This window comes from Prionailurus bengalensis, chromosome B4 (assembly GCF_016509475.1).
Source record: "Prionailurus bengalensis isolate Pbe53 chromosome B4, Fcat_Pben_1.1_paternal_pri, whole genome shotgun sequence".
Classification (NCBI taxonomy): Eukaryota; Metazoa; Chordata; class Mammalia; order Carnivora; family Felidae; genus Prionailurus; species Prionailurus bengalensis.
The window spans coordinates 89,482,453-90,059,168 of NC_057358.1; the positions used below are offsets into that span (position 1 = coordinate 89,482,453).

The following is a 576,716-nucleotide window of genomic DNA, read 5'->3' on the forward strand; positions in this document are numbered from 1 at the left end:
ACCATGAGATCATGACCTGAACCGAAGTCGGACGCTTAACCGACCAAGCCATCCAGGCGTCCCAATACTTTTAAGAAAATAAAATTCATATTAGGATAAAATTCTATGGGAGAAGTAGAATGGAGTTGAAGGAGCAAAAAGAGTGATATAATATTACAAAGCTTGTTAAGATATTTTCAAATAGGGAAAATGGTAGCTATCAAGCCTCTGTTGTAGCAAGATTTCACTGGATACATTTAAAAGAACAATTAACATTTTCATTTGAAATGTCAACAGCTACAATACATAATAAAATGAATCTTTTGAGACTATTTACATGTAATGATTATTTCGGATTTTTTTTTTAAATTCATTAAGGCGTCCTGGTTTTTCAAAATTGATAGAAAAGTACACAAGTAAAACAAGTTTGAAGAGTATTCACTGCCTCCCTGCTTAAGCGCTCTCAACTCCTGGCCTGCAGGGGGCGTTGCAGCCAGCTCACCTCACCACTGGCACAAGCCCAGCAGGCCCCGTGTTTGTCAAGGCTGGCTGCTGTATCCCCATCCTTAGCATAGTTGATGTTTAATGGTTGTTAAATGGATGGAAGTTGAATACTAGAAAGGAGCCATTCATGCCCTCTGATTCTTCTTTAGGGATTCCTCTAACACTGGCCTAGCCTGGAGTGGCTGAGGCCAGGATGGCTCTGGGTCAAGAGGTGTCCGCACTGCCATATCCTGTCACACCAAAAGTGAAAAAAATGCCAAACAGCCTACTAGATACATATGGCACTCCTTGGCTGTAGTTGGCTAAATGTCTCGTGTGCTCATGAAATGGCTGGGCTTAACCGCGGTCACCCATTAGTATCAATACTGAATATTTCCCCTCCTTCCTCAGTGCCTAAAAAAGACTAACTAGGGGGCGCCTGGGTGGCTCAGTCGGTTAAGCGTCCGACTTCGGCCAGGTCACAATCTCGCGGTCCGTGAGTTCGAGCCCCGCATCAGGCTCTGGGCTGATGGCTCGGAGCCTGGAGCCTGTTTCCGATTCTGTGTCTCCCTCTCTCTCTGCCCCTCCCCCATTCAAGCTCTGTCTCTCTCTGTCCCAAAAATAAATAATAAAACGTTGAAAAAAAAAAAAGACTAACTAGTTGTAAAAACAATCGAAATGAGGGGCACCTGGGTGGCTCAGTCGGTTAAGCATCCAACTCGATTTTGGTTCAGGTCATGACCTCACGGTTTGTGAGATTGAGCCCCATGTTGGGCTCTGAGCTGACAGTGTGGAACCTTCTTGGGATTCTCTCTCTGCCCCCCCCTCTCTGCCCCTCTCTCTGCCTTTCTGTGCTCTCTCTCACTCGCTTGCTCTCTCTCAAAATAAATGGATACACTCAAAAAAAAATTGAGGGGTGCCTGTGTGGCTCAGTCAGTTGAGCTTCTGACTCTTGGTTTTGGTTCAGGTCATGATCTCACGGTTTGTGGGTTTGAGCCCTGCATTGGGATCAGTGCTGTCAGTGTGGAGCCTGCTTGGGATTCTCTCTCTCTCCCTCTCTCTCTGGCCCTCCCCCACTTGTATGTTCTCTCTCTCTCAAATAAACTTTAAAAATTAAAAAAAAAAATAGATTTAATAAATTTTTAAAAACCTGAAGTTAATACTTTCAAATGCTTTCAAAACTGGGTCAGAGACCACAGGGGTATGCCCTGGCTTCCTGAGGCATGGGAAAAAGTGACTAAGTGGAATTAGTGAGAAAGATATTAGAAACTAAGGGAGAAACTAAGGGAGGAAGGGAAAAAGCAGAGGCAAATCATCAACGGTAATTAAGAGATAAGAAAATTAACCATGAGGAAGAAATAAAGGAAGATCATAACATTTACATAAGTGTCTTGTGATAAGGGGAAAGATGGCTGCCTTGTTTCAAATTAGGCAAAAGGCAGAAATCCTCATAAATTCTTACACATTTCTTTTAAAACTCCCCAGTGTCTGTAGAAGATCCTAAACAACAAACTCATTATTTTTTTTAAGATTTTATTTTTTTTAAGTAATCTCTACACCCAACGTGGGGCCCGAACTCACAACCCCAAGATCAAGAGTCTCGTGTTCCACCAACTCAGCCAACCAGGTGCCCCTAACTCATTATTTGAACAAGTGGCAAGAGGGGCACCTGGCTGGCTGAGTCGGTGGAACACGAGACTCTTGATCTTGGGGTTGTGAGTTCGGGCCCCACGTTGGGTGTAGAGATTACTTAAAAAAATAAAATCTTGCCTTGCCTTTCAGAGGTACACAGCAGCAAGATGGCAGAGCAAATTTCCGAGAAGAGGAAGTTCATCGCTGATGGCGTCTTCGAAGCTGAACTGAACGAGTTTCTCACTCAGGAGCTGGCTCAAGGCGGCTCGTCCAGGGTTGAGGTCCAAGTTACACCAACCAGGACAGAAATCAGTATCTTGGCTATCAGGGCACGGAATGATCTGGGTGAGACAGGCTGGCAGATCCAAGAGTTGATCCCTGTAGTTCAGCAGAGGTTTGGTTTCCCCGAGGGCAGCATAGAGCTTTATGCTGAGAAGGTGGCCACAGGAGGTCTGTGTGCTATTGCCCAGGCAGTCTCTACGTTATAAACTCCTAGGAGGCCTCACCGTGTGGAGCGCCTTCTATAGTGTCTTGTGGTTCATCATGGAGAGTAGGGCCAAAGGCTGTGAGCTTGTGGTGTCTGGGAAAGTCCAAGGACAAAGGGCTAAATCCATGAAGTTTGTGGATGGCCTGATGACTCACAGTGAGGACCCTGTTAACTAGTACATGGACACTGCTGTGTGACATATGCTGCTCAGACAGGGCGTGCTGGGCGTCAAAGTGAAGAGCATGCTTCCGTCAGACCCAAGTGGTAAGTCTGACCAAGTGGTAAGAATTCCCTGCCAGATCATGTGAGCATTGTGGAACCCAAATGTGACATACTCCCCAGCAACCCCATCTCGGGACAGGAGGGTGGGAAGTCAGAACTCCCTGCCATGCCTCAGCCAGTACCCACAATGTTAACAGGGTCCCCGTGGCAGCTGCATCTGGAGTTTGGATTTTGCTCTGTAAAGACCTTTAATAAAATCTTTGAAAAAGAAAACCAGAATAAAATAAAATCTTAAAAAAATTAAGATAAAAACTGGCAAAAGAATCAAGCCCTTCCTATAGGAACTGTTCTTTAATATAACCAAATAGACGTAAAGTTTATTCTCATAGAAGTATTCCTCCTAACAAATGAAAAAGGAATGACATAATTAGAATATCACTGTTTTGTAACCTCTAGTGATATAATTGATCCAGGTAATGCCACATATTAGCTACCTCCAAATAAAATACACAATAGTCACTACAAAAAAAGAAAGAAAGAAGAAAGAGAGAAAGGAAAAAGAAAAATCTGATCAAACCTCTTGATCTAACTTCCAACATAAAGAAAAAAAAAAAAAAAAGAAAAGCATGATCACTGATAGCTTAAGGATACCATCAGCAAAGTCCTGACTGTAAAAACTTCATAGGTATGAAATAAACTAAACACTTCAGTCAAGAGGTGGAGATTGTCAGATTGCAGAGCAGAGTTGGCTATTTCTCTCTGTAATCCGTATTCTCTCTTTATTTCTTACTGTAGACACTTTAAAAATAAAGATACAAATAGAGGATAGGAAAAGACATACCATATGAACAGTCAGCAGAAACAAACTGGAAGGGTCATAAAAATATCAGGCAAAATGTACTTCAAAGCAAGGAGTAGTGATGGAGATAAAGTAGGAAACTTCACACTGATAAATGGTCAATATGTGAGAAAGAAAAATTGTGAATGTATATGGGCCTAATAAGGGCTTCAATATACAAAAGGCAAAATGCTACAGAAATAAAGGGAGACCTCTACAATCACAGTTAGATTTTAACACACCTCTCTTGGTAATTAAAAGAGCACCTAGATCCCCCCCTCCCCTGAAAATATCAGAACATAGAACTGAATGATGCTATCAACCAAGCATAAGAATTTGGAAACAAAGAACCACCTTATCCCTAAAATAAGGAGAGAGGGGAGGGTGAGTTGGTTAGGCATTTATCTGCCTCCTCTTCTAAGCGAGTTCTTTAAGTACCGTTCAGACATAATGACTAAGCACACTTATGCCACAGATCTGAAGAGAAAGACGAGAACAGGAGAGGTACTGAGTTTAAGGAAAGAATGGTCCGTCTTTTATTTATACAGCTTTCAAACCCAAGTAAGCTCCAAAGCCTTTTTTACATGCATGATGTCATTCCATTCTTATATATCCTTTGAAAAAGGCAGCCCATATGTTCTTATCCCCATTTTACAGATAAGGAAGTAAGCCCAGAGGCTGACAAGCAAAAAAAAGACAGAAAAAACAAAAGCCAAGTTTGCTGCTCGATCAAAAGGTGGATGCATTTTACAGATCATATGAGTGACTCTACGGGAGTGCGGTGAGTTACCAACCGTTTTCTTTCTTGTAAGTGAATTTTCTACAATGTGTTGAAATATACAAAGCAATATCGGGAGTATTGAATCCTTAGTTAAGAAGCTGTGCAGTAGTCCCCCTTATCTGCAAGAAGTACGCTGAAGACACCCAACAGACACCTGAAACTGTATACAGTACCAACCTCTGTATATACTATGGTTTTCTCTATACATACATACTTATGATAAAGTTTAATTTACAAGTTGGCGCAGTAAGAAATTAACACCAGTAATAAAATAGAGCAGTTATAACATTGTACTGTAATGCAAGTTATGTGAATGTGGGCTCTGTCTCTAAAAATCTGATTGTGCTGTCCTCACCCTTCTCTGATGATGGGAGATGATACGATACTGACGCCATGAGATAAAGTGAGGTGAATGACACAGGCTTTGTGAGGTAGCAGTAGGCTGCTACTGACTTCCTGATGATTCGTCAGGAGGAGGAATTGGCTTTCAGCTTCCAGACCTCGGGTGACCATGGATAAATGAGACCGAGGTAAGCAAAGCTGTTTATAAGGGGCAATGGCTATATTTTCACACACTCCCTAAAACCCTGAAATGATATAGTCAGATACCAGGTTGGACCCAAGAGGACAAAGCTGTGAATGTTCAGCCTGTGTCCAAACAACATCGAAAAATGAACACTCCTTGATGGGCTTGTTGGCAAACTCAGTAAGTGTTGACCACACTCCTGGTTATGCATAAAAACTGATCGAGTTGTGGTTTAGAAACAATTTCTCTTAATTTTTTTTAATGTTTATTTATTTTTGAGCAGGGGGGAGGGGCAGAGAGAGAGGGAGACACAGAATCCGAAGCAGGCTCCAGGCTCTGAGCTGTCAGCAGAGAGCCCGACGTGGGGCTCAAACTCACGGACCGCGAGATCATGACCTGAGCCCAAGTCGGCCGCTTAACCGACTGAGCCACCCAGGCACCCCAGAAACAATTTCCAAGTAAACAGTCCTCAGAGAATATGCGGATTTACTCTTCCCTATACCAAAACACAGACTTTACAGATCATCTCATTACTGATTTAAGAGGACAAGTCTCAGTAGAATCACTTTGTTTCTTGGCTTGAACCAAAATATGTTTAAAAATAAATAAACATTTCAAATACATAGGAAATATACATTTCCCAGGCAAGGACTGGTTATTTAAATATCATATTGTCTGTTTTATTTACACTCTTCTCCAAGTTCCACTGAAGCATATTTCTTTAGGTACATGGGGATCATTTCATTAAGGCTAATGGTGATTGTTTTCTAGAAAAAAAAAAAATATGTGAACACCAAGGAATATTTTTCACTTTCCCGGAAAAATACAAAAGGGAAGAAAAGTGATTTGAATTTTTAGTTCTAATTCTTTCCAGTTTTTTATAAAAGTTCAGTGTTGTTCGGATTTTTATATGACCAGAGTGAATAAAGTGCAGGAGTCAATCGCTGCTTTCTATTTAAAGCAAACTGGCTTTTTATAAATCATAGGACTTTTATTTTGAAAAAAGCAAAAGAAAAGAAAGAAAAAAGAGAAGAAAAAAGAAAAGAAAGAAAAGAGAAGGAAAGGAAAAGGAAAAGGAAAAGGAAAGGAAATGGGCCAGTAGGTCCTTCCACCAGGTAGTCCCAACCAAGGTGGGCTGGCCTCCTGGCACAGACTGGGAGCGGCTCTGCCCATGTTGCCAGCTTGCCTGCTGTGGCGGCCCAGTAAAACCGTGGCTCCGTGCCATCATGAGAAACAGGACTGATCTGATTATGTCACACACAAGTTTTGAAGGAACTATCAGATAGTAACAACTCAATTACTCTTTGTGGCTTATTTTTATTCGTAATCAATAATCTAGAAGTGAAGTCCTCCACGGCCCATTATACATTTAGGGGTCCATCTACTACCCCAGGAACACCTGCAGAAGGAAAGTGTGAAGGCAGCATGTGTTAAGAGACATCACCGCTTCTAAAAATAATTTGGAGGAGACAGGCATGAAACTCAAGTTCTGATGTGCTTAAGTACTCATCTGATTATTCAACTATGAAGAGGTCTTTGGCACACACAACTGATTTTTAGCAAGCACAAGGTATCAAGACCAACATTTTGACATTATAAAAGCAGGCTGAGTTGCATGAATGTCTAAAAGTGGACGAAAAACTAAGACTACATGCTTTTCCAGCCAAAGAGGAAGCAGAGAGTGGAGTCAAACATGAACGTGCCTTTAGCAGAAAGGTGATAAACAGAAAGCCAAGCACATAATATACTGAAGAATGAAGAAACCCCACGTAATGGCTTCTGCTAACTTTCAAACAGAATGAAAAATTCAAACTTTTCAAGGGTAAGAAGAAATGCAGTTGTGTATAGATCACCCCCAAAAAAGAGCCCATGACTATTAAAGTTTCTGCGGATCTTCTGAACTGTTAAACACCTGATGTTATGGGACCACTCTGGTTCACCTTTAATTTCAATAACTGATGGCTATTTTTCACCAAGACACTAGCTTTGGCATCCAAAATACTAATTTGTTGATGAGAATCATAAAATAATTTTATGTTAACTTTGCTAATTTATGAGATAGAAAACGTACAGTCCTTGATTCTGAAAAGGCCATTTAATATCTTATCCCAATTACTCATCCCGGAAGGAAGGGAAAGGAGAAAGCATTTGGAATTGCATTAAAACAGAAAGTTTAGAACAACATAAAACATGTGGAAAGAAAAATCAAAGGCTAATAAATATTCAGTCTACGTGAAATACAGGAAAATAGGAGAAAGTACTGAAAGTACTTCGCTGTACCACGGTTATACACAGTAGTCATGATCACTTCCTAGATTACTCTTTGGATACTTAATTCAATTGGCCTTAATTGCTTATAAAGTGTGCGACACAATTAGGGAGGATCTGTCTCTAATTTAGCTCTGGGAGAAGCATGAATGGATGGAAACTCTAATCATAGACCACAGTAGATCATTAGAGCAATTAAGAACACAATTTCCAGTCTTGAAAACCTTTCACACAAATCACCTGCTAGCCTTTGGAGCCAGGTTTCAGACTTGCAAAAACTTTGGGGTTCTTAAGGGCAAGTGAGAGCTCATTGAGGAAGGAAATAAAGTGGGAGTCTCTTTCAGATTTCTTTGACTCAAAGATGACAACAATGGTAAAGTGAGGTTCTGGGCGGGTTAGGAAGTAGGTGCTCTGAACTTTGTCATCATAGAAGTGGACCACTTTCTCCAAGCTGTTCAGGTCGGACATGCGGTCTGTCATGATCATGATGACATTGGGCCAGTGCATGACGGGCCTGTCGCTGGGCAGAGACACCACAGCTGGATACTGGTCCACACCCTTAGGGGCCTCTCTGTAGGAATGGGGGTGGTGATAGCCGTGACCCTGAAAGCTCTCAGAACCTCGGTTGTCAAAGATTAAGGACACATTGGCAGCATCATACTTCCTGATGAAGCTGGAAATCTTCCCAAAGAAGTCTGGGTTGGCTTTTGCAGTCAACGTTTTCATTTCTGAAGGAGTCGTTTGTCGGCTCAATGCCTCGTGAAAGTAAAAGCTAAACTTGGCAAGAAGCATGTTTTTGAGTTTCATTAGCCAAAGGAAAAGGTGTGGGGGCTGAACGGCCTTCTGAGACTGCCCTCCAAACAGATGTTTCTTGGTCTCCCGCTGCTTTTCAAAGATCTGGCCCCAAGTCTGCAGCTTGGTGTGAGCACTGTGCAAGTTCACCAGAGACGGGAGGAACTTCCACTCGGAGACCTGAGCCTGGGCCTTCAGGAGATGACTCAGGACGTCGACTTCCAGCTGGAAACTGCTTTCCAAAGGACTGAGGATGGGGTGGTGAAATCTGAAGGGGAAGGGAAATTAATAGAAATAAGTGGAAATGTTACTCCACATTGACATTTTCTACCCTCAAAACAACACACTGTGGCCAGACAAGTAACATTATGTTTGGGGGCAGGGGAAGGAAAGGTTGAAGGGCTGCATGCCGATTTATTTGAAAAGTTGTTCTGACGTAACTTCACCGTTTCAGAGTTATGTCAGCATCATATCCTCCTGTGGAAATAGCCTGACATTTAAACAGAACATGAGAGTCATGGTTCCCTTCCTTTCAAATACAAAGAAATGAAATTAGCTGTACTTCTTTCCTAACCTATTTTATTCATTCTGGGAATTATATAACTCACATAAATATCAAAACAAGGCATCCTCTTTTTCAGGATGTAGTCCTAAAGAAGCACAGGTAAAAAGAAAAACAAAGTCACTAAAACATATCTTAAATGTGTACGTAACACATATAAACTTACTTAATGTGCATAGTAACTCCACAAGGTATTATGGTAACTCCATAGTAACTCCAGAAGGTAAGCTCTTATTCAATCCTATCCCCGAATTTCCTTCATATTTAATGTTTATTTACTTTTGAGAGAGAGAGCACGAGCAGGGGAGCGGCAGAGAGAAAGGGAGACGGAGAATCCGAAGCAGGCTCCACACCGTCAGCCCAGAGCTCAATATAGGGTTCGAACTCACAAACCATGAGATCACGACCTGAGCTAAAATCAAGAGTCGGATGCTTAGCCGACTGAGCCTCCCAGGCGCCCCTCCTTCATATTTTAGTCACAGTTAAAAACAAAGTAGTAGCTAAATTAAAAAAAATCTAATACTTCAATATTTACTTGTTTTAAATTGGATCACTACTCACTAAATTAACTTTACGACTCATGGACTGCTACCTGTTTGTAAAACATTTTTTCTACTCCGTTTGTTAACAGTAATATTGTGCAGTGGGAGGAGAGAGGAGTGGGAGTATGTCTCCTTCAGGAACAGGGGGAAAAAGCGAAGTGTGAAGAGCCTGAGGCAAGTGAGAACATGACCCTTTCCCTTCGATACCTATTTCTGATGCTTCAGGTTTCCTATTCAGAGTCATTTCCTCGGAAAGGTCTTCTCCGTTCACGCCCACACTAGTCAGCCAATTTACTCTTCTTGTTTCTTAATACCTGTCTTCCACGTTAGTAGCTTCATTGCATAATTTGCCAGGCAAACTGGGACACATGGTCACCTTTGCTTTGAGCTCCTCCCTGAGGACAAGTCAACACTGCCTACTTCCTACACTCCTTTATCTCTAAAACACATGGCACAGAGCAGAGATTCAGTAAACATGGTAAACCAACTATGTGAAGATTTGAATCTTACTTTCTGCCTCATTGATTCTGTTGTTTGTGATCTAAATAAAATTCTGTAACAATGGCAAGGAAGGTCCTCTCTGTATGGACCATGTAGAGCTTTCTTGCTCAGTCTTCTTCTGAAACATGCCCAGGGGGTGATTAGTGTCTCTCTGGCCTGATGCTCTCTCCTCCAGGAGCCAACGCCAAGCCCTTATACTCTTCCTAAAGGTCTAAAGCAACTGCAAGTGACCCTGATTTCAAATATGTGGGCAAGATCTAGCATTTACTGAGCATATCCTATGCCCCAGGCACCATGGGAGATGATTTACAGGCCTGAACCCACATAAGTTAATTGCTTCACTGTCAACAAGGCAGAGGCTTCTCATATGGCTCTCTTGGCCCCCATTGAAGAGGCAAATGCTGGTTATCAATTAAAAAGTGAAGGAAAAAAATCATCACAAATAGACCTAGAGTTTTAAAAAATCCATTTAAACATTAATTAGAGGGATTATTAAAAATTAATTAGAGAGTCCATATTAGGTTGGATATTTTAAGATAGAAACTGATGTGATAAGTAGGATGTAGTTATTCACATGACCACACATTATTTTTTTTTTCTATCGCCAGTATTTTCCCTTCAATATCCTTCAAGAGAAGGAAGCTAAAACATGGGTAGTGGAAGGTTTTAGTCTAATAATACATTCAAAGAATCAGAAAGATGGGGTGCCTGGGTGGCTTAGTCAGTTAAGCATCCAACTGTTGATCTTAGCTCACTCAGGTCATGATCTTGCAGTCCGTGGGTTCAAGCCACATGTCAGGCTCTGCGCTGACAGCGTGGAGCCTGCGTGGGATTCTGTCTCTCTGCCCCTTCCCAGCTTGTGCTCTCTCTCAAAAGAAATAAATAAACTTAAAAAAGCGGGGGGGGGGGGGGGGGTCGGGGAATCAGAGAGAGAAACCAGATTTCAAATCCCCAGCTCATATACTTAATTAGTAATTAATTAACTAATTTGCACTCTCCAAAGATTACATGCTTGAAGTAAACATTAAGAAAGTCTAATACACATGCACACACACAACCCCACTATAGCACGTCTCAAAACTTTTGAAGTGTAAGAAATGTTCCTACCACCTTAGCCTTTAGGCCCTTTGACACTTAATGACCATAAAACATCACAAGATTCTATAATCATGGGTATCAAGAAAATTTGCCAAGGAACTCAGAACATAGTAAAGACTGTCAATAATAGGAAAACGGTATGAGATTGAAGAAAATTCTACCACAAATAACAATACTCCATTTTTCTGCCTCATTGGAAATCATCATTTATATCCAACGGTCTCTCTGAAAGAACATGAATTCTCTGTACTAATCTTCAGAAAGAATTCTGAACAAGCTCTTCCACAAACATAAACTAAAACTGTTTATATGTTCAACATTTATTAGGATGAATGTGAATTTCGAAGCTATTTTTCATCCTAAAGAAGAGCCAAAAATTCATGTTAATGTTATTCTGCCAAGACTTTGAGATTAGCATTATGATGTATCATTTCCCCATTTCCATTCTTGTTCTGTGCCTCATGCCTATTTACAACTCACACTATAGGGGGATCTGTTAAATTGTTGTAATCCAAAATATATACCTCAGCTATGGCAGCGAGGTTGGAAGAGTCTGAATACAGAATAAATTGACAACTATTTGCAAAGAACATCTGCTCTAAAAAAAGCCAAAAAAGAGAGAGAGAAAGGGAGTGGGGACAGAGAGAAAGCGGGTAAGAGAGAACTCTCTCCTTTACAAATCCACATCAAGGAATTCCTTCCAAAAGAAGTATGCAAGTCCCATGCATGTGAGGAGTCAGATGAAAATGATTAAAAACAATCTGTAGCACAGTGTGAACGTACTGAATGCCACAGAACTACATACATTTTAAAATGGTAAATTTCAAGGGCACCTGCGTGGCTCAGTCAGTTAAGCGTCTTTGGCTTGGGTCGTGATCTCATGGTTTGTGGGTTCGAACCCCACGTCAGGCTCTGTGTTGACAGCTCAGAGCCTGGAGCCTGCTTCAGATTCTGTGTCTCCCTCTCTCTGCACCCCCCCCCCCCGCCTTCTCACACTTCCTCTCCCTCTCTCTCAAAAATAAATATTAAAAAAATTTTTTTAATTAAAAAAAATGGTAAATTTTATAGTATGTATATTTTACCATAATGAACAAAAATCTATCGTTTCTTCTCATTTAAAACTTTTACTAGTGGGGGTCCTGGGTGGCTCAGTTAGTTGAGCATCCAACTCTTGAGTTCGCCTCAGGTCATGATTTCATAGTTGTGAGATCGAGTCCTGCATCAGGCTCTGCACTAAGCACGAAGCTTGCTTAAGATTCTCTCTCTCTCTCTCTCTCTGTCTCCCTCTGTTCCTCCCCCCCACCGCGTTCTATCTCAAATTAAACAAAAAATTAAAAAAAAAAAACAAACTTCTACTAGTTTTTAGATACAAATACATTGAAGATATCAAGATGCATTAGCCAAAAGTCTGCCTTATAGGACTTTCCATGGTAGAAGGAGGTACTTATAAATCGATACAAGTAGGAAGTAATACATCTCTTATGAGAGATACAAAATAAAATGAGATTTTAGAAAAAGCAATTTCTTTTGGTTGAAAGATTATGCAGCCCATAAGGGAGACAGAATTTGAATTGAGCCATGAAGCTTAAAGAGCAGGTAGGATTTAGCCAGGTAAAGGTGAGGGCTTTCATTTCTGGCCCCATTCTTTTATTTATTTTTTTTTTTTTTAAGTTTTTTAGAGAGAGAGGGAGAGAGAGAGAGAGAGAGAGAGAGAGAGAGAGAGAATTCCAGGCTCTGCACTGTCAGCGTGGAGCTCCATATGGGGTCAAACTCACAAACCATGAGATCACGACCTGAGCCCAAACCAAGAGTCAGATGCTCAACCGACTGAGCCACCCAAGTGCCCCTCTGGCCCCATTCTTAATCGCCTCCAATTCCACAACCTCTGCAAGTCTTCCCGCCAGAGGCAGAGTGCACGTTCCCATCCCTGGATTATGGCCTGGGCCACGTGACTTGCTTTGGTCAAAGGAAACACGTGTTAACAGATGTGATGCAAGCAAAGGCTTCAAATGAGCTTGGCTGGGCTTGTTCTTTTGCACTTGGGCCATAGCCACCGTGTAGCTGCCTCCCCACTAACCTCGGGCTCAGAATGAACGAGTACATGTGGAGCAGACTAAGCCCAAAGCTGACAGTAATAAGGCAAGCCCAGTGAGACCAACAGTGTTAAGCAGAGCCACCCTGCTAAGCCGGGCCTGTCGGGCCAACTTCCAGTAGGCTCACAAGCCTGTAAGTGTGAATTTTAGGATGGTCTGTTATACAGAACGATTGTGGCAATAGCAACTGATACATGATGCAGTGTGACAGGGTTCAGAACATACTACCCCAAGATATGGCATCTTGGTATACTATTTTAAGCTGAATAAATTTGAGGAATATGTGCAGGAAACACTTCCTGACCCTCCCCTGAAGCAGGTCATAAAACCCTCAAGTGAGAGGTGCCCTCCCCCTACCCTAAGCAAAGGAGCATCCTTACCTCCAAAGACCAGGGACACAGAGAGGAATCTGAAAGAACAGGCGTTGCTGGTTGCCCCAGCCTTCTACTCTTGGCTCCTTCCCTTTTTTGTCCCAGCACATCTCCCAACAACTCTTACATCTTCAAATGTACTCAGCTGAATCTTGTTTTATAACAAAATGTACCATGAAAACACAGGTTTCACAGCTTCCTTGGGTCTTCGTTATTTTATGAAGGCTCCCTGCCACGTAAAACTTACATTAAATACACTGGTATGTTTTCCTCATGTTAATTTGTCTTTTGTAAAGGGCCCCCTGCTGAGAATTTAGAAGGGTAGAAGGAACCGATATGTTCTTCCCCTCGGAGTTCAAGGACATTCCAGGCAAAACAAATAAGGGACCAGGGTAGGAAATAGCAAATACTTACCAGGAATACATTAGATTATGGATGTTTTTTGGCTTCTGCTTAAAATCCTCAAAGAATTCTCGTTGAAGCTTCTTCCTTTTTACTAAAAGTTTGGGGACAATTTAAGGCATTTGATGGGACATATATGAATTTGAAAAGAGAGACTGGGGCAAGATCACAGAAGGCCAGTAGTCCTCACTGTTAAAATCAAGGCGTGGGTGGCGCAGTCGGTTAAGCGTCCGACTTCAGCCAGGTCACGATCTCTCGGTCTGTGAGTTCGAGCCCCGCGTCGGGCTCTGGGCTGATGGCTCGGAGCCTGGAACCTGTTTCCGATTCTGTGTCTCCCTCTCTCTCTGCCCCTCCCCCATTCATGCTCTGTCTCTCTCTGTCCCAAAAATAAATAAACGTTGAAAAAAGAAATTAAAAAAAAAAAAAAAATCAAGGCGTGTTGAATGCCTAGGGTAGAATGTGTCCCACAGAAACTGCACTGTGGTTCTGTTAATGAAATTTGCAGTGAGTGAAAAGTCAGCTTGTTGAATGATACACACACAACCAACAGTTAATTTCACTTATCATCACGAATCTTTTTTTGAAGGAAAAAGGGTGCAAGGCCTAAATAAATCACAGTTCTGCCCTTGGTGAGAATCCTGTCATCTGAAGCATTCAGATAAAAAAAAAATGTGCTCCCTAAAATGTAAACAAAAATTTTATGTAATTCAATTAAAAAAAATGTTCTCTGGGGCACCTGGCTGGTTCTGTTGGTAGAGTATGTGACTCTTGATCTTGGGGTTATGAGTTCGAGCCCCATGTTGTGTGTAGAGGTTACTTAAAAGGAAACTCTTCAAAAAAAAAAAGTTCCTTAAAATCTAACTGTAAAATCATAATTAAAGGATGTAAGTCACTTAATGATATATTACTACTGCCACAGGAGGGATTTTTTTAAAGCAGTCTAGAATGCATAAATAATTGCTTACTTCTTTGAAAGAATTACTTCTTAAAATTATACTCTTGATTTAGGAGAGTAAATATTTTGCAGTTATAGCCTATCTTCTAGTTTTATTTTAACTATGAAATAGAAAAATTAGCCAGAATCTTCTTTTATGTGCACTGTATAACACAGGTAAGTAAATTCAAAATGAATTCCACAGAATCAAAAAGTATTCCACTGATGCTTCCTTGGGAAAAAAACAAAACAAGTTCTACCTCGCCTCAAAAGTATTCAAGGGATAGTAGTGATGAGGAAGCTTGGGGCAAGCTGAGGGCAAAATATAGGCTGACACACACTGCCCCCCTCCCCCCCCCGCCCACCCCAGGGTGGAATATGTATGATATTCCCCAGACACTCCTGGCTGTCCAAGAACAAAGGAAAGGGGTTGAAGTGTTTGCCATAGTGATGTGGGAAACTAAGGCAAATGAAAAGTTAAATTCCCTTACTGCCTCTGGTCCATTGACAAGTCCTTGAGACCAGCAGAGTGACCTCCCTTTAGGAGCTCAGCTGCCTCAAGGATGACACTGTGCTGGGGGCAAAAGAGAACCTTAGTTTAACATTATCCCAACCTCGAGGATCCTGTAAGTCAACTTCCTTTATCTCAACTGCCTCAAGATATATGCTGGCAATCATACTCCAAGCTTATTAACCCCCATATATATATCTGAAAGGTCTCATGACTGAGGTTTTATTAAATAGTAATAAATGGCATTTCCCTAGCAACAGCCAGCCCCTCAAGGTCCTGGAAAACGAGTTACCCGTCACCATCCCAATGAAGCTCTTCCTGCCCATGGGTCCTCTCCACATGCTTTAATAACATCATCTTTTGCATCAAAGACATCTTCAAGAATTCTTTCTGGGTCATTGGCTCCGGACCCCATGAACCCACATTACCACCCCAAAACTTCATCAGTAGACATCCTGATCCTGCATGAGCTAAATTCATATTTTTCCTTCTAAAGGGCACACAAATAAAAACTCATATGATTCATGTTAATTATTCAACTTGAAATGCAGCATCATAACTGACTGTGATGCTGAAGGAATAATTTACACTTGCTTAATACTGTAATAAGTTCACCAAAAAAGGAAACCTTTAACACTTTTCTACTCTGAACACAACCGACTTCCAAAGAAAAGAAACAAAATATCCTTCTCGTTTGTCTCTGAAAGTAGACTGGACCTTGCAATAAGTCACACAGGATCTGCATCTCAATTCAGGGCCAGAGGTTTAGACTCTGTGATATACATCATGCTTGTTAATTTTTTAATACAAAAGCATTTCATCATTGGAAAGATAAAAGATTCACACAATATTTTATAAGCGTTCTGACATGAATCAGATATATTGGGACAAATAAACATTCCCTGAAAGATAAACTGGGTCTTTTGGGAAAAGGATTAACTCTTTCAATACAACAGAACACCAAAACATGAATTATTTCTCTAGAACAATGGAACCATGAAAGAAATGTGTTTTGTGTGGCACAGATGCCAAATCAAAAGGTCTACAGAAAAATGGATATTATCCTGGCAAAGGGCAAAGCATGCTAAACTTATACCTAGAATAATTCTACTTCCCTCCCAAAATCACCATATTATACAGAATTTCAACTTTGCAGAATTTCTTAACCAAGGAATTTATGTTGTTCAAATGTAACCCAAGGCTTCTAAATGAGATAATTTTCAGGCTAGGATGTATCTATAATCAGTAACTCCCTACTAATTAGATAAAGGCAGCACGGATGGAAGATGGAGACTGTGGATGAAAACACCTTGACCCTAAGTGACACTGCAACCCAGATCCATCAGATTCCATCTGTGTCCACTCAGAAAGATGAGGGGTACAGCCAAGTACTGCCCTAAGAGCTTCAAGAATGAAAGCTGGACTTTTGCAGGAGATGGAAGAAATTCTCAAAGCTCTGGGAAGTGGAATGTTTCAAAGAAGGTTCAAAGAGCACAAATCTTGGGGCACCTGGGTGGCTCGGTCAGTTGAGTCCTCTCCAACTCTTGATTTGGGCTCTAGTCACGATCTCATGGTTGGTGAGTTTGAGCCCCACATCGGGCTCTGTGCTGACAGTGCAGAGCCAGCTTAGGATTCTCTCTCTCCCTCTCTCTCTCTGCCCCTTCCCCCCACCTCTCTAAATAAATAAATAAATAAATAAATAAATAAATAAATAAATACTTTTTGAAAAGATGATAGATCACAAATCTAATAAAATAAAAATGAAAATAGGTAAATAGTAATAACCACTCCTAGGAGACAGACAGACAGACAGACACACACACACACACACACACACACTCTGTTAAGGTTCAGTACTAGTATATCCCAGTGTTGGCAACTTTCTCTGGTTTATCCAAACAATTTTTTCATGTAGGCTATTTTCAGTATCACAGGGAACTTTTAAAACATAGGTTTCTGGGCAACGAGTCCAAAATCATTAAATCTTACCTTCTTGCGGTAAGTAGTGGGGAGGCCCAGGTATGGTTTGTTTTCTTAAACTTCCCAAATGGTTCAGCAAACCACTTTCACATTAGCATTTGGGAATCGCCGCGTGAGATCTCTTCCCCTTGAGAATCATTATCTCCAACTGTACTTATGTTTTTGGATTTCAAAAAACTATTTTATTTAAAAAAGTACAAATCAGGTTTTAGGAAGAAATAAAGTATTTCCAAACAGAAAATTTGTTAACATGTAAAATTTGTTTAAAAAAAGAGAATGTGTATTTTTATATGCATGGACTGTCTCTCTAGAAGGGTAGGAAGAACTTGCTGACAACATTCATTGCCTTTTAGGAAAAGAATTAGATGAAGGACAGGGGCACATTTCACTATGTATTCTTTTGTACTTTATAAATTTTGAGCCATATTAATGTATTGCCTACTAAAAACAAAAATTTTAAATGTCAAAAAACAGAAAATACATGACGATAAAAAATAACTAGAAGACATTTTGGAGATAATTGGAGAGATCTGAATATGGACTATTTATTGCAGATGGTAGAAAATCAGTGCTGAATTTCCTGGGAAAACTATGCTACAGTTTTGTATAGTTCTCAGAAAATACAATCTGAGTATTTGGGGTTAAAGTGTCATGATGATATAACTTCCAAACAATGCGGGGGGGGGGGGGGGGATGGTAAATAAAATTTTATAGAGAGAGATATAAAACAAACATGGTGATGTTTTAATAATATGAGTCCAGGGAAAATATATTTGTGTGTTCATTGCATGGTTTTGTGTTTTTTTTTTAAGTTTATTTATTTATTTTGAGGGAGAGCAAGGGAGGGGCAGAGAGGGAGAGAGAGAGAGATGGGGGGTGGGGGGGAGAATCCCAAGCAGGGTCCACACTGTCAGCATGGCTGACATGGGGCTCAAACTCATGATGCTATGAAATCATTGTTTTTTGTTTTGTTTTTTTAATAATAGCTTTGCTATTTAATTCATATACAAAAAAAATACATTTGTTAAAATTTTTTTTTAACATTTATTCATGTTTAAGAGACAGAGAAAGAGCACAAGTGGGGGAAGACAGGGGGACAGGGAGACACAGAATCCAAAGCAGGCTCCAGGCTCTAAGCTGTCAGCACAGAGCCCGATGTGGCGCTCAAACCCACGAACTGTGAGATCATGTCCTGATCCGAAGTCGGATGCTTAACCGACTGAGTCGCCCAGCCATCCCAAAATATACTCTTTTAAGGTATAGGATTCAATGGTTTAATCAGAGTTGTGCAACCATCACCACTATCTAATTTTAGAAGAGTCTCATGGCCCCCCAAAAGGGAACTCAATATCCATTAGCAGTCACTCCCCATTCTCACCTTCCCGTCTGACCCCTGACAACCATTTTCTGTGTCTATAAATTTGTAAGCTACATTCTGTGTCTATGACTTTGCCTATTCTGGACATTTCCTATAAGCAGAGCGATACACTATGTGATCTTTTGTGACTGGTTTCTTTCACATAGCATAATTACTCAAGATTCATCCATGTCGTAGCATGTATCAGTACTCCATTCCTTTCTACAGTTGAATAATAATACACAATGCTTCTCAAATTCCTTGGGTATTGCTTTTTGGGTAGGAAGTGAGCAATACATTACATGTAGCCAGGCTCTTTTTTTTTTTTTTTTTTTTAAGTAGCAATTGCCTTCAAAGACAGGTTTTCCAGCTGATCAATGTCTTTAAAAAAAAAAAAATTAAGTTGGCTACAAATAGCTTTTTGACTATCAAAAAAGTTCAAGTATGCCTTCCTCAAAAGTACAGATGCCTGTCTCCACTAAGGAAGTTAAAAACAAAACCAAAATTATGCCACAGGCACTGAAAGCAATTATAAAGGAGTTTCCAACACATGTTAAGTAATGGTTACATCGGAGGAATGAGTGGATGACTCACCAAGGTGATTACTTTGAAAGGGACATTTATTTGAATAATGGTTTGTTAAGAAGTCACATTATTTTATACACAATTTGCTCGTGTGAACTCTTTTATAAGCAGCAAAATCAGTTATAATACATCTTTTAAGGATTTCTCCACTCTTGGTCTTTGGCCATTGTTTGGAGAAGTATCCACCCGGCATGGCGTTTAATGACGCCTAAAGAAGGCACCTAAGGTACACCTGGTGCTTAATTAATACGTATAAAATGTAAAACGACTACTTCTCCGCTTCACGGCTGTTTAACGACGGGGGGTTTCACGAGTGTGGGGGAAAGACCTCGTCTGATGGGAGGGAGACGCTGCCACGCCTGTCCCTCCCTCCCTCCTCACCTACACTCACCTGGAGCTGTACTTCTTGAGGATGGTGTCCAAGAGGCCAACGAGCTCTTCAGCATTGATGAACTTCTGCGGGCTGAGGGTGTACATCTTCTCGTAGAAGTCCGCGATCTCCATCCGGGCCTGAACGAAGAAGCAGAGCTGCTCTGACAGGTGGGAAAGCAGTTCTTCCACGTGAGGGGCGGTCCCACCTAGTGCCCCGCGGCCAGTCACCACCTTCTTCAGCTCGTTGTGCAGGGAAGTGTAGATGGTGCGGATGGAATCCTTCCTGCTGAAGAAGGACTGGCCCCCTGGTAGGCAAAAGACATTAGCATATGACAAGTAAGGAAGAGAAAGCAGGGCAAAAGCCCTCCCAGCATCCACACGGAAAGGAGTGGAGCCTACTGAGCTCAGTAAGTTATCATCAGCCGCCAATTCAAATATTTTGCGACTCGTGATTTCACCGAGGAAGAAGAAAGAATGCCTGGTACAACTCATTAGTGTGGCAATGCATCTGCGTATGATTTCCTTACCCGTGTACCGATTCTCCCTCACCCCGGTTCAATGAGGATTCACATTTATTTCAGAGGATAATTGACCTAGTAAGTGACATCAACCTGGATCTAAACAGCCCTCCTTCCACATAAATATATTTAAAACAAAAAAGAATACCCGATCGGAAAACACTGTTGTTATTCCTGATAAATCAGGAAATTTTATTTCTGCATTAGAGTTGCATTTTCCTTTGCCTTAGCTTTTAAGCCATACCAGAAAATGGAAAATACACATATGTGTATCTCCCTTACACAAGAACACAGACTACTGGGGCCCCAGAGGAAAAAAAGAAAACCTTTAGTCCTTTTGTTAAAATAATCTCTATGCCCGGGGTGCCTGGGTGGCTCAGTCGGTTGACCGTCCAACTTTGGCTCGAGTCATGATCTCATGGTCCGTGAGTGCGAGCCCCGCATTGGGCTCTGTGCTGACAGCTCAGAGCCTGGAGCCTGCTTCAGATTCTGTGTCTCCTTCTCTCTCTCCCCCTACCCCGCTCATGCTCTGTCTCTCTCTGTCTCAAAAGTAAATAAACATTAAAAATTAAAAAAAAACTCTATGCCCAACATGGGGCTTGAACTCATGACCCCGAGATCAAGAGTCACACACTGAGCCAGCCAGGTGCCCTGAAATCTTTAGTACTCTTGACAAGGTTGACACTATAGGTTATAACAAAATAAGCACCATGCTGTGAATTATTAAGAGCAGGAAGCAATTATAAATAACTGCTGGTGTAATTCAGGGGTTCCAAAGCAAATCAGAAAGAAAAAAAAAAAAGACCAAATACATCCTTTTCAATAGTTAAAAAGAATCAAGTGGCACAGACAGCATTTCCTTACTTCTGTATTAATGCATGATGAGCTCTATTTCTAATAATTATAGAGCCAGCTTCAGCTTCATAGATGTTTTCTTAAGCAATTCTGCACCCCACTAAAGGGTCACAGGTAAGACATTAGGAAAATGAAAAGAAATAGGGCAAGTTTAAAACACTAATTCTCAGGAATATATAAAACCCTCAGAAATGGGTGACAGTTTACATTTTCTATTGATACACACAAAATAGTTTAATGAAGAAATTTATCACTATTCTAAACATATCAATTAGGAGTGAAAATTATGTATCAAGGGATTTGTAAACTATCCCCTTAATAAATGAAACATCTCACAATGCTGTTTTTAGTTTAGGGCCCCATTTATGTTTCAAGAAATGAATCTTACATCCCTTCCTACTACTGTGACCACCTTGTCCCAGTTTTTCCATGACTTTCCAAGTCTTGGCACTCAAGGTCTGGCTTCTCGGAAAACCCTTAGTCCCATGTCCTGGGAACCCCGTCAGCCCTGGGCAAACCCAGAAGTTTTGTCACCTTCCTACTATTCCATAAACTACTAATACTTAAAAATGTTTTCTTCAATATACTGCCTAAACAAACTGACTAGCATTCAAATCATTCCTCCTGCTAACAGCGGCAAAAACTATGCGGTACAGGTGGATTGACCCCAGCACTAACATCCCACACAGGACTGTACCCTGAAGGGTTTGCCTTCCTTCCTTGCCTGTATTCAGTCTAACTTGGCAGATTTTGTGATGCGACAGTATGGAATAAATAGACCTCTGTGTCCAAGTTCAGGAAAAAAATCTCCTAGCTGAGGAAGGCAATAGAGTACCAAGCAAAATCCCTGGGCTGACTCAGTCAGTGGAGTGTGTGACTCTTGATCTCAGGATTGTGAGTCCAAGTCCCATGTAGGGTGTACAGATTACTTAAAAACAAAATCTTTTTAAAAAAAAAATCTAAAAGTTCTGGAAGTCTGACTTAGTTCCAACTTTCAGCTTCCGAATTTATAAGCTGTGTGATGTGCAAATGACTTAGCCACTCTGAGCCTTCATTGTTTTTTAACACGCAGCTAGTAACAGAGTTGCTAAGAAGACAAAATGAAATAACATTTGGTATGTAATGTGCCTGGAGCAAAGCACATATTCCACAACCATAATCCCCTTCCCTTCCATTCATACCTGATATAAGAAAACTGTAACCACTATCTAAGTGAGCTTCTAAAACTCTATGGTAAATTGGGAGCTTCACGTACTGTAAAAAAGAATAGCATCTATTTGAAAGATAGCTAGGTGATTTCAACTGTACTCACCTCCGCTGTTAAACAGCGTGGCCTTGGTGAAAAAGGGATACCTTCCTTTGTCAGATTACCCTTATTTGAGGGAGTGGAAACACCACATAAATACAAAAATACTGTGAATATCTTATCAATAAACACCATCACTAATATGTAAAACCAAGGGACACTATAAGGAAGGGAGAGACCACCAATGCATTTCTTTTAAACAGGTCTCTGTTCTCCAATCTCTCCGGAGCACAATCCTATTGTTGACTATCCTGGTAAGGAATATCCAATGGGGACGGGCCTTCCTTCATACTGGGAAACAAGGAATCAGAGACATCAGACACCTTCCTCTTTTCAATTTTTTGAGTTTACAAAATACAGTTATTTTGAATTATTTCTAGAAGGCTCTATGTATTGAATCCTCATTATTTCTCAAGATTTCAGTGGTCCATCTCACATGATAAAATTTCACATAACAAATATATTAAAGGAGTATGTAAAATATCTAATTGAGTATTTTGTTCCACAGCTTCTTGTTAATGGTAATTTGTAAACATCAGTTCTCAAGTTAAGGCATTTTCTACCATGCTAAATTCCAACAGCCAGAGGTTGAGGAAACCCTCTCGTAATGAAACCAAAGGGAGAAAAGTATGACCTAAAATCCTCCAAAGGCATTGAGATGGCATATTTTAAGCCATCCCCAAACAGGTATATTCTCCCCTCAAAGGAAAGAGAAAGCTCCAGGATAAGAAAGGACTCCACCCAAAGTTTTTCAGAACTGAGCCAATACAGGAACAGAAGGCTCCCTGTCAGGCCTGTCCTTTGCCTATAGTGTTTGCTGACATGTGCATGAATAAACAGGATTCTCTGCTAAGGTCTCTGATGAACACTAGTCGTGAGAGTGAAGTCAGAAAGACTCACTTTTTTGAACCATGTTTTAAATGTTTAAAAATACACATAAAACTTTTTGTTTTGCTTTTTAAAGAAAACCATACAAACATTCTAATTAGCAAAGTATTTGAAAAACATGGGAATGTCTAAGTGGCAACACAAAAATTTTCCCCCAAGGTTTTAAGAAAATGGAGTCAACAGAATAATCACAAAATCATATTGTAAGCACATTATCACAAACACTCTCAGTATCAAAAAACCGTAAGATATCTGCAAAGTTAAAATTTTAAATCGGGAGCCTACAATTACTACACATGGGTATAAGTTATGAGGCATTGAGGTTAAACATGCCATTTTCAGAACATTTACTCAGAAGTGACAGATCACCTGGGAGTCTGAACCATGCCAGGGCACGTTTCATAGTGTAAATGGCTCCTGGGTCAGTTTCAAGGTGCAGCCTTCAGGTTCATGCATGCAAGCTGGGCGTCCGTGCAGAACTAGTCACTTTACATAATAAGGGCCATTGCAAAGAACCAAGTCAGGGACAGTGATGGTCTCACACATGCTCTTACACACAGGCAGCTAGTTCTGTTTACCAAAAACCAACCAGACACATACAACTTAAACTAGAATAACAGATTTTTTAAGCTGGGGTCCATAAATAGGCTTTAGGAAATCCACTGAACCCTCTCAGATTATATGCAAAATTGTATTACACATATATTTTTCATATACAAGTTCATGGGTTTTATCAAATTCTCATACATGAGCTTTAAAAAGAATCATGGCACTGGGGTCAATTACCATTCTTCATGAAGTGGGGGAATCTAAAAATAACGAAAACTGCCAGAAAATTACCCACTTTCAATTTTACAGCCAGAATCCTCTGCATTTCTAAATACAGTTGACCTTTGAACAGAGCTGGGGGTGACAGAGGAGGGTGTTGGGGTGCCGACCTCCCCCAACACAGTTGAAAATCCAAGTATACCTTTTGACTCCCCAAAAACTTAATTACTAATAGGTTATTATTGACTGGAGGCCTTACTGATAACATAAACAGTAGATTAACACATTTTGTATATTTGTACATCTATTTGTACGTATATATATTGTATATATATATACAGTATTATGTATTGTATTATAATAAACTAGAGAAGCGACAATGTTAAGAAAATCATAAAGGATGAGAAAATACATTTACTGTACTGTATTTATGGGAAAAATCCGTGTATTAGTGGACCCAGGCAGTTCAAGCCCCTAATGCTCAAGGGTCAACTGTATATACAAGGTAGATTTAAAGTAGAATACATATGCCATTTTTTTATAAATCACATGGATAAGAACACAATCTGACACTTCAAAAGCAGGTATTCCAGTTTGAGATCTGTCAACTACCTACACCAGTGAGCACAAACAATCTGGCAATCTGTAGAAAGGGGAATAATAATACTGCAACATCAACTGCAAATTTGTGAGAAGTACCACTGTAAAAAGGGGTGGAAAAAACACACAAGGTGAATCTATCTGACCAGTTTTTGCCAATACGTCAACATACTAAATAACAAGTCATTACCTGAACAGCTAAGGCAGAAGTTAAGATCTGAGAAAGCCCTACCCCTTGGGTGTTTACTGACAGCAGTATGTACATGGCCACTTTCAGGAAATGTAAGGAAACTAGGGGTTAACAATCAAAATGGAATCTGCACTCAATTTTACCTTTCTATTCTACATTGTATATACGTGTTCTTCACTCATACCCAACCCTGTGCTTTCTGATAATGAAAGGGTGTAAACATAGGCCACAATACTAACACAACTTTGAAAGCTCTGGGACTTATAGTATTTATTGCTGATAATTGTAAGCCGTAATATTTTGTATGCATAGCCTTTGGCTTTCACATACTTTATGTCCTCCTGATCTACTCATACTAATTGTTTCTGTAGTGAAAATCAGTTGCTCTTGCATCTTATTTTCAGGGGCAAGATTTATGACGGAGTAAGAGTGTTTACCATTTCCCCCGTAAGTCCCCTCTTGCTAGTGTTAGGCATATTTCTTGCCTTTCCTGTCCAGTATTCATTTCCTCATTCATTAAATATTTATTGAGAGCCTAGGAAGAGGGGGTAGGACTCCATCTGCAACTCGCAGGGGCCTTAAACTTAAGAGGCCGGATAAAAGTGTTCATTAATTATAACTAGGTTGTGTTGGCAAGTTTTGCTCCTCTGGCCACAGTGTCACTGATCAGAAGAGTGAAGACATACAGTTTGCTTAACTTCTCATTTACGGCACCAATCCATGCACTGAGCAAAATGGATACACCCATCGGTTTGTGGCACAGCCCTGCAAAGAGCATCCACCCGGGTGGCCAATCTAACAGCAGCAGAGGCCAGTGGGCGGGGTTTGTGGAAGCCGAGGGAAGGAAGGGAACGGTGGGAGAATTGGGAGTGCCAAGTTGAGCCTGAGGCTAGAAGTGACAGAGACAGGGAACCCAAGCCACTGCCGATCGGGGAATAGACCCCCTTTCCTTCCTCCTCAAAGGGCACGGGGGGCGGGGCGGAGGTACCTAGTTTTTGCCCCAGGTAGGTGAGGCTGTGATAGACCTTCTCGGCCGCGGCCAGGTGGGCCAAGGCCGCCAGCAGCGACAGCCAGCTGCCCCCCGCGCTCTTGTTGGCCTCTCGCTCCTTGTCCACATTGTCCTTGGCCTTGTCGTAAGAGAAGATACCCAGGTGAGAGAAGAACGTCTCCAGCACCGCCTGTTCCACCGGGACCGGGGCGGCCAGCGGGATAGACTCCCCCATGCGAGCTGCGATCCAGCTCCACCCACGTGGCTCTCCTCTCCCTCGCACTTCCGGGTTCTCAGGGAACGTGCGCACAAGCGTGCGTGCGCGCGAACGCCGCAAGCGGCGAGCTCGTGAGCGCGCTGCCGCCTGGACCGCGCTTGGGCCTTAGAGAGGACACCAGTAAGGGCCAAGGAAGGAGGGAAGTGGCCCGTCTTCAGCTCCTGAGCAACTTCGGCGCTTCGGCTCCCGTACTGCTGACTATTCGGATCTTTAGGGCAGAACACGAGACGGTCAACTCGCTGCTCCGCGGACCTGACTGCGTTCTGAGGTGAGCTGAGAGGCCCCTCCCTGTGAGAGTGCGTCAGTGCTGGTGACGTCACGCTGACTTGACGTCCGTAGTTCTTGGTCTTAACATCTGGCCTGGGCTCGCCTGGGGCCTGAGGGCGGAGCGCGAAGATGAGGTTAGTGGCTCGAACTGTGCTCTCTCACAAGGAGTCAGTTCTCATGCCTTTTAAACCAACGCAAGTACGTGGCTTATAGTACCTGATACCGGTAAAGGTTTGTATCTTATCCCCCTGTTTCATTTTCACCCAGTCGCACACTTTGCAATAATTCGCACCTGTATCCTGCACAAGGCATCTCAGGTTCGCGCGAAGGGAACAGCTTCCGAGCAGAGCTCTGCAGCTTGCCCATGCTACCCAATCTACGTTAGGCTTCCTTCAAAAGGTCTTCCAGGAAGGATAAATTTTTTTTTAATTTTTTTTAACGTTTATTCATTTTTGAGACAGAGAGAGACAGAGCATGAATGGGGGAAGGTCAGAGAGAGAGGGAGACACAGAATCTGAAACAGGCTCCAGGCTCTGAGCTGTCAGCACAGTGCCTGACGCGGGGCTGGAACTCCCGGACGGGGAGATCATGACCTGAGCCGAAGTCGGACGCCCAACCGACTGAGCCACCCAGGCGCCCCCAGGAAGGATAAATTAATGAAACTTCTGTTGAAGGTTCTGAACTGATGCCCTGTTGCATTCAGATTAATTGCAAATTCCTTGACATTTAAGAAACACCGTAAACCCACGGGCGCCTGGGTGGCTTAGTCTGCTGGACATCCCACGTCAGCTCACGTCATGATCACCCGGTTGTGGGCTGGAGCCCCGCTCAGGTTCTGTGCTGACAGCTCAGAGCCTGGAGCCTGCTTCAGATTCTCTGTCTCCCTGTCTCTCTACCCTCACCCTCTCTCTCTCTGCCCTTACCCTGCTCTCGCACTCTCCCTCTCTCTCTGTCTCAAAAATAAATAAACATTTAAAAAAAATAAAAGAAACACCATAAACCCAGCTTATAGGTATGTCCACTACTCTGAAATTATGCCCACTACTTGCTGAGTTAGTTTTTTCCTTTCTTCCTTGTACATGATTATTTTACACTAGTCACACTGTTGAATCACGTGTATTCATATGCCTCTTTGACCTAAGTGGTGAACTCCCCAAGTCAGAATCTAACGTTCACTCACCTTTATAATTGTTTCATAATGGATAGTACAGTGATATTTGTTGAAATGAGGGAATTGTCTGTTTTCATTTTTTTTTTTTTGTCAAACTAGATCTGTTTTGCTATCACCATCTTTTCATGCAAATCCAACAGTTTAGTTTTAATGAATATATAGTGCACCTGTTCCCTGCTCTCAAGAATATAGTTGGATACAATCAGCCATGTTAACTGCGATACAAGGCAGAATTTTATGTGTTATAAAGGTGAAAAAGGAGGCAGCAGTCATATCTTTTGGGAAGAATCAGGGAAGCTTCCAGGAGGAGAATGTGATGGTTCTTGATGAATGAGTAGAAGTTAGTAATCAAAAAAACCAACAGACAGTGAAAGAGGGTCATGAAGCTCACAAACATACCCAAGTAATATAAGAATTCCTAAGATAATAAAGGTGGCATCATAAATCAGTAGGGGAAAGGAAAACTTAATTGATAGTGAAGGAGACATGATTGTGACGGGAAAAAAAAAAAAGCACAAAACAAAAACTCCTGTGTCCGGCAACAAAAAATAACAGGGGCACCTGGGTGGCTCAATCGGTTAAGCGTCCCACTTCAGCTGAGGTCATGATCTCATGGTTTGTGGGTTCAAGCCCCGCATTGGGCTCTTTGCTGTCAACGCTGAACCCCTTTGGATCCTCTGTCTTCCTCACTCTCTGCCCCTCCCCCACTCATGCACACGCTCTTTCAAAAATAAATAAAACATCAAAAAAATAACTACAGAGGTACCTGAGTGGCTCAGTCAGTTGAGCATCTGACTCTTGGTTTCCACCCAGGTCATGATCTCGTGGTTTGTGTGTGTGAGTCTACACTGGGCTCCGTGCTGGCAGTGTGGACCTGCTTTGTTTCCTCTCTGCCTCCTCTCTCTCTTGTGTGCCCTCTCTCTCAAAAATGAATAAACTTAAGAAAATAATAACTACATGTGTAAAAAACAAAACCATAAAAAAACTAGAATACAAATGCAAGTGAAGATGTAATTGACTTAGGGATAGGAAAGAGCCTTTTAATTATAGAAGAATTGGAGGAAATTACAAAGGAAGAGATTGACTTGACAATAAAAATGTTAAGAAAACACAATGCCAACATTGTAACATATGTCAGACAAAAATTTAATATGCTCAACATTTTAAGATGTAGTAATCATAGAAATGCAGTTTGAACTATTCAATTTTCTCCATCAGGTTTTTTTTTTTGTTTTTTTTGTTTTTTAATTCTTAAGTGCTGATAATCATGCAGTGAGTTTGTTTCTACATTGCAGATGGGAATGTAACTTGGTATGACCTTCTGGAAAACATTTGGCAGTATACATTAAGGTTAAATGAGAATATATGTACAGTGTCTAGGACAGTGTGTGATAAGCTCATGCTTAATAGGTGTTAGTAATATCTATCATTATTTTTACTGTTGTTATCAATAGCATCATCATACCTTTTCATCAGCAAAGCACCTAGTATAATACCTTGAACTTAATGGATATTTGCTGAACATTTGATTGGCTAATTCTCCTTGTGTCATAAGAATTTTATAGGAAAAGATAGTCAATGACATGTCAACCTGTTAAAACATTAAAATTATAAAGCAAGAAGTTACCTTGAATGATCGTATGGTTCAGCCTATAAACAGGATACTTTGTACAGTAGTGATAAATGTTTGTTATTGATGGTACGTTAGCTATCTTTTGCTGCATATCAAATAACCCCAAACTACACCTTCAGGGCACTGGGCTGGCTAAGTTGGTAGAGCATGTGACTTTTGATGTTGGGGTGGTGAGTTCAAGCCCCACGTTGGGGTAGAGTTTACTTTTTAAAAAAAGTATTTGGAGAGCCTGGCTGGCTCAGTCAGTAGAGCATGCAACTCTCCATCTCAAGGTTGTGAGTGTAAGCCCCTGTTGGGCATAGAGATTACTTTAAGAGAAAAAAAAAAAAACAAACCAGGGGTGCCTGGGTTGGGCACGTGGCTCATGATTTTGGCTCAGGTCGTGGTCTCATTGTTCATGGGTTCGAGCCTTGCACCAGACTCCACATGGAGCTTGCTTGGGATTCTCTTTCTCCCTCTTTCTCTGCCCCTCCCCCAGCCTGTCTCTCTCTCTCTCTCAAAATAAATACACTTAAAAATAATAAAACAAACCCAAAATGTTGTGGCTTAAAACAGTAAAAGTCCTGTATTATCTCTCCCAATTTCTGAGTCAGGAACTCAGGAACGGTTCAGCTGGGCATTTCTGTTTCAGTCTCAGACTCAGAAGGTTGAAGTCAGATGTTGTTGGCTAGGGCTGTGGTCATCTGAAGATTTATTTGGAGCTGGAGAATCCACTTCCAAGGTGATTCTCTCACATGTCTCAGAAGTTGGCTTCGTCTGTTGGCCACAGGGGCTTTTCCGCAGGATAGCTTGAGTGTTCTCACAGCGTGGCAACTGGCTTATTCCGGAGGAAATGATGATCTAAAAGACCAAAGCAGAAGCTGCAGTGCCTTTTATGACATAGCCTTGACCATGTTCAGGGCCAGCCTTGATTGAATTTGGGCAGGAGAGTAATGAAGTGCATGAATGCTAGGAAAGAAGGATCAGTAGAGGCTACCCCGGAGGCTGGCTCCCACAGGTGAGGATGACATTTTCAGCTGGAGAATTGTTTATCTTCTTAAAAATGTCTCAGGATGGAAGCCGTTAAAAGTGCTTCTTTGTAGTATTGCTCAAGAAGTTGTTTCTTAATTTCAGCCATGATCTCTCCTATTAAGTCTAGAAAAACAGTTGTGTTCAAGACTATTGATTTAATACTGCTCTTTACAGCTTGAAAATTTCCCTACTGACAGTACCAGTGACAAAACCATTTTAGTGACAACAACCCTTTTGGGGGGCAAAAGACCATTAAGAACAGGCAAGGTGATGATTCATTCATTTAGTCAAGCACCCATTTTTGTCACTGATTTGATACAGTGGACTGTGTTTTATGTGTGGCCAATAGACACATAAAGTAACATACACCAGGGCACCTAGGTGGCTCAGTCAGTTAAGCATCTGATTCTTGGTTTCAGCTCAGGTCATGATCTCAGGTTTGTGAGATCGAACCCTGAATCAGGCTCTGTGCTAACAGCACGGAGCCTGTTTGGGATTCTCTCTCTCTCTCTCTCTCTCTCTCTCTCTGCCCCTCCCTCTCTCATGCTCGCATTCTCTTTTTCTTTCAAAATAAATAAATAAAATACATTAAAAAAATAAAGTAACATATACCAAAAATAATTTTACAACTTAATGATTATGCCAGTTAATTATCACTCAAGTTTTAAATTTTTTTTTTTTCAACATTTATTTATTTTTGGGACAGAGAGAGACAGAGCATGAACGGGGGAGGGGCAGAGAGAGAGGGACACACAGAATCGGAAACAGGCTCCAGGCTCTGAGCCATCGGCCCAGAGCCCGACGCGGGGCTCGAACTCACGGACCGCGAGATCGTGACCTGGCTGAAGTTGGACGCTTAACCGACTGCGCCACCCAGGCGCCCCTCACTCAAGTTTTAAATCATTTGGACTCACTTCACTTTTGCTGTTCTATTTTATTGACATAATATTGACATAATAATAAAACTCATTGATTTAGCACTTACCGTGTGCCAGGTGCTTTACATATCACTAATATTCCAACAAACCTTCAAAGGTGTAGTTATCACCATTTTATTGTGGAGTAATTAAGTAATGTGTCCAAAGTACACAGCCAGTAAGTTGCAAGGCTGAAGTGCAAGCCAAAATCTGTGTCTCTTTCCTTTCTCAAGCATGGCTGCTGTTAGGCAGTTATCCCCATACGCATAAGCCTCCCACCTGAGATGTAAGAGACTTCCACATTGTTATTCAGGCATTCTCAAATTGTTTCTGTAGGTGTCTCCCGTACTATATTGACAATATGGTTGAAAGATATGATTTCAGGGGCATCTCGTGGCTCAATCGGTTAAGCGTCTGACTCTTGATTTCTGCTCAGGTTATGATCTTGTGATTCATGTGTTCAAGCCCTGCCTCGAGGTCTGGGTTGATGGCATGGAGTCTGTTTGGGATTCTTTGTCTCCCTTTTTCTCTGCCCCTCCCCTGCTCACGCTCATGTGTGCATGCGCATGCACTTTCTCTCTCTCTCTCTCTCTCAAAAATAAGTAAACGTTTTTTTTTAAAGGAAAAAAGATATGATTTGAGAAGTCTTTTTTGGCTTACCAAGAGGAACCAGATATTTCATATAGAACAACCTCTCATTTTCTTTTCAGATTATTTACTAAAAAATTTCAGACAATTAGCGATACATTATATAGCTCTTTAGCATCTAACTTTCAACTAAATTACCTTCTCTGTTGTATTTAAAAAAAAAGTCTGACCAGGGGCGCCTGGCTGGCTCAGTCGGTAGAGCATGTGACTGACTCTTGATCTTGGGATCATGAGTTCAGGCCCCATGCTGGGTGTAGAGTATACTTAAAAAAAGAAAAGAAAAAAACACTTTTTTTTTTTTACACTTAATTAACTCTTCCCATTTTGTTTTTCTACACTTCTAAATATAATGTGATTTTGAAATCAAGATTAGGAGATTATACAGAGTGATGAATTGAGGGAACTCATCCAAGCTTAAAGAGAGAAAGAATAGTTGAGATCTGTTCTCTTTTTTTTTTTTTTTTTTAATTTTTTTAACGTTTATTTATTTTTGAGACAGAGAGAGACAGAGCATGAACAGGGGAGGGGCAGAGAGAGAGGGAGACACAGAATCTGAAACAGGCTCCAGGCTCTGAGCTGTCAGCACAGAGCCCGACGCGGGGCTCGAACTCACGGACCGCGAGATCATGACCTGAGCCGAAGTCAGACGCTTAACTGACCGAGCCACCCAGGCGCCCCTGAGATCTGTTCTCTAAATAACCATTGATTAATATTGGTATAGAACTGCATTGTCCAATATTTGGTAGCCACTAGCAATATGTGGCTATTTACATTTAAATGAATTGAAACTAAATAAAATTTGAAATTTGGTTCTTCATTTGCACTAGCCACATTTCAAATGCTCAGTAGCCAACCATGGCTAGTGGCTGTTGGATGACACTGATACCAAAATTTGTATTATTACAAAAAAGTTCTATGGGACAATGCTAGGAAGAAGCGATATCAGAAGAAGGAATTTCACGGATAAAACAAAATAAGCCAAAATGAACAGCAAAGTGTATTATTATTTTAATCCTACTTCATACTTTTTTTCTTGACAATATTCGCATTTATGCTTTCTCTTCATAGTGTTTTATATGTATATACTTCTTTTTAAAAAAAAATTTTTTTTTAACCTTTATTTATTTTTGAGACAGAGAGAGACAGAGAATGAACGGGGGAGGGTCAGAGAGAGGGAGACACAGAATCTGAAACAGGCTTCAGGCTCTGAGCTGTCAGCACAGAGCCCGACGCGGGGCTCGAACTCACGGACCGTGAGATCATGACCTGAGCCGAAGTCGGATGCTTGACTGACTGAGCCACCCAGGCGCCCCTATATGTATATACTTCTAAATAAGAAATAAGTACAACTAAACTTATGGAATACTTAATAAATTCCAGGAATTGTGCAAAGTGCTTTACATGAATTAAGTCATTTTTAATTCTTACGGCAATACTCTGTTGTGGAAAATTTGGAAACTATTTAAAAAAGAGAGAAAGCCGAGCTCAATCCCCAAACCCGGAGATAATCAGGGTTCACATTTCTAGTGGATGCTGTGTGGTATGCTGCCCAGATCCCAAGCTGTAGCTGCCAGGGGTGTCGGCTGCTAATGACTCACGGTGGCTTCTCTCCAAAATTGCCTTCTGTGAAGGAAACCGCCTCATCCTGGGTTACAGTCTGTCCCTGGGGGCGACTCAGATCCAAGGACTGGTCGTTTGTGAGGTACAAGGCAGAGTCCCTCAATTGTAACAATCTGGGACATTCAGCTTTAGAATTCCCCATGGGACCCGCCAGTTAAAGCCTCTGTGGCAAGTGCCCTGCGGGTCACCTCCCTCTGCCCCGTCCTGCCTCCCTCAGAGGTGCTGTTCCTGAAAGCACTCTGGAGTAAAATCAAGCACCTGCATGCACCTCCCTGCCTCAGTCTGTTTCCTAGAAAACCCAACCTAAGTCAGCATTTTCAGAACGTGAGTTCCGGGTTTTTTGGATATAACTGTTCAAGTTTTTTAAATCTGTCAAAACTTTTTTCACCCCAACAAATTTGATGATTTCTTATCGAGTGTTTTGTATGTTCGTTTATTAGTTGATAACATTTCTAGGAATAATTTTGCATGTACTTAAGTATGTTTCGGTACCACAGTTTTTAACAGTCTCCTGGGATTCATCTGGCACATCATACTCCGTTAGTCTTGTATTCTCAGATGTTTTGGTATTTCCTGGTTTTCACTGTGGCAGACCCTAGAACTCAACAGACCAACACCCATTCCCAGTTTTCCTCTTACTTGCCTGCCTATAGGATAGGAAAACCAAATATTCCCAAATGTTCTGTTTTCTTCACCTTACCGAAGATTACTGAGGTTGAGGGAGAAATTCCAGGAAAGGGAGGCATACGTGTATTGCCTTCCAAATAAAATGAGACAGTCAAAACTGGTATTTGTTGTCTATTCAGCAAATTTGTTGTCTATTTGTATTTCTGCTTTGTGAGCCGGGGGAAGTCTAGAGCTGTAGTAGCCATCTTTCATCCCTGAAGGGAAAGTCAAGAAAATTCAAGGCTTTTGACTTTGAGAAAATTCAGCATTTAAACCAATGCCAGCAATGACCTATCTCTGGATTTCGTGTCATGAGGAGAAAGATAACTTTTTTTTAAGCTACTTGTGTTTGGATTTTCTGTAATTTACAGCTAAAATCATTTATAAATGTCACTGATCCTGGAGTGCATGGGTGGCCCAGTCAGTTGAGCATCTGACTCTTGATTTCAGCTCAGGTCATGATCTCAGCCAGGGTCATGAGATCGAGCCCCGCATGGGTCTCTGTGTTCAGTGTGGATGGAGCCTGCTTAAGATTCTCTCTCTCTCTCTCTCTCTCTCTCTCTCTGTCTCTGTCTCTTTCTCTTTCCCTTTCTCCCTCTGCCCCTCTCCTCTGCTCATACGCTCTCTCTCCAAAATTAAAAAAAAGTCAACTGTTCTTGACATTTGTGATTAGAGGTAATGCAGTGATGAACATTGTATGTAAAAACCTGAATAGCAACAACTTAACATAAAAATCAGGGAGGAAGAGAATTAGGATCCTGCGTTTACAACATTTCTTCTTCTTGACCCTATGCAGCTCTGTGCTTAACCTTCCCACTTTCTTTTTCTTGTGGAGACCAGAGAAATAGCACACATAAGTCTTCTCAAATTTTTCCAAAAAACAATAGTAGTTGGAAGGGGAACTAGGCCTTTTATACATGAGAAACTTATCTCTCCAAAGAGGATATTTTGGCAAATGCACCATGCCATGGTGTCATATCCACTAATACAGAATCAGCAGGGCTTTTTGGAGCATGTACTGTGTGAACTGGGATGCATTTTAGATTGTCAAGAAGTAACTCTCCATATATTTGACTGGAAATCATTAGTATCTCCAGAGTTAGGATATTTTATTCTCTCAGAATGAACATGGAGAATCATAGAAGCTGAACTGAACTACCATTTGAAGTAAAAAGAGCAGTGTTAAATTGCAAACTAGATAACGAAATTGTATTTGAGTTTGATCCCAGCTTTCTAGTGACAGGTACTTGACAACGTGAAACCCGAATCTGGTAAGTCTACCTCCATGACTGCTTCTTACTCACCTGGTCTTGAGACTGTTTCTAATACTGCAGCCCCAGAAACCCTCAGGTTGTCTGGTTCTGGTTCAAAGTGAAGGCATGGGGATGCTTTTTGATAGCATAGTGAGAGTGTCTTAAGTTAGAGATGTTCTGGCTCATTCCTCCTAGTGTCTTTAGGTTGGGAGATAGCTCCAGATCTGGCCAGACTGCTTGCCAGTTTGCTCCAGACTACACTGCCATTCACGGGCACAGACTAAAACTGAACTGGCATGAGTGATAAAGTGAAAAAGCAGCCTAAAAAAATCATATATCTGATAGGAGCTTAATACCTAGATTATATAAAGAACTCCTATAGCACAGCAACAAAAAACATATATCCCAATTTTATTTTTTCCTTTTATTTTTATTTATTTTTAATTTTAGGTAGGACCCATGCCCAATGTGGGGCTTGAACTCATGACTCTGAGATCAAGAGTTGCATGCTCTACTGACTGAGCCAGCCAGGTACCCCCATATATCCCAACTTTAAAATGGGCAAAGAAGATATACAAATGATCAACAAGTATATGAAACAATGCTTGACATCACATCATTAATCATTAGGGAAGTGCAAATCAGAACCACTATGAAATGTCACCTCATACTCATTAGGATAGCTATAATCAAAACACCAGAAAATAGTAAGTGTCAACAAGGATGGGGAGAAATTGGAACCCTTTTGCACTATTGGTAGGAATGTAAAGTAGTACAGCTGCTATGGAAAACAGTGTGGGGGTTCCTCAAAAAAGTTAAAAATTAGAGGGGCACCTGGGTGGCTCAGTCGGTTAAGCGTCCAACTTCAGCTCAGGTCATGGTCTCATGGTTCATGAGTTCAAGCCCTGCATCGATCGGGCTCTGTGCTGACAGCTCAGAGCCTGGAGCCTGCTTCAGATTCTATGTCTCCCTCTCTCTCTACCACTCCCCTGCTCGCTCGCTCTCTCTCTCTCTCTCTCTCTCTCCCTCAAAAAATAAAAAAACATTAAAAAATATTTTTTTAAGTTAAAAATTAGAATTACCATATGATCCAGCAATCCCACTTCTGGGTGTATATCCAAAAGAATTGAAAGCAAGATCTTGAAGAGATATTTACATACCTATGTTTATAACAGCATTATTCACAATAGCCAAGAAGTGGGAGCAACCCAAATGTCATAAACAGAGGAATGGATAAACAAAATGTGGCACAGACATACAACGGAATATTATTCAGCCTTACAATGGAAATAAGGAAATCCTGTCATATGCTACAGCATGGATTTTGAGGACATTATGTTAGGCGAAATGAGCTAGTCACAAAAAATTAAATACTGTATGATTCCATTTATATGAGGTATCAAGAGTAGTTAAATTTATAGAGATAGAGAGTAGAATGGTGGTTGCCAGAGACAAGAGGGGAGAGGGAGAGGGAATGAGGAATTACTATTTAAGAAGTGTAAGGTTTCAGTTTTGCCAAAATGAAAATGTTCTGGAGATCGCTGCAGTGTGAATATACTTAGCCCTGGAGAAGGGAAGGGGGAGGAAGGCGAGGTGAAGATCATAAGTGCCCACAACGCTTAAAATATTTACTGTCTGGGCCCTTTACAGAAGTTTACTAACCCCACAAACCGTATTATTCATGGCCCATTTCACAGTTTTTGTATTTTCTTGGTGTATTAGGTGCAAGAAGTAGGAACCACTCACACCATTTTGAGCAAAAAGGGATTTAATATAGGGAGTCAGGAGTTTAGCAAATCATTGGCCAGGGTGTTTGGGTCACCGGGGGTCTCCAGGAGTGATTCCTAGCACAAGACTGCTATTCTGTCCTACTGGGAGAGCCGATATCTCTGCAACTATCAGAGAGGTGGCCGTCAGTGGACTCCATGGGTACTGTAGAGTTCAAAGACCTGTCACTGTAGCTGTGATCTGAGGATCAGGAAGCACTGCTTCCCCTGGGACGACCTCTCAACACCCACAGAGTTGGCACCTGAACACTGAACTAATGCTGAGGAAAGCCCAGTGGGTGCACAGATGAAATAAACAGGTGTTCTGTTGCAGCAGCAACAAAGCGAATGACTCCAGCCCCAGATCCACCTTCCAAGTGCTTCTGACTGGCAAAAGCAGAACCCTAACTGCAGGGAGATGAGGGGAAACGTGGTTTTTCCTTCTTTAGCCCCTGCAGGATCAGAAGGCACACTAGGGGTTTGGAGTGGATGCCGAGAGCCAGCCGAGGGCACCCACCACAGCTGGTCTGTGGCTTCAGGCTCTTTCCAACCCTTCTCACTTTGGCCAACTCCTTATCCTTTTATCTGAGAAACCTCCTCTGATGCTCCCTTCCCGACCTCCTCCCTTCCTAGATAGGATGTCCTTCCGTGAGCTCCCATAGCTCTAAGCTCTGGCTCAGCCATGTACGTACCACTCCGTATGATAACAGCCTGGTTCCTTCCTCCACTAGATTGCAGGCTCCTTGAAAGCACAAACTCAGTCTTATTAACATGTAGGTAATTGGTGTATATTTGTTGAGAATAATAGTTACCATAATATAACATCAGAAATAGCGTCTCTTCTCCTGTTTTTGTTGTTCCGTACTCTTGTGTGCTGGTATCTGTACACAGTGCATGCTCAGTAAATATTAACTTCCTGGTCGGAGCAAAGAGAAACTCCACCAATGCTCTATATGTGTGTATTCTAATTTGACTCTGTATTCTTACATAGGTTAGTAATACTGTGGAACAGCTAATGTTTGAACAGTTTCAACGTATGTGTACATGTACATACGCTGGTGAGTATATATATAATCCCCGCAACTATTCTATTAGGTAGATGCTAATAGCGTCTACTATTTTTATTCCTATTTTATAGATGAAGAAACTGGGGCTTAGATAGGTAAATATGTTATCTATAGTCACACCTAGTGACAGAGCTGAGACTCACATCAGGGTCTAATATCAAAATCTGTACTTTTAGCCACGATGACGATGATGTTGATTGTGATGACAGCTGTGGTTCCAGACATTGTGCTCGACATTTTACATGTGTTTTCTTAAGCAATATATTTCCTTGCAAAGAATTGATGCTTAATGGTTGTTACATGTGGTAAGGTAGATAAACCTCTTGATTATCTGTGGACTCTGCTGCTAATTCACTGTGTGACTTCAGGCAAACTACTAACCCTTCTGAGCTCTTATTTCCTTCTCTGCAAATCAGTGAATGATTTTTAAAATATTTCTAGTTCTAAAATTCCAGAACTCTGTGAAGCAATTCTACTTTGTTTTTCATTCCATAATTTTTACTTCTTAGCCTCTGAATTCTAAGTAGGATTCCTATAGGATCTCGATTTTATTTCAGTGTTTGCTCATATCTTCATGGTACCTTGTCTGGTGCTCAGCACAGTTTGTAACAGCCTCATAGAGGTATAGATGGAGATTTCTGTAAATCTCCATCTATATAAATCAATTTATATAAATTGAGATCCATCCAAGGGGAAATACCCATCTTCACAAGAAGCCATACTTATTGTTATATGTTACCTTCCTTTGGAGATGACATTCAAATATAGCTTAGGGCTACCTTAGAGATAATCATCCCTCTGCACCCTTGGAAGCTTTTCTGTAGTCTGAGATAAGATTCTTATCCTTAAGGCAAAGTTGTGGTCACTGCCTAAGCATCTACTTTTGTGACTGAATAAAGAAAGGTTTCTTTTATGAAAATTGTGCTGGGTACTCGTAAAAGGGTCCTTGGTCTGTGGATAATGCCAGATACAGTAGGGAGTTTTCTACAGGGAACCTGTTTTTATTCTTCCCGCTATCTTTTACAGTACAGTCAGAAACTCACAAATCATTCAGTAGCTTTTCTGAATCTTTGAGAAATTATTTATTAGAAAATGAGTTAAAAAAGAACTAGAATTCTCCCCCAATAAATAAACCAATAAATGGCTTATGTGCAATTCAAAATGATTCTGAAGCCTTGACTTTACATTTTTATTTCAGACAGCCTCAAGAAAAATAGTACCTTAAATACAGATCAAATGAGAGAGTTAAGCCAAAATGCATGTGAACAGGGAAAGAAAATAACTTTTAAAAGAGCTATTCTTAGCTGCTATTTTGCATACTAGGGGAATGGCAACATTTGCCTGGATGGGGGGAAAGGAGCCTTTGTTTGAGAAGGAAAAAAAAAAGTTGGCATTTTGGGGTAGTGTGTATGGGTGGGGGGGGGGTTGACAACGTAAGTTGCCTTGAATAATAGAACCTCCAAGATTGGACTTGAAGAACTTAAAAAAGAGATGAGAAGGAAGTCTGAGCAAAATGGCAGCACCCTGAGAAGAAAATACAGTGAGAAATTCCCCATGTTGAAAATGGCCAAAGAACTTTTAGGTACTTATATTTCTTTCCTTGTGCTGTATTATACTACCTCCTTTCTTGTTCCCGGACTTCCATTAACTGTCCATTATAAGCAACCACTTATAGGGGTGCCTGGGTGGCTCGGTTGGCTAAGCATCTGACTTCAGCTCAGGTCATGATCTCACAGTTTGTGAGTTTGAGCCCCACTTCCAGGGAGCACGACCACCGCTTTGGGTGAACCCCGCTTCTCTCTCCTCTCTCTATCTCTGTCCCTTGTGGGATTCTCTGTCTCTGCCCCTTGTTCACTTGCCCCCCCCCAAAAATAATAATAATAAATGACCACTTATATATAATGGTACTTGGGGAATAAATGAAGAGGGGACAGTGGTCACAGATGAAGCGGGGCACAGGGAAGATAGAAACCACAAGACAGACCAAAGCAAGAAGTTAGAATAAGACATGATCCAGAATTGTTTCTTAACTTTGGGGAATATACCTGTATATTAACAGATTGGATGAATTTAGAAGCCTGGGGCGCTTGAGGTCACTCCGAACAACACATGAAGGGTTAAAGTCTGATCTAAAGCAGCAGGAAAACTCCCAGACTCTGCAGGGTCAACACAGTGGATCTACATACTCTTGGTTCACTTTTCTTCCAGGACTCAAATGTAGAGAATCCATAGAGAAAATTGGAGACCAACATTAAGAACCGTTCATTTGACTGGAGAAACGACATATTTAAAAACAACAGCAGGGGCGCCTGGGTGGCGCAGTCGGTTAAGCGTCCGACTTCAGCCAGGTCACGATCTCGCAGTCCGTGAGTTCGAGCCCCGAGTCAGGCTCTGGGCTGATGGCTCAGAGCCTGGAGCCTGTTTCAGATTCTGTGTCTCCCTCTCTCTCTGCCCCTCCCCCGTTCATGCTCTGTCTCTCTCTGTCCCAAAAATAAATAAATGTTGAAAAAAAAAATTTAAAATAAATAAATAAATAAATAAAAACAACAGCAACAACCAGAACTCTCTAACCAGTTCATATGTGGGTCTGTGCATTTCTTAGTAACTGTCACCATGGTAGCAAGGCAGTTTGACAAGGGCACCTTCTTAGCATAGTACATACAAAGGGGAGAGATCACAGCTAATCATGTACTGTCTTGTACCTTCTTTATTTAGTTGTGCTCATCCCGTATTCCTGACTATTAGCCTCTGACACTTCTCTCCCTAATGGCATCAAGCACAATGCTAGGAATATATTAGGCACTCAAACATGTACACTGATTGACTAAATTAAATAAATGGTGTTTCTACTATGCCTTCCTTTCCAGTCTATAGGGAATGTCACCCGGCAGAAATCTGATCTTAAAAATGGCTCCTACGTTTGTCTGGGGGATCAAAAGTAGGCCATTTTCTTGATTGGGCTGGCCCAGTGTGGATTTCAGGTTGAGGGGGTGAAGGGACAGTGATTAGGTTCTCGGAGATACTGTATTACTGAAAGACTAACACGTGAGTGGTAAGTAGAAAAGTGTAGGTAGAAAAGTGAGGCTATTCGAGGCCTGGAAGCTTTGTGTAAGGACTTGCACGCAGCACTTTTTCCTGGGTGCAAACACAACTGTGGCAGCCGTTTCTGTGGTGTTTGATATTAGGACTGAGTTAAAGCCCTGAGGACAGGGCATTCCACCGATTCTGGCTTCAAACCGGGAAAGCTTTTTAAGCCCCTAGCCCCGCCTTATACCCAATTCACACTCAGCCTGGGAAGTCTCCTTATTATAGTCCCTTGAATTAATGGTAATCTTTTACTAGAGCCTTTTCCCTAATACATTTTCACATTTCATTTTAATTGTCATCTATGTAATTGCTCTACATTTTCTGTTTTTTAACATTTTGTTATTTCACATTTTCTTTTAAAAGTGTTTAAACGTGGACACACCTCCTTATTTTAATAACGAGCATGCCCATGTTTGCTACTTTAAAATCCGAGTTCCTGGGCACCTGGGTGACTTAGTTGGTTAAGCGTCCGACTTCGGCTCAGGTCATGATCTCACAATTCGTGGGTTCAAGCCCCGCGTCAGGCTTTGTGCGGACAGCTCAGAGCCTGGAGCCTGCTTTGGTTTCTGTGTCTCCCTCTCTCTCTCCCCTCCCCAACTCGTGCTCTGTGTCTGTCTCTCAAAAATAAACATTAAAAAAATTAAAAATAAAAAAATAATAAAATCTGAGTTCCTGCATTTTCAGTAGCTCTTCAAACTGTGCCACCTTCGCCATATGGATAGATATTCTAATCATGTTCAAGACTGAAATCAGCTGCAATAATTTGTCTTTGGAATTCTTTCTTTTTTTTTTTTTTTAATTTTTTTTCAACGTTTATTTATCCTTGGGACAGAGAGAGACAGAGCATGAACGGGGGAGGGGCAGAGAGAGAGGGACACACAGAATCGGAAACAGGCTCCAGGCTCTGAGCCATCAGCCCAGAGCCCGACTCGGGGCTCGAACTCACGGACCGCGAGATCGTGACCTGGCTGAAGTCAGACACTTAACCGACTGCGCCACCCAGGCGCCCCTGGAATTCTTTCTTTTTAAAGCAGGTTTTTTTTTTTATGTTTTTGTTTTTATTTATTTTGAAAGAGAGTGCGAGCAGGGCAAGGGCACAGAGAGAGGAAGAGAGAGAACCCCAAGCACTGTCAGCACAGAGCCCGATGCAGTGCTCAAAATCATGAAATGTAAGATCATGACCTGAGTAGAAATCAAGAGTCAGATACTTAACCAACTGAGCCACCCAGGTGCCCCTGTCTTTGGAATTCTTTAGCAGTAGCTGTTGATAAAGCCCAAATGTGACCAGTTTGGTGGGTCAGCCACTGAGACATGATCATCATAATGCTATCACCCTCCCTGGGACCAACTTTGCAGGACCAGCCTGTTGTGGAAAGGGCTGTATCAGTCACTATTCCCAGAGAGGAACAGGTTAAATCCTTCCAAACCTGCTGAGGAATTTGCCCTAGTTCTTTGAAACTAGCCTGTAACTTGAAAGTATAATTGGTTGCAAATGTGTTTCTTTCTTCCTCAAAATTACTTTTGAACCCTGTGAGACAGAGAGAAAGGCATTTCTCTTTGCATAGATTCAGACCACCACTGTTGATAAACTGATCTAATTCTGTATGAAATTTGGGGAGCATACAAGTAATGTGACTTCATTTTATCAAAGGAATGTTTAGACCTCTAGTTGTGAAAGTCAATGAATACACAATTGATGTGGTTATAGCATTCAGGTCTCCTCTGTCGATTTTTTTACCTCTGAGTTTAGCACAAGTGCTCAGTGAATGTTTGTTAAATGAGTGAGTGAATGAAAAGCTCGTCACAGTGTGACTCCTACCTACTTTTTAAAAAATACTTATTTATTTTGAGAGAGAGAGATAGACAGCACTCACACGTGCAAACTGGAGAGGGGCAGAAAGAGAGGGGGAGAGAGAATCCCAAGCAGGTTCCGCACTGTGAGCACAGAGCCCATCGTGAGGCTCAAACCCATGAACCGCAAGATCGTGATACGAGCTGAAATCAAGAGTCGGACACTTAACTGACTAAGCCCCCCAGGTACTCCCTACCTACTTTTCCAACTGTATTTCCTACAGTCTTTCTTCCCAAAAAAATATACAGTAGTTTACACTCTGGCAAAACAGCTGTTCCGTTTCCCAAAAACCTCTCCTGCTTTTCCACTTTGGTACTTCTGTTGCCATACCACTGCCTAGAATGTTCTTCTCTTACTTCCCAGACCAGGAAAATGTGACTGTTTTCTCATCTCAAATGCCATGTCCTTCATGAAAATTTTACTGATTATTTCAATAACACATAAGCCTTTTCTCCTTATGGCTCACAAAACTTTACCTCGTGGTCATTTATTATCAACCATCTTATGTTATAATTATTTTTGTGGTTGATTTATTCCCCTTTCTATAAAGTTAGCTTCTCAAAGATAGGCACTGGGTCTTATTAAACTTTACAGTGATTAGCACACGCTTGATACTCAATAGCTACTAGTTGCTGAAATAATTTTAGTAATTAATTTTGCTATTACTGTACTACAACTCCAGCAAATTTTATCATTTTTCTAAATAAAACAAAAATGTTCTCATATATTAACACTATTGGAGCCCCAGAATTAGATCAGAACTGTATCTTTGTCAACATTTTCTTTCTAGTTAATTCTGCGGGTTGGATATTGAAGCATTAAGACTCTCACTTTGTGTTTTAATTTTGTTAATGTTTATTTTTAAGAGAGAGAGAGAGCACTCGTGCAAGTGGGGGAGGGGCAGAGAGCTAGGGAGACAGAATCTGAAGCAGGCTGCAGTCTCTGAGCTGTCAGCACAGAGCCTGATGCGGGGCTCAAACTCACAAACCGTGAGAGCTGAAGTTGGATGCTTAACCCACGGAACCACCCAGGCTCATTGTGTTTTAAATGATCATGGACTTACTTGGTTCTTTTAGTGACATCATTAGCATTATTAAAAGTCATATCTTGTTCTCCTCAAAGAAGATCTTTTGAGTATTTTTTCCTGAACTATGTATGTATTGTTAAATTCTTAACTCCGGTGATCATTCATTCCTTCGTTCTTGCCTGCATTACTAAAAAGCTGCAGTTCCGTCCGTTCATCAATTTGCATATGAGGCAAAGGGTTTCAGAGAGACTCTTGGGGCTGTGCTTTTTGCATAATGTTAAACATTTCTTTCTACTGATCACCTATTCTTGACACATAATGATAAAAACAAAGATTCTCTTCCAATTTTTTTTTTAAATTAGCTATCACCACCTGCAAGGCATAAAGAGAAAGGAAATGGAGCATAAATTATCCCAGAATTGAGCCTGGAAGTCATTTGAGGAACTTCCCTCTTGAAAGCAGAAAGCCTGCTCTATGTTTTATTTCCTAAAATGTCTAGCTCTCCTGAAGAAGGTAATAACTCATTTGGGAAATTCTAAGGATTTAAGACAAAAGATACAAAGAGGTGGATAAGATTGTCCTTTACAGAATTTGGGACAGTATTAATTCTGACCAGTGCCTGGGTAGCAGTCCTGGAATACAACTTTCCAAGTCTCTTAAAAGCATTACTCATAGTGGCACCTGGGTGGCTCAGTCAGTTAAGCGTCCAGCTTTAGCTCAGGTCGTGATCTCGCAGTCCGTGAGTTCAAGCCCCGCATCGGGCTCTGTGCTGACAGCTCAGAGCCTGGAGCCTGCTTCAGATTCTGTGTCTCCCTCTCTTTGCCCTTCTCCCACTCACATTCTGTCTCTCTCTCTCAAAAATAAGTAAACATTAAAAAAAAAAAAAGCATTATTCCTAAAATAAGTACTTCTTCCAGTCAAACCCTTACTAGTTTTTATTTTACTATTTTATTATTTATTTTTAAGGTTGTTTTTGTTTTTTTTTTTTTTTTTTTTTTTAGTTATCTCTACACCCAACATGGTGCCCAGATTTACAACCCCAAGATCAAGAGTTGCATGCTTCACCAACTGATCCAGCTAGGTGCCCCCCCCCTACTTTTTAAAAGTTTATTTGTTTGTTTGTTTGTTTGTTTGTTTGTTTGTTTTGAGAGAGAAACAGAGCAAGTGGGAGAGGGGTAGAGAGAAAGGGAGAGACAGAATCCCAAGCAGGCTCCCTACTGTCAGTGAAGAGCCTGATGCAGGGCTTGAACTCACAAACTGCGAGATCATGACCTGAGCCTAAACCAAGACTCAGAAGCTTAACTGACTGAGCCACCAGGTGCCCCTAGGTACCCTGTAAAAAAACTTTTTTTTTAAGTAAGAAGAAGAAACATTTAGATTAAATGTTTTCATCACCCCCTCACATTACCTCTCCAAAGAGGTAATGAGATGAAGTTTTGTTTTTCAACCATGGGAAGTTGAGGAATTTCAGCTAACTAGCCTGCTGGTCTAAGTAAGAGAAGAGAGATGGACAAAATGATTGCTTCCCTGAGAAGCTTGGCTGGGACCAAGTGAAGGTCTTCACAGCCTGGTGTCTATACAAGACGCCGATACTGGAAATAACATGAGTCTGGGTATATCTGAGCATGTGGACTGAGCTCCCGGATTTAATTACAAACCACTGAGTCGAAGGGAGTTCATCATTGTTTGTATCACACATCTATAACACATGTAGATCTGCTCCCCAGCAAGCCCCAACAACAAAAGCCTATCTGACTAGTCATCCTCCTGCTCTTCTAAATTGAATTTTCCAGATTTAAGTAGCTGAATCTGAAGTAAGCTTCTGAAAGGAACCAGTTTATCTGGTATCTGTAGCAGAGGTTGGCAAAATTCCACATTCAGGACCGAGTAGCCTGGAGCCTGTTACGTTTTTTCTTTAACAGCTTTATTGAGATATAATTCATGTGCCATACAGTTCCCCCGTTTAAAGTGTACAATTCATTGGTTTTTAATATATTTTCTGAGTTGTGCTACCATCACCACAATTAATTTTATAACATTTTCATCACACCCCCAACAATCCCATACCCATAAGCAGTCATTTCCCCTGTCTCCCCTAACTGTAATTAATCACTAATCTACTTTTTGTCTTCATATATTTGCCTATTCTGACATCCCATGCAAATGAAATCATACAGTATTTGGTCTTTTATGCCTGGTTTCTTCCACTTAGCATGTTTTCAGGATTCATCCATGTTGGAGCACATCAATACTTCATTTCTCTTTATTGCCAAATAATTTACTATATGGATGTTTCCGCATTTTGGTTATGAATAATGCTGCCATGAGCATTTGTACACAGTATTTTGCATGGATATATATTTTCATTTCTCTTCGGCGTATATATACCTAGAAGTAGAATTGCCGGATCATATGGTGACTCTATCTTTAACCATTTGAGGAACTGCCAGACTGCTTTCCAAGGCGGCTGTGATATTTCACATTTTTGCCAGTAGTGTGTGAGGGTTCCAATTTTGCCAAGAATTGCTATTATGTATCTTTTTTTATAATAGCTACCTAGGGGGTGAGAAGTGGCATCTCGTTGTGGTTTTGTTTTGCATTACTCTAATCTGCAGCCAATTTTTATATAGTCTAAAACTAAGAATGGTTTGTACATTTTTTAAATGTTGAGAAAAACACTTCATGATACATGAAAATTTTCTGAAATTTAAATTTCGGTCTCTATAAATAAAGTTTTATTGGAATATAGCCAAACCCATTCATTATGTATTGTCTGTGGCTGCTTTTCTCACTACGCCGAAGTAATTACAACAGAGACCATATGGCCTGCAAAGCCTAAAATATTTACTGTCTGACCATTCACAGAGAAAGTTTCCCAACCCTGGTCTACAATATAGTTGGATTCGACTACAAAGGATCTGGGGTAGGAAGGAGGAAGTATGACTGCCTGGTAAGAATAGATTCCTTCTTTCTTTCCTTCCTTCCTCTTTCTTTCTTCCTTTCTTCTTCCTTTCGTAGGCTCCACGCCCAATGTGGGGCTCAAACTCATGACCCTGAGATTAGGAGTCATATGCTCTACCAACTGAGCTAGCCAGGAGCCCAGGATTTTTCTTCCTTAATAAAAATAGAACGCAAGCTGGCAGAATAAGGAAACACATCAGGATATTATGGAACTTAGGTAGACCACCATATTTTTATCTGAATCATTATTATAACATTCTTCCAAATCTGGGCTCTCCTCATCGTACAGATTTCTCCCAGAGTTCTATTCCTAATCTGCCACTCTGATCATATATTGTTCATCAGAAACCTCTAGGGGTTTCCCACATCCACAGACTCTTAGGACCATTTAACCAGGGTCTGGCATGATCTGATAGCATCTTAATGTTCCAACCTTGTCTTCCAGCACTTTGAACCAGACCACCCAGCCTGAATTTCAGGATTCTGTGCTCATTCTTATTTTTCTTCTACGTAGAATGCTTTTTCTCTTCTCCAAATCCCAAACACACTTTATTATTGTTATTGTGAAATGTTTCAAGTATACAGAGAGGTAAAGAGAATGATATAGGAATATCTATGCACTCACCAACCACCAAGCTTTGTCAAGTCTTATCATTTTCCATGTTCTGTGGTGTTAAAAAAATATCGTAGAGCTAGTTATTTTTAAAGCCTCCTCAAATACAAAATCTTATAAGTAGGCCTCCTTGAGACCTTCTTCCTGTGATCTCCTGTGATTTCCTGTAACACTTTCTATGTACCTCCATCATTGACCTGTTCTGTCCTTATAAAATATTTTGAATATTCCTCACTATTATCATTCTCATGGAGGGGTACAAAGATTATTTATTTTAGGTAGTCTAACGAAAAGACATTTAAAAAAATTTTAACTGTGGGTTTCTTTTTTAATGTTTATTTTTGAGAGAGAGAAAGAGACAGAGTGAGAGTGGGGAGGGGCAAAGAGAGAGGGAGACACAGAATCTGAAGCAGGCTCCAGTCTCTGAACTGTCAGCACAGAGCCCGATGCCGGACTTGAACCCACAGACTGACTCTGAGATCATGACCTGAGCCGAAGTCGAGTGCTTAACTAACTGAGCCACCCAGGCACCTCCAAAATTGTGTTTATTTAAAAATGTACACTAGATGGGCACCTGGGTGGCTCAGTCAGTTGAGTGTCTGACTCTTGATTTCAGCTCAGGTCATGATCTCACGGTCATGGGATCGAACCCTGTGTGGGGCTCTGTGTTTGGGCACGGAGCCTGCTCGGGATTCTCTCCCTTCCTCTCCCTCTGCCCCTCCCCTGCTTGCACTCACTCTCTCTCTCAAAAAGTAAAAATGAAAAAAAAAAATTATAAAAAATAATAAAATAAAAATGTACATTAGAAATGTATGTACATACTAGTGTTTAAAATACATATATCTAGATCACCAACTCTGTGATTTCCCAGATATCCTTTAGGACATGGCTAAAGTAGGTAGAGATAGTAGAAAATTATTGAGTAAATAAAAATATAGATGATATGGCAAAAATTTTGAAGACTGTATTCAAATAATTTAGCTTAGAAAACTTAGCTTGTTAGAACAGGGACTTAGTTTTGTTTATTTTTGTATGCTCTAAGTACCCAACTAACCCAGAAAAGATGCTTACTGAATTGAATTTATTTCTCTCTGGGGCAAGATCCTTGAAAATCATAGGGAACCTCTTAAACCTTCTGACAGACCACTTAAGACATTTCCCCCACATTGAATGCCCCTGGCACATATGCCAGAGACAGATGGTGCTTTTTTCCCTCTCTCCCCATCCTGTCCATTATGACAAGTTGCCCCAGTTGGGGCTTGATTAAGTATGAAATAATGCCGGTGATAGTCATGTTCTGAAGGCATGAGGACTCCAGCTTGCCAGGATGCTCTCATCAGCGTTGCTTCAACAGAACGATCTCAGCAAATTTCAGTTTGTGGACCATTTTGGTTCTTGGATCTGGTCCACCACACACACACACACACACACACACACACACACACTCAGCATACTTTATGTTTTAGAGAAGTGTTTCTTGGTCTCCTTAAAATTCACTATTTTGTGGCATTTCTTTCTTCCTTTCTTCCTCCCTCCCTCCCTTCCTCTGTCACTTCCTCCCTCCCTTCCTTTGTAGGCTTCACGCCCAGCACAGAACCCAGCATGGGATTTGAACTCACGCCCCTGAGATTGAGACCTGAGCTGAAGTCAAGAGTCAGACACTTAACCAACTGAGCCACCTAGGCACTCCTGGCATTTTTTCATTATTGTTAATACTGAACCATCTGAAGTCACGTTGGCAACTGAATTTGGTCTTGAGACTTGGCAGTGAGGAATCATTTTGTATAGCAAACCCAATGCACAATGTTAGCCAAATTATGTCATACGGTTACAAAACTCCTGTCCTATCTTCCAGCTTTTCTGAGTAAATGTGACTCTTTCAGAAGTTTCACTCCTCCTACCCTAAAATGACCTTATATGCTCTCAGATATCAGAGGATCCTAAGTGTGATGAAATCCTTTATTTCCTTTCTTATAGCCTGCTTAAATTTTAAGATGGTGTTTTGGGAGAGTGGGAAGCAGGGGGAACTCCTGAGACCTCTGAGTCACAAAAGGAGATCAGAACATGTCTAAAGTTTGATTTAACCCTCAAAGCTTCACTCATATTGGGCTAAATAAGCCTCTGGGAGAAGCCTATGAAACTTCTGTGTATGGCTTTAACAAGTGTTTTCTTTCCTAATTCCTACTGCTAAGGCACAGGTCTTTGCTGATCTTAAAACTCCATGACAGGACTAGCTTATAAGCAGGTTTTTTAATGTTACACTTTATCATCCAAATGAAGACACTTTTATAAATGAAACAGGGGTACTGGGAAGACAAAGGCATAAACCACCAAGCCTCTTATCTATAACAGATCCTTTCAAACTGGGGACTGGTTTTTGGTTTTTTTTTTTTCTTCCCAGGGGAGGGGACTAGTTTTCAACTTGAAAGTCTATGAGGTTTCTCAGAGAGTTTGAAGTTTTGTTTTCATTTCAGTGACATGGCTGTGTTTGCATTATGCTAATCCATTGTTTGTCCCGAGTGGGAAAATTTTAATTGTCCCTGGTCAAAAAGAGAACAGAATCAGACTTCACTTCCAGATAGGGAAATGTTCAAGCCAAGCCAAGTCAGGGGACAGCATGGCCTGTAAAAAAAGACATGTAGTAGTTCTGAAAGAGAAAAGTGTGATAGCAGGATACTGAACTCAAGAGCCTATGTTGTATATTGTACCACATTCATTTTGCAAGAGGAGATGGAGTTTCAGCAAAATGTCATACGTTACATTAAAAATATTAATTTGTATTTAATTTTATAAACGTTTCAATCCTAAATTTGTGTTGGTTCAGTGTCCTGCCTCTGCTCAGGTCATGATCTTGCTGTTCGTGAGTTCGAGCCCCACGTCGGGCTTTTTGCTGACAGCTAAGAGCCTGGAGCCTGCTTCAGATTCTGTGTCTCCCTCTGTCTCTGCCCCTCCCCTGCTTGCGCTGTTTCTCTCTCTCAAAAATAAACATTAAAAAATAAATAAATAAATAAATAAATAAATAAATTTGTGTTGACTTAATAAGAGCATAAGGAGCTTTCTTACACCTGTATTTATGTAGTACATATTAAAGAAGCATGACAACAAAAAATAATTTAATTTTGAAGGTCCACAGGAATTGTAAAAGTTTAAGAGTCCATTCTCCTGCTTAGAGCAGTTTTAGTATTAGATCTTTTTCTTCCTAACCCAACTATGCCCTCTGGTGGTTAGTTGCTGATAGAAGCAAAATACTCCCTTTATAAAATGTGTCCTTTTCAGATTCATTTGTAGATCAGCTGTGCAGCCGACAAAATAATTTCCCTGTAGAAACGGTGTTGTAAACAATAGCAGTTACTGCCGGATAGCCCACAAAAACCCACAGTGGTTCTAGGTCACTTGATCCTCAACCTCCTTTGACCTCCTCCACTGCCTTCCTCACTGGCCAAACAAACAGATCACCATATCCCCAGTCACTGTCAACACCACTACTACTCTGTCCCCATACCTTTCCGGAGTAGAAAGAGGGAGGAAGTGAGTTAGTGCTTCTGTCAACTCCAAAATCTTATAGAAATAACTTGTGCCCTGAAACCCCTCCCCCTCCTGGGGCCTTCAGAGGAATGGGCCACCTAGAAGGAAACTTAGAGGTCCTCTTTGCTTCTTTCCAAATCTTGGGGTAAATAATCTTGCTTCCTTTTCTTTTGTCCTGCCCAGAGCTCCTCTTAGTTTTTCAGGGTTAGAGTCATCTTCCAAGTAGAAGGCAACAAGGAAGGAAAAGCAGACTAGAAAAAAGTGGAAAGAAAAGAAAATGCTTTGACCCAAGGTTTCCCCAAACCCAGAAGTCAGAAGTCTCTGATATCTAACCAGTAAACCTTCAAACACCTGGTCTCCTCCGTGCTTGACAACTTTCCCTTACCAGTCCCTTCTGGAAGAGGAAGGGTTGAGGGAACACTCAGTCTCATGGTACCTGGTGTGTATCATACCAGGAGCATTTAAGCAGTCAGCTGTTATTTGTACTTTGTGATTCCGAGGGCCTCTCCCTGGTGAGGGATAGGGACGATGTGGACCCTGCTGTGTCTAGGCAGATACAAATCCCATTTTCAAGCAACTAGAAGAGGAACGCCTGGGTGGCCCAGGAGATTAAGTATCCGACTTCAGCTCAGTTCATGATCTCACAGTTTGTGGGTTTGAGCCCCAAGTCGTGCTCTGTGCTGGCAGCTCGGAGCCTTGAGCCTGCTTCAGATTCTGTGTCTTCTCCTCTCTCTCTCTCTCTGCCCCTCCCCTGCTTATGCTCTCTTTTTCTCTCTCTCAAAAATAAATAAACATTAAAAAAAATTTTTTTAAAGATAAAGGAACTAGCAGAACTCTTCAGAAGATTATTGAATCCATTTACAGTGACAAAAGGGAAAATTTATATGATTTTAACAAAGTAGGAAAAAATAGCAAAAACATACAGACAAGTGAAACACTTCAGCTAGTTAGAGTACCTGACTGTGGTACATTACTTAATTTGGAATTGCCCTAACATTGACATAATGTGTAAGTTTATTTAAAATAAATGAAAATGTTGATTGTTTTATCTATTGCTATTTAGTAAACCACTCAGTGGGGAGTAGGAGAGACTTAGAAGCTGGCCAGCAGGGAAACTGCTGATGGCTGTGAAAGGTTTTTTATTCATACCAGCAGCATCACACTGTGATATAAATTTTTTTCTATCATTCTTCTAGGTAAGGAAAGGAAAAGAAAGCGGGAAACACTGGAAAAATAAACGAGTTCTTTCCTGTGAAGGTGAGCTTGATTATTTTTCTGTTGAATTTTGGTAAAATAGCAAGGATTAGATTAATTAATGATTGATAACAAATGAAGATTAGTGAGAACGGGTAGGGTACTTAATACTACGTAAATATTTGTATTTAAGTTTTTATCTGCATCATGTATCCTATTTGAAAATAAAGTTTCTGTAAAGTACAAAAACAAAAATAAAATACTTTGGGTGTGAAAAAATAAATTAAAAAAAAACCCCAAAGAATCTAAAACTCAGAAGCTTAAAACAACCCTTTATTTAAAAACAAAACAAAGTTGAGCTCATAGAAACAGAGTAGAAAGTGCTTGCCAGGGGCTAGGGAACAGGGGAGAATAGGGAGAGGGAGAGAACTATCTCTCCAAATTTTCAAGGGTACAAACTTTTATTTTATTTATTTTTTGATTTTTTTAAATGTATATTTTTGAGAGAGAGAGAGATAGTGTGAGTGGGGGAGGAGCAGAGAGAGAGGGAGACACAGAATCTAAAGCAGGCTCCAGGCTCTGAGCTGTCAGCACAGAGCCCAACTCAGGACTCAAACCCATGAACCCTGAGATCATGACCTGAGCTGAAGTCAGATGCTTAACTGACTGAGCCACTCAGGTGCCCCAAGGGCACAAATTTTTAGTTGTAAGATGAAGAAAGTGTGAGAATCTAATGTATAACATGGTGACTATAGTTGATAATACTGTATTGTATAAATGAAACTTGCTAGGAAAGTAGAACTTAAATATTCTCATTTAAAAAGGTGAATATGGCAGGGGGGGGGGAGGGGGGGTGGGCGGCGCCTGGGTGGCTCAGTTGGTTAAGCCGCCGACTTCGGCTCGGGTCATGATCTCGCTGTTTGTGGGTTTGAGCCCCATATTGGGCTCTGTGCTGACAGCTCAGAGCCTGGAGCCTGCTTCAGATTCTGTCTCCCTCTCACTCTGCCCCTCCCCTGCTTGTGCTCTGTCTCTCTTTGTCTCTCAAAAATGAATAAATGTAAAAAAAAAAAAAAAAAAGGTGAATATGGGGGCGCCTGGGTGGTTCAGTTGGTTAAACATCCAACTTCGGCTCAGGTCATGATCTCACAGTTCGTGGATTTTAGCCTTGCATCAGGCTCTGTGCTGACAGCCTGGAGCCTTCTGATTCTGTGTCTCCCTCTCTCTGCCCCTCCCTCGCTTGCATGCTGTCTCTCTCTCTCTCTCTCTCTCTCTCTCTCTCAAAAATAAATAAACATAAAAAAATTTAAAAAACAAAAGGTGAATATGTGAGAAGATGGGTGGGTGGGGAGAAATCCTTTCACAGTGTATAGGCACGTGAAATCATCACATGGTACGCTTGTAAATATCTTACAGTTTTCTCAGTTATACTCTTACTATAAAACTGGGAAAAAATCCAGTCTTTTATTGTATCTCACAATTCTGTAGATTGGCCGGGTGGTTCTCGTACAGGCCTGCCTTGGGGTCTCTCAGGATTTTGATGGGAGGTGAGCACTGGGGCTGGTGCTGTTGCCTCTCTTGGCCTCCTTTGCCCATTCTCTGAGTCCTTTCCTTCACACTCTGTGCCGGGCACCATTCCAGTTGCTGGGTTATCATACTGAATAGGACAAATGAAGGCCAGACCCTCAAACAGCTTACATTCTTAAATTCTGACATTGCAAAAATACCCAGGAAACAAATCCATTATGATGTGATGTAGGTGGGTAGGAGGCTACTTTGGAGTAATCAGAGAAGCCCTATTTGAAGTAACACTTGAAGATCTGGGGGACAATGTTTTGCTAGTGCAAGTTTCCAGGGCTTGAAGGGACTTGGGGATTTAAAGCAATGCGCAAAGTCCAGTGTGTTTGGGGAGAAGTAAGTGAGGAGACCAATTGGGTTAGGTCACAGAATTAGTCAGAGGCCAGGTCATGAAGGGCCCTGAAAGCCATTAAGGACTTTGGATTTCATCCTGGGTAATAGGAAGTTTTTAAATCATAAATGTATTAATTCTCTTGTTGAAAAGATCACTCTTGCCTTAGAGAAAGGGGTCAAGGGTGAAAACAAGGAGACTAAATAAATAGGCTGTTGCAGTAGGTGCTGGAGGCTTGGACAGGGTAAAAGCTGTAATTCTGGGAAGTCAGTAGATTCCAAATATATTTTGAAGGCATCTCTAGTAAGCACTGCTGATAGGTTGCATTGGGTGAGTGAAAAGAAAGAAGAAAACAGAGGTTCTCAGGTTTCTCTTTTGAGCAGTGGGATGAATGAAATACCATTCACTGAGAAGACTGTAGAAGAACATTTTTTATTTGGGATGATGCAAGAAGCAAATATAAAATTTTATTTGAACATGTTGAAGTATGTTATGCTTCCTCAATAATTTGTAATTGAACTAGATGGTTTGAGGTTTACCCAAACTGCAAAAATAAGCCAGGTTAAAACAAAGTGTCCTGCTATCTGGGAAATTAGAATAAATGGTAAATATTTAAAGTATAAGTTCATCAAGCAAGTTAGTATTTCCGTTAGGATAATAGCTACAATTTGTTAAAGGGTTTTTGTTTGAACCATATGAAATTATGGATATCGACAATTTTGAACTTGAAATGGCAATATCATATGGTTCATCCCAGTACATAGTAGCCACAGAATTATTTCTTTATATATGAATGAATAAATATTCACAAAAACCCTTAAGGTAGGCTTTTTGTTATCTTACAGTTGAAAAAATGGAAATTCTGAAAGAGGTTAACCTGCCACAGGGATGGTGACAAGAAAGTAGGCAAGGAGGAATGAAAACAAGGTCTTTCTGACCTAGCATCTGAACTTTAAGCCACAAAGTCATACGACCAAGATCTCTAGCCAAGGAGTCCTGCTGCTTCCAAACGAGAAAAGCTTCAGACCTCATACACAGATATGCAGATACAAGAGTGCTTGGTCTGATTGGATGGAGAATTGCCAACTGTCTCTCTTCTGGAGAGACCCAAGTCCAAGGGACCTTACAAGCCAGCACTGCATTTTACAAGTAGATACACTGAACAAAAAGAAATCAGATAGTCAATACTATTAAAAGTTTCTCAAAAATTCCCATCAATTTCTTCAAAAATTTCCATATTCCCTTCTATAATCATCACTGAACTTCTCTATGCTACAAAAATATTAACTATAAAACAAGTGAGTCTAACCTCAGATAAAGAATATATAATGTCACAGGTTGGAGCTTATCACTAGTCAACAAGCTTTGACCACTTTTATCAAATGCCTCAGAGCACATTTATTACTGTACTCTCAAGCATTCTTATACACTATTAGAAGTGATACTGCCCATGAGTGAGATTCAATATGGAAACATGTAAAATGTGTTATCAATTATAGGGTCTTCAAGCTTCTCCCTCTTTACATAGTTTCTAGGTTATCTAGATTTCATTAAAGTGAACACTACATGTGGATCAATTAGGAACTCTATAAATACAGTATATCAGTTTGATCCGTTAGTGCTTAGTTGTGTAAGACAAAGGCTGACAAAAGTTTCCATAACTAAAAAGCTTTCTGTCTACCCTTGGGAAGAGTATTTCCCACATAGGTCTTATATTAGCAGCGTCAATTAGAGCCAACTATTCCTGGTGGTAAGCAATAGAAATAGTCACTTGTCAATTAAATCACACTCCTACCAATGAAAAATTGAATTTTTTATTTAATAAGCACGTGAATCTGGGGCCCCTGGGTGGCTCAGTCAGTGAAGCATCTGACTCTCGATCTTGGCTCAGGTCATGATCTCTCAGTTTGTGAGTTGGAGTCCTGCATTGGGCTCTGCACAAGCAAAGCCTGCTTGGGAATCTCTCTCTTCCTCTCTCCCTGTCCCTCCCCCATCTGCATTTCCGCGCTCACTCCCTCTCTCTCTCAAAATAAATAAATAAACATTTAAAAAATAAGTAAATCTGTTCTTCAATACTATATTGATCAGGGGTCTCTGAGTAGAGGAGCTAGTATAGTAGCTACTCCCCACATTGGTGCAAAAAAAATAATAAAGTCAGTACTTATTTTTTTTTAACGTTTATTTATTTTTGAGACAGAGAAAGACAGAGCATGAATGGGGGAGGGTCAGAGAGAGAGGGAGACACAGAATCTGAAACAGGCCCCAGGCTCTGAGCTGTCAGCACAGAGCCCGACACGGGGCTCGAACTCACAGACTGTGAGATCATGGCCCGAGCTGAAGTCGGACGCTCAACCAACTGAGCCACCCAGGCGCCCCAGTACTTATTTTTTTAAGGGCCAGTACTTATTAGTCTATAAGTTCTCAGCCAGCTTCAATGTTATTTTAGTAATAATAATGGTAATAATAATAATAAATACTATGTACCGAATCCTTACTACATGCCACATACCATGATATGTGCATTACAAACATCTTTGCATTAAAATCTCCTAACAATCCAGTGGGATAGGTTGTATTATCTTTGTTTTGACTGAAGCTTAGAGATGTTAAGTAACTTCCCAATGTCCAAAACTGCTGCAGAGCTAAGATTTAAACTCAACCATTTTGGCCTCAAAACCCATGCTCTTCCCCCTATTATATGTGTGTGTGTGCATGTGTAACGGTAGAGCTGATTACTGTGAGTTTACTCTTAGTGCAGGTGATAAATGGCAATGCCTGTGTTATAAAAGTGGTCAAAGAGTCTAGAATTTTGAGCCCAGCCTGAAAACTAGCTTTATGTGCTTGCTTTTTTGGTGATCCTTTGTATTTGTAAAAAGTTATATATGTGATTTTCATATTCAAAATGTTTCTACAATTAGACTTCCTAAAAGTAATTATTTTGTAGTTGAAGTCAATATTTAATTGGTCAAATGTGTCTGATTACTTACAGAGATGGATTATTTAGTGATTTTCTTGGCTTTGGGATTAATGCAAAAAACACAGTAGGAAAGAATTGTGGAAAGATAACCGTTTAAAGTATGTATTAATTTTGGGGTTGCCCTCCCACATTGTGCACACGCATAGACAAATGTCATAAGAAAATCAAGATGACAAATTATTCAGCCATTAGCTTTCAAAAATGCCACTGACATAGTCCTACATGGAGAGATTCAGATGCATTCTGACAGAGCTTTGGCTCCCAGAGATTAAGTATACTCTTAGAGAAAAGAGAACAGTGAGTGGGAGAAAGGAGCCCTTCAGGCACCTGTCTAAGACATGCAGGAGAGAATCCCAGGCCCTCTCAGGAGCCAGCACTGCTGTTAGCCCAGAGCTGGGGCACTGTGTAGAAGCTGAGGCAGAGCTGACCATCCTCTTGTTGTCATAATGTGGGTTCCACCCTTCACCAGGGGTCAGTCAACCCACTGTCCATCATTAGTCCAGTTTGAAGTATTGCTTGCATTTATCCCAAGAATCTTTTCAGCTTCTTCTGACTGACTGTCTTTTGGGAGCAATCCCTCATCTAAAAGCTCAGGACATTCATAAACACCATTCTGCCCCGCTCCCCCCCCCCTCCCCATCTCCACCTCCAGATTAGAAACTAGAAGTCTTGTAGTCTTTGATGGATGATAGTGGAGGAGCCTTGGATGCTTTGTGGGGTGATGCTGGTGACAGCTGAAAGAGAAACATTCGGTCCAAAGAAAGCAGGATTATTTGGAATCAATGTGAAATCACCCATTGAGCTGGATAGCAGAGAAATGCACTACCCCATCACAGAGTGTTAAGACACATGTTGTCACAGGCAGAGAATGTTTAGAGCTGGATAAGAGCTTGGAGAACATCTTGTCTCACCCTTCCACATAGCAGAGGAAGCCCAGAAAGGAGACCTGCCTTGTTTAAGGTCAAATAGCTGGTTAATGGCTCAGCCACAACCAATAATAAGATGTCTTCAGTGAGTTTAATTCTCTCTCTAATGCACAGCACAGAAAAATCTGGCTTGCGGGCTCTTTTTGGGGGTTTTTCTCAGATCCTCTTTCAAGGCATGATAAGTCAAAATAGAGAACCCACTTCCTAAGTTCTTAGAATTCCAAATTCAACAGCTCACGGTGACACCAAAGTTGAGTTTTTGTTGGATTAGTTTATTACCATAAGATAAAGTGAAGGGGCGCCTGGGTGGCGCAGTCGGTTAAGCGTCCGACTTCAGCCAGGTCACGATCTCGCGGTCCGTGAGTTCGAGCCCCGCGTCAGGCTCTGGGCTGATGGCTCAGAGCCTGGAGCCTGTTTCCGATTCTGTGTCTCCCTCTCTCTGCCCCTCCCCCGTTCATGCGCTGTCTCTCTCTGTCCCAAAAATAAATAAACGTTGAAAAAAAAATTAAAAAAAAAAAAAAAAAAAAAAAAAAAGATAAAGTGAAGACATTTTTTTAAATGGCTGGGAGAGCCATAACTGCTTAAAGACAATTTCTCTTTCACAGAGACTCTATGAGAGTCTCACACTAGCCCATGAGTGCCTGAAACTGAGCACCCGAATGCATTTAATTGTGAAGAAAGCCCAAGCTTCCTTCCCCATGGTAAATGAAGAACTGACCTTTCTTCTAGCTGTGCCTGTGTTCTTCTGCTCTTTCTCTGGTGAGTACTTACTTCACTGGGATTTTTACAGGTAGACAGGCAGGGGTGTCTACCTATTGCTCAGCATTTCTCTCATGACCACCTTGCAATTTCCAGTCCCCACATGGTTTATCTTTGGGTATTTCAGTGGGTTCACACCACTCTCCATTGTCACACCAACAAACTCATCAGGTTGCACTTTCTACATTTACTCTCCACAGGCCTCTGTTTTCTTTATAGTTTTTTATTTTTAGAAACTTCTTTTGAGAGGAACACTCATTTTTTAGCATCACTTTACGTATGTCATCGTATTTAAAGTTGATTTTTTTGTGGCAGATAAACGACTGTTTAAAGACTTCTCTTACGGGTATTGATGGAACCTTTAAATAAAATCTGTTTGTAAGACACAGGGATAGCCAGATATTAAATAAGTCAAAATTTTAAGTCTTCTCGTAAATATTAGGTTGACTCCTGATTAACATTTGAGATTCTTATTAACGTTCCACACATTGTTTCTGTTCAACCAATTTCAGAACTTCATGAAAAAGTTGAGTGGTGGGTTGGGTAATAGGATACCACAATGGGAGCCTTTTTTCCAAGGCTGGCATGTGAATAAAGTACCTGCAAGTCATGAAAAGAAACAAAATGGCTTTAAAAGCAAGAATTTTCACATTGCTTGCAGCAGTATGCACATACTCACTGGGTGTAGGGCTGTTGGAGATGGGGGTCTAAACCTAAGACTCAGCCAGTATCCGCAGCGGTCTGATCTCCCCTGTTTGTGACCTAGAACATCTCTGCTATGTGTGCCTTTCAGCTGACTGAGACACTTCACTTCATTCAGCAAAGGAAGTGAATTTCATTTACAATGTGTCCATTCTGAAGGCATTACTAGGGAAGCCAGGACTGTCCTCACCACAGTGTGTGCTGAGCATCTTGCTTCTGGTTTCCTCAGACAACACACAGGAAGTTGAAACGAAAGGGTCAAGTTGTGGTGACCTGGAGGCCCCAGTCAGGAGGGAAGAATAGGATTCATCCCCATGGCCTCTGTGAAAGTTTGGGAAAAGCCAAGGGAAGAAAGAGAAGGAGAAAACCTTTAGCCCTCCCCTGATGGCTTAAAAGATAGGTTCTCAACCCTGGGTGCACATTAGAATCATCTGGGGGAGTCTTTGTTGTTGTTGTTGTTGTTGTTGTTGTTGTTGTTGTTGTTTTTCAATGTCAAAACCCAGGATCCACTGCAGACAAAATAAACAGAAGTTCTGCATGTGACACCTGAGTGTCAGTACTTTTTCAGTTACTCTGGTGATTCTAATGCATCCAAATTGAAAATCACTACTTTACAACAAGGATCACAAACCTAAATGCCCACAGGTAACCGATTAGGACGAGGGTCGATTAGGACCAGGGTCGGCTAAGAGTAGAGAGGAGGCAAGTAGCACACTAACGAAGTACGCCAGAGGGCAGCTGCTGCTGAGCTCCGGCCAACTCTTGTCATGCAGGAATGTGACGCCATTTTGGCAGATTTTTAAATGTGCATAACTAATCATTTAAAATTGGGTTGTGTGATACATGCTACAACATGCATGCACCTCGAAAACATTACGCTAAGTGAAAGAAGCCAGACACAAAAGGCCATATATTGTATGATTCTGTTGATATGGAATGTCCAGGATAGACAAATCCACAAAGAGAGAAAGCAGGTTAGTGGTCACCAGGGGTGGGGGGAGGGGAGCATGGGTTGTGACTGCTTAAAGGGTACCAAGTTTCTTTGGAGGTGATGAAAATATTCTGCAAGTAGATAGTGGGAATGGTTGCACAACATTGTGAAATGTATTGAAAGCCACTGAATTACACACTTCAAAATGGTGAATTTCATGCTATACCTTAAAAAATAACTGAGAGGGCACCTGGGTGGCTCAGCAGGTTAAGCTTCTGACTTCGCTCAGCTCATGATCTCATGGTTTGTGAGTTGGAGCCGGGCACCAGGCCCTGCGCTGACAGCCCAGAGCATGGAGTCTGCTTCGGATTCTCTCTCCCTCTCTCTCTGCCCCTCCCCCACTTGTGTTCTGTCTGTCTCTCAAAAATAAGTAAACGTTAAGAAAAAAATTAAGCTTTGTGGACCAATTCAGACAGGCCAAAGAAAACCGTTTTATAGAAGCCAGAGTGGGACCTGTGGTGTAAAACCACATGGAGGAAAACCAGGGTCCACAAATTGGGCTGAAAATTTTTAAAAAGCCAATCTAACATAATGTATGCCTCCACATCCTTTCATGTCTGCAACCAAACTGGTAGCAAAGCTGTGCCTGCTGCACCCTTTTCATCTTAAGTCAGACACAAGCTGGGTTTTTTCCTTGATAGGTGCTAATGCAGAGCTGAGCGGCTGCCAGCCTATAAATAGAAGTAGGAACCCCTGAGGCGCAGAACAAGCTGGCTGATGAAACCAGCGCTTTTATTCCTCTCCCTTACTGTTTTGTTACTGAGCAAGAGAGGGGTAAAGGAAACAGACAATAATAACCACACTCATTAATTGTTTCTCCTTTATCAATTGCTTTTTTCCCAATGCACCGTTAAATTCACACTCCCTAATTTATCATCCCCTTCAGTAGGGTTTGTTACTCTTAATTACTCACAGCATGTTAAAATCATTACTACTTCCTCAAGGCGCTCACTGGCTGCAACAAAGACAATGAGGGAGACTCAGCTCTTCAAAGAGACTTTGAGGTTTCCTTAGTCTCTGCTAGCCTGGGAATACACTTCCACTGGCAGTGGTTTAAGAGCTCCCCCAAATCCTACTTTACCACGGATCAAAGTGAAATATTACTAAAAACAAAAATAGAATTGTCCTCATCACTTCCATCTTCTAAATATCGGGCCATGTTGCAGAAAGAAGATGAGATTCAGATTTTCCTTACCTGAATTCTTCTCTGTAGTCATTCCTAATATACTCAGCTAAAGTCTGGCTGTACTGCAGGCAGCTCTTGAGGATGTAAAACTGCTGATACAGCAGAACGGCTTGGCTGGGACTTAGCAGCTGAAATGAAGCTCCAAGCCCCTTTACCACCTGTTTCACAATACTGGCCAGGAACGTGATCTAAACAAGAAAAAAACAGTGACAATGTAGACTGCATGCCACCCATAAGGCACCTGTTTCAGCTGGGGCCTCACCTATACAAGTAGGCTGAAGTCCTCACCGCCCTTACCCCAATACTGCACTGTTTCTCACTGAAATGGTACTCAGAGAACGTCAGACCGTAGACCAGTTGGGTTTACCGATCGCCCCCCTCAAGCAGGATCAGAATAAATGCTGACCATCAAGGAAATTTGGTTCTAATCTAAAAGGAGAACATTGGAAGCAGGAATGGGGACAGGAGAGGAGCTTGGAAAGGCCTGTGGCTTCCTCCAGGAGAGAAGATAGTCTCTCTTCTCTTCTGTTGTGAAGAACAAATGGCCCACAGAAATGAATTTCCTGTAACTTTCAAAGAGGGTTCCTCCAAGGCTGTAGTTCTCAAAATTTAGTATGCATAAAAACAACCTAGGCAGCTCACTAGACATGTGGAATCCTAAGGCCCGCCTCAAGGTTATTTACCATAAACAATTCCCATGGCTTTGTTCCACAGACAACACATTGACAAACACCAAGTGAGAAACCCAGGAAAACCAGGCTTGACACAAACAAGTGATGTTGATGTCACTGTTAGCTGGGGTTTTCTTTTTTTTTTTTTAATTTTTTTTTTAACGTTTACTTTTGAGACAGAGACAGAACATGAATGGGGGGAGGGTCAGAGAGAGAGGGAGACACAGAATCAGAAGCAGGCTCCAGGTTCTGAGCTGTCAGCACAGAGCCCGACGCGGGGCTCGAACTCACGGACCACGAGACCACGACCTGAGCCGAAGTCAGACGCTTAACTGACTGAGCCACCCAGGCGCCCCTAGCTGGGGTTTTCATTGAGACTATGTCTGCGATCATTTCTGACGGGGCATTGAAAATGGAAATAGTAGCAATAATGTGAACTTCTTGAATTCCTGCTTCTCACACACACACACAAAAGTCATTTACAACCGAACCAAGGAGGCCTGGCTGGCTCAGTTGGTAGAGCATGTGACTCTTGATCTCGGGATCATGAGTTCAAGCCCCATGTTGGGTGTAGAGATTACTTAAACACACACACCCCCCAAAGGGGCACTTGGGTGGCTCAGTTAGTTAAGCTACTATAAGAACAGAAAGGAACACTAGTGTCCTTTCAAGCTCTAATGAGCAGGTCCCTTTGCATGCCCATTAAATTAGTAGCAATAAAGGTATTGCCTTTTCTATTGATGCTGCTCATCATGGGCTCAAACCCATGAACCTTGAGCCAAGCCAAAGTGGGACGCTTGGCTGACTGAGACAGCCAGGCTCTTCTAACTTTATTTTTTAAATTTATTTTGAGAGAGAGAGAGAGAACAAATAGGGGAGGGGCAGAGAGAGAGGGAGACAGAGAACCCCAAGCAGGCTCTGCACTGTCAGCGCAGAGCCTGACACAGGGCTCCATGTCACAACTGTGAAATCATGACCTGACCTGAAATTAAGATTCAGAGGCTTAACTGACTGAGCCCCCCAGGGGCCCCATGCCATCTCTTTACTATGAGAGATTTATTTTTTTTTTGTTTTAATCTACTTCTGTGATCTTTATTTTTTAAATATAATTTATTGCCAGATTGGCTTACCTATAACACCTAGTGCTCATCCCAACAAGTGCCCTTCTCAGTGCCCATCACCCATTTTCCCTCTCACCCACCCTCAGTTTGTTCTCCGTATTTTAGAGTCTCTTGTGGTTTGCCTGCCTCCCTCCCTCTCTGTTTTTAACAATTTTTCCCCTTCCCTTCACCCATGGGCTTCTGCTAAGTTTCTGAAGATCCACATATGAGTGAAAAATATGATATCTGTCCTTCTCTAATTGACTTATTTCACTCAGCATAATACCTTCCAGTTCCATCCACGTTGCAGCAAATGGCATGATTTCATTCTTCCTCATTGCCAAGTAGTATTCCATTGTATATATAAACCGCATCTTCTTTATCCATTCATCAGTTGATGGACATTTAGGCTCTTTCCATAATTTGGCTATTGTTGAAAGTGCTGCTATAAACTTGGGGTACAAGTGCGCCTATGCATCAGCATTCCTGTATCCCTTGGGTAAATTCATAGCAGTGCTATTGCTGGGTCATAAGGTAGATCTATTTTTAATTTTTTGAGGAACCTCCACACTGTTTTCCAGAGCAGCTGCACCAGTGTGCATTCCCACCAACAGTGCAAGAGGGTTCCCGTTTCTCCACATCCTCTCCAGCATCTATAGTCTCCTGATTTGTTCATCCTAGCCACTCCGACTGACGTGAGGTGGTATCTCAGTGTGGTTTTGATTTGTATTATGAGAAATTTAAAGCAAAGCATGACATAACCAGATTTTTTAAAATAGATCCCTCCAACCAGTCTGGTGGGAAGGTAGGACAGACTATGTAGATGTGATTGTACTACCAAGGAGAGAGTCAGTGGTACTGGACAAGGATGGTGGCTGACAGGACAGAGTGCCCCAGTGATCCCAAGTGTTAATTCATACTCGCCAACTCATACTTGCTGTTTAAGACAAATGTTCATTTTTTCACTTACATATACAGCCAATATTTTATTGTGTTCTGTTTTCTACAGGATATATTTTAGGTTTTTCATGAAATAAAGATCATATTTAAGATACCATTTTAGGGGCAACTAGGTGGTTCAGTTGGTTAGGCGTCCAACTCTTGATCTTGGCTCAGGTCATGATCTCACGGTGGTGGGATTGAGCCCCTGCTTGGGATTTTCTGTCTCCCTCTCACTCTGCCCCTCCCCTGCTCATGCCTGCACGTGTACGCTTTCTCTCAAAATAAATACATATTTTTAAAACTTAAAAATACAAGATATAATTTCAGTCCTGTAAGCACTCAGGCCCCAAATATTAAAAAACGCTTTACCTTAATTAAATAATAAAATCATCAGATTTACATTTTGCTTCTATTTCATAATTGTGACTACTTATAGAGAAAATTGTGTTTTATTAATTAAGCACTGGAGCACCGGTATAACTAACTGTGAGTGGTGCTTTCGTTTTTGCTTCTCGGTACTTACGAAGGGAGGACGACTTTGTAGGAAGGACATCATCCAGCTAATAGCAAACTCTTCTGGTCCCAATCCAAGATTTCCCTAAAAGACTCACAGAAATAAACAAGTCATATTCATGAAGTTTGAGTTGTACATGATATTCATTCTCAAATACATTTTATCTTGATTGATGAAATCAGTATTTAGGAAAATAAGCTGATGAATACTTAAGAGCAAAAGTAGTATCATTTAAGTCAGACAATTTTGGAGACCATCTCTAATACAAGCATATTAAAGATATATTGTTAATCATTTGATATATAATCACAGAAATATAATAGTCATATGATATATATAACAATCATACAATATAATATGTATAATAATATATATCGTACCTGCTGAAAGACAAGAAATATCTCATATAAAAGTGCCGTAGCTGTATCTGTATATTCCTTGATAAGGTTCTGTAACTAGAATTTTAAATAATAGTCAATGCAATATCACTGGCAGAGCCAGAAAATGGTAATTTCCCCTGGTTACCTTTAGATACTTATAAAAGAATTTTTGATTAACAGAAAATATAATTAGTGTGGTCATTTTTCCTATTATGCTTGGTTCAGTCATTCTCAAAAAAAAAACGCTCTCATAAAAAGACTACTTGGAGTGCCTGGGTGGCTCAACCTTGATTGAGCCAAGTCTTGAATTTTGGCTCAGGTCATGATCCCAGAATTGTGGTTCTGCACTGAGCATGGAGCCTGCTTAAGATATTCTCTCTCTCTCTCTCTCTCTCTCTCTCTCTCTCTCTCTCTCTCTCCCTCCCTCCCTCCCTCCCTCCCTCCCTCCCTCTCCTTCCTCCCCCCCACCCCACCCCTCTCCCCTACTCATGCTCATTCTCTTTTTCTCTCACTGTGTTTCTAAAATTAAAAAGTATATATTTTTTAAAGTTTTTTTTTAATATAATTTATTGTCAAAAAAGACTACACATTAGAGAATTTCTAAGAAAGTGGGTCAGGGAAAGAAGATACAATGGCCCACAGAATACTAACACCCAAAAAACTGCACACTTGATTTGCAAAATCATTCAGATCAACAACCCTACATCCTTTCGAGTATTGAAAATATGCCCCCTAGAATTAAGGTGGGAGATTCTCTGGGAAATTTAGCCTTATGCGCAACGTGAACTACAACTCCCTCTGTAAAATGGGTATATATAGGGCTTAGAGACTTTTGTTTTTGCTCTCAAGAACTCCAGTTAGTGAGGCTGTCTTTTAGCACTTGGTGCATGAGAACTGTGTGGGCATGCTATAGGCCAACACATTTTCCCTGACAGTATTCTTTGCAAGAACGAGCTCCAGTTTGAAATTTCACACTGTTAGACCTTGGAACCAAAATGTATATGGTCTTCACGAATAGCCTGCGTGCAAAAGATCACCAAGTTCAAAATCAGGAAACTCAAACCTATCTATTCTGCCCACTAGATATTTTTATATGGAAATGCCAGGGTGGGGGAGAGGGGAAAGTGGGTGATGGGCATTGAGGAGGGCACCTGTTGGGATGAGCACTGGGTGTTGTATGGAAACCAATTTGACAATAAATTATATTTAATATAAAAAAATGCCAATGGCAATCCAGTCAACTAATCCCAAACCAAGCTCATTATTTCCCCCCCTTTAAAAAATTTTTTTTAAATGTTTATTTTTAAGAAAAAGAGAGACAGAGCACGACCAGGGAGGGGCAGAGAGAGAGGGACACACAGAATCCAAAGCAGGCTCCAGGCTCTGAGCTGTCAGCACAGAGCCCAACACGGGGCTCGAACCACAAACCTCAGGCTCATGACCTGAGCCAAAGACAGACAGGTAACTGACTGAACCACCCAGGTGCCCTTCATTATTTCCCCTTTGAACCTACTCTTCTTGCTGTAATTCTTATTTGGCACCCTGGCCAGAATCTAAAATTCATCTAATCCTCACAGTTTATTTTCACGTCAACCTATGAGTGCAATTTCCTAAAAATTACTGGAATCTATCCTCTTTACAGCTACCATCCCTTTTCTTCATTAATTTATTCGACAAATATGCATCAGACCCTATACTAAGTGTTGGGGATACAATGGGTAGCAACAGGGACATGGGTAATACCTCATGGAAGGTAGTGGAGAACAAACAATAATCTAACAATCAAATAAATAAATAAATGCATAGTTGCTAACTGAGACAAGGGCTGTGAAAGAAGAGAATAGGAAGTTAGGAGAGCTCTAAAAAGAAGCCTGGTCTCATTTCAGGGGTCAAGGATAGCTTCCCTCTGTCCTATTATCGTTCCTCACCTGGACTCCTGCACTAACTTCTTAGCCCTGCCTGAGTCTTGCTTCTATCCCACTCTTTAATCCCTGATCCTCTCACTCCACTGTTAAAGGTGGTATTATAGACACTCCATTATAGACTTATAATATTCAGACATATGAATATTATATTCATGTTATATTTAATTAACATTTGTCTCTCTAACCAGACTATAAACCAATAAGGGCACATGTTGTATCTGTTTTGCTTCTTGTTTGTACCCCCACAGGCTAGCACACTGTTTAGCTCATAACAGATTTTCAACAAATATTTATTGAGTGAATGAATACATGTAAGAGTTTTCTAAAACAAAACTATATGTTTAAGAACTATCAGGGGCGCCTGGGTGGCTCAGTCGGTTAAGCGTCCGACTTCAGCTCAGGTCATGATCTCACGGTCCGTGAGTTCGAGCCCCGCGTCGGGCTCTGTGCTGACAGCTCAGAGCCTGGAGCCTGCTTCAGATTCTGTGTCTCCCTCTCTCTCTGACCCTCCCCCATTCATGCTCTGTCTCTCTCTGTCTCAAAAATAAATAAACATTAAAAAAAATTTTTTTTAAAAAGAACTATCAAATCATGTCCCATCCTTTTTTTTTTTTTTAAGTTTATTTGAGAGAGTGGGAGAGAGAACATGAGTGAGGGAGGGACCGAGAGAGAGAGAGAGAGAGAGAGAGAGAGAGAGAGAGAATCCCAAACAGGAACCACACTGTCAGTACAGAGCCTGACATGGGGCTCGATCCCACAAACCATGAGATCATGACCAGAGCTGAAATCAAGAGTCAGACACTCAACTGACTGAGTCACCCAGGCACCCCTATGTCCCATCCTTTAAAAAAAATTATGTGTTGTTCTGCTTGAAATAAACTAGTAATAAACTGATTTATTCTCTCAGGATATGTGCTTTCTAGGTAGTTTGATATTTCTAATGTTTTAGTAAAACTTTAGAAAAACAAGTAATTCTCACTGAGTTTGCACTACTTAGATAGCTAAGGAGATGATAAACTAAAGCAAGAGAGTTAACCCTAAAATCTCTTAACGAGAGTGCTTTTTTACCATTAGACCCTACTATGGAATTAACATATACATAAATATTTTGTATAGAGACAAATAAGCAGATTTATCTAATACATGCTTAATACTAATTATTTTCCTTAGTATACATACTTAAAACATCTAAAATGGATGTATTAATATTGATAGACTAGCTATCTAAGTTTTGAGGTTAATGGTAAAATATTTACGCTGAATTATATTTATATCCTCTACCATGTCATGGTCTACATTAGAAGACAGAAATCCAGAGCACCCCTATATATTATATTTAGTCTACCCCCAAATTCTTATCTTATCACCTTACCTCAGCATCAAAAGACATCTCAACTAAAGTTGAATCAGCCACCAACTGGATATCAAACACAGGACAAGATTTTGGAATCTGAGGTTCACTAATTAATATTACCAAAAGATTAAATAATGCTCCCCTAAAAAAAATAAAAGGCAATTAATAAATAAAGTTTGAAAAGAAAAATAGTAAAGCCAAGTTTGCAGACACTGAATATAATTACATTTAAAAGTATAAAGCATTAAGGCACCTGGGTGACTTAGTTAAGTGTTTGACTTCGGCTCTGGTCATTATCTCATGGTTTGTGGGTTCGAGCCCCACATCAGACTCTGCACTGGTGGTGTAGAGCCTGCTAAGGATTCTCTCTCTCTCTCTCTCTCTCTCTCTCTGCCCCTTCCCCATATTTATGCTCTCTCTCTCTCAAAATAAATAAACTTTAAAAAAAAAACATGTGTATGTGACACATGCATATCATTTTTTTTAAAAAGTATAAAACATTGCAGACCATTCTCTGACTGAACTTTTGGAGCCTTGGACATGCAGACAATTAAGTAGTGATAAAAAATTTAATTCAAAATATAATTTCTTTGTCTTTTGGCTCAAAGCAAGTACAGGTCTAGAAGTTCCCAAAGCTTAGGAAGCTTAGTAAGTCTGGACTTAAGGGAAATTTGGGTGAGTTCAGTTGAGTCAGTATTTCCCAAAGGGCTTCCCCCTCCCTCCCCCCCACCAAAGGACTTTTTATGGCCTATTAATTCCAGGAAATATTATAGTAAAAAAAATTAGATTATTTGTTTGAAAGAGGCATAGTAAATACTTGGTTAAACCAAATTCATTGCATATCTTTACTACTGGACTTCTCAGAGGCTTTAATAGGCTCACGTGCATTGTATATCTCTGAGACAAAGAAACCACCATATGAAACACTTCTTAAAATGCGTGTTTGAACACAGATTTTTTTGACTCTAGAACCCTTTATAAAATTTTTGGGTTGAAATACAGTTAACATATTAGCTTCAGGTGTACAACATAATGATTCAGCAATTATATGCACCATCAAATGCTCACCACCATAAGTATAGTTACCAACTGTCACCATACAAAGTTACTATAATATGATTAACTATGTTCCCTATGCCATACTTTTCATCCCCATGACTTATTTATTTTATAGCCGGAAATTTGTACCTCTTAATCCCCTTCACCTATTTTACCCATCCCCCCTTCCATCCCGCAACCACTAGTTTCTTCTCTGTATTTACAACTCAGTTTCTCTTTTTGTTGTTATTTGTGTTTGTTCATTTGTTTTGTTTTAAAGTTTCCACATGTAAGTGAAATCATATGGTATTTGTCTTTGTCTGACTTATTTTACTTAGGATAATGCCCTCTAAGTCTATCCATATTGTTACAAATGGCAAGATTTCATTCTTTTTAAGGCTGAGTAGTATTCCAGTATAATATATATGTATATATATAACCTCTTCTTTATTCACACACCTACTGATGGATCTTTAGGTTGGTTCCATATCTTGGTATTGTAAATAATGCTGCAGTAATTATAGTGCATATATCTTTTCGGATTATTGTTTTCATTTTCTTTGGATAAATACCAAGAAGTAGAATTACTGGATCATATGGTACTTATATTTTTAGGTTTTTGAGGAACCTCCATACTGTTTTCCAGAGTAGCTACACCAGTTTATATTCCCGAAAACAGTGCATGAGGATAGAATTATTTTTTTAACAAAGCATTTCAAAGGCTTACTATTCCACTGAAGACTGTTAGTTAATAAAACTAGTATTAAACTTTAAGTCTTTTGCTTTCCAAAGTGGTGTACTATCCATTAATCTACACTAATAACTCACTTAAATTGTTACTACACATTTGAATAATACACACTATTATTTGAAAATAAAAGGGCAGAAAAAAAAAATCACAATCCAAAGCAAGGATTCTGAGGAGATAGGTTTGGTAACACCATCTTCATGTGTGTCATGCAATCCATATATGGTTAAAAAGGAGCTGAAGGCAGGCTATTAGGAAAATCACTTGCGTAACTGAAGACAGTGCCAGAGTAGCTTTGACAGACGGGAATAGTAAAAGAATTTACAGCTAGGACTATATAAAAATCCTCTATAACCATAAGCATTCTCTTTGTAATGGAATAAAGGAGACTAAAAAAATCCCTGCTTGGTAATATTTGAGGCTTCATAATCTTTTTTTGGTCTTAAATTAAAAAAAAAAAAATTTAGCTTTTATTCATTTTTGAGAGACGGAGCATGAGTAGGAGAGGGGCAGAGAGAGAGGGAGACACAGAATCCGAAGCAGGCTGGGCTCAAACTCACAAACTGTGAGATGACAACCTGAGCAGAAGTCTGATCTTAACCAACTGAGCCACCCAGGGGCCCTGAGGCTTCTTAGCCTTTTTACAATCACTTAAATCATTACCATGATTACAAGTTCATGATTAACCAAAATTTTAATAAAATAGGATTCGCTTCCTTTCTCCAACTCAAAGAGCAAGTCAGTTCTCATATCTACAAAAGAAGAATCTTGTCAGCACACTTCTCAAAAAAGTAGGATGTGTCCTACAGGATATTTGCTAATATTTTATTCAGGCTGTTTTAAAATAGCCCATCTTACTTTTAGAAGATCCTTCCAAAATCAACAAAACATTCCATTTAGAAGCTTTTCTTGATATTAAGTTTGAAATGGCATTCCATTTTCTATTACATTTAATTGAAGTCCTTTATTTTCAGCAGTATCTTCTTTTAAAAGTATCATATATCCAGGGCTAAGGGAAGAAACTCAAATTCTGGGTCACTTGCTGTGATAATATATGAATTCAACCATGACAGTATTAAAATATGAAAGGATTATGGCACATTTTGAGAAGAAATACACAGAACTGAGTTGAACTAATAAAATCTCTACTTAAGGAACAAATTAAGAGGAAAATGCGGAAATGATTAAATGCTTTTTTATTTGCTCAAATGGAGTTTAATTTGGAATCTACTCCTTCTGCCAACACTATTTAAAATCCACTAGGTCAATAATAGAAAAAATTTTAATCTATATGGTAGTTTCATCCCCAGAATAAAGACGACTTACGGGATTGACATTACAGTCTTAAAAAATGGTGCCAACAGTTGTGATACTTTTATTGTTTAGATTGTTATTATTTCCAGTGTAAGAATTTTGAATGCATTGTAATATATTTTTATACGGACTTTGAAAGGCAAACTCATGGTCTCATAAGGCAGTCTATGTTACTGTGGTAGGCAGAATTCTAATATGGCTTCCAAGATATCTTACCCCCTTTTATATATACCCTAAATAATCCTTTTCCCTTAAGTGTGGGCAGGACCTGTGAATATATTAAGCTATTACTCCTGTGATTATGTTATGTTCGATGAGAAAGGTGAAGGGATTTTGCATACATAATTAAGGTTCCTAATTTGTTGACTTTTGAGTTAATGAAAGGGAGATTATCCTGGGTGAGCCTGATTATCGAGCTGAGCCCTTTAAAGAGTGCTTAGGCCTTCCCTGAGCTCAGAGATAGTCTCCTGCCAAGAAGCAAACCATCATGAGTTTACAGCTATAAAGAAATTAATTCGGCCAACAGAAACCCAAATGAGTTTGGGAGATAACCCCAAGCCTCAGATGAGACAGCAGCCCCAGCCAATGCCTTGACCACTGCCTTGTGAAAACCAGAGCACATGATCCAACTGAGCTCTGCCCAGATTTCCTGATCCACAGAAACTGTAGGATAAGTAATTTATAGAGTTTTAAGTCACTGAGTTTGCAGTAATTTGTTACAGGGTAATAGAAAACTAATGCAGTTATATTAAACATTTACTGTGCTAATTAATGCTATGGGTAACACGACTGGACCCTATGCATATCTAAAAGTTAGTATTACAACCAGACTGTATTATAGCAATATATGTGCACCAATGTACATGAAAATAATTAGTCGTATCAGGAAAGAGACTTGCTGTAGTAAGGCTGATGTGTCCAAACCAAATTAAGAAAGAACAATTAAAACAACACTTTGCAGCAGAGGTTAGTAAGAGTGGTTTTTCAACTTGGACAGAGAAAGGTAAGGACCAAAAAGTGTATAAAAAGGGTAACATGATTCTGCAATAATTCAGTGTGACAAAAGACAGAAATGTAAGAAATAATCTTGGATCTCTGTCCTGGAGATTGGGGAAATGGCAGTTCTATCAACTACATAAAGAAGTATAGAGACGCTTGGGTAGCTCAGTCAGTTAAGTGGCCAAGTGGTTCAGGTCATGATCTCAGAGTTCATGAGTTTAAGCCCCACACTGGGCTCTGTGCTTATAGTGCAGAGCCTGCTGGGATTCTTTCTCTCTCCCTCTGTCTCTGCCCCTTCCCTACTTGTACTCTCTCTCTCCGTCAAAATGAATAAATAAACTTCAAAAAAAAAAAAAAAGTATACATAGGGGGCACCTGACTGACTCAATCAGTAAAGCATGGGACTCTTGATCTTGGGGTTGAAAGTTCGAGCCCCATGTTGGATGTAGAGATTACTTAAAAAAATATATATATAGAAAAAATAATAGAGTGTGTCTTACTTGTTCACTGTAAAGCAGGGTCAACAAACTATGGCCTATAGGCCAAATAACCCAGAGCCTATTTCTATAAATAGAAATTCTATAAATTTCCTTTATTGGAACAGAGCTATGCCCATTCATTTATATATTGTCTGTGACTGTTTTTCTGCTACAGTGGCTAAGTTGAGTATTTACAACAGAGACTATATGGCCTGAAAAGCCAAAAATGATTACTCTATGGCCCTCTACAGAAATGTTTGACCACCCTGGTATACAGTATAGTATGCCCATAGTCCTTGGCACATAGCAAGTTGCTTAAGAAATGTTAATGAATAGGGGCGCCTGGGTGGCTCAGTCGGTTAAGCGTCCGACTTCAGCTCAGGTTGTGATCTCGCGGTCCATGGGTTCGAGCCCCGTGTCAGGCTCTGTGCTGACTGCTCAGAGCCTGGAACCTGTTTCAGATTCTGTGTCTCCCTCTCTCTTTGACCCTCCCCCGTTCATGCTCTGTCTCTCTGTCTCAAAAATAAATAAATGTTAAAAAAAATTTTTTTAAAGAAATGTTAATGAATATAATCATTAAAATTAATTTATAAAGTTCTCTAATAAATAGCCAGAACAAAATTACTAGGAATTCTTATTCTTCTCCCTGGTTCAAATGTTTTAGGGCCCATGCTCTCATTTTTCGTCTACTTTCTACTAGAGAAAATTTAGAACAGTTGATGAGGGTGGAAAAAAATTAAGATTTTAGTCAGAACATTGGCCTAGCATGTAATTCATAATCTATAAATCATATAAAAAGGTCAAGCAGATAATATGCAAAATATGCAAACATGTACTTTCTGGGGCAAAGAATGCTGTTGTCCCCCTGTTTTACATTCTTTCATTCTTTCTTTTAATAATAGGTATCCCTATCACCATCCAAAGTTGAGCTAGGTACATAGCCATGTAACTACAGACACATCCAAGCTCTCTTGCAGCTATATATGGGCCTATGCCTAAAGTTCTCATCTGCAGAATGTGAGCAGAAACATCATATACGCCTTGTTTAAAAAGGAAATGTGCAGGGCTCCTGGGTGGCTCAGTCAGTTAAGCCTCCAACTCTTGACTTCGGCTCAGGTCATGATCTCACCGTTCATGGGATCAAGCCCTGCATTGGGCTCTGCACTGACAGCATGGAGCCTGCTTGGGATTCTCTCCCCCCCTGTTTGCCCCTCTCCACTGTGCGTGCGCTCTCTCAAAATAAATAGATAAACTTACACCATAAGCATTTTTATTTTTAAAAAGGAAATTTGCTTGCCTTCTACTTCTCTTCCTCCATTCCATAGGATTTAATGAAGTCTTAGAGGTCAGCCAGCTTCAATCATGAAGACAAACACAGTGTAATAAAAAAAGTCAGAGCAGGGCACCTGGGTGGCTTAGTTGGTTGAGCGTCTGACTTCAGCTCAGATCGTGATCTCACAGCTCGTGAGTTCAAGCCCACATCAGCCTCTGTGCTGACAGCTCAGAGCTTGGAGCTTGCTTCAGATTCTGTGTCTCCTCTCTCTCTGCCCCTCCCCTTCTTGCTCTCTGTCTCACTCTCTCTCTCAAAAATAATAAACATTAAAAAAAAAAAAAAAAAAAAAGATGTCCAAGCAACAAAAGGGAAGGAACCTAGGTCTCTGGCTGATCTCATAGAGGAAAGCATGACTATGTACTCTGGACTAGTATGTGAAAAGATGTAAATTTCTATCTTCTGCGGACCACATATTTTAGCATATCTTTATTATAGCAGCTTACCCTATGTTAATAAACCCCCAACATCATTCACTTCAAAGTCACACAATTATATATTAGATGAAGCTACTATAACTCCTGCATTTGCAATATAGTCTTTCTGTTGTGTGGGTATAAGGGCACTCTATAAAATTCTAGTAGAGAAGCCCTGGCTTTAAATGTATGATGGGGCATTTGGTCTCTTTCAAGTTCAGCAGACAATGACAAAATATAAAATTATGCCAAAAAAAAAATCTTTGTGCCCTTAATAATCCAGAGAGACAGAGAATGCTCACTATGTGCCAGTTGATCTGTTCATCACAGAAGGAAGTGGAAAGACAAGAGTTTCATATACTTACAAGGGGATTGACTAGAAGAGTAAAAGAGCTATCAGTTTTGGAAGACACTCAATAGAGTACTTAATGGGTTGCAACTACAAGGTCCCAATGTCTTCTTCTAAAAAACCTTACTTCTTAGCTGCCAATGTCTTTAGGCGTGATGACTCAGTTTCTGTTTCTCTGAACATCAGTCCCAGAGTCTGCATAATTTCAATGCATGCCCTAGAAAACAAAGAGGAAAAAAAGCACGGAAATGGCATGATTGCATTACAAGTCCAGAATTTCACAAAATCAGTAATCCTTGATAGAATTGCCCTCAGGTAATTTATATAGAAAAAAAGTACGAGAAGGAAATTCTGTATATCAGATTGTCAGCGTTGGTTGACCACTCTGTGATTGCTATATAGTAAACACTCAGAAATATTTGTTGAATGAATCAATAGCTGAATGTCAGGATTAAGTTATTTTCATATTGTTTTTTTATCCTTAAAATTTTTTTCTGATCATCACACACTACTTTAAAATTATTTTTAATAATTTTAACTTTTTCAGGTAGGTAATATTTGGCTCAAAATTTCAAAGGTAAAAAAGGGAAGACAGTGAAAGGTGTCTTTCCTCCAGACACCCATTTTTTTTTTCCTTTGGGACAACCAATATTCTAGTTTCTTGTATAGCCTTTCTTTAAAAAGTAGAACATAATGGGGGCACCTGCCTGGGTGGCTCAGTTGGTTAATCATCCGACTTTTGATTTTGGCTCAGGTCATGATCTCATGGTTCATGGGTTCGAACCCTGAGTCAGGCTCCACACTGAGAGTGAGGAGCCTGCCTGGGAATCTCCCTCTCCCTCTCTCTCTCTGCCCCTCCCCTACTTGTGCTCTCTCTCTCCCAAAATAAATAAATAAACTTTAAAAAAAGTAGAACAAAATGAATGCTATTTTAAAAAATTTATGTGAAGCAAAACTTGCAGCGCCATTTATCATTAATATGGTACGTATATTGTCCAGTGCCTTCCATTCATCTTTAACACCCTAGGGGGAAAAGAATCTATGATTATCCAGTTAATACTTACAGCAGCTCATCAGCCCTTTGGCTTCTATTTTGAAGTGTGCTCTTATCCCTAGACTCTGGCAAGTACTCATGAAGTTTGTTCACTAGGAAATAGAAAAGGTCACTGGTCTGTGAAAGCAAGCAGGAAAGAAGATGGTAAATAAGGTATCAGATGGTAAAACTCTATCTTTACATAATAAAAATATGAAGAAATTATTCTCTGGGGACGAAGTGAATTAAAATATCTCTCATTAATATTAGCATAATCCGAACTGAAAACACTTTTACTTACCACCGGGAAACAGACCACTGTTCTGGTGAACAGAGCCAGAACTAAAGCCTAGGGGTGATGCTGAGAGATGCTTAATAGGCTTGGCTCTCCTGTTAATATTGAAGGCCCTCTAGAAGTAGGTGTTTAATCTCAGGCAAGTTATTTACTTACCTGGGAATAATATATTAAATGGAGGCTACTCTAATTCCTGTCTTTCCAAAGTAATTTGGCCTTTGTGAGGATACAATGAAATAAGGGCTAGAAAAACACTTTTAAAAATGTTTGCTAACCTGGGGCGCCTGGGTGGCTCAGTCGGTTAAGCGTCCGACTTCGGCTCAGATCATGATCTCACGGTTCATAGGTTCGAGCCCTGCATCAGGCTCTGTGCTGACAGCTCAGAGCCTGGAGCCTGCTTTGGATTCTGTGTCTCCCTTGCTCTCTGCCCTTCCCCTCCTTATGCTCTGTCTCTCTCTGTCTCTCAAAAATAAATAAATGTAAAATAAATAAATATATATATTTACTAACCTAAAAGCAAACTCACAGCATTGGTGTAGCCTAATGAAGATGGTGGAGAATGATACTAATAATTCTGTTAATACAGTATATTTCCATCTCTGCCAAAATAAACACAGACTTAAGAGTGCAGGAACCAAATTTTTTGTGCTTTTATGCCATCTCTTGAGATAAATCGAGCATGAAGTAAGCACTGGCCCATGAAATCAGGCAAGTTGGTACTAATTAGAAATATAATGTAATTGCTTCTCTTTTCCGTCCCTCTCTTGTTCGTTTTCTTCCCCAGGACTTTTATTTACTAGTGACAAATTAGACTCTTTGTTTAGACAGGTATTATGGGTGCCTGTATATAGGTGATCTGGAATGAGAAGAGGCTGAGGATGGCAGGTGGAGAGAGGGACCAGAGGAGAAGGAGCAGGATGCATAGCAGACCCTCTCAGAAGGGCTGCTGTTTACTCACTGCCCTGGTAAATTAGCACGGTTGGTGGCTCTGCACACGAACTCTGGTGCCTAGTTCTTTCAGTTCATATCCCAGCTCTGCCATGGGTCAGCTTTGTCATATGTGGCAAATTACATACACACTGTATGACTCAGGTTATGTCTAAGATGGAGTTAATGTCACCTGATGGGGCTGAAATAAGATAGTATGTGTAGGGGCTTCTGGGTGGCTCAGTCGGTTAAGCATCTGACTTCGGCTCAGGTCATGATCTCACACTCCGTGAGTTCAAGCCCCACATTGGCCTCTGTGCTGACAGCTCAGAGCCTGGGGCCTGCTTCGGATTCTGTGTCTGCCTCTCTCTCTGCCCCTCTCCAGCTCGTGCTCTGTCTCTCTCTCCCTCAAAAATAAATAAAAACATCTTTTAAAAGAGAAAGAAATAGAATTACCATATGATTCAGCAATCCCACTAATGGGTATACTCCCAAAAGAACTGAAAGAGTCTCAAAGAGGTATTTACACACCCATATTCATAATGGTAATGTTCACAGTAGCTTAAACATGGAAGCAACCCAAGTATCCATCAATGGAGAATGGATAAGCAAAATGTGTTATATACATAAATGGAATATTACTCAGCCTTAAAAAGAAGCAAATTCTGACATATGCTACAACATTGATGATCCTAGAAGACATGATAAGTAAAATAAGCCAGTCACAAAAAGACAAATACTGGATGGTTCCACTTACATGAAATATTCAGAGAAGTTAAATTCATAGAAGTAGAAAGAAGAATGGTATTGCCAGAGGCTGCATGAAGTGGGGGAATGAGGAGTTATTGTTTGATGAGTATAGTTTCAGTTTTGCAAGATGAAAAGAGTTCTGGAGAGGCTCCAACAGTATACAGAACCTACTTAAAATCACTGGACCATACATTTAAAAATGGCTAAGATAGGGACACCTGAGTGGCTCAGTCCGTTAAGCATCTGACTTCAGCTCAGGTCATGATCTCACGGTTCGTGGGTTCGAGCCCCGCATCGGGCTCTTTGCTGATAGCTGAGTCTAAAGCCTGCTTCAGATTCTGTGTCTCCTCTCTCTGCCCCTCCCCTGCTTGTGCTCTCTCCCTCTCTCTCTCTCAAAAATGAACATTAAATTTTTTTTCTTTTAATGGTTAAGATGGCAAATTCTATGTTTATCTGTATGTTACCACAATAAAAAATAATGTTGAGAAAAAAAAACTTCATGGAGAAAAAATAAAGGGTTAGGAAGGAACATGAACAGAGAATTCTTTCATTCACTCATTCATTGATTAAACACATAACTACGGATTATCAGCTATGTAGCAGGAACTGTACTAGGTAATGAGATAATATCTTGAGGAAAGCAGACAAACAAACATGGTGTCCATAATCCTAAAACTTACAGTTTAGTCGACCTATGAAAAAATGTTCTCATAATTTAAAATTTACTTGTAAGAAAATTGTTTAAAAAAAAAAGATTACCTTAAAGAAAATTATACCCCATACAGTTGATTTCAAAAGGGGACATTGTGTGTGTGTGTGTGTGTGTGTGTGTGTGTGTATTTATAGTATATAATATATTTATATAAAATTACATATATTTGTAAAATTTTATTTATATGAAACTATTATATGTATGATTTTTTATCATCTTACTCAGGAACCAAAAGTTCGAGATGCCTCTAATCTCCCCACGCCAGTGTGGGTTCCTGAGGAAGTTTCACACAACCTTATGTTCACCAGGGAGCCCAGCACAAAGTTGCAAAACCACTGCTTAAGCTTAAAGCCATAATAACTTTAAAGAAAAAAGCTCCTAAAAGAAGATAAAAATGTTGACTTTTATTAGTTATATATGTTAACTTTGTATAAATGAATGTAAGATTGTGGTTGTGGATTAGAGAGAACATAAGGCTACCAGGTCTTGGAAGCATGGTGGGGAGGAGAACGAGGTACCCCACTAAGTGTGGGGAGACCACAAATAGGGAGACTGCCCATATAACTTATTTCCCTCTCTCTTCATTTTGGCCTCTCATTTTTGACAACTGAGTTAGAAGACCTATTTTAATCCATCTAAGGACATTACATTAAAGAAGGGCTGCAGTATTTTCTTTTTTTTAAATGTGTATCTGTTTATTTTTGAGAGAGAGATAGAGACAGACAGAGAGGGAGACAGAGAATCCCAAGCAGGCTCTGCGCTGTCAGCACAGAGCCCAGTGCAGGGTCCAAACTCACGAACTGTGAGATCATGACCCGAGCCGAGATCAAGAGTTGAGCACTTAACTAAGCCACCCAGGCACCCCTGCAGTATTTTCAGTTAAGCAACAGAACATGAATGCTTTATTCCTAGATTTTTGATCAGGTTAATTTTTCACAAGACAATAAACTTTCAGTTCAATATGAATTGATTATGGGACCTGGTATACACATGGCACACGTTAGACCTTAGGGTGAATACGAAGATGATGAGTAAGACACATGCCTGTCCTGAAGAAGCTTATAGCATACAAGGGTAAATTTAAAAATTTGCCAAAAACTGTAGTAAAAAGGAGACTTTCTGAGCTAATTCTTGAGGGTAGGAACTGTGTCTTACTCATGCTCACATTTCTAATGCCTATTCCCATTCCTGGCCTAGAGCAGGCATGTAATAAATATTTGTTGAATTGTTAGAAGGTGCTGAGATACCATAGAACTGCATTGTCCAACACAGTAGCCACTGGTCACATGGCACTACTTAAATTTAAATCGATTAAAATGGTGGGGCGCCTGGGTGGCTCAGTCGGTTAAGTATCCAACTCTTGATTTCAGTTCAGGTCATGATCTTACAGTTCGTGAGTTCAAACCCTGCGTCAGGCTTTGCACTAACAATATGGAGCCTGCTTGGGATTCCCCCCCCCCCTTTGCCCCTCCCCCACTCACAATCCCCCCCCTTCTTGAAAATAAATAAACATTCTTTTAAATTTCACTTCCCTAGTCACTGGCCACATTCATTGTGGCTAGTGGCTACTTTATTGAACAGCATAGATTAAAGAACATCAAAGAAAGTTCTATGGTACAGGACTGCCAAAACAGATGAGAAAGAGGAGGGTTCCAAAGTTCCCCATAGAGGATGACAGGAAAGGCAGAAGAACGGCATTTGAGCTGAGCCTTGAAGAATGGATGGGTAGGATTTTAACAGGAGAAAATGGAAGAAAGAGTAGCCTAGAGATAACGGCAGGGGAAACGAGGAGGGGCTGGAAGGACAAGGTGTTCAAGTCACCCCACGAGGCTGGAGCTTTTAGAGGAAAGAGATGAAAGCAAGGAAGTGTGGGGTTGAGTGGGTTAGGCCCAGCCTCATTCTCTTTCTTTGTATCTTTCTTTGGCTCCACAGCCAAGGCCATCTGCATCAGGCACATTGGAAGATTGGATATGCTTAAGAAGCCTCGAGGCCAACGCTCTGATATTCAACATCAACACCCTTCTTGCTAGTCTAACCTGTAAGTGGTACCTCAGTTCTCCTACCTAGACATCTGCTTTAAATCCAGTCCCCCGATTGTGTCTGGTTTATCTAAGTGGACATCTGTGAGCCCCGTGTGAAGTCCTTGGCTAGTCCTCTCCCAGCTGCTAGGTTTACTCTGGACAATCTTTATATCCTTGCCACCTCCCCTACCTCATTCCATGAAGACTCTATTGCCAGACCCTAAACAAGCAGATCTTCCTGGTGTCAAATGTTTTTGCAGACATTTGGGTATAACCTACGCATGTGCCGGAATGTCCTGATCTCTTTTGCACACTCTCTGTGTAGAGGTCACTCTCTCTGCCGGTGCTCTGTGCCTTCCCTGGGAGCATCTACAGCTGGGTTCGTTTGCCCAGTGCCTGCCCTATATAGATGTTGGCCCTTCCTGAAAACCCACCTTGCATGGGCCATGCCTGTCCAAATTTGGAATCTGTGACAGAAGTCCTTAGTGGAGAGCCTTAAATGCTAAAGCCAACGTGTTTGTACTTCAAAGGGAGAGCCACAAGAAGTTTTTGAGTGCGCAAGGACACAAAATCAGAGTTACAGATTAAACTAATACCACATGTGGGATGGACTGGAGAGTTATACGTGGGTGTGATATAATATCAGTTTCCTTAGCCTTTTCACATTAACTCCATTTCCATGTTCATAGTCACCTTGTGTGGTCATTTCGATGCCTGTCCCTATATTCTCTACAATCCTCTTTAGTTTTGGAGTCAAGACCCGGATGTTATATTCCTAACAGGGTGTATCCGGTTTAAGCATTTACGTAGCACAGTATCATTGTTGCCTGTCTCAGTGTTGGGGAACATTTGACATAATATTCTATGCAGCTGATACACCCTCTAATTAGGGTAATTAACCATTTCAGTTTGCTTGGGACTATCCTAGCTTTTGCACTCAAAGTCCCATATCCTGGGAACTTCTTCAGTCCTAGGCAAGCTGTGACAGTTGGTCACCCAAGTGTGGGCAAACCTGGGTGGTTGGTCGTTCTACATGTGAAGCCCTTCGAATCTAAGACCAGGACTGTCTTGTATGGCTGGGGAGCTGTGCACTTTACAGCTGCTCAATAAAATGTTGGCAACTCTGAAACCACTGGCCAGAATTAGGATACAACATATAGCCATCAAGAGGAGCTCAACCCGAGGCAGGGCTCACCCCTCGTTAGCACCATATCAGTACTCGCCAGGGCTTCTGAACACCTGCCTGTGAAACTGAAGTGAAAGTGCGTAAGTCTTACAGAGTAAGTCTGTAACTTGCTGAGTGAGAGCTAGGTTGATTTGACTCCCCAAGAGTCACCTTTTTAAAAAAGTCCTACGTTCACAAGTAACTTGTTTTAATTGTACTTATATTGTAGGGTTACCTGAAGGTAAAACTTCTTAAAATCTACTTTCTCATCTCACTCTCTGTACCCATACATCTTGCATTCCAGAAGCTCCCCCTCCAACACACACATATACATGTGGTTGCCAAACCAACCCACATAAGGTACTTTTTGCTACCATTCTCCTTCCCCGTCTCTCCTCCGACACACACATATACATTATCGATTACGTCACAAGATTTCAAATACTGAGTCATGATTGCATTAAATTTCCATCAACATTTTAAAATACAGCCTCCGAATACAAGACAACATTTATTTGTATTTTACTACATGCTCAAATATCCTGCATTCGATAAATAGCTGGAACAAGTTTCAAAGATTAAAAATAAAACAAAACACCTACTTTCCAGAAAAGCCTTTTCAGAATGAAGTTTTTCTGGGCTGCTACTTTAAGTTCTGTAATTAGACAAACTATCTTCCTCAACGTATTGTCTTTAAGGAAAAGTTCAGATTTAAGTTGACCGAAGTGCTTAATTTTCTCCTCAGATCTACAGAAACACAAGAAAAAAATTTCCATGTAAAAAATGGTAAACGGCAGTTGAAGAATATCAACAATTATTGACAGGTTTGTAAAACTTTGTTTCTAATGGAATTTTAATATAGTTTTGTGCTTCTAGTTTTATTACTCATTAGTAATGGACCTTGCTTTCCCCAGATTGAGCTATTCATAACTCTCCAGGCATACTTTTGCCCGTGCCCCTTTACTCAAGCTGTATCCACGTCAGCAATGCTCTCAGTGTCCCTAGGAAACTTCTGTCTCTCTTTCATAGTCTAGCTTGCAGTTTGCTACATACCATCTACCATACTGCCTGAGCCAAATGGAGTATTATTTGCTTAATATTTTTTCTTTAAATCAACTCCCTTTGTGTGTGTGTGTGTGTGTGTGTGTGTCTGTGTGTCTGTGTGTGTGTGTGTGTGTGTGTGTGTGTGGAGAGAGAGAGAGAGAGAGAGAGAGAGAGATTATTCACAAAGAAAACTTTGTATCACTACTTTACAAGGAGAACCAGTGTCATGTGCCATAAATAGCAGGTAACTGTAAAAACATCAGGGAAGCAACACAGATTCTACATTGATGCGCCACATTCCCAGCCTGAGGCCTGCTCTCTCTCTGACAAAAAGGCAGATGAACATGTCTCAGAGAGCTCCCGCTTTGGTCACCAAGCCCAGAGGTTCTCCCTAATAAGACTGGACTAGTTGGAAAAGCAATCACTGTTCCACTGTGGAATTCAAAGTTGTTTCCTGCCATGTCAGAGTACCACATGCATTCATCTCTTGTCACTGACCTGCGTACGTTCGATACTTCAGGAAAAGCTGGCTTTGCTGAAGAGAGTAACGCCTCCCCCTTAAAGCCTTCCCTAATTCCAGCATGAATGAGGACCCTCTCCTATAGCACTTTTCCCACACGTCTTATATATTATATATGGTATATATATAATATATATACCATATATATATAACACACATATATATATTATACATAACACACATATACATATTATATATGTTACATATTATACATATGTATTATTTATAATATATAATGTGTATTATATATGTTATATGTTATATATGTGTGTTATATACATATGTGTTATATGTGTTATATATTAATATATATTAATATAATCATATTTAATTGTATAATATAATTATATTTATTTAATTATATAATATAATTATATTTAATTATATAATATAATTAATATATATTATATATATTATATATCTTTTGCCCCATTGTTGTGATCGTGTACTTGTCCTGGGCACTTTTCATGGACTATCTCATGCAGTCCCACGAAGGAGGTATGGCTGGGAATTAATGTTACATTTATGGGATGTTAGAAAGGTTAAGTAGCCTGTCCAAGTTCAAACAACTAGTGATTCAGAAGAGCAGGGTGCAAAGTAGTAGTAGAAGAGATGTTTCATATTCTGTGTAGGTCAGTGGAAACTTCCTAAAATTTCTGACTTGAAGTCAAAATATTTTTAAAAAATCTTTTTTAACATTTTTAGTCACTTGTTGAGAGACAGAGAGAAACAGAGCGCAAGCAGGGGAGGGGCAGATAGAGGGGGAGACACAGAATCCAAAGCAGGCTTCAGGCTCTGAGCTGTCAGCACAGAGCCCGATGTGGGGCTCCAACCCATGAACTGTGAGATCATGACCTGAGCTGAATTTGGATGCTTAACTGACCCAGCCACCCAGGAACCCCAAAGTAAAAATATTTTTACCACCTACTCCAACCTTAATACCAGCCATTTATCCCAATACTACTGCACGGAATCTTGGCTCTTGCCTACTACCTCCCCTTCTATTTAAAGACACTATGATTTTCTCTTCTATCCAATCACTGAGCCTCTCTTAGTAACAAAAACAGGAAGACTTCCTGAAAAACAGTCTCTTTTCCAGTGGAGAGTCTGCAAGAGAAATGATCAAGAATTCAGGGATAGAAGTCAGAGGCAGAAGAACATGATTATAAATATGGGGTTCAGATTACAGATCTGCCTCTCTTCACCTGAGTAATTACCATGGGCAAGTTACCTACTCTCTGTGTGCCTCAGTTTCCCATCTGTAAAATAGGGATGATGATAATACCTACCTCATCATTTTGATACTTCGGTTACTACATGTGCTTAGCACACGGTAAATATTTAATAAATAGTTTGTAAATAAAATACGAACGAGCTTTGAGATCCCACTTCCCTATGCATCCACTTCTAACTACAATCCCATTTCATTTAAAAAATACTATAAAATCCCTCTGTTCTCTGAGAACTCCAAAAACAGCAGAAATGTAGTTTTCACAAACAAGTGAGCTTAGAAAACCACAAGCTCAGAAAGCATACCAGCAGAATTACTTTCCAATTGACTTTCCTATTTTTCCCATTAGTCAACAATTTGCTGAGATTCACATAGGGACAGTTTTTTTTTTTCCTTTGGCACCTATGATAATAGACTGAAATACCAAACTTACAAAAAATTTTTTTTTCATAAGAAAAAACACACTAATCTCTTCATACTAAAAATCAATTCATATGTAAATTGAGGTCTCATATACATCATAAATACAGGTTAGATTCAGGAGTCTATATTTCTGTAGAGACATTGATATAATCACAGTTTCTCTGCCCAGAATATTTGTTTTTACATAGATGATGATAAACTTTACTTGGCTAATTTAAATAATAAAAAGTCTAGCACCAGAAGACTCCATTATTCAATTTAGGAATAAGGGGAAATGTTACATTAATTTTAACAGATATTCTATATATTTTTTTTTTTAATTTTTTTTTAACGTTTATTTATTTTTGAGACAGAGAGAGACAGAGCATGAACGGGGGAGGGTCAGAGAGAGGGAGACACAGAATCTGAAACAGGTTCCAGGCTCTGAGCTGTCAGCACAGAGCCTGACATGGGGCTTGAACTCATGGACCATGAGATCATGACCTGAGCTGAAGTCGGCCGCTTAACCGACTGAGCCACCCAGGCGCCCCATCAGATATTCTATATTTTCATCAGCTAGAAAATATAAACTCACTCAAATAATGTAGCAAGAAGGATTCTTGATCTAATGATAAGCTCTATTTTTCCCATATGTTTTCATTTTTGGAGGGGATATTCTACATAAATAATACATTTTTATAATGATTTACAGCTGGAAAAGGCTTTTCATACATTATCTCAGAAGCACTGTGTATATGTTCACAATAGTCCCTATACACCCATGATGTTACAGGACTCACATTTGTGACAGAGTTCTAATTTGAAACCCAAAGAATGTTTACTCCTTTTAAACTGAAGGTGCCTTGCAGGCAGAGACCTGTCTTATATATCTTGTACATAGACCACATTCTTCATAGTGCATTTTAAATCACTGCATTTTAAATGTGTTGCCTTCGGGAATTAACTTTGTAAGAAATATGCTTTTCATGAGTCAAGAGAGTGGTAGAACTCAACTCTCTTTCTGGCCTTCAAGGATAAATTTCAAGCCACACATATACAGAGAGATAAAGCCTATTTTATTATCCAGTTAGTTTTAAAACCACTTTAAATAAAGCACTAAAATTAAAACTGATACTTTTTTGCAGTAAACATATGAAAACAGATAGAAATTCTAAGCTGTCTGTATTACCATCTTTTAAAAACTAAATCACAAACATCCTTACTTTACCCCTACATACCTCAGAACATACCTCAAAATAAACATTTTCTTACAAAATCATCATTGTCACATCTGTCAAAATTATCAATAATTCTTTGCTATGGGCTAATACCCAGTCCACATTCAGATGACCTCCATTGTCTTAAAAATGTCTTTTTAGGGGCGCCTGGGTGGCTCAGTCAGTTAAGCGTCGGACTCTTGATTTTGGCTCAGGTCATGGTCTCACAGTCATGGTTTCAAGCCCCATGGTGGGCTCCGTGCTGGCAGTGCAGAGCCTGCTTGGGATTCTGTCTCTCTCTCTCTCTTTCTGTCCCTCCCTTGTTCTCTATCTCTCAAAATAAATAAATAAACTAAAAAACTTATTTAAAAAATGTCTTTTATTTTTGGTTTGTTGAAATCAAGATAAATAAGATACTTGTTATATTTGCTTATTATGTTTCTTAAGCCTTCTTAAAACTTTTATTATAGAAATTTTTAAGCATACACAAAAATGGATAAAATTGTATAAGAAACCCCATCTATCACCTAGATTCAATAATTTTTAACATTTTGCCAGTCTTGTTTTATCTATTCCCTTAAACACGTATACACACACCTTACCTGTTTTAAAACTGAAATAAAATATATATAACATAAAATTTACCATTGTAACCATTTTTAGGTATACAAATTAAGTGCATTCACAGTGTTGTGTAACCATCACTACTACCCATTTCCAGAACTTCTTCATTTTCCCAAACAGAAACTCTGTACTAATGAACAGTAGGTCCCCATCCCTCTCCCCTCAGCTCCTAGTAACCTCTCTTTTATTTTCTGTTTCTATGAATTTGCCTATTCTCAATGCCTCCTATAAGTAAGTGGAATCATACAATATTTGTCCTTTTATGTGTGTATTCTTTCACTTAGCATAATTTCTTCAAGGTTCATCCATCTTGCCACATGTGTCAGGACCGCATTCCTTTTGAAAGCTAATATACCCACACTTTAAATCAGATTCATGTTTAATTGTTTTAACAATTTATTCATTCATTCCATAAAGGCAGCCTACTGTGTGCCAATGACCAAGGTACAGTCTTGGCCCTTAAGGGGCATAGTACATAATAGGGCAGCACATAATCAAATAAGCAATCATAAGATAGGCTGTTGAGTCCTAAAAGATGGTAAGCACAGAATGTTCTAGAGGGGCCCCTCCTAATATAGTTCTGAGAAATGATTTTTAGAGAAAGGGATAGCAAGCTAAGTCTTGATGAGTTGAAGTTATTCATGAAGGAGAAGAAGAATAGAGAGTAGGGTTCCAGGATAGAGGAAAAAACAAACAAACAAAAAAACCACGGAGCTTTCTGAGAACTGTGAGATCATTTGGATCAGGAGGTTAGGGCAGTAGTTGAGGGGACACAACAGTTGAAGATGGAAAGATGAAAAGACACATCAGAAAGATCTTTATAAGCTGCTGTAAAGTTTAGACCTTTTTCTAAAGGCAATGGAGAGCCATTCAAAGACTTTAAGGGAGGGAGTTACATGATCAGATTTGTGCTTCCGAAAGATTTCTTTGTTGTTATGGAGAATGGTTTAGAGAGTGAAGGCAGAAGCCAGTTAGGAAAATACTGTAGGAGCTCAGAACAAAGGTAATTGGGCTGAGTATGTGACAGTCAAAGAAGTAGATGTTATCCAGATATATTAGAGAAAAGCAATAAATCATGTGGTGAATGGCTGGGTGTGGGGGGGGTGGGGTGTAGGGGAAAGAGAAGATAAGGATGACTTCCAGGACTCTGGCTTAGGTGATCTGGGGATAACAACATCAGGCCCTGTGTTAGGGAACACAAGAGGAAGGTCCGGTCCCAGAAGGAAGATGCTGAGTTCTGTTTCAAATATACTGACTTTAAAGTTCTTGTAAGACCTACAAGAGGTGATGGCCAGTGGGCAATTATGTTTGCAGACCTAAAATTCAGGGCAGAGAGTTGAAGTAGAGGTGTAAATGTGTTGGTCATCAACACCTGGAGTTACGAGAGGCAGAGATGAGGGAAGAGTCCCCCACGCAACTCTAGCATATCATCACTCCTTACCTATATGGCTTTTGACTTCCGATAGGACTGAGCTCACCAGCACGTAGGGGATCTTGTAAAAGAGTAGCTTTCTAAAAGAGGAAAAAAGTGGGAATAGTTAGAATCTTTGTTTACTGAAAATCAATTTCTCCTACTTTTAGTCAATACTGTATATCTATTCCTTAATCCATGCTATAGTACGTGATTTGTTTATGTAAATAATACCACAGAGTATTTGTTTCCTTATATAGTTTTTAATAATTTTAAACATGACACTTGCTCATTATAAAATGAAATTATCTATCAAAATCAAACAGTACAAAAATGCATAAACAAAAGATAAAAGTTCCATGTCTCTCCCTAATCCTCCCATCCCACTAGTCAAAGTACCTTACTATATACTTGATACTAATATAACACTGTATGCTAATTATACTGAAATTAAAAACAGTGACAACAAAGTACCTTACTATATTATTATCAGTTTGGTTTATATCCTTTCAGGTATATAAAAACATACTAATTATAACATACATCTATAGGGGCGCCTGGGTGGCTCGGTTCATTAAGCGTCTGACTCTTGATCTCAGCTCAGGTCATGATCTCAAGGTTCGTGGGATCAAGCCCGGAGGCAGGCTCTGAGGCAGACAGCGCAGAGCCTGCTTGGAATTCTCTCTCCCTCCCTCTCTCTCTGCCCCTCCTGCACTAGTGTGCATTCAAACACACATGCACCCTCTTTCTCTCCCAAAGTAAATAAACTTAACAAAAGACATACATCTTATACATATTAGATGATATCTTTTTATAATATATATTTAGTACTGGCTAAATTACATCACATATGTTAATCTGGAACTTTTTTTTCACTTAATATATGGTAGACAATTTTCCATTTCTGTATATATATGTTTACTTCAATCTTTTTAATGATTACCTAGTATTTCATAGCATAGATTATACAATAGTTTTCTTAACTATTCCCCTATTAATAGGGTTATTTTTTTCCCTCAAATCTTTAGTGTTGCCATTTTCCATTCATTCTGGGTCTTGAAAATAAGTTGGTATGTAGTGTTCAGCAAGTCCTCTAAATAATCTTTTATTTTATGTTAAGGCTTAACAGACAGGTCCGAAAGAATTTCTGAAACGTTGCTGATTTACAACTCCAAACAAACTTACCCCTTTCTTATTCCTTAATATCAGAGCAGGATGGTGAGTGGGTGGGGGAAGTATGTGCTTTTTCTCACTACTTTTGTTTTTTATTTATTTTTAAAAAATGTTTATTTATTTTTATTTTTGAGAGAGAGAGCATGAGCAAAGGAGCTGAACCATGACCTGAGCTGAAATCAAAGAGTCAGACGCTTAACCAATGAGCCACCCAGGCGCCCCACTACTTTTGTTTTTTTAAAGAAATCTCTATACTCAGTGTGGGGTTCAAACTCAGGACCCTGAGAACAAGAGTCAAATGTTCTACCAACTGAGCCAGCCAGACACCCCTGTTCTTAACTACTTTTGTCATTGTTTTAAGTTAAGGGGAAAAAAAAGCTGTCTTTTTTTCCTCTCTAAATGTTAATGGTTACTTTAAATCTAGAATTTTAATTTGGGGATATTCCTTAGTTATTTAGCTTTCTAGCACCTATCTTCACAACATGTAAATGACAAACAATTGCCATGTATTGTTTCTGTAGAATTTGAGATGCTAAAGAACTCAGATGTAATTATTTTTGGTGAAAGTTACAGATAAAATGGATCACTGAAGGAGACTTGGCTCTTTGGAAACCCTTAAAATCAGAATGAGTGCTGATTTCTCACTGGATAGTTTAGGTTTATTTTCCCCGAAAATACAGAGAGAGTTAACATGTCCATTCCTTTTTCCCAGTAGCATTTCCCTACTTCAATGTGAATAATCATTCTAGATCTCAAAGCACAAGAGATCAGTTAGCCAAGATACGTCTGACTGATTTAAGAGATTATTGTTTTTTAATTTCCTAAAACTTATAGAAGTATCACCAAGAATAACATGATGAAAGAAACAGTGTCACAAAAGTCATAACTTTCTAAATATTTATATTGAATTAATGTCTCATTTTTACTAGAATGAATGCTAACCTGATTGATTCATCATATGTATGAAATATTTGCTTGCCCATTTTCCATCTTTCAAGAGATAGAACATTATTTTTTTAATGTTAAGTGTATTTATTTGAGAGAGAGAGTGCACGCAAGCAGGGGAGGGGCAGAGAGAAAGGAAGAGAGAAAATCCCAAGCAGGCTTCACACTGTCAATGCAAAGCCCGACAGTGGGCTCTAATCCACAAACTGCAAGATCATGACCTGAGCCAAAGTCAAAAGTCGAACGCCCAACCAACCGAGCCACCCAGGCACCCTAAGGGATGGAACATTTTTAATAATAGCATCTTTTAGGGGCACCTGGGTGGCTTAGTCGGTTAAGCATTCAACTTCAGCTCAGGTCATAATCTCACCGTTTGTCAGTTTGAGCCCTGCATAGGACTTTGTTTTTTTGTTTTTAGTTTTATTTTGTATTTTGTTTTTAATTTATATCCAAGTTAGTTAGCACATAGTGCAACAGTGATTTCAGGAGTAGATTCCTTAGTGCCCCTTACCCATTTAGCCCATCCCCCCTCCCAAAACCCCTCCAGTAACCCTCAGTTTGTTCTCCATATTTATGAGTCTCTTCTGTTTTGTCCCCCTCCCTGTTTTTATATTATTTTTGCTTCCCTTCCCTTGTGTTCATCTGTTTTGTATATTAAAGTCCTCATATGAGTGAAGTCATATGATATTTTCTTTCTCTGACTAATTTCACTTAGCATAATACCCTCTAGTCCATCCACGTAGTTGCACATGGTGAGATTTCATTCTTTTTGATTGCCGAGTAATCATCTTCTTTATCCATTCATAAATTCATCCATCATGGATCCATTCATCCATCAATGGACATTTGGGCTCTTTCCATACTTTGGCTATTATTGACAGTGCTGCTATAATCATTGGGGTGCATGTCTCCCTTCGAAACAGCACACCTGTATCCTGTGGATAAATGCCTAGTAGTGCAATTGCTGGGTCATAGGGTAGTTCTATTTTTAGTTTTTTGAGGAACTTCCATGCTGTTTTCCAGAGTGGCTGCACCAGCTTGCATTCCCACCTGCATAGGACTTTGTGCTGACAGCTCAGAGCCTGGAGCCTGCTTCGGATTCTGTGTCTCCCTCTCTCTCTGCCCCTCCCCAGCTAGTGCTCTGTCTCTCTCTTTTTCTCAAAAATAAATAAATATCAAAAAAAATTTTTTTTTTAATGATAGCATCTACCAACTCAAAGATAACCCCCCTCCACTGACATTTATTTCAATGGTCATAGAAAAAAAATTAAATCTTGGCTCCACAGTAATTGTGCAAACTTGCATACATCATTTAATTTCTCAGTGCCTTAATTTCATCATCTATGGAATGAGAATAACAGTTCTACCTCCTAGGGTTGTGTGCAGATTAAATGAATTAATATATGAAAGCATCAAAGCAGATCCTACCTGTTAATACATGTCCATTATTGTTACTGCTTTTACTATCAGAAGGGCTATGAGTTTGCCTGTCTGACTTGCCCCAATCATGTCTCTGCTGCAGAATTAAAAAGGAGTACTAAAACCCGGAGTTAGTCAATTCAGGGAAACATAAATGGTCATTTTGAAACATTTAGATAGATCAAAATTTGGTTTTTCTGTTAGAACATATGTGGCCTCCTATTAATAGATCAGAGTTTCCCCCTCTATTTAAGATTTGTTTAGGGGCGCCTGGGTGGCTCAGTCGGTTAAGCGTCCGACTTCAGCCAGGTCACGATCTTGCGGTCTGTGAGTTCGAGCCCCGCGTCAGGCTCTGGGCTGATGGCTCAGAGCCTGGAGCCTGCTTCCGATTCTGTGTCTCCCTCTCTCTCTGCCCCTCCCCCGTTCATGCTCTGTCTCTCTCTGTCCCAAAAATAAATAAACGTTGAAAAAAAATTAAAAAAAAAAAAGATTTGTTTAAATTCTTAATTTGGAGAAAGCTGTTTAAAAATTTAGGAGCGCCTGGCTGACTCAGTTGCTGGAGCATGTGACTCTTGATCTTAGGGTTGTAAGTTGAAGCCCCACATTGGGTATAGAAATTGTTTAAAAATAAAATATTAAAAAAATAATAAAAGTAAGAATTTAAGGAGAAATTTTGAGCATTTAACATGTAATTTAAAAATTGACCATTCTGAACCATGCTATGAGAAAAAACTTGAGCTGTTCTGCAGTCTTTCAGTTTTTAGCCATTTATCAAACCCCTTGCTTCCTTAGCTTCTTCTGAATGAAAAGAGCCTGTCATATTTTTTAATATTATTGTGTTATAAGGTCAATAGTAAAAATTATATATCACTGAATATAACTGAAAAGGATCATGTTATTCCTGTAATAAATTACTTATTTTTAAACTGACCCTTGTGTAATACAAAGATTACACATGAGAGTTCTGACTCTGTCCCTAAACCTACTACATAATCTTGAGTAAGTCACCTAAAATATTCATTTTTCTCATTTCTAAAATAAGGTAAAATTCTAAGTACCTTATTTTGGAGGAAATCACTCCAAAATTATCTGCTCCTATGACAATGACCCTGATTAACCTCTTTTCAATAGCTCAGCTAAGAAATACAGAGACATATTGACAGTGTTGAACTTTATCTGAGCTCTGTGCTCTCTAAAAGCAGCAATGGTTGAGAAAACATCCCAGCTAACTGAAAAAGACCACCCTGCTCACAAATATTCCAAGATAAGACCTTGTCCATCCTTCTCCATGATTGCCAGGAGACTCCCTTGTTTACCTGCCTCTGTAAAACCCCTGGTCCATCCCTGTTTCTTTAAGACACTCATTAATAAGCATTTTCCATCTTGCAATAGCCTGAACAGAATCATGTCCTTAATTGTCCAGTGTGTTTGTCTTTCATAATATTATTAAATTCCAAAGCTAAATTTTGGAAAGCAGGAAAGGCATGTTGGCTTTAAAAATTACTCCAGCCAAAGTTACCTTATGAGGACACTTACTATAATATAATTGGTCCACGAACTTTTTAAGTGCAGAAATATCGATGAGGTTGTAGAAATAATGTACAAATGAAGTTCCAATGCCTTTTTCTCTAGGTTTGGGTTGCTCTGTAAAGGGGAAGCCAGGGAGGAATTTCCTGAGTAAAACTCATTTCCGTTCCCATTGCCCTTTAAAGGGACTTCACTTAGAGAACCGTTGTGATCTGACAGTGCCTTGGGTTCTTTCGTGTTGGTTGTGCAAGATGGCAAGGTGACAACCTTTCCCGTAGCTGATGTGGATTGACAGCTCCTCCTGGAGGGGGTGGGTAAGGGTCGAAAGGCACTTTGGCCATGAAGAGATGGCTCCTTGAGGTCTGAAGGAAGACAGAAGGTTGAGTCTGTGGATGGTGTGCTGACCTCTTGGTGGTACCTGTCAGGTAGAATGTAGCAGTAAACATAATATTCAGAACTTAACAGTAAGGGACAAAGGGAATCTGGTGGCCCAATTGCAGCAGTTTAAGACTTTGAAAGTAAGTAAATATTTTCACATAAAAGGAATACTTTTTTTTTTTTTTTAATTTTAGAAAGAGAGAGAGAGGAAGGGAGAGGGGCAGAGGGAGAGAGAGAATTTTAGGCAGGCTCCATGCTCAGCATGGAGCTCAACACAAGGCTTCATCCCATGACTCTGGGATCATGATCTGAGTTGAAATCAAGATTACGCTCAACCAAATGAGCCACCTAGGTGCCCCAAAAGGAATGCTTATTAAGAGAAGGGAGTGATTTAACCTCACTTGCTTACCCATTGGCCTAGTGGAGGTAGGGTATACTTCATTATACTTTTCTGCTTTCAGAAATAAAACTGTACCCAATGTCATTTAAAGAAGCACTTTCTATATCTAAAGTATTGTGCCTGTCCTTCGCCAAACCCCAACATTTCCAATGTAAGAACTTTTCATTCTGCTTTTGAAACCTGACTCTTCTTTCATTGGGCAATTCTGGTAGATCCTATGAAGAAAAAATTATTCACATGGAGATATTAAGTGAGATTTCTTTTTTTTTTTTTTTGAAGTGAGATTTCTTTTTTTTTTTTTTTTAATTTTTTTTTTCAACGTTTATTTATTTTTGGGACAGAGAGAGACAGAGCATGAACGGGGGAGGGGCAGAGAGAGAGGGAGACACAGAATCGGAAACTGGCTCCAGGCTCTGAGCCATCAGCCCAGAGCCTGACGCGGGGCTCGAACTCACAGACTGCAAGATCGTGACCTGGCCGAAGCCGGACGCCCAACCGACTGCGCTACCCAGGCGCCCCTGAAGTGAGATTTCTTAAGTTTTTTTTTTTTTCTGATTCACGTCTTGCTAATACTCTGATTTTTCCAGTGTCATTCCAATAGTGTCAGCACATTTTTCAGAATCAATCCTGAGTTCCACCCTCACCGTGCCCATTCTCCACCTTACCATGACCATTCCTCTACTCTGCTGCATGAGGAAGCAAGTGGTAGAGGCTAAGAAGTTGTAGGATATGATGAGATCTAAGTTCCGATCGTGGCTCTGCCCCTCAGGGATAATGTGACTTGGGTTGACCTAAGCTTCAATGTCCCAATTTTAAAATAGGAACCTATAATAGCACCAATCTCAAAAATTTTTTGTGAGGATCAAATAAGAAAATACATGCAATGTGTTTGTAACACTGGAAACACTCAGTAGGTGCTTAGCTATTAATATTACCCTATATGGCCTTGAATTACTGGTTTATCATTTTATGCTAAAATATATTGTCTCCCTTATTAGATTGGAACCTTCATGAAAGTGGAAAGCCACTTTGTTTTTATTAGTCCTTAAATTAACTTTAAATAGGTATAAAATTCATTTATTATCTGTACAAGATTATGAACTGTGTTGAGTTCCAGCCCACAGCTCAGTGTTGCAGGTACATGTGCACACACCCATATAAAGTGGTCATTCCAATTTATTCATCCAAGTTCCATCCCACTTAAACAGCCACCCCTTGCCAAACCCTTAGGCTTAAAAATAAAACCCTTAAAAAAATAGGGGTGCCTGGGTGGCTCAGTCAGTTGAGCATCTGACTCTTAATTTCAGCTCAGGCCATGATCCCAGGGTCATGGGATCCAGCTCCGTGTTGGGTCCGTGCTGAGCATGGAGCCTGCTTGAGATTCTCTCTCTCTCTCTCTCTCTCTCTCTCTCTCTCTCTCTGCCCTTCTCCCCTACTCACATGCTCTAAAAAAAAAAAAAAAAAAAAAAAAAAAAAAAAAAAAGATAAATAAAACCAACAAGCAAATTCATATATAGAATGAACAAAGCAATTCTGCCCCTGAGTATCTATCCCAGGGAAGTTTTCAGACAAGTCCATAAAGGAGGAGGGAAAAGGAAGAGGAAGAGAGTGATGGGGGAGAAGAATGAATATTGATTCCACCCCAATGCTCAATAAATGGATCTTTATGTTTTTATAAATGTGTAATTGAGCAATGAATCTTTGTTAATAATGATAAGCTGTGAGCAAATTATGTGCACAAGAATATATCTATTTAATGTTTTCAGAGCCAATTTTGAGAATGATGAAGACATAAAGACTTATAAAAACCCTTATTTCTGGAGGCCTTGATCAAATCCTTTCTCTTGAGTTTCTAAACGTTCTGGATTCATATACTTACCCATATAGTATATTTACATAGACAAGGGACTGGTCCTCCAATAGAATTATAACAACCTACTGTGCAAGAAATTCTTAGAAAACTACTAAGATGGTACCTTGTGCCAAATTATTGTACAACAGCATTTTTATTTTTTAAATACAGTAGCATTGGGGTGCCTTGGTGGCTCAGTCAGTTAAGTGTCCAACTCTTGATTTCAGCTCAGGTCATGATTCCAGGATCATGGGCTCTGCACTGAGCATGGAGCCTGCTTAAGGTTCTCTCTTCCTCTGCCCCTCTGCCCTTCTCCCCCACCACCCCCCCCCCTCAGAATACATACATACATACATATAGTAGTGTTATTAGTGACAGTTGGAAAGAAGAAAGCTATTCTGTCCCAAAGCTTGATCAAGCATTCTGAGGATGCTGAATAAATTATTGCTCAGTGGCTGACATACTGGTAATTAGCAATAACAAAAGAGCTAAGTCTTAATAAGGGCTAAGCGTCACACACAGTTTAAGCACTTTACAGGTACATGATTTAGACCTCACATATCATCCCTGTGAGCAGGGTACTATCAGGAGCTCCATCCTACTCGTGAGGAGTGAAGTCTGGGAAGGTTAAATCACCGAAGGCACAGTCCAGATTTGAGGTCCAGTGTAGCTGCAGAACTTGCACGTTTATGTGCTAGACAGAGAGAAATTGCACAACTCCCTTTCTCTATTTTCTATCAAGAAGTGTTGCTTCTTAGAGAAAAATATAAGGTTCATGTTCTTGGGTTTTATCCCCTGTTCTGTTTTGCTAGTGGCGTAGCACATTCTCATTTCATTGGATTGTCAGGTCTACTTCTTTTTTTACATTTATTTATTTTTGAGAGACAAACAGAACACAAGTGGGGGAGGGGCAGAGAGAGAAGGAGACACAGAATCCGAAGCAGGCTTCAGGTTCTGTGCCCAATGTGGGGCTCAAACTCAAAAACCATGAGCTCATGACCTGAGTCGAAGTTGGACACTTATCCGACTGAGCCACCCAGGTGCCCCTCTACTTCTGTTTATTAAACAGATCAGTTTCTCCAAAAGCTCATCCTTTCGCTTGCCATGGACTGTGGTTAGAAACTCTCCTTTTAAATTTCCAATAGCCAAATATCAGTAGAAGCTATAGATAGATATAAATTCAGATCAGAATCCACCCTAGGGGGTATGGGCAAAGCAGACCTAATCTGAGGGCTAAGCATTGGCACAATTTCTTTTTCCTCATGGATTATTCAAGGTGAACTCAATTAAATTTATATAAATCTTCCTCTGAGCTGGCACTGTAAAAGTGTTCTATTGATCTCAGCCTTCCTCTCTGTTTCTTTACACTCGCAAGCAATATGCAGTCTTTTTTTCCCCCCTGCAGCTTTAGGGAACTCTTAAGTAGGTCACAGTACTCTGTTTCTACTTGAAATATCTCCTTGGGTTTTCTCCTGTAAAATGCATATGAGAACACGGAACTATCCACTAATGAAGAGCTACACTAAAGACAGAGAAACCTAAATACTGAATCTCATTATCAGAGATCACTAATCTGTTTTCCATCCCTTAGGTGTTAAAACACCTGTTGTTTACTATTGCCCTAAAAAGCAATCATACTTATGTAAGTCTGATGTCCCAAGGTAACTGCATCCTTCTTATGACCTGCAGCTTCTCATAATTAGGCCTAAAACTTTACACCTCAGAGGTGTTTCAAAGCTCTGCACATGATAACATTCTTTAGTCCTCTAATTACTGTTTTTTATCCCAGCCTGCTCTTTGTTTATGCTTTTGACTCCTGTGCTTAATCATGGAGATGATAGTGCTAGAAAACTATGGGATGGATAGCAGACCTAGCTCCCTCCTCAGCCCCTTTATTTGGAAACTACTCCTTCCCTCCACACATGGAGCACACAGAAGCTGTTGTGCTTTTAAAGACTGACCTCTTGGCTGTGGTGGCCATTTTTCATCAGTGAGTCATTTATTCAAGCTAGGCATCAGCGACCTTCCCAGGATTTTTAAATTTTATGCAAGAAGGTGTGTGAGTTAGCCTTTATCTGGTGATGGGAGCTGTGACATGTGAATTTAAGACAGGCAAAATGTGAATTTAATAACTTTGTTTATTGTGCCTCAAAAGACATGGTATTCAGTGAGAAAAAACTGAGGCTGATCCACCTACATCAGACGATACAAAGTTCTGTGCCCACTCAAGCCCCCAGTTCCAGCTGTGCCTCAATCTCAAACCATTCCTACATTCTGCTGTTTGGCTTCTGACCTTTGCTGACTTTGCTCACTACTGAACATCTAAAATTGAATACAGGGGCACCTGAGTGGCTCAGTAGGTTAAGTGTCCAGCTCTTGTTTTGGCTCAGGTCATGATCTCACCGTTCACGAGACTGAGCCCCACATGGGGCTCTGCACTGACATCGTGGAGCCTGCTTAAGATTCTCTCTCTTCCTCTCTCTCTCTGTGCCTCCCCCCCCCCTCAAAATAAATAACTTAAAAAAAAAAGTGAAGGGGCGCCTGGGTGGCTCATTCGGTTGAGCATCTGACTTCAGCTCAGGTCATGATTTAACTATTCATGAGTTTGAGCCCCACATCGGGTTTGCCATTGTCAGCGTGGAGCCCGCTTTGGATCCTCTGTCCCCCTCTCTCTCTGACCCTCTCCCGCTTGCACTCTCTCAAAAATAAATAAACATTGTTTTAAAAAGTGAAAACCTTTATAAAAAATAATAATAATAATTAAAATTGAATACAGAGCCCAGTAATTAAAGCACAGATTAGAGTGGTAGGTAGACAAATCTACATTTGTCTCTGTATTTATGTCTATTTCTATATACATCTGTTGAATGAGTGTTGAACTATATGAGTGGTCCCAGTTATTCCAATAAAATCCCCTTTTAACCTAAGCTGGATTTCTGTTACTTCTAATAGACTAATAGAGTTCCGACCCCCACAATAAACTAAGACAACTACTGCAAACATTAATTAGAAGCTTCTTTTGTCAGGATCTCAGTTTGCGAGTTGAGCCCCACCTCAGGCTCTCCACTGGCAGTGTAGAGCCTGCTTGGGATTCTCTGTCTCCCTCTCTGCCTCTCTCCTGCCCCTCTCTCAAAACAAATAAACTTAGAAAGAAAGAAAAGAAGGAAGGAAGGAAGGAAGGAAGGAAGGAAGGAAGGAAGGAAGGAAAGAAAGAAAGAAAGAAAGAAAGAAAGAAAGAAAGAAAGAAAGAAAGAAAGAAAGAAAGAAAGAAAGAAAAAGAAAAGGAAAGAAACCTATTTTTCTAAATTCGAGGAAAATAATGAGACTCTCAGAGTGGTGTAGAAAAACTGGGGCATTCGTATGCCAAAGTGTGGAATGAAGAATATTGAGTCCGAGAGCATGTGGGTGGCTATCAGTGGCATTGCCTTTCCCTCAGTATTTCTAGTTATGAAAGTCATGTTAGGAATTTCACTTAGTACCATGAGACAGCAGAGAGATCCCTCCTCCCAGAACTAATTAAAGTCACAGCACTTAGGGCAATGCATCAACCCCTTCAAAACATGCTTTGTTATTACATGGATTTAGATGAGATCATGCTTCCCCAAGCCTATATAATGCAAGGCAGGCTAGGTCGTAAAGAACACGATTAATCATTCAACAAATATTAAGCAGCTACTATATGCCACACACTAGGCCAAGCACTGGAAATATACAGTGTGCAAGAATACCTAGGTCCCTGTCCTCATGAGGCTCACATTCTAGTGGGAGGACAGACAATAAACAATTGATAGGTAATTGTTTATAAAAGTGCTATGAAACAAAGGGAGTACTCTGATAAACCTGTGTGCATCTGTTGGAGGGTAGTATACCTCATTTTTTATGTTTGTTTATTTTTGAGAGAGAGAGAGAACAGGGGAAGGGCAGAGAGATACAGAATCCCAAGCAGGTTCCATCCTGTCAGTGCAGAGCCTGATGCAGGGCTTGAACTCACAAATCCTGAGATCATGACCCAAGCCGAAACCAAGAGTCGGAAGCTTAACCAACTGACCCACCCAGGCACCCCATGGAGGGTAATATACTTCAGACAGGTGATCAGGCAAGACCTTGTTGAGATGTGGACATTCAAGCTAAGACCTGAAGGATGAGAAAGAGTGAGCCACAGGAAAAGCAGTGTTAAGAGGGGAAATAAAGTGTAAAGGCCCTCCGGTGGAAAAAGCTTGAGGTGCTCTAGACAGTGTGATAAGCAAGGGGTAAAGTGACTTGAGATGAAGCTGGAGACATAAGCAAACGCCAGGGCGTGCTGGGCTGTTCAGACATGTGAAAAGTTTTATTTTTGGGGCAAAGAGACATTTGCAAAAAGATCATTTTGGCTTTAAGGTGAGTAATGGATTCAGACAGGGGTGGAGAGGTACTGTCTTAGCTTGTTTGGGTCTACTTTCAAAGCAGTTAGGCCACAGACTGGGTAGCTTATAAACAACAGAAAATGTATTGCTTACAGTTTTGGAGGCTGGCAAGTCCAAGATCAGGGTGCTAGTGTGGTTTTGCCTTATGCTAAAGACACTCTTCCTGGTTCCCAGCCAGTTCCTTTTTGCTGTGTCTTTACCTGGTGGCAGGGACTAGTGAGCTCTCTGGAGCCTCTTTCTCAAGAGCGCTAATCTCATTCATGAGGCCTCCACCCTCAAGATTAAAGCACCCCACCCCCCACCCCCCTGCCCCAAGGCCCATCTACCAATACCGTCACCTTTGGGGGTTAGGATTTCAACACAGGAATTTGGGAGGGACACAAACATTCCAACCACAGCAGGTACGGACAGTGGAGATGGGGGAGAGTGGAGAGAGGTGTTGCAAATCCAGGTGAGAGGAGAGTTGCTTGTATCAGAGGACTGGCAGTGAAAACAGAAGTTGAGGGATTATAGACATGTCCTGGGTACAGAACGCAGGAATCTCAGTAATTCAGGAGTACATTGACTGTTTAGCCCAAGATTTCCTAAACCATGGTGGCTAGCTAACAGCATCATCTCGGGAGCTACCAAAAACAGACTGCTGAGTCCCATCCCTAAAGCTTAGGACTCAGTAGTCTGGGGTGGAGGCCAGAAGTCTGAACTTTCCATGAACCCTTGAGAGATTCTGACTTGAGGCCAGACTTGAAAAAACCATAGATTTTTGCTCTTACTCCAGGTGAGCTTTCGTCCCACACCCTGCTCTGCGCTATCTCCTCACGTGGCCCAGCCAGCACGCGTTAAGAGTGTATACTCATCTCGGGGCGCCTGGGTGGCACAGTTGGTTACGGGCCCCACTCTTGATTTCGGCACGGGTCATGATCTCAAGGTTCGTGAGTTCAAGCCCCACATCGGGCTCTGTGCTGACAGTGCGGAACCTGCTTGGGATTCTCTCCCCCACTCTCTCTCTCTCTCTCTCTCTCTCTCTCTCTCTCAATAATAAATAAACGTAAGAAAAAAAAATAAAAGAGGGTGTACTCATCTCAAAGCAGCAACAACACCAGGAAGCAGCAATGAGCATCCCAGATTCTGGCTCCCTGAGTGGCAAGTTCAAGCCCAGTAGCCCATCTAACTTCAAACAGCAGGGGTAGTTAGGGAAATGAGCTCTCCTATTGAACTGACTCTCTAGCTAACCTGTTTTGGACAGTTAGCTTTGTTGAAAAAGCTGCCTGAAAGGGTGTGGTTTTACCTTCCTGTAAAAGGCAGAATAGTAGGCCTTTGCAAGTCTGATAATTGAGGTCCTTCTGAGCTTCATGGTTTCTTCATTATTATAGTCTAGAATTGGAGTTGTAAGTTGAATTGGCCTTAAAACAGCAGGCTCCCAAAGGCAGAGGCCAAGGGGAAAGCGGGCTTTGCTGCCCTTCATTCCCTAAGATTTTCAATAGCTTCCCAGCCAACCACCAAAAATAAATTCATATACCACATAAAACCAAAGGAAGAAAAGTTTCTTAACCACCCCCATCTTCTGCTGCATTCTTTGATGGAATCTCTTTTATGAAAATTCTGGAGCTATCCCTGGCTCCAGGAAGGATTTGAAACCAATCCAGATCCCCTTCCATATATACTAGTGTAAAGATTAAAATTCTGCTAGTTGTTTGTTTTGTTTTTTTTTTTTTTTTCTGTTCCAGGCCAGGATGGAATAACAGGGACTAGATATGCCCTCTCACCTAAAAAAAAGAACGAAAAAGAAAGAAAGAGAGAAAGAAAGAAAGAAAGAGAAAAAAAGTACAAAAAAATAAAAACAGCTCTTAAGACCCTGGACACTGGACATGATCTTATGGTTCTTGAGTTCGAGCCCCACATCGGACTCTGTGATGGTAGCTCAGAGCCTGGAGCCTGCTTCAGGTTCTGTGTCTCCCTCTCTCTCTGCCCCTCCCCCATTGTGCTCGCTCTCTCTCCGCTCTCTCTCTCTCTCTCTCAAAAATAAATAAATATTTTTAAAAAAGAAATGTTGTTAAAAAGACACTAGACACTGGACAACAAAGACAGTCATCTCTGAGAGGTAGGAAAACAAACAAGGTGAGACCTAACAACTGCTCCAGCTTCCTGCCTTGACAAAGTTTCCAGGCCACAGTGCAGCCAGGGAGCAACAGATGTTGATTATGGTGATACATATGATAAAATGTATCACACTGTATACTTCATTGCACTTTACTGTGTGTCAATGTAACCTCAATAAAACAAAATACTACTAATAAAGCTTCTCTCCTTGAGCTTCTGGTTTCCATGCCTACTAAAATGGAAGTCCCACTGAAAGGGGAACCATTTTATTTTATTTTTTTAAGCTTAGTTATTTATTTTGACAGAGAGAGACACCACATGTGTGCACGAGCAGGAGAGGGGTGGAGAGAAAAGGAAACAGAATCCAAAGCAGGCTCCTAACTGTCAGTACAGAGCCCAAGGTGAGGCTATTACTCACGAACCCTGAGATCATGACCTGAGCTGAAGTCCAACACTGAACCCACAGAACCAACTGAGCCACCCAGGTGCCCCTGAGGAGGAACCATCTTAGATTTGTATTATTACATTATCACACTGGAGTGTCAATGAAAACCCATGCACAGAATTTCTAGGGAGAGCAAGGATGCTTACTAGGGAAGGTGAGATAGAGGAATGCAGAGAGAAGGGAGAAAGAGGTTGGGGGAAATGCAAACAAGCTTTGCCAATAGATGGAATTAGCAGGGGTGGTTCCAGTGGAAATGTGTGGTTGCCACAGTGCACAGAGTGTTACAGGCACTTGGTGGACAAGAGCCTGGGACGCTCCAATCCCACCTGCTCCACAATGGGCAGGTGTTCTGCATGACAACGAGGGGTCCCACAGGAAATGCCGGACAGCACCTTACTGAGAAACCCTGGTGGAGGGATTCAGTGGTTCAAGCTCTTTGGCCCCTCCCCGACTCCCAGCATTACAAAGGGGTCTCAGAGTGCTTTCTGAGCTAAGGTTTGCAATGCAGAACAGAACACTTACTGGTCAGTCCTGTCTTAGCCAGTTAAGTTTTCCTGATGTTCCAGCTTCAAATATAATCAGAACCTCCAAAGCCTTGAGAACACTGACAGGAACACAAGAGATCATTTCTGAAGGTAACTCCTTAAACTTTTTTTTTTTAATTTTTTTTACGTTTATTTATTTTTGAGACAGAGAGAGACAAAGCATGAATGGGGGACGGTCAGAGAAAGGGAGACACAGAATCTGAAACAGGCTTCAGGCTCTGAGCTGTCAGCACAGAGCCCGACGCGGGGCTCAAACTCACGGACCGCGAGATCATGACCTGAGCCGAAGTCGGCTGCTCAACCAACTGAGCCACCCAGGCGCCCCTCCTTAAACTTTAAAAACCTTTAAGAGAGCTAGTTACTGTAGCCAAGTTTCCACCAGTTTTCTTGTCCAGAATAGTTGGTCATAAAGTTAAAATTCTGCAAATTGGTGATGTGTTCTTAGTAATAAATAAACAAATACATCAGTCGATCAACCAATATGTATCTATGCATCCATCTTCCTAAGCCAAGTTTTTATTCGTGTGAGAAAGGAAGTTACAATAATGAAATTCGGGTTTAGAAGAGATTTTGTAGGTCATCTTGTTTAATAAGAGAAGGTTACTGAAAGAAAGTGCAGTGGAAAAACACCCCCCTCCCCTCAATAACCTAAGTTAATGCACTGTATGGAAAAGCACAGCTTTGCGGACACTTCCCAATTAGGGCTTCATGTTTCCTTTATAGTATTTTGCAGTGTTTTCCTAACTTGGATATTTCCCCCATGCCATGAACTTTCAGGTCCCCAACCCACACTCATTTTCTCCATGCCAGTATCTCTCCTGACTTGCAGCTCTTCGGATCCTGTGCTCCCCTCCTCCTCCTAACGTCTAGATACTAAAGGTGTGCAACAGAATCATACTTCAGGTTCTGCAGCTTATGGAGCTCCCTTTTACTTATTTGTTTATATGTTTGTTTGTTTGTTTGTAATTTATTTTTTTTTCTTTAAGCTCTATGGCCAGTGTGGTGCTTGAACTCACGACCCTGAGATCAGTGTGTTCTACTGACTGAGTGAGCCAGGAGCCCCAGGACATCCTTTTTAAATTTACATCCGGAGGCACCTGGATGCCTCAGTCGGTTGAGCATCTGACTGTTGATTCCGGCTCAGGTCTTGATCCCAGAGTCCTAGGATTGAGCCCCACATCGGGTCAGCTCTAAGCGTGGAGCCTGGTTGAGATATTCTCTCTCTCTCTCTCTCTCTCTCTCTCTCTCTCTCTCTCACACACACACACACACACACACACACTCAGTCCCTCTCCCCTGCTTGCACTCTCTCTCACTTTCTAAAATATAAATTAATTAATTGATTAATTTATATCCAGCCTTCTCTCCTGCCTTCCAGGCTAAAATTTTTTACTGCCAGATGAACTTCACCAGCTGAGGCCTACTAGGACCTCAAGCTTAACCTGTCTAAACCAGTACTTGGGCTTGAACCCTCCTGTCATCCTTATTTCTCTGAAAGACATCACCTTACAGTAACCCTGGCTTGAAACCACAGTGGCTTCTCTGTCTCTGTCTCTTATGTTCAGTTGCCGGTCTTGTAGAGTTTGCCTCTGAAATGTGTCTTCCATCCATCCTTTTTTCTTTATTCCCTTTACCACTAGTCCAGTTCAGGTTCTGATTACTTCCCACCAACCTCTGATTTTTCCTTCTTCAAATGGATTACAGCACAACTGATGATTTGTCAATAGTTTCCTCATAATCTACGAAATGACACATAAAGTGTTCACTTGGACTTTTAAGATTCTCCATAGCATGGGCCCAGTTTTACTTTTTAACCTTATACCTGGTATTCCTGTTCTGTTTTATTTTTTTAATTTTTTTTACTATTTTATTTTATTCTATTCTATTCTATTCTATTTTATTTTATTTTATTTTATTTTTTATGTAATCCCTACACCCAATGTGGGGCTTGAACTCACAAATCCGAGATCAAGAGGTGAATGCTCTACTGACAGAGCCAGCCAGGCTCCCCCCCCTCCATTCTATTTTTAAATTCTTTTTTTTTAACGTTTATTTATTTTTGAGACAGAGAGAGACAGAGCATGAATGGGGGAGGGTCAGAGAGAGGGAGACACAGAATCTGAAACAGGCTCCAGGCTCTGAGCTGTCAGCACAGAGCCCGACGTGGGGCTCGAACTCACAGACCGTGAGATTATGACCTGAGCTGAAGTCGGCCGCTTAACCGACTGAGCCACCCAGGCGCCCCCCCCCCCCCATTCTATTTTTAAATCACTGTGGACTGCTTACCTTTCCTAAAACATGTTCTACTTTTCCTGCCTCTATCTTCCTTTTTTTGTTGTCTTTTGTTTTTTATCCCTTCCAGCTGCAAGATCTCCCTCTCCGTGTGCACTGAAAATTCACCATCACTCTGGCATTTTGACTTCTCCCCACAACTGAATATTACCTTTCCCCTCTTTATTTTTTTTTTAATGTTTATTTATTTTGAGAGGGGAGGAGGTGCCGAGAGAGAGAGACACAGGGTCTGAAGTGAGCTCTGTGCTAACAATAGAGAGCCCGATGTGGGACTCGAACTCACTGAAGACACTTAATATGTGTACTCTGTGTTATCTATGTTTATGCAAATGTCACACATTCTGGTTGAAATCAGCTTCTCAAAGATAGGAACTATGCCTTACTCATCGTTCTATCCTTTACAGGGCCTAACATCATGCCCTACACAGAACAAGAGATTATGAATGTATTTGAATTTAATTTTAATAAATTATTTATTTATATTGTAAAATCTATATATTTCATTGACATAAGAAATGTTATACTTTACTATCTAAACTAACTGGATTTGAATTTAGAAGAACATTCTCTCCAAATATCTTCTTCATTATTATATATATGAAATAAAACTTGGTCCAAAGCCATTAGTAGAGAAAAAGCATTAAAATGAGCAAATTGAAATATAAAATAAGTTTTAGTCAGCAAATTAAAAACATGCTCTGAACAAAATCTCACCTGAGAGAGGATTCATTCAAACTTCGGCAAACTTCTTTGCCTCTCCAAAAGACAGGGCCATTAATCTCTTCTTCAACTAAAAAGAAAGAAAAAAGAAAGAAATAGAAAAAAATCATTTAATACTTTACATAATTTGATTTTATGAAGAAGATATAGTTACATGTACTGAACTGATGATTGCTCATAAATCCCCACAAAAACTTGCAAGTCCCATATTATAAGCTGGGCAGGGGTACCTGGGTGGCTCAGTCATTTGAGCATCTGACTTCGGCTCAGGTCATGATCTCTTGGTTTGTGAGATTGAGTCCCGCATCTGGCTTTGTGCTGACAGCTCAGAGCCTGGAGCCTGCTTCGGATTCTGTGTCCCCCTCTCTCTCTGCCCCTCACCTGCTCACACTCTGTCTCTCTCTCTCTCAAAAATAAACATACATTAAAAAATAAAACAAACAGGCCAAATGATAAGCTGGGCAGCCTGATGGAACAAAAGGAACTTTGGCTTTGATGTTAAAACATGTACTCAACTTCAGACCCTTGTAAAACATTACAATTTACAAGACTTTACCAGTTACTTTATCATTTTGGACCCAGTATCTTACTTTATAAAAATGAAGATGAAAGGCGCCTGGGTGGCTTTGTCGGTTGAGTGTCCAACTCTTGATTTCTGCTTGGGTTGTTATCCCAGAATTGTGGGATTGACCCCATGTTGGGCTTGGTGCTGAGCCTGGAGCCTGCTTAAGATTCTCCCTCTCTCTCCCTCTGCCCCTCTCCCCCACTGGCAGTCTCTATCTCTTTCTCAAAAATTAATTAATTAAGAAAGATAATTCTGTGATCGAAAATAAGATAATGTGTATAAAAGTGACTCGTGGTGCCTGGCAGAGTAGTTACACAATAAACATTAATTTAAAGTAAAAATCAGAGAACAGATCATAACTTGCATCAAGAAAATTATCATGTCCTCCCAATTATGTAAGTGTATTTTGTTTTCTTGCTTAGAGGAACAAATAATAACAGTATGTAATAAGTGTTTGGAACAAGAACCCAATGGACCTTTCCACAGGCCATTTCAAGAGGTCAGTACTAGCCTTACTTTCTAGGCTCCAAGGGAACCTCGGTGTGGCCCCGTCGAACCATCTCCCCATCCCTGCAGGGATGCGCACGCCATACAGAGAGCCAGGGAGGGAAAATCGAGAAAGCCCTGCTCCCACAGAGAATTCCTTTCGGGATTTCGCTGGCTGTCAGCTGCTTCCTTTCTCGGTTTGCTTGCTTCTCTGTCCTCTTCCCTCCCTTTTAATTTTTGTCAGTTTATTTTTCTTTTGAGGTAAAATTTACATAATATGAAACCAAAATCTTAAGTGTGCTTTCACTGAGTTTGACCCCATTCCTTTTGAACACTTTGAACACTTTGCACAATTCTCTGTTACTGTCATGGATCTGAGAGGAGCCAAGGCCCCTTCATGCCTGGGAGAAAGAACCCTCTCACCTCAGAGGGCCAAAGGTGATGCTGGATGGGGTCTTTAAAAAGATAGCTAGAGGGGCGCCTGCGTGGGTCAGTCGGTTGGGCAGCTGACTTTGGCTCAGGTCATGATCTCGTGGTCCGTGAGTTCGAGCCCCATGTCGGGCTCTGTGCTGACAGCTCAGAGCCTGGAGCCTGTTTCAGATTCTGTGTCTCCCTCTCTCTGACCCTCCCCCATTCATGCTCTGTCTCTCTCTGTCTCAAAAATAAATAAAGGTTAAAAAAAATTTTAATTTTGAGAGAGAGACAGAGCATGAGCAGGGGAGGGGCAGAGAGAGAGAGAGAGAGAGAGAGAGAGAGAGAGAGAGGGAGACACAGAATCTGAAGGAGGCTCCAAGGTCTGAGCTGTCAGTACAAAGCCCAATGCAGGGCTCGAACCCATGAACGATGAGATCATGACCTGAGCCGAAGTCAGACACTTAACCAACTGAGCCACCCAGGCGCCCCTAAAAATACAATCTTTAAAAAAAAAGTAGGAAACTGCAGCTGCAGGGGGGGACTATGGGAAGGACCAAACTGTAGTGGTCATCTGTCATGTGGTCTTCTCAGAGCCTTCTTTTCTTTGAGGAACTGTCCTCTTCCACAGTATGGATGCCCATCCCTTAAATAATTTTTTTAATTATTTAGTTGTGAGAGGGAGAGAGAGAGAGAGAGAGAGAGAGAGCGCACGAGTGGATGAGGGGCAGAGAGAGAGACAGAATCCGAAGCAGGCTCCAGGCCCTGAGCTGTCAGCACAGAGCCCAATGAGGGGCTCAAACTCATGAACCTTGAGATCATGACCTGAGCCGAAGTCGGACGTTCAACCCAGGCGCCTGGGTGCCCATCTTTTAAAAAAAGGACTGCTGCTTCTGATGAAGTAAGTGATGATTCAGCTCTAGGGTCCCTCATTTGTATGAGTTCCTTCCAAAGTCTTAGGAGAAGCCCTGACCATGTGTGCCAATGGTTAAATGTCTTTATAAAATCTGCAAAGGGAAGACATGTTAACCACAGTCATTCAAGACCACAGGCTCTTCCCACTTCAGTTTTCCTTCTGTCTCACTTCTTCTCTTGGGAGTATCCACAAACGCTCTATGTTTGTGATTTCTTCTGCCTATCTATCTTGGGAGTGCTGCAGTCATTCTATTTGGTGTTTTAACTCTTTTTCTTAAAGAAGGCTCTGCATGTTATATGAGCTTCAGTCCCCACAAAATCTGGATCCACCCCTATCCAAGCCATACCTGACTGGTCTAGGGGTGGGCTCTGATCCAAGTTAGGCTGATCAATGTCTCCCTCTAGACTTGTGACATTTGGATGTGAGAGGCTGAACTAGGAGTCTTTGAAACTAGCTGCATCCAGAAGAAAGTCTCTCACAGGCTGTTCAGGCTCAGGAACAGGCCTCTGGGTTTCTGGTCTTCCACTATTGGGTCCTTCTGTTCCCCTCTTGATTCCTTAGGAGACTCCAAAATCAATCAGTTTTTCCTACTTGTAAGTGAATAATTTTTACTAATTACGTAGACTCCAAAATGAGTCAGTTTTTTCTACTTGCAAGTGAAAAACCTCTACATAAGTCTAAGACCCCAGTCATCATAGACACTTCTAATAGTAGGCATTTCACAAACTTGGGTACTAAATGTGATACAAATAATGCCTTTGGTCATTGCTGGAATTAGGTAGAACATATTAGCGCTTGTGGTGCAGAGGTCAAACAGGTTTGAGCCCCTTGCTTCAGGACCACACATTACAGACTGTGTGGGAGGTGTACCACAGGGGTCCTGGGGATATAGCAGTACCTCCTGCAGGCATCAAACAGCTAGGAGGAGAGCTGGAAAGAAACAGAGCACAGCACTGTCAGCATACTGGAAGGGGCAAGAAATCACTGAGGCTTTTCTATTAGGAAGTTCATATTCCCTAAACAATGAACGTAAGTTGTCTCTTAAACATCATTTCATCCAAGTTCACTAACCAACCTTGAACTTTCTCTTTTTTGTGTGACGTCATCAAAAGGTTATGACCAAAAATGACTTTAGTGCCTATGTCCCTGCCTCTTTATGTTAGCTTTAAATTTCATTTGTAACAATGGTGTGGAGAATCTCAGGATCAGCTGTGATCTCCACTGAGAAATGAAGTACAGCTATGGTCTCTGTGTCTGCATCAGATAGGAGTTCTGATCTCCTGGATGCCAGTGGCCAGAGTCTGGCAGGTACAAGGCCATAATGACAAGAGAGCCTGAATACAGATAACAGACGAGACCTATCCTCTGTCTGTTCCAGTATGTTCTCTAATGTGCACACAGCAGTTTACAGTCTTCTTCAGTAGCCTAAGTATGAAGTTTTTCCACCATTTAGCACAGTGGATATCTGATGGCATGTTCAGTAGTGCTGGTCAGCTGAGGAACATTTTTTAAAGTTTATTTTTATTATTTGAGAGAGAGAGAGAGCGAGCACACAAGCAGGGGAGGGGCAGAGAGAAGGAGAGAAAGAATCCCAAGCAGACTCTGCACCATCAGTGCAGAGCCCAATGCAGGGCTTGAACTCACAAACTGTGAGATCATGACCTGAGCCGAGATCAAATCAGACGATTAACCGACTGAGCCACCCAGCCGCCCCTGAGGAATATTTTTTAGAAAGGATGCTACAAACACACACACACACACACACACACACACACACACACACACAAAACCACAACAGTGCTTTCTTACCTGCAAGATGTCCAGTTATATTTATCAAAACCCTATTCCTATGAGGAAGACTGCCAAGCCTACGTTAAAACTATCCACTAAGCCTGAGAGACTCATCAATGCCTTGTCGCTTTAGTTTTTCCCATCTCATTGGTTTTAGAAAATATATAGGTTTTGGGTATAAAACAAAATCTCATATATTTATATAAAACCTAGGTTCAGTTTATGTTTCATCAAATTATGTTTCATTCTGGTTTGAGGATTAGTCTACTTCATGCTATGCCAGTGTTTCAAAATATACCCTAAAGCCATTAAGGTCTTTTCTATGCTTTAGGAACCGCAGTGACCATTTCTATAGCTACTAGACAGCTGTGGCTATTAAAATTAAAATTAAATTGAAATTCAGTTAGCACTACTCACATCTCAAGTGCTCAGTGGCTCAGGTGGCTCTTGGCTACTGTATTAGACATAATTCTACATACAGAACATCTCCCTCATTGCAGAAAGTTCTACTGGAAAGTGCTGTTCAAGAATGTACCTGAAACTAAAGGGCTAATAACCCAATTCATTCTAGAGCTTTAGCAGCTAGTGAGTGCCCCACAGTTGCTCTACTCCCATCAGCATTGTTCATTTAGAGTTAAACAACCATCCTCTTCGAGCTACACATAAAAAGTACAATTTAAAGTGCTACCTATGACCCATGTAAGGACGCATAGAGAAAAGCCTCTTTTTCTATATATCTCCAGAAAAGTAGGGCCTAATTAGGAATCCTGTTGCAAATGCAATGAATAAACTAAGTATCTTTACTACAAATGATTTGCACTTTTGAGTTTCCTTTGTTAAGATAATCCAGTTGGTTTGAGTGTAAGCTCCTTTGCCACATGACACAAATATTCCCTAGGCTTTCGCCCTAGAGGTTTGCAGTAAGTTCTAATAATTATCTTTATTCAGATGCTCAGTAGTTAATGTGTGCTACTTCTCTAGCCATGATATCATCATGATTAACACTAATGGCTACAGTAATGACTGTTTTCAAGTAGATGGTCAGACAGGTTTGAGCCTCTCTCTTGCTTCAGGACCACATATTACAGACTGTCTGGGAGATGAATCATGAGGGTCCTGGGTATGTAGTCATACCCAACCCAGGGAACAAGCAGCTTGGCAGAGAACAGGAATCAGAGCACATTACTGTTGGCATGCTGGAAGGGGGGACGTTTTTTATTCTCTAAGGTGTGCTGTGTATGACTCCTTGTGACAGTGGCAGTTTTGTGTTTTCAAAACTCATTGTATAAAGTGTTAGATGGAACCTTTAGAGAATAAAGTAAGGAAGGGGGAGTGGGGGAAAGTTATAAGTTTATGAACCAGCCATGCACATGAACACAAGCTAATTTTTTTTTTAATGGTTTTGTTTCTTTTTTCAACTTTTTTTGGGGGGGGGGGGGACAGAGAGAGACAGAGCATGAACGGGGGAGGGGCAGAGAGAGAGGGACACACAGAATCGGAAACAGGCTCCAGGCTCTGAGCCATCAGCCCAGAACCCAACGCGGGGCTCGAACTCACGGACCGCGAGATCGTGACCTGGCTGAAGTCGGACGCTTAACCGACTGCGCCACCCAGGCGCCCCACAAGCTAAGTTTTTAAAAAAGTTTTCACTGCTTTTAGCATCATTTGCGAAGTTCCTAAGAACTTAAATTTTATAAAACTTTTACCTGTCATCAGCTTCTCTAATGTGTGTTTTTATCTTCTTATACATGTTGGGGGAAAAAAAATCCAAGAATAATTATGCTCACGGACAAGGATAAATATGCATTTAAGGCAACCAACGCCAGTTAGGTTCCCTAATTAGTGTGACAAGAGACCTGGTGAGCAACCAGGGATTTAATAAGACTAATTACAACTCCTACAAATAGTTGCCATGCCATAGAGTGTCAGTGTGGAAAGGTGCTTATCCATGAGAGTGTACAAACACTGGACAGTTTTCTCACACTTTGTAGTTATTCAATACTCTAAGAATTCTGAGTCTGACTTGGAGTGAAGTCTAGTGAAGAATGAATTGGCTCGTGTGGGCTGGTCTGGCTACTCTGGCTAGAGGCCAGAAGTGGAAGGACTTATCCAGGAGCCCTGTCAGACTTCCTTCTGCCCCTCTTCTCCGCTAAGGATGCCATCTTAACAGCTGACTGCTTTCCTGCTGTGTGCCCTGCCTTGCCCACGTCATTTCATGTAATACAACAACCCTGTGAAGCTAGTGATAGAGACCAGGAAACTGGAGCTCACAAAGGTTGTAACTTGTAGACGGTCACACAGCTGGGAAAGGTGGGAGCCAGGATTCAAATGTGGGTTTGGCCGGTCCAAAGCCCATCCTCCTCTTCTCTGCCAATTATGGGGATTAATAGCTTAAAGGGCTCCTTAGGTACATACACATTTCATATACATATATAAATAAGACCATGAAATAAGCAGTGTAATGCTGAACTATATGTTCTATTTTCATCTATTCATCCTTAGGTTTTTAAAACATATTCATCAGAAACATTAACATAAAGCCCAAAATGTGAAGCATAAAAGCAAGTAAGCTCTAGTTGAGCTGGATGAGCGCCAGGAGCCCTGACTCCTCATCCTCCCCTTCTCTCTCCATCCCACTGTGAAATTTCTAGATCTCCTTGGGCACAGTGGGAAAATCATCTGCATCAGATGCTGAGCTCCCTGAAAACAAAATTAAAGATGGCCTTTCATCTTTCTGTCTAGGTGTGAAGCATACATAGCTCTTGGGTGAAAAGGTTCCCAACAAATACTTCTGAATGAAGATTGAATGCTGTTAATAACCATAATAAACCATATTTTTCAAGGTAGGACCCTGTGGCTTCCCTTGCTTGTGGGAGCCAAGATTCAAAGAGATGACATCAGGAGTTTTCCTAAAGCCAGGTTCACAGTATTTCTGGTTAGTTTCTACATATCTTCATGTATGGCAAGCTTTGCCCAGGCACTATGGTGCCAAGAATGGATGGGTCAGCTCACTAATCATCATGGAATTGCAAAGCAAAACCACAGTGAGGGGCACCTGGGTGGCTCAGCTGGTTCAGCATCCGACCCCTGCTCAGGTCATGAGCCCTCATTGGGCTTTGCGCTGACAGTGCAGAGCCTGCTTCAGATTCTCTGTCTCCCCCTCTCTCTGCCCCTCCCTGACCATCTCTCTCTCTGTCTCTCTCTCTTTCTCAAAGACAAATTTAAACAAAACAAAACAAAAAAAACCCACAAGATACCACCTCACAACTGTTAGGATAGTTAACCTCAAAAAGTCAAAAGATAACAAGTATTGGTGAGGATGTAGAGAAAAGGGAACATTTGTGCACTGTTGGTGAGAATGTAAATTTGTGCGGCCACTGTGGAAAACAGTACGGAGGTTCTTCAAAAACCTAAAATAGGACTACCATATGATCCAGCATTCCCACTGTCGGGTTTATATCCGAAGCAAATAAAGTCATTATCTCAGATACTTGTACTCTCATATTCATAGCAGCATTATTTACAGTAACCGAGACATGGAAGTAACCTAAGTGTCCAGGAATACATGAATGGATAAATAAAATTGGGAGGGGGGGTGGAGCAGACATCCTTACGCACACATTTGAACTTTAAAAGAAGAAAAAAAATCCTGGCGTTCCTGGCTGGCTCAGTCAGTAGAGCATCTGATTCTTGATATTGGGGTCATGAGTTTGAGCCACATGTTAGGTGTAGAGGGTACTTAAGAAATAAATAAATTAAATAAAATATAAAAACCAGGAAATCCTGCCATTTGAGACAACATGGATGAACCTGGAGGACATCATGCTAAGTGAAATAAACCAGCACAAAAAGACAAACTCATAGTAACAGGTAGTAAGACAGTAGTTACCGGGGGCTGGGAGTTAGGGAAAAAAGGTAGATGTTAGTCAAAAGATAGATGTTCATTATAAAATAAATAAGTTCTGGAGACCAAAATGCACAACATGGTGAACAAAGTTAACAATAATATGGTGTTTACTTGAAATTTGCAAAGGAAATAGATCTCAAATGTGTTCTCACCACACACGTACAAAATGACAACTATGAGAGATGATTAGCCTGATTGTGGTAATCATTTCAAATGTACTCCTATATCAAAACATCACATTAGACACCTTATATATAATTGTAATTTGTCAGTCATACCTCAGTAAAGCTGGGGAGGAAAAAAAGAACATTCTTTTTTGTCTCATAATGAAATACATCTTTTCTTGTGTCACTTTAAGAAATATATTACATACCTTTTTTGTTGTTAGAAGCGGCAATGAAATGGAAATGAGATGGATGAAATGGAAATGAGAATTTCTTGACACCTTTTGATTTTTCACACTCTTTTTTCAAAACAGTTGAAGAATAGATGATACGAATATGTTGGTTGGTTTCTCTGTCTGGTGGACTCAGAAATTGTGGGTAATCATCAATCTGGGAAAAAAAAAAATTGAACTGACTGAGGACAAATACAACTTTATCCTGTGATAATAAATCCCCTAAAGCTTAGGGCAAATTTAAACTCCATTCTTTCTTTTTTTTTTTTCCTCCTGGAATATCTTTTCTCTTTGTCAGGTTTCTCAATTCTTCCCCTATTTGTTTTAGTCTTTACTAAAAATATGCTCAGCAGCAGAACTCAAGTAACTATTTACACTATAGGATTGCGAAATAAATAGAAACTGTGTTTTTGTGTGTTAAAATATATCCCTCCCCATTTTCATTTTGAAAATAGATTTTTTAAAAGATCTTAAAAATGTAAAATTAATAGGTTTAACCTAGGATTTTTCTATGTAGTACACAATGTCCATTTGTGGGGAACAGTGTACAAAGATTCTGTGAATACAAACATCTAAGTGTGAATTATTGGAAGTTTCCTGCTCCTAAATAGCTTTCTCTTCTCTCCAAAGTACTCCATTTTCTATTCTTTTTTAAGAAATTCTATTCTTGGTTAAAAAGAGAAAAGTTCTCAATAAATACTTAGGATTTTTAGATCGTCTCTACTTCCCTTTTTATGACAGGTAGGCAGCAATAGCATCTGACTGAGAAGCTAAGCGTAGAGCCAGAGAATCACCAGAGGCATATTTAAAACCTTTAATCCAAGCATCAGGGGGAATACCTCTATAGACTTTTTTTTTTAATTTTTTTTTAATGTTTATTTATTTTTGAGAGACAGAGACAGAGCATGAGTAGGGAAGGGGCAGAGAGACAGAGACACAGAATCCAAAGCAGGATCCAGGCTCTGAGCTGTAAGCACAGAGCCCGACGAGAGGCTCAAACTCGTGAACTGCAAGATCATGACCTGAGCTGAAGCCTGACACTTAAATGGACTGAGCCACTGAGGTGCCCCTCCTCTATAGACGTTTCGCAAGCACTTACAATTTGTATAAAATGTTTCCTGTGATCATTCAATTTCATCATTCTCTTTTCACAAATATAGGAAGGAAATATCAAATAATGGCAATAATTTAAAAATCTAATTCAGAGGAATTAAAGATAGGAAGATAAATTAATGAAAAGCTATCAAGATCTACTCGAATTTAACTTTTGAAATTATTTTCAAATATATAGAGTAATTCAAACCAAGGTAACGAAGCATAGTCCAGTAGAGGTGTTCAAAGGATCTGCTTTCGTTAATAATAAAAGTTTATATAATTAGTGGGGTGCCTGGCTGGCTCAATAGGTTAAGCGCACTACTCTTGATTTTTGGCTCAGGTCATGGTGAGCTCAAGCCCGTTGTCAGGCTCTGCACTGACAATGTAGAACCTGCTTGGGATTCTCTCTCCCTCTCTCTCTGCCCCTACTTCCCTCCCACTCTCTCTCTCTCTCAAAAATTTTTTTAAGTTTATAATTAGTAAAGGATCCTCTTCTGAGCAATATTTTTCAGAAACACCTTAAGCTATTTGAGACCTTCAAAGATATACTGATAATGTTAGAATCCTGGGGCGCCTGAGTGGCTCAATCAGTTAAGCATCCGCCTCTGGCTCAGGTTATTATCTCACAATTCATGGGTTCAAGCCCTGCACTGGGCTCTGTGCTGAAAGCTCAGAGCCTGGAACCTGCTTCAGATTCTGTGTCCCCGTCTCTCTCTGCCTCTCCCCCACTTGTGCTCTGTCTCTGTCTCTCAAAAATAAATAAAAATTTAAAAAAAAAAATTTTTATTAGAATCCTATTATACATATGGCTAAGATTTTGTTTTGTGTAACTCTGTATTATATTTGTCTCTTGCCTTTGCCAGGAAAAATTATGAAAGGCTTTGAAATGGGCAAAAAAGATGATCTAGCTGTTCTCCATCATTTATTGTCTTTGAGCTGTTTTAAAACACTGTAAATTGTAGGAGTGCCTGGCCAGCTCAGTCAGTAGAGCATGTGACTCTTAATCTTTGGGTTGTAAGTTTGAGCCCCATGTTGGGTCTAGAGGTTACTTTGAAAAAAAAAAACAACAACAACACGCTAAGTTGTAGAAAACTGGTAATAGTGCAAATTATTCTAGTTCATACTGATACAAGTTGATTGTGTCCAGTAAAATGCAACTGATTACCACCCTTTGATAAAAAGAACAGTTGTTATGTATCTGAAACAGTGAAATTGTGTTTCTATGTTTACATATAGTTTCTTGTGAAATTATATGCTCTTTATCTAGGTGTTTGCAATTCAGAAAAGCCTTTACCTCTGATTACATTGGTGGGTTACATTTTCCTCTTTCCAGAGGGTATTAATAAATTAATTAAACAGACTTCTGTTTTGATGACCTATAGAGATAAGCACTTATATAAGAATAAAAGTTCTATAATTCCCCCCAAAATAAGAAAATTTAACATCTAATACTTTATTTTTTACTTTTTTAAGATTTTTTTTAATGTTTATTTACTTTGAGAGAGGGAGCACACACATGCAAGCACAAGCGGGGGAGGGGCAGAGAGAGAGAAAGAGAGAGAGAGAGAGAGAGAGAGAGAGAGAGAGAGAGAGAGAGAATCCCAAGCAGGCTCTGTGCTTTCTGTGCAGAACTCAACTCCGGGCTCGATCTCACAGACAGGGAGATCATGTCCTGAGCCCAAATCAAGAATCGGATGCTTAACCAACCGACTGAGCCACCCAGGAGCCCCCTGTTTTTCAATTTATATTTTTTAAGATTTTATTTTTAAGTAAACGTGGGGCTGGAACTCATAACACTGAGATCAAGAGCTGCACACTCTGAGGCGCCTGGCGGCTCAGTCGGTTAAGTGTCCGACTTTTGGTTTTGGCTGAGGTCATGATCTCACAGTTCATGAGCTTGAGCCCCGTGTCAGGCTCTGTGCTGACAGTATGGAGCCTGCTTGGGATTCTCTCTGTCTCCCTCTGTCTCAAAATAAATAAATAAACATTAAAAAAAAGAAGAAGGACACTCATTTAACCAGGTATGGCAATCCATTTTAAGGGCCAAATGCTTGGCTGTACTTATGGAACCAGTCCTTACACGCCCTCCCAGGAAAACTAGCCCAGAGACCTGGCTTACAGGTATTAGGAAGACCACTTCCTAGCAAGACAGGCAATCAACAAATTTTCGGGACCTCAAAATTCACTCAAACTTATAGGTACTACAAGAGAAATCTGGTGGAGCTTCTTGGGCCTGATTTCCTAGCCTAGGAAAAGCAAGTAATAAAGGCTTTTAAAAGTCGAACCTGACATTCATAAAAACTTCTAGACAAAAGTTTTTACAAAGTATTTTTAAGGAGGCCTATCTGGTAAATTAACACTCTTGCTGTACCTATGTAAATAATCAGGTCAACCTGAAGAGTCTTATTTTGTGAGTGAGTGATCTTTTCTTTGAGATTATTATGATGGGTGATGTGGGACAGATTGTCAGGGAAAACTGTGAAAGACTTTCAAATGGGGAAGGGGGATCAGTAGGTATTCAGTTTAGCTCACCTATGCAGGCTATCTATGCCTTTCATTGTCTTTGAGGTTATGGTACAATGCTGTAATTCATAGAAAACTTTTCTGTGTGTTTTTTTAAAACAAATAGAAACTTAAAATTTCTAACTGATACAGCTGTCAACTTTTGTCCTATTTTTTCCCTTTATGCTTAGAAATGTCTTCTGTACCCTGAAATCAAATACTCACCTATGTTTTATACTTTCCTTTATGGTTTTCTCTCTTACAGTTAGCTTTCCAGTCCTTCTGGAGTCTAGAGAGAAGAGTGTTCCTTAAGACATACGTTGGTCTAACTGGTGTGATTCCAAGTGTATTTAATATTAATCTGGTAATAATTAGGCTTCAAGTAGAGACTGAGTATAAATAAATATGTAATTATGTCTGCCTCAAATTGCTTATTAGAAGTTTGGGGAGGAGAAAAAGTACCTATAATAATTTGAATAATAATAGCACAGTTTATGGAACATGGCAAATATATAGTACTATATATATGAGGTAGTTATTATAAACCCCATTTTGCAGTGAGAAAACGAACATTCAGAGGATGTTAAGTTTACAAAACTGGTAAAAGGTGGAACTAGAATTACGAGATAAGGCAGTTGGTTTCCAAGGCCAATGTTATAAAAACGACTAAACTTTAAGACCACAGCCCTAACTAGTGGTCAGAGGTAGGGATTTTGTCAGGGAAAAATAAAAGTGTTTCTATTCTAAAAGCAGGACTGGAGGGGCTTCTGGCTGGCTCAGTCTGTGGAGCCAGTGAATCTGGATCTCAGGGTCATCTCCATGTTGGGCATGAAGCCTACTTAAAATTTAAAAAAATGTTTAAAAAAATTAAAATTAGGGGCACCTGGGTGGCTCCGTCAGTTAAACGTCCAACTCTTGATAATGGCTCAGGTCATGATCTCTCAGTCATGAGATCCAGCCCCAAGTCGGGGCCCTGGGCTGACAATGTGGAGCCTGCATGGGCTCTCTCTCCCTCTGCCCCTCCTCTGCCCACAAATGCTCACTTGCTCGCTCTCTCTCTCTCTCTTTCTCAAAATAAATAAATAAATTTTTAAAAATGTTTTTAGAAAATTAAAAAAAAAAAAAAACAGGGCTGGAATCCAAACAGTAATCAAACAGCTGGATTCATTATTGTGTAGGAGTTTCAGTCAAATTTTGCTAATTCTTTCACTTGAGACTGAAGTAGGGCCAGATCTCTTTTTTATTTAGTTGCTATAGTCACTGAGTTTGGTTAGCTTTGTCATTCAAGAACATAATACCTGGGGCGCCTGGGTGGCCCAGTCCGTTGAGCATCTGACTTAGTTCAGGTCATGATCTCATGGTTCCTTAGTTTGAGCACCCCATCAGGGTCTGTGCTGACAGCTCAGAGCCTGGAACCTGCTTTAAATTGAGCCTCCCTCTCTCTCTGTCCCTCCCCCACTCATGCTCTGTCTCTCTCTCAAAACTAAATAAACATTTGAAAAAAAAATTTTTTTAACATTTTTTTGGAAGCACCTGGGTGGCTCAGTTGGTTGAGCATCCGACCTTTGGCTCAGGTCATGATCTCACGGTTTGTGAGTTTGAGCCCTGCATCAGGCTCTGTGCTGGCAGCTCAGAGCCTGGAGCCTGCTGTGGATTCTCTCTCTCTCTCTCTACCCCCCTCTACCCCTCTCCCACTAGTGCTCTGTCTCTCAAAAATAAATAAATGTAAAAACAATTTTTTTATTTTTTTTTTTAACATTTATTTTTGAGAGACAGAGTATGAGTGGTGGAGGAGTGGAGAGAGAGGGAGACACAGAATCTGAAGCAGCTCTAGGCTCTGAGCTGTCAGCACAGAGCCCGATGCTGGGCTCAAACTCACAAACTGCGAGATCATGACCTAAGCCGAAGTCGGATGCTTAACTGACTGAGCCACCCAGGCGCCCCAAGAGGTTCCTGTTCTTTATCTGCTCATAGTACTACTCTAATGCTTCTAAATCCCAACAGTGTGTTTACCCATTCTTCTGCTGATGGACATTTACGTTGTTTTTGTTTTTGTTTTAATTTTTTAATGTTTATTTATTTGAGACAGACAGAGCATGAGTGGGGGAGGGGCAGAGAGAGAGGGAGACACAGAATCAGAAGCAAGCTCCAGGCTCTGAGCTATCAGCACAGAGCCCAATGATGGGCTCAAACTCACAAATTGTGAGATCATGACCTGAGCAGAAATCAAGAGTCAGACGCTTAACCAACTGAGCCACCTACATACCCCTAAAAAAAGTATTTAAAAAAAGAACATAATACCTTCCTTAAATACCCTGTGGTGGCATTTATTCGTGTAAATATTTTCTGTATTCATTGGCATGGAAAGACATCCATGACATGCTGTAAAGTAAAAATAAGATTACAGACTGATATGTGGAACGTGGTTCCATATGTGTTAGTGCACAGAACACGGTTTGGAATGTTACGTGGTTAACTGTGGTTATCTCTGGGTGGTGAGATTTGTTCAAAGATAAACTGAAGCAATGTTAAAAATTTTAAGAGTCTATTTGGGCAAAAACCGATTCAAATCAGGCAGCATCCAATCTAGCAGATAGAAAGGTACTCCAAGGGGCTGTACAAAATGAAAAGACTTTTAAGCAGAAGGGAGTGGGAACAAGGAAGTTATACTTGGCAAAAATGTTAGTTATTGCAAAGTTACTTTCCTTTAGGAGATAGTAAGGGTCTACCAGGCAGATTACCAACTAGTGCTCATCAGGAGGTTTCTGATTCACTGGTTTAAGATTCCATTTCTGGGAGAGATGAAAATGGAATTAGGTTAAGTCTCCATTTGGGGCCTGTCTTTTAACATTATAAGTACAATGAGTACATAATTTAGTTTTACCTATTTTAATTCTAAGAATCATCTACATGTTATGACAAAGACAGTTGTTTCACTGATTTGTAAACTATTTCAGCTGGTAGCCCTAGCATCTCATAGTCCTAAAGCACAAATGTGTCACTCTGTCACCAAAGAACTAAAGGGGGGTGGACAGTGAGGACAACATCTAGCATGATGCATGAAGGCAGTCTACGGCAACATGACTTTTAAAAAGACATTTCTGTGCACACTGTGAGGCCTCCCACTATAAGGGAGGTGGTAAATGATTATAGTGATGACTGCCACACAGTCAAGGGGACACATCATATTCTATAAAAGGGTGGATGACATCGGATAAACGGACAGTAACGGTGAACAGTGGTAGTGCCATAATGATCTATCACTTTCCACTTGCTCCATTCTCTTATTCGTTCATCTAACAGTCACAATCTCAGTTGCAAATAAAGAGATTATAGTATAAAGTGTATATATGCACATATATATGTATATATACTATAAAGAGATTATGGTATGACTACAATACTGTAGATAGAACAAACTCTTACAGAAACATTTAATTCAACTTGGACTTGAATTACAAGGACAACGTTAGAGTAAGGAAGGTCGTTTCTCACTCTCTGTTTTTTGCATTTAAATTAAAAAAAAAAAAATCAGTCTTTTTTAAAGACCACAGCATGTTTGTGAAGCATGAGAGGACCACCCAGGAGCTAAGCAAGGCTAATTTACACATCCGTGGGAGGTAAAAAGTTTTCTGACTAGGAGGCTTCTCCACTGTCAGGCAAGGAGACTTGGTCCAAAGAATATGCCTTCAGTGCCTGAAGGGAGAAAATAAAGCTCTTCAGTGGGACACAGTTGAACTCAATCCTATGTTAGCAATTTATTTTAGACCTAGTGTTATCTGAAAAGCAAATTTTTGCATTTACACCAGAGACGTCATTAGGAAATTCAAAGCCAGAGTTTCTAGTTTGCCCCAAAGCAAGAAAAGATATAGATAGGTAGGTAGATGATAGATGTCATGCTCCTACAGAACTACTTTGTTTAAAATTTTCTAACTTTAGGGGTGCCTGGCTGCTCAGTCAGTAGAACATGTGACTCTTGATCTCCAGGTCCATGAGTTTGAGCCCCATGTTGAGGTACAGTTTACTTTTATGAAAAAATTAAAATTTTCTAACTTTATGTCTTAGAAATAAGCTTTAGTAGCTTATTTTAAGTAAGCTTAAATACTTTAAATGGTTTAAAATAAGCTAAGTAGTAATAATTTAAATCTTATTTGTAAACAAATATTTAGCTTATTTACGTGGGAAATAAGTGAACATTATTCATTGTATCATATAGCATTGAATTTATGTTTTTAGGACTATTTATCAAAGTTGAAAGAAGTGCTTTTACCCCGACACCTTTTAATACAGATAATAATATCTGAATATTGGGGTGCCTGGGTGGCTCAGTTGGGTGAGCGTCCGACTTTGGCTCAGGTCATGATCTTGCAGCTTGTGAGTTCAAGCCCTACATCAGGCTCTGTGCTGACAACTCAGAGCCTGGAGCCTGCTTCAGATTCTGTCTCCCCCTTTCTCTGCCCCTTCCATGCTCATGCTCTGTCTCTCTCTGTTTCTCAATAATAAATAAATGTTAAAAAAAATTTTTTTTAAGTTTAAAAAAAATATCTGAATATCTCCATGAAAATAATTTTAGAACTGCAAATCAGAAAACAGGAAATTTTTTCTCTTTTTTCTTTTTTTGTTTTTTTTTAGTTTATTTTTTTAACTTACATCCAAGTTAGCATATAGTGCAACAATGATTTCAGTAGATTCCTTAATGCCCCTTACCCATTTAGCCCATTCCCCCTCCAGTAACCCTCTGTTTGTTCTCCATATTTAAGAGTCTCTTATGTTTTGTCCCCCTCCCTGTTTTTACATTATTTTTGCTTCCCTTCCCTTATGTTCATCTGTTTTGTCTCTTAAAGTCCTCATATGAGTGAAGTCATATGATATTTGTCTTTCTCTGAATGACTAATTTCACTTAGCATAATACCCTCTAGTTCCATCCACATAGTTGCAAATGGCAAGATTTCATTCTTTTTGATTGCCAAGTAATACTCCAGTGTGTGTGTGTGTGTGTGTGTGTGTGTGTGTGTGTACACACACACGACATCTTAATCCATCCATCCATTGATGGATGTTTGGGCTCTTTCAATACTTCGGCTATTGTTGATAGTGCTGCTATAAACATTGGGGTGCATGTGCCCCTTGTGAAACAGCATACCTGTATCCCTTGGATAAATACCTAGTAATGCAATTAATTGCTGGGTCTCTCTTTTTTATGTTTTTTATTTATTTTTGAGAGAGAGAGAGAGACAGAGAGACAGAGCATGAACGGGGATGGGCAGAGAGAGAGGGAGACACAGAATCCAAAGCAGGCTCCAGGCTCTGAGCTGTCAGCAGAGAGCCTGATGCAGGGCTCAAACCCACGAACTGTGAGATCATGACCTGAGTTGAAGTCAGATGCTGAACTGACTGAGCCACCCAGGTGCCCCAGAATAGACTTTTTTCTATAATTTGCTGACATACAAAGTCTCATATACAATTAAATCAAACTATTTACATTTATTTGACAAATCACCTCTTTTAAATACAATTGCATGAAATTACTGTTGACCCAGTGCTATACTTATACTTCTCCACTAGTATAAACTGTACCTTTAGCTTATCTTTTCTCATTAGAAACTGAGGTTGGCAAGTTGGAGTTATTTGTAGATGGCCTCCTAAATTCTTCCAGTCAATATTATAAAAACTCTAAGACCATCGTAAGTTGTAGCACTTTCTTTTTTATCTTTAAAAAAAAAAAATTTTTTTTTAGTTTATTTTCAGAAAGAGAGTGAACACATGCAGGGGAGGGGCAGAGAGAAGAGACAGAATCCCAAGCCAGCTCCACATCATTAGCACAGAGCCCAATGTAGGGCTGAAACTCATGAACCGCAAGATCACGACCTGAGCTGAGATCAAGAGCTGGACGCTTAACCAACTGAGCCACCCAGGCACCCCTTTTTCCTTTTTTTTTTATGTTTATTAATTTATTTTGAGAGAGAGAATGAGAGAGAGAGAGAGCATGCAGGGAGAGGGGCAGAGAGAAGGGGAGAGAGGAAACCCAAGCAGGCTCTGCACTGTCAGCACAGAGCCTGATGCGGGGCTCGATCCCACGAACTGAGAGATCATGATCTGAGCCAAAATCAAGAGTCAGATGCATAACAGACTGCGCCACCAGGCACCCCTCTAGCACTTTCTAATGCCTGACCTGACTTTTTGTGCCCCTGAGAAAGTTTCCTACTATATAACCACCATCACTATTACTTGGAGCCATGTGGTACTCCAACTGTAAGATTTGGGCCTTGGGAAACATCTTTTAAAAATATCTTAGGAGATAATCAACAAGCCTTGGAATATTCTGACAGCCTGATACAAGTGTATATTGGGTCATCCTGTATCAGTTTGAGCAGATAAATTTATTCTGACAGTGTAATCTGTAGTAAACACCTAGTTTTTCTGGGGGTGAGGGTAAGTAGGTGGAAGGGGGGCTGGAGTCTGAGTAGCTGAGGTCACTCATGTAGGCTCTGCATGTGCATGTGTCCATCTGCAATACAAATTCTGTACACCAAGGCTCAGTTGAACTTGGTAGTACGATGCACATATTGCTGGGAAGATTAAGTACATCCGTGGTACTCTGATGGGAGAGGACACCTGGAAGCATGCACTAGGTTCTCCTGGATTTTATCTCATGCACCACTTTTCCCTTTGTTGAATTTAATCTGAATCTTCTCCTTATCATCAACCATTTGAATCTTGTGAGTCCTTCTGCTGAATCATCAAGCATGAAGGGCAGTCTTGGAGACCTCTTACACAGTAGGACGATCTTACCCAGCCATAAGGCCATTGGCTGAGACTACTGGTTCTGCCTCCTTTGGGCACTACCAGTTTTGCCCTTTCCCCAAGCTAAGAGTCAGAGAGGGCCAGCCCACCTTCATTCTTCCCCTTCAAAGGATTCATAAGGATTCTGATCCTTGTGGCCAGATCCTCTCCAGAGTAAAGATGGGGGAAGAGGAAGAATTCAGTGTTCAAACAGTGTCACATAGAATACAGTAAAGCTAACATTTATTGAGCACTCATTATGTGTTCTTTTAAGTACTTTATACTTAGGATTTCACTGAATCCTCAGAGACCTGCTCAGGGTTGCACTGCTAGTATGTGGCAGACCAGATTCAAAGTGAAACCTGTGCTCTTGACTTATACAAAATGACACACAAAGAATGAAACATGCATATGCCGAGAAACTAACTGCACTGTGGGTCAGAAAATAAGATTGTTTCTTTCTATTAGGAGGCAAAACAGTGTCACCATGACGTGGATTTTTGTATTCTCACTGTGAGACACCAAGAAGAAAGACTTTATTTACAAACATGATTCCTGTCATAACAAATGTCACACAACCCTCAAAAATTCCAAATTTCTTAATTACTGAATTGACCCATTTTGCTCAAGTGGCTCTCATTTCTTACGCATTCTGATGAATTGTCCACCTGCAGAGTTCCTATCAAAAGCCTGACATCAAAGAGGGATTAAAACATGAAAGAGAATCTCAGGTTCAGAAAGCCTGAGAAAAAATGAACTTATCATAAAATAATGTACAAAGATCAGGATTAAAATCACTTAAAAGCAAATTTCTGAGCAGAAGATACTAAAGTATCTGAAAGGAGGGGCACCTGTGTGGCTCAGTTAGGAGCATGTGACTCTTGATCTCGGGGTCATGTGTTCAAGCCCCATGTTGGGTGTGGGGATAATTTAAATAAATATTTTTTTTAAAAAGTACAGACTGAGGTCAAAAAATAAATAAATAGAAAATAAAGTGTCCCCCCAAAGCCATTAGGCAGACAGCGAACTAATTAGTATATACTGTTCTAATTAAATTCTTATAGATCAATTCGTTATTTTGTGCCCTAATTTTTTTTTAAGTTTATTTAATTTGAGAGAAAGAGAGAGAATGCAGGAGGGGCAGAGAGAGAGGCAGAGGAATCCTAAGCAGGCTCTGTACTGTCAGCACAGAGCCCAGTATGGGCTCGAACCCACGAAACTGCGAGATCATGACCTGAGCCCAAATCAAGAGTTGGTCTCAGGGGCACCTGGGTGGCTCAGTTGGTTAAGTGAGTTGGCTCCAGACTGACGTGTGGAGTCTGCTTGGGATTCTCTCTCTCTTTCTCTCCCTCTCTCTCTGCCCCACCCCTACTTGTGCTGTTTCTGTCCCTCTCAAAATAAATAAATAAACTTAAAAAAAAAAAAAGTCAGATGCTAAACTGAGCCACCCAGGTGCCCTTCTCCTGTCTAGTTTAAAAGATAATTGTATAAAGCTGTAATTATAAATCTGTGTTGATGGACACTTAATGTAGAAACTGTAATGTGTATGATAATAACAGCACAAAGGAGTGGGGAGGGAACAGACTTGTATTTTTGTATACTATTGAAATTGATAATGATCTGAGCTACATTGTTATAAAGTAGGATGTACATTGTACATCCCCAGGGCAAACATTGATTTAAAAACTCCAAAATACATGGTATAAAAGAAGTCACAAGAGAATTCAAATTGGATACTAGCAAATACCTATTTGACACAAAGGAAGGCAGTAATAGGGAGGAAATAGGGGGAAAAAGACATATGAAAACAAATAGCAATAGAACAGATGTAAACCCTGCCTTATCAGTAATTATACTACTGTGAATGGATTAGACACTCCATTCGAAGTCAGGGATTGAAAGGATAGATTTTAAAAACATGATTTGACTAATGATTCACTTGTACTATAACAAGAGACTCACTTTAGAGTCAAAAACACAAATAGGTTGAAAGTAAAGGGATGGGAAAGATATACTGTGCAAACAGCAAGCAAAAGACAGCTGAAATGGTGATAGTACTCTTAGACAAAATAAGAGTGCAAAAAAAAATTTTACTAGAGGGGAACCTGGCTGTCTTAGTTGTAAAACATGCAACACTGGATCTCAGGGTTGTGAGCTCGAGTCCCATGTTGGGCATGGGGTTTACTTAATAAAAACATATATATATATTTTAAAAATAAAATATATATATAAAATAAATATATATATTTTAAAATATATATATTTAAAATATATATATATATATTTTTTATATATATATTTAAAATATTTTATTTAAATATTTTATATTTTAAATATATATATATTTTAAATATATATTTTTTAAATTGTACAAGAGACAATTTATAATGATAATAGTTCAATCCATCAAGAAGTTATGACAATTATAAGCATATATGTACCTAAGAATAGAACCCCAAAATACATGAAGCAAAAACTGAAAGAATTGAAGAGAGAAATAAACTCAACCATAACAGCTGGAAACTTCAATACCCTACCTAAAAATTAGAGCAGAAATTAGTGAAATGGTGAATAGAAAAACAATAAGGAAAATCAACCAAGCCAAAAATTGATTCTTTGAAAATCAACATAACTGACAATCCTTTAACAAGATTGACCAAGAAAAAAAAGAGAGAAGACTCAATCTATACCTAAAATCAGGTATAAAAGGAGATAGTATCAACCTTACAGAAATAAAAAGTATAAGGGAATCCTATGAACAACTGAATACCAACAAATTAAAATGCCTGGATAAAACAGACTAATTCCTAGAAAGACAGGAACCACCAAAACTAACTCAAGAGAAGTAGAAAATATGAGTTGACCGTTAACAGCAATATGAATAGAACTATGAGAGATTGAATTAGTAACAAAAAAACTTCCCACAAAGAAAGGTACAGTAATACATGGTCTCCTTGGTGAATTCTACCAAATGTTTAAAGAATTAACACCAATCCCTCACAAACTCTTCCAAAAAGTAGAAGAGGACCAAACACTTCCTGTATTATTCTGATACCAAAACCAGACAAAGACATCATAAGAAAACTACAGACCAATAATATTTCTTGTAAATATAGATGTAAAAGTCCTCAACAAAATGCTTACAAACCAAATCCACAGAAATGTATTTAAAAAAGATTAAAAGGCACTGGAGTTGAGAGTTATAGATCTAACAGAAGACCTTAGCACAAGCATTTACCCATTCAGTTATCTCCCTTGTTCAAGAAAATTCTAAATAAAGTATCACTGAGAGAAATGATGACACTTAACTTTCATGATGTCGTTTTTTCCCCCCCCTATTTAGAAAATACAGGTTTAAGAGATTATTATTATTAGAATTGCTCTAATCCCTTCATTTACCATCTGGCCTATTCCATATTCAGTAGGAAAGGTAGGGTTTTTGTTTGTTTGTTTAATTTACAAAGTTAGTAGTTTCTCTATTTAAAAAGTGATGGCGAAAAGGAACAGGAACTTTATTATGATAAGACCTGATTAAAATATGTATTCTCGAGGAAAACAGCCCCAGGAAGAAATAATCAGCAAATCCAGAGGAGACATTCTACAAAAAAAAAAAAAAAAAAAAAAAAAAAAAAAAAAAAGGGCCATCTCTTCAACATGTAAAAACAAGGCAAGGAGGGGTGGTGATACTGTTAGTGTAAAAAGGGGTCCAGGAGACAGAACAACCCACACATTTGACCAGCACAAAAAGACAAAAAGATGTGACTATTGATGGGAAGTAATAGGAAATAAACAGCACCAGCTAGGAGTATTGTTGTCAAAACACTGCCCCTGGATCTTCCCCAGTTTAAAGCAACTATAGTGGATGAAGGACATGCCCAAGGATTCCAGATCCAGATTGTGGAAAATTCTCCAGAATAAGTGACCTCATTTCTCCAGCAAATAACTGACAGAAAAATGAAAGAGGAAGGAAGAACTGTCATAAATTAAAAGGGATTTAAGAGACAGATAACCAAACACAATTTGGTGGGGACCATTATTTGAATCCTAATTCAAACAAACCCACTATGGAGAGAGCCAAAGCATAAGAGACTCTTAAAAACTGAGAACAAACTGAGGGTTGATGGGGGTGGGAGGGAGGAGAGGGTGGATGATGGGTATTGAAGAGGGTATCTTTTGGGATGAGCACTGGGGGTTGTATGGAAACCAATCTGACAATAAATTTCATATATTAAAAAAAAAAACCCACTATAAAGAGACATTTTTTTAAGGGGTACCTGGCTGGCTCAGTCAGTTGATCTTGGGGTTGTAAATTCAAACCCCATGTTGGGTGTAAACATTACTTAAAAATAAAATCTTTAAAAAAAAAAAAAAGACATAAACCAGAGGAGAAGTCAAAAGGGAAAATCTGAAGGTAGACACCACGTACTGGACCACAATTTGGAGATCATTTTATTTCATGGGACATTAAGTAGTGGAAGTAAGTCCCCAAAAGAGCTAAATTGTGAGATATCTTTCAACTTCCATGGTCTTTGATGACCTAACTTCCTCTCTGACAGCAAGCTCTAACTCTCCCGTCTCTGTCTCCAAAAACTGGAGGAAAGCAAGTAATAAATTAATTCACTCAAATTTCAATTTAATGAATTACTTGTTCCAAGAGGATTTCAGAGCAAATCTGAAGGAGGGCCAGTGGTAGGATTAAAGGTACTGATGAGATAGCCTATCAATGTATGGAGATATCTTGAATGGATTTCCCTCAAATTAAACCACATTAGCAATTACCTATGTCAGGCTGTACACAAACTTATTCCTTAGTAGAAGCTATTTTTACATTTAACATTTGGCAAATTCTTCCACTGACATAATTAAAAAACTCACTGCAGCCTCCACCAGGTGGGTTTTTGTGTGTTTTTTTTTTTTTTTTCCATTATACTCTACCTGGGCTTTAGTGTATCAATCCCTAAGGACATCTAAGTAGATGAGCTTTTTTTGGGATCTATGAATATTGTTGGCAAGAATGATCCACCCACATATGCCAAAAAGAATTACCAGTTTGGAGAATTGGGCACAGCCCCATAATACTGGAGACTCCCTAGACTATTTCAGTGTTAGGCTTGAAAAATCATTGTCTCTGAGACAAGAGCCACAGCTAAGACTAAAAGGAAAAAAGCTTTCAAGGCTCGACCCTGTGAAGAGGATACGACATCCATCTGTGTCTTTGCAACCAGACCTGTCCTTGAATGGCGTCAGAAACAGCAATGACACCAGTGTGAGCTTTGAAGGACAATAATCTTGAATACAGAGGGGTGGTATGAGGAATGAAAAAGGTGTTTTATTTATAACTTCATCCTCTCCTTCCTGACAGCCAATGCCCAGGAGCCAGGTAATCTGCAAACTGAGGTGACCATGTTGTCTCTATTGCAAAACCTAAAAACTTCTAAAGCAATTTGGAATTTGGATGTAAGTGATGAATCACTGAATTCTGAAACAAATGTAGCACTGTATGTTAACTACAATTTAAAAAGAATTAAAGGAAGAAAGAAAGAAAGAAGGAAAGAAAGAAGGAAAAGGAAGGAATTTGGAAAGCAGGAATTTGTAGAAAGTCAGTTGTTACTGTGTGCATAATGGTTCAAGAATGCTGGCTGTAAGGTCAAAAGACCTGAATTTACATTCCAGCTCCAATGTTTTCTGAATATGACCTTGTGCAAATATTTCCCCTTTGGGGCGCCTGGGTGGCTCAGTCGGTTAAGTGTCCGACTTCGGCTCAGGTCATGATCTCGCGGTCCGTGAGTTCAAGCCCCGCGTCGGGCTCTGTGCTGACAGCTCAGAGCCTGGAGCCTGTTTCAGATTCTGTGCCTCCCTCTTTCTCTGACCCTCCCCTGTTCATGCTGTCTCTCTGTCTCAAAAATAAATAAACGTTAAAAAAAAATTAAAAAAAAAATATATATATATATATTTCCCCTTTGTCTGCCTCCATTTTATCATCCAGGGGGGGAAAAAAGACAATATCATCTTCCTCATAGAGTTAATAAGATTAAATAAGATTTAAAGTGTTTGACACAAGGCTAACACATTAGTGCATAGCCAATAGATATCTATTACAGTTAATGACCTTTGATTCTTCCTAAGAACCTCAGTAATGCAATACTGGATAGATTCATGGCCTACTCAGCATGGTATTTGTCTCTGATGATGGCAGCATGGGGCATTTGGGGAGAGAAGAGAATGCTCTTTTGTGTTACCTCAAATGAATAAGGCTTTATGTGAAAATATCTCTAACTTCTTTGACCACCTCTAAGAATAATACATCACTCATGAATGTATCTACATCGTTTGGGGCCATATTTATATGTGCAACTGATTACTGATTTCTCTTACTTTTATTAAAATACTACTTTTAGGGGCGCCTGGGTGGCTCAGTCGGTTAAGCGGCCGACTTCGGCTCAGGTCACGATCTCGCGGTCCGTGAGTTGGAACCCCGTGTCGGGCTCTGTGCTGATGGCTCAGAGCCTGGAGCCTGTTTCAGATTCTGTGTCTCCCTCTCTCTGACCCTCCCCCGTTCATGCTCTGTCTCTCTCTGTCTCAAAAATAAATAAACGTTAAAAAAAAAATTTTTTTTTAAATACTACTTTTAAAATGCAAAGGGAGATCCCTTATTTTTTGTTTTTCAATTGAAGTAAAGGTGATAGTACTTCTTTCTTGTTTCTGAAAATTTTGTGAACAATTCTATGTTTATCTTATCCCTTCGTCTTGTTTTCATAGTCTCGATTCAGATTTCTTCTTTCAGCTTTAATTTCAGAGAATAAACGCACCCTAAGCTTTTGGCAGTTGAGCATCTAGTTTCTAATTTATCCAGTTCAATTCATCATGGATACTTCTGAGTTGCTACTGCAAAGTGCAAAACTCAAAGATGCAAAATGTAAGATGGAGTTGCTCTTTTCAAAAAGCTTAGAGTCTTCTGGATATTCAGTGAAAACTTACTATTATTTTTTTAATGACCTGCTATGACCGAGGCAGGTATAGCTTAGAGAATCAAAGCTTAGAGAATCAAAGCATGGATGCCACAGGCTGACTCCGAGAGTGCAAATTCTGGTTCTGCCACTTAGAGGATGACCTTGGGCAAGTTGCCTAAGTTCTCTGTACTTCAGGTTCTTTATCGGTAAAGCTAGATACAATATTATCTGGGGTTGTTGTAAAGATAAAGAAGTTCCAGGGTAAGTACTTAGAACAGAGGCTGAGTGGCATATAGTAAGCACTCAATAAAATGTCAGCAATTTGAGGTAGACATTAGAGCTGTTCAAATACTCCTTTTCTCTCTTTCAGACACGTGGAATGCATATATGGTAGGATCACGTTTTCCTGCCCCCTTTTAAGATAGGCATGGGCCATGTGCCTGACTCTAGCTACTAAATGTGAGAAATTACATGTGTCACTTCTGGGTAGAAGCTTAAAAATAAGTACATAATTTTCCAAGTTAATTTCCCTCTGCCTGGTGATTAAGCAAGCATATGCTGAGATGGAGTCCCTGATACTAAGATGGGTGACTAAGTGTCACATATCTTGTGACTGAAACGAAGCTAACCCACAGTGGACAAGTAACTTGGATGAGATCGACTTTATGTTGTGTTAAAGCACTAAGACCTTGGGGTTGTTTGTTAGTGCAGTTAACCTAGGCTATCCCGACCAAGACACTATCATTCTAGGCACTGGGGGGTACATCAGTGAATCAAACTGACAAAATGCACACCCTCATGAAGTTTCTCAGGACTTGAATGCAGGGGTGCCTGCCTGGCTCATTCAGTAGAACACGCAGATCTTGGTCTCAGGGTCATGAGTTCAAGCCCCATGTTTGGCATAGACGTTATATTAAAACAAACAAACCAAGAACAAGACTCGAATGCAAAATCCAAACTATTTTGTGCAAACTATTAAGAAACCAGAGGTGGCCCTCAGTTGCTTAAGTGTCCAACTCTTGATTTTGGTTCAGGTCATGATCTCACAGTTCATAAATTCGAGCCCCATGTTGGGCTCTGCTGCTTGGGATTCTCTCTCCCTCTCTCTCTCTGCCCCTCCCCTGCTCGTGCTCTCTCTCTTTCTCTCAAAATAAATCAACTTAAAAAAAAAAAGATGGATTAGAGTTTACCACCTCTTTCTTCCTTCCACAGTGAGACTTTTGAAAGGCTGCAAATGAATCAAAAAAAAAAAAAAAGCTAGAGAAGAAAAGAAGCATCCATAATATAGTCTCATCTTCCATAACTCTTACTGCCAAAGTGCACGACTCAGGTAAACAACACAGAGATCATCTCATACAAGCACAAAGGAAGCATGAAAAAAGCTGAACCTGAGCATCAGGAGACCCTCTGAGACTTTGCCCTGGCTGTTCCGCTAACTGCCTATGTGTGATGAGTTGTCAAGTCTCCAGGGTCCCTCAACACTTGGAATAAGGAAATAGGATCTTTCCCTCTGAGAGGTAAACTTATGATGTATCTGAGCATCCATTTACTCTTCCAGTTCTTCCCATTGACAGATAGTTTTTGACCATCTTCTATGTGTCAGGCAACATAATGCACAGTGACCCAGGGATGAACAAGACAGACAAGGTCTCATGGAGCTTGCATTTACTATGGGGGATGGACAATAATCAGTCATCAAACAGATTAATCTTATAATGCCAGTAATGTTAAGTGCTTTGAAACAAACAGATGTGGTAAGTGTGATGGGGAGTGGTACTCTAGATTGAAGGGTCATCAGAGGCATCCCTGTGGAGGTGAAACTGAATTTGGAAACATGACTGGCAAGAAGGAACCAACTCTCCGAAGATCTGGAGGAAGTGTTCCAGATAGGATGGCACGTGCAAAGTCCCTGAGGCAAGAAGGAAGAGCAAAAAGAGCTCAGGGAAGAGTTGGAGATGAGTCAGAGATAGAGGGGTCATATCATGGAGGCTTTTATAGGCAATACAAAGAAGAAGAGTGATATAACTTAACTCACACTTCATGTTTAAAAAGATCATCCCAACTGCTAGATGAAGAGGAATGAGTTTGGAGGTAATTTCAATAGTTGAGGTAAGGGACTGCACAAGTGGCAGAAGTAAAAAAGGTAAGAAAGGTCCTGGCCGGATATATTTTGGAAGAGAAGTGACAAGGATCAGAACATACTATCCCAAAATATGGCACCTTGGTATACTGAATATTTTGAGCTGAAGGAATTTGAGAAAACAGCAGATGCAGGAAACTCTCTCTGATCTTTTTCCACCCTGCTCTCTTGAAGCAGGTCATAAGACCCTCATGGGAGAGGTGCCCTCCCTATACCCAGAGAAGGACACTGAGAGAAAGAAATCCAAACAAACAGACCTTGCCAGTTTTCCCTAGGTTATTATCCTTAGTCATACCCCCTTTTTTGTGCTATCCCATTTTTTTTCTTTATCCTAATATTAAACACACACAGGGGCGCCTGGGTGGCGCAGTCGGTTGGGCGTCCGACTTCAGCCAGGTCACGATCTCGCGGTCCAGGAGTTCGAGCCCCGCATCAGGCTCTGGGCTGATGGCTCGGAGCCTGGAGCCTGTTTCCGATTCTGTGTCTCCCTCTCTCTCTGCCCCTCCCCCGTTCATGCTCTGTCTCTCTCTGTCCCAAAAATAAAAACGTTGAAAAAAAAAAAATATTAAACACACACAGATTCACCTGTCTCTTCAGGTCTTTGTTACCTTTATAGAGGCTCCCATATCATGTAAAATTTATATGAAATAAATGTGTAGGCATTTCTCCTGTTAATCTGTCTTTGTCAGTTTAATTTTCAGACTCAGCCAGGGACCCTGAGAGGGTCAAGGGAAGCTTTTTCCTCCTCTACACAAATCAAGAGGGTATAGTGATTGTTGGATGTAGGGAGTGAAAGAAAGAATTAAGGCTGGTAGATGATGTTATTTCCTAAAATAAGGAAAGCCAAGGAAGGAACAAATTTAGGGGTAGAGATCAGGAATTCTGTTTTTGAATACATTAAAGTCGACATACCTACTGGACAGATTTTTCAAGAAGAATAAACAAGACAGTATATTTAAACACCTAATACAGGGGCGCCTGGGTGGCTCAGTCGGTTAAGCATCCAACTTTGGCTCAGGTCATGATTTCACGATTAGTGAGTTTGAGCCCAACGTTAGGTTCTGAGCCTAACAGCTCAGAGCCTGGAGCCTGCTTCAGATTCTGTGTCTCCCTCTCTGTCTGCCCCTCCCCCCCCCCCTCTCTCTCTCTCTCTCTCTCTCTCTCTCTAAATAATAAACAAAATTTTAAACACCTAATGTATAATCAATGCTCAAAAAGTTATTTTCTTTCCAAATTTATTAAATCTTCTAAAGTCAAGTGCCCTAATATGAAAAGAGAAGATAATATCTATGTTACAGACTCATAGTGAACCTAACAGACTTAATATATGTGAATAAAGATTATCAATAATAACACGTATGTGGCTGTTACCTGCGCCAAGTACTGTTTTAAGTGAGTTACATTTATTTAATTTAATCCTCTCAAAAACAATCTAAGGTATCACCTCACGCCAGTCAGAGTGACCAAAATGAACAAATCAGGAGACTATAGATGCTGGAGAGGATGTGGAGAAATGGGAACCCTCTTGCACTGTTGGTGGGAATGCAAACTGGTACAGCCACTCTGGAAAACAGTGTGGAGGTTCCTCAAAAAATTAAAAATAGACCTACCCTATGACCCAGCAATAGCACTGCTAGGAATTTACCCAAGGGATACAGGAGTGCTGATGCAGAGGGGCACTTGTACCCCAATGTTTATAACAGCACTCTCAACAATAGCTAAATTGTGGAAAGAGCCTAAATGTCCATCAACTGACGAATGGATAAAGAAATTGTGGTTTATATACACAAGGAGTACTACGTGGCAATGAGAAAGAACGAAATATGGCCTTTTGTAGCAACATGGATGGAACTGGAGAGTGTGATGCTAAGTGAAATAAGCCATACAGAGAAAGACAGATACCATATGGTTTCACTCTTATGTGGATCCTGAGAAACTTAACAGAAACCCATGGGGGAGGGGAAGGAAAAAAAAAAAGAGGTTAGAGTGGGAGAGAACCAAAGCATAAGAGACTCTTAAAAACAACAAACTGAGGGTTGATGGGGGGTGGGAGGGAGGGTAGGGTAGGTGATGGGTATTGAATGAGCACTGGGTGTTGTATGGAAACCAATTTGACAATAAATTTCATATATTAAAAAAAAAAACAATCTAAGGAAGGCACAGAGTAGATGTTAAATAACTGGACCATGTCTATACAGGTAGACAGCAAAACCTGAATAAAAATAAAAATGTATTATTAGGGGCATCTGGGTGGCTCAGTCGGTTAAGCATCCAACTTTTTTTTTAATGTTTATTTATTTTTAAGAGAGAGAGAGAGAGAGAGAGAGGCAGACAGAGAGAGGGAGACATAGAAGTGAAACAGGCTCCAGGCTCTGAACTATCAGCACAGAGTCCGATGCAGGGCTCGAACTCATGAACTGCAAGATCATGACCTGAAGTCAGATGCTTAACCGACTGAGCCACCTAGACGCCCAAGCATCCAACTCTTGATTTTGGCTCAGGACATATCTCACGGTTCTTGGGATCGAGCCCCGCATCAGCCTCTGTGCAGACAACACCAAGCCTGCTTGGGATTCTCCCTCTCTCTCTCTCTCAATAAATAAATAAACATTTAAAATATATATATATTATGAAATGCCCAATGTATATTGCAGATCATCAAATCAGAAACAGAAGAAACAGATTATGTTGAATATTTAACAAATATGTATTGACCATCTGGTCTATCTAGGAGACAGAAAGAAATACAGCAATGAAGAAAACAGACCAAAAGGCCTGCCCTCATCAGCACAGAGGAGGAAAAACAGCTCAGAGAAAGAATGACTTGGGCTTAGCCTAGAAGATGTGTTGGCTGTGAATGTACTAGTGGGGAAAGCAGGGATTAGTTGGCAAACTACTGCGGCCCCTACGGCACAGCCTGTGACCTGTTTCTTTTCAAGCTAAGAATGTTACATTTTTTTAAAGTAAACTCTATGCCCAACGTGAGGCTCAAACTCACTACCCCAAGATCAAGAGTAGCATGCTCTACTCACTGGAACCAGCCAGGCGCCCCTGTTTTTACATGTTTTAAAAGGAGAGAGAGAAGGAGGAGAGGAAGAGGAGAATTATAAATATGATGATCTGAACAACTTTGAAGGAGGAGAAAATGTTCAAGACAAGCAAGCAGGCCAGGCTGTAAAAGGTGCGTTTGTGGCCCGTTGAGGAAGCCACACGGAGCCTGGGACGACTGGAGAGCCATATTCACTGGGAAGGGTGGTGAAAAGACGAAGACAGGCGAGAGACTACAGGCAAGGCTGCTGGAGTTGACGGATTTTTTTTTCTCTGTAGGTGATGGGATGGCCTTGATGGAGAGTGAATTCATAGGAAATTCACTTCTGGAAAGTTGCTTGAAAAATATGTGCTTAATCTTGGAAGAGCTTGAAGAAGTGTTTTGATGCCCACAACAAGAGCAGAACTGTAGAATATCTTCCAAAAGCAACTTTTGAAAGAGTGGGGGAGGGGCAGAGAGCGAGGGAGACAGAATCTGAAGCAGGCTCCGGGCTCTTAGCTGTCAGCACAGAGCCCAACGCGGGGCTCGAACTCACGAACCTTGAGATCATGACCTGGGCCGAAGTCAGATGCTTAACTGACTGAGCTACCCAGGCGCCCCCAAAAGGAACTTTTAAAGAAAACGTCAGCCTTTTTATAAAAGCTCCACCCAAGCAACCTTAGAAACTCTCTTTTAGGACATGGACCATATCAAACACTTGAGATCTCCGGGTGGATTTTAAGCACATGTTTGCTGGAAGGGAAATCTCATTTGTATCCAATCCAAGTTCTGGTGTAACTTTTTGCTGCTGTTACCCTCAAAATTTTTTAATGTCTATTTATTTATTTCTGAGAGAGAAGAGAGAGGCCGTGGGGGGAGGAGCAGAGAGAGACAGAGAATCCCAAGTAGGCTCCATGCTATCAGCTTAGAGCCTGATGCAGGGCTCAAACTCACAGACCGTGAGATCATAATCTGAGCTGAAATCAAGCACAACTGAATGAGCTGCTCATGTGCCCCTCCATTTTTTTTCTTTAGGAGAGAAAATGGAATTTTATTTGCAATTTTTTTTCTGAGGTGTAACTGTAACATGAGACATGAACTAAATAAGGAATCTGACTGAACATGGGAAGAAGGCTGGGGCCCAGAGGCATAAAGGACTGGTTTGCTTGGGACTTTACTGCTGTGACAGCTAGAACAAAGGCAGAATGGAAACCTGAGCCAATTGAAAGTTAAATAACAAGAAGACAAACTTTTACAGTAAAATGAGAAAACCTTTGAGAATGGAAAAGGATGTCTAAAGAGTTGGCCCTAGAGGACAGCACCCTAGTTAAAAAAAAAAAAAAAAAAAAAAAGATTAAACAGTTTATCTTTTAAGGAAGGAGAAACCAGTTCTAAGAAACAAAGGTGCCTGGCACCGAAATCATGTGATTTAAGAAACTACTGACTTAGCACGGATAGGAGATGACTATATGAGATATAACACAGAAACCAGGAAAATTCTCTATATTATGGTATTAAGTTCGGGCTTAATGTTCATAGAGGGACGATTAGTCAGCTACATCTGTGGCCAGTAATTGGTGCTAGAGAAAGCAACTGTGTGACTGACACCCATTTTTCATACACCCTGTGAAGCTGTGCAAGCCACTGAACTATAATAACCCTAGAATTATCTTATAAAACCTCAGAAGAAGGGATCGTGAAGGCATTTGTACTTGGCATGATTATATTTCTCACTGAAACAATACTTTTAAAAAATGATTACCCGTTTTTAAAAAATATTAAGAGGAAAACAATTCTGTATTCATTTGCTGTTGTAACATATTACCATAAACTCTGTGGCATTAAACACCACAGATTTATTCTCTCATAGTTCTAGGGGTCAGAGGTCCAAAATGGGTCTCACTGGGCTAAACTCAAGGTGTTGGGAGGACGGCATTCCTTCTGGAGGCTCTAGGAGAAAACCTGTTTCCAGGCCCTTTCCAGCTTCTAGAGGCTGTCCACATTCCTTGTCTCCTGGCTCCTTCCTCCTTCAGAACCACTAGTCTCTTTGCTGCAGTGCTCTGCCTGCCTCTTTCTGCCCCCCTTTTCCACTTTGAAGGATTTGTGATTACATTGGGCCCACTCAGATAATCCAAAATAATCTCCCTATTTTATTTGTTTGTGTAGGCTTCTTCTTTTTTTTTTTTTTTTTTTTTTTGCTTTTTATTGGACACGTTTGGTTTTTTTTTTTTAATATCCTTATTTATTTATTTATGTATAGAGAGAAAGAACAAGTGGGGGAGGGGCAGAGAGAGGGGGCACCAGAGGATCCGAAGCAGGCCCTGCACTGACAGCAGAGAGCCCCATGCGGGGCTTGAACTCCCAAGCCCTGAGATCATGACCGGAGCTGAAGCCAGATGCTCAACTGGCTGAGCCACCCAGCTGCCCCAGTCTCCCTATTTGAAAGTCATCTGATAGCAAGCAACCTTAATTGCATCTGCAACTTTTAACTCCTCTTTGCCATGTAATGTAACATATTCACAGGTTCCAGCGATATTCTGCCTACCACAACTTTAACCGCAGTTAAACTATATCGTGCAAGATGGACCTTCAATCTGTCAGCAGTGCTAAAATCATAGATCTATTCAGCACCTTTATAGACATTACACATTCTTCTATAAGCCTGAAAGGTAAATTATGTACATAAAGCATGACCAAATAAATTGGTATGCCTTTTTGTAGGATTCTTGGCTTGGAGGCCTAGGGAACTTTATTGCACTTTTCAGATTCTAACAGCTCAAAAAGAAAGATTTATAGCAACTACTGAAATATATATACTGTATTTCTTGTTGGGGAGAGTCACAATATCCTAAAATCATTACATTTTGTCAAAACAATAAATGTTTACACTGCAGACAGTATTCAAAGCTGAGCATTTAATGTTTTGAAGACATTTGGTAAAGGAAATTAATGTTTTAAATTTTAGTTCAAGAGAATGAAAATAGTGGTAGTAAGGAAGAAGGCAGTTTTGCTTCAAACTTTTACTCAAAAAAAAAAAAAAGCAAATAAATTTGCACAGTGATATTAGCCCACAGGGCTATTTTACAAAGAAAAAAAAGAAAGCTTTTTTTTTTTTCTCAGTTAATTTTATCCTTTTTTTACAGATGTGTTCCAAACAAACTAGGATTGTCTTTGCAAAACAGCCCCATTAAGAGTTCACCAACTTCTCCCTTGGGTGATGCAGAGACTCAGACAAGGGGGGGGGGGGGGAACTAGGCTAGACACTTGTCCCCAGTGGAAAAAAGAACACACCTGGAGAGCAGCTGAGATAAAGGGAGCCAAGGGGGGAAAAACAGTAATTGGAGAGGAGACTGCTTACAATCTTTTGCTGATTTATAAGGTATATCTATTCCTGGAGGGAAGGGATACAGTAGCAGAACACTAAAACTGGGACAAGGGGTGGCTGTGCCAGATTGTATCTTCTGCGAGAAGTTTTCCCAGCATGGCCTGGGCCCAGCTTGGATCAAGTGACCTGTGTGAGATTGCCGGGCATCCTGTGCACATCTCTTTCTTTCATTCATTCATTCATTCACTCATCCATTCACTTATTCATACTGAGCACCTAACACGCTCTAAGCACTGCTGGTAAAATAATAATAATAATAATAATAAGGCATAAAGTATTTAGCACACTGCATTTATTCGCATTGGTTTTGGCTTTTTATCTCTCCCACAACAGTTTCTAGGAAGGGGCCCTATTTCCTTTGTGCATCCTCAGTGTCTAGAACAAGTGCCTGGCACAGGCTAGATGCTTAATGAAAAAAAAAAATGACTTTGAAGCGTATTTTTGATAGGGGGTTATGTTCTCAAACCTGTATCCCTATTTGGGGGTACAAGGGCTGACCGGTACACACGATGAGAATGGGCAGGGCATTTTTATTCGGAGTCCATACAGCAATCCACCGTTTTCCTGTGTGGCTGCTAGTCCCGAAGTAAGTTAAAGAAAAGTACGGGAGTCCAGAGGGGGATAGGGAAGGTCTGCCTTCCCCTCCTCTTCCTGCGTGCGGCAGGCCTGGAACCTGGGGGGGAGGTACCCAAGAAGGGATTCCCGCGAGCCCGCCTGCCCGCCCGCGCTCCTCACCAGGTCAATGGCCACGACGTCCCGCAGCGCCACTGCTCGCCGTATGGACTTGGGCGGGTTCTCGGTCAGGTAGATGAGCCGATCGCTGAGGACCACGTACTTGAAGGTGTGCTTCTCCGAGTCGGACACCACGATGCACGGCTCGTAGGCGCGGATGGCGTCGTAGACCTCGGGCGGCAGCCGCCTCCGCAGGAACGCGTCCAGGCGGCTATTCGTGTGCGCAGGGAAGCCGGCCCTTGCGGAGCCGGCCATGTGCGGCGGCCGCGGCCCGGCCGAAAGCGGGGGTTTGGCGGACGCCTGTGCAGGGCCCCGCCTCCGCGCCGCCTGCGGTGGAACCCGCGCGCGCCACAAAGCCGCCCGCCCTGCCGCGGCCACCTACCCCGGGCGCAGTGCGCGGGGCCCCCAACTTCGGGGCGCGACCCCGGGGCCTGGCTCCCGGGAGCACCCTCCCCGACCCCGCCTCCCGCCCATCCTCGTGCCAACCTCAGACAACAATGGACCGGGCGAGACGCTGGTCCTTCAGGTGAATCATCATCACGCATCCCCGGGGGCTGCGGGGCGGGTATTTAGCGGCTCTCTTCGCCCTCTGCTCACAGCAGCCCGAACCCCCCCCCCCCTCCCCACCGCCTGCCCCAGTTCTGGGGGACCGCGCGGTTCCTAACAGACTGTGCTGATGACGGAATCCACAAGTTTAAACTGCTCTTCCGTTAGAAACGAGAGGAAATTTACCGATTTATTTTTTTAACAGGCAGAACACCCCTAGGATGCTCTTAAGAGCAACCACACGGATTTAGCATTTGCTTATAACATTGCCTGATACAGTCCTCTAGTGTTTCATGAGTATAAACACACACCTTTTCTGTCCAACTAATTGAAAGCTCTCTCTCTGAAGTAAATCCTGTACGTTAATTTGGCACGCCAGAGCCTAATGGGGATGCTTGTGTTCCCCGTGTCCAGAGACAAAGCCCCGTAGACCGGCGGAGCCCGGTCTGTGTAGGATAAATGAATGGGTGAGGCCTGCATTTAAGGAAATGGAACACGAGGGGTTGAGGAATGCTGATTGCCCAGCCCTGAAGCCGCATGACAGTAAAAGTACTGAGTCGTTTTTACAGATCACTTATCGGTTTAGGTTAGTGAGATGAGAAGGGCATAGCAGACACCTGCCTCTCATAACCCTAGGTAGTAACTTTCATTTTAATTTCAAGTTCTGGGGAAGTCATTCTCTCTCCCTGCCCATTAACCCAAAGAAATGATACACATTTATGTGTATTTTTGTTCCAGCCACCAACAACTCAGAATCAAATTGTATATTCTTTATTGCAGTTCATGTTCTCCTCCTCGTATTTTACTGTTGTATACTATATGCTGTAAGCAACTTCATGTCTTTTTTTGAAAAAGTATAAACGAATTAAAATACACAGATATTGTGGACTAAATCACTGCAAAAAAGGAACGGAGGAGAAATGGTTGGGTGGCTAACCAAGTCTGAGGTTAGCAGCAAAACAAAACACTATTTCTTTTATTGGAGAGGTTGTGTTTAGTGCCTAAGGAGAGAAGTGCCACCTGCTGACAAAATCATAAATGACCTAGCTAGCGTTCCAGGTTTTCTTAGAATCTGTTCGTACATCTGTCGGAACCTTCATAACTTCATAGCTGGGTAAAAAGGGAGCCCCAGAAGCATGGCTGTTTCATCTAAAATAAAGACCATTCCCTATCTAAACCACTCTGAACAATTTGTCGCCTCAAACCAACAGAAGGCAAAGGCCTTTTACCTTTGCCAAATAGTTGCCTCACAAGACTGTTCAGAGGCAAATGACCACATGGCAAGTGAAATGTGAGGCCCAAGTAGGGGAAAAGGCCTCACTGCCAGCTGCTGTTTGGTGTTTGTCAGGCTTCTGCTGCAACCTCAGGACTAACAGAAACAGTGACTGCACCCGAACTAGAAAAGACAGCATACCTGATCTATCTGCCGAGATACCCATCATAAATGCACTTGTGGTGACAAGGACTCTTAGACTTAACAGACATGAAGGTAAGCACATGAAGAAGGGATTCTGACAAAAGGATCAAGGGTTAAGGTGACCTCAGTGGAACTTTTGAGTTGGTTGTACACAGAAAAGGCAGTATCATGGTTTCCAGGCACTTAGTGTTCTATACTGTTGCCAAGGTAACGACAAAGTTCAGATTGCAGGAAACGGGGTTAAGATAGGGGAAAGATCACTAGTTTTGGAGTCGGGAGAACTGGATTACAGCACGAACCCCGTTGCTCAGTATCAGTGAGATTTCTGCAAAGTCTCTTAACCTTTTTTGGACCTCAGTTTTATCATCCATAAAATGAAACTATCAATACTTGCCTGGCCAACCACTAAGTTGGTGTCGGGATCAAATGCAATGAATTATGAATTCTAAAAGCACTATAGACATGTTTTCATATTTGTATTGCCTTATCTTTTGGTAAGCTTTATGTGGATAATTAACAAAAATACATCCGAGATAGGCAATTACTCTTTATCTTCTAAGTCCATCTAAACTCAAAAAGCATTTAATACAGTTCCGCTGCAATCAAGCGCTTAGTAGATGTTTCTTGATGAATCTTTCAAAAGTAATGGAACATTACTTACCCAGAACTAATCCCCAGAGGCACTCTTCTTAACCAGAAGAACTTTCACCAGAACAGAGTAGCCTTAGGTTGAGGGATGGTCAATTCAATTAGTGTGAAAGGACAGTAGTTATGAGCACAAGACTGTAGAGCCAGATGACCTGGGTTCCATTTTCATCTCTCACATTCAGTAGCTAAATGATCTTGGACAAGTTACTTTAATTTCTTGGTGCCTTAATTTCCCCATCTGTGAAAAGAGGGTAATAGTACCAACCCCATAGGATTAATATAAGGATGTTTCTAAAGTACTTTATAACAGGTACCTGGAACAGAGTAAACACTATACAAGTGTTTTAAAAATGAACTGAGGGGCGCCTGCGTGGCTCAGTTGGTTGAGCGTCCAGCTTTGTCTCCAGTCATGATCTCATGGTTCATGAGTTTGAGCCTGGCATCGGGCTCTGCTGTGAGCATGAAGCCCGCTTCGGATCCCCTGTATCCCTCCCTCGGTCCCTCCCCCACTCATGCAAGCATGCTAGCTCTCTGTCAAAAGTAAATAAACTTAAAAAAATAAATAAATTGAACTAGTGTGTCATTTCTTGGTATATATATGGTCATTTGGTTCCCCATGTACAAAATAATACCAAATTCTTCTCTGTTGTATGCTAGCCTAACTTTTTAAACTTTAAGGCTCAAGATAAAAAAATCTAATCTACATATATACACAGACAAAAGAATGTCATTTTTTTTTAGTTGTGTTTTTGGTGGATAAGTGATCAGTGGGCCATAGGTCATAAGAATCCTGTAAGGAGGGGCGCCTTGGTGGCTCAGTCGGTTAAGCCGCCGACTTTGGCCCAGGTCATGATCTCGCGGTCCGTAAGTTCGAGCCCCGTGTCGAGCTCTGTGCTGACAGCTCGGAGCCTGGAGCCTGTTTCCGGTTCTGTGTCTCCCTCTCTCTCTGACCCTCTCCTGTTCACGCTCTGTCTCTCTCTGTCTCAAAAATAAATAAACGTTAAAAAAAAAAATTTTTTTTTTAAAAATCCTGTAAGGATTTCAGACTAGAAATACATTTCGATCTAGGGAATCCCAGGTGTTCCCATCTCCAAGTTTCAAACTAAAGACAGTATGCATAGAAAGATACTCGAAATCTGTAGTAGGAAAATAAAACCTGAATTTTTGAAGGTGTCATTTAGGAATCTCTGGGTGTTTCTACTCGGTATCAGTGGATACTGACCGTTTAAATATCTGTTAACAATTAGCAATCAACTGACATGGAGGAGAGATGTCATTATAATGAAGCCTAAGGGACTCTACAGTGCTTTGGATTAAAAATTAAAAAACTTTCTTTTACTAAATAATGCTTCAATGTTCTCTTCTGCCTCAGGCTTCCTGCTACACACCCACTTCCTCTAAAAGAAACCAATGATTGCACTAGGACCAGTAAAGACAGCTTACCTGACCTATTTTCCAACTTCTTTCCCTGCCAGGAAACCCATCATGAATGAATGAGCTTTTGATGACAATGGCACTGGGTTTAACAAGCATCGGGATGAAGCAGATGAAGAACAGAATTTGACACAGAACACTGTGGTTAGCAGCTAACAATCGTATTATTTTTTATTCAGCTCAATACATTTCACAGATATTTACTGAGAAATTACTATCCATACACAGAATCAAGATAAGACTTTTCCGTCTTCAAGAATTGACTCATAGGTAAGACAACCACACAATTTTAATACAAAACAAAACATATTAAAATATATTCATGACAAAAGACGTTAAGAAAAAGCAACATCAGAGAAATTAAACAAACCTGGTTGAAAAAATCTGGAAATATTTCATAAGGGACAGCATTCAATAAATGTTCAAAGACTGAATGAAACAATTTCATTTTTCCTTTTGTTAGAGTCAGGTTGGTTGTTTTTTTTTTTTTTTAATGTTTTTCTGATTATGAAAATACTATCTGGTCATTGTGGAGGATTTTTAAAACTACAAAAATGTACAAGGAAGAAAAAAAATCCTCTGCAATCTCACCACCTAGCAATAACTTTCTTGTACATATGAAGAGGGGGGGGTTGAATCCCAGCTCTGCTACCTTTTATGTACTTCAGTTTCCTCATCTATAAAATAGGGATAATGACAGTACCTACCTCATAGAGTTGTTGTGAGGGTTAACATATGAACACTTAAAACTGTTTTAGGCACAGGGGCACCTGGGTGGTTCAGTCAGCTAAGCATCCAACTCTGGATCTGGGCTCAGGTCATGATCTCATCGTTCATGAGATGGAGCCCTGAGTCTCCACTGACAGCTCGGAGACTGCTTGGGATTCTGTCTCTCCCTTCCCTTGCTCACAAGCACTCTCTCTTCCTCTCAAGATAAATAAACTTAAAAAACAAAACAAAACCTGTTTCTGCCACATAATAAATGCTCCAAAATGTTGGCAATTAATTTGTGAAAACACTGCCAAATGCAAGCATACGTGCTTTAAATTTGTTTAATGCAAGCATACATGCTTTAAGTTAAAATAATGATGGTGTTATTTATCAACATTTAAAAATATATATTTATTTTTGAGAGAGAGAGAGTGCAAGCAGGGGAGAGGCAGAGAGAGAGAGGGAGACAGAATCCCAAGCAGGCTCTTTGCTGTTAGCTCAGAGCCCTATGTGTGGCTGGAACTCACGAACTGTGAGATCATGACCTAAGCCAAAATCAAGGGTCAGTTGCTTGATTGACTGAGCCACCCAGGTGCCCCTATTTATCAACATTTTGATAACTGGCATTTTATGTTAGTCTGAAATGAGAACACTAGACTATAAAGTGGTCAGACTTAGGGACACCTGAGTGGCTCAGTCGGTTAAGCATCCTACTTCAGCTCAGGTCATCAGCTCAGGTCATGATCTCCTGGTCTGTGAGTTCAAGCCCCACATCAGGTTCTGTGGTGACAGCTCAGAGCCCAGAGCCTACTTCAGATTCTGTGTCCCTCCTCTCTTTCTGTCCCTCCCCCTTCCCCATTTGTGCTTTGTCTCTCTCACAAAATAAATACTAAAAAAAATTGTTTTAAAGTTGTCAGATTTAATAACCCTTTTGGGTCCTCCTCAATTAGATTCCACCAAATGCTTCTTTTTTTTTTTTAATTTTTATTTTTAAGTAATCTCTACACCCTATGTGGGGCTTCAAGTCGCATGCTCTACCAGCTGAACCAGCCAGCCTGCCTCCCTAGAGGTGCTTCTTTATTGGTTTCAAAATAATGTGAGTTTTCAAAATTGAAAGATTCCTTAAATCCTAGATTATTGAACTACCATAAAGGGTCAATATTACTAGATAAACTTTAGATAAGCTGTAGATAATAGGTAAGTGGAATAAACCAAACATATTAAAGATTTTGGAGCCACTTGGACTAGGATTAGTATCGGGTCCCCATAGTCCATAGTTGACCAACACCGGTAATATAACGATCTATGCAATAATCTACTTACTGAGTTTTAACTACAGGCTGGCATTATCCTATGTGCTAAACTCCAGATATACGCTGAACTAGGACAGGAATCCTTGTAGGACATTTTAAAGTTACAAACGCGATGCAACAGCGATAGAAAATATTGTATATATGAGTGGTGTAGCGTCTTGCACCTAGTGGGTCACTAAATAAATGTAGCTGTTGTTACGTTAATTTTATTATACATCTGTTCTGAATTTCCCCTCCCAAATTGTCACTTCAGTCTGAGTGACTATTGCCTAGTCTGTATTCTGTAGTGAATAATCAACAATGAAACCTACATAGTGAGCACTTATGGTGTGCAAAAGCATATATTAACTGAATACTCACAAGAACCCTTTGAGGTATTATTACTGTCCCCATTTTACAAATGATAAACTGAAACACAGAAAAATGTCAAGTGCCTGAAACTGAGGTCAACAAGTGTGTGGGGTGGAGAGGTTGGGGTTGTGGCTGGGATTCAAATCTAGGCAGCTGGAACCAATACTGCCTCCGAATAAACGAAGTAACTACCAGAAAAGTAACCTACGAGCAGAACTCCCTAAGAATGCTCTCCTTTTCACGAATGACAATGTATTAGTACGTTTCAAGTGGAATTTAAGAATTTTCAGCGCCCCTGAGAGGATCCCCACGCTCCTAGACGCTAAACACGTGGGACCATGGAAGAGCAATTAAACTGAATCACATGTGGTTTGGATCCCGTCATCTGGATCTCAGGAGCGCCGCACTCGAATCCACCAGCTAACCTGAGGAGGCCTTTACGGAGCGTGCTAAGCGCGCCCTACCCTGCGGCCAGGACCACCAGGATTCAGCGGCGCGGGAGGGACTCGCGCCGGACACCCCATCCCGGCATGCACCACAGGCCCGGCGAGCGCCCGGAAGCGCCGCCTGCCCCGTGCATGCCGGGAGTTGTAGGCTCCCGGCCCGGGCCCGCGGGCTGCCGTCTGCACTCTCCATGAGGCTGCTGGAGCTGGCCCGCGCGGCGCCGACGCGGGGAGCGCGCTTCGCGCTGACTCAGCGGCGACGGAGGCGGCGGCGGCGTTAGCCGGCCCCTCGCGCTCTTTCCCTTCCTGGGGCGCCGACCCCGCCCGCCTGCTTGCTAGGTTGCCGGTCCGGCGCCACGCAAGAGAAGGCGTCAGGGGACGCGGAGCGGCGCGCGGCCCCAGCCAGCTCTGTCTCCGGCATTAGCGCTGCGGCCGTGGCGGAGGACGACGGCGACAAGGACGAGGGCCGCTCTCCCCGCTCCCTGCGTGCGGCGTCGCTCCGCTCCGCTGACCAGCCCTCGGGAGTGCAGGCGGGGAGGCGGGATGGAGTGATAGGGAAGGTGACTCGGAGCTTGGGGGCGGCGGGACCCGGATCCACCTCGGTCCGCTCGGGAATGCGGGGAAGTTGCCTGGGCGGACTGGCCCGGGGAGCCCCCACGCCGGGGTTGGGGTGCGGGCCGGGGGCCGTCCAGGGAGGTGCGCCCCAAGGCTGGGCGGACTGGGTGGGGGTGGGTACGAACCGCGGCCGTCGCCGCGGAGCGCGTCCCGAGTGCGTGGCCGCCCGTTGCCCGGTGTTTCATCACCCGAGTTGCCACGAGGCTCCTTTCGGGGAGGGACGGGGTGGGGGAGGAGGGGGCAAGGCCGGCCGAGGAGGGTCGGCTTCATCTGTGGCCCGTGATGTGCTAAAGGTGGCCAGCCTCATTTGTAATAGCGTGTCCTACCAGTTTCAACTGCGGAGACCTCAAACTTGCTTCGCTGCCCACCCCCCAGCCCCAGGACAAAAAGGAGAAAAGTAGTATTTCTGTGTAGTAATTTTGCCAGCACAGACACGCCATTTCTTCTCTTCCCTTCACAGTTCTGCAGGAGTAGACAAGCGTGATGTTTCCCTATAACCAGAAGAAACAAGTACTTTTTGAAAGTGCTAATTAGTTGTTACTGGGGGAAGTTACGTTTTATTAAAGCGACTTGTCAGTGTCGTGGTAAAAGACTGGAAAGATTCAGTCCTGGTCTTTGAACAGTCTTTAGTAGGCGTGGAGGAACTTTCCCAGATTGTTTGATTTTTTTTTTTTTTAATGGCTATCAAGGAAAAGTTAGGGCTCAGTATTTTAAGTATGTTGCTTGCTTCCCTCCACAACATTTGCTAGATGCGTAATTGATATGTTTATCGCATTGTAACAAATGTGTAAGCCTGCACGTCCGTGGCTTGTTAGAACATTAAGTGTTCATGCACAACCTTTAATTGAGGGAATGGTTACCTTTTCGCACAGGTTGTAACTTTTCAGTTCTTGGCACACACATATAGGTAATTTACCATTTTATGCTTATTTATGTTCCACTGCATATTGATTTTTATCCAAGTGCCTCTCTGTGGGGGATTCTTTCTGTACCGACAACGGTAACAAGTTTATGTTTCCTTAGGTTATTTACTGGCCAGTTTTTTTAAGACCAGTGCTGTTTCACTTGATAGAACTAAAGCGACCCAGCTTAAGCAGTTTTCCCTAAATTCAAGATGATTTTATAGGACTTTTTAATACGGAATTCACAGAAACTCACATTTTCTGAGTATGCAGTTTTCCAAGGAATCATTAAATTTTCTTTTCATTTTTGCAGGGGTGAGGGAAGAAAACCTGTGTTTTCCAATCTGTTCAAATGCCCATTTTTTAGTATATGATAAATCTAGACTACTCCAAGTAGTCCCCTTCCTGTAGCAAGCTCTGAATTCTAAATAACCTGTTGAGGGCCCACTATGTGCCAGGCATGCTTTACATGTATTATCTCATTGAAGTCTTAACAGCTTTATGAGGTAGATGGTCTCTTTCCCACTTCATAGAAAGAGCTGTCTTTTTCAGATTTCCTAGTTGTCCATGTGGCCCCAGTTTGAAAATTACTAGATTGGGGTACAAATCCAGGTATTTCCAAACCCAAAGCCTATGTTCTATGTCTTAGAGGCATAATGGTGAATATTTGAGACAGTTCTTTTCCCTTCAAGATTATGGAGAGAAAACAAGGAGGCAGTGACAACATATCAGCACTTAAGAGGGGCGTTTAATCCAGTTTAGGAGAATTGGACAATAGGGATCAAAGAAGTTTTCTGGAAAGAGGTGACATCTAAGCTGAGTTTTGAAGGACAGGCAGGGGTTAACAAAGTAACAAGAAAAGAGCAGTGAGTGCAAAGATGAAAGGCCAAATACCACTGGCCTTGCTGGGTTCAGCTGAAGAATAGTCATTCAAAAGTGTGTGCACCTTAATCCTGAGGGGGGGGGGGGGGGCTACACTGCCTTGCTGTAGTCTGCAAGTATCTAGAAATAAGAAAGGGCTGGACTTTACTCTCCAAGAGCTCTCAGCACATAACCCGATTTATCATTTGTTTCAGGCAGGCCCTGAGGAAGACAGAAAAGCATATTGTAGTTGGGGTCCTCTAACCTAGATCAGATCCTGGCCTCACCACTCCCAAAAAGGCTGTGCACCCCCATCCCAGGCCTTTAGTCTCTTGGCTTCTTTAGGCTCTGATCTTCTCTTTGGTTTATGATAATTAAAACACCCCCCCCCCCCAAAAAAAAAACAAAACCCTACAGCCTTTTTATGTGAGCAGTAGTCCTGGTTTTTCTACCTCATAGGTATTGAGAGGATAAATGTGATTTTCACATTATTTAGAATTTGTTCCTTGTTTCCTCAACTGTACATTGTATCAAAAACCAAGTAGCCTTTTGGGACTTAATCATGTTCTTATTTGAGAACGTTAGACCATATTGTGAAAAAGTGCATTGCTTTCCAGAGACTAAATATTCTTAAGACTAGTCAGTATTAAGTTCTTTATCAATTTTTATAGCTACTATTAAAAAATGTTTTGTGAAATAACATTTCTAAAAGTGGCTGTCAAGAGAGTCTGTTGTTTAAAAGTTAAATGCCTGGCTTTTCACTCCTCCACTTCTCTTTCATTTGACTTCTCTTGAAGTACTTGGTAGACACTCCAGTAAGGATATTGAACTCTGAGGTCACTATTTAGCCATTCTGAGTTCTGTACTTTTTTTAAGGTTTGTGATATTGACAAATGGAAAGGGGCAAATTAGTATAATAAGATCATCTAGGCTTGTCATTTTTTGGTGTAGTCACACAGTTGTACTTTTAAGTACTGGAGGTAATATGTGCTCGCTTCGGCAGCACATATATTAAGTACTGGAGGTAATAATATTGCATAAATTAGATACTTCTGTTTAGAGATGAGTTACTTCCTATATTCATGATCTTAAAGAAAAATTTGAGAACATCAATGACATGCTAGATTTTTAGAAATTACACATTTGTGGAGTATTTAGTATTTCTTCTAAGACAGGCTCCTTTAGTTGTAATTCTGGATAGTTTTCAAAAGTTCTTTTAACATTTAAACTTCTTTGCATAATGTTATCCACTTGTGATATTCTGGATAAGCATTAATTTTGTTTATCAAATGTTTTCTTTCAACTTTTTGTGTGTGTTTGTGTGCAGATGTTTGTGGATTCTTCTGTGGGATCAGAGGGCACGCCTATTGTAATCAGAAAACTCCAAGAATAGCAGCAGGGATGGATGAACAGGCTCTTTTAGGGCTAAATCCAAATGCTGATTCAGACTTCAGACAAAGGGTAAGTTAAGTCAGCTTAATCATTTTTTAAAGGTTACAATAGATTTGCATTAGAGGACTTGAATTTAAAAAAAAAATACATCTGATGATGAAGATTTCATTTGAGTAGAAATGAATGGAGACAGATTTGATGTACTTGAATATATTCTGAATATACAAACAGTGAGCATTGTGATTTGTGTTTTAAAAGTTGGTTTAACAAGTATTGAAATCCCATGTGTGATTCAAGGCAGCTCTTTATGTCACATCAGTCATTGTTTCTATTTAGTTAAAAGTTGTAATGCAAAGACTGTTCGAAGAACTTTCCATAGTGACAGGCATGCATATTTTATCTTTCTGTTGCCTGGCTTGGTCTGATGTTAATGATACTTAACATCCTTGTTATTTAGTCCAGGCAGACGTGCAAATTAGCACTTAGAATATGCCATGTCTTAGGTTACATAAAATGGTCAGATGACAAGGAATCCATGGGGCGCTGGGATATTTGGACAATTAAACATAATGTAGGCTACACCTGTAATCATGGCTATAGCTGAATGATAAAAGAAGAATCTAAAGAGCAAGCCTATAATTACATTTGTTAAAGATGTGGGTGTTTTGAAGTATAGGGTAAGTGGAAGGAGAATCATTTTCTCTTTCCACTTCTCATAGCAAAGGACATTTTTTTACAAATGAGCTAAATGAGGTTAACAATCTCACTAAATAGTATTGCAGTTTTTGTTGTGCTTTTAAGCAGAATTTTCTTCGTAGTAAAAAAAAAAAAATCTCAAGTAGTTTCTAATACGATTTCATGCCTCTGCTGTTGAATAAGTAACAAGCCCTCCACATTGAGGGCAATAACAGGAATTGAGATTTAAATATCTGGCTAGTTACAAGATACCTAACAAACTAGTTAGGACATCAAAAGACATTTAAAATCATGTTTTCTCTGTGTAGACAAATTTCTTTCCACAGGAGTTTAAGCTGCCTTACCTTCAAACCCTTAGTCACATAGTTGAAGTATCATAGATGTTTACCTTGGTATTGTATGGCTATGATTAAAAGCCTTTTAGTATTTGTTATTATAGTCTTTTGTGTTATTTTTTTTTATGATCCCTTTTGGAAATTATTCATTTTTTATTAAATACCACAATCCAACAGATTAAAAAAATTGTTTTAAATGCTTATTTATATTTGAGAGAAAGAGAGATGGAGTGTGAGTGGGGGAGGGGTGGAGAGAAACAGAGACAGAATCCTCAGCAGGCATCAGGCTCTGAGCTGTCAGCAGAGCCTGAAGCAGGGCTCAAACCCACAAACTGAGAGGTCATGACCTGAGCCGAAGTCAGATGCTTAACAGACCAAACCACCCAGGTACCCTCTCCCAACACATTTTTTAAATGTGTAATTATTGTATTTTTTGGAGAAGTAAACCTAATGCATTGTTAGTAGTTTTAATATAAAGTTCTGCTTTTATCATTAAAATTGAGTTCCATCAGTCATAGGCATATATTAAGCATCCAAATTCAGGCTTAATTTGATCTCCTTAAGCCATCCTGAGTAATGGAATTAATTAGGATAAAAAAGAAGGAATCTTAAAGAAAGTGACTTCTAATAGTTCTGATGCTGGAAATGAGTAGTTGGGACACAAATTCAGTTTGATTGTAAGATAACTGTGTGCCAACCCCATTTCTTAGTTGTCTGGCTATAGTTCTGTTTTTCTACAGGGGCAGTAGCTGAAGTGCCTCTGTTGCCACTTAGAAGCAGCAATCTAGAGCATTAGAAAAAAGGTATGAAATAAAAGAAATAGGTGATAAAAGCTTTGACTTGTTCATCATTGCCACAAATTTTTATTTTAAAATGTTGGTAATGCATGGATTCAGAGTTAAAAGACTTCAGTTAAAAACTGGAAACTTTCAAGTTATTTTCACTTTTTTAATGGAATCTCTGTCTTTGGCTTAAAACTTACTAGTTGAAGAAACTGGTAGGTCAGTGATATACTGAATCCCCCCCCCCCTTTTTTTTTTGGTAAGTGATACATTAGGTGGTAATGAAACATACATGATTGACTTCCACCTTGTCCTTAAATGGGACAATAAATGTTCCTAAAGGAAACACAACGTTTCATGGAATATTGTTAGACAACAACTGAACTAGATTCTTTGCAGCAGCCTGGGTTCTTCTGGTCTTAATTTTCAAAGAGAGCCATTATTTATACTTGTGGGAGCAGCCAGTGAGACCACATATGAAAACCCATTCCCTAATCCCTCACTGATACAATTATAATAAAAGAATATCACTTAAATATGGTAGCTTTTTGGCTTCTTTTTTAAACCTCTAACCTAAAGGAAAAATTTTACATCTTGATTGTGTGTATGTGTGTGTGTACAGACATATATGAATAAATATATTTTTTATTTATTTATTAAAAAAAATTTTTTTTTAACATTTATTCATTTTTGAGAGACAGAGACAACATGCATGGGGGATGGGCAGAGAGAGAGGGAGACATAGAATCTAAAGCAGGCTCCAGGCTCCGAGCTGTCAGCACAGAGCCCGACGTGGAGCTTGAACCCACGAGCTGCGAGACCATGACCTGAGCCGAAGTCGGATGTTTAACCGACTAAGCCACCCAGGTGCCCCAAGTAAATACATTTTTTACATGTGTATACTGTGTGTATGTATATATATGTGTACATATATACACATTTTATATATGTGTGTATATATATACATACACACGGTATACACATGTACACACGTATATATACACACACGTACTCATATATAACAAAACAATTTATGCAACATTATATGTGCAGTGTACTGATATTCTGTCATTTTTTTTATTGCTGATCAAGACCTATACAATTTATTTCATCACTATTGGAGCACAAACCATAGCTTTAAAAATATTTACTAATTAAGATTAGGTTCCTCTAATACGTAATGTTCTTTCTACGTCATTTCAAGGTTTATATCAGTCATTTCAAGGTTTATATCAGCTTTAAAATTATCTAGCACTGTTTTTGTGTTATTTTCTTGGCTGTTTGAGGTACTTTTCACAGCTCGCTCGGATTACTATTTGTCCATTGTCCTACATGACATCTGTATCTGTCATTGATGCCAGTTGAAACAGGCTAATGGAAGAGTGGCAGAAGTCCTTCCCATTTTCCCAGCAATCTAGTAAGGAGCACACGGACTTGGTGCTTCATCCATCTTGACTATACTTTTGAACAAAGCCCTGAATTCCCAAGCAGAGAAATACAAAACATTTCCTAAAGCTTTTCAATTGTTAGTACCTTTCCAAAATTCATATCATGTAATTGGACTTTAATTTTGTAATCACCTCTTTAATAGCATATTTGCTATTAAATAGGAAAAATGCCCTTTATGTACCATTTTATAATTACATATACCTCAGGAACACAGCACTTGACAAAGCACTTGTGGTTTTTCTCTTAATGCTCCTAATTATTCACGGAGGTCTGCAGGGCATTTTTGTGTTGTCTTCTTTGCTGTAAGGAAACCGGAGTGTCTAACTAATAGAATTTGCTTTTTACGTAACTTTTTTTCTAGGAATGATCACTAAGTCGCACATACTTAGAAGCCAGTATTTTAGCTTTTTTTTTTTTTTTTTTTTTTTTTAGGTGGACTGATTTATTTTTGGTTTGCTACTCATAGAATATTTTAGTATCAGTAAGGCACTGAGACTGACCATTCCACATGTGTTTTCGGCTTTGTAATCTTACAGGCCCTGGCCTATTTTGAGCAGTTAAAGATTTCCCCAGATGCCTGGCAAGTGTGTGCTGAAGCTCTGGCCCAAAGGACATACAGGTAATTAAAACAAAATTTGCATGACTTAAAGGAATTTAAATTTCTGTGAACCTGCTAGGACTCTTAAATTTACCTGTATTTGGAAAACGTTTCTATAAAAACATTTTATGGCTTGTGTTTTGGAAAACCGTTCAGTGTAGAAATGAGAAAAATAGTAAACTAATAATTTGGCCATTCCAGCATGGACTTTTCAGTAAGTCTGTCTTTTGCCGTATGCTTTGCACTCTATAGCAGATCCCAGCAGGAATACAGTGCAGTAAGAACTTCCTTATGATGGTTTTCTAAAAGGTTGGCAGAGGAGGTAGTCATAAATTGTATGTATCTTAAGTTTTTTTTTTTTTTTAACGTTTTATTTATTTTTGAGACAGAGACAGAGCATGAACGGGGGAGGGTCAGAGAGAGAGGGAGACACAGAATTGGAAGCAGGCTCCAGGCTCTGAGCCATCAGCCCAGAGCCCGACACGGGGCTTGAACTCACGGACTGCGAGATCGTGACCTGAGCCAAAGTCGGCCGCCCAACCGACTTTCCCCTTTTTTTAATTTTTTTTTTTTTTTAACGTTTTATTTATTTTTGAGACAGAGACAGAGCATGAACGGGGGAGGGTTAAGTTTTTATTTTAATTTAAAGTATACAAAAAATTTAGAGTGTATACACATTCACTTACCAGCTTCTTTATATTAAATCAAGCTCTTTCCTTTATGTATATGCCACTAGCATTTGCTTCATCATTCTTACATTGATCACACCTATAATGCATCCTCTACAGTTTCCACTTTGGATCTCTAGTGGATTGAAGAAGTTAGATGTTTTAGTTACTTAGCCCCACCTCTCCAAGTCTTCTAGTTATCTAGCCCACATCGAATATGCAGAAGGATTTTCCCTTTATAATAAAATTTCTTTAATTTTTCTTTTTGTTTGTTTATTCACTTAGAGACAGCACAAGTGGGGGACAGGTGGAGAGAGAATCCCAAGCAGGCTGTCTGCACCATCAGCTCAAAACCTGACCTGGGGCTCAGATTCACAAACAGTGAGATGATGACCTGAGCCAGTCAGTCACTTAACTGACTGAGCTAGCCAGGTGCCCCCTTTTTAAAAAAATTATTTTAGGGGTGCCTGAGTGGCTCAGTCAGTTGAGTGTCCCAGTTCTTGATTTTGGCTCAGGTTGTGATCCCAGGATTGGGGGATTGAGTCCTGTGTCGGGCTCTGTGCCAAATGTGGAGCCTGCTTCAGATTCATTTTCTTTCTTTCTCTCTCCGTCTCTCTCTCTCCCTCCACCTCCCTCCCTCTCTCCCTGTCTCCCCCTCTCCCTCCCCCCCTTTCTCTCTTTCCCTCCCTCCCTCTTCTCCTCTCCCCCCAACCCCCTGCTCCTCCCCCTGGCTTGGCATACGCTCTCTCTCTAAAATAAATTTTAAAAACTTAAAAAGGAAAAAAAAATATATTAAGAATTTTTATTTTAATTCCAGTTAATTAACATGCAGTGTTATATTGTTTCCAGGTGTATAATATAGTGATCACCCTGTGCTCATCATGACAAGGGCCCTCCTTAATCCCCATCACCTATTTAACCCATTCCCTTAGCCACCTCCCCTCTGGTAATCATCAGTTTGTTCTCTATAATTAAGAGTCTTTTTCTTGATTTATGTATCTTGCTTTTATTTTTTCCCCTTTGTTCATTTGTTTCTTAAATTCCACATATGAGTGAAATCACAGAGTATTTCTCTTTCTGTGACTGACTGACTTCACTTAGCATTATACACACTAGCTCCATCCATGTCGTTACAAATGGCAAGATTTCTTTGCTTTTTTATGGCTGGATAATATTCCATTGTGTATATATACCACCTTTTCTTTATGCATTCATCTCTCAGTGGACACTTGGGCTGCTTCCAAGTCTTGGCTATTGTAAATAGTGCTGCTATAAACACAGGGGTGCATGTATCCCTTTGAATTAGCGTCCTAAGGTTTTTCCTTTTTGTAGTGTGACTTCCTGTGAAGTCTTTTTAAAGTGTTCAGCTTAATTTTTACAAAAATAGGAACTTTGATGCTCATTTCATTAGTTTATATAATGGTTAACTAAGTTACTTAACTGAAAAAGGCATACAATTGACATAGTAAGGCGTAGGGAAACACAGGTGACTTAGGGTAAGCAGACAACTTGCTGGTGGCAATATGCCCCTGGGTGTTAGTGATGACTTCTAGCTGGCATAGTCGACATGTTGTGGCTGTGAGTTGCCACCGTTGACGGTTGGAACCAAGTACTCCACGTTAGAGTTTATTTCGAGAACATCTGTATGCCTTAGAGGATATAAGATCTGGCTTTTAAAAGGATTTCTGTAGTATATTTTTCAGTGGAAACCTAGGTCTTTTATAGTTCAGTTAAGGCTTCAGTGTCATCCATGGTAAGGATAGAAACCTTAAGTTCTCAGAAGAGGTGGTAATTAAACCTAACTTAATTAAAAGATTGTTTCAACTTCTTGTGTGTGAAATTATTTTGTTTAGTTAATTCATGTAGTCTAAATTAAGATACTGCCTATTCTTGTATTTACCAGTTAGCTTTAGATATGAAAAATTGTTCAATGATTAAGGCTGGCCCAGACAAACTACACTAGATGAACAGATTGCTGTTACTGCTGGTATTTTTGGTTTAGTTTAGTTTATTTATTTATTTTGAGAGAGAGAGAGTTGAGAGCAGGGGTGGGACAGAGAGAGGGAGAGAGAATCCCAAGCAGGCTCCACACTGCCACCGCAGAGCCCTATGGGAGACTCGAACTCACGAACCGAACCGCAAGATTATTTGACCTGAGCTGAAACCCACTTGAACACTTAAATCGACTGAGCCACCTAGGCACCCCTGTTGTTCTCTAAACGGATTTTGTTAGAGATTGTAGTTGACTCACTGCAGCTCTGCATCACCCCTAGAGAGACCCTTGAGAGTAGAAAATTGGTAGATAACTGATTTTTGCTCCCTTCTTACAAGGGCAGGGTATCTGTAACTTGGTTTTCTGCATGAAATTTTGAGGCTGAACTACCAGTCCGAGTGGCACTGCTTGTTTTGGATTTGGTGCAATGCAGCTGTCTAGGGTTGAATTTTAAGTATGATTTCAGTTACTAATCTCTGTTTGAATCAGTCTGGGTATTTGACCATTTGTTATTCTACCCCTATTCTAGCCTTTCTGTTGTAAAGTGTAGGAGTTGTTACAGGAATCCAAACATCTAGAATTTAGGGGGAATGCCTTCTGTTTGCAAAGCAGTATACTTAAGCTGCATCTTAATTTTTGTCATCATTGTATCAGATTTAATGGAAATATTCATCATTGTATAATATTGAAGTTCTAAACAAATGGATATCAGTGTAATATATGAGATCAAGAGGTAGAAAGGAAGCCAAAGGTCTCCTTGGAGAAACTTTTCAGATGTTTCACTAGTATTTTACTTTTGATTTGTTTTCTCTAAATTCTGTTCTAACCTGGTTTTCCTTTTTTCTTTTTCAGTGATGATCACATAAAGTTTTTCTGCTTTCAAGTACTGGAACATCAAGTTAAATACAAGTAAGGCTTTTCTCACTGTTTTGACTCTGAAATTTGTGAGGAGAGACCATTTTCTAATTTAGTTTTTTTCTGGGAAAATCATAAGCTGTAGGTTGACAGTGCATAAGTCACATCCAGTTTATAGATGTGTTTTGATTTATCCCAAAGTGTTTTAAAAATACTGACTTCATTGGTTACAATAAAAAAATCCAGACATTTCACACAACAAATTAGATTTCAAGCTTCTCTGGAAAAATCAGAAGATCTAGCAACAGCAAACCTGTTTTCTACATGATAACTCTGTTAGAGGTTAGTGGCAGAGTGGCCACTTGCATTTAGAAACCTGCCTCAAGCAGAAAACAGTGAATCGCTGCTCAGAGGACCCTTAGTTTGCCTGTCGATTTATTTTGTAAGTCACAGACCTCAAAACATAGCCATATTTCCATTTGAAAAATTCCACAGCTACCATTGTATTTTCACGTGAGCTGAACCTTAAACTAAGATCAGTGGTTGATATGCTACCTACCAGGCCCACCTGGTCTTTTCTTTAAAGCCGTGATGAGAAGCATTATCAATTTATTTTAGGAAGTTTTAAGTAATTGAGTGTTACATAGATTTTTCCCTTTCAAATATATGGGGCTGTTTCTTTTTAAACCACAGACACCAAATACAGGCGTTACTATTTTTCTTCTCTATTTTGGACAGATACTCAGAACTAACTACAGTTCAGCAACAACTAATTAGGGAGACGCTCATCTCTTGGCTTCAAGCTCAGGTAAACTAGTAATTTTATTCCGTACCTCATATTGCCAGATACTTAAATTTTTAGTTTTGTAAGAGTTTAGAATTTTACCTCAGAAATGTTGGACATTTATCCTCCATTTGATCCCATAGCTCTTTTAGAAAGTGCTGATTTCAAAGATCATGGGTATAAGAAAGCCTCGCAATAATTTAAAATTATGTCAATAACTGAAACTGTCATGCTTTCCATGACACATTGTTGAAACTTGGTTTTAAAATAGTTTGTTGTTGTTTAACTACTTGACAGAAACAGATACTTTGTTTACTTTTAAACATGAGCCCTCCTGGACAGCCTCTTTACAAAGGGTGGGGGGATCTTAGAGTTTTTTGTTCATGTTGTGTTCTTTTTTGTTAATTTTAACTAATCTTAACATGTAAAGTAGTAGTTATGTAGGTGGAATTTTTATTTTCCTTAAAGAGCAAACAGCTAGAAGAAAAGCAGTTAGTAAAAGGAATAAGTAGTAAAACTCTTACATGTGAAACTTTTCTCTAAAAGTGTGAGAAAGAGAAGTAACCATCTTTGACTGTTTTCCACCTGGATAATCACTTAAATACTTTGGTAATTTTTAAGCATATTTGTTGCATAGCTAATCTAGATTGTGTAGAGGTTTGGTGAGTTTTTGCCTATCAATGATAAATAGGAAAACAGTATGAGAGTTTCCAGTTTACATTTAATTTCAAGGACAATTTCTCTGTTTGTCAGATGCTGAATCCCCAACCAGAGAAGACGTTTATACGAAATAAAGCAGCCCAAGTCTTCGCCTTGCTTTTTGTTACAGAATATCTCACTAGATGGCCCAAGTTTTTTTTTGACATTCTCTCAGTAGTGGACCTAAATCCAAGGGGAGTAGATCTGTACCTCCGAATCCTCATGGCAATTGATTCAGAGTTGGTGGATCGTGATGTGGTGCATACATCAGAGGCAAGTAACTTCCCATTAATTGTTAGTTGATTTTTTTTAAGTTTATCCATTTTGAAAGAGAGCATGCGTGAGAGAATCCAGTTCGTGAGCACAAGAGGGGCAGACGGAGAGAGAAAGAATCCCATGCAGGCTCTGTGCTGAGCCCAATGCAGGGCTCAGTCCCAAGACTGTGAGATCATGACCTGAGCTGAAATCAAGAGTTGGATGCTCAACCAACTGAGCCACCCAAGTGCCTGTAATTGTTAGTTTTTAATGAAGATTTTGTAGGAGGTGATGGGCACATAATAAAAAAACAGTGGGATGTCTCTTTTATTCAGAGACACATTGTCTTTTTTTTTTTTTTAATTAAAAAAAAATATTTTTTTTAACGTTTATTTTTGAGACAGAGTGCAAGCAGGGGAAGGGCAGAGAGAGAGGGAGACACAGAATCTGAACCGGGCTCCAGGCTCTGAGCTGTCAGTACAGAGCCTGACATAGGGCTCAAACCCATGGACTGTAAGATCATGACCTGAGCTGAAGTCAGATGCTTAACACACTGAGCCACCCAGGCATCCCTGGAGACACGTTTTCTTTTCTTTTTCTTTCTTTCTTCTTTTTTTTTTTTTCCAGTTATTTATTTTTGTAATCTCTACATTCAAGATGGGGCTCAAACATCCCCAAGATCAAGAGTTGTATGCTCTTCCAACTGAGCCAGCCAGGTATCCCCAAATTTTTGCAATGATTATAAATTCACCCATTTTTAATTTTGTTCTACAAAGGAACTTGAACTGGCCTTTCCCCCCAAGTGTATGTTGAAATTAGAGTATTACTTTAGAGGGTTGTTTGGGTTTTTTTTTTTGGTTTTTGTTTTTTTGGTGGTTTTTGGGTTTTTTTGTTCATTTGTTTCGTAATGAGGCAAGTACTTTCTCCAATGAAGTACACAAATTGGTTCTCAGGAATTTTTGAAGCAATGCGGTCTGTATTTACTCCTGCTATATAGTTAGTGAGGAGGTATCGTTGCTTATCAATCTGTGCCCTTTCTTCTGTATTCTCAATTACACAGCCCATCACCTTAGTCTTTATTTCTTCATTATCTGATATAACTTTTCTCCTTATTCTTTCACTTTTTTTATATATATATTTTTTCAACGTTTATTTATTTTTTGGGGGACAGAGAGAGACAGAGCATGAACGGGGGAGGGGCAGAGAGAGAGGGAGACATAGAATCAGAAACAGGCTCCAGGCTCCGAGGCATCAGCCCAGAGCCTGACGCGGGGCTCGAACTCCCGGACCGCGAGATCGTAACCTGGCTGAAGTCGGACGCTTAACCGACTGCGCCACCCAGGCGCCCCGAGCATCTGACTCTTGATTTCAGCTCAGGTCATGGTCCCAGGGTCATAGGATCAAACCCCCCATCAGACTCCATGCTGAGCACTAAGCATGGAGCCTGCTTGAGATTCATATTCTCTCTCTCTCTCTCTCTCTCTCCCTCTCCCTCCCTCCCTCCCTCCCTCTGCCCCTCTCCCCCGGGGCGCTCTATCTCTCTCTAAAATAAAAAGAAGCTTTTTTTTTTTTTTTCAACGTTTATTCATTTTTGGGACAGAGAGAGACAGAGCATGAACGGGGGAGGGGCAGAGAGAGAGGGAGACACAGAATCGGAAACAGGCTCCAGGCTCCGAGCCATCAGCCCAGAGCCTGATGCGGGGCTCGAACTCACAGACCGCGAGATCGTGACCTGGCTGAAGTTGGACGCTTAACCCACTGCGCCACCCAGGCGCCCCTTCTTTCACTTTTTTTAATGGTTTATTTATTTTGAGAGCACGTGGGCAGGGAAGGGCAGAGAGAGAAGAGAGAATCCAAACAGGCTCCGTGATGTCAGTGCAGAGCTTGACACAGGTCTTGATCTCACAAAAAAAAAACCGCAACGTCATGACCTGAGCCAAAATCAAGAGTAAGATGCTTAACTGATTGAGCTACCCAGGCACCGCACTTTCTCCTTATTCTTTTTTTTTTTTTTTTTTTTTTAATGTTTACTTATTTTTGAGAGAGAAGCAGTCCAGGCTCTGAGCTCTTAGCACAGAGCCAACATGGGGCTTGAACTCATGAACTGTGAGATCACTACCTGAGCCAATGTTGGACACTTAACTGACTGAGCCACCCAGGCACCCTTCACCTTCTTCTTAAGGGACACAACAGGAATTGCTTGATTCAGGAGTATCTGGGTGGATCAGTCAGTTAAATGTCCGACTTTGGCTCAGGTCATTATCTCACGGTTTGTGAGTTTGAGCCCTATATTGGGCTCTGCACTATAGTGCAGATCCTCTGTGTCCCTCTCTCTCTGCCCCTCTCTATCTCAAAAATAAATAAACATTAAAAAAAATTGCTTGATTCAAATGTGTAAAATAATTTAAAGTCATATGTCAGAGATACTTAAAACTGTAAAGGTTATTATCATGCATTTAAATTATTACCATTCCTGCAGAATGTATAAAGATGTTGATTCACTATGTTGTATACCTGAAACTAATGTAATATTGTAAGTCAACTGTACTCAAAAAAATTTTAATTAAAAACAAATTTCCACTCTCTTACGTAGGTTAAATAATCATGTTTGTATAATATTGACAAGTACCTTTTATCATATGCTTTAGATTTCTAAGTAATGCTTATTTATAGTTGGGTTTTTTTTTATTAAAAAAAATTTTTTTAATGTTTACTTGTGAGAGAGAGAGAGAGAGTAACAGAACATGAGCAGGGGAGGGGCAGAGAGAGAGGGAGTCACAGAATCCAAAGCAGGCTCCAGGCCCTGAGCTGTCAGCACAGAGCCCAATGCAGGGCTCGAACTCACAAGCCATGAGATCATGACCTGAGCCAAAGTTGATTTAACTGACTGAGCCACCCTGGCGCCCCTATGGTTTGTGTCTAATAAGAAATCTGGCGCTGTGGAATGCAACAGAAAAAGGATATTAAAAGAATCACAGGATATGATTTTAGAGTTGAGAAATAGAAAACAGTGGCAGGGAATGTGTTAACAAGTCTGGAAGTTTAGTAGTGAGGAAATTTGTGTAACTATTCAGATGTCAAAAATTATTTTGTGTGGTAATCTACTCGATGCATAAGATGTTTTATTTTGTTTTTTAGGAGGCTCGTAGGAATACTCTAATAAAAGATACCATGAGGGAGCAGTGCATTCCAAACTTAGTGGAATCATGGTACCAAATCTTACAAAATTATCAGTATACTAATTCAGAAGTGACATGTCAGTGCCTTGAGGTAGTTGGGGCTTATGTCTCTTGGATAGACTTATCCCTTATAGCCAATGATAGGTAAGTATACATATATTATCAGGATTTAAGTCTACAAAATACAGTGTGTAAAACTCATGTGTTTGAAAACGTTGTAACAGTTTTATTCTGTTGCCAGGTTTATAAATATGCTGCTAGGTCATATGTCAATAGAAGTTCTACGGGAAGAAGCATGTGACTGTTTATTTGAAATTGTAAATAAAGGAATGGATCCTGTTGATAAAATGAAACTAGTAGAATCTTTGTGTCAAGTATTACAGTCTGCTGGGTTTTTCAGCATTGACCAGGTCGGTAAATTTATGTATTAAGTTTTCAAAATTGTTAGAACAAAGTAGGACAGGTATTAATTTAAATACGCTTTCTTTTTTCCTTTTTTCCCCAATGTTGTAAACTCTCCTTGAGATTATCAATAAGGAAACACTGTATTCAGAAAGCCATAATGTTCGCTCTAGCATTTGCCTTGGACAGTAAATTATGTTGTTATATTTAATAATTATATATATGATAATACATATTATGATATATATAATATATATTATGTCTACATAATATATATAATAATACATATATAATATACACATATATTTATGTATCTATAATATATATGTATAGGTATATATGTGTGTGTGTGTGTATATATATATATATATATATATATATAATTATACCAGTTCTTAAAGTCGAAGACCTGGGATGGTACCTGCAGTTGTGCATTTTTAACAAACTCCCAGTTGAATCTGATACCATCAGTCTGTCCTTTAAATAGCAACGAACTATCCTATATACATGGCAGTGTGTTTTGACCAAAACTATACCCCGTTATAAATGTTACATTTTCACCATACTTTTGATTGTTATTCATTTGAGCTATGTACGTGGTAGCCCCATAAGAGTGAGGGCTCTGAGTGTGGTAAATAAGTAATTTAGAAACAGAATATGGAAGGGTTTTGTTTTTAAGATTTTTTTTTTTATGTTTATTTTTGAAAGAGTGCAAGTGGGAGGGGCGGAGAGAGGGAGGCAGAGGAAACAAAGCAGGCTCTGTGCTGACAGCAGAGAGCCCAATGTGGGGCTCAAACTCACAAACCGTGAGATCCTGACCTGAGCCGAAGTTGGATGCTCAACTGACTGACCCAGCCAGGCGCCCCATGAAGGTTTCTCTTTTGCCTGTGACAGTGGTAAAAAATTAAGAAATCTTTGAATTGCTGGTATGTCAGTAGTACAGCTCTCCCGTTATCCTTGCCGACAGAAGAATAGTAGTGTTTTCTTACATTGCTAACAATTGTCTTATTTATTCTGCGGTAAAAGACCTAAAATGATGAAACTAAAATCTCTAAAGAATCATCATAAGAATAATTAATGCAAATAATGTGAAGTTTAAGTTCTGACTCTTAACACTGGTATGACCTTAGGCAGGTGGTTATAATGGCAGTTCTATCTTCCTGTAGCATAGTTGAGGCTCACATAGTTTCAGAAAGGACTGTTACAGACTGTTATACTGTAGTGTGACATTAACTGTTATAGCATATTTACTAAATCAAACAATTTAGAAGGTTTTGAAACCACAGATTTCTTTTTTTAAGCTTTTATAACGGCAGTAGAAGCACATAACCGTTGGAAAGAATTGCTTGGAAGAGTACCAATGGCCAGTAACAGTAGAAGAATTCAAATTCTAATGAGTTTCCAGTCCAGGTAGTAGAATAGTTAAATTTCTGTTAAGTTTAAAATCGGTTGTAGAATTGTCACTTGATTCATACTAAAGTTGATAGAGTTTTTCTTCTTACTCTTAGGTGGGAGGTTTTAAATTGAGGTCTCTTTTGATTGCTTGTAGGAAGAAGATGTTGACTTCCTGGCCAGATTTTCTAAACTGGTAAATGGAATGGGACAGTCCTTGATAGTTAGTTGGACTAAATTAATTAAGAATGGGGATATCAAGAATGCTCAAGAGGCACTACAAGCTATTGAAACAAAAGTGGCCCTGATGCTGCAGCTACTAATTCATGAAGATGATGACATCTCTTCTAATATTATTGGATTTTGTTATGATTATCTTCATATTTTGAAACAGGTAAGTCCTTGTTTTAATCTTTTTGTCCAGTACATAATATAGAAGAGCCACAGAGAATTGAAAAATACAGGAAAAAAGAAAATACCTGTCATTCTAGCTAGCTACATTTACTGTTAAATATTAATGTCTTCCCATCTTCTTTTTTTTTCCAACTTCTTAGCCAGAAAACAAGAATGGCCAAAATCTAAAATTTGCTAGATTTTAACAAGCTCCAGAATTAGCTGTAGGTTTACGTTATTTTTTCATTTTGAATCTGTGTATGTTTGTTTTTAAGTAGGCTCCATGCCAAGCGTGGAGCCCAACTCAGGGCTTGAACTCAAGAACCTGAGATCAAAACCCAAGCAGAGCTAAGAGTCGGATACTTTAATCAACTGAGCCACCCAGGTGCCCCTGTGCTTGGTTTTAAATATAGTAGAAATTTTGTTAAATAAACATCATTCGTTATTTTAACTAAATATACATTATTTCTTATAAATAATTTTTTACAATTAAAAATCTCTCCTTACAGAGTTGTTTCCAATAAGGACTTAAAATGTAGACAGTAATAGTCTCCATGTTAGGGCTTGTAGCCATTTATTTATTTTTGTTCATTTTTTTTCTTTTAATATTTATTTTTGAGAGAGAGAAAGCGTGCATGCAAGCGTGGGGAGGGGCAGAGAGAGAGGGAGTCAGAATCTGAAGCAGGCTTCAGGCTCTGACAGCACAGGGCCCAACGTGGGACTCAAATTCACAAACTGTGTGATCATGACCAGAGTGGAAGTTGGAGGCTTAACCAACTGAGCCACCCAGGCGCCCCTGTTTATTTTTGAGAGAGAGAGAGTAGAGGAGGGGTAGAGAGAGGGAGAGAATCCCAAGCAGGCTCCGTGCTGTCAGCACAGAGCCCTACAACATGGGGCTTGCTCCCACAAACCATGAGTTTATGGCCTGAGCTGAAATCAAGAGTTAGACGCCCAACCTACTGGGCCACCCAGGTGCCCTGAGAAGTTGCTGATTTTTTTGTTGTTGTTTTAAAGCGTTTTTTTATTTTATTTATTTTGAGAGAGCACAAGCAGGGGAGGGGTAGAGAGAGAGGGAGAGAGAGAGAATCCCAAGCAGCTTCCACACTATCAGTGGGCTTGAACTCATGAACCAAACTGTGAGATCATGACCTGAGCTGAAATCAAGAATCGAACACTTAACTAACTGAGCCACCCAGCTCCTCAAGAAGTTAGTAATTTTTAAAAGGCTGCAGGCCCTGGGGTGCCTAGTGGCTCAGTGATTAAGCATACAACTCTTTATTTTGGTTCAGGATGTGATCTCATGGTTCCTGAGATTGAGCCCCACATCTCTGCACTAACAATGCAGAGCCTGCTTGGGATTCTCTCTCTGCCCCTCTCTCTGTCCCTCTCACTCAAAATAAATAAGTAAATTTTTTTTTTTTTCAATCACACAGCAGGGCAGATTTATTAAAAACAAATTAATAACTTCTCATTATGTCATTAGATGAGAAAACCATTGCTATTTTATTTACATTTGATTAGTTGAATCAAGTCCAGCTTAAAATGATTTTTTTCCAAACTGAGTTTAGCTTCTGTATTATTGTTGAAAACATAACACATGTCTGCATACATACCTTAAGAAATTTCAAGTAACAGAAAGACATGAAGAAAGTTAAAATGACTATTGGTGATTCCACTGTATGTCTCTTAATGGATTTCTAGCATTTTTTCTTTTTTTTTTTTGCCTTGTTTGAAAATAAGGGAAGACCATACTTTACTGTCCTGTAAACCTCTTGGCTGAATACATTATAAATAATCCTTAGAGTTGAAATTCATCTATGTGTCAAGTTATTTACTAGAAATGGACTTGCTAGATTTTAGGTTAGGTGCATTTTAAATACAGAAAGGTACTACCAAACTGCCCTCCACAAAAGTTGTGTGCATGTTTTAAAAGGTCTTAATTGATGAAAAAAACATTTTGATGAGTACGACTTTAGGAAACCTAATAAATTATTGCTTGCTTTTTTTTTTAACAGCTTACAGTGCTCTCGGATCAGCAAAAAGCTAATGTAGAGGTAATTGACTTATTTTTGCTTCTTATAAAGTGATACCAGAATTTGTGACTGCAGTCTGTCTTGAAATATAACAACTTCAAAATATGTCAAAGGAAACTGACCCAAGATATTTATTCTTAATTTTAGGCAATCATGTTGGCCGTTATGAAAAAACTGACTTACGATGAAGAATATAACTTTGAAAATGAGGTAAGAATTTTCGTTGGGAAGAAATCAGTTTTATTTACTTACCTCAAATTAACATTTTCAGTTTTTGCTTAGAGTTCTTTATTTTTTTTTTTTAATTTTTTTTTTTCAACGTTTATTTATTTTTTGGGGGGGACAGAGAGAGACAGAGCATGAACGGGGGAGGGGCAGAGAGAGGGAGACACAGAATCGGAAACAGGCTCCAGGCTCTGAGCCATCAGCCCAGAGCCCGACGCGGGGCTCGAACTCACGGACCGCGAGATCGCGACCTGGCTGAAGTCGGACGCTTAACTGACTGCGCCACCCAGGCGTCCCTAGAGTTCTTTAAATAAAACAAATATTTTAACACTCTTGCTTGTATTGACCTCCACCTTAGGTGAAATTAATAGAAGCCTCATAATCCTTCATAATACCCTCAAAAAATGCCTGTTTGGTATTTTATCCCTTTTTAAAACACTTATTGTAGCATTGAACTTCGTAAAATATTAACAATACAATTGCTGATCATATCTCACTTTGTATTTAATAGAAGTGATGAGTTGAGACCTTGTCAGTGGACCTCAGATCATAAGTGTCTATGGGAAAGTGGGAATGAAGCACTTAACTCTCTGGACTTCTTGTAGCTACAAGTTTTGTCCAGGGTTGCCAATGAGTTATTTTACACACAAGGATCATCAAGTGCTTTCTATCAACTCAAGCGTGGTTTATACTATTTTGCAATGTGCTAAGTGTTCAATTCCCCATCTGAGGCTTTCAAAAACTTTGGACTATAAAAAGGTAATGGTGATGATAATGAACAAATTGCACACTTTAGTACAAAACTTGTTATATACAATATCTTTATAAGATATTACAAGATACAAGGAGTATGAATAAGGTGGTGAAGCTTTCGTGAAGCCCATTGTGAATCCATTCTGCCTCTAGGTTCTTGTCCTTAACCTCCTCCCTATACTGTTTCTGGCTCTAGGTTTTTGAGGGCTAGGGCTGTGTTCAGAAATGTTTGTTGTGAGCAGGGGAGGAAAGGCTACTAAACGTAGTAATTTTTCCTACGTAAATAAATGTTAATGAAAAAAGTACATATTAAATTTACAAGTGCAGAAAACTATGAGAATGAACCATTTACATGAATTTTAAGGTCTTTTAAGTTTTAAAATGAGAATTTAAAAATCTGTCTTAGGGTGAAGATGAAGCCATGTTTGTAGAATACAGAAAACAACTGAAGTTGTTGTTGGACAGGCTTGCTCAAGTTTCACCGGAGCTACTGCTGGCTTCTGTTCGCAGAGTTTTTAGTTCCACACTGCAGTAAGTGTGTGCCTGTTTTTGTAAGTGGTCTACCTCTTCCCTTTTACCCGTGATGATGGTCTACAATGCATAATTCGTGTAATTTATTAATCTTTGTTACTTACCAAGGTCTTATGTTGTATGTGAAGCAATGCATTTGACTCCAATTATCTTTTTTTTAATCCCTGTATAGGTAACCTGCAGTGTTATATTAGTTTCAGGTGTACATTATAGTGATTCAGCTTTACACATTACTCGGTGCTCCTCACCATGAGTGCACTCTTAATCCCTTTCACCTATTTCATCCCCTCCCCTTCCCCCCTCTGGTAACCATCAGTTTATTCTCTAGTTCTCTTTTGTTTATTTGGTTTGTCTTTCTCTCTTTTTATCTCTCTTTTTCCTGTGTCTGTTTTGTTTCTTAAATTCAACATACGAGTGAAGTCATCGGGCATTTGTCTTTCTCTGGCTTATTTCACTTAGCATTATCCTCTCTAGCCCTGTCCTTGTTGTTGTTGTCTCCATTTATGATGATCCTTGTGGGGAAACACCACTTTTGGAACATAAACAGCGAAATGTATCACGAGTCATTTCTAATTTTGTGATGTAATTTTGTTGCCTGTTAAAATTAACCATTACTATGATTTCTTAAAGAGGCTTTTGTTGGTGTTCTATAGAATGTTTATATGCAGATGTCATGTACATGTTCTCTCTTGGTAGGAATTGGCAGACTACACGTTTTATGGAGGTTGAAGTAGCAATAAGACTGCTGTATATGTTGGCAGAAGCTCTTCCAGTATCTCATGGTGCTCACTTCTCAGGTGATGTTTCAAAAGCTAGTGCTTTGCAGGATATGATGCGAACTGTAAGTATACTACAGATCATTTATTTTGAACATAATTTTCTGTTTTCACTGCAAGCTAATGGGAGTTCCTTAATTAGCATCTGTTAATACTGGGGTATTTTGATGTTACAATGAATTAAGGACAGATGTCTTAACTTTTTTCTGCTCCAGTTGGTAACGTCAGGAGTTAGTTCCTATCAGCATACATCTGTGACATTGGAGTTCTTCGAAACTGTTGTTAGATATGAAAAGTTTTTCACAGTTGAACCTCAACACATTCCATGTGTCCTAGTAAGTATATATTTTATCCTCAGTTTCTGGGTTTTTTTTCCAGGTATTTCTGCTAATGAGCAGATAGTAGTCTACTTTTATAAATTTTCTTGGAGCCAGAAGCTCTCAGAAACTCTTGAATACACTGAAACCGACCCCTCCTCTATTTCTTTAAAATAGACAGTTTCTGGCTTAATCAGTCATCTAAAACAAGTCCTCCAGGGCCTATTGGTGTCCTCAAGAATTATTTGTTAAATATACCAGGTTCCTGCCCTCTGGGAGCTAAGAAGTAAAATTTGATGGGAACAAACATGTATTGTGACAATAACAATAAAAGCCGTAAGTGAGTGCAGAAGTAGTGAAAGTGTCTCCGTTTCCTTAGATGGCCTTCTTAGATCATAGGGGTCTGCGGCATTCTAGTGCCAAAGTGCGGAGCCGAGCTGCTTACCTGTTTTCCAGATTTGTCAAGTCTCTAAAGTAAGTACGAAATATCAGCTGTTATGTGTCCTTTTTAAGATTATTAAATATGACCTATAAATTATTTTCTAAAAACCTATTGTAGATTTGTTTGTCTAAGGCTTTTTTTTTTTTTTAATGAAATGTTCTTTTTTGGTATCATAATGTTAGGACTTCATTTACTATTCATTAGCCCCCGGTACTTTGCAAATAAAGCATACCTTTATATAGAACAGCTGTCATCATTAACGGCATTAGTTATTTAATTTTTTTTTTTTAATGTTCATTATTCACTTGTGTGTGTGTGTGTGTGAGAGAGAGAGAGAGAGAGAGAGAGAGAGAGAGCACATGAGCAAGGGAGGGAGAGAGACGGAGGGAGACACAGAATCCAAAGCAGGTTCTAGGCTCTGAGCTGTCAGCACAGAGCCTGATGTGGGGCTCAAACTCATGAGCTGTGAGATCATGACCTGAGCTGAAGTCAGATGTAATGGCATTAGTTAGTTATTTAGCCAACAGTTTTATTGGTGTTATAACTGTACGCCTTCTTTGAAATTCTAAAGAATATATTTCTTATTCTTAGAAATAAATTTTTTAACCTAATCTGTTTTTTTTGGGGGGGGGGTATGAAAACTCATTCTAAGGCTTATAAGGTTGTAATTTTAAAAAATCATAGCTAGTCTTAATGGTTACATTAACGTAGAACGGAACTTTTTTTTTGTTTAGTTCTGCCCTTTATAAAGGGGGATTTGGTATTTTGAGCACTATTTACATAATTGTGATTTTTTTCTTTTGCCTTTTTTCAGTAAACAAATGAATCCTTTCATTGAGGATATTCTGAATAGGATACAAGATTTATTAGAGCTTTCTCCACCTGTAAGTATCTATCTTTCCAAATTACAGATTCTCTCCAAATATCATTGAAGCCATACGTGCCTTTAGCCTTTAATGCTAATGCCTTGTAGGCAGTTTTCTTAATGAAGGGTCAGGGTGGCAGAGAGGAAGAGGGTGTGTGCAAGGGTTAATTACTTCTGTTTACCAAAATTCTGTTGGGATTAGTAAACATCATACTAGAATTAATAAAATAGTGATAGAAAATAATCAGGAGTTGACTGATAAATTTGGCAGAATGAGGTATGGTCTGTTCTCACTGTTAAATCTTGGAAGTATCTTATGGAGAAGGAAAAATTTAATTTCTAAATTTTTTCTTATTTAGTTTATGATCATATTAGCCATTCTAAGTGACTGCTACCAGTAGAGTGACTTTTTTTGAGTAATTTAAGGCTTTGGCTAAAAATGTTTAAATGCTGGTTGATATTTTGGTATTCATTTCATCAGAAAGATTTAAATTGAGATACTTTGTAAGTATATTTTGACCTCTACATGTTTTTGTACACTGACGTTGACCCATTTTTTTCATTTTGATAAAAGTTCCTACTAAAGCTTCCACTTGAGAAGTGTTAGACATAAAATAATACTTTTGTTCTTTTCATTGAATATCAAAACTTAGGGTTCAGTGGTTACATAATTTCACTGAATGAAAGATTACTAATGAATTATATGCTTAAATTGTCTTGGCATATTACAAAACCCTATACATGAAAGAACTTCACCTAATTAATGCCAGTTTTCCCTGGCAGCTTTACAGTGACCTTATAAGACCTAGGCATTCAGAAAGTTTTATGTAGCAATATCATCTTATACATATTAGAAATCTTTGATTTTTTATACTGTTTGTATAAACAAGGGCTTAAACTATAGCTGCAATCCCTTTTTAGTATATAAAAACACTTTGTTTAGAGGCTTTTACTGAATGTTGTCTGCTTAATAGGGTCATGAGTACCCATTTTTAAGTACCGTTAATTAACTCATTTATTTTTTATTTTAAATATTTATTTTTGAGAGAGAGAACATGAGGTGGGGAGGTTGGGTAAGGGAGACCGAAGACCTGAAGTGGGCTGTGCACTAACAGCAGTGAGCCTGATTCAGGGCTCAAACTCACCAACTGTGAGGTCGTGACCTGAGTCGAAGTTGGATGCTCAACCAGCTGAGCCACCCGGGTGCCCCAGGACCTGATATCCATATAGCTGCTTTATCTTGGTGTTTTTAACCCCTAAAGCAGTGATTAGTCCTAGTGGTACTTAAATGCTTTAGCTACTTCTATATGGGGACATGCTTCTTTTAATAAATGAGGTACTCTTTTATATAAAATCACCACATAATTTGTTCTAAAACTAGATTTTTATGTAAATATTTTTAAGTTTATTTATTTTGAGAGAGAGAGAGAGTGCAAGCAGGGGAGAGGCAGAGAGAGAGGGAGACTCTCAAGCAGTCTGCACTGTCAGTGCAGAGCCCAGCACAGGGCTATGATTCATGAAACTGTGGGATCATGACCTGAGCCGAAATCAAGAGTCGGACTCTCAACCAACTGAGTCACCCGGGCACACTTTTTATGTGATTTTTCTTAGGTTTATTTATTTTGGGAGAGACAGAGACAGGGAGAGGGGCAGAAAGAGAGGGAAACAGAGAATCCCAAGCAGGCCCTGCACTGTCAGTGTGGAGCCCCATGCGGGGCTCAATCTCACGAAACTGTGAGATCAAGACCTGAGCTGAGATCAACAGTCTGATGCTTAACCAACCGACTGAGCCACCCAGGTGCCCCATGTGATTTTTTAACAGGGAGCTTTAGTGTTGGATCTAGAGTGCACTCTGGTATTTTCACCCTCCTTTTGATCCCTCCCAAAGTAAAAAGTAATAAAAATCATAAACGTAATGTAAAAAAATAATAAAAGTCATTAATAAGAATTGACCAGTGTATGGGATATTTACCTATGCTTGAATGAGAACTATTTCTTCCATATGCAGTCTTATTTTCATACATTCTAAAGTAACAACTGGTGTGTGTGTGTATGTGTGTGTGTGGTGTGTTTATTGTGTGGTTTTTATTGTTATTCAATTCTTAAATACTCCTCAAAATATTTACCTGTGTGATCTTTGTATTAACATTCAGAGCACCTTTACACATCTCATTCGCCTCGTAACAGTTTTACAAATAAGATTGTTCTCAAAAGTGAACAAGTTAGAAGGTAACTAATAATTTATATGACAGTTTATTGTTTTATCAAGGATAGAATTAGACCTTTGATCTTTTGACCTCAAATTCCATTCTCTTTCCATTATGTGGTACTGGGAGAAAATTTGTTTTTGGTAAGTACTTGATCTACTTTTTAATAATGAGTTGATGTGATAGATTGTATCTCCTGTCCCTATCACACTAATTGTACTTAAATGAGGGGAACTGAACAACGATAAACACCAGTAGGATTAAATTTCTTTCTAGGAGAATGGTTACCAGTCTTTGTTGAGCAGCGATGATCAACTCTTTATTTATGAGACAGCTGGAGTGCTGATTGTTAACAGTGAATATCCTGCCGAACGGAAACAAGCATTAATGAGAAATCTGTTGACCCCACTAATGGAGAAGTTTAAAATTCTGTTAGAAAAGTTGATGCTGGCACAAGATGAAGAAAGGCAGGCATCACTAGCAGACTGTCTCAACCATGCCGTTGGATTTGCCAGGTGAGTGTGATTGCAGTTAAGATTGTAAAGTGAGTATGCATACACAGAACACACATCAAGAACCATTTACTTGGATCTTTTAGCACTGGGTGCACACGCACACACACACAAAATAATTGGGCACACATATCCATGTTTTGAAAACTGGATTGTCCAGAAAATTATCTAAACCTTTCTTCTCTATATCCAATAAATTAGAAGATTTAACTGAAGAAGGGACTAGGTCACATAACATTTTGCATTTCTGGTTTGATAACTATCCAAATCCTTGATCATCTGACTTCTTTGGTATAAGTTGATTGTATATTTAGGGGCATTAACTGAAGAGTTTATATACTAATGACATGTGGAGACATCTTGGATCAGTTTAGGTACTTAAACCAACTTGAGCCACTCAGGCACCCCTGGATCAGTCTTGGTTCTTTAAAGATGAAGTCTTGAGGTTTCTTTCTAGCTCTTGGATTGTGTCCTGAAGACCACCCCAACTGCCTTTTTTTTCCTCTTTGCCCATACATTTTATTGGCAGACAATAACGCATGAAAGCTGGATGGAGTGGTTGCTAATGGGAAATTGCTCTATAGAATACTTCAGTGTAAAAGCTAATGTTAGGATATATAAATAACTTGAATTCTAAAGACTGTTTTCTAAATTTAAGTCAGTAGTTTGCAGATTGTCTAATATAGCCCAGTCATAGTAAGTGTATTTTTTTTTCTCTTTTCTGCTTGCTTTATCAGGATTTTAGTAAAACATTTAAGTAGATTTTCATTAGAAGGCTTGTATTAATGACCTGTCATTCGTTTAACCTGAGCCTATTCTGGAATGGTAGCTAGAAGCGATAGTATGCAAATAACTGTATTAGCCGAAGATGGAAGCAGTTGTGACATAGAAAATAGATAATTGGCAGGGCACCTGGGCAGTTCAGTCAGTTGAGTGTCCAGCTCTTGATTTCTGCTCAGGTCATGATCTCATGGTTTGTGAGTTCGAGCCCGCATTGGGCTCTGTGCTGACGGCATAGAGCCTGCTTGGGATTCTCTCTCTTCCTCTTTGTCTGCCCTTCCCCTGCTTGCTTGCCTGCTCACTTGCTCTCAAAATAAATGAATAAAATTAAAAAAAAAAAAAAAAAAAAGAATTGGCTTCTTAGTTCTGTCAGTTGTGTGATTTATTGTGTTTTGTTTTTTTTTTAAATAATATTTATTTTTGAGAGAAGCACAGCGTGAGTGGGGGAGGAGCAGAGAGAGAGGAAGACACAGAATCCAAAGCAGGGTCCAGGCTCTGAGCTGTCAGCACAGAGCCTGATGCAGGGCTCGAACCCACAAACTGCGAGATCATGCCCTGAGCTGAAGTTGACCCTCAACTGACTGAGCCACCTAGGCGCCCCAATTGTGCATTATTTTTAATTACTCCATAAAACTTCCAAAGAATAAAGCTAAAACTAGTTGCTTGATTTTGCTTATGTAGTCGAACCAGCAAAGCTTTCAGCAACAAGCAGACTGTGAAACAATGTGGCTGTTCCGAAGTTTATCTGGACTGTTTACAGACATTCTTGCCAGCACTCAGTTGCCCCTTACAAAAGGATATTCTCAGAAGTGGAGTTCGGACTTTCCTTCATCGAATGATTATTTGCCTAGAGGAAGAAGTTCTTCCATTCATCCCGTCTGCCTCAGAACACATGCTCAAAGATTGTGAAGCAAAAGACCTCCAGGAGTTCATTCCTCTTATCAACCAGATTACAGCCAAGTTTAAGGTACCACAGACCTTCAGAGCTCAGAGAATCACCTGACTTACAAATTAGACGTATTTTGGCATTTGCCCCTTGGCTTATTTTTTAAGTATAAGTCACTTGAGGGCATGGACCATAGGTCTTGTGGTCAACCCCTGTCTAGCACACTGCCTGACACATAGGACATCCTTAATAAATGTTTTAGTAAAAACATTTTTTCTGCTCTTTGCAAAAGAAAACTATTAGTCTGCTCTTTTAGAAGAGCAAATAAAAATGACATTGAGTACTAACGGTCTAGGGGTAAATGAAAAGGATTGTAACTTGGGTACCCAAGCAGGAGTTTGAAATTAATTCAGTGTACTAAAGTCACTTTTATTGTACAAGGAGATTTAAGGCAAATATAAGCCGCGTAATAAAATTTACTAACAGTGCTTTCTGTGTTCAAAATCTGTTCTAAGCCTTTTTTTGTACATTCATTCAATCCTAACAGCCCTAGAGATAACTGTATTTTATATATGAGGAAATTGAGACAAAGATGTTAAGGAGTTTGCCAAAAAGCATGTAAAGCCTTGAAAGCCCAATCATATAAATTCTGCTAAAAATTTAGCAAAAGAGAATTCGTTTCTTGAGAATTTAAATTTGAATATATTCCATGGCGATACTTGATGGTGAAATACGTCTGAGTCCCTATTATTTTAACCTGAATCTTGGGCTGTAGGCAATGAGCTAGCAATTTTGAAGATTTCAATAATGCACATGTTCAATGTAGATTTTTGTTTTGACATTGGTATTTGCTAACAAAATTATGTAAATATATTAAATTCTGGATAAAGACTATGTAAAACATGTTTTTTCTGTTTCATATAAATTATCTTACTCATTTCTGAAGTAGTAACAGTTTTTTTTATCTTCAGATACAGGTATCTCCTTTTTTACAGCAAATGTTCATGCCTCTGCTTCATGCAATTTTTGAAGTGTTGCTCCGACCAGCAGAAGAAAATGACCAGTCTGCTGCTTTAGAGAAGCAAATGTTGCGAAGGAGTTACTTTGCTTTCCTACAGACAGTCACAGGCAGCGGGATGAGCGAAGTCATAGCAAATCAAGGTGGGGGTGCCGATACTGTCTGCTTGAGGCCTTGTCACAGTTGCAGTTGCACGTCTGTAGGAGTAAGAGCTCATTGAAGTGAACACCAAACTTCTAAGGTGGTTGTATGTTCGCACCTGGGTTGACAGTTCATTATCATCAAGGTGAAAATCTATTTCATGCAGAGGACCTTAAAATTAATTTGTATTCAGTTCCCTTTTTCCTAGGGCAGTATTTTTTTTTTTAATATTTGTAGTTTCAATTATTTTTTTAAGTTTATGTATTTTGAGAGAGACAGACAGTATGAGCGGGGGAGGGCAGAGAGAGGAGGAAGAGAGAATCCAAAGCAGGCTCCACGCTGTCAGCACAGACCCTGACACGGGGCTCAAACCCCCAAAACAGCGAGATCATGACCTGAGCTGAAACCAAGAGTCAGATGCTTAACTGACTGAGCCACCCAGGAGCCCCCTAGGGCAGTTTTCTTTAATTGGTTCTTTAGTAGTATAAATAGCATGGTGGCACCTTACCAGCATTGACCTGACAATTGAGTCTCACTGGCCAGCTTGCCATCTTGAAATTAAAAATAAATGGGACTGTATGGATCAACATAGAGAATTTTGCTACGTAAGAAATCCAGAGGTCAGGATAACAAGAGAATAATTACTTTTTAATGTTTTATGCTTAAAATTTAGCCAAGTTAATAAAAATTGAGGGATCTTACCAATTCTGTAAATGCTTTTGTCTTGTTACACTATATGAAGTGAAAGCTTCAGGTTGCTTTTCTAGGTCTTTTAAAAATTAAACTCAAGTTTTTATTTTGCTTCAGGTGCAGAAAATGTAGAACGAGTTCTGGTTACTGTTATCCAAGGAGCAGTCGAATATCCGGATCCAATTGCCCAGAAAACGTGTTTTATCATCCTCTCCAAGTTGGTAGAACTCTGGGGTAAGATGATTAAAGCAAAACAAAACACTTCATTCCACAGCTTGTTTCCTAAGACTCTTAGAGATGAAGTGGAACCCCAGCTATAACATGGACGAGAGCTGGGAGTTGATTTTCCCCTCATGATAGTTGACTTTCTTTTTATGCAAGATGAACATTTGACTTTTCTCGACAGGAGGTAAAGATGGACCAGTGGGATTTGCTGATTTTGTTTATAAGCACATTGTCCCTGCATGTTTCCTAGCACCTTTAAAACAGACCTTTGACCTGGCAGATGCACAAACAGTATTGGTAAGCACCTCGGAATCTTTGTTCACCTTGTGTACATCTCATGTATTCTAATTCACAGTTTACTTAATGCCAGATTGACTATATTAGTCTCATTGGCCCACCCCCACCGTTTTTTAAATTTCAAATTAGGATTCACTTTTAAAAGGTTGATCTCTTCTGGATCTTTTGTGGGTTCTTACTGAATCCTGATACTGAAGTTTAGAATATAAAATCCAGCTCCTTCAACTTTAACAGTCCTTTTTCAAGGACTGTGAAAGGATACATTATATAAACATTGTTTAAAGCTTGGTTAAGTTATACTTTTCCACTGCTTTCATTCTAAACCTTGCTCTTAATGGTATTTTCCTAACCATTAAAAGTAACTTTCTCTTGCTCAAGTAATAGTTTCCCTAGCTCTTACTTTCAAAATACTTAATTTCAAGCAGTGCCCTTTAACCATTTCCCCAAAACCTAGTAAAAGCTAGTTTTTGTCATTTGATTTACTGCATTAAGACAGCATTTTTGTATTTTTTCCCTTTTTCTCTCCAACCCACTTACTCCACATGCTGGTCACTTTCCTTCCTCTGTCTCTTGTTTGGAAGTAATTGTTAATGAGCAGTGGCCAGGGAAATAAAAAGACAAGTGGGATCACTAACCAAAAATTGACTGTATTAAAATTCTCAACCTTGTTGTTCATAGGCTTTGTCTGAATGTGCGGTGACATTGAAAACAATTCATCTCAAACGGGTAAGCTTTGTACTCCACGCCCCTTCGTTTTAATCTTACACATAGATTTGTTAACATTTTGGGTTTTTTTTTTTTTTTTTTTTTTTAGAAAAGCACAAGCGGGAGAGGGGCAGGGGAGAGAGAGAGAATCTCAAGCAGACCCCACGCTTAGTGCTGAGCCCAACATAGGGCTTGATTCCACAACGCTGGCATCATGACCTGAGCCTAAATCAAGAGTTGGACACGAGCCCCCCAGGCACTCTGCCAAGCACTATTCAAAAGCTTTATATTTCTTAACTCATCCACTCCTCACAATAACTTCCATTTTTCATATGGGAAAACTGAGGCTCAGAGAGGTTAAGTAACCTCAAGTTGCTAGAAATTTGCCAGAGTCGGACTTCAAACCAAAGCAGTCTGACTCCAGACTCTCTGTTCTTAATCACAATGCCATATTGTGTTTGAAGTATACATGTGTTGTTCTAATTCATTTTTATGCATTATTTTAATATCAAGGAAGAAAATAATTGAGTTCTAATTATCTTAATTTTTAGGGCCCAGAATGTGTTCAGTATCTTCAACAAGAATACCTGCCTTCCTTGCAAGTAGCTCCAGAGATAATTCAGGTAAGAGTTGTCCCAGCAGATTCCTTTTAATTTAATTAAAGAAATATGACTGTGTAGTTCAATTTATATTTGGATTCAAGAAAGTCAAGCTGCATTCAACTTGATGTTTTACTGTATACAGGATAGTAAGAGTTGAAACTTCGGGGGTATGTGAAACTGAATGGGAAAAAATTGTATTTTTATTTTCACTAAACTTTAACCAGAAATTTAATTTCCTACCATGGTGTAGGTGACAAATCATAATGCCATTCCCATTGCCTGTGACTTTGTCCCTGGTAGAAATCACAGATGTTTTCGTTTCACATTAGTTGTTCCAGGAATCTCAAAATACTGTGTACGCTCCAAGATTTTGAAATTTTAAGTTAACACCCCTAGACCTTGTTGTCTCAGTCAGCATCTCTTACTGTTCCACCACATATCAAAAATATTTTTGAGGGGCGCCTGGGTGGCGCAGTCGGTTAAGCGTCCGACTTCAGCCAGGTCACGATCTCGCGGTCCGGGAGTTCGAGCCCCGCGTCAGGCTCTGGGCTGATGGCTCAGAGCCTGGAGCCTGTTTCCAATTCTGTGTCTCCCTCTCTCTCTGCCCCTCCCCGTTCATGCTCTGTCTCTCTCTGTCCCAAAAATAAATAAAAAACGTTGGAAAAAAAATATTTTTGATAACCAGAAGTCATTATAATTAGTTTCCTTTCTAATCCCATGTGTTATAAATGTATATATATTTTAAATGTTTTTAATGTTTATTTATTTTTGAGAGAGAGAAAGAGAGGCAGAACGTGAGCAGTGGACGGGCAGAGAGAGGGAGACACAGAATCTGAAGCAGACTGCAGGCTCTGAGGTGTCAGCACAGAGCCCGATGCGGAGTTTGAACTCACAGACCGTGAGATCATGACCTGAGCTGAAGTCAGACGCTTAACCAACTGAGACACCCAGTATTTTAAAAAAACATTCTAGGGGTGCCTGGATGGCTCAGTCGGCTAAGTGTCCGACTCTTGATTTTAACCCAGGTCATGATCTCCTGGTTCCTGGGTTCGAGCCCCACATCGGGCTCCATGCTGACTGTGGAGCCTGCTTGAGATTCTCTCTCTCTGCCCCTCACCCCCGCTCAAAATGAATTAAAAACAAGAACACAATGCTTTAAAAAAAAAAAAAAAAACTAAAAGTCCAGTGGGCTCCCCAGACTGCCAAAGGGCACCCTAGCACACAAACCTGTTCTGAAGATTTGTGCTGGGGGGTTCATTGTACATGTGCCAAGCTTATCAATGCTTAATTTTTAAAATCTGAAACTGTATTTTGAAGTAAGCATCTGGAATGCAGTCTTACATTTTTATATATTACAAAGTAATTTTTATAATGGTATTCAGTTATTTTCTTGGCATGTAGTTACCCCAACTTACCTAGTAGCACATAGATCTAATTGAGGTATCAGAGTTTTGATTACAACCAGAGTTAGACTCTCTTGAAGGGATTCTAAGAATTGTTCCTTCAGCAACAGTGTTTTTTAAAAGTTTTAGGGGCGCTTGGGTGGTTCAGTTGGTTGAGTGTCCGACTTCGGCTCAGGTCCGATCTCGAGGTCCGTGAGTTCAAGCCCCGCATCGGGCTCTGTGCAGACAGCTCAGAGCCTGGAGCCTGCTTCAGAATCTGTGTCTCCCTCTCTCTCTGACCCTCCCCCATTCATGCTCTGTCTCTCTCTGTCTCAAAAATAAATAAATGTTTAAAAAAAGTTTTTTTTTAAGTTTTTATCATGCTGTTTTATGAAAGGCATTGAAAAAATTGAATGAAAAATAGGAAAGATCTCACATAAGAGTAATCATTAATGAATTTATGGTCTCATTTCATAACATGCTATCTTTAACTTCAGAGGTATTAATGAATTTTCTTAGCTATAACTTGTTATATAAGTATAAGGTAATGTTTTAATGAAAGCAGTGACCTTGCACATCAAAAATAGAAATATACCAGGTTAAGTAAAGGAAAACTATATTTCTGTCTAATAATTTGATCATAGAAGATAAACCTCCCCAGTTTTCCTTTTTTTTTCATATGTCTCATGACAACACTTTTTCAGAATTCTGTTAGAGCGCCTTAACTCTTTTTCTTTTGGTCTAGCTCTGCTCAGTTACTGCTCTTACTGGGTGAGAACAGACCCAGCAATGCAGTTTTTGTCCCACTCTCCCTTCTCAGGCGTGAGTCAATCTTGTGGGAGAACCATGTTCTCAAAAGTGAAAGCAGTCTCTGAAAAGTATCACATTTGAAACGCCATAGAACCTTTTTTGCTGAGGACCTGTTGAGTTATCCGACTACTGTAGATTTGAAGCACCTTATGACAGATGACTAGATGAGTAAAATGTGGCATTTACATACAATTGAATACTATTCAGTCGTAAAGGAAGGAAATCCTGTCACATGCTACAATCTTGAGGGAGCCTTGAGAACATTCTGCTAAACGAAATAAGCCAGTCACAAAAAGATAAATACTGCATAATTTCACTTACATGAAGTACCTAAAGTAGTCCAACTCTCAGAAACAGAAAGTAGAATGGTGGTGGCCAGGGGCTTGGTAGGGAAAGAAAGGGGGAGTTGATGTCCAGTGAGTATAGAATTTCAATTCTGCAAGATGAAAAGTTCCAGAGATCTGCTGCACAACAGTGTGCAGAGGGTTAATGCTAATGTATAGCATTATGGTGGTTAAGATGCTCAGTTATATGGATTTTTTTAATCACAGTTTAAAAAAGAAAACTGTGGATTTGATTTACAGTGAATTTAATACAACTACATTCATTCTCTCTCTCTCTCCCCTCCCATCTGGGCCCCCCAGGAGTTTTGTCAAGCGCTTCAGCAGCCTGATGCTAAAGTTTTTAAAAATTACTTAAAGGTAGGTATTTGGAAAACTTACACATATTCATATCATAAAGTAATATTTTAGAGCTGAGAGAATATATATTACAGGATACTGTGTCATACCGTAGTCTTACCAGTTATTACTTGTTTGGGGATTTCTTTGTTCTGAAACCGACTTCCAAGAATTTGCGGTTTTGGATGTTAATACATCAGAGTTTTCTATAAAGTCCCTTTCAACTAAGCTCTTAGAAAAGATCATAAAAAGTGAGGTAAGCACACTGTGTATATGCTTGAACGCACTATGAAAATGCCAGTTTCCTTTTATAGTGTGTGATGTAATTAGATAGGAGCTACAGGATTGGGACAAGTCATGTTTAAGAACATGTGCCCCCAGGGTGCCTGGGTGGCCCAGTTGGTTAGTGTCCAACTCCTGACTTCAGTTCAGGTCATGATCTCACATTTCATGAGTTCGAATCCAGCATTGGGCTCTGCGCTGATAGCATGGAGCCTGCTTGGGATGCGCACTCTCTGTCTGTCTCTCTCTCTCTCGTTCTCTCGTTCTCTCTCTCTCTCTCAAAATAAATATATTATAAAAAAAAAAAGAACGTGTGACCCTATTGAAATGAAAGAAAGGAACTAAAAATATAAAAACAGAAGTAAGAATTACTTGGTGTATCTTATTTTGAAACTTCTGAGTTGTAGAACAAACAGAACAAACTCTCTGATTTGGCAGTCAAGGCTCTTTTTACATTCATAAAATGAGTGAATTTTTTAAAAAACGCGCCAAGTTGGCAAGAAGTACCAAATGCTTATTTGGCATTCATATTGACAATTTAAATTTGTAAGGCAGAACTGTCTTGCTGTCACCCAGGTAGTCATTCAGTACTGCATCATGACTTTTCACGTAACAGGTACTGTGCTAACTGCTGCAGATATCTGTACGAGTGACTTCTCTTGCCTATAAAGAGCTTGTGCTCTGGAAATAAAATTCCAGTGTGACAGGATGAAGACGTGTTCTTTATTTTTATTACCTTCATTCAGAAAATTGGAGGGCAGAACATGCTAAATATGTTAGTAGCAAGTGACTTAGGACTAAAACAAATTGTAACTGGCTATTAAAGGTATCCGTAAGCAGATGCAGGTACAGTGTGGCAGGCTTGTGCTCCAAAAATACTAATTCATGCAGCATTTATACAAAGTCTGCTCCCAAGCCCAACATCTCTTCAGTGCTAGCATTATCTCTGGGAGAGCACTATCCTTGTTGGGAAAAGTGGATTCCTTCTTGTGTGCCTACTCTCTTTAGGTGTGATTGATCCTTATATCTTATAGATTCTCTCTTCCTCACTCTCACTTTGTCTCCCCTGCTGCTACTCCAGTATGTGTTTGTTACCTCACACTGATTCTGTGTCTCCCTCTCTCTCTGCCCCTCCCCCGTTCATGCTCTGTCTCTCTCTGTCCCAAAAATAAATAAACGTTGAAAAAAAAAAGAAACACTGAATAGTCCTCTGAAATCCATTCCCCTCATTCTTCATAAACCATATAGTTGACTACAAAACACGTTCGTGTTTCTTAGTTTGACATTCAGGCCTTTTTGTTTTCTTATATTTTGTTTTCTTATATTCTGACCTCAGACTGTCTTTCTAGTTTCTCTTGCAGGAGTGGTCTTTGCTGTTCTTCAACAGTTCTGCCTTATTAGCAGCCCTCCTCATTTATGAATTCTACCCATTTTTTTAGGCTTACCTCAAGCATGGCCTCTTTGTAAGGCTCTGTTTTGCTCATATGCCAATCCTTCTCTTCACTTAGTCAATAGATTTGTTCAATGAATGCCCAATCTGGTAGGTGCTAAGGATGCAGTGATGCAGTCCTTATCCTTAGTGAGTTTGCTGCCTATTTAGTCTGTCTAGTGCTCACTTAGCATGTACCTGACTGTGGAATATGGAAGGTAGTATGTACTATTGGGCCGGTCCCCAAAGCAGCCTCTAGCCTATTCATTCATTGTCTCCAATGGTGAATTGCAAGTATTGTTTTATAATCCAGTGAATAATAAATTCCTTAAGGGATAACAGCTGTTATCTTTAGCTCTGATGTGTTTATTTCTTCCTAAGAATTTAATTTCCCAGCGTTGCCTTTGACAGTGTGCCAGTCAGCAAACGGTGTCTGAGCATGTTTTCTTCTGCACACTTGATTCTCCTAGCCTTAGAGTTCATACCATAGTTTCACTAATTTCCCGGCCAACATCAACATAAGTTACCACTAGATTTGGTCAAATTGTCCAGAAAAAAAGTTCTTGTACCATGTGTGGATTTATGAAGCATGTAAAATGTTCTGAGTATTGACTGTATTTCGTAAAAGAGTGACTAGCCTTACTGACTTGGAGCCATTCTTCACGTGATACCTTCTGACACCAGTGCTAATTGTACTGATATTTTATTTCCAGGTATTCTTCCAGAGAGCAAAGCCCTAAGGACTGGATCTCCCTGTGCCTACTTTATGATCAAGAATTCCAGTTAATAATTTATAAAGAAGCAGTTTTTGTGTGCCATTCACACTGGTCTTTTTAACATTGCTTTAAGCTTATTGCAGTATATGTATTGGAACTTTTCCTGTAAAATGGGTGTAATTTTCTCTGAATACAGGTATGTGACAACAAGAGAAGTTGCTTGCATGCCAGTTCAAATTGTTCTATACAAAAATGCTGTTAAAAGATACAGCACGGTTATCTTAGTACCCCCCCTTTTTTTTTTACTGGAAATGTTAAATCCTTTATAAAGACCACATAGCAGGAAAACAGTGTGCTTTTTTTCAATTGCTAAATATGTTTGAACATGTTAATTTCCTTTTATGTGTGCAGACTCCCAAATATGGGGAGAATACAACAAATCAAAACTAATTTTTTGTAGATAGTCATTACATTTCTTTAAACTGTTTCGATGCCAATGTGTGTTCTACAAAAGAGAATGGTTTCATAAATTAACTGATTTAAGAGTAGGTGTCAGTGTTACACACTTTTTATAAAAAAAATAAATTTTACGTAGTGAAATCTACCATGTCTTTTTTGGAATTATTATAAATAGTCTTATTTTCTTATCTCTCCCTGATTTCCCATTTAAAGATTGCACATTTAGGCTTATGGATGATTTATTTATGCTCTCAAAACGTTATATGCAACATAGTTCTGTTGGACTCTTTTTTTGTTTGTTTTTATATTCCTTATTTTGAGAGAGGGAAAACGAGTTTAGGAGGGGCAGAGAGAGAAGGAGAGAGAGAATCCCAAGCAGGCCCTTCATGGTCAACATGGGAGTCCATTGTGGGGCTTGAACTCACAAACCCTGAGCTGAAATCAAGAGTTGGTTACTTAACCGACGGAGCCACCCAGGTGCCTCTGTTAGACTTTTTTTGAAGATGCTAGAAAAAGCATGTTTCAATCTGTCGATAGAATTTAAAATCCAATTTCCCCCTCCTTTATTGGATTTACTTAGGACACTATACCTATGTGTCAATGAGGCTTACGAGTAGCTGCCCATTTAGTTACTAAAAGTACTTACCGCTGTTTTTATTCATGGCTATGCAAGAAAGCAAGAGGAAAAGTATCAGTAGTAAGTAGTATTGGAAAACTAAGAAAGGAGGGACAAACTGAACAGGAGAATTAAATTGCTGCAGTCATATAAGTTTAAATTCTAAAAGCCTAAGGAAGATTTTAGGGGATTGTTGGTTTGGTTTTTCTTTTCAAACTTTGGCCCATGTGGTTCCCCTATGGGTTTCACGATGGGCTTCAGTGTGGTCTATAAACTCCCTTAAACTATTCTGAATGATATACGTAAATCTTTTTCTAGGGTTAATTCCATAAGTGATTTTAAACATTTTCCTTCATCATAGGACGAAGGTACTAAAGTAAATTAACAGTTGTCAGAATAGATCAGTGAAATGTATATTTCAATAAAAATACCTTCAAAAGTAGATAAGTGAGGGGCACCTGGCTGGCTCAGTCATGTAGAGCATATGACTCTTGATCTCATGGTCATGAGTTCAAACCCCATGTTGGGCATAGAGATTACTTAAAAAAAAAAAAAATACATAAAAGTTAAAAAGTGAAAGCTTGAGTGTTTCATTGATAAGTTTTCCTATACGGTGGGAAAGACCATTGGCATCTGTTATCAGAGCACTAATTTTTCAAAGTACTAACAAGTCACAGTGTAGTGGTTAAGAGTTAAGACAGGTTCCAGATCCAGAGTAAGTAGGTGCAGGTGACAGTTCTGCCAGTCACTGGTTTTTAGAAGTTTAAGCAAGTTAAATTTCTCCCTACCCCAGTTTTTGCATCTGTGAAAGTGTGAAATGAGCTTATGGTACCTGCTCATGAAGGCTTCATGCTAGCTATGGCCACTGTACTCTTAGTTCCGTATATGTGAAGGTGACACCTCTTTTTCCCCTGTCTCTTTAAAGCCCTTCAAAAGATTCACGTGTGTTCAGAGCCAAGCAAAATCAAGACATGGAAATTAAGAGTCTGCAACAGAAGTTAAACTTCATGTTCTATAATCGTGTATAATAATTCCCATTTTTTTCCCTGAAGTTATCCAGAGCACTTTATGTAGGGAGTACCATAGCAATTAGGCACCTCTGCTTCATCACAAATTACCTTATTTGTAGTTTCCAAAAACAAGCACCCAAATAATTGTCACAAGAGTGAATCTCACCTCTTAACAGATGGGGTCATTGAGCCAAAAGACAGATTTGTGTGACTTGACTACAGAACCACAAGGATTTTAAGACACCAGGTCTAGTTCTGTGTGTAACAGTTTATTTAAAGTCTTAAATTTAGTTAACCATAAGCTGGCTCACTTAATACTATTGTATATCAATATGTATCACTTATGTGGTAAATATGTGAATCAAGGCCTTTGGCTCAGCTAGTCACATTTTCTCCCATAAAACTTTTGAGCTGTGGGTCTTACTGTTGTAAGGAACCTGAACAGGTCCCCTTCTTGTCATTAGATACAAGAGAACTGAAATTGGTTGCAATTGTAAGCAGTACACATTTGTTGGAATGGTTCCATGACTTAAGCATTGTTTAAAAGTCTAATAAAGTGATTTCCTTTGTAATAACGCATTACTCTGGGCTTTTGTTATCTCCATTGTGCAAAGGACACAACTGACTTGGAAGAACATGCTTAGAGTCAGCATCTGGTGGGGAGCGTTGAGACTGCGACCCCAGATCTGTTCCATTCAAAAGACCCTGCTCTTAACCACTCTGCCTTGGTTTCCTATTTCATTCCCGGTTGCCATAGTTCTCATCCGGGAAGAATCCTTTTTCTTCCCCTCTCTCAGAAGTTCAGCCCTGGATCATCAGGAGTCTCTGTGGCCTCTCCATCAGTTGAGAAAGGCTGCGATGCAGTCAGCTGGCAGAGGGGATCACTCTTTAGGGAACAGCTGCTTCAGATCTTGGAGGCACGAATATTCAGGACCCGATTTTAACCGAGTTCTCCAATACTGCCAATTTCCAAAATATATCGCCATTTTCCAAAATACCGCTTAAAGAGAGAATGAAGACATTGCGGACTCCCTCACCCCACAACGCCAAATATATAAGAAGTGAGCTCATTTACACTAAGAATTACGTCCGGATTATTCTGAGGCGATCACGGGGCTCCACGGCGGCCTACGGTCTTTAAAGCGGCTCCCGATCGATCCCTCCAGACGATGAGATTCCCCAGTGACAGCCTCTCTCGTGTCCAGCAGTCTGCACACCTGTGACTCTTTGAGTGTTTGCGATCAGGAGTTCGCTGTTTGTCCTCCCTACTACCACCGCACGCCGCACTCTGCCGTTGGCTCTCGAGAACTGGGCGGGATTTGCAGTTGTGGGAATCTGAAACTGCTCCCTGCGCAGGGCCACCCCCCACCCCCGGCCTCACCCGGAGCGCAAGGGGGGACAGGCAGAGGGTGTGGACCGGCTCGGGCTCCAGACAGCCACCGGCCTCCCCACCCCTCGCTAGAAAGGCTCGGGAAGCCAGCCGCCGCACCACACACACAGCACAGCACCAGCGTCAGGCTGCCGAGGCCGGGGCCGGTCCGGCGGGCGTGCGCACGCGCACCGGCGCGCGCCGGCCGTCGGTCACGTGGCCCGCGGCCAGGGCTCGCGAAGCCGGAAGTGTCCCGAGGCGCAAGGAGGCCGCGGGAGCCCGCTGGCGGTGGCGCGACGGAGACCGGGCGCGGTAAGTGGGGCGGCGCGGGCGGAGGGCCCGAGCCGCGCGGGGCACGGGCAGCGAGGTGGGCACGGGCTCGCGCCGAGCGCTTCCGCCCCCTGTGGGCAGCGGGGATGCTGAGTCAGAGCGGGGGCGGGGCGGGCGACCCGACAAGCCCTGCACGACCCGAGGCCGAGCCCTCCCCGGACCTCGACTAGGTGGACGCCCCCCCCCCCCCCACCGCCCCGGGTGTCTGGGGCGTCCGAAAGCCGGTGGAATGGTCGCGCGGCCCCGGTCCCTTCCATCTCTACTCCTCGCCCCCTGGCCGGCCCTCTGACCGGGGCCCTCCCGGGTCAGCGTATAGCGACGTTGGGCAGGAAGAAAGAGGCCGTGCCCGTTACCGGGTCTGGGCCCTGGCCGCGCTGCAGAGACGGATTCCTCTTTTCCTGGGAGTTGGACCGCTTCTACCCCTCTTTATGAGCGTTGACACGATCGTCACTGTTTGAATGGATTGATTTTTCAGATGATTCAAAAGAGACGTTTCGTTTGGGTTTTAGTGATGATGACGGCGGGGATTGACGAACCGGAAGCTGGAAGCAGACGTTTATTAATATGGACACCTATAATGTAAATTCCCAAACATTCCCTTTGGGAAATGCCTTACGGGGTTGTTTTCCAGTCCGTTTCCCAGGTGTTTTTCAGTAGGTGGCCTCAAAACAAGGTCTACCCGTTAACTGTCCAGTACGTAACCAAAAACCGAGTGTTGTTGGTTTTTTGTTTTTTGGGTTTTTTTCCACTCTAGAACGCTGAATTATTTAACACAGTGGTCGAGTTTGAAAATCCTTGAACTTTGTCCGCATGCCTGTCACCAAACCTGTTCTCATCTATGGACGAATAATAACTTTCGTTTTTGGACGGTGTAAGGAAGTAGGCTTAAGGCAGAGTCACTAGTAACATACTTGTTGAGTGCTTGCCTGTAGTGTATCAAGATTTATAAAGCATACACCTTGTGGATGTGCTGAGTCATGTTTTAGCATGCTGTTATTGTGGGTTTATTGGAAAGTAGTCACCAAACTCATTTCCCCCTGATGATTGTGAAACTAGTCTGCTATCTTCATGTAGAGAAGCAGATATCTGAGCTGATCAATGTGTTTATATTTATTCACTAGGTACATATAGGTACCTAACGACACTGTTTTCCTTACAGTTATCTCAGCACAGTTACAGCAATTAGGGAAGGGTTTTCATTATTGACAAGTATTTGTAAATATTGAAAAGATAGTTGAGGAGTTTATTGTTATTACCTCAGCTGACAAAGGTGTATCCCTTACTGGTAAAAAACGAATCTTATTTTTATTGCTTATTTGCAATGAAGTGCTGTATATAACATTCCTTATCTAAATTAGATGGGTGGTAAAATTATATATCTTAGTATATCAAAGATTGTTGAAAATTGGTCATTCTTTATGTTCCTAATCTTTCTTGGAATATTGGCAGTCATTAGTTCATCACCGAATTCTAACGGAGTTCACAGGGGTATTAAGATCCCTTTTGATCTGATATTACAGCACATTTAAGGTGGCATGGTGAGACTAGGGTTTATGCTACTTAGCATACCTGATTTTTATTCCAATGGGGAGCTCAAATAGTTTAATATCCTTATAGTTATATAGCTTTCCAGTATTAAAGGACAAGGCTAGGGGTGATGCTTTTTTCTTAAGTCAACTTTTTAGAGCAGTTTTAGGTTTATGGCAAAATTAAGCAGAAGGTACAGAGATTTTACTTAATATATAATAGCCTGCACTTGCATGCATAGATAGCTTCCACTTTCTCATTTTTTAAGACTTGGTAGTATACACTTAGTATGTGTCTTTTTATACTTGGAGATTGGAGAAACTATCCTTAAATTAATTTCAGGAGAGTTAGTAACTTTTCAGGTGTAAAAAACCTTGCACCTTTCCATTATGATTGTCAGGTGCTATGCAGATGAAATTTTAAGCTATGGAAATGTTATGCCATGGCAACAGTTGTTTTCATTGTGTAACGGTGCCCTTAAGGAAACAAAGTAATTCTTTTACTGTCTGTTATATTGTACATTGTTGCTTTATTTTAAAACACTTTATAATTCATCATGGATCAATCTTTCAAAACATTTGAAGGAGAGAAGTGGCCAGTATCACTCTGACAGAGGTAAAATTAGAAGGGAAATAGATGTTTCTGTAGCCCTGTGATAAATGAATTAAAGTGAATATATGTCATCAGTTAATGTTTTTTTCAGAGCCCACCCAGCATTTTAGCCTTTAATGTTGTTGGAAACTTAGATTGTTACATTAGACTGTGCACTTCAAGTTAGCAATAACTAAGGGGTGATCTTACTTGAGACTAAACGGATCTAACATTTGTTCCTCAAATGTATTATTCCCTTAAAACAAACATACAAATTTTTTTTTTCTCTTAGTTTAATAAGAAGATCTCCTGACCAAGCCGAGATGCAGAGCACCTCTAATCATCTGTGGCTTTTGTCTGATATTTTAGGCCAAGGAGCTACTGCAAATGTCTTTCGTGGAAGGCATAAGGTTGGTTCACAGAAAACCATGAAGACTTTTTAGCACTGTGTATGTACTCTTCTGAGAAGCACTCTTGTACTAAGATGTGAGACTTGATGTTTTTGGTCACACTGTCTAAAGAGAGTACCTGTTCGTGTGGTTATTTCAAGTATAGCTTGTGTCAGAGTCAGTGATGTCTGCCCAGTGGTGGCAGAGGTTATGTGTTGAGAGTGGGGAAAATAAAGAGACTAGGAAGATTCACGTTCTACCTTCTGATTCTTTTCCCAAGCTAGGCCTCCGGTGTTAGTGAGTGATCTCCCTAACAAGTTGGGTATGTCGGTGTACCGGACTGGACTACAGATGAGGGAGAAATACTGGGAGGCAGATGTAGGGTTTGAGGGGAATCCACAGATGATGCTGATATGCTGTCCTATAGCTTCATGCCCCGGTAAACAGCACCCTACAAGGTAGCTTAGAATCAAACGAGATTATCAGCAAGGAGTCCACGTTTAAAAGGTATGAGGTAGCCAGAACTTGTTAGTGGAAGTGAAAATAGAATAAGAGGGCTAATCTTGGAGGCACTTCAAGAACCAAAAAGATTTTCTGTCAGATTCGATATTGGAGGATGAAATTAAAGATAATTAATATAATTTAAAGTGAAGAAATGTAAGGGGCACCTGGGTGGCTCAGTCAGTTAAGCATCGGACTTGGGCTCAGGTCATGGTCTCACAGTTTGTGGGTTCGAGCCCTTCGTCAGCCTCTGCCCTGACAGCTCAGAGCCTGGCGCCTGCTTCAGATTCTGTATCTCCCTCTCTCTGCCCCTCCCCTGCTCGCACACACGCTTTCTATCTCAAAAATAAATAAATGCTAATTTTTAAAAATTAGAAAATAAAGAAGTTGAAGAAATTAAAGATCATTAGAGCTGTTCTGGGAGGGAAGCTGAAGTAGAAAATTCCTTTATAATGCAAATAATCCACTAATTTTTCAACACTTTGAATTTGTTTTGAGCTTGATTTTCAGAGCCTTTTAAAGTCTTATTTTGAGAAACCAGAGCTTTAAGTATTTTAGTAAGGAGGAATTTCTTCATATTTTCCTGTAGCCTTGGTGATTACCAATCAGTTCTGTCAGTAACAGTGAGATAAGCATTCAGAGGGGAGGGACTGTTCCCTCTGGGGAGAGATTATGACTGTAAACAGTCTCTGTGGTTCATAGAGAATGAATCAGAAGTGTCCTACAGAGAGCTTTTAGCCTTTTTCTCTCTTCCAGAATTACCCACTGGTACTGAGTCCTTGATCAAATTTGTTGTCTTTGTGTCCATTGTGATCAACTTTGGATATTCCTATCCTAGAAATTGTTTTTGCTTTGTGCCCTGTGCCAAGAAGAAGAGGTGGGTGGCGACACAAGGTTTAGCGTTGAGACTACATCTGATTGTCTGTCTTCCTGTGACCCACATTAACAGATTTTAATAGTCACTTGGTATGTGACAGGCACTGTGATGAACCTGGTGAACATAACTGCAAATGATGCACAGTTCCTTCCCACAGAGAGCTTTGGGTTTAGTAGCAAGGTTGCCATTAGAAGGGTTGTCAGATGGAAACTGATGGAATGATAGGTAGTCAATAGTGATAGAGATTGGGTGAGGCATATTTAAAGTGCCTGGTGCTCGTAAATATTTCATTGATTCTGGTCCTCTTTCCCTACTTAGATACTCAGTGTCCTCCTTTTAAGTTCCTATATATAGTAGGCATTCTGTAAATGTTGAATGAATGAATGAGGACAGATCAGACTACCCTAAAACAACCCAAATTCTTCCTCAAAGGAAACAAAAATGTACTTTATCCAATATAGTCAGAAAGCCTAAAATAAGGATTTGAGAGGCATAGGAATTTACTTAAAAGATTGTGAAGACTCAGTTTAGTATTCAGTCCATAATACTCTTCCCAGGGATATATTTTAAGAAACCGTGTTTGTTCTCAGTGACATTAATTTCAAAGAATTAGGGCTATACCTGAAAATCCTACTTGCTTTTAATAACTGCTTAAGGATTTTTTAACCATGATATTAGGTAAGCCCTTTCATGTTATTGCCTAGAATGACAAGGTTTCCAAATTTACTGTTTGTCCTTCAGAGTATGTTACCTACTTTGTCTTTTTCATGGAGTTGCTTTTAGTTACTAATGTGTGTGACGGGTGTGTGTGTGTGTGTGTGTGTGTGTGTGTGTGTGTGAGAGATACCCATGGGGGAGTTAAAGGGAAGAGAGCTGTAGGAAGGATGTGGTGATCTGCATATGTGTGTACAAGTGACCCGTGAACACCATAGGTTTGAACTGTGTGGGTCTACTGACACATGGATTTTTTTTCAATAAGTACAGTATAGTACTGGAAATATGTTTTCTGTTCCTTGTGACTTCTTAGTAACATTTTCTTTAATCTAGCTTACTTTATTGTAAGAATGTAACGTACAACGTATGTTATAGAAACATAACATACAAAATACATGTTTTTGTTAAGGCTTCCAGTCAGCAGTGGGCTGTTAGTAGTTAAGTTTTTGGAGAGTCAAAGTTATACGTGGAATTTCGACCACATGGAGGGTTGATGCCTCTAACCCTCATGTCTTTCTGAGGTCAACTTTATATATACACGTAGATCTCTAAATATTATTCATATTCCCTTTGACTTAGGGACAGTGAATGATAGATAACTGTGCAGTTGAATAAATGGAAAACAATAGATTCCCAACTGTTGTGCCAATAATCTCACAGTTATGATATAGACTACAGAAGTTTGCAAAATGCTAGCCTTGAACTCTGGGCACTTTGCAACATTATATTATTTTCCCTGATTGCTCCTCTGATAGGATTCTCCTAATTTTAGACTACATTGAAGACAGGAATCCTCAAGCAAAATCTTGGTGGTACATGTTGGGTCGTATAGATTTGGCAGTGTTCTTACTCTGGTTGAACAAATGGAAAAACTGTAATTTGATTGTGGTTCAGTTGTTATTCTCTTTTCATATTGTCTGAAAATGGTCAGTGGACATTTTCTCTGGGAAAAAATATATGTGTCTTTGGTGTGAGGGGAGGACAAGGGTTAGGGAGTTGTGATCACGGCACATAGATGGTGGTCTCCAAATAGTGATCTTGAAGAGAGATTGTGAAGCAGTTAAATGGTTTTAAGAAAAAAAGATCATGAGATTCTGAGGTGAGAAACAGATCATGAGGTTCTGAGGTGAGAAAAAGGTCATGAAGTTCTAGGGTGTCTGTGTGGCTCAGTCAGTTAGGCATCCAACTCTTGGTTTTGGCTCAGGCCATGATCTCCTGGTAGGTGAGATGGGGCTCCATACTGGCAGTGCAGAGCCTGTTTGGGATTCTCTCTGTCTCTCTCTCTGCCCTTCTCCTGCTCGTGCTCTCTCTCTCTCTCTCAAAATAAATAAACCTTAAAAAAAAAAAAAAAAAAAAAAGATCATGAGGTTCTGAGGTGATCATGGCTGTCAGCAGTGGGAAAGCTATAGAGAGAGCACAGAGATCCTGACAGATGGGAAGCCATGAAATATCTTTAGGCAGGTGGTGCTCGAACCCCAAAGTCAAAGAGGAAATGATCTTTCCACTTGCTCCAGGGAAGTTCAACCTTGCATTATGGGAAAAGTAAGATTTAACTCAGAGAATCTGGATTGACCACCAAGGAGATTGCTTAGATTAGAGTGATTGGAAGGAGATGGGAGGGTCTGGAAGAGAGCTTAAAGTCAGGTTAATGTGAAGAACATAAGGTAATGTGTATCTGAAATGAAGCTTATGTTTGTACCTCGAAAAGTCCCTCCCAGCCAGAACCGTGCATTGTCATTTTCTGTGTAATCTACTTCAGTGTGCTGTGAGAGTGGGTGCTGCAGGTACATCCACAGAGAAAAGGAAATACCTTTGATCCTGTAAGAGAAGGCTTTGTGAAGAAACAATCTGCCCTTGTCATCTAGGTGAAGTCGAGAAAGTTCTCCAAGGCAGCAGTGGTGCAGTCCAATGACGATACTCTGCTTGAACCCGACCGACTCCAACTCCTACTTCCACTCGCACATCCACACACACAGTGTTGCATAGAGGGGGTGTTTCTTAACAATTAATTTCGTTACTTTGAGATCCTAATGAAATTTCCTATGTGGAATGTGGTTGTCAATCTCTCTTTTTCTGTTTTGTTTAGTTTTTAAATTGTGAGGCCCAGGAGAAACCCTTGTGAGTTCCCCTTTTTTTTTCTTTTTGATTTTTTTTTTAATGTTGATTTATTTTTGCCAGAGAGGAAGAGATACACACACACAGTGTGAGTGGAGGAGGGGCAGAGAGAGAGGGAGACACAGAATCTGAAACAGGCTCCAGGCTCTAGGCTCTGAGCTGTCAGCACAGAGCCTGACACGGGGCTCGAACTCACAAGCCATGAGACGAGCCAAAGTTGGATGCTCAACTGACTGAGCCACCCAGGCACCCTCCGCCCCCACTTTCTTATCTAAAATATACTTTCACATTTGGTATTATTAAAGCTCTTTTTTTCTTACATGTGAAGGACTATCTTTGCCTCATGTATCGTAACAGAAGCTTTTTTTTCTCCCAACATTCATTCATTTATTCATTCATTTTTAAGTGGGCTCTAGGCCCAATATGGGACTTGAACTCATGACCCCAAGATCAAGAGTTGCCTGCTATACCAACTAGGCCAGTCAGACACCTCTGGAGGTGTTTTAATATGAAAGAAAATAGCCTTTTCTTCATTCCAAAGCATACTATTTGAAAGAAATTTGGAGCAGTTGATTGACTGATGTTAGCTTTAAAAACAAGTGAAGTGGGTGCCTGGGTGGCTCAGTCATTAAGCACCTGGCTTTGGCTCAGGTCACCATCTCACAGTTCCTGAGTTTGAGTCCCGCATCAGGTGAGCTCAGGCTCCGCTTTGGTGAGCCTTGCTTCTCAATCTCTCTCTTTCTCTCCCCCTCTCTCCGTCTCTCTCTGTCCCTCACTCACTTGCTGTCTCTCAAAAAAATAAAATAAATAAAAATAAAAACAAGTGAAGAGCCCTAATAGAATTACCTATGCTTAAAAATATTTAACTGTTCTATGGGGCACCTGGGTGGCTCCACTGGTGAGCATCTGACTCTTGATTTCGGCTCAGGGCATGATCTCACAGTTCGTGAGATCGAGCCCTGCCTTGGGCTCTGTGCTGGCAGCTTGGGATTCTCTCTGTCCCTCTCTCCCTTCCCCTTCCCCTCCCCTTCTCTCAAAAATAAATAAACTTAAAATATATATATATTTAGGTGTTCTATAAGAAAGATAAATTGCTATCTAGTTCTGATGGCAGCTTTATTTATTTATATTTTATTTATATTTTAATATTTATATTTTCTATTTTAAATAAAACATTTATATTTTATATTTTAAATATTTATATTTTATATTTTAAATAAACCTTTCTCTCTCTTTTTTTTTTTTTTTTTAGAAAACTGGTGACTTATTTGCTATCAAAGTATTTAATAACATAAGCTTCCTTCGTCCAGTGGATGTTCAAATGAGAGAATTTGAAGTGTTAAAAAAACTCAATCACAAAAATATTGTCAAATTATTTGCTATTGAAGAGGAGGTAAGTAGTAACACTTTATTTGTTGTAGTTATTGCAGTTTAGAAATGACCCAATGTAAAAAAGTGTTTTATGAACAATGAGTTTTTTGTTAATGGTGAAAATTACAGTTCATATAACCCAATACTGTGTTCTCAAAGATTCTTGAGGAGATATAACGATGGAAGTATCATGGAATCAGAAAAGGTAGCATAAGAAATAAGAGTATAGAATATGGTTACCAGCATTTTGCTAAAAACTAAGTGAAGTTAAATTGATATAATTCTATTTTTTTCATAATGTTTATGTATTTTTTTTCTTTTTTTCTTTTTAATTTTTTTTAACGTTTATTTATTTTTGAGACAGAGAGAGACAGAGCATGAATGGGGGAGGGTCAGAGAGAGGGAGATATAGAATCTGAAACAGGCTCCAGGCTCCGAGCTGTCAGCACAGAGCCCGACGCGGGGCTCGAACTCACGGACTGCGAGATCATGACCTGAGCCGGAGTCGGCCGCTTAACCGACTGAGCCACCCAGGAGCCCTGTTTATGTATTTTTGAGAGAGAGAGTGTGCAATGTTGGGAGGGACAGAGAGAAGAGGAGACACAGAATCCGAAGCAGGCTCCAGCGTCCGAGCTGTCAGCACAGAATCCGATGCGGGGCTCGAACCCACGAACCCTGAGATCATGACCTCAGCTGAAGTTGGACACTTAACCAACTGAGCCACCCACGTGCCCCATTAAATCAACATAATTCTTAAAGTAACGAGTCAATACAAAGAAGGCTTTGTAAAAGGATAAAAATCCTAGGAATCCAGAAATTTATATAACATAGAGCGTATATACCATATGTATTAATACAGTATGTTAAGGATAGGACTGACTTTAGGGAGAAACAATGAAAATAAGAATGTCGTTAGGAAAATTAGAAGTAATGGAAATAGAAATCTAGTTTAATCCCCTTAGACATGGTAATCAATAAAATCACACCTTTTGAATAATAGTTTGGCAGTTTATATTCCTTATAATAGTGATTTCATTTTTAGTGAGTACTTCCTTTCAGGAACTAATCAGAAATGTAAATTACAGTTTTATGGACAAAGATGTTCATACTGCCCTGTTTATAATAAAGAATGGTTAAATAAGTTAGAATATATGATAGATAGTTACTCGGTTTGCTACACTCCATGCTAAGAGCATAGCCCTTCAGACTGCCTCCTCTGTTCAAGACTTTTTGACCCCAGCTGCTGCAGAAGAGTTTGGCATACTGCACAGTTGGAGAGAACAGTCCCCAAAGAGTGTGCTCATTCAGACGCTGGCTGTGAACTCAGGGGTCCCTGAGGCTATTAGTCATCACTTGACCGGGTCAAGTCTGGAGCTCCCCGTGACTGTCCCCGGGTTTGGTAATTTGCTAGAAGGTTGAAGGACTCATAGAACTTGGGAAAGCTCTATCCTTACAGTTCGTTTTATTGTAGCGAAAAGGATACGACTTAGAACTAGTCACAGGAAGAAATTCGTAGGCGGATTCCAAACATGAGTCTTCCTTGTCCTCGTGGATACATTACCCTCCTGGCCTTGATGTATGACAGTATGCACAGAGCGTCGCTAGCCTTGGAAACTCACTAGAGCTTTTGATGTCTACACTTTTTATTGGGACTCCATCACATACTGCCTACATGGCTGCCCTTTCGTCTTTAGCCCTTTCCAGAGTTTCAGGCCAACCCTTTCAGTCTCCATTTCCTCTGGAAGTTGAAGTGGATGTGTGCATCCTAAAACCCCCATTATAAATTACATTATTAGACTGTTATGTGGCCAGAGCTCCCAAAGAAAGACACTTCTGGCACACAAGATACTCCAGAGGTCTAGTGATCACCTCCCAGTTGCCAAGGGCAGACAAAGCCCTGACCTTTCTTGGGGTAGAATTTATTCTTTGCCACACAGTAGTTAAGCAGTAATGAAAAGAGATGTTTACCAAAATTTGAATCATCTGGGAACATGTTTGTGTATAATATTACATGAGAAAAATAGGATTAAAACATACATGCAGTATGATCCTGAATGTACGGTAGTGTCATGTATAAATAGTGTTATGTGTCTATAGTGTGGTTCGATATATAGGAAAAAGGCTAAAAGGAAGTGCACCAAAATATTAGCGTAATTATCTCTGGTGTTGGAATTATGGATATTTCCCAGATTTTCAACAATCAACATATATTATTTCATTGTCTAAAAACAACAGTCTTGGGGTGCTTAGTCGGTTAAGTGTCAGCTCTTGATTTTGGCTCAGATCATGATCTCACAGTTTGTGAGATTAAGCTGTCAGTGCAGAGCTTGTTTGGAATTCTCTCCCTCCCTCTCTTTCTGCCCTTTCACCACTTGCGCGCTCTCAAAATAAACATTAAAAAAAACAACAACAACAAAGTTAAAAATAATTTAAAAATAATGCATTTTAAAACATTTAAAAAAAAAAGGATACAAAATTAGAGATAAATACTGGATTTTAAGACTTATAATCACATTTTCAAGTTCCTGAAGCTGTTATGAAATTGTTTATGAATTGTTATGAATTATTTTTCCCTCTGAAGCTGTTATGAAATTGTTGGTATATCTTACAGTCGGTGGTACATGAAAATCAACATTTAAAACAAATGAGCAGAGTAGCACTTTGCTACAAGAGGGACCACTCAGCCATTCTGCCATCTTTTTGTTTTTAAGGCTAGAACTCTATTCCTTGAAGTAAAAGTACTTGTCCTGAGAAGAATTTCAGGTGTTAAGAGATTTGTTAGAAGATTAGTGTCCTGAATGTACTGTTATGTATTAGAAATTAAAGACAGGTTTCAAAGAACCATTATAACGGTGTAGCAGTGATTTTTCTAATTCAGATTTAGCCAGCTTTCATTGTCTTCAAAAATAAATCCAGTAGGAATTTACAAGATGTTGATTGTTATATGTGTATGGTCAGTAAATATTTAACAAATCCCAGGTAAAGCAGTTCACAGTGCCTTCATCATTTGTAATAAATTCCACATTGAAGTGAAATTAGATGACTATTGGCATATAATAAAAACTTATTTTTATATTGAGTCCCAATCAGTGATTTTTTTTTTCAGACAACAACAAGACATAAAGTACTTATTATGGAATTTTGTCCATGCGGAAGTTTATACACTGTTTTAGAAGAGCCATCTAATGCCTATGGACTACCAGAGTCTGAATTTTTAATTGTTTTGCGAGACGTGGGTACGTTTGTTTACATGATTTTATAGATCTGTGTAAATACAATTTAATCATACAAGAATTTTTAAAAAGTAATCTCCTATTCAAAACCAAAGACCTTTATGCAGTGCTCTTTTAGATCTGACCCTAAGAGCACAAGTACAAAAAGAAAAAAATAGATAAATTGGAACTTCATCAACATTAAAAACTTTGTGTTTCAAAGGACAACATCAAGTAAGTGAAAAAACAACCCATAGAATGAGAGGTAATATTTGCAAATCATGTGTCTGATAAGGAACTTTTTTTTTTCCAACGTAATGCTTAATTTTATTTGTTTTAATTTACATCCAAATTAGCATATAGTGCAACAATGATTTCAGAAGTAGATTCCTTAATGCCCCTTACTCATTTAGCCCATCCCCCCTCCCACACCTTCTCCAGTAACCCTCTGTTTGTTCTCCATATTTATTAATCTCTTATGCTTTGTCCCCCTCCCTGTTTTTGTATTATTTTTGTTTCCCTTCCCTTATGTTCATCTGTTTTGTCTCTTAAAGTCCTCATATGAGTGAAGTCATAGGATATTTGTCTTTCTCTGACTAATTTCACTCAGCATAATACCCTCTAGTTCCATCCATGTAGTTGCGAACGGCAAGATTTCATTCTTTTTGATCACCGAATAATACTCTATTGTATGTATACATATATATACCACATCTTCTTTATCCATTCATCCATTGATGGACATTTTGGCTCTTTCCATACTTTGGCTATTGTTGATAGTGCTGCTATAAACATGGGGTGCACATGTCCCTTCAAAACAGCACACCTGTATCCTTTGGATAAATATCTAGTAGTGCAATTGCTGGGTCCTAAGGTAGTTCTATTTTTAGTTTTTTGAGGAACCTCCATACTGTTTTCCAGAGAGGCTGCACCAGCTTGCATTCCCACCAACAGTGCAAAAGAGATCCTCTCTCTCCACATCCTTGCCAACATCTGTTGTGCCTGAGTTGTTAATGTTAGCCATTCTGACAGGTGCGAGGTGGTATCTCATTGTGGTTTTGATTTGTATTTCCCTGATGATGAGTGATGTGGAGCATTTTTTCATGTGTCGGTTGGCCATCTGGATGTCTTCTTTGGAGAAGTGTCTATTCATGTCTTTTGCCTATTTCTTCACTGGATAATTTGTTTTTTGGGTGTTGAGTTTGATAAGTTCTTTATAGATTTTGGATACTAACCCTTTATCTGATACGTCGTTTGCAAATATCTTCTCCCATTCTGTCGGTTGCCTTTTAGTTTTGCTGATTGTTTCCTTCACTGTCCAGAAGCTTTTTGTTTTGATGAGGTCCCAATAAGGAACTTTTATTCTGACAACTTAATAAAAAGACAAATAACCCAATTTAAAAATGAGCAATGGAGAAAAGTAAGTAGGGAAATGCAAATCAAAACCACAAAGTGATGCCACTTCATACCCAATAGCATAGCCAAAATCAAAAAGACAAAACAAAAGTGTTGGCAAGGATGGGAAGAAGTTGGAGCACTTTATATAGCTGGTGGGATGTAAAAAGGTGCAGCCACTTTGGAAAACAGTCTAGCAGTTCCTTCAAAGATTAAATATATGACTTAGCAATTCCATTGCTAGATATTTACTTAAAAGAATTAAAAACATATCCACACAAAAACTTGGACACGAGTGTTCATAATAGTCACAAAATGGAAAGAGCCCAAGTATCCATCAACTGATGAATAAACAAAATGTGGTATATCTATACAATGGCATATTATCTGTTCATAAAAAAGACATGGGGTGCCTGGCTGGCTCAGGTGATAGACCATGCGATTCTTGATCTTGGGGTTATGAGTTCAAGCCCCACGTTGGGCCTAGAGCTTACGTTAAAAAAACAGAGAGATATAGTAGTGATACATGCTGTAACATGGATACATTTTGCTAAGTGAAGGAAGGCAGACAACAAAAGGTCACAATATTTATATGATTTCATTTATATGAAATGTCCAGAATAGGCACATCCATAGAGACAGCAGATTAGTCATTGCCAGAGGTTTGAGGGGACGACAGAGTTGAGGAGTAACTGCTAATGGTGTGGGGTTTCTTTTTAACATAATGAAAATGTTCTGAAACTAGTGATGGTTGTTTGACTTTGACTCTTCTGAAAACTACTCAGTTGTATACTTTAAAAGGCTGAATTTTATATGTGAATTTTACCTCAAGAAAGCTATTTTAAAAATATAAATAAATATAAATATATAAATATTTATACATAGCAACTGAAGAGAATAATATCTTCTTGGAGAGAAATGAATCAGTATTTGAGGAATGAGTAAAGCCCAGTGATAAAGAAGGCATAAGGTTAGTGGGAGTTCTTGAACTTGGCATTGGAAGCAGTGTAGAGATTCTTTCCGTGAGGATAAAATGAGAGAAAATCTGTTGCTGCAGCCTGTTTAACCTAGTAGAAGTTATAGATAATCGATGACTTCCCAAGTATACTGGTAGCCCTGAGTTTTCATAATGAAATGTGATACCTCTAAACTTATTTTCATAGGTTATATTTGGGCATTCATCTGTCAGCTGTCAGATGCTTCAAACTAGCATTTAGGGGCACTGCCTACCGCCCAAAACAGGTTAATTTCAGCATTGTAGCCACCTCTACCCTTAAAAAAAAAGGAAAATGGCCTTTTTAGAATAGCTTTAAGCATATGAGAAATAATATTCTTGGAAGCTAGTCTGACACTTTGCCTCTGTTACTTTTTTACTGTTTTATGTATTGAGTCCAGTTTACTTTTTTATGGAATTCTTTCCCCAAGGTAAAGAAATATGAAACTATGATGAAAGATTGGTATCTTTCTCAGGAATCATTATTTTTAAGTTTAGGCAGATTGCCCACATGTATGTAATCAAAAGTAATTCAGGAAGTCATATGCGTAAGATCATTTTGTTCCATTTTCCTGATAATATTTAATTAAGAGAGATTGTACTCTTCCTTAGACCATATTGATCCTTATTCTAAAACTTTTTATTACTCAAATATGAGATAACATAAACATAAATACTGTCTATTTCTTCTTTGGTAAAAATGACTTTGGACCAACTTATGGAAAAACATATTGAGTGAATATGAGTGAATGATGTCAGTGAATTTGATGCACACACACATAGATGCCTACATTATGATTTCCTTTGTTTTATTAAGTGGGTGGAATGAACCATCTACGAGAGAATGGCATAGTGCACCGTGATATCAAGCCAGGAAACATCATGCGTGTTATAGGGGAAGATGGACAGTCTGTGTACAAACTCACAGATTTTGGTGCAGCTAGAGAATTAGAAGATGATGAACAGTTTGTTTCTTTGTATGGCACAGAAGAATATTTGGTAAGTCATGCATCAGTAATTTATTTAAAGATGAATAGGTTATAAATACAGGTAACTGGTTAACCAGTTTACTATAAAATGTCTTAGTAACTTTTAGGACAAAACTTAAACTTTTTATTCTAATGAATTTGGTGTGTAATGAGGGAATTAGATATTGGCTTCTAAGGATGCTGTTATTTTTCTGTTGAAAATTCTTACATGAGTTTTAGGGGCACCTGGGTGGCTCAGTTGATTAAGCGTCTGACTTTGGCTCAGGTCATGATCTCACGGTTCATGGGTTCGAGCCCCATGTCAATCTCTGCGCTGACAGCAAAGTCGACTTGGGATTCTCTCTCTCTCCCTCTCTCTCTGCCCCTTCCTCACTTGCATATTCTCTCTCTCTCAAAATAAAGAAATAAACTTAAAAAAAATTCTTACAAGTTTTTAACACTCTTAGGTTCTTTAATTTAGTAATGCTGTGGATCTATATTAAAAGAAAAAAGCTGTATGTACACTTAAGAAGCATCTAGCTAGTAAATGCTCCTTTTTTTGGATCAGAGCAGTTAATATATTACAAGCTTGTTATAATATCCCCTGTAGAGCAAAATTCATTATAATTTTGAAGCAGAAGATTCTATTCAGGGAGATTGGTTATTGAAAGACAGGACCATTAATAGAAGCACACAAAAATGAAATGTTTTTGAAAAGATCTAACTTAAACTTCTAGAAAGCTAGAAAAGCCCTGTGTTGAAACTGTTTGTGTTGGTGTGTTTGTGTGAAGTTAGTATAACGTTTGGAAAAGTTAAGAAAATATACTTTAAAGTAAGTACATTTACTTTTTTGAGCAACCGCCATACTATTTTCCACAGTGTACCAATTTACTATCCCACCAACAGTACCTGAGGGTTCCCTTTTCTCCACATCCTTGCCAACATTTATTATTTCCTCTTTTTTAATGTTTATTTATTTTGGGGAGACAGAGAGAGCATGTGCACATGCATGCAAGAGGTTGAGGGGGGAGAGACAGAATCTGAAGCAGGTTCTGCACTCACAAACTGTGAGATAATGACCTAAGCAGCTGGACATTTAACCCAGCCCTTTGTTATTTCTTCTCTTTTTATACTAGCCATTCTGACTGGTAGGAGGTGATAATCTCCTGGTTTTGATTTGCATTTCCCTGATGATTTGTGGTGTTGAGCATCTTTTCATGTTGAGCATTGGCCATATGTATGTCTTCTTCAGGAAAATGTTTTTTCAGGTCCCTTGCCCATTTATTAATTGGATTGTTTTTGGGTTTTTGGTGTTGAGCTGTAGGAGTTTTTTTGTTTTTTGATTTTTGTTTTTAAGATTTTAAGTAACCTCTCTGCATTCAACCTGGGGCTCAAACTCACAACCCTGAGATCAAGAGTCGTATGCTCCACCAACTGAGCCAGCTGGGCACCCCCATATGAGTTCTTCATATGTCTTGGGTATTAACCCTTTACCAGAGATACCATTTGCAATTACCTTCTCCCATTCAGTAGGTTGCCTTTAACGATTTGTTGGTGGTTTCCTTTGTTGTGCAAAGCTTTTTATTTTAGTGTTTATTTTTGCTTTCATTTCCTTTGTGGTAACTACACTTACTGTGGTGAGTTTTGTGTAATGTATAGAATTGTTGAATCACTATGTTACACACCTGAAACTAATATAACAATGTATGTCAATTATATTTCACTAATAAAAATTTAAAACAAAAAGTCAATATGTTTGACATGTAATCAGGAAGTTTATAATATATAGCTATCACTAACTGCTCATAGCTCTGGACTTTATCTTAAAAGTCTTAGATTATGGGAGCACTTCACTGGCTCAGTCAGTAGAGCATCTGACTCTTGATCTTGAGGTCATGAGTTTGAGCCCCCTATTGGATATACAGATTACTTTTAAAAAAAGTCTTGGTTTCTGTGACTTTTTTCCAATCAGATTCTGCCATTGTAATTTATAACATGGAGAATAAAATCTAACTGCCCCTATAGGTTTATTCATATTATTCTAAGTCCGCCCTGAATTTAGTGTCTTAAGTTGTTTGGTATATACTGTTACATATAACAGTATATAACCCCAAATTAATTTTTAGTTATATTTTGATAATCTTCTAATACAAAAACTTACAAATGGATTAGATTCATCCAACAAATATCTATGGGGTGCCTACTATGTGCCAGGCAGTGTTGTAGGCCCTGGAACTTCAGCTGTGAACTGCATGCACACGATTCCTGCTCCTAGGGAACCCACATTCTAGTGGGGAAATAGTTAATAATTAAATAAGTAAATAAGATAAATTCAGATAATTTAAGTGTTGGGAAGACAATAAGGTAGTAAGATTAACAACAACTAGCAGGAGAAAGATAGCTAGGGAAAGTCTCCTTTCAATCCTAAGTGACACTTAGATGATTAAAAAGAAGCAAGCCACGCAAAGATTTGGGGGAAGAGCATGACAAACAGAGGGAACCAGGAACTGCAAAGGCTTAGAAACAAGAATGACCTTGGAAGTTTGAGAAACAGAAAGGATGGCAGTTTGGCAGGATTTAATGAGTGAAGGGGCAGGGGGTAGGAGTTGAATTTGGAGATATAAGCAGAGGCCAGCCAGAACATCAGAACATACAACCTAGTGGTTTCAACTCTGTATGACACCTCTCTCTCTCTCTCTCTCTTTAAGAGAGCGAGCACACACACCAGCAGGGGAGAGGGGCAGAGACAGGGAAGAAAGGAGAGGGGGAGAGAGAGAGAGAGAGAAGAATGAATGTTAAGCAGGCTCCATGTTTAGCCTGGAGCCCAACGCAGGGCTCAATCCCACAACACTGGGATCATCACCTGAGCCAGAATCAAGAGTCGGACACACTCAACCACCCGAGCCATTCAGGCGCCCCAGTCACTTCCTTTTTGTAGTAGATGTTTTGCAGTGTTCCCTTCAGTGTCTTGAAATGAAATTCTTAGATATAACCAACTTGTATGCCTAATTAAGAGAATGACATATCACCTCAATAATAATATAAAAGAAAATATTTATAATAAATATCAGAGATATTTAATATATAAAAGTTTAGGAATAACTTTACTGACAAATTAAATAATCCAATGCTTACACTTGCACGTATTATCATTTCCAGCGCAAGTGCAGTGATAACTTGTATGTTCTGTTAATGAGTCCCACATCACAAGTGGTGGTGTCACTGACAGGATTTTCCAAACCAGTGAATAATTCTTAGTATTTTGTAACTAAACAAAATAGATTTACATAAAGGTACATTCTTGTAGCCACAAAATACTTTGCGTACAAAAATATTTTACATTTATTTATAAGATGGAGTAATAGACTTACCACCTCCACAAATGTCTGGCAGAATATTCAGAAGTCATGCTGGATATCAGAAGCTTAGTTTTCAGAACTGTTCCCTAGTAAGCAGGATGTCTTTCCCGTCTAGTCTCTGCCCACTAAATACCAGTAGCCCTTCCCGGTAACTGTGGTGAGCAAAACAAACAGCCGTTACGCACCAGCCTTCATGAAGCTGATCGTCCACTATCAACTATTAATGTTTCACATATCCTAGGATCATTGTTTAACTTTTGCCTCTTGACAGACTTTTAAAATGGAAAAAAACAAAACATTAAATTAACTCCCAAGTTCATGCTGTACTCTAGGCTGAAATTTTACTCTAATCTATTTCCTATTTCAGATTATGCCCAGCCCTATTTTCATATACAGCCTACCAGAAGTTATAAAAAGAGATAAATAATAGCCTGAAGCTCAGCAATCTAGAAGTATTTATATTTAAATGAAAGTTTGTCTCATTTCGGAATTCCTAGACCAGATGTTAAATCTTCTCCCCTTTGTAAAAGTCCAAAGAAAATTTTGTAAAAAACTTTTACAAAAAGTTTGTAAAAGTCCAAAGAAAATTTCAACATTCTTTCTTCCACCATTTTCAATATGATGGATATCTTTTTTTTTTCTTTTCTTTTCTTTTTTTCTTTTCTTTTTTTTTTTTCTTTTTAAAAAAAATATTTATTTATTTATTTTGAGAGAGAGTACATGCACACAAGCTGGGGAGGGGCAGAGAGAGAATCCCAAGCAGGCTCCATGCTGTCAGCACAGACAGAGCTCGACGTGGGGCATGATCTCACAAACCATGAGATATGGCCTGAACCAAAATCAAGAGTCGGATGCTTAACCGACTGAGCCACCCAGACGCCCCTGTTATGGATATCTTTTTTTTTTTTAATTTTTTTTTCAACGTTTATTTTATTTTTGGGACAGAGAGAGACAGAGCATGAACGGGGGAGGGGCAGAGAGAGAGGGAGACACAGAATCGGAAGCAGGCTCCAGACTCTGAGCCATCAGCCCAGAGCCCGACGCGGGGCTCGAACTCAAGGACCGCGAGATCATGACCTGGCTGAAGTCGGACGCTTAACCGACTGCGCCACCCAGGCGCCCCTACCTGTTATGGATATCTTAATAATGTAACCTGAGAGCTTTACAGTAGCTTTCTTCTCATGTTCCTATTCCAGATGTGGAGGCCCAGGCCCAACAATATGAAGCCCTACACAAACACAAGTAGCACATTCAGGAGAGAGCCAATGAGCAGAGCTCATGTGTAACCAGCATATATTAAGCCAGTATTAGTCCCTCTGTGGGAGAATTATGTTATTTATTGCACCTTTTGTGGAAATTTCCCTGTCTCCTTCTAGAATCACTGTATCTTCTCTTCCCAGCTTGGCACCCTCGTGTGGTAGGGGATATCAGGCATACACAGGTGCTCTTGGTCTGTTCACATCACCATTTAAACACTGAGTACGAGCTACTGTGTCAAAGGTCTGGCTGGAGCTTCTTTGGATAGTAGTTTATATGCTGTGCCACAGAACCAGCAAAACCACTGAGACCCCATATATCTGGTAGACATCTGTTTAGACACTCACTTCAAACCCCTCATGCTAATCACCTCTTGATTTCTCGTTAAAATGTATTTCCCAAAAGAGTGATTCCCCCATCCCCACCTCCCACCCTGCTATACACACAGAAAATCCAGGGATGGTGACCCTTTGGAGTCATATTCACAGACCACATCATTTAGAAGCACCCTCCCCATAGTGTTTGTTACCTGCATTCATTCCCAGTCTCTTAGGCCACAGCCACATGCCACAATGTCATAAGGCATTTGTTTTGATTTGGATGATGACTCTACTTTGGTCCTGAGTACACTCTTGTAGCTTTATCTTCCAAGAATTTTAAAGTTTCGGTGCGTAACTTCTGTGAAGGCAGATGTCAGGAGGCTAAGCAAGTATGACTTCTGGTTGTACTCTGCAGAACTAAATGTCCGTCAGAATCTCTGTCTAGACCTGTAAGCTGCTAAGCCATGTCATATAAGATTTATTGTACTCCAGGGGTGCCTGGGTGGCTCAGTCGTTTAAGCGTCTAACTTCAGCTGAGGTCATGATCTTGAGGTTCGTGGCTTTGAGCCCCACGTCGGGCTCTGTGCTGACAGCTCACAGCCTGGAGCCTGCTTTGGATTTGGTGTCTCCCTCTCTCTCTGCCCCTCCCCTGCTCACACACTCTCTCTCTCTCTCTGTCTCAAAAACAAGTAAACATAGGGGCGCCTGGGTGGCTCAGTTGGTTGGGTGTCTGACTTCGGCTCAGGTCATGATCTCCAGGTTCATGGGTTCAATCTCTGTGCTGATAGCTCGGAGCCTGGAGCCTGCTTTGGATTCTGTCTCCCTCTCTCTCTGCCCCTCCTTCACTTGCACTGTGTCTCTTTCTCACTCTCAAAAATAAACATTTAGGGGCGCCTGGGTGGCTCAGTCGGTTAAGCGTCCGACTTCGGCTCAGGTCACGATCTCGCGGTCCGTGAGTTCGAGCCCCGCGTCGGGCTCTGTGCTGACTGCTCAGAGCCTGGAGCCTGCTTCCGATTCTGTGTCTCCTTCTCTCTCTGCCCCTCCCCCATTCATGCTGTGTCTCTCTGTCTCAAAAATAAACGTTAAAAAAAATTTTTTTTTTAAATAAACATTCAAAAAATTAACATAAACATTAAAAAAAATTGTGGGGCGGGGGACGCCTGGGTGGCTCAATCAGTTGAGCATCCGACTTCAGCTCAGGTCATGATCTTAGGGCTTGTGGGTTCGAGCCCCGCAATGGGCTCTGTGCTGACAGCTCAGAACCTGGAGTCTGCTTCCGTTTCTCTGTCTCCCTGTCTCTCTGCCTCTCCCCCACTCACGCTGTCTTTCTCTGTCTCTCAAAAATAAACATTAAAAAAATTTTTAATTAAAAAGAATTTATCTGTACTCCATACATCTGTAGTGTAGCATCTTCTGGACTTAAAGTCATGTGTTTAACATCATACTAGTTACTTGTCTGGCCTACTAGATCCCCAATCAACCCAGTCAGACTAGTCCTCTGAAATAATTCTAAAAAATTTAATTTTTATCTTGGAGTCCTTATGACTTGCTCTGATGGATTGCATTTAAGAGATGAGAAAAAAGGAGTCAAGGCCACCTGATAGGTTTGGGGAATAAGTAACTGGATACATGGTGGTACAGCTTACTTAGGGGATAAAGATTAGTAAGACAGCGGTTTGAGAGCAAGACCAAGAAGAGTCTATTTTGGACATGTGAAGTTTGAGCTACTTTTTTTTTTAATGTTCATTTACTTTTGAGACACAGAGCGTTGGGGGGGGGTGGTAGAGAGAGAGAGGGAGACAGAGGATGGAAAGCAGGCTCTGTACTAATAGCAGCGAGCCCGATGGCAGGGCTCGAACTCACAATCTGAAAGATCATGACCTGAGCTGACATCAGACACTCAACACACTGAGCCACCCAGGCACCCCAAGTTTGAGCTACTTTTTAGACATTCAGGAAAACAGTAGAATATGTGAATCTGGAGCTCAGGGCCAGAAATAGTTTTGGGAGTTAAAGTATATGGGTAATTAATACCATAGGCCTCCTTGGGAGATGAGGAAATAAGGTAGTTACAAGTGTGGACAGCTACTTTGAGAAGTTTTGCTATCGTGGGAAAGAGAATTGGGTCATAGCTAGAAAGGGTCGTGAGGTCAATTTAGGTTTTTAAAAAATAGGAGATCTTAAAGCATGTATGTAAGCTAAAAGGACTGATCCAGTAGGAGGAAATTGATGCATAAAATAAAAAGGGTAATTGCAGGAATTGATTTCTGGAATTGGTGAGACATTAGTAGCATGGGTTCCGTAGCACAGATGGAAAAGTTAGCCCTTGATAGGACTAGTTCCATCATAACTGGAAAGTAGGCCTAGAGTCTAGACACAGATTCAAGAAGGTTGGTGTTTGGTAAAAAGCATAAGGGAGAATTGATCTCTTTTGCCTACATTTCCTCATTGAAAGACAAAGTGAGGCCATTGAAATTGAGAGTCAAAAGAAGGTGGTGTTGGAGGTTTGAGGAGGGAAAAGACGACATGAAGTAGTCTTTTCAGATTGGGAAAGTGAAATTATTAGGGAAATATGAAGGACTTTGTAGGCATTATTAAATACCCATTTGTGTGTAATGTATTACCATAGAACACAAGTTAGTTCCTTCATCCTTTTTTTTAAGCATCCTGATATGTATGAGAGAGCAGTGCTAAGAAAAGATCATCAGAAGAAATACGGAGCAACAGTTGATCTTTGGAGCATTGGGGTAACGTTTTACCATGCAGCTACTGGATCACTGCCGTTCAGACCATTTGAAGGGCCACGTAGGAATAAGGAAGTGATGTAAGTGATTTCTCCATCTAAAATTAGAAATAATTTTTAAAGTGTATCTTTGCTTTATTTCGTTTTGTCATATGTTAGAGGTATATGCTAATGAAAATTGATTTAGCCATCATTTCTGATATTTTAAGCTATTTGGTTTTGAATAAGAGTGCAGCCTTATAAAGTGCATAGGCATAATTTTTCTTATTGTGTTAAAATATCTTATGTACAAAGTGTAAATGGCATCCAGTCTTTGGCCCATCATTAAAAATACACTGCTTTCTGGATTATGTTTCAGAAAGGTTATATATGTTTATTTCTTTTTGTGTACTACTTATCAGGGATTTTCTTTTATGTAACTGAAAAAAATTGTACTTCTGTGGAGTACCAGAACCATTACCAGATGTAAAAGAAATAAAATTTTTACCCTGAACTGATCTGATTTCTTTTACCATTTCAAAAATAACATTTAATATACTATCAATTTTTTTTCTAATGTTGTGGTTTCAGTCCAAAGACTGAATGCATTTTACTAGTACATTATACCTTTATGTTTTGCCATAATTATTAGAAAATAGTTGCTGTGTGTAAAATCACTGTTGTAAACCAGATAATGGAGGAAAAGAGATGGAATTCTAGATGTGAAATTTATTATATAACATCTGTACACTGACCACACACCTTTTTGTTGTGAGAGAAATTAGCGAATGACCTTGCTTCCTGAGAAATAGCCAATCCACATACACATAAACTTACGAGGTTATGAATGTTGTTTAGAGAATGTTTGGGGACAGTAACTCACTGACAGCCCAGTGTATCCGATCATTCTTTAAATCTTTCCTTTTCCCTCAGACCTTTATATTTGACCAGGCCTTTTGTAAGCAAACACGACTTAAATAATCACAACTGTAAAAATACAGTCTTTAATCTCATCTCAGGAAATTGAGGGAGAAGCATATTTTTCTGTTTGTTGATTTCAGGAGGTAAAACCAGCTGATATAATGACTTTTGCTAAAACCTGGATATCTACCTGTTTTCAGCAAGGACAGAGCACCTCTTCATGGGAAGAAGACATCCATTACTATAGTGATGATTTTGGTGTAACATCATTTTGAGCCTGCTTTGCAGCAGCGTCCATTTTGTAAAATCTCTTCATTAATGAAGGCTGAGAGTAAATTCGTGTTTTTCTCATTGAACATAAGTTGTGCCTGACAGTTTACCATGTTTTTATTGTCGTACGTACATTTTAAAGCATTTGAGGCATTTCTTGCTGTCCTAAAGATGGATTAAATAAAAGCATGATGCTCCCTAATAAAGGAAACATGTGACCCATCAGCAACTAGAAATACCTGGTAACTTTGTCATCATGTGCACAGATACACCATTAGAAGAGTTTTCTTTCTTTATATGCACAGAAACTCTGGTTTTGGGGAACACTGATAATGAACGTTGAGAGGTGCTTGAAGTAGTAATAACACCTGTTTTACTATCAAAGGATGCATCTGCCTCACGTTATAGCTGTGTTGCCCCCTCAGTGTCTCATTTACATGTTGTCAATGTACTTTTATATGGATCTTATCAACATTAGTAAAGCTTTTCTAAGAATGTTAAGCACTCCTTTAAGGATTCTGTTTTCATTCTATTCATTTCTTTTTTCTTGCATGAAACTCACATATCTCTACTTACTCCTCCACAGTCAGGCCTTTCTCATGTGAATGTACCTTATTTTTCACATTAATTTCCTTCTTCTGTGAAAACTTTAAGGCAGAAACCCCAGCTGCCTCTTTAGGAAAGAGGCAAGTGATCCAAATCAGTGGTACTACTGGTTTGTTGTACTTTTTAGAGAAAAAATGATTTTTCTCAGAGCACATTTATGTAGACATTAAACAAACAAAAAATTATGCCCAAAATAATATCTATAAATTCATCGAAGACAGCTATATTAGGTTTCAGATTTTCACCTGGATGAAAGTATTCCAGAAGGCATGAACTTTTATTTCTCTCTCACTCTCAGGTTTTGTTTAGGAAAGTGCTGAAACCTAAGAGGCTGCTTTTATTGACTTGCTGCATCTTTTATAGTATTCTTTTGCTTCCCCATCCATCTCTTTCTTCCGGTCATCTTTATTTTTATCACCTACCTCAAGGATCAAATTCAATTTGGCTTTTAATTTTGGTACACACACCTATTTCTGTATGTGTATATATTTTTTCAGTATGCAAAGAATCTTTCTGATACTATGCTGTGTATAGTTTTGTCTTCTTTAAAAAAATATCAGGCTGTTGTTCATTCTGCAGTAATTTCACAGTCCAATTGACTGCCTGTGGATAATTTGGGTAAAAGGGATTTTAATGGCCTAGAGATATTCTGTAACATAACTTTTTTTGTGTTTGCTCGATTTTTTCAGATGGAAAAAGTTAATATTTTTGTTGTGAACATCAAGCTGCTGTTATATGGCACTCTGAGATCCCAATGAAAATTAATTATGGCATATATAAAATAATCGTACAACCACTATTCTACTTCAGTCAGTCAGATTCAAAGTATTTTGATTGTTTTATGGATCCTGTGAACATCAATCACAAAGTTTCGTCTAGTAGATAATTGTAGGTGCAACTGAGGAAATATTTTTGCAAAGCCCGTTGATAGGCTCTGCAATGAGGAACTGCTTAATTTATTCTCCATCTATTCCTCCCAAGGTATAAAATAATTACTGGAAAGCCTTCTGGGGCAATATCTGGAGTACAGAAAGCAGAAAATGGACCCATCGACTGGAGTGGAGACATGCCTATTTCTTGCAGTCTTTCTCGGTCAGTGTGGTGTATGCAGCTCTTCTTTTTTTGCACTTTGGTGTTTGGGATCTTCGTTGAGTAAAGTCACAGATACTTAAGTGTAGTTTGGTTTGGGGTTTTTTTGTTTGTATGTTGTTGTTGTTTTTAAGATTTTACTATGTTTTAGATGTGCTTTGATAGGTGATTTTAGTCTTCGTGGCAACGTAAAGATGGATTCTGGGGCGCCTGGGTGGCGCAGTCGGTTAAGCGTCCGACTTCAGCCAGGTCACGATCTCGCGGTCCGTGAGTTCGAGCCCCGCGTCAGGCTCTGGGCTGATGGCTCAGAGCCTGGAACCTGTTTCTGATTCTGTGTCTCCCTCTCTCTCTGCCCCTTCCCCGTTCATGCTCTGTCTCTCTCTGTCCCAAAAATAAATAAACGTTGAAAAAAAAAAAAAATTAAAAAAAAAAAAAAAAGATGGATTCTGATCTATATGCATAATTTTGCCAGAGGTCTGTTAGGGCAGAAGGCATACATTTTCAGGATTGCTAATCGTTAGTCTTAGAATTCTGCCCAGTGTAGGAATCCAGCTTAGTGAACTTTGTATCTTTTATATTGATCATCCATATTGATGGACCACAAATGGTGATACAGATAGGAATAACTAGAGTTCTAAAAAACAAACCCTCAAGAAGTTTATTTAGTTTTGTTTAATTTTTTTATTTTGGAGAGAGAGAGTGAGTGGCGGAGAGGGGCAGAGGCAGAGAGAGAGAGAGAGAGAGAGAGAGAGAGAGAGAGAGAATCTTAAGCAGGCTCTGTGCTCAATACAGAGCCTGATGTGAGGCTCGATCTCATGACCCTGAGATCATGACTGAGCTGGAAGCAAGAGTGGACACTTAACCTACTGAGCCACCCAGGTGCCCCAAACACTTGAGAAATTTAGTATTATCTTCATTTTTAAAAAGTACTCATATTATTGAAAAGGTAAGAATTAATAGTTTTCTACTACATTTTTCAGCATTCCAAATGTTCAGATGGGTCTTTTTTAACTTAGTAGCCAGAACTCAGAAACGTTATTATTGTCAGACATGAATTCTGTTATCACAAAGAAAAATTTAAGGAGAAAGAAATTAAAAGTAGAGAGTAAATTATTTTAGATTTTACTCTGGAAATAAAGCCAAAACACTCATCAATATTCAGAATTTCTGATTCCTGGGGCTCCTGGGTGGCTCAGTCAATTAAGCATCCATCTCTTGATTTTGGCTCAGGTCATGATCTCATAGTTCATAAGATCAAGCCTTGCATCAAGCTCCACACTGACAGTGTGGGGCCTACTTGGGATTCTGTCTCTCCCTCCCTCTCTGCCCTTCTGCTGCTCATGCGTGCATGCACACTCTTTCTCTCAGAAAGAAAGAGAGTGAGGGGCGCCTGGGTGGCTTGGTCAGTTAAGCGTCCGACTTCGGCTCAGGTCAGGTCGTGATCTCACGGTCCGTGAATTCGAGCCCCGCGTCGGGCTCTGTCCTGACAGCTCAGAGCCTGGAGCCTGTTTCGGATTCTGTGTTTCCCTCTCTCTCTGCCCCTCCCCTGTTCATGCTCTGTCTCTCTCTGTCTCAAAGATAAATAAATGTTAAAAAAAAATTAAGAAAAAAAAAAGAGTGAGAAAGAAAGAAGAAAGAATAGAATTTCTGATTATTGAATTAACTTCCATTTTTCCTGAGTATGGCAGTTATATAATCCACAAGTAATACAGGTTATGATTTACTGGCTTAACTACCTATTATAATTTGTGGGTGCTTTTTGTATGATTTTCTACATATAAAAAAATGAAAGAATTTAAATATTTAATATTTTAAATATTGAATATTATTATTTAAATCATCTATATCATAAGCTAATAAAATATCACCTATAATTTTATATTTCAATGTCTGCGAAACTCATTTAAACTAAGAGTTCTAATTCTAAAATCATTTTTGAAAACTATTCTGACAGTTTCATTTTTGTGTGTTGTTTAAAGAAGTCTCCAAAACAAAATTGGGTCATGCAGCCAGCATTATGAAGAGACATTCATTTCATTCGGGAACAGAAATTGCATATTGTCATAGTGATTTGTGTTAACTTTTGATTTAGAAAATACTCATTTTTGGAATCTCAGGCAAAACATAAAATGTAAAGGGGTCAGGAAGTGAACACTGGCTTTTTAATAATTGCTGAAACTTAGAATTAGTAATTTGACAATCTGAAGTGTAGATTACATATTTCAGGAGGGTAGCAGGTCTTAACCTGCCTAATTAGTCTTGAGCATACCGAGTTATAAATTCTTTGATATAAATTGCTTAGGTAACAGAAAGCATATTATATAATCTTACGGGGTTTTTTTTAATAGTAAGGACTTCAAGTACTACAAATCAGCAGTGAAAACAACTATCAAAAATAAAGCAACTATAAAAAAGATAACCATCGCTTCTTATATGTATTAGCCAAGACTGATAACAAGGGAGAAAAACCTAAGTCAGCTGGTTTAAGTAAAGAAGGATATAGATTGGCCTTGTAATTAAAAGTATACACATGTATGTGACTCAAAGCCCAGCTGAATCCTTGGACTCAGACTGTGTCGTCAAGACTTGGTCTCTTCAAATTGTTCAGGTCTGCTTCTGTCTGATTTGTTTTTACTTTAGGTCAGCCACAAGGTGGCTGCTACCATTCCCAGACTCACACTCTCAAAGCTTTGAAAGCCCAATGGGAAGACAGACTTTCTTGCCTGATAGTTTGAGCGAAGACTTCTAGGTTGATTCTCACTTCACTAACCTGCATGCTGTCACCTGCTCACCTCCAACTAATCATAATAACCATACCTGGCTGTCATGCCCATCTCTGCACAGGGAGATAGTAGAGGAGAGGTATGGATTCTCTTACAAAAGGAGGGAGAATAGATACCTGTTAGTCAAAACTTAAAATATCCACTACTAGGGCACCTGAGCAACTCAGTCGGTTGAACATTCAACTCTTGATTTCAGCTCAGGTCATGGCTCTAGGCCATGTGTGTTAGTCTCCATGCTGAACATGAAGCCTGCTTAAGATTCTCTCTCCCTCCACTCCTCTCCCTGCCATCTGCCCCCTTCTCCCGCTTGTATGTGCACTCTCTTTCTCTCTGTCGAAAATAAAAAAAAAATAAGATCTCCACTACCTACTTTAAAAACTCTTAACAAAGATTTTTTCCAGTGTCTGCTATATAGTCAAGAATGTATTTTTTTTTTACTTTTTTTTTTAATGTTTATTTTTAATGTTTTATTTTTTGAGAGAGAGAGAGCATAAGTAGGGGAGAGGCTGAGAGAGAAAGGGAGACAGAATCTGAAGCAGGCTCCAGGCTGTCAGCGCAGAGCCCTATGCGGGGCTCGAACCCATGAACCATGAGATCATGACCTGAGCTGAAGTTGGATGTTTAACCGACTGAGCCACCCAGGCGCCCCAAGAATATATTTTTAAAACTATTTGAAATTATCCGTAATTGAGAGTCTATTTGAATATATTGTGTAATTCATTGAAAGCATGAGAAAGAAAAAAGGTCCTTCCATTTTTTTTTCTTTCTTTTTTTTTTTTTTTTTTTAATCTAAGCCTACAAGGGGCGCCTGGGAGGCTCAGTTGGTTAAGCATCTGACTTCAGCTCAGGTCATGATCTCACAGTATGTGAGTTCAAGCCCCGCGTCGGGCTCTGTGCTGACAGCTCAGAGCCTGGAGCCTGCTTCAGATTCTGTGTCTCCCTCTGTCTCTGCCCCTCCCCTGCTCTGCTGTGTCTCTCTCTGTCTCAAAAATAAATAAAAACATTTTTAAAACTTTAAAAAAAAACCTAAGCCTACTAGTCAAAGATTATCTCTAGTTGAATTGGCACTAGTTGATTGTCAGATGATTACATTAATTTTACTTACTGAAGAAGTATACTTCAAAAAAAATAGCAGTATACTACAAAAGGCATATAAATTCAGCATTAAAAATTACATATTTGAGGGACAGCCTGGGTGGCTCAGTTGGTTAAGCTTCCAATTCTTGATTTTGGTTCAGGTCGTGATCCCATGGTTTCGGAAATCGAGCCCCAAATCGGGCTCTGCACTAACAGCAAGGAGCTTGCTTGGGATTTTCTCCTTGTTTCTTTGTGTGCCCCCCCCCCCACCCCTGCTTGCTCTCTCTGTCTCTGTCTCTCAAAAATAAGTAAACTTTAAAAAATTATATATTGGAGAGGCATATTAAAAGGACATTAGAGGTGCCTGGGTGGCTCAGTTAGTTAAGTGTCTGAATTTCGTAGTTCTTGAGTTTGAGCCTCACATCAGGCTCTCTGCTGTGGAAACAGTTCCCACTTTGGATCCTCTGTCCCCTTCTCCCTCTGCCCCTTCCCAGCTCAGGCCATGCACTTTCTCTCAAAAATAAATAAATAAATAGATTGATAGATTGATTAGATAAGTAGATGGACAAATAGACATTAAAGGGATGCCTGACCTGGGGCGCCTAGGCGGCTCAATCAGGTAAGCATCTAACTCTTGATTTCGGCTCAGGTCATGCTCACGGTTCGTTGCATTCAAGCCCTGCTAAATGCACAGAGCACAGAGCTTGCTTAAGATTCTCTCTCCCCTCCCCTCTCTCTCTGCTCCTCCCCATTCTCTCTCTCCTCCTCCCCATTCTCTCTCTCTTTCTCTCAAAATAAATAAATAAACTTTAAAAAAAATTTTTTTTTTCAACGTTTATTTTTGGGACAGAGAGAGACAGAGCATGAACGGGGGAGGGGCAGAGAGAGAGGGAGACACAGAATCTGAAGCAGGCTCCAGGCTCTGAGCCATCAGCCCAGAGCCTGACGCGGGGCTTGAACTCACGGACCGCGAGATCGTGACCTGGCTGAAGTCGGACGCTTAACCGACTGCGCCACCCAGGCGCCCCAATAAACTTTTTTTTAAAAAGGTGGAAGGGGGTTCCCTGGATGGCTCAGTCAGTTAAGCATCTGACTCTTGATTTCAGCTTAGGTCATGATCGCATGATTCGGGAGTTCAAGCCTCACATCGGGCTCTGTGCTGTTAGCATAGAGCCTGCTTGGGATTTTTTCTCTCCTTTCCTCTCTCTCTCTCTCTCTCTCTGCCCCTCCCTCACTCTCACACACACTCTCTCTCAAAAATAAATAAACTTTAAAAAAAAAACAAAGGACATTAAAAACCCTGAAATTAAACCATTATCTTATCCTCATAACTGCCTGGTTCTAATCAACTGATCTCACCTGGATAGCCATGTATATATACGTATATAGATTGTGTTTGGAAAAATGAGAAAACTTGGGAAGGGACGAATCAAAGAGAATAATCAATAAAAGATAAATTAACATAAAAATACCATAACCCCAGGGGCACCTGGGTGGCTCAGTTGGTTAAACGTCAGACTCTTGGTTTAGGCTCCGGTTATGATCTCACAGTTCGTGAATTTGAGCCCCACATTAGACTCTGTGCTGGTGGCACAGAGCCTGCTTGGAATATTCTCTCTCTCTCTCTCTCTCTCTCTCTCTCTCTCTAAACAAACAAATAAACAAACTTTTTAAAAAATACCATAACTCCTGATGCATTGACAAGTAATTTTAAACCAAGGTTACCTGACATTCTGAAAAGTTGGCAGATTTTTTTAAATCTTAAGTAATAGCAATTCCTTTGATTTGTTGGTAAATATTATGATTTTGTATCTGGACAGAATGTAACATTCACTCTTCAAGTAACTTTTTCAATACTATTTTAGGGGTCTTCAAGTTCTACTTACCCCTGTTCTTGCAAACATCCTTGAGGCAGATCAGGAAAAGTGTTGGGGTTTTGACCAGTTTTTTGCAGAAACTAGTGATATACTTCATCGGATGATAATTCATGTTTTTTCACTGCAACAAATGACAGCCCATAAGATTTATATTCATAGCTACAATACGTAAGTACCTCTTTATATTTTCATCCTGTATCGTAATGTTTTATTTTGTTTTGTAATTATCTTCCTAAATTAGAAGAGGAAAAGGAAAAGATGTCTCAGCTTCTCTAAAGGTACCTACCCACTTCTCACTTAGGAAATTATGTTTGAGCCTGGTTAGTACTTGGATGGGAAATTATGTTTGCGTGTTTACTAAACTCTTTTTTGCTTATTTTTGGAGTAAAAAGATCAATTTTCTACTTTTATAAAATATACAGGTAAATTAGCTTGTTCTTAAACTGCAACTTTTATAAGACTATCTTTGTTTCTATGCCTTCTCTCTTACATAATCACATAACCACAAATAACATCCACAAATCCATAAATGGGCTGGGTTTTATTAAGAGTATTATGGTCAGGGTCACCTGGCTGAGTCAGTAGACCATGCGACCCTGAGTTCAAGCCCCATGTTGGGCATAGAGCCGACTTACAAAAAAAAAGAAAAAAGAAAGAAAAAAATTTACGAGTAGTATCCTATCATTTAAAAAACATTAAAGCATAAGTCTTAAATATAGCTAGTGTAGTTATTATTTGCATATGTGGCATAAACCCCTTATTAGGTGCTGGAGAAGTAATCATTTGTTTTACCTAAACAAAAACACATTGTACCTATATTATGAAAAAAATCTACCTATGTGATAGAACTGCATTTAACTAAATACACTCACACTTACATGTAAAGCTAAGGAAATCTGAATATCATAGGTGGATTATGCCAGTATCCATATTCTGGATAGGATACATATACTATTCATATAGTATAATAATATATGCAGGATGTTACCATTGGGGGACACTGGGTGAAGGGTATATGGTATCACTGTGTATTATTTCTTACAACTGCATGTCAGTCTACAGTGACCTCAAATGTTTTTTAAAATGAAGAGGGCACGGGGTGCCTGGGTGGCTCGGTCGGTTAAGCGTCCGACTTCGGCTCAGGACATGATCTCACGGTCTGTGAGTTCGAGCCCCACGTCGGGCTCTGTCCTGACAGCTCAGAGCCTGGAGCCTGCTTCAGATTCTGTGTCTCCCTCTCTCTCTGCCCCTCCCCTGTTCATGCTCGGCCTCTCTCTGTCTCAAAAATAAATAAACGTTAAAAAAAAAAATTAAAATGAAGGGGGCAGCTATTTCTGCCCTCGGGTCCTGTCCCTGTGCTATAATAACAACACCTTTTGTACTGAAAAAAATAAAATAAAAATAAAATGAAGGGGAAAAAACATTACACCCATTCTGTGTGCCTTAATGTCTGTTTTGACAAGAGTCAAATAGCAGTTCTGATATCTTATAAAACCTTTACTGGCAATTAATGTATTCAGGAATAAAATTAATTAGATAAAGTAATATTTTAGGTACTACTATGTAATATGTATAATATACTGTTAATATAAACATAAAAGAATACAATATAATGAATAAAATAACATTAATATAAAATTAGGTTAAATGTGTATTATTCATCTTTATTTTGTTATGTAATAGCGTGAATAAATCTGTGTCAGAGTTAGGTGTTGGCAACTATTTCATTTTAAGAACATATGTGAACATTAAAAAGCCCACCCAAGCCTGAGCCAGATCACAGCCTTTCCACTGAAATGTCTCTTTGATTGCATATATCTGTTTAGGGAGAATCTACTTTTTCCCCTAAAACATCATTTTGAAAATACCTGGTTATATTAATTCATTCAACAAATATTTATAGTCACGTCACAGATACCACTGTGAGTTCTTTGTCATTTAATCCTCACAGCAGCTCTGTGAGGTGGGTACTATCGCTTATGTTTTATAGATGAGGAAACAGCATAGAGGTGTTAAGTAACTTAAGGTATTTTCCGCAAGTCAGTATAACTGGAATTTGAACCCACGTAGTCTGATCCAGAGTCCTTGCTCTAAAGTGCTGTGTTATGTTGGCTCCCCATTATTCAACATGAAGAATCCTGTATCTTATACATATTCAGTATAGGTGTTCAGACATAAAAGTATTCTAGAATGGATTACTGCATAGACAGGTCTGTGCAATTTTCAGTTTAATAGACATTATAGTATCCACATCAACAAAACAGTGTTTCTATAGACCTGCCGTGATCTGAAGTATCTCTTAGAAAGAAATGTTGTACCTCCCTCCCCCCCCCACACACAGATTTATTTCTTACTCCATCCCAGTAATGTTGTCCCTTTGCATTTTTCTCACACAGTGCTACTGTATTTCATGAACTGGTATATAAACAAACCAAAATTATTTCTTCAAATCAAGAACTTATATATGAAGGGCGACGTTTAGTTATAGAACCTGGAAGACTGGCACAGCATTTTCCTAAAACTACTGAGGAAAATCCCATCTTTGTAGTGAGTCGGGAACCTCTGAGTACCATAGGATTGATATATGAGAAAAGTAAGTTGGAATTTTTCTAGTGTTCTTCATAGCCATTAAAAAAAAAAAATGACCTGTAAAAATGATTGGCATCTTCATAAAGTTGATTGATGAGGACAGTAATGTAGAATTTTCATAAACTTAAAAATTTTGTAAATAAGTTGAATGGGACTAGTAATAAAATTGAAAAGCCTTGTAGGAACATAATTTGACCTTAAATATTTTGTGTCATAAAATGGTAGTTTGTCATGTATGCTTTACTGTAGCTCTCTGCTTTTAGTATTTTACTAACATTCAAAATAACCTTTTGTATCACAAGTTTGAGCCAATATTTATTGTGTCCACTGTGAATAGGACACTTTGTCAGGCTTTGGAATCTATGAAAAATTAGATCTACATTTTGGAATCTTAAATTATTAATTGTACTGGTGAAAAAAAAAATTACCCAGATATTTACTTTTCTGTTTGGATCTTTGGGATTTGATTTAGATTTAAAGAGAAGCATTGAGCTTGTGTTGTATTGGAATATATCTAAGAAAAGAACTAAACTCCTTAGAAATATTTCTGGTAATTTCTTAGTTGTTAAGGAATGAGCATTTTTGCTTCAAGTGATTTTTTTTTTAACCAGGAAAAGAACATAAAAGAGTTTTGTTACTAATGTTTAATTTGGGGGTAATGTAGATGTTAATGTTTAATTTAGAGATTGCTGTATAAAAGCTATAGTAATTTATTCAAAATACTTTATTTCTGATTTTAATTTTTTTACTTCGTATTTCAGTTTCCCTTCCTAAAGTACATCCACGTTACGATTTAGATGGGGATGCTAGCATGGCTAAGGTTAGTGTTTAATTAAGTTACTTTGTAAACATCTGAATTAAAATTATCTTATCAACAATGGAAGCAATAAAATGTGTTATCTTTACATACGCCTATATGATTTAGGAACTTATTCATTTAAGTTATCCATTGCAGGGGCGCCTGGGTGGCTCAGTCGGTTAAATGTCCGACTTAGGCTCAGGTCATGATCTCATAGTTTGTGAGTTTGAGCCCTGCGTCGGGCTCTGTGCTGACAGCTCGGAGCCTGAGCCTGCTTCGACTCTGTGTTTCCCATTCTCTCTGCTCCTCCCTGGCTCGTGCTCTATCCCTGTCTGTCTCTCAAAAATATAATGTTCAAAAAAAAAAAAAATTGTTACCCAATGCAGATTATTTTGTTCTTTTTTGTTAATTTTTTTTTTTTAAACATTTATTTGAGAGACAGAGTGAGACAGAGCATGAGTGGGGGAGGAGCAAAGAGAGAGAGGCGGGGACCCAGAATCCAAAGCAGGCTCCAGGATCTGAGCTGTTAGCACAGAGCTCAATGCAGGGCTCAAACCCACAGACCATGAGAGACCATGTCCCAAGCCGAAGTCAGACGCTTAACTGACTGAGCCACCTGGGCACCCCTCTTTCTTCCTTATATCTTTTGTTAAATTCCTAAGAAAATTTTCTCTATTGAGACAGAACATATTTAACATTATCATGTTAAGGCTGAAATATTTATTGTATCTGTCCTTAGCTTTTAGAAATTGGTAGTTTGTGTTTTTAAATTAACCTGATAAAAATATATAAGCTTGAAAATTTTTATGTAAAAGTTTTTCTTATCCTGTACCACAATTTGCACCAAATACTGACATTTGTGTTTCTTCATTAGGCAATAACAGGAGTTGTATGTTATGCTTGTAAAATTGCCAATACCTTGCTGCTTTATCAGGAATTAATGCGAAAGGGGATACGATGGTTGATGTAAGTAATAGACTGAAATTTGAAAATGAGTGGTAACCACTCCATCATTGATACTTTACCTCTTCAGACTAAGAAGCATCAAGTGCTTGGGGTTTTTTATTGTTTGGTTTGGTTTGGTTTTTAAAGATTTTATCTTTCCTTTTTTAATTTTATTTTTTTGAGAGAAAGAGAGAGACAGAATGGGAGCAGGAGAGGGGGCAGAGGGAGAGAGAGAAAGGGAGAGAATCCCAACCTGGCTCCATGCTCTGTGCAGAGCCCAGCACAGGACTCGATCCCACAAACTGTGAGACCATGACCTGAGGGGCAGTCAAGAGTCACATGCTCAACTGACTGAGCCACCCAGGCTCATTCCTAAAGATTTTATTTTTAAGTCATCTCTACACCCAGTGTAGGGCTCAAACTCACTATTGCAAGATCCAAAGTCACATGCTCCACCTACTGAGCCAGCCAGGCACCCCTTCTGTAATATTATAATACACTTGTTTCACATTTGGTGTACAAAACATTTAGCAACTATTTTTTTATTTGATTCCTGCAGCAGCTTGTGAGATACATAGGACAAATTGTATCTGAATTTTAAAACTTATGCCACACTGTACATACAGGGTGATGGTAAATGAATTCTTTTTCCAAGGACTTGACTCAGCTGTCATTTCACTCTCTTGGTGGGTGGCCTTTGGCATTGTTGTAATCCAAGATAGTCTGGACTTGTTCTAGAATTCTAGCCCCAGGCAACCTCTCATATGCTTTCTGTCTATATAGATTTGCCTATTCGAGACACTTCATATAAATGAAATTATACAGTGGAGTACAAACTCACCTTGACAAGCAATAAGAGCTGTTTTTTTTTTTTTTTAAGTAAATCATGTTAATATAGTTACTCTGGGTCAGAATATTGATTAATTAAGTATTCTTTCCTGAAAGTGACCCTAAGAAATATTTTGTGGATGAATATGATTCCCCCCCCCCTTTTTTTTTTTTTACTTTTCATGATTTATAGATGTTCTTTCCATCTGATAGAAGTGGAGAATAAATGGTCTCTCTTGAACATCATGCCTCTAGTTTCTGTACACCATCATTTAAGGCTTTTGAATCTTATACGCACACAGCAATGGCCTCGTGTTCCCTGGGATCATAATGCCCTTTGGCCTAGTGCTTGTGACAGTTTATATGTACCTCCCTCACGCCTATCCTTCCCTTCTTACGAAAGCATCTCATCATTCTCATCCTGCTGGTGCTTTAAGAAGAAAAAAGAATGACACTTTTGTTAAACTCATAAATTTATGGGGTTTTTTTTTTAGGTGTTCACATATCCAGCTTATAAGCCTACGCTTTTCTCTTTCCATTAAGAAGGCTTTTTGTTTTTACTAAATAATTTCTGGAAAAATCTGAGTGTTGACTCCATTTACTTTTGTGGTATTGTAACTAACAGCTCTCGTGTTCTCTTGTTCTTGTTATGTACCACAGTCACTGCTCCGTGAAGCTTTTATTCCTTTTACCTATTAACTTTTAGTTTAATAAGTCATGAGAAAATAGTTTTTGTTTTGCTTTGGTTTTTGGTTTGGGGTTTTTTTTGAAAATGGGTTTTGGTTTTTTTTTAATATTTTATTTAAAAAAAATTTTTTAATGTTTATTTATTTTTTGAGAGAGAGAGAGTGAGTGTGAGCAGGGGCGGGGCAGAGAGAGAGAGGGAGACACAGAATCCAAAGCAGGTTCCAGGCTCTGAACTGTCACAGAGCCCGATGTGGGGCTCAAACCCACAAGCTGTAAGATCATGCATGACCTGAGCCGAAGCTGGATGCTTAACCGACTGAGCCACCCAGGCACCCCGAAAATGGTTTTTAATGTAGACCACTGCTGGCAAGCTTTTTCAGTTAGTAATTTTTTTTCCTTTTTTTTTTTTTTTCACCAATAAAGGACTTTATTTGAAATCTGTATCTATTCCATGTTTCAAACACGACAGTTTTGTATTAGAAATACAGCTCTCTGCCGCTAACTATGGGGGATATTTGCCCTGCTGATTAACCAAAATTAAAAGGATCCAAAGAGACAGAGAGTGACCAAAGAAAGCCTCTGATGGTCTATGAACTTGAGCTCCTGTCTCTCATACTCCTTTGTTGTTAATTTTTTTTAATCAAAATATATTTTTTTAGGAATAGAATTTAGTGATTAATCACTTAATAACACCTAGTGCTCATCCCAGAGTCCTCCTTAATGCCCAGTACCCCCTCAGCACTTCCTCCCACCCAACACCCCACCACCAACCTTCAACTTGTTCTCTGTATTTAGGAGTCTCTTATGGTTTATCTTCCTCTCTGTTTTTATGTTATTTTTGCTTCCCTTCCCTTATGTTCATCTGTTTTGTATCTTAAAGTCCTCATATGAGTGAAATCATAAGATACTTATCTTTCTCTGACTTATTTTGCTTAGTATAATACACTCTAGTTCCATCCACATTGTTGCAAATGACAAGATTTCATTCTTTTGATTGCCGAGTAGTACTCCGTTGTATATATATATACCATATCTCTTTTATCCATTCATCTATTGATGGACATTTGGGCTCTTTCTGTACTGTAGTGCAATTGCTGGGTAAGAGGGTAGTTCTATTTTTAATTGTTTGAGGAACCTCCATACTGTTTTCCGGAGTGGCTGCACCAGTTTGTGTTCCCACCAACAATGCAAAAGAGATCATCTTTCTATGCATCCTCACCAATATTCGTGTTGCCTGAGTCGTTAATTTTAGCCATTCTGACAGGCGTGAGGTGGTATCTCATTGTGGTTTTGATTTGTATTTCCCTGATGATGAGTGATGTTGAGCATTTTTTCATGTGTTGGTTGGACATCTGGATGTCTTCTTTGGAAAAGTGTCTATTCATGTCTTTGGCCCATTTCTTCACTGGATTATTTGTTTTTTGGGTGTTGAGTTTGATAAGTTCTTTATAGATTTTGGATACTAACCCTTTATCTGATATGTCATTTGCAAATATCTTCTCCCATTCCGTCAGTTGCCTTTTAGTTTTGCTGATTGTTTCTCTGTGCAGAAGTGTCTTATCTTGATGAGGTCCCAATAGTTCATTTTCACTTTTGTTTCCCTTGCCTCTCGGTGACATGTCAAGTAAGAAGTTGCTGTGGTTGAGGTCAAAGAGGTTGTTGCCTGTTTTGTCCTCTAGGATTTTGATGGTTTCCTGCCTTACATTGAGGTCTTTCATCCATTTTGAGTTTATTTTTGTGTATGGTGTAAGAAAGTGATCCAGGTTCATTCTTCTGCATGTCGCTGCCCAGTTTTCCCAGCACCATTTGCTGAAGAGACTTTTTTCCACTGGATATTCTTTCCTGCTTTGTCAAAGATTAGCTGGCCATACGTTTGTGGGTCTATTTCTGGGTTCTCTATTCTGTTGCATTGATCTATGTGTCTGCTTTTGTGCCAGTACCATACTGTCTTGATGATTACAGCTTGAAGTCCAGAATTGTGATGCCTCCAGCTTTGATTTTCTTTTTCAGGATTGCTTTGGCTATACGGGGTCTTTTCTGGTTCCATACAAATTTTAGGATTGTTTGTTCCAGGTCTGTGAAGAATGCTTGGTGGTATTTTGATAGGGATTGCCAGTTAGTAAATATTTTAGACTTTGTGGGCCATATAAGGTCTCTTATTTATTTATTTATTTATTTTTTACAGCCTTTAAAAATATAAGTATCAATCTTAGCAAAAGCAAACATCAGGCCTTAGTTTGTTGACCCTTAATGTAGACCAAAAGCCCTCCAGTTTTATTATTAATTATGTCATCCTCCTCCTTCAGAGATCATAATTTAAGAGCAGTAAAAATTAATTCTGGTGGTATAAAGCATAACACATATGGCTTATTTGTATGATTGTAGTTTAGTTTACACTGTTTACTATAATTTTAATGCCTTAGATTTCTAAACTGTTAATCCAATAAGTAGTAACTAATGGCCCCGTGCCCTAGATATGTATAAGGGTCACAGAGATGCTTTCAGTAATAAAAAGTGAATTGGCGAGACTCAGGCCAAGGGGGACAAAAATGAATTGGCTTTCATAATATAAGACTGTTAATAAACTTGTCTGAAGAGTAGTAACAGCAGTGTAATTAGTGATGGACAAGAGGAAATAAATCATTCCTTAGGTAAACTAATGAGGGTATTATTATTTTTTAGAGAATTAGTTAAAGATGATTATAATGAAACTGTTCACAAAAAGACAGAAGTTGTGATCACACTGGATTTCTGCATCAGAAACATTGAAAAAACTGTGAAAGTGTAAGTAGATTACTTCCTTCCTAATAGTGGTGAAAATGTTAAACATTCACTTATGTCGTTATCCTCGGCATAGTAGAACATGCTGTGCAAGTGTTTGAGTCGAGACACCACTTTCGATTGAGTTACTTCCTCACAAAGCCAAAATTATTTAGTTGTCTCAGTCCGAAGTGAACATTTGGCGGCATTTCTCCTTCCCCTTACAAAGGAAGAGGTAATCTGACAGAAACGTCTCAGTTTTTAATTTTGCAAAGCAGACACTCTGAATAGGAAGATATAGAACCTAGAGTCAACAAAGGAAGCGGGAAGAGGTATTCTAGAACTGTATTTTAGTAGTTGTAGAATTTGGGGATTACTTTCAGTTTACTCTTACTTATTAATCTTATCCCTGAGACTGTTATGAAACAATATTTTAGACTTCTCTCTTTCTAGGCTGTATTATTTGTACTGCAGAAGAAATACAATAATTGAATTCAGTATGACCTCCAATCTGTAATCTAGTAGTTTGACCATTATCATGGCGTAAGACTGTTGGAAATTAAGTTGTCTTTTATATTTTGTATAAAAATTTATAAGTAGGAGTATATAAAATTCCTTCTTTACAGAGACATCAAGTTTTCTTGGAATCTGTTGCTTGTAGGCTTTGCATTCAATATTTTATTCTTAAATAGTTACGAGAATAAAAACTCAGGTATAATTTATAAAACATCTTTTAAAATCTTTATATTCAAAAATCTGTATATTCATTATGCTCATTGAATTTTTCCATGCTTGTTTTCATACAGATACGAAAAGTTGATGAAGATCAACCTAGAAGCAGCAGAGTTAGGTGAAATTTCAGACATACACACCAAATTGTTGAGAGTGAGTATTTACACAATTATGACAGTCATTGGCTCATAACCTATTCCTTTGCTAGTCAGATTAGATCTCAGCTTTCCCAGAAAGATGATATACCTAAAGGATTTCCAGAGAAGGGGTAGCCTTTTCCCATCTTTAGGAACTATTTACAATATTTAAATTCCCTTACTGACATGAAGTTCTTCGTGATGTTTCCAAGTGCCTGCTTTGCTTTCAGTCCTTTTCTCTCTAAAGTCTCTCTCAAGTCTCCCTTTAAAATCCATAATGCTCAGGGCGCCTGGGTGGCTTAAGTCGTTAAGCATCTAGCTCTTGATTTCAGCTCAGCTCACGATCTTGTTCATGAGTTCACCCTGACAGTGTGGAGCCTGCTTGGGATTCTCTCTCCCTCTCTCTCTCTATTCCCTTCCCCAGCTCACTTGATCGCTTGCTCTCTCTGTCTCAAATAAATAAACATTATTCTTAAAAGGGGGGGGCAGGGCACCTGGGTGGCTCAGTCAGTTGAGCAGCCTGCCTTGGCTCGGGTCATGATCTCATGGCATTCTGATTATTGTTTCTGTATTTTGCTGATCTGCATCTGAACCCACTGGTTTTATTTAGCTTTCCAGTTCTCAGGGAACAATAGAAACCAGTCTTCAGGATATCGAAAGCAGATTATCTCCAGGTGGATTGTTGGCAGACATGTGGGCCCATCAAGAAGGCACTCATCCAAAAGATAGACAGTAGGTTATATAACTTTATTGGTAGTTTCTGCTCTTATTCTTAAATGTCCTTTTTCACATTGACTTATATAATTTACTTGGATTTTTTTTTCTTATATAGTGTAGAAAAGCTACAAGTCCTGCTAAATTGCATCACAGAGATTTACTATCAGTTCAAAAAAGACAAAGCAGAACGTAGTGAGTAAAATTTGCCATTTGTTAATCTAATGAATCAATTCTACTAGTTGTAATTCAATTGAATTCATTTGGTATATTTCTGAGGGTGGTTCCTTAAGTTATTTATTTCAGAGACTTGATTCTGTTGGGAAAGAGGTTGAATATGCTAAAAATTATTCCTAAAAACAATCTTTTGAAAATTTTAAATCGGGGGTCCTGAACTCCAAAATCTCTAGAGGCCAGTCATAGAAAAGAAAATGATTGGCCACTGGAGACAGGAGGACAGGAGAGGAAGTACCCCGTCTAAAGAGGAGAGCCACTACTCAGATTCACCAGATTCATTGCCCAATCTTCCTGTTCTCAAGGGAAGCTGGAAGTACAGATTTTATTAAAAACCCTGGGGACACCTGGCTGGCTCAGTTGGTGGAGTGTGTGACTCTCAATCTTGGGGTCATGGGTTTAAGCCCCACGTCGGGTATAGAGATCACATAAATAAATAAATCTTTTTTTTTTTTTTTTAAGGAATAAAATGTCCTGATTTTAAATGTTGGCAGTTCATTTTTTTTTTTTTTTTTTTTGATGTTGACACTGTATAGATCAAATGAAAGCATTGGGCTACATATCTAAGCCATGAGTCATGAGTTTGTGACATCTACTCTAAACTGCCTTTTTGGGGTGCCTGGCTGGCTTAGTCAGTGGAATATACAACTCTTGATCTTGCATTGGGTGTAGAGATTTCTTAAAGATAAAATCTTAAAAAGAAAACCCTCTTGCCCTTTTTGAAGTCATAATTTCAAAAGATAAAAACTTTTGCATGACTCTGTGATTCTACATTTACAGAAGCAATATTTCTTATTTGTAGGACTAGCTTATAATGAAGAACAGATCCACAAATTTGATAAGTAAGTGTCCATATTATGTTTAACAATTGTTTTCAGGGTTATGTTATTAATATAATTCCTCTTAAAATTGAAATTAATTACAATGAAAAATACATTTTCATCTTAGCTTTACAGAATTGTTACTGTGTGTGTACATATTTGAGGTCCATGTGTCTGGTCCCTGATTGAGAGGTTGAAGAGAAGGGAGAATAAGGAGGTGGTCTTCTGCTTCACATGCTCTGATTGCAGAAGGACAAATAAGGAAGAACATAGACAAGGCCAGGCTTAACCACTTTCTTACCTTGACTTCATTGAATAAGTATTTGTGACCATTCTCCTTTATGAACCTTCTCTTTTGCTTCCTGCTGCTTTAATGTCGATTTTAGAAACCTTTGGCTTTCTACTATAAATATTCTAAAGCCATAACAGTCATTATTAAGAAACGTAAGTTTTATATGTTTGAACAGTTTTTAATATTTGAAGCAGAAATCGTGACATTGGTTTAAACCTACGATTATTTCTAAATTATAGGCAAAAACTGTATTACCATGCAACAAAAGCTATGACCCATTTTACAGACGAATGTGTTAAAAAATATGAGGCATTTTTGGATAAGTCAGAAGAATGGATGAGGTAAGTAAGCTTTGTGGTTGACTGCACAATGTACAATTCAGTGAATGTTGTATTTTTTAAGTAATATTGATATTAGACTGCTTATTGATTCTTTTTGGTTTTCAGAAAGATGCTTCATCTTAGGAAACAGTTATTATCACTAACTAATCAGTGTTTTGATATTGAAGAAGAAGTGTCGAAGTATCAAGATTATACAAATGAGGTATGACTATAAAAAGTATCTAGAAAACATCTTTTTCCTACTAGGAAAAAAAATATTTCTTCTCAGTTTGAAATGATTGAAAAGGGAGAAATAGGACATAAATTGCCTTATATTCAGTTCTGTTTACCCATTTGTAATATGTGTTTGAGCCAAGTTTTCAGAACTTAGATGTCTTACGATTAAAAGCATATGATAAAATATTTAAAATTTTTTTTTTACATTTATTTATTTTTGAGAGACAGAGAGAGACAGAGCACTAGTTGGGGAGGGGTAGAGAGAGAGGGAGATACAGAATCCGAAGCTGTCAGCACAGAGCCTGACACGGGGCTCGAACGCACAAACCGTGAGATCATGACCTGAGCCGAAGTCAGACACTTAACTGACTGAGCCACCCAGGCACCCCTAAAAGCATATGATAAAATATTTTTTAAAAAATTTTAAGGCATATGTTAGAACATTCTTTTATCTATAAGAAAAGTTTTCTTTAGGGGCTCCTGGGTGGCTCAGCCGGTTAAGTATCAGACTTGGGCTCAGGTCATGGTCTCACAGTTGGTGAGTTCAAGCCCCATATCTGGCTCTGTGCTGACAGCTCACAGCCTGGAGCCTGCTTCGGATTCTGTGTCTCCCTCTCTCTCTGCCCCTCCCCCACTCACACTCTGTCTCCATCTCTCTCCAAAATAAATAAAACATTAAAAAAATTTTTTTTTTCAAAAGAAAAGAGAAGATTTTCTTAGAGTATTCATTTAAGTACTGTATCATTCATGGTTTTGAAATTAAAATTTAAAAGCTATAAAGGGCTTAATAAACCTGGAACATTTGATGTAAGATCTGTAGTTTGTACTTCGTTCAGTGATTGATGTGAATTTTTTTCGATGTTTTAGTTACAAGAAACTTTGCCTCAAAAAATGTTTGCAGCCTCCAGTGGAATCAAACATACCATGACCCCAATTTATCCATGTTCTAATACATTAGTGGAAATGACTCTTGGGTAAGAAATTTATTATTTGGTAACTATTATGTTTCTGTTCATTTTTATTTCAGTTTGTGATCTTGCTCTTTTATTTTGGAATTTTTGGTGTTTGTGGTGACTATACTTGCTAATGTATTTAATGGCTTACTTCAGTCAAGAGAACTAAAACATGGTGTAATTCTAAAACATTTGCATACTTTTTTGAGCAGAGACATTCTTATTTTGTTTGTATAGTATGAAGAAATTAAAGGAAGAGATGGAAGGAGTGGTTAAAGAACTTGCTGAAAATAATCATATTTTAGAAAGGTGAGTAATGGAAATGCCATTCTGCTCTGTGATTTTCTCTTTTTTTTTTTAAATGTTTTTATGTTTGTTTATTTTTGAGAGAGAGAGAGAGAGGGAACATGAGCAGGGGAGGGGCAGAGAGAGAGAGGGAACACAGAATCAGAAGCAGGCTCCAGGCTCCTAGCTGTCAGCACACAGCCAGGCACACGGCTTGAACTCATAAACCATAAGTTTATGACCTGAGCCGAAGTCGGACACTCAACCGCCTGAGCCACCCAGGTGCTCCTCTGCCCTGTGGTTTTCTGTGCACTAGAGCACATATAGATCTAAACTTGTACCTGTCTGTCTGTAGTAGTAGGTTAAGTAGTGGGAAAAGGATAGATATCAAGTCAAGAACCCTTATGTTCTGCGATTTCCGTGGTGCCCTGTAATGTGCTTGAGGTTGGTTGGATAAAGACAAGTCAACTGTGATTGATTCCATTTTATAGAAGCACTGGTTAATAGAATTATTTGCTTACTTGAGTCAGTTTGTGAAAATGAAAATCTTTTGCACATTATTTTTCATACATTTTCTCATTAGAATCATAAGTTTAAATTTTGGAATCAGAATGGCTTATAAGAGGCACCTGCCTGGCTGGCTTAGAGCATGTGACTTTTGATCTCAGGGTTGTAAGTTTGAGCCTGACACCGGGTGAAGAGATTACTTAAATAAAACTTAAAAAAAAAAAAAAAATCCTCATAGATCAGGGAGAGAGAGAGTTGGAAAACACCCAGAGCCAGTAAACCCACTTTTGAATGCTTTTTCCTCCTCCCAGTTCCTCAGGGAAGTTAAGGAACATTTGGCTTTCTAGTAAGAACCCTTCTCTTTGAAGCCCTTATGTGCTTATCGATATGTTCTCTAATTCCAAGCATACTAATAAAAGTACTTCACACTTGTGTGACGTTTTATATGCTTGCAGGGCACTTTCACACTGCGTAAGCTTGCTCAGCATGCATTCCAGCCTCGTACAGTAGCTGAGCAGACAGTCTCTATCCATGTTTCACAGGTACTGAAGTTCACACCCTAAGAGGTGAGCTGGAGCTGGAATCTAGCCACCTATTTCCTCATACAGTCTTATCCCCCCTGGAACTATTCTCGCAAATAAAAGGACCAAAGAAAGTTTCCTGTAGTTTGGAAAGATTGTCAGAAAGTCACATGATTTTTTAGCTATGTGCAGAAAGTTATTTGACATTTCTTTTCTTTTTTTTTTTAATTTTTTATTTTAGAGCACAAGTAGGGGGAGAGAAGAGAGAGAAAGAGAGAGAAAATCTTAAGCAGCTCCACACTCAGCCCAGAGCCCAATGCAGGGCTTGATCCCATGACCCTGGGATCACAGCCTGAGCCGAAATCAGGATCTGGACGCTCAACTTTGACTGAGCCACCCAGATGCCCTGACACTTGTTTTTTGGTGTGTTTTTTTTAAGTTGGTTTTTTTTTTTTTTTTTTTTTTGAGTAATCTCTACACCCTATGTGGGTTTTAAACCCAAAACCCTGGGGTCAAGTTGCACGCTCTACCCACTGAGCCAGCCAGGTGATCTATTCACTTCTGTAGTATTATCATTTTTTTCTTTTTTTTTATACGTATATATATTTATTTTATTTTTTATAATTTAACTTTATTTTTTATTTTTTTTAATATACATCCAAATTAGTATATAGTGAAGCAATGATTTCAGGAGTAAATTTCTTAATGCCCCTTACCCATTTAGCCCATCCTCCCTCCCACAACCCTTCCAGCAGCCCTCAGTTTGTTCTCCATATTTATGAGTCTCTTCATTTTGTCCCCCTCCGTTTTATTATATTATTTTTGTTTCCCTTCCCTTATGTTCATCTGTTTTGTCTCTTAAAGTCCTCATATGAGTGAAGTCATATGATTTTTGTCTTTCTCTGACTAATTTTACTTAGCTATCAATTTTTTCTCAATGAATTAGTTTTTAGAATACATTCTATAAAGATTTCCTACAATATATGATTGTAAAAATTTGGAAATGAAAGGCTCTACCTGCCTTTTCTCATGATCCCCTTCCACCCCCGCAGAAGTAATTACTATTAACAGTTTGTTGTGCATGTACGTTTTATGTGAATGGGATCATTCTGTTCATACTGGTTTAGCCTTTTTTCATCTAAGACTATATCACCGGTACTTTTTCATATCCATATATATAGCTCTATTTTTTCTCATTTCCTTTCTTTCTTTCTTTCTTTCTTTCTTTCTTTCTTTCTTTCTTTCTTTCTTTCTTTCTTTCTTTCTTCCTTTCTTTTTTAGAGAGCGAGGGAGAGCAAGCAGAGGGGGGACAGAGGGAGAGGAAGAGAGAATCTTAAGCAGGCTCCATGCTCAGCACAGGGCCTGATGTGGGGCTCAGTCCCACGACCCTGAGATCATGACCTGAGCCAAAATCAAGAGTCAGATGCTTAACCAACTGAGCCACCCAGGCACCCCATTTAAAGATTTTATTTTTGGGGCGCCTGGGTGGCTCAGTTGGTTGAGCGGCCGACTTCGGCTCGGGTCACGATCTCACGGTCCATGAGTTGGAGCCCCGTGTCGGGCTCTGTGCCGACAGCTCAGAGCCTGGAGCCTGTTTTGGATTCTGTGTCTCCCTCTCTCTGACCCTCCCCCGTTCATGCTCTGTCTCTCTCTGTCTCAAAAATAAATAAACGTTAAAAAAAAATTTTTTTTTTAAATAAAAATAAAGATTTTATTTTTAAGTAATCTCTACACCCAATGTAGGGCTCAGACTCAAAACCCCAAGATCAAGAGTTGCATGCTCTGAGCTAGTCAGGCGCTTCTTTTTTCTCATTTTCAGCAGCTGCCTAATAGACTAGTGTATGGCTCTGCCGTATCTATTTGGCTGTCCTATTTGTTGGGCATTTAAGTTGTGTTAATTTTTCACAATTATAAACCATGCTTCAGTGAACTTATTTGTATGTATACCTTCATGTACTTGTGTAAGAATATTTGAGAGATTGGAGTGCCTCAGTCACTTGAACGTCTGACTCTTGGTTTCGGCTTGGGTCATGATCTTGCAGTTTGTGGGTTCAAGCCCCACATCAGACTCTGTGCTGACGGTGAGGAGCCTGCTTGGGATTCTCTTTCTCCCTCTCTCTGACCCTCCCCTGCTTGCTCACTCTCTCAAAATAGATAAATTTTGGTAAAAAAATTGTTTAGGGGCACCTGGGTGGCTCAGTCGGTTGAGCGTCTGACGTTGGCTCAACTCATGATCTCGCAGTTTGTGGATTCAAGCCCCTCCTCGGGCTCTGTGCTGACAGTGTGGAGCCTGCTTCACAGCTGTCTCCCTCTCTCTCTTCCTCTCCCCTGCTCACATTCTCTCTCTCAAAAACAAATATTAAAAAAATTGTTTGGGTACCTGGTTGGCCCAGTTAATGAAGTGTCCAACTCTTGGTTTCAGCTCAGATCACGATCTCACGGTTTGTGGGTTCTGCACTGATGGTGCGGAACCTGCTTGGGATTCTTTGTCTCTCTCTCTCTCTGCCCCTTCCCCATTCACACTCTCTCTGTCTCTCCCAAAATAAATAAATAAAGTTTAAAAAATAAATAAATAAAAATTGTTTAAATAGGGGTGCCTAGGCGGCTCAGTCAGTTGAGCATCAGACTTCGGCTCAGGCCATGATCTCGCAGTTCACGCGTTTGAGCCCCACATCGGGCTCTGTGCTGACAGCTCAGAGCCTGGAGCCTGCCTCAGATTCTGTCTCCCTCTCTCTCTGCCCCTCTCCAGCTTGCACTCTGCCTGTCTCTCTCTCAAATAAATAAAAACATTAAAAAATTTTTATTTTTAGTTTTAAGTAAAAAAAAAAAAGAATATTTGAGGGATCAATTTCTAGATGTTTCTAGATGTGGAATTGCTGGGTCAGAGAGCATCACATTTAAATTTTTATAAGTATTAATTTTTTCTTTTTTCTTTATTTTTTTATTATTTTGAGAGAGATAGAATGCATGTGGGAGAGAGGGAGAGAGAGGAACCCAGGCATGCTCCGCACTGTCAGCACTGAGCCTGACATGGGGCTCGAACTCAGGAAACAGATCATGACTTGAACCGAAATCAAGAGTTGGACGTTCAACCAACCGAGCCACCCAGGCACCCCAATTTTTTTTCTTTTTTTTTTTTAAGGTTATATATTTGAGAGAGAGAGCATGTGGGGTAGGGGCAGATAGAATCCCAAGCAGGCTCCACGCCAGCAGCACTGAGCCTGACTCAGGGCTCAAACTCATGAACTGTGAGATCATGACCTGAGCCCAAACCAAGAGTGGGATGCTTAACCAACTGAGCCACCCAGGCGCCCCTGTTTATTCAAATTTATATGTGTGTGTGAATTGCCTGTTGGTTTTAAAATCTTTTTTGTATTAGTTTATAGCAATTACATAGTAATTTTTTTTTTTTAGTGCCCAATTTAGTTTCTTTACAACCTTAGCTAAATATCAGCAAGGAGAAGAGACTATTAAGTAATGCTTTTAACAAGCTTTTATACTCACTTTCTTATGTCGTATGACATAGAATCCCCACTGCCCAAAGCAAGTCCCATAAGTCACTTTCCCATTTTACTTGCCAGTTTATGTAACAATATGGTTGATATGACATGGTATAATCATAACTTAAATGTTAAAGGACTATGTACGGATTAGTGCCAGAACTAATAATGGAATCCGGGTCTTGAGCACTGTCTCCACATGGGTATCTCATTATCACTTTATTTCTTTCATATCTAAAAATCACATAATATCACCCTTCCCAGCTCCTCCTATTTCCTCATTCTATTCAAAGGAACCACCTTTCCTTCTGCTTCTGTGAACATACGTCATTTTAGACACTAACTGTTTTTTATTGCCTTTCATTAGTTTGGTGATCTTCCTTCAAAATGTTTCCATTTTCCCCCTCTCAGCCTCATCAGACCCCCTTTCCTCCTCACATGTGAGCTGTGGTGGTAACATATTATCTATCTTCCTAAACCCAGGCCTTTCCCATCTGTCATTAGTACAGCCAAAGGTCTAATCATGCCATGCCACTCCTTTGGCCCAACAATTTCTAAACTCTTCTTACCTAAAAGGTCAAATCTAAATTCATACTTGAAATCCCAGGATATAATCCTCTGGCCAGCCTATTCACTCACCTTCATTTCCCACTAGTCCCCAAAATAACATTCCATTGTAGCAAGGTCGCTTTACTTAACTTTACATAATTTACTCTCCATTAAGTATGTCTCACCTACTCCCAACTCCTTATCTTCGCTTTTCTAAATCCCACCCCACCAAAAGGAAGTTGTCCAATTGTTTCTAATACTTTCTAGATCACATCACTTAGCCTTTTCTCCTAAGAAGTCTCCCAAGCCACTAATTGGTATTTTTTTCACATATTTATAATAATACCACCGTGTTTCAGTAAAAATTGGGGACATCATAGCTGCTTGAACTTTTTTTTTTTTAAACGTTTTACTTATTTTTAAGACAGGGAGAGACAGAGCATGAACAGGGGAGGGTCAGAGAGAGGGAGACACAGAATCTGAAACAGGCTCCATCCAGGCTCTGAGCTGTCAGCACAGAGCCCGACGCGGGGCTCGAACTCACAGACCGTGAGATCATGACCTGAGCCGAAGTCGGCTGCTTAACCGACTGAGCCACCCAGGCACCCCAGTTGCTTAAACTCTTAAATAACAGTTTATTCATCTGAAAAGTACCCTATATACTCTTTAAAATGTTGCAGGCCAAATAAATGAATCTTCTGAGATTTCCTGTTTTCTTTTGTGTTTTAGGTTTGGCTCTTTAACCATGGATGGCGGCCTTCGCAATGTTGACTGTCTTTAGCTTTCTGGGAAGTTCGAGAACAGTTTTAGTTTGCACAAGAAAATAATGCTGAGACATTCATTAAATGAGTGCCTCTATAAGTGGGCTCTTATTTCTACAATTCAGTATTTGATGTGGTCATGTAAATATGTACAATATTGTAAATACACAAGAAAATATATAAATTTTTGGCTGCTGTTAAGATGTAATTTTACCTTTTAACATTTATAATTATATGAGGACATTTGACCTCAGTGAGCACTAGAAGAAAGCCATGACTGATATGTTGAAATACTGGAGTAAGGCTAACTGGGTTGTTTCTCCGCCTGCCTACTGGAAACATTTTTTAAATGGAACCAAAATTGTCATCCTTACAAATCAGAAAAGACTGATAGTTGACGGGTTTGTAAGTGATAGGATGGAGAAGTGGCTTCTCTGGGCGAAGAGCAGAACCAAACCACTGTTTTACTAGGATCACAATTTTGGGGGAAGGATAAAGTGACATTATTTCATTTTACAAGGTGCCCAGATCCCAGTTATCCTCACGTCTCTTTAATTTCAGATAAATTATTGAGCAAAATTTTTAAAGTGATTTAATTATTAAAAACTATTCATTTTATTTTGGCCATAAGTGTATGACTGTCATAAAAAATTTTAGGGTTATTTCCACTGTTTCAAGCTGTATATTTCTTGTTTAATTTAATTCTGCTTACTCCATCATGAAAAAATATCAATAAATTTCTCAATTTTAATGTAAAGAATTTGTATTTTTCTGTGTACAACAGTTTGAGAAACAAAAGGTGTCTTTTGAAAGAAAGAATATCGATGGTGATGGTAAGTTATTCTCAGACTGTTGGATATATGGACAGTTTTGTTTCTCTTCTAAGTCTGATTCCAAGTTTAGTGTAAGTTCTCCCATAAATGTATACAAATCTAAACGGAACATTCTCTTTGAAAAATCTACCCAGTATGTTCAGCAAGGAATTATTTCTCCAACAAGGGTGTGGTTTTGGTTGTGGTTTCTGATTTACCAGATTATTGAAGTGTGCATGTACACAACCTGCGTATCACAAAGATACCACGTCCCAAAGACTGAATAAATTCGACTCCCATGAGCATTGGAAAACTGAAAATGGATTAGGACTTAATTTGAAATCGCAATGCATTATTGTAGTGGAGAATTTTAAGCATCATCTGTATGCATTCTAGACATACATGCACAAGTAGGTAAATGGTCTCTGTCAACCACCTGTCCGGGCTTAGAGTTTGTGGGGGGGGAGGGGCTATCTGTTAAATCCCTCTTGATTTTAATTTTCCATCCGACTATCTGACACACGTGTATTTAATTGTATCATTTTTAAATCTGCATATCACTGAACACCAGGTTATGTGATTCCTTAATACGTTTGCAGATTTAGTTTTCAGCACCTCTGGAAAAGGTCTCCAATAAACAAACTCTTGCTGCGGGGACTGAAATTTTAGGAGCTGTATTGTTAATAGCAAATCCATTCCGTGTTAATATTGGTCAAGAGTTAAGGTTTTATTCCCCATTACAGCAACATGGAAACCAAGCATTCTTGCTTTTTAATATTTTACCTTCAAAAATATAACCCTCTTTCAGAACATTTTAAGTTAATAAATACATGGTGATGCTACTCTGCTAACCTAATAATAACCTAATAAGTTGCATCTCCAGTCTAGTAGCCTTTTTTCCATATTAGGATATATTTTCAAATGGTAGGGATTAATGATATAAAAACGGTATATAGTTAGTGGATTTAGTTTTTCACATAAGTTATAGTTCTTTTTTTTATTATTTTAATGTTTATTTATTTATTTTGAGAGAGAGAGAAAAGGCTGGGAAGGAACAGAGAGAGAGAGGGAGAGAGAGAATCCCAAGCAGCTCTGTGCTGTTAGTGCAGATCCCAAGGTGGGGCTTGATCTCACAAATCATGACATGTGACTTGAGCCTAAATCAAGAGTTGGACGTTTAACTGACTGAGCCACCCAGGCGCCTCAGGTTATAGTTCTAACACCAGAAGAAATAAAAATGAAATAAGTGAACGTAAAGCATATGGGAAAAAAGATATTTTTGAGTAAATCAAAAAGGAATTAGTGGTTAGGGAAGAGATGTGAAAAATAATCCCATAACATCTTCTGGAGTTCCAGGTTCAATTATTTTGGAAACTACCAAATACTGTATTAGTGGCTTATAGACCTCCTTACACTTTGTCAAGCAGGGTGCCTCTTCTTAGATACAAAAGATCTTTTCCTCAAAATTCTTCTTTAAAATATATTTATCAGTAAATTAACCAGAAAGAAATTATAATAATCTTGGATTTTTCTTGTTTTCTTGTTTTGTTTGTTTTTGAGAGAGAGGTTTCTGAGTGAATAGGTTCACTTTCGTGTTCTATGCTAAAAATAAGTAAGTTGTTTGGAATTAAAGGCACTATCAGTAGGAATAAACAATCTCCACTGAAATATCAAAAACCTATTCTCCTGGGGCGCCTGGGTGGCTCAGTGGGTTAAGTGTCGACTTGGGCTCAGATCATGATCTCACAGTTCGTGAGTTCGAGCCCCTTATCAGGCTCTGCTGACAGCTCAGAGCCTGGAGCCTGCTTCAGATTTGGATTCGGTATCTCCCTCTTTCTTGCTGGCACTTTGTCTCTCTCTCTTTCTCTTTCTCTCTTTCTCTCTCACAAAAATGAATAAATGTTAAAAAAAAAAAAAAGTCTGTTCTCCTTTCAGAAGCACAGTCACAATCAGGACTAACCTTTTATTTCTGATTTCACTCCACTCAGAAGTGCCTATTACACATTATGCTTTGTCTTTCAGGAGGTGCTGAGGGAAATTTACTCAAATGTTTAAAACTGAGAAGTGTTGAAAATATAAAGAAGTTGTAAAACTCTTATTTTAGCTGGATCCACCACCCTACATCCCACTTTTAAGAAGACTGAAGTTGGGGCGCCTGGCTGGCTCAGTTGGAAGAGCGTGCAAATCTTGATCTTGGGGTCGTGAGTTCAAGCCCTATGTTGGGAGTAGAGATTACTTCAAAAACAAAAAAACTGAAGAACCTGCAAAAGTCTTACACTGTTGTTTTTAGTTGGACTTCCTCCCCACTTGTCACCTAGAGAAGCACTCAAAATCCCCATTCCTAAGGAATACTGAAAATGGGATAGAAAACAAAGACACCGACCTGGAAATAAAAGTTGGTAATAGCATTTGGGTTACTTAGAGTATAAGTCAGCACCAGAAATGTAGTGTGATGTATAAAAGCATACCCCAGGGGCGCCTTGGTGTGGCTCAGTCGGTTGAGCGTCTGACTTTGGCTCAGGTCATGATCTCATGGTTTGGGAGTTCAGGCCTGCATCGGGCTCTGTGCTGACAGTGCAGAGCTGGGAGCCTGCTTCAAGTTCTGTGTCTCCCCCTCCCTCCCTTCCCGTCCCCTGCTCACACTCTGTCTGTCCCTCTCTCCCTCTCAAAAATGAATAAACATTAAAAACAAACAAACACAGCCTATACGTTACATCAGGATGTTTAGGGACTAAGCAAACTGATAAGTTTCTTTCCGCATAAACAGAAGGCACAAGGACCAGTGGTTAGACTGGTGTCTTCAGGTGTGATGACGGGAACATCAGTGCCAGTTGCTTGATAGACAGCTAGACACTGGTGTCTGCTGAGCTAATATGCAATAAGGGGAAAGGTCTAGAGAGAGATTCAACAAAGGGCTAAGTTCTAAAATAGGACCCTGGAAAAAAATCTTGTTCTTTTACACATTTCTTGGCTTGTAAGGATCCATCAAACTTTTTTTCCTGGGATCCATTCCTGCCCCAGTTTAAAACACATACCGTTTTTTCACTGGAAAAAAATTTCAGTTTGTACAAAATAAAACATTTTTTAATTCGTACAAGCAAACGTGACCTAGGCTATTGCTTTGGGAGGCAGCTTGTTAATCACCACCAAGTCCCACAGATTGCCGCTGAGATTCCCCCGGATGCTGAGTTTAGTGGATACCGGGTACTTTGTTCCTCTGTGAATGTAACTTCTTATGAAGGGGGAGGGGCGGGAGGGTGTGGGGAGTCTGTGCTTAAAAATTACCAAGTGTTACAATAGCTTAGAGTTTCTGAAGCTTAAAACTCTTTCTTTAGAAAGAACATCTATTAATACAGTTTCTAGTTATGAGGGCTAAGGTCTAAAGGACAAACCAAAGGAATGACAGGGGAAGGGGATTTAGGGCTAACAGGTGGTCCCCAGACATATTGGCTGGAATAGAGTTCACAGCCAAAGTGTCATATGTGGGTGTTCCTGTGTTTTCCTCATCCATGCTCTCTGTAGGGAGTCATTCTGGAACATGCATAGTTCTAGCTATGGCCATAAGAAGTGACTTCAACAAGACCTTCAGAAGAATAGCCCGGCTCTTTTACTGGTTCCCCAAATCACTGACCTGCTCAAAGAATCGGAAATCCAAGTTGGTCTGGAGCCAAGGTAGAGGTAAGTTTTCTCAAGCTAATGCTTCATTACAGATACTTTTTTTCTGTTAGTAGTGTGGGGCCTCCCTCAACTATGGAGAAAAAAAACAAAGCTCTTAAGGCATTGTTTAACATGGTCATTTGAGGAAAAACAGAGAAAATGAAAGCAATTTGAAGGTGAGAGATTAAAAACCATGAACATTTCTGTAATTCCAATTTTATGCTTCATAGGCATGTAAGTTCAGAAAAGTTTTCTAGAGAAAGGTGGAGAATGTTTAGCTTTAAAAAAAAGTAACAAAAATAGTTTTTATTTTCAATGAACCTTAATTTGCTTGTAGAATTAAAATCCTTCGGAACAAACAGAAAAGAATGATTAAATGACTGAGTTTCTCCTTTTCCTAGAAAACTAAAAAGGTCAATGGACTTTATATTTCTTTGGTTTGGGTCAGTTTCTGCAGCATATTTTAGTCAGGTTTTGGGTTTTGTTTTTGTTTTATAGCCAGGTATTGATGTGAGATTTTAAAACACTTTAAATACACTACCACATAAAGCTCTGCATTTTCTTTATTTTTTTTAATGTTTATTTTTGAGAGAGAGAGAGAGAGAGGGAGGGGCAGAGAGAGAGGGAGACGCAGAATGTGAAGCAGGCTCCAGGCTCTGAGCTGTCAGCACAGAGCCCAACACAGGGCTTGAACTCACAGACACAAGATCATGACCTGAGCCAAAGTCGGATGCTCAACCGACTGAGCCACCCAGGTGCCCCATAAAACTCTGCATTTTCTATTCAGCCCTGCCTGACCGGAGTTTAAAAGGGTCGTGGGGCGCCTGGGTGGCTCAGTCGGTTAAGCGTCTGACTTTGGCTCAGGTCACGATCCCATGGTTTGTGGGTTCGAGCCCCACGTTGGGCTCTGTGCTGACAGCTCGGAACCTGGAGCCTGATTCTGATTTTGTGTGTGTGTCTCTCTCTGCCCCTCCCCTGCTCATGCTCTGTCTCTCAAAAATAAATAAATGTAAAAACAAAACAAAACAAAAAAAAAATTTTTTTAAAGGGTCAGAGGAGGAGGTAGGGAATGAAGGGAGTAAGGAAGGGGTCCTGGTCTGGTGTCTGAAGCCGGAGCTGGCTTTCACCTTTGTCCTCTGGGGCAGGAGGAGGGTCCAGCACAGCACCTAGAGCAAGGTAAGCAAACTCTCTTTATCAGGTTCCATCCTGCAACAGGATTACAGTTGTGATCACGTGTTCTTTGATGCCCATATAGTTCTGTGTCTTATATGAGTACTTAACATTTTCCCCTTCACTGGTAGATTATCAAACAGAATCTGATGATACAGTCGATGATCTAGAAGCAGATCTTCTCTTATTTTTTTTTTTTTTTCCAAGTAGGCTCTACATCCAACATGGGGCTTGAACTCACCACCACTAGATCAAGAGTTGCGTGCTGTAACCACTGAACCAGCCAGGTGCCCCCACATCTTCTTTTAACGAAAACAAATGACAGGGCACCTGGCTGGCTTGGTTGTTTAAGTGTCTGACTCTTGATTTCTGCTCAGGTTATGATCCCAGAGTCATGGGATCAAGCCTCTTGTCCGGCTCTGTGCTAATTGTGGAGACTGCTTAAGATTCTTTCTTTCTCTCTCTCTCTGTCCCTTTCCCTCCCCCTCCCTCTCCTCCTCTCCCCTGCTCGCGCTTGCTCTCTCTCTAAAATAAAAACCAAAACCAGAAATGACTGTGATCTATAATCACGAAGGAAGGTATCTGATTAAGAAACTTACAAAATGTAAGGCCTAGTACATTTCAAGCATGTATTTTCCCTTGAATTAAGATTTTATTTTATTCTCTTTTACTGTCAAAATAAGTTAAAAGTCCCTCTGTTTGTTTATATATATATATATATATATATATATATATATATATATCATCCTTCAGATATGGAACAGCATAATTTGGATGTCAGAGCCCCAGGGAACTTAGAAAAATCATCTTCTCCAATCCCCTCATTTTATTTTATTTTTTAATTTTATTTATTTTAAGTGATCTCTATACCGAATGTGGAGCTCAGACTCACGACCCTGACGTCAAGAGTCCCATGCTCTTCTGACTGAGCCAGCCAGGCATCCCTCCAATCCCTTCATTTTAAAGATGAGTAAATTACCTCCAAAAGGTTAAGTAACTTCACCTTCCAAAACTATTACATGGGAAGAACCAGAAGTTTATCCTACATTATAATTATTGACCCAGCACTCCTAATTTCTGCACCACAGTGCTATGGGGTGTGCGCATCAGAGAATGTGAACATATAAACCCTCACAGCATATTTTACAGATAGCCTTCATTAGTGGGTCATCTATCCTTGGGAAGCTTGGTTATTTATTTCCAAAGCAGAACTCGCTACTATCCTGTTTAGTTTGGAGATGAATAGCCTGTATCCAGAAATCATTTTACTTATGATCTGATAAAATACAGCCTTTTGATGAGATATTACCCCATCCTAAGGAGATTATTTAAATATGTGCCTTACAGAATTACATCTCCTTAGAAGCAAGAATTATCTTCTATCCTGTCTCTGATACTTAAAACACTATTTTGTGTACTGAGCAGTTTCATAACTGTTTGTCCTATTGAATTGACATGAATACAGCCCTGTGGGATCTGAGTTAGATGAATTAAGAACGAATTGACTCATGGGGTGCCTGGGTGGCTCAGTTGGTTAAGTGTCCAACTCTTGATTTTAGCTCAGGTCATGATCTCGCACATATCTGATCTTCGTGGGTTCAAGCCCCACATCAGGCTCTGCACTGACAGTGCGGAGTCTGCTTTGGATTCTCTCTCTCACCCTCTCTCTCTGTTCCTCCCCTACTTGTGCACTCGTGCTCTCTCTCAAGATAAATCAAAAAACTTAAAAAAAAAAAAAAAAGAATGAATTGACTCTTAGAAATAAGCTAATCCCTGGGATCTTTCCTCCAACCTTTTATGTAGACTGATGGATTGTGGCCACCTACAAAAGATTGCTTAACATCAGGTCACCTCTTCAGGATTATACTCTTTCTGTCACTTATTGATATCTTATACTCTAAAGGTGCCACAGAAATAAGCCAAGGGTTCCTAACCAACTCCGTATGAAAACTTAAATGGTCTCAAGGCAAGGCAAGACAAATGATTGATTTTTTAATTTTATTTTTCTTAAGTTTATTTTGAGAGAGACAGAGTGAGCAGAGGAGGGGCAGAGAGACAGGGAGAGAGAAACCCAAGCAGCCTCCGCACTATCAGCTCGCAGCCTGAGGAAGGGCTCGAACCCACGAACTGTGACATCATGACCTGAGCCGAAATCAAGAGTCCGTCACTTAACCAACTGAGCCACCCAGGCACCCCTGATAGATCTTTTAGTACCAATAAGTGAAAGCCTTCAAGTAGTAGCTTTATCACCAGGTCACATTGGCTAACTCTCCTTTATTTCTTCTCCGTCTCCCCACCTTAGAAAGCAGTAAATTACACCAAAGCATGAACTAGGAAGAAGTGTAGAAAGTCAACAAATCTGAACTCAGTACATGTCGTAAGCACCTCACTAATGTACGGTCTGGAAGGGAAAGAACAGGGAGGGGCATGTGAGGAAATCCACAGTCAGTGGCCTGGAGCCATTTCTAATCCAGTTGAGAAACCTCAGCTATAAGTGGAAACTACCAAGCTCAGGAGCAGGGCTCGGAAGGGAAGAGCTGGGGACCTGGGCGTCAGACCTTGCTCCTGCTGCTGCTGCTGCTGCGGCCCTGAGCAAGTCACTCGACCTCCCTGATGCACGATTTCTCATCTGCAAGATGTATGGATTGGACTTGATCTCAAAGACTCCTTCCAGTTTTCCAGCTTCATAATGCCATGACCCTAAGATACGGTAATATAGACGAAGAGCTGAATAGTTGCTGAAGAGAGCAAAAAAGGAGGAAGGATTCTTGAAATCAAACAGCATATCGCTGTTTGATTACCGATACCTGAGACTTTATGTAAAATCCTATTTAAGGAGCTTCCACACCAAATGCATGCATGCTCTTTTTTTAAACAAATACAAGATCTAGACTCTCCATACGTAAGAAGGTGTGAGATGAATCACAGGGAAGGAGGGGCCCCAGGGGGGTCTTTTATACTAAAGACCTCTGATTCTCCCTCTCACCCCTTTTGCCCCAGGTTTTAGCAGTTAACTCAATGAAATTTGGTGACTGAACAAAAGTCTGTAGCTTCCTATAAGGAGGCAGGTGTGAGCACATCTGGAATACCCAGAAAACCACCTCCCTCCCATGGAGAAGAGGACAAAGGGGAGAGCTGCTCACCAGATAGCATCCCATTTGTTGCCAGTGTTCCATGGTTCCCTGGAGCCCTGGTAAGGACACCCCCCAACCTTGCAAGCAGAAGAGTAAAGAGTAGGGTGTAACCTCCTGGTAGCATTTATTCTGTGCATCAAGACGACTTCACAAAATCAACAAAGCCTGTCTTGTACTTAGTGGCCTATAAAAGCAACCAATTGGGGTAACTGGGTGGCTCGGTCAGTTAAGCTTGATTTGACTCTTGATTTTGGCTCAGGTCATAATCTTGTAGTTCGTGAGTTCAAGCCCCACATTGGGCTCTGCACTGACAGTGCAGAGCCTGCTTGGGATTCTCGCTCTCGCTCTCTCTCTCCCTCTCTGTCTCAAAATAAATAAATAAACATTAAAAAAAGAAAATGAAGACTACCCTGACTCTGAGAGAGAACAAGCTGGACACAGATGTACAATTATCACTATCGAAGGCTGGTTATCTTTCCTCTGGGAGGAGAGAGGAGGAACTTTAGATGCAAAAATATATATTTTTTCACACACACACGCAAGAAGAGTTCTTACAGATGATTTAAACAATAACTCGGGGGGCACCTGGGTGGCTCAGTTGGTTGGGCGTCCAACTTCAGCTCAGGTCATGATCTCACAGCTCGTGAGTTCGAGCCCCGCGTCGGGCTCTGTGCCAACAACTCGGAGCCTGGAACCTGCTTCAGATTCTGTGTCTCCCTCTCTCTCTGCCCCTCCCCTGCTCATGCTCTGTCTCTCTCTGTCTCAGAAATAAATGAAAACATCAAAAAAAAATTAAAAAAAAATAAACAATAACTCGGGCCATACTAACAAAACACCAATACTTACGAATCTCTGAATTGTGGAAGCTGAGGGTAAGAGCCTGCTATCTTCAATGAAGTTGTCTCCCGTCTAGACAGCCGAGACATTCTTCCCCGCTGAGGCACCTCTCAAATGAATGACCTCGTGCATGTCCACATTCCCCAAAGTGGCCACGACCATTCCAGGTAGTCCTCAGCAAAGTTATGTCAGGATGCAGTGTAAGTTTCCTGGAAGACAAGCCCATGAGAAAGTGGCTGATGGTGGATCAAAAGATACTGCTTCTGAGCATCTCAGCCCTTGACCCTGAAGAAGCCATCCTGACTGTTGACCTAACAATCAATAGCCTGCTGGCCGCCAGCATATGTGAAGAGAAGCTCTCTCCCAAAACAAATTTCTTATCCACAGACAAGGCTGAGGAGCATTCTTCGGGTCACCCAACATATAAGATGTTGGATAAGCAGAAAGAGAAAGGACAAGGTGTTAAAAGCCAGATCTTACCAGAGGGTACCAAAGTCTGTTAAAATCCTCAAATCTCGGGAGGTAAATAATAAACCCAATGCTGAAGAGCCTGAGACTGTTCAGAGTCTAGATTCAGTGCAAAGCTGATATAGTCAAGAGACAGACCTTGAGCAGGTGAGGCTCCGGGGTCTCAGGTATGCATGTTATTACCTAGGCAAGGGTCCCACTAGAAGCAGCCAGGGTCTTGGGCAAATCTGAAGGACCTCCTACCTGTCCTAGTTCAATTGTCCTAGTTCAGTCAGTTTAGCCTCCTGGAGACAGACCCGTAAACCATACGAGGAAGCCCTCACTCCAGAGCAATCATGGGATGTCTCCCCAAAAGAATGGTAGGTAGGGGCACCTGGGTGGCTCAGTCGGTTGAGCGTCTGACTTTGGCTTAGGTCATGATATCACGGTTCGTGGGTTCAAGCCCCGTGTCGGGCTCTGTGCTGACAGCTCAGAGCCTGGAGCCTGCTTCGGATTCTGTGTCTCCCTCTCTCTCTGCCCCTCCCCCACTCTCACTCTGTCTCTCAAAAATGAATAAACATTAACAAAAACAATTTTTAATAAAAAATTAAAAAAGAAATGGTAGTACGAGATGGGGGAAATGATGGCGGTTAGGTCAAATGTAAATGAAACAGGGTTTTGATGGGCTCAAAGTAGGGCTATGCGTAAAAGGATCAGCATCAGGTCTGAACTGCAAAGTGGCCCAACTCCTATGTCTTTGGAAACCACGGGTTAGATGAATATGGAATGTCATATTTAGAAAATCCTTATCTGCAGTTGTGTGCCTGGACTGGGAATCAAAGCTGCCATGTTGTGTCAAAGTGACTTAGATCCTCAAGTGACAAGTGTGATGTTTCATTCTTACGGATCTTACTTCAATCGGCAAAATTTCTCACAGTGCATGATTTGGGGGCTTTCTCAGGGAACATTATGACACTTTGTAGCTGCATGTGAGAGAAACATTAGCATTATCTGTTTATTTTCCCAGACTGATGAATCCTAGGAGAGAGTTTAACTTTGTTTTTAATGTAAGTTTTTGTAGAAATGTTTCATTTTAATTTTTTTGAAATTTTTATTTTTGAGAGAGAGAGAGACAGAGAGCAAGTGGGGAAGGTGCAGAGAAAGAGGGAGACAAGAGGATCTGAAGCAGATTCCACACTGACAGCAGAGAGCCTGATGTGGGGTTCGAACTCATGAACCGCAGATCATGACCTTAGCCAAGGTCAGATGCTGAACTGACTGAGCCACCCAGGTGCCCCGAGAGTTTAACTTTCTTAGTCCAAACTACTTTGTTCTTCCTATATTTTTCAATAGCCTCTCAATACAATTTTATTTATAATGAAACATTTTAGAGGTAACCTGTCACTTTCACCCACTTTCAACCTGTCACCCTTACCCCCAAGCCCCAGAGCACTCTTGTTCCCATATGGACATATTGCTCAACACTAGTTGAGCCTTTATCCTGGAAATTCCCTTTACCTCTTTCTTCAGTTGGATCCCCTACTTCATGAGTCCTGTTTCTTTGTTCTTTGTTTACTCCTTCCTTTTAGTGGACAACATCTAGTAGCTTTCTGTAACAAGGGCTCATGAAAGGCATTTCATGTCTCATATGCAGAAATTCCCACAAGGAAGTGCTTTGGAACGGGTCCTTTTAAGGTTATTTATTTAACTTGGGCCACCTGGGTGGCTCAGTCACTTGAGCGTCTGACTTCAGCTCAGGTCATGATCTCTCGGTTAATGAGTTCAAGCCCTCAGGCTCCCCGCTCTCAGTGTGGAGCCCACTTTGGACCCTCTGGCTCTCCCTCTCTTTCTGCCCCTCCCCCACATGCACTCTCTCTCAAAAATAAAACATTAGAAAAAAAAAAAAAAAGATAATTTATTTAACCAGACACTCACTGGGCCTTTTCAAACCGGAAACCCGTGTCTTTCAGTTCTGGGAAATTTTCTTGCATTATTTCTTTGATAATTCCCTACCTTCTGAGTCTTCTATTCTCCTTAAGGTTACCATACCTCTTAGATTAATCCTCACTGACCCTTTCTCTCCCGGGCCACCTCTTTGACTTTTCATCCTGCATTATATCCTAGCAGCTGGTGTGGGCTCCAGGAGGATGGAAACTTGTTTTACTCCTTATCCCCAGTCCCTTCCCCAGGACCAAACAAGTTCTGGACAGTTACATATAAACCTAACAAACTCTAGAGGGACCAGAATTACTTCCTTTCAGTTTTGGAAACTCTTAATAATATAATTACTTAAGAAAAACAGAAATATTAGGAAATAAAAGGACTGAAAAGTAATGAACGTTGAAACAATGCAATGTAGCCTCTTCTGACTCAGGGCATCTGGGCTAGGCTGCTGTTTGCTTTTGTGTACGCTGTGAAGAAAGACTTGGCTAAACATCATTTGAGAAGAACACAGCAGGGATGTTAAGCTGGTTCAGAGAGCCAACTTCTTCTAAGTACTTTATTACGTTATTTTTAACAAAGACCACTGCTGATTATGAAGTTAATGCTCATCAACTTCATTAAAAGGAACTGAGGGGTGCCTGTCTGGCTTCATACGGTGTGCAACTCTTGATCTCGAGGTTTTAAGTTCAAACCCCACATTGGATGCAGAGATTACTTAAAAATAAAATCTTAAAAAAAAAAAAAACCACTGAAGTCTTACCTATTTCAGAAGGTGGCCATCAGAAAATTAGTTCTGGGCTGCCTGGGTGGCTCAGTCAGTTGAGTGTCCTACTCTTGATTTTGTCTCAGGTCACGATCCCGGGGTCCTGGGATCAAACCCCTTGTAGGGCTCCGTGCTGAGCGTGGAGCCTGCTTGAAATTCTCTCTCCTTGGGGCGCCTGGGTGGCTCAGTCGGTTGAGTGGCCGACTTCGGCTCAGGTCACGATCTCGCGGTCCGTGAGTTCGAGCCCTGCGTCAGGCTCTGTGCTGACAGCTCGGAGCCTGGAGCCTGTTTCGGATTATGTGTCTCCCTCTCTCTGACCCTCCCCCGTTCATGCTCTGTCTCTCTCTGTCTCAAAAATAAATAAATATTGGGGCGCTTGGGTGGCGCAGTCGGTTAGGCGTCCGACTTCAGCCAGGTCACGATCTCGCGGTCCAGGAGTTCGAGCCCCGCGTCGGGCTCTGGGCTGATGGCTCAGAGCCTGGAGCCTGTTTCCGATTCTGTGTCTCCCTCTCTCTCTGCCCCTCCCCCGTTCATGCTCTGTCTCTCTCTGTCCCAAAAATAAACGTTGAAAAAAAAATTAAAAATAAATAAATAAATAAATAAACATTTAAAAAATTAATTAATTAATTTAAAAAAAAAAGAAAGAAATTCTCTCTCCTTCTCCCTCTGCCCCTCCCCTGCTTAAGCTTCTCTCTCTCTCTCAAAATAAATAAATAAACATTAAAAAAATATGTTAGTTCTTAGGGCAATAGAAATCAGAACAGCATTCGCCTGGCAAGAGATGAGGAGGACTGACTACAAAGGGCCATGAGAGCTGATGGAAACGTGTCATATCTTCACTGGGGTGGTGGTTACATAGGTGTGGACCTCAAAACTTGCCCAACTGAAAACCGCGTTTCCCTGTCTGTAAACTATACTGCAAGGAAGTTAACCTAGATCTTTATGTCCTCTGAAGAGATTTCATGTCAGAGCAACGTTGTGGGCGATGTTAGAACCAAACCACCTGGGCTCACCACGTTCCACGTGTGACCTTGGTCTAGTTCTCAGTCTCTCTCTAAGTTGGGGGTAATAGCGGTACCTCCCTTGTAGGATTATTCATGAGGCTAGAGTGAGTTGATAGAAATAATGCCTTTAGGGGCGCCTGGCTGACTCAGAGAGAAGAGCATGTGACTCTTGATTTCGACATTGTGAGTTTGAGCCCCGCATGGGGTGTGAGATCACATAATGCATTTACATCAGAAACTGGCACAAAAGTACTTAATAGGTGTTAGCTTCAATGTCTGGTTGTAATGGTGCATTCAGAAAGGCTGCTAATTTTTGATCCTTTAAAGCAAAAAACAAAGAAAAATTGTGTTGTAGATTTCCGGACTGGAAGTCTAGATAAATGTGTTCAATATGAATGCGGTATTTCAGGTCTCTGGTTTTCTGTTATTATTCCTGCCAGCTAAAAGAATATTGAGGTCATTACTAAAAAGAGGACACTGGAAAAAAAGAGAAACCAAATGATTGGTTGAAATAGGGGGTGTTGGGGCACCTGGGTGGCTCAGTCGGTTAAGCGTCTGACTCTTGATCTCAGCTCAGGTCTTGATCTCAAAGTCGTGAGTTCAAGCCCTGTGTTAAGGTCCGTGCTGGGCATGAAGCGTACTTTAAAAAAAAAAAAGAAAGAAAATAGGGGGGTGTCAGTATAATCTCTGGAGAGTCTACAAATAAAGTCTTAGAATAGATGGATTTGAAATGTCTATGAGCCCAGCAACAAAAGCAACAATAGGCAAGTGGGACTACATCAAAATAAAAAGTTTCTGCACGGCAAACAGTCACTAGAGTAAAAAAGAAAATCAATGGAATGGGAGAAAACATTTGCAAACCATATGCCCCATAAGGAGTTAATTTCCACAATATATAAGGAACTCCTACAGCTCAATAACAAAAAAACCCCACTAACCCAATTTTCAAATGGGCAAAGGACTTGAACGGACATTTCTCCAAAGACGTACAAATGACCAACAGGTACATGTAAAGGTGCTTGATTGACATCACTCATTATCAGGGAAATGCAGATCAAAACCACAATGAGATACAGTCTCACAACTGTTAGGATGGGCGTTACCAGAGAGAAAAAACAAGTGTTGGTGAGGATGTGGAGATGTTGGAACCCTTATACTCTGTTGTGAATGCAAAATGTGCAACCACTATAGAAAATAGCGTGGAGATTTCTCAAAAAATTAAAATAGAACTACCATATGATGTAGCATTCCAAGTCTCGGTATTTATCCCTCCAAAAGTGAAATCAGGATCTCAAAGAGATGTTAACACTCCCGCACTCATTGAAACACTATTCTCAATAGCCAGGGTGGGGAAACAATCTAAATGTCCGTTGACAGATGAATGGATTTTTTAAACAGTGGTACCTGGGGCGCCTGGGTGGCGCAGTCGGTTAAGCGGCCGACTTCAGCCAGGTCACGATCTCGCGGTCCGGGAGTTCGAGCCCCGCGTCAGGCTCTGGGCTGATGGCTCGGAGCCTGGAGCCTGTTTCCCATTCTGTGTCTCCCTCTCTCTGCCCCTCCCCCGTTCATGCTCTGTCTCTCTCTGTCCCAAAAATAAATAAACGTTGAAAAAATAAATAAACTGTGGTACCTACATGCAATGAAATGTTATTTCACTTTTTAAAAAAATTTTTTTTTTTTCCTGAGAGAGAGAGAGAGAGAGAGTGTGTGTGCAAGTGGGGAAGGAGCAGAGAGAGAGAGGGAGACACAGAATCCAAAGCAGGCTCCAGGCGCTGAGCTGTGAGCACAGAGCCCAACACGAGGATCAAACTCGCAAACTGTGAGATCATGACCTGAGTCGAGGTCGGACGCTTAACTGATCGAGCCACCCAGGCGCCCCGAAATGTTATTTCACCTTTAAAAAGAACGATATCCTGCAGTATGTGACTACATGGATGAACCTTGAGCATATTGTACGAAGTGAAATAAGGCAGTCACAGAAGGAGATTCATGGTTCCACTTCTGTGAGGTATCTAAAATAGTCAAAACTCAAAGACGCCAAGACCAGAATGGTGGTTGCCAGGGGCTTGGGGGAGAGAAAAAGTGGGAATTGCTCATCAATGGGCATAAAATTTCAGCTATGCAGGATGAATAAACTCCAGAGACCTGCTGTAAATTGTCCCTCTGGATAACAATACTGTATTGTACACTTACCTATTAAAAGGCTCTCATGTCAAATGTGTTTCTCACAATAAAATAAAAAAGATTTCTAGAGTTTATTAAAGTAATCTCTACCCTCAATGTGGGGCTCAAACTCATAACCCTGAGATCAAGAGTCGCACGTTCTACTGACTGAGCCAGCCAGGCACCCCTAAAATTAAAATAAGTAAATAAATGTTGAAGAACCCAGGGGTGCCTGGGTGGCTCAGTCGGTTAAGCGGCCGACTTTGGCTCAGGTCATGATCTCACAGTCCGTGAGTTTGAGCCCCGCGTCGGGCTCTGTGCTGACAGCTCAGAGCCTGGAGCCTATTTCAGATTCTGTGCCTCCTTCTCTCTCTGACCCTCCCCTGCTCATGCTCTGTCTCGGTCTCAAAAATAAATAAACATTAAAAAAAAAAAAATTAAATGTTGAAGAACCCAAAGGAGCCAGAGTCAGTCATTCTTTAGAATAAGTGGAGGTGGTGTCAAATGCCTAAATGTAGGGCTCCCAGTTGCAGCCTGCTGGTGAAAAAAGTCTACAAACGGGAGCAGGTATGTAGACTGAGCAACATGCGCTGCGTTCGGCCAGAAACAGCCTGCGGGATCATCTGTAGACGTGTGCGGAAGACGGATACCTCCCCGGTGCAGGAGCTCCCCGGCCATGGCCCGAAACAATGCAGAGACTTTTGCCTCCTGCCTCACCCAAGGACGAGACCCAGGACCCGTTCCTTGCTGCCTCCAGTGTTGGGGACCAGCCCCCAGTAGTCATGCTCAACCGTGCCCCATGCTGGATATGTCACTCACACAGACAGGCAGGATTTGGGGGGTAGAGCGACAGGGAGCTGAGGAATGCACTTGGGTGGAGACACCTGTCCTCCACTCCTTGGACAGTGGCAGGAGACCGACATCCCTCCCTCGAGGCTCAGATTGGGGTCCCAACCAGAGGATGGCATTTCTGGTTTTCCCTCACCTCCCTGCTGGCCCACATGCCCCCCTTGAGCATGTCCTCGGTGTCAGGGGAGTGTACTAATAAGACAGAAACTCTGAAAATGGGTAAATCTTCTCAGGGCAAAATTAAAGTCCAAAAAGTCTTTTAATTTGGAAAGTCCAATCCTAATAATGTAATGCAGACAAATGGCATGTGGGCCCTATAAGTGCACAAAGGGAGAAAAAGCAGTGTCCATGGACGTGGGAATTGTGGGTAATATTTTTCTTCCTCCCATGTGTCTTATGTTTCTGTTTTCCAAAGTTTCACCACTCTTTGGATCATGGCTCGGTGTCCGCGGCCTCTACTGCAACACCGCACATCTTATTCCCCGCCCCATTTTATTTTGACCAAAGAAGGAATCAAGGCTCAAAGCCTCAAAGAAGCTTAATACGTTGCCCAGATCCCTCAGCTGAAAAGTGCCAGAGGCAGGGGAAATGAATTTTGGCTACAGCTATGCCTGAGTTTGAGCGCTCCTCCCCCCCCCCCCCCCCCCCCCCCCCCCCCCCCCCCCCCCCCCCCCCCGCTTTCTTGGGCCTCTTCCCCCACATGGTGGGAGCACAGGCCTTCCATTGTTGGGCTGATTCATCCCTAGAAGAGAGGAGGAATCTGTGAAATTATACAAAGCTCAGCTTGTGAAGCTTCAAAATTTTAATTTCACACTTACAAGTTCTTTGGAAACAGCAAACTTTTTTCGGAACACCAGGACGCGTGAAAGCAAATGCCTTTGGCAATGCATTGTGTTTCCTGTGACACGGTTTTCCAGATAGATCTGGCAAGTTCCAAGTAGAGCACCTTTGAAAATACCAAAAAGTCTGTGACAGGATAGATCTTCTCCAGGCTCCATATTATTCTTTCTTTCCTTTCTTTCTTTCTTTCTTTCTTCTTTCTTTCTTTCTCTTTCTTTCTTTCTTTCTTTCTGTCTTTCCTTCTTCTTTCCTTTTGTTTGAGAGCATATAAAATAAAAACAGCAATTGCAACAGAACTTCTGTTCTCCAGATGTCAACTCTATTATTTTCATCTCAGCTCCTGCTGGGGGACGTGGGGAGAAATTGGCACGACCTGTCTTCAGCTTCTTTTAGGCACCAAGGCACCAGCACCGTGGTAGGGCTGTGGTAGGGTGTGTTCAGTGCTGTTGATGAAATACGTGTTTTAACATTTTTTAATCCTCGTCCGACCTCCTTCTCCTCCTCCCCGCAAGCCCAGCACGCGCACAAAAGAGCACAAACATTTATGCACACATGCGTACAGCATCTAATTAAGTCTCTTGTCAAGAGCACTTTTAGGTTTGGCCACCATCAGATGGTTTGGATGATCTGCCTTCTCAGACTTTGTGCCAAGGGAATGGAGAATGCATTGGTGAGAAGGCTGTGACAGCTGGGTACCAGGAGTGCCAATCCAAGGCGTTAAGTGACTGGCAGCCTCCCCCCTCCTACTCCCAAAATTATCTTCTTGGCTGTGATCTCCAGAGCTATCCACATACCTGGTTTTAGCTAAAGTGGCTGGGAATACAGAAGTTTCTCTGCACTGCAGGGGTTTAAGATGTGAGAAAGCGTACAACCTGATAATCTGGTTCCCTGCAAAGTGGGGAAAGGATATGGTCCCCTCCGTTCCTTCCTCCTCACTGTTCTGGGCTGCTGAGCCCCTCTGGGAATCCAGAAACCGAGCGTTGCTTCTAGACCCTCTACATTCCGCAAACCCGGGGTGTCGACATGGCAATGGCACAGTGCCGATTGATTTCTGGGCAAAGGAAGATGCCGCCCTATTCTTTTCCTGAAGTTCCATCTCTGCTCATTTGCTCAAAAGAATGGGCTTCCTTGTACAGGCGTCGCCTCATGGATAAAGAGGTTCCCTAAGGTTCCAAAGGGCTCCCTCCTTGCCCCACAAATCCACCAGCCTGCAGCAGGAGCTCTCTGTGAAGACCAGCTCCCACATTTGCAAATGATCCAGAGTCGCTTGTGGACTAAGACCAAAGACCCTGAACTCTGGAATGGCTTCAGGAAGGAGAAGACAAGCCAATGGTAACAAGGACAAATGTTTTTTTTTTTTTTCTTTCTTTTTTTTTTTTTTTTAACATTTATTTATTTTTGAGACAGAGAGAGACAGAGCATGAACGGGGGAGGGGCAGAGAGAGAGGGAGACACAGAATCGGAAGCAGGCTCCAGGTTCTGAGCTGTCAGCCCAGAGCCCGACGCGGGGCTCGAACTCACGGACCGTGAGATCGTGACCTGAGCTGAAGTCGGACGCTCAACCGACTGAGCCACCCAGGTGCCCCAGGACAAATGTTTTTAACACGGTGGTCCTCGCCGTCTCGGGCCGATCACCTGACCCACAGCCCAGTTGCTGAGCTGATCAGGTGACCCTTTCAGGAAGCACTGGAGGATTGGTGGTGGGGAAGGAGGCCCCAAGTCCCACCGGATGTTGAAATTGACGCAACGCTGTCATTCGCCAGCTAGTCCTCTTGCTGTCAATCATCCTTCCTTCCTTCCTTCCTTCCTTCAGGCCCCAAGCTTCCCCCAGAGTGACGTGCGGAAAATACGAGTGGGCTCGCATCGTTCTCACGCTGCACTCTGTTCTGTGGCTCCTCACAGCTTTGGTTCCTGGCTGTTGTTTTACTTCCAGGCCATTCTCATACAAGACACGCTCCCAGAAGAACAACTCTCAGTACACTTGGTAATGGCAAGGTGCAGGGGTCTAAAGAGAGCACCCACGTGTCAGCTGAGAACCACTGATTTTTTATTTTATTTTATTTTTAATTTTTTTTTTAATTTACATCCAAATCAGTTAGCATATAGTGCAACAGTGATTTCAGGAGTAGATTCCTTAGTGCCCCTTGCCCATTTAGCCCATCCCCCCTCCCACAACCCCTCCAGCAACCCTCTGTTGTCTATATTTAAGAGTCTCTTTTGTTCTGTCCTCCTCCCTGTTTTTATATTATTTTTGTTTCCCTTCCCTTATGTTCATCTGTTTTGTCTCTCAAAGTCCTCATATGAGTGACGTCATATGATTTTTGTCTTTCTCTGACTGGCTAATTTCACTTAGCATAATACCCTCCAGTTCCATCCACGTAGTTGAAAATGGCAAGATTTCATTCTTTTGGACTGCCAAGTAATACTCCATTGTATGTATACCACCTCTTCTTTATCCATTCATCCATCGATGGACATTTGGGCTCTTTCCATACCTTGCCTATTGTTGATAGTACTGCTATAAACATGGGGGTGCATGTGTCCCTTCGAAACAGCACACCTGTATCCTTTGGATAAATACCTAGTAGTGCAATTGCTGGGTCGTAGGGTAGTTCTATTTTTAGTTTTTTGAGGAACCTCCATTCTGTTCTCCAGAGTGGCTGCACCAGCTTGCATTCCCACCAACAATGCAAAAGAGATCCTCTCTCTCCACATCCTCGCCAACATCTGTTGTTGCCTGAGTTGTTAATGTTAGCCGTTCTGACAGGTGTAAGTGGTTTTCATTTGTATTTCCCTGATGATGAGTGTTGTTGAGCATTTTTTCATGTGTCAGTTGGCCATGTGGATGTCTTTCTTGGAGAAGTGTCTATTCATGTCTTTTGCCCATTTCTTCACTGGATTATTTGTTTTTTGGGTGTTGAGTTTGGTAAGTTCTTTATAGATTTTGGATACTAACCCTTTATCTGATGTGTCATTTGCAAATATCTTCTCCCATTCTGTTGGTTGCCTTTTAGTTTTGCTGATTGTTTCCTTCGCTGTGCAGAAGCTTTTTATTCTGATGAGGTCCCAGTAGTTCATTTTTGCTTCTGTTTCCCTTGCCTCCGGAGACATATTGAGTAAGAAGTTGCTGCGGCCAAGATCAAAGAGGTTTTTGCCTGCTTTCTCCTCAAGGATTTTGATGGCTTCCTGTCTTACATTGAGATCTTTCATCCATTTAGAGTTTATTTTTGTGTATGGTGTAAGAAAGTGGTCCAGGTTCATTCTTCTGCAGGCCGCTGTCCAATTTTCCCAGCACCACTTGCTGAAGAGACTGTCTTTATTCCATTGGATATTCTTTCCTGCTTTGTCAAAGGTTAGTTGGCCATACGTTTGTGGGTCCATTTCTGGGTTCTCTACTCTGTTCCATTGATCGGAGTGTCTGTTCTTGTGCCAGTACCATACTGTCTTGATGATTATAGCTTTGTAGTATAGCTTGAAGTCTGGGATTGTGATGCCTCCTGCTTTGGTTTTCTTTTTCAAGATCGCTTTGGCTATTTGGGGTCTTTTCTGGTTCCATACAAATTTAGGATTATTTGTTCTAGCTCTGTGAAGAGTACTGGTGTTACTTTGATAGGGATTGCATTGAATATGTAGATTGGTTTGGGTAGTATTGACATTTTAAAAATATTTGGAGAACCACTGACTTTTAACACGCGAACCCTTTTGTGGCATTAAAGGCCCACGCCATCCAGCCCATGTGGCCAATCTCGTCTCCCCACCCTCCCTGCACCCCCTCCTCTGCAATAACTACATCAACATCCGTATCGTGCTGGTCCGAAGCTCCTATGCTTATGGGAATCCAGGCATGACTAAAACAAAAAGTGTCAAGTGTAAGAAAAATGGAAAATACTGAGCACTATGGCAAGCTGAAGAGCTCTTGTTCTCGCTTCATCCTTCCCATCGTTAGGCATCAGATGTTAGAGTTCTGAAAGTGTTTTCATTCATTTGCTCATCAAGCACACTCCATACCTATTTGAAAATGCTTGTACTCCTCTTGCAATATTTGCTACCATCCCGTACTTTGCAAGGTTGCTATTTGTGCTCATTGTCTATCTATTTTCTGCACCTGTGCCTCTGAGGGGGCCTGTAACCAGAAGGTCACGTCCTTCTTTTCAGAAGCTCTGAAGGCATTGTCATTTTTTTTAAAACTATTAATGCATTTTTTAAAGTTTACTTATTTATTTTGAGAGAGAGAGAGAGAGAGGGAGAGAGCGAACCCCAAGCAGGCTCCACACTGTCAGCACAGAGCCTGACACAGGGCCCGAACCCACGAGCCAAAATCAAGAGTCGGCTGCTTAACGGACTGAGCCACCCAGGCGTCCCCTTCCCCTCTCAGTGTTTAGCAGGCCGGACGAGCAAAGCTATGCCTGGGGCACAAGCATCTCTTTTGCTCATTGCCACTTTGGAAAAGTCACACGCTGTTCTTCCATTTCTTCTTCAGCCGCTGTAAGCCCCATCTAGCCAGCCTCCTTGTGATCCCAATGATCCCGGCTGCGGGACGGGGGAGGGGCTGGCAGGTGGCAGTGGTGAGCGTGGGTGAGATTCTGCAGACCCGTCATATGTTTGCTCCACACCGAACTTTTTCAAAGCCTACCTTCCTACTGTCCTCCTCTTTGGAGTTCCTTTTATTACTGGTAGGTGATCAGGGACATAGACATCTGCTGTCAGAACAGCCTTGAGAATAAAGATCAGCTGGTCCCTCGCGGCTGCTGTGATGTGTGTCAAAGGAACAGTTGAAAGAGACCCGATGTCCGATGTCCGCTCATTGCTTCTGTCCCTCAGGCTGAGAAAGGCCTCGAGTGCGAGAGGCGAGCCAGGTGAGCCCAGGTCCCGACAGTGACGCATTCTTCTAATTATTCCTAGGATTGCGGCCGTTTCTCAACATGAGACCGTAGGTCCACCTGCTTCAGAACCACCTGGGCTGAGTGTTAAAGCCCGGCATCCCCACACCCCTCTGATCTGACACCCAGGATTTATGGAGGAAGGGCTGAGAATCTGCGGTTTTAACAAGCTCCTCAGATGATGCTCTTGCTGGCCTCGGTGGGGGACCCCCTGAGCCACTGAACCCCATCTTTGTGTCTTGGTGAGTCCTTCGCACTCGTCCAAGGTTGTCAGCAGACCACGAAGACTAGGAACATGGCTCTGCCTCATACTGGCAGGTGACGGTAAGAAAGCAACTTACTTTCTCTGTGCCCCAGGGTCCTCTTCTATTGAACAGAGATGATGGCTCCTGGGTGGCTCAGTAGGTTAAGCAACCGACTCTTGATATTGGCTCAGGTCATGATCTTGAAGTTCATGAGATCAAGGCCCGCGTCAGGCTCTGTCCTGACACTAGGCAGTCTTCTTGGAATTCTCTCTCTCTCTCTCTCTCTCTCTCCCTCTCTCTGCCCTCCCCTACTCATGCCCTCTCTCTCTGTCTCTCTCAAAATAAATAAATAAACACTTAAAATAATTAAAATATAATGACAGCAATAATCACATAGGATTGTTTAAAAAAATTTTTTAATTACTTGAGGGCGCCTGGTTGGCTCAGTCTGTAGGGCATGCAACTCTTAATCTCAGGGTCAAGAGTTCAAGCCCCACGTTGGTCGTGGAGCCTACTTTAAAAAAAAAATGCATATTAAGTGCAAGGTTCTTGGCACATAGTAAATGTTCAGCAAATGGCTGCTCTCATTTCCCAGCCCAGCGTTTCCCAAACATCAGTCATTCACAGGCGACAGTCACATTTTTTGCCATGCCTGCATAACCCTCCACTAGAATGTACTTAATATTTGTTACAAAATAACTGGTCCTTTTTATTTAGGATCATCCTAAGAAGTGAGACCTGGGAAAGGACTGATTTGATGTACTGTATTTTTTACACATTAAAATTAATACATAACTACTGAAAATCTGAAATATTTGTTTTAGGTACCGCAATGGTATGCCCACCACCAGCAGGAAACACTGTTTTAATCCAACTTCAGCTCAGGAAACTGAGACTCAGAGACGTTAAGTGGATTTTTCAAGGTCACACAGGGAATTGTTGGAAAAGCCAGAAGTGGAGGATGCATAACTAGGGAAGTGCTCTACTCCACATCAGCCTGCTGGTTTTACAGTGTTCTTAAATTTTTTTACATGTTTACTTATTTTTGAGAGAGGGAGAGAGACAGAGCATGAGTGGGGGAAGGGCAGAGAGAGAGGGGAGCACAGAATCTGAAGCAGGCTCCAGGCTCCAAGCTGTCAGCACAGAGCCTGACATGGGGCTCAAACCCACGAACCACAAGATCGTGATCTGGGCTGAAGCAGGACGCTCAGCTGACTGAGCCACCCAGGTGCCCCTACTACAATGTTTTTAAACGACACATCGAGGAGAGCCTGCCTGGCTCAGTCATTAGAGCATACAACTCTTGATCCCAGGGTTGTGAGTTCAAGACCCATGCTGGGCGTAGAGCTTACTTAAATTTAAAAAAGGGGGGCACCTGGGTGACTCAGTTGGTTAAGTGTCAGGTCATGATCTCATGATCCATGAGTTCGAGCCCTGCCGTCAGGCTCCGTGCTGACAGCTCAGAGCCTGTTTGATATTTTCTCTCTCTCCTAAAAATAAATAAATAAGCATAAAAAAGAAAAAAAAAAAAAAAAAGACAGTCCTGAAAAGATCCCTGGGCCTCAAGTGTGGTGGAGACCTCTCATTCCATGGCCCCCTCTCCCCCAAGCCTATCACCCTGCTCTCAAGGCTCTCACCTCTGCCTAACCTTGGGGGAACCTCTAGACCTTCTGAAAAGGATGTCAGCCTGACCTAGGACTAGCCTCTGACTCCCAGAGCAGGGGTCCCCTCCCCCAGGTGCAATAAGAAGACTCAGAGCTTGTGTCTGGGGGGAGGGGGTGAGGCTAAGGGTCAAGACCTGGCCTCTGACCCCGCCTGCAGCAGCCCCTGAAGCCCAGTCCATCCGGCCAAAAGAAGGGCAAGGAGGGCCCAGAGTGCCTTCTCAGGGACGTCTCTCTTGCGGGCTGTTCTTGTGGACTCTCGCTAACATTTACATTCCAGCCCGGAATATAAACTGGCCACGGGCTATGTCCACATGTCTGGAAGGAAATACACCCTTTCGTAGAGATCCAAACACACACACAAAGAACTCATATTGAAATGTACTGAAAGGGAACATTCTTTTGCGAGTCCAATGTTAGCAAATGGAAGCAACATTTATATATTAAATTGGCTACAAACAGACTTCGGCTCAGGTCATGATCTCACGGTCCGTGAGTTCGAGCCCCGCATCAGGCTCTGTGCTGACAGCTCAGAGTCAGGAGCCTTTTTCAGATTCTGTGTCTCCCTCTCTCTCTGACCCTCCCCCGTTCATGCTCTGTCTCTCTCTGTCTCAAAAATGAATAAAACGTTAAAAAATTTAAAAAAAATATTGGCTACAAACATTCCTGCCCTTCAGCATTAGGCAGAAGAGGAAGTTGAAGGCATTGGTTCACCTCGTTTCGTCCCTGTCTGCTCTTGCACTGGGCGCTTTGCACGGGTGACTCGGCACCTGGGACAGGTGAGGCGGAGCAGCGGAACCCTGGAGGCACCGCCTCGTGACACCCTGCGTGACTGTGACTCCCGACGACTAGTAATGCCACAGAGGGAGACCCCTGCCGCGAGACCAGCTAGAGGCACAGGCGTCAGTGTCGGATGGGCCTGGGTTCTAAGGCCCCTCACCGCTCACAGGTTTGACCTCCAACAAATCACTTAGCCTTTCAGAACCGCAGTCCCCTCGTCTATAACACGCTCATAGGGTGGCCAGAAAAATTAAGTACTTTCTAGAGAAAGTGCTTAGTGCAGCAGGGATGCTTTTTTTTTTTTTTTTAATTTTTTTAAAAGTTTATTTATTTTGAGAGAGACAGAGCGAGCGAGCAGGAGAGGTGCAAAGAGTAAGAGAATCCCAAGCAGGCTCCACACTGTCAGCACAGAGCCCGACATGGGGCTTGAACCCACGAACCGTGAAATTACGATCTGAGCTGAAATCAAGAGTCAGATGCTGAACCGACGGAGCCACTCAGGCGCCCTCCCACCTTTTTTTAAAGTTTATTTATTTATTCAGGGGTGGGGGATGACTTTTTTTTTTTTTCATTGTGCATTTTCCTAGACTGAATCATAATATGCAGTGAAATACAATTAGTTTTTTTTTAATATTTTATTTATTTTTGAGAGAGACAGAGAGAGAGCAGGGGAGGGGAAAAGAGAGAGGGAGACACAGAATCTGAAGCAGGCTCCAGGCTCCAAACTGTCAGCACAGAGCCCAATACGGGTCTCGAACTCACGAACCGTGAGATCATGACCTGAGCTGAAGTAAGATGCTCAACCAACTGAGCCATCCAGGTGCCCCTGCAATTAGCTTTTAATCCATAGCTTAAAAAGAATAGGGGATACGGGCGCCTGGGTGGCTCAGTCGGTTAAGCGTCCGACTTCAGCTCAGGTCACGATCTCACAGACCGTGAGTTCGAGCCCCGCGTCGGGCTCTGGGCTGATGGCTCAGAGCCTGGAGCCTGCTTCCGATTCTGTGTCTCCCTCTCTCTCTGCCCCTCGCCCGTTCATGCTCTGTCTCTCTCTGTCCCCAAAATAAATAAACGTTAAAAAAATTAAAAAAAAAAAAAAGAATAGGGGATAGAAAACCTGCTACGCTGATTCATTCTTAAATGCCCCTTCTAATCATATGAGTCCGTAATTCTATGCATATTTAATATAAAAAGCGATTAATTTCCAAAGAGCCAAATTTCCAGGAAATAAAATTAGACACCCCATCAAACTAATTATTAGTTCCTTGCAGGGGTTAATTCTACAGGTGTAGTACATACCTGATTTTCTTTGAGGAAACACTCCCTATATGCAATTGATCCGTGGATAGACTCATGACTCAACCCTAGTCAGTCAGCATTTTCTAACATCTAGCCATAGACATATAAGCCCATCCATCCTGGAACTCTTAGGAAAAGGAAGCACTCTGCTAGACGTAGGCCATGACTTACTGATAGTCATCTTGCCACCATGAGAGAAGACCTTCCTAAAGAAGGAGCCATCACAGAGGGAGAAAAGAGAAGAAAGATGGAAATAGATCAAGAGCCAATGAGCTTGTTTGGGCTCCTGGATCCAGCCATACCTGAATGGAGCTTTTCCCTGAACTTATCCGTCTGTGATCAATACATTCCTTTATTGGCTTAAGTCAGTTTGAGGCAGGTTTCTTATTACTTGTAATCAAAATATCCTCACCAATAAAATAGGCAATATCATTTTCTTGCAAAAATGCAAGGAAACCTAACCCAACGTATTTGCCCAACTTATTCCCATGGCAAGCAGAGAAGAGATAGATTTCAAGAGACTCAATCTCGGATCTTGTGGCGATCCACCTTGATGAGACGTTTCCCCTCAAGTACTGTGCATCTACCCTGCTACCTTGGACCCTATATTCTTTTCTACCAATCTACTCTCATCTCAGAAAACCTTGACCCCATAACCTTAGGAGTCCCCATAGTCAAGATATGGAACATATCCATCACTTCCCAAAACTTCCACAAGCCCCTTTATAATCCTTGCCTTTCACCCTTCCTGCCTCCTCCCCCCACATAACCCCTGATCTGCTTTCTGTCGCTATAGATTATTTTGCATTTCTGGAAAATTATATACATGGAATCACGGAATAATACTCTTTTTTGTCTGGCTTCTTTTATTCAGTAGAATTATCTTAAGGGGCGCCTGGGTGGCTCAGTCGGTTAAGTGTCCAATTTTGGCTCAGGTCACGATCTCACAGTTTGTGAATTCGAGCCCCGCATCCTCTGCACTGACAATGCAGAGCCCGCTTCAGATTCTCAGTCTCGCTCTCTCTCTGCCCCTACCCCGCTCATGCTCACCCTCGAGGGTGCGCCCTCTCTCTCAAAAAGAAATAAATAAGCAAACACTTAAAAAATTAATCCACATTGTTGTGTATATCAAAACAGTTCAGGAGCGCCTGGGTGGCTCAGTCGGTTAACCGTCCGACTTTGGCTCAGGTCGTGATCTCACCGTTCGTGGGTTTGAGCCCCACATCAGGTTCTGTGCTGACAGCTTGGAGCCTCGATCCTGCTTTGGATTCTCCCTCTCTCTCTGCCCCTCTCCCGCTTGTGCTCTGTCTCTCACTGTCTCTCAAAAATGAATACACATTTAAAAAAAATAGTTCGTTTTTTTTTTAATTGCTGAATAGTGTTTCATTATGTTACAGATGGAATTGTCCATTCCCCTGTTGATAGACATTTGAATTGTTTCTAGTTTGGGGTTATTAAAAATAGAGCTGCTTGGGGCACCCAGCTGGCTCAGTTGGTAGGAACACCTGACTCTTGATCTTGGGGTCACGAGTCCAAGCCCCACACTGAGGGTAGAGATCACTTTAAAACAATAAAGGAACTGCTATAAATATTTGTGTACAAGTCTTTGCATAAACGTATGCTTTCCCTTCTCTTGGATAAAGACACAGGAGTGGAATGGCTGGGTCATATGGCAGATGCGTACTAACCTGTCACAAGAAACTGCAGGGTACCCAGCCACACTGCACAGAGGAGTTCTGTTTGCTCTCCTCCAACACGTGCCGCGGTCACTTCCATCTCAGCCATTTTAAGGGCATAGCAGTATCACATTGTGGTTTTAATTTGCATTTCTCTAATGACTAATAATGTTGAGCATCTTTTCATGTCCCTATTTGCCATCTGTGTCTTTTTTTTTTTAATTTTTTTTTTTTAATGTTTACTTATTGAGAGACAGAGAGACAGAGCATGAGCATGGGAGGGGCAGAGAGAAGGGGAGACACAGAATGTGAAGAAGGCTCCGGGCTCCGAGCTGTCAGCACAGAGCCCGACGCGGGGCTCGAACTCACAAACCTCGAGATCGTGACCCGAGCCAAAGTCGGATGCTTAACATCCTGAGCCACCCAGGCGCCCCGTGTGTCTCTTTTTTTTTTTTTTTTTTAATTTTTTTTTCAACGTTTTCTATTTATTTTTGGGACAGAGAGAGACAGAGCATGAACAGGGGAGGGGCAGAGAGAGAGGGAGACACAGAATCGGAAACAGGCTCCAGGCTCCGAGCCATCAGCCCAGAGCCCGACATGGGGCTCGAACTCATGGACCGCGAGACTGTGACCTGGCTGAAGTCGGACACTTAACCGACTGCGCCACCCAGGCGCCCCTCTTTTTTTTTTTTTTTTTTTTTTTGATGAAGTCTGTTCATATCGTTTACCTATTGTTTTAAGTTTATTTATTTATTTTCGAGAAAGAGAGAGAGAACAAGACACAGGCAAACAGAGGATCTAAAGCAGGCTCTGTGCTCTCAGCACAGAGCCTGATGTGGGGCTTGAACTCACAAACCTTGAGATATGACCTGAGCCAAAGTTGGATGCTTAACCGACTGAGCCACCCAAGAACCCCTCTTTGGCCTATTTTTTAATTGATTGTTTACTTTCTGATTATAAGTTCTGAGATTCGTTATGTTTTTGTAGCAGTTATGTTATTTGCAAATATTTCAGCCTGTGATTCGTCTTTTCATTCTCTAAGCAGTGTCATTGGAAGGGAAATTCTTAATTTTGATGAAAGCCATCTTGCCAACTTTTTCTTTTATCAATTATACTTTTGGCATCTTCTCTAAGAAATCTTTGCCTAACCCAATGTCACAAAGATTTCCTCCTGTTTCTTTCAAGAACTCTCATGGCTTTAGGTTTTGCATTTAGATCTATGATCCATTTTGAATGAATTCTTGTATACGGTGAGGGGTATGAATTGAAATTTATTTTAAACAAAACATTAAAAAAAAATTAAAAAAACCTTTAGGAGCACCTGGGTGGCTCAGTCAATTAAGCGTCCGACTCCTGATTTCAGCTCGGGTCATCATCTCACAGTTCATGGGTTCAAGCCCTGCGTTGGGCTCTGTGCTGGCAGCTCGATGCCTGCTTGGGATTCTCTCTCTCCCTCTCTCTCTGCCCCTCCCCCACTCTCTCTCTTTCTCAAAAATAAATAAAACATACATACATACATACATAGAATATTCAAAAAAGGGGTGCCTGGGTGGCTCTGTTGGTTGAGCATCTGATTCTTGATTTCAGCTCAGGTCATGATCCCAGGGGTGTAGGATCAAACCCTGCATTGGGCTCTGCACTAAACATGGAACCTGCTTGGGATTCTCTCTCTCTCTCTCTCTCTCTCTCTCTCTCTCTCTCTCTCTCCCCGCCCCCCCCCCGCCCCTCTCTCCTGCTCATGCTGTCTTTCTCTGTCTTTAAAAGTAAAAATACATATATGCAAAAAAGCAGATGAATATCCAATTGTCCCAGTGCCATTTGTTAAAAAGAGCTTCCTTCCTCCCTGATTGCCTTTGTATCTTTGTCAAAAATTATCTGATAAGGTGTGTGTGGGTTTATTTCTAGACTCTCTAGTCTACCTGAACATTGTTTTTTAAATTTGTTTCACTGTGAGGGGCACCCAGGTGGTTCAGTTGGTTAAACGTCTGACTCTTGATTTCACCCCAGGTCATGATCTCACGGTTGGTGAGATCGAGCCCCACATCGGGCTCTGTGCTGCCAGCACAGAGCCTGCTTGGGATTCTCTCTCTCCCTCTCTTTGAGCGCGTGTGCTCTCTCTCTCAAAATAAATAAATAAATAAACTTAAAATTTGTTTATTTTGTTTTGTTGTGGTAAAAATATATATGTAACTGAAAATGTGCTGCTTTAACCAGATTAAAATATACAATTCAAAAAAAATACAATTCAGTGACATTGATTATATTCACAATGTTCTTCAATCATCATGATTTTTTCCAAAATGAATTCTTTTAATCTTTTTTCTTTAAAAAATACATGGGGCGCCTGGGTGGCGCAGTCGGTTAAGCGTCCGACTTCAGGTCACGATCTCGCGGTCCGGGAGTTCAAGCCCCACGTCGGGCTCTGTGCTGACAGCTCGGAGCTTGGAGCCTTCTTCACATTCTGTGTCTCCCTCTCTCTCTGCCCCTTCCCTGCTCATGCTCTGTCTCTCTCTGTCTCAAAAATAAATAAACATTAAAAAAAATTTTTTTAAATACAAAAAAAAAAAAAACCCTGAGAATTTGGAATAGCCTTCCATCACACCCCTAGTGTTGTTTTCATATGAAAACATAATGCCAACGCTCCAGAAAGATGAACATATTTAGCCTTTAGCCTCGTGTGGATTCCACACGGCATCCCTCCATCCCTAGGTTGTTCAAACTCCCACTTGAGAACCTTGGAAGAAAGTAGAAGTTACAGAAATCTTACAGGTGACCTTGAAGCCCTTTCATTTTACAGGCGTGAAAGCTGAGAGCTCTGATCCCGTGCTGGTGAATGACAAGGCCAGCTGAGAAATAAGAAATGCTATTTTTGTGCCATGAAGGGTTTGCACCAAATCCCGGCGCCTCCCTCCATGAGACCTGGCTTTGGTGAGGCCATTGCTCTCCCTCTCAGGACACCACAGTAGTGGAGCCATGCGACCCTCCTTCGAGGGTCGACTTGAGAGTTCAACCAAGGCACAGGAGTGCCCCAAAGTCAACAGAAGAGGGGATGGTCAGGAATAGAAAAGAGCTCCCCGTGGGACTTCTGGCCACCAGGATGTGGCCACTGAGGCAGAATGCTCGGAAAGAGTTCTCACAAGAGGCAAGGATGATACCGATCAGCAATTCCTGCCCTCAGGATGGACTGCGGATTGTCACTACAAATAGAAAACAGTCCCGTTTACAGACTTGATTGAAGAATGCTAATGAGCAGCCTTACCTCTCATTTCTGGCTATTATTTTAGTGCTCCCTGCCCCCAAACACCGGGAATTGTGCTCTGATTTATCATATGAAGTGGGGTTTCTTGGCAGTAGCTATAAGCTACTACTCCAATCAGTCACTAACCCTGCTCACCAATGCAAATTTTCCTCTTTTTTTTTAACGTGTATTTAATTTTTTAGTAATCTCTCTCTTTTTAAAATTTTTTTTTAACATTTATTTATTTTTGAGACAGAGAGAGACAGAGCATGAACAGGGGAGGGGCAGAGAGAGAGGGAGACACAGAATCCGAAACAGGCTCCAGGCTCCAAGCTGTCAGCACAGAGCCCGACGCGGGGCTCGAACTCACGGACCGCGAGATCGTGACCTGAGCCGAAGTCGGTGGTTAACCAACTAACCCACCCAGGCGCCCCTAATTTTTTAGTAATCTCTACACCCAATGTGGGGTTCAAACTCACGACCCCGAGATCAAGAGTCACATGCTCGTCTGACTGAGCCAGCCAGGTGCCCCCAATTGCAAATTTTCTTAACAAGAAAAGCACAGGGTTTAAGAACAATCTCAATGTCTATGGCTGACACTTACAGAGCACCTACTACGATGTCGGCCATTATTCCAAGCACTCTTCATATTTATTAGAACTCTGTGAGATGGGAACCATTATTTTCCTCATTTTCTAGAAGAAATGGAGGCACAGAGAGATCAAACAACTGGCCAAAGATCACCCAGCTCGCCTCAGCTGTGTCCAGAGGCCTTAACAGCTACATTACAGGCATCTCCAATCAACACTGTGGTCTGGAGATGCTCCCTTGACCTCTCTAATGTGATTTACAGATACGCTTGTGAACATTTGACAGCGTTGATGAGCAGAACGGCTGAGCGTGCTGGTGGCCAGTTGGAAAGCACACGAAGCCAGGGACTGGAGGGACGCCCAGCCTCCTGGTGGGCTCTGAGTCACATAGGTCAGCCAGGGCTGGCCGGCTCAGCCTGTCACCCTCAGCTGTCTCTCTTGTGTTGCACGGAGGAGCCGGGGCTCAGAGATGGGAACTGCCATTTATAAGCTCTCTGGCAAAATCAGCTTCCAGGTGAAGAAAACCCACATACCCGGTAGGTCGTGTTTGCTTCTGAGTCTGATAGCACCTGGGCTGCTGGGAGGAGTAGGAACCTCCACGTTGGTTTGATTGTCTGTGCCTTTGATGGGATCGAAAGACCCAGCTGGCCTTCAGGGCTGGAGTAAATGCTTCAACAGGGTCTGCTGTTTTGGTTTCTCATTCATCTGAGTTCGTTTATAAGCCAGTTCAGTTCGCAAGGAAGCTTTATTTCTTGTAAGCAAATGTGCTTTCAGAGTTAAACGAAGGATGGAGACCACAGAGCCACGCGGCTTCTTGCTATTACAGGACAGCTCAGTAGGTTTAATTTTCCATAACAGATGGAACATTAACTCCAGCATTATTTTGACCAGTTATAAATATCAAAGACATGTGTTTTGCAGTTCAGATTCTTCCTAAAAGGACTCAAGGCCTCCTAAGCTTTAATGCACAGCTCCGAAAGCCTTCTTGAGAAGCAAGGGAAAACGCATTCAGGCTTGTGGCGCTGGAAGGAACATTGTGGGGTGGGGGTGGGGGGTTCAGGGACAGTGGCACACCTGTGAATGCATGGGAGCTTTTGGGGTTCTGCCAGGCTCAAAGAGCGGGCAGATCCTGTTCTGCGTCCCCACCATGGTGTTACCGCATTCGCCACACTGTATTGTGAGTATCGCTTCTCTTACCCATTCCTCCCACTGAGGGCAGAGACTGAGTCGTCTCTTAACTAACAAGCCCTGGGATGAAGTAGGCGCTTGCATTTTTTGCACGGACTTATGAATGTACACACACGCGTGGGGCGCCTGGGTGGCTCAGTCGGTTGAGCGTCTGACTTCGGCTCAGGTCATGATCTCGTGGTTTGTGGGTCCGAGCCCCGTATCGGGCTCCGTGCTGACCGTGTGGAGTCTGCCTGGGATTCTATCTCTTTTCCTCTTTCTCTCTGCCCTTCCCCCCACTTGCGCGCTCTCTCTCTCTCTCTCTCTCTCAAAATAAATAAACGTAAAAAAAAAAATGCATACATGCATGAGGGATAAGCTCTGCAAATTAGTTGAGTCTGACTCTAGAGGCTGTGGCTTCTGGTGACCTTTGGATGCTGTGCTGTGAGCCAGGTCCCTGTTACCCTCCTATAGGTTTAATCAGGGCATCGGCACACAAAACATTTTGATGATGCTGAGGACGATGTAGACGGCTTCATCCTTGGCTAGAATAAACACTGTGCATAGAGCTCTGCCCTAAATTTTCCTGCAGGGTTCTGCTTACCCGGCTACTACTTTAATGGGTAAAGTTACTTCATAACGAGGTCCCTTAAGGACTTAGTAATGGGGACGCCTGGGTGGCTCAGTCAGTTAAGCGGCCGACTTCAGCTCAGGTCATGATCTCGCAGTCCGTGAGTTCGAGCCCCGCGTCGGGCTCTGTGCTGACAGCTGAGAGCCTGGAGCCTGTTTCGGATTCTGTGTCTCCCTCTCTCTGACCTTCCCCCGTTCGTGCTCTGTCTCTCTCTGTCTCAAAAATAAATAAATGTTAAAAAAAAAATTAAAAAAAAAAAAGGACTTAGTAATGTAATGGATTCCATTACCAGACAAGTGTTGTAAGAATTCTACGTGCAGGTGAACAGAGTTGTAGAACTGCTCTTTTCAAAACATTTACATCAGAAACCAGTTCGGTAGTTTCCTCAAAACAAACAGAGTTACCATGTGACCCAGCAATTCTATTCCTAGGAATGGAAAAACCCAATGTCTAGCAACCAGTGAGTGGATAGACAGCATGTGGCCCTTCCAGGCCATGGAATATTACTCAACGATAAAAAAAAAAAAATGAATGAAATTCTGATACATGCCACACATGCTGAGGGGGAGAAGCCAGCACACAAAAGGCCGCAGATTGTAAGATTCCGTTTATAAGAAATGTCCAGAAAAGGCAAAGCCCCAGAAAGCAGATGAGTGGTCACCAGGAGACAGAGGAAGAGGAAAAAGGGAGTGACTGCTACCCGGTAGGGGATTTGTTCCTGGGGCGAATGAAATGTTCTGGAATCAGACAATGGGGATGGTTGCACAGCATTATGAATATACTAAAAAAGACCGAATTTTATTCTCTGACACGTAACTGTACATTATGTAAATTTTACCCCGATTGAAAATTGCAAAAAAAAAAAAAAAAAAAAAAGTACAGCGGCTTATTCTGTCTTTGCAAAATATATTCACTGACATGTTATGTTTAGATTTCAGCGAAGGCCGAGACAGCCCAGGGTGAAGTGCTCCGCCTACTATGGGAACAAATGGGCCTTAGGCAACACGGGTTCATGACTCCCGGTCAGACGCTGGCTTTTGGTTTTGGGGGCTTCGCTTTCCCTCTGCCACGTGCATGTAACCAGGAGCCGTCTGTGCTCTCTCTTTCAGAAGGGAAATACATATGCCACTCTTACTGCCGAGACCTGGTGCATCTGGATTATCCACAGAATGGGAAATTAGCGAGCCGCACAAATGCTCGCGAAGTAAGACGTTCGGGCAAAAAGAACGCTCAGGTAGGCCCTGTTGGGGGACACTCTGCGTGGGTGGCGCCATCTCTCCCACGCGAGAGGAATGGCCTTGTCACCCCTGGGGCTCTGCAGGCCCCAGCCCCTGCTCCTCATCTGCCATTTCCGCCCCCCTCGGGGCCTGTCCGTCCAATCAGAAGCTGGAAATTAGGGCATGCAATGCGAATGTGTGTCGTGTGTGTGTGTGTGTGTGTGTGTGTGTGTGTGTGTGTGAGTTGTCTCCATCTGATAAAGAACCTCAGCTCCCGCACTCCTGCTGGGGAATCCATCAAAGCAAGGATCTCCCGCTGGCAGGTGGGGATCTACTTCCCAGTAGATCCTTAGCCTGGCCTCATCCAGGACCTCCTCCTCCTGGTCTCCCTGCCTTTGCTGAGATTCTCCAAAGGAAGGGGGTGTGAGGGCTGGGAGGCCTGTTCCTCTGCAAACCCGACTATTTCTAGCATCCTCTCTCCTGGCACTTCAAGATTTTTCTTACAAAGTCAGCTTTTTCTCCGCCCCCCCCCCCCCCCATAAGGTTAAGGACACTTGGATTGAATGCTCGTTGTCTTGGCAGTTTCTGGGAGCGCTCGGGTGTATCTGAACAGGGATACTGAAATTAGGCATCAGTATTCATCTTTCTGTCATACGTGAACAACGCTATGATTCAATTGGGGACCACGAGGCTGGCGATTCCTCACTGTCCCCCGACCAGTACAAAAGACCAGATCCATGGTTTTGTGGCCACTTTTTTCCGCTAACAAAGTTAACTCTTGATCAGAACAGTGATGGTTGTTGTTCAGCGTTTGTTCAGCGTGTGTGGTTCACATCTGCTGAATTCCCGTTCGACTTAATTACACTTGGCGGGGCCTCGGGATGTGAGTGGAGAATCTGTAAAGGGCACGAATAACAACTTTTCTGGCGAACTGATGTCTTTGTTTTAAGTAAAGACTGATGTGAATTTTACAACTGGGGCCTATTGGACTTGTGGCAGAGCCGTGTCAGCCTTAAAACTAACCTCAGAATATGGCTTCATCTCAGGAAGAAAAGCTTGGATTAGGGATGCAGTTTGTAACTTAATAGGATGACTGTGGAGCGAACAGAGAGGATCATAGAAGTATTATGAGAAGCCCCAGGGAGAACAAATATATGCTTGTTCGGCTTGAAAAAAAAAAGTCCAGAGTTCAAGTGCAAGGTTTAAACAAAGGCTTTAGGGGGCGCCTGGGTGGCCCAGTCGGTTAAGCGTCCGACTTCAGCCAGGTCACGATCTCGCGGTCCGGGAGTTCGAGCCCCGCGTCAGGCTCTGGGCTGATGGCTCGGAGCCTGGAGCCTGTTTCCGATTCTGTGTCTCCCTCTCTCTCTGCCCCTCCCCCGTTCATGCTCTGTCTCTCTCTGTCCCCAAAATAAATAAACGTTGAAAAAAAAATAAACAAAGGCTTTAGGAAGTTTCTCAGAAGGTACGCGAACTGCCAGTGCTTAAATAATTTACCTTCTTTGCTTATATAGATTTTTAAAAAAAGTAATACTGAGCTCCCCTATGTGGCTCTGAGAGTTTTAGAAAATGGTAATTTGGTACTTAATTTATTTTGGTTCAATTATTTTGAAATTGTAGAATATAAAATCTAGAAGTTGACATTTTGGGGAGTCCCAGATTTGGTGTGCAGGACAGAGCCACAAAGAACATGTGAAAACAGTCTTCCCAATAGGCTGAGTAAAAATTCCTCCCTATTAGAGTAAGAATGCCCCTCTAGCAGATCCTTTCCCGGACATACATCTGGAGAATAAAGATACATACCTGTCCTGGGGTGATGAGAATCCTATTAGAGCTTGAATATTTTTTTTTCACGAGGCAAACCCAAACTGTGGTGCTATAATACATGGTTTCAACATTCTACCTAATTGATCTACTCCTGTGAATTGAGATTTGTTACTTAGATTTTCTCTTGTTGGCTTTAAGTGTGCAAAATGATACATGCTGTGGTTCCAAAGTCATTAACAGGTTTCTGAGTGTTGGCAATATCTCTAGCCTCAGGATATTAAGCCTCAGGTTACACACTTTTGGAAGTATCAGCTGATTGTGTTACAAGATCACTCAGTCTCATTTTAATCCCCAATGCCGTTGGCTTTGGCCACTGATGGTTGCATAACTTCAGAATGGTTTCAATTCAGCGAAGACCCTTGAACAATTCAAGTAGAATCTCCTAGAAAGCGTAGAATTTGGCCAAAGAACCAAAAAAAAACAATTCTCTCACTCTTATTTTCCTGCTGCTTTCTGATTTGGTGAAGACTTTGAAAGATTGTTGAAAAGCATTTTTCAACTATAAACCACATCTTAAAACGTATTTCGTTATTTATCAACTTCAGATTTTGATGAAACCTGGTATTCAGTTTCTACATTTGACACCATGAAGATTATGAAACTAAAATTTGACTGACTTTGCAAATCCATTTTTTTTTAAGTTTATTTATGTTGAGAGAGAGAGAGAGGATGAGCAAGCATGAGTCGGGGAGGGGCAGAGAGGGAGAGAGAGAATCTCAAGCGGGCTCTGCACTGTCAGACACAGGGCTCGATCCCACGAACTATGAATCATGAGCTGAGCCAAAACCGAGAGTCGGACGCTTCACCCGCTGAGCCCCCCAGGTGCCCCCAAATTGCTTTATAGTCTATATATTTTTGTGATTATGAAAGTAATACATGGTAATTACAGAAACTTTGGAGAATGTAAAAAAGTTTAAGAAAGTATTAACATTAAAAAAAAAGAGATTAGGGGCACCTGGGTGGCTCAGTCACTTGAATGTCCGATTTGGGCTCAGGTTATGATCTCATTGTTCGTGAGTTCGAGCCCCACGTTGGGCTCTATGCTGTCAATGCAGGGCCCACTTTGGATCCCTCTGTCTCTGCACCTCCCCCTCTTGTGCTCTCTCTCTCAAAAATACATGAACATTTAAAAACTGATAATTTTTTAAAAAGTATTAAGATTGCCTATAATCCCACTACCCAGAAGTAATTAGTATTTCGATATGTTTATTTCCTCTTTTAAAAGTGTCTATTGTCAGGACGCCTGGATGGTTCAGTCAGTTCAACATCTGACTCTTGATTTTGGCTCTGGTCATGATCCCAGGATTGTGGGACTGAGCCCCACGCTGGGCTCCGCACTGAACTTGGAGCCTGCTTAAGGTTCTCTCTCTTTCCCTGCACCCCTCTCCCCTGCTTGTGTGTTCTCTCTCTCTCTCTCTCTGTCTCTTTCTCTGTCTCGCAAATAAAAAAATAAGGTGTCTATTTTCTATATGTATTTCTTATAAAACTGGAATCATTAGAGGGCTAGATAATAGATATATCTTCACTCTTCATTACATGTGACCATTTTGCCTGTCACTCTATATTCTTTGAAAACATGATCTGGAAGATAGAATATTCATCTTGTTAATGTTTTATACTTGGTTTAATAATTGTTTGTTTTAGTGTTGTTTCTTACTATTATAAAAAAACCTGCAATAACAGATTTCCTTAAAAATATTTTTTATATATTTTTAACATATTCCCTGCAATATTTCCTGCATATTTCCATTTTATATATTTTTAACATAATTTTTAACATATTTCCTGCAATAACATATTTCCTTAAAAAGTTTTTTTTAATGTTTATCTTTGAGAGAGAGACAGAGTGTGAGCTGGGGAGGGACAAAGAGAGAGGGAGATACAGACACAGAATCCAAAGCAGGCTCCAGGCTCTGAGCCATCAGCACAGAGCCCGATGCCGGGCTCGAACTCACGAGCCATGAGATCATGACTTGAGCCGAAGTAGGATGCTTAACCAACTGAGCCACCCAGGCGCCCCTGCCATAACATAGTACTATGAAAATCTTTTCTGCATGTTTCCATTTATTTTCTTAATACAGACTCCTGAAGGAGAATTATTTGGTCAAGGGCTTTTATGACTCTTGATACAAAGTTCCAAATTCTTTAACAGAAAGTTTGTACCAGTTTGTACCCTCACCAACAATTCCTAAGCAGGCTTATCTCACTGTAAATTTACCTGTAGTCTCCTTCATGATGTGTTCCATTAAAAAAATTTTTTTTTAAGTCTTTGTCCCTTAAGATTTGGTGAGTGAGGTGGGGAAATGACTGAGTGTTTGGGGCTATTCTAATTTTTCAAAACTGTGATTGATGGGGCTCAGTTGGTTTAGTGACCAACTCTTGATTTCGGCTCAGGTCATATCATAATTTGTGAGATCGAGTCCCACTGGCTCTGCCTGTTTGGGATTCTCTCTCTCCCTCTCTTTCTCTGCCCCTCCCCATTCTTGCTCTCTCTCTCTCTCTTTCTCTCTCTCTCTCTCAAAATAAATAAATAAACTTTAAAAAATTGTGACTGGTGATTTTGTGACTCCCCAACCTGTCTTTCTCAGAGGGGGAAAAGACCCTTTATGCAGAGGGTATGGGGTTCATGAACAGTCATCCTCTTGATCTTCTGAGAGGGGATCTTCTTCCAGAGTAGGGAATGAAATGGCAGGCCTGAGTGCCTTCCAGAAAAGGAGGGTACAAACGCCCACCACCACCTGTGTTTCTGATTGAGGCAAGGGCGGCGATTAAAGGATGAAGGATGTTAGAAGAGATACAGGTGGTTAGGCAACCTGCCCCCTTTATTAAAATCCCTGAGGGGTTTGACTAAATGTGAGAAGTTATCTGTTCCTCTTTTACCTCCAGGTCCCTCAGGCCACAAAGTCACTCTTAAGTCACTGTGTGTTTTGTTTCCTTGGTTTTAGCACGTTAAACTATACACTCAGATTTTTAATTACTCCCCAAATGGAAGCAATTATTAGGTTCAATCCTATGACACTGCCATTTTGGTCGGTCAGAAATGGCTGACTGCTGACTCATTTCATAAGATGCCAACTCAAATGTAGGGAATTCTTCATCATTATGAGTTAATGATAACGTTTTGTGGTGGGAGCACCTGATGTATGGCCTCTACCGCACTCTTCTTGGGGTGGGTGTAGATTCGTGGTTAACCGCAGGACAGAGAGCCTTCTCTTCCTGGCCCCATGGAGAGGGAGGTGGGGACCGTGGGATTTGTTTGTGGCAGCAAAGCCACCAGAGGGCGCTCTAGCATTGGTTACTGTAAGTTTGCGTGTTTGCCACAGATTCCAATGAAAAACAGTAAATCCGTAATAATTGCTAGTATTTATTGCATGCTTACGGACAGAACTAAAGTGTAACAAACCATGCCATTATTACTGTTGTTAACATCGGTTCAACTTCTGTGTGGTTGCCGTATATTATTCATTCCACGCTTACCACAATTCTATCAGCAAGACACTATTTTTATTTTTACAGATGAGGAGAGTGAAGCGTACAGAGGTTAGATGGTTTTACAAATGAGAAAAATAAAACTGATTTTATCTACAGGCTCAGCCCTCTATTAAAGCTTTCTTTCCTTCCCTCCCTCTTTTTTCGCTTTTCCCACGGGCGATGCAAAGGAGATACATCCTTGCTTGAAAAGAAAAAGAGCGGAAGCTCATTCCGAAGGGCCACGAACTTTCCAGCCCTGCCTGCCCGTGCTAAAGCAATACCACAACCAGCCACCCCCATGCCTGGTCCCACACATTTCTCAGGCCTCTGCCTCTATGACTCCTTCACCCCCTCAAGCTTGCCTGAGATGACTGTTTGATATTGCTTTCAGCCTTATTCAAATTCAGAGGGGTGATGGGCAGACAGGAGGAGAATGTTAGGACTCTCCATAACCCCTCAAAGATGGCGGCCATACAGTACGTGCTCAAACTACCTACGCACCGTGACTAAGAGCAAGAAGATACAAGGCATACTGACTGCCGCTGCTAGCCGGGTGGCCTTGGCTTAGTCGTTTGACCTCATCCTTAGCGTGTAGGCAACAAACATAGTACTAGCTCGTTCTTAAGATTGTTGTGGAGATTTGATCAGTGCGTAGAACAGTACTTAGTACCAGTGGCTCGCAGGTAACTATTCAGTTGAAGTTCACGGAGGCTACTGTTTTCTTTACTTCTCCTTACAGCCTGTAAGGTAGGCATTTAGCAGAGAACCTTCCTTAGAGCGCAGTGTGTTGAGCGCTGGTGGTTAATGGAAGAGAAAATCTGAGTTCCCAAGAGGCCAAGCAACCTACCAGAGGTCAGCAGCTAGCATTACAACTGTAACATATTTTCAAAATTGTTTTCAGTTTTTTGGTAGGTGAGGCTGAGAGATGTGATTTTCAAAGAGATTACAAAAGACACACAGCACTGTAAGCTCACATTACACAAGTGCTAGAGACCTTCCAACAGCCTTCAGACAAGGCCTGGTGTTTGTTAGCTGGGGTTCTAACAGCACAGTGCCAGCCCCAGATTTAGGGGAGCCATAAAGATGATTTAAATATTATAATGTAACTCTCCGAACAATTAGCATTTCCTTTATGCTTTGACTTTTTTTTTTTTAATGTTTATTTATTTTACTGGGGCCTAGAGAGAGGGGAAGAGAGAATCCCAAGCGGGCTCCACACTGTCAGCACAGAACCTGATGTGGGGCTCCGTCCAACCAACCGTGAGATCATGACCTGAGCTGACATCAAGAGTTGGACGCTTCCAACTGAGCCACCCAGGTGCCCCTATACTTTGTTTTTAAAAGGTTATGGGAGGACGGGGTGCCTGGATGGCTCAGTCATTTGAGTGTCCAACTTCGGCTCAGGTCATGGTCTCACGGTTCAAGAGTTTGGGCCCCGTGTCAGGCTCTGGGCTGACAGCTCAGATCCTGGAGCCTGCCTCGGATTCTGTGTCTTCCTTTCTCTCTGCTCCTCCCCCACTCACACTCTGTTTCTCTCTCTCAAAAATAAATAAAACATTAAAAAATTTTAAAAAGGAAAAAAGAATATGGGAGGATATAATTGGGGGGGGCTGGGGGTCATGGCGGAAGGGGATGGGAGAAAGAGAAATCAAGTGTGGTGTGAAGGCCCAGCAGTGAGGCAGGAGATTGGAACCCTGGACCTCCTTGTCCTTCCAAAATGAGCAACTTGGATTCTACTTCTAAAGTCCTGTGATTCGAATATTTTCTTTCTACCATTTTCCTGCAGATCTTTCCACCTTCTCTTTTAGATATCACATAAGGCTTTACATGCTCAGTACCAGCTTTAGACGTCTGCACGTGTTAGCTTTTTCTGTCCAGCAACTACTAATACATTCTTTTTTAAAAATATATTCTTAAAAGGCTCCATAATTACACAAGGTTCATTCACTAACTGAAGGGAAGAGGTAACGTCATTTTGTAGAGTAAAACTCAGCAATAAATAGGAAGCAAACAGCTAAGTGCTTCTGGGGTGCAGAACTACTATGCGGTGAGGTGGGCCGGGGTGCTTAAATGTCCCTGGCACCGGACAGTATTTATGAAAATTGAGCTGTTGTTAAATTACTGCTAAGAAATTTGACATTTTTACTAAGAATTATAGTAAAGTAAATGTTCAAGGTAATATGTCCTTCACAAGTGGAAATATACCATGTGGAGTCAAGAAACATTTGACTCTTGGGGCACCTTGCTGGCTCAGTCAGTAGAGCATGTGACTCTTGACCTCGGGGTTGTAAGTTCGAGCCCCATGTTGGGTATAGAGATTACTTAAAAAATTCAGTCTTTAGGGGTTCCTGGGTGGCTCAGTCAATTGAGCATCCAACTCTTGATTTCGGCTCAGGTCATGATTTCACGGTTCATGGGTTCAAGCCCCACGTTGGGCCCTGCATTGGCAATGCAGAGCCTGCTTGGGATTCTCTCGCTGCCTCTCTCCATCTCTCTTTCACTCTCTCACTTTCTCAAAATAAATAAATAAACATTAAAAAAATAAAATCTGTAAAGTATGTATATATGGGAAACATATTCAGATACAATGCTGCCAGGATGCAGAGGAATCTGGTGGAAAGCCTTCCTTAAATGTAGAATTCCAGGGAATATAAAAACAGAAATGAGCACATTCCAGGAGGTATCATGACCAAGTGAGTGGTAAGAGTAGTCCATAAACTGGCAGTTCCTTTAGGACCATCCTAAGAAGATGCCCGGTCTGCCCTCTGGCTCAGTTCAACTCAATGAGATTCAACAAGTGTTTATTGCATTCTCCACTATGCATAGGACCCTGGTGATTTCAACACAGACCGGTCCTCAAGGAGTTCATGACCTAGAGAGCAATCTGATCTAAACCAGCCGGCTCAGTCACTCTCTCTCTCACAGCCTCTGCTTTATTGTCTTCAGGTGCTTCATTCTAGAAATATTTACTCAATGGCAACCATGTGATCAGAGTAGACAAAACATCCCTGCCTTTGCGGAGCTCACATTCTGGTGGGAGAAAACAGAGCACAAACAATAAACAAAATATGCCATTAAATGATACAGTATAATAGGTCCTAGATAAGTGCTTTGGAAAAAGAAAAGAAGTAGAAAGAGGGCCAGGGAATCTGGAGTGCCAAGGGGTGGTGGTTTTCAAATCCATATGTGGTCAAGATAAAAGGTGACATCCTGAGGGGCACCTGGACCGCTCAGTTGGTTGAGTGTCTGATTTCCGTTCAGGTCATGATCTTGCGTTTCTTGAGTTGGAGCCCCATGTCGGGCTCGCCACTGTCATCCTGTCAGCACAGAGCCTGCTTCAGATCCTCTGTCCCCACCTCGCTCTGTCCCTTTGCTGCTTGTGGTCTCCCCAAAATAAATATTTAAAAAAAGAGGTGACATATGGGTGGGGGAGAGGGGAAAGTGGGTGATGGGCATTGAGGGGGGGCACCTGTTGGGATGAGCACCGGGTGTTGTATGGAAACCAATCTGACAATAAGTTATATTAAAAGAAAAAAAAAAGGTGACATCTGAGAAAGACTTGAAGATGAGGAGTGAACCATGCAGATAACTGGGAAAGAGCATTCCAGACAGATGGTGGAACAGCTGATGCAAAGGCCCCGGGCAGAAGTGTGCCTGGCCTGTTGGAAGCCACTACGGCTGGAGCAGAGTGAGTGGGGAGGAGAAAAACAAGGGAAGAGGAATGGGGGTGGATGGTGGGGTGATCTGTAACCCACTATACAGACTTTGGCTTTTATTCCGAATGAAATGGAGAACCATCCCATGGTTCCACATTTTCTTTTAAAAGGATCCCTGGTGGGGCACCTGGTTGGCTCAGTCATTAGAGCACGCAACTCTTGATCTCAGGGTCATGAGTTCAAGCCCCACATTGGACTCTGTGCTGTGTGTGAAGTCTGCTTTATAAAAAAAAAAAAAGGAAAAGGATGGAGGGGCAACTGGCTGGTTCAGTTGATAGAGCATCTGACTCTTGATCGTGAGGTCATGAGTTCAAGCCCCACACTAGGAGTAGAAATTACCTAAAAATAAAATATTTTTGGAGGGGGCCTGGGTGACTCAGTCAGGTAAGCATCCGACTTTGGCTCAGGTCACGATCTCACCACTTGTGAGTTCAAGCCCCGCGTCAGGCTCTGTGCTGACAGCTCAGAGCCTGGAGCCTGTTTCAGATTCTGTGTCTCCCTCTCTCTCTGCCCCTCCCCTGCTGGTGTTCTGTCTCTCTCTCTCTCTTTCAAAAATAATAAACATTTAAAAATTAAAAAAAAAACTATTTTAAAAAATAAAGTAAAATAAAAATAAAAGGAAACAAAAAAGTTTTTCATTAAGGAGTCAAGGTCTAGCAAGAATGGGCCTGTAATAGTCCCCTCCTTGCTCAGTGGTTCGCTGGGAGCAGCCTATCGTAAGTGTGGCTCCCAAGCCAGAGTGGGCTGGATGCAGATGGTCAGAGCTCTGGCCCTCAGTCACACATGCCTCCTACAGCAGGAGACCCAACTAGCCGATGAAACAAAAAACATGGGAACCTTCCTCCACTCTTCTTTCCCTTTCTCCCCGCATCCAATGAGTAAATTCACTTGGCTCTGTCTCCAAAATATAAGCAACATCTGTCCACTTTTCTGCACGTCCACTCTTGCCACTCTTGTCTGAGCCACCAACATCTCTCCCTGGTACCACTAGGACAACCTCCTACCATGTTTCCTGCTTCTCTTACACGCAGCAGCAGTCAGAGAATATTTGTAAGACGTAAATCACATTACATCACGCACTCAGTTAAACCCCTACTGCCCTTACTGTCAAACTTGCTATCTTTACCTCGCCTTCCGAGGTCCTGTATGACCTAGCCCCTGGCTACCTTGCTGATCTTGGCTCCTACCACTGCACTTTCCAGTCACTATGTAATGGCTCTGTTGACCCTTATTCTGTCCCTTAAGTACGCCAAGCTCCGTCCTGAGCTCCTTTGTTGTTCACCCTGCCTGGAATAGTCTCCCCAGGTCCTCTCTCTACTGGCTCCTTGACTCGGGTTTCAGTTCAAATGTCACCTTCTCAATTAAGCCTTCCCTGATCATCCAGACTAAAGTAGCCCCCACCGCACATATTACCCTGTTTTCTCGTCTTCATGTCACTTACCATCCTCTGACTTTATTTTATTTGTTTCCCCCATCTAGAATGTTAGTTTCCTTTTTTGTTGGTTTGTTTTTAAGTTTATTTATTTATTTTGAGAGAGACAGAGCATGAGCAGGGAGAGGGGCAGAAGAGAGAGAGAGAGAGAGAGAGAGAGAGAGAGAGAGAGAGAATCCCAAGTAGGGTCCACACTCGGCACAGAGCCCCACGTGGGCCTTGATCCCACAATTCTGGGATCCCCACCTGAGCCAAAATCAAGAGTCAGGTGCTCAACCGACTGAGCCACCCAGGCACCCCTTTAAGATTTTATTTTTAAGCCATCTCTACACCCAATGTGGGGCTTGAACTTACAACCCCAAGATCAAGAGTCATTGCTCTACCAACAGAGCCAGCCAGGCACCCCTAGAATGTCGGTTTCATCAGATAACGGGCTGTGTCTGATTTGTTCATGGCTGCAACCCTAATGCCTATCTTTCCCAGCCTGCCACAGGCTGGGTTCTCAAAAATATGTGAATGAATGAATAGTACCTTTGATGTGCGTAGTCCGTGTGTATCTAATGTTGCAGATTTTGATCATTGACTTAGATGATCTTGGCTCTCAATATACAGCATCCCAAATGTTGGGGTTGTTGTCTCGAATACTTTCATTGTCACTATTGACTTCAACTCTCATCTGATAGACAGTATTTGCTATTTGACAACAGAACGTGTGTAATTTCAAAAGAGAATCTTCTATAAACAAACAAGTGAGGGGCCCCTAGATAATTACTATCCTAATTTTATTGGATTGGGGAAGATAATTCTTTGTTGGCCTTGAAATTCAGTAATTGCCTCCTCACATTTCTACAAGCTGCCATCTCTGACAGAGAAGCGACCATGTTCTTTGAGAAAGCAATTAGTTAAGGCTCAACACTTTAACATAAATCCTCAGTAACCTCAAAACTAAATTTGACATGAGGAATAGAATAAGGTGAACTACAACTATCATGTGAGCAAGAAACAAAAGACTGGTCCATGAGCAGACAAAAATTTCTTGCTTCAGTTTGGGGTGTGGGTTAGGAGGGTGCTGGGGGGACATCTTTTTGTCCTGATCACCAATCCCCGAAGGACTGAAGGGTCTTGCTGATGGAACTCTATCCAGAATAAGAGAGAAGAGAAACTGCTCTAAGAATGCTCACCATCCTAGACATTTCTGCTTTTTTCCTCCAAGGAATGTGAGCTATCTTGTTTTACATTTTTTATTTTATCATTTAATCCATTTGCATGGCACTGTTGCAAAGCATTTGAAAAACACATTCCAAAGCAGACCTCATTGGAAGTAAAGCCATTGGCTTCAAAATCCAGCGTCCAGCAGGGCCCTGTACCTTGTGCGTACTCAGTAAGTATACTAACCAGACCCAGAAGTCCTGAAAGGGTCCCCAAAGGAGACAGAGCCCCAGTTCCCAATGGCTCAGTCATGAGGTTCACTGTCAATATTACTGACAGAGTAGGTGAAATTTTGGGAGGCCGAGGTGATAGAAAAATAAATGTTAAAATGGCAACGCTGAGAACTCTAAAACAGACACGAATCGAGGGTTCCCAGACAGAGACCAATAGACCACATGCTATTACTGTCAGAAGCCCATAGTGAGGCTTTGGGGCACCTGGGTGGCTCAATCAGTTAAGTGTCTCACTTCAGCTCAGGTCATGATCTCACAGCTTGTGAGTTCGAGCCCCGCATCGGACTCAGTGCTGACAGCTCGGAGCCTGGAGCCTGCTTCGGATTCTGTGTCTCCCTCTCTCTCTCTCTCTGCTCCTCCCCACCCCCCCCCTCAAAAAATAAACAAACATTTAAAAAAAAAAAAAAGAAGCCCATAGTGAGGCTTAGATGTAAAGATGGTGGACAGGGGCACCTGAGTAGCTCAGTTGGTTAAGTGTCTAACTCTTGATTTCAGCTCAGGTCATGATCTCACAGTTCGTGAGTTCAAGCCCCGAGTCAGGCTTGTGCTGAATGTGAAGCCTGCTTGGGATTCTCTCTCTCTCTCTCTCTCTCTCTCCCCCCCCCCCTTTTCTGCCCCCACCCCCACTCATTCCCTCTCTCTCAAAATATATAAACTTAAAAAAAAAATCTTTAGGGGCGCCTGGATGGTTTCACGGGTTGAGCATCCAACTCTCGATTTCGGCTCAGGTTTGGTCCCAGGGTCGTGGGATCGAGCCCTGCGTCAGGCTCTGTGCTGAGTGTGGGGCCTGCTTCAGACTCTCTCTCCCTCTGCCCCTCTCCCCGGCTCATGCGCTCTGTCTCTCTCCAAAAATCTTTTAAAAAATAAAAAAATAAAAATGGTGGGCAGGTCTGTTGCCGATAAACAGAACGTTGACTTTTCTGACCATTCCGTACGCATCGCGTCTGTAAAATGGAGGCTGTTGTGCTTGTCTGTCCCTGTCTCCCCTGAGCGGCAGGGCCTCCAGACTCTTGAGAGTCTGAGGTGGTGTTTCTGTTTCTGCCAGGTGGGGACCGAAGGCAAAGAGCAGTTGTTCCCAGTGATTAGGTCCAGATTAAGTACAGCTGTATGGGCCAGGGCTGACATCTTGAATCCTATCCTTCGGCAGATCAACAGACGCTGCAATTCACTGAGGGCAGGGATAATTGATTCCCTTCTACTGGCCAAGGAGCGAAGGAGCAGCTGGGGTTTGCAACTGTTGCGGCAGATCGATTTCAAAGGAGGCCTGGCTAGAAGAAGCCGGTTGTGGGAGCTGGGCCAGGAGACAGAGGTGTGGGTGACCCCAGTGATTCCCACGGGAGGAACCTGGGTGACACTTTACCTGAACCCAAGGAGTGATAGTCACACCCTCGTTCTTGACCCTGCCTTTATCAGTCCCGGCTACAGCAGCAACTCTCTTGCTTGAGCAAGGCCAAGTACAAAGAAATGCAAGGAATCCCCTCCCTGCTGGCCCCAAACTGCAATTTCCTCTCCGCGGAGAGATGTTGACTGGCAACGTTCATGTACCTGTATTCTCTTCTTTTTAATTTTATTTTTAATTTTTTAAAAAAAATTTTTAATGTTTATTTATTTTTGAGAGAGAGGGGGTAGGGAGGGGCAGAGAGAGAGGGGGACACAGAACTCGAAGCAGGTTCCAGGCTCTGAACTGTCAGCGCAAAGCCCGACACGGGGCTCGAACTCATGAACTGCAAGATCATGACCTGAGCCAAAGTTGGGTACCCAACCCACTGAGCCACCCAGGCGCCACTGTATTCTCCTCTCTCCTCTTGGGCATACAGCGGTGTTACGTTTCCCAGCCTCCTTTGTGTTAAAGGTGGCTTTGTGACCGAGCTCCTGCCAAAGAAACATGAGTGGAAGTAGGCCCCTCTTGGCCTGGCCCCCAAACCTGTCACCCAGCCATTGATTGCGCTCTCTCCTCAGCCACCGGGTGAGTGGAGACAACTTTGGGAGGCTGAGGGATGAACGGAGCCACGCACAGGAGACAGACCCTGAATGACTGCTGACCCACGTGGACTACAGTCCCTGGAGTAGGATTTGGGGATTCTCTGCAACAGTTAACATACCCTGAATAACACACTTCTGGAACTGTGACTCTAGAAACGCTGTTCCCTGAACGAGCCTCACAAAGTCTCACTGATGGAGCTGCGGGCCTGAAAGACGGGGCTCCGGACACCAGAGCTGCCTCTCAGGACGCTTGCACCGCAGGGCTCCCTGGCCTCCACTTCCACACTTGCTTCCCAAGCTCGCAGCTGTGCAGGAAACCGCCTCTCCACCGGGCAGGGCGAAGGTGGATGCTGGAACAGGCCTTGGCCAGACTCCCATACCTTTCCCTTTATACTTTAGGGTGTGTGTCTCTTTGTGTGCGTTTGCTTGTTTGTTGTCTTTTATTATTTTTTTTAATTAAAAAAATTTTTTTCCATTTATTTTTGAGAGAGAGAGGCAGAGTATGAGCAGGGTAAGGACAGAGAGAAGGAGACACAGAATCTGAGGCGGGCTCCAGGCTCTGAGCTGTCAGCAACAGAGCCGGACGAGCATTTGTCCTTTTAACCTTTGCTTGTTTTTCTTCCTTGTATTACAATGGAGGACCCTAGGCCTCGGTAAGGGTCACTCATCCCCGTTCAAGTTGGGTTGGAGACAATTTGTTTTCTTTTCTTTTTTGATGTAAGCTCTGTGCCCAACCTAGGGCTTGAACCCAAGACCGTGAGACCAAGAGTTGCATGCTCTACCAACTGAGCCAGCCAGGCACCCCCGGAGACATTTTCCACAGCTGCTTTTCCTCACACCCCCCAGCACAGCACATGGCAGCCATCTTTCTTCCCCCTTCTCTGTTGCCAAAACAGCCTCTGGACTCCACCAGTGCAGGCGCTGTAGATGGGCACTTCCTCCTCTGTTTGGGGATCCCACTCGACAGAAAATTCCAAAACGTATTTCGTTTTCATTCAGCCCCTGGCACGAGCCTTAAGGTGTAATGCGCCTTTTCTGAGTTGGCAGCCAGGAAGTAGCAGGTCAATTAGGGAGTCTCAAAGAGGAACATGAGGACAGTTGGTGAGGATTAAGTTTTGCTGCCAGAGGAGGTTCTGATCTAAGACATGTTTATGCCCACTCCAAAGTTCAGCGACCCAGAAATAGCAATGTGTATGTGGATGACAGCTTCTCTCTTGCTTCTCCCCCACTGATGACCTCTTCTAGCAAAACTGCTCCCCACTCTTATTTTTTAAAGATTTTTATTTTTATTTATTTTTAATTTTTTTTAATGTTTATGTTTGAGAGAGAGGGAGACACAGTGTGAGTGCGGGAGGGGCAGAGAGAGAGGGAGACACAGAATCTGAAGCAGGCTCCAGGCTCCGAGCTGTCAGCACAGAGCCCGACATGGTGCTCGAACTCATGAACTGTGAGCTCATGACCTGAGCTGAAGTTGGACACTTAGCTGACTGAGCCACCCGGGCACCCCAAGATTTTAATTTTTTTATGTAATCTCTACATCCAATGTGGGGCTTGAACTCACAATCCAGAGATCAAGAGTCGCATGTTCCACCGACTAAGCCCACCAGGCACCCCACTCCCCACTCTTAATACCCCTTTGTGGAAAATCCATCTTTCACTGTTGCTTTTGAAGCCTCCAGAGTTCCACTGGGGTATAGCTTTTTAGCACAAATTAGGAAAATGCTCCTTCTCTGACAGCCTCAGCCTTGCCCCAGAGCCCAGCTTCCCTGGTGGAGGGCAGGCTGGATTTCAGCCTCCACCTGGACCCCAGTCAGGTGCTTTGTGCAGTGCACGACCTGTACATCTGCAGTGCTTGCCCCTTCCATCTGACTGCTGAAGTCCCCCCCTCCACCCCCACGTTGCTGTGAGTTATAACCAGTACCTCCCTCCTCTAGGTCATCAGCGCCACCCTAGGGGCTCAGAGGCATAGGCTTGGGAGTCATAAGGTGACTGGATGTGGAGGTGACTTGAGTTACACTAGCCAAGTAGAATTCTGTGCACTGACCTGAGAACACAACTATTACAACATCATCATTCCTACGGGGAAACATGTTCTTAGGTCTTTTCAAACAATCAACTCAGAAAAGTCTGTCCACTAAAAACACAGGACCTGAAGGTGCCTGGGTGGCTGAGTCATTAAGCATCTGACTTTGGCTCAGGTCATGATCTCACAGTTGCTGAGTTTGAGTCCCACATCTGATGAGCTCGAGCCCCGCTTTGGGTGAACTCGTACCCTGCTTTGGGTAAAAACATGAGCCCCAGGTGAGCCCCGCTTCTCTCTCTCTCTGACCCTCATAGAATTCTCTCTCTCTCTCTCTCTCTCTCTGCCCCTTGGTCACTTGCACCCTCTTTCCCTCTCTGTAAAAAAAAAACCCAAAAAAGAAAAAAAACATGGGGCCTGACCATAATGTATTTGACTTTCTTCTCCTCAGGCTTGTGAATGTGTGTGGCTCACTGTAACTTGGGCCATGGCTGGCTCGGATTTGATCTTGGCTCTCTCAGACTTTGCCCTACAAGTTCTACAAACTTTGGAGACTAGATTTCTGGATATAATGTTTTCTTTGAAACTTGAACTCCACACAGAGGATGTGTCTTTGTAAATGACTGATTTAATTAAAAAGTGGACAGGCACTGATTATATGCCTTTCTCCTCTTGGAATGCTTGTTTTGGTGTCTTCCTAAAACTGATGTTTTGTGGAATGATGGGTAAAGAGAACAGATGTTTCAGCTTGGACTCTTCTCTTTGGTATTTCTCATCCGGGCATCATCACAATATCAAGGGACAAACAAAACTGAACTCAACACCATCACTTGACCTCATTTCTGATTTATGAATTCCCCTGTGAGCGTGCAATTTGAGAAGAGGCCGGCTCTGAAGTGTGTTTTGAATTTTAATATCTTTTCATAGTGGCCTCTTTCTTTGTCAACCACCATGTGTGTGTCTGGCCTAACTTGCTGACTAGAAAACTGAAACATACTTCTAGCTGGCAGCCGGGAACAAAGGGAAAAATTGTTTGTCTAAAGAGCCATTTAGCTGCCTGCATTGCCCGCCCCCCAACACCCCCTCGCCTATATGAACAACCCCCACAAGGATCTAAGCTGCTTTTGTATTGCTGTTAGTCATGGCATTTCTCACAGGGTTCTGTCAGTCCTGAAATGGTAAGGGTTCTGCCATTTCAGCGAGGTGCACGGGTGCCCTGCGAAGTGTACCATTTCTGCCAGAGGAGAAGCTTGAGGGGTGGGGGTGGGGGGGTGGTTCCTCACATCATCTGGCAAGCCACATTCTGGGTTAAGAAGTGTCTAGAAACCTTGCTCAAGGTTATGTCCTTTTAGCACTGTCCGCTTCCTGGCTCCTTGGGAGCCAGTCAGGATGGACTCAAGGAACTGGCAGTGACTTCCTCTGAAAGCATTTTCCCGAAACATGTAAATATCTGTGCCTCCGGGAACGCTCTGACTCCAGAAAGGCTTGTAGCAGCATGTGCTGCATAGAGGCAAAGCCGAACACTCTCAGAGGAGACCGAGCCTTACCTACCTGTCAAGAGCATTTTGAATTCCAGTGACAGGAATGACACATGATAGGAAAGTTCTATCGGAACAGAGAGACAGGGTGGGCAGGAAACAGGCAGTGCCTGAAAGTCGGGCTTCCAGATGTTAGCTTGCTGGTGGAGAAGGCGCCCTGGAAATGTCCTTGCAAATGGCAGTTCAGTTCGTCTCTGAGTTTGTCCTGCCCTGTGCTCTATAATGACATGTTGCAGATGCTGGGCCCTGAAATCCCTGGACAGAGAAGGGAGGTGGTCAGGTTTTCGACACAAGGGGTTCAGAGGACTTCGGGGCCACCGGGCAACAGGAGATGAGAACACCCCTCTCAAACCTGGACGCAAGCGGGAAGCCTCACGGTCACTAGGTGTCGGAGCCGAAGCACGGGCAAGGGGTTCTGTCTGCAGATCCGCTGGCTGGGCCAAGGCTTCCGCATTAATAAGCTTCCTGATCGTTCGGCACTTTCTTAAGACACCTGTGCTTTTTGGCTGCCACAAGGGGGAAAAATGCCAAGCTGTTGGCAGCCTCGTCTGATCTGGTGTTAACAGCATCACACCAGTGACTTCCAGAGATTCCTCGCCCTTTGTGTGGTTCCCATGCAGACATTAACCCTGGGAGATGGATTTTGTTCAGAAGCTTCTCTTCTCCCCAGGTTCCCAAGTGCTTGGCCCTGCCTAGCCATAAATGGCTGCAAACACAAACCAAGGAGTGCTGGTGAGAACAGAGGGGCCACGCAGGGTAGTTTTTGAGATTCTGTTGGTGCTAGAATCACTCACTTATTCTTTCTGAGACCTAGAGGGCAAAAGTCCTTTGACCACGCTCAGAATTCGTAGATTATGATGTTGCTTTTTTGTGTGTCATTTTTAAAAATTAATTAATTAATTAATTTATTTATTTATTTATATCAAGTTAGTTAGCATATAGTGCAATAATGATTTCAGTAGAATCTAGTGATTTTTCCCCTACATATAACACCCAGTGCTTACCCCAACAAATGTCCTCCTTAATGCCCCTTGCCTGTTTAGCCCATCCTCCCCACCCCCAACCCCTCCAGCAACCCTCAGTTTGTTCTCTATATTTAAGATTCTCTTATGTTTTGCCCCCTCTCCCTGTTTTCATATTATTTTTGCTTCCCTTCCCTTATGTTCATCTGTTTTGTCTCTTAGAGTCCTCATATGAGTGAAGTCATATGATATTTGTCTTTCTCTGACTAATTTTGCTTAGCACAACACACTCTAGTTCCATCCACGTAGTTGCAAATGGCAAGACTTCATTCTTTTTGATTGCTGAGTAATACTCCACATATATATATATACATATATATATATATATATACACATATACACACACATATATATATACATACATATGTATGTATATATATGTGTGTGTATATGTATATGTGTGTGTGTGTGTATATATATATATATATATTTACACCACATTTTCTTTATCCATTCATCTGTTGATGGACATTTGGGCTATTTCCATACTTTGTCTATTGTTGATAATGCTGCTATAAACATTGGGGTGCATGTGCCCCTTGGAATCAACACATCCTTTGGATAATTACCTAGTATGCAATTGCTAGGTTATAGGATAGTTCTATTTTTAATTTTTTGAGAACCTCCATACTGTTTTCCAGAGTGGCCACACTAGTTTGCATTCCCACCAGCAGTGCAAAAGAGATCCTCTTTCTCTGCATCCCTGCCAACATCTGTCGTTGCCTGAGTTGTTAATGTTAGCCATTCTGACAGGCGTGAGGTGGTATCTCATTGTGGTTTTGATTTGTATTTCCCTGATGATGAGTGATGTTGAGCATTTTTTCATGTGTCAGTTGGCCATCTGGATGTCTTCTTTGGAGAAGTGTCTATTCATGTCTTTTGCCCATCTCTTCACTGGATTCTTTGTTTTTTGGGTGTTGTGTCTGATAAGTTCTTTATAAAGTTTGGATACTAACCCTTCATCCAATTTGTCATTTGCAAATATCTTCTCCCATTCTGTCGGTTGCCTTTTAGTTTTGCTGATTGTTTCCTTCGCTGTGCAGAAGCCTTTTATTTTCATGAGATCCCAGTAGTTCATTTTTGCTTTTGTTTCCCTTGCCTCCAGAGACGTGTTGAGTAAGAAGTTGCTGCAGCTGAGGTCAAAGAGGTTGTTGCCTGTTTTCTCCTCGAGGATTTTGATGAAGGTTTTTTTTTTTTTTGGCTTTATGTATATGAAGACGGATTGAACTTGTCAATTACTTCCAAAGTAGTAATTAAACATCTATTCTGTTATATTAGGAAATTCAAGGTGAATAAAATTCAATTTCTATTTTTAAAAGCAGTAGTTAGGGGTGCTTGACTGGCTCAGTCAGTGGAGCATGCGACTCTTGATCTCAGGGTTGTGGGTTCAAGCCCCATGTTGGTTGTGGAGGTGACTTAAAATCTTAAAAAACAAACAAACAGCAGTTAAACTGTTAAAATAACAATAATGACTATCCCCTAAGTGCTTACTAATGCATAATTTTATTTATTGCTTACAACAGTCCTCTGAAATAGATCTTATCGTCCTCATTTAACAGATTTAGAAAGGTGAGCTCAGAAATAATATTGGTAAATTGTATTAAGCTTTTACTAGGTGCCAAGACTATTCGACCTGTTTTACCTCCATTTACGAACACACTTAATTCTCAAGGCTTGACTAGGGAAAGATCCACTTCCAAGCTCACTCACATGACTGTTGTCAGGACTCAGGTCCTCACTCACAGTTCACCAGAGACAGTTCCTTACTAAATGGGCTTCTCTATAGTTGTAATCACAACATGGCAGCTTGCTTTCCCCAGAGCAAGGGCTCAGAGAGATAAAGACTGAAGTGAAAATCTTCGTAACTTAATCTCAAAAATGACTTTCCATCCCTTAATTATTGCCAATTTCGATTCATTTTCTATTCTAGTCATTAGGTCCAGCCCATATCCAATGGGAGGGTATCAGACAAGGGCATGAATACCAGGAGGCAGAGATGACAGACCATCTTACAGACTGCCTACCAAGCAAGGTTAATTTAATAGCCTAAGCCAGTCAGTGTATTTTGTCACATAAATAGGACAAAGAAGAAAAATATGATCACTTCAATAGATGAATAAAGTCTTTGATAAAATGTGATATTCATTGATGATACAAATCCTTAAAAAACTAGAAATGGAATTGCTCTTATTCTGAGAAAGACATGTGATAGATTGCAGTGATAGCCTCATTTTCTCACTCTTCCTGTGTACCACACCCTTTGCCACATAACTTTACAGTGTCCTCCCATTATGGGCAAAGCTACTGTTGACTCTGGACTCAGTCATATTTGGCCATAATATTTAGCATATTGGCAGGTGTGCTGCCAGCAAAGTTCTGAAGTGGGATTGCCTACTAGTGGGATTTGCTTTTTTGTTTTCTACCATTTACCATGAGAAGGATCAACTCAAGCTAGCCCACCGGTTCCAAAAGGAGGATTAGAAATAGGGAGGACACACACATGCACACACACTGGGAGGGAGGGAGGGAGGGAGAGAGAGAGAGAGAGAAAGAAAGAAAGAAAGAAAGAAAGAAAGAAGAGAAGGAAAATAAATAAAAGAAAAGAAAAGAAAAGAAAAGAAAAACGGAAAAGAAAAGGCAAGAAAAAAGATAGGCAAGGCAAGGAAAGGAAAGGAAAAGAAAGAAAGGAAAGGAAAATAGGTAGGACATAACTGTCCAAGTTAAGGTACCCAGTCAAGACCAGGTGAGAATATTTTAACCCCTGACCTATAGATACATGCATGAGCCCAGCCAAGACCAGCAGAATAATCCAGCTAAGCCCAGCCCAGATCAGCTGATTGCCACAGATGTGTAAGAAGTAAATATCTATTGTTATGTGTCATTGGGTGTTTGTGGTACTTTTGTTATACAACAAAGGCTAACATACAAGTTGTCTACAAAAAGACCTTTGGCAGATAGCAACTTAATGGTGAGATGCTGGAAGTTTTCCTCTGAGACTAGAAATTTGCTAAATTGACTGCAGCCACTACTTCTCTTTAACTCTTTTCTCAGTACCTTAGCCAGTGCAATAAGACAAGAAAAAGAAATAAAAGACATAAAGATGGAAAGAAAGAAATAAAATTGTTATAATTTGGGGGCACTGGCTGGTTCAGTCTGTAGGGCATGGGACTCTTGATCTCAGGGTTGTGAGTTCAAGCCCTACAGTGGGGGTAGAGTTTACTTTAAAAAATAAAAACAGCCTTATCACAAAAAAAATTATCATAATTTGCAGATGGCATGTATACAGAGATCCTAAAGAATCTTTGGATCAGTTATTGGAATTCACAAGTGAATTTATTTAGGTCACTAGATTCAAAGTCAATATACAAAACTATATTTCTATACACCAGCAGCAAAATAATTTTAAAATAAAGTTGTAGGGGCACCTGCCTGGTTTGTTTGGTGGAGCATGCAATGCTAGATCTCAGGATGGTGAGTTCAAACCTCAGGTTGGGTGTAGAGCTTATTAAAAAATAATAAGAAGAACATCTGTAATGGTATGAAAAAGAACCAAATACCTAGGAATAAAACAAACAAAATCTTTTTAATATCTTTGTACAGAAGATTATTGAAAGAAACTAAAGAAGGTATATTTAAAAACAGAAAACAACAACAAGAACAAAAAGGAGGGTTATAACATGTTAGTGGATTGGAAGTTATATGTCAGTTATTCCCAAACTGATCTCCCCAGTGCAATCCCAATAAAATCCCCAAAAGGTCTTTTGTGAAAATTTACATGTTGATCCCAAAATATATTTGGAAGTGCAAAGAGCCAAGAATAGCTAAAATCAATCTTGAAAATATGGAAAGACTTAATTTTCTCCAAAAAGTTAAACCAATATAATTATTATATAATAATATTAAACCAAAATAAATATTTATAAACTGGGGTGCCTGCCTGGCTCAGTCAGTGGAACATGCAACTCTTAATCTTGGGGTTGTAAGTTCAAGCCCCATGTTGGGTGTAGAGGTTATTTAAAAATAAAATGCTTTGTGGTGCCTGGGTGGCTCAGTTGGTTAAGCATCCGACTCTTGGTTTCTACTCAGGTCATGATCTCACAGTTTGTGAGTTTGAGCCTTATGGTGAACTCCATGCTCACAGTGCAGAGCCTGCTTGGGGTTCTTTCTCTTCCTCTCTTTTTGTCCCTCCTTTGCTCTCTCTCTCTCTCTGTCTCTCTCTCAAAAATAAATAAATAAACTTTAAAATTTTTGTAATAAATAAATAAAATATTTTTTAAAAAGAAAAGAAAGGTCCACCTGGATGATTCAGTCAGTTATGTGGCCAACTCTTTGTTTTGGTTTAGGTCATGATCTCACGGTTTGTGAGTTTAAGCCCTGCGTTGGGCTCTGCAATGACAGTGCAGAGCCTGTTTGGCACTCCCTCTCCCTCTGTCCCTCTCTCTCTCTCCTGTGTGCACTCTCTCTCTCTCAAAATAAATAAATAAACTTAAAAAAAAAAGTGAAAATGTAGGGTGCCTGGCTGGCTCAGCCAGCAGGCTGAGTTTATTTTTATTAAAAATAATATCTTAAAAAAGAAAAGAAAAGGCAAGTCGATGAGTGGGGAAAAAGATATGTAACTAACAAAGATCTCCTATCCAGAATATATAATGAAGCCCTATATATTAATAAGAAAAAAACTGTAGGGGCGCCTGGATGGCTCAGTCGGTTGGGCATCCGACTTTGGCCCAGGTCATGATCTCACGGTTCATGGGTTTGAGCCCCGCATCGGGCTCTGTGCTGACAGCTCAGAGCCTGGAGCCTGCTTTGAATTCTGTGTCTCCCTCTCTCTCTGCCCCTTCCCTATTCACGCTCTGTCTCTCTCTGTCTCTCAAAAATAAATAAACATTGAAAAAAAATTAAAAAAAAAACTGTAGAAATCTGGGGGAAAGAGATCAATAGGTACTTACCTCACAAAAGAGGAGCGGGCAATAAATACATTAAAATGTGCTTAACAGCATAAGTCAGGAAATGCAGATCAGGAAATTGCTAATTAAAACCATATGGAGGGGCACACATGGCTGGCTCAGTTGATATAGCACCTGACTCTTGATCTCAGGGTCATGAGTTTGAGCTCCATGTTGGGCAAACGTTTTCCTTAAAAAAATAAAATAGGGGTGCCTGGGTGGCTCAGTGGGTTGAGAATCTGACTTTGGCTCAGGTCGTGAATTCACGGCTCAAGGGTTCGAGCCCTGCCTCAGGCTCTATGCTGACAGCTCAGAGCCTGAAGCCTCCTTCCGATTCTGTGTCTCCCTCTCTCTCTCTGCCCTCCCCCTCTCACATTCTGTCTCTCTCTCAAAAATAAATGTTAAAAATAAATAACTAAATAACTAAATAAAATAAAGATAGCACTACACAGTCCCAAGAATGACTAAAATTACAAAGACTGAAAATATCAAGTGATGACAAGATATAGAACAACCGGAATTTCCATAAGCTGCTGGTGGAAGTGTAAATGACTACAACCACTTTGAAAAATGATTTGATAGTGTCTACTAAAGGTGAACATATGTATGTTCTATAACCCGTTATCTCCATTCCTATGTAGATCCTGAATGACTAAGCGTATGTCCACCATAAGTCATATACAAGATGTTGATAACATTATTTATAATAGCCAAACTTTGTAACAATCCAAAGGTCCATCAGTAGTCAAATACATTGTGGTAGTCATACAGTAAAATACTGCACAACTATCTGTATTGTATGATTCCATTGATGCTAGATTGAAAATTAGGTAAAATGAATCTGTGATGTCAAAAGTCCATCAAGTCATTCCCTTTAGGGAAGGAGAGAGGAATCGCAATTGGGAGGGAACTTGAGAAGCTTGAGGCTGCCAGTGTTGTACTGTATTTTTTAATCTAAGTGGTGGTTGCGTGGGTGTATTTATTTTGTGATGATTCATTGAGCTGTATTCCTAAGAGTTACGCACTTTGACGCATGTAAATTATACGTCAATCATCAGCCTTCAATTGTGAGTTGCTGGGTTGAGCGCAAGGAACGCCAAGGTCTGATTGGCTGAAGACTGCACACCTCGGGGGGGTGCCTGGGTGGCTCGGTGGGTTAAGCGTCCGACTGCAGCTCAGATCATGATCTGGTGGTTTGTGAGATCCAGCCCGCGTCGGGCCCTGTGCTGCCAGCTCCGAGCCTGGAGCCTGCTTCAGATTCTGTGTCTCCCTCTCTCTCTGCCCCTCCCATGCTCATGCTCTCTCTCTCTCAATAATAAATAAAAGTTAAAAAAAAAAAAAAAAAAAAAAAAAAAGACTGGACACCTCAACCAGTCACTGTGGCAAAGGTGATGGGACATCCTTACAGATCGTACACAAATATTTTTCAACAGGAGTCTTGTTGGCATTTTGAGAAGATAGCTCTTCGTGGTGCAGGACGGTCCCACAGCAACCCTGGTTCCCCAAACATTAAATGCCACCAGACACCCCACTGCACCCGCCCCCTCACCGCTTCCCACTTTGGGGTGGCGGGGGGCACATTCTGCTTTGTTTCAAAACAATCCCTTTACACTAATCAGGACCAACTTTTGGAACTGGAGTAAATCCCACCAAAGCCCCAAGGCTAATACATAATAAAGGAGGGTGCAGTGGTTTGGGGGAGAAAAGTACAAAGGGCACTTACATACTGATGAAAAATAGGGACTGAAAAAACATTAATCATCCCCCTTCTGTTTGCTCCATTGTCTTTCATTTCTTTAAGGGCGAAATTCAATCTTCCAGGGGAAGTAGTGTGTTCACTTAGTGAAAATACTGATTTAATTGCTTTGATTGTGAGAAATGGGTAAAGAAAAATAATTGGTGAGTTGGAAGGCATTTCTTTACTTGCAAATTAGTTTAGTATCTTAAATGTTCATAATTGTGTTTCTGCTCACACACAAAAAAGGAGTTAATTTGACACATATGTTTTTGTGAATGTACACTCAGCCTCTGAAAATTAATTTGAATGGCAAAAATAGGGGCACCTGGCTGGCTGTCAGTAGAGCAGGTGACTCTTGATCTTGGTGGTCGTGGGTTCGTGCCCCCAGATTGGGTCTAGAGCTAACTTAAAAAATAAATTTAAGGGGTGCCTCAGTGGCTCAGTCGGTTAATCATCCAACTCTTGGTTTCTGCTCAGGTCGTGATCTCTCAGCTCGTGGATTCAAGCCCTATATTGAGCTCTGCACTGACAGTGTGGGGTCTGCTTGGGATTCTGTCTCCCTCTCTCTCTGCCCTTCAACTGCTTGTGCTCTCTCTCTCTCAAAACAAATAAATAAACTTAAAAAAAATAAATTAAAAACTAAATAAATAAAGCCTAAATAAGTAAATAAATAAGTATATAGGTAAATAAATGACAAAAAATAGGGGAACGGGGGCACCTGGCTGGCTCAGTTGGTGTTGCATGCTACTCTTGATCTGGGAGTTGTGAGCTTGAACCCCACATTGGATGTAGAGACTACTTAAAAATAAAATCTTTTTTTATAAAAAGTAGGGGAGGGCCGCCTGGGTGGCTCAGTCGGTTGAGGGTCCGACTTCAGCTCAGGTCATGATCTCACAGTCCGTGAGTTCAAGCCCCGCATCGGGCTCTGTGCCGAGGCTCAGAGCCTGTGCTCAGAGCCTGGAGCCTGCTTCAGATTCTGTGTCTCCCACTATATCTGACCCTCCCCCGTTCATGCTCTGTCTCTGTCTCAAAAATAAATAAACATTAAAAAAAATTTTTTTTTAATGAAAAAGTAGGGGAATGGTTAAGTAGATGGTAGCATATTCACACAGTGGTCTAATATGTGGCCATTAATGGTGTTTTTCGGGGCACCTGGGTGGCTCATTTGGCTGAGCATCTGACTTCGGCTCAGGTCATGATCTCGCAGTTCGTGAGTTTGAGCTCCACAACGGTTCGGGTTCGCTGCTGTCAGGGGTCAGCACAGAGCATACTTGGGATCCTCGGCACCCCTCTCCCTCCCCCTCCCCCGCTTGCACTCTCCCCAAAATAAAAATGTTTGAAAAATTATCTTTTTTGGTGGTGCTTGACTGGGTCAGTCAGTAGAGCATGTGACTCTTGATCTCAGAGTCATGAGTTCAAGCCCCACATTGGACTTGGAGCCTACTTAAAATTTTTTAAAAATTTTTTCAAAAATGACCTTTCTGATGACATGTAGGAATGTGGGAGAAGATGTGTGCTATTATGCAAAGGAGAGGACACAAGAGGCCCACAGACATGCACCCTATGATGGCGCATATGTAAAACATGAGTGCCTCTGACCAAGGACGGAAAGATGTTTTGCAAAAACAGAAAGAGTTGGTAGTGATCATTTTTTCTTTTCTCAAAATTGTTCCATGGCCTTCTATGAATGACAAACTAAAAGAGAAAGGAAAGCCTTTCTCCCCTTGGAAAAATCCCATTTTCCCCATAGTTCAAGCTCTACTTTGATGAGGTTCTTTAAAAAGGACTAGCCCACCTCCCAGGGGCTGTGCTGTTGGGAATTCTGGCTTCTAGTTCCAGCCCTGCTGAACTGAGGATAGACCTCACACATGCCCCTTAAGTTTTCCCCATGTCTGAGGCTGAGACGGTTCCACCTGCTGTCGCCATTTAACCCAGTGAGGTCCGTTTAATGCCCGTGAAGCTCATTGTGGTATTTCAGATCATAGTCATCGAGAAATTGGTGCTTCTGGAGAAAGAAATAGTAGGAGTGCTGGTGTGTTTTACAAGTGAATTCCTTTAACTAACTTTATTATACAGCTTCATATGGAAGGCACCCGATTTGGACATAAGAAGTATACAAAAAGATGTCTAAATTGTGTTTTCTGCCTTTCAGGGAGCTTACAATCTTGTAATGATGAGAATATGTAATATTTACCAAGGGTTTACAATGTGACGGGCACTGTGCTTTATGTACATTCATTCTGTACAGATTAACTATGTATTTTTATCATTACTATATATTAATTAATATGTAATGAATTTATTTAATCCCAACAACATCCTAAAGTTATTAGCATCATTTTATTTTATTTTTAAGTAAACTCCGTACTCAACATGGGGCTGAATTTATAACCCTGAGGTCAGGGGTCTCATGCTTTACCCACTGAGTCTGCCAGGTGCCCCTATTAGCATCTTTTTTTTTTAATGTTTATGTTTATTTATTTATTTTTGAGAGGGAGAGGGAGAGGGAAAGGGAGAGAGAAAGAGATTGAGATCATGGGTAAGGCAGGGGCAGGGGCAGAATGAAAGGGAGACAGAGAATCCCAAGCAGGCTTCCACACTGTCAGCTCAGAGCCCGACTCAGGGCTTGATCTCATTAACTGTGAGATCATGACCTGAGCTGAAATCAGAAGTCGGTCACTTAACTGAGCCCTTAGGTACGCCCCCATTAGCATCATTTTAAGAAATAAGTAAATTATGGGGCACCTGGCTGGCTCAGTCAGCAGAGTGTGTGACTCATAATCTTGGGATTGTAAGTTTGAGGCCTATGTTGGGTGTAGAGATTCTTAAAAAAAAAATCCTAAGGGGCGCCTGGGTGGCTCAGTCGGTAAACGTCCAACTTCAGCTCAGGTCATGATCTCATGGTTCGTGAGTTCGAGTCCCGCATCAGGCTCTGCGCTGACAGCTCAGAGCCTGGAGCCTGCTTTGGATTCTGTGTCTCCCTCTCTCTCTGTCCCTCCCCCACTCAGGCTCTGTCTCTCTCAAAAATAAGTAAACATCAAAAAAAAAAAAAAAAAAAAAAGAAAGAAAGAAAAGAAAGAAAGAAAGAAAGAAAGAGACCACACGCACGCATGAACTGGGGAGAGGCAGGGAGGGGGAGAGAGAGAATCCCAAACAGGCCTGGCACTATCAGTGCTGAGCCCCACTCGGGGCTCAAACCCATGAACTGTGAAATCATGACCTGGGCTGAAATCCATAATTGGGCACTCAACTGACTGAGCCACCCAGTTGCCCCAATAATAAGTAGTTTTAAAGGCACATTTTATTTTATTTTATTTTTAAATGTTTATTTATTTTTGAGACAGAGAGAGACACAGCATGAACAGGGGAGGGTCAGAGAGAGAGAAGGAGACACAGAATCTGAAGCAGGCTCCAGGCTCTGAGCTGTCAGCACAGAGCCGGATGCGGGGCTCGAACTCACAGACCGTGAGATCATGACCTGAGCCGAAGTCGGAAACTCAACCGACTGCGCCACCCAGGCGCCCCTTTATTTATTTTTGAGACAGGGAGAGGCACAGCATGAACAGGAGAGGGTCAGAGAGAGGTAGACACAGAATCTGAAACAGGCTTCAGGCTCTGAGCTGTCAGCACAGAGCCCGATGCGGGGCTCAAACTCACAGACCGTGAGATCATGACCTGAGCCGAAGTTGGCCGCTTAACCGACTGAGCCACCCAGGCGTCCCGAGCTGATTCCTATTTAAGTTGCTATTGAAATTTTTTATGTTTATTTTTGAGAGAGAGAGAGTGAGGAAGGGGCAGAGAGAGAGGGGGACACAGAATCGGAAACAGGCTCCAGGCTCTGAGCCATCAGCCCAGAGCCTGACGCGGGGCTCGAACTCCCGGACCGCGAGATCGTGACCTGGCTGAAGTCGGACGCTTAACCGACTGCGCCACCCAGGCGCCCCTAAAGGCACATTTTAAATGTTACATACAAGATAGAAGGAAGATCTATTGCCAAAGCCTGAAGAAGAATGCATCGTCTTTTGTTTTTTTTTAATCTGAAAAGCCTTTCAAACGAGTTCAAGGAGACATTTGTTCTAATTGTAAAAGACAGATCCCAACTAACAGGGCAGGGTCCAAGGAAAACCGTGAAGCCTCCCTTTCCAGGTCTCTCGGGATGCTGCTACCCATCTGCCCGCTCTCTGAAATTCCTCTCGTTTCCCTCCTCTGCCCAGCCCCAGCCTGCTCAAGGGAGTGAAAAAAAAGGTTACCTAGCCTGATCTTTCCTTAGGCGATACCTAAACAAATCCTTAGGCCTGTTTTCACTTTGAAAGGCTTTCCTATTTTATGGGTAATTTTTAGAACTTAAAGGACACTCTGACTAACTGAATCTTTTTGTGTCTCCGAGACACTCAAGTTGGAAACAGTCCATATCCCTTACCCTGCCTGCCGAGATTCTCAGAGGGGCTACTTTGGGAGGGGCCCGAGGGGTACATCTTAGGGTGAGAAGAAAGAAGGTATGAGGCTTGAAAAGATCTCTCTGAAACAACCTCCCTTCTACTTCCCACCTTCGCTCCTGTGAAGGAATCCCTACCGCCTAACCTGTTTCTCCGAGAGCGGGGTCAGTCTCCCGTGACAAAACACTGCCTGTGTTCTGGGCTGTGCAGTCCAGGAAAGGTACTAAGGGTTGAGGCGGAGTTCCGGTTTCACTCTGCTGGTCGTTTTCCCAAGATCGTGACCAGCTTGTATGTCCAGGTATTTTTATCCCTCACAGGAGTAGGGCGAAGAGTATAGAAGGAGGTTTGCAGACACACCAGCCATTCTCCAGGGGCAGAAACTCTGGGCCTCTACGCGCACGTTTCGAAATGAGCCTTGTACCTTTTGCTTGCTTGCGCAACCCGCAGTTCTGCCCCTGTGGAACTCTAAGTCCTGCCCCCCACCTCCACCCTCCTCTCTACCCCAGGCAACGGGAGGCACTTGGGGCACCACTCAAGGCAATGGGTATTGAGTCTTCGTCCTGGGGTGGGAACAAACGATCTCCGCCCTCTGGCACAGTTAATGCAGCTGATTTGTCTGGGCTTTTTGTGAAATTGAAAATAATCCCTTTGTTTACTCCCTGTGAATGGGGTGAAGAGCTCAAGGGTTCTGTGTCAGGTTGGGGAAATCAGACTTGTGTTTCAGGCGTCCAATCGATTTTTGCTGGCCCCAGGCACGCGTTGCACCTGTCTGCCCTCAGTGTACTAGCCCAGGAGAAACCAGGGCTCCTGGTGGTGTTTTCTTGACTGCTCGTCCCCAATCCTGTCCACTTCCGGTTTTCTTTGGAAGCTCCCTGGCAAGTTGTTATTGTGCGTGAAAAATATGGTGGGTTTATCAGTGCTCCCAATTTCTGATGGGTTTACATTTCAATCTCTGTCAGCCCATGTCCCAGGCTCTAACTTGGCTTAAACGGAGCCGCACAGCTCTTGCGCGGGGATGGTGCCGTCCAACTGAAATCACATACGGAGGCACTGATTACAGCGAGACACTGGCCTTGAGCTTGAGCTCCGTTGCTGTGTGGTGATCCAAGCCATCTGCACTCGGCAACAATTGAAACCTTCAGATCTCTCAGGCGTTTCCTTCCTCTGATTATAACTTAGGGGTTGCAGCAAAACTCAGAAGGAAACACAGCAGACTTTGGTGCCAGTTTGATTTCTGCAGGGCCGTTCTAAACAGAGAAATCTTCCCTTCACATCACCTCTTTTCTCAGCTGAAATACAGGTACTTAATTAACATCTGACACACGTGGAACATTTAACTATTCTGATTGCCCCTTTTGCCCAGAGGTGAAAAGGGGCCTTTTGTTCGTGGAGCGAGAATCAGGCAAAATTATGAGGTCAAGTTTGTCCTGGAGAGCGCCTAGCTCCCCCGTTTTCCACATCTCCCTTTTGGCCTCTCTGATCTGCTCTCCATACCCTCAGAGGTCTCATTGCCTTCTACTAGAAATACCCAAATAAATAACACAAAACAAACAAACAAAAAAAAAGGAAAATAAAGTTAATGTTCCATTCTTCATCTTTCTCTTCCCTTAAAATTCCCTCATCTTTATGACTGTGACTTTTCTTATGAATTCCGGAGGAAATGCATACAAATAAACGCGTTCAGCCAGAGTGCAGAAGAAGGACACATTGGCTGGTGGGAGGTGGGGGTGAGGAGTGGCAAGGAAAAGTCCTTACGAAGAACAGGCTGAAGAATCGACTTGTGATGGGAAGCATCCAGCTCTTGGCAAATCCCTGGGAGGGAGGGGTGGGTTTGCTGGCAGGAGCACAGCAAGTCATACTATACCCACTGCAGTATTATTCTGCAGGAGCGCTCTGGAAAGGCACAAAAGGATTCTTTGAACTCAGCCTCTCCTGAAGGATGGAGGCTGCCAGCTTCAGCCCAGGGATACCAATGGGGATTTCTTGGGTGACCTCTAAAAAATCCAAGACCATGAGGATTTCTGTGCCTGGGCACCAGGCTGGGGAGAGAACTTTGGGGATACAGTACTTTTTCTTAAGCACGAAGCTTTGACAGAATAGCAGCTAACTCAGGCGCCAGGAAGTGAGGAGGGGAAAAAAATGAGATATTTCTTTCCCCAGTCCTTGATCGACACTCTTACTGAGTTTTGCTAGATCTGTCTTTGACAACAGTCCTCGCAAAGTGTTAGTGTCTACAAAAACTTTTACATTCATTGTCTTACTTGTTCCTATTTAGAACCTTCTGGAACAGGCATTTTCATTCTCTTAAAAAAATTAGAGGGGCACCTGGCTGGCTCAGTCGGTGGGACATGTGGCTTTTGATCTCAGGGGTTGTGGGTTCGAGCCCCATGTTGGGCGTAGAGATTACTTAAAAATAAATTCTTTTTTTACAAATTTTTTTAACGTTTATTTATTTTTGAGACAGGGAGAGACAGAGCATGAATGGGGGAGGGTCAGAGAGAGGGAGACACAGAATCTGAAACAGGCTCCAGGCTCTGAGCTGTCAGCACACAGCCCGATGCGGGGCTTGAACTCACGGACCGCGAGATCATGACCTGAGCCGAAGCCAGATGCCTAACTGACTGAGCCACCCAGGCGCCCCCAAAATAAACTCTTTTAAAAAATTTTAGGAAGTGAGAATTCCCCATTAACTCATTCTCTAGAGATAATTACTGATATATATATATATATATATATATATATATATATAATTAATATTATTATCCTCATTTTGCAGATGAGAAAACCAAGATTCAGGAAAAGTAAAATAATTCACTGAAAGCCAAATGATCTATTTCCAAAGTTGCATGCTCTTCTAAGTCTATTTCCATGTTCTCTCCCCCTCTTTTATTATGGAGTGGTAGTAGCTCTGTGTGTGTGTGTGTGTGTGTGTGTGCGTGTGTGTGTATGTGTGCGCGTGTGTATGCATTTTTTAATTTTTACTTTTTCCCCAGGGGGGAAAAATGGCTAATAGTTGGAAAACAACTTCACGTTGCTGTTTTATCTGTAAGACGGCTATGCTGCCTGGCCAGGGTATAGACAAGTGCGATGTAAAATACATATGTTTTTTAAGTAGGCCCTACACCCAGCGTGGTGCTTGAACTTGGGACCAGATACTAAGAGTCAATGCTCTACAGACTGAGCCAGCCAGACGCCCCTAAGATGCATAGTTTAATTTAAAAAGCCTGTCTTATGTTAGTGGGTCACCATCCATAGGATTAGTGTGTCTGCAGCCTCGTGGTGTGAACGTGCCCCCTTCCCCCTGCGGGGTAGGGGACAGATGCTTTTAGTGCCGAGGGTGGTATTGTTGGTATTTGCCTGGCTGGGGCTGGTGGCTGATCTTCCACAGTTGTGTCTTCTATACTAAGATAAAAAAGAACTGGTTTTTATCTTCCAACCACTTACAACATGTAACTGTTTGAAGAATATGGAAACTGTAACAGTTCTATTTTCGTTCCAGTTAAAAATATTTCAACATAGACAATGGTATCTCAACTGAGTAGAGACCATAGTATTTGGTTGTTTCATGGTATTAACTAAGTGAACACCACCCCCTGGCTTTGTATCTTTAGATTTCTATATTTATCAGAATCCATTTCTGAAATGAGTACATCAGGAAAGAGCGAGTTATTCCAAGTTTTGCGAATGCAGAGAGGGAATAGAAGGAAAATGTCTCAGGGGAAGATTTCTTTGCATTTGGGTGTTTGTTTGTTGTGAAGGATGGAAGATTGGAAAAGCGAATTGTTGGACTGTCCAGCCAACTGTACATTTTGTTGCCCGTTTTTGCATGCCACAGACTTGCTGGGAGCTGTGTATAATTATTATTAAAAATATTCATGGGCACCTAGGTGGCTCAGTCAGTTAAGCATCAGACTTTAGCTCAGGCTGTGATCTCATGACTCGTGGGTTCCAGTCCCACATCGGGCTTCTCACTGATAATGCGGAGCCTGCTTGGGATTCTCTTTGTCTCTCTTTGTCTCTCTCTCTCTCCCCACCTCTCCCCCTCTCTCTGTCCCGCCAACACTCTCTCTTGATCTCTACCAAAATAAATAAATAAACTTAAAAAAATATTCATGGGGTGCCTGGGTGGCTCAGTTGGTTAAGCCTCTGACTTCGGCTCAGGTCATGATCCCAGGGTTGTGAGATTGAGCCCCATGTCCGGCTCTGTGCAGAGCGTGGAGCCTGCTTAAGATTCTCTCTCTCTCTCTCTCTCTCTCTCCCCCCCCCGCCCCTCTCTAAAGAAAAAAAAAACACTAATAAAAAAAGATGCTTTTAATGTTTACATAATACATACAAAAACCTTTTTTTAATGTAAATTTCAATGTGATTGAATATTTTTAATGGGGTCAAAATGCGTATCTTTTATGTCCTGTAATTTTTTACATGACTTCTTTTTAGTTTTTAATTTGCGAAAAGCTGCTTTGACCCAGATTACAATAAAACCTGAAGGAAAAATAAAAAACCATTACAGTGCCTTTTGAAATACAATAAAACGAAAATATTCAAATAATACCAAATGTGTTACATAAATCAAAGAACAAGGGCAACATGGGAATTTAGTTGAAAGTTAATTCTCTTTTTCACATAAAACTGTCAGCACACTCAAATAGTTAAAGCTGACACTCCATAATTAAAGACTAAAGATAGTAGGTCCTATACTTAGGGACTTCCCACATGCCGATATTGCTTCAACAAACATGAGCATATTTTAAAACATTTAGCGATGCTGTTTTAAATTAACTTTTTTTCCCCTACAAAGAAAAAGGGTTCAAGGCTTGCCCTGTAACAGTGCATTCTGTGACTATTTGATGAACTGAACTTTTTGGCTTAACTCTTCTCTAGAGGAAGTAATGGGTCCAAGACAGCACAAACATACTCAACAAGCACTGTGTTCTATCATAATTATTTTGTAGACATAAGCCAATAATCCTGAGTCTCAAATAAAGTAGAAGGGACACCCTTGATTACCTAGTAATTCTTGAAAATGGGGTTAGGTGTACACACACACACACACACACACACACACACACCAGAGAGAGAGAGAGAGAGAGAGTGCCTAAATGCATAGTAAAGTTTTTAACTCATTCTAGATGATCCATTACATAGGAAATTGAGAGATTTTTTTTAAGAGTTTATTTATTTTGAGAGAGAGAGAGAGTACAAGTGGGAAAGGGGCAGAGAGAGAGAATCCTAAGCAGGCTCCATGCTGTCAGCACAGAGCCCAACTCGGGGCTCGATCCCACAAACTGTGGGATCATGACCTGAGCAGAAATCAAGAGTTGTTTACCTAACCAACTGAACCACCCAGGCACCCTGGAAGTTGAGAATTTTTATTTGATCTAATATGGGGGCACCTGGCTGTCTCAGTCAGAAGAGTGGTGTGACTCTTGATCTCAGGGTTGTAAGTCTGAGCCCCCACATTAGGTGTAGGGATTACTTAAAAATAAAATCTCTAGAGCACCTGGGTGGCTCAGTTGGTTAAGTGTTGGACTCTTGATTTCAGCTCAGGTCATGATCTCACGGTTTGTGAGTTCGAGCCCCGTGTTGGGCTCTGTGCTGATGGTGCGGAGCCTGCTTGGGATTCTCTTTCTCTTTCTCTTTCTCTTTCTCTCTCTCTCTCTCTCTCTCTCTCTCTCTGCCCCTTCAGTGCTCTCTCTTTCTCTCTCAAAATAAATAAATAAACTTAAAAAAAAAAAAACCAAACACTGGGCACCTGGGTGGCTCAATCGGTTAAGTATTCAACTTTGGCTCCAGTCATGATCTCAGGGTTGGTGAGTTTAGAGTCCTGCATGGGGCTGTCTGCTGTCAGCTCAGAGCCTACTTCAGGTCCTGTGTCTCCCTCTCTCTCTGCCCCTCCCCCCTACCTCTCTCTCTGTCTCTGTCTCTGTCTGTCTGTCTGTCTCTGTCTCACACACACACACACACACACACACACACACACACAAATAAACATTAAAAGATAAAAAAATAATTTTAAAAAGTTGATCTAATATGTATACCATATAACCACAATGTTCTATAGTAAAAGCAAAAATATTATGAATTCTAATCTCATCTCTCGATGTTTCCTCTGTAATCTGTATAAAATAGTTGAATTGGCTGATAGGAAACCTGAGACTCAGTATCAGCTCAACTGTGATCATAGACACATTGCTTAACTTGTTCCAGACTCAGTTTCCCATCTGTGAAGTGTCACTAATTACAGAGCCTTTAGGTGAAGCCGAGACAACTATGTGTGTGAGAAAGTGCCCTAAGCGTTTTAAAAAGCACGGCCCAAGATACATCAAGCTATTATTATTATACTCCTGTTATTTAGAAATGCAGCAATTAACTGAAATACCACTCAACAACACAGTGAAGCTTTATCTTGGAGATTTTTAAATAGCTTTGAAGATGAAAGGATGCTCAGAAGTTTCTTCATAGGGGTTCAGATCCCAGCTGAATTTGTTTTTTAAATAGGATAAGAGGTTGGTGGTTGTACTTCAGCAGAATTGCTAAAAATTGAGACCTTATGCTTCTTTAAAAATTTTCTGGGGCTCCTGGGTGGCTCAGTCAGTTGAGCGTCCGACTCCTGATTTTAGCTCAGGTCATGATCCTGGATTGTGGGATTGAGCCCCACGTTGGGCTCTGAGCTGAGCGTGGTCTGCTTAAAGAGTCTCTCCCTTGCCCTCTGCCCCTCCTGTGCCTGTGTGCACACTCTTTCTCTCTCAAATTAAAAAAATAAAATTATTCTGAAACCTAACATGAGAACAAATTGTATAATGGATCCCCACGTACCCAGCATTAACATTCAACAGTCAAGATTTTGCCATTGTTGTTTTATCCATTCCCTTTTTCTCTCTTTTGCTCAAGCGATTCCTGGCCCTCAGGTCATTTTATCCACACATACTTGGAAATATATTTCTAGAAAAATATGAACATAAAAAACAATACTTAATTACTTTACCCTAAAAATATGCCTATAATCATTTAAAAATAACAATACCAGGGGCGCCTGGGTGGCTCAGTTGGTTAAGTGCCCAGCTTGGGCTCAGGTCATGATCTGGTAGTCATGAGTTCAAGCCCCACATTGGGTCTGTGCTGACAGCTCGGAGCCTGGAGCCTGTTTCGGATTCCGTGTCTCCCTCTCTGTCTGCTTCTCCCTACTCATACTCTGTGTCCTCTCTCTCTCTCAAAAATAAACATTAAAAAAATTTTTTATTAAAAAATTTTTTTAATAACAATACAAATGTAACATTATTGCAATTTAAGATTACGCGATAATTATTTTATACTTAGAATTGATCACACTCTATGTTACTATAAGGAACATATAGTAATATACTATTTAAAAAATTTTTTTTTTTCTTTTTAAATTTTTTTTCAACGTTTATTTATTTTTGGGACAGAGAGAGACAGAGCATGAACGGGGGAGGGGCAGAGAGAGAGGGAGACACAGAATCGGAAACAGGCTCCAGGCTCTGAGCCATCAGCCCAGAACCCGACGCGGGGCTCGAACTCACGGACCGCGAGATCGTGACCTGGCTGAAGTCGGACGCTTAACCGACTGCGCCACCCAGGCGCCCCTTAAAAATTTTTTTTAAATTATTTTCTTGTTTTTTTGAGAGAGAGAGAGAGAGAGAGAGAGAGACAGAGTGCGAGCGGGAGAGGGGCAAAGAGAGAAGGAAAAACAGAATCTGAAGCAGGCTCGAGGCTCTGAGCTGTCAGCATAGAGCCTGACACAAGGCTTGAACCCTGAACCCTCATGAGATCATGACCTGAGCTGAAGTCAGATGCTTAATCCACCGAGCCACCCAGGTCCCCAAGGTTTTCTTATTTGTTAAAAAAAATTTTTGTTTTTAATGTGTATTTATTTTTGAGAGAGACAGAGAGAGACTGTGTGTGAGCGGGGGAGGGGCAGCGAGAAAAGGAGACACACAATCTCAAGCAGACTCCAGGCTCTGAGCTGTCAGCACAGAGTCCAACATGGGCCTCAGGCCCATGATGGTGTGATCACGACCTGAGCCCAAGTCAGATGCTCAACCAACTGAGCCACCCAGGTGCCCCAAGGTTTTTTAAATTTTTATTTAAGTAATCTCTACACCAGGGACTTACCACTGGAAATCAGGCTCAGAGATTAAGAGTTGCTGGCTCTTCCAACTGAGCCATCCAGGCTCCCCGCTGAGACCCCTTTTATCACCTGGGAGGACCTCCCCCAGCCCCTCTTTGATACAAAGATACTTAAGCTCCCGTCTAATGCTTCTTTGGGCTCTCCGTTTCTGTGAAGCTTCCATATGCATATGCAATAGACCCTTTTCTCCTTAACAACCTGTCTTTTGTTAATTTAATCTGCAAGGCCCCAGATACCGGACCTAAGAGAGTGGAGGAAAAAGTTTCTCACTTTCTTCCACCGCCCATATCCCTTGAATATTTTGAGTTTAGCAGGAAGATTGAATTTTGGTGGACTGTGTTCACCATCAGTGACAGCAAAGTTCAAGGATTTGGTGTTGTTTTCCAATGCCTAACCAGCGCTCCACCTCTGTGCTGTGGGAGTCCCTCACAAAACCACAGGAAGTTTCACAAGAGATGCGCAAGCTTGTTTGTCTGCTCCTCTCTGGTTGGGTTTACAACACAGCACCCCCCCCCCCAACACCTCCAACTCTCTCTTCTCCAGGTCACCTCCCTGCAAGTTCCCCACTTCTTCGCAGATAAGCCCAACTTGCCTTATCTTTCAGCTCCTTGGCCCTCACCTCTCTGGTCAACTTTTCCCCTCAACTTCAAGTGTTTGATTCAGCCCGAGAATAGGCTGTGCCTAAGTTGTTGCTGACGACCTTTCCTCTGGTCTCTGCCCTTCGTGTTCTCTTCCTCTCTGTCTGTCTCCTTTAGGACTCACCAAATCTCACACTTTCTGATCATTGTTTTTGGATTTTGATGTGTTCTTCATAAATTCATCGATTGCCTGATTACAGTATGTCATTGTTATGTAATTGTTCCACGGGATATGTTTTTCTCACCAACGAAATTATAAGCGTTTGGAGGACAGCAAACCTACCTAACACTTATTTTTTACCTTACCAGCTTCGGTGGTGCTAAAGACATAGTGAGGTCTGAATAAATACTTAATGTAAAGAAGAAAATGGAGGTTGCTGAGCCCCAAAGTAGAGTGGGGGAACCTTAATCCTCTAGGAATCTCTCTCCATCAGCGACTGTCCTCGATAATTCATGCAGCCCAGTTTAAGCGGCCTTTAAGCCCTCCTCCATAGAAACCCTGAGGCCACCGTTAGGTTTCTGTTTGTATTTATTAAGGAAGATCCCTATTTCCCTGGAATGTCTTTCCTGAACAACATCAGAAGCATTTTTTTTTTTTTTTAACATTTATTTATTGTTGAGAGACAGACACAGAGCATGAGCAGGGGAGGGGCAGAGAGACAGGGAGACACAGAATCTGAAACAGGCTCCAGGCTCCGAGTTGTCAGCACAGAGCCCAACACGGGGCTCGAACCCATGAACCGTGAAATCATGACCCGAGCTGAAGTCGGACGCTCAACCGACTGAGCCACCTAGGCGACCCCAGAAACATTTTTTGTTTACCTAAAGCTGTAGTCTTTAGACACAGATTTCAAAGTCAGATGCCTTGGGCTCTGGGTCCAGGTACTACAACTGAAAGAGTCATCAGATTTCTGCCATGTATTTGTAATAAATGGTCCATATTCAGCCACAGAACATTCTCTATTCATTCTTTCTTCTACCTCCCAGCCTCCTGAGATTAATGACATCTAAAGCAAAAGGGCAGAAAAATGTCTCTTCATTCTTCATAGGTTACAAAATGAACATGTCTACAGGGAGGACACCACTTGACAAGGAGACCCAGCAGTGGATAGTGACTCTTCACCTTGGGGACAGTATTAATCTCCTAGGCACAGGCTCTGGTTTTAGATGACCCTGCAAGAGATAATGCCAATGTGAATGCACCATAATAATGGCGACTACTTGGGGCACCTGGCTGGCTCAGTCCGTGGATCATATGACTCTTGTTCCCGGGGTCATGTGTTCAAGCTCCATGATGGGGGTAGGAATTACTTAAAAAAAAAAAAAAAAAAAGGTGACTACTCCATGACAAAGTGAATGAAGTCCTTCCTCCTTGTATTCAAAATAAGGGGTAGAGAGCTACTAAGCCTTTAGCAGAAGCTGAGGGTAGGGTGGGGACTTAAATTAGTAGGAAGGATTGATCAAAATAACTTTTGGAAAATTCAGTGTCCTGGTCAGCTGAATAAAAACAATCTCTCCGGGCGCCTGGGGGGCTCAGTCAGTTAAGCGACTGAGTTCCGCTCAGGTCATTACATCATGAATTGTGAATTCGAGCCCCACGTGGGGCTCTGTGCTGAGCGCTCAGAGCCCGGAGCCTGCTTCCGATGATTCCGTTTCCCCCTCTCTCTGACCCTCCCCCACTCACACTGTCTGTCTCAAAAATAAAATAAACTTTACAAAATTAAAAAAAAATCTCATTTCAAAACTTTAAATAGGAAATATCTCCTCTCACACAAATATTCTATTAAAATGAACTCACTGGAAATCATTCCTGACTGGCAGAAACCTGGTTTTCCTCTGAGACAGTCTGACTCTCCTCCCATTCTAGGCTGGTTGAGTCCTAAAGGCAGTGTAGTCCAAAGGTCAGGAGGGCGAATTTAGGAGCTAAAGCAGCTTTATCGTGTGGAAGCTGTACCCCCTGCTCCATGCTTCTCTTTCATTGGGGAAAATGACAGTTGTTGTAAGCACTCAGTGAGTTAATACAGGCCAAGCACTCAGAGTACTGCCTAGCACATAATATGAGCTCAGTAAATGTTCAATGAATTATTATTATTATTATTATTATTATTATCAGCCCTTGCTCCTGAGCTGGGATTGAACCTCTTTCCCTGAGAAGGGAGGATTCCTGAACTTGAGTCCTTAGTTGGTTAACAAGAAAGTGGCTGATATATGTTGACTATGCAACAAGGTGTAATATTTGGGACCAGAAAGAGTAATACTTGCTTGGCCCTCTTCTATGCCCAGGGGTTTTACATGGATTCTCTTGCTTAATCCTCATCGTAAACTAAAGAGAATAAAATGCAGCTTAGTTCTTGCTATTTTACTCATGATGAACCTGAGGTATGGTAAACGAATTAAATTGTCAAAGGTCACACACGAGTTAAGGAACAATGTTATCATTCACATTCAGGTTGCCCTGACTTCCAAGGCCATGCTTTTCCATATGACATAGGTATCAAAGGAACAGTTCTCTGTCAGTGAGAACTTTATTATTAATTTCCCTGACAGGGGCACCAGGGTGGCTCAGCCGGTTAAGCACGAGACACTTGATCTCACCTCAGGTCTTGATCTCAGGGTTGTGAGTTCAAGCCCCATGTTGGGCGCTGTGCTGGGCGTGAAGCCTACATTATATATATATATATATATATATATATATATATATATATATATATATAAAAAGTCTCCCTGATAAATCGTCTTAGTTCCTACCACATCTTAAGAATATTACTTGGGCGGGGGGGCGCCTGGGTGGCTCAGTGGGTTGAGTGTATGACTCTTGGTTTCAGCTCAGGTCGTGATCTCACAAGTTTGTGATTTTGAGCCTCAAGTCTGGCACTGTGCTGGCAGTGCAGAGCCTGCTTGGGATTCTCTCTCTCCCCCCCGTCTGCTCCTCCCCTGCTTGTGCTGTCTCCATCTCTCTCAAATAAATAAACGTAAAAAAAAAAAAACACAATATTACCTACAATTACAATTATATAAATATAATCATATATTTTTTAAAGTTTATTTATTTATTTTGAGAGAGAGAGAGAGAGAGAGAGAGCAGGGCAGAGAGCTAGGGAGAGAGAGAGAATCCCAAGCAGGCTCTGCACCATTAGTGTGATTAGTGTGGAGCCCGACGTGGGGCTTGAACCCAGGAACCATGAGATCATGATCTCGGCCCAAATCAAGAGCTGGACACTTAACTGACTGAGGCACCAGGTGCCCCACAAATGTAATCATATTATACATGTTGTTTCATGACCTGCTTGCTTTATTTATTTATTTTTAATGTTCATTTATTTTTGAGAGAGACAGAGTGCAAGTGGGGGAGGGAGAGGGAGAGAAGGAGACCCAGAATCTGAAGCAAGCTCCAGGCTCTGAGCTAGCAGCAAAGAGCCTGATGCAGGGCTTGAACTCATGAACTGGTGAGATCATGACCTGAGCTGAAGTCGGCCCCTTAACTGACTGAGCCAGCCAGGTACCGCTTATTTGAAAAATATTTTTTTTAAGTTTATTTATTTTGAGAGAGACAGAGAGAGCGTGAGTGGAGGAGGGGCAGAGAGAGAAAGGTAAACGGAGAATCCCAAGCAGGCTCTGTGATGCCAGTGCAGAGCCTGATGTGGGGCTTGAACCCCCAAAACTACAAGATCATGACCTGAGCCAAAACCAGGAGTTGGACACTTAAATGGCTGAGCCACTCAGGCACCCCTCATTACCTGCTTTAAAAAATACTTGCCATGGGGCACCCGGGTGGCTTAGTCCATTGAGTGCCCAACTTCAGCTCAGGTCATGATCTCATGGTTTGTGAATTTGAGCCCCACATTTGGCTTGTAGCTGTCAGCACAGAGCCTGCTTCAGATCCTCTGTCACCCTCTTTCTGCTCTCTCTCTCAAAAAAATAAAATAAAATAAAATAAAATAAAATAAAATAAAATAAAATAAAATTAAATTAAATTAAATTAAATTAAAAATAATATTGCCAGGGGTGCATGGTGGCTCAGTTGGTTAAGCATCTGACTTTTGGGGCACCCGGGTGGCTCAGTCGGTTGAGCGTCAGACTTTGGCTCGGGTCATGATCTCACAGTCTGTGAGTTCAAGCCCCGCATCAGGCTCTGTGCTGAGAGCTCGGAGCCTGGAGCCTGCTTTGGATTCTGTGTCTCCCTCTCTCTCTGCCCCTCCCCTGCTCATGCTCTGTCTCTCTCTCTCTGTCAAAAATAAATAAACATTAAAAAAAAAAAGCATCTGACTCTTGATTTCTGCTCAGGTCATGATCTCACAGTTGTGAGATCAAGCTCAGAATCAGGCTCTGTGCTGAGCATGGAGAACTGCTTGGGATTCTCTCTCTCTCCCTCTTCTCTCCCTCTCCCTCTGCCCCACCTCCACTGAAGTACACATGCACGTGCACTCTGGCTCTCTCTCAAAAAAAAAAACAAACAAAACTTGTCAATTTCAGGGTTGTGTAGTTGGCTCAGTCAGTAGAGTAAGCAACTCGATCTTGGGGGTCCTGAGTCATGAGTTCAAGCACCATGTGGGGTGTAGAACTTACTTAAAATTTCTTTTGAGAAAGAGAGCATGGCGGGGGGGGGGGTGGGAACAGAGAGAGAGGGGGCCAGAGGATGTGAAGTGGGCTCTTGGCTGACAGCAGTGAGCCTGATGTGGGGCTTAAACTCACTTCATGACCTGAGCTGAAGTACAGCTCTCAACAGACTGAGCCACCCCAATGCCCCCTGGGGCATAGAGCTTACTTAAAATAAAAAGAAAAATACCAAAAAAGCCCACAAAAAATAAAAACAAAACCCTTGCCAATTGCATTGGTGGAAAATGTCCCTTGTTTTCATTTGCTTGAGTTTTCATAAGGCTTAGCATTTTATTCTCTACCCAGAAGCCAAAGGAGTCCTTTAAAAAAGTAAGCCAAATCATGCCATTCCTTTGCTCAAAATCTCCAGTAGTTATGTCAGAGGAAAGATCAAACTCAAAGCTCCCATAAGTGCTTTCATGGCATTATAGGAACAGTAAGCTTTCCGACCCTGTTACTTTTTGTACCAAAATTTCTCCTACTTTCTCTTCCACTCACCCACCTCAGACACACTGGCTTCTTTGCTCATATTCAAATATGGCAGCACACTTCCTCCTCAGGGCCTTTGTACTTGCTGTTCTCTCTGCCTGGAATGCTTTCCTGGGGATATCTGCCTGGATAGCTCCCTTACCTCCTACACGTCTTTGCTGAAAAGTGACTTTCTCAGGGAGAGCTTAAACAGCAAGTCTGTATTAAACATTCTTTATCTTTCTTCCATGATTTATGTGAGAGTAATTATTACCTTCGAACATACTATATAATTGTCTTCTTTGTTTTCCGTCTCCCTCTAGCCCACACTGAAACATATGCTCTATGAGGACAAAGATTTTTGTCTGTTTTGTCCAATGGTGCACCCTTTCTGTTGAGGTCAGCGGTTGACAGATAGTATGTGCTCAATACATATTTGTTGACTGAGTGAATGTTTTAATGTATATGTGACTGATAAGTTACTTCTATTTTTCTTTTTATAAACTTATTGTCATGTTTGTGCTTATGTCATGTCATTGTCATGTCAATTTCATTGATTTGTATGAGCTCTTTGTATTGTAAGGGTATCAGTTATATGGCAAATATTTCCCTCCGTTTTTTCTTTGTCTTTACCATTGTGTGTGTGTTGAAAATATTTCCAAATTTGCACAGTCAAATCTATAATTTTTTTCCTCGTTTTATTAGGACAAGTTGACAAAAGAAAAAATGTACTTTTGTGGCTTTTTTTTTGAGGGAGAGAGGAAGTGTGAGCAGGGGAGAGAGCTGGGGGTGCAGAGAGAGAGAAAATTTTTTTAAGTTTATTTATTTTGAGAGAGAGAAAGAATGAGTGACGAAGAGGGGCAGAGAAAGAGAGAGAATCCCAAGTAGGCTCTGCACTGTCAGCATAGGCCCTACGTAGGGCTTGATTCCAGGAACTGTGAGATCATGACTTGAGCCAAAATTGAGAGTCAGATGCTCAATCAACTGAGCCACCCTGGTACCCAACAGAAGAAAGATTTTGCTTTTTTTTTTTTTTTTTTTTAACTTTTTTTAAATGTTTATTTATTTTTGAGACAGAGACAGAATGCGAGTGGGGTAGGGGAAGAGAGAGATGGAGACATAGAATCAGAAGCAGGCTCCAGGCTCTGAGCTGTCAGCACAGAGCCTGACGTAGGGCCTGAACTCATAAACTGTGAGATCATGACCTGAGCCAAAGTCAGAAGCTTAACTGACTGAGCCACCCAGGCACCCCTTGAAAGAAAGATTTTACTTTTAAATGTATTTGGTTAAAAGGTGAGATGTGCTTAAAACGTTTTTTTTCCCCCCTACATTGATTATATCTGAGTTTCTACTATTTGTGGATATATAGTGCTTAAAGTAACTGAATAATGATTTAAACTTTTGATTTATAATCATACCTATAGGATTATTTTTCTCCTTTTGTTTTTGTTTTTTTTTTTTGTTTGTTTGTTTTTTTAAAGTCAGTTCTAACCCAAGTGTGGGGCTTAACCTCACAACACTGAAATCAAGAGTCACATGCTCTCCTGGCTGAGCCAGCCAGGCATCCTTCTTCTGGAGGGGTTTATTGGGCGAACAAGAAGTTAATCTGTTACTATAGCTGCTCCTTTTACATTGATTCAAGGAAAATGATTTGATGCACAGGATGATTACAATTATAAAACATTTTGTGTGTATTTATAGTTTTTGCATTTAGTTATTCAGTTTTAAATATATTCCTCATTTAATATGGAAATGAAAGGTTACTAGGCTATAACTTTAAGTCATTAGGCTCTGTATCACTGGAACATTTATGGTAATGGAGCCCACTTACAAATCCTATTGTGTTTGACAGTAAGTTCTTTCAAAACTGAACTTAGTTGCATACATTTATTCCACCTCCTTCCTTGAATTTTAAATGCTAGTTGCTTAATGTGACGTTTTGAATTTTTACAAATACTAACTTCATGAGCCAAATTTTAATATTATTTTATCAAGAATACTATCAGAAAAATTTAGAAATATGATTATTATGGTGCTTTTAGGAAGTAGAATGCCAATTCTTCCTTCCTTCATGTTTTTTACTTTTTGTTGTTTTTATTTTATTTTCTTAAAATTTTTAAATTGTTTTTTAATGTGTATTTACTTTTTAAAAAAAATTTTTTTTTTCAACGTTTATTTATTTTTGGGACAGAGAGAGACAGGGCATGAACAGGGGAGGGGCAGAGAGAGAGGGAGACACAGAATGGGAAACAGGCTCCAGGCTCGGAGCCATCAGCCCAGAGCCTGACGCAGGGCTCGAACTCACAGACCGCGAGATCGTGACCTGGCTGAAGTCGGACGCTCAACCGACTGCGCCACCCAGGCGCCCCTAATGTGTATTTACTTTTGAGAGAGAAAGAGAGACAGAGGGTGAGTGGGGGAGGGGCAGAGAGCTAGGGAGACACAGGATCCCAAGCAGGCTCCAGGCTCTGAGCTGTCAGCATAGAGCCCGATGCGGGTCTTGAACTCAGGAACTGTGAGATCATGACCCGAGCCCAAGTCAGAGGCTTAACTGACTGAGCCACCCAGGCGCTCCTGTTGTTTTTATTTAAAATTTTATTTTATTTTTTTATTTATTATTATTTAAAAAAAAATTTTTTTTTTCAACGTTTATTTATTTTTGGGACAGAGAGAGACAGAGCATGAACGGGGGAGGGGCAGAGAGAGAGGGAGACACAGAATCGGAAACAGGCTCCAGGCTCTGAGCCATCAGCCTGAGCCTGACGCGGGGCTCGAACTCACGGACCGCGAGATCATGACCTGGCTGAAGTCCGACGCTCAACCGACTGCGCCACCCAGGTGCCCCTAAAATTTTAAAATTTTATTTTATTTTGAGGGAGAGAACGCACATGGGTGGGGGGGGGATTGAGAGAGAGGGAGAGAGAGAGGCTCTCAAGCCAACTGCATGCTCAGCAAGCACGGAGCATGATACAGGGCTCTATCCCATGACCCTGGCTTGGATCATGACCTGAGCCAAATCAAGAGTTGGACGTTCAATCAACTGAGCCACCCAGACGCCCCTACTTTATGTTGTTTAAAAGCAGTGCTTCTACTTCATTATTCAATTATGCCTTTTTGTTATAACTGATTCTGATGGTGTGCTGACGGATATAAAAATTTAGTCCTTTGGAACTTTAATACCATGAAAAAATCCCTTTTATGGTATGGTGGGTCATAAAACACTTAAGTGTATTTTTCCTTTTAATATTTTTCTTCCAAGTATTCTGAAACTTTAATTAGTTCAGGTTGGGGTTATTTCCTTCTTCCCACCCACAATAAAACAAGTTATTTCAATTCTTTAACCTACACATTACTCTTCAATTGGAAGTATTTAATAATAAAGATTACGTTCATGTAATAACAGAAGCCAGGTAACACAAATCTACCATAAAGTAAGTAAATTGTCTCATTATCTGACATTCGGTTACGTGCATGGCACCAGCAGATCAGTTTAGTCTGGGTAAAACAGCAGGAAGTTAGAATTCCTGGTTTCTAATTATTCAGTAGCTGTGTGGCCAGGAAGAAGGCTTTAATGTTGCAGGATCTTTAAGATGGGCTGTAACTCTGAGGCCTGCCTCTTGCAGTTGTGAATCACTTGGGGTAACGCACAACTCTGCAAGCTGGATGTGTAAGCCTGAAAGTGGAGAGGGTTTGCAAGCCTTCCTTTTGCCTGCGGGTAGGCTGACTCAAGAGCCAGCTCTCCCCTCCACTAGTGCACAAAGAAGCACAGCTGACTGGGGACCAAGCCAATCTAGAAGGGTCTCTGCAGACTTTGAGATAAACAGAAAGCAGATCGGAATGGCCCCCGCCCTACCATCCACAGCTACTTTCCTCTTTAAACCTCAGCTGCTCTGGGTATGAAATGAACATGAGTAAGTGCTAACTATCTTATACAGTTGTTTTCGGGATTGAAAGGAGATAATGCAAGAGAGTTTTGCGATAATGGGTGAAGATTCTCTTTTCTAACCCTTCTCTTTCTCTCCTAATGAAACCTCTCTTAAAGCCTGGTTACCACTGCTTTGAGGCAGTGGTGAAGCCTCACAACCTCCTTTCAGTCAAGATGTCAGCAAGGAAGCTAGTATGACTCAAATCAGTTAAATAACACCAAGGTGTAAATGGTACCCACAGGTGGCTTGAAGGAAAATTTTGCATTCTAAAAGAGGATTAATTGACTGGAAGGGTTTCAGAAAATAGGGATTTTTTTTTTTTTTGTAGGAGGTGAATAGAATTCCCTGAACCCCATCACTGAAACCACACCTTTGTAGGATTGTCGGAGGGGAGGTTTAAAACATACGTTTGGGGGCCTGGGTGGCTCAGTAGGTTGGGCGGCCGACTTCGGCTCAGGTCATGATCTCGCGGTCCGTGAGTTCTAGCCCCGCGTCGGGCTCTGTGCTGACAGCTCAGAGCCTGGAGCCTGTTTCAGATTCTCTGTCTCCCTCTCTCTGACCCTCCCCCATTCATGCTCTGTCTCTCTCTGTCTCAAAAATAAATAAACGTTAAAAAAAAATTAAAAAAAAAACACACGTTTAATGAATAAGCACTCGAACTAATTCACCCCCACCCCCTTCACCAAGAGGCCTCTAAGATCTTAACGACCTTGGCCGTTCTTTGGTCATCTTAGGCGAATGAACCTTCGCTAGAGAGAAGGCTGGGAGGAAAGACCGAAGCTCAACTGAATTACCAGAAAGGATGTTTTCATTTGAATAAACTACCCAGTTGTTACCTCCCCACTCATCTCCGCTAACTTTTAACCCTCCTGCTGGGGCGAGATGCGGGGTTGAGGACGCGGCGAAAGGGGTGCGGGAGGCCCGACGGTCTGGGGGCTCCTCCGCTGGACAATCTCTACTGCCGCCCCCTGGACCCCGGGAGGGGCGAGCAGGGCGGAGACAGTTCCCTGCTCTGCCCGGTCCTCCCCAAAGCCCGAGCTAGCGGAGTGGGGGGCGGGTAGCCGGATCACGGAGGACTTGGCAGTTTCCGGGAGGTTGGGGAAGCGACCCCGAGCACAGCCCGGCCAGACGCAGTCGCCGAAGCGGACGTTCTAGGTGGCACAGACACCTCCGGGATAGAGCAGGCGCCCGGGAGGGCGGGCTGCACCACCCCCACCTGCGGCCACGCGCCGAGTGCCCCGACCGCGTGGGCACAGTCCCCAGCCTCCCGGGGAGGGGCACCCGGGAGAGGGCGGGGCCCCGGGAGGCGGGGTCGTAAGGCTCTCGGAGGCTAAAGCCGCGCCCGGAGCCTGGCTGGGAGGCGGCGGGAGGGGCCGGGACGGCCGGAGTGAGCGGCGGCCGCAGCTGCAGCTGGACGGCCCGCGGGCGGCTCGGGCCGCGCGCCTGGAACCTCGCGGGGCGGGCGGGCGCGGTACCCCCTGCCTGGCCGCCTGCACCCGGGGGAGGCGGCCCACGCGCGACGGGACCAGCAGCATGAGCAGCGGCTACAGCAGCCTGGAGGAGGACTCCGAGGACTTTTTCTTCACCGCCAGGACCTCCTTTTTCAGGAGAGCGCCCCAGGGCAAGCCCCGCGCCGGCCAGCAAGTGAGTGGCACGCGCCGTGGGCGCCGCAGCCCGCGCCCATCGCTCCCGGGGTCCCTGAATCCACGTGTGCCTGCGAGGCTCGCTGGGGATGCCGGCTGGGAAGGAGGAGGGGGCGGCCGAGAAGGGGCTCCTGCCCTTTGGGATCCCAGGGTCGTGCCTGGAGCTCGTGCACATGGGCGTGCGGACGTGCGCGCGCGGAGAGCGGCCAGGACTAGGGAAAGAGGAGGAAGGGCAGGAGACCGGGGGCCGTCTCCTGCCTTCCGCGCCAGATGGCCTCTGCGGCCCAGCTTCGGGCTGCGGGCAAGCAGTTCTGAGCGTGGAGGCGTCCCTCGCCCATCCCGGCGTTTCCTCTGCGCCCCAGCAGTCCGTGGTCGGGTCTTGGCCCCGGCCCTCACTGTGAGTCGGCTCAGTGGGCACTGAGTGGCTTGGGCACCGTGTAATAGCCAGGGGTGGCGGTGGTGACCTGGCTTCCCCTACCTTCCGGGTCCGGGACTTTGGTGGTGGGGGTGGGGACGATAGAAGGCGCTCACTAGATCTTGGTTGCGGGAGTCAAGGTTGTGCGTTTCCTGCAAAGTCAAGTTTGTGAGTGCCTCCAGTGTTTTGCAAACAAGTTCCGGTGCTAGGTAAATACCAGCCGGCGAGAGCTGAGCCTTAGGCCGGTTTCTTCCTTTTTTGGAGGAAGCATGCCGTGGGAAGTAGGACTCTGGAAAAGATGGGAAGGGAACTTGGGCCGGTTTCGCCGACCGTGACCGTGTTATTCAGGGAGGCTTTCTCGAAACGGGCCACTTGGGGTGGACTTCTCAGTCCGGAGCATGAACTTGCGGCCTCCTGGCCCTGGGAACCACACCAGGGAGCACCGCCAACCAAGCCGTGCCCACATCAGATTAGTGAAGGCTGTAATGGAACAAATTTGTTGCCCTTAAATAACATCAGGCGCTCCCCAAACTTTGCTATTAGACAGTCCTGGAGACTAGAGAGGCAAGGAAAATCGTTCAGGGCCGGAAGAGGAGTTATGGGAGGGGTGAGGACGGAGTAATGTGTCAGGGTTTCCTTGCCAGACCTTTTAAGTTTACTTAACCACTTTCTGAGGTCAGATTTCCAGATTCGGAAGTTCTAGTCTTCTCAGCCTCTTAACCCCCAAACCAGAAGGAGGGGGAGAGGGGATGGTGAGGGCAAGAGTGAAGTCAAGTGCCCTTATTCAGTAAGCAGGTCATCCTAAGTGAAGTCCTGGGGCGGCAGTCCGCCTTCTTTATTGTTTCTAAGGCCTAGGGTTGCACTATTTACTAGTCACTTTGAGCGATGGCTTAGCTCAGGCTGCTGTAACAAATACCGTAAACTAGGTGACTTGAACACGAATATTTCTCACAGTTCTGGAGGCTGGAGGTGGATCTGGGTGCATGGTGGGGTTCTGGTGAAGACCCTTTCTTGGCTTGGGCTTCCTGGCTGGGAGACAGCCGACCTCTTGCTGGGACCTCAGGTGGAGAAAGGGCTAGCTTTCTTCCTCTTATAAGGGGGCCTCTCATCTTGGGGGCCACCCTCCTGGCCTCACTGCCTCCCACAGATCCCCACCTCCAAATCCTGTCACGTTTAGGGCTTCATCATTGAATTTTGGAGTGGGGGGGGGTCCACATGGAGTTAATAGCAATTGATCCTTCTTTTTCAATAGAGTGTATTTTAATGGCATGCGTTTGCTGTGAAGTTTAGAAGGCAGAAACACTGTTCTTCTGTCTTTGAGGGAAGAATTAATTGCTTTTCCTTATGCTTCTTTCTTTCGCTTGGCTCTTCTTTCTTTCTTGATCTCTCCTTTGTTTCTCTTCTCTTTGTATTTTCTCCTGCCACTTACATTGCTGTCACTGCTTGACAACTTTCACTAGAATTTGACAGTGGTGGTTGTGCTGGGTTGATGTCCATTCCAGAGGCGGCTCTTGATCTCCAGAAAACTTGCTGGTTCTCAGGTTCTCCAGGTATGCGATGCTCTTTCCCAAGGGCCAGATTATCCAGGTTAGAATAGTGTGAGAATGTTTCAGTGCTTTAGAAAGTAAAAGCCTCTCTTTTTCTCTGGGTTTACAGTGTTTCTGCTTGTTGATCTAGCGTTCATATTGTTTAATACTTATTTAGCATTTAGAATTAGTCTGACATTCATTAGTATTGTGCTGAAAATCGGGACAGTAAGACCTAGTTCTTTGCCTGAAGATCCTGTTCTGTATATTCTGAAGCCTTATTGCCTGTGTATTTCCCCTTCTAACATAACACATGGAAGGCGCTGACTTCTGGAACTTACTTGCCAGGTGGAAAAAGTGTTTCCAACTGAATTTTTGTGGGCATTTTGGTTAAAGTGCCTGAAGGAGTGTGTTAAATTCCTGATAGGATTTGCGAGTGAAAGAAGTAAAACTTTTTAAAAAAATTTTTATTTATTTATTTATTTATTAAAAAAAAATTCTTTTAATGTTTATTTCTTTTTGAGAGAGAGAGAGGGACAAAGCATGAGCAGGAAAGGGGCAGAGAGAGAGGGAGACACAGAATCCGAAGCAGGCCATGTGGGGCTCGAACTCACAAACTGTGAGATCATGCATGACCTGAGCCGAACGACGTCGGACGCTCAACCGACTGAGTCACCCGGGCGCCCCCTTTTAAAAAATTTTAATGTTTATTTATTTTTGAGAGCGTGCAAGGAGAGGAGGGACAGAGAGAAAGGTACAGAATCTGAAGCAGGCTCCAGGCTCTGAGCTGCCAGCACAGAGTCCGACACGGGACTTGAACCCACAAACTGTGAGATCATGACTCGAGCCAAAGTTGGTGTTAAACCGACTGAGCCAGCCAGGCGCTGCAAAGAAGTGAAGCTTCTAAAGTAAGGCACTCTAAATATAGAACATTTGTTTTACCTATGGTTAGATGATACATAAGCCTTTGTCATTTTATTATCTTATTATTAATTTTAAGGAATCCCTGTGCCCAATGTGGGGCTTGAACTCACGACCCTGAGATCAAGAGTCGCTTGCTATATTAACTGAGTCAGCTAGGCACCCCACCTTTTTCATTTTATTATGTTGGTGATTAGAAGAATAAGATAAGCATATCTGACAAAGTGTGAAAGTGAAATTGAAATGTATCCTTTCTTTAGAGAGGTGCAAAGAGAGATGTTGCCATAGGCTTTGTTATTCATAATGGTAATTGTGGGTTTTTGGTTTTTTTTTTGGTGCTGAACCACCTGGTGAAAAAGCCAGGAAGATATGGTTTCTAGGACTCTTGAAAATATCCAGAGAGGGGCGCCTGGGTGGCTCAGTCGGTTGAGCGTCCGACTTCACTCAGGTCACGATCTCACGGTCCGTGAGTTCGAGCCCCGCATCGGGCTCTGTGCCGACAGCTCGGAGCCTGGAGCCTGCTTCAGATTCTGTGTCTCCCTCTCTCTCTGGCCCTCCCCCCATTCATGCTCTGTCTCTCTCTGTCTCAAAAATAAATAAATGTTAAAAAAAAAATCCTCTTAAAAATAATTGCTTACAATTCAAAACACAGCAACTAACTTTCTTTCAGTTCTTTAAAAAAAAAAAAAAAAAAAAAAAAAAAATATCCAGAGAAAGCAAGATGTTTGTGGTAAATTCAGGATGGAGAAAAAGGGGGAGGGGAGTGAGGAATTTCTTTTCTTCTCTTGCCAGGCAAAGGAATATAGCTCAACTTCTATCTCCAACAAAAACAAAAATCTTACGGATATAAAGAAAATGTTACTGTTTTCTTTCTTTTTTCTTTTTTTTTTTTTCAACGTTTTTTATTTATTTTTGGGACAGAGAGAGACAGAGCATGAACGGGGGAGGGGCAGAGAGAGAGGGAGACACAGAACCGGAAACAGGCTCCAGGCTCTGAGCCATCAGCCCAGAACCCGACGCGGGGCTCGAACTCACGGCCGTAAGATCGTGACCTGGCTGAAGTCGGACGCTTAACCGACTGCGCCACCCAGGCGCCCCTACTGTTTTCTTTCTTATATTATGTTGGTACCCTCTTTAAAAAAAGCAAAAGACTGAAAAACCTGTCTGGAGGATATAAACAGCAATGAACACATGGCCTTTTTGTGCCAGTTTGGATGTCCTGTGTATTGTTGTGTCTCTGGGGTCTCCATTGGTACGTGATACGCAGCGGTTGCTCAGTGAATATTAGTTATGTGACTCCTTTCCTGGTTTGATAATAATTGGCTCTTTTTAAGTTTATTTATTAGAGAGAGACAGACAGACACGGGGGAGAGGGGTGGAAGGGAGGGAGGGAGAATCCTAAAAGGCTCTACAGGGCTTGATCCCATGGATCATGAGATCATGACCTGAGTTGAAATCAAGGGTCAGAAGCATAACCGACTGAGCCAGCCAGGGGCCCTGATAATACTCGGCTCTTTACAGGTTTTCAAATGCATCCTATTTTATGATTCTCCCCAGAACCCCCCTGGAGAATTAATGAAAGGTAAGGCCTTGTTAAGGGATTCACCGAAGGGCCCACAAACTTTCCTTTTCTGCTAATTCTCAGCCAAAAAAAAAAAAAAAAAAAAAAAAATTAAAGTTCAGTTTTCTTGTCGCACATATGGACATCTATAATTTAGGAGTTTCTTAAAATGTTGGGGACCCGCCCCCCATTCTGCATAGATCTTCACTACAGTGTTCATAATTCTTAATGTAATCTATTGGAGCATATCTCACCCCCAGCTAAGGTAACTACTTTTCTTTCTGGGCCTTTGGTAGTTCAATAGGAATAAGGAAAGGAGACCCTGTTTTTGCTTTAGCAGAATAGTCAAGAAGCCTTAAACTTAAAAAATTGTCTCTGAACCACTCACACTTCTAAAAGAAGTTACCCTGAAAAATTGTTTGATAAGGCAAGCCTGTGAGACCCCATATAACAGGCCTCAAGTTTGCCCTATGGGTTCTCTCCTTAGTATAATTTAAAGTTTTTTCTGGCTTGTTTGGTTCTGTGTCACATCGTTAGAATCAGCAGTAATGAGGCACGCTGTTTTTCTTCAGTGTTTCCATTAGAAGCTTTGGCGGTAGGTCACTGGGGATAAAAGAATAATGGTTTACAACCTCAAAAGCATTTTGACTGTATTGCCTTTCTACACGGATTTTTAATCCCTATATTGTCAAACGTAAGTATTCCTACCGGTCCTTTTGCCTGGTGCGGGGTGATTTGCACGTTTCGTCTCCGTGTTTGCTATGTCCTGTCCTTACACAGTACGTATTAATCCATTGGAATTTTGTGTTTGTGTGAACAGGACTCACAAAGACACATTCCTTTAACTCAGTTTCAAGAGAACATTAGTCACCTCTTCTATGAAAATAATTTCTCTTCCCCGTTTCTTCTTCTGGCTAACTTGCAAAGATTTGGGATTATTTGGAAAGCAGTGACAGAAAACATTTATGAAAAGAAAAGCTAAAAATATCCAATAATGTGCTTATTCTTTTTAGACTTCCTTTGGCAGTCCATGCATGTCATACTGTAAACATTCATTTTCTGGGAGGAAAAAAACACGAGGCAGACCAAGTACTTTTCAATGTGGTGTGGGCCCCAATTCTTAGCCGTGAGCATCAGCTCTTGCTCACCCCCAGCTGCCCACAGAAGTAGCTGTCCTTTGATAAAGGCCCCTGTTTGAGGCTTGCTTTTCGCTTCTGATTTGGCTTGAGGCCATTATCTAGTTGGGGCCCTTGTTCAGAAGTGCTGGTGAAAAGACAGTACAGGATAGGAGATAGATGCCTGGGAAGGAGCTGCTTTTATATACTGTGTCTTGGCTAAATTCACCTGTTTGTATCTTTGTCTCATTGAAGAGCTATGCACAGTGCCTAGTAAGAGGTTTAATACTGAATAAGCATTAGCTGTGTGACGAGGCCCTGCTTCTTGTTCACTTTCGGATGCAACAACTTTTGTTTGTTTATGTATTTAAACGCTTATTTATTTTTGGGAGTGAGAGTGTGAGTGGAGGAGGGACAGACTGAGAGGGAGACAGAGGATCCCAAGCGGGCTCTGTGCTGACAGCAGAGAGCCTGATGAGGGGCTTGAACTCACCAACTGTGAGATCATGACCTGAGCTGAAGATCATGACTGGATGCTTAATGGACTGAGCCACCCAGGCGCCCCTGATGCAGCAACTTTTAATGTTTGTTTATTTTATTTTTATTTTTATTTATTTATTTTATTTAGAAAACGGGAGCCAGGGAGGGGCAGAGGAGAGGAAGAGAGAGAGAATCCCAAGCAGGCTCCACACGGTCAGCACAGAGCCTGATGCGGGGTTTGAACTCTTGAACTATGAGATCACGACCTGAGCTGAAATCAAGAGTCGGACGCTTAACCGACTGAGCCACCCCAGGCTCCTCTGCAACAACTTTTAAATAACTGCATGTAACTAGGACTCGGGTCATACTAGTCTTCACTTCCTTTCTGGAGTCGTGTGATTTGCCATCACAGAACCTTGGCCTGGGATTGCTTCCCTCCCTTCTCCGTCCCCTCAGAAAAGTCTTCCTGAATCACCACGCCGAAGTAGGCAACCTCTCCTCTTACAGCCCTCTGCTCTTTCCTTTCATAGCAAAAATTATAATTTGTTGTTCTATTTAGTTTAATGAGGACAGAGACTACCATGTTGACCCAGCACATAAATAAATGCCCCGTACTTAGTTTTTGAAGGAATGAAAACCTACTGATTTTTTTTTTTAATATGAAATTCATTGTCAAATTGGTTTCCATACAACACCCAGTGCTCATCCCAACAGGTGCCCTCCTCAATACCCATCTCCCCCCCGCCCCCCATCAACCCTCAGATTGTTCTCAGTTTTTAAGAGTCTTTTATGGAAAACCTACTGATTTTGGATGGAAGTTCCAGTCCTTGGTACTGTGACTTTTCCTTTATACACAAGTATACAGAATTTTTCCTCCTCTCCCAGCTGGACCAAAAGTTTCTGAAAGCATCTTACACGTTAATAGTCATTTAAAAATAAATGATATTGGTAATCAGTGTTATTACTGGTTTAGGTATAACTCACTATATATTTCCCCTTATTTTAAGAAAGCCCATTATTCATTCATTCAACATTTATTGAATTTATTTCGCCAACAATTTATTTTTGCTATGAAGGGAAGGAGCAGAGGGCTTAAGAGGGGAGGGATGCCTACTTTGTTTTGCCTTTATTTAAGGTTTTATTTATTTTTAAGTGTTTATTTTATGTATGTATGTATTTTTGGAGAGAGAGCACACGCAAGCAGGGGAGCGGGCAAAGGGAGAGAGAATCTCAAGCAGGCTCCATGCTCAGTGCAGAGCCTGATGTGGGGCTCAATCCTATGACCCTGGGATCATGACCTAAGCCAAAGTCAAGTTGGATGCTCAACCGACTGAGCCACTCAGGTGCCTCCATTGAGTAATATTTTTTAAAAGCTCACCAAATAGAACAGCTCTCTAATTTTTCTTATTTATTTATTTATTTATTTATTTATTTATTTATTTATTTATTTTTCAACGTTTATTTATTTTGGGGACAGAGAGAGACAGAGCATGAACGGGGGAGGGGCAGAGAGAGAGGGAGACACAGAATTGGAAACAGGCTCCAGGCTCTGAGCCATCAGCCCAGAGCCTGACGCGGGGCTCGAACTCCCGGACCGCGAGATCGTGACCTGGCTGAAGTTGGTCGCTTAACCGACTGCGCCACCCAGGCGCCCCTCTAATTTTTCTTTAAAGAGCTTATCCCTTTAGTGTAAAGGAAACTTGTACCTGTTGACAGTTTTTTAAGAACACTTGTGTAAAGTGTGGTAAAGCTGTACATCAGTTTAGATGGAAAGGCTTACGGAGAAGTGTATCTCTGTAAGACAAGCCACATTTTCCTGTTGACATCTGTCCAGAAGCTGTAGATGATTGTGTTCCAACAGAAACATCATCATCCTCAAGGATATGAAGTGCATTAAACAGAGTTCATATTAATAACACTAACCAGAGTTGATCAAACTCTCCCAAATAGAGTTAGTTTTTCAGGTTTTTCTTAATAGTTCTGGTTTGGTCGTCAGTGGCTAGTGAAATGGTTTTGTTTACTTGTTATTATCATTATTTTTTAAAGTTTATTTTTGAGAGGGGGGTGGGGCAGAAAGAAAGAGAGAGAGAGAGAATCCCTCTGCTAATAGCACAGAGCCTGATGTGGGGCTTGATCCCACGAACCCTGAGATCATGACCTGAGCTGAAATCAAGAGTCGGATGCTTAACTGACTTGAGCCACCCAGATGCCCCAAAAGTTAGAATGTCTATTTTTTTTTTTTTTAACGAAAGAGAGAGAATGAGTCAGGGAGAGGCAAAGGGAGAGAAAGGCAGAGAATCTTAAGTGGGCTTCATGCTCGGGGCTCAGTCTCACAAACCATGAGATCATGACCTGAGCTGAAATCAAGAGTCGGACACTTAACTGACTGAGCCACCCAGGCGCCCCTAACTTGTTATTTTTTTAATGGACAGGGCCAGATATGCAGTGGGAAGGATGTCAGAGCCCATAAAAAAATGATTAAGATGTGATATGCACATAAAAATGTTGTGAATAGAAGTGGTCATCATTCTAAAACTGTACTGTAATACAGTAGTTACCACATGTGACTCTTGAGCACTTGAAATGTTTCTGACCTGAACTTAGAGGTGCTGGAGGTATGAAATCTACACTGATTTCTAAGACCAAGGGAAGAGAATATAAAATGTAAACAATGGTTGTTTAATATTGGTTATATGCTGAATATTTGGGATATGCTGAGTTAAATGAAATTATTACCTGTTTGTTTTTTAACTTGGCTACTAGAAAATTTAGAATTCTGTATGTGGCTCACATTCTGTTTCTGCTGGGCAATGCTATCTGCTAAAGCAAAGCTGCTAACTCTTGCCGGGGGTTTCGATCTCCATCCTCTGCACATGGAAGGATGGGTTGCCAGCCAGGTGCCCTGAGAAGATTTTTCTTTGTGAAGGGGAACTTGCCCTTTACTGTTGGGAATAGTTTCTTCTCAGCCTATCGAGGGTCATGCATACCAGCATTTTGAGGTTGTGAAACTTTTGTGTGGGGAACTTCCCTTTTTTCTGACCTATGAGCTGATAAGATAAAAACTGTCCTAATGGCATTCAAACTGCAACCCTGCCTTGAATTTAAAGAGAATGGAGCTCATTATTTCATAGGGTATTAAAACAGCAAGAGTAATACACATTTTATGGACTGTAATTGCTAACTGCTGCTACATGATTCAGTCAGCTAAGAATAATTTACTAATTATATTGTAGCACTCAGTTCTTTTTTCCAGATGCTAAGGAAAGTGAGCTAATTAGAGCAGGAAGAAGGATGAATTTGGGAATTGGAGACCAGAAGAATAGATTTAGAAGATCTGGATTTAAGAGGTTTAGAATGCAATCAGCAAACTTTTTCATGAAATTAATGCCGGTCAGGCAATGTTTGTGTGTGTTAAGATTGTGAAGGTAGTTTTCTACATTCATTCCCAAGTGTTCATGGAATGTTCGCAATGTGATAGACTGGTGCTAGGGTTTTGATGAACAAAACAGATAGAAACCTGCTCTTACTTAAGAAGTTGAGTTCAGAGTCTTAGGGCACTTGGCTAGCTCGGTGGATAGAGCATGTGGTTCTTGATCTCAGGGTTGTATGACTCTAAGTTTGAACCCCACTTTGGGTGTAGAGATTACTTAAAATCTTTTAAAAAGTTGAGTTTGTAGTCTGTATACATCATTTCTCGTCCATGGTAAAGAGCAAGGTCTTAGTTCAAGATCTGGCTCCATGGTTGTTTCGTATATGCGAAGAAAGTACTTTATCATGGGCATGGCATTTTTACTCAAAGGATATTAAGGTTTTATTGGTAGCTGGAGCAGTATGTTTAAAAATCTTTTTTTCCAGAAATTTTAATATTTGTTTATTTTTGAGAGAGAGAGAAAGAACGAGTGGGGGAGGGGTGGAGAGAGAGGGAGACACAGATAGAATGTGAAGCAAGCTCTGGGCTCTGAGCTGTCAGCACAGAGCCCGACATGGGGCTCATACTTACAGCCATGAGATCATGACCTGGGTCGAAGTCGGATGTTTAACCACCTGAGCCACCCAGTTGCCCCCCCCCCCCCATTTTTTTGATAATAAGAGTGCTGTAAAAATCACATCATATACTCTGAGGGGAAAATGGTCCATTATCTAAGTTCAGGTCAATATCCTAATTCGAATATTATTTTGCAGAATTGTTTTCTAGTTTTTTTCATTTGTCTTATTTTTTTAAGTAATCCCTACACCCAACGTAGGGCTCGAACTTATGACCCCAAGATCAAGAGTCCCATGCTTAACTGACTGAGCCAGCCAGGCACCCCTCATTTGTCCTTTTATATACATATAATTGTTTTGGCCTGACTTTTAAAAAAACTGTGGTAAAATACACCTAAAATTTGCCATCTAGTGTTAAGTATATTTACATTGTTATGTCTCCAATTGCCAGAACTTTTTCATCTTGGAAACTGAAACTCTGTCCCCATTAAAGTGCAACCCTCTCCCCACCACACTCCTGGCAGTCAGCATTCTATTTCTGTTTCTGTGGGTTTGACTGTTCTGGATATCTCCTGTAAGTGAAATCCTACAATATTTGTCTTTTTGTGACGGGCTTATTTCACTCAGCGTAATGTCCTTAAGGTTCATCCGTCTGTAGCATGTGTTAGCATTTCCTTCAAGTCTGAATAATACTGCATTCCATGTATGTACCACATTTTGTTTATCCATTAATCAGTCAGTGACTAGTTGGGTGCGTCTAACTCTTGGCTATGGTGAGTAATGCTGCAAGGAACATGGGTACACAGATCTGTCTTAGGTGAATCTCAATTCTTTCAGGTATATACCCAGAAGTGGCATTGCTGAATCATATGGTAGATTTTTAAAAAATTTTAAGATACGTTTTTTGAAATGTTTGTTTTTGAGAGAGACAGAGACACAGAGCGTGAACAGGGGAGGGGCAGAGAGCGAGGGAGACACAGAATCCAAAGGAGGCTCCAGGTTCTGAGCTGTCAACACAGAGCCAGATGGGGACTTGAACCCATGAACTGTGAGATAATGACCTGAGCCGGAGTCGGATGCTTAACTGACTGAGCCACCTAGATGCCCCTGAAGGCTGTATTTTTAACTAGTTTCATTGTGCCCTTAGCTCCACTGGGCATCCTCATTAAAATAGAGGGAAAAGTGGGGTGCCTGGCCTGCACAGTCAGTAGAGCATGTGACTCTGAGGACAAAGAATAACTCATTGTTATTTAACTTGCATTCCTTTAACAGTAAATTTAATATGTTTCTGTACTTCTAAGTAGATCTTCCTCTTGGTGTGAGCATTGTTCATGGCCTTTGACCATTTGTTAGGCAGGCCGGAAATCTCCCAAGAGTTCTGTTCTTGAGTCGTGTGCATGTTTAGCGGGGGAGATGGTTCCCCTTTTTTGTGGTCAGCTAAACTCCAGGTTATTTTTTGACTTACTCTGTTTGTACCAAAAGGACATTACATATTCTGGCATTTTGAAATCCTTTAGAGTCTGTCTCAGGCTGACATCACTCTGAAACTCCAAGCAAAAAAAAAAAAAAACCCACTTTACTCCTATAATTATAGGAGTAGGCATTACTAAGAAAGCATCAGTGTCCTGTGAACACACTGTGGAATACAGAGGGTGGGAGCTGGACGATGTGCCTTTTACTAAGCATGTTAAAAAAAAAAAAAAAAAGTGACTGAAGGTGCCCGTTTATCTTTGAGTTTCAGTACATTTAGTGTGAGTCTTCCAAGCCCCCGGGAGAATTCAGAGGAACCCAAGTTTTATAAACAGACCAGATTTTGCAAAAAAGGATTGTAGGACAAACTGCTAAAAAAAAAACAAAACAAAAAACAAAAAACAAACAACAACAACAACAACAACAACAACAAAACCACCTACCAAAAAGGATTTTTATACTGTTTACTTATTGGCCTAGTGTCTTTTGTTGAAACATTGCAGTTTGATAGAATCGGGCATCCTTCTATCTTAAGGCTTGCCTGTGATGAAAATTTGGCTTAATCTCTTATAATCTGATGAACCTGTAGTTTGTCCTCATTTAATTTTTTCTTCATTCATAATATTTTAATTAAGTGAATCTTTTAAAGAGACGGAAATAATTATTTCTGACTTTAGATGGATTATGAAGCCACCTTAATCCTCGTATTCTTAGGCAGCTCAAACAAGTTTACTCTGAAAATTTCCTACAAATGCTTGTTTCGAGGAATATTTTTTTGATACTTCGCCAGTGAAGTCCTAGAAATTTATGTGTATCTGATACAGTTCTTGAGCAGCAAAACAAAAACCAAAAACTTTTATGAAAATATAAAAAAGCTGTATGCATTACATAGAGAAAAAATAGCAGTACTAAAAATGAAGTTTAACATTCCATCGTGTTTTATAGTTAATGGAGCTTTCCAAGAGAATTAACATTCAGTTGATTTATTTGGACTTTAATTTCAGTGGAACTTGGAAATGAGAAATTAAACCAACAGAAGTTTTATTGGTTTAGACCTTCACCAGATCCAGGTTTTAATGGCACTGCGGAGGTGAATTCAGAGGTATTTGACTGTAGTCCGTGATTTCTCAGCTATGGGAAAATGTAAATATTATGTAGGTGGTTTAAAGAAACAATAATATCACTTTTGTCCATTTAAGGTCTGTTTCTGTTTGTTTAAACAGGCTCGTGGATAGCTTTTTCTTGCCAGTTTTCCTTTGGGGGAGAGTCCCTGCCCTTTCAGATCTTTCTGAAGTTTGAAAATTGCTTTCTTGCTTTCTCTAATGACCAGGCCCACGTGGTGTCCTGGGGGTTGGGGAGGGGGGAGGAGTGTGGTGGTGATGTACTGTGCTGAGGTGTGGGGTTTGATTCTTGGCTGTCCTGCTGATCTGTGCTAGAGAAATTTGCTCTATGAACTGTACCCAGAGTGCAATTATTCCTGCCATTTGGGGCAGGGGACTGGAGGTAGGTTATGTAGGGGAAAGTAATACCTTTCAAAAAGGCAAATACAGCACCCAAATCAGCAAATCAGCGTAAAATTCATTCACACTGGAGGTACTTCTGAACAGTTTTTTTTAAATTTTATTTTTAATGTTTATTTTTGAGAGAGAGAGTGAGAGCAGGGGAGGGGCAGAGAGAGAGGGAGACACAGAATCCGAAGCAGGCTCCAGGCTCCGAGCTGTCAACACAGAGCGGGACGTGAGGCTTGAACTCATAGGCTTGAACTCATAGTGAGATCATGACCTGAGCCGAAGTGGGATGCTTAACTGACTGAGTCACCCAGGCGCCCCTGAACAGTTTTAATTAACAGTGGATCTTGATCTTTTCTGGTGAGGGCTATTAAAAGAAAAAAAAAGGGGGAACTTGTTATGGGCTAAAAGGATGTGTGTCCTTGATTAATAATAAGCAGCTGTGTAAGGCAGCCTGGGTTTAAATCTGCCCACCGTTATCTTGGGCAAGTCCTTGCACCTCTTTGAGCCTCGATTTCCTCATCTGTAAAGTAGCAGCATGCTTGGTACGTATAAACAGTAATAAGTATTAGCAATTAAAAAAAAAAACTACCTTTTATTTTTAAAAGGTTCTTCCACATATGGTCATGTATTTCATTTGAGTTTTGGGCTGAATGGAGAACTGACCGTGCCTGGGAGAGTTGAAGCCAAAGAATGAAAGGTAATTAGGTGCATCACTTTGGATTTATTGACCAAAAGGAATTGGGAATCTCAATGTCCTTGATCAGGAGGAAGCTTTAGTCCTTGCTGGAGGCTTAAAAAAAAAATTTTTTTTTCTTCTTTTTGAAACCACTTTCAGTCTCCCTGTAGTGCTTTTGTTTTCTGGTAAAGGAGTTGTTGTCTCCTGACCAAGCCTGAGGCCACCTATCAAAGACTTTACTAACATCTTTTTCCCCCTTAAAGTTAGCCACCCCAGTGGAAAGAGAGATCAGACATAGGAAAATGTGGTTCTTTTGCTCAAGAGTTGGTGTATACCAACTCTCCTCCTTTTTTCTTTCTCCTTCTTTTTTCTTTTCCTCTTTTCCTCTTTTCTCCTCCTTTTTTCTTTCAACTTCCTTTTGTTCTCCCTCTCCTATCTGCCTCTGGCTGCAGGATTCTGGCTGCCGTTTTCTGCTGGAGGCTACTGGCTTGACCTGGTGACAGATTTTTGCTTCTTCCTGGGGGGCTTCCCTTTTTCCTCCAGAAGGTGTAAATTGCCTTGTGCTCATTGTTTAGGGACTTAGTCACTGTCTTGTTTCTGGTTTTCACGAGATCAAATTGAATGGGGTAACTTATGTGAACTGAGTAACTCACGGCAAAGGGGATGTGTTGCCGTCCTTTGAATCCATTTCCACGCTCTGTGGCTGGGCTCCCAGCCCTCTGGTCTCCCACTCAGTGTTTGAGCATTGCTGGACACATCCACAGTTCGGAAGTAAGCTTTGCTTGTGCACAGTTTGAACACAGGCATTAAAGAAGCTCAGTGAGTCACGTGATCTGTTTGGCTAACTCTTCAGAGTTCATTTATGCTCTATAAAACTGGCATGGGTTTTGGAATCTGGTGGGAAACCTCTTCCTTCAGACCATGTGAGCCTCTTGGGGTTTGCCATTCCCTCTCTGTCCCCAGCCTCCCCTTCCTTTGGTTGTGTTTCTTACAATAAATTGGTTGTCTAAAGCTGGCTTTATATCCTGAATGCCATTGTGAATATTTTTAATCACTTCAATTGTAAATTTAGCTGAACCGTAAATTTTACTGATACTCCTACGTAAATATTCTCTTGTTAATATAAAAGACTTGGGACATTATCCAGCATGTGAGTACATAGGCAATAAATGTTGACTATTATTTCTAGTAGTATTAGCATTATTCATTAAAAACAATTTCGTAGGAGCTCCAAGATGGTGTGATATGATGGGAAAGTCTAGGGATCTAGAATTGGGAAATCATCTTGATTTTGAATCTGTCATTCACTAGCTCTGGGAGCTTTGAAGAGGTTCCTTAACTTTTTGAGTATCAGCTTGTTAATCTTTAAAACAGATATTCTAGAGGGGTTATATAAGATAATGTGTGTGAAAGTACTCCCAAGTTATGAATTGTTACATAATTGCAAATATTAGTGTTTAGAGACTAGTATAAAATTGTTTTCTTAACATACATTGTGTCTTATAAATTGATTTTAAATTCTCAACCTATGGTAGTATTGGAGGTGATACTTGATAAAGGGTTATTGAAAAATGAATTTATTCCCCCATCTCATTCATGTATATTTTTTTAATTTTGATTTTCATTAAAAATTTTTTAATGTTTGTTTATTTTTGAGAGAGCGACAGAGAGACAGTGTGTGAGCAGGGGAGGGACAGAGAGAGAGGGAGACACAGAATCTGAGCAGGCTACAGGCTCTGAGCCTGATGCGGGGCTTGAACTCACAACTGTGAGATCATGACCTGAGTTGAAGTTGGTTGCTTAACTGAGCCACCCAGGCGTCCCCAAGTATGTCTCTTTTTATCTGCAAAATGGTGATTTGTATTTGGGGACCTGAACTTTTTTTTTTTTTTTTTTGGTAATATTTTTGGACAGAAAGCACGAGCTGGGGAGAGGGGCGAGGGGCAGAGGGAGAAAGAGAATCCCAAGTAGGCTCCATGTTCAGCATGAAACCTGATGTGGGGTTCGATCCCACGACCCTGGGGTCATGACCTGAGCCGAAATCAAGCATCCCACTCTCAATCAACTGAGCCATCCAGGCACCCTGGATGACCTGAGCATTTTATATCTAAGCAGCAAGTTTAAATTACCTTATGAATGAATTGTGTTTCTGAAGCACTCTGATGCTTTGGAGAAAGACGATCTTCCATTCTTATTGATTGAATGCATCAGGGGCTTTGAGTAAATTTAGTTTTAGGCCTTCCAGATTATCCTGTCTGTGAGCTTCATGAGGGCAGGCCATTTCTGTCTTGTTCACCACTAGATGTTCATTGCTAGTGTGGTACTTGGCACAGGGCACCGAGTGGGGTCTATTGTTATTTGTTTTTATTTACTTTTTAAAGATTTTATTTTTAAGTAATGTCTACACCCAATGTGGGGCTCCAACTCCCCGAGTGCCGAAATCGAGTCACATGCTCCTTTGAGTGAGCCAGCCAGGTGCCCTGTCATTATTCGTTAATTGACCACGTGGTTTTCATTTGGTCAGATTTGTGTCAGAATCCTAATCAAGAAAAATAAGTTGGTTGAAAGCAGTGAAACATGTTACTTTTTTTTTTCAAGGGGAGTAATCCTAAAATAAATAATGGTAATAGATTCTGTATCATGTGAAAGTGAGCCATTTAGGCGAAACGGAACATATATCGGGCTGGGGATGTGGAGACCTGGGCCCTAGGCCTCTACTTTGTTCCAAAGAAGTAGCTTTGGAATTTAATGGCTGATTTATTCTAGAGCTGAATTCTTGATTGGAGGGAAAGTATCGGTGATAAAGGGCTTGAAAGGGATTCCATGAAATGTATTGCGATGCCAAATGAATTAGTTAGGAAATAGCTGTATTAGGTCATATCTGGTTGGGTGGGGTTGAACTTAAGTGAATTGGTTAGTCATGGGTGTTTGAGAAATGAGTAGAATATGTGGAATATGAGCAGAATATGAATTATTCCTTTTCCTAAAGAGGGAATGTCTTGGGTAAGAAATCAAGGGGGTCCTGATGGTTTATTGAATTCATCCCTATATAGTTCCAACAAGAATGGGTTTCAAGCAAGCCAAAGGAAAGCCTTAATTATTGCAGGAGTTGTAAACATGATGTCAAGAACTATTTAAGAAGGAGCCCACCAGCAAGAAACTGGGCAGGATGAATGTAGGAGAGTCTTGTGCTTACAGAGAACGCTAGGGTAGTGTGGGTAAGTTAGCCCCCGTGCTTACTGAAGGACGAGTGCTTACAGGCAGGTGTGCATTCACATTTGGGAGTGAGGGAAGTGTATTCATTTCCTTTGGAAGATTAAATGTTGTCTTTTGTTTCCAGTGTCTCTTGTATTCCAGTTGGTCTGCATTGACCCTTGCCAGGTAAATGTTCCAAATCAGTTTCTTTTAAATTCTATTATAAAACATCAGAGTCTTTTGCCTAATACAATATATCCAACTGTGAGGCTTCCAGAGGCTTCTATCCCCTTGCCCACACCCTGTGTAGAGTGCTTTACTCAGCTTCTCCATTCACAGATCCACGGATACCCAGTTCAAGGCTCATTTCTTACAACAATGTCTTGTCCTCCGATTGCTACAGGCATATTTAAGTATCGCCTTCCTGACAAGAATGAAAACTCTTGAGGGCTAGGGATCTTTGCTTTATACAGGCCATATTGAATGATTCGTGAATGTGATGATCAACCTGATTCATAATTGAGACATTGTCATTCCCAAGAAGAATTATTTTCAATCTGAGCAATTTATTTAGAACTTTCGTCTGTTTCTAATTTCATACAGATTTCAGGAGATACTTCAGCAAGACCCCATAGGGAAAGATAATTCTTTAAAATTTGACTTTTAAACATTTGAGGGATTATTGATAATTTAGAAAGACATAACTAACTCTAAAGGAATGGCCTGGGTGGAATGGTTCCTTTTAATGTGAAGAGTCTGGTTTTCTGCAATTAGCTAGAAGGAACATACTTAAACACATAATTATAGGAAGCTTTGTTTTTAGGAATGGAAATCACAAAAAAATTATTTTTGTAGCGACTCCCATTTTTTTCATTAAGCACATTGTAGTGTCCCTGAAATTCTGTGGTGCATTTTATTTATTTACTTATTTATTAAAAAATTTTTTTCAATGTTTTGTTTATTTTTGAGAAACAGAGAAACTGAGTGTGAGCAGGGGAGGGGCAGGGGGAGAGGGACACAGAATCTGAAGCAAGTTCCAGGCTCTGAGCTGTCAGCACAGAGCCCGATGCGGGGCTTGAACTCTCGAACTATGAGATCATGACCTGAGCCGAAGTCTGAGGCTTAACTAACTGAGCCACCCTGCTGCCCCTGTGGTGCATTTTAGATTTGGAAAATGTGTGATACGATAATACAAAGAGATGGCACATTTAGTAGCTGCTCACATTTGTGTTCATTTTAATTTGAAATGTAGGCTCTGTGAAAATGAGTGTTGTCAAAATGGTTTAGGTGAACTAAAATGTTGCGTTACCATTTTGTGGCAAGCAGAGTCTCAAGACGCCAGACCCTTAATGTTACAGTTATTAAACATTATTTGAAGTATCTCTGAATTTGCATATAGGCATTACATTCATTTAGGCAGTGATTGATTTTAACAATTCTAGTGATCAGAAAAGAAAATGTGGGCCGAAGTGCGAAGCAGTGGATTTCCCCAGCTGCATAATTTATGTCGCCCCCCAAAAGGTGGACGCATGAAGCTGAAAAGCCGTGCAAAGTCCTGACCTGTTCTTTGTGGCTATCGGGACTTGCAGGAGTGACTTCTAGCTAGGCCTCCGTGGCTGCCCAGTTACTGAGGTGGAAGGAAGGCAGTGAGAGTGGGGATGAAGCGGAAGAGGGGCCAGGTTGCAGATATTGGTGAATTGGGATGGGGTAGGTCTGGATGTGGGTACTGGGGGGTGGTGAGAACGAGGACAGGGATGAGTTGTGGGTTTCTTGGCTTGGGTGACTGGGAAGGTGATGTCATCACTTGCCAATTAAGGGAATATGGAAGAAAGATGAGATTGGGGAGGGAAGATAAGTTCAGACCGTGTATTGACTCCAGGCAGTCAATAAATAATGAATGAATGAATCTGGGTGTATTTTTTTTGAGCTGTCGGTAGGGTGTCAGTGTTCCCTGAGCTTCTTGGTGGTATAGCTGATCTGGGGAGAGAGCTCTGGGATTTGTTGAAGCCATGGGAGGAGGGGGACCCAAGCAAGGAGGATACACCAGCATTTATTCGTTCATTCATAAGTTTGCTTATAAGTTTCTTTATTTTGAGAGAGCATGCAAATGGGGGAGGGGTGGAGAGAGAGAGGGTGGGTGGGGGAATCCCAAGCAGGCTGCCACTACCAGTGGTGAGCGGCAGACAGGACTCAAACCCACCAACGGTGAGATCACGACCTGAGCCAAAGTCCTATGTTCAACCAACTGAGTGTTCCAGGTGCCCCTTGCATTTAAAGGGTAGGGAGAGAAGCAGGGTGTGTCTCCAGAGATAACCAAAGTGAGTGACTTGAGAGGTGAAGAAAGCCAGGAGAATGGTGTTCTGGGAGCCCAGGGATGGGCCGCCTCAAGAACAGGCATGTGGTCAGTAGGGCACATGCAGCAGCAGAAAGGCCAGGGACTGAAGTTGAGCCAGTAGGAGCCTCTGGAGGCCTTGAGGAGAGCCTCTTCGGAAAACTGGAGAGGCAGTCGGACTGCAGAGGGAGGAGGACTGAACAGCTGTGGAAGAGACAGGAAAAGTGGGTGCAAACTGCTCGCTCTTACAAAGGATAGTGCCCTAAAATGAGGCCATGGGGCGAGGGAGTCCTTGGTGTGTTGGCATCATTTTTAGATGAGAGACCTCAGTAGAAAGAAGGCGATGGGGATACAGGTGAGGCACTAGGGTTCCCTCAAGAAAATGGCTGCCTTTGCAGCGGAAGGGGTGGTGTTTGGACCGGAAGTGGTGGAGGACTGCTTAGAAAGCGGGTGGGTCCTCTTGGAGAAGGTGGGCAGGGTTAAGTCTGGTAAACTTGTACCCGATACGGAGTTGGGGGGTGGGGGGTGACTAGAAGTTTGAGTCTGTGGCCGTCGGGCACTGACCAAGCAGGTGGGTATGCGTGTGCAAGTGCTGTTGTGTGGAGAGAAAGCCAGAGGCACAGAAGCAGAAGGGGAGCTCTGTGGTGTGTCTGGAGGACCAGGTGGCCTTCTGGGTGGAGCTGTCGGGGAAGGACACACCTGCGGGTGTGGTGGGTGTGGTGAACGACTGGGAAAGGAAGCCGGCTCTAAAGGGGCCTTGTTTGTCAGGCTGAGGACTTTGGACTGCATCTCCTGGGTGGGGAGGAGCCACTTAGGGAGAAGTAACAGGGTCAGATCTAGGATTTGGGAGCTGAGAGCAGTTTATGGAAGAGTTTAGAGAGAAGCAGGGGTATTGTTCGGGAGGCCATTGCGGCAACCTGGGTGACGGTCATTAGGGCTTGAAATGGGGCAGTTGCAGTGGGAGAGGTGCGGATTTCTGAGGTTGACTGATTCCTGAGATTGACTGATTGACCAAGCGGGGGGGAGAGAGGAGGAAAAAGGTGTGTGTGTGTGTGGGGGGGAAGGGGACAGCTGAGAGGATGGCCCTGCCGTTGGGGAACTGGAGAACACAGGAGGAAGAGAGGCAGGTCTAGCCAGGTGGTGGGATAGTTCAATTTCAGGCACATTTACAGAGCGTTCGTGTAGCACCCAGCTGGCTACCAGAATCAGGATTCTGAAGCTCAAGACAGAGGTCCCTGCAAGAGAGATCGGAAGCATGAGGTCATCATCCTTGAATTGGAAAGTGGTTAAGATTTATTTGAAGGAACAAGAGAAAAATAAATCCTGATGTGGATATGGACTGTGAAAGCAAACTTCTTAGACCATTTCAGTGTATTATTAACGTTCTTAGAGTAAAGCCTTTGATGACCAGAATGTGGATGTGACCCAACCGCCCCCCCCCCCTGCCGCCGCCCCCCAAATAGCTCAAAATTAATGACAAAAAGATGTTAGGAAATAAATTCAAGAAGTTTCGATAGAAGTGGTTTTATCTCGATAGTTTTCTTTTTTTTCTATCAGGTCAAAATCCCTTTCTTAATCTGTGTTTATTATTTTTGATAAGAAACTTGAGAAAACTGGGGACTAGCTGGTTGTATTTTTGAAACCTCTTTGAATATGAAATATACTGTCTTGAGTGTGGTATCACTGCATTGTATTCCTCAGGCTTGACATCAATGGATACCTAATAATTAATATTCTAATGCAGTGCCCTTAGATGGATTAAAAAAAACCCCAAACTAAAGTGGTTTTCGGGAAATATGCTGATTACAATTTATATTTAGCTCAATACTGGTTTGTAGAGCTTTACTTTGGATCTTCCATAAAATCCACGTTTTTCTGTTTTCCTTCCCCAAATGTAGAAGCACACAATCCTGTTGATCTGTGGAAATGTTTACTAAGGAGAAGTTAAGTCTTTATTTTTTTTCTCTTAATTTTATTTTTATTTAAGTAATCTCTACACCCAACATGGGGCTCAAGCTCTTTCGACTGAGCCAGCCAGGCACGCCCCCCCCCTTTTTTGGGGGGAGGGGGAAATAAAGTCTTTAAAGAGCTCATGAGCCTGCGGTAAGGGGCAGAGGGAGAGAAAGAGGCTGCATGCTTAGCACAGAGCCCAACGCGGGCTCCATCCCACGTCCCTGGGATCTTGACCTGAGCCAAAATCAAGAATCTGACAGTCAACCGGCTTGAGGCACCAGGCCCCCGGAAGCAAACGTTTTAGATCCTTTGGAAGTTCCAACAGTGTGGTGGGTGCTCTAGAATTTGTATGGGGATGTGGGTGGTTCCGCTTATTTTCCCTAGCCCCCTCCTACTTTTTTTTGAACTATCTGCAACTACTGTATGGTTTATGCTGTAGCAGAGAGATTACTTTCCTGCTTCCGTGGTCTCAACAAACATTTATTGGGTGCCTGCTTTATAGCTGGTGTTGTGCTTCGCCCTGGGATTTAAAGAGAAGGAAGGCCAATATCCCACCTCCAGAGCATGCAGTCTAGTAGAAAGTCATAAAGAGCCCTTGTGATATTGTGACGTGTAGTATATATAATGGAAGGAATTTGAAAGAGCTTCTGGGTTGGTGAACACGGGAGGTGAAGGGGGAGTGGCACTGGTGGGGAGGTCGTGAAAGCTCTGGGCCCCTTCCCACCTACCTCCTCTTATGTATCTCTTGCCCGTTCATGAATTGTATCCTTTGTAAAAAAAACAGGTAATAGTGATTAGAGTACTTACCTGAGTTCTGTGGGCCATCCTAGCAAATGGTTGAACCTGAGAAGGGCGTCATGGGAATCCCTGATTTATACCCGGTCAGTTATAAGCATAGACAACTATCTGGATTTGCGGTTGCACGTGAAGTGTGTGTGTAGAAGGTGTCTTGTGGGACTAAGCTCTTAAATTCACTTGTGGCATCTATGCTAACCCCCGGTGGATGGTGTCAGAATGGAGTTGAATTGTAGGACGGACACCGGGTGGGTGTCTGCAGAGAACCGAAGAATTGCTTGCTTGGTGTGAGGGAAAGCCCCGCATCTCTGGTGTCAGAAGCGAAGTGTTGTGAGTAGTGGAGTAGACAGTCCAGTTTTTCTTTTCAGCTATAAAGAGACCATTGTTGGAAGAGACCGTGCACGTGGAAGGGATACTCTTACTGTTGATAACAACGATGGCTCAATGCATTGTACATTTATTGGTTCATTTCCTCCTCACACTAACCCAGTGAGGTAGGCGTGGATATTCTCTTTGTAGAGAAGAGGCACAGAGAGGGTCACAGTAGCCGGTAAACAGAGGAACTAGGGTTAGAAAATGGGCAGTCTGGTATGAGAACCCATGCTTTAAGAAAGCGATGAAGAATAGGGAAAGCAGCAGTCTCGTTGGGGTGACTGTGCCACATTAGCAAAAGTCAGTGCTTAGTGCTTGGCGCTTGGGCCGGGGGTTGGGGGGGACAATGGGAAGGGAAGTCATAGGCTTATGGTTAAATTAAGCCTGGGTAGACTTGTTTCAAGTAGTGGAATAGGAGAGGGGGATGGGAACCAGATAAGGCAGTGTCTCCTTGCATATCAAGATTTACTGTGAAATCCCTACAAATGTATGTATAGATTTGCATATATTGTACATTTATGTTACCTTTTGAATTTCTAGCATTCTTGTTTTCATACCGGTTGTGTTCATTATCATCTAACAAAGTACATATATATGCACTACACGGGTGTAAATGATAGCGGTTGTAATGAATGTCACAACTTGTAAGAAATTGGGGATTTCTCCGTGGTTTGTTGTGATTTAAAGAGCAGTCTGCAATTAATAAGCTTTGGAGATTGGTTTCAAGGAGTGGAAAATGAAGTTCTAGAGGCTGGTTCTATATTGCTGTATATTCTCAGAAAGAAAATGTAAAGGATCTGGGTGAGTTCCAAAAATTGAGTCATTCACATCCTTATTGGCACACTGAGATTGCTCAGATGTTTGCAGTACGTATTGTTGAGCACGGACCATGCACAGGGTTTAGTACTACATACAATTGGGTTATTATAAAAGACTCTCCCTTCCTTATAAGGAACTCTCTGGGATTATATGAGGAGACCAACATATAATATGCAGTTTGTGAATGGTAACAGCTGTAATAAATGAGCACAGAACAACTCAGAAGAGATTAAATACATTTAAGAGACGTTTAAAATAAATACAATAGTACCCTTGATTTATTTGTTTTGTACAACTCTTGTTGAGTGAGTGGCACCAAGAGGCTGAATAGAAAAGGGCAGACCTAATTAGGAGTACTTCTTGGAGGTTGTAGACACTTGGATTTGGGTTTTGGAAGGGTAGAAGCTCAGCCAGTGACTGGGTGTGCAACTTATTTTTCTGTTGAAGAAGCACTGATGTGTGTTTGGAAAAGGTTTAGATTGCCTCAAAAACATGAATTTTCAGAAATGGCATGTGTCTCTCATAGGGATGGTCTCCAGGGATAGGTGCACAGAATGAGTGGTGACTTTCTAGAAACACTACAAAGTGTATCTGTGAGATTGGGATAGATCTTAAAATCATGATCTCATGGTTCATGGATTTTAGTCCCATGCCAGGGCTCAGCAATGCTGATAGTAAGTAGGAGCTTGCTTGGGATTCTCTCTCTCCCTCTCTCTCTGCCCCTCCCCAACTCTCTTTATCTCTCTCAAAGTAAATAAATAAACTTAAAAAAAAAATCATACAGAATATAGTAATTCATAGTACAGTAATTCATAATACAGTTATTCAGAACACAGTGATTATGTAAAAGTATATGAATGCCTTTATAGCTGATCGTCCAACCTAAAAATTTTTTTTAATGTTTATTTTTGAGACAGAAAGAGACAGAGCATGAGTGGGGGAGGGGCGCGCGCGCGGGCACACACACACACACACACACACACACACACACACACACAATCCGAAGAAGGCTCCAGGCTCTGAGCTGTCAGCACAGAGCCCGATGCGGGGCTCAAACTGTGAGATCATGACCTGAGCCACCCAAGCGCCCCCGCTGATCATCCAACTTTAAAGATAACACATTGCAGATGTAGTTGAAGCCCCTGGGTATTCCTAGCTCCGTGTTTTCTCCCCCTCCCTTTCTCTCCAGTTGTTTATCATTGCTGTCCATGTATGTAATACTTTAATTACTGGTGTCTATGTAAATATTAATCATCAATAGTTGAGTGTTACTTTACGTGTTTTTTTTTTTTTTTAAACTTCTGGCTGTAGTGTCCTATTGCATATTTTCTTCTGTAGCTCAACGTCTATTGTTAGCTTTGTTTTTGAGATTCTTGCTACTCTAGTTCATTCTTTTTAATTGCTGTACACTACAGTGTGTCCATTTTCCTGTTGATGTACATTTAATTACTATTTCCTCCCATTTTTCTCTATTACAAATGACATTGCAGTACACTTCTTTACGTGCCTCCTTTCATGTGTATGCGAAACTTTTCTGTAGGTTGTAATCCCCAGGAGTGGAATCGCTTAGTCACAGGGAAGGGAATGTGTATCTTCATGTTCATTGGGTTAGTACTTCAGTTCCATCTTTGAGTTGGGAAGCTTGAGGATTTAATTATTTCTTTTTAACTTGTATGCTAATATTTTCTTGAAACTGTAATGGACCTGTGGAAACTTGTGGTTTGGGGACAAGTTGGAATACAGAAGATAATATTTATTATGTGTTAATGGTTGGTAACTTCAGTGATTTGTGTAAAATTACACTTAACTGGATATATGGTTGCATATCTTCACCTAAAATCGCAAAGAAAGACTATAAAAAAGAAATTCCTAAACTGTATTTCTTTGGTTATCTGTGCTCACCTGAAGGTACAGGAAGAATGGCTTGGTGGGGCAGGGGAGACTTTTGAGTAGATAATAACATTTTTTGTGGTGTTTAAATTTTCTATAATTTATTTGAAACTGTCTTTTTAAACTAAAAAACATATTTGAGGTGTAACTGATGTGTGTAAGTTTCAGTTGTAGACTGGTAATTTACGATTCATTATTTGTATATGTTGCAAAATGATCATCAAATGGCAGTACCTTGTTTTTTTTCTTGTCAGGAGAACTTAACTACCTTAACTGCTCCTCTCTGAGCCACTTTCAAATATATGCTGCAGTATTATTAACTGTAGTGTCCATGCTGTACTGAAAACTTCTTCAGTCCTCTTTCTGTCTCAAAGTGATCAAGTAGAAGGGAATGAAGAATGGCATAAATCCTGATGGCATCTTTTTGGAATAACCTGGGGAGTGCTCCCTTTGGGCAAAGGGGGCGTGGGGGGTTCGGTTCGGTTTTCTTTTGTCTTCCTCAAGCTGCCTAGGTTTAGTTTGTGGTTTCCAAGAGACCTGTTGGACTGGCTTTAGGCTGATAATATCAGTTTCTTCATGTTTTCCCCACGTCTCTTAAAGGAACTTTTATGTAACTCTTCTTTTCAGTAAGATCCTAAAACCATTTGCTGTTATGGTTTAGTTGTTTCTCCAAACATTTATTTCCTTCTGGCAGGAATCCGTAAGAGAGCTACTTCTCATGGATCTTGGTTACAGGTTCTATGATGAGTCATTATTGACAGAAACTTTATGCCGGAATACAACATGAAAGGTCTCCTTGCCATTGTAGGAGAGGGGGTGAGGGGTGAGCTTTGCATTCATGCGGATTTAATGTCGATCAGATCACCGACTGATTAATCTTAGGGCCTCTTACATATTCTTCACTGTCCTGCTAGTTTAAACTAAGAACTTTAAAGCAGGTGGTGGTCAAAGTAGAGAACAAATGGGAACCCCTGTGGAGGTGGGGTCGCACGAGTCTGAACAGCTGTCAGGGTGGGGACTCCAAGGGACATTTCATGGGCAGTTAATGTGTTCTTCAATAGCAGCATTTCTTTAGTCATGGACAGCCTCCTTTGTGACTCTCTGAATTTCTAGTGATTCTCCTTTTTTAAAAATATTTTTTTAGGGGCGCCTGGGTGGCGCAGTCGGTTAAGCGTCCAACTTCAGCCAGGTCACGATCTCGCGGTCCGGGAGTTCGAGCCCCGCGTCGGGCTCTGGGCTGATGGCTCGGAGCCTGGAGCCTGTTTCCGATTCTGTGTCTCCCTCTCTCTCTGCCCCTCCCCCGTTCATGCTCTGTCTCTCTCTGTCCCAAAAATAAATTTAAAAAAGTTGAGAAAAAAAAATTAAAAAAAAATATTTTTTTAATGTTTATTGATTTTTTTTTTTACAATGTTTATTTTTGAGAGAGAGAGAGAGAGAGAGAGAGAGAGCACGTGCGTGAGCAAGCTCACGTGCGTGAGCAAGCTCATGCGCATGAGCAGAGAGGGGCAGAGAGAGAGGAAGACACAGAATCTGAAGCAGGCTCCATCCAGGCTCTGAGCTGTCAGCACAGAGCCCGATACGGGACTCGAACTCATGAACCACGAGATCATGACCTGGCCGAAGTGGGACACCTAACCAACTAAGCCACATGGGCGTGTTGTCTGCCTCCCCCCCCCACCCCCCCATTCTTACCCTGAGACTTAGAGCCATCGAATTACAGTTACTTGTTGCAAATCATCTACTTACTGTATTAGGCTTCCTTGTAAGCTGATCAGAATGAGCTCTGGTTGATGGCTCATCCACCTGGTTATTTAAATTGTTTGCTTTCTGCTCTGACCTCCTAGTTCTACCTCTAAAAGCGTACCCTTAAATTAAAAAACAAACAAAACAAAAACCACAAAATCAAACCCCCAAAACCCAAGGATGTATGAAAAATCTGTTCTAAGGCAGCTCATCAAAGCATTGTTTTTAATAGTGGGAAATATGGAAACAGAGTAAAGGTCCAACGTCAAACCTGTCCAATATACAGACATTCAACAATTTGAAAATATTTATATCGGAAAAAAAATATTTGTAGGCTACAGTGTCTAGAACTTCAGGTTCTAGAGCCAGACTGTGAATTCTGACTCTGGTGCTGCCCCTTAGAGCTGTGTGACCTTGGGTGAGTCTCTTTCTCTCTTTTAAAAATTACGGTAAAATATACATAACATAACTTTTACCATTTTAACACTTTTTAAGTGTATAATTAAGTGACATTAAGTGTATTCACATTGTTGTGCGGGCAAGTTTCTTAACTGATCATTGTCATCACGGCTTTCTTGAGGTTGTTTTGAATGTCAAAGAAGGTCATGCATGTAAAAAGCATAGTCATGGCCTAGTCCCTAGTAGTACTCAAATGTCAAAATATTATATATATTTTCATTTAAATAAAAATTGTTACGTATTTAAGACCTACAACATCATGACTTGATATACACAGTGAATTATCGCCGTCAAGCTAATTAATGTGTCATTTCTTCATCGTTAACCATTATTTTTGTGATGCCAGCAACCTGAAATCTGTTGTAGCATATTTCCTGGGATCAGTATGATATTAACTATAGTTATCCTATCCTGCCTGTGCGTTAACTCTTTAACCTCATCTCGCAGAACTGAAACTTTGTACCTTTTGACCAACAAACATTAACAGTTGTTAAAGTAGTCAATACACAGATCTTCACGACATTTTTTAATTGGAAAAGATTTTAAAAATGGCATGTATACAAGGTGCCTGGGTGGCTCAGTCGGTTGAACATCTGACTTCGGCTCAGGTCACGGTTCGTGAGTTCGAGCCCCGTGTCGGGCTCTGTGCTGACAGCTTAGAGCCTGGAGCCTGCTTTGGATTCTGTGTCTCCCTCTCACTCTTCACCTCCCCAGCTTGTGCTCTGTCACTCTCTGTCTCTCAAGAATAATATAAACATTTAAAAAAAAAAAAAAAGGCATGTATAGGTTAAATGCAAGAATAGAGAGGGGAAAAAGAAAACCCCAAAGGGTTTACTTCTCTGGGTGATAGGATATATCTCATTTGGCTTCTGTGTTGTTTTTTTTTCCTCCTATAATTGTCTTGTTTTTCTTTTGTAAATGAAAAAAATTTGCATATGAATTTTATTCTGGGTAGAAACAGCCGGAGGTTCCTGCAGGTTAATCCTAAAAAGGACAGTTTGATTTTTCAGTTTCTCTTAGAGTTTCATTTGTTCCCCTTGATTGACTAATTATTTAAATAAAGTTACCATTCGTTGTGGCATGCATATGGTTGTGTCCAAAATACACTTTCATACAATGGCGACTTCTTAAGAGCATCCTTAAAAGTGCATATCTTTTGTTAATCTTACTGTGGTATTTTGTTTCTCTTAACTGTAGTTTCCTGTTCTTTCGATTTTTGCGTGTCGACTTGCTGAAAATAAATATTTTGTTTTACTGGGTTAGTAAGCCAGACAGAGTAGTGTTGACAATTCAAGGAAACAGCCCAAGCCATCATCAGTTAAAATTGCATTAAGAAGCCAGGAGTACCTTGATTAGAGTTTTATAAGGTAGAGAGCAGGAATATTCTAAATTCCTGGTGCTCGAGCTGTGAAAACTGTTCCTGAAATGAAGGTGGGGAGAGCAGGAGAGGACGTGGGGTGGGTCAGGGAGAATGAGGGCCAGCGAACCACACTTCAGTGCCCGCGGCTGGGCGCCGAAGACTTCCCAGCAGTGCTTTGTGCTGCCTTGGCGAACGTCGCAGCCTTCTTAACGTCTGCTTAAAAACACCTACATTTTCTTCGAGGTTTTAAGTGAGACCGCCTCCGGTACATATACCATATTTACCTGACCTCCAGTACACCTTGGTAAGCCCTGAGGTTTGTACAGACACTGGTGTCAGAAGCACAGCCTCAACAGCTTTGTATTTTCTTGTGGAATCAGGTGGGAGTTGTTGATGGTTTGCCTGCTCGGAGAGAGCCTCTGAGTTTATTTTGCCGTACTGAATGCCTGCTGGGCTGAGAATTTTTGAGGGATGGGCTGAAAGGGATTGAAGGAGATGGACAGATAATTATGGCAAATCAAGAGCAATGAGTACGGACCATATTGATGAATAGGTACTGTATTAAGTGCTTTATTATGTGATCTCCTCAGTCAACTATCACAGCAACCCTGTGAGATAGGTATTGTTACCCACCATTTACAGGACGGTGTATTACAGATGAATTTATCCTTTTTAAAAAATGTTTATTGGGGCGCCTGGGTGGCGCAGTCGGTTAAGCGTCCGACTTCAGCCAGGTCACGATCTCGCGGTCCGTGAGTTCGAGCCCCGCGTCGGGCTCTGGGCTGATGGCTCAGAGCCTGGAGCCTGTTTCCGATTCTGTGTCTCCCTCTCTCTCTGCCCCTCCCCCGTTCATGCTCTGTCTCTCTCTGTCCCCAAAATAAATAAAAAACGTTGAAAAAAAAATTAAAAAAAAAATGTTTATTGAGGCACCTGGGTGGCTCAGTGAGTTAAGCGTCTGACTTAGGCTCAGGTCATGATCTCACGGTTTGTAGATTCGAGCCCCACATCGGGCTGTGCTGACAGCTCAGAGCCTGCAGCCTGCTTCGGATCCTCTCTCTCTTTCCCTCTCTCTGCCCTTCCCCTCTTTGTGCTCTCTCTCTCAAAAATAAACGTTAAAAAAATTTTTGTTTTTAAATATTGCCATTTTGAAAGTTTGTGTTCTTTAGCTGTGTTGTTTTATTAAGTAAAACTTTTTGTTACTAGCCTTCTGTCATCTTTTACCAAAAAAAAAAAAAAAACAAACAACAACAACAACAACAACAACAAAAAACCCAAAACAAAAGATATTTTGTTCCTGAGGTTAAGAATGGAGTGTGGTTTATCTTCAGACACAGAATCCTCATCTTTATTTGTGTAGGTGTTTGAATTTTGAAAATCGAGGTATGACTAGTAAAAAGTAAAATGTATAAATCTTAATTGTACAGCTTAATGTGTGTCTCTTCCCCTCAGTTTCCCTCCCCTCTTGCCCCTCCCAACTACCAGCTATTTCCAGCTCAAAATAGAGTATGTTTCTGGTACCCCAGAAGGTTCTTTTGTGTCCATTCCTCACCCCCCCCATGTGCTGCTGAAGTGAGCACTTTTGTATCCATTCCTAATCAGTAATATTTTCACCTCTCCGCCAGAACCACTGTACTTTTAGTTTAAAGTTTATTTCTTTATTTTTTAAGAGTGTGAATGCAAGTGGGGGAGGGGCAGAAGGAGAGGGGAACAGAGGATCTGAAGCAGGCTGTGTGCTTCAATATAAATGAAATCTGGAGTATAGTCTCTTTCTGTAGCTGACAGCTTTTGCCCAATGCAATGGCATGTGATTCATCCACATGTGATTTATCATTAATCAACAGTAAACGAAATCCGGGGTGCCTGGGTGGCTCAGCGGGTTAAGGGGCTGACTCTTAATTCTGGCTCAGGTCGGGATCTCAGGATTGTAGCATCGAGCCCCACATCGGGCTCTGTGCTGAGTGTGGAGCCTGCTTAGGATTCTTTCTCCCCCTTTCTCTGCCACACCCCCGCTCGTTTTCTCTCTCTCTCTCTCTCTCTCTCTCAATAAATAACTTAAAAAATAAATGAAGCCCATATTTGTTTTATTCGCGAGGTTGTTTTTAGGTCCTTTTAGGAGTATTAAACAGTACATGAGAAATCAGTCCAATTTTAAGAGTCCTGTGTGAGGTACCCAAGGTAGGAAATGCATATGGCTGACCATGACATAGGAAGTGCAGAGGAAAACTCCCGATGATGTGCTGTGGCTGCTCTGGTACCAGGCTTTGTGTAGAAGGAATGAGACCTGTACCTTGGAAAGTGGCTGGACCTCAGGCAGATGGGCACTAGAGTTTGGGCTAAGGGATGGAATCTGGGCTCCCAACAGGTGTTTGTGTTTGATGGCAGGCATAAATTTGGTCCTCAAACCTGGAGCAGGTCAAGGAGGCACTTCCTGAATGTCTGGCCCTTCAACCTTTGAGATATTTCCCACTTTGGAAAGGTTCTTTGGGCAGCGGGTATGGCATTGCAGTAGGATGTTGGCCATGTAGAACTGAGGGTCAGGAGGGAGATCTGGGCTGGAGAAAATGAACACAAAACTGGTTGTAGCTGTGGAAGTGGACTGGGGCTCCTGGCTGGAACTCTAGAGTGGTGGGGTTCACCCGGGATGGTTGTCAGAATTGCTCATAAAACTCATGGAAATACAGTGGCTGGGCCTACCTGGAAGCTTTGATGGGTGTTCTGGGGTCACAGCAGTCACTTGGATTTTTGTTTATTTATTTTGAGAGAGAGAACATGTGAGCTGGGGAGGGGCAGAGAGAGGAGAGAATCTGCCTGATGTGGGGCTCAAACTCACAAACCGGGGGACAGTGACCTGAGCTGAAATCAAGAGTTGGACTATTAATTGACTAAGCCACCCACGCGCCCTGCTATTTGGATTTTTAAAAATGCCTCTATTTATTCTAATGTACTTTCCCTCCCCATGCTGCAGGTTAGAATCAGTAAGGAAAATGGGTCTTGAGCTCCCCTCTAGGACACAGTCAGATCCCAGGAGAGTCAGAAGATGGAAATGTTAACACCTGGCTAGGCAAGAGAGCGGTATTAAATGTGTCTGGTTTCCAAAGTGGTCATGATGTCCCTGCTTAAACACTTCCAGAACAGAGAGCTTGCCAGTTTCCCAGGCAGCCGTTTTTGGAAGATCGGAAAAGCTTTTTGGTAAAACAAGCCAAACTGTCTCCTTGTGTAGCTTTCACAGAGTGGGCTTTGCTTTTGCAGAGTGGGCTTCATATCTCCCTGGTTTCCTTTTCCCATGCTGAACCTCCCCAGTGCTTACTCCTCCTGTGGAGTTTTCAGAGCCTTTGTTACCATCGTCTGTCAATTGGTCCTCTTTCCACTATTGCTCTTTAAATAAGGCATCCCCCAAATTAGGCATTTTTTTGATGAGCACGAAGTAGAGTGGGACCATTTACTCCTCTCTTGTTACAAAGATAATAATATACTTCTGTCTTTTTTGAGGGGGAGTGGAGGGATCACAAGTGTAGACCTTACGTGTGCCTTTAGTTCATCTTGGATTCATCCTATTCTTTGAGCCCCTGGATGTTAACTTTGATCTGGCCCACCCTCCCAGCTGTCGTTTTTCCAGCGTGATGAGCAAATTTGATCCTCCCCAAGGAGAAGAGGAAGCAGAGCCTCCGAGCCAGGCTGAAGCAGTGCCTCAATGTCCCAATCTCATGACTCCCATAATGTGCTGAGTTCTGAGCTGACAGAGAAGATCAGATTCAAATATTTAATCAATAGTTGGCTAATGAGTTGTCTTCTGTGGCTAAAATAAAATTGCCTTTGTACCCCAGGAGATGTTTACTAGGGAGTTTTAGGGGTCCTGCCTCTTCCTGTACCTTACAGAAGCAGTTACACTAAACTTGCACCAAAGTGATTTGCCATTTTGGGTGCTTCCTATGGATTCTTACACGTATTTGCTTACAGTAAATCGCACTTCTTGGAAAGTCCCTGCTCTGAGTATTTACTTTTAGTCCTGTAAACTATATGACTTGGAGTTGCACATAGCACTGACTGAGCCAGCCAGGCACCCCCAAACGTTCTTATTTTGAAATACTGGAAGATCTAAGGCAGCAGCTTGAGATTTACAACAGACTAGTTGGTGGTTAGACATTAGATTATCATGCTTTTCAGTGTATCAGCAATATCCTTTTTGAATAGGGATGAAGAGGAGTGGCATAGAGACTCCAAATTAGCTGAGGTTCTAATGGCAGAATAAACAGTGTAATCTTAAGGTTTCTTGAATAGTATAATATTCTGAATGATGACATATTTTTGTTTTGCTTTGTACAACCAGATCTGTGACTTCTTTAAAGGCATTGTTTTTAAACTTTCTCCACCTTTCTGTGTATGCTGTAGCACAGTGTTTGCTTCATGGTAGGTGCTCAGACTTTTTTTTTTTTTTGAGAGAGAATGCACACATGGGGGAGGAGCAGAGAGGGTGGGGAGAGAGAAAATCCCAAGCAGACTCCATGCTGTCAGTGCAGAGCCAGATGCAGGCTCCAACCCATGACCGTGAGATCATGACCTGAGCCAAAATCAAAGAGTTGGATACTTAACCGACTGAGCCACCCAGGGGCCCCAAATTCTCTTTAAAGTCTTGGTGTCTTCAGTACTCAACCAGAAGCATGTCTGTGGAGTGATGTCTGAGGATGACCTAACCCGGTCCTAACTCCGGTTCACCCTCCAGGATCACCAGGTTGGTAGAGGGCGGTTGTTAGTGGAGCTCCTCTGGTTCCAAGAGCAAATTCATGTTGGAAAAGGATATTATCGCTCCAGTGTCAGATTGCCCATTTTCCCTCCGTTCTCTCAATTCTGACTCCCGCTAAAATCACTTTAGTAGCACTAGGAGGAGTATTTTCTACCTTGGCATAATCGTCTAGCCACTAGTCTAATTTTTTTTTTTTAATTTTTTTTTCAACGTTTATTTATTTTTGGGACAGAGAGAGACAGAGCATGAACGGGGGAGGGGCAGAGAGAGAGGGAGACACAGAATCGGAAACAGGCTCCAGGCTCTGAGCCATCAGCCCAGAGCCTGACGCGGGGCTCGAACTCGCGGACCGCCAGATCGTGACCTGGCTGAAGTCGGACGCTTAACCGACTGCGCCACCCAGGCGCCCCTAATTTTTTTTTTTTTAAACATTTTATTTTGAGAGAGAGCGCGTGCATGTGCGAGAATCAGGGAGGGGCAAAAAGCGAGAGGGAGAGAGAGAATCCTAGGCAGGCTCTGTACTGTGAGTACAGAGCCTGATGCGGGGCTCAAACCCATGAACCGTGAGATCATGACCTGAGCCAAAATTAAGAGTTGGACACTTAACCAACTGAGCCACCCCCTGGGTGGCTCACCACTAGTGCCCCACCACTAGTCCAATTTTTAATTAAAACTATCTTCCATCTGAAACTAATTCACCAAGGTTCCCTTCTCTCATTTCCAAGTAAATGATTTCAGTCATGTGCATCTTTGTTTTTGCATTAACTTCTATGGATGCTATTCAAAAGACAAAACAAAACTACTTATGTGCCATGACTTACTTAAGAGCTAATGACACCGATACCCGTCCCAGGAGAAATCCGCTCCAGAGTGAAGTGAGAGCAAGGGGAGATGCTTAATTCACAGATGGTTTGTGGACACATTCAGTTCAGCACATACACGAAAATTGGAATGATGCAGAGAAGATTAGCATGGCCCCTGCCAAGGATGACCTACAGGTTCATGACGGTTCACTGTTGAACAAAGTAGTTTGTGCACAAAGCACATGCTTCCCTCTGAGCAACACTGGTATAAATCTGTAGAGGTGTTCAAATCTACATAAGGCCCACAGGTATTTTATTTCGTATTTAGTATTTCTGTGACCAAATAGTTTACCTTAAAATCTTGTGATGTCCCATTTCTTTTTTTTCCTTTTTTGAGAGAGAGAGAGCGCTCAAGTGAGCGAGAGGCAGAGAAAGAGAGAGAGAGAGAGAGAGAATCCCACAAGGGTCAGAAAGAGAAAGCAGGGCTCGTGTTTTTGTTTTTGTTTTAACCCGAAGTGGGGCACGAGCTCACTCAAAGTGGGGCTCATGCTTACCCCATGTGGGGCTCAAACTCACGAACTGTGAGATCATGACCTGAGCTGAAGTAGGTGTTTAACAACAGAGCCACCCAGGTGCCCTGCGATATCCCATTTCTTCGAAACGGCTTCATTTAAGAGGATACGGTATCAAAATTAAAAAAAAAAAAAATGCACGTTATCAAATGAAGTATTCAGTGGCCTGTATGTGTTGTTTTTGGAGGGAATGAGGCCGAATCTTCATGGAACAGCTGGCCGGATCTAGTTTCCTGGGGTGGTGGCGAGGCAGGGGACCGAGAAGAGAGTCCTGGATGTTATGGAGAGGAGTCCACTCCTGAAATGCTTGTTTTAGCCATTGTTATGTCTTCTAAAATTATTTAATTGTAGAAAACAAAAACAAAAAACAGAACATGGTGCTGTTTTAGGAACATACATCTAGCTTAAAAACTTCTTCTATTTAAAAAAAAATTAAAAAATTAAAAAAAAAATTTTTACTTTCAAGAGAGAGAGACACACACACAGAGCATGAGTGGGGAAGGGGCAGAGAGAGAGAGAGGGAGACAACAGGATCGGAAGCAGACTCCAGGCTCTGAGCTGTCAGCACAGAGCCCAACACGGGGCTCAAACTCATGAACCCTGAGATCATGACCTGAGCCAAAGTCAGAAGCTTAACCAACTGAGCCACCCCAGGTGCACCCCCCCCCCCCCAATTTTTCTCTTTTTAACTGGAATCTCATTGTCGGAGGAGGAGATCTTGGGATATGCCTACTTACAAAATTTCTGAATGTTATGTTTACTAGACAAAATTATTTTTGAGGTTATTTGTGGCATAGGTGTATATGCATCTGATGGTGATGGACAGGTATGCACCGGACTTTGAAGTACTTGCTAAGTACTTTGGAAGATGTAGAAGGAATGTAAGACTTTTTAAAAGATTTTATTTTAAAGTAGTCTCTACATCCAACGTGGGGCTAGAACCCACAACCCTGAGATTGAGAGTCCCACACTCCACTGACTGAGCCAGCCAGGTACCCCTGGAATGGAAGACTGTTGACGAGATACTAACTTTGAGATGGCATAATGGGAAGGAGTGGGGTCCAAGTACTAATGGGGATAGGATTTCTGGGTCTGTGAATATTGTAAATTTAGATCTTGGGAATGGTTGTATACGTTGTGAGTATACTAAAACCACTGACGTGTGCTTCACGTGGGTGAATTTCACGTTACATCTAAATAACTTTCAAAAAGAGATGTTACTAATTTTTAGCGCAGAGAAGATTCCCAAATTGCTTGTGATTTCCTGCTTTCCTTTTTCCATTTGCCAGATCTCCCAAAGTAGTTGAAATGAAAGATAAAGAACCTTTAACGCTCTTATCTTCTGGTGGTAAGGAAATGCTGAGTGGCCCTGAATTTGTGCAGTGAATATTGTTTACACAAGCCTGTGTCTTTTAGCCCAGAGACCAGAAAAAACAGGCTGAAGGCTCGCTTGAGCAAAAAGCGATCAGAGAAATGGGCCTGTCTGCCGGTTGGAAAATCTGGGACTTCCTGATATTGATCCCTTAATTTACGTACCATTCCAGGCTGTCAACAAAGTAGTTGTCTAAAGTAAAATCCTGACACATGCTCTAATGTGGATGAACCGTGGAGACCTTAAGCTAAGGCACAAAAAGACAAATGTTACAGGATTCCACTTACATGAGCTACCTAATGTAGTGACATTTATAGAGATAAAGTAGAATGGTGGTTGCCAGAGGCTGGGGGAGAGGAAAATAGGGAGATACAGCAGATACAGAGTTTCAGTTCGGGAAGGCGAAAGCAGCCTGGAGATGGGTGTTGGTATGTTGCAGAGCTGTGTGAAACTGTACTTAATGCCCCTGAAACTGTACACTTAAAAAAGAGGGGCATCTGGCTGGCGTAGGAGAGCGTGTGACTCTTGATCTCATGGTCAGTTTGAGCCCCATGTCGGGTGTGGAGTTTACTTAAAAAAATGGGTAAAATGTGGGGTGCCTGGCTGGCTCAGTCAGTAGAGCTGGCAACTCTTGATCTTGGGGTCATGAGTTCAAGCTCCACATGGGGTGTAGAGCTTACCTAAAATTAAAAGAAAATGGCTAAAATGTTAAATTCTTTTTTTATAAAGTATTTTTTTCTTTTATCTTTTTAAAATGTTGATCTTTTTTTAAATATTGTTTTTAACATTTATTTATTTTTGAGACAGAGAGAGACAGAGCATGAACGGGGGAGGGTCAGAGAGAGGGAGACACAGAATCTGAAACAGGCTCCAGGCTCTGAGCAGTCAGCACAGAGCCCGACGCGGGGCTCGAACCCACGGACCGCGAGATCATGACCTGAGCCGAAGTTGGCCGCTTAACTGACTGAGCCACACAGGCACTCCTAAAATGTTTATCTTGAGAGAGAGAGAGAGAGGGAGAGAGAGAGAGAGAGAGCGAGCGAGTGCGTTCATGCAGGGGAGGGGCAGAGAGAGAGGTAGAGAGAGAATCCCTAGTAGGCTTCATGCTCTCAGCACAGAGCCTGACTCCGGGCTTAAACTCAACGAACCGTGAGATCATGACCAGAGCCAAAACCAAGAGTCCAAGGCTTAACCGCCTGACCCACCCAGGCGCCCCTAAGACTTACTTTTAAGTAATCTCTACACCCAGCATGGGACTCAAATTTATAATCTCGAGATTAAGAGTCACATGCACTACTCACTGAGCCAGCCAGGGGCCCCTAAAATTTTAAATTCTATGTTATGTATATTTAAACACACACACACACACACACACACACACACACACACATGCACACAGAGAGAAATTAATTAAGAGTAAAATCACTTTGGAAGAAAAGAGAGTGGGACACGGCATCTGAATTCTCCACCAGACTGAGCACTGGTTCCAGTAGCTTAGCTTCTGCCACTATCCCGAGTATGTGTGAGGGACGAACCAGATGCTCAGCGAGGTCTCCCTACTGTACCTTCCTTCTGATCCTCCCACCTGTCATTCCTGGAGCATCTCCTGTGTCCCAGAAATTGAGCTCTGCCCTGGAGAAAGGTAAACGTGTGCCCCGAGGCATTGATAATCCCAAGGGAGGTTGGGAGAGATGCATTTGCTTTTTGCCGAGTGTCCCATCGCATAGTGTGCTCATCTGTGGTAGTAAGTGTGGGTGGCACTATTTAGGTAGTATTTGGGGGGTGGCAGTGAAATGTCTGGAACCCGGTTTAAAGCAGTCAAATCAGTACATAGCTGACATTTGATGCCCACAGATGCACTCTTTTTTTTTTTTTTAATTTTTTTTTCAACGTTTATTTATTTTTGGGACAGAGAGAGACAGAGCATGAACGGGGGAGGGGCAGAGAGAGAGGGAGACACAGAATCGGAAACAGGCTCCAGGCTCTGAGCCATCAGCCCAGAGCCCAATGCTCGAACTCCCGGACCGCGAGATTGTGACCTGAGCTGAAGTCGGACGCTTAACCGACTGCGCCACCCAGGCGCCCCTGGATGCACTCTTAAAAAAGACAGCGTCCGTAGAAGAGTAAGACTTGTTTATAGCCTGACAATTCATCATGGAAGAAAGAAGTCCTCATGGTGCAAGAGGAGCTGTGCACTTTTGTGAGGAGCCACCAGGATGAGGAAGAGGCAGACTTACCTGACGGCTCTCCTGTTTCCTGGGGGCAATACAAGACCAGACACCCTGCTAGTTCCTTCAGGAACTGACGGGGCAGTCAGTGGAAGACACAAGAATGCAAACCCGAGACGAAACATGTTTACAGTGTCCTGTAACAACATAGCATAGACTGGGTGGCATATAAACCCCAGGATTTTATGTCTCACAGTTCTAGCGGCTTAGAAGGCCAAGACGAGGGCCGTGCACATTGGGTGTCTGGTGAGGGCCTGCTTCCTGCTTCACAGCAGTATTTTGCTGTGTCCTCCCTGGTGCTCACAGGGGCGGAGGAGCTCTCTGGAGTCTTTTCTGAGGGCACTAATCCCTCAGGAACCTGATCAAGTCCCACAACCCCACCTCCTAATACCATCTCACTGGGGATTAGCACTTCAACATACAAGTATCAGGAGGATGCAAACATGCAGTCTGTAGGACAGAAGCCATATATAATTAGTTGAAAATTGATTTGCTAAGAACAAATGACGGAAGGGAAACATGAAAGTCTGATGGGTCATTGATCATGAGCTTGGACAGTCTAGTTTCAAAACACACTTTATATGCTGTCAGTGTTTATAGGGAGAGCTCATTCTCAGAGGCGGTCTTCATCTGTTAAATAAATTCTTTACCAGGGAGGAGGAGGAGGTGAGGGAGGAGGTAGGGAGGTGAAGGGAGGCAAGGGTGTGATATTTTTGGAACAGCTTGAAATACAAAGTAATTTCCTGATAAGATCAGTTCCTCTTAAGCGAAACCCCAACTGTGGTCACTCGCTTAGTAATGAAGAAGTCCACGCAAACTGGACAGGCTTAGAAAAACTGGGTCCCTAGCTCTTGTGCTGAATTCCCAGTCATGTCCTACACCCACTTGAAGTTCACTTCCGGATGAGGGAGGCATCAGTTTTTGCGGAGTACTTTATTTTGATTTGATTTGTTTGTGAATTTCAAAAGTAAATTTCCCTGTCACTTTTCCATATGGAAAAGCACTTATTCAGAATAGAGCAAATTTTGAAAGGAAGTATAGAAAAATCAATGCTAGGGCACCTGGGTGGCTCAGTTGGTTAAGCGCCTGACTTTGGCTCAGGTCATGATCTCACGGTTCATGAGACTGACCCCTTTGTGGGGCTCTGTGGAGCCTGCCTGGGATTCTCTCTCTCCCACTCTCTGTGCCCCTCTGTCATCACGCTTGCTTTCTCTCTCAAATAAACTTTAAAAAACGGAATGAAAAACGCTAAGAATTAGGTATTATTAACAATGCTCCTGTAAACAAATTCTGTTTTTTTTTCCCTAGAAAAGGGACACTAGAAAATAATTACACTAAAAGTAATACTTCTTTCCACTTACTAATTCCATTATCATTCACAGTTACATTTAGAAGCTGTTCTAACAGGCATTTAAAAGGAAATTATTAAAGAGCTATCTTATTGTGTTTAAGGGTATGAATACTGAGTCTATGTTGGCTTGTATTATAAGGAAATTGTTGCCTAAACCTGGCTAGGTACTGTTAGGGACAGATACAATTTCATATTTCATAAGTAAGTTTCTACTTGGTCATTAATCTGATTTCTTGACCTTTAAGGAGTAGGTCACAAATCATTTCTTTTGTTCTTTTTTTTTTTCAAATAGGCTATGATACTGTCATTTATTTTATATTTTAAATGCAGGGAAACATCTTTAAAATATGTTTTCCCTGGTGACTAAGATAATACATGCTCAATGCACAATACTTGGAAGTTAGGAAAAAAATGGAGAAGTTTCTGGAAAATCTCTTCCTTTCAGGCAGTCTGTTTCAGGATAACTGCTGGGGGTGTTTTGAGCAAGCTGATTCCCTGTTGGTTTGCTTTCATCCAGCCTAGCCACCCCTTCTGCTTTGGAGGATGTATTTGGAGAGGGGCTTGTCAGGGTATACCACTGTCCTTTTCCTGCCTCCTGTCTGGTCTCTTGAATGTGGAGGATTTGGGAGGCAGTCACCTGGCCTTACCCCGTCAACTTCCTGTCTTCTCCATGGGTGCACAAGGAGCTTTATTTTGCATTTGTTAAATGTTAAAGTCAACAGGTAAAGTCAACAGGGGGCACCTGTCGTTGGAACCCGGGACTGTTGATCTCGGGGTTGTGAGTTTGAGCTCCTTTTGGGGGTAGAGCTTAAAAATAAAATCTTAAACAACAACAACAAACCAACGCATTGAAGTCAACAGAATATACTGCAGCAACCCTGTACTTGCGAATGTGTATTCTCGGGGTTTGTTTCTAAATCTGGGGCAATCAGAAGGCTTTCTGTACAAGGGAAGAGCCCTCCAGTGGTAGGCATTGGGTTCAGATTCTGGCTCCACAATGCACTGGAATTGTAGCCGTGACAAACAAGCTCAACTTGGTTTTCTCAATAATAGCGTTCTTTAGGTAAAATTATGTGATTGACTTGATGCATAACAGGCTACCTCCATTGATGGTGTACCCACCAAAACCTGTCTGTTTCTTTCATTCAGCAGTGTTTGTGGAGCATCACCTGCATGCCAGGCCTTGCCCTTGGTACTGGACACCAAAACAGAGAAAAGAATACCCTGTCCACAGGGAGCTCAGAAGGCAGTAATAAACAAGATAATTGCCTGAAATATATGATACATTAAGTAGTGATAGGTACTAAGGAGAAAAGAGTACAAGCGTGAAAGGGGTCTGTGTATGTGTGCAGGTGTTAGGGGAAAGGAGGAAATAATTCAGTTATTTAACCTGTAATGTAGCTGCATGTTGTTTCCATGTGTAATGGATCTTGATACTCCAGTCGGAGGCCAGAACTTGTCCCTTTGTTGAGGTGGAACTTCCTTGATACCCCTGGCATGGTGTTTTCGGGAGGAAGTGGTGGGTTCTGATCCTGCCTGGCTGGGAGTGCAGGTTCTAGTAACGAAGGGTTTGAGAGGTACGTGTATGTGTGGTCTTTGGATCTATCCTGGAAAGTGCTTAGAATAGTGTCAAGCATTCAATAAATTTTAGTTATTATATGTTAACACTGTTTAGCTATTGTCTCCTGTTATAAAACTCAAAAGTTTTAAATAGAAACCAGAGGGGCCACTTTCTTGGAAAAAGTGCCTGGTGCTAGAAGCAGTAATTACGCAAGTGTTAGATTTGGAGCACAGATAGGATGTGGACCCTCCTCCTCCCGATTTCCCACTCTCTCATCTTTTTTCCCCTTTCAGCCCTTGTGGCCATTTGGAGGAATACATTTTTAAGGCAGGAGCCATGGTTAATGTATGTAACAGAGGCTGTGTGTTACTTAACATCTGTTGAATCAATAAGCGAAAGGAACAAGCACATTCTCAAAGCATAGTCAAGTTTCTAAAAATGTACTTCGATAAAGGGATGAGGATAAGAGACTGTAGTAGAGGTGTGGTGCATGCTGATTGATGGAAAGACGAGAACAGTGCTTTTCCTAAACTTGAGCCATATCTTATTGAGCGACTAAATATGGGTTTTGGAGAGTAACGGAATTCCATTCAGGGATGTGAGCTTATTCTGTGTGATGGTATACCGTCAATTTCTCGTTCTCAGTGATGCTTTTTTAGTTTAAGAAATAAGGGTTGGGGCGCCTGGGTGGCTCTGTCAGTTGAGCATCCGACTTCAGCTCAGGTGGTGATCTCACGGTTTGTGGGTTTGAGCCCCGTGTCGGGCTCTGTGCTGACAGCTCGGAGCCTGGAGCCTACTTCGGATTCTGTGTCTCCCTCTCTCTCTGCCCCTCCCCTGCTCATGCTGTGTCTCTCTCTCTCTCAAAAATAAAAAAAAAAAAAAAATTAAAAAAATAGAAAAAAAAAGAAATAAGGATTTCTACTACTGGTATTAAAAAATTAAATTTTAGGGGCGCCTGGGTGGCGCAGTCGGTTAAGCGTCCGACTTCAGCCAGGTCACGATCTCGCGGTCCGTGAGTTCGAGCCCCGCGTCGGGCTCTGGGCTGATGGCTCAGAGCCTGGAGCCTGTTTCCGATTCTGTGTCTCCCTCTCTCTCTGCCCCTCACCCGTTCATGCTCTGTCTCTCTCTGTCCCAAAAATAAATAAACGTTGAAAAAAAAAAAATTAAAAAAAAAATTAAATTTTACTCAAGGTTACTGCTAATTATTTCAGTTCTCTATACATCATGTCTGCCCCAGTTTAGTAGTGGTCACCAAGTCAGTTTTAATAGTAAATAAATGTCCACTGAAGATATTACAGGGACACCTGGGTGGCTCAGTTGGTTAAAGCGTCCGACTCTTGACGGTTCAGGTCACGATCTCATGGTTTGTGAGTTCCAGCCCTGCGTTGGGCTCTGTGATGACAGCACAGAGCCTTCTTGGGATTCTCTCTCTCCCTCTTGCTCTCTGCCCCTCTCCCACTCATGATCTTTGTCTCACTCTAACAAAATAAATAAACTTAAAAAAAAAAAAAGAAAATATTAGAACTATCCCCTCTCCCTAAAAAATCAGAGGCCCAGAATTAAAAGACACAGTGCTCTCTGTTGGTTATGGTATTTTGCGAGCTAAAATATCCTCTACAATTAGAAAAGCAATGAAGTACAGTGGAAAGTTTAGCATGGATCTAGATGTCAGCCTCTTTCTCAACCATTGTATAAAATTTGAGGCTAATCTTAGTGCGTCTCTGTTTTCTCACACGTGAAGTAAATGTAATGATCTCAAAAGGTGGTGGTGATGATTTGATGGGTTAATGTAGGTGTAAGTGTCAGACACAAGGTAGATGTTAAAATTAAATCTGGTTGATTTGGCTTTTGTGAGGAAGGAAATTTGTTCATTCCTGATGTTGACTTTGAAAGCCCTCAGTCAGGTTGCCCCATTGATAAACATTAATTTTTATGTTAGATTAAAAAAAAATTTTTTTTTAATGTTTGTTTTTGAGACAGAGACAGAGCATGAACGGGGGAGGGGCAGCGAGAGAGAGAGAGGGAGACACAGAATCGGAAGCAGGCTCCAGGCTCTGAGCTGTCAGCACAGAGCCCGACGCGGGGCTCGAACTCACGGACCGTGAGATCATGACCTGAGCCGAAGTCGGCCGCTTAACCGACTGAGCCACCCAGGCGCCCCTATGTTAGGTTTTTATTTTTATTTTTTATCTGGGGGTGGGGAGGGGCAGTGGGAGAGAGAGCATGAATCTTAAGCAGGCTCCTTACTCCTCACAGAGCCCGACACAGGGCTCAATCCCATGACCCTGGGATCATGACCTGAGCCAAAATCAAGAGTTGGATGCTCAACTGACTGAGCCACCCTGGTGCCCCTTTAATGTTCAGTTTTAATCTAATGTTACCGTTAAACACTGGCTTTAATAATACTGCTAAGCGGGGGCACCTGGCTGGCTCAGTTGGTAGAGCGTGCGACTCTTGATCTGGGGGTTGTGAGTTCCAGCCTGCGTTGGGTGTAGAGACTACTTAGAAAAATAAAATCTTAAAACAGAATGCTGCCAATCGCTGTCGTGGGAATGATGATGGCCGTAGGCAGCCTGACACTGTGAAGGACTTCATGTGTGTTAGATACCCCGCTGGCTCGAAACAGGGACACTCTGAGGGCATGTATTTCTGTGATGATCTTTTTGCTGACAAGAAGCAGATTAAGAGATTTAGAAAGTAAGAAAAGTAAGGAAAGAAAAATGTTAAGAGATCACTTTTTGTTGGTCCAGACAACATGAGTTAAAAAGTCATGGGAGGTTGCTGATAACAGTTGGCAGTTAAGAACTTTCTTTTGGAAGCAGTTCAGTGTTTTGCGGGACAGAAGCCAGGTCTTTGCTCTGCCTGCCCCTACAACAGCTAACCGTGCTTCATGCACACAGTATTGGGTTTTTCGAGTGCCAGTTGAACGGAATCCCACAGGTTGGGTGTAGTTGCATGGTCTGCCTGAAAATTCCCGGAGAGTTTCTGTGTTTTCCTCTAAATTGATCTGTCCACCCGGGAAACAACTGGCTTATGGCTATTAGTTCCCACAGGAACGAGAGCCGGGCCTGTATAGTCTCTGTTCTGCAGGGAAGGAAGTAGGCTGGAAAATGACAGCAGACAGCTTGGTCACCAGACGCTCTGGGCAGGCCTGAGACGGTCACGATGTGTGTCACCTTCTCCGTCTTCGGGATTCCTGATGTTGGGGTTCTCCAGGCAGCTGGGAACTTGGGGTGAATCAGCAATTGGCTGTCCTTACACCTAGCAATTTAGAACTTTTGATACACCTGATACTCTAGTTACCTGGAAAGGAAGATTCTAAGTTCTAGAATGCAACATTATTTTTTGTCTCCTTTTGTGCTTCCTCTTTGAATGTTGACATTTTAGTGAATAGGGAGAGAAGTTGATTTAACAGTTTTTCTTAAAATAAGACCAAAGAGACATAACATACCAATATGAGCCCCTTGAGTAGATAAAAAATGGCTGTAAAAGATTATTTCTGGAACAGATGGGGAACTCTTACTATGAAAGGGAAATTAAGAAGTTCTTACCGATTTTTCTTAGGTATGATGGAGGTTGTTTTGATTATGTAGGAGAATGGCCTTCTGCAGAGATTCATGCTTAAGGATGGAGGGGTAGAGGGTCATCATGTCTGCAATGGAGAAATGGTTCTGCAAAGTAAATAACGCTCACTCCCTACAGAGGGCTGGAATTGAGTGCACTGAGGGCAGGGACCACATCTGCCCTAGCGCCTGACACATAGTAGCACGCATAGTATTTGCTGAGCAGGAAGCCTTTCCCCAGAAACCAGCCAGCGCCGTTTCGCCTGCTTCTTCCCCTTCCCTGGGCTTTTCAAGGGCAGGGTCTATCTTTGAATCTTCCCAAAGCACCTTGCGCAGTCCTGGGCACTCATTTAATCTCTGTCGAATGAATGGGAAAATGTGAATAGCACCACCATTTGAAAGTAATAGCAGTGACCATTTCAAAGTGAGCTGTTTTGTTTTCCTTGCAGACTTACTGACTGGCAGGAACCCAAGGATGGGGGGCATTCTGTCTGTTGGGTTCCTCATGGGTGTTTTCAGAAAATAAGGCCGAGTCTGTTACAGATCTGACAAGGGAGCGGCAGGGCATTGGGTGGTCCAGTTCAGATCTCCAAGACTGATGTATTTTTGCAGAAAATAAGCAGGTGCCACTGTGTGTAGTGAAAGCTGAGCTTTCTGGAACTTCCCATCCCAAACTTTGGAATTTGGTTTGCTCTTGGGCTGGGCCAGAGGCTTTTAAGAGGCTAGTGGGTAGGCTTGGGGTTGCTGTCAGGTTATGAAATGTTGTTTAAGCTGTTGGGTGATTTGGGGAAGGGAAGGAAAACTTACCATTTTGTGCTAATTTGTTGCCTATTGCTCATACTCCTTTACATTGTTCAGTGCTTTTTTTTTCTCCCCCTCAAGAAATGCAACGTGAAATGATAGCTGTAGTGAACTTTCTTCCCCTAAGTGCTAAGCAAATACCTTCAGTGTTTAGGCATAGAATGGAATTCGTTACAGAGTGCTGTTTATTTTCTGTTTAGGAGGAAAGAGCTGGAGCACAAAGGAAGGAAAACCATTTGCTTGCTATGTGAATTTGAAATTTCTTCCTTTCTTTTTTCTGTCTTCTGAGACGTTCAGAGTGGTTAACTGAAACAGACTTCTAAAAATACCCGTTAGCACAGCAAGTATTTTCTCTGTCTAAAATTAGCTGATTTGAGCTATGTAGTCTGGTTTTCTAAATCCTTCCATCAGGTGCTCTAGCCGCTGCTCTCTGTCGTTTTACGAGCTGTGGGTAACATGTTTGGGGATGCAAACTAGGAATGACTTTATCTTTTATACAAAAATTTACAAATACCTGAGGTGAGTTCCAGCTTCGGGCTCACTCCTCCAGGAGGCCTTCCCAAGGTGTTTCCTGTGCTTTCCTTTCTTATGAAAGAGAGAAAGAGTGAGGGGGCGGGGGTGGGGGAGATGGAGAGGGGAGGAGGGGCAGAGAGAGAGAGAGAATCCCAAGCTGGCTGCATTCACCACGGACCCCCACAAGGGGCTCAGTCACGACTCGAGCCGAAATCAAGAGTTGGACGCTTAAGCAACAGACTGAGCCCCCCCCCCCCCCCCGCACCCCTCCTGTGCTCTTTTTCATCTCACCTGTTGTTCTCAATAGCTCAGCTTTCTGTGTCCCACCCCTGTCCTACCCCGAAGGGCAGAACCTGTGCTCTGCTCACTGTTCTATCCCAGTGCCTCATACAACTATTTGCTTAATATTTAGGCGCCTAACAAATATTTGACCACCGTTAAAACGTTGGTCCATTTACTGAGCAGAAAGAAAGGGAAATATTATTTGTTGGTGGTGTTGACAAAGAGACCTGTCTCTTCACTTGAAAATTAAGGAAGTGGGAACGGAAGAGAAAGGGGGAGAGAAGCTAGTTGGGCTGGGAGTGGCTCAGAAGCGTGGCCAGGGTCAGGGTGTTGTGACAGAAGCCCGTTGCCTGACCGAGAGGCTCCTGAGAACACCTCCCTGCCTACCTTTCCTCTGCCTGGGCCGCAGATAGCACTGGGCCTTTCTGAGGTGTGTTTATGTTTGTAAAATACTGTCTGCACTTTCCAAAAACGTGGTTTCCCTGCCTCATATGGGAAACATTGACTTGGTGAAAGTTAGGTACACTTGGTCAACAGTTTGCCATTTGTCCCTTTCTGAAACTGTTTTCCAGTGGTGCGAAAGTGTGCCCTTTGTGTTACAAATTCCTTGAAGGGAGGGGTCCTGGCTTCTCTTTTAAGGAGTAGAATTTCTGTCTTAGAAATGTTCTCATTTTACAGCTCTTGGCATATTCTGGGAGGACCATGTGCCACCCCATTTCCCGGCTTGAGTTCTGGATCAGTTAGTCGAGAAGGAAGACTGGGGTAAGGAAGGTGGAGGCCAAAGTTTGCCTTCATGGCTGACGGCAGAGGATGCTGGTGTGCAGAATGTGGCTCATTCTTATGGGCAGAGGGCCTTCCCAAGGCTGGCCTCCGGTGCTCTGCTGGGGGTAGTAGCCCCCTCTGCAGGGTGAGCGCAGAACGTTAGCCCCCAGGTGAGGACAGAGGGACAGGGGGACTCCGCGTGCACTCCTGCTTTCTCCTTCCGGACCCACTGATGCTGTTCTCCCTTGTTGAGGAGGCAGACTCATGGGTGGAGAGAGGAGGCCTTCCTTTTCTATTAAGAGGTAAGAAAATGGCACCCACAGAGGTGATATCCTTTCTTAAAGTCACACAGCTAGTTGGCAACAGATTTTTCTCCTGGGCTTTAGAAGCCATTTGGAATGCATGGAAAGGGCATGATTTTGGAGCTGGCCAGGCCTCATGTTCACATGCTACCTCTGTGACCTTTGCATTGGTTTATGTATCTGAACAATGGGATTTGACTTCCGACCTCGAGGCCTCTTGGGAGGGTTACAGTAGATCTAACCCATGTTTAATAGCCTGGGCCAGTACTCCATTTCCGCCTAATCAGCAATGCAAATCTCCCCAGGCCTGTCCATGAGTACTTTCTCTTAAATCCTGGCTTAGAGTCTCGGGAAACTTGGTGATGGGGAGGTGGTTCTCAGAGTGGGACTTGGAAATTGAGGGTTTTTTTTTTTTAAGCTTATTCATTTTGAGATTGGGGGGGGCGGGGAGAGGCAGAGAAAGGGGGAGAATCTCAAGCAGGCTCCACAGAGCCTCTGCGGGGCTCGAACTCATGAAACCATGAGATCATGACCTGAGCCGAAATCAAGAGTCGGACGCCCAACTGATTGAGCCACCCAGGCGTCCTGGAAATTGAGTATTGTAAATTTGATATTTTGGGAGGAAAAGAGTTGTTCCTAAGGAAGTACAGTGTTAAATTGGAAAGAATTTCACGTGTCCTATCCACCGTAGAAGAACTTGTGTCGCACCTGGAATTGATTTGTAGTCAGGAACTGAACAGTGTGGCCTGTTTAACTTTGGGGAACAAATGCCTTTCAAGTCTTAAGTGTTCGTACTTCTTTTCTAGGACGTTCTTTAAGTCTTTTGTTGTTGTGTTAAAGTTGTTTTGTTAAACGTACGAGTGGACTGTTAAAAGGTTCCTGGTTGGGGGGCATTGGTGGGCTAGGTGAAAGGGTGAGAGGGGAAACATTCAGATCTGTGGGCAGGGGAGCTGGTCTAGAACATGTGGAATGTGATGGAGTCCTGTCTCCATGTTTCCTGAGGTGTCCTGGATGAAACAGTCTGTGCCGGGCCCTCAGGGACACGGTTGCTGCAGGCGATGCCCCACACAGGGAGAAGAATGCAGCTCTAAGCAGGCGCACATCCGGGCTTGAACACTGCGGTGACCTCCTCTTTCCGTGTCCGCTACTTGCTTCCTGTCCAGGTCTTCAGGTTAGTGAATGCTGCTCTGAAGTCCACGCCACCGTGATCCGCACACATCTGTCTCGACCCCTGATGCTAACGATACGTTCCTTCAACTACGTTCGGTGTCTCTTCTTCCCCCTCAAGTCTGCTTTCTGCTTTTTGTGTGTTTCCAGCCCACACTTGGCAGGCAGAGCTCCCTGCCCACCCCCCTGCAGGCCTAGCCGACCTGGTCTTGGCTGGTGGCTGGTGGAGCGGGCTGGGTCCCTGACCCCCCCCTCCCCCTACCCCCCCCCAGCACTGAGGAAAGGTGGGGCGGGAGGGCACTTCCTCCGGGCCTTGGGCTTCCTGTGCAAGCCTGGAGGAAAACAGAGCTGGAGGGTGTGTGAACCCTCAGGTTATACCAACAACACGAACACTCCTCCACAATAAAGAGACTGAAATGCTCAACCCCCCTGCCCCCCCCCCCCCCCCCCCCCCCCCCCCCCCCCCCCCCCCCCCCGCTTTTTGGAGAGTCGCTTTTAATTTATAAATTGTTGACTTGGTCGAGTGATGTTAAAAACCTATGCTTTCTTTTTGACAGTCTTTGGCAGTAGCAGGTTTTTGTTTTTGTGAGTGGCTGGAGGGGCTTTTTTTTTTTTTTTTTTTTTTTTTTTTAATTCCCCAGACCGCAAGCCTGTTTTTACCTAGGAGATCTCTGGTTTGCTCTCTAGCAACTTCCTACGTTGGTGTCTGTGCAGCTGGCTGCCAACATTAGGGAAAATGGATAACAGCCTTGCCACACTGGTGCCTCTGTTCTTAATGTGGGGTTGTTTATCTAGAGGTGGCCTGCCCCCCAGGCGCAGTCAGCACATCAAAGTGTGTCCATTTATGCTGATGGAGGATGAATTGCATTGTGTTTACTTTTGTTTTTAATGTTATTTTGAATTTTTTTTTTTATACGTGGAAGTCTTTTATTTCCTTGCTAGATTCCTGCCCCGCCCTGCCCCCACCCCGATTAACGATTAACAGTTATGCAGACCTCGGAGAAGTTTTTGAAAAATTTGTGAAAGTTTTGTGTAGAAAGAAGAAACCGTCTCCGATCTCACCAGACTGGCATAAGCGCCGTGAACATTTTGGAATCTTTCTAGTCTTTGAGGCATGTTAAAAAACAAAGTTCAACGGAGTAAATTTTATAAGATCTTATTGACTTTAGTCAATGATTCATGAATTGGGCAACATCCCATCTGGCAGATAGAACGGAGCTCCAAAGAGCTGTACAAAATGAGAGGTTTTCAGGGGTTGGGGGCGGGGCACGCAGGGCGTAGGGGACACTAACGGGGAAGTTAACAAAAGCAAAAAGCAGATTGTGGCAAGGTCACCTTCCTTTAGGGGACAGCAGGGATCTATCATGCTGCTGACTTCACTAGTGCTGACCAGGTAATTCCAAGTTGACTAGTTTGAGGTTCCACTGGGGGGGGGGGGGAGCGGCAGGGGGAGCTGAAACTGTAAGTTAGGTATGAAATCTTAGTTTGGTGACTTGGGCTTAGCAAAAGTGACTCCATTTTTCCAACAGGCACATAGTTTGTCATAGTGGATGTACAGTTCCTCTGATTTTTTTTTTTTTTCTCCTCCCATTAAAAACTCTTCTGTAGGCTTCATGTTAACAGCTCCTATATGGTCCGTCTTGACATTTGGAAGTATTACTTAGCTATTTTCTTTTAAAAAAAAAAATTTTTTTTTAACGTTTATTTATTTTTGAGACAGAGACAGAGCATGAACAGGGGAGGGGCAGAGAGAGAGGGAGACACAGAATCTGAAACAGGCTCCAGGCTCTGAGATGTCAGCACAGAGCCCAACGAGGGGCTCGAACTCACAGACCGAGGGGCTCAAACTCACAGACTGTGAGATCATGACCTGAGCCGAAGTCGGACGCTTAACTGACCAAGCCACCCAGGCGCCCCTACTTAGCTATTTTCTTAATGCTGGGAATACAGTTTCTGATTTTTTAAACGAATTCTCTGTGGTCCCGGCCAGATTACTAATTCCCTGATAAATTGCTGGGTTGTATTGGTAGCCGCCCCCCACCCCAATTCAAGTTGAACACAGTGTATTAAAACAACTAAGCAGGCGTGCCTGGGTGGCTCAGTTGGTTAAGTGTCTGACTCTTGACCTCAGCTCAGGTCATGATCTCACAGTTCGTGAGTTCGAGCCCTGTGTGGGGGTCCACGCTAGCAGTGTGGAGCCTGCTTAGGATTCTCTCCTTCCTCCCTCCCTCCCTCCCTCCCTCTCTCTCTCTCTTTGTCTCTCTCATAAATAAAACAACAACTAAGCCTCCAGGAGCCAGCGGTGCTAGACCTGAGGGTCTCTCAACTCACTTTCTCTGTCCCAGCACATGGTTGGTTGTTTCCTCCTCCTCCTGGCTTAATGGGCTTTGAATCAGATGGACCCGGCACAACCCTTACTTAGCTTCTACACGAACCAACCTCATGTCCTTGTAAGCTTCTGTTTTCCAAATGCAAAATAGGGAGAATAGTGGTACCCAATTTTGGGTTTATTCTAAGAATCCCGAGTCAGGTTGTGATGAGGGTGGCATGGTGTCTGGGGTTTGGCGACAAGATTCACTAAGGGCTTTTGCTGACCACCTTCCTCCCCGCCTCAGCCCCTCCTAGGGATTTGGGTGGGCTAATTCTGTCCTGTTTTGGAAGAGTGGGCAGAAGAGAAGGAGAAGCGGAATGGGGGGGGGGGCGGTGTATCGAGAAGGCCTCCCCCCCCTCCCCACCCAAGTGTAGGGAAAGGTCATCTGTTTCAGAGATTGCCAGAACCCTCAAAGGCAGTGGTGCTGCTTTACCCCACTACTGCTGGGGTTGGGTTCAGTGAGGTGGGTGAGGTTGGCCAGGAGCGCCAGGCCCCTGGGCGTTTTTGCACGGGGTTCTGCCTCCCTGGGCTCTCTTCTGGTCATTCTTTGGGTGTCCTAACTCACCCCACACCTCTGACTGTGACCAGCCTTGTATCCCTGACACACTTCCTGTGACTTTTGTGGTTCTCACCCCATCTACAACTAAGCAGGAGGGCAGGAGCGGGTTTCTGTAGAAAAAGAGTGTCTTTACAAATTCCTGGGTGAAACCCTTCGAGGTAATAATCCACCAGATTTTTATTTGAATTGCTCTATCATCTTTTAATTACTCCAGAGTGCTTTCGCCTCCCTGGTAGGAAGGAGGAAGGTGATTCCTCAGATGAAACCAAAACCTGGGGCCGCTGAGGTGGAGCTGGAGGTACAGGTGTCTTTCTGAGAACGGAGGGCAGCAGTGGGGTATCTTTCTCTGTCCTCCGTGTATTGCCTGTGGTGTAGAAGAGTGAGTCCTCATACACACAGTAGTACTTCAGCTAAGCCTTTTAAGGGCTAGGAACAGACTTAAAAGAGCCGCCTCGAGTGGAGCATAGAGAAGGAGACCTCAGGAGAGGGGATGGGGGGACGGGAACAAGAGTGATAGAAAATAGCTGAAGCTTGCGTCCCCCTTCAGACTTTTAAGTTTGTCTAATTAAAATCTTTCGTGGTCTGGACATCTGGCCTGAAAGGACCGACGAGTCTCTCCCTATTCCTCAGACGATATGAGAGGGAGCTTTACAAGTGTGTTTGGACTAGTGCATTAGTAAGGCTACACTGGGTAAGAATAGAGGATTTGCAAATCCAGACCCTAAGGAGTCAAATGTGACTTCCTGGACATTCTCTTCCTCAACAAATTGTCATCCACACTTTTTAATTGTGTTACATGAAAACCTAGAACTTTAAGTTGCTTTCAAATCTTTTATGTGATGGCAACTTAGACTCCTATTAGAGATGGCAAGGAAGAACACCAGCCATCTTTTAGATAAGCTTGCTTCTGATCACTTCTCTCGGAGTGCTGGCCTATAGGCACTTCTGATTTTCTTGAGACACTCTGTCCCTGTTCAGATTAGGTGACGACTCCTATTTGCTTGTAAGCCTCTGCCCTTGACTTTCACATTCCCGCCGTAGGTGGAGCTGGAGCCCCCTCAGCTTCCCAGATGGGCTCCACCTGCCCTGTCCTGGTGCTTCAGCATTCCTTCGCGCTTCCCGTCTGGCTCACTTCCAAATGAGCCTGCTCGTTTCCTTTCTCCGGAACCTACCTCCCCTTACAGCCAAGGTACAAGGGTTCCATGACCACTCAAATGATGTGGAAGTCAGAAGAGCTGACCTTTGGAAGAGCCTCTAGTGCCCCTGGGCTAACCTGAACTAGTGACGATGGGCTCCAAGGCCACAATTGTAATTGCTCTTAGCCAAAGGAAGTGGCTGGCTGCTGAATGACCCTTAGAGCCTTGAGCAGTGAGATGATTTAATCTAGAATTTAGGGTGGACGTTGTGTCACCGTTTGCCATTGTAGTGTCTTTCTTCTCTCCTGGCTTCTCAGCGATTGCTTATATTATTGTTCCAGTTAATTTTCCTAATACTCAGTGGACTGACTTTGTAGGTACTTGATTAGGACAGTGGTATCGATAATACAGAATATTAGAAAACTGGGGCACCTGGCTGGCTCAATTACAAAAGTGTGCAGCTCTTGATCTCGGGGTCGTGAGTTCAGGCCCCACGTTGGGTGTAGAGGTTACTTAAACGAAAACAAAAATGTTAGAAAACTCACTGCTGAAAAGGACAGGGACCACAGTCCAATGTTCTCTTAATAATCAGGGAAACTCCTTGAGGACCCACCTTCCTTTGGAAACCTGAGAATCCACTGCGGCTTCCTTTCTGAGACCTCAGAGAGCTGGGCCTGAGGCAGGCCTGCTGACTCACCTGCAGCCATGTTTTTTTCTAATTATCAGAGCTGATTAGCTGGATTTGGATGTGCTTGGCTCTGAGGGCTGTAATAATCTTCTTTCTTTCTTACCTAGCTCGCCTAGAATTTGAGAAAGTTAAACCAGTTGTGAAAATGTATCACCTTTCAGAAATGAACAGCATCTTAATTGACTCCCTTTGAAAGCACGTCAAACTGGGATTGCTGAGGTTGAGTGTAATCTGGTACCCCCTGAGGTTGGGCGCTCAGGCTGGGGCACTCTGAGGAGACTCGTCCACCTCCAACTTTGTTTTCTGGCTCCAAACAAACGAGTGGCTGTTTGACGATTGGCACGCGACCCGGGTTTTGAAAGCACAGCCATATAGGGTATTGCGGACTGGGAACCAGGGGGTTTAAAAAGTGAGGTCATGGAAGGCCCAGATGGAACTCTCTTCGCGTGGATCACAACTGCAATTAATCTTATTAACATCCTGGGCCCGTGCCTGCTCTCACTGCCTCGGGTGTGTGAGGGTATTTAAGGGGCAGGCTTTGAAGGACTTTCTCCTTTGATGGTGCAGATGCATAACAGAAGCGTGTAAAACTTTGTATCTGCTGTTATAAAGGCCTTTTGTGTGCCCTTGCAGATTCATTTAGTTTGGAGAAGCAAACAGAAAACCTCGTGCAGATAAGATGTTGCGAGGCTGGGTTGTAAATGCAATCTTGTAGATGCGGGTTCTGTGACCAGATAGAATCAATCAGTTGAAAAGGAACCCCCCCGCCCCCCCAACATCGAGCTAGTTCCAGCATCGTGTTCCAGAGCGAGTGGAAGACTTAAAAATGCTGTCAGGTCACGGGGAGGCAGGAGCAAACATAGGAAACAGCAAACTGTGGAGGTGTGTGCGGTGAGTGCTAAATTGGCAGGGATGGGGTACCCCAGGGGTTCCTAACATATAGGGGTGAGTGAGGGCTCTTGTGGCTAGGATGGCTTCCTGGGTGGGGTGGGCCTCGAGAAGGAGGCCCACAAGGTGTTCTCAGGGCACAGTGGCTTGTGGCGGAGTGGTAGGGGTGAGGCTGGGAGAATTTAAAGGCAGTGGGTGGCACAGTGACCTCTCAAGTGCATGGAAGACGAGCCTAGTATGGTGTTCCATCCTTATAAGGGTGCTGCCTGCTTCTATTTTTGAAGCCCATTTTTTAAAAACTCCTCTAAAATGCCCACATCGACGCTCTCGTGCTGTTCTCTTGTTTTAACAAGTAGCCTTGGGACAAAGAAGTTGTTTAAAATTGTCAAGTTCAACAGATGTGGTTCATGTGTGCTAATATCCCAGAATTGAGTACAGAATCTACTCACTAAGTGAATAATTAAGAAAAGAAGTATCTGTTCTTGTGTAATGTACCCATTTGCTCATAATTAACGAATGTCCCAGTTACAACATTATGACAGGCCTGTTTTCTTCAAAGTTTTCTTGCTGTGTACTGATACAGGGTTTTTTTGTGTGTGTGTTGTGTTGTTTCGTTTTAAACCTTCGGGTCTTCTCAGATCTCGGTCCCTCTGGGACTCTCCAGGGGGGTGGGAGAGGGAGGCGAGGAGCCCTTTCTGCCCACAGAACATGCTGGGGGATTAGCGTTCTGGGGGGGACACTCGGGGAGCCTGGCACCCGGCCACTGGGCAGCACTGTGCGCATTGACCTTGTCCTCTTAGCTGCCCTCCCGTCCCTCCACCTGCTTTTCCTCCCCTGAGATAACAGAGATGCGTTTCTCCATAACAGGAGGATGGAGGGGGCTGGGACATCTTTCCCTTGCCTTTTCTTTGCCGTCGGAAACCTGAACAGCAGACGTCTTTTATGGGTGCAGAGAAGCCTACAATGGGCAAGGTGAATCCCTGAACCTCACCTAATGGGACGTAATATATCCCAGCTCTATATCCCGCAGTTAAAAAAAAAAAAAAAAAATCTTCTCATCCGGCAGGGGAAAAAACTCTGGACTGGCCAGGGTGAATCAGCAGGCCGTTCACCAAGATAAGCGCGAGTCTCTAGACGTGGCACCCAGCCGATTGTCAACACTGGTGCCGTGAGAACGTGGCAGCAAGCAGCACCCTGTACTTTTAAGGTCAAGAACGGCAGCACCAGGCCCCCTGGACACGGTTGCTTTTTCCTTCAGGAAGAGAATTTCATTTGTCCCAGAAAGGTTGTCTTTCTACTTAAAACACAGAGTTCGCGTTGCTTTCTCGTGGGCTTCCCCACCTTGTTGTTCGTTCGCACGGCGCCCACTACAGCCCAGATTCACATGGCCGGGTGGAGTCCCACGAGCCACACATAACTACCTACACTTAAATTATTGAAAATTCAAATGGAAATTCATTGTCTCCCTTTACTTGCTCAGATGCCACATGTGGCTAGTGACTATTCTTTTGGACAGCAGTTATAGGACATTTCCCTCGTTGTGGAAGGTGCTGTTGTCTCTCAGCGGTGCCACTCCTTATTTGAGAGAACTTTCTGGGCTCACTCAGCTCCCCCGTCTGCTCTGCCTACTTTTATATCTTAGAGGTTGTGGTACCAAAAGTGAAGAATGTCCCAACAGGCATCTAATGTAAGTACACGACTGTCCCCTGTGACCCTTCTCGCCGGGCACGATCCTAGCCTAAAAGACCCTCTAAGGACTTGGCGGGTTTGGCTCTGTGTGACAGCCTTTCTTACGTTCCTCACAGGGTTTCCGTTCTGCACACCTAAAACACATTTCAGAACGGTTTTTCCCTGCTAATTCTACTTTATTAGTTTTTTAAAGTTTATTTATTTTGAGAGAGAGAAGGAGCGACAGAGGGGCAGAGAGAGAGAGGGAGAGAGACAGCAGGAGTGAGAGAGGGGCAGAGAGAGAGAGCAGGAGCGAGAGGGGCAAAGAGAGAGACAGCAGGAGCGAGAAAGGGGCAGAGAGAGAGACAGAGACAGAGACAGAGACAGAATATCCCAAGCAGGCTCCACGCTGCCAGTGCAGAGTCCGATGTGGGGCTCGCTCCCACGAACTGTGGGATCATCACCTGAGCTGAAATCAAGAGTTGGACCCTTAACTGACAGAGCCACCCAGGTGCCCCTTTATTTTTTAATTTTTTAAAATCTTTAAGTGGGCTCTGTGCCCAGCGTGGAGCCTAACCTGAGGCCTGAACTCACGACCTTGGTGAGATCAAGACCTCAGCTGACAACAAGAGTTGGACGCTTCACCGACTGAGCCACTCAGGCGCCCCCTGCTAGTTATACTTTAAAACCTAGTTCAGGGGCGCCTGGGTGGCGCAGTCGGTTAAGCGTCCGACTTCAGCCAGGTCACGATCTCGCGGTCCGTGAGTTCGAGCCCCGCGTCGGGCTCTGGGCTGATGGCTCGGAGCCTGGAGCCTGTTTCCAATTCTGTGTCTCCCTCTCTCTCTGCCCCTCCCCCGTTCATGCTCTGTCTCTGTCCCAAAAATAAATAAACGTTGAAAAAAAAAAAAAAAAAAAAAAACCTAGTTCAGGAGCATCTAACTGGACTTTCTGGAAGTTGCCTTGGAGTCCCCTAACTGCTTGCTCACCAGCTGCTGGAAATCACTTGCTTGATACGGGTGCTTAAGTGCGAGCCTGCTTTGGTTTGCTTTTAGGTCTGTCTGTGACCGCAGTGGAAAGATCTCTCCCAGAGAAGATTTTTCTGTTTTGGTTAGGTCCTCAACACTTTATTTGCTGTCTTTGTGGGAACGGAGCCTGGGAGGAGGACATTTAAAGAAGTCACTACCGACACTCCATTCCCCTCGAGCTGTCCCTGCATTCCATTTGCATCGGGGGCCCGTTGCCCCCGGACAACAGTGCGGTTACAGCCTGCGGGGTCCCTGTGGTTTGTTCCGTACCCAAGGTCTGCACTGGTTCCGTGTGTAGTGCGCCGGGTATCCCAGTCTGTTCGGGACATCATTAGGTGACTGCCAGTTGCCACCACCGGAAGATGAGCTTGGAAGTAGGAATTCGTGAGTTTGGAATCTAGTGTCGCTTAGAGTAAGCGCCTGCTGGCCCGGTAAGTTCACCCTTTCCCACTGACACGCGCTAGCCCTCAAACCCGGCCAGGAGTCAGAGCAGCTCCACACGAGAGCCCTGGGACTGGGAGGTGTTGACACCATCTACTGCGTCTGTCATCAGGCACCGTGCGTCTACCGGGGCGTCCCCTACCCAATCAGAGAAGCTGTGCTAGTTGCTTTTTTAAAGGGTCAATAGTTTTATTTTTTCAAAGAAGACACGTGAGGGAGTGGGGCGGGAGTGGGTCAAACTTGACTAGGCTGTCAGCCACGGAAAGGTAGAAAGGCAGCGGCCACGGCCGTCTGTCCTAGCCGTAAGTGCGTGGCCCCGACCGGGGCGCCCGCAGGCACTCAGTAGAATTGTCGGATAATGAGTTGTATCGTTGTATCGTATTTTCGTCGCAGCTCTGTCAAGTACGTATTGGCTTGCACGTTTTACGGAGATGAGAAAATGGTCTCCGAGAGGTTAAAGAGCTTGCCTTGGGTTACACAGCGAGGACGTGGTGAAGCTGTGAATCAGACCCGTGTATGCCCACGCCGGAGGCCACACGCCTTCCCCAGTGCAAGGGGTCCAGCCCTCGTTCCCGCTCGCGGTCACAGTCCTCCTGGATGCTTTCTGTTTTGCTGTTGTTATATTTTGGACTTAAAATTTTAAGGTGAGATAAAATGTTGAATTACAGAAGAGTTAGCAAGAAAGGGTATAAACAGGTTTGTAAAGCGGTGCGTTCGTTCTCAGACAGTCTTGATTTAAAATGGGATGGGGCCACGCCGCACGAGGACCACGCCGCGTCTGGGAGGCAGGGTGTGGCCCTGTGAGAAAGTTCACCAGTGGAGAAACGCCTCGGTGACCCCACCCAGGAACCGAAGCGAACCCCAGAGCAGCCCTTGGGCTTGCAGGATGAACACACTAGGGAAGAGTCTAGGGTTGATAATTTTTCATGGAAGAACTGAGAAACTGGAGGGTTGGGAGACTATAAAAGAAAGGTGGCTTTGGGGCGCCTGGGTGGCGCAGTCGGTTAGGCGTCCGACTTCAGCCAGGTCACGATCTCACGATCCGGGAGTTCGAGCCCCGCGTCGGGCTCTGGGCTGACGGCTCAGAGCCTGGAGCCTGTCTCCAATTCTGTGTCTCCCTCTCTCTCTGCCCCTCCCCCGTTCATGCTCTGTCTCTCTCTGTCCCAAAAATAAATAAACGTTGGAAAAAAAAAAAAAAAGGTGGCTTATAAAAAAGAGGACCTGTAACTGCCCAGACAGACGTACTTGGGTGTGGCGTCACCGCCTGCCTCGGCCGCCAAGAACAATAAGGATACTTCAGACTGCTGCGCCCCATGCCATTTCCTGTCCTTGCCATCACAGTTCAAGGTTAACGTCTATACTATTTGATCTGTTTTGCACTTGCCACACAGGTTTTTAAAAGCTCCTCCTTATTTTTACCTTTTGCACCCTTGTACCTACTTTGTCCCTTCAGTGTTGCATGTTTTTTTCCTTCTTTCTGCTCGTAAGGCCGGCTTCCCAAAGACATTGTATTTGGAGGAAGGGCAGGGGGATCCTTCCCTATGTGAGAGGAAGGGGGGGGGGGGTCTTAAAGGGACAACAATTTGGAAGTTTTCCAGCTCTAGAGACTTCCTCCCATTCTGATACTAACAGGAACCAGTGTCCTTCACTCCACAGCCTGAGCTCGTGACTTCTGTGCCTTTCCCTCTGCTTCTACACTCCACTCAGAGCGTTGCTTTTATCATTTCAGAAGCTTTTTTTCCTTGACATTCTTCACTGAGACTCGGGCTTCGCTGGACAATAAGTGCCATGAGGGTGGAGGTGTGGTGCCTGACGTCCCCACGCCCAGGCGAGCGCTTGGCACACAGCAGGAGCTCAGTAAATATTTGCTCAGTGAGCAGGCCTTGGTCTGTGGCCTTTGTGGGCAATTGCTATGTCAGTTGACTTAAAAATATGGCGTAGATCTTAACCGTTCTTACAGGAAAAAAAAAATCCTAATGATGTGAAGTGATGATGCATGTTAACTAAACTGGGGCTAATTGGTTTGAAGTATATACGTATGTCAAATCCTTATGATGTACACCTAAAACAAATAGTGTTATATGTCCATTATATCTCAGTAAAAAACTCAGGGTCCCAGCCTTCTAGGGTTTAGCTGCTTCTCTGGGATTTACTTTCCAGTTAATCTTTTAATAACAAGGTGTTTTGCCTTGAAAGGATCGTGGAGGTCCTTGGGCCCAACTCTTTTCTGTTATCGTTCCTTACAGTTTCCTTGGTTTTTAATCTCTGAGAAGGAAGGATAGCTGTTGCACAAGTATGTCTCAGCTATGCTTTTGTGGGCAAGCCGGGGTGAGTTTCTGTTTGCAGGCCAGCTAGCGCCTTCGGTTTTCCTCACGCTGCTGGGAATGCTGACATGAGGTGGCCTAGGGATAGTTAAGAACTCACTAGGGGCGCTTGGCTGGCTCAGTCAGTAGAGCATACTACTTTTGATCTTGGGGTTGTGAATTTGAGCCTCGTGTTGGGTGTGGAAAGCCTGGATGGCTCAGTCAGTTGAGCAACTCTTGGTTTTGGCTCAGGTCATGATCTCACATTTAGTGGGTTTGATCCCTGTGTTGGGTTCTGTGTTGACACCGTGGAGCCTGCTTGGGATTCCTTCTCTCTCTCTCTCTCTCTCTCTCTCTCTCTCTGTCTCTCTCTCTCGCAGCCCTCCCCCACCCCCCAAATAAATAAACTTAAAAAAAATCTTAAAAAAAAAAAATCACACAGATTCTTAAAAAAAAAAAAAAAAACCTTACTAAATTCTAAATGGACTTGACCTTGCTCTTTGCTCTTAATCACTCCATTTCCCCCTTCTCTTATTTAGGTGGTAAGCCCCTAGGGTGGACGTATGCTACGATATTTGTGTAGTTAGCTACTTTGTACATTTTTAATGGTGGGTCTTTGGTTGCCTTGATTCCTCAAATGGAACCATTTTGCCCCATAGGTCCCACCAGTGAGAGCAGTGTCAGATTTTCGCAAAACTGTCCTGTTAGGGTCAAGAAGCACCGTTGAGATGATTCACTCTGGTCCCTTTATTTCCTAGGAAATGACGGAGTGGCCTCAGGTCAATGAGCGGAGGGCACGGGATTAGTTGGTGAGAGACTCTGTACCAGAGCCCCCGTCTCGCTGGAACTGGGCACGGTTTTCACAGCACCCTCTAGCTCTGCCAGTGCCACATCTCACCCGTTAGGAAGTGGAAATCTCTTAGGTTCACTGTTTAGTATTTGCTCTGAAGAGTCTTTGGACAGTCTGTACTGAAAAATCAAAGTCGACACAAAGACTCATGATCTTTTTTCAGCTATGGCCCATGGCCAGCTAATTGTGGATTGGAAAGAGCAGGGCCAAGCCGAGAGTTACAATATATGTTTTGAATTTCCTTAGAAATGGTCATTGAAGCTTCTGTAAAGTTATTTTTTTACTCCTTTTTTTTTTTTTAATGTTTACTTATTTTTGAGAGAGAGTGAGCATGCACAAGTGCATGGTGGGGTGGGGTGGGGGGGGTGCAGAGGGAGACAGAGGATCCGAAGTGGGTTCTGTGCTGACAGCAGAGAGCGTGATGCAGGGCTCAAAGTCATGCACCGTGAGATCATGACCTGAGCTGAAGTCTGACGCTTAACGGACTGAACCACCCAGGCGCCCCCTATTCTTGTTAGTGGAAGCAACATAGAGGACCCGGGTTAAAATTAAATTTGATCTCTTAACTAGTTGAGGTGTCCCCGGACAAACCACACACTTCCTGAGGGATCTCAGGAATTGGAGTTACTGAGGGTTGGTAGGCTTTGGAACCAGGCTTCAGGGAAGTTCTGTCACAGCCACAGAACCGCTAAGTTTCTTTCTTTCTTTTTTTTTTTTTTTCAACGTTTATTTATTTTTGGGACAGAGAGAGACAGAGCATGAACGGGGGAGGGGCAGAGAGAGAGGGAGACACAGAATCAGAAACAGGCTCCAGGCTCCGAGCCATCAGCCCAGAGCCTGACGGGGGGCTCGAACTCACGGACTGCGAGATCGTGACCTGGCTGAAGTCGGACGCTTAACCGACTGCGCCACCCAGGCGCCCCCAAACCGCTAAGTTTCTATTGGCAGGTGAATTTACTTAGAACTTGATTTCCTTTGGAAACCGGAATAATAATGTCTACTCGGTTAGGTTGTTGGGAGAATTAAATGCAACACAAGCCAGGTGTCTTGTATGCTTGGCTTCTTGGGGGTCACAGCACACTGAAGTCTGGCCGTCTGTGATTGCATCTAGCCATTACATCATATCACGCACTGCTCGAGCTCTTTAGACGAGAAACCGTTATTGAATTCTTCAGTGGAAAGAGGCTTTACTATCATCCCGTCCACAGTGTGGACAGTCCAAGCCGGGGTCGAGACTGGATGGGTTGCGAGTGGGTGAGTAGGGGAAATCTGGCTACTTGTATCTTGACATGACGATTTGTTTGGAAGATCAATTACCCTGTGGTAGTTGTGTGTAATTAGGTCATTGATTAGTGCCAGTTAACATGATTAATTGCCATACTTTTTGCTTATAAATATGGTATAAAGCTGTAAAGACCGTCAAGTTTGTAGAATTTGCTAATGAGGAGCTTTTGGTTTGTGTCTTTAGATATTGTTTAAAATGGAAATAGCCTGGGGCACCTGGGTGTCTCAGTTGGTTGAGGCTGAGCCGGCTGACTCTTGATTTCGCTTCAGGTCATGATCCCAGAGTTGTGGGTTCGAGCCCCATGTCAGGCTCCACGCTGAGCATGGAGCCTGCTTGAGAGTCTCTCCATCCTGCAGCCCGTTTCCCCTGCTTGTGCGTGTGTGCTCTCTCTCTGTGTCTCTCTCAAAAAAATAAGATAAATGGAAGTAGCCAATGTTACAGGCACTCTGAGAGAATGGTGCTTGTGCAGAAGGGAAATTTAGCAAAGGCGGTTTCACAAAATAATAATTAGTGAAGCGTTGCCATTAGCTGCTGACAAATTAGTTGTAGCCCTCAGGAAGATGGTAGTCCGAAGGAATGAGAACCATACTCGGTGGATGACCCTGAGAGTTTGACAGTGAGAGGGTGTGTGTGTGTTCATGTCTGCGTGTGTGTTTCGAGGTGAAGTGCCCCAGAGTTCTTGTGGGGACTGTATAAAGAATCCTGCCTTACCTCCATTTTTTCTATGATTGTTCATGTGTGGCATGCCTTGTTTTCCTTCCAGGATGTGGAGAAAGAGAAGGAAACCCACAATTACCTCAGCAAAGAGGAAATCAAAGAGAAAGTTCACAAATACAACTTAGCAGTCACAGACAAGTTGAAGATGACCTTGGTAAGCACCCACAGTACTGTCTACGTTGGCACAGGTCGAAAGACCAATAAATGTAAATTGTTGGTACTACAGTCTACGTGTTTTAAAATCTCCGAGTAGCGTTTGCAGAGGTTGAATGGCCAAGGTGTGCAGGACGGTAAAGTGGAGTGTTTCCGCAGCTTTCCAAGTAAAGTTCTATGTTGAAGTAGCTGAACATCGGTGGACACTTTACAGTTTTATTGTAAACGTTTTTGTGACCCCCTCCCCACCCCCTCCAAAGGATGTTTAGCATTGAGTATAACCGCTGTCTGTTTCACATACAGGTGGTGACTCAGATTCTAATAAGGCTTTAGATAAGTTTTATCTTGTGCAGATAAGTTTGGAAGTGTCAGCAAAAGGATTTCGTGCCCGTGGCTCAGAATATACTTGAGCTAAGGTTTCTCTCAGCTGGTTGTTGTGGAAGATGAGGGAGGTCGTACTCAGCGTCCTACACGTTGCCGTTTCGGGCTTCAACAGTGTGGTACCGAACGCTGACGCTCAGCGGGGATGAGGGTTTAGGAGGAAGGAGGCCCAGGGCTTAGTGACTACAAGGAGAGCCAGCAACAAAGTCACAGTATTCATGTGCCTACAGACTGGACTGGCATCTGTGCCTCGTCCTCGCATTTGGTGACTTTCCTCGAGGCACCTGCCATCCCTTTGCCGGTTTCCAGGGCCCTTGGACTTCGGCCTGTCAGTCTGTGGACCGTGAACTGACAGCTGAGCAAAGACTAGGCTGACCCGTTTAGGACAGGCCCTACTGAGCTCTCTGACCTTTGGGGAGGAGCCTTTAAATCCAAGCCCTTGCGATAAAGAACCCCTCCCCAGCGGACTCCCCCCGGAAAGGGGGGTGGGACAGACGATCCCAGCTTCGTCATTCCAACGCTCACATTTCTGTTTTCAAACGCGTTTTTCATCAGAGGAGAAATAGTCCACTTGCCATGGTTTCTTCTTCCCTTCCCGCCATGGTGATTAAAACATGCAGGTTTCCATTCGTTTCATAGAAATTTTAAGTGTCGTATAATACTTTCCACAGGAATGAACACACGAATTGGCATTGTAAGTTGACCTTGTGGAAAGGAAGAAATATATGGACCAAAAAGGAGGTTTTTAATGTTTGACTTTAACTTTCTCATTTATCGATATAACACCTGAAGATTTGTTTTAATAAAACGTTAGAATAAACTTTTTCTAAATATACCCGCTGTAAAAAGAAAAAGTGAAGACCAGACCGTTATTACTATTTTTGGCAACTAAGAAATAGTAATTCTGCTCTCGGTTAAATGCTAAGCTCAACAAGCTGTCTGTATAAATATGTGTGATTTTTTTTTGGGGGGGGGTAATAAAAATTATACCTCAGTAAAACTGTTAGGAAATAGTATATAGACGGAGGTATACGTCAGACCAGAAAGACAAGTCCTTACAATCTCTGTAGTTCACATCGTAGCTTCGGGTTGTTTTGCACATCTTGCCGCTCGAGGTGCCGGGATCACATCATCGTGTACCCCACGCTGTATATGGCATGTGTGCTGTGTACAAAAGTTTGAGTGAGATCGGTAATCGAGGACATACCATAAAGCCACTGGGAATGAAATAGGTTGTTCATTGACCACTCCAGGTTACTTGGGTGTCTCCCAGCCCCCCAGTGACCTTCCTTTTCTGTGTAATAGCTGGCCATCAGCTGCGGAAGGACGGCGGCTCCCATGTGTGAAGGCGTCTTGGGATTTGGCTGGCCACTACCCCAGGGGATTGTAACCTCTCCAACGGGCCCTGACCTTTCACATGTAGCTCCGGGCCCCAAAGCAGGGGGAGGCTTCGGTCCCACATCTGCCCTACAGACCTTGCTCTGGAAGCACTTTGTTGGGGGTGTTCCCTCCCTCTGAGATCATTCCCTCAGGGGTGATCTTTACTGAAGTTCTGCCACAGAGCAGGAAAAACAAAGACCAAGAGAAGGAAGGCGAGACATTCTTTCTCTTGTTTTGCCGGGGTGCTTCCCTCGAATGCCGCAGTCAGCGCAACTAAATGTGTGCTTCTCTTCCGGCTTCAGAACTCAAATGGGATTTACACTGGCTTCATTAAAGTCCAGATGGAACTCTGCAGACCCCCACAGACTTCTCCGAGCCTTGGAAAGCTTGCTCCCAGTAGCAATGGCTGTACGAACACGCTTCACATCAGCAGCACGAACACCGTGGGGGAAGTGATCGAGGCCCTGCTCAAGAAGTTTCTCGTGACCGAGAGCCCTGCCAAGTTTGCACTTTATAAGCGTTGTCACAGGGAAGACCAAGGTATGCTGCCGCGCGTGAGATGAAAAGGTCTCTGCTCTTAGGTCTCTGTCCTCATTCGCAGAAAGGACACTGCTGGGTGTCTGTACCTCGGTGGTGTCAGAGCCCTGGGATGGGTTCTGGAAGCTGTGGTGCTCGTGGCTCACACCTGATGTTTGCTGGCTTTCCGTATTTTTGAGTTGGCTAGTTGGGAGTCTGAGGAGCCCCGAGGCAGCCACATGTGATGGCCTTTGCGGAGGCCTTTGTGGAGGAGTTTGTGATGTGTGCACAGGGGGGTAGCTTTGACGTTTTTTTGGTTTTTTGTTTTTTGGTTTTTTTGTTCCCCGCCTTGATTTTGATGCTCTTCAGGACGAAAAGGAATGCCTCTGTGCTTGAAGGCTTCATTAGCACATCCCACATTTGATGTGCATCTGAACATGGAGTGGCGTGGGGGGGGCCTGCGTCCTCAGAGACTTTGAGGGTGGGAGGCACACGTGTGCCTGAACATCTCAGCCTGGAGTGGCACAGCCCTGAGTTCTTCAGTTTCTTTAGCTTGCCACACTGGCCTTGACGCTGGGGCATTTTGGTACGTAGCTCTCCAGAGGCCAATCCGCTGGATGAATGACATTCCGATCTGCGGTCTGCCTGTCTGAACTTAATACCCACGTTCAGTGGATAGAAAGAGAATATTAAAGAACTGCGTGAACCTGAACACACAGTAGTCGAGGGCAGGCACTCAAGCAGAAATCGATAACCACTGTGATCCAGTGATTCACCAAGAGCTCGTTTGCACATGGTAACCATGTGTGGGCGATCGGCTACTTGAGCTGTGCTTTTGGGGGGTAAAGCCTCCAGCAGAGCCATGGAGGAAAATGCACTAACCTGACACGAGAGAACTGCCCTTCAGTTGCATGGGGCTGGAACCCAGCTACTTGCTAGGTATGCACACACTGTTTTGAGCACAGGCCACCTGCAGAATACGAAGAGGGGCAGGCCAAGATTCCTACGTACCCTCAAGAGGCCCCAGGCTCAGAGTTGTGGGGGTTTCCGTCCGCAGGGAAATCAGGACCTGCGATGCAGTTGTTTCCAGAAGTGCCAAAATAACGTAAAAGAGCTCAGATGGCATTTTATCCTGCCAGCTGCTGTGCCTGCCCACCTGGACTGGAGTGGCACACACGGACAGTAATAGTGTGATAGTGGCCTGTTGAGATAGTACCCTGACGAGCTGGCGAAATCTTCCAGCGTTGCAGGCAGTGCTGGTACCGGGGGGGGGGGGGGGGGGGGGGGGGGGGGGGGGGGGGGGGGGGGGGGGGGGGGTGGGGGGTGTGAGTGTGTGGGAGGAGACACATACAGCTGTGCTCCTGAAGTCACCAGAGCTTGCATCCTGACCGCCCGGTTTATTTGCAGCTGCTAAAATTCTAGATCTGTAGACTGATTTGCTCCTAGTGCTCCAATTTTGTGTTCTTTGGATGGTGTATTATTTTTATGGTTTCTGAAAGGGGTTGCAGATGCTTTTTTGAAAGGAGGAGCAGAATGAATTGTAAGCCCGTTTGGGGACTAAGACCCATTTAAATTCATTCTGGAGAGTTATTTCCTTTTTTTTTTTTTTTCTTCAATGTTTATTTATTTTTGAGACAGAGAGGGACAGAGCATGAACGGGGGAGGGGCAGAGAGAGAGGGAGACACAGAATCGGAAGCAGGCTCCAGGCTCCGAGCCATCAGCCCAGAGCCCGACGCGGGGCTCGAACTCACGGACCGTCGAAGTCGGACGCTTAACTGACTGAGCCACCCAGGTGCCCCGAGAGTTATTTCCTTTTTGATCAAGGCGCAGCGTATATTGTGCAGCTGTCTATACGGTGGAAATAGTGTAGATTTCATTCCACTATAGGCTGTTTCTGGTCACAAGAGGAGGAGGACGGTGACTTGGTGGCTGGGTGACATGGGCTGTTGTGTTGATCTGGAGGAGGGGCTGGTAAGTGGGGCGTATGGTCCAGGGGACAGTTCAGTACTCTGTCACATGCCGCTTGTCTCCTCACCCAGTCTATGCCTGTAAGCTCTCAGACCGGGAACATCCGCTCTACCTGCGTTTGGTGGCTGGGCCCAGGACAGACACCCTTAGTTTTGTTCTTCGTGAGCACGAAATCGGAGAGGTGAGTAGTTGTTCATTCTTGCTTTAAACCGTACGGAGCAGCCGGTCCTGTTTTACTGCTGTAGTGGAGTGACTTTTTATCCACTTGGGAGGGGGACAAAGGGAGAGAATGTGTGTGTCTGTGCGTGAGTGTCTGGCTGTCTGTACCTCTTGGGAGGGGGAGAGCTGGTCTGTGGATGATACCTTTCTGTGTGGTGTGTGTGTGTTTTAACGTTCTTTCTTTCTTTCTTTCTTTCTTTCTTTCTTTCTTTCTTTCTTTCTTTCTTTCTTTCTTTCTCTTTGTCTTTTTCTTTCTTTGTCTTTCTTTGTTTTTCTTTCATTCTTTCATTCTTTCTTTTTTTCTTTCCTTCTTTGTCTCTTTCTGTTTTCTTTCTTTCTTTCTCTCTTTCTTTCTTTTCTTTCTCTTTCTCTCTCTCTTTTTCTCTCTCTCTCTCTCTTTCTCTTTCTCTCTTTCTCTCTCTCTCTCTTTCTCTCTCTCTCTCTCTCTCTCTCTCTCTCTCTCTCTTTCTTTCTCTCTTTCTTTCTTGAGAGAGGGTGGGGATGGGGAGAGAGAGAGAATCCCAAGCAGGCTTCACGCTATCACTGTGGAGCCTGACGTGTGCCTTGATCCCACAGACTGAGAGAGAGCATGACCTGAGCTGAAAGCAAGAGTCAGACACTTAACCGACTGAGCCACCCAGGCGTCCCTGTGTTTTTCAGTTTTCAGAAACAGACCCGAAGTTAGCATACGATATAATTTTTTTTTTTTTTTTTACAACATCCATTCTCTTGGTGCATAGTTTTCAGAGGTGGGAGGAGAGTAAGAAAGAAAGCTGCCTCCCACCTAAAGAGCGCTTATCACCCCTTCTACCTCCAAATTGCCCCAATCCAGTTAAACTATGAAAGTCGACACTCTCCATATGTTTGCTACTAACAAACGTCTGCAGGCTTATTCATTTAAAGAGAAATAAAAGGAAATGGAGTCTCTTTACCATGAAAGACCTTTAACTTTCTAGAATCTTTTTTTCCTCTTGCCAGAATGATTTGGAAATTATGTTGGTATATGCATCATTTGCCATTTTCTCTCCAGGGAGGATTGAATTTAGGCCAGTTCTGTTGAAGGAAAAAGCACTTTCTACCATTTTTCTAGATCAAATGTCAGGTTTAAAATGATGCTTGAGTAAATCTTGCAAGGCCTGGGTCTCCGTCTTCTGTCTGGAACAGGAAATGTTATCCATGTAGAACATCATGTGATACAATGAGAATCGTTTCCAGGTTAAAATTAGGAAACCAGTGGGGTGCCTGGGTGGCTCAGTCAGTTAAGTGTCTGACTTCAGCTCAGGTCATGATCTCACGGTTCTTGAGTTCAAGTCCCACATCAGCTCTGTGCTGACTGCTTGGAGCTTTGAGTTCTGTGTCTCCCTCATTTGCTGCCCTTCCCTGCTCATGAGCTCGCTCTCTCTCTCTCTCTCTCTCCAAAATAAATAAACATTAAAAAAAAATTTAAAAAAGGAAAGGAAACCAAGTCTCAGCTTCCTACTGTTCCTCTTGTTAGATTGGGAGCATGACCTTGGGTAAATCTTCCAGTCTTTTCAGTCCTCAGTTTTAAAATCTGTAGAGTGGGACTAAAGATTTTAAAAGGTGGTTTTGAGTCACAAATTAAAAATGTATGTAAACATGCCTTGTAAATTATGTTCATATGTCTAAATTGGAAGTTTATTTGGGGGGTTTTAGGAAGACAGTGCTTTTTTTTTAATTTTAATTTTTTATTTTTAAAGATGTATTTATTTAAAAAAAATTTTTTTTAACATTTATTTATTTTTGAGACAGAGAGAGACAGAGCATGAACAGGGGAGGGTCAGAGAGAGAGGGAGACACAGAATCCAAAACAGGCTCCAGGCTCTGAGCCATCAGCACAGAGCCCGATGCGGGGCTCGAACTCACGGACCGTGAGATCACGACCTGAGCCGAAGTCGGACGCTTAACCGACTGAGCCACCCAGGCGCCCAGATGTATTTATTTTTTATTGTTTAAATTTCTTTTGAGAGAGAAAGTGTGAGCGGGGGAGGAACAGAGAGGGAGAAAGAGAATCCCAAGCAAGCTCTATGCTCAGCACAGAGCCCAGTGCTGGGCTTGATCTCATGACTGTGAGACCATGACCTGAGCTGAGATTAAAAGTGGACGCCCAGCCCACTCAGCCACCCAGGAGCTCTTTTAAAGATTTTATTTTATTTATTTTTATTTATTAATGTAAAAAATATTTATTTTTGGGAGAGAGAGAGAGAGACAGAGAGAGACAGAGAGAGACTGAGAGAGCGTACGCACTAGTGGGAGAGGGTTAGAGATCGAGGGAGACAGAGGATCCAAAGTGGACTCTCGTCTGTCAGCAGAGAGCCTGATACAGGACTTCAGCTCAGACACAAGCTTGCAGTTTGTGAGTTCAAGTCGGACACTTAACCAGCTGAGCCACCCAGGTGCCCCAGTTTTATTTTATTAAGGAATTTTTTTTTCCATTTTATCTATTTTAGAGAGAGAAAGTAGAAGTGAGGGAGAGGGTCAGAGAGAGGGAGAGAGAGAATCCCAAGCAGGCTCTACCTCTCAGGACCGAGTCGGATGCTGGGCTTCATCTCCCAACGGTGAGATCATGACCTGAGCCGAAATTGAGACTCAGACGTTTAACTCACTGAGCCACCCAGGCGCCCTCCCCCACCCGTTTTCCTGACAGTGCTGTTTTAATTAATGGCGTATTCTAATGTAGAAAGTTTTGTTCTCCTACTCCGTGTTTCTTATTCTCTTTAATAACCAGGTCAGAATTCCTCTCCAAAAAGCCTTATACCATGTGTCCACTTGGCGGTTTTATTCCTTGTGATTCATCTGTTCCACTTGTATTAGGTTATCTCCAGTCTTTTTCCTCCCCACATTCCTGGGAGGTCCCCGTCGGAAATTGTTCCTGACGGAGGCAGTGACTCTCAGCAGAAGACCCAGGGTCCCCTTTTGGGAGGGGAGGATGTGTCGAAAAGCAAACAAACAAAAACTCCCCCGTGATGCCAAGTACCTTTCTTGACTGCTTTAATTAAAACAAAATTTAAACCCCACCGGTGTTTATTTTGTGCCTGCTAGGTACCAGGTGCTGTTGGGGAAACAACTCAGAGACTCGAGGGCAAGAGACAAACCTCAAATAGTGAGAGGTGCAGCAGCTGCAGTGTAGGTAAAGTGTAGGTGAGGGAGGTACTAAGCAAATAATGGTCATAACTTTTAAATCTTTTGTGATCGTGGCTGTCCTTGCTCAGTGAGAGCTTCTAAGGGATGTAGTTCTGGGTGGGAAGGGAGGGAGGAAATTATGGAAGACTTCTTAGAGGAAGTGGCATTTAAGCTGAGGCTTGAAGGTTGAGTTCAGTTCGCCAGGCAGAGTGGAGAACATGTGTCCAGCCACGGAGGGTAGTGTTATGGGTGAGGGCCACAGCATGGCGGGGTGGGGTGGGGAGGGGGTGCGGAGGGTGCTAGAGGGGTTAGAGTCTTTCAGACTTAGCAAGAGCAACTAAGGGAAGCCACCGAATGATTCTAGCAGGGCAGGGTGAGGCCTAGATTTGCGTCTTACAGAGTATTGAGGCTCATTTTTGGGGGAACAGAGTGGGGAACCTAAGACCGGAGTAAGAAGGACATGGGCGAGGCTCTCCCAGGAATGGAGAAAAGGATGGCGGATAAATCGGGGGGCAGTAAAGGTAGGGAAAAGCAGGCCAATTGGACAGCTGCTTTAGGCGCCGGTGAGATTGTGGGAGGTGAGGAAGAAGGCAGTGACAGTGGTGACTCCAGGGAGAGGGGGCGGGTAGGGGAGCCTCTGGGGTCAGAGGAAGAGGGGCCAAATCAGCAGTGAAAGTGCCTAGGGCACTTTGGCTCTTGTGGGAGCCCTTGTGGAGGCCAGTGGGAAGAGGGAAGGACGCCGGGTGAGAGTGTGGGGGTTGGCCTGGCTGCCATCTGGAGGGCAGGGGCCGCATTCCGTGGGAGGGCTGCGTAAGACAGCCTTAAAACCTTATAACCTTGTAAAACAGGCCTTTCGAAACGCTGGCTGGAGTAGGGGGGCAGCCACACCCCCGCCTGCTCTGGGCCAGCATTCCCGAGTTCTGACTTCAACACCTGGCATTTTTCTTTCGTGTCCTTTCACAGTGGGAAGCCTTCAGCCTTCCAGAACTACAGAATTTCTTGCGGATCTTGGACAAGGAGGAAGATGAGCAGCTGCAGAGCCTGAAGAGGCGCTACGCAGCCTACAGACACAAGCTGGAAGAAGCCCTCAGTGCGGTGTGGAAACCCGATTAAGGCACCGGGTTCCCTGCCGCTCGGGAAGGAAAGGCGCAGGACCTGTGTACAAACCGGCGCAAGGGTCCCTCTCGTCGGAGGGCTGTCTTCTTGCCCCGTGACGCTAGGGTCTTCCCTCTTCGATCGCTAGATCTAGTTCCCAAAACCTGGTCACGCAGCGTCCCGCACCTTAGGCATCTTCTGTCAGGGATTCTGCAAGCTTGTTCTGTTACGGCACTGCGGTGTTACCTCTCGGCAAGCTGTGAATCTGTAGTCTCATCTGGAGCCATCCAGACTGCTTTGAAGCACGGACTCTGGGGTTTTTGTTTTTGTTTTTAAGTCCTTACTTTCCTTTAGTTACTTTAATTGTGTGATGATGCTGTTAAGCCGAAGGATGTGCAAATGATTTTTTAAAGGCTTAACGAGGAATCTATCTGAACACTTGTCCTGTGTTGAAACTACCTGTTTTTTGTTTTTTGTTTGTTTTTTTTGTTTGTGTTTTGTTTTTAGATGTCAGAGGAAGCAATCCATGTGAACTGTAAGGCACAGGAAGCTAGGAACTCTGAGGACTTTGTGAAGGGTTTCGTAGGAGTTTGACAAAGGAAGTGAAGAGCAAGTTTGCAAGAAGGTGACAGCGGAAGTTGGGGAGCTCTGCAGGAATGTGGTTTGGGTGAGGCGTTGATGGTAGGGGAGAAAGGTGTATTTGCTGATGAGGTGGACGCATTCGGTTTTGAGATGTTAAACCCATTGTAGTATTGCTTGATTACCTGGTGAGTAAAATATGGGAACAGAGCCAAAGAAAGTAGCAGCTAGACCAAAAGGAGGGACCTGGGAAGTCTGCAGCTGAGCAGAACATTCCGGCAGGTGGACCTCGCAGACCCATACATACAGGAGTCACGCCGCTGGGGCTGCCCTCCCTGTGGACGGTCCCAGTGCTCTCTTCTCAGGGTGGTGGGACGATGACCGTTTGCTAACTCTGTTATGTTGTGGTCCTCCCCCCACCCCCGCCCCCGCCCCCCAGCTGTTTTCTGGATTGAAAAGGAGTCTGGGTAGGGAGCGGCTTGTCAGGTAGAGAGCTCGCAGAAGCATACTTTTGTGACAATCACTCCCCTCTTTCCCCCCATTTTCCCCTTTTCCTCCCCTTCCCCTCCCTCCCTTCCTCCTTCTCCGTCTCCCCTCTTTTCCTTCCCCCTTCCTCTTACAGTCTGTTCTGACATAAGGTAGAATCGGGATATGGATTGTATAGACCCTAGGACTACTTGGCTGTAGGGAGGAGGGTGGCGAGAAAGGGAGGATCCCCCCACCCCCCACCCCCCACCCCCATCCCTCACCGCCCCGCAGCTGATCACACAAGAGGGGTTCTTTCTGGAAATGCTTTCACAAACGTGCGTGTTCCTCCCAACCAAAGAAAGGCATGTGCAATAGGAGCCTTCCTGAAAGCAGGTAAAATAACCCCATTCTTTTTTCAGCAATCTGAAAACAATGGGAAAGGTGTGCTTTGGTTCTAGAGGGAGCCTTGTGGTCTATTTTAGTCTAGATATGTTTTGTTTATAAATTCCCAAGGAATTGTCAACACTTTGGTGACACCTAATGGATTCTTTTTGAAATTCCAAGGTGCTTCATTTCTTTGCCTCTTACGTGAACTGTGCCTTTTATCGCATTTCTGTTCCCCTCTTGGTGTGGCACTTCTGACTTTTCAGAGCACACCCATCTTGTTGGAGGCAGGTGTAAGTGGCGGTCATGCCGTGCCACACACGTTACTGCGACAATCGTATCTTCCGAAGCTTTTTAAGGAGAGTTGGGGGGTGGGGTGGGGAAGTAGAACTAGCTATAAAATATGTATGGCACAACTTGTTTAATTTTGCATGTAACTTCTTTTTAGTGCCTCGATGAGGTTTTAGTGACATTGTCATCTAATACTTTACCTTTTTTGTTCAGGGAATGCCTTCGTGATTTTTATACTGGTTTTACTATTCAAGACTGTGGCTTGGGTTTGAGCGTACTGTTATCAACCACCTGGTCTTCTATTCGCCCATCCAGTAAGCTTATATTTTGTGAAGCTTTTGTTTCTCCGATTAAGACACTGTTAGAACCTGAAGTAGTAGCTGATGGCTATCTGTGAAGGAAAAAAAAAAAAAAAAAAAACAACTTTTTTTTTTTTTTTTTTTTTTTTGTACTTGAACTAGATTGTCTAAAATAGGCATCCTCATCTGCAGTACCCAGAACCTCGCTCACTGTTGTGTGCACTACAATTTGCAATTTGGAAAAGTTGCTGTATTGAAATTCTGTCAGTACGCAGTTCTTTGAATACTGATGTTCTCTCCCAAACACTGGTTACCGCAGCAGCGTTTTTCATGGGCGAAAGAAGAAAGGCCACTAAGGCCAAAGATTTTTAAAAATCATTGTACAAATTCTTACGTTAAATTAAACTAATAAGCTTTGCTGTAATACTGTTTTCTCTTCAGTATGTGATGGTACAGGAATGTTGTTAAATGAAGGGCGTAGTGTTGCAGGGGAGCATTTTAAATCGCAGAAGTAAAAAGTTATAATATTTATAATTTTGATGAGTTTATTTTTATAGGGAAGATTTTTCTTCCCTACAGTTGTTTCTGGAATGGCAAATTGTTTCCATTATTAAAAGTCGAAGTTGTTGATGTTTGTTCATGTGTTTTTATTTATGGCTCGTAATATGCCAGGTGAAAGAAGGTCACGGGGGTGGGGCGAACTTCTGCAGATATGTGAGGACCATACGGGAATGCAATGATTTACTGGGTTTGAGTGGGGCACATTTGTTCCCCCAGGGGTTGTTTCCTTTGTCTTATCCTCTGGGGAAAATAACCCTAGCCGAGTGTCTGCCCATACAGCACATTTTAATTGTGAAACGTACATCCACTCAAAAGTTTATAAGGGGCACTTGGGTGACTGAGTTGGTTAAGCGTCTGACTCTTGATTTCGGCTCCCGTCAGGATCTCATGATTTGTGAGTTCGAGCCTGGCATCAGAGCCTGCTTGGGATTCTCTCTCTCCGTCTCTCTCTGCCTCTTCTTGGCTCACGTGCATGCGTTCTCGCTCTCTCACAAAAAAGACAATAAAACACAAACGCATATAAAGCATGTGAACAAAGAATTGACACGAGGGGGGCAGCCCGTGGCCACAACCAAACGGGAGGGCTATCATCAGTTCCTTAGAAATCCTCTCCCTCTACCCTCCATTCCTGCCTTTAGGTCTCCTGTCCTTGAAACAGACCACTGTTAACATTAAAGGTATTTGTGTTTTTTGGCCAGCATGACTATCTTACACGGTGTGGTGGGATGGTGAGTGGTTGGTGGTTAGCAATGGTGTCTGGGTAATATGCTCTGTGTGCAGACCTCCATGCCCGCTGAGGCAAGTGTTTTTTTTTTTTCTGCTACACTGCCCCCTAGAGGCGTTGGTGAAATAGCGAGGCTGCACCCATTGGTGAGGGGGAAACATTCCAAGTACATAGCTTTTTTATAAGTGAACATATTATGGTAGAAAATGATGGTGTGGGGCGCCTGTGGGTGGCTCAGTCAGTTGAGGGTCAGACTTGATTTCGGCTCAGGTCATGAACCCAGGGTTGTGGGCTTGAGGCCCGCGTGGGGCTCTGTGCTGAGCCTGCTTAAGATTCTCTTTCTCCCTCTGCCCCTCTCCCCTGCTCACGTTCTCTCTAAAATAAAAACAAAATGATGGCTTCAGATAAAGGTGTGTTTTGATGAACCATCCAAAGGAATTTAGGAGTTCAGCCTGGGTTACTACCCAAGGTGCAGGGGGAATTTTTTGGAACTTTTATCACTTAAAGGGAGTTAGCTGCCTGCCGTAGGCGCTTTTCTTTTTTTTTTTCCTTTTCCTTTTCAGAATTAGTTACCAATTGATGAATTGTTTAAATTTTCTTATTTTGAAAAATCCCCAGGAACGGTGAATACTGCATTTTGTGTTTGAAAGAAGGGGGAGGGGTGCCTGGGTAGCTCAGTCGGTTAAGCATCTAACTCTTGGTTTCAGCTCAGGTCATGATCTCATGGTTCGTGAGTTTGAGCCCCTGCATCAGGCTCTGTGCTGACGGTGCAGAGCCTGCTTGGGAGTCTCCATCTCGCTTCTGCCCCTCCCCTGTTGTACTTGCGCGTGTGCTCTCTCTCTCTCTCTCTCAAAAATAAACGTTAAAAAAACTAAAAAAAAAGAAGAAGAAGAGGGAAAGTCTCTATACTACAATAGCAAATTCAAACAAAGTGTTGACGATGTGCCAGGCATTATCCCAAAACCTTAATACGTATTAACTCATTTTCTCCTCCGTGAGGTAGGTGCTGTCAACACCCCCCCCATTTTACAGATGAGGAAATGCGCTGAGGTCCCGCAACTTCCCCATGGCCTCTCCGAGGGTGGCAGAGCTGGCTCCCTGCAGCCGAGCTGCCCCGCCTCTCTGGTCTTCCTGTAAGTTCCATGCGGTCTTCCAGTTCAACTGCCAATGAAAACCCTCTTATGTTGCTTGTAACGGGCAGTTCGTCTGCTACCAGGCGTCCGGGTGCAGCTGGGATTTGTGGGAAATGAAAGGACGGCCTTGATGTCAGAGTGCTTTATCCTCCCTTGTTGTTGTTGGGCATTTAGCATTCCGTTGAAGTGATTACAAGTTACCTAGAGTGAACCGTCTGCCTGTGTTTTCATTTGCAGGTTCTGTTGTGCTGGAGACTGACAGGGCAGGTAGCCAGGCCTGCGTTCTCACTGCAATTAGCACGGCAATTCCCTGGAACCACGGGAAGAATAGCTTCAGGGAGAATTCACTGTTCCCCTTGGAGAAGGCTAGAGCTTTACTCCCCCATCAAGGATGGATGAGCCTCTCCACAGGAACCCAGGGCACTAAGTATTATTCAAAGTCCTTAGAGCACACACTTGTGTGGTGTGAATCACCACATGTTTAAGTGTGCAGAGGAACAGCTCTGTACAGGGGTGAGGGGAGGAAATGGGGGAGGGGGAGGGGAGCGGGCAGCATTAAATAACAGCCTTCAGGTGAAATGTCATCTGCAGGGTTGTTTTTTGTTTTGTTTGGGGTTTTTGGGTGGCGCTTTTTGGTTTCATTTTGCTTTTTGGCAGACCCTTCCCTATAATTCTACAAGGTGAGAGAGAATGGCAGGGTAGAGGATGGGCCCTTTTGATCTTAAATAACGGTTTGCAAAGACATTTAGGACTCCTGTTTGGCTGAGGTCGCACTTGGCAGCGGCCGAACCCCACAAGCTCCTCTCCAAACAGAACCGGGAAGGTTGGAATTTTTAAATGTTTGCACACAAACAGCAGAACACCAGGGCTCTTTGTAACTTCAAAAGAAGTTGGGGTTTCGGCTTTGTTTTTGGAAAGGAGTTATTTTAACCGGAGTAGTTCTTTTCAATCTTTCTAAATGAGTCTTACCTTGAATGCGGCTTTAGTGGCACAGATTGGGGGTGTTTGCAGCCTCCCCTTGTTTTCACCACCTTTACTGGCAAGAGAGATTAATGAAATCCTGTTGTGTGCTTCCTCTTCTCTGAAGTGGAGTTCAAGGGGCTTTGCTCTCCAGAGCTTTCTGATTTTCAAGTGCAGTTAAGATTTGCTTAAATTCTAGGAATTCTGGAGCATCAAACCATACATATAGTACAATCCTTGAAATATTACTGTGGCAGATGAAAGGCAACAGCTTAAACTCAGATGTTTGATTCTGAGCTACACATAAATGGGGTCTTCAAATTCTTTTCAAAATGGCAAACCTTTCAAATATCTTTTTCTTGCATGTGTAATCTCTCAAGAAAAATGTTCAGAGTCCACGATTTTTAGGTAAAATCAGGCATATCATCTAATGCCGTATCAATAAAGGATGCAAGGGCAGCCACAGTGATTGGGGAACTCAGGTGTTGGCCTTCAGAAAAGTCCAAGTTCCATGGCCTTTCTTCCAGATAAATGTTCTGTGGGTTTTTTGTTTTTTTTTTAAGTTTATTTATTTAAATGATTATTTAGAGAGAGGGAGAGAGAGAGAAAATCCCAAGCTGGGTTTGAACTCAAGATCATGACCTGAGCCAAAATCAAGAGTTGGACGCTTAACCCACTGAACCACCCAGGCGCCCCCCCCCAAAACACAACACTTAGTGTAGTTGTGTTACGTTAGTTTCAGGTGTACAACATAGTGACTCAACAAGTCTATAGTTGTGCTATGCTCACCACAAATGTAGCACCATACAATACTATTGTAATACCAGGAACTATATTCCTTATGTTGTCTCTTCTCCCCAGACATACTCATTTCATACCTAGGAGCCTGTATCTCCTGCCTCCCTTCACTCACTTTGCTCAATCCTCTGTCCACCTCCACTCTTGGCAGCCTTCAGTTCGTTGTATTTATGAGTCTGTTTCTGCTTTTTTGTTCATTTATTTTGTGTTTTAGATTCCACACAGACATGAAATCACATGGCATGTGTTTAAACAAACTGATTTTAAATTGAGAGTAATGGCTAGCCTGCGAGGAGGCTCCCTGACCTGCCTTCCCTAGCCCTGGAAAGGACAGTTTTACATACAGTATGACCCTGGGCCCCTGACTGTGGCTAGTTGGATCTTAGACCTCTGATACGGGCTGTTGATCAATTAAACTTTCTCAAAATCTTAAAGTAAACACAGGGATTCTAGTTAGTCAGCAGTGGGTACTCAGACCTCATGGACCTTGTGTCACCAGGGGAGAGAGACTGCAGAGAAAGCAGGAGAACGGAGCAGAGGGAAGCAGAGGAGAGGCTCTGTGGTCTCTGTGAGATGGAGAGTAATTCCAGAAGCTACCCGGGATTTTTCAGCTATCCCTCTGCCTCCAGTAAAGAACCATGTTTGTTTATGTGAGCTCTGTACTAATGTCCCCATTTCTACAATGGGACCAAGAGTGGAAACAGTGAAATTTTTAGCACTAAATTCCTGCTAGAAAAGATGAAAGGGCTCAAATAGACCTCAGCTTCCACCCTAAGAACTAGAAGAAGGAAAGTAAACCCAAAGTAAGCAGGAAAAAGGAAGTACTAAAGAGTCGTAATTAGTGGAATAGAAAACAGAAAACCAATGAAACCAAAAGCCAGTTCTTTGAGAACATCAGCAGAGTTAATATCCTCTAACCAGACTGGTCAGGAAAAGAAAGATGCAAGTTACCAATATCAGGAATAAGAGGCGAATGTGACATCACTACAGATTGTACAGATCTACTCGAGATGTTCATGTTTTAGGTTCTTGTGTTGAAGTGTTTCCTTAAAAATTGCTGTTTTTGTGGGGCACCTGGCTGGCTTGGTTGGTTGTGTCCACCTCTTGACTTCAGCTCAGGTCATGATCTCATAGTTCGTGAGTTTGAGCCCTGAACTGGGTTCTGCCCTGATGGTGTGTATCTTGCTTGGGATTCTCTTTATCTCCCCCTCTCTCTGTCCCTCTCCAACTCACGCCGTTTGTCTCTCAAAATAAATAAACATAAAAAAAATTGTGTGCAAAAAAAAGAGCTCTACGTATTTTGCCTACAATTTTGCCTAGTTTCTGAAATCCTTGCCAAATGACAAGTGCAGATGATACTACTGCTACCAACATATTGGTTCCTTGGGAATTATCTGCAGTATGTAACTTTTATGCATGTGACCAATAATTTTTTTCCTTTATTTTGAGAGTGAGAGTAGAGGAGGGGAGGAGCAGAGACAGAGGGAGAGAGAGAATTCCAAGCAGGCTCTGCACTGTCAGGGTAGGGCCTGATGTGAGGCTCAAACTCATGAACCGTGAGATCATGACCTGAACCAAGATCGAGTTGGACACATAACTGAGCTGCCCAGGTTCCCCAGTAGTTTTCTACTTTAACATTTAAACTTACTTTCATATTATTGGAAATACAGCAGGGTTTATGCTTATTAAAATGAGAATTATGATTATGGTCGCTTCCTTCTCTCCATCCCTTCTACCCGCCCCCCTTCCCCATCCCTCCTCTCTTCCATTCTTCCTTCTTCCTCCTCTTCCTCCCTCCTTTTTTTCCTTTCTCAGTCAACAGCTTGGAATTAATTGTAATTATATTTGAAGTGAGTTAATCTGGTGCGCCTGGCTGGCTCAGTCAGTGGAGCATGCGACTCTTGATCTTGGGGTTGTGAGTTCAAGCCCCACACTGGGTGTAGAGGTTACTTAAAAAAATAAAACAAGTTACAAAAGAAGAATGATTTATTTATTTTTTAAAATCTGACTTACTGTTGGGTTCTGTGATATCTGTATTCTTATAATTACCTGTTGTTTTTTTAACCTTTTACTTTATTCTGTTCTTTGCAGAAAAAGAAACTTGAATAGAACATGAAGTGTTTCAATTTCTTTTTTTTTTTTTTTAAAGTTTCATTTATTTATTTTGGGAGAGAGAGGCGTGTGTGCATCCAAGTGGAGGAGGTACAGAGAGAGGGAGAGAGAATCCCAAGCAGGCTCCATGCTATCAGCACAGAGCCCGATGTGGGGGATCGAACCCATGAACAGTGAGATCATGACCTGAGCTGAAATCGAGAGACGGATGCTTAACTGACTGACCCACCCAAGTGCCCCTGTTTTAACTTCTTTCATTCAACGTACCTGTATAGATCACCCTGAAGATGTTAGGTGCTGGGTGGATTATGATGAGAAATAATCTCATGGCCCTTCCATGGAACCCAGAGTCCATGTAATACAGACTGGTAAGTGTTGTGACGGTAAAGTACAGACTGTTATGAGTGTTTACACGGCTAGAGAAGGCCTCCTTGTGAGAGTGAGTTAGAGCTGAGATCTTAAGGATGAGGAGGGGTTGTCTCGTAGATTCCGTAACTTACATGAATGTCTTCTACACGGTGGGGGGCTGGTTTGTAAAGTCCTTTCGGCAGCATGTTCTATCAGCATCAGTCTTGCTGTTTTTCCTTTATTCTGAGACAGGAACTTTAGGATTAAATAATTCTATTTGGCAAGGGCAGAGTTAAAATTTACAGTGGCAGTTGCTTTGGATCACACCTTTTTTCTTTTTCTTTTTTTTTTTTTTCCCTATGAAGTAGAGAGAGCATCACCTGTTTGCTCCTTGCCCCCTTACCCCCAGGGCTGATGTGAAGACCAAATACAATGGTAACTGTGAAGGTAGTCTCTAGGCCATAAAGCCTAATGTCCTATAAGGTGGTATTATTTTTCCAAGTTCTTGGTCCTGCAGTGGTGTTAATAGCTGCTTTACCACTAGGCTAAGATGCTTACCTATGGCATTGACACTAAAATTCATCTAGAAGCGTCACCTAGGATGCTGTTTCCAAAAGGGACATTTTCCCAAGCAGAAACATTTGTTTTGTTTTGTTTTTGAAACCCCTGCTTCGGAAAGATAACAGTTAAAGCAAAACTAAGCAAACCACCCAAGATTCTAGGGCAATTGGTAGACCATGAAATCAACATTCATTGACTTCCCCTTGCGCTCCCCGTAAATACAGTGGCAGAATGTTGTCTTTCTTCCCTGACAAGTTAGAGTAACAATGCTCAGAGTAGCTAAGACGAGGGATACCTGTCACCATCACCGTGGGGCGAGTGATGCTGAGACACCCTGACCAGAGAGCCACATGCAGGTGCACTCTGGGGCCTCTCCTTCTTTCTGGTCAGCGTGGTCAAACATGTGAATGCTCTTCTACCCGCCCCTTCCATACAACTCTCCTTGGGGGCTGGACCATATCTTCAGCTTACTTTTTGTAGCTCAGCTGCAGGGCACAACATTTGGAAGACTCAACATTTCATAGTCTTGTCTGGAAACAGCCACTTGGGCAGCTTTGAGACAGGCAGGTGTTCGTATGCAGACAGAACTGCAATGTTCACCCTTGGCTGAACTTAGCTAGGGCCTCCGGCAGCACTACAGGAATAACAGGGCGGGATGACTGGGGCCCCCAGATTTTGTTCTCCTGTGCTGCATAGGGGACCAGACTTGACACCCCAGGCTTCATTTTCCCTGGGAGCATCCATAAAGGCGTAGCCAAAGGCTGAAGGCTACCCGGATAGGTGACAAAGTTTTTTAAAGGAATCCAGGCTGTCATGTTGATCTCAGGCCCAGTGAAGTTACGGCTCACCTAGTCTGGGAGGTGCTAGGAGATGGGGGGACAGGGGAAGAAAAATACGCGAAGGAGCCGCTTTCTCAGAGACTTTAGCAGGAACAGAATGCATTTTGCTTCTGAGCTACTTTGCTAGCATTGGGATGAGCAAGGCAGTGGTGAGTGCCGATCTGGTTTTGACAACAGGCGCTTCCCGCATCAAGTCGGAATGTGGGCTTGCTGCTGTAGCTGAGAGAGCCGCTCTGCCCCCGTGCAGGGCTCTCTCCCACGCCAGCTTCTGGAGGTTCCGGACACCTGCTGGAGGGAGGATTGGATTTGTGACTGGAGCCCGCCAGCCAAGAGCATCCATTAAATTCTTTGACAACATGAGAGAACATTTAAGCGACCATTCCAACAGAGAAACTTCTACTTGGTTTTGGAACGATAGCTGGGAGCCAGTGTTGGTTTATGTTCTTCACGTATGTAACACACGTAAGACTTTTTCCTGCCGTGGAGACAGGGTGAACCTCTACCACTAGACAGCTTTCCCCGGGCCTGGGCTGAATAGGTTTTGGCAAAAGGCTTGCCTCAGTTTCTGTCTTGATAACCAGCTTTTTTGGTCCTTATATTAGTCATACATTGCTGCACAACAGATTACTTCAAAATCAGCTTAAAACAACATTCAACACTTATTATGTTACCTGGTTTCTGTGCGTCAGGAGTTTGGGAGCAGCTTAGCTGGACGGTTCTTGCTTGGGCGTCTCTTCAGATCACACTTCAGACGACTGCCGCCAAGGTCAGTGGTGGGTCTTGACCGGGGCTGGAGGACAGGCTTCTGAGATGGCTCCCTCACATGGCTGGCTGGCAACCTGGGGCTGGGCATTTGCAGGAGGCTTTAGATCCTCTCCACACAGACCTAACCATGGGACTGCTTGGGTGCCTTCATGATGTGGCAGCAGGCTTCCTCCAGAACCACTGGAGGGCAAGGGGAAGTGGTCACGTCTTTTATGATCCAGGTCCTGAAGTCACACAGTGTCACATATGTCCCATCTCCCATCCTGCTGGTCACGTGGGCCAACCCCAATGCGTTGTGGAAAGATACTACACAAGGTCATTAGGAACCATCTTGGCTGCTGGCTTACCACAGCCATTCTGCAATAGCTACGTGAGGTGTGAAGAGAGGAGCCCCGTTTTGACTTCTTTTCCAAAAGCCATGCTGTGGGATGGGATTAAGAAACCACCTGCACAGTAGCGACACCTCCTTGTCTTAGTCTGAAACTCGCTTCCCTGTAAATACAGGTATCAGGGACAAGTTTCCTCTTTTTTGCAGTCTGTTATTTGCTTTATGTATTTAGATGCTTCTATGTTGGGTGCATAAATGTTGTAGAAATGTTTAGAAACACATCCTCTTGTTGGCTTGACCCTTTTATCATTATGTAATGCCCTATTTTGTTTCTTATTAGACAAAATAGACTTGGAAACAAAGTATGCATATAGCTGCCCCTGCTTTTTTAGAGTTTGGGTAGAGGAGTTGGGGGGAGAGAGAGAGAGAGTGAGGGAGAGGGAGAGAGAATCCCAAGCAGGCGCCATGCTCAGCACGGAGCCCAAAACCGGGCACTTTTGGTTGTGTTTGTATGGAGCATCTTTTTTCATCCATTCACTTTCAGTCTGTCTGTATCCTTACAGCTGAAGTGAGTCCCTTGTAGGCAGCATGTAGATGGGTCTTGTACTTTATTTTTAATTTTAATTGTTTAAATGTTTATATTTGAGAGAGCACAAGTGGAAGAGGGTTGGACAGGGACACACAGAATCTGAAGCAGGCTCCAGGCTCTGGCAGCCCAGAGCCTGAAACGGGGCTCAAACCCACGATCTGTGAGGTCATGACCTGAGCCAAAGTCATGTTAACTGAGCCACCCAGGCACCTGTTTTGTTCTTTTAATCCACTTAGCTGTTCTGTGTCTTGTGAATGGAGAATTTAGTTCATATTTAAAGTAGTTATTGGTAGGTATGTACTTACTGCTGTTAAAATCTTTTTTAATTTTATTATCATTTGTTAATTATTTTCTGGCTGTTTTATAGCTGTTTCTTTTTGCTTTCTTCCTTGGTGGTTTGATGACTTTCTGTAGTGGGATGTGTACATACTTTTGGTTTTTGCCTTGTGGTTACCATGAGGCTTATAAAGAACTTATACCAGTCTATTTTAAATTGATAGGTTGAACACATTTTTGCCCCCCCCCCCAACTTTTTAATGTTTTTGAGGTCACATTTTATTTTGGTGCATCCCTTAATTGTACTATTTTTTTTTTTTTTTACTACCTTTGCCTTTTAACCTTATACTAGCTTTATGAGATTAATCTACTACATTTACTATATATTTACCTTTGCCAATCTATATACTGTCCTAGAATAGACAGGACATAGAATATTCAGGAATAGAATAATTCCACTTCATAACCAAGCTCACTACCAGGCAGCGAGTAGGCACTCAGATGTAAAATGGAGGAGGGAAAAATCCTTCTTAGATCAGACAGCCAAGTTGGCTTTGAAGCCAGAACTTCTTTGAAATCCTGATTCTTTAATTAGCTATGTGACCTTGGATAAATTCAGCTGAAGGAAAAAAACTTACTCTGCAGATGTCCTTTATTACAGTAAGTACTAATTATAAGCACCCTTTGTATCTCTCTGTCCTGTCAGCATCAGTCAGACCTGCAGGTTATGGGAATATTTGTGGACTTCGGTTCTCCTGGGCAGAAGGTGGTCATGGAAGTTTCCTCTGAAAGATGAAGTGTTAGAATGCTTATGTGCTCTATGCTAGTCTAGAAGCAGGCACCCATGTCCCACATCTAAAGCTCTTCTGTGGGAATTCCTAGCCCTTCTGTAGGGGCTTTAGCTTGGGGCCTTCGGGTTCTCTGAGTGCTGTTCCCACAGCAGACTTAAAGGTACACCTGTGACCAGCCTTTCAAGCCCATTGCTAATGGAGGAAGAAAATGAAAGATTAATTCTGTAGGGAGTTTGGTTCTACAGGGCAGGGTAGTCTCCTTGGGATGTGAGATAAGGCAGAAAAATGATCTGGTGTAGTCTGTACTTAGCCTTACTTTGTACAAATAAATGTTTTCTTTTTTGTTGGCCTCACCTTTTGATACAAATTACATTTTTTTAAAAAAATTTTTTTTTCAACGTTTTTTTTAAATTTTATTTTTGGGACAGAGAGAGACAGAGCATGAACGGGGGAGGGGCAGAGAGAGAGGGAGACACAGAATCAGAAACAGGCTCCAGGCTCTGAGCCATCAGCCCAGAGCCTGACGCGGGGCTCGAACTCACGGACCGCGAGATCGTGACCTGGCTGAAGTCGGACGCTTAACTGACTGCGCCACCCAGGCGCCCCCAAATTACATTTTTATAATTTAGCCAAGCATTAGGAAAGCATAGAGAAATACACTTTTATTTGGACATTTTTTTTTTTTTTAAGATTTTTAGTAATTGCTACATCCAACATGGGGCTCATACAACCCTGAGATCAAGAGTTGCATACTCCGTCAACTGAACCAGCCAGGTGCCCTTCAAATTACTTTCTGTATAGTGATCTGGCAAGTTTACGGATGTCCTCTAACATCTTTTCTACTTGGTTTTCATAATTTTTAAAAAAATGTTTGAAAGCACATGCACAAATGGGGGAGGGGCAGAGAGAGAACACCAAATAGGCTCTGTGCTGTCAGCATAGATCTTAACACGGGGCTTGATGTCACAAACCGTGAGATCATGACCTGAGCTGAAATCGAGTCAGATGCTCCACCAACTGAGCCACCCAGGTGCCCCAGGTTTTTATGATTTGTAAGATACGAGGCAAACTACTAGGTCTGGGGTTGGCAAATCCTGGCCGGTTCTGGTAAGTAAAATTTTCTCAGAAGAGTCACTCATACATTTAAGTATTGAGTAGTTACTTTTTTGTGTTACAGCAGTGGTAAGTAGTTGTGACAGAGACCTCCCTTTAAGCGAATGTTTGTCAACACCTGTATAAAGTCCTTAATGGGGCGCCTGGGTGGCACAATTAAGCATCTGACTTGGCTCAGGTCATGATCTCACGGTTTGTGAGTTCGAGACCCTCGTGGGGCTCTGTGCTGATAGCTCAGAGGCTGGAGCCTGCAGCTTGCTTTGGATTCTGTGTCTCCCTCTCTCTGTCCCTCCCTGACGAATGCTCTGTCTCTGTCAAAAATAAATGTAAAAAAAAAAAATAAAGTCCTTCTTTGTTTAGGGCAGTGGATCACATGACTGGACATCAAGGGAAAGCACCCTGGAAAGCTTAGTTTTATCTAATTTAAAGCCTGCCACGATTTTTTTTTTTCCTGCAAAGCCATAAATGCACAAAGACTTATTTTTTTCATTTAGGGGTGCTCGTTCAGGAGTATTGGTCAGCAGATCACATGTAAAAGAGCTTTCGAGGTAGAGACTACAGCACCTAGAGAGGAAACGGCTCATTCTCCAGTCCTAGGTGAGTGATAACATTAACCAGCATGACAAAGAAAAAAATCTTGTCAAAATTACTTGTGGACTAAAACAAAGGACACATTTCCCACTAGAACAGAAATAAATTTTAATTCATTGAAAAGTGCAGCAGTGAACAGGGTCTTTGGAAGGGCACTTTCTAAGTCAGGTGACTTGAGATGACACAAAGCCACGGCAGAATAACTTCTGGGAACAGAAGATGCAAACGCAGGAATTCACAACACTCAGTGTGGGACCCAAGTGGTGGTGTAAGTAGAAAACCCAAATATTCCCACCTAGGTCACTGGTGGATCAGAAGTACCCTTTGCTTCCTCTTAATAAGGACCCTGGAGAAATCCTTCTTTAGTGCTTTAAAGCACTAATATTTAATTTAGATGCTAAAAATAAATTTAAGAATGTTTCTCACAGATGAGGCTATGACTTCCATGGCTACTGTTACGATTTTGTACAAAAACCTTAGTATCGTGAATTAAAAACGTACTTTGTAACAGTACCACTGGTCAAATTCAGAGATACTCAAAAAGGGGTTCCCCACTTTGTATTTGAGGGAGACCTCTGTAATAGGAAATTTTGTAAGGCAGAATCTCTATTCATTCCTATGGCCTTGGATCCCTCCTAAGGGTTAGTTTTCTACTCTGAAGGGTACCAACCAGTCCAGACCTGGCCTTCTTTAAAAGAGAAAATAATCAAAATTCAAATTCATACAATTAAGAGAGAAACAAGCCAAACCTCTTGCAGTGGGTTCCTTGTACATATACATTCTGAAAAGTTCAGTGCATTTTGTTGTCTGCTAGGCTATATAAACTGAGGCCTCTTCACAAAAGATGATTTTAGCACAGATCCAGAATGAAGCCAGTCTAAGAGAAAGTGAAATTATAGGCCACTCCAAGGTTAGTGGGAAGTGTACCACATATAGGAGAGGTACACAGGGAGGGCACCCGATCCCCCCACCCAAACAGAAATCGCTGAATGTAAGAACAGTGTGGCAGGGACACTATGGGCAGCTGACTTGTGTTGCTCTTACAACTTTACCTGCTCTCAGGAACCAGCAACCTAAAATTGAATAACAGGACATCACAATATAAGACCTGGTAAGTATTGGTGTCTTTTTATTCGGGAATAACTATGGTCAACTTTCATTAAGGTAGAAGTTGACTGATTAATGTTAAGAATCAAAGTGTAGAATAAAGCTAATACCCATATTTAACAGTGTAGTTTGCTTTTAGTTACAAAATATTTAGAATTTCTTTCCCTAAAACATTCACAGCAGAGGTGTTCTTTCACTTGCCTCTTTCACCTCTAAATACCACCACAGTTACTGGGATTGCATGAGGTAAAGGAATAAACCCAATGGCTATTAACCCAACATGGCTCTCTAGAGTTGATAGAGAAGTTGTTTACAGCCATGTCTTACAAAGTGCTTAAAGCTCAACCTAAGACCTTACATAAAGCTAAAATCACTAATGCCTGAGTTGAACAGGTTATAAACCACAGCTCTTCCTCCTCCCCCTGCTGTCCCACCACAGATAACTTTCTTGTGAAGAAAACAGTAGAAACGGGATTGGTCTTTGAGCCCAGAAACATACAAATGTAGGTGTTCTATACAGGAAACCTCAACAAGGTCTGGCTTTGCCAGGGGGAACAGTGAATGCGGCTCAAATTATGCAAGACTCCAAACCCTCCAGAAGAACTTCTCTAAAAGGGAACAAGGTAGGGTAAAGCAGTTGGAACTTTGTAAAAACTGTAACAAATGAACACAATGTCCACAAAATGCAGAGAGTCAAAATTGAAACCCAGGCTCCCTGCTAGACAGGCACTTACTAAATCCCAACAATAGCCCTTCAACCTGTCCACCCAAGAGCCCCGTCTATAGAAGGCCCTCAGAAAATGCAACCTTCACCAACCCCTGGAAGTTCTTTTCCTCTACTGAGAAATATTAGGATAGGATACCTAAGCCATTTTGTTTTTGGGATCTCAGAGGAGTAATTATCAGGAGAAGAAACATTCCCTTGATACCTCTGTTGACTGGTACTCCACGTGGTTAGCAGCCACCAGGAAGTCCACGGCTTTCACTTTTAGAACTACCTCGAATTATTAGCCTGTACCAAAAACTGTTCTATTTAAGTGTAGCATCAGCCCAGAATGCATAAAAAACAACAACAACAAAAAAACCAAAACAACACAAACCGTGCTTGGCTGACAGGTTTTGAACTTGTGACCTTATCACATTGTGATGGGTATTATACACACTGTATTTCTACTAATCTGAAAATGGCGGTACTTGTTCTTGCTCTGATGATTCAGCTCTGAGGGTTATTCTTCAAGCCATGTGATGTTGGTATTTTTGATAGTGAAGTGGTTAAGCTGTAAACCACCCCTCTGCCCCCAAGCAAGTAATTCAGACTATGACCACATGGGGAATAATCAAGAACTGTGACCCCAGGACAGAAAGGGTGTGGGTGAGGACAAAGACCTCAGGAGCATTCGTTATTAGGTGAATGAAGGGACAGCCATTCCTGACGTGTGGGCGGAGTTCACAGTTTAACACATTGCACAAGGAAGTCAGCTGATTGGGTTGCTTTTTCAAACAGGACTTAGAGCCAGTCCAGAAACTCTTCAAGGCGTGGTCTTGAGGACTAGCTACAGAAACCTACTACAATCACTTCATCAGACAGAGGTGTGCTGGGATCCAACTGCAGAGGTCGCTACAGAGGATGTTTTGAAAACCTTCGAGTCCTGACACTGCCATGATTGTTGAACATGAGACGAGGGTCAAACCTGTATCTGAGGAGGAAAAAAAAAGAAAAAGGATGTTACATCAACTCCAGTTAGCTGCCATGTTCCTCATTCAGAATGTTCGGTGGGAAGGAAGATAAAAGGAACAATTAAGTCCCCAGAAAGGAATCTCGTGGCAAAGTCTGTAGTACAAAACAGAAGAACTTACTAATTAAGAGCATTCCCATCACAAGCAAGCAAGCACAAAATGATGTAAAATAATCTTGAGAGGCATTAGGAGGAGACAAGATTTGAGCTAGTTTTTGAGGGGGAGGACTCCCTAAGGTGTAAAGTAACTGATGGCAGAGGCTAGCCCCTGTTGGAGCCTGAGCAGCAGCTTCAGAGCCCTTCCTTCTCTCACAGTTCACACAGACCAGCAGGCAAGAGCACAGGTGTGCACCTCAGACAGACGTTTCCGTCCGGCTCATTATGAACTCAGGTAAGTCGTTAACCTCTCTAGCTACCAATAAAATCGTAAGGGAATTCAATTCATGTAATATGTCTGGCACATAATATCAGTCGGCCCAGTGTCACGTTACCAGTCAGCATTTACTTCCCCCTGGGTGGTAAAACTAAAGAGGGTAGTTTGCAAAGACATTTTACACAGGCAGGCTAGAAATAATGTTGTATTTTCCTTTTACCTGCAATCTTTAGGGATCAACTCATTCTTACTTAGCATTATTTTTTTTTTTTTTTCAACGTTTATTTATTTTTGGGACAGAGAGAGACAGAGCATGAACGGGGGAGGGGCAGAGAGAGAGGGAGACACAGAATCGGAAACAGGCTCCAGGCTCTGAGCCATCAGCCCAGAGCCCGACGCGGGGCTCGAACTCACGGACGGCGAGATCGTGACCTGGCTGAAGTCGGACGCTTAACCGACTGCGCCACCCAGGCGCCCCACTTAGCATTATTTTAGAACAAGGGCAGGCCATACAGTCTCTGTCCTAACTATGTCTCAACTCTGTTGCTGTATGTAAATGAATGTGGCTATTTGCAAAGGGTGGTGGCTGGATTGGGCCTGAGGACCTAGTCTGCTGACCTCCATTTTCAGAGAGTGTATAAGCCTAAATGTTTGGTGGGAAGGAATATGCTATTGATAAGGAATTTAAAAAGTTTAAATAGCTGGGGCTGACATTAGTAAAGCCAGTATCTAGAGTCTTGGTTATAAGCTTCTTAGAATGTGAACAAGACAATTAAATTATAGTTACAAAACAAAGCCTGCCTGGGAGTCAGATCTTGCTCATCAGTCCTAACAGGGTGACCCTTGGGCACATTTACCTCTGGGCTCTAAAGACTGTATGGAAATTCTATGGTTAAGTCCTAACACTTAAGGGCTGATGCTCAGAAGACCGAAGGGATCTGCCATATTGGCCAACCGGCTGCCAGCACAGCAGGTCCACGCTCTAGAAGCAGCACGGTCAGGGACTGTTTGGCCAAACACCGTACTTCAAGAGGTGTTAAGTCCTGACTCTCCATTCAAGATTTAAATAGAGGATGGGACACCTGGGTGGTTCAGTCGGTTAAGCATCCGAGTTCGGCTCGGGTCATGATCTCATGGTTCGTGGGTTGGAGCCCCATATGGGGCTCTGTGCTGACAGCTCAGAGCCAGGAGCCTGCTTCAGATCCTGTGTCTCCCTCTCTCTTTGCCCACCTCCCACTTGTGCTCGCTCTCAAAAATAAACATTAAAAGATAAAAGATTAAATCCATCATCTAAGTTCATAAGTCATCCAGAGGCTGCTATAAACATCTGACGTTATTTTTTACCAAGATTTTACTTTTTTTTTTTTTCCAGTAATCTCTATACCCAACATGCGGCTTGAACTCACGACCCCAAGATGAAGAGTTACATGCTCTACCTCCTAAGCCAGCCAGGTGCCCCTAGACATGTAATTTGATTTGATAAAACATTCTGAGCACAGTTGTTGGAAACTGCAAAATCAGCATGTGTCAACTAAAAGTCTTGTGCCTTTTACTTTAGAGACTGAACTTCCTTCCTGCTTCAAGGAACTGGTGTAAGTGAGGATGCATTTCACTATCTTGCAGAAGAGCTCCTGACCGACATGGATTTAGAATTTAGAAGTATGTATACCGTATTTAGAAGCAAAAGTATTACATTTCTTTCATCAAAAGTCTATTATCCAGTGTCTCTACTCATTCACATATATTACTCTCTAATGTGTACTGAAAATATTTCACAGAAGGCTGGCTAAATAATTAAGTTACTACTCAAATTACTCCTTTCCATCAGCTTAGGACATCAATCTCCCATTTCTCCTACAATCAATGTAAGAACTAAAATAATCCTTTCCTGGTGAAAATTCAACTTTAAATTTTATAATCTTAAACCCAAAATGACAGGTTTCTTGCTACATGCAGCTGAAATGCATGGTGGGCTGAGACCCCACATCACTGGGGAAGGGTAACTGTTCCAGAGGAATGAGTGGGAGGGACAGAGCCCGCTTAGTAGGTGATAACCTTTTCTGCCTTCATATACTACAGTGGGCTTATATATTTAAACATTTGAAGTCTGTACCTTCTAATTTATTTTGTGTGTTCAGCCTACTAAGTTTACTGGCAAGCATTCAAGTTCCTCTAATCAGGGTTTCTGAGAAATGAAATGAAGGCATAACCTCTTGGAGGCGCTAGGGAGACAGGTAGCAGGTGGTCAGCTCACTTTAAAGAAACTCCATCTGTCACCAGTGCAATCAAGTGGGTACCATGAAAAGAGTCACAGGAGGAAGGGGAGGAAGAAGAGCCCCATGTGGCAGGGAGCGGGGCTAGGCCTCCAGCTAAAGCAGCTACTGGCACCACAGAGCAGAAGTTTCAAAGGGCTCATTTCCCCAGCACAACAGGCAAACGCACTAACACACAGTACTCCTACTACAAAGCAGAAGAACAAGAACCACAGCTTAGCTCAAAGCCAAAAGGACCCCTCAGGCTTCCTCTGCCTTCAAGCACACACGACTGCCACCCACCGACAGCTTGACAAAGCCATCGAAGAAAATGGGAACTTACCCCGGGTCAAAAACACCTGGAGTGCGACAGGTTGGTCCAGAACAGGACTGTAACATCATTAGCCGGTAGTTCATTTTCCCCAAAAGCTCTGGGTCTATACTTTTAGCAATGTTCGTGATTTGGTCTGGGTCTGCAGTCAGGTTGTAGACTTCCACAAACACCTACAAGAATGAAGATGGAGGAAAGAGAAGAGCAAGCATTATATTTGAAATATTCCTCATGTGAGTTTTTTTAAAAAATGTTTACTTTTCAGAGAGAGAGCGAGCGAGCAAGCAGGGGAGGGGCAGAGAGAGAGGAACATACAGAATCCAAAGCAGGCTCCAGGCTCTGAGCTGTGAGTGCAGAGCCCGATGAGGGGGCCTGAACTCACTGAAAAGTGAGCTCTCAAACAGTGAGATCATGACCTGAGCTGAAGTTGGACCCTTAACTGACCGACCCACCCAGGTGCCCCTCGTGTGAATTATTTCTAAGTGGGAAGGGAAGAGCAGCGCCCAGGAGAACATTTTCTGGTCGCAAGATCCTAAAGGAGCCCATGGGTATACATGAGACTATGTTAAAATGCTTCAGGTCTGTGGCCCATGCTGGAGAGGAGCCTCTGGCACACCCTGGGGCTTCAAGCAGAGGCAGGAGGGGACATTTATGACCTTATGTAATAAAAGCAGAACAGAAGGGAGGACCCTCAAAGAGCGAGTCTCAGAAACTAGACTTAACAGTAATATTGTTACAGAAGTGAGAGTTGACATTTGAAGGTTTCTGCCTTAGAACTGTTAAGATTCAAATGAGAACAGATCTGAAAGTACAGTCACTTGTGCTGTACAGATGCTAAAGTTTCCTGTTTTAAAAGCAGTGTTGGATGGCTTCCCAAGTGGGGAAGGATCTAACCCTATTGTTTCTAACATTAGCTCTATCTAATATCGCCATCTCCCCCCACTCTGTACTGTGTTCTCCTAAGTGGAGTTAAGTGATAGGCTAGGAAGATGACAGGTAAACATCATGGGGGAAGGAGAAACAAGAATGGGCTTTGGACAATAGGCAACAGAGCTTCTTTCAAAGTGCTCGGGAGCTACAAATGGTGAGCAAGTCCATTTCTGAGAAACACAATGAGCCTCGGCTCCCCGTGGCAAGATGTGGGTTGCCAGATGAGGCAGGTGAGCACAGGCAGATAGAGTGTGAAAGCACAAGGGACTGCAGTGCAGGAGATCCTCAGACGACCCACACTGATCTGTGCTGGCTAAAAACCACCTTGCCTTTTTTTTTTAAATGTTTTTATTTTGAAAGAGAGAGTGCAAGCAGGGGAGGGGCAGAGTGAGAGGGAGACACAGAATCTGAGGCAGGCCCCGGCTCTCAGCACAGAGCCTGAGGCGGGCGGGCCTCAAATCCACAAACTGCGAGGTCATGACCTGACCAAAGTCAGACACTTAACTGACTGAGCTACCCAGGTGCCCCTAAAAGCCACCTTCTTATGAGGATGGAAACTCCTGGTCCTGCCCCCCACTGCTCATCTATTTAAATGAGCAGCTCTGGACTGTGCTGTTGTGGGGACAGAAGTTTCTGAACAAGCTGGCTGCCAGTAAGCATTCTAGGAAATGTCCCAAACTCCTTACAGCTCCACAGAAGTCGAGGTGTCTTACTCTGACCCCAAACTATCATCAGAGAAGCAAACAGACCAGGCATGCAACAATCTGAAAAACTGGACTGTGCATTTAAAGGGTGTTTGGGTGGTGGTAGGCGTGGAGAGAATCCCATCTGGAAAGATCACAGTTAGAGAGGCGCAGTATGGCCTCGTGGATTCCATGTTCTTCACTGAAGGAAGCCTGAATGGAAGTACAGATAAGAAACCTATCTTCCCCAGGGAACATCCTTGGACTTGCTCTTCTGCTACCAAGTCCAGCCAACAAAGCACTGGCATGAGACACAAGGGGGTGGGGGAAGTGGGGACCTTCTTACCTCCTGGTCATCAAACTCACAATACTGTAAATTCCACTGTGTTGACATGGTCCTCACACAGGCATAGGTGTTATTGTAAGCATCTTCACAGACACAGTCTGGGAAGCATTGCTGTAGGGAGATTTAAAGAGTTAAATGAAAACAGTTCTTCTAATACATAATACCGGCCTACAGGGGCAACCAAGTTGGCTCAAGCCAGACCTACAACTGGACCGAAATCAGGCAACCTTCCATGGAGAAGCAAATCAATAGATACGGGGCTTTGTTTCTTTTGGCCAACCTAAGGAACATGTGTTGGTGGTAGTTCTGTTCGTACTCTTGTCATCCTTGTCTGCTGATCTCCTGCCGAGAATTCGTGGTAGTGAGCGACTGTAAAATGGGTGGGACAGATGGTAAGGAGACAGAATCAGTCTCCTGTGAGTCGTGTCTATGGTATATTAAAGAGCGCTCGCCCTAAACACTTGGATAAAAAGGCTAAACGAGCTTTGTGGAACCAGTTGCAGGTAAGTTATTTTTTCATGTTTTCCTTACCAACTTCTGGTCGGTTCTTCACTATATCCTTACACGTTGGCATTAGGCTTCTATCTAGAGTCGACTCTCCTATTTCCCACTCTCCCAAGTGAAGCCAACGTGCTCTTACCACCTCCGTCACCAGTCTGACCGCCACCAATGCAAGACACTTATGATGGCAGTTACACAGAACTGTGGCAACCCCACTTCTCTACTGAGTGCCACTGATAGATAGCTTCCCTAATAAAAAACGGTACTGCTATTGGGAAGAGGTATAGATAAGAATACGGGCAGATAGATACACGCACTTGTTATAAAAACTGCAAGAATTCAAGGAGCACATTCTGCCAATAGATCAGAAGCATCATTTTCAGGACTACTGAATTTACTCTTCATCTCCTAATCTCCACAGTCAAGTGAAAGAGGACCAAGACTCAGATTTGGGGTTTTAGTACCTGACATGTCTGAACCAATGCCTTGCTGTGCTATTGGTAAGAAAACCGTCTAAGCCAACTCACAGATACTCCAGGACTCAGGGAAGGACATGTTGGGTCGGTGACATTGCGGCCTTCTCCTTGATACTCCACCAAGACATCAGACCGCCATGTCAGATTACTGGCACCTCTCTGGAAGGAAGAACAAAAATGGTTTCTATGAGGCATACAGAACGTGATAAGGATCACAAAGTTTTATTCTATTACTTCAGGGGACACGGGAGTCAAAGCTGGTTGGACTGTACATTCGGCACCTAAAGGGAATGACAAAACCTAATGCAGATGAAGGCTTCTGAATATCATGTTTGGTATTTACAGAGCCCTTACAAGTGATGGTCAAATACTTTGAGCATTTAGTAGTTACTTCCCAAGACTACTTCTGAGAAGCAGGTCAGGAATGGAAACTATAAACGATATCTAAGAATTCTTAACTCATCTGAAGAAATTTACAGGCTAATACACACAAGGACAAAAATTAAACACAGCTTATGCGTTAAGGACTATAAGGTTCAAAATTCTTCTTGGTTAGAATGTTGATACCATACGTAAATGAACCCATTTAGTCTTCACTGCACATCCGTGGAGAGAAAGGAAAGAAGCACCAGCATTTGAAATAGGAGCGCTGAAGACAGGCTCACACATGGTGAAAGGAGGAAGGCGACAGAAGTAAAAAGTTCTGGATCAAAAGGACAACAGGAGTACTGGAAGGAAGAACATGGGGTAGTAAGGTATCCCCAAATCCAGCTTTCAGACAAGGGTGGCAACCACACAGAAAACGGCATGGACAGGAGGCTGCCCACTTGTTCTGTAAACAGCAGCAGGTGGTGGGAAGCAGCGGGAGGCTCTTAAGCAGGGAAGTAACACAATCAAGGCTGTCCTTTAGAAAAGTCATCCCAATAGCAGCGTCTAGAGATGGGGTGGAGAGATGGAGCTAGGGAGATCAGGTTAGAATGTGCTCTTAAGATGGTCTTCAGCCTTACTAATCAAAGTCTGCTTTGCGGTGTTAAAGAGGAGACGGCAGGCCCAGAATGGAGTCACTTGTGCTAAACCCTACATCAACAAACCTAGACTTAATACTTACCCTAACCCAGTTGAGTGTCAACCCTCCAGGAATGTAACCTTTATTTAACCAGTCAACTTGAAATTACTTGGTTAGTACTAGGGAGGTAATCTGCCTGATGGGTCTTTCTGTTCTCCTCAGGAGGGTGACCACGCATGAAACGATGCATTCTTTGTTAATAATTTCCTTTAGCTGCCTTTCTGCCTTAAAAAAACCCTTTCCTTTTCTACACCTCTCCAGAGTGCCCTTCTATTGTAGAGAAGTTGCTGCCTGATTCATGAATCACTGAATAAATTTTTAACAGACTGGGTAGTAGGTGCCAGGAGCTGAAGCAAACTTCTGACAGCATTTAGGGACCATGAAAGCCACAGGAGTGATAATCGCAAATCCATTTTTGAGTTCATGATCTTTTCGCCATTTCTGAGGGCTGAGGGTCTGACTTAAGCTCCTGGACTAACTGGCTTTCCAGTCCAGGGCTCAGCTGGTCACCTTGAGACAGCAGAATGTTCCATTCAGAACCCAACTCCCCAGCCCTTCGTTCAATCTGCAGTTCCCCAGTTATTTGTAATCTCTTTCCAGTCCATAATCCCCATTTACTGGAGTTTACGGGTTGAGTCCACGCTGGGAATCGCTGGTGGTACATATGGCCTTCTCTTGGCCAGTCTGCAGTAAACATTTCATGCTTCCTGCTGTTATGTTAAGGTGTGTGTCTGTCGTCTTTTGTGTAGATAAAAACTATTGCTAATGAGGATCTTTGAAGCCAAATAGCCTGAAAAATTGGTGGACACGAGTATTTTAGAGTGCTTGCCACCTCAACAAGACTCCTGTGATAGGATAAACCGGTCACGGAATGGGTTGGATGGACAGGTGGTCACCCACCAACTTCTATCCAATGAGCTACACTGTAAAACACCAACCCCCAACCCAGTGGTACATACTGTTTAGGTATTCAGACTGGCTCAGAGAAATCCAAAGCCTTAGCTAATAGGTATCTTAAACTCTAAGTCGAGTGTACCACCTTCTGGCACATGTGCTTATTTTATATCTAACAACTATGGTACCTGAGGTAATATCTACAACAATAGCAAAATCTTCCTAAAAACAACCCAGAGCCCAGGCTTAAAATGGCCCTTATGTGGACAAGTAGAGAAGATCACTCATTTAAAAAACATACCTGACTCTGCCACACCTGGCTGGCAGCCTCAGCCAGCACCAGAACCTCTCCCCAGTGACCTCTTGTCACGCCACACCCAGTGGGCTGCCTTGTCTGGCACTCGAGCTCCCCATGAGCGCCCCTGCCCTGGTGGGGCCAGCTCTGGTGCCCGCAACAGCTATGGCTGGACTTTGTAGACAGCAGCACCCGAAGGCTGCCCTGCCCACAGCCAGCTGCACCAGAGAACTGCCTTGCACATCAGTGAGTTAACATAAACTGCAGGCCAGTCATAACAGGAGGGTGCATGCAGCCCATGCAGGGGGCATCCCTAGGGCACATGGCCTGGGTGACCAGGGGAGTTGGCACTACTGGCCCCATAGGATGGATATCTTTGGCATAAAGCCACTTCAAGACTGGGAGATGTAACTGATCTACTTAATAGAACAAATACGTGGAAACAGAGAGGCAAAGTGAGACAAAGGAGTATGTTCCAAAGAAAAGAACAAGACAAAATCTTAGAAAAAGAAATAAAGAAGATGGAGGTAAACAATCTACCAGAGAAAGAGCTGATGGTCATAAAGATGCTCACCAAAGTAGGGAGAAGAATGGATGAACAATGAGAACTTCAGAACTTCAGACAGAAAATATAATCAAGAATCAAAATATAATCAGAAAATATAATCAGAGCTGAAGAATACACTAAATGAAATGAAAAAAAAAATATATATATACACACACACTAGAGAAGATTAGATCAGGAACAAGACTATGTTGCCTCCTGCCACTTTTATTCAACATAGGGTTGGAAGTCCTAGCCACATCAGATAAGCAAAAGGAAAGACACCCAAATTAGAAGAGAAGTAAAACTGTCTCTATTTACAGGCAACAGGATATAGAAAACTCTAAAGACTCCACCAAGAAAGTATTACAATAAATGAATTCAGTCAAGTTGCTGGATACAAAATTAATACACGTTAATCTGTTCACTAATAATGAACTGTAAGAAAGAGAGATTAAGAAAATACCATTTACAATTGCATCAAAAAGAATACCTAGGAATAAATTTAACCATGGAGGTGAAAGATCTATACTCTGAAAACTAAGACAATGATGAAAGAAATCGAAGATCACCCAAATAAATGGAAAGACATACTGTGCCCATGGACTTGAAGGATTAACATTGTTAAAATGCCCATACTACCCACAGGAATCCATTTATTCAATGCAGTCCCTACCAAAATACCAACAGCATTTTACAAGAATAAATAGTCCTAAAATTGTATGGAACCACAAAAGACCTCAAATAGCCAAAGCAATGTTGAGAAAGAACAAAGCTAGAGGTATTACGCTCCCTGATTTCCAACTATATTACAAAGCTACAGTAATCAATACAGCATTGTACTGGCACAAAAAACAGACACATAGATCAATGGCACAGGACAGTCCAGAAATAAACCCATGCTCGTACAGTCAATATTTGACAAAGGAGGCAAGAATATACAATAATGAAAAGATGGTCTCTTTAATATATGGTCTGGGAAACCTGGACACTACATGCAAAAGAATAAACTGGAGCACTTTCTTACACCACATATACAAAAATATACTCAAAATTGATCAAAGACTTAAATGTTAGACCAGAAGCCATAAAACAGCTACCAAAAAACATAGGAATATTTTTTTTGGATTGGTCTCCTTAGGTAAGGGCAAGAAGGCAAAAATAAAATTAAAAATTGGGCAGGGGAGCCTGGGTAGCTTAGTTAGTTTTAAATGTCCAACCCTTGGTTTCAGGTCGAGTCATGTCTGACAGTTCGTCAGAGCCCCTCTGCGCTGACAGCATGCAGCCTGCTTGGGATTCTCTTTCCCTCTATCTCTGCTCCTCCCTTGCTCGTGCTCGTGCTCTTTCAAAATAAACTTAGAGAAATGGGCAGAGGGCTTGAACAGACACTTCTGCAAAGACAACAAACAGATGGCCAACAGATGCATGAAAGATGCTCACATCACTCATCATGGGAAAATTCAAGTGAAAACCACAATGAGATACCACACACTCATCAGAATGGCTAATATTCAAAAGATAAGAAGTAACAAGTATTGGTGAGGATGTGTAGAAAAGGGAACCTTCATGCACTGTCGGTGGAAATGTAAAATGGCACAGCTACTATGGAAAACGGAACTACTCTAGGACCCAGTAATCCCACTTCAGGGTATTTAGGCGAAGAAAATGAAAAGACCAATTTGAAAAGATATATGCACCCCTATGTTCACTGCAGTATTTGCAACAGCCAAGATATGAAAGCAACCTAACTGTTCATGGACAGATGAAGCTTATATACGTATATACATACATGCATATATTTATATAAAATAAACTACGACTCAGCCACAAAAAAAGAATGAAATCTTGCCATTTAAGACAACACGGGAAGACCTAGAGGGTATTATGCCCAGTGAAATAAGAGAAAGACAAATACCATATAATTTCACTGATACGTAGAATCTAAAACAAAACAAAAACAAAACAAAAAAACCCAAATGAGCAAAACAGAAATGGACCCAAAGATACAGAGAACAGTTTGGTGGTTGTAAGAGGCGAGGAGATTAAAAGGTACCAACTACAGGTTATTAAATAAGACACAGAGTGCTCGCTTTGGCAGCACATGTACAAGACCCAGAAATGCAATGTACGGCATAGGAAATATAACTTAACTTTTGTGACAGAAGACAGCTAGATGAATTGTGGTGATCACTTTGTATTATATATAAATGTCGAACACCTAAAACTAATATAATATTGTACCTCAACTACACTTCAATTAAAAAAAAAAGAAAAAAGAGATGTACTTGAAAGGGTTCCTGAATTAAATGAAAATGGGATACCTATTTTAATTGATATGTAGGTTTCCAAAAGGCTTCAAGATTCCAAAACAGCCTCACTGAAAGATTCATTTCAAGAGGTCAAGGAAAATTAAAGACAAAGGTACCTCAAATAAAAGACGTCACAAATGACCTGACTCCCACACTTCTATCCTTCTTTACAGTAGTACTCTTGTTTTACTAATTCTGTCAAAACTGCCTTTCCACTCTGAAGAGATTTAAAAGTTACTTAAAATAAACCTACCTGCGGTTGCAAGTGATCCTTCTCAGATCTATTTCATTCCTTGGTCAAAGACCAGACTAAGTGCCATAGCTAAAGAATTTCCTAAAGCCAGGGAAGAGCCCAAAGTTTTTTTTGAAGAGTTTAGAATCCTTACCAGGGACTATGACCCCAGGCTGCTATATTTATCAGCTTCCACATATGTTGGCAGGACCTTGTGAAGGCCAAAAATGGATGCAGGAAGTAGAATGGCATAATCCCAAGGATGATGATATTCAGGGTCCTCGGTCACCAGCATAGCTCTCTTAAGGACCATAAAGAGCTGGAAATATACCAACTGATATTTTTTTAAATGCTTATTTATTTTGAGAGAGAGAGTGCACATGCATGAGCAGGGGAGGGGCAGAGAGAGAGAGGGAGAGAGAGAAACCCAAGTAGGTCCCACACTGTCACCGCAGAGCCTGACTTGGGGCTCAATCTCACGAACTGTGAGATCATGACCTGAGCTGAAATCGATAGTCAGCTGCTTAACGGTCTGAACAACCCAGGTGCCCTCACCAACTGATATTTTAAAAGCCATTCCTAGAGTCTTCCCTGCCTGCACTAGTTGGTCTGTTCATCAAATATGAAAATAAAAGATGAATCCATGGCAGAGTCGGAAGTCTGTTTGGAAATGTTCTTCTATGGCACTTCTGACTCTGTACAATCTGCTCAAGCTGCCCTATTTGTAAACGGATTATTTCCTGAGATTCGTGGGTTAATAAAAAGACAGGATGGGAGGCCACTGGCCTGACTGAACTTGTGACCATAGCCAAACACTTTGAGAGGACTTTGGACCAAAATCATAAACAGAAGTCTGCCAAACCAATGGCCTTTACTGGGTCTTCCATATCATACCCTCCTAGAAGTGCATCATCAGATGGCTGGTCCGGGGGCCATTATCTCACTTGTAATTAACTACGAAACTTTAGAGAAACTGTCCTGAAAGCTCCTACACAAATTCCTCGATGCTCCCAAGGGAGAGCTCCCATGTGGGGCCCTTCCCAAAACCGACAGGGAAACTCCTACCAGTAATACCCTTGAACATCCAAGGGGAAACTAAAATTAATGAAGTATACTTTGCTAAATTCTATAGCTACCAAGGCTATGCTTTCTATTTTTAAATTTTTTTAATGTTTATTATTTTTTGAGAGACAGAGACAGAGGGTGAGTGGGGGAAGGGCAGAGAGAGAGGGAAACAGAATCCCAAGCAGGCTCCAGGCTCTGAGATGTCAGCACAGAGCCTGACACGGGCTCGAACCCACAAACCTCGAGATTATGACCTGAGCCATAGTCAGATGCTCAACTGACTGAGCCACCCAGGTGCCCCTACACTTTCTACTTTAAACCCCACTCTCATAGGACATCAAATTCCTCAGAGTGAAAAGAAAGTTTATATACTAGGGGTATCTAATCAAGTTTAGACAGAATTTCTACCTCAAACCAGGACAAATGACTTTGTGACCTTTTACTAAAAAGCCTTCTTTTTGGTTCTGTGATATAGCCCCAATGTATTAGGTAGAATCCTTTCTAAATTTAAAGGGCCAGTAAGTTTTGCTTCTAATAAGACCTCACCCTACAATTTCCTGACCAACCTGAACCTGATCTTCCATTCTTTATACTTTGTCCTTGATATAAATGAGGAAGACTTCCAACAAAAACCCCCTATTTTAACTGAGATGCCTGAAAATCTGTGGGCCACTTCTAATTCTGACATTGGGAGGATAACAAGTGCAGAGCCCACAGAAATTCACAGATAGGACTAAACTTATTCTTATGTTGCCCCAATATCCATTAAAGCATTAGGCTATCCAAGGCCTCACACCTTGCCCAGGGGTTAATCGTTCCCTGTTCCAGCCCCTGCAACAGGCAGATTTTGCCAGTCTGGAAACCCAACGGGAGAGGATGGTGACTTGTCCAGGACTTGAGAGCTATTAACAAGTTTTCCCCATTTCCCAGTTGTCCCAAATTCAAATACCTAAGTTTTACCAGACTCAAATGGTTCAATGTTATACACCTGTTCAACCTTTTCCAGCATCTCTGTGAACTCCAGCAGCCAATATCCATTTGCTTTTACTTGGAACAATCAATAATACACCTGGACAGTCAGGCCTCAAGGATTCATTGAGGTCCCTTATTTCCCCCATGTATTCCACCAAGATTTCATCCTCCACCAGTTCCTGGGAAATCGATCCTTTTACAATATGCAGACCATCTCTCTCTATGCTTGTTTACCAAAGAGGTCTCCATAAAGAGTTCCACGGACTTGCTGTAGCAGTTAGGTGAAAAGGGACATAAAGTCTCTGAGGGAAAATCTCATTTCTAGACATTGTTGATTACCCTAGGTCATAATCTAAGCACGAAAGGAATCCAGTTATCTCCAAAAAGGATTAAGCTAAGCATAGCTTTGTGGATTTCTAACCTAGCTGGCTATTACACATTACGGGTTCCTAATTTTTCTCTGTTGGCTTCCCCACTCTATGAATTTACCGAGACATCAGTCCCTGAACCCCTTGAATGGGAAGATAAACATGAACGGGCCTTTTTAGGACTAAAATAAGCACTAGAAGAACCGCCCACCCTAGAGATACCAAACCAACCAAACCAAAAGCTTTACATCTTATTTGTGTGTGAAAGAGATCATCAAGCACAAGAAATGCTGATGCAAGAACAAGGCATTAAATACAGGCCTGTTACAGCATACAGCTCGACTCCCCTGCTAGAGCCTGTGCAGCCAGGCTCCAGCTCCAGCAGCAGTTAGAAGCCTCGGTGAATTTCTTTAGGAAATGACATTTCTTTACACACCCCAAACACAGCTTAAAGCCTTCGTAATTCCAAAAGGACTCACACTTCCAACACTTTTCTGCAAGCAGACTAACCTCCTAGGAACTCTTTCGACCCCTACCCCCTCATCTGCATCGTAAGTGTCAGGACGTTCTTAATCCTGCTCCATTTAATGCCCCTGCCTGAGCAAGGGAGCCTGGGACTGTGGGGCAGTAATGTCCCATTCTGTGACACTGCATCCTGATTTACAAGACATCCATCCCCCTTTTGACTAATCCTGAGTAGTTTTATTTATTGATGGGTCACACTATAAATACGAGAAAGGGAACTTCCAAGCAGGTTATGCTGTTAATCTCCCACAAGCTCACTCGGCCCAGTAACAGAGCTCTATTCTATGCCCCCACCTCAGCATGCGAATTCCTGAAAGGTAGAACTGTTACACTGAGAGCCAGCAGGCCCATGATTTGGGGATGTTATGGAGACAAAGGGGTTTTCTTATGTCCACTGGGACCCCAATCAAAAATGGGCAAGTAAACTTCTTACTGCCATTCTTTTACCCTCTGAAACTGCTGTCATCAAAACTGAGGCTCTCACTAAAAAGACTGAACCTGAGTATCAGGGAAATACCCTAGCTGGCTTTCATGCAAAGGTGGCAGCGACAGAACTTGTACAGGTTGTGGCATATGTGGATCAAGTCTATTCTGCTTCTACAAAAAATGACATCTTGTTGCCAGAAGTTTGCCATGTGGGGCAAAGGGTGAGGTCTCATCCTTGCAACGTGGCAACATTCTGTTCCCGAGACAGAGAAATTAAGATTGTAAGACAATGGTTGTAAACTTAATAAACGACTGGGGTTACAGGAAAATCAAGACCTTTCTTCCTGGCTCCCTGGCAAATCCCATTTTGTGGCTTTTGCATTCCTTCCCCAACCACGGTGCATTTAAGATGACGCAAATTATAAAAAACATCGGTGGTGAAACTTCTTTAAAGAACTATAAATGTCTGACCTATCAGGACCATAATCCTGAAAAAACTATTTTTGTTCTCAGAGAACTCAAACCTCCTCTTTCCAGACCCTCTGCAGAAATGCAACTGAATTTCATTCATTTTTCACCTAGCATGGGTTATATTTTCTTGCAGGTATGTCTTCCAGATAGGTTGAAGCCTTGCCCTGCTGCAAAGCTGATGCCCTTACAGCAGCAGAGAGACTGTTAGAAAACTTGTTTTCCACTTTGAGTATACCTTCTGTAATCACCAGTGATTGAGTCACCCACTTCAATGGGCAAATCATACAAGCATTAATGAAAGCTTTGCAAACCTCTTGAAATGATCACTGTCCCAATCACCCTCGATTATATCAGGCAAGACTGAGAGAACGAATGGGATCCTCAAACTTACAAATCTCTAAACTTGCTGAAAAACTGGACTCCTTTGACCTAAGGCGTCGCTTCTGGCCTTGACGACTATTCACAGCACCCACTTTGGGAAACGAACTCATTCTACTACATGAGACAGTTACTGGTAGACCAATGTCTACTGGTATACAACTTTCTGTTGATGCCTTGTTTCAAGCTAGCCTGACATGATACTGTAAGTCTTTAACGTCTTTTGCTAAAGCCTATTATCAATAGGTTAATGAAGCTTTCCTGGATCCCAATTCAAAGGATCCTGTCGGTCACAGTCTTAGAGCCTGGTGATTGAATGTCCTGGAAACATCATAAGAAAACAGCCTTCAAACTCCACTGGAAAGGTCCTCACCAAGTGGTTCCTGATCACTAACACTGCTGCAAAACTAGAAGGCACTGAGCCTTGGGTATACACTTCACAGCTTAAGAAGGCTCCGCCTGACATCTGGTCATATACAGACACTGGAAACCTCCAAATCAAACTGATGAGGAAGACAAGCAAATGACATCAAAGTAGACTGCTTCCCCCTGGACCAAGACTTCATACTTTTAACCGAACATGAAATTTTTTTACCTTCCCCTCCTTTCCTTTACTCTTGTCTTGGCCCATAAAAATAACATGCTTGATCCGTTATCTCTCAGGGAAGTGCTAAGGAAGGTAACCTTTCAGACTGCGGGATTTGTCATCAAAGATTCTGATCTACCCATGATGCTAGAGATCCTCTGGTGTTCCCTGTGACCAATTTCTCTTCTATTCCCAATGTTACTACAAACCATGATCGAGCCCCCCACCCCGCCCCTTCAAGAAGCCTTTTACCAAGTTCGACTCTTAGAGCTAGAACATCCTCTGCCTTGTTTCACATTTCTCCATTTACGACTGTCATGTGCCGGATTCAGACCCAAGTATTTATGTAAATCTTAGTACACTTGCTCCCTCACGTTCTCATGATTATATAGGTCAGACCTGTCCCTTTTCACGGAAATCTCTCACCAGCAGCATCCACCTCTGCAAGGCATTTAGAATGACTATTTCAGGCTGGGAGATTTTCTTTCCCTATGTGCTAAAAACCTAACTGTCCCCTGGTTTGAACAGGTACACACAGCAAATCCTGTGAATGATCCATTAACATTACCACTTAAACGGAGATGATCTGTGCCCTGATCCAGTCTGTCTTTGTCTGTGGTCGTTTTCACTCTCCTTGGGCCTATGAATGCTGAGAGAGCTGGCACACAGCCAGGCAATGTCTTAGATTATCTAACTGTGCCCTTGACTTCCCACAGTGAACTAAGACACCTCACTGGTTGACTCTCTTGGATTTATACATCAAGTTAGGAAGAAATTACCAGGAGACATTCATGACTCAGAAATCACCTCCTTTGGCAGATACTTTTCTGGTTATTAGTAAATATAAATTAGAATATGACAGAAACCTCTCCACTCTTTAAGAAAAAAAAATTATTATTATTATTTTTTTGAGAGAATGGGAGCAGGGGAGGGGCAGAGAAAGCAGAAGACAATAGCTTCTGGAAAAAGCTCCTTAGACTCTCTGGCTAAAGTTGTTCTTGTTAAAAGAATAGCCCTTGATTGTATTTTAGCTTAACATAGAGGTTTCTGTGCTATGGCTATACTGTAGCTGGAATAACACTTCTGGGGAAGTTGAAACTCAGTTGTGTAAGATTCCTGAACAAGCCCCTTCGCTCAAAAAGGTGACTCCTTCAGTGGGATCTTTTTTTTTTTTTGACAGATTCTAATTAGTTTGGGTCTTGGGGACTACAAACATTGGGAATTATGCTGTCCATAATAATCATCATTATCTTCCTGGTGCACTGTATTCTCTCAAAAGCATTACACAGCCACTAACCATCAAGCAAATGATCTCTCCAAGATTGGAATGTCAGAAAAGGAGTGAAAAGAATGATTGACTCAAAGATTGTGAACCTGGGGGCATCTGGGTGGTTCAGTTGGTTAAGTATCCGACTTTGGCTCAGGTCATGATCTCACGGTTCCTGAGTTCAAGCCCCGCATCGGGCTCTGTGCTGACAGCTCAGAGCCTGGAGCCTGCTTCGGATTCTGTGTCTCCCCCTCTCCTGCTTGTGTTTGGTCTCTCTCTCAAAAAATAAACATTAAAAAAAAAAAAGATTATGAACCTGAAGTGGTGGCTTGTATCACAGAGATTAAGCAAAAGATGTCATGACCTATGAATACCACACAAAGGATGGACAAAAGCTGCAAGAACTATAGAGCAGTATCTGAGAACAACACTAATACCTTAAATTCTTATCACTCTCAGTTAAGCTGACAGTCTGATCAAAAAGGGATAACTGTTAAGAAGAAAAAAAAAAAAAAGACAACAGAGACGCCTGGGTGGCTCAGTCGGTTAAGCGTTCAACTTTGGCTCAGGTCATGATCTCACGGCTTGTGAGTTCGAGCCCCACGTCAGGCTCTGTGCTGACAGCTCAGAGCCTGGTGCCTGCTTCGGATTCTGTCTCCTTCTCTCTCTGTTCCTCCCCTGCTCACACTCTCTCTCTCAAAAACAAAGATTAAAATATGTATACATATACATATACATATATATATACACATATTTAAAAAGAGACAACAGTTCTCTCAAAAATAAAGATTAAAAAATTTTTAAAAAATTAAAAAAAACAGACAACAGGCCCCAAATGGAGTCACTTGTGCTAAACTCCACGTCAGCAAACCAAGACTTAATACCTAATTACAGCCCCCCCTCCCCCCTACCTTGTACTTGTAACCAGTCAACCTGGAATTATCTGGTCAGTACTAGTGAGGTAATCTGCCCACTGGGCCCCCTCCATTCCCCTTAGGAGGGCTACCATGCCTGAAACGATGCATTCTTTGCTAACGACTTTTTTCTGCCCTCTTTCTGCCTTTAAAAACCTTTGCTTTTTTATAGCTTGGTGGAGCTCCTTTCTATTACCAGATGAGCCACTGCCCAAGTAATAAATCACTGGATGAAGCCAATTTGATCTTTACCTTTACTCAGCTGAATTTTTAACAGCAGTCTATCAGTAACACCTGGGACCTTGTTAGAAATGCACAATCTCGGGCCCTACTCTACCCTTAATGAGCCATGGTCTGTATTTCAGTAAGATCCACTGGTGATTCATATGCACAGTAAAACTTGAGAAGCACACTCTGAAACAGTGGTTCTCAGGGTGTGTTCCCCAGCAGGATTAGCATCAGGTGGGAACTTACTGCAAATGCAAGTTCTTCATTCCTAGTTGGGGCGGGAAACCATTCCTGATGAATGCAAATGTGAAAACTGCTGCTCTAAGGACTTCAGTGCACCCACTTAACCTGCTGACCACAGTGGGAAGGACTGGTAGCCTGTTCAAAGCCTCGGAACGCCACAGCTGCCTGGAAAGGGGGATGCATACACAGGAACGCGTCTACTAACCCACTATCCCATAATGAAGCCTGAACAATCCCACACAGGTCAAGGTCTCAGAAATCGTTAAGTCACAGGATTTCAGAAGCCATCAACTCTGTAGGTACCCACTCTACCAACTCTCAGCTGTGGAAGCTGGGAGTCAGGGGAATAGCTTATCTGTCAAACTCGAGTGGACTTTAAAACCTCACACTTGTGCATCGTTAATATGCAGACGAGAAAAGAGTATCTGAAAAGTCTACATCAGTTGTCTCAAAATTTTGCTGAATATTAAAATCACAAGGAGAGCTTTAAAAATCCCAACAGCCAGGTTATATCACAGGTCAATCAACCATAATCTTGGGGATGGGACCCAAGCAAAAGTAAGTAGTTCCCCCCCTCATCTGTAGAGGGTACATTCTAAGATCCTCCCCCATCATGGATGCCAGAAACTGTGGATAGTACCGGACCTTATAGATACTGTTTACTCCTATTACATACATACCTACGATAAAATATAATTTATAAAAAAGGCACAGTGAGACTAACAATAACAACAGAATGAATACAATATACTGTAATACGAGTTATGTGAATGTGGTGTCTCTCTCTTGAAATATCTATTGTACTGTACTTACCCTTCTTGGAATAAAATACCCACGTGATGAGATGAACTGAGGGGGATGACACAGGCATTGTGACATAACATTAGGCTACTACTGATCTTCTAATAACACATCAGGAGGAAGATCATTTGCTTCCAGACCGTGGCTGACCATGGGTAACTGAAACCGTGGAAGGTGAAACCACAGATAAGGGGTGACTACTGTATTTTAGTCTCCAGGTGATACTAATGGTCTGGAAGCGTCATTAAACATTTCTGCCAAAGGCCAGATACTATTTAGGGTCTGTGGCTATATAGTTTCTGCTGCAGCTACTTGATTTTGCTGTTGTACAGGAAAGCAGGCCTAGAAAATACATACATGGATGAACGTGGCTATATTCTAATATAACACTATCTATGGAAGATGGGGGTGGGCTAAATTTGGCTCACAGGGGTGTGCCAACCTCCCATCTCTAGCAGCACCATCCAGAATTTTCTGACTGAAATGTACTGTATCTGTGCTGTTCAACAGTCTGGCTAGTGACACACAGGAACTGAATCCTCGCTTTATTCCTGTGACCTTAAATAGCCGCACGCAGCCAGCAGCTTCTGAATCGGGGCAGGCTAGGGCTGCGAGCTGCTCTGCGACCTTCATACACCAGCGGTCTCACCAGAGTAACTTCCAAAACAAAACAGGAACAAGGAGAAGGGTGGAATCCTAAGCAGTGGTTCCACAAGAATGCAGAGAAATTAACGACAGCTGACACTCCAACAACACAGGGGTTAAGGGCACTGACACCCTGCACAGTTGAAGATCCGTGTGTAACTGTTGGCTCTTTAAAAACTCAACTACACGGGGCGCCTGGGTGGCGCAGTCGGTTAAGCGTCCGACTTCAGCCAGGTCACGATCTCGCGGTCCTTGAGTTCGAGCCCCGCGTCAGGCTCTGGGCTGATGGCTCAGAGCCTGGAGCCTGTTTCCGATTCTGTGTCTCCCTGTCTCTCTGCCCCTCCCCCGTTCATGCTCTGTCTCTCTCTGTCCCAAAAATAAATAAACGTTACAAAAAAAAAAGTTAAAAAATAAAAATAAAAAAAATAAAAACTCAACTACTGATGGCCTACTATTGGCCGGAAGCCTTACTAACAACAAAGTCAATTAACATGCTGTATATACCTATTATATGATGTGTTCTTACAGTAAAGTAAGCTAGAGAAAAGCAAATATTAAAATCGCGAGGAAGAGAATATATATATTTATGGTACTGTATTTCTCGCATCGTAAGCCTGTCATCTGTTTACGAGATGATCTGTCAGCACCTTAAGGGATATAACACACTGTACACGTAATACATATTGGTAACACTAGACATGAAAAAAGAAAAAACGAGGGTCGCCTCGGTGCCTCAGTTGGTTAAGCGTCTGACTCGATATCAGCTTGGGTCATGATCTCCTGGTTCATGACATGGAGCCCTGCATCAGGCTCTGCGCTGGCAGCACAGAGCCTGCTTGGGATTCTCTCTCTTCCTCTCTCCCTGCCCCTCTCCAGCTCGTTCTCTCTCAAAATAAACTTAGAAGTTTTAACAACAATGAAAAAATGTGAAAAAAAAACCCTCCTATTTACGGGTATAATGACTCATGCATTGGCAACATGTAATGTGGCTGCTTTATGGTGACCTAGTACAGCTGACACGAACGCTTCACAGTAGCCTAGCTTAATGGATGATTATATAACTTTTATGGCCAAAATTTATGGCACACAGTATTACAGGCATATTCATAACACAGCATTGAAAACATGGTTACATTAAAAAACTCTTACCAGTGGTGACAGGCTGACACCCAGTTTCTCCAGTTTTGAGAGAGGCACACAGCATGGTAACGTTATTCTTTGAAAGCACAAATGGCAAGAAAACTAACACATTAATTTTACTTTAAATATCACTCACCTTATGCCTACGTAAGGATAGGCCATCCACGTCCGTAGAAGCCTTGTACACAACACTCCACACAGTAAATACTTAAGTGATGCTGTTGATACATTTCTTGCTGTACAGTTACTAGATTTTTACACAAAGACAAAAACCTACACAAGTTTAACGTCTGGCATGATGACTATTTAAGTACAGAGGATCATCATAAATGTCTTCATCCCAGCATCTTGTTCAGTAGGCTGAGGAGGAGGAAGGGAGAGGCCGGTCTTGCTGTCTCCACACTGGAGGAGGTAGAAGGGGAGGCAGGCACACTCAGTATAACTTTATGAAATACAGTGTAATTTTTGTCTTTCTTGCCATTTCTCTAAAACCGTTTCCATATGGTACCAATCCTTCTTCCACTGTTTACGTTAGCTTCAGTGCCTGTATCATGGAAGGGTCCATGGCATTGAAGACGTTAAAAGCAGTCTTGAATAATGGAAACCCTTCTGCCAGATTGTCCAGTGTCAATCCTCCAAGATCCGTATCTTGAAACCCTTGACCCGCCCGCCCCCTGCCCCTCCTTTTTGCTGTATAGACTATCTCTTTCACAATTTCTTCTACTGTAAATTTTGTGAAGTTAGGCACACGTGGACACAGTTTTCTCCAGTAGGAATTTATTGTTTTGGCCTTGGTGGCTCTTATAGCTTTTTCTACAACGATGACATCTTTGATGGTGTAATCCTTCCAGACTTTCATGATATTCTGGCAGGGTTCTCTTCCATAGTGTTGACAATCCTTTCCACAGAGTAATGTGTGTAATGAGCCCTGAAGGTCAAGGTCCTATGACCCCCTGATCTAAAAGCTGAATTAGAGACACTGTATTTGGGGGCAAGGAGACCATTTCGATGCCTTCAGTGTTGAGCTCATGGGGTTCTGGGTGGTCATCCTCATTGTCCAATATCAAAAGAACTTTAAAAGGCAGTCCCCTACTGGCAAGGTACTTTCTCCTGACTTCAGGAACAAACTATTGATGGAGCCAATCCAGGAAAAGGTTCTCATTGTCCAGGCCTTCTTGTTGTACAACCAAAAAACTGGCAGCTGGTGTTTATCTTTTCCCTTCAAGGCTCAGGAGTCCTGATCATAAACCCAACTGCATTTGTACAAAACAGCAGGAGTTAGCCTGTCCGTTTCTGCCTTAAATCTTGGTGTTTCCTTCTCTTCCTTACTAATACATGTCCTTCATGGCATTTTTCTCCAGAATAGGGAACCTCTGTCTGCATTAAAATCCTGTGTAGGCAGATACTCTCAAGGATGTTCTTAATGGCATCGGGAGCTTGTCTGTTGCCTCTTGGTTGACAGAAGCAGGTTCTTCTGTTTCTGTTACATTGGCATTTTTAAGCCACATATCTTTCTAAAATTATCAAACCACCCTTGGCTGACATTAAATTCTTCAGCTTTAGATCCTTCAACTTCCTTTTGCTTTAAGTTGTCACATAATAACTTTGCTTTCTCTTGAATCACTTTAAGAGTCTATAGGTATGTCTTTCGTATAGCAATCCTGTACCCACATAAAAGCTATTATTTTCAATACCAGATAAAAAGGTATTTTGCAAAAGGTGTCAAGTTTTCATGCCTCCTGGCATGGCTGCAGTAATGGCCTCACGAATTTCCTTTTTTATTTTTTTTCCACAGTGGTGTTTACGTTAGATTAATTTATCTTGAAATGGTGAGCAACTGTAGTGGCAGACCTGATCTACAGTACATATCCAGCAATTCAACTTTTTCTTATAATGTCATGACTTTTCTCAGCTTCTTGGGAGCATTTCTAGCATCCCAGGTGGCACTGTGTAAGAGTCCCATGGTGTTATTCAAGGCTTATGGTATTATACTAAATGCAATAAAAATACACGAGAACCAAAATCATTTACCACCATACCCAGTTTACTAGAGAGACAAACTGTTCATGCAGAGATGATTATCACCACATGGCATTTTAAGCAGATACTCATGACACTTGAGTTCACTGTAACAACAACTGGAGGTGGCTAGGAAATTATACAAAAATACAGTATGTACTGCAGTTAATTTTATGCACTTATGATTTAATCCTGCCTTGTTAAATTTTTTTACACTTCTCTCGAATGGTGTCATGTATGTTCTGTGGAAGTTTTTTTTTTAATGTTTAATTTTGAGAGGTGGGGGGAGGGAGGGAGAGGGAGAGGGAGAGGGAGGGAGGGAGGGAGGGAGGGAGGGAGGGAGAGGGAGAGAGAGGGAGAGAGAGGGAGAGAGAAGGAGAGAGAGGGAGAGAGAGGGAGAGAGAGGGAGAGAGAGGGAGAGAGAGGGAGAGAGAGGGAGAGAATGCAAGCAGGGGAGGGGTAGAGAGAGGGAGACGCAGAATCTGAAGCAGGCTCCGGGCTCTGAGCTGTCAGCACAGGGCCCAACGTGGGGCTCGAACTCATGAGCTGTGAGATCATGACCTGAGCCGAAGTTGGACGCCCAACTGACTGAGCCACCCAGGAGCCTCTGTGTAAGTTTTGATAAGTGTTAACTTTTAATGATAGATTTGTATATATTTTATGGTAGTAAGTAATAAAATAGTATCTACATAGAAATTATACATGTGTGACATATTTAACCTTTTCTTATTTTTTCAATACTTTTAGGCTACGTAGTTCATTTGCTAGTTCTTAAAAACTGTCACAAATCTCCAAAATATTTTCCAATGTTTACTGGATAAAACCTGCATGTAAGTGGACCCACACGATTCATACTCATTCAAGGGTCAACTGCATAGTAATTTCATCCCCATAGTGAAGTGGTTTTTTTCCTAACTAGAAAGGAGACATATAGTATAAAGTTTGTATGGAGAACATTAAAAGATGTAAATTTTCCTTTTACTGATCTATAGATTCAGCATATCAACCAAAAATCCAATATGAATTTTTTCAGTTAATCTGAAAAGTGGTCTTTAAAGTTTGTATGAGAGGTGGCTAAGATCCTCACAAGGACAATGACAGAGGTGTGCCTTTACAGATTTAATTACACAGCTTTATAACAAGACAAAAATGATACTGGTACAAGGAAAGACATATGTGTGGAACAGAAAAGACAACGGAGTATTTATAGAGAAAAAAATGAAACTGAATTCCTCATACCATGCCAGAAAAACCAATTCTAGATACACCAAAGACTTCCGTGTAAGAGGGAGAAGTATGAAACTATTCTAAGAAAACCTAGGAGAATTGTTTTTGATCTCGAGGTTCAGAAACCTTTTTATAAACAAGATACAAAGAACACCAACGATAAAAGAGAGGATTTATACATTTAACTCCTGTGTTCTCATATCTTAATGTAGAGCAAGGACAAGTCACAAACAGGGAGGACATCACGGGCAAAAAGATGCACTTCACAAGGGAAGCAACATAAAAAGCATAAATGAAAAAGGATTCACTGATCAAAAACTCAATTAAAAAATGGGCAAAAGATCTGAACAGACGTTTCTCCAAAGAAGACACAGATGTCCAATAAACACATGCCAAGATGTTCAACATCATCAGTCGTTAGGGAAGTGCACATCAAAACCACAAGGAGATACCATTTCACACCCGCTACGATGTAATAAAAAGATAACAGCAAGTGTTGGCAAGGATGCAGCAAATTTTGAAACCTTATACACCGTTGGTGCAGTTGCTTAAGAAATAGTCCGGCAGTTCCTCAATAAGTTAAACGTAAGTCACCATACGAAAGAGCAATTCTACTCCCAGGGGTACGGGTATATACCCAAGAGACCTGAAAACATCTGTCTGCACAAAAACTTGTACACAGTGTTCACAGCTGCACTATTCACAGTAGCCAAAAAGGGAAAACCTATCAATTGAGGAATGGATTAACAAATGTGACATATCCATACAATGGAATATTATTTGGTAATAAAAAGGAATGAAATACCGATACATGCTACGACATGATTTCTGAAAGCATTATACTCAGGAAAAGAAACGAGTCACAGGGGCCACATATGATTCTATTTATGCAAAATGGCCACAACTGACAAATCTATAGCAACAGAAAGCAGATCAGTGCTTGCCTGGTGCTGGGAGAGGGAGCGAAGGTGGGGGGAGACTGCTAATACATCTGGGGTTTCTTTTGGGGATGGTGAGAATGTTCTAAATTTAGATTATGGTACGGCTGTACAACTCTGAATATACCAAAAATGACTGAACTGTCAACTTCAGTAAACTGTATGAATTAAGTCAAGTAAGCTGTTAAAATGATTCATCTCATTAATAAATAAAGAAATGCACACACAGTAGTAGGACCAAATAAAGTTTTGGTCTTTTTAAACCACTAGATTGGCAAAAATTAAGCTGTCTGACAGTTTCATATAGAACAAAGGGAAATCACATATGTTGCTGCTGGGAAGGTAAACTGATGACCTCTTTATAAAAATAACTTGGTAATATCTGTAGAAGAGAACAATGTGCAGTTCCCATACCTTGGTATATACACACATGTTCACTGGAAGAAATATATAAAAATGCTCTAACAGCACTGTTAGCATAACAGAAAGGTTTATCCACTGACAAAACAGGTAATTAAGTTGTGATGCATTCATACAATGGAAATTAGGCATCTGTGAACAACACGTATCAGTTTGGAAACAATGCTGAGTTGAAAAAAGTCCCAGACTACATTCAGTAGGGTATAATTTTTAGAGTGCAAAACAATATCAAAACTAAGGTATTTCGTTTAGGAATATGTACATCATTACTAAAAAATTAAAATCCAGAGAATGGTAACCATGAAATTCAGGAAAAGGATCACTCCCACGGGGCAAACAAAGGTAGGTAGGCAGGATGGGGAGTGGCATACGGGGGGATGCACCAGCACTGGGAATACCTGCCTTATTAAACGAGGTGATGAGTTCACGGGGATTTCTTCTATCTCGTAACTTATGTGAGTGACAGGAGTCCTCTCGTATGAAGCATATACTACCTAATAATATGTCGTAACAGGTTCAGACCAGTAAGAGTCACCTATAATGAGTCACCGTAAACCGCAGCACATTTTAATACTGATCCTCCCAACTTAATATTGATCCTTCCACAGATCCTTAGGTCTGTGCAGTGCCAGACACACAGGAGGTGCTCAAATATTCTTGAGTTACGTGTGTTTCCTTTAGAATAAATTCCCAGGTGGAATTGCTTAATGTATTTCTTTTCCTTAAGATTTTATTTTCAAGTAATCTCTGTACACAACGTGGGGCTCGAACTCACAACCCCAAGATCAAGAGTCGCACACTCCACTGACTGAGCCAGCCAGGAGCCTCTTAATGTGTATATTCTGAAGTGAAAGGTCTTGTTAAAGACCTTTAGCCTCCTGACAGCTCATACTGATCACACTTCTGTGAACACAGTCTGAGTAGTTTTTATTTTCTCAGACTTCTGAAAATACTGGGTATAAATCTTTGTAATCTTTGCCAGTACTGTAGGCAATAAAGGCCTTCTTCGGTTAAGCATTTCTTGGATGAGCACTGGAGCGATGTTTTTGCATTTACTGTGGCCATTTCTCATTTCTCCATGAGTTGTTAAGTTACTTCTTTTGCCCACTTTTCTACTGGGATATTAATCTCTGCTTTCTAAGAACTCATCTATTAGGACCAAGTACCCTTTTTCATGTATGTTGCAACTATTTTCTCAGTTTGTCACCTGTCTTCACTTTGTTTATGATGGTTTCTTTTTGGGGCAGTGGGGAGGGAAGGGAGGATACAGAACTCTTTATATGTGGTCCAGTCTTTTAGAAAACTCTTTCCCACCATAGAGAAGAGAAAAATTCTATTTTGTTCCCCAAATTTAGTAGTTTAAGATTTAAATTTTTAAGTCTAAATTTATACACCCTGGAATTTATTTCAGAGTCTTGGCTCAGGCCTGATTGAAGGCTTTATACTCACCAAAATGGGCAATAAAGACATCCCATCCATCTGTGTCTTATTTGGGTTATATCCAGCAATGTCCAAAATAGTAGGACCCAAATCAATGTTGGCAACGAGCATCTATGAGAATGAGGAAAAAAGAAGCAATCTAGAACACAGTTTGTCTGATTTTTCTTTTTTACCTGTAATATAGCTGTTCCCCACCCCATCCAGAAGACAAACAGCATTTACTATTATTATTTTTGTATAGCCTAGACTTACTGAGGTCTACTGACTCATTGATTCAAACATAACTACAATAATTAAAAAACAACAACAACACATAAAGGTTTAATAAGACTTGTAATATAAGCCCCTGGGAAGTTATGTATTTATTCAACCTATACTGTTATTGATCAAAACATGTTTCAAAACTTCTTTGGGACTGCCCGAAGTCTGATGAATTATGAGAAAATGTTGGGCTAATTAATTTATACAAAGTGTTTACAACTTGATTATTTCTATAGTTCACTAAATTTGATTTCAAATGAACTCCTGACATTTTTAAAAGTCTCAAATGTTAAATGCTTTTTAAATTTATTTTTTTATTTTTAGAAAAACAGAGCACGCACGAGTGGGGAAGAGGGGCGGAAGGGGAGGGGGAGGAGGAGAGGGAGCAGGAATGGGGGTCCCGAGCCTGAAATGGGACTCAATCTCACAACCCTGGGATCATGACCTGAACCGAAATCAAGAGTTGGGACACTCAACCGACTGAGCCAACCAGGTGTCCCAAACGTTAAATACTTTTTACCAAGGAGGATATTAGCCCTTTTCATAGTTTCTCAAAGTGATTAACACATACTAAAAAATGTTTGCAATAGGCTGGAGACCACAGAAAACTTATTCCAACAGTGCACTGATAAAAGGTTCCTTAAAGAGCACAGAACTTCAATGTGCTACATAAACATTCTAGAAATTAAAGTTATTGTCCTGCATTTATACCTTGCCTTACTCCTTTAGTTTATTAGACTATTTTCTTTCTGTACACAAATCCTCGTTAGGACCTAAACCAGAAGAGTCTAATACAATGGGACCACATATGCAATTTAAAATTGTCTAGTGACCACATTAAAGTGAAAAAAAAAAAGGGGAAATTCATTGTATATATTTTATTTAACTTGACATTCACAGGTACGTGTGGCTGGTGGCTACTGTAGGGGACAGTGTAGGCCTATACAGGACCTAAGCATACACCTGAAGTCACTTCAGTCACAGGCTAGGAAAACCTTTTAGCATGGTGAAGACAATCCACCATGGAAACTAGGGGCACTAATGTTTACCGAGCACCTATTCTGTGCCAGTATTTGCCGTTTATCCTCAATTAATCCTCACCACAACTGTAGGATGCAGTATATTTCCCCCATTTTACAGATGAGAAAATGAAAGAGAAGTAACTGAAACAAAGCCAACAGCTCGTAACTGGAAAAGCTACCATTTACTCAAAGGAAATTAAGTCTTCAACATTGTTGAGAAAACTTAGAGCGTCTTAGGAAAGGCCAAACGGGGATTCCTACCAAGTCAGGAACTTTTAATTTAAAAACAAAACCAAAAGTACAGACATGAAAGGCAAGAAAGCATCTTCAGGGCAATATCCAGGGGCCAGCTCTCCTGTGGCTATGATGGCTCTTGTAGGGCAGACCAAAATGCTTATCTTGGCTCTGAATCATTTAGTGTAATGCTGCAGCTGTCAGAAATTACCATTCAGTGGCAAGCCACTCACGGGAAAGGGAATCCGTATATTACTGGGGAAAAAACCCACAAAAATGACGTCTCTAGAGATTATACAAGACCCAGTGTAAGAAATATCTTGCCTAATTCCAAGACTCCCAGACAGACTGAACCGCTCTGAACAGTCAAGAAGACTGGGTATGAATACAGAAAAGATCGTGGCAGGAAAGAGCAGCACCTATGTTACCTTCGGAATCAGATCAAGGCAACAAGACCCTGACACGTGACTAAAAGATCTTCAGTCATGTCTAAAACATAAATGATGTAAAGCCAATTCCACAGGTATTAGTAATAGGACCAAGGCAGTTTCGTAAGAAAACAAAAAAAAAGTAAACACCAAAATAATAAGGCCTGTAGAGATATAAAATAGTGACTGCCTACGGGTGCCTGGGTGGCTTAGTCGGTTGGGAGTCCGACTTCGGCTGAGGTCATGATCTTGCAGTCTGTTGAGTTCCAGCCCCACGTCAGGCTCTGTGCTGACAGCTCAGAGCCTAGAGCCTGCTTCAGATTCTGTGTCTCCCTCTGCCTGTGCCCCTCCCCACTCATGCTCTGTCTCTCTCTGTCTCTAAGAAATAAACATTAAACAAAAAAATTTTTTTAAATGGTGACTGACTGTTTCACCAGCAATTGCCTCAAGAACCATCAGCTGTATGAACTGGGGGTGCGGGGCCTCTCTCGAGTGAGTCTGCTCTATGGGGAGACAGGTTTTTTAGGTTTCAGTACAAATCAAGAGTCCCTAAGATTCGGCCCAAGTGCCATAAACACCATCCCAGGACTCTCTGTTCCTAGGTATCTACAATAATCACATTTTTCACAAAAATAATGGACAAATTCTATTACCTTCTAGACTTTTATTTGACTAAGAGGTAAAGAGTCTCAAAATTAGCATACTATGTCAGGAGATGGTAGACTTCTAGTGGAAATGGGAGTAGGAGTAAAGAATTTAACAGAATTACACCTAGCTCTGGTTTTTACAAATAAAAATTAGAATGGACACTATGGACCCATGATCATAATGACTTCTAGAAACATTAGCATTCAAGTTCCTAAAATGGTACTGCTTTTATAAGTATAAAGATTCATTTATGGACTGAAACCAAAAAAGCACTGACAAGACCAAAAGTAAATTATTTCATAAATCACAGCCTCACTGTTTGGTAATGTTCTTAGGTTTGAAGCATACAGACATTCTGATCAAGTAAAAGCTCTGAGAAAATTCTGGGGCATGAAATCAAGGGATATCATGCCTTGCAGCTGCTTATTTTTTTTAGCTCTAAAAAAATGACAGTACTACAGAATTACTGAAAGAAAAAAAATAAGAGGGTTCTCAGGAGGATACATCAGATTTCCAAACAGACATTTAAGCCCTGAGAATCAAGAATTCACGCAGAGTTATCAAGGGAAGACTCAAAGCATGCCAGAGAACACCCCAAATCCATGTAGAGAAAAGCAGTGGAACCATGTAAGAGAGCAGAGAACTCTCCCCATCTTGGGCTGCTTCATCTGGGTTGACGCCTCAACCCCAGCTTCCCTACAAGTATGAAGCCAGGGTGTCACTAAGTTACACCTGAGAATCTTTCACTTACCATCTTCCCGACTTCATGTAGGGAAACTAGGCTTATTCTGTCCAGTCTTAAAGCCATTATGTTGTCTTCTTGACTCCCGGTTCAGTTCTATTTCCCCTGGATCATGCTGGTCATTTTTTTTCCTGCTAACCTTTTTCTTGCTTAAAACCCTTTTGAAGAATTTCTACCACCAAATCTAAAGCTAGATTAACTTCCAGCCAGGGGAGAAAACCTCAATAAGCCAGTCTTTGGCATTCACACATACCACCTGCTTCTGATCTCCCAACAGCTAAGCCCCACTGGTCAAACGTGCCCTGTTTTGGCCATCAGCTTCTGGAGGCTCAGTTTATTATGCCCAACTCAAAACCCTGTGCCACTCACACGGGACAACTGGCACTGAGACAACTATGTTGTCAACACATGATGAACTACCCACCATCTCTGACATTCTTTGTGCACGGTGGAAGCTGAGCATTTCACACGTCTCCAACTACATCTGTCAGCACAGCAGTGCAAGACACACACACACACACACACACACACACACACACACACGGATTTTAAGCACACACTGAATTTTCAGTCCTGGTTCTGCCACTTACTATGTGACCTTGGTAATTAATTAACCATTCAAGCAACAAGGATGTCCCCCAGTGTGTCTAAGGGCTGGGTAGTCTAAGCTTAGACAGTGCTTCTCTTCTAGGAACTCCCCAGATAAAAGACAAACTCAGTAGGGTGTGGGAAGTGTGAGGCCAGCTAAGAACATGGGAAGAACACCTACCCCAAGTGGGGGCAGGGGTCTGTAGAGACTTTCCAGACAGGAGTCCAAAACCGAAGCTCTAAAGGACAATTAGTGAGGTGGAAGGGGCTCAAGAGGGGCATTCCAAACAGAAGGAGCAATCAGTCATACAAAGGTGAGGAGGGCAGAGAGATGGTTCACTTAGGAAGTGAAAGTAATTCAGTACAACTGCCACATTCTGTCCCCTGAACAAGCCAAGCTCATTCTCATATCTGTGCCTTCGCATTTATTGTTCTGCTCAGAATGACCTCCCACAAATCTCTGCAGGACTATATCCTTCTCAACATTCAGGTCTCTGCTCAAATGCGTCCGAGGCTCTCACTAACAAGTGTAGTTAAAGTATCTGGTTCTCCTGCACACAGGGACTTAAGGACTGATCTTCCCTGACTGCTCAGTACTGTGTATCCAAGGCTGCTGGCACAAGAAGATTCTTAAATATTTTCTGAGCTATACTGTAATGGTTAAGTACAGACTCTGGAGCCAGACTGTGATACTTTTTAGCTACATTTTCTTGGGCAAACCATTTAACTCTGTACCTCAATTTCCTCATCTGTAAAAGGGGGATAGCTATATTTCTCATAAGGCCGTGAAAGTTAAATGAGTCGGTACAGCTAATACACTTACAATAACAGCTGTCACCTACGAAGCATTCAACAAATCATAGTTATCATTGAAATGGTTTTCTAAGAACCAAGTTTCATTTAGACTGCTTAGAGAAGGTGAACTTTTCTCATTGCCACTGTTAACTTGAAGACAAAAGGAATGGTTTGTTCAATGGGCAGCTGGCTGTTACATTTCACTTTGTTCTCATTCAGCCTCCTTCCGCACACTGGTTAGAAGTGGCCCCAGTAGCCCTGCTCCTTAGAAATGTACACAGCTGCAGACACATCCCTGAATCAACTCCCAGCATCGAGATCAATAAAATGCTTTTTAAGATTTAATGGTCCTCCAAACTCGCCTATCTCCTTTGAAAAAAGGCCCATGTATAGGGAACTGAATTTGTACTGGGAAGTGACTGGCTTTAGGATTATAGGTCTTAGGAGAAAAGGAAAACTCCAAAGGAAATTATGAAGGCCACTTTACCTTTCTGAACGAATTTCAACAGAATTCCATCTGAGCATTACAAAAGGAAATAAGTGAATTACAGACATTTAAACAAAGTAAACATTAAACCTCCAAATTAAACTAAAGTATCGGGGCGCCTGGGTGGCTCAGTCGGTTGGGCGGCCGACTTCGGCTCAGGTCATGATCTTGCGGTCCGTGAGTTCGAGCCCCGCGTCGGGCTCTGTGCTGACAGCTCAGAGCCTGGAGCCTGTTTCAGATTCTGTGTCTCCCTCTCTCTGACCCTCCCCCGTTCATGCTCTGTCTCTCTCTCAAAAATAAATAAATGTTAAAAAAAAAATTTTTTTTAAATAAATAAATAAATAAATAAATAAATAAATAAATAAATAAATAAACTAAAGTATCTAGTATACCCAGAAAGTCTGGCCCACTTTCCAAACTTAGCTTAAACGATGTATTTGCTCATTTCCTTTTGCCTCACAGAGCTGTTATCAGGGAACAAAAGACAAAACTGGTAGAGCTTATCAATTCTTATCTCCCAAGCGTTAGACCAAAGTGTTTTGAAGCAGGGTGCCTACAAAGTGTTTTGGATCTAGGAACAAAGTGCCTCAGTATGAGGTACCAAGTTTGGAAAAAGACAATGAAACCAAATGGAAATGGCAACGAAAGAAAGTGGTACATTATGACAGTTCTAGGAGAATCAGTAAAGCAGAAACACATTAGCAAGGAAAGGTCCCACAGAGAGAGGAACGAAATCCTCACAAGACAGGCTTTCTAGAATGTTCTACTCAAAGTGAGGACAGATCAGCAGCAGACATCGGCTGGGAAGTCTGAAATGCAGAGTCAGAACCTGCATTTTAACAAGGTGCCCAGGGGAAATCTGCCTGAGGAGTTCTGATCTACAGGGTAGTAGGCCCCAAACCGGGCTGCCTCTCGGAATCATCTGTGAACTAAAGAAAAAAAAAACAGAGGCTGGGTCTCTATTCCATCCAAGTGAGTCCATTAGAACCATTGTGGATGTTGAACCTTTCACAATTTCAGAGAGTGATTTTGAGGAGCACTGCATGGGAGAGTCACTGTTCTAGGACAAGGTAGAGATTTACAGTCTTGCAGGGGTGCCTGGGTGGCTCAGTCGGTTAAACATGTGACTTCAGCTCAGGTCGTGATTTCACGGTTCATGAGTTTGAGCCCTGCATCAGGCTCTGTGCTGACAGCTTGGAGCCTGGAGCCTGCTTTGGATTCTGTGTCTCTCTCTCTCTGCCCCTCCCCTGCTCTCTCTCTCTCTCTCAAAAATAAACAAACATTAAAAAAAAAGATTTACGTCTTGAAGGACAAATAAAAGTTATTTATCCTGATATGATGTGTATATATGGGGGTGGGGGGAATACAGTTAATGGAAGGTGGCCAGAAAATAAAAAGGGAAATCACTATTTCCAAGGCTTATAAATACACTTAAAAGATCTTAAGCCAATCAGACTTCCTCCTCATAGCGGGAGAAATCTAATTAGGCTCTTCTCCAGAGAAATAACCTTCTTTTCTTAGGCAAGTGCTACCTGTAAACACCATCATTTTTTCAGGCACCTACCTTGCTTGTCTGATTTGGTTTGATCCCAGGTCCTCGAACCAACAGTGGAACTTTGATGTCAAACTCATACAGCTGTCTTTTGTCTATTGGCAAAGAAAACTGTCCTGAAAACAAAATACACGGGGTAAAGATGGGGCCAGGATCGATGTGTCACTGATTCATTTAATTGATAGTAAGAATGAAAACAACTTTGTCCTACTATTTATGGCACTTTAATGGAAAGTTTACAATCGCTCAGGTCTCTTATTACTACAAGGCAGGAAATGAGCTCATCTTTAAACAAATGTCTCAGGGGACTCGTTGGTCTAACATAGGACATATTCAGCAAAAAGACTGACTGGAAAGTACTGTAACAAATATGATTTATGTATGTTACTCAACCTGACCACAACTGAACGAGGTCACTCTAAAAACTGTAAATAAAGGAACAAAAACATTTATTCGGCCTTTCCTGAATCAATCAATTTCAAGATACCAAACAGCTGATGTGAGGAAGTTCTTCTCTAAGGAATTCCAATTAATAAATGCAAAAAGGACAGAGTTAGGAAGTCAACGCTTTGCAATTTTTGAGAGAATGGATTAAAGCAACAATCACCAATGGAAGGTTCAATCACAAAAGGTTCATAAGAGAGGCTCAGGCTGATACCACATGAGCCATCAATTAGGAGCTTTGCTAAAGTGGGCCAAGCAGACACCCTCATGAAGTGATGCAACAGGAAGTACATGTCAGTATCACCAAAGAAAGCATTCTCACTGGAAACGTGAATTTCTATTAAGATGGTAGACCTAATTACCAATCTATGGAAAACGCTGACTAAAGATAAACAAGCATCACAAGACCGCAATTAGCCAGATCTAGAATGTAAGATGTTAAAGAACAAAAAACATTTTTCCCCAATGAATTTAGTGGCAATGACAACCTTAGGGCACATAAAAAATACAGGTAGCATGTGGACTTTGTCTACATCCCAATACATAACAGACCAGTCAGATACACAAACAATTATTGATGTACAGAATCACAATGTCTGAAGTTTTTCCAAAGCCTTCCAAGCTAAAAAAAGAAAAACAAGGGGAAGGTAAGAAGTATTTAAAAAACTGGTCACATGTAGCTAAAAATTGAAGCTGGATAATGAGGGTTATTTTACTACTCTCTACTTTGAGTGCTTCAAAATATTCACAACAAAACATTAAATGCCTAGGGGCACCTGGGTGGCTCAGTCAGTTAAGCATTCAACTCTTGATCTCAGTTCAGGTCACGATCTCACGGTTTGTGGAATCAAGCCCAAGTAAGGGCTCTGTGCTGACAGCGAGGAGCATTCTTGGGATTCTCTCCGACCCCCGACCCCCTCCTGCTTTCTCTTTCTTTCAAAATAAATAAACTTAAAAAAAAAATTAAATGCCTAATCAATCTGCTACTATGCAAGCAAGTCTCAGGTCAGCAGTTTGAAGTTTGTGAAATTTATACGTAGCGAAAGAAGCCATTGGTTTTTAAGAACATCCAAGTGGAGAAAAGGAAAGTCACAGATCTAGGGCTGACTCATATACACTTTTGAAAAGACAAGACATAAAACCACACACACACAAAATCAGTAAAACTTCTTTCACAATTTCACAAGACAACCTTATCTTGGTCTTTCCTCGTAAAATTTCTTACGCCTGTATTCTCTAAGGTCTACTTGCCCTTTAAATCTAGTTCTGTTTCCTACCTCTTTCATAAAGCCTGCCTCTAACCCAGCAAGCTCACTCACCTTTCCCAACTCCTAGAACATCACGTATTTTAGCATATGAAATAGCAAATAATGAAACCTGGTCTTTCCATGCTAATGAGAAGAGCCTCTAAGCAGAGGAGTCCTGAGGACAACACCCTCCAGGCTTGGGCACCCCTATAACAGACCAGAGCTGCCTGCCAGTGCTGCTGACTTGGGTGAAAGAGGAAAGGCACCTCATCAAGGTCACAGGAATACCCCAGCCTGCCCCTTACCTGTGTGATAGCCATTGTCTGAGGTATAAAAGATGTATGTGTTGTTAAGTTCCCCATTGAACTCCAATCTCTTGACTAGTTTCTCCACAAGGTCATCAACTGACAATAAAGTCTGCCACCTGGATGTAAACAGACGGTGACAATGGGACGTCAGAAACAATGACTGAGGGAATGCTATTTTACCAAAAGAGCGGGAGCAAAGTCCAAAACAAAACAATACAAAGCCCCCAAACCACACCCCTAAAAAGCTCAAATCCCAAGCTTCCTTTCCTCAAACCCCTCACTGGAAAAAACCAGAGATAATTTTCTAATTTCTAAATTAGAAAATTCCAGAAGGGAAAAAAAAATTCCAGAATGTAATTAGTTCATTACAAATTTAATGATTTCTAGAGAAATAAATGGAGTTTTAAATAACCAGTTAGCTTTATCATCACTGGTTATGACAGCAGAAGCAACTGGAAGAGAAAATTGTCAATTCAGCACTGATGAATACAGATTAATTCAGACAGACCTATGCTACAACAAAGTTTAAGGGTCTAAACTAGGGGTTGGCAAACCATGGTGATGGGCCACAGTTTGCCCACTGTTTTTGTTTGTTTTTAAATTGTGGTAAAAAATACACGACATAAAATTTACCATCTTAACAAATTTTAAGGATACAATTAGTAGTATTAAGTATATTCACACAGTGAAACAGATCTTCAGAAACTTTTCATCTAAATCTGAAACTCTGTATCCATTAAACAACAAATTGTTTTTATATAAAGTTTTATTAGAACACAGTCATGCTCATTAATTCACATATTGCCTAGCTGGGCTCCAACAGCAAAGCTGGGCAACTGTGATAAAAACTGTATGGCCTGCCAGGCTACAATATTCACTATCTGGCTCTTCATAGAAAAAGTCTGCTAATCCCTGGTATAATCCAAATACATCTTAAGAGAGTGTAATTAATTTTTAAGAATTGACTTAATGCAATTCCTTGGAATTCCAAATAGCAAAGAAAATACTTTGCTCTAGTCTAAGCCTTTGGGTCTTATACCAATATTGGGTCTGATTCTCACAAAGTGACCTTTTCTTCAGACAAATGGAATTTTTTTTTTTTTTTTAACCAAATGGCTCCAGTTTGCAATTATGTTAGTCCTGGGGTCCAAAGACCATCTCCTATACACCTGAATGTAAAGGAATCTCAGTCCGCTTCTGGGGCAGCGGACCCCCAACCAAAGTTTCTCCCATCAACCAGATAAAGTCTACCTTCTGACTTTATCTCAAAGATAACCATGTTGTGCAGTCCCCTGTTCATGGGCTGGTTTGGAAAGGTCCTCAAAGACCATCCAGACTGATAAAGTAGCAGCTCTTACCTTTTCCTAAAGGCACTATCTAAAAACTGTATTGAAGAATTAGTCATTGGGGTCTTGGCTTGCCTAATTAACCAGTGCTTGTTCTAAAATTTAAAAGAAAAAAAAAATGTTAATACCAAGTTACTACAATCAAATAAACTACCAGAGTTGATAATGAAAAGGACCGTTTTATACTTCAGCAAAGAGGAACACTTAAGCAACTTCAGACTTCCTCTCCCCTGCCCCATGTGTTTGTAAAAACACGTCCTATAGATTATCACTTGTTCTTTAGCTTCTTCCTACTACCACCCTAATGAGAGAAGGCCTGGACTCCTTGTTAGCAGCATTAAAACAGATTTAGTAAAAAAAAAATACTGAGAAACTACTGGCTAAAAGGAGACTGAATTTGTAACTTTAAGTCTATGCTCTGGGTCTACTGCCCAAACTCCAAAAGGGTAAATATTAACTTTACCTTCCATTAAGTTTTGTCCTCATAAGCCATCATTCTATCACCCTCTATTTTCCTACCCAAGATGATCATCCTAGAGCCTTGGGAAAAATCTCATCATTGCAATTTCCTAAAACTTCAAACTCAAATCTAGAGGGTTCTTCTCATTTAAACAAAACACTCACAGTTCTAAAAAACAAAAACATTCCCATACATCATTAATTCTCTCCTCCCTATTCATAAAGTCCCAAGCCACCATCTCCCAAACTACCATCCTCAAAAGGTTCTTAGTTAACGTGTTTGAGAAATGCTATACAGCGTATCGTCCTGCTGGGAATTCATGTTAGAACAGGAATATCTCTGAGAAATCCTGTAAGAGTGACCTATTTAAAATTCCTCAACTTACTTGCTCATGGGAACTTCTATTAACTGCTTTTGAAACAGTCTGAGAATGACTCTCTAGTTCAAAACTCTGTTCTCTCAGCTTTAAAAATCATACTTAAGCATTTGCCTACAATGTGCCAGGCAACATGCTACTCATTTCTAGGTTCTTTAATCCATATAGCAGCTGCGTGAGGAATGAGCATGTCCCACTTTAGACAGAAAAGCAGAAGTGAAGCATCTTGCTCACGTTCAGGTCACTTAGCTAGAAAACGGTAATGCTGAGTCTACTCTAAGACTCATTCTGTCTACCGGTTCACAAACAATGAAGATTTCCGGGTAACACACAGGAGGCAGTTGAGCACTCTGTCTCTGAATCAGTGAACTGCCTATCCCCTGTGCCAAGGAATGTATAAGTATCCTGCATATAAAGCAAATATTTAGGTTGTGGTCCTTAATTATATTCCCTGCTCTGGCTCATTTCTCCATTCAACTTCCCCTTCCAATCATTCTGCACTAAGTCACCCCCTCCTTCCCATGCCTCAGGCCTGGTGAGGGCCACCCATAGGAGGCTGCTGCAGGCCTAGCTCAGCCCCAACGGATGTGCCTCAGACATTGAGGAGAACCAGCACAGAAATCATCAGGAGAGTGGGGTGCCTAGGTGGCTCGGTCGGTTAAGTGTCTGACTTTGGCTTAGGTCACGATCTCATGGTTGGGGAGTTCGAGCCCCGCATCGGGCTCTGTACTGACAGCCCAGAGCCTGGAGCCTGCTTCATATACTGTGTCTCCCTCTCTCTCTCTGCTCCCGCACTGCTCATGCTCTATCTCTGTCTCTCAAAAATAAATATTAAAAAAAAAAATTAAAAAAAAATTATCAAGAGAGCCTGTAGTCAGGAAAGATGGCATTTCTTTAATATTCCCTGTGCATGCTCCAGCTGCTAACTGCACATGAGGCAGGAAGCTTATCCGTACTTCAGAAGTAAGTTTACACTATCTCTTGTACTTGAGACAGGTACAATTACCTTTAAAAGACCTGGAAGGAGGGGGGTGGGAGGGAGGAGAGGGTGGGTGATGGGTATTGAGGAGGGCACCTTTTGGGATGAGCACTGGGTGTTGTATGGAAACCAATTTGTCAATAAATTTCATAAAAAAAAAAGACCTGGAAGGAAAACTGACTACTGGCTCAATGGCTCCCTGACAAGTTACTTATATTGAGTATGGTTTAATTCAAGGATTGGGGGAAGCTACCGTTCCATGGATGTTGAAGTTCTTATTTCTTGGTGCAAAGACATTCTGGAAGGTCTTTTGGTACTGAGGTGCGGCTGTCCAAGGCGAGTGTGGTGCTGGTGTGGAGATCATCATGAAGAATGGCTCAGAGTTGGATTTGTAGTCCAGGAAGCCCAAAGAGATATTAGCCTGAGATACATAAAATCCATCATCATCTACCCTATCCACCAGTTGAGGACCTGAGAGATGCTTGTTCTCAGGTAAACAGGAAGTATACGGTCATATTCACTTTTAAGCAATCTTAAAAATTTTAACAATCTTAATCGAAACATAACCTATGTCACAGTTACTTACAAGTGTGTTGTTAGAACAAATATTTGGGTTTCAGGCAATACTTATTCAAAAAATGTAAAGATATACCATCCTAAGAAAGGAATGAAGATCCTAATGATTTTACATGATCTAAAGACTGTTATGCTTCCCATAAGAAAAGAAATAGTACTTTGGCCATTCAAGTATTAGCTTATATTAAAACAGCTTAGAGTGTTCCTTTGATACCTTGAAGAATACAAAAAGAGTCAACCTAATTCACAACAGTGGGACAGGTGGATAAGTTACTTTAATCTTATAAAAAATACACAGAGCATAGGGGCGCCTGGGTGGCGCAGTCGGTTAAGCGTCCGACTTCAGCCAGGTCACGATCTCGCGGTCCGTGAGTTCGAGCCCCGCGTCGGGCTCTGGGCTGATGGCTCAGAGCCTGGAGCCTGTTTCCAATTCTGTGTCTCCCTCTCTCTCTGCCCCTCCCCCGTTCATGCTCTGTCTCTCTCTATCCCAAAAATAAATAAACGTTAAAAAAAAAAATTTTTTTTAAATAAAAATAAAAAAAAAATACACAGAGCATAGATATCGTAAGTTATGCCAGTGAAAGCAGCTAAGCTGTATGAACAACATTAAATCCAAATACAAACACCAGGTTTTGAATTTATGTTGACTTATATTTTTCATTTGCTTATCTGGAGATACATCACGAAACTGAAAACATCTCACATACATGTTATGCTTTTAATTGTTCTAGTTGAGGGGTGCCTGGCTTAGTCGGTTAGGCATCCAACTCTGGACTTCAGCTCAGGTCACGATCTCACGGTTCGTGAGTTTGAGCCCCGCATTGAGCTCTGCACTGACAGCACAGACCTTGCTTGCGATTCTCTCTCTCCTTCTCACTCTGCTCCTCCCCTGCTCACTCGCTCTCTCTCTCAAAATAAATAAACTTAAAAAAAAAAAAATTGTTCTAGTTGTTATGTTTTCATTTATCCCCATCACTAAAGTCAAAGGATACTTGACTGCATTGATTTCCTTTTACCATCCCACCCACCTGCTTGAGCCCTGTCAGAAGCCTGTGGTTTCTCCAACATGCCAAGCATACTCCTGCCTCAGGGCCCTCACACTTGTTGTTCCCTCTGTCTGCGGCAACCTCTCTCCTGATGTGCACAGCTCAATCTCACCTGTCAGTGTTATCTAAGTAACCCCCATACCCTGCCTTATTTCTCTAACAGGTTACCAAGAGGGACTCTGCTTCATCTACTGAACACATGTTATGCTGGGGTCTCAAATATTTGCTGAATGAATACTCTATGGAGGGGTATCATTAGAAACACCTTAGATAGGAAAGTCCTAAATTCACCCAGTTTCAGTAATTTTGATATATAAATACACAATGCCTTAAGAACTCCCAATCCCTATCTCCCCACCCTCATGGTGAAGCTGCCATCTCATAGCTGGTGAGTGAAACGGGGGTCAAGAGTAAAAACCTCTAAAATAAAACCTCTTCAAAGTAATCTCTATAGTCTTAGAGATTAGCCTTTGGAAAAGGGATTTGTTGGTGGAATTTCAGGAACATTAGCTTTGAGCCTGGTTTATATGCAAAGAAAAATACCCTCAGGAGTTTTTAATCAGTTGGAAATATTCCTTGGCAGTTAAAAGAAGTTATTATTCATTCGCATTACTCAATATGACCAAACCCAAAGGTTTCCTAGGCAGAGCCTTCGATCATTTGTAAAACAAACCTGCAAGGACAGGGCTTCAGTAACTCACCAGAACATCTGTCAGGTAGTCCACACTGTAGTTCTCACCATGCTTTCGTGCCTTCCCATTGATAGAGAGGGTATAATTATAGTATTTAGAATTCTTTTCCTATTAAGACAGGAAAGTAAAAGTTGTTATGAGGTCAGCACCCCAAACAAAAGTCAAAATCGTGCTGGGCTAACCTATACTGTTTAATCAGTGATAGGACATCAAAAAAAAAAAAAAAAGGCAATTAAGTCAATACTGAATCGGATTTTACATTATCTCAATACTGAATCGGATTCTTTGAAGTTTTATGAACTACTAACATAGTTTCAATAACATGTCCTAGTTTAAAATGCCACAAGTAGGTCAGGTAGAACAGCAAAATGTAGTTAAACTCTGTGTGATGCAGGAAAAATATCCTGCAGGGAGTGACTTAAAACAGACTTTGTTTTAAGGAGATAAAATAGCTACTCATAAACACAAAGCAATTTATGTGAAAAATCAGAACTAAATTAGAGAGTAAATATATTTCACATCTGTAGGGCTGCATGTAATTGCCAATGACTTCAGTAATCACTCACCAAGGCGTACCAGTAACTCCAGCCCAGAGGAACATGCTCTAGTCCACCTGCATCTGGGGCTCCATACTGAAAAGCAAGACAAGTGGGGCATCAGAAATCCTTAGACATGACCAGATCAGAAAGAAAGGAAACTTTTAGAATCTTTTTACTCTATTTTAATTTTTTAAAAGATGGGCACATTTAATTTTATTAATTTTTTAAAATGTTTATTTATTTACTAGAGACAGAGCAAGCAAGCATGCACCAGTGGGAGAGGGACACAGAGAAAGAGGAAGACACAGAATCCGAAACAGGCTCCAGGCTCCGTGCTGTCAGTGCAGAGCCTGATACGGGGCTTGAATTCACGAACTGTGAGGTCATGACATGAGCCAAAGTCAGCCGCTTAACTGAGCCACCCAGGCGCCCCTAGAAATCTTTTTAGATCAGTGCCTGAAACATGATAGATGTGGGGTGCCTCGGTGGCTCAGTCAGTTAAGCATCCGACTTCAGCTCAGGTCATGATCTCATGGTTTGGGAGTTCGAGCCCCGCATCAGGCTCAGGCTCTGTGCTGACAGCTCAGAGCCCGGAGCCTGTTTCAGATTCCGTGTCTCCCTCTCTCTGCTGCTCCCCTGCTCGACTGTATCTCTCAAAAATGAATAGATATAAAAACTGAAACATGGTAGATGCTCAATTTTCCCAAACACATAAACCAGTCAAAAAGTAAAGAATATAATCCTAGGAATTTCTGAAGAAGGAGTTTGCAAACTAATGGCCACTAGGTCAAATCTAACCTGCCAACTGTTTTATATGATCAGCAAGCTGGGAGTTTTTTTCCAACCATTAAAAAATGCAAAAATAGGGGCACCTGAGTGGCTCAGCACGTTAAGCGTCCGACTTTGGCTTGGGTCACGATCTCACTGTTCATGAGTTCAAGCCCCATGCCAGGCTCTATGCTGACAGCTTGGAGCCTGATTTGGATTCTGTCTTCCTCTCTCTCTGCTCTGTCTCAAATATAAATAAACATTTAGAAAAAGAAAAAAAAAAACCTTTAAAATACAAAAACAGGGGCGCCTGGGTGGCTCAGTCGATTGAACATCCGACTTCGGCTCAGGTCATGGTCTCGCGGTCTGTGAGTTCGAGCCCCACGTCGGGCTCTATGCTGACAGCTCAGAGCCTGGAGCCTGTTTCAGATTCTGTGTCTCCCTCTCTCTCTGCCCCTCCCCCACTCATACTCTGTCAAAAATAAACAAACATTAAAAAAATACAAAAACAATAGAGGAGTATTTTGTGACATGTGACAGTTACATGAAATTGAAATGTCAGTGATAATGAACTTTTATTGGAACACAGCTGCACTCACTGTTGATTTTTATAATGTGTATGGTTGCTTTCATGCTACAACAGCAGAGTCAAATACAGAAGTCCCCCCCTTACACTATGTCACAATGCCTACGTCATTCACCTCATTTCATCTCATCACGTAGTATTTTATCATTTCACATCACGCCAGAAGAGTAAGTACAGTGCAATAAGATATTTTGAGAGAGACCATATTCACATAACTTTTACTGCATCATATTGCTATAACTGTTCTTTTATTAGCCGTTATTAATCTGTTACTGTGCCTAATTTATAAACTACACTTTATCACAGGTACATATGTACAGGTAAAAACATAGTACATATAAGGTTCAGTACTATCCATAGTTTCAGGCATCCATCGGGGGTCTGGGAAAATATCCCCCATAGGTAAGGGGATGGGGAGTGGGGGCAGAGAATTCTGTCATCACAAAAAAGACATGGCCTGCAGAGCCTAAAATATTTACTTCTGGCCCTTTCCAGAAAAAGTCCACGTGGCTTACACCACAGGGTTCATTTCCTGAGCTATTGATGGCATAGACTGAATACTCCAACTAACCTTGTGGCTCTCAAGGCCAAAATAATATTATGAGCTCTCAGCCTACAACTTGTTGTGCTGATGATGAAATCTACTTTTGGAGCTCAACTTATTTGAGGAGATGAATAAATAACCATAGAATCATCCCTTTTTTCCTTGACAAGGTTTACTACTGCCTTACATTTAAGGAAGAATCCTTGAGAAATCTTCATATTTTTTAAAAAAATGTTTATTTATTTTGAGAGAGAATATCCCAAGCAGGCTCTGCACTGGGGACTCAATCCAACGACCTGTGAGATCATGACCTGAGCCAAAACCAAGAGTCAGACGCTTCACTGACTGAGCCACCCAGGCGCCCTAAGAGATCTTCATATTTTAATGAATTTCTCCTAATTTTGTATACATTATATGATCTTTGATATGCAAAGTAGTACATGTTCTGTTTATGTTCCACATCCTTATCTCGATAACCTAGTAACTGTACTTATTTATCATGATTCTTTTTAAATAGACTCTTCTTCTTTCAAACTCACAAGGTTGCAAGTTCTCTAAATTATTGTAGGGAGGGAAAGAATGAACAGAAAATTCAGATAAGATATTAGGATCTCCAGCAACCATGGATAAAGTGTATAAGAAAATACACATCTTTTCTTTGTCCTGCATCCCCTCTTCTAGTTTTACTAGAAGAGGCAACCCAAACACTCAAATAAACTATATTTCCTTTAAATTTGAACTCTAAAAGCGAAGGCCAATGTGGTAAATGTGGGGGCCATGGAATCTGGCCTTGGCAGGCTATAAGGGGTATTTCTCCATCCAGGCGCACGAGAGGCCAGCATATCAACCACATAGTCATATGCTTTAATGGCCTCAATATCCCAGGCTCTGAGTGCTTTCCCTTCATTACTGATCTCTCCACATATTGTTCCCATTTTTTTCAGGTTAGGACATGGGTTGTCTTAAGTTGTTACGATGCAGAAAAGATGGTAGAAGGAAAAAATTCTTCACTTTGATCTTGATAAAGGGGGAAATGTAAACAAAAATGACAAACAGCCACATGACAAGCAAAATTCTTAAAGAAAAAGGGGCAGATGCATCAGACAGCAGCAGTCATAGGGCCATTTTTAAATAAATGCTATCAGGCTACTTAAAGGAAGAATTACTGGGGCACCTGGGTGGCTCAGTCGGTTAAGCCTCCAACTCTTGATTTCATCTCAGGTCATGATCTCATGTTCGTGGGTTCAAGCCCTGCATTGGGCTCTGCACTGGCAGGGCAGAGCCTGCTTGGGATCCTCTCTCTCTCCCTCTCTCTCTGCCCCTCCCCTGCTCTCTCTCTGAAAATAAATAAACTTAAAAAAAAAAAAAAAAAAAAAAAAAAAAAAAGGAAGAATAACTATAGTACCCAAATCATGCAAATATGTTCATGTAAGTAAATTCTTGTTTAATGGGAAGATTAGAAGAAAACATCTACCAAAAACATTTTAACATGACTCAAATGGATACTAATTGAAAAACAACATGCATCACGTTAATTCACATTTGTAAGGCTTTTTTTTTTTTTTTAAGGAATAACTAGATCATTTAACATACCTCATTTAAGTACTTCCCTGCGAAAAAGGTCTGATAACCACACACTGATCTGAGAATTGCTGGGAAAGTATTTGGTTCTTGGATCTTCTGCCAAGACTTACTACTGCAGTTTCCCTCTAAAGTGTTGTTAACAACGTGATGATTATGTGGATACTTCCCCGTCAAGATACTGGCTCTGCTTGGGCAGCAAAGAGCACTTGGCACATACTACAAAGGGAACAGAAGCAAAAAACCCAGTTACACAAGAAAGATGGATTTCTTAGCATTTCTAAACAGGATAAAGAAAGCTGTTCAATACTCTAACTTTGAATTTCTAGTTTCCCATGGAATAGAGGTTTTTTTGTTTTTGTTTTTTTAAACACATGACACACTTCAGAGCTGCTTTAAGTCACATAATGGAGACAATAAATCAGATAAAACAAACCAAGAGAACAGATTTCTTTTGCAGTTGGATTCTTGCTGCAGAATAACAGTGATTTAATCTCATCTGCCAAAGAAATATTTACAAGGTAGGAACCGGGTCTTAACGAAGATAAAGAGTATCGCTTGAACCTAACGTAGCTGAGAGGCACAGGTTCAGTTTTCAGGATAATCTGTAGTTTTATACATTTCCTGTGTCACTTAAGACACTGGACATAGTTTTTCTGCTCTAATTGTATTGCTGTTAGCATCTATCATCAATAAATTTAGCCCATTCTACCCGACATTTGTATATAGGTCTTAGTACACATCACCAAGCCACTTTACAGAGAGTAATACTAGCCTATACTCGCACCAGCAGGGAAGGAATGCTCATTCAAGCACACCCTTGCCAAAATTACATATTATCTCGTTTAAATACTCAGCATTTCTTTGGCCTTTCAAATTGGATTTGGCATTTTTAAGTACTGGTGAGGATGAACATTCTCCACATGCATACTGACCAATTATGTTTACGTGAATGATTTGTTCACGAGCTTTGCACATTTTTTTCCTCCTGGGGCATGAGCTTCTTGTTACATAAAATTTGAGTTGAGGAAGGATTCAGTCACATTACAAATACATACTTGCCATTTTTTACTTTTGCCTTTTGTTAGATATTTGACTTCTGTAATCTTTACATTGGCAACCCTTGGATTCCTTTCCCATTTTTGTTTGCTGACCTATTTTTTGGCCAATGTCACACTGTTTACTGTATCTTCATATTTCATTTTATTATCTGGAAGAGCAATGTCTTCCTTTAAGAAATTACCTTGATTGTTCTAACCTACTTATACTTCCAGATAAATCTGAAATCCCTTTATTCAGCCTAAAAAAAATCTTGTTGGGATTCTGATCAGAATAAATTAATCTTGTGTCTTCCCACAGAAAATGATGGGTGTATCTACATATTAAAGATTTTTATTATACCACTCATGAAGTTCTGTACCTTTATTTATATAGGTCTTAACTATTACTGGCCACCAACAGCTATTCCTAGAGTCTGTTATATGAATGGGATCTTTTCTCTCTCCTCCCCAGTACTTCTCTAACTGGTTATACAGAAGAAAGTTATTTTTGTTTTTTCATTTCTATTTTACCAAACTCAGTTAACTTAAAAAGTTTTCCAACAGTTCCGTGTTTTCTAGGTAAAAAATCCAAAGAAGTGGAAATAATAATTTTGTCTTTTCCAGTCTTCCAACTAATTCCACAAGATACCAATGACCAGACAGTTCAGAAAAGCATTCAGTGACAAGTATTATGCCCTTGTCTCGTTCCTAACAGCAATGCTCTTGAGTCTTTCACCTCAGCTATAAGGCGTCGTATGCTATTTGTTTGAAATACTCATTGTTTGAAATACTCATTGTTTGAAATACACAGTAAGGATGCACTTTTATCAGCGTAATAAACTACCAGGAAAGGATGCTAAATTTCGGAGGACTCTCAAGCATCTATTAACATGAACATCACATTTTTCATTTTTCAACTACTGATCTTGTTGACAGTATAATAACTGATCTTGTGGACAGTATAATAACCACCATTATGTAGTACTATGAGTCAAGTGCCTGTGTTACATGTACCAATTAATTTAACATCACAAAGACCTTGAGATAGGATTTAGTACTCCCATTTACAAGTGGGGAGACCAAGGGCCAGAAACCTGCCCAAGGTCACACAGGTAGAAAAGAGGTAGAGATGGCATTCAAACTAGGTGATCCAGCTCCAGGCTCTGTGCTCTTAAACACAACACTGTGCTGGTGTTTAATGGATTTCCTGCTAAGCTAGACTACTACTTACTGGGTTATGTGCATGGTTCCTGAATTTTGTTAGTATTTTATTATGGATTTTTACATCCGTCTTTATACACACGTATATATTTGTACCTCACGTACACACATACGTGAATATACATACACACACAGATGTCAGTTTTGTTTGGTTGCTATTATCTTTCTCAGGTTTGACTATCAGGGTTAACTGGACTTTTGTAACATGGCCTTCAAGCATTTACCACAAGGCAATTTACATAGCATGAATGTTACATGACTCCTAACATCCATTTTCAAACCTCCAACAATGACGTTTTGAAACAAAATTCTCTAGTTCTGAGCTATAGAGCAAACTGGCTCAGACAATATCTACAATTAACGTTCAATTAGTAAAAAGTAATGCTTCAATTAAAAGAATTTAAATCACATTAAATAAGGTTCTTCCTTTAAATCAGGCATCTAACTAGGAAAAAAAACCACATAGATTACACTAGATTACCCGAAAGAGAGTGTTTCTTCCTAGAACATGAACAGGAAGTCTCACAAAATTAAATTCAAAACTTACAGCACTGGAGAAGGTCATCCCCATTTCTCCAATGAGAGTCTTGGTTTTTTTTAGTGGTGTCTGCAAAGTAAATAATTATCTGTTAAACCATTTCCTCCAATAAACAAAACACACAGACCAAAACTCATGGTTTTTGCATCTTACTCGCAATTATCAGCTCCATCAGACACTAAGAAACCACCAAAAGTCCTGTGTGATTCTTGAGATGAACCAAACAGGTTTGGTTACAGTCAGTTATGTCCTGTGCAAAAGTTCAGAGGGGTCATAATGCTTGCAGGAAGGGAACGTTCACAGCTGACAGCATTATTCCAGCAATGCTGATTTTAATGTGATGAAATTTTGGTGCTCTCATTCGTCACCAGCCCCCTTACAAGATAGATAGGGCAGATCTCCATTAATTCATCTTTAGAAGCAGACTGTGGGATAGGATATGAAAGGAGCCTTCCACCCTTTAAAACAGAAATAACACTTAGATTCTCAAGGCCAGATAAAGCCCTGAGGCCAGAAGAGGACTCAAATATCACACATTCAGTAGTGGAGCCTAAATCATGCTTTTAAGATATAAGCTCAAAACCCTGTGCACTACACCAATCACCACCTCAGGTAAGGACTTGAACTAGGCGGCAAATAGTAGAACAATTAATCTCAAATCCTAGAGTGAGGATAAAAGTATGAAGGTCATTTAAATACAAATAAAAGGAACACTAACAATATTCAGATTCCAGACAAAAAGAGGCTCAGTTTAGTTGTATTATATGAATCAGTTCACAATGTTATTGAAGTACTTTTTAAATACGAGACCGTATTCCGTGCTGTTCAAGTATATCTTATTGTGCAATAATTCCTTAAAAATAATCTAAATATATGTTAACAAGGGTCTTGTTTACAATACTATATAAATCACTCTCTCCCACTGATTTCTATAGATAGTAAAAGATATAAGGGACCCATAAACTTGAAAGGATGAGAATTCTAACTTATTCAAGAAGACCTTTCATAATTTCATGAGTAGATCCATAACAGGTTCCCAGGAAATGCTACAAATATATAAGGTCTTCGCTAACCTTCAGAGGCAATGTCACTGGCTATGATCTCCCACAAAACATCACTGGGTGGTTATCTTTAGGTAAAGAATACTGGGCTGACTGAAACCCTGGTGTGATGAAAAATCTGAGTTATGACGACACAGGGAGGAGAAATGAGAATACAAAGTGTTAGTGGGGAAAAGGACTACGTGAGTTGATTATATGGGACTTAATCCTCAAACTGTCTGGTCAACACGCAAAGCTCCTGAAGAGTATCTGATTTATAGTAAGACTATACTGTGTGATTTTTTTGTTTTTGAGAGAGAGTGCGTGTGGTGGAGGGGCAGAGATAGAGAGAGAATCCCAAGCAGGCTCCATGCCCAGCACAGAGCCTGACGTGGGGCTCAACCTCACATTCCTAAGACCGTAACCTGAGCTGAAATCGAACCAGATGCTTAACCAACTGAGCCACCCACATGCCCCTACACTGTGTGATTATAGCCTACTTATTCAACACTTAATAATTCATCAGTGTGTCAGGCACTGATCTAGGCAATGATGGATCAAAGACAGAAGGTCCTTGCCCTCATGACCTTTGTATTCTTGGAGACTTCAACTAATGGGTAAATAATCATTTCAGGCAGTGAAAAGCACTACAAGCAGAGTAAACCAGGATGATGTGCTTACAGCTGGTGGGAGGAAAGGGGGAAACTACTTTAGATGGGTGGTCAGGAGAAGCCTCTCTCAGCAGGTAACTTTGGTGCTTAGCATCACATGACAAGGAGGTCAGCCGGGCAAAGATCCAGGAGAAGGTGTTTTCAGGCTGAGTGAATAGGAAGTAGGAGGGCTGCCAGAAAAGGAAAGAGGCACATGTGAGGAATAGAAAGAAGGCGAATATGGCAGAAGTAGTACAGCAAGTAAAGGAGACTGTGGTGTTAGACAAGGTCAAAGCATCAGGCAGGAGCCAGCAGACGATGCAAGGCTGCACAGGAACACAGATTCTATTGGAAGTAAGACATTTACATTAAGGACCGTAATTTTTATACTGTTAACACCAGTGTGGGGATAACCATCATCTATGCTTCATCAAACAAATCCTTTAATTTTTTTTAAAGTTCACTTATTTATTTTTGAAAGAGACAGTGTGAACAGGGGAGGAGCAGAGAGACTGAGAGAGAATCCCAAGCAGGCTCTGCACGGTCACCACAGAGCCCCATGCCGGGCTCAAACTCACAAACCGTGCGATCATGACCTGAGCTGAAATCAAGAGTTGGACGCTTCACCGACTAAGCCACCCAGATGCCCCAAATAAATCCTAGACAAGACACCACACTGTATTGAAGACGTGTGTCCATGCTAATCTGAATACTAAAATGGAGCCTTAAGATGTAAGAAAAGACAGCTGCAAGGCTGGTCAGGTAAAGGATGTACAGTACTGTTGAAGCAGCAGCCAATCTTATACCTGAATATAGGTAGATGTGTTATACTTTAACTCATCCAAAGCAAACCCCTTCCATAAAAATCCTAAGGAGTCATTTACTTTCTTGGTTCCTGTGTATAGCTGCTCTGAAATAAAGTTTTAACAATTCTAAAAAAAAAAAAATCTATGGCTAATTTTTCTTTTAACAACCACTTTTAAAGACCTCTTTGGTTTAAATAAAGCAAACATGTGATGCCGTCTTCTCCTACATTTCATGACTCCTTCCCTCGTTTCCTTGAAATTCCGACCAAGTGTCACTTTTTCCAGAGTGAATGATTTTACAAAAGAGCAACCTGTGTCTCTGTGAAGCACACTGTGTCCATCACACCATAACAACATTCAAGCAAAATCAAGAAATAGGAACTGTTCCCAAAGCAAAAACCCCAAAGTCCCACAGATGACACCTGTAAACAAATACAGTGAAATGTCAAAGGTGATGCCGAAAAGGCTATTTCAAAGATGACCAAAAGATTCTACATGAAACAACAATCACACAAATGCTATAATCCTTTGACCTGAGCTAGTTTGGTGGACTAGCTGTTTATTTTGCCAACTGTGGCCGCAATTCACAATCTTTTTTGAGTCAGAGACTTCACTATCTCCATAAAAGATAATACACAGACTTTTACATGTAAATTAAGGATTTCCGTGACCCCACCGGTGCCCCTCAGTATCATCTAAAGAATCTCTGATCTGTGGTAGAAGTGTCTATGCTGATGTGGACACGTGGAATGGCATCTGGTAAGTCACTATTACCACACTGTTCTAGAATAGGAGAAAAACGGGGCTCTGAGATGGTAAGACACCAGATTTTGCCCCTTATTAGCTATGTGAACTTTGGCCAAGTTACTTAACCCCCTCTCAGTATTAGTTTCCTCTTATTTAAGGAAAGGATAATACCTACAGCAGAGGACTCCTGTAATGCCTGAAGCACAAGTTTAATACTTCACACTCTTAACTGGCTCCAGTAGGTTTTCAAACAGTTATTGTCTTAGTGCTTTCCCTTCAAGTCCTCTTTAACAACTAGTGGTAGAATATTCTGAAAAAGGCTAAAAGAGAAGCCAGAATACTCCAGAGAGTTGGAAGCATTAAATTTGACTTGTGCCCTCCACTCCATTTTGGCTCGTCTCTCTAGTACAAACGCCTATAAAAAAGAATCTGCTACTGGTTTAGAGAAGCAAACACAACACGCTAGGGGAAAAAGAACTCACATATATACAGACCACATCTGTGGTCCCTAAGAACTAAGACAATTCTGAACTCCTTACATTTTAGTGATAAAGTTTTGTTTTCACCAGAGATGTGAAAGCTTGACCTTTTAATTGTTTTAGTCACTATGCTATTACTAATTTTTTTTACAGAGATGGCTTGCTTTTTCTAGACAAAACGTTAAAAAAAATTTTTTTTTAATGTTTACTTACTTTGAGAGAGAGAATGTGCGCGCTCAAGAGTGTGCACAAGAAGGGCAGAGAGAGAGGGAGAAAGAGAATCCAAAGCAGGCTCGGCAATGATAGTGCAGAGCCCAATGTTGGGGCTGGATCTCAGGAAACGTGACATCATGACCTGACCCAAAATCAAGACTTGGGACACTTAACCAATGGAGCCACCCAGGCGCCCCCTAGACAAAATACCTCAAGGGAATTTTGTGAGAAGGGTAAGAGCAGTGGTTGAAATGGAAACAATAAAGTAAATTCCAGGAGAGCATTTAAGTCAAGGCTCTTCAATGTCAATGTGGCTGAGTGGAAACCAAAAGGCAACGAGGCATATGTGGCAGGTAGAAGCATGGAGTCAAAATGCAAGCATCTTAAACATCAACTAGAAAAGAGTCTCATTGCTGTGGACACAGCCCCTGAGTAAGAAATAACATCTTAATCCATAACCCTTTAATATACATATAGATTGTATACTTTGCCCCATGTGCCACACCAACATTTTCTATTCTACTTTATTCCACAGGAAAGTAAAAATGCTGTTAGCTACTCACTAAACTGATTTCACAACTCACTCATGGGTTGCAGTCAGCTGCAGGACAGTGAGGTAGGGAATTCCCACACAGTGTAAATTAGGAACCTCTTGCCTGAAGTGTTTTCATAGTCTCAACATTAAGCTGAAAGCAACAAGAGAACTGAAAGGAAGAAAAAAAGAAAGCAGACCTTTAAAAAAAAAAAAAAAGCCATACCCAGGATCAGAGCACTGAGGGTTTCAACTACTTAAGCGCCTTGGGAAAGCCACTCTCTGGGGCCTCCATGACTAGGGGGCTGGCTGAGTGCTCCTGAAGGTCATAAATTCCAGATCTCTAAGATACAGAAGCAAAATGAATTCCGGGCAAGAACGAAGTCTCATGACAAAACATTTAAAATGGAACACGGACAGCAGTAGCCAATGCAGCAGCCAGGTGTTCAATCAGGCTAATTGAATTTTCTTGATTGTTGTGAGGCAAAAGGCTCCCTGAGTAGTTGACAACCTACCTACCGGATTAGTTCATCTCGGCATTGATTTTACAAATAAATATCAGGCACAGACATTGTACACAGGGACAAATTCAGAGGTGGCCTAAGTCCTTCACAGAGAGGGCTGGACTTGACCTCTGATCCTTCAAACCAAAAGAAGAGCAATAAAAGTTTGCGTGCTTTTAGCCAGCACCTGCTCCTCGGTGGCTCAGCCCATCCCTAACTGGCGTCCACATGTTCATTTTGAGCTGTAAACGCGAGCTCCGCAGCGCTAAGGTCCAGACTAGAAGCTCCGTGTGGTGCGTGCAGGTGTCTACTCAAACAGACGCGAGACAGAGACGCGGGAGAAAGAGGAAATAGAGTCCTGCAGCCCCTGAACTTCCGTAAGGGGTCCGGCGTGGCAAAAGCGAACCTCTCCCGGGGGGGGAAAGCTGCCAGCTGAGGGAATCGGGGTGGGGACGGCGAAAGAGGGCAAGGAAACTGGGGGTCAGCCCGGGAGATGGAGGGGCGGGGCAGAAATAGAAGAGTTACCATGCCGCCGAGCACTTCGTCCTGGTCGTCGGTGAGGAGCAGCACCACATTGGGCCTCCGAGAACCCGCCGCCACCCCAGAGACCCCCAGGCAGCTGCCCAGCAGCAGCAGCAGCAGCAGTGCTGGGCTGCAGGAAGGCAGGTGACGGGGGTTGTCCCGCCGGGGCCCAGTTGGGGCCAGAGGCAGGAGACACATGGCGGACACGGCGCCGGGGCGGCCCCGGGACCGAGCGGAGGGAGGCGCAGGTGTCTGAAAGGCAAGAGGTGAAGGACCTGCAGGAAGAAAGGGATTGCACGGGAAAGGCCCCGGGGCTGGGGTCAGGCGTTTTCTCCCCTAGCACGATCACGTGAGCCGGGGACTGGAGGCGGAGCACACCGAGCAATCACGTGAAGAGCGATAGGGTAGGACTGCGGGCGGAAGGGGAGGGAGGACGGACCACCCGGCCGGAAACCGGAAGTGGGCGAAAAAAAGGTCCGAGAGCCGGACCTGGACTTGCTTCATTCTCAGGCTGGGGTTGGGTTCTCGGGGGACGTGAAGCTTAATGGTTGGTGTAAGGTTTAAAATGGAGAGAAGATAAGATGGAATGGAGGAGAGAATCAGCTCACAGTAAGCGATTAAGAGAAGAGAGAAATGAACCTAACGCATAGTACGATCAGCTGGTGGGCGAAGTCGGCTCTGTCATATTTAATCTCCGAGTCCACACTCGCTGATGGCCTTAGCGTTAATCATTTCTAATGTTCTCTACCACCCACCTACTAAATTTGGAGCTGGATACCAGATTAGCATTCTTAATTTCAAGCCTCGGCTGATAACATGATTTCAAACAAGCAAACGATTTAGAGATATCCTGACAACCTAATGTTCCTTGGTGAATTTTTTAATATTTACCCTAATAGTCTTCGGTGAATTTTTGAAAGCCGTCTTAGAGGTTGTTGGAGGATATGCATATTCAACAAAAACGAAACCCCTGAAACAGTCACCCAACCACATTAAGTAATGTTTGGGGGAACAAATTCCATGAAACTAGGACTATAAATATTTCTGTGGTAGCTCTAGAACAGCTTTATCTCAACTCTCTGTTGAAGTCTATAAAAACAGAATTATCCCTGGCAGGGTGAAGGGTCAAGGCTTATTTCCAATTCAGAACAACAACTAGTACCCCCTGGCTCCTAAAAAAGTGTATTTTCTCTAAGTACTATCCTATTGTAAGTAAAAATAATTGTGGAAATACATCGAAATGTCACATGTACAACTGTAAGATTTATGCAAAAGGAAGCGTTGCCTTTTTTTTTTTAAATAGATTTACAGAAGGCAAGAGAATCTTTGCAAAGTGAAGTAAAGTTCCACTGCAAGAAAAATTATGCTGGGAATCTGGTCAGAGTAGTTCCCAGATGGCCATGGTACTGGGTAACAGCCTCAAGCTGGGCTCATTTTGCAAGCTGGTGGAATAACTCCTAGGAAATCAAAGACTTCCAGGAAGACTTCTGGCACAAAAAAAGAACCTGCTTCCATGCCCCAAATTGTAAGATTATATCACTGTTCTTATTTCAAGGCTAGATTATAAAGTATGATGGTAGAGACTTTATAATTAGGTGCCAACTTTATTCCAAATGCTAGGCATCTGGAACTTGCAATCTAGTTGCAGAGAGGTATCAATCTAATAATCACAGAAGGGTATTATTACAAATAAGGAGACATTTTGTGAAGGAAAGTAAAAAGTGCAATGAGCATTTAAGGAGGTGGGGGGCTGACCGAATTTATGATAGGCTAAGGAAGTAAACTTTCAGTGTCCATGTGAAGTTTAAATAGGAGATGACTTGTTAATGGAATGGTTCGGTGGTAGAATGTCTCCTAGGCACAGTACAGTATGTGCAAAGGTCCTGAGGTGGTGCATTCAAAGAACTAAAAGATGCCAGTGTAGTTGGAGCAGAGGGAGAGAAGGAGAGGGAGAGGTAGACAGGACCCAGATCCTATGTTAAGGATTTTGGTCTTCATCTAAAGCTAATGGGAAATCACTGGAAGAATAGGGGAGAAAAAACATATGTGAATTTTATAAGATCCTTTATGCTGTGGCATGGTGTACAGATTAGAAGAGGACAAGAATGGATAAAGGTCAATTAGGTGGAGAGATGATGATAACAGGAACAAATCAGATTATGTGGGGCATGAAGCTTATATGTATACAAGTTGGCAAGGGTGGCTCCTTAAAAAGAATAATAGTTACAAATACAAAATTAGGTACAAAGTGAATATTTTTTTAGGCTAAGAAAGAAATACCAGTATTATCAATTTTTAAAAGTTGAAAAATATTGCAAATTACAAATGAAAAATTTTAAAACAGTATTTTTTATTAATTTTTTTGATGTTTATTTTTGAGAGAGATAGAGACACGGACACTCAGAATCCGAAGCAGGCTCCAGGCTCTGAGCTGTCAGCACAGAGCCCGATGCAGGGCTCACACTCAACAATAAAAAATATTTTTATTAGTGAACTACCAGATACATCTCTCCATGTTTTTTTCCCCTACATTTTATGGCTATGTACCCTTCAATCATCTTTTATATGACGGTGGCTTTGTAATATTCTATAGAGAGAATAGGAAGATAATTTAGTCTTTTCTCTGGTATAGTTGATCAGTATTTGATTTTTATTACTGATAGTTCAGAAGAATTTTTTTTTCATCCTCGCAGTTCATTGTTGGTTATACACACACATACACGCTCACACACACTTATTGTAATCATGTATTACGAGTTTATGTTGTCTTCATTTATGTCAACTTGAGGTCAAATCAGAAATTTAAATATTTTTAATGAGCTTATATGATTTTCTTCACAAACTGATTATCAAAAAATTCACGGGCCTATTTATTACTTTCATTTGCAATTTATCTTTTCATTTTAGACAATTACTGTCTTTGTTATCTGAAAAAAATCATTACTATTTAATTCTCAATGTCAAGATAATTTCTTTTGATTTTCTCACTCATCTTTACCACTTTAATTTCATATTTATTAATTTTTTACCCTCATTTTTCTATCAGTACTTTAGTAAAATAAATTTACGAATGACTTGAGAAGGTGCCCACTATATACATCCACATCAGGAGTTTGTAATTTATCACATCTTTAATTGAAATGTTCCAAAGTGTCTTTCTAAATTGTAGTTAAAAATGTTATATTTGGGTTTTATCAACTGTTGAATAAGTTCTTACATCTCATTTGTGTTTTGGTTTGTCTTTTGAGTCATTGAAAATATATTTTAGAGTCCTTAAATTTTCTTTGAGCCTGTGTTGCAAGGCTTGAACACTTTTATAATGGGCAGACCATTTCATTATAGTTAGATGCTTTAAGGAAAAATCCAACTTGGCATATATGTTTAAAAGATCAAGAAAAAAAGATTCCATATAGTAGTCGAACCTGAAAATAAGATACACAACAGTCTCAGATTCTTGAAGTAGTTAACCTCAGATGCTTTGAGGGCAGCCTTGCCTCTAACAAAATCAAGGTAATGATTTGTGCATGGCTCATGTGCTGCAGTGGTTTTTAAAGAGCACGCAGCCCTTTGTTCTAATCATCATAATAGCTGTGCTGACATGTGACTGTAAATGCCCAACTGCAGGTTGAAATGGCTCAAATCGTTTTTCACCTTGTTGAATAAAGTCAGATAAATGTTTTCGATTGGGTGAAAAAGTTAAAAATTGCTAATAGGAGTTCCTATTAGGGGAGTAATCCACAATAATTGACAACTGATCAGTTTGTCACATCCAGAATAGAATGTATAATGTTATTATTTGGTGTCTGGTTATATATTTGACCTACCACTCTTTAAGACATTTCCCCATCATTTAAATTAATTTGTCATAAATTGTGTTGGTAAAATAAGTCACTTTTTATTTACTTTTTAATGTTTATTTTTGAAAGAGAGAGAGAGAAATGCACAGAATGTGAGCGGGGGAGGAACAGAGAGAGAGAGAGGAGACAGAATCCGAAGCTGTCTGAGCTGTCAGCATGGAGCCCGATGCGGAGCTTGAACTCACAGACCGTGAGATCATGACCTGAGCTGAAGTCAGATGCTTAACCGACTGAGCCACCAAGGTGCCCCAATAAGTCACTTTTTAAAATGTTATCATTTTTTCCTAGACCTTAAGCAAAAATGGATTAAACCCAGCTATTATTTGAAAAGTTCCCATGAAACTTCCATTATGACAACACTTCTTTTTATCATGACCTTTGAAGTAAAAATATCTTTCACTTACATATTTGACAACCTTAAGATCTCCATCTTGGACCGTGATGGAGTAATAGGGCTGGACTAACCTTCTTGCTATAAACAACCAGAAAACAGGACAAAATGTATATTTTTGCACAACGGACAACGGGCAATGCAGGACTCTGATCCCTGTGTGAAAAGGAATCAATTGACCGCTTTCAACTTGGAGGCACATTCTGAACCCGGGAGCCAGAGAGAGCGTTCCATGTAGAAAGAAGATGAGTTGAGGGGACAGAGATGAAGTTTGGGGGAGGATGAGGTACTTGGAAGTTGTGGGGCAGAGTTCCAAAGAGAAGGAAAAGCTCCATCAATCTGCACAGATATCCTTTTGAGGTTTTGTTGAATGTGAATGTGTAGGGTGGAAGGCATCATAAGATAAGGCAACGAATAACCAAAAACATGTAAGAATTCTCAGTGGAAATATCTGAGATTCAACTAGCCAGAAGAGTCTTCCTTGATCACTGGGAGTATTCAGTAGAGAACGCAAAAAAGTCATACCTTAGTAGTGGGGCTAAATTACCATGAGTGAAAAGTATTGTACACCTGCAATGACAAAGTTTAAATACAAGTCTCAAAATGTGAAGCTGATCTGCAAGAACCTTAACTTGCCTGCCAGAAGAAGGACACACACACTTGAAAAGAAAACTGCAAAATCCAGATACTCAACAATATGAAATTCATAATGTCCTGCATCCAGTAATAAAAAAAAAAAATTACTACACAGGATCCCAAATAGGAAAATGTGACTGATAACCAGGGAAAAATCAGTCAACGGAAACGTAATAAATGACACAGATGAAGTAATGAACAGGTCCGGGATTTTAAAACCCCTTTTATCCTGTTTCCGATTCTGTGTCTCCCTCTCTCTCTGCCCCTCCCCCGTTCAAGCTCTGTCTCTCTCTGTCTCAAAAATAAATAAACGTTGAAAAAAAAAATTGAAAAAGGGGGGGGGGCGCCTGGGTGGCGCAGTCGGTTAAGCGTCCGACTTCAGCCAGGTCACGATCTCTCAGTCCGTGAGTTCGAGCCCCGCGTCAGGCTCTGGGCTGATGGCTCGGAGCCTGGAGCCTGTTTCTGATTCTGTGTCTCCCTCTCTCTCTGCCCCTCCCCCGTTCAAGCTCTGTCTCTCTCTGTCTCAAAAATAAATAAACGTTGAAAAAAAATTTTTTAAACCCCTCTTACAACGATATGTCATAGTCGAAACAGATCTAGACCGTCTGGGCACCCTGCAGAATATATCTGTCCGCTGCACCCATGACATACTGATCAGGCAAGGTGAACAAGAGGCAGCTAACAGGCTGCAATCTTTGATATGACGCATGTGCTCTCGGGAGTGGGTGACGGACCCTATGAAAATTCGGGGACTTGTCCCTTCAGTAAAGGATTGTAGGGGTCCAGGGGTGTATCCGGGTCATGGTCTCCGAGGCAAAAACAAATTGCTGCATCTTGCTTCTGTTATTACAAAGAAGGAAGCCCAGTGCTCATCCTACCTTTTTGTATTCTGTATGCAACCTATTCTACCTATGCATACCGCCTCAGCTGTATACTGAGTGACGTGGAAGGAAGGCTGCCAGCTTTGAGTGGGGCCTGGAGCAGAAAAGCACGCTACAGCAGACAGGGCTGGCTACGTTGTAATCTGTGGGGCCCAGGGTGAAGTAATGCAGAAAAAAAGTGCCATGAAATGTACTAAAGTATAAAGCCTTTCATTTTAAAAATACTGTATTACTGGGGCACCTGGGTGGCTCAGTGAAGTGCCTGGCTCTTGATTTCAGTTCAGGTCATGATCTCATGGTTCGTGGGTTTGAGCCCCACGTTGGGCTCCCCATTGACAGCAAGAGGCCTCCTTGGGACTCTCTCTGTCTCTCTGTCTCGCTCTCTCTGCCCCTCTCCTGCTCACATGAGCACATGTTCTCTCTCACTCTCTCTTAAATAAACTTTATAAAAAAAAATCTTGTATTTACTAACAAGATGCAGTGGGGGTTCTAGTGATACTTGAGTAACACTATAATCTTACAAACTGCAATTAATATTTTTGGCATTATAATTTATATATCCTATAAATAACATTTTATTAACGTGATACCTTGACTGCTAATATGATTTTTCTGGCTTGCTTTCCTGAAAATTCATTTCTTAGGCCATCAAAATGTATACTTTTAGTAACTTCATTTTCATTTGATACAATTGAAAGCAATGTCATTTGCTCTTAGCAAATGCATGATTGCAAATAATTGTTAATAATTTTTAATTTTAAGGAGGCTCTTTCTTCCAACATAACTATTACTGAAGCTATTAATGGTATTTTATAGGCTCCATAACAAAGGGATAAATTATTGATAGATTATTTCAAAATAGAAAGTTTGTCATGTGGAACTGACAATTCTTGTGGACTAATTTTTCTAAAAACATTTAAATCTTATAGATTAGTTTTATTCGGATATTAATTTAATTGTAAACGTAAGCCAAAAATTATTGTAATTTTGCAATTGTAAAATTGTTACTGGTATAATAGTTACAATGTAATGTTTCCTTTGACATTTCCTATAACTTGTGGAAGGTGTACAAGAAACCTCCAGCAGCTTCAAACTTTAAAATATTTTTTAACGTTTTATTATATATTTTTTGAGAGATAGAGCACGAGCAGGGGATGGGCAGAGAGAGAGGGGACAAAGAATCAGAAGTAGGCTCCAGGCTCCAGGCTGTCAGCACAGAGCCTGATGTGGGGCTAGAACCCATGAACCATGAGATTATGACCTGAGCTGAAGTTAGATGCTCAACCGACTGAGCCAACCAGGTGCCCCAGCTTCAAACTTTTATATACAGCAATTCAAAGTGCCTGTCTATTCATTCTATCACAGCATCTTCAATTATAAGGCAAAATTACTTTTAAATTCTTTTCATCATTAATAATTGGTTCATCTGGACTTTCACACGAAAATGGTGTTATTTTCTATTTGTAAGCTTGTGGATATTTGTTTTGCCATGTTGCAGAAGTTTTCTAAACTCTGAAGAATTCTAAACTCTTAACTCTAATAATTCAGTGAATTCTCTGATTTGTTTTATTACGATGTTCACATGTGTGCTTTTATTTCATAATAATTTACTGGCAAAATGTATTGCTTGAAAGCAAGCAGTTCCCATCCTAGCTCTCAAATATTTGTGCAAATACCACAAAGATGGGATCTGGGGAGCAGAGGGGGATCCCCACAACAGGTCCCAGCCTTGGCCTTGTGTAGAGCCTCTTTCCCTTCCTGCTGCTGTTGCTACCACTGCTGCTTCGCCACTGTTCTCTCTGCTGTTGCTGCCTCCAGTTTGGGCTCTGGTCTTTTTCTGACCCCTCTGGGGCCTGAGACTCCCTGGACCGCCCTGAGGCATTCCCTGTGACAATTGCTTTGTGCCTGGCTGCTTCTTGTGGCATTCTTTGTCCTGGTTTATCTCTTCTGCTTATGCATGTCCCATTGCACTTTATTTTCAAAACACAAGTTTAAAGATAAAATTGTTAGTAATTTCAAGGTGGTGACCACAAAGCATCAGGCCAGGTGTGGGTACCTTCTCAGAATGATGCTCTGTGCAACTACAGGGTTCACATCTTAAAGTCTGTCCTGGTGGCAGATCCAGCCCGTGACGGATGTAAGCCTTCTGCTTGGGCCACACACTCTGGCAGACCCTATGGTATTCCGGGTGCAGGGATGAGAAAAGGTGCATTGTGGAACAAGCCCCAGTGGGAAAATGTTATCTGCAGCAGGATTACGCATCTTTTGAAAAATAACTCCCGGTGTACTGATCCCTGATAGAGATGGAACTCTTGGCCATGAGACACCAAATGACCATGCGTCCTGTACTGCCCACCATGAGTTGGGTCCTCTTGGATCTACCAAGTTGAAGTTGGTTAGGATCAGCAGTAATTTCACATAAGATGAAATATTACCTCTGGAACCAAGCATGAGCAAGACTAGAGGGAATAAACAAGTGCATGAGTAGGTAGCCCAGACTCTCAGATCACTCAGCAGGGTTACTGGAGTACCCCTCTCTCAGCTCAGACCTCGGGTACTGTATGACCAGCCAAAGGAGGAGGAGAAAGCCAGAGCCTGGTTTATGGATAGAACAGCTTGGTACCTTGATGCAAGGTGGAAATGGATGATGAGTTGCAGCCTCACTTGGGGCTGGCCTTGAACGACAGTGGTAAGAGAAGACCATCCTAAATGGGCACGGCTTTGGTGCACCTGACCATCCAGGTTGTGTGGCAAGGGAAGTGGTCTGACATTAGAATAGTATATGCATTCATTGGTAGTGGTGAAAGGCCTTGGCTGGTCCCGTCGTGGTTATGGAAGGAAAATGACTGGAAGATTGTAGACAGGGAGGTCTGAGGTAGAGGCGAAAGCATGGACATCCAGGAACAGGCACAAAGTGTGATGATCTTTGTGTGACATGTTTGTGCCCACCAGAAAGCACTCACTATGGAAGAGGCGCTAAACAACGAATTATACAAGATAGCTTGGTCATTTTAGGTTAACCACCCTTTGTCAGTGGCCACCTAAACGCTGGCATGGTAGGCACCTCACGCTCAAAGAATGTCACGTGATTGCAGGTGGGCTAGCAGAAGTTTGTCTCCCAGCTGATACACATTGAGGAATCACAGTTTTTTACTATTACAAAGAAAAAGTTATGTTCTGTCACTTGGAAATCTAGTGTAACAATCATTAGTTAAACAGTAAGATTAGATCTCCAAAGTTCCTCTTAACACGAAATTTCATGACTTAAATGTCATTCATAATTAATAGCCCTTATTTTTAAATGTTTATTTCTGAGAGAGAGGGCGTGTGCACGCAGGGGAGGTGCAGAGAGAAGGGGACAGAGGATCTGAAGTGGGCTCTGTGCTGACAGCAGAGAGGCCAACACGGGGCTTGAACCCTTGAACCGTGAGATCATGACTTGAGCCGAACCAAAGTCTGACTTAACCAACTGAGCCACTCAGGCTCCCCTAATAGCCCTTGTTAATTGACAAACTACTATGTATCACTATGTATTCCCTAAGGTCTATCGAAGGCTTGATGGTTTTTAAAAGTAATAAAATCCCTTTTTAACCTGGCATCCCAGCTTTTTGGATTGAAAAATATGAGTCTTCCGCATGTCTAGTTATTAAACTGAAAACGGAGATTATTGTAGTCCAAGCATATAAATAAATTGTAATCAGCAAAAACAAAGAGCAAAAATGAGCTTCCATGAGCAGAAGCTGAAACCAAGCCATGACTTTTTGAATTTCTCTTATGCCTGGGAATGAGAAATCCCTGAAGGATTAGAGTAAAAGATTCAATGCTAGATATTAGAAATCAGCCATTCCGAGCATAATCAAAGCTTTCATCATAGCAATTCATTATTTATGTGTGTGTTTTAACATGCTGAAAAAATTATCAAATTATCAAAAATGTTGAGAGTCTTGTTAAGGTAGTTTTTTTTTCTTTTTAGTTACCTTTAATGTTTATTCATTTTTGGTGTAGAGGGACAGAGTGCAAACAGAGGAGAGGCAGAGAGAGGGAGACACAGAATCCAAAGCACACTCCAGGCTCTGAGTTGTCAGTACAAAGCCCTACTCGGGCTCAAACCCACAAACCATGAGATCATGACCTGAGCTGAAGTCGGACTCTTAACTGAGTGAGCCACCCAGGAGCCTCTTGTTAGGGTAGTTTTTTTTTTTTTTAATTTTTTTTAACGTTTATTTATTTTTTAACAGAGAGAGACAGAGCATGAACGGGGGAGGGTCAGAGAGAGGGAGACACAGAATCTGAAACAGGCTCCAGGCTCTGAGCTGTCAGCACAGAGCCCGATGCAGGGCTCGAACTCACGGACCGTGAGATCATGACCTGAGCCGAAGTTGGCCGCTTAACTGACTGAGCCACCCAGGCGCCCCTTGTTAGGGTAGTTTTAAGAGACAGGTATCAGAAGGTTATTGGCAAGACCCCAGTGCCTGTTTGGAAATTTTAAACGCTCCACAGCCTGTAGTTTGCACACTAGATTTACGTAAATTGTATTCTATAAATTGTAGTAAATTGTACTCAATATAGGTGCTTCTTAGATCCTTGTAAATATAATGTATCACTAGACCTTATATCTGGCATAAAGTAGTTAGTATAATTATTTAAATATTGAAACTAAGTTTCCAAATAAGTTAAAATACTGATTATCAGTAGCATAATTAACCATAGTAAACTTAATTTTAGCTATTACCTTTAGTCATGATCAGTTTGAAATCATATTCTGTGAGACCAATAGTTCTCTCTTACCTCCAATTAGAAGGCTTCAGAGCTTCAGGGAACTCACCTAGGGACTTCCAGTCACCAGGCAGCAGTAATATAAGGTCCAAAAATGGGCTGCTCTATGCTAACACCACTTCTTAGATTCTTTTTAATGAGACTCTCTTTTCTTAGGAAAGCAGGTAATTTGTTGGTCTTTTGTCTAGTTTGATGAGCATACATCCATGAACAAAATTAGACAAAAATTCCTGCCTTCAGGAGCTTACATTTTCCTGGCAGAAGACAGATGACAAAATAAATCATTAGGTGATATGGTAAGTCAGAAGATGGAGCATATTATGGAAAAAAAGAGAACAAGGAGGGGGAATAAGGGAATGGTGGAGGGTGGGGAGCCACAGTTTCAAATAGAGTGGTTAGACCCACTGAGAAGATGATGTTTAAGCAGAGACTTGACCTTGGTGAGGTAAGAGTCCTGTGGGTATCTGGGGGGATGATCATTCTAACAAGTGCAAGGGACTTGAATCTATTTTCCTTGTTAGCTTTTATTTTGCCAATTTCCTCTCCTAGTGTGGTTTGGTACTGACAGGAAATGAGAAATAATTTTGAAGTTCTGAATAATTTAGAAATGTTGACTGTCAATGACCTATTGTGTTTACTGGTTCCTTTCCCCATCTCCTTCAAGCTCATTTTGAGTTTCTTCATCCATAAGTCCTGATAGAGATACCTAACATGAGGTTCTGAAGACTGGTAACCACATTTCTTACTGGATGGAGATAGAGAAAGGGGTGGGGAGTCAAATAAGAAAAGAGATCCAATTTCATTGTTTCCCTTTACTGAAAGTCCTGTGTGTTGCAAACTTTGGCATATGAAAGAAGCTCCCAGCTAAGCGTCTCACTCTTGATTTCGGCTCAGAGGCTCATGATCTCACTGTTGGTGAGATTGAGCCCTTCGTCAGGCTCTGTGATGACAACTTGAAACCTGCTTGGGATTCTCTCTCTCTCTCTCTCTCTCTGCCCCTCCTCTGCTCACTCTGTCTCTCTCTCAAAAGTAAATAAACGTTGGTTGATGGGGGGTGGGAGGGAGGTGAGGGTGGGTGATGGGTATTGAGGAGGGCACCTTTTGGGATGAGCACTGGGTGTTGTATGGAAACCAATCTGACAATAAATTCCATATATTGAAAAAAAGTAAACATTAAAAACAAAAATTTAAAAAAAAGCTCAAAAGACTAAACAACAAAGTAATAATTTCATTTTTCTATTTAATATATTTTAAAATTCAGTGGGCATAGTAGTAAGTACAGTTGTAAAACCACAACATGATGTTTCTAGTCTTTTTAAAAATTCTGGATACCTCAGGAGAAAAGTTGTTCGAAGTTTGCTTTTCTTACAGTAACTCCAAATTTCAAAAAGGGCCCTATTGCCCTCCCTCTGTGTTTACAAGCATTGTGGTGGTGGTGGTGACCAGAGGCCTCAGGTTTCTACCTGTAGGGTCAGACTCTATTATGAAAGTGCCATGAAAAGTAAAACGTGTGCTGAACAAACATGAAGCCGCACCATTGTTCACTAGGTGCATTGTGGCTGCTTTTAGAAATACGGCAAATATTTAATAGTGCTAGGGCTTACACAAATACATGTTCACCCATAATGAAAATCCATAATGGAATACGTATTTATTCATAATGAAAGCCAGACACTTTAAGCATTAAGGGAAGTTCACTTTATTCTTTGTGAATGGGCAGTTATTTAGTCCCTCTGTGCCTCAGCTCCTCACCTGAAAAGTGAGGATATATATATAGCACTTACCTTTTAAACTCTGTATGGTGAGGGATGTTAGTTCATTAGACTTATCCTTGTGGTCATTCTGAAATATACTCAAATATCAAAGCCATATGTTGGACACCTGAAAGTAACTTAATTTTAAGTCAATTATACCTCAAAAAAAAGTCCCACAATATTTACCTGCTTTATAGGGTTAAAGTGAGAATTAAATGGGATAGTTCGTGCAAAAAACTAAGAACAGGATTTGGCACACAAAAAGCCGTCAAAAACGTTGAGAATTACTACTAAATTCACAAAAATACATGCCGTGGAGGGGCATCTCAGGGTTCTTCCACTGAGGTCTAATGTAAAGATACATCTCTCAGAATATCACCGTCAGTTTTTGATTTCACTGTCAGAATCAGCCATGTCAATTTATTGGTGCGGTCATCTCACGGACATTTATTAAAGCCCTCATTCTCTGTTAGGTTTTGTGCCTGGGAATTAGTTGATCTTAATCTAGCACTTGATTTTTCACTGAAGGATGAAAGTTCCCAGCGTTATTAAATCTCCAGCATAATCCAAGTGTTCAGAAAGGTTATTGTCAGAAACTAAGAGCGCCTTGAAAGGCGCCCGGATCAGGTGGGACGGTGGGAAGGGCTGGGCACTGTGCCTTGAGTACGCGAAGAAGGGAGCTCCTGGCCTCGGCCTATTGACTGGCGTCGAGAACTCTCCCCCGCAGGATTTCTAGCAGGTGGCTGACTAGGAGGCAAGAATTGCCCCCTTTTTGAGTTAAATCACGTGCTTTAAAGTAAAGGTGGGGGCTGCCAGAAGGCCCTTCCCCCTCCGGCTGAAGGCTTCATCCTGATGCGTTCTGGCCACATCCTCCCAGACGCGGATCAGATAGCGTTCCCAGGGGAAGTGGGGCCTCACCTGCTGCAGGTGTCCCCAGGTGGTTCAGAGGCGTGGCCGTATGCCTCCCAGCCCCCCGCCCCGCTCCTCCCGGTTCCGAGCTGCGGGGCGACGGCTCGCGTGCCCGCCGAGGGGAGGTCAGGCGCCTCGGGGATCTGGGGCCCGCTGGCGCGGCGCCCGGCCCAGGGCACCCCCGGCGGCCGTGAGGCCGCGCCTCCTCCCGGAACTGGCCGGCGCGGCCGGGCGGGAGGAGAGGCGGGAGCCGGGCTTTCGCGCACCGCGGGCCATGGAGGTCCTTCCCACGGGCGGGGGCCGGACGGGGCGCCCGGAGCCCGAGGCAGGGCGGGAGGACGCGGCGGAGGAAGCGGTCGCCGGTGAGCCCCTGTCTGTGTGCCTGCGCGGGGCGCCCCCGGCGGAGCAGCCTCGAGGCTCCCGGGACTCCTGGGAGGCCGAGGAAGACCCGGAGCCCGGCGAGCCGCGGGGCGGCAGGACGAGCCGCACGGCGTCCCTGGTGAGCGGCCTGCTCACCGAGCTGTACAGCTGCACTGAGGAGGAGGAGGCGGCTGGCGGGAGCCGGGGGCCCGGGGGTCGCCCACGGCGCCGCGACAGCCTCGACAGCTCCACGGAGGCCTCCGGCTCCGACGTGTTCCTGGGCGGCCGCGGCGGCGACTCCCGGGTGCTGCAGGAACTGCAGGAGCGGCCGAGCCAGCGGCACCAGATGCAGTACCTGCGGCAGAAAGGTGAGCGCCGGGGGCGGGGGCTTCGGGGGCTTCGAGGACGGGCCGCAGGGCACCCCGCCGCGTCCGCCGGCGCTCCCGCGCTCACCTGGGCACCCCTGGCTGAGCCGCGCGGCGCTCCGATATCACGGTTGGGGCGGCTCCTTTGACCTGCGGCTAGTGGCCGTGGTGTCACTGGTTCGTGGCTAAACTCAGTTCTTATTGTGCCCCCGCCCGCATCCCTCTCGAGCTGCTCAGTGGAACCTCAGTTGTTGGGGGTGGTAGCGGCGGGTCTCCGCTCCTCTGCGCGCACCGTGTTTGCAGGAGCCCCGAAGGGAGAGGCAGCCCACCTTCTAATTGCACCTGAACAGCTCTTTTCGACTGTTGGGAGTTTCTGGTACGCGTAGCACAAGTTGCCTAGGGGGCGCCGAGAGAAGACCGGCGACTCCTGGGCCTGATTTTTTTTTTTTTTTTTTTTTTTTTTTTTTAATTTCTCCTAATCCGCCCTCCCTGGCCACACCACTAGGATAGTGTTTAACTAGTGAGGCAGAATAATTCGATAATGCAGTTTCTAAGCAGAGCGGATGAATTCCATTTCTGCCAGCCAGTCTGGTTTCAGGAAGCTCACTCGGCGGCGGATTAGTGGAGGGCCCTACGCTGTTGGCTTTAGCGCAGGGTTTGACTGCTGGTACCTTCGATTTGAAAATGGACGTGGCTTTTGGGGAGTGGAGGGGAGAGGCTAATTTGGTGTTTCTTTTGTTATCAGACCCTGATGCTCACGTCCTAACTGAGGTCCCCCCCGCCCCCCCTAACTGTTCATAATAGCTTGCCTTTCAGGCACTAACAGTTATTACAGATGTCTTTTTCATAGATGTATCAAGACCTCAATTTATATAATAAAGTGAGGTGTGGAAAACAGATGCTAAGCCGCCATAACATATCTTGAATTAGTGTCCTTGTGCTAAATTACCAGGAGAGGAAGGAAGGAGAGACTACTATTGAATGGTCTCCTGTCTCCTAATTGTAAGTCTAGCTGGTGCCAGGGGGGGGGGGGGGGGAAATAAATAAGTAACAGAAAAGGAATAAATCTGTCTGCTTTCTCCAATCTGTGTAAACAGCTTTCAACTTCCTCCTTTGGCTTCCTAGCAAAGGTTTTTTTCTCAGCTGATTGTTACAAATGGCTTCTGCCTTCCTCCCCCTGCCTGCGACTTTGCCTGGAGTAGTGCCATTTAATTTTACACAGTTTTTTGGCTGTTCTCGGAGTGTTTATGCCAGGAGTTCCGTGGGGGCAATAGGTCTTTCCGAATCCAACAAAATCAACTCTGAAGAATTATGATTTGCCTTTCTGTCTTTTACAAGGTCGTTCACTTTTCATTACTGAGCAAATTTGGGGGGTTGGCAATTTCCTCGTGGAAGAGGAAATTTGGCAAGCTAAAGTTTAAAGTTTAAAGAGCTTTGCCTATGGATTTCAAACCAGTGACCACTCTACTAATTCACAAGATCTCCAAGAGTCTGTTTTTCCCAGGTCTCAGCCTTATTGCATAGTTGCCTGCTAACCTTTTCTTTCCTTTGAATCGACTCTGTTAAGATGAACAAAAGTGCCATATTATAATCTTATACGCACCCACACGCACCCCCTTTATTGATGAGTATCATTAGAATATTAAGAATAAACAGGTGGAAGCACGTGCAAACAGCTGTCTGCATAAATAATTTTACAGCTTATTAGATTACTTGATTTTGTTTCAAGATCAAAAAATGTCCCTCCTATCATAATGCTTTGTAATAATCTCTTCACTCTATTAGGATTTTTGCTGTAGCACCTATTTAGGTATTTGGCGTGCGTGGGTCCTTTATTTATGTGAAGCATCAGAATGGTTTCTCAGGAAATCTTGGCTCCCTTCTTGGTATTTTCATAAAGGAGGTGAACTTTGGAGTCAGAGTGCTTGAATCGATATCCTGCCACTGTTCATTACTCGCTGTGTGACCTTGGGCAAGCTATTTAACCTTTCTGTGTCTTATTTTCCTCACTTACAAATATGGATAATAATAACACCTACCTCCCAGAGAGGACTGTGGTGATAATTATGTAAGTTAATGTGTGTAAAATGCTCAACAAAGTTTAGATACTATTTTTATCAACATACACACTGGAATTTCTTAGAGAGGAAATTGTCCACTGCTTGTCAGTTGGTCTTTTCCTCATTTATTTAACACTTATTTATTTAACAGCAAAAGTGGCTGATGCTGTGGGGCATGCAAAGATAAAGGAGACCTTATTATTCCTGTCTTCAGGATGCTTTATCAGCAGATACTGCTGTAGAAGACATTTCTAAACTCTGAAGATTTTTCCCATGTTGGATAATACACTTAGTTCAGAGCATCACAGAGCTGTGGATACCTTAAGAGTCACTGAAAATGACTCTTTGTTGGAAGGAAACTATAATGTAAAAAAAACCCAACTATAATGTAAATGCAAGATAATGATATTCCTACCCTTTCTGTTTCTGGAAGGAAAAATGTTAAACATTCAAAGAAAGGCTCTTTGCTCTGTGGAAGGGATCTAGGGACGAAGAGCCCCCTGGTCTCCTCTTTTAGCTTGTTTCCATATTTAATTTTCCTTAGAACATGAATGTTATCATTTAACCTAAATGTGTTCTTACTTTTCCTTATGTGCCACCAAGTTTGAACTCAAGGTAAGAGAAATGGCCTTTGTTCTCTTCTGCAGAGTAACCCCTTATTCTTATTTTAGTGCTATTTATATTGATGTTTATAAAGACTGTTCACATTTCTTTCTCAAAATAGTCTTGTATGCTAAACATAATTTGAGCCTGGGAGTACTACCTTGCCTAAGATCACAAAGATGGTTGGTTGGTCCAAAGGGAGTTCTTTTTATGGTCTAATACATTTTCCATGATGTGGCTAAACATGATTGCTGTTAAAGGTCCACCTTGTACTTCTGTTATACAGACCCCCAAAGTTCTTTCTCTTTGACCTCTGGATTTTTTTTTTTTTTTTTTTTTTTTGTTAGCTTTTGAATACTTCTTTTGTTCTCTTTTGATCCTCTCTAGTTTCTCAAAGTCCCTTTAAAAATGAATAGACCCAAATCCCACACAGGATCTCTAATGAGGGCCTAGCCAATTCCGAGTTGCACGGAAGCTTCTTGCCTGACTGGCAGATCACACTCCAGTGACTAATGATAATACCAAGTGTGACAAACGAAACTCCCAAATTGTAATGATTATTCATATAAAGATTGCTGATAGTTCCGATTCCCAAGTCTTTTTTCATTTGTGGAAAAACAGCTGTTGGGAATATTAATTTTATGAATGTAGAATTATCCTTAATTTATCTGTGTAAAGGAAATGTATCTTCTATCATATTTGAAAAACTACTGAGTTTCTAAAGTGAAATATTGTATCTAATAATCAAGCTATTGGAAGACTGTATATTTAAAACCAAACCAATATTGCTATATTCATCTACACTAGAAAATGTGGTTATATTATTTATTTTTAACGGATCATTTACAAAGGTGAGTGCTTTTAAAAACGTTTGTTATCAGGGGACGTCTGAGTGGCTCAGCTGGTTAAGCCTCCCACTTTTGGTTTCAGTCCCAGGCGTGATCTCAGTTTTGTGAGTTTGAGTCCCACCTCAGGCTCCATGCTGGCAGTGCGGACCTGCTTGGGATTCTCTGTCTCCCTCCCTCTCTCTGCCCTTCCCCAGCTCATGCTGTCTCTCTCTCGCCCAAAACAAATGAATAAACTTTAAAACAAAACCAAACGAAAATTTTTGTTATCAAGGGTGCCTGGGTGACTCGGTTGAGTGTCCAGCTTCAGCTCAGGTCATGATCTCAAGGTTCGTGAGTTTGAAACTCGAATTGTCGCTGCTGTCGGCTTGGAGCCCACTTCAGATCCTCTGTCCCCTTCTCTCTCTCTGCCCCTCCCCTCCCCCCACTCACACATTCTCTCTCAAAAATGAATAAACATTTATTTAAAAAAAATGTTATCAGCTGTTAGATTTACCATTGATGTAACAGATTCAAAAGGATTCTTTTCTTGTAAGCTTACCGTCTGAGCACTTTAATGATACAAAATATACATGCCAATTTTCAGGCAATGAAAGGTAAATCTGCAACCTAAGCTAAATGTGACAAGAGTCTTTGCTTACATGTTGCAAGTAGCCTCAAAGATAAAACTTATCTTACAGTAATTATCTCACGGCCAGGGCAGGAAATGTTTGAGTGATTTATTTGATCAGAATATCTCAGCTGAACACGTGCATGTAATCCTGGGTGAGAAGCCAGAATTACTTGGTTTAAATGGATGTTCTAGATATTCGTCCTATGATTGGTAAGTGTTACATGGGAATTTGTATTCTTCTCAGGGTATTTATTTTCTTATTTTTCTTTTCCTTTGATAGACACTAATGAACTGAAGACAGTCCTTCAAGAGCTAAAGTATAGAATTGGCGTACAATCTGCAAAGCTACTTCGGCAGCTGAAGCGAAAAGATAGGCTTCTGCATAAAGTACAGAGAAACTGCGATATCGTGACTGCGTGCCTGCAGGCTGTGTCCCAGAAGCGGAGTAAGTGCTGGAGTGGGGGTTATCCCTTTGGCCACATGCGTCTGGAATGTTAGTGGAGCTGAGTCAATAGTCGTTGTGTTTTTGAATATATGGCAAAGTTTTAAATGGAAGCTTCTATCATCGAAACTGAGAGCTATGAACAACTCAGTTTCCTGGGATTTTTTGTTTTGTTTTTGGTTTGTTTTGTTTTTGTTTTTTGTTTTGTAAAAATGTATAGTACGTGTCTGATGTTACAAACTTCATTTTGTTATTCTAGATTTGAAGTCGTGCTTCATTTTGACAATGGTTATTTTTACCTGATGCTAAATAATGACTAAAATATTTTTAGAACTGCATCAAATAGACACAGCCTAAAAGGCCTTTGTTCTCTTCTTCTCTGTGTCACTCTAATAAGTGAATCAAACATCGGCTTTAAAAAAGGACCCTTTTATAACAGGAACTTACACTTGCTTTGAAATTTAAAAAAGACGAAATATTTTAATAAGTTAAATTTGTCTCATAGGTCATCCATTCACAGCTAAGAGCTGTGTGGTTTGTTAACTGAGTTAAACATGTTAAATCATTGATCCTTGTTAGCTACGGGATGTAAAACCTTGTGAATTAATCTTTTAATTCTCCATGCAATAGTTTTATGTTTTATTCTGCTAACATTTCCCTATTTTTGTTTTGTATTCTTTATTAACATGCAGCACGGCAGAACAGTATATTCAGGTATGGCATATTTAGGCACCAGTGATGTTTTGATCAAATGCCTGTGACAGGTTTTTGGGTGCATGTGAAAGTTGCTTTATTTTGTTTCTTTGTCCCACCACATTTTATATATGAAGTGATACCTTTTAGAGTTTTTGTTTTTTTTTTTTTAATTCCAAATTAAGATGTGTTTGTTTTCATAAGACAATTTTCAGGGTTTGACTAGTTTCAGATAATAAAATTAATGGCTTAAACTTCATTCTTATGTTTATTATAAAAAGTAAGTACCATGTGTTCCTCCTCCTGTTTTATTATGTCACTGTTTGTTATCCCCAAGTTGTTATTCTTGCTGTCTACTAAAGAAGGTTTCAACCTAATGTAAATTGAACAGAATCTTATGTAATTATCATAATGATATAATGGTCCATACAAGGAGCAGGATGTAATTGAATTGACTGATTTTGAATGGGGTTTTCTCCAGAGCTAGGCACTTGTCTGAAACAGCTAGAGAAGGACGATACGGATATAGATATACATACACATGTGTGTATATTTTATATGTGTATCTATCTACAAAAAGTTGGCCTGTGTTATAAGTATCTGATATTTTTCCATGGATTCTGATTGATTCACAAGTGTCTAGTAGAAATTCTGTTATTTTCCCTTTATTTTGAAATACCTTGATTTTTCTCTTTTCAACTGTGTTTTCATCTACCATTATTACTGTTGTACCAGACGTTAAAAGCACGAGGTGGTAAATGCATGGGGTTTGGATGTGGGAAAAAGTATAAGGGGGGGGATGGAACCAGTGTTAGGAGACAGAGGGGAATGTCTGGCTGGCATAGGATCACGGGTTGATAATTACCAGGGACTGATAATCATTTAGAGTTTGAATTTACTTGACTGATAAAGGGACAGGCATTTGTGTCTTTTTAGAAAAACGTGTTCACGAGAACCTAATTCAATTGTGAATTTGAATGCAGCCTATGTATTTTAGAGTTTGTCTCTTTAAATCCAACCACTGTTTCGTATTTCATAGAGTATGGGATTAATGCCTCTTAACCTTGGGCGTTACATTATCACCTTGGTAATAAGACTCTACTAAATGGGACAGGATGTTTTTTGTTGAATTAAGAAATGACAGTGGATCAGGGGTGCCGACTGAGCCACCCAGATGCTTAAGAGTTCTAAAGAATTTAGATCTCACTGTTTTGTAATGAATAACTGAGCTTTCATTTTAGCAGTGATTGGCAGTGATGCATTCAAATACAACACGTATGTTGACTTTTTTGTATTTAATATACAGAAGTCCAGATAACCCTCATTTTCCCCACTATATATGGATTCAGTCCTTATAATTCTTTCCATAAGTGATGTTCTCCCTTTCATAACATGTTATAATATAATATAAAACTTTTTAACCTTTTTTTAAAATGGGTCATTTCCTACTGATACACCAAAGAGGATATGATTTTATAAGTAGGTGTGGATTATGAACCAAAATGACTAGGTTGTGTTTATTTCAAACACATATGCTATATAACTGCTTGGATTTTATGGTTTCTTACACCAAGCCTTACAGTAGAATCCCTTTATTACTTATTTATTTAGTTTGTTTGTTTCAAGTTTTTATTTAAATTCCAGTTAGTTAACATATAGTGTAATATTAGTTTCAAGAATAGAATTTAGCAATTCATCACTTACATATAACATCCAGTGCTCATCATAACAAGTACCCACTTTAGGACCTATCACCCAGTTAGCCCATCCCCCTGCCCACCTCCCTTTCAGCAGCCCTCAGTTTGTTCTCTATAGTTAAGAGTCTGTGTTATGGCTTGCCTTTCTCTTTTTTTTTCCCCTCTATGTTTTGCTTCTTAAATTCCACATATGAGTGAAATCATATGGTATTTGTCTTTCTCTGACTGATTTATTTTGCTTAGCGTAATAGACTCTAATTACATCCACATCATTGCAAATGGCAAGATTTCATTCTTTTTTTTAAATTTTTTAATTTTTTTTTTCAACGTTTATTTATTTTTGGGACAGAGAGAGACAGAGCATGAACGGGGGAGGGGCAGAGAGAGAGGGAGACACAGAATCGGAAACAGGCTCCAGGCTCCGAGCCATCAGCCCAGAGCCTGACGCGGGGCTCGAACTCCCGGACCGCGAGATCGTGACCTGGCTGAAGTCGGACGCTTAACCGACTGCGCCACCCAGGCGCCCCAAGATTTCATTCTTTTTGATGCCTGAGTAATATTCTATCACATATATATACGTATACATATATACGTATATATATGTATACATATATATATGTATATACCACATCTTCTGTATTTATCAGTTGATGGACATTTAGGCTCTTTTCATAGTTAGGCTATTGTTGATAATATTACTATAAATATCAGGGACTGTGTGTCCCTTCAAATCAGTATTTTTATATTCTTTGGGGAAACATCTAGTAATGTAAATGCCAGATCATAGGGTAGCTCTATTTTTAACCTTTTGAGGAACTTCCATACCATTTTACAGAGTGCACGAGTCTGCATTCCCATGAGCAGTGTAAGAGGGTTCCTCTTTCTCCACATCCTTGCCGACTTCTGTTGTTTCCTGCATTGTTCATTTTAGCCATTCTGACAGGTGTGAGGTGCTATCTCATTGTGGTTTCGATTTGTATTTCTCTGATGATGAGTGATGTTGAGCATCTTTTCATGTGTCTGTTAGCCATCTGGATGTCTTCTTTGGAGAAGCGTCTATTCATGTGTTCTACCCATTTCTTAACCAGATTGTTTGTTATTTGGGTGTTGCGTTTGATAAGTCCTTTGTAGATTTTGGATACTAGCCCTTTATCTGATATGTCATTTGCAAATATCTTCTCCCATTTTGAAGGTTGCCCTTTAGTTTTGTTGATTGTTTTTTGCTGTACAGAAGCTTTTTATCTTGATGAAGTCCCATAATTCATTTTTTGCTTTAGTTTCCCTTGCCTCTGGAGACATATTTAGTGAGAGGTGACTATGGCCGATGTCAAAGAGGTTGCTTTATTTTATTTTTTATTAAAAAATTTTTTAACGTTTATTTTTGAGAGAAAGAGACAGTGTGAGCAGGAGAGGGACAGAGAGAGACAGAGGCACAGAATCGAAGCAGGCTCCAGGCTCTGAGCTGTCAGCCCAGAGCCCGAAGTGGGGCTTGAACTCACGAGTGATGAGATCACGACCTGAGCTGAAGTAGGATGCTTAACTGACTGAGCCACCCAGGAGCCCCAAGGTTGCTTTATTTTAAAAAAATTTGGGAGGTGCCTGGGTGGCTTAGTCGGTTGAGTGTCCAACTTCGGCTCAGGTCATGATCTCGCAGTTCGTGAGTTCGAGCCCCGCATTGGACTCTGTGCTGACAGCTCAGAACCTGGAGCCTGCTTCAGATTCTGTGTCTCCCTCTTTCTCTGCCCCTTCCCCACTCATACGCTGTCTCTCTCTGTCTCTCAAAAATGAATAAACGTTAAAAAAAATTTTTTTTTTTTAACGTTTATTTTTGAGAGAGAGAGAAAGAGAGAGAGAGGGAGAGAGGCAGAGTGCGAGTGGGGGATGGGCAGAGAGAGAGAGGGAGACACAGAATCCAAAGCAGGCTCCAGGCTCCGAGCTGTCAGGACAGAGCCCAACATGGGGTTCCAACCCATGAGCCATGAGATCATGACCTGAGCCAAAGTTGGACGCTTAACTGGCTGAGTCACCCAGGTGACTGAGGTTGCTTTATTTTCAAACAGGATGGGATTAAGAGCAGGATCAATATTTGCCTTGTAGAAGAGCATATGTTCCCCTTTATTTAACCGTTTGTCTAAGGATAACCATGGTATAACCAATTTATTTTTTTTATTTTATTAAAATTTTTTTTAATGTCTATTTATTTTTGAGAGACAGAGCATAAGCAGATAAGGGACAGAGAGAGAGGGAGACACAGAATCCGAAGTAGGCTCCAGCCTCTGAACTGTCATCACAGAGTCAGATGCAGGGCTTGAACTTATGAGCTGTGAGATAATGACCTGAACTGAAGTCTGACGCTTAATCGACTGAGCCACCCAGGCACCCTTGGTATAACCAATTTAATATTAATAGTAAAATTAATAATAAGAATGGTAGTGGTGTCACTATTCTTTATGTGCATGCAGGTGTGCAGGAAAATCACCCTCAAGGCTTTAAGACAATGGGATAATTAGATGAATATTTGGCCACGAGTTCACCTGTTGTTTTTGTTGTTGTTGTTGTTGTTTTTCTGATGTTAAAGTTAAGTGGTTTGCTTATTATCTGACTTGATTATTTTTCCTGAAGGCAGAAAGGAGGCTATCTTAACTATCAGCATTTCCTAATTTTATAATTTTCTGCATTGGTGTAGTAAATTTTTAAGTTATGCTGGCGGAGTTTGTGAAATGGTAGTATAAGCAAGTAATAAAATCTACCTGTCATTGGAAAACCGTGGTAAGAGAGAAGGTGGAAAAAATGTGAACATTCATGAAAGTATTGTCTTTAAAAAAAAATTTTTTTTCAACGTTTATTTATTTTTGGGACAGAGAGAGACAGAGCATGAACAGAGGAGGGGCAGAGAGAGAGGGAGACACAGAATCGGAAACAGGCTCCAGGCTCTGAGCCATCAGCCCAGAGCCTGACGTGGGGCTCGAACTCACGGACCGCGAGATCGTGACCTGGCTGAAGTCGGATGCTTAACTGACTGCGCCACCCAGGCGCCCCATAAAGTATTGTCTTTATTTTAGCCTTGTCAATAAGCACAGGAATTTTAAACAGCTTACTGCCTCATTTGATCAATGTGTCTGGCATCTTTAATACTGTGACTAAATCTTGCTGTCTATCATAAATACCTGGCAGACACACTTGCCAAATAGTGAATGGTAGTGGTCATTATTCTTTTTTTTTTTCTATGGTTATCTTCTCTAAAGTAGCCTTCTCTGTGGCAGGAGAAGGAATTTGTGTGGCTTCAGGTTGGTGGCACCGACATTCAACATTTTCTGCTAAGAAACAATTCTCTGTTTTTAGAACAGATTATAAAAGTAAATGCACTAGACCCGCCATTCCCCTCCTAGGTGTTTACCCAAGAGAATTGAAGACATGTGTCCCCACAAAAATGAGGACGTTCATGTTGGTAGAAGCACTATTCATAATAGCCCAAAAGTGGAAACAACTCAAATGTCTATCAGTGGGTGAATGGATTAACAAAAGTGGTATATCCATACGATGGAATAGTATTCAGCCATAAACAGGAATGAAGCACTGATTCATGTTACACATGGACGACCCTTGAAAACATTATGCTAAGAGAAAGAAGCAAGACACAAAAGTCCACATATTGTATGCTTCTATTTGAAATGTCCAGAAGAGGTAAATCCGTAATAATGGAAAGTCAGTTAGTGGTTGCCAGGGGCTAGGGTAGGGAGAATGAAGAATGACTGTTCATGGTATATGTTTCTTATTAGGGTGACAAAAATGTTCTGCAATTAGATGGTGGTGATGGTTACACAATTTTGTGAATATACTAAGCATCACTAAATTGTAGAGTTTAAAAGGGTGAATTTTATGGTGTGTGGATTATATCTCAATAAAATAAATACAGTCAAACCTTGGTTTGTGAACATAATTCATTCTGTAAACATGCTTGTAATCCAAAGCACTTGTATATCAAAGTGAATTTCCCCATAAGAAATAAGGGAAACTCAGATGATTCATTCTAGAACCCAAAAATATTCATATAAAAATGATTACAATACTGTAATATAATACAAAACAATGAATAAAATACAAAATACAAAGAAAAATAAATTAACCTGCACTGACCTTTGAAAACCTCTGTGGCTGATGTGAGGGAGACGAGAGAGGAGGGTTATTCTGCAGGACGACTTTCACTATCACTAACGCAATCACTGCTGTCTATTGGCTCAATGGAATCTTTTTCTTTTTGTGCAACTTTAACAAGCAACCTATCCAATGACACTTGCTTTTGCCCCCTTTTGAGGTTTTTGTGGAAACGTGCTGTTGCATTGACAATCACCCACAATCCTGCAGAGACAGAAAGAGAGAGAGAGAGAGAAAGAAAGGGAGAACCATTGGCTCGGCTGTGATCATGTGACATTAGGTGCCATGTACTACTCGTATTGCAAGACATGGCACATTTATGAAGTAAAAATTAGAAATGTTTGCTCGTCTTGCAGAACACTTGCAGAACAAGTTACTCGCAATCCAAGGTTTTACTGTAGAATGTGTTATTGGTACAATAAAAGTAATAAATGTAATAAAATAAATATGTGTTAAAAATATAACCCGCTCCTCATGGAAACTTCGGAAAATACAAAAGTATGAAAAGAGGAAAAATCGCTTTCGAAAGACATTTTTTCATAGTTTTGAATATTTATTCATGTGTTTTTTTATGCAAAGGTTTTCCAAAGTCAGCGTACAACGTAACATTTTTGTATCCAAAATTGTCAAACTTTCCATTATTATGGATTTACCTTTTTCGTGTAACATCATAAGCTGGCATAAATTATCCATAAATATAATTTTGAACGATTAATGCACTGTTTTTCAGTCCATCATTTTGTTTTGTTACAACATTGTAACAGTGGAAAACCTCCTTTCAGTCATAAGTACAGAAACACAACTTAAGCTGATTTAAGTGAAAAGGGAAATTGATTGGCTCACATAATTAAAATTCCAAGGATGTGGCTTCAGATATAATTAAATCAGAGACAGCTGCCTATATATAGTATCTTTAAGGGGCACCTGGTTGGCTCAGTTGGTTAAGTGTCCAACTTCGGCTCAGGTCACGATCTCACAGTTCAGACAGCTCAGAGCCTGAAGCTCAGATTCTGTGTCTCCTTCTCTCTCTGCCCTTCCCAGCTCACACTCTGTCTCTTTCTCTCTCTCTCTCTCTCTCTCTCTCAAAAAAAAAAAAACAACAAACCATCAACAAAAAAACCCCGCACCCTCCCAATATTAAGAATATTAAATCATATTAAGAATATGATTTCATCCCTTAGCAGTGCTTTCCTCTGCACCAAATAACACCAAAAGGGCCACTATGGCAGCTCCAATTAATCAACCTTACCTGAAAGCACAAAGTTCTTTCCACAGTTCCAGAAAGTTCCATAATTCACTTTCCTTGACCTAGCTGGGTCACCTGCTCACTAAGAATCAATAAATATTTATGTATGTAAGAAGGTGGTAAAGTGATAAGTACTATGGGAAATAAAAAAACAGGTTAGGGCAGATTTGGAGTAGCCAACAATTGGTCCTGGTGTTACCAGTCTTTTATTAGATTTATTTATAGGTAATTAAGGTTTCTTGATGCTGTTTTAAATTGGTATCTTTTAGAAAATTCATTTTCTGTTTGTTTCTAGTACATAGAAATATGGTTGTTTTCTGCATATTGACCTTATATCTAGCAATCTTACTTTTTTTGTTGATTCTAATTATCTGTACATTCTTTTTAATTTTTATTTATTTTAATTTTTTTAAGATTTTATTTTTTTTAAGTAATCTCTACACCCAGTGTGGGGCTTGAACTTATAACCCCAAGATAAAGTGTTGCAAGCTCCACTGACTGAGCCAACGAGGCATTCTGATAAATTATTTTGTGTTAAAAAAATTTTTTTAATGTTTATTTATTTTTGAGAGCGATAGGTAGAGTGTGAGTGGAGGAGAGGCAGAGAGAGAGGGAGATACAGAATCTGAAGCAGGCTTCAGGCTCTGAGCTGTCAGCACGGAGCCTGACATGGAGCTTGAACCCATGAACCTTGAGATCATGACCTGAGCCTAAGTCGGATGTTTAACCGAATGAGCCACCCAGGTACCCCTATTTTATATTTTTTTTAATGAACATAATCTTTATCATCTGTGATTACGGTCAGTTTTATGTCAATTTTCCTTACCATTCTTTCATTTCTTGTTCTTGTGCACTGGTTAAGACCTCCGTGATAATATTGAATAGAAGTAGTGATAATGGGGTGAAATTTTTTTCAGATGCAATCTCAGAGGGAAAGTTTTTTCCCCCCATCATTTCCCCATTAAGTACATTGCTTGCTGAACGTTTCCTATAGAAGTCCTTTATCAAATTAAGGAAATTCTCTTATCTAATTTGCTAAGATGTTGAACTTATCATACGACTTTATTGCTGTATTGAGGTAATATGTTGAAAGTTAAAACAACTTTGCATTCCTGGAAGTATCGTAATTAGGCCACGAGATGTATGTATTTGTATATACATATATTTCTGGCTTTGTTTTTCATAATATTTTATTGATGATTTTTATGGCTATGTTCATGAGTGACAAGCTTATGATTTTCCTTATAATGCTCTTGTCAGGTTTTGGGAGACTCATAAAAGAAGCTATAGAGCGTGCTCACTTTTTCCATTATTTGGAAGAAATTGTGTAGGACTGGAATTATTTCTTTCATTTTTGATAGAATTCACTGGTAAAATATTTGGGCCTGAAGCTTTCTTTGTAGGAAGGTTTTAAATTATGGATTCAACTTAAAAAATAATTATAGGATTATTTATATTTTCTATTTCTTCTTGTATCAGCTTTGGTAAATTTATAGGATTTGCCCATTTCCCATACCTTGTCACATTTATGGACACAAAATTTTAAAGACTATTTTTTGGGTTCCTTTGGTGTTTCAAGATAGTAAAACAGTTCTACTGATTTAAAGAGGAATTCACTTACCACTTAAAATATGTTTTATTATAGAATGTATCATCATAAAGAACAGTATTTTAACAAATATGTATATTAGAAATATATTAAAAAAAATAAAGTTCTATGTATGTGGATATCTACTTACCAGAATTGAGTGACAGTTACTAGAACATTAGAAAACCCTGAGTGCTCTTCCCTGATTGAAATTTCCTCTCTTCCTCACATTCTCTTACTGTTTTTTGTAGTTTTTCTCCCTGCTGGGTAAATTCCTAAATAATGTATAGTTTTGAGAAACTGAGTAGCAAGGCCAAGCCTAGTTGTACACAGAAAGGGTAATTAATGTTTGCCTCTGTTAGATAAAGGCTCCCAAGAGATAAACCAGGCTCTGGGTCATAGTCTGGTGTTGGGTACTCCTGAGAATGCACAGGACCCCCTTCTGGGGGAGTCAGGGAGCAAGGTGATAAATGAGGCTTGTGGCATCTGTCAGAGCTGAGGTTTAGGCTATTTGCTGCGTGATCAGCTAAGTTGGGGGAATGGCCTGCTTTTTATTTTTGATTCAAAGCTTTCCATGACTTGCTCTTGCTTCCAGAAGTAGGTCAAAACACAACACTTTTGTGGGCATGGAGGGGAGGAGAGGGTGACCACTTCCTCAGCACATTGTGAGATAAACAAGTCCAGATGAAAATGTGGACCTGCTCTCCCAGGCATTCTGTCCTTGAGTTAGAAAGATGGTCCAGTAGCAGGAAACATCTTGCATTGACTGCCATCAATACAACTGTCACTTGAGCCACACTGCTACAATCTGGACTGATTGTGCTCAGTCTGGTGCAGAGCTGTTACCTTGGGGTTTCCCTTCCTCTCTATGCCTCTCTCCTGTGTTGGATCTTTTGTTTCCCATATCCCACGTTTTCTTCTTTCCTGATTATTCTTTTTATGTCATTGCCCATAACCCCTCGAGCAAGGGTGCCTGTGAGGTAGAAGTTTGGAAATTGTGCAGGAATGAAGATGTCTTTTTTTAGACCCTTCCTTTGACAATTTCATACTTCCTCTGTTGACTTCTCCCATTCTTCAGAAGTCTGGAGCCTTTCTGATTCCTTATCCTTTGTACTGGACTCCCCCCTCCCCCCCCTCCGAAAGCTTGTGGAATCTTCTCTTTGTTCTTGGTGTTCTGAAATGATCACATTCCTTCTTATTTTGCTTGGTGTGGGTCTGTTTTCACCCATTGTGCCTGGCCTTGATAGACTCTGAGTCATGCAGCTTACATCCTTCAGTTCTGGAAAATTTATGTAAATTATTCCTTTGATGCTTTTCCTTCCTCCTTTTCTTTTTCCTCTTTCTGGAATTCTATTTTTTGGCTGTTGGAACTTCTGGATTAGTTCTTGAATATTCTTTGTTTTCTTATTTTCCATCTCTCTTTTTTTGGTGTCTTTTTTGTTGTTGTTTTTTTGTTTTTTGTTTTTTTTTTTTGTTTTACTTTCTTGCAGACTATCTCAACTTTATTTTCCCATCCTGCTATTGAGACCTCTTTTTAGGGGGATTGTTATTTGATTGTTTTATATATAGTATCCTACTCTTGTTTTATAGATTTATATATTTTCTTATTGCTTCAAGGATATTAATGATAGAGACTAAAATGGACAAACAGAAAACAATTTGGAGGAAAGAGATTATACAAGGAGGAAAGAAACTTATTATATTTAGAGTCTTTTCTCAGATATCTAGTAGTCCTTGGCTGTCTGCTTGTAATTAAGTGTGGGGGTCTAAAATAGTGACTTGAACTCTGAACTGTCCAGTAGGGCTTCTTGATTTTGAGCTTTGCTCAAGAGTCACCTGGATGGGTCCCCAGGTAAGTACCTTCAGGTCTTTCCTTTGGGGCTGCTCAGCTTCCTCAGGGAAGAGCTTGCTGACCTCCTGCTTGGATCGTGAAGGTCTGTGGGTGTAAGCGCTGGGATCTCTGCCTTCAGCAGTCAGCATGCAGGTGGTCGCTGAGTCCCTTTGTGTTAGGTCAGGTACTCACTGTCAGCTGGCTGTCCAGCAACTCTTTGTTTTAACCCTTTTCAGAAAGGAAACCTTTCTGAAACGTTTGGAAGGATGACAGAGGAGTAATTGCCCAACCTCATGAAGTAGAGGGGAGGATGTAGGGATGCAGCCATTTCTCAACAGCTTCCTCCAGGTTCTCCTTAGTAAGCCTCCTCAAGAGCTGGCTGTCCATCTCTGAGTTTTGTGGAATATGTGATGTAATGAAGCTTTGCCTTGTCAATCTGAGATCTGGCTTTGTAGGCTCTAAGTCAGTTTCTACTTGTCCATATGCTTTTTGAGCTTCAACATTTTGTTGTTGTCTCTGCTGCTTTGTTTCCTGGTCCTTATAGGGTTACGATAAAGATCCCTGTACTGTAATTTTAGTGTGGTTTTGGTGGGTACCAGATTTACATGCAATTTTTTTCTGTCTGTCTTCTTCACTCAGATGTGCATATTCCTTTTTCATAAGTTCAGAAGGTAAAAAGAAATTAGCATTTTTTTTCAGGTTTTACTGAGATATATTTGACATATAAGGAAGTTAGCATTTAAATTAAGGTAGATTTGGGAACTCCTGGCTGGCTCAGATGGCAGAGTGTAGAACTCTCGATCTCAGGGTTGTAAATTCAAGCCCCAGATTGGCATAGAGATTACTTAAAAATAAACTCTTTAAAAAAATCTTAAGGTAGATTTGCCTTAAATTTGGAACTTGGTGGCAGAACCGTGAGTTTTGGCACAATTTTGTTAATACGGATAACAGATTTAGGCATATTTTGATATATAATTAGCAGTTTGATCTGCCCTGAAGTAACTTAGTGAGAATATGACTAGATGAAAGCAACAGGATTGTAATTGCTTACAGTATTTTTAGCCATAGTTTCCTCTCATTTAAAAAAAAAAAAAAACTCTTTAGTGTCTTGCAGCTTAGGGTTATTTTTTCTGTTTTGTCCTAATTTGCTCATTCCTACGCATACTGCAAGTTTGTAGAATATTTGAAACAGTAACAGCTTTTGAACCTCCGACTTCCTAGAGATTGTTGGGGCTTTGAAAAAAGCAGAAGATGTTTGTTGTGGCTTTTAGAAAAAAAAAACCTGGAGGCGCCTGGGTGGCTCAGTTGGTTAAGTGCCGAGTTCAGCTCAGGTCATGATCTTGCGGTTCATGAGTTTGAGCCCCGCGTCGGGCTCTGTGCTGACAGCTCGGAGCCTGGAGCCTGCTTTGGTTTTCGTGTCTGCCTCTCTCTCTGCCCTCTCCCACTCATGCTCTGTCTCTCTGTCTGTCAAGAATAAATAAACATTAAAAAAAGTAAAAAGAAAAATCTGAATCTCAAAGTCATCATAATTTAGAACCAGGAGAGAACTTAAATCTGATTTCTACTTACTCCCAACCTAATGGTTGAGCAAAGTGAAGGGTAGAGGAGTTGAGAGCTTTGCTAATACTCACTCAGCTGGTTGATGACTGAGGACTTCCTGGTTGGTGTCCTTGCTATCAGTTATGACAAGAGAAAAATATACAGCCAGCAGCGGGAGTTCTCATTCTCTCTTAAGCTTTCTTTTTTTTTTTTTTTTTTTTTTAATTTTTTTTTAACGTTTTTATTTATTTTTGGGACAGAGAGAGACAGAGCATGAACGGGGGAGGGGCAGAGAGAGAGGGAGACACAGAATCGGAAACAGGCTCCAGGCTCCGAGCCATCAGCCCAGAGCCTGACGCGGGGCTCGAACTCACGGACCGTGAGATCGTGACCTGGCTGAAGTCGGACGCTTAACCGACTGCGCCACCCAGGCGCCCCTCTCTTAAGCTTTCTTAAAACCAGTATTAAATTTATGTTCTCTGTACAGTAGTCCTCCCTTATCTACAAGGGGTAGGTTCCAAGACCCCCAGTGGATGCCTACAACCGTGAATAGTACTGAATCCTGTATATACTATGTTTTTTCCTATGCATACACACAACTGTGATGAAGTTTAATTTATAAATTAGGCACAGTGAGAGATTAACAAGTAATAACAAAATAGAATAATTATAACCATATACTCTAATGAAGGTTTTGTGAATGTGGTGTCTCTCTCTCTCTCTCTCTCTCGCTCGCTCTCTCTCTCAAATTATCTCACTGTACTGTACTCACCCTTCTTGTGATAATGTGAGATGATACAATGCCTACATGATGAGATGAGGTCAGGATATGATACATCAGGGGTATCATTTGCTTCTGAACTGTGGTTGACTGTGGGTGAGCGAAACCGCGGAAAGTGAAACCACAGACCCAGGGCAGGAGGACTTCTGTGTTGTCTGAACTTGAATCCCAGTTCTGCCACTCCCTGGATGTGCAATCTCATGCAAGTTAATTAACACCCCCGTGCTTCAGTTTTCTCATCAGTAAACAGAGGATGATGATAATACCTACTTCTCATTATGAGAATTATGTGAGTTAAAGTATGTGACGTGGTTAGAATAGTGTTGGCTGCATCATTTACTCTTACTGCCTTTATTCCTGCAGTAGGAAGGGTTGGAGGCTGCCTTTTCCATCAGCATTTGGATACGTGCCTTTTTAAGGCAACTGTGAAGGTTGCTGAGGCTCCTCACATTTAAAAAAATTGATGGGGTGGCGTTATTGGAGGAGGAGATACTGAATAATCATGATTAGGTGTTTTTACATTTTTAGCTTTTTGGGAAAGCATAGCTTACTCTTCTCCAGTAGCATGCAAGGAGATGGCTCGTCTCTCATGTGTCACAGTTGGGAAGAGGATATGTATACATATTGTGGGGACACACATTATATCTGAAAGTAGGCACCTGCCTGTCTGCTCAAAGGGAGATAGGAGCAAAGATGAGAGTCCCCCAAATCCTCCTTGAGACATCTCAAAGAACTGGGATAGAGGAATGATAGACACATGTCATGTGGGTGAGGGTGGGAGGCGTTGGGAGACATTTCAGGCAGAGATAATGGTGCAGAGGTTGTGAGAGCATCAGATATTCGTGATACTTTCAGTAATCTAGTGTTACAAATTATATAAAATTGGAGGCTGGAGGGAAGGGGCAGAGCTTGAGGCGGGAGTTTACATTGTGTCCTATAGCATCACTGCTGAGCACTAGAGTGATGTGATTGGAGTTTTGTGTTTCAAGGGTCATTCTGGCACCAGTGAGGAGGACAGGCTGCAGAGGGCGAGTGTACATGAGGAGTATCAGGAGGAGGCTGATGCAATAAATGAGTTGAATTGATGGGCTCTGGGAGAAGGAGCCGTGGGAATGGAGGAAAGACAGTGAGACATTTAGGAAGGAGATTGGGTAGGACCAGGAGGCTGGTGTGGGAAGGGGAGGAATCTGGGGGCTCGGGGGTTTGGGTAAGGTTTGGGAAGCATTAATAAGTGCTTGCAGCTGAGATCCCTTAGGGGTACCTCGTGGGGCTGTTGGGGAGGAGTGTGTGGAATGGCCAGAAACAGAGTCCTCAAAGGAGAGCTGTGCAGAAGAAGCTGTTGGAGGACAGAGACTGTTTCAAGGAGGTGCAGTTTTAGCTTCTATAGAACAGTTCTCAAGAACTTTTGTAAAGTACACATGGCTGTGCATAAAATTACTATAGAGGAGTCAAATAGGAAAATGAAAAACACATCGGATTTTTTCCTTTTTGTTTAAAGTTTATTCATTTGTTTTGAGAGAGATGGGGAGTGGGAGAGGGGCACAGACAGAGGGAGAGAGAGAGAGAGAATCCCAGGCAGGCTTTGCACTGTCAGCATAGAGCCTGATGCGGGGCTCGAGCTCATGAACCATGAGATCATGACCTGAGCCAAAGTCAGACACTTAACCGACTGAGCCACCCAGGTGTCCTGGGATTTTTGCCTTTTTAAAATGATGGGAGTGCCTGGGTGGCTCAATCGGTTGAGCGTCCTACTCTTGATTTTGGCTCAGGTCATGATATCATGGTTCATGAGATTGAGCCCCATGTCGGGCTCCGTGCTGAGCTTGGAGCCTGCTTGGGATTTGTGTAGACACTGGGTCTGGAGTTCTCTCTTGTCCAGCAAGAGAGCAGACACAGGATTAAAATGTGAGAGAGGCTAATGTCCGGGAGGAGACAAGAGCCCCGAGTAAGTGTCCTTGCTCTGTTTTTATTAGGATCAGAAGGCTTAAAAGCATGATGGAGTGCACAAAGAGACCATGAATCCGTGAACATTAACTCATGGGTGTGAGGAAAAGAGGGTTTTGAAGACATGTGGTGTTAGGAGTTTGGGTCAATACAAAACAAATTCCTGGCACCGAGCAGATGGTTGTTTACAGCAGGCATGAGGTGCCTTGTCTATCTTTAGCTAGCCTAGGGGATAAGACAGACAGAGCATGCTACCTCAGGGTCAGCGAAGCACCTTTCTTTTGCTAATAAGCTCTGCTCTGGGCAACTTCGCCTTGCTGTGGTCGATAGCCCTGTTTACCCCGATACTGGCCCTTCCCTCCTGTGAAAGCAGCTTTCTGTTATTGTACTAAAGTGGGGGGTGCTTCCACCCTGAATACCTAATCTTGGATGCTTTCATCCTGAGGCTTCCTATATGCCTTCATTCCTATATGCCTTTTTTTTTTCTTTTATTATTTATTTTTTGAGAGAGAGACAGAATGTGATTGGAGGAGTTGCAGAGAGAGGGAGACACAGAATCCGAAGCAGGCTCCAGGCTCCCAGCTGTCAGCACAGAGCCTGACGGTGGGGCTCAAACTCGTGACCTGAGCTGAAGTCGGACGTTTAACCAACTAAGCCACCCAGGCACTCCTCCTATATGCCTTGTTAACCCATGGGTGCAAGCTCAGGCAATTCCTAAGCTTATTCCCCACAGGGATTCTCTCTCTTCCTCTTTCTCTTCTCTTCCCTCACTTGTGTTCTCTCTCTCTCTCTCAAATAAATAAACATTAAAAACAATAAAGTGATGGAGAGGAGTTTCTGTTTCAGTAGAATGCTGGAGACAGAAGCCACATTGATTTAAAAGGCAAGGGTGTTATAGTCTTTCCAAAGTCTTTTGGTGATGCAGTGAGATGGATTGAGAACTAGGCTTGTCCCGACTTCCTTGCATGGAGCCTTTTCTGTGTCCCCATTGGTTATTATTGATTAACCTTTTCCTCCTCTTAATTCCATCATTCCTTATCCTTAGTTCTATTATAGCACCAATAACATTTTACCATACACACACACACACACACACACACACACACACACACACACACACACATGTATGTATATACATCTATATAGTGGTAATTTGTTTCTTTATACATCTATATATTTCCTTCCCCTGGCCATTTGACATAGATCTCCTGAGGGAGAGGCTGTATCATTCACCTTTTTGTCCTCAGCATCTGTTACAATGCTTGGCATTGCAATGAGCTCATAGAAGGTCTGTTGGATGGATAGCTGGGTGGGTGTGTTGGTGGGATAAATTAAGAGGTTCGGTAAAAGTCACCGTGCATGTGTGAGGCAGGTGACTTGATGATGGAAGTGAGGGGGACAGGCAGAGTAGGCACGGAGCTTGTGAACAACAGTGCAGATTTGGATTCATCACTCTGACATATGGGAAAGGGACTGATCAGGAAGGAGCAGTATTGGGATGGTTGAGATTGGAACTTTGTCATTAGTAAATGTGCAGGAATTTTGTGTAATTATAACATCTTAGAATTTTGGAGCTAGAGGGGACCTCATAATTAATCTAGTGTAACTGTTAACAGAACACAGGGCACTAGTTCATATGAACTGCCTTCCTAGCTAGATTGAAAGCTTATTTGAGAGTTTGGCTGTTTGGCCAGGACGTACTTATCAATTGATAATGTTAATACAGTCTTATTTCTATGCGAGGATGGAGTGAGTAGGGAAAAATTAGGTTCTATCATTCTAGTTAGAAAGTCCAAAAAACTGTTTGAAAATTTATGTATCGGGCCACAGAACAATAGCAAATACAGATAATTCAGCTGTATTGTCTTTATTTCCTCAACAGCATTGTAAAAGTTTACTTACCTAATTCTCAATATGTATCTGACCCTATCTCCCTCCTCAGGATGTCAGAAGTCTTTTCCTACCTGCTGCTTGGGGTTTTTGTCCTGATTTTTACTTTCAATGGATTATATATCATTGAATAGTAATGTAACATCATTTTTTTTTTTCTGGTAAGGGCATGAACAGGTAGGTGTTAGTAATGGATTCTGTAGAAGTAAGGTGTTAGTGGGGCGCCTGGGTGGCGCAGTCGGTTAAGCGTCCGGCTTCAGCCAGGTCACGATCTCGCGGTCCGTGAGTTCGAGCCCCGCGTCGGGCTCTGGGCTGATGGCTCAGAGCCTGGAGCCTGTTTCCGATTCTGTGTCTCCCTCTCTCTCTGCCCCTCCCCCGTTCATGCTCTGTCTCTCTCTGTCCCAAAAATAAATAAACGTTGAAAAAAAATTAAAAAAAAAAAAGAAGTAAGGTGTTAGTAATGGACTCTGTAGAAGTAATGTTTTGAGGGGCACCAGGTGGCTCAGTCAGTGAGGTGACCAGCTCTTGATATAAGCTCAGGTCATGATCTCACGGCCCTCAGACTGAGCCCCATGTCAGGCACCAAGCTGGGGGGTGAAGCCTGCTTAAGATTCTCTTGCTCTCTCTCTACCCCTCCCTGCTTGTGCGGGCACGTGGTCTCTCTCTCTCTTTTTTTTTTTTTTTAAATTTTTTTTCGACATTTATTTATTTTTGGGACAGAGAGAGACAGAGCATGAACGGGGGAGGGGTAGAGAGAGAGGGAGACACAGAATCGGAAACAGGCTCCAGGCTCTGAGCCATCATCAGCCCAGAGCCCGACGCGGGGCTCGAACTCCCGGACCGCGAGATCGTGACCTGGCTGAAGTCGGACGCTTAACCGACTGCGCCACCCAGGCGCCCCTCTCTCTCTCTCTCTCTTAAAAAGTTGTCTATCTATCTCTTTGTCTGTCTGTTGGGAAAGAATAGCTTCTAATGAATGCACATCACAGCCCATGCCTAGCCTTTTAGACAGTGCTCTTTTTTGGTCTCTTTCAGCATTTCCTTCTCAACACAGTTCCACTAAGGCAACATCAGAGTTTGCTATTTGGCCTGTGATCTCTCCCATAAAGTTTCTGATATGCATGAAAGTTGAAGATAGGTGCCTTGGCTTTTTGTGTGTCTCAATCCTCCAGCTAAAGGTGCAGACAGAAAGGGTCTCATTCTTGGGGCGCCAGGGTGGCTCAGTCCAGTAAGTGCATTGGACTCTTGTTCTTGGCTCAGGTCTTGGTCTTAGGGTTGTGAATTCAAGCCCTGCCCCCTACCCCCTTGAAGCCTGCTTTAAAAAAAAAAAAAAGAAAAAAAGTCTCATTTTCAGGTCTTGCTGCCACTACTCAGGATGTCCACCAGAGGGCAGGCTTGCTCCTTTTCCTGATCCGGGGCTTGGACCCCCTCCTTCCTGCTCAGTCTTTCTCATATCCAGCAGTTTTCTGCTTTGTCAGATCACACAGTTTCCAGAATCAGTATGTGATATAATTAAAAACGAATGGAAAAGAAGGCACAAAAGTCATTTCCTTGTTTTCTCCATACATTGTGACTCTTTTGGGACAAACCTCTTTCAGCCCTTGTTGGTGGCCTTCTCTGAGCTTTTTCTGCCCTAATTGTCCCAAGATCAGCCACAGAAAGTATGAGATACTCCACCTTTAACCCTTGTGGTTTTCAGGTGTTGGGTGATGAGTCTTGATAAAACATTAAGGAGGCTTCTCATGTTTGGTTCCCACACCAGGTTCTCGATGTGCCAGTACTCCTACAAAAAGACCTGAACGTTGGTGGAGCTAAACAATATATACGCAGCCATATTGATGGATTTTTGATTTTTGTTGTTCTTGGAAAGATGTAATGATAATAATAATCCTCCTTTTAGAGGAGGAGCTAAATTTGTGAAGCCTATTGGGCTGTGAGTTCAGGAGTCCTGGGTTCTGTTTGTGATATTACTGTTTTTTTCCTACAGATCGTCCTTCTTGTCTTTGTTTACCTGTTTGTAAGCACAGTATTCTTCCCCAGGGACTAACTGGTGACTCTTCGAAGTGTCCCACTGAGAAAATATGTTTCCCCGTTCAGAGTTTTATTTGCTGTATTTGGGAAGGACTCACTCCACACCAGAAAACATAACAGATTTCTTGGAGGTAATGACCTCTTCTGTCTGCCATCCCAGCCTGGTCATTTTTTAATTGAGTTGCAGTTCTGTCCCTTTATATAAGTGAATGTTGAGCAATGAGTTAGAAGGTGTCTCTATTATAGTCACTGTGAATAATCCCCCCCCCCCCCACCTGCGTGTGGGGTGAACAGTGAAGCGTGCTCCAGGGGAGAGGGAGGAAGGGGGAATTATTGTTTAGTGGGTATAGAGTTTTAGTTTGGGGAAAAAAAGTTCTGGAGATGGTTGTACAACAGTGTGACTACGTGGACCAATCAACTTCAGTATCCAGTGCCCTCCCCATGGGTGGCTGGGACCAGGCTCTCTTAAATTGTCCCATTAAGTTAATACTCCTTGCACTTGAATTTCAGTCTGTGTTTAACTTGAAACCACATCCAGAGTGTGTGTCAGTGCTGTGAATATAGCTAGGGAATGTGAGTCTCAGAGTGATTAAATGACCTTGCTGAGTTTTCCCAGGAAGTCAACCGAATTCTCCCCTGAATTCGTAGAATGAAATTTCAGGATCATTTACTCCAATGTGCTCATCTTACAGACGATGAAATTGAATGCTCAAACGAGATGTTTATAACCACCTTACACCTATTAAGAAGGCTGCTATGAAAAAAGAAAAATCTGGAAAATAACGAGTGTTCACAAGAATGTGGAAAACATTGAAGCCCTTGTACGTTGTTAGTGGGAAGTTAAAGGGTGTTGCTGCTATGGAAAACAGTATGATGGTTCCTTAAAAATTAAAAATAGAACTATCATGTGATCCAGCAATTCTACTTCTGGGTATATTCCCAAAAGAATTGTAAGTAGGGTCTGGAAGACATATTTGTAGACCCATGTTCATTGCAACGTTATTTACCATAGCCAAAAGGTGGGAGCAACTTGAGTGTTCATCAGTGGAAGAACAGATAAACAAAAATGTGGTATATATATACAGTAAAACATAGTTCAGTCTTAAAAAGGAAGGAAATTCTTTTTTTTTTTAAATGTGTATTTATTTTTGAGAGGGAGAGACAGAACGCAAGCTGGGAAGGGGCAGAGAGAGAGGGAGACACAGAATCCAAAGCAGGCTCCAGACTCTGAGCTGTCAGCACAGAGCCCAACGCAGGGCTTGAACCCACGAACTGTGAGAGCATGACCTGAGCCAAAGTCGGACACTCAACCAACTGAGCCACCCAGGTGCCCCAAAAGGAAGGAAATTCTGACACATGTCACAACATGGACGAACCTTGAGGACATTATGCTAAATGAAATAACGCTGTCACAAAAAGGCAAATGCTATATGATTCCACTTACATGAGGCACCAGAGTAGCCAGAATTGTAGAGGTATAAAGTAGAATGGTGATTGCCAGGGCCTGGGGAGAGGGAGGAAGAGGGAGTTATTGTTTAATGGGTATAGAGTTTTAGTTTGGGAAAAAGAGTTCTGGAGATGGTTGTACAACCGTGTGAATGCACTTAACGCTACAGAACTGTAGACTGAGAATGGTTAACACGGTAAATTTAGGTGTATTTTAATGCACATGCGTGCATGCACACACACACACACACACACACACACACACACACAGATGCTTATGGCCACATGGGTAATTGGTGCTGCGTTTCCTCTCAACTCCTATTCTGTTTTTGTCCTAATATGCCATCCATGGCATTTCCCCCCCCCCCCACACACACAAAATTACTCGTGGATCAAAAGCTAAAGCATCCTTCCATCAACTGGTTTATCGCTGTCCAGAAAAATCATTTTCATTGTTGATGTGTGGATGCTGTTTGACTCTCTACCTTCCTCTCCTTCAAATCACTTCCCATTCTGTGCTCCAAGCAGGAGGAGTTACATGAGGTGCTTAAAACTCACCACATTCTCAGGGTGATGGGGTGGCTCAGTTAGGTGTCTGACGTCAGCTCAGGTGATGATCTCACAGTTTGTGGGTTTGAGCCCCATGTCGGGCTCTGTGCTGACAGCTTGGAGCCTGGAGCCTGCTTCCGATTCTGTATCTGCCTCTCTCTCTCTCTCTGCCCCTCCACGGCTCATGCTCTGTCTCTCTCAAAAATAAAATAAACATTAAAAAACAACAACAACAACTCACCATATTTTTTCCAGCCACAACTATTTCCCCTTGTCTGGTACTCTTTTCTTCACTACCTCTATGTGGTAACTTCTATTTTTAGGGTGCAGCTGAGGCATCATCTCTCCTGCCAAGTACTTTTTTTTTGAGAGAGAGAGAGAGAGAGAGAGAGAGAGAGAGAGAGGCGGAAGGAAATGGAGAAAATATTAAGCAGGCTCCAGTGCAGAGCCTGACGTGGGGCTCGATGTCACAACTGTTGAGATCATGACCTGAGCTGAAACCAAGAGTCGGACCCTTAACTGACTTAGCCACCCAGGTGCCCCTCCTGCCAAGTACCTTTGACTACATAGTCTGAATTAGATGCTCACTCTTTTCAGGGTCATCCTGGTCACATAGAATTGCCATAGTTTATTTCCTGGTCTGTATCTTACATTGGACTCTGCTTTACCAGTCTTGATGTTCCCAGTGTCTAACACATTGCTTGTATACGGTAGAGGCTCAAAAATTTTTATCAAAGACGTACTGTATCTCGGAAGATACTGCTATAAGGGGAATATATTCAAAACCGCTGGACACCAAGTGCTAATCTGCATCTGTGCATGTGTGTGTTTTTAAAGGCATCTCTCTTCTTTTAAATATTTACTTATTAAAACAATTTTTTTACATTTATTTATTGTTGAGGGACAGAGAGATACAGAGCACGAGCAGGGGAAGGGCAGGGAGAGGGAGATCCAGAATCTGAAACAGGCTGCGGGCTCTGAGCTGTCAGCACAGAGCCTGACGCGGGGCTCGAACTCACAAACCGTGAGATCATGCCCTGAGCCGAAGTCGGACCCTTAACTGACTGAGCCACTCAGGTGTCCCTTATTTATTTATTTTTAATTTATTTTTAATGTTTATTTTTGAGAGAGAGACTGTGTGAGCGGGGGAGGGGCAGAGGGCCAGGGAGACACAGAATCCGAAGCAGGCTCCAGGCCCTGAGCTGTCAGCACAGAGCATGATGCAAGGTTCAAACTTGTGAACTGCAGGGTTTTGACCTGAGCCGAGGTCGGACGCTTAGCCAACTGAGCCACCTAGGCGACCCTCATTTTCTTTTTTTACTGTGCTAAATTACATATAACTTTACCATCTTAATTTTTAAGGGTGTATTTCAGTGGTATTCATCTTGCAAAACCACATCTACTAAACAATAAGTTACCATTTCTCCCTCTCCCCAGACCCTGTAAACCACCATTCATTATTTGTCTTTTAAAAAAACCACTTTTTTAAATGTTTATTTATTTTTGAGAGAGAGAGAGAGAGACAGAGTGTGAGCAGGGGACGGCAGAGGGAGAGGGAGACACAGAGTCTGAAACAGGCTCCAGGCTCTGCACTGTCAGCACAGAACCCGACGTGGGGCTCAAACTCGCGAATCGTGAGATCATGACCTGAGCCCAAGTCGGACGCTTAACCAGCTGAGCTGCCCAGGTGTCCCTGTCTTTTGCTTTGTTTTGTTTATTAAAAATTTTTTTGAAGTTTATTTATTTTGAGAGAAAGTGCAAGCAGGGGAGGGGCAGAGAGAGGGAGAGAGAATCTCAAGCAGCCTCCTCACTGGCCACGCAGAACCCAATGTGGGGTTTGATCTCACAAACTGTGAGATCATGACCTGAGCCAAAATCCAGAGTCGGACACTTAATCGACTGAGCCACTGAGGCACCCCAGAATTTCCTTCCTTTTAAAGGCTGAATAATGTTCCTCTGTACATATAGGCCACATTTTGTTTATTCATTCATCTGTGGATGGGCACTTGGATTGCTCTCGCCCCTTGGCTATTGCAAATAGTGCTGCTGCAAATATGGAGTAGCTCTGACTTCTTAAACATGGCAAGTCTTGGGGCGCCTGGGTGGCTCAGTCGGTTACGTGTCCGACTCTGGATTTTGGCTCAGGTCAGGATCTCACGATCAGGAAACGAGCTGCATGTTGGACTCTGAGCTGACAGCACGCAGCCTGCTTGGGACTCTCTCTGTCTCCCTCTTTCTCTGTCCCTCCCCTATACTCACTCTCTCTCTCTCTCTCTCTCTCAAAAATAAATGAACTATAAACATTGCAAACCTGCCCTTGTGCCATTCATATAGCATTACATCAAAAAATACACCTTTAATGCCCTGAATTCTTTACAGTCTTCATCCTGAACCATTTTTCTCTATGCATCTGCTTTGTGTCCTGTTCTGGTCTCCCCGGCTTTGATCTTGTGACTTGTTTTTCCTCACTTGAAACTGCTTCTATGGCTTCCCTCTGCCTCTGTGAGTCATGATTCATACCCACCCACTTGTTTGTGGTTTCTGATCAGTATTGCTACAGGTCCAGTCTGAAGGCTTGCTACTGTGCCTCGTGGAATGTGGGATCTCCCGGTGGAATGTTGTCCTCTCCCTCTTCCTTGTGTTCTTTCTCCTTCCCTCCAGGTCTTTATCTTCCACGTTCTCAGCTGTTGCGGTCAGAGAAAGGGGGATTCTCTGGCAGTCGCCCTCCCACGTTCTGTTCAGTACAAAGCCCCCCTGCCTTACCGTTCATTCCTGCTCTTCCCCTCCACACACCTCCCATGGTTGCAAGGCCACGGAGAAATGAAGAGTGACCTCTGGGACTAGAGACAACCAATACCAAAATGTAGCCCTGGCTCCCAACAGCCCTTGTTGGTAGGTCTGCGTTTCCCATCCATTCTGATTCAGTCGTCCGACTTCTCCATTGCTATGTGCTCTCCGCCCTCACAGTGCATCTTTCCTCCTCATTCCTTTCCTTCACTCTCCACCTGTTCCTCCTTTGTCATTCCCCGGTGTACCACGGGCATGTGGCACTGGTTGTCAGTGACACACTTACCGGAAGGTTTCAGGGTAACGTAGGAGAAAGCTACAACAGGGAAGGACACAAGAAACGGCTGACTATCGAATTAAGTCTTAGACAGCATTGTCCTCGAGTATTCTTTGGACTTCTTCCCCTGAAAATTGCTCTCTGACAGTCATTTCTGTTAGACCCTAGTAATCTGTTTTAGAGCTCAACTGTCCTTCCTATTAGGAAACCATAAAGCTTCGGAGGTGGAAGGTAAGCTCACATCACTGGCCTAATCTAATTTTTCCTTCCTGGGAGAGTCAGCCGTAGATGAATTTGCTGCCCATAGCATCCCTCTATGTGGTTCCAACTCACCTAGATGAGGACCAGGTGGGTTGGTGGAGTATCCTAAGCATTTCTCTTTGACTAAAGTTCATTTCAGATTAAATTGTACATCAAATTTTGTAACGCAAATGTTGGACATATGGCAAGGGAGCATCTGAGGGGTTGACTCACTGCGTCAAAGCTTCAACATTAGTAAGTAGTTAATGAGATTTTGCTACCGTGTGTGATATTGTGCAAGAGTTTTCAAACACGTTTTTAAAAGTCTGGGCAATTTGGTTTGAATCATCTCAAATGTCATCCTGACTCCGAGACGTAGTAATTACAACAGCTGCTCCTTGCACATGAGGGAATGCAACAATGGCCCGAACATCACTCAAGGCTGATTATACCCTGAGTCCGCATCATTTACCATTTTTCTCTCTATGGAGAGGGTCTTTAATTTGTTGCTTTCTCAGCTAATTAACCAGCTTCCTGTTTCCTGTTTCACATTCGGCAAATTATTTTTAGAGATCAATCATATCTGCAGTTTCTCGGGGAACTTTAAGGTGGCCCACATTTTCCCTGGGTGAGTTGTGGGGTGACCTGATGCAGAAAGGCATGCCCCATTCGGTCTCCACCAAGCCCATCTCTCTGTGGGCACTAATTAACTCCTGCATGCCCCATCATGTGTCCTAAAAGATACAGCTGGTTTTCTGTAATCCTAGCCTAAGAACCTCACTCGTTTGCTCTGGCATCATGTTTTTTGTTTGTTTGTTTGTTTGTTTTGGTTCACTGCTGTGCTGAGCTAACCTTGCTGAAGCAGAGGCTTTGTTACCTGTACCAGTACTTTGTTTTAGTAGATTAATAGAAGAGGGGGAGTTTGGGGAAATGATGGGTATCTTATTCAGTTTTGGTAACATAAATGGGGCTGTAAACAAGTCTTTCACAACTTCCAAAATGTTTTTGACCCTGCTTAGATAAAAATATCTGGTTATATTTCATTGGCTTAGTGGATAGAGCATGACTTTAGAGTGAGACAGACCTGGGTTCAAATCCCAGCTCCGCTTTATTATTTGTATGACCTTTGGAAAGTAATTTCACCTCTTAGTTGGTTTGCTTGTTTATTCCTCCTTTCTTTCCTTCCTTGGTTCCTTCTTAGGGAATAAAAGTCAGAAAAGTGCAAGGAAAAATATAGTAGGCTCCCATATTCTCACCACCCAGAATTAACTGTATTTGATTGTATTTTCTTTTTTTAATTTTTTTAAACATTTATTCATCTTTGAGAGACAGAGAGAGAGACAGAGCATGAGCGGGGAAGGGGTAGAGAGAGGGAGACACAGGATCCAAAGCAGGCTCCAGTCTCTGAGCTGTCAGCAAAGAGCCCGACGCGGGGCTCGAACTCAGGAACTGCGAGATCATGACCTGAGCCGAAGTCTGACGCCCAACCAGCTGAGCCATCCAGGCGCCCCTCTTTTTTCTTTTTTTAAAGTTTATTTATTTTGAGAGAAAGAGAGGGACAGCATTGAGTGGGGGAGGGGGAGAGAGAGAGGAAGAGAGAGAATCCCAAGCAGGCTCTGTACTGTCAGTGCAGAGCCTGATGCGGGGCTCAAACCCACCAACTGTGAGATCGCGACCTGAGCTGAAACCAAGAGTTGAACGCTTAACTGACTGAGCCACCCAGGAGCCCCTGATTGTATTTTCTTTTAGTCATTTGTTTCTTATGCTTAGTAAAACAATTACCCTGATGATATATGCATACACTGCCCTTTCGCTCCCCATTTCTTGGAAGATAATTGCTACCTTTTTGGTAAAATGAGATAATTAGAGTACCTAGTTTAGTGTTGATTCGTAGTAGACAATTGGTACATGGTAGTTGTTGCTATTAGTTGTCCCACTTTTATCCTTGCTTCTTTCTTTGTGCATCTGCTTTCGAAAATATAGTCCTGGTAAATTGACAGACTTAGAAAAATGATTTTTTTGGACAAGGTATTTCTCCTTCCTGGATGTCTTTGCCACCTCCAGCTTGAGGAATTAGTGTTAAAACATGTAAGAATGTAGAGCACACCATAAAACTTACTTACATTGCAAATCAAAATTTATTGAAAGACCAGAACTTTCTACCAAATGATGGGCTACATTTGGGAAAACTCTTTAAAATAAAATGATGGAGCCAAATTTCAGAAACTTGCATGCATTATTTAAAAAGTTATAGTATTGGAGGAATGGAAAGACTGAGAAGAAAATTGCTTACTTAAACTGTGCTGTGAAAGATTGATTTCCTGGTTGTAGTGATCTTGCAGGGCAAGTGGCTGTTGGGTAAATAATGCTGGGGCTTTATTAATTTATGAAGAGCAGGGAAGGATTAACTTGTCTGCATCGAAGAGACTTCTCCTCAAGTAACATGATAAAAAAATCAAGATGATTAAAAATGTGAGCAATTTGTCAATTTAAATTAATGTTCTCTTTTATGGGCTTCCTAGACTAATTTTACACTAAAATCCATTCCAGAATGGGTGGTAACATAATTAAAGAGCAAAGAAGCTAGAGTGACCTGGCGGCATCATTTGTAATCTGTAGCAATATTGATGTAATAGTTTAAAATGTCTTTCCTTTAGGAAGGGGAAAAAATAGTTTCAAACAGAGAGGGAGGCAAACCCATAAGAGACTCTTAAATACAGAGAACAAACCGAGGGTTGATGGGGGGCGCGGGGGAGAGGGGAAAATGGGTGATGGGCATTGAGGGGGGCACTTGTTGGGATGAGCACTGGGTGTTGTATGTAAGTGATGAACCATGGGAATTCCTAAAACCAAGAGCACACTTTACACACTGTATGTTAGCTAACTTGACAATAAGTTATATTAAAAAAATAAAAATAAATAAAATAGTAGGTCATATTTATATAGAGCTTACCGTGGGCCAGATGGTATAGCAAGTGCTTTACCTGCATCGTTGGATTGTTAGAACAGCTCCTATTAAGTAGGTACTTTAATTGTCCCATTTTATGGATGAGGAAACTGAGACAATTAACTTACCCAAGTTACATTGCCCCTGAGTGGTAGAGCCAGGTTTCAAGTCCAGACAGCTGGTTCTGGAGTCTGTGCTTTTTGGCTACTATACTATGCTGACTGCCTTGATAGCTAGTATTTTAAGAGCATCTTTCACCTGATAAGCAGAGCAAGTATGTGACATTTGAGCATTACATGTTTTGGAAACTTGTCAGGGAGACTAAGAATAGTGTTTGGGGATTTTTTTTGTGCTTTGTACAAATGTCAGTCAAAATAACTGTTTATAAACACATCTGCTTATGTCTCTTGTAGTTGAATAAAAAGCTCTTTTTCAATGAGTGGGAAGGTATGGCTCTCTTCCTGACATGATGAATTTATGATGTTGTTTATTTTTAACAGTCATGTACTGAGTACCAAATGTGTACAGAGTCCCATGCTAGCTGCGGGCAGGGGAGGGGGGGACATACAACAATGAATAAGACTTAGTCCCTATGCTCAAAGGAGTTTATGATCTATTGAGAGGGGAAGATGTGCTTATAAATAATTCAAAGGCATAGCTGAATCAGCTGGGGGGGGGGTGGGAGAAGTGTGGCATATGGAATACAGGTGCTAAGGCAGGTACCATGTGTAAAAAATTATTTTTAGAGAAAGAATTGACCTATAACACCGTATTAGTTTTAGGTGTATGACATAATGATTTGATATATGCATATATTGTAAAGTGATTAGCACAATCTGCAGGCACCGTTTTATTTTTTATTTTATTGTTTAAAGATGTTTTTTATTTGAGTGTAGTTCCCACACGGCGTTTACAGCTTCAGGTGTACAACATAGTGATTGAACTTCTCTATACGTTATGCCATGCTCACCACAAGTGTAGCTACCGTCTGTCATCATGCAATGCTATTACAGTATCACTCACTGTGTGCCCTATGCTGTGCCTTTTATCCGCAGGACTTACTTGTTCCATTATTGGAAGCCTGTATCTTTCACTCTCCTTCATCCATTCTGCCCATGTCCCCACCCCTTTCCCTTTGGCAACCCTTAGTTCTCTATAGTTTTGATTCTGCTTTTTGTGTGTTTATTCACTTATTTTGTTTTTTAGATCCCACATATGAGCGAAATCATACAGTATTTGTCTTTCCCTGTCTGACTTATTTCATTTAGTATAATACCCTCTAGGTCCATCCATGTTGTCACAAAATGGCCTTTTTATGGCTGTGTAATATTCCATTGTATATTTAAATGCTACATCTTCCTTATTTACTTGTCTATCAGTGGGCACTTACGTTGCTTCTATATCTTGGCTGTTGTAAATAATGGTGCAATAAACGTAGGGGTGCCTACATCTTTCTGAATTAGTGTTTTTGTTTTCTTTAGGTAAATACCCAGTAGTGGAATTATTGGATTGTATGATATTTCTATTTTTGATTAAAAAGTTTTTTTTAATGTTTATTTATTTTTGAGACAGAGACAGAGCACAAGTGGGGGAGGAGCAGAGAGAGAGAGGGAGATACAGAATCCAAAGCAGGCTCCAGGCTCTGAGCTGTCCACACAGAGCCCGACACATGGCTCGAACACACGAGCTGTGAGATCATGACCTGAGCTGAAGTCAGATGGTCAACCGACTGAGCCACCCAGGCCCCCGTATTTTTGATTTTTAAAGGAACCTCTATACTGTTTTCTACAGTGGCTGTACCAATTTACATTCCTATCAACAGTGCATGAGGGTTCCTTTTTCTCCACATCCCTGCCAACACTTGCTACTTCTTGTCTTTTTGATTTTAGCCATTCAGATAGGTGTAATGTGATATCTCATTGTGGTTTTGATTTGCATTTCCCTAATGATTAGTGATGTCGAGCATCTTTTCATGTGTTTGTGGGCCCTCTGTATGTCTTTGGAAAATTTTTCTTTGGAAAAATTTCCATTCAGGTCCTCATGCAGGTACCATTTTAAAATGTTCAATCCAGGATCGTGATCTGATATCTTTTGTGTGTCGTAGAGGCAATGAAAAAAAAAACCAAAAAACATTTACCAAGTGCCTATGGTGTATCAAGCCCTATGCTGGAAAATTATTTAGAAGTTTTCTAAAATACTTTGTGGTACTTAGTTTTCAAGTATCAGGAAGGTTTAAAAGTTAGAGAAACCAGAGGTTGCTTTTTTTTTTCTTTTTTTTTTTTTTTTAAGATATAATCTATTTCCTCCCTAGGAGCTGGCATATCTAATTGATTCTGGCATCAGGCCAGACTAACATACTGCCAAGTGAGACTCTGTGATAAGCTGGGACTAAAGACAATGGTAATTAAAGGTGCCAGCACTGCTCTATCAAGTACATGAGTATAATAGGCCATATTTGTATTGCTTCTAGAAGAGAAGAAACACATAGGAAGTGTACTTATTAAGCTGTCTGCTTCTTTAAGAGTTTTTCTCTATTACCGGCACACCTGGGTGGCTCAGTTGGTTAAGCGTCTGACTTCGGCTCAGGTCATGAACTCATGGTTCATGAGTTTGAGCTCCGCGTCAGGCTCTGTGCTGACCGCTCAGAGCCTAGAGCCTGCTTCGGATTCTGTGTCTCCCTCTCTCTCTACCCCTCCCCCACTTGCACTCTGTCTGTGTCTCTCAAAAATAAATAAGCATTAAAAAAAAAAATTTAAAAAAAAAAGTTTTTCTCTATTACCCAAACTTTAGGTTGACTTTCAAAGACTAGAACACATATATAACCATTTCCAGGGATACACCGGTATATTCCTTTTTAAAAAATGTTACTTATATTTGAGAGAGAGAGAGAGACAGTACACGAGCAGGGGAGGGGCAGAAAGAGAGAGGGAGACAGAACCTGAAGCGGGCTCCAGGCTCTGAGCTGTCAGCACAGAGCCCAACATCGGCTTGAACTCACAAGCTGTGAAATCATGACTGAGCCACCCAGGCGTCCCACACTGGTGTATTCCTAAATCTTTATGAAGGTAAAGGTAAAAATGAATAAGTCACCAGATATGCTACCCTTGAAAACACTGAGGACTGTGTTGATTGATACACCATAAACTTCCTCTTACCCCCAAGTATCTGTCACCCATGTAATTCAGGAGATAGGCATTTTCCTTTTAATGTAGCTCCTAACATGATTTGGAATTCCTTTCCAGTAGTGTCTTGGATTCTCATATAATGAGAGTAATGATCTAAAGATAATGTAAGATTCTTAATAAATACATAAAAATTCAGTTTGTTCAGAATAGTCTTTTGAAGTCCAAGGAAGTGTAATAATACATCTTACAAGTATTCTTAATGAGGACTGAAGCCAAAGGATCTTTTTGCTTAAATTGCAGCTTACCTGAAAATATAATAACTCCACCTGTATTCTCTGTGCATTACAGTTGGTAAACATTTATATTGGATTGAGGGATTCTTACAGAGTAATAGAATTTGAGTATCAGTTAAACTGAAGCTGTTTCACTGTTATTAGTTGTTGAGCCATACCTCATTTTACACGTCCATTGAGGGTATTCCTGTCTGCTGGGTGTGTAGCTTTTGCCTGAGAACTCTGAAGGACAGGGCATTTAAAGCATCCTGAGGCTCTGCGTTTTGTTACAGGTAGAGCATTCTTACATTTTGCTGGTATCTGACTTTCTGTAACTTCCATTTAGCAGTTCTGATACAGTCCTTTGGAGTAAACATGAAGCTAATCTTAATATTCTTTTTTCTTTTTAATGTTTATTTTTTGAGAGAGAGAAAGGGGGAGAGAGAATCCCAAGCAGGCTCTGTACTGTCAGCACAGAGCCCGATGTGGGGCTCCATCTCAGGAACTGTGCTAAAATCAAGAGTTGGATGCTTACATGACTGAGCCACCCAGGCACCCTGCCAATCTTAATAGTCTTATCAAGTGAGTGAGGGCAGTAGGGTAAGAATGCAAAGGAAGAACACCTGGTCAGAACCTCGGTGAGGTATTCTGGCCAGTCACACTCTCCTGTGGGTCTGGTCCTGGGTCCTCTGCTGGGCAGATATTTGGGTAGACCGCCCTCCGGGCCATTTTAACTTTATCCTGTACAGTAACAACATACACTAAGGAAAAAAGGACGCCCAAATGTAAATGTATTGAGTGCCTGCTTTGTACCACTATGTGCTAGACTCTGGACTTTTGCTATTATTTTCCCATTTAATTCCACACAGGACCTCAAATCAGTATCGTTGATTCTAAAGATGAGGAAACTGAAAGCTAGGAATTAAGCAACTTGCCCGCAGACATCGAGCTAGTGAGTGGAATTCTAACCTTGGTCTGCCTGCCTTCAGAGCCAGCACTTCCGTGACACATCACATTGTCCCCTGGAGGGCCGCACTAGGTGCCGTGACTGCTTTGACACACTTCCTCATTAGCCTGCATATTCTACACCTTCTGAGTGATCTGAGGCTCCCAGACCACCCACGCCTACATTAACGTTGACTCTAATCTCTCTTTCCAATACTTCTTTCTTCTCACCGTCAAAATTAAGCATGTTCTTCTTAAAGACATGACCCTTCTCCTCTCTATGAACATGTATTTCCAAGCCATGCTAATTTGCATCAATAGGTATCAGAAACCCTCTCCTTTCATATCCCTTGACTGGGTCAAAGGAACCATAGAATGGTTTGGTGTAAAAGGTTGGGAAGGCTAAGCTAAGTAGTTCCTCATGACTAGGGTGAACAATGATACCGTCTCCTAAAGCAATGGTCTGCGTCTTCCAGCTCTACTCCTGATGTGGAAGCAAAGAGCCGAATCACCACAGTTGTAAGAGCAGAAATCAGCTTTGTCCTTGGCTTGTTTTCAGTTGAAATCTAATGGTTTAATGAAATAAAGTCCTGGGAAAACATTGGAATACACAGTCCTTAGGGTAAGGTAAAGATAAAGCTATCCCTCCACATACTCACATGGTATTTTAAATACTCACAGAGTATTTTAAACCTTTCACACCATCCTGTCACACCCATTTTGTCCTTCCCTCAGTAAACTGTAAGTTCCTTGAGGGTAGAGAATGTACTGAATTCATACTTTTATTTCCCACAGACCATAGCATAAAGCCTTTCCAACTGCGGTTGACGAATGAATGTTTATTTCATGAATGCATAAATGAATAAAAGAAATATAAAGATGTCTTTCTGTAGTCAACATAAACCTACGTCAGACAGTATTACATCACTTTCACTTATTTTGAGGCAAGAAAATACTTCATAGAAATCAGAGGCCAAGAGGAATAATATGATGACTTCTAAAATTTTGGGTTAGCTGTGTATCTGAGGTTGTGTGGACTTGGCTGCAGGGTTTTAAGTACATTTTCATATGGTACCGAGAAATGGGACTTCCACTCCCCTTGGGAATTAAATTCTCATATCATGGTCATAAGTTAAAAATTTCTGATCTGTAGGGGCGCCTGGATGGCTCAGTCAGGTAAGCTTCCGACTTGGGCTCAGATCATGATCTCATGGTTGGTGAATTCAAGCCCTGCGTCGGGCTCTGTGCTGACAGCTCAGAGCCTGGAGCCTGCTTCAGATTGTGTCTCCCTTTGTCTCTGCCCCTCCCCTGCTCATTCTCTCTCTCTCTCTCTCTCAAAAATAAATAATAAACATTAAAAATTTTTTTTTTTCTGATCTGTAGACAAAACTGGTTATTCTTAAAATACTTCATCCAAAATATTTGAACGTGTGTGTGTGGGGGGGGAATGTTAGGAGTGGTTTTGTTCTTGAAAATATCTGATGAAAGGGAGTAGTCCAGAGAAAGCACCAACAGTGACCCTCAGGAGGTAGAGTGGATTTGGTTTTGGAATTTAAAAGCTTCTCTGTTCCATGCTTGATAGGATCCTTTCTCTCAAATAAGATACAAAAGCCACACCTGATTGTCTGCAAGGATGACTGTATTTAAAAAAAAATTTTTTTTTTAACGTTTATTTATTTTTGGGACAGAGAGAGACAGAGCATGAATGGGGGAGGGGCAGAGAGAGAGGGAGACACAGAATTGGAAACAGGCTCCAGGCTCTGAGCCATCAGCCCAGAGCCTGACGCGGGGCTCGAACTCACGGACCGCGAGATCGTGACCTGGCTGAAGTCGGACGCTTAACCGACTGCGCCACCCAGGCGCCCCAAGGATGACTGTATTTAAATGGAGAAATCAGTTTTATGACTGAGGGGAGAAAATCACACAAAAAGAAAATAAAATGTCCCATGTACATAACGTGATATGTCAGATAATTGTAAGATTTTCTTCCCCCTCAGTTTCTTCCTGCTGCCCTGCCTCTGTGCCTCTTTCATGACGGGAAAATGGTTATGATTGATGCTCATCACCATGAGCTCATGGTGCGTGGGCTTTGTCCCAGATAATGGGTTGAAGGAACTACCTATTAAGTCCTTACTTTTAAGTAGGTCTGAGGAGAGTGTTAACCTTTACAGTACTGGTCATAGTTACTGTCCCTTTAGGGGAGATGTGATTTTTACTATTCAGGAGTTGCTCACAGACTTTCTCAAGTCATGGGGAGAGCAGAGAGGAAAATAGTGGCTTTATGCCACCAGACCCCCGCCCTTCTAGTTAGCAGGGGTGCAAAGATGTACCCATCTCCTGCTAGACCCACTAGACCTGCTATGTGGTAACATCTCATCTGCCGTCAGAGACTTGGGTACTCACAAACATTCGAGAAAACTCTGAAGCTATAAGGATGAGTTCCAGGCTGTTTCTCACCCCTCTCCCCCCCACTCCACTCCCAAGCAAGACAGCTCCTGTAGGGTTTTTTTCCTCTCCTCAAAGCAGGCTTCCAGGGCCTTTTCTCTTGGTAATTGTCACTACTAGTTCTGTTCAGTCCCTGTAGATAAGCACGTAGGCCCTTTTTATTTTAAGATTTTACTGTTAAAAATAGTAGCATGAGGAAATCACAAAAGTCCCAGACCCGATTTCTGTCTGGAAGCCTCTTGGGACAGAGCTTTTATTCCTTAAGTTGGGCTTTCTGTGCCTCCGAATAAAGGAATATTTTGCTCTCAAGAGAGCCTCATTCCCAGCTCAAGGACCTGAAGGTGCAGGGGTAGCCGAAGATCCCTGCTTCTTGTATCAGCCTGGGAACTTCCGTCTCTGGGGATGTCCTGTGGGGATTGGACTCTGTATACCATTCAGGAGGCTCTCTCAAAACACTCATTTTCTTTAGCAATCCAAGTAAGTTTCAAATCCAAATCAGTTTTCATTGAGCCTTCTTTTTGCCAAATACAGCTTAAATTGTAATTGTTCAAGGCTGTGCCAAGGTATGATTTGCCCAAATGTGAATTCACTGATATTATTTGATTAGTAAAGATCACTCAATTAGTAAAGAGGGATGTTAAGTTGGCCTTGGCTGGGAATCTTACCACCTGAGGTCTTCAAGCAAAGTCCATGCTGGCATTGTTTCCTCTACAAGTTGACTTCAGGTGACATCTTTTGCTTCTAGAAAACAATATTGCAGACATGAATAAGAAACCATGAGTCATACAATAAGTATAATACTAGGCTTATGCCATGGCTGCTTTTAGACCATTGTATTTTACTGCTTGTTTAATTATCTGTTTGCTGTAAAAGTTGGCAATCCTGGCTTTCCTCTTCAATGTAAACAAAATAATAATATTTAATTCTGTCACTATTTATTGCTATAATAGTAGAAACTATTATTTTTTTCTTTTTTTTTTTCTGTTTTCAGTTTCTATGTAGTTTAGAATGGCAAGTTTTCAAGGAAACTTTTTTAAAAGAGTTTTTCCTTGTAATAAATTGGAGATGAAACAGAATTTTTATCTTGAAAGTAAACAAACCGTTACTAATGGCAAAAAAAAAAATTGTCTGGAGAAGAGTTATGGAGAGAGGGCTTTTTGTCAGCCATGACATGTCGAGGTGAGCTTGGCCATCTAGGGTCTAGATTTTCCTTTGGCAGTCCAGAAACTTGATTTCCTCAGCTCACTGAGAATTGGGCAAATTCGGGGGTATTGGCTGCTATTAACTGGCCGGTGCATTTTCTTCTTTGCAGCAAAATCTATGGGAAGTCAGATGACACTCAGCCTTTGTTTGGTGAGCATGGAGTCTGGGCCAGAGGGAGGGGGATGGTCTGAGAGGCACATGTCCACCAGCTGTGGGAGCTGGATGTCCCTTCCGATCCAGAGGCAATGTTGTAGAGCCGAGCCCACTGCTCCTCTTCTTGGCTGCTGAGGCTGTCTTTCCTGCTGGCCCAGTGTTAGAAACTGAGTGTCAATAGCCTCTCTGGTTAAAAGAGAACACAGAACCCCCTAAGGTTTGAGCAGATGAGAGCTCTCTGGAAGATGAGACTGTGCATGCAGATACCGGCTTGTTTTCTTGGATTTTCCCTCTCCTTCCGGTTCTCTTCCTTTGATTCTGGCCATTCATCACCGTCTTCACAACCAGGGGCCTGTGGTGCCCTCTAAAAAATTGGCTAAAGCCAAACGTCAGTTCTCTTTCTGTTATTACTCTCAGCACAGCTGAGATAGGCTGGAACAGTCAATGGACATCTTATTAAAATTAAGAGAAAGCAAAAGGAAAATGAACATGTACTGAAACTATGAAAGTATCAGGCTGACGAAGGATAGATTTTGAGCTTGGTGTAAAGTGTTGGGAAATCTAAGCCAAACAGTCAATTATGACCAGGTTAAACAATGACTTCATCTTCTCAAGTGATGAGGCAGTACTTTTTCAAAGCATTTTTCCCCCAGTGGGGCAGGCATAACCGAGTAGCTTACGTATCCCAAATGAGCCAGGTTTACTTTTGCAGATTAAGAATCTCATTTTAACAGATTCTATATGTATGAAATGTATATTTCATGATTAGAGTTGTGTCATTTCTGACATTGTCTTCAGATTCTGGGGTACTTCATAAAGCCCAGAATGTACTGATTACCAAATAAGTGTGCCAGAGTCATAAGAATGACTTCTTTTCCAGCTCTTTCAGAATATCATTAAGACTGCATTTAAAAAATACTCAATACTTTTCAATCAATAGCAGTCGTTGTTTTTGATGGTCAAAAATTTCCACCTTTGGCCAGTAGTAGCCTATTCATGTGACTCTTATGTCCTTTTGACATGCCCCTATTAGTCTTGGAGCACTTCCTTACTTCCTTAGCTCATCAAAATGGTTCAGTCTCATCTTGTACTTTTTTCTGGCTCAGATGTAGAATCAGTCACACTTCAAAGGAGTCTTGATTCTTTTTAGTGGGGAATGGTTTTTAGAGACCACAACTTGGGTGCTGCAGGTGTTCATTGCTGCTGGGTTGTCTTTAGTTCAAAACCCACTCAGTGTCTTTAGTTCTAAACAACATGGGTTTGAACTGCACAGGTCCATTTATAAGTGTTTTTTTTTTCAATAAATATAGTACTGTAGATGCATTTTCTTTTCTGTATGATTTAAAAAAAATTTTTTTTCAATGTATGATTTTCTTAAGATTTTCTTTTCTCTAGCTTACTTTATTGTAAGAATACATATATAATACATTTAACACACCAAATATGTGTTTTTTTAAAATTTATTTTTATTTTTAAGTAATCTCTATACCCAGTGTGTGGCTCAAACTCACAACCCCAAGACCAGGGTCTCATGCTCTACTGATGGAGCCAGCCAGGTGCCCCAAAAATTTGCATAGGAATTAATTTTTTTTTAATTTAGAGAGGGCAAGTTGGGGAGAGGGGCAGAGGGAGAAAGAGAATCCCAAGCAGACTCTGTTTAGTGCAGAGCCCAACGCAGGGCTCAATCCCATGACCCTGGGGTCATGACCTGAGCTGAAATCAAGTCTCAGATGCTCAACATACTGAGCCAGCCACGTGCCCCAGTAATTAATTTTTTTTAAGTAAGCTCTATACCCAGTGTGGAATGCAGGACCCCCAAGACCAAAAGTCACATGCTCTACTAACTGAGCCAGCAAGGCACTCCATTCAAATATGTGTTGATTGACCATTTATGTTATTGGTAAGGGTTCTGGTCAGTAGTAGGCAATTGGTAAGGTTTTTGGAAAGTCAAATTTATATGCAAATTTTCCACTATTGGGGGTGGGTGGGAAGGTTCACATCCTTTACTCCCCTGTTGTTCCTTGTTCAACTGTGTATGTATTTTTGAAAAAAAAAAAAAAAAAGACAAGTTCATACTAGTTCCAAAGTTCCAAATATAATACAGAATTAAAAAAACCCTTAATTTCTTTGTACACTTGAGTTTTCGGTTACACTGAGAACATCTTGGTTTCTTGTGGCATTAACATTATTTGCTTTATCCCATAGTGTACATAAGGATTAAAAAAACATCAATATAGTAACAATAATGCTACTTACTGACATTTAAGGTTTTTTTTGCAGCTCTTTTTGCCCTTGGAATATATACCACCATTGATGTACAGTCATAATACTGTATTCTAAAGCAACTTAGTAATTTTTTCTGTATTCTTGTGCCAACAACAGGATATTCAGTTAGGTTCATTTATTTCCATTCATTTTCACTTTTTCTTTTTATTTATTAATATAACATGTTATCCCAGAGTCAAAACTATATAAGGCACATCCAGAGAAGTCTGTTTTTCATTCCTCTTTCTTCCACACTGTTCCCTCTCACATAAATACTTTTTTTGTTGTTTTATCCATGTAGTATTCCTTTTCTAAATATTAGCAAATACAAATGTCTCTGTATTTCCTCCTATCTCCTTTCCTTCCTTATTCCTCATTCATTTTTATGATTAATATTCTACGGGTGACTGTCATAGTTTAAGAATGACTCCCCCCCCCCCCCCCTTTTTAAATAGTAATGATAGTTAATAGTTCTAAACTACTTAAGTCTATGGCTGGACAGAGGGGGCACTTAAAAAAAACTGCTTTTAAATGTGAACAATTCTTTTTTCTTGAAGCCTGTTCTTCCAAGAGAAACAACCATTATTATTCGGTGTTACGCGCTTTCCATGCCTCTCTAAGCTGCCAGGAAACTGTGTAACACCATTTGGGATGAAGCTTGTGTTTCATCACCTGCCAGCTTCTCTGCCACGCTGCCAGATTCGTCCTGCGTTCGGCTGACTGTCCCTTCTGAAGCTGCCCGGATAGGTGGGCACTTGAATCTCTCTGGTGTTCTGCACCTGAGACTTGCTGTCTTTGGTGCCACCCTCCAGCCCCTCCCAGATCTTGGGAAAAGCGCGGAAGTCTCCCGCAGCTTCTGGTCCCGGGGCGCATTTGTTCACCTGGTCGCTCTCCAGTTCCCAGTCTCCCGGACTCTGGGGTTTCCAGGCTCCACAGTCCTGCGGTTCCTGGGCGCAGGTGCCAGGAGCCCGCCGGGCGCTCAGGAGCTAAGGCCGCCCTGGAGCTAGGGCCGCCCGCCTGCGCACGGTGATGCCGGGATTGGGGGCGGGAGCGCCGCCTTCATCTCCCGCGCGCTCGCTCGCTCCCGCCCCCTTCCCCGCCCCAAGCCCTCTCCTGCCTCAGCCGTGCAGGCTCCGCACTGCAGATGCCTGCCGACCGCCCCGCGCTCGGTGGCTCCAGCGGTGCTTCGCAGGTCCCTTCGACCCCCGACCCCCGGGCTCCCGCTGCACTCTCGCTGCTCCCAAGGGCCCCTCGACTAAGGAGACTCGCTAAGTCCCGCGCGCGGAACCGCTACGCCGGCAGGGCGGCGGAGATCGAGGCGGACCGTGGCCGCGCCGGAGCCCCGGGCTCTCTCGAATGCGGCAGGACAAGCTGACCGGCTCCCTGAGGCGCGGAGGGAGATGCCTGAAGCGGCAGGGTGGCGGAGGCGGAGGCGTGGGCACCATTCTGAGCAATGTGCTCAAAAAGCGCAGCTGTATTTCTCGGACCGCGCCCCGGCTGCTCTGCACCCTGGAGCCGGGTGAGGACCCGGGGCTGCAGATGGGGCACTGGAAAGTAGCGTGGCGCTCCGGACTGGTGCCTCTGCCTCAGTTGAACTCCGCCTAAACCGGGCAGCGCTCGCGGGCCGCCCGGTGCGGGGTACCGCGGCTCGGCGCGGGCGGGGCTGGGTCGGTCTGGGAGGGAAGAGCGCGGACGAAGGCCTGGGCGCGGGCAGCGGCCTCCCAAGGCTGGGAGGACTGGCTGCTCCCGGTGGTTCCCCGCGGGTCCCGACCCCGCGGCTTGTGCGCGGTCTAGCCCAGTTTGTACCCAGAGCTTAAGGCGAGCTCGGCCTTGTCCGCGTGGTGGGGAAGTGCTGGCGGCTACCCAGGCTGCCAGAGGCCGCGCAACCAATTGTGCTTCGGGCTCACTGGAAGCCACGTCTTGAAAGAGGTGTGTGAGGCGAAGAAAGGAGAATGTTTGATTCTTGGGGCCGAAGGGGGAGGCAGCGGCTGCGAAGGAAAAATCGGGTGCATTTTCCTGAGTGTCCCCGCGGCGTGAGTGCTAGGGTCAGTTCGCCTGGAGCCTCTAATTTGTGTGTCCGTTTGGGGAGCGGGCAGGAAACCCTCCTGCAAGTAGAGATCCTTTCTTACAGCTTAAGTCCGGGAGCGCGCCTTGTGTGCTAGGCTAGGCCCTTTATGGTGGTAGCCTGTGTTTACACATCCTTGCTTCTCTAGGCTGCATAACTCCGCGTCTGCTCCACCACCCGGCATCCCTCCCCGGGGTTTTATGGGCCTGGCGCGGGTGCCTGGGCACAGAGCTTTCTGGCAAAGGGTGGCCGCAGAGGGAGCCGGCTGCACTCTCGCCGGTGCTTAGCGCTCACTTGTCCCCAGCGTGGCACCAGCGGGGTTCCAGGCGAGTTCGTCCTCCCCCAGCCCCTGCTCCCCCCCCCCCCCCCCAGCGCCACCGGGGACCTGCTATCCTGAGGCTGCTGGAGAGAATCTGACGAGGCGCGGAGCCCCAAAGGGTGGAACGCGTGACTGCCTTTACGAACCTTGTGGTTTCTTTGTTTTTCTCCCCGTGGAAGTGTCTAATTGCAGAGACTGTAGTATTTATTCACCATCTGCCTTTACCCTTAAAAAATTTTTTCCTTTCCACGTTAAAAGTGTTTTATATTTCTGAATCCGGAACAGCCGTGACTATCAGATGAAACATAAGCCTTCTCCCCTGCTTTAGAAGAAAAGAGGAGAAAATGACCTGATTTCAGCTATCGCATGCAGGTGGTGAATGATCAATTCCAGTTAAATCCCGTGACTCATTCTAGATCATGAGAAAATAGTTGTGGTTTAGATTAACCCCAGCAGGTTTCAGCACCTGGTGCCCAGCAGGTGCTCTGAAAAAGCAAAGGGAGCATATTCGGTCGTACATACAGGGAATCCAGAACTGTCAGGTCGGTTGAAATAAGTCAGTGCAGGACAGAATATCCTTGTCTTTGTTAAAGCAAAAGTCATGAGTATGTATGCTCCTCCGTTCAGCACCCCGCGTCTGGACAGCAACCTCACAAGGGAGTGTGTTTCATCCTGCCTTAAATCATTCGCTCCAGCTGGAGGCACTCTTGTGGCCATTGTATCATTGCTCTGCACTGAAGCAGGACTTCATTTAAACGATCTCAAAAGGATGAGAATTTGTGGGGGTACTTGATAGACCTTTGGAGAAGGAAATCTTATCTACTTAGGCAGAATATGCCTGTGGCCCTGAATCTTTGAAAAGAAGTATCAGGGCATTGATTGGATGCCTGGGATTCTTTATCACAGCTTGACTTCAGAAATCTAGGACCCAAATCATGTATTCACAGTACTCTTCCCAGAACTCCCAAGAAGGATATCTGCATACTGTCATGGGCTTGGGCAAAACATACATACCTCTTTCTAGTTTCTTGACTCCATATATATGTTTTTTTAAATTTTTTAATGTTTATTTTATTTTTGAGAGAGAAAGAGAGGAGAGAGTGTGACTGGGGGAGGGGGAGAGAGGGAGAGAGGGAGAGAGGGAGAGAGGGAGAGAGAGAGGACACAGACTTGGAAACAGGCTCCAGGCTCTGAGCTATCAGCACAGAGGCCAATGCTGGGCTTGAACCCATGAACCATGAGATCATGACCTGAGTCAAAGTCAGATGCTCAACCGACTGAACCACCCAGGCGCCTATCCATATATATATATACACATATATATGTATACATATACATATATACATATACATATATATACACATATATGTATATGTGTATATATATGTGTTTTTTTTTAAGTCTACCTTATAGTAATTTTAAATTCTGAAAATTGTTTCTATCTACATACCAATTCCTAAGTACTGGAAGTTGTGGGGAAGTTTTCAGTATGCCTAATCTGCAATCAACATCTGAGAAAAAATATTGTCATAAATGACAATTATAAATTGTAAAACTGAATACTATTAATAATGTTTGGTATATCTTGATCCTTGAACTTTTAAGTAATATGTCTAAAAAAGTGACTTGAAATATGATTTAATTCATTTTGAAATTGTAGAAAAATACAGCATTTTCAGAGTTGATTCTTTTTAATAAAATTTACATGGGAGGGATTGCCTGGGTGGCTCAGTTGGTTGAATGTCAGACTCTTGGTTTCAGCTCAGGTCATGGTCTTGCAGTTCATGGGTTCAATCCCCAACCCCACCAAAATAAATAAAGTTAAAAAAATTAAGCTCACTAAAAAAAATAATAAAATTTATGTGGGAATAAGAATTGTCATGTAATTTGATTTCAAGGACAATAACACATACTTCTCACATGGAATTCTGAATAAAAGCCTAGTATGAATATAGCATAAAGTCTTTATGTATTATAAATACATTGTCTTGATATATTCTCCCATTTATTCTCTTCCATAGATTTGGGATTTTAGTCAAAGAAGTTTGTTTAAAGTTGTAGATAGCTTTAAATAATAGTTATGTTATCTATAGTTATATTTTTAGCTTGTAGTCTGTAATTAAACATACAAACTGTTTTATCTTCAATGAGTAAATGTATCATAGAATTTTAAGGTACATGAAAATCTCCAAATAAGATTGTTAAAATGGATTATTCCACAAGTGAGAAAGCAATGACATTATTTTGATAACTTTTGATATTTCACTGAAGTTTCCTTCGTAACTTAGTTCACGTAAATGTCTTTTCTAAGACAAATTCTGTAAGTAGAGAATTCTCTTCATAAGTTTCATAAATATTAATTATACTGTGCTGGGTGATTTATAGTTAATCATCATAATAATTTACTGAGGTAGATATTATTCCTCATTTTAAGGATAAAGTATTGAGACTGAGACAGGTTAAATAATTTGTTTGACACTAGGGACCAGAGTTGAGTGGTGGTCTGAATAACTCCAAGCCTGTGATGTCATGCTTTTGTTTTTGTTTTTACACGGCTCCAAACAACTGTGGAAGCCACCATTCTATGTGCTAAACTACATTCTAGTGGCCATAGGATATTTTTTATTTAAAAAAGTAATATTATTACCTTCTATTTTAACAAAATTGACTAAAATTTAGTAAAAACATGTTTTAAAAATTTTATAATGATTCGGTAGAATCAGGTTAATTTTTAATTTTATTTTTGATCTAACGTGTTATTTCTTTCCAAAATAACAGATGTATATTTTTGTTTTAGGAGTTGACACAAAGTTGAAGTTCACTCTTGAGCCATCTTTAGGTCAGAATGGTTTTCAGCAGGTAACTTTGGTTTTTTTTTTTTTTAGTTTTGAAAATACTCTTATTTTGGGGTATCGGTAGGGCACACTGAGATATATTCTCAAAGTGGGAAAATTAGCCTATACTTTGACATGCATAAGATGAGTCAGTTTTTAAAATTATAAATAAACTTATGAGGCTACAAGTAGCCCGAGCTTATACTTGCAATGAAAAATTTTGTACTTTCTCTTAATGGTGCAAGTGTGAAAAAAAATTTAAAAAGCCAAATATCTATTATTTTGAATCCGTAATACATGTATTTGTTTCTGAACCAGAGCTTCCCAATCATTGTGTGTGTACTGCACAGGGGTCACAGGTGTGTTAAGAGTACCTAAGGTGGGGGGTGGGGGTAGGGCTTGGAGTAGTTATATGTAGCTGAAAGAAACTCTGTTTATCTTAGTGTGCTGTATGAATTTTATCATACTCTGTGGATGTCAAAATAGGAAACAAGTTGAAAAATGCTTATCCAGGTCAGTATCACTTTGCCAATATTTCTTCTGTGCTCCTAGTGGTACGATGCTCTCAAGGCAGTTTGCAGACTATCAACAGGAATACCAAAGGAATGGAGGAGAAAGGTAAGGAGGATGCATAGGGCTCAAAACAAAAGGATCAGCCCTCCGTTCCTCTTTAAAATGTCTGAAATGTCCAAAAGAATATTCTAGGTTAGTAATTTGAAAGCTGTCTTTCTTCATTATCTATGCATTTAATAAGTATTTATTGATTATTCCGTGCCAGGTACTGTTCTGGGTACTGAGGATACAGGGAGTGGGGGTGGGGGTGGAAAACAACAGACCAAAATTTTGGGCCTCATGGAGCTTACAAGGAATGCAATATAAAGTGTGTCAGATGGTGATGTGTCATGCATAAAAATAAGGCAGAGAAAGAAATAAGGAGAATTGAGAGGAGAGGAATGGAAGTAAGGAGGTGGAATTTTAAATAGCAAGGTGACATTTGAATAGTTGGTGAAGCAGCTACCTGGGGAAGAGAACTCCAAAGAGAGGGAACACCCTTAGGCTAGAGTATCACAAAAGCGAATAACCAGGATGGCTGAAGCCCAGTGAACAAAGAGGATGCAATTGGAGAGAGGGTCATAGAGATAAATGTGATGGGGTTAGAGGATAGTAGATCATGTAGGACCTTACAGTCCATAGTAGGACTTTTGCCCAGTCTGAGATGGGAAGCACTGGGAAGTTTTGAGATAGGGAGTAACAGCACACAACTTACATTGTAAGCAGACCTCTCTGGTTTGATAATATGGACAAGGGCGGAAACAGGGCGATCAATGGAAAACTTGTGATAATTCAGGCAAGACATAGATCAGGGTTACAGTAGTGGAGATGGAGAAAAAGGATTAAATTCCAGATATATTTTGAAGGCTGAGTTGACAAGAATTCCTGTTAGGTTGAATATAAGGTATAAGAGGGATGTCAACAATGACTTCAAGGTTTTGACCTGAGCTTCTGGAAAGTTAGAGCTACTGTTTACTCAGATGGAAGGGGCAGATGTGTGTGTTCATATGCATGCATGTATCAGTTGACGCAGTGGTAGATTAGATGATTGGTTTGCTATCTGTTAAGGTTGAAATGCCTATTAGACATCTAAATTGAGGGTGTCAGGTAAACAATTTGGATATATGATTGTGATGCTTAGAAGAAAAAATCTGGCTGGAGATATTGATCAGTGTTATTTCTGCTAAATTGTGTTGAAATGCCAAAACTTGACATGCTTTCTTAGTATGTTATTTATTTTTCTTAGTATGTTAATTTATAAACCTAGTCTTAATACCCCTAGAATTTGAACGGTGGGGATTCTTCATCTTCAAAATATACATTAAAGTCTTTCAGAAACAGCTTTTCAGGAGAAAGTAATCAAAGGAGTAAAAATATCCAGTGACTCTTTTAAAAAAGTTTTTCATGGGGCTCGTGGGTGGCTCAGTCGGTTGAGCATCCGACTTCGGCTCAGGTCATGATCTCACGGTTTGTGAGTTCAAGCCCCGCATCGGGCTCTGGGCTGACGGCTCAGAGCCTGGAGCCTGCTTCAGATTCTGGGTCTCCCTGTCTCTCTGCCCCTCCCCCACTTGTGCTCTGTTTCTCTCTGTCTCTCAAAAATAAATAAGTGTAAAAAAAATTTAATTAAAAAAAAAAGTTTTTCATTATAAGACCCTGTCTGTCAGTTGTGTGTGTGTGTGTGTGTGTGTGTGTGTGTGTGTGTGTGTGTGTGAGAGAGAGAGAGAGAGATGGAGGGATAATTTAAAGGCAGAGGCCCTGCCATGGTGAAAAAAGACCCATTCTCCATGAATGACCAGGTGGCTCGTGTCCATGTACAGAGAACAATTCAGAGTCAAGTCTAACAAGTATATAACATAATATAGCTAATCCAGTGAACTGAAATAAAAATGGAATTTTTTTTTTGTTCTCTTAACAGTGATTGGATAATGATTGGATCATTGCTTGCTGCGTAGCAGAAGCTCAACAAATAATAAAGAAAACAATAAATGAAAGGCTTTAATTGGTTCAATTCAGCACAGCAAACATTTCAATGAAAAGTTGATTTCTACAAGTGGGCTATATATGGTCTAGGATCAGTTCCCATTTTCTTGTTAGATACAATAACTATTTTTTTTAAGTTTATTTTGAAAGAGAGTGTGCGTATGTACGAGTGCATGTGAACAGGGGAGGGGCAGAGAGAGAGGGAGAGAGAACCCCAAACAGGCTCCCCACTGTCAGCACAGAGCCTGATCTCATGAACCGTGAGATCACGACCTGAGCTGAAACCAGGAGTTGGTTGCTTAACCAGCTGAGCCACCCAGGCACCCCTGTGATAACTATTTTTAATAAAGAAGGATGAAATTATATATTTTAGTGTAGCATTCTTTTTTATCTCTTAATATTTTAGGTTTGGTTGACCTTGGCAGATCATTATTTGCACAGTATAGCTATTGATTGGGACAAAACCATGCGCTTCACTTTCAATGAAAGGAGTAATCCTGATGATGACTCCATGGGAATTCAGATAGTCAAGGTAAGTCCCCTGAGTTTGGCCTACTGTCCTGACTTAAAAGGAAGATTCTAAGAGCCAGGTATTTACTGGATAGAGGATCAAACCTTATGGTTTGAATGTCTATATATTTTCTGCTTTCTTATTTCATTTGTTAACGGTCTTTTAATGGGAACTTTGACAGTATCTTGTCTTCATAAATTTGTATGTTGGCAGTAAGAAGAAAATGTTTCTGTTCATATTCTATTTGCTTATCTTACTTACTTGATAGGAGATTGAAATTTCTTTTACTTTCTTTAGCATGGGTCAGTGCTGTTAACTGGATTTTTACATAAAAGTCACAGATTGAGAAATTTAAAGTATATTTCCTATTAAAATAATTGGGCTCTTATTAGGGCCTTTGATAATTCCTTAACTGTTAATTTATGAAGATAGATTGACTGATGGGTCTACTTTGAACCAGATGGTCAAGGGTTCATGCCAGCTGTGGAGGCAGCTGTGGTTTGCCTACTGGGATTATTACAGTTGATTAGGGCCTGTTGCCAAAAGCCAAGGATGCTGATTCAATTTGATCCCACTACTGTTTTCTTACATAAACCTCCAGCACATGGCTTTTGGTTTTATGAGTTCATTACAGTGTAATGCTAAGTTGGGTTATTTTTAATGCTTATTTATTTATTTTGAGTGAGTGAGAGAGAGAGAGAGAGCATGCACGTGAGTGCGTGTGTGAGTGGTGGAGGGATAGAGAGAGAGGGAGAGAATCCCAAGCAGGCTCTGTGCTGTCAGCGTGGGGCTCGAACTCATGAACCATGACATCATGACCTGAGCTGAAAGCATGGGTCAGAGGCTTAACCGACTGAGCCACCCACGTACCCCTAAGCTAGGGTTTTAAAAGGGAAGTTGTTTCATAAATTTTGGCCACCGGAAGATGGCTAAGGTTTTGGCAGATTTGAAGATACTTTTCTCATGAGGAAGTACTAACTAAAAGAAGTTTCTATGTGATCTAACTTGGTCTGTTTCAGACAAATGTTGAAAACAATTATAAAATTTATTTTGTATGTTTTAAAAGTGTCTGCACTATCCATATTTCAGCTCTTTATTTGGAATTTCAGAATGTTTCTCAGAAATGAAGTATTCCATATATTTTTAAAAAATGTTTTCATTTATTTTTGAGTGAGCGTGAACAAGCAGGTGGTGGAGGGGCATAATGAGAGGGGGACAGAGGGTCAGAAGCAGGCTCAGCGCTGACAGCAGAGAGCCCGATGCAGGGCTTGAACCCCTGAACTGTGAGATCATGACTGAGCCGAAGTCAGATGCTTAACTGACTGAGCCACCCAGGTGCCTCAAAGTATTCCATATTTGAAATATTTTCTTTCTGTTTAAATTGTGAATTAAGGCAATGTACATTTTATAACAATCATGTTATTAAGAGAATGTTTCATTTTTCTCATTGAAGTAAATGCTCTGTCAGTAAAATGACATTAGCTCATGAAAATCATAATCTCTGCTTAGTTATTAAATGATATATATTGCTCTCATTAAATATTAAAGTACAACAAATGTTTCTGTCCTTTTTATACAAATTTATAAACCAATTTAGATAGAAAGATTTCTGTGTCTTGGACAGAATAATTTTTCTGTCTCTCTGCAATATAGATTGCATTTTTTGCTATTTTGATTTTTCTCCTTAATATTAGAGTTTTAATAGGTAAATATTACATTGTGTTTTCGAGAAAGGAATAATGTTAGCATCTATCACGTGTGTATTGACGTGACCGTTGTTTTATCTGAGACCTAGTATTAAAAGAAACTGTCAATTTATATAGAATTATAATGCAATTTTTGTTAATTCTGAATCACATTTGTATCACTTCTGGAAACAACTTTAATAGAAAATTAGAAAGAAATTTAGAAAATTTGACTGAAATTCCCCTTGAAAATGTCCTTAGTCAACTATATCCGAATAAAACTGTATCTTTGCATATCCGAATAAAAAATGTATCTTTGCATATTAGAAAATGTTAGGAGAAAGAAAATTTAAAAAATTGTTTTTGGCTTGTGTCTAGGGTACATATATAGTTTTAAAAACTAAAATCCATGTTGGGGCACCTGGGTGACTTAGTTGGTTAAGTGTCTAACTCTTGGTTTTGGCTCAGGTCATGATCTCAAATTTAGTGAGTTTAAGCCCCATGATGGGTTCTGTGCTGACAGCTCGGAGCCTGCTTGGGATTCTTCCTCTCCCTCTCTCTTTGTCCCTCTCTACCCTCTCAGAATAAATAAACTTAGAAAAATAATCAAAAATAAAATAAAATAAAAATAATAAAAAACTAAAATACATATTCTATTTAGTGCTGAAGCAGAGATACAACTAAAGGCTTTTTATTTATTTATTTTTTTGTAGAGAAAATAAGGAGCCATTAGAAAAGATAATTGTTTCTCTTCTTTAGGATCTTCACCGCACAGGCTGCAGTTCTTACTGTGGCCAGGAGGCTGAGCAGGACAGGGTTGTGTTAAAACGGGTCCTTTTGGCCTATGCTCGATGGAACAAGAATGTTGGTTACTGCCAAGGCTTTAACATCCTGGCTGCTCTAATTCTGGAAGTGGTGGAAGGCAATGAAGGGGATGCACTGAAAGTGAGTATCAGGCTCTGAAGAGGGCAACTGAAACTGTCTGAGAGTCAGACGTTGGAACTGTAATATCTCTTCCTTGACGACCCACCGCCTTCCAAGGGGTTTGCTGTGCATTTGTAATTACCCATAATAACATTTCCCCCACGTTAAAGCCAGGTCAAGTGATGGACTCATGTAACTGCCAAATGTGAGTAGAATCATTATGTTTTTAGTCTTGTTTATGAAACAGCATATCTTTAAAATTTTTTTTTTTTAATTTTTTTTTTCAACGTTTATTTATTTTTTGGGACAGAGAGAGACAGAGCATGAACGGGGGAGGGGCAGAGAGAGAGGGAGACACAGAATCGGAAACAGGCTCCAGGCTCTGAGCCATCAGCCCAGAGCCCGACGCGGGGCTCGAACTCACGGACCGCGAGATCGTGACCTGGCTGAAGTCGGACGCTTAACCGACTGCGCCACCCAGGCGCCCCTAAAATTTTTTTTTAATGTTTATTTTTGAGAGAGAGAGAGAGAGAGAGAGAGAGAGAGAGACAGAACATGAGTGGGGGAGGGGCAGAGAGAGATGAAGACACAGAATCCAAAGCAGGCTCCAGGCGCTGAGCCGTCAGCACAGAGCCTGACGCAGGACTGGAACTCACAAACTGTGAGATCATGACCTGAGCTAAGGTCAGACGCTCAACTGACTGAGCCACCCAGGTGCCCCTGAAACATCATATTTTTAAAGCAAGTTGAATACTAATTGTATTAATTATCCATTGCTGCATAACAAATTAGCTACTTAAAATAGCAAACATGATTTACCTCATAGTTTCTTGGAGTCAGGAATCTGAGTGCAGCCTAGCTGGCTCAAAGTCATATTGTTGTGACATCAAAACTGTTGGCTGGGTCTGCAGTCTCATCTGAAAGCTCACTTGGGGACAGCATTCACTTCCAAATTTGTTCATGTGGTTGTTGGCAAGATTTAATTTCTCACAGGTTGTTGGACTGAGGGCCTAAGTCTGGCTGGCTGTTGGCTGGAGGCCTTTTTTAGTTCTTTGCCATGTCTCCGTATCTCAACAAGGCGGCCAGCATCCCTCAGAATAAGAGAGTAAAAGAGAATGAACAAGGTAGGAGAGATTCATTTGCCGACTTGTAGCCTATTATCAGTTACATTTTCATTTTTGTTACATCCTATTCATTAGAAGCCAGTCACTAAGGCTAGCTCTTACTCAAGGGGAAGGTCTTACACAAGGGTGTGACTACCAAGAGGTGGGACACGAAGGGTCATGTTAGAAACTTCCTACTTTCCCACAAGTTATGCTTAATTCAGGTTGGGTCTTGTTACTGGATTGCTTTACTCTTTCACATATGGGGTGAGGTATGGAGGAGGTAGGCTGAAAGTGAGTGTATATTATGGAAGGTATTTGCATGGAGAAAGGTTGTGGAGGTGAATTATCTTTTAATCTTTGATACCTGGAACCTTTATTTGTTAAAAAAAAAATTCTGGAAACACTTTGAGATGGGTCACAAGCAATTTAAGCTTATGTGTTGGAATGTGAGTCAGTGAATCACCAGAAATAATCTTTATGAGAAATGAAGCATTTCACATGTACAGGATGACTACTCCCTTATTAGCTTGGGGCAATATGGGGTTGCTTATTCATGTTTGAACTCTTAATCTGCTATTGATTACAATGCTTTGTGATGGGTGGAATAGATACTTAGTCTTTGTATTCAAGAGCCTCCCCCAACCCCAGCCTTGTGTTTGATTGTGGTAAATAATCTTAATGATATTTCCAATCACTGACTAATGTCATACGGACAAACAAACAAATATTCCTTCTCGTTTTGTATGTATTATGGTGGAATTAATTATAAAGCCAGCCTGACATAGTCTAAATCCATATTCACCCTTTCACTTTTTCCATTCGCGTATTTAAGGAAACAGCTCTGAAGCTACATGTTCATCAAATAAGTGGGGGAGGGAGGAGCCGGCGACAAATAAATGTATGAATTTAAACGTTTAAAACGTTTTTTATCAAGAAGCAGTTTTGTTTACTCAGTCTATCAGCTTTAGTCAATTTTTTCTTTTCAGATGTAATTTCTATGCCTATAAAATGAGAACTGTTCTGTTGAAAAGTTAGAATAAGCAATTCAGGTTAGCAGGTGAGGTGGAGTAGTTTGGGGGAGGGGATATACATGCCAATCAAATCATGGAAAGGCTCAGTGATACTTGGGAAACTAAATGCACATAAAAAAGATGGATTAGATAAAGCTGAGGAGCTGCATATTTATATTTCTGCCTCTAAGAAAATGAACTCTGTGAAATGAAATGACATCATCATCATTTAGGAATCTTGTGGTTAGACATTGAATATGCAGAGGAAGATTAGATTCATGAAGAATCATTTCAGGTGCAAAGGAAGATATTGGTATCCGTGTTTTTTAGCAGCTATTTTGGCCTCTGCAAATTTTTTTTTTTGCAAGTTTTAATTATTAGGCAGATATATATTTTAGAAGGAGGTGAACCATTTCCTTGCTTTTCAGCACTTACTGTTTTTTCTTAGTAACTATTTTTTAACTACTTGTTAAAATTTTGACGCTCCTTCATTAGTTATTTTTTAAAAAATACATAATTTTTTTAGAGCAGTTTCAGGCTCACAGCAAAACTGAGTGGAAGACACAGATGTTCTATATGCCCCCTGCCCCAACACATGTGTAGCCTCCCCCATTATCACCATCACTTCTCAAAGGTACATTTGTTACAATCCATGAACCTGTATCAATGGGTCATAATCACCTAAAGTCCGTAGTTTCCATTAGGACTCACTCTTGGTGTTGTACATTCTGTGGGTTTGGACAAATGTTTAACGACATGTATTCGTCATTAAAGTATTTGTAGAGAGGGTGTTCACTGCCCCAACAATGCTCTGTGCTCTGCCTATTCATTCCCCCTGCCCTCACCCCTGGCAACCAGTGATCTTTTAACTGTCTCCACAGTCTTACCCTTTCCAGAAAGTCATATAGCTGGAATCAGAGTATGAAGCCTTTTCAGATTGGCTTCTTTCATTTAGTGATATGCATTTAAAGTTCCTCATGTCTTGGGGCGCCTGGGTGGCTTGGTCGGTTGAGTGTCCGACTTCGGCTCAGGTCATGATCTCACAGTCTGTGAGTTCGAGCCCCGCGTCGGGCTCTGTGCTGACAGCTCAGAGCCTGGAGCCTGTTTCAGATTCTGTGTCTCCCTCTCTCTGTGACCCTCCCCCGTTCATGCTCTGTCTCTCTCTGTCTCAAAAATAAATAAAAACGTTTAAAGTTCCTCATGTCTTTTCATGGCTTGATGGCTCATTTATTTTTAGTACTGAATAATATTCCATTGTCTGGCTGTATGTAGTTTGTTTTTCCATTCACCTACTGAAGGACATCTCTGTTGCTTCCAAGTTTTGGCAGATATGAATAAAGCTTCCATAAACATCCATGTGCAGGTTTTTGTGTAGATGTGAGTTTTCACTTCCTTTGGGTAACTACCAAGGAGTGTGATTGCTGGATCATATGGTAAGAGTATATTTGATTTTGTAAGAAACTTCCAAACTGTCTTCCCAAGTGACTATCCAATTTTGCGTTCCCGCCAGGGACGAATGAGAGTTCCTGTTGCTCCACATCCTGGTCAGCACTTGGTGGTGTCAGCATTCCAGATTTTTGCCATTCTAATAGGTGTGCAGTGGTATCTCATTTTAATTTGAATTTCCCTGATGACATATGATGTGAAGCATCTTTTCATATGCTTATTTGCCATCCAAACACATCTTTGGTGAGGTATCTGTTAAAGTCTTTGGTCCATTTGATCCTACTGATTATTTTATTTTGAGCTTTCAGAGTTCTTTGTGTATTTTGGGTAATAGTCTTTTATCATACGTGTCTTCTGCAAATATTTGCTCCCAGTCTGTGGCTTGTTTTCTTATCCTCTTGACATTGTCTTTCACAAAACAGAAGTTTTTATTTAAAGAAATCTAGCTTCCAGTGACTTTTTTCATGGATTGTATCCTTTGCTGTTGTATCTAAAAAGTCATCACCATACCCGAGATCATCTAGACTATGCTGTCTTCTAGGAGTTTTATAGTTTTGCATTTTATGTTTAGGTCTGTGATCTATTTTGAGTCATTTTTTTTGTGAAAGGTGTAATTTTTGTGTCTAGATTCATTTTTTGGCATGTAGATGTCCACTTATTCCAACACCATTTGTTGAAGAAATGTTTTGCTCTATTGCCATTATTTATCCTTTTTTTCCCCCAATGTGTGGTCTTTGAAATATAGTGATGGGTGGAGTGACATACCTAACAAAACGCACAGCTATCTCTTATGTCCTATGTCAGACTTAGAGATGCCTTTGGACAGATAATTTCATTGTGTCATAAGAATTACTATGATAATTGGAAATTTGTTTTTCTTGTTTTGTGTAATTTTGAGAGATCATAGTTTCTTTTTTATTTTTTAATTGCTAACTGCTATCTTCTTTTTTTAAGTTTATTTATTTTGAGAGAGAGAGCAAGGAGGGGAGGGGCAGAGAGGGGGAGAGAGAGAATCCTAAGCAGGCTCCGCATGGCCAGTGCAGGGCTCTGTGCAGGGTTTGAACTCACCAACCCCAAGATCATGACCTGAGCCGAAACCTAAAGTCGAAGGCTCAACCGACTGAGCCACCCAGACACCCCCATGATTTCTTTTTAAAGCTTAAGTGTCTCTCTCTCTATTATATCCTTAGATAGAAAGTGCAGTAATAGAGAGACTCTTAGTTTTAAATTTTACCTTTGTGATCTTGTAAGTCCCTCTTCTCCTTAGAAGTAGAGTGCAAGGTCCCCACCAGGATACTCCGTTCTCTCGGACCTCTGCATTCCCCCTCAACTGGCCCCAGTCTCTCTAGGACTTCCTTCCTCTACAGATTGAATATGCTGTGCTCCTTTTATTGCTAAGCTCTACCTGTCCACTCTTGGAATAAAGGTCTCCGAGGGACCTTCTCAAGAGTATGGCCCAGCTTTATTAGTCAAAACTGTGACCCGAAAAAGTAGAAATTACAAGCCAGGGATGAGGGACAAATGGGCCCTTGTCAGGTCTGGGAGATAATTTTCTTGGAAAATAGAGTTTTGTGTTAGACAGAAAAGTCAAAATGTGAGACAGCTACTTCTCTACCAACATATAGGGTTAGCTATGATTCTATTCTTAATCATGTTTTTCCTGGGTTGTGGGGACTCCGTGGTTTTCTGGGGTGGGGGAAGACCTAGCAGAGCTGATGGGGAAAGAACCGGAGATTGACTTATAGAACCCTTGTGTGTTCTGCTCAGTCAATCTAGTGGTTCTTGATATCTTAGAAAAGGTAATGCAAGTAGAAAAGTCAGAATGAAAAGAGTAATTTGAAGAACTTGTGAGACAATCTTATGAGAGAAATCCAGATTTTAGAAATACCGTGTATTCAAACGAAACCTTGTTGCAGTCTCCTGGGAGGGGAAAGCCACTATCAGTTTCTGAGCTGATGCTAAGTGAATCCTGAGACTTGCTTTAGTTGCGGTGTTTTATGATGGTTCAGCTCTTGGTTTTCATACTAAGGTTGTAAAACTGTGCTGACATCAGGGAGCCAGCATTGAGATTCTTGCTGGCTGCTGATGAAGTATGTGCTCCATCACTTCTGAGTGGGGCGGAAGGTTGTATAAGCACAGCTACTTTGGGGGTGAACTTAGGTCTAGTGGCCCATCTAGAAACTTTAGACTGACACATTTAAAGAATGGTGTACTTTGGCTAACCGCATTTTTGAATATGTCCCTTCTATTTAGGACATGTTAGGGATCCCAGGTTTTAAGAAGTAATCTTATTCTTTGTATTTTTCTTCAGATTATGATTTACCTTATTGATAAGGTACTTCCTGAAAGCTATTTTGTCAATAATCTCCGGGCATTGTCTGTGGATATGGCTGTCTTCAGAGATCTCTTGAGACTGAAGCTCCCTGAATTATCTCAGCACCTGGATACCCTTCAGAGAACTGCAAACAAGGAAAGTGGAGGTAGTGATGATTCAGTGCTCTTATACCTGTGAAAATATTTTACTTTGATTCCACTGTACATCTGAACCTAAACCTTGAATGGAAATACTTGTTTTCGGGTAGTTCTGTTAGTGAGAGTACGGTGCAGTGAAATAGATTGCTAGAGAACAAGAATAGAACTGAAAAAATGATAGGGCCACATGCTGAACCTCTAACTGGTCATGGTTAGGAAGTCAGTCAAGAACCTAATACTTTCGCAGTATGAGATCAACAACTGAAATGATGTATTGCACTCTAGGTGAAGAATGGTGTCCATGTCTTACCATCTAGTTACGCTGCTCTAAGCTGGCACCTATCTTATAGGAGTTCTTTAAAACAGAGCGACAGGTATAATTTCACTCAGACTACGGTTTTGCCTGAACTGCTGAGGCTATGGAGAGAGGAATATGTGTTTTCATTAAGTTTTAGGAGATACGTCAATAGTCTTTTGGATTGAAACGTTTAATTGCTCCTTTTATCTATTCATGGTAAGGGTATTTAGATTTACCAGAGATGAGTGGGTCAGCTCATTCTGGAGAAGGGCTCTCCAGGACGGCCAGCTAGAATCTGCACCCTGAAGGAAGGCACTAGGTTGAGACCGGGATGGAAACTCGGGTCTGTAAGCAGCTCCGAGTCGCTGCTGTCTGGTGGGCATCCCCCAGCTTTCCGAAGCACCCCAGCTAACGGCTGTGAATGTACCCACTGCCTGCGCTTCCCTGGCTATGCTCAGGATACCAGGAAAACAGTGAGAGCTTTGCTGTGTTTCCGGTGATCGGTTGCCAGCCCCCACCCACACATTCAAATCTGGGAAAATTTGAAACGATCTGAAGACCTAATCTGTGATTACAGTACACTGGAAATTTTAGTGACACCTGGGAGTCTCTCAGCATTTCCTTCTAAACCATTTGAATAATCTCATTTAATTTGGCCGTGCAGTGTAATTATGCACCTGTGTGGATTTCATAGTGCTTCCAGATAGACCACCTTGCCTGTCCCATGTCAGACATGCTTTCCTCGGCCCTACGTTTTCCTCCATAAGTCCTGCACTTGCTTATAAGTGCTGCCTTTAGATTCTAAGTCTCTGAAAAAAGATGCTCCTTTGTTCTTTAAGAGAGGAAATGAGACTAGAGCTTTTTTTTTTTTGCTTATCCTTGGGTAAATGCACAGTCTGATTAACTTGGAGGGAGGATCAGTTTAAACATCTACATTTTTTATTTCATAAAATACATACTTAATGCCATTCCAGGAAGTAGGAGGGAGCTTTGTGTTTTTGGTGAATTCACAAACTTCATTGTGAGCTGTGTGTATGGTTTAGTTCAAAATATTTTAAAATTTCATGTTGTTTAATCTACAGATACTTTGGGATTTTCCAGCTCTCTTTCTGTTATTTATTTCTAGTTTAATTCCACTGTGGTCTGAGAGCTGTGCATAATTTAAGAAGTAGACAAGTAATTTCATAAGGAGCCTTGTTTTTATCAGTAGCATTTGAATAAAAGTGGGCTTTATGAGATTTTGAAAATTGAATTCAGGTTTTGAGAGGCGAAAAATCCTTTCTTTTAATCCTGTTTTTGGTGAGGAAAACGTTCTCCCTAATTTTTAGCACCACAAAATAAATAGGTAGAGCCAAATAAAGTTTTAGGTTAAGATTTCTGAAATATAAAGAATTTGTGAAGGTTATATTACTGAGATTTTTACCAGACACACTTACGTTCTTCCAAAAAAAAAAAAAAAGAAGGAAAAAAGGAGGAAAGAACCAGAATTAGAGATATGAAGAAATCAGTCAGGAAATGTAACATGTTTAGTGGGCATGGAAGATTGAATGAGGGTATTTTTATATCTTGCAAAACATCAATTCTGAAGTAACATAGAGTATTTGATTCATTTCAGGTGGATATGAGCCCCCACTGACGAATGTCTTCACGATGCAGTGGTTTCTGACTCTTTTTGCTACGTGCCTCCCTAACCATACAGTCTTAAAGATTTGGGATTCAGTCTTCTTTGAAGGTTCGGAAATCATCCTGAGGGTGTCGCTGGCCATCTGGGCAAAATTGGGAGAGTAAGTGATTTCCCCCTTCTGTTCTCTGGTGTGGAGGGCCTTAAGAAGTTCTGTGCTCTAATGTGGAAAGCATCTGTATTTAGGTGTGAGCAAGAGAGAAATTTGGGAACTTTGTTGAATTGCTTTAGCCTTCTGAAATCTTACTTGGCTGATTTCTTGATTGTTGGGTGGGGGGGTGCGGCAAATAGAATCTATGTTGGGGAAGGGGGTAAGCTTTTTCGGGTCTGCAGATCTCTTCCTCCTCTTCACTGCTAGTATCCTGGCTGGCTTACTTTTGGCAGCTTCTCCCTGGACTCTAATTGGGAAGAGGGGGAGGGAGAGGAACTTAGAAGAGGAAGATCTGGAGAGGAGTAGGTGGGCTTGTTAGTTAACATTCATGATTTGGATTATTTTTTGAATTTTTATTATTTGTTTAGTTCTGCCTTTCAGGATCACGATAGAATTAAATGAGATGATGTGTATAAGGTATCTCTGTGGTGCTTAGTACATAGTCAATAGTAGAACACACAGGGGGCGCCTGGCTGCCTCAGTCGATAACGGATGTGACTCTTAATTTCAGGGTCGTGAGTTCTAGACCCACTTTGAGTAGGGAGCCTATTTAAAAAAAAGGTAGAACACATGGAACTTCTTTCCTTCTATCAAGAATTAATTCTATGATGAAACCTATTACTATTAAACATATTGCCACATAGATGTTATTTACATTTGTTACCAGTAGCAGAACTATAAAAAGGAGGGTATTTTCACCCATCTCTAGTATATTATGACTATTACATTAAAATTTTACCTTCTGGGTAATGGAGAGGACAACAGTTATGGTTATAGGACAATTGTTATAGTTAAGATTCAGAGAAGTTGTTAATGTTTCTTTCTTAGAGCTATAAATGACTTGAGTGGGTACTCATAGACAACATGTCAGAAAACTAATAAATCACTGCCAGTGTTTTGTTTCAAAAACCTTTTAACTAGACTTTTTATTTATGATAAGTTGTTTCCTGGGAGACTTGTAGCATTTCATACTTTTTGCAAGAAAGATCCACCAACTATCAATTCAGGGATGTAGAAAGATCATTATTGTGTATAAGTATTTTTAAACATCACATAGCTATCTCATTTGCCTTTGTTTTATCGTGCACTGCTTTTCAGCTAGGCAAATAGATGAGTCTTCTGGGGATTTGGTGTGCTGTCTACTTATCTTTTCATCCCCCCCTCCCCCAGTATCTATATTTTTCTGTAGTCATGTGTTTCCAACCTACTGTATGCCTGAAACTCTTTGCACTTTGATGGTTTCTGTGGGTCTGATAGTCCAGTTGCTGGGTAACTAGTTTATAGGATTAAAATGGTGTAGCACTTAAGTGTGTGCTGAGTTCTAGTAACCTTTGTGTTCTTAATTATGGGGCAGGAAGAAAAGAAGCGATTCTGTTTTTACTCCCATCTATCCATTATCTGCAGGATCAGAATTTATCCCTGTGGTCCTCCCAGGGATGTCACACTGTTGAAATAATAACAGATACACTTAATATCCAATATTCATGGAGTGCTTGCAATGGACAAGCATTGTTCTAAGCATGCTAGATGTGAAACTAACTCGTTTAGTCCTTGCATTTCACAAGGCAAGGACTGTTATCATCCCCATTTTACAGATGTGGGAACTGAGCCCCAGATAAGTTAAGTAAATTGCCCAAAGTCACTCAGTGAGTGGACAGCCTGATTTTGAGCCCAGGTATCCTGACTTTAGAATCTGTACTTTTTTTTTTTTTTTTTTAAGATTTTATTTATAAGTAGTCTCTATACCTGATGCAGGGCCTGAACCCACAACCCCAAGATCAAGAGTCGCACGATCCACTGACTGAACTAGCCAAGAACCCCTAGAATCTGCACTTTTAATTATGTGAATCTACAGATAATAAATAGCTATCGTTTATGAAATTCAGGGGATATATGAATCAGACTGGTAGGACTTTAAATGTTTCAGAGTCTTTGCTCACTCCACTTCTACATTTTTTGAACCTGCAACTTGTTCAGCAAAAGGAAGGGCAACCAGTATACATCACCAAGTGCCTACAGTGCCATCATTCTGTCAGGTGGCTTAAACACATTTTCTCATTCAGTTCTTTGCATAATCCTGTGAAGTAGGTAGGATTATTCTCCCTGCCTTTTCAATGAGAAAGCTACCCCCGGAGGGTTAATTAACTAGTTCATGGTCACACAGCTCATGAGTCGCAGAGCTGGGGCTTAATCCTGGATCTTTCTGACTCCAGGGCCTGTATTCTTCCCCACAAACTTTGCACTGGAAAAATCACGAACAACATCTCCATGGGACCTCTCCATTCAGTTTATTCCAACAGCTTGGCATTTCTTCCTCTCACACCAGCGGTGCTTTTGGAATATGTAAGCCATGGACTGTCAGCTCACCTTCGCTGGCATCTCTCTTAATGTAGCCTTTCTTCTCTGACCCTATGCTTTGGCCTCATGCCAGGCCTAGCGTGGTGTTTCCTTCCTCGTCTCCCCGCCATACTCTACACTTGCCATGCGACCTCCAGCCAACCTTGCCAAGGGCACATGTGCTCTCACACTCCCTGTTCAGCACCTTTCGGTGACTCTTGCCCTGAGGAGGCTCAGCCGGCATCTGAGGCCTTTGCCATCTGCTGTCTGCAGCTCTGTACCCTGAGCTCTTGCTCTCTCCCTCTGGCCACGTAGACCTTCTGGCCAACTTTGGTTGCATGGAGCTCCTTGCAGGGCCTGGAGAGGGCCTGCTGTCTCCTGCATCCATGTCTTTGGAGCGCTTTTTCTTTCTTGTCAACCTGGAGGATATTTTTCAGAACTCATCTGAAGCATTATTTCTCTTCCTCACCCTCTAGGGTAAACGTAACCACTTTTTCAGTTATGCCCACATGCCACTCTGTATCTTTGTAATAGCATTTCAATGGTCTATTTCATTTAGTGACAGTGGGATTGAAGAACACTCCAGAACCTGAAGTTTTTCCATCATTATATATTTTTTGGATGGCTCCGTGGAAATTCCCCGACATTAGTGCATGTCAAAGAGAAGGTCTTATGTCGGTGGGCAAATAAAATTATCCTACTATCCAAAAAACATTGTAATAAATAAAACAAATACACAGTGCTCTTTGCTTTAGACTATTAAATTTTTTTCCCTTCTAGAAGAAGGTTGAAAGTATAACCTGCCTTATAGGTTGCCAAGTGACAGACTCTTTTTTTCTCTCTTTCTTTTTAATATTTATTTATTTTTGAGAGAGAGCACAAGCTGGGAAGGGACAGAGAGAGAGGAGACAGAGGATCCAAAGCAGGCTCTGCGCTGATAGCAGTGAGCCTGATGCAGGGCTCCACCTCACAAACTGTGAGATCATGACCTGAGCTGAAGTCAGACCTCACCTGACTGAGCCACCTAGGTGCCCCGACAGATTCTTATTTATGTATAGAAGCACATGGAGGAAGCAGGATGTAATCTCCAACTAGCAGCAGTGTCCTGAGAAGAAGTGAAAAATTTCTGCCCGTGAAAACATCCTGTGGATGATGAAATATACAGAGAAAGTTCTCGTATTTTTCACTTTCCTTTCTACTGTGGCTTGGTTTCATTTTTATCAGTGATCTCCTCATTTGTAGATTAAAAGCCCCAGATTCCCTACAGCGGATAATTGTTCTTTAGTACCCAGTTTTGTGGTCCTTAGATCTGATCGGTGGTAGGCATTCTGCTGTGTAGACAGTGTCAAATAAAAATAATAAAGATGCCACAGGTGGGGCTGTGAGGCTGGGGAGCGGGTAGGAAAGATGAGAGCTCACCCTGTAATAAGTACATCTACGTTGCCTTTGGTATTTTTTTTTTTATCTTTTCTCTGCATTCAGCAAAGATGGGTTTATTTGGGAATAGCAGAGAATTTCAAGCCAGGACATGCAAGCTACGACAAAGCCATAGACAAGTTCCCAGGAGTGTGGTTTTTGTTGATTGCTAAGTTGATTAATTTAATGGCAAGAGGCACTGTATCCTGTTGCAACTGCAGTATATGCCTGATAAACAACACGGGTGTCCTAAATAATTCCTTTTTCTGTTCTTTCTTTATCTAGGCAGATAGAATGCTGTGAAACAGCTGACGAATTCTACAGCACCATGGGACGCCTTACCCAGGAGATGCTAGAGAATGACCTTCTGGAAAGCCATGAACTCATGCAGGTGAGTGGGCAGCATGGCCCCATTTTGGCTCTGGGAATGCTGGGTGCTATGGGAATAGGCAGTGTCACAGCAGCAATTTTGGGAAATATGTTTGGCCAGCCATCAGATTTAGTTTTTCATTTGACCAAGAGTCTATATATAATTTGATAAGAATCTCACTGTGTCACAAGAGGAAGGAAGAAATGAATAATGGATATTTGTTATACTTCCATTCAAGCTGCGTTGCTTAAAAATCATAACGTGCAATCCAACCTGTAAACCCCACCCCCGCCCAAATTACCAGGTACTTCTTCTGAATCTGATTCTTAACCTTCATAAAGGGAGACTTGTGGGGCAACATATTATTTTGAGGGAGAAATTATTGAGGGTTGAAAAGGAAATTATTCTTTAAAAATTTTTTTAAATGTTTGTTTTTTTATATATAGAATAGTGGGGGAGGGACAGAGACATAGGGACAAAGAGAATCTCAAGAAGGCTCCATGCTCAGCACGGAGCCCGAGTGGAGCTCGAGCCCATGACTGAGATCATGACCTGAGCCAAAATCAAGAGTCAAATGCTTAACCAACTGAGCCACCCAGGTGCCTCTCCACCAAAGGAGATTATTCTAATCAGTGTTTTGGTAATTTGTTTTACCCATATATTCTACTCGTGTTGTTCTATATTAATCATAATATAAAAAGACTTGAAGAGTTTTGTTATTTTCTGGCATGTTATTATATCTCACTATCATATTCACCAAGGCATTAAAAGCGATAGTGAGTATAAAAAAGATAACAGATTTGTTAACATTCTCTCTTGCATTAGGTTCTGTAACATGATTTTATCTTTATTCTCCTCTGATGCTTCTGACTACTGCTTCTCTTCCTGGTTGTTCCTTTTGCCCACCGACCAACTCTGGGTCTTGTCCAAGGTTGCCCTAGGGCCTTAGTTTCTTCTTTCTCTGTGATTTCTCTTTCTTTTTTCTGAGTTTCAACTTTTACCTTTATGTTGGGTTCCATGCATGGGGTTATGTTTGGGGGGTGCTGGGCCAAGTCAACAAATTGGAAAATGAAGACTCAGGCCCTGACTTCGGGCTTGAGAAGCAAGGAGTTTCCATTCCTTTGCTCATTTCCTGGCACTTCCAGCTCCTCAGAATCCCTTATATTTGGAGAATGTTGACCACCTGATAGAACTGCCCTGAACATTCATATATTTTTTAAAATATATGTATTTTTTTCATTTATTTATTTTTGATATAGAGAGAGCACAAGTCAGGGAGGGGCAGAGAGAGAGGGAGAGACAGAATCTGAAGCAGGCTCCAGGCTCCGAGCTGTCAGCACAGAGCCCGACACGGGACTTGAACTCACAAACCGTGAGATCATGACCTGAGCTGAAATCTGACGCTCAACCGACTGAGCCATTCAGGCACCCCTTCATATTTTTTTATTTCAACTTTTCTTTGCCTTCTCATCTCTTCTTTCTTCTTTCCTGTCTGTCTCAGAGGAAGAAGACAGACTGTGTTCTGTGTGATGCTGACGTTGGTGCTATGATCCCGACTCTTCTCACACATCTCAGGGCTATTGCTTCATCACTCATTCTGTCTCTGAGGGAAGTACCTCTTTTTGAACATGGCTCTGTGTACAAGGTCTGTGCTTGGCATTTTCCACATATGGGATCCTTTATGTCTCACAGAACTGCCTGATTCATCTGCCCAAGGCAGCACTCTAGGATATTGTCCCTTCCCCCTCGCTCATGAAACTTTGTTGGCTACTCATTGCCTACAAAATGAAGCATGGATTTCTCAACTTATCATCCAGTGCTCTCGACTGTCCTAGCTCCTCCCTTTCATACCCTCTTCTTATTCTGGTCAAGTCAAGCTGTGCTCCACGCTCCCAGGAATCCCTGGGAATATGCCTCCTCTGTACCTGTGCCCCCTCTGTTCAGTCTTTCCCATCTACCTTCACATGATTAAGGCCTGCCTCCTCATGAAAAGTTCCAGTTCAGATGCCCTCTCCTTTGTGAAGCATTCTCTGATAGTCTCAACTGAAATCATCTCCCATTTCTCTGAATCACTGTGGCATTTTCTTTGTACCTCTCTTGTGAACATTCATCACATTCTACTTTGATTTAAGACTGTATCTTAAATCAGTGATTTATCTTAAATCAGTAATATCCTCAGTGATATTTAAAAAAATTTTTTTAAGTTTATTTATTTATTTATTTATTTATTAAAAAAAATTTTTTTTTCAACGTTTATTTATTTTTTGGGGGACAGAGACAGAGCATGAACGGGGGAGGGGCAGAGAGAGAGGGAGACACAGAATCGGAAACAGGCTCCAGGCTCTGAGCCATCAGCCCAGAGCCCGACGCGGGGCTTGAACTCATGGACCGCGAGATCGTGACCTGGCTGAAGTCGGACGCTTAACCGACTGCGCCACCCAGGCACCCTTAAGTTTATTTATCTTTGAGGGAGGTGCAGAGAGAGAGGGAGACACAGAATCCGAAGCAGGCTCCAGGCTCTCAGCTGTCAGCACAGAGCCCAATGCAGGGCTTGAACTCATGGACCTGAGCCAAAGTCGGATGCTTAACCGACTGAGCCACCCAGGCGCCCCCTCAGTGATATTTTTAAGCTCCTTGAGGACAGAGCCTGTGCTTTGCTCATGAACACTTAGCACTTTGCCTTTTACTACAGCTGCTCAATAAATTTATTACTTCATTAAGCAAACATCTGTTGAGAGTCTGAGATTAATTTCCTGCCTTCTCTTTTTCAATAAATGTTTGCTGAATTAAACGACACTTATATGGTGGCCCTCCTTCCAGATTCCCTCTGCTCTAATAGCATTGGCATTTTGCTGCCAGAGTGATTGTCCACACTGCTTTGGTCATTTCATTGTTCTTCATAATGCCTTCAGTGCTTCCTTGTTACTAACTGCAGTAAATAAAATGCTTCAGCCTAGTTTTCTAGGTCTTATATTAACTTCTCCAAACATTTTCGAGCATCTCTGTCAGAAGACTTCCTTGAGAAAAATGATTGTGTGGTTTTACCTTTTAAAGATGGAGTTGGTCAGGCTCTATGTATGTGTGTGTATATGTGTGGGTGCATGCACATGTGAGGTGTGTGTGTGTGTGTGTGTGTTGGAGGCAGTGGTGCAGAGCAGAAAGGGAAGTCATGGTTGAGGAAGGGGCACAAGCAAAGACATGGCAGTGGAAAACTTTACAGTATGTGAAGGAAACTATGAGCAGTTTGGTGTGGATATGGAGGACCACAACCTGTGGTAAGGATTGGACTTGACCTTTTAGGTCAGAGGTTGTGAAATTGTGCTTGCTGGAATTCTAGGGGTTCTGTGGAGCCTTTGGAAAGGGAAAAAGAAGACCTGAAACATTTTAAGGAGAGAAGGAAAATGGTCTGAGTTGTGGCTTCTGTCAGATACAGGGGCAGCTCAGCGAAGGGTGGTCTTGAAAGGGTCAAGTCTGACAGCAGGAGCCCGTGAGAGGCAGTGAAGGGTAGAAACAAGGATGGAACAGAGACAGTACTTAGAAGGCGAAATTGATGGGACTTGGCCACGGAAAGTGGATATGGGGTGAGGGAGAAAGAAATGGGGAGACAACGGCAACCTACAGGTTTCTGGCTTAGGAGGAAGAGCATAAAAGTTTATCTGGGGCAGAAATAAGGTTTGTTTGGAGACAGATTGCATTGGAGGTGCATTCTTGCTGCCCTGTTCCTTACCTATCGAAGGTGTTCCCCGACTGGAACCTGTTGCACTGGGCGGAGGTCTGTTGCTACCCGGCCCTCTCTGTTCATACCCGTTCCTGTGAGAGGGCTTGTGGTTCCCTCTGCCACTTTCTGTGAAAAATGGTCTGCCCACCAGGATCCTACTCAGTCTCTTCTCCCCCGCCCCCCCCACAGCCTCTCTTATCTCAGCCCTTATTGACGAGCCTTCCTCCATATTCTTTCAGTACTTAAGATTCTCAACGACTGATTTAATGCCAATTACAGATTATTTTATATTATTTGGTGTTTTTTCAAGTGTGTTAATCTTATTCTCTAATGAAGTAGTAAGTTCCTTAATGATAAGGGCCTCCTTTTACTCTGTATCCCCATAACACCTAGAGGAGTGGTTGGTTTTTTAGCTTTATTTACTTTTGAGAGAGAGAAAGAGAGCGAGTGTGTGCGAGCAGGGGAGGGGCAGAGACAGGGAGAGAGAGAGAGGGACAGAGGATCTGAAGCGGGTTCTGCATTGACAGCAGCAAGCCCAATGAGGGGCTCGAACTCATGAACTGTGAGATCATGACCTGAGCCGAAGTCGGACACTCAACTGACTGAGCCACCTAGGCGCCCATAGAGTACTAAGAACCTATCCGGTTATGGGATGCCTGGGTGGCTCAGTCGGTTAAGTGTCTGATTCTTGATTTCGGCTCAGGTCATGATCTTGTGGTTGTGGGATCAAGCCCCGAGTTGGGCTCTGTGCTACACATGGAGCCAGCTTAGGATTCTCTCTCTCCCTCTCCTTCTGCCCTTCCCCTGCTTACACTCTCTCCCTCTGTCTTTAAAAAACAAAAACCAGGGGCGCCTGGGTGGCGCAGTCGGTTGAGCGTCCGACTTCAGCCAGGTCACGATCTCGCGGTCCGTGGGTTCGAGCCCCGCGTCGGGCTCTGGGCTGATGGCTCAGAGCCTGGAGCCTGTTTCCGATTATGTGTCTCCCTCTCACTCTGCCCCTCCCCCGTTCATGCTCTGTCTCTGTCCCAAAAATAAATAAACGTTGAAAAAAAAAAATTAAAAAAAAAAAAACAAAAAAACAAAAACCAAAGAATACACCTGGTGGCTCACTGAATACACAGACTCCTAGAACATTAGAACTCGAGGCAGTGTTTTTCACTTGACTATGTATGAGAAACTGCTCCAGAGTGTGTTAGAATGTGGACATTTAGTTCATCGGTGGTTCTGACGCACCATGGTTCTGATATGGTGTTTTGTTTTGTTTTAATTCTTTTTTTTTTAACATTTATTTTATTATTGAGGGAGGGAGAGACAGAATATGAGCTGGGCAGAGAGAAGAGGAGACACAGAATCCGAAGCAGGCTCCAGGCTCCAAGCTGTCAACACAGAGCCCGACGTGGGGCTCGAACTCACAAACTGTGAGATCATGACCCGAGCCGAAGTTGGACGCTTAACCAACTGAGCCACCTGGGCGCCCCTGTTTTGTTTTAATTCTTAAGTTAGTTAACATACTGTGTAGTCTTGGCTTCAGGAGTAGAAGCCAGTGATTCATCACTTACGTATAACACCCAGTGCTCATCCCAACAGGTGCCCTCCTTAATACCTGTCACCCGTTTAACTCATTCTCTCACTCACTTTCCCCCTCATCAACCCTCAGGTTTTTGGTTTTTTTTTTCTGTATTTAAGAGTCTCTTATGGTTTGCCTCCCTCTCTGTTTTGATCTTATTTTCCCTACCCTTCCCCTATGATCATCTGTTAAGTTTCTTAAATTCCACATATGAATGAAATCATATGATATCTGTCTTTCTCTGACCTGATGTAGCTGGTTTTAAACAACACTTAGGGAGGCACTGGTTTAAAAGAAGCTTAAAGATCAACTAACCTAATTCTGTCACTTGATAGAGAGTGAGCTTATGGCCAGTTTTTTAGATTGTCCAGTGGCAGACCCAGACTGGGAGCCAAGTCCCCCTCTCCTGGCCTACTTTTCCCCTACCACCAGCCCACCGCTTCCACGTTAGTCGAAACGTGTCTTTCCCGAAGCTGAAATCCCCTTTAGAAAAATAAGGCAGCATTTTGTTTCACTTAAACATTGCCAGAGCGAATGAGAGGTATATTGACACACGCCATCTTTGTCCTATAGAAATTTCCGGTCTTAGGTATTAGGAGAAAAGACAACCACCTCTTTACCTTGCTGTGAGAGAATCCTAGAGGGAAAAATACCTACCGGCTGTGGTTTGATCAATTGGATGCCATTTTAGCGGCTTTTCTTCCGCAGAGGAAAACATCTGGATGGAGATGAACTGAGCCTAATTTTGTACAACTCATGTTTTCGTGTTTTTTGTGAAGCATGTCAGTAATGAAAAATACAATTTTGTTTTCAGCGGTACCTAAATATAAATGTCTATTTAAGTGTACTTTGGTAGTTTGAATAGTAAGTTGACTTACTGGTTTTCCTTGGCATCATGGAGTGTTATGGAGAGAAATGGTGAATGTCATTTCAAGGCACTCTGTTTTCTTTATTCAATCTTTTTAAAAAAAAAATTAATTCAGTGGCTGGGATCCAATTATGGTGGGCCATAAATCTGTCAGCAAACCTGAAATGGCTCCAGATGAAAAATGTGGGCTGTGCGTAAGGTCTTTATTTTTGAGCTGAAAGACAGGGAAGGATTCTCCCTGGTGGTCTTCCCAATTTCTTTCCATTCTAAGTGCCACACACAAAATCTGCTGGGCTTTTTCCTTCTGTAAATCATATCACTTTTTTTTTTTTTTTTTAAGTAGCAAGGGCTGTTTTTAAAAAATTGGTGGTGTCTGAAAAAGACATTGGGAGAATGCCAGTGAAATAGCGGGTGTGGATTTCAGTGAGACTTTGGACAAAATCTCTCATGACTTCCCTGAGGGCAATAGAGAGAAAAATCAGGTGCTGTTGTTAGAAGGGTTTATAGGTGCTTGGGACAACCTACCTCAAAGTGTATATCAGTAATTATTGTTACCTGGGGGCAGCTCTCATGTGCTGTGAGGCAGTATCAGCCCTTGGAATGTTCACTTTTTTCCATCAGTGATGACATGGAAATTACAAGGATGTGGATGCTTGTCCGATAGAAGGATAATGTTTGCTTAATTAGCGCTGTCAAAAATTGAAACCGTCTGCCCTGCAAAATAGTGTGTGCCCACCATTGGAAGGGTTTCAGTGCTGCCTTTGTGACCATCTGTTGGAGAGTCTCTAGAGGCGACTTCTGCTTGGGAAGGTGGCTGAACTAAATTATGTTTACATTCCATTCTAACTCGAAGATTCTATTAGTGTGCCATATTTGGCTCTAAAGTGATTAGTAAAATTCCTTTCTTGGAATCCATTGTAAATCTCTGATTTACAACGTTGGAAACCAGAGCTTCTCAGTTACCCCGAGGACTATAGTGATGTGTGGTGTATATTCATGGCATAAACTCGCCTTCAGACGTGAGACCTTCGACTAAGTGAGTTGAATATATGTGAAGAGGTGCTATAAATACATTTTTTTTTCCAGGAGCACTGATTTCTTCTTTGAAGGATTAACTAAAAGTAAAGGATAGAGGAAGATAGACCAAAAAATAGAAAATGAAAGCACCAATGCAGCCAGGTTTTTGTTTTTGTTTTTGTTTTTTGTTTTTTTTTGTCAGATATCTGAAGCTGAGTGGCTCTTGAAGGAGCTTGCTAGGAGCCCAGGCCAATTACTCTGGGGCAGGACGTACTTCCCATACTGTTCTTACCAGCTTCCTTCATGAGGCTGGACAAGGGAATATTTTAATGATTTTTTATAAAACTGACAAAAATAAAACACAAGTGAATCTTCACCTGGTCACCCTACTAATTGTCTTCAACGAGACATCTTCATTCATAAGGAAATTTGAAATTCCTATCATTAATAATTTCATCTTAAAAAAATTTTTTTTAATGTTTATTTATTTTTGAGATAGAGCACAAGCAGGGGAGGGACAGAGGGAGAGGGAGACACAGAGTCTGAAGCAGGCTCCAGGCTCTGAGCTGTCAGCACAGAGCCTGACATGGGGCTCAAACCCACGGACTGCAAGATCATGACCTGAGCTGAAGTTGGATGCTTACTGACTGAACCACCCAGGCGCCCTAATAATTTCATCTTTTAAACTTGAATCCCAATGGTATGGGTTTCTATTTTTAAATTATTAAGGTGTAGTTGACATAGTAGTTTTAGGTGAATGGTTTCCTGGGAGAAGTGAAACTTAGGGTGATTAATATACATTTTCTGGAGAATAAGTATTTGAAGGATTGAAGGAAAGCATTTGGAACAATTATGCTTTAATAAAATTAAGAGAGCAAACGTGATTACTTTCTTCCTGCTGGTAGAATGATATATAATTTTGAAATTCTGGAGGAAGCACACGTGCTTTTCCCATTTTTATTTATAGATTTTTAACAGCCTATGCTTTACACCCTGTCACTTTTTTCTTTCTTTCTTTTCTTTTTTTGTTTTTAAATAACAGCTAACAATTTTCACCTCGAACTCATTCACAGACATTTGAAAAGGTGGTATCTTTGGAGAAAGCTTGCGGCTGATCACACGATCACCCACTAGATTTAATGTTGTCCAGATGACGTTGAATGTCTATAAAAGTCATCAAGCAAAGCTTTGAAAAACAAGCACCGCATATGAGCATCACCGATGGGTTAGAGAGCTGTGAATTTCTGAGTTAACCCACCTGTCATTTGAGCCCAGAGGAAGTCAGACTGCCCCCATCTGCCACCCATGTTCACCACTTGGAATACCCAGTCACGGCTGGATTGATTTGAGAAATGAGCATTGTGTTCCTCAGTATTCTTTTGTCTTTCTCTAAAGGGGATAATGAAGTAGAATCTCTCCACCTGCTGTGTGAGAAGCAGAATCTACCTCTTTACACCCAAATCGTAGAACTTTAATATCTTTCCAGGATTGAGAAGAGTTGTTTAAGGCCATCGTTTCAGACTTGACATTTTTGCTTGTGTTTTTCAGACGGTTTATTCTATGGCTCCATTCCCTTTCCCACAGTTGGCAGAGCTGAGGGAAAAATACACCTACAACATTACACCATTCCCAGCCACAGTTAAACCCACCTCAGTTTCTGGGTAAGGTCTTTGTCCCCCCTTGTTGTTTTCATGATGGAAGACTTAATATCTTAATGTGTTGGTGTAACTTCATATTTGTTAAGCCCCAGATATATCTATTCAAAGTATTTTGGTACTTAAAATCTGAATGTTTCTTTCCCAAAGGTTTTGATTTAAATTCAAGACAGATTTTTAAAACCGTACTTTCCAAAGAATATTGGAACATAAACTGAAGGAATATTTAGAGACCCCACAACTTATTTAAAAATGTCAAATATTAAAAATTTTAATAATTAAAATAGTATAGAACAGGTGCATGAAGAGGCAGATGGCCTAATTTAAAATGAGAAGACAAGAAATTGACAAATATATATTCCTGTATAGGAACTTAGTGTTTGAAAACTTAACGTATCAAATCAATAGTGAAAAGTGTATTTAAATAGAAAAAATGAAATAATAAAACTAGCAGAAGAAAGTGTGGAAGAATGTCTTTAGTTCTTTGGAATTGGAAAGGTCTTAATAATGGACTCAGAAACACAAGGGAAAAAGTTAAGTAGTTTAAAAATAATTTTCTGCATGACTAGAAACAGAACAAAACAAAACCTTCATAAGCAGGCGCAAAAATATTTTCTGAAAAAATATTTGTAATTGCAGTCTCTCATGTATAAAGTTCCTAGAAATCAGTAAGAAGATGGCTGCCCAACTGAGACACGACGAAAGGATGGGGATTGGTAGTTTATGTATAAAAGGCAGCATCGGTTGTATGAAGAGAAATGCAGCCTAGAACTAGATTGAGACTATGTTTTTATCTGTCAGATTGACAAAAATTCAGAAGGTGGATGTGCACTCTGTTGGTGACACTATAGGGGGACACTCTTGCACAGTGCAGGTGTAGCGCATTGCTGCAAGATTTGTGGCGGGCAATTTGGCAGTATTTCCCCAGATTACTAGTGCACATATCCTTTGACCCAGCAATTCTACCTTTATGACTTATCCCACAGATGTCTTTGTACACCTGCAAAGCACAGTCTGTATAAGGTTATTTATTGCAACATTGCTTATAACGGTATAAGATTGGAAACCACTCAGGTGTGTATTGTCAGTGGCCTGGTTCCATTACATGGGCTACATGCATACAATACAGTGCAGCTGTACAAAAAGGATGAGAAAGCTCTGTGTGTGAACGTGGAGAAAGTTTGAGGTACATAGAAGCAAGGTGCAGAAGAATGTATACAGTATGCTAATAATTATGCAAAAGGAAGAGAAAGATAAGACTATAGTTATCTTTGCTTATCTATGCAATAAAGAAACTGAAGAACGCATAGAAATTAGTAGCAATGGTCACCTTTGGGAATTAAGTAGGGCAAAGGCAGAAGTTGGACAGGGATGGGAGAGAGACTTTTTATGTATGTTATATTCGTAGTCATAAAAATTAAACCATGTGACCGTATCATTTATTTTTCAAAAACACCACAATTTTCTTTGAATATTTCTTTTTCTTTTATGTTTTCCAAGACGACATGGTAAGGTCAGAGACAGTGATGAAGAGAATGACCCAGACGATGAAGATGCTATCACTAATGCAGTGGGGTGCCTTGGACCTTTCAGCGGGCTCCTGGCACCCGAACTGCAGAAGTACCAAAAGCAAATTAAAGGTAAAGAGGTCGCTTTCTATTTAGATGATCTCAATGTGTGGGGTCACTATAGCAAAGGTATTATTATTGTGTCTGATCAATGACTACTGTTTCCTTACCTGGTTACCACTATTAAAGGTCTTTGTTAAAAGTGTCTTCTGTGCTACTCTATCATGTAGTAGGATCTCTCTGTTATGTGTTACACACATCATACCTATATCTTTTTCTTATGTGTTTTGCCTCCAGTTTATCTGATTCCACTTCGTATGCTCAGTTCCTTAGCCTGGAACCTGGCATATAATAGATGTTTACCACATTCTGTTTGAATTTAATTGATACAAAATGGCTTCTTTTCCACTATAGAAATACCCTCTAAATCTAAAACATTATGGTAGCCTCTCCTTGAATTTGAGTGATTAGAAACTCATTATCTCATAGGATATTCTGCTGGATCCCTCTGCTTAGCCCATGGTTTCTAGTTGAGAAAAGATAATCTCCACCTACCAGCTCTTTTAATAGTTCTTTTGAACAAAAGACAGCAAGTCTACTCCCTCTTTTATTGGATGTCTCTTGAAATCTTGAGGACATCCATCATGTCCCCCAAATCCTTGTCTATGGTCCAAGATCAAAATTTTTCAGAAGGGATGACTTCCAGAACTTTTGATATTCTGTATATTCACCTTTTGATGTCCTGTAGTGTCCCTCTTAAAAAGTGGCGCTCTGAATTGGATGGTATACTACATTTGTTTTTTTCTTGTAGAGAATGGACCTTTTGTGGTCTGGACACCATCGACGTAATGAACTTTTTTTTTAAGTTTTGGGTTTTTTTTTGTAAATTTTTGAGACACACACACACACAGCATGAGCAGGGAGGGGGAGAAAAAGAGGGAGACACAGAATTGGAAACAGGCTCCAGGCTCTGACCTGTCATTATAGAGCCCAGCGCAGGCCTTGAACTCCCTGACTGTGAGATCATGACCTGAGCAGAAGTCAGACACCCAACCGACTAAGTGACCCGGGTGCCACAATTCTTGTCAGTTTTAACTAAGTTCAGATTAGCAGGACCCCTTTTAATTTTCTTCTCCTTTTTTTTTTTTCATGTTTATTTATTTTTAAGAGAGAGAGAGAGAGAGCATACGCAAGCAGGGAGGGTGCAGAGAGAGAGGGAGACACAGAATCTAAAGCAGGCTCCAGGCTCTGAGCTGTCAGCACAGAGCCCAGTGCAGGGCTCCAACTCATGAACTGTGAGATCATGACCTGAGCCAAAGTCGCACACTTAACCGATTGAGCCACCCAGGCACACCTTAATTTTCTTCTCCTTAAAAATGTGTTTTCCGTAAAAAAGGAAGTAAATTTGTCTGATGTTTAAGCTTTACCTGAATAACAGTTTCAGCAGATGCTACGATAGTTGAAATCCTCCACTAATTATTTTTTTAAAAGCGGTTCCCAGGCCGTTTTACATACTGTGCTAGAAAAGCCTATGTAGTGTGTCTGCCCTCACACAGTGCTTATTTCTACTTCTCAGATGTAATCTCAATTTTATTTAAAGGACAAATCTGCTAGTTGTAGGTGTCACAGGAGCAGAAACCACATCAGACAAAACACACATAGGCAGGAAATGTGTATTAAATGAATACAAACATTTCTAGTGATGCAGTGATTCAGAGTTTTGATATGTTTTTTTAAATATTTATTTGAGAGAGAGAGAGAGAGACAGAGCGTGATCAGGGGAGGGGCAGAGAGAGAGACACAGAATCCAAAGCAGGCTCCAGGCTCTGAGCTGTCAGCACAGAGCCCGATGCAGGGCTCAAATTCACAAGCCATGAGATCATCACCTCAGTCGAAGTCAGATGCTTAACTGACTGAGCCACCCAGATGCCCCGAAGTCTTGATAATTTTATAGAACGTGTTGCTATTTTTAACTTAGGAAAAACTCACTTTTAATGATGGTCTAAACTCTACGAACAGTCAATTCCTTATAAATCCTCATGCAGTTATATGCAAATCTGTCAACTGACTTTAGACACCTGGAGTTATATTTTCCTAAGGGAATTTTAGAAAAAGGCAGTGATATTTATGTGGAAACAGTTGTTCTTATGTCTACAGAATGAGCAAAGTGCTAATAAAATCAAACAGTGAACCCACACAGCTCATTTCAGACCCACAGTTAGGCTAATCAGAAAATGCAGAAATATTTTCAGGACCAAATGAAAACCAGTACAACAAACTGGAGCATGCATTTTTTTTTTTTGTGGTTAGAATTCCCTGGAAGTTAAGATACCACACTGGGGCACAGTGTAATCTTTCTCTTCCATGTCCGTGTCTCTCTCCTCTGGAGTGTAGAACCAAATGAAGAGCAGAGTCTGCGGTCTAATAACATTGCAGAGCTGAGTCCAGGAGCGATCAACTCTTGTCGAAGTGAGTACCACGCAGCTTTCAACAGTATGATGATGGAGCGCATGACCACGGATATCAACGCGCTGAAGCGGCAGTATTCTCGGATTAAGAAGAAGCAGCAACAGCAGGTTCATCAGGTGTACATCCGGGCAGGTAATGTGATTCTTTGTTTGAATCAATTTCCCCTCTGTGTCTTGTGAAGGAAGGAACCATACTCCTAGGATCGCCTCGGTATTGCAACCCTGTAGCTCAGTATCCGCAAACACTGCTGGCATGAGGAGATGACCTATTTAGTATCCCCTTTCTTATTTTATTAGGCTCTACAGAAGAAAAAGACCATGGGTCCCTTTTAGGTACCAAGAACCAGGCACTTGATGGTATTAAACACGTCTGTACTACGTGTGCTTGCGGAGAGGGGTTTACAAATGATGAAACTGTTGCAAACGCCATGCAGTCCTTGGACTTGAGACATTTTTGAGCTCTTGCTTCCTAAATTTTAGGCATTTGAAAATGGAAACTATTAATCTGTGCACTAGTAAATTAAGCTATCCACTGGTCATTCCGGTAGTAATATAACAGAAGCTGTCATCAGAGAAAAAGGAAAAAGCCATTCCTGTGCCTCACCGATGGGTTAGCGGGGTCTTTCTTGGGGATCTGCCGAGAAGAGCAAAATTGGATTAGGTTGGAAATGCTCTTTTCCAAGGACTGTCCAGCTGCTTTTTTTGTTTTCTTTTTAAATTCCACAAATCCCAGTGAACAGTCTGCTTTGTGATTTAATACACGCTGATTTGGGAAGTGGTTTGTCTTGTTCTAAGTGAAATCCTAATGAAAATGATGTCTGTCCTGTGTTAAAATGAAGTTGACTTGGGAGCACGTGACTGATCTTGCACGAAAACTGTACTTACCCTCCACTTATGGGGGAGGAGCGGGTTAACTTCCTGAATATTTTTACTTTGACTTGAATCATTAAGAGGGCATTCACAAAAGAAACAACTCTAGCACTTTAATTTTAAAAACATTGGCTCAAACATATCCTCATTTTTGTCCTTAAAGAAATGAGGCAGGTAAGGATGGATATGCTTCTGTCCTTTTAAAAGATGAGGAAATTGACTCAGGAAAGCTTAGCAGGGTTGTATAGCGATGGTCGGTGGTCAGGCCAGGGCTAGACCCCCGTGTTCTGATTCTTTACATAGTCCCTTTTTCACTTGCGCCCTACACATCTGTGGGTGTGATGGTGAACAGTTGTCGGTGGGTATTAAATTGGCCCAGTGTCTTGTGCTGTAGCTAGGGGGTCAGTAAACTGTGTTCCACAGGCCACATCCGGCTAGCTACCTGTTTTTGTAACTAAAATTTTATTGGAATACAGGCATGCCCCCTTATTTACATATTGCCTATGACTGCTTTTGCACTACAAAAGTCTAAAATATTTACGTATTGTCTATGGCTGCTTTTGTACTACAAAAGTCTAAAATATTTACAGTCAGGAAAAGTTCGCTGACCCTTATCTGGATCATGGTTTGTGTGGTTCCTTTTAGGGAGATTGTTGCTCAAAGACAAAGAGCATTGCTTTTGAAACTTCAGTGTGCATGTAAATCACTTGGGGATCTGTTAAGATGAAGAGTCCGTTTCAGCAGCTTTGGGGTGGGGCTGAGATGATGCATTTCCAACAAGCTCCTGGGTGGTGCCAGTGCTGCTGGGTGGGGATCACGCTTTGAGTAGCTTTTAGAAGGGATGGTATAAGAGGATTAGCAGTGCAGGTGGAGAGGGTGCGCTTGACTTCAGCTTCTGAGATGTGAAGGAAGGCGGTGAGGATGGCGGTTGAGGTATCAGCTTCCCAGGTTAAGGAGGACGGGAAGTTGGGGCCTTTTGGACCCGGTAGCTTCTGTTTTTTGTGGAGAAATCGGAGGAAAAGTTGTTTGCTTTTGGAGGAGTAAGTTGGGGAAGTCAGGTAGGAGCGTAGAGAAAGCAATGAAGATTTGGGTAGGTCATCGAACGGAATGGAAGAGGGAAAGAAAAGGGTTGTTCAGTGGCTTTGAGGACCCAACAAAATAGGAAGTTATGAATCTGAAGGGCTTTCAGTCCACATGTCTGTGTGATTTTTTTTTTCCCTCCCTTTTTGGAAAAGATAAAAATCCAGGGTTGGGATTTTGCCAGGCATAAAGAGATAGGGGTGTCAAGAATGTGGTTATCGGTGAGGCAGCATCCTGGTGATCAGCCATGCATCTAGCCGGGGGAGGAGTGCAAGTGACTCACACATAGACAAGGGGTTATGGGAAGTTTGAAAGATGAGAGAACCCAAGTCTCTGGTTCAGTACCATGTATAATTATATCGAGAACCTGAGAGCCAGGAGAGCCAAAGAGAAGAATCAGAGACTTCAATATTTTTCAGGTAAGATAGATCTGGGTGATGAAGTTTCGGATGGAATTGGGGAGGCTGAGGAAGTATGAGGATGGGTCATTCAGAGAAACAGTCATGCAACTGAGGGAGGTAGTAGGATATGGGATGGAGAGGAGACTGTAGTCAACATTTTCAATAAAGACTGGAGTGTGACCCAAGGTACGTGACAGCAGTCGAGAAGCGTAGAGGTGAGCTCAGCCAGATGATAGGGATGTCAGGAGGAAGGTTGCTCACACAGAGATGGTAGGGCCTTCTCCCTACTGCTTCTGCCTGCTGTTGTCATCTCTGGGGCCATGTGTGTTTGAGCGTCATCTGAAATAGAGGCTTGGTCGTAGCCACTGGAGGAGGACGACAGGAATACTATCACCAGTGCCCTCCAGGAGAGCACGGCTTTGGTGCTCTCCAGTTTCAATTTGCTTTCAAAGTCCATTGAGGACACAGGAGTGGGATCAGGAATCAAGCAGCAGTGATCTCCCTACATTTTCACCACCTTCTGTCACCTCTGTCATTCTGCCTGCTCTCACCTTTATAATATGCAGCGTGTTCTTTTCCTACCCCTCAGAAGCTCACAGCTGATAATCCATATCGTAGTGTTTGACTTATTTTTAAAACAGTCTTCTACAGTTTTCTAGGTACAGGACCTCTGAGGTTATTTCTCAGAGACAAAAACTCTCAGTAAGAAACAGTAGGGTGTCTGCACTTTAGTAATGAGGGGCCAGAGTCTGCTTCTTTTTGTATCCTCAGCCTCTCGTCTCCTCCTTTTGGAAGAGGAGGGAACAGGTACTCCAGGCTCTAGGGTTGAATTCAGTTTCTGTTACCTTCAGTCACATGACTCTGCAAAACCTGGCGGATACGTGGGTTGGGATGTGGGGACAACCTCTGTGATTCCTGTTCTGTGATGGATGGTTTCTCTGTGGTCCATTTCACACAACCTTTCAACGTTTCTTTCAGATAAAGGGCCAGTGACCAGCATTCTCCCATCTCAGGTAAACAACTCTCCGGTCATAAACCACCTTCTTTTAGGAAAGAAGGTGAAGATGTCAAACAGACCTGCCAAGAATGCGGTCATCCACATCCCCGGCCACACAGGAGGCAGAACGTCTCCTGTCCCTTATGAAGACCTCAAGACGAAGCTCAATTCTCCGTGGCGAACTCACATCCGAGTCCACAAGAAGAACATGACGAGGACCAAGAGTCAGCTGGGCTGCGGGGACACCGTTGGGCTGATAGAAGAGCAGAATGAGGGCTGCAAGACTAAGAGCCCGGGGGCGGCGGAGTTCCCCTCCAGCCGCGCCGCGGCAGCTGGAGGAGAAGGTGGCAGCTCGGAAAGCCGTGTGGGGAGGACAATCGAAGGGCAGTCTCCGGAGCCAGCGTTTGGGGATGCCGACGCTGACGTGTCTGCGGTCCAGGTGAAGTTAGAAGCCTTGGAACTGAACCGGAGGGATGCTGCTGCCGACCCCGAGCCCAAGGCACACGCGCCCTGCCAACGGCACTTCCCGGAGCTGCCTGATACGCCCGGGGAAACCAAACCTCCCCAGGGCGGCCACCTGAAAGCACCCATCTTTAGCCCTTTCCCCAGCGTCAAACCACTGCGCAAGTCAGCCACTGCCAGGAACTTGGGATTATATGGTCCTACAGAAAGAACCCCAACCGTGCACTTTCCTCACATGAGCAGGGGCTTCAGCAAATCCAGCGGTGGGAACAGTGGCACTAAGAAACGATGATGGCCTTCAGAAGCTTCGACTGTAGATGCGCCTTCCCATGGTGGTAAAAGGGTTCCGGCTGAGGCTCCAAAAGAGTGTTAATTGTCCAGTGAAAATGAATAGATAGGTTCAGAGATGAACACCAGTCTGTAAAGATGGGAAATGGAACTTTTCTAGTGGGAGCCAGGACGGGGATGTTTTCCCACCCACCGCTAACCGATCCAGTGAATTCTTGTGGCAGCATAAATATTGTAGTTTTAAAGCGTGAAGTTTTCCCTATTTTTAATCGTGAGTTGTTTAGAAAAGACTGCGTATTTAGACTGTTAACCCCTCTTCCTTCTTCCTGTTCTGAGGGCTGTCGGGGTCCCTGCGACAACACTCCTCCAAACCTTCTGGTTCTCTGGGCGTTAGCGATACTCAAGCATGCACACACTAGCTCGCTAGAACAGAAACTGTACAAAGGAAGTAGGTTTCTTAGTTACAAAAAGCATCCTGATTTCCCCCTTCCTGCCCCACTGGGGGAATGTTTGTGTGTGTGCGTTTTTCTTCAGTAGTTTCTCTCAGCCAGTCTGAAGATTGTTTTCTCATTCTAGAGCTAAAGTGCAGGAGAAAAATGTAGATAGCCTTAGTTTCTCTTTCTGCCTGCAAAATGAAGAAAACCCTTTATCTGTTGAAATTTAGGTTAAGCCACCAATTTGAAGATCTTATCCAGAGAACCCACACGGGATATGCATTAAGCAATCGCTCTGAACGGCTTGCTGATTCTGCTAAGCTTTCCCCAAGGTTCATTTTTTTCCCCTCTAAGAAGAGTTATGGTCCTCAGTGTTGGGATGACTTGGTGGGCTCTCCATGGAGCGTGTCCCGTGTTGTCCGCCGTGCAGCTCACTTACCTACCAGCTCTTCATGGCAGACGCAGCGATGCTCGATCGTGGCTCGAGCCGTGTTCACAGCTGCTGCTCGGAAGCCAGAAACACAGCACCTGCAATTCTGTTACTTGAATTTTGTGCTTTTTTGATTGGAGCACTTTGTTGAGTACTTTTGTTACTTGAACACTGCCTTTCTTTGGAGAAGGCATTAGTGCTTTCTAGCTCTCTCTTACCCACTTCTCTCCCGGTCCCAGCGGGTCAGAGACAGCACCTGTTATCTCCACTATGCAGATGGGAACTCTGAGCCACACGGAGGTGAAGTAGCATTACAGGCAGATACTCAAGGTGAATACTCCCAGTATTCCCTGTGACTTGGTCACATCTCCTCTGGCACGACAGGCGGATTTACTGCTCTTTGTACACAGATGCATTGGCTGTATAGGTTCTAAAAACCAAGACTGGGAAGCCACTCACTGTACTCCCTCTTGACTCAGAGGACCTTTCTCCAGATGGTACAGAGTCCCGTGATGGCGTTTCACAAAACCAGCTCTGTTTTTACCCAAAAAGGTAGTTCATTTTAAAAATGCTTCGTGCAGCTGTCATTTGAACAAAGGCTCACTCCTCAGTCCCCTTGTCTTACTGTTATCCGAAGAATAGCCTCAGCATCTTTATCCTCCTCTCTGATAGACCTTGACCATGCCTGCAGGCACATTGTCGATGCACTCAGTGTTCATTTGGGCTAATTGGATTGCCAATTCTGAAACCAAAGCTATAATTTTAGAGAGGGCTTCTACTGTGAGAGGTATTAATTTTCATAATAAAATAGAGAATGTGGTAGTGTGGGCTTTTTTTTGAGTAGAAGACACAAGAATGACATACAGTGAGAAAAGCCATGTTATCCCTTTTGTGGTATTTTTACCCCCAAAGGCACTGAAGGTGGAAAATATGACTACTGAGTTATTGCGGTGTTGGTCTTGAATTCTGTGCCACCTGAGGTTGGCATGCAGCTTCTTAAAAAGCAGCCACGCCCACCACCTGTCTTGGGAAGGAAGGAGGTGGGATGTTGGGCTTACCTCGCGTCCCGCCCTGGGGTTGAGACCGCTACGTTTTTCAAAATTAAGCAAATGAAACGATTTTCTTCTATCTGCTAAAACTTTACAGATGATGATTCCACCTTATATTCTTTTCTCCTCCCCCACCCCAATGAGTCAGAACAGACTCATCCCTTTGAGGGATGTCTGACTGGAATGGAGGAATAGTCTCTCTTCTCTTGAGTCAGCCCCGCGCTCCCTGAGGATCTGGGTCCAGGGAGGTGGATGCTGGGGCGAAGCCGCTTACCACAGTCCTTGGGATGGCGCTGTTGTGTCTAAGTGTCTTAGTGTTGGTGACACAGGCCCCACCAGTTTCCCTGTGATGGTCTTTCTGGGAGAGGGACGGACGAGACGGGCGCATGCTTTGGAAGAAGTATTTTAGCCCAAATGGAAGAATGAATAACTGAAAGGATCATAGTCCTCGGAGGTCAAAATGACCTTGTCAGGATTTTAAAAACCGAAGGATTTCTGTTGAAGCACTCTCTGTACCAATAACGTGCATGCATTGTACCGTGTAATCACAATGTGAATCGGTCAACTTTGGAGACTTGCCTACTTTAGGAAATAGAGAAATCTGCAGTAGCCTTCACCACGCAGCATGTACAAAGACCAGTATGGACTCGTTCTCCTCCCTACGTATTGGACACTGTACTCAAGCACCAGAAGTACTTACCAAGTAGCGGTTTCTCGATTTCTAGATCTGTCTGTCCCCTGTCAGCACTTGTGCGGGGAGTCCCCTCCTTCCAGTGCTTCTGCACCTCAATACTCTTACAAAAGCCTCCAGATGGTTTAAACCTAGTTTGTAATGTTTGACCTGTGGGCTGTCACTTTTTGAAACATTGTATTCCTTTTTCTTTTTTCTTTTTTGTCTCTGTTGTTCTGAAGAATTGTACTGATTACAAAGACATGCGCATAAAGATTCTTGTTGTTGTAGCTGTCGTGCCATTTTCTGAGTGCATGCGTAGAATACCGTTGTGACACTGACATTCTCCTTCCCCTTCCGCTTCAGGTTTTTCCCCTCCTTAGTCACGGAACTGGGGAAACAGCCCAGTAAGCTCCATCTCCCCCAATCTAATCACTGGGCTGCAGGGTGACCCGTGACCTCTTGAGAACTTGGCAGAGGAGCAGGTTCCTAGGTATGAGTGAGTAGAGAGTTTACTTAAGAACGTGTGTGTGAATGTACGTGTGTGTATAAAATTAGCCATTAGGTTTGTCATTTTCCTTTGTTTCAATAAAATAGGACGCCAGGAACGTAACTCAGCTTCCTGGTCTCATGGGTGGGATGTGAATGGACAGCTGTGGTCACAGGCACTGCTTCAGCCTGCTCCCTTCATCAAGTCTCCCTTTACTCTTTCTGAGCCAGTTTCTTTGCTGCCTCCAGCAATCATTTGAGGCAACGTTTAAAATACATTACTTTTTCGGGGTGCCTGGGTGGCTCAGTCGGTTGAGCATCTGACTTCGGCTCAGGTCATGATCTCACAGTTTGTGAGTTCGAGCCCTGTGTTGGGCTCTGTGCTGGCAGCTCGGAGCCTGGAGTCAGCTTCGGATTCTGTGTCTCCTTCTCTCTCTGCCTCTTCCCTGCTTGTGCTCTTTCTCAAATAAACGTTAAAAATTTTTTTAAAAACACATTATTTTTCCTAATGAAAGAAGTAGCATATATTTTAAGAAAATTTGCAAAACCGAGCATAAGGAATCCTCAGTGTTCTGGTTTGGGCTTCTCCAGAACGTTCTTGTATGTGTGTGTGCATGTATACACACACAAAAAGGTATATTTAGCTGTCTTTCCAGTAGATGCTCGTATACAGCGTCATTTTCAGTGACTTTCCTTCATGTGTTCATGCCAGAATTCAGGACTGTTGTCAAACAGTTGGTTCCTGATTGTAGGTAGTATTTGAGAGCGTCTTAATACTTACATCTTTGTGTACAGACTTAAGTACGTTCTCAGGGTACATTCATCGAGGTGGTGTTACTGGATTAGAAAGTATGAACATTTTGGGGGCACCCGGGTGGTGCAGTCGGCTAAGCCTCTGACACTTGATCTCAGCATAGGTCATGGTCTCACGATTTGTGAGATCGAGTCCCATGTCAGGCTCTGCACTGACAGTGCTAACAAGCCTGCTTGGGATTCTCTCTCTCTCCCTCTCTCTCTCTCTGCCCCTTCCCCATGTTCTCTTTCTCTCAAAATAAATGAACTTTAAAAATAGGAACATTTTTGGGGCGCCTGGGTGGCTTGGTCGGTTAAGCGTCCGACTTTGGCTCAGGTCATGATCTCATAATTCGTGAGCTCAAGCGTTGGGCTCTGTGCTGACCGCTCAGAGCCTGGAGCCTGTTTCGGATTCTGTGTCTCCCTCTCTCTCTGCCCCTCCCCCGTTCATGCTCTGTCTCTCTCTGTCTCAAAAATAAATAAACGTTAAAAAAAATTTTTTTTAATAAAAAAAATAAAAATAGGAACATTTTTAAGTCATACGTATTGTCAAATTGCCACCATCAAAGGTTGAACTTCTCATTGCAAGCCATGAATAAGAATGCCTGTTTCTCTATGCCCTTGGATGAGGCAGCAGTTTTTTTCTTTTTTTTTTTTTTTCTCTTTTCTTTTTTTCTAGGACCTCCAGTATTGATAGAAGCAGTGATAACGGGCATGCATACCTCATTCCTGGCTTTTGAAGGAACCATTCAGTAAGATGTTTGCTGAGATTTCTGGTAGGTATGTTTTATCAGGTTAAGGAAATTACCTTTTATTCTTTGTTCACTAAGGTTTTAAAAAAAAATCAGCAGGTACAGTTGACCCTCAAACAGCAGGAATTTGAACTGTGGAGGTCCACTTATATGAGGATTTGATAAATACAGTGCAGTACTATAAATACATTTTTCTTAGAATTTTCCTAACATTTTCTTTTGTCCGGCTTACTTTATGATAAGAATACAGTGTAATACATATAACATACAAAAATGTGTTATTGGAGGTTTATATTATTGGTAAAGCTTCTGGCTAACCGGCTGTTAGTAGTTAAGTTTTGGGGGAGTCAAAAGTTATACGTGGATTTTCAACTGTGCTTCTCACCCTCGTGTTGCTCAGTGGTTAATTGTATTGAACTTTGTCAAATGATCGCACATTGCATACTTTCAGAAGAAACTAGTGTGTGAGATTTGAACTCAAACTTGAGGAAATGACCACTACCAGTTTCTTCTAAGAGTACTAGATATTTTGGAGTTGGAAGTGATAGCAGCAAAAGTTTTATGTGCAAATTGTCATTGCAGTAAATTTACTAGTAGAAATTTGGAAAGAATATCTGAGAACAGAGGAAATGGTTGGGGTGAATTATGGTTCATCCATAAGATGGAAATGCCCTGGTCCATGAGTGTTTCCCCCATTGGAATGGCTGTTATCTATTACATAAGGCAGTTCAGGTGAAAGTCAGCAAAGTGTGGAGTCGTGGGGCCCCTGGGATACAGTCATAGATGAGAGGCCCTTACCGGACGGTAGCTAAAATAGAACCAGGCAGCTTTTCTTTCACAAAGACAGCCTGTGCTCGATCGCATGGGGACTGAATGGGGACTGGGAGATTGTTGGGGTTGGATCAGCTCCCGAGAGGTTCCCTGTTGGCCAGCTCCTGAACCTGAGTCTGCATCTCTCCTGGAGCTCAGCTCAGGTCAGATCTACTGATGACTTGAAAAGTCATGCTCTGTCTCATCTTCTTCACCTCGTCCAGCACACCCACTCCTTATCCGATTGCTCCACTCTGCACCCCAGAGGCCTCAAGAATCCTGGAGTTAAAACAACAACAACAAGGAGTTGACTGTTCCTTAATTTTTGTATTCCTGCTACAATTCTAGTTTTCCTTTGGGCAATGCTGATCGTTGGGAAGGAGGTGGATCAGTTCCCTTCGGGAACCAACAGGGCCGGGTGGGAGCTAGCCGATACCTCAGCCCAGATGTCTCCCCACCCCTGAGGAGTCCACAAATCTGTATTCAACAAACAAACAAACAAACAAACACCCTAGTAAATTTGACACTGAGCTAGATTTGGCAACCACTGTCATTCTATTTTAGCGGTGTCTTAACTAGTCCCCCTCCCTGCTGCCGTAAGTACACAGTTGCCAGTGTGATCCTTCCAAAATGAAAATCTTACCAGGCCGTCCCTCCAGTCAAAATCCTATCGTACCCCATTTTCTGGGGGATAAAATCTGAAATCCTTAGTTTAGCATGATCTGGCCCATGGATATTGTTTGAGCTTTTTTCCCTACCTCTTTCCCGTTCGTCACCTTCTACGTCCTGTCATCCCCACAACAACATCTACCATTCGTTTCCATGTGCTAGGCATTGCCCTGGCTCCTTCATATATGTCATCTCGCTTATTCCTTCCAAGAACCCTGTGAAGCATGTTATCCGTGTATTACCCAGATGGTGGATATGAGGTGAGCCGTTATGTCCTTGTCCACGGCCACCTAGCCGATAAATAGCAGAGTCCTGATCCCTCTGACACCAGACTGAGCTCCTTTCTCTGCTGCACCGACAACTTTGCAAACAACTTGACATACCCTGAGAGGTCCTTGCCCTCGCAGCATTCTTGTAACCGTGTATTCACAAACCTCTGCCTAGAGCACCCTGCTTGCTCCAGTCTGTCTGAGAAACACCCACTTGTCCTTTTAATCTTACCCAACGCGTCAATGAGGTCAAATCCAATTTGTCACTTTCCAGTTCTTTGATTTTTGTGCAAATTACTTAATAGCTGGGAGCTTTGGTTTCCCCATCTGTACAGTGAGAATAGTAATCTCAACCTCATAAGGTTTCTTGTGGAGTCTCCTATTTTTGCTGCCTACAATTAACTCTCTCCCTTTGGCAGCAATGCTCTGGTTTTGCCTGGGGGGTTGGCCCTCTTCCTTCTGTTGGAGTACTTCCGGGGAGGTTGATGCCCCTGGAGCACAGGGCCACAGCTAAGCCAGTCAGCATTCTCCCTCCTCCATCCCTGGTGTCTGGCCTATGGACATGCACACAGGCAAAGAAAGTCAGTTCCTGGACTCTTGTCTTGAAATCTTGGGGAAGTTGACTTGGCTCATTTCTGCTGGGTTTGCACCTGGGTGGAAAATCCCTTAAGTTGCTGCTGGGAGTGGTCTTGTAACCACGAGGGCAGAACCTGCTGGAGAAGAGAGTCAACACGGAGCAAGTGGAGCTGAGAAACCACACCCCTTTCATATCAAGTGATCCTTGGATCAGGCCATGCCTGCAACTAAATACGTCTCTCTAGGACACTTTGTTAGGTAAGCAGACGTTGGAATGCTAGCCCAGTTTGCGCAGGTTTTCTATTGTTCCTATTAAACGTCTCTTACTTGGAACAGGGATGTTATAAAGATTACAGAGTATAAAGGCAAAGCAGTGGATGTATCACCAGTGAAAAATAGTTAATATTTTTTACTTTATAGTAATTCAAGCCTCTCCTGAGCTGCTTTCTCTTATTTTTGGCTTTGTCCTCCCTATCATAATAATAGATAGTGTGAAGCAGTGATGGAGTCAGGGAGCGTGGTTCTTGTTTTATGAAGAGGGCTCTTTCCTCAAGCTCTTGAGTCTTTTTTGGTCTTGTATCTCCTTGTCACAGAAGGAGAGGTGATTTTGAGTATGAAACTATCTTTGGTTAATTTTGCCTACTATTCCAGCACCATCTGCATCCAGCCCTGTGGAAAGCAGAGTGACTTGAAAACAAAACACAAAAGAGATATTTTAACCAAATTCCACAACGTTTGGGAGCCCAGTCACATACTTGTGGAACTGCCCCCTCGCAGAGGGCAATAGAAACAGAAGGCACATTGCCTCTGCCTTCCTTAGGTAGCCATGCCACCTGCTCGTGGAGAAGGCTCCAGCATGTCTCCGGTGGTATCTGCTGGGAAGCTGCGGGCTGGATCTGGTCACGGGCCTCATGGGGACCTGTAGTGTTTAGCAGAGCCACGGAAGCATGTGCTGGGACCACACCTATTTGCGAACACGTAAGAGGCATCCCCTGAGGATTTCAACATAGCCCAGTGTTAAGGGGATAAGAAGACTACAGATGCTGTTTCAAAACATATCTGTGACAGGGTACCTGGGTGGCTCAGTCAGTTGAGTGGCTGCCTCTTGATTTCAGTTCAGGTCGTGATCCCAGGGTCATGAGATCGAGCCCCATGTCGGCTCCGCATTTAGTATGGAGTCGGCTTAAGATTCTCATTCCCTCCCTGCCTCTCTCCATCCTTCCCTCTCTCTCTCTTTCTCTCTCCCTCCCCTCCATCCCCCTCTTTCTCTGCCCCTCTCCCCTACTTGTGCGAGCGCTCTCTTAAATAAAAAGAAACAAACACAGAAAAAAACCCCATAATGTATCATGAGAATAGTGATTTGAGTCATTGCTGTTACAGAGACCTCTTTTGGACCAGAAAGGTGCTGAGGTCTGGGGAAAATTGGGTTACATATGACTTTTACATAATAAATTCCACAAATGTATATATAGCCGAACTTAACAAATAGTGAAAAGCTTAAAGACTTTCATTGCATGTGGAGCTGTGGGCCAGAATTTCTAGTGTGTTTTTCAAGTGTGACAAACACATGACAGAGTCATGGAATCCTTAATAAAAGTGTATTCGAATAATGAAATCATTAAATGTTAGATCGAGGGATCCTGTCGCTCAGTAGTTTTCAATGGTTTTTAAGGCAGTGTGTTTGCACATGGTAAAAATTCAAACTGTAAAAAAAGCTCTTGGAGAAAACTAGGTCTCTCTCTACACCTCGATCCTTAGCCATCCAGTTTCCCTACCTACAGGAAACCACTACCAGCACTTCCTTGCAGATCCTCCCAGAAGAATGTTGTGCATATTCAAGCATGTTCACACACACATGTGTTTTTGTAAGTAGAAGCAAGATAATAAACTTCTGAATCTTTTTTTTCACTTAATGTATCAGGGAGATCGTTTCATAACAGTGCAGGCAGGGTGACCGCATTCTTTTTACTGGGGCATTGGTTCCCATTTGAGGTCTGTGCACAATGAGTTGATCCTCTTGTCCATTGTCAGGGAATGTTTTGGCTTCCGATTCCATACCTGTGGAATATGCATGCCCTTGTGTATATGTTGTTATATTGCAAATAAGCAGGTTTAGCTACAGGATAAATTCTTAGCTATGGGATTACTCGTCAACAATGTTCATTTTATATTTTGACACATGTGGCTAAATTAGTCTCTGCAGATGTTCTATAAATTCCTCCTCATGTTGCTCAATATCTTATCAAACTTTTTTGTTTTAGTGTTTATTTTTGGGAGAGAGCGAGAGCACGAGCAGAGGAGGGGCAGAGAGAGAGGGAGACAGAATTCAGAGCAGGCTCCATGTGCAAAGCAGGACATGGGGCTCAAACCCACAAACCATGAAGTCACGACCTGAGCCGAAGTTGGATGCTCAACCAACTGAGCCACCCAGGTGCCACCAAACTTTTTTGATCTTTTCTGATTGGACAGATATTAAGCTACATTTAAAAAATGGGCATGAAGTTAGCATATATCTAAAAATTACTTATAGGTCCCTTGTTCATAGCCTATGCTCACTTTTGGTCCTTTTCTCTTATTGATGCAAGTTCTCTATGCATTAAGAAAAAACATCTTTGTAATATTGCAATATTCTCATTTTTCTGGTTATCTTCTGACCTGATGCTGATTTGTGAACATGTATGTAGACTTAAAAGCATTTTTATTCAAATTCATCAGTCTTTTCTAGCTTCAGGGTCTTGTGTGATATTTATTTTTTACAACATTTTTTTAAATGTTTATTTTTGAGAGAGAACCCGTGAGTGAGTGGGGGAGGGGCAGAGAGAGAGGGAGACCCAGAATCCAAAGCAGGCTCCAGGCTGAGTTGTCATGAACTGTGAGATCATTACCTGAGCTGAAGTTGGACACCCAACCAACTAAGCCACCTAGGTGCCCCAATTCTTGTCAGTTTTAAGTAAACTCAGATTAGCGGCCCCTTTTTAATTTTATGCCCCCCCTTTTTTTTAAATGTTTACGTTTTGAGGGAGAGAGGGAGGGTGGGAGGGAGTGCAAGTAGGGGAGAGACAGAGCAAGAAGGAGACACAGAATCTGAAGAGGGCTCCAGGTTCCAAGCTGTCAGCACAGAGCCCAGCACAGGGCTCGAACGCACAAACTGTGAGATTATGACCTGAGCCGAAGTCAGACTTGGATGCTTAACCGACTGACCCACCCAGGTGCCCCAGGTCTTGTGTGATATTTAGAAAGGCCTTCCCCAAATCTTTGGAATTGTTCGAAAATTATTTCTTTTTTTTCCTTCTCTTTTCTTGGGTTTCATTTTCCATGGCTTAAATCTTTGATCCATCTGGAATTTACTTTTGTGTAAGATGTGCATGATGGTTCCATCTTAACATTTTCCCAAATGGTTGCCTAGTGGTCCAAACACCATTTATTAAATAGCCCATCTTCTCATCATTGATGTGAAATGCCACCACCGTGAGTATCCCATACTCAATACCTGTGTGTGTTTTAGGGTTTCTTTCTGGACTTTCAGATCCACAGTTTGTGTTCAAACCAAATGCCCTGAGAATATCACAGCTGCTCTGGTTGAGGCTGAGGTGGAAGGGCCAAACCCCTCTCCACTCTGTTCCCTTCTTGTTGCCTGAGGTCACCCCCAAGCTGCTCTGTGCAGGTTTTGGGATCCTGGGGAGCATAGTTTCACAAACTACAGTTTGATCTGGCCCATTCTCTTTCACTGATGACAACTGTAGTTTGGAGTAATTAAGTGACGTCAAAGGATGTTCTGGTAGGGTGTGTGTGTGTGTTTTCCTTTCCTTCCTTTGTGTGTGGAGTGTATCATTGCTGTAGGAGCTACAAGGTGTGTGTGTGATGGGGGTGGGGGTGGGGGTGGGGAGGGTCACAGGAAGGTGGCCAGAGAGCAGAGTCAGGGACCACTACCATGGCACAGGTCCTCCTGTAGGTGTTTGGGGAGAGATGTTCCAGGCAGAGGGAAGAGCAAGCACAAAGTTACTGGGATACATACGTATATAGTATAGAGATGTGGACATAAGGGTAGAGTAGGACAGGTGCAGTATCGCTGATGTAGAGAGAAGGAAGGTCAATCTAGAGATTAGACTATACTTCACCTAAGAGTAGGAAAACTTTCACTTAGCATCCTGTTTGTATTAATAAGAATAGGTTCCTATGTTATAATATTTCATAACCCATGCTCTACACATTATATTGTTTATATTTTCATGGCACTCCTGGATTAAGTGGAATCATTGCAAGGTGTCTCCAGGAAACAAGCATTTCTTCCTCAAATCCCGCTCTGCACTACAGTGGTTTCGATTTGGGTTTTGGTGCCAGCAGCTCAGCGTTTTGACTGATAACAGTAACTTTTCAAGTTTCTAGAACTAGTGCGGTGAGGGAGAGAGAACCTGAGTTGTAGAGCCTTGTGGAGAGAAAAGTATAAACTCTGCACCCAAAGCAGTCAGCTCCAGAGAGCCCCGGGCCTACCCTCCTTTTATAAACTGTCTTAGAGATCATGTCTGGAGCCTCCTTCAAGAGGAACCAGGGGCGCCTGGGTGGCGCAGTCGGTTAAGCGTCCGACTTCAGCCAGGTCACGATCTCGTGGTCCGTGAGTTCGAGCCCTGCGTCGGGCTCTGGGCTGATGGCTCAGAGCCTGGAGCCTGTTTCCGATTCTGTGTCTCCCTCTCTCTCTCTGCCCCTCCCCCGTTCATGCTCTGTCTCTCTCTGTCCCAAAAAAAATAAATAAACGTTGAAAAAAAAATTAAAAAAAAAAAAAGAGGAACCATCTCCACTGGGTACCAAGAATGAACCACTGCTTGAGTTTGCCTCGTATGTGGTTTTGAGTGTCACGCAGGGAAATAGTGACCATGATGTCACCTCATAGATTATACTTAAGTAGCCTGAAAGGTCCATAAAGAATAAATAAAATACTATTAAGAGGGTCTCCGCAACAATATGTCTGAAAGCTTGCCACCACCATCACCATCAGTCCAACCTATAATGATGTAAAAATAATAAGTAATGATTAAGTCACACACAGCCATTGGATTTCCAGATTTTAAAAAGGTGATTTCTGGAAAAGGAATGACATCAACGAACATTTTAGTTTCCTTGACTTAGCTCTCTTCCAAAACAGATTAAAAAAAAAAAAAAACGACTAAAACAAATAAGAAAAACAGAAAACAGAAAACAATTCAGCCCATCAGCCAGAAAAATGGATGGATTTCAGGAAGGGTATTATTAGTCATGACCAAGCTTCATCGTGCAGTAGAGAGGCAGGACTCTGGACTTCCATGTGGTCTGAGTCTGAGTTTCTGAACCACAGGGTATAGGCTAGGTTCAGGGTAAAGGGTTTTCCTGCCTCTTTGACCAGCTGCTGTGTGTGTATGTCCAGTTCCTTCGGCCCTTCTAGTCTGTGCGAATCCTCCCAGTTTTGACGGTGAGTTGACTTGGGGCCTGCCACTCTGCTGTGCTGATACACCAGGAAACCCGGACGGGTGCTTCGGGCCACAGCTACAAACTGCAAACACACCCCCGTGTGTCCCTGAGGTCCTCTCATGGAGCCCATGAGACCAAAACTCTTTTCTTTTTTCCTTTTTTTAAAAATTATTAAAAAAAATTTTAAATCCAAGTTAGTTAACATATAGTGTAATAATCTCAGGTATAGAATTTAGTGATTCATCACCTGTTTAGCCCACCCCACCCCCCACCCAGTACCCTGCCAGCAACCCTCAGTTTGTTCTCTGTGTTTAAGAGTCTCTTATGGTTTGCCTCCCTCTCTGTCTTTATCTTATTTCTGCTTCCTTTCCCCTATGTTTATGTTTTGTTTCTTAAATTCCACATATGAGTGAAATCATAGGCTATTTGTCTTGCTCTGACTTACTTCGCTTAGCGTAATATACTCTAGTTCCACCCACTTTGTTGCAAATGGCAAGATTTCATTCTTTTTGATTGCCTAGCAAAACTATTTTCTTAATAACACTAAGATGTCATTTGCCTTTTCCACTCTCCTTTTCTCATGAGTGCACAAGGAGTTTTTCAGGGGCTGCATGATGTGTAACATTAGAATAAATTGAATGCAGGAGCAGATAGGAGAACCCAGCTATCTTCTTAATAGCCTGACATGAACGAGATTTGGAAAAGTATAAAGCAATGACACTCTCTTACCAAATATTCTTATTATGGAGAATGTAGTTATTTTTCCTAAAATGTTATTTATGTTAGGGGATTCTTTATTGTCCTCTTAAAAAGAATTCGAATATTTTGGTTTGATTTCTAAAACAGTGAATGTCAAAAGGTGTAACCTATAAACTTAAGCTCTTAGGGTCCTTTTAATTTTAGAGAATTTATGTAAAGGGATCCTAAGACCAAAAAGTTTGAGAACTGCAGGTCTATGGGATAGCAGAAGATAAACACAAAATGCCAGTAATTATTGATTGAATGCTTCCCGCTTGTGAAGCCATGCACCAAGGGCCTTACATGGATTACCTCACTTAATTCTCGTAATCACCCGAAGAGTAGGGTCTAGTTTCTTATGTTCCAGATAAGGATGCTGGGTTTAGAAAGAGGGTAAGCAACTTTCCCAAGATTATAGAGGGTAGAACTAAAGCCAGGGAGG

General features: G+C 41.8%; 7 protein-coding genes, 1 non-coding gene and 1 pseudogene across 17 annotated transcripts; 6 read left to right on the top strand and 3 right to left on the bottom strand.

Annotated features, from left to right (window-relative positions):
• The first annotated feature begins 2,251 nt into the window (after positions 1–2,251).
• On the top strand, positions 2,252–3,507 carry LOC122473947 (annotated as a pseudogene).
• Positions 3,508–7,028: 3,521 nt separating this feature from the next.
• Positions 7,029–25,664, bottom strand: KICS2 (KICSTOR subunit 2). Its single transcript, XM_043564812.1, has 3 exons — positions 25,430–25,664; positions 19,336–19,621; positions 7,029–8,276 (listed from the first exon to the last, which is right to left on the bottom strand). Exons 1-3 carry the CDS (start codon positions 25,662–25,664, stop codon positions 7,460–7,462), a joined length of 1,338 nt encoding a protein of 445 aa, XP_043420747.1. The 3' UTR covers positions 7,029–7,459.
• Positions 25,665–25,878: 214 nt separating this feature from the next.
• XPOT (exportin for tRNA) lies at positions 25,879–186,647 on the top strand. 7 transcript variants are annotated; one of them, XM_043564800.1, is made up of 30 exons: positions 25,879–25,974; positions 51,987–52,047; positions 80,640–80,745; positions 82,639–82,717; positions 133,554–133,858; positions 145,713–145,941; positions 152,195–152,328; positions 156,058–156,140; positions 159,633–159,689; positions 160,374–160,443; positions 161,173–161,391; positions 164,512–164,696; positions 164,794–164,962; positions 166,504–166,740; positions 168,755–168,793; positions 168,920–168,982; positions 170,157–170,281; positions 170,978–171,122; positions 171,273–171,392; positions 171,754–171,848; positions 172,631–172,700; positions 175,165–175,403; positions 176,862–177,147; positions 178,038–178,227; positions 179,033–179,149; positions 179,322–179,437; positions 180,116–180,163; positions 180,694–180,765; positions 183,581–183,637; positions 186,041–186,647. In XM_043564800.1, exons 7-30 carry the CDS (start codon positions 152,269–152,271, stop codon positions 186,065–186,067), a joined length of 2,889 nt encoding a protein of 962 aa, XP_043420735.1. In that variant the 5' UTR covers positions 25,879–25,974; positions 51,987–52,047; positions 80,640–80,745; positions 82,639–82,717; positions 133,554–133,858; positions 145,713–145,941; positions 152,195–152,268; the 3' UTR covers positions 186,068–186,647. The 7 variants fall into 7 exon arrangements, with proteins under 7 accessions (XP_043420735.1, XP_043420737.1, XP_043420738.1 ...); XM_043564802.1 differs by lacking the exon at positions 133,554–133,858; XM_043564803.1 differs by lacking the exons at positions 25,879–25,974; positions 51,987–52,047; positions 80,640–80,745; ... (1 more) ...; positions 133,554–133,858; positions 145,713–145,941 and adding an exon at positions 147,355–151,847 and having other exon boundaries at positions 151,892–152,328.
• On the bottom strand, positions 54,304–142,116 carry CB4H12orf56 (chromosome B4 C12orf56 homolog). 2 transcript variants are annotated; one of them, XM_043564809.1, is made up of 13 exons: positions 141,630–142,116; positions 114,988–115,168; positions 106,533–106,608; positions 93,416–93,824; positions 88,373–88,443; positions 82,496–82,640; positions 76,055–76,161; positions 75,118–75,207; positions 68,336–68,459; positions 65,039–65,113; positions 64,668–64,742; positions 61,441–61,619; positions 54,304–57,601 (listed from the first exon to the last, which is right to left on the bottom strand). In XM_043564809.1, exons 1-13 carry the CDS (start codon positions 141,879–141,881, stop codon positions 57,340–57,342), a joined length of 2,046 nt encoding a protein of 681 aa, XP_043420744.1. In that variant the 5' UTR covers positions 141,882–142,116; the 3' UTR covers positions 54,304–57,339. The 2 variants fall into 2 exon arrangements, with proteins under 2 accessions (XP_043420744.1, XP_043420745.1); XM_043564810.1 differs by lacking the exon at positions 54,304–57,601 and adding an exon at positions 58,332–59,152.
• Positions 186,648–189,682: 3,035 nt separating the features above from the next.
• On the top strand, positions 189,683–243,153 carry TBK1 (TANK binding kinase 1). Of its 2 annotated transcripts, none has more exons than XM_043564808.1 (21): positions 189,683–189,809; positions 192,238–192,355; positions 197,794–197,934; positions 201,019–201,148; positions 204,331–204,512; positions 212,081–212,241; positions 214,918–215,028; positions 220,751–220,930; positions 223,159–223,355; positions 224,113–224,171; positions 225,025–225,116; positions 229,293–229,394; positions 230,177–230,255; positions 230,850–230,971; positions 231,072–231,148; positions 231,990–232,029; positions 232,540–232,641; positions 232,747–232,843; positions 233,725–233,831; positions 234,048–234,119; positions 242,768–243,153. In XM_043564808.1, exons 2-21 carry the CDS (start codon positions 192,269–192,271, stop codon positions 242,775–242,777), a joined length of 2,148 nt encoding a protein of 715 aa, XP_043420743.1. In that variant the 5' UTR covers positions 189,683–189,809; positions 192,238–192,268; the 3' UTR covers positions 242,778–243,153. The 2 variants fall into 2 exon arrangements, with proteins under 2 accessions (XP_043420743.1, XP_043420742.1); XM_043564807.1 differs by lacking the exon at positions 242,768–243,153 and adding an exon at positions 239,902–240,558.
• Positions 243,154–323,635: 80,482 nt separating this feature from the next.
• Positions 323,636–397,948, top strand: RASSF3 (Ras association domain family member 3). Its single transcript, XM_043562950.1, has 5 exons — positions 323,636–323,920; positions 386,492–386,599; positions 388,662–388,899; positions 390,916–391,025; positions 395,168–397,948. The coding sequence occupies exons 1-5, from the start codon at positions 323,810–323,812 to the stop codon at positions 395,315–395,317; spliced, it is 717 nt and encodes a 238-aa protein (XP_043418885.1). The 5' UTR covers positions 323,636–323,809; the 3' UTR covers positions 395,318–397,948.
• Positions 358,151–358,255, top strand: LOC122474139. Its single transcript, XR_006294826.1, has one exon. It is a non-coding gene; the product is annotated as a U6 spliceosomal RNA (small nuclear RNA).
• Positions 397,949–409,892: 11,944 nt separating the features above from the next.
• GNS (glucosamine (N-acetyl)-6-sulfatase) lies at positions 409,893–466,927 on the bottom strand. The gene is made up of 14 exons (XM_043562951.1): positions 466,501–466,927; positions 461,015–461,074; positions 458,219–458,425; positions 454,755–454,820; positions 454,198–454,296; positions 452,128–452,295; positions 450,072–450,154; positions 448,711–448,829; positions 446,727–446,830; positions 439,967–440,068; positions 418,596–418,703; positions 417,568–417,678; positions 415,621–415,781; positions 409,893–412,613 (listed from the first exon to the last, which is right to left on the bottom strand). The coding sequence occupies exons 1-14, from the start codon at positions 466,693–466,695 to the stop codon at positions 412,535–412,537; spliced, it is 1,662 nt and encodes a 553-aa protein (XP_043418886.1). The 5' UTR covers positions 466,696–466,927; the 3' UTR covers positions 409,893–412,534.
• Positions 466,928–479,949: 13,022 nt separating this feature from the next.
• TBC1D30 (TBC1 domain family member 30) lies at positions 479,950–566,027 on the top strand. Of its 2 annotated transcripts, XM_043562952.1 has the most exons (13): positions 479,950–480,429; positions 484,828–484,992; positions 528,220–528,281; positions 528,809–528,874; positions 531,195–531,320; positions 533,744–533,929; positions 539,782–539,950; positions 541,856–542,024; positions 546,111–546,216; positions 554,914–555,026; positions 556,521–556,660; positions 558,983–559,189; positions 562,386–566,027. In XM_043562952.1, exons 1-13 carry the CDS (start codon positions 479,976–479,978, stop codon positions 563,156–563,158), a joined length of 2,736 nt encoding a protein of 911 aa, XP_043418887.1. In that variant the 5' UTR covers positions 479,950–479,975; the 3' UTR covers positions 563,159–566,027. The 2 variants fall into 2 exon arrangements, with proteins under 2 accessions (XP_043418887.1, XP_043418888.1); XM_043562953.1 differs by lacking the exons at positions 479,950–480,429; positions 484,828–484,992 and adding an exon at positions 524,118–524,557.
• Positions 566,028–576,716: the final 10,689 nt, after the last annotated feature.

Bases quoted from the DNA above. Each gene is read 5' to 3' on its own strand.
- KICS2 (XM_043564812.1), bottom strand. From the start codon at position 25,664: ATGGGGGAGTCTATCCCGCTGGCCGCCCCGGTCCCGGTGGAACAGGCG. The intron at 19,622-25,429 runs GTACCTCCGCCC...TTTGCCTACCAG, and splicing joins CTACCTGGGGCAAAAACTAG to GGGGCCAGTCCTTCTTCAGC. The intron at 8,277-19,335 runs GTGAGTGTAGGT...CTTCCCCTTCAG, and splicing joins CTCAAGAAGTACAGCTCCAG to ATTTCACCACCCCATCCTCA.
- CB4H12orf56 (XM_043564809.1), bottom strand. From the start codon at position 141,881: ATGGCCGGCTCCGCAAGGGCCGGCTTCCCTGCGCACACGAATAGCCGC. The intron at 93,825-106,532 runs GTGAGATTTTGT...TCTACCTGACAG, and splicing joins TTGAATGAATCCTCTCTCAG to GTACCACCAAGAGGTCAGCA. The intron at 88,444-93,415 runs GTAAGTGTCCTC...TTCCTCTTTTAG, and splicing joins CGTGGACCAATTATATTATA to AAAGCTACTCTTTTACAAGA.
- XPOT (XM_043564800.1), top strand. From the start codon at position 152,269: ATGGATGAACAGGCTCTTTTAGGGCTAAATCCAAATGCTGATTCAGAC. The intron at 161,392-164,511 runs GCAAGTAACTTC...TTTGTTTTTTAG, and splicing joins ATGTGGTGCATACATCAGAG to GAGGCTCGTAGGAATACTCT. The intron at 168,794-168,919 runs GTAATTGACTTA...TCTTAATTTTAG, and splicing joins AGCAAAAAGCTAATGTAGAG to GCAATCATGTTGGCCGTTAT.
- TBK1 (XM_043564807.1), top strand. From the start codon at position 192,269: ATGCAGAGCACCTCTAATCATCTGTGGCTTTTGTCTGATATTTTAGGC. The intron at 204,513-212,080 runs GTAAGTCATGCA...CTTTTTTTTAAG, and splicing joins ATGGCACAGAAGAATATTTG to CATCCTGATATGTATGAGAG. The intron at 232,642-232,746 runs GTAAGTAAGCTT...TTTGGTTTTCAG, and splicing joins AAGTCAGAAGAATGGATGAG to AAAGATGCTTCATCTTAGGA.
- RASSF3 (XM_043562950.1), top strand. From the start codon at position 323,810: ATGAGCAGCGGCTACAGCAGCCTGGAGGAGGACTCCGAGGACTTTTTC. The intron at 323,921-386,491 runs GTGAGTGGCACG...TTTTCCTTCCAG, and splicing joins AGCCCCGCGCCGGCCAGCAA to GATGTGGAGAAAGAGAAGGA. The intron at 386,600-388,661 runs GTAAGCACCCAC...TTCCGGCTTCAG, and splicing joins ACAAGTTGAAGATGACCTTG to AACTCAAATGGGATTTACAC.
- GNS (XM_043562951.1), bottom strand. From the start codon at position 466,695: ATGTGTCTCCTGCCTCTGGCCCCAACTGGGCCCCGGCGGGACAACCCC. The intron at 454,821-458,218 runs GTATGTTAAATG...CTTGCTTTTCAG, and splicing joins CAGGGAAGTACTTAAATGAG to TATGGAGCCCCAGATGCAGG. The intron at 450,155-452,127 runs GTAGCTTCCCCC...TTTAAATTTTAG, and splicing joins ACTTCAACATCCATGGAACG to AACAAGCACTGGTTAATTAG.
- TBC1D30 (XM_043562952.1), top strand. From the start codon at position 479,976: ATGGAGGTCCTTCCCACGGGCGGGGGCCGGACGGGGCGCCCGGAGCCC. The intron at 528,875-531,194 runs GTAAGGAGGATG...TTAATATTTTAG, and splicing joins CAAAGGAATGGAGGAGAAAG to GTTTGGTTGACCTTGGCAGA. The intron at 539,951-541,855 runs GTAGTGATGATT...GATTCATTTCAG, and splicing joins TGCAAACAAGGAAAGTGGAG to GTGGATATGAGCCCCCACTG.